Genomic DNA, 494,334 nt, shown 5'->3' with positions numbered 1-494,334 from the left:
GCCAATATTCACCAGCCAGCTCTCAACTCTCTCCCTCCCTCTCTCTCTCTCTCTCTCTCCCTTCCTCTCTCTCTCTCTCTCTCTCTCTCTCTCTCTCTCTCTCTCGTTCTCTCTCGCTCTTTCTCTCTCTCTCTCCCTCTCTCTCTCTCTTTCTCTCGCTCTCTCGCACAACCTCTCTCGTACTTATAGGTGATAGCTTCACCCTCCCACCTTCCTTCCTTGCTTCCCTCATATCTTATTTCCCAGCCCCTCGTTGCTGTCACCTGTACTGGGAGCAGCTCTGCACTCGGGGTCTTTGTTGCCTGTGGTGAAAGAGGCTGAGGCTGTTGTCAGTCTCTGGCTGTCAGCACACAAACAGAATTTATGACCACATAAACCAAGAAGCTTTGAGAAGCGTGACACTTTCTAGTGGCCATTCTTTTTTCTTTTTCTTTTTTTTGCCTGAAATCTTGCAAGCATTCTTCAAGAATGTTTTACAATAATGTACAAATGTTATTCATAAAACAATGAAATGAAAAAATCATAATAACATACATTTATTATTAAAATAATATTGAAGGTGCACGCAGTCATTTTTCCACATTAAAAAGAAATTAATAGTACTGATTCTGAATACTGTTTAACCACCTTGTTATTACTGACAACTTTTGATTTTGTGTGATGCAGTTTTTTTTTAATTATCATTTATAATTTCTTCCTCTAAAAGATACAGTCCCTGATATGTAAATAATAACAGAATGTTTATTTTATATTATTTAATTGTATTATTTAATTTTATTTCCACTGAAAGATATAGGGCCCTATTTTAAAGATCTAAGTGCAGTTAGGGCGTGTCCAAATCCACTTTTGCTAGTTTAACGACAGGAAAAATGGTCGGCGCACCAGGCTCATGGTCTAAAAGGGTTGTCCCTATTCTCTTAATGAGTAATGGGTGTGTTTTGGGCGTTACGTGCAATAAACCAATCAGAGTCTCCCATTCCCTTTAAAAGCCAGTTGCGCTCGCGCCATGTTGGATTGCTATTTACATGACGGAATTTGCAATTGGAAAGTCTGAACACTCCAGAGAGAAAAAGGAACTACTCGTTCGCGAGGTTAAAGCGCGCAAAGACCATCTACGGGACAAACCGGATTCCACCATATCTTTACACAATAATAATCTTTTACATTGTAATCCTTTTAGTTTTAATACTTGGAACACACCTCGTTTTCAGACCAGCACAGCCATGGGATGTTTGGCACATGCTAATACATACATGCTAATATTGTGTATTTTGCAAGTTTGAAGCGCTGCATTGACCAATCAGCCTCTAGGACGGGAACTCTTTGTTTTATCATTTACAATAAGCAATCATAGAGCAATGTTTAACAAGCACAAGGTAAAATGATTTAGCTTCCAGTGTCTGATGCTACTATAAGGGGAGTCATTATTGACCTGTAGCTGTGCTGAGCATCAGTGGTGTGTTCTGGGGAAGCTGTTACGAGTTAAGTTATTAGGTGTGAGTGGGCCCTGTGTGTATTGCTGATAACCTGTTATCTCTCAATGTCCCTCTGACTCACTGCACCATGGGTAGTCATGCAAAACCAGAGCTGCCTTTTAAAAGAGTTTATTTGATTTTGTGAGGTCCCGATTTATTTAGAGAACAGGGATTACCGCACTTAATCATATAAAACCGCATACAAAAACACTTGTGATGTTCTCATTGACTTCAGTATCACAGTCTCATGTAGTTCATGTCTCTCATTTTTATTATTTATAATGAAGACTCTGGTTTGTAATGATGCATGTGCCATTAAATATGTGTATATGTGGAATTAGAAAGAACGAAAAGCAGAAAGAAAATCCCCCTTTTCTGTCATATCTGCATCTGTTCTCTCTCTTTCTCCTAGACTACACTTACATGTCTTGAAGACAACTTGGCAGCTGCGATTACCCTTGTTGAATCTGTCCAGTTCATCTTTGAGACTCAGACAACTAGGTTTATTTTAATACACTCCACTGCACATTGAAATGCCCTTTGACACAAAACAAAATAACATGCTGTTGACTGACATTTATCAGTTTACATGGAAACACCTCTCACTAGCCGCGTTTCCATTAGCCTACTCTTCAAATTGCGAATTGAAATAGAGCCAATGGAAACACGTCAATTTCGCAAAAACTCCCATTATTGCATAAAAGTTTTTACGCTCGGAAATAGTTTTTGCGCATTTATAGGTCACCTGACGTAGATGGCGCGGTATGTTTGTACAGAAGACGAGACAGAGTTCTTCATTAAACTAATAAAAGACAAAAGTAGGGAATACTGGATTCTAAACAACAAAGAAATGCCATAATTTATCGAGACCTTGAAGCAGATATGAAGGAGAAACACCTCATATGTGCCGCTCCCAATTATAGGGGCTTTCCTTGCCATTAAAGCTCGGATAACACGCCTATCCTTCGATTACAAATAATGGCTAGTGCAGTGGCTGATATATAGGTCTACATAAATCTACCAACATCCAAAATCTACCGAATTACTTATCACGGGATTTAAAAATGACGTTTTAGTCACATAACATCGGTTAATGGAAACGCCGTCATTTCACAATAGTTTTTTATCGACATTTAGAAAATATCGCTAAAGTTTTGCGCAAATCTGTAATGGAAACGGGGCTACTGGTAATGTTTTGAAGTATTTCTTGAGTTTACAGTTGTTATTGCATTTAATTCCATAAAGTCAAATTTAATAGTATAACAATTCAATTGAAAAGTGCAAAGACAAAGCATAAAATATGGCAGAAAGCAAGATAAAGAGAACATAATACAACAGAGAGGGGGGAGGTAAAGAGAAATAGAGTGACTGAGGTTAGTCTGCAGTGATTCCAAATTTGATATGCAATATATTTTCTATTTTCATCCAATGAAATCTGATTTTATTTGACTGCTTGTGAACAGCCGAATATCAAAGGTAGCGAGGGAAGAGGGGAGATGCAAATTCAGAGGGAAGCTGGCCATTGTGTATGCGTTCTGTATCCTGACGCCAATCGCAATCACATGGCCTGTGACTTACCAGGAGTTCTTTCTGCACCTTGAATAACATGTAATGGGCTGATCTCACGGCATTAGCATGCATTATACTACATAAAGAGAGAGTGTGTGAATGACTGGAGGGAATGAAAGTGCAACATGAATTTTAACAATATGCTCATTACTTATTTATACCTCTGGGAGGAGAGAAAGAAAGACTCATATCTGTTACTGATGCTTTCTCCTCCTTTCTGCCTCAGTAAGTTTTCTGTTTGTTTGTTGGCCTACTGTGACCTTCTGGTGTTTTTGTGGTTGCCTTTCGCTGTATATTAATGTTTTGATCTCCACGTCATGAATAAAACAGTCAGCTTTGTGAATTCTCTGGAGAAGATCCTGCTGTAAACTGCTGGAAAAAGGTGACAGCTAACATGTTGCTTTTGAATTCAACCGCTAGTTCGCTCTGATATTTAGCTGGTTCCTGAAGAACCATGTTAGGGAGATCCGTTTTCCCATTTATTTATACCTAAGCAATTTGGAAATACTGCTTCATCTCGCAGACCTGAAAGCCTCAAATAAAAGGAAGCACAGAGGCAGAAAGAATAGAGTGGATGTATACCACGGGGAACCTCCATAAATGACATCTTACAGGACTTCAGATAGTGAGGGATTTGACAAGCAATTATAGAAGCCAAACGAGCGCAGTGCTTTCAGAAGAGCAACAGAGAGAATAATACAGAGATGCTACAGTAGCAGTTATTGAAGTCTGAGAGACAAGAGGTCAGCGTTGGTGGATCTGCAGCAGATGAGGAGAAATTACACACTTCAGGAGTGTAGCGTTATGGATTACTGCCTCCAGGATGGGAAGGCACCTGTTTCTGTCTCTATAATTAAAGGGATAGTTCAGGCAGAAATGAAAATTCTGCCATTGTCTGCTCACTCTCATTCTCATGTTGTTTAAAACCCATATGACTTTATTTCTGAACTGTACTGTTCATTCTTTGGTAACTGAGGCTTTTAAAACTTCAGAAAGGCACCATTTTTTTCACACTCACATTATTATTATTGAATATGTTTGGCTAATGAAATGTCAATTGTATTCACAGTACATTGATTTAAAAAGGCGAAGAAATATGACTAGAATTTAAAATAACCGTTTTCAATTTTAATATATTTTAAAATGTAATTTACTCAGAATTTTCAGCACTTCATTGTCACGTGATCCTTCAGAAATCATTCTAATATGCTGCTTTGGTGCTCAAGAAACGTTTCTTATTATTATCAGTGTTGAAATCAGTTGTGCTGCCAAATGTTTTCAAGGAAATGGCGATAAAACATATATTTTTAGAAAGTTACAAAGAACAGCATTTATTTAAAATAGAAATCTTTTTGTAACACCATTAATGTCTTTACTGTAAAGTATTAATATCTGTCAAAACAATTTACTGACCACAAACTTTTGAAAGGTAGTGTATCGTTTTAATCAAATAAATTCTCATGAATTTTAAGGTTCATAAATCAACATCCTTAATGAAAAGTTGCGATGGAATATAGTTGTCAAATATGAATCCACAGGGTCCCCCTCAAACCCATGGGAAGTGTTGCTGAGAAAATTCATTAACTCATTCAAATATCATGTAAATTCATTATGCTTCCAGCAATGAGAAAATATGGAGTCCTGTTGTGAAGAAAATTCCACAACAATCTTAATGAAAACTCAGCCTTTCTCTATCTCTGAGGGGGAGGAGATTCTCCAGAAAATAGCCTGAGGATAGATCTCATGCCAGCACACACCAGTTAACATGCAAGAATTTAAGTTGCAATAAATTTAGCCAGCAAAGCAAAAAGTGAAATAGATTGGATTTCACATTCAATTCATAGTTACGCAGCTTAAACAAATCTCTAATTAGATAGCCCACAGCTCAAAATTATTCTAAAACTGAAAGACCTTACTGACCCTAAACGATTTAAATGCTTTGGAAACAAGTGATATAGAGAGAAATTTGCTCACAATTCATCAGAATTTTGTGCTCATGGAAATATTTCTTGCTATGTCTCTCGAACACTATGAAAGACGCAGGCGCAGATGTAACGTAAGGCTGTGGCAGAACTCCTCTGAAGATTTATATCCGAGGGAGAGGCCAGTCGATGAGGAAGAGGATCTTTATCATGTCACAACCTGCAACAGACATCACAGTTTACAGGCTATTATTCCATATTATTCAACTATCAGATATGATCTTAAACCTGATGCTTGTATATTGACCAGATGTTCCTTCATCTGCACATTCACAACACAATCACATTGCATTACATAAAAGATCTGTTCCTCTCAACGCTTTTTGGGGGGATGGGGTACATGTAAAGAGCCTGGAGATATGTGGAATGGACAAGATGGAGAATGGATTGGGGGAGGATGGAGGAGAATGGGGGAGGAGGAATGTGGTGAAGCAAATGTGTAATTGTGGTTTGTGGCTCAACCTAATATTCTTAAGGGACAGATTGATCCGTAAAGTGTTTTATCCCCCTGCGGATGATGCTTTGACCAATTATATTCAACTTTCAGGTAAGTTTGCAATGAAGATTTTTTTTAGAATTAATCAATATCCAGATTTCATCTGTTTAGTTTCTGTTCTGCAATTTTGTAGTATACTAGCTTCACATTATTATCAAGTAAAGTCGATTCACTTGTGTGCTACATCTCAAATCAACTTAGACCTTTTGACCCAGACAGATATGATCAATTCCACCGCTCCTCTATTATTGAGCCAAACTGCTCGTAAATAAGGGCACCTCTCGTCTCTCTGGAGGGCGGAGAGGCAATAAGCAGAACTCTGTCGGCCACCCCCAGGGCTGAAACCCACGTCCTCCCTCCAAGGACAGCACAGCGCAGTTCATTTAATTACCCAGTATGCCCATTACATTCCCATCTCACATCTGTATGTGGCAAACTCGTCCCTCTGGCTGGCAAACACATTGGTTTGTAATTAAATTTTCAGCCTCCTCGGCTGATGTGTGTCAGTCACGTCGCAGCTCTTGCACACATTCCAGACTGCCGAGGCTTACGCTGGAGTTGCGATTCAGAACCTAATTCATCAAGGCCTTTACCTGTCTCATATGGGTCATAGTGGGGGAAGGGTAAAAGCAGTTTGCATGGGTTTGGCTGCTGGGAATGAACCTTGCTCAATCCCCAGGTGTATAGATCGGCAGAGCTGCAAGATAAGAGTTGGTCCAGGCAGGCAGAAATTAAAGTGATGAAATAGCAGTGGCAGATCTTTTTTTATTATCGTGAGTCGTGATGGACATTTGAGTGTAACAGATTTTCGTTGGACTTGGTTCTATGCATCTGTTGTTGATTGGATTTTAAGATTTGGTGCGTTGCACTCAAAAGTGGAGGCAGATGAACTTGAGTTTGAGAGGTGTGGTTAAAGACTAAATGCTGGTGAAGTCCTTCACACATCACCAGAGAGAAGACTATAGGTGTGTTTGCAGACCGATCTGTGAATGACAAGTATCGAGAGAGCGATATTCGAAAGCATATGGAGCTGTCTGCTCTCTAATCGCTCTCATGGCAGGATGTGAAGAGAGTTTCAACCAGATTAACAAAAAGTGTTTATGAAAAAAATTGCCTACTCTAAACACAACTAATTCCAAAAGCAGTAAAATAAAATACAAAGTCAAAATTCATTTAAATAATAAAAAGTAAACAGTGCTCAGTTTAACTCCATCAGTAGCCTACATTTTCCGAAAAGGGACCTTATCAAAAGGTCTATAAGGAGCCTGTGAGTGAGAATCTGGCTTTATACAAGTAAACAATTGAACTCTTTAATCCACATATCAAAGATAGGGGGTGAAACATGTTTCCACTTTAAAATAATGAGACTTCTAGCTAAAGGCTATTAGGAATTCAATGGCTGCATCCCAAAACTAAGTTAGGCATTTTTACTTTTTGCCTTGCTGCCTTACCCTAGGCGTTTACGCACGAAACTGATTTTGGACAGACTTCGAAGGCAGCGTAACGGTTTAATGATCTACAGCAAAATAGAGCGAGCTTTGGTGATAACTAAGCAAATATTTAATTACAACAACAGGAATTTCTCACTAAAAATGATATCAGAAGTGGAAAATGTTGGTCAAAAACACATATTTACACACAAACTGACCACCAACCATAAAAGGCAGCGTAGGATACATGCTTCCTTCAAAAATCAATCAGATGAAGGTATCTCAGGAGACAGGAAGTGAAGCTAACATTGGATTCAGATGTTCCTTGAGTTCTTCCTTCCTTGGAATACATTTTTCAATTTTCGGACGCAAACAACTTCACATGCAGGGCTACTCTGAAAATGGATGACAGTGGGTTTGGTTCAAGGACTATGAAGGCATCCAAGTTATGACATTTTGACTAAAAATTACGAGGTCAAATAAAAAATAAAAAATAAATAAACATATACATGGATGAATTCTTCACAATAAGATATATAACATGCATTTAGACCAGTGGTTCTCAATCCTGGTCCTGGGGACCCACAACTCTGCACATTTTATATGTCTCCTTTATCAGACACACCCAGTTCAGTTCAGAGCTCTTTCCTAACGAGATGATGATCTGAATCAGGTGTGTTAAATGAGGGAGATATACAAACTGTGCAGAGCTGTGGGTCCCCAGGACCAGGATTGAGAACCACTGATTTAGACAACAGATTGGGTTAGTTCATTTCATGCAGACTTTAAGATTTCTTGCCATGTGAGCAACAGTGACATCCAGCGCACAGCAGCTGTAACTACACTTTCTCAGCCGGAAGACAGTAGGTGTCTAATTGCTTCATAATTTTGTGCAATTAGAAATGCATCTTGGTACTGTTTTTCTTCTTCTTCTGTTTTTTCTTTTGTTTTTCATTTGACAGAATAACAAATAGATTATAGGGCGTTACTCAGCCTTTATGTAGTATTTTTTCCTGAAAATCTGTGAAATGCACCTCTCGTATCACGATTATACACAAATGTGGCTTATATCAGCTCAATTATTTTATCCTTACCTTACGTGACTTTCATCTAACCACCCAGCTGATGTTTTTCAAGATCAAAATAATATATATATATATATATATATATATATGTATATATATATATATATATATATATATATATATATATATATATATATATATATATATATATATATATATATATATATATATATATATATATATATATATATATATATATATATATATATATATATATATATATATATATATATATATTATGTATTTGCTTTCAACTGCCAGTACAGCCAATGTTTACAAAAGGTTTCCTGGAAATGAGAGACAGCAGTCTTACATATAGGAACTAAATTTAGACTGAGCTTGTCCAGTGTCATATGAACAATTACCATGGAAACAAGTGTCACGTTGTTCCTGTGGCTCACTTGTAGCTGGATGAGAGTTACAGTGCATCCCTAAATCAGGAGATGCATCCCGTCAAAACAGCATTAAAAATCGTCAAACTGTGTGTGTCATTAGGATAATTCATCAAAGCTATTTCTATTCCAAATTAATTACATGGCGCGTGACTGAAAATAAATATTATAATGTTTTGTATGTTTATATAATGCTATTAATATTATTTTGTTTATTGCTCTAGACTAGCTTGTTTGCTTTTACATATTGTGCGAATTAAACTAATGTTTTTAATATACACTTGTGGTTTATAAATTTATAATCAAATGACAGATAATGTGTTGTGTACTGCGCCTACTGTTGCTATGGTTACATCCTCAGGCGAACATAATTTCTGTTCGCGAGCGCTTATCGCTTATAAGTGAAAATACCAGCTCGTAGCCTCGTACTAATGTAACTTCGACACCACTGTTAAACGTAAATACTTTTTTGCTTAGACAACCTTGGAATGGATGTATTTTTCATTGAGGTCTTAACTTTAAAAAAAAAAATGCTTTTGTGACTATATTGCCATACATGTAACGTTACTATGTGGTAAGTTGTCAATGTATTGGAACCGACGTAAGTCATGCCAAAACTAGCTCTGAAATAATAATTTTGATTGTTTTCTCTTATGAACAATATTCCTACCCTGATATAATCACACATACTACATCTCAGAGATGTCTGTTTGATGTGCGTGTTTACATCTGGAAGAGGTCTCTTGGACGTTTCCAGTCAGACGTAGACGTTAAATAGACATTTAGAAAATGTCTTTAAGATGTTTATGATTTAGAATGTATGTAAAACTGACATCTTAAAGACGTCTCTAAGATGTTTGTACACAGCAGATGCTTTCCAGATTAAGTATTCTAAGTCGAGACCCCATGTAGGCCCCATGTGTGCTATCTGGGAAAATAGCTAGTAAAAATGTGTTGCTATTGGAATTTTAGTTCATTTACAATTTGAAAATAATTATTTTAGAATTAGTTTTTGAATTAGGTGGTGAGGGTGAAACCAACGAAGGCTAGGCTACTGCTAGAGAAAACATGCATTTGGACTTTTGACTTTTGACAAAGCTTTCCCGATAAGGCACATAAACTGATTTTCTTCAATAAGCAAAAACATTGAGCAATTCAATTTCATCAGATAATAATAAATGAAATTTCTCCTGAGTAATTTCAACAGAATCTTTAGGAACAAGAAAAGGAAACCCGGGTGGAAACAGATAAGCGCGATTTCAATCAAGACCTTAAAATTATTTTTAAATGATAAATGAATCCAAAAGGAAACCAGAAAATGCATCGCATCAATCATCATTCCCATAATAAATAAATCCCAGGCACTCCAGCACCTCCACCGGCCCTGCGGAGGAAGTGAACAGTGAACAGCGAACAGAGAACGCAGAAGCAGCACGCGGGAGTCAAGTTTGGTTGAACTCCGGTGTGTTTATTACCACGACAGCGGCTGCGTCTCTGCACTGAGTCTCACAGATGTTTATGATCGTGCTAACGGAATGGAAAAGACACCTGGATAAGCTGGACGGCACATTCCACTGGAAAAATCCTCGTCCTACTTCCGGGTGTGAGGTTGTAGCGCAGGATACGTCTGTGTTTCTGGAGATTGGTAAGAATCGTGTGGAAGTGCAGCAGTGAGCCGAGCTCTTCGTTCACAGTCGAGCTATTTAGTTGTTACATGTCGCCGCGACAACTCTTTGAACTCGGTTACAAGTTCATGAATCTCGCTGAATTATAATTTTGATTTGCACGATGCAAAAGGTAGCATATCTGTGTAGGGACTGAAACAAAACACCGTTCCTATACGATAAAACTACTTCTAAATGGCATGCAAATTCAATGAATCTCAGATAGTCAGTGATTTAGGGCTAAAGCTCGTCTCATCCACATACAGCTGCATTATATAACGACCTCTGTTTAGGAATAAAGGGGATGTGAATGAAACGGTTATATGAACACAGACTGGCCCAGTTATCATGCAGGAATTTTCATTCCAGAAATGCTCTTTCCCTGTCAGTCCTGGACTACATAAAGCAGGGCTCAACAACAAGGTTTTGCTACAAGGATTTCCCCCCTGCTTTCCTGGATGGGCCAGTAGTTCAGCATTTTCATTAACCCCATCCATAGAAAAATATATTTTTTATCTTTTAGCTCATAGCTAAATAATAAAATGTACTAGGAATAATAATATTCAATAATAAATTAATAATTAAAATAATAATTCATTTCATGAAAGATATATATTCAACAACACACTTTTGCTTGAAAACAATCTGAACATCAGTGATTGGTTTATACTTTTTAACATATTCTAACCTACAGAATGCCAATATTTCACTGGTCCCACCACAGAAAAATTTAAAATCTTATTTTTAGCAAAGTATTTATGTGTGTTACAGAACACACATTGGGTTTTCTTGTTTTATGGGGACATTCCATAGATTTTTATACTGTACAAACTATTCTATCCCTTTACACAAACCCTACCCTTAACCTTACCCATCACAGAAAACTTTCAGCATTTTTACATTTTCACTAAACATCACTTAGTATGATTTATAAGCTGTTGTCCTCATGGGGACCAAAAAGTGTCCCCACAAGGACAAGGATTTTTGATATTGCCATCTTTGTGGGGACATTTTGTCCCCATAAAGTAAGGTATACCTGAACCCCACACACATTGCAAAGATGTATCCAGATATTATTTGCAGACTTAGTATTTAACAATGCCATATATATGTAAGTGTATTTGTATATTTATATATATTACTTATAAAAACTCAATTACAGTTATAATTCATAAATACATCTTTGCTAGCAAACAGTGGCAATAATGCAGAATATTACTGATGAGTTAGATAACGTTGCATTGTTGACACATTTAAATCAGCACATTTGCAACAAAAAAGGTCAGTGCATCATTTAAAACCTAATGTATTCCTTTTCAAATTTATGAAAGGCACAAGATAAACATATGTAAGATTTAATGACAACGCAGCACTGGGCAAATAGCTGACTTTCCCATTAACTGGCCTGAAATTGTCTCACACTATAGCCCTTGTTGAGCCCTACGATAAATCTATCCAATAACCATACAATAGAATAATACTCTGTTTCTCCTGTCTTGTCCCAGTCTGTGTTTAACAGCGTTCTAGGGACATTACTATGGATTCCTATGGACGTGTGGAGTTCCTGCAGGCTCTAGCAGAGGGCTGTGTGCTGCCCACTGCCCAGCAGGGTTTAGAGCAGGTCTGGCAGCTTCTGCTCTTCTGCCTGCTGTGTCGGGTCATCTGTAGACTAGGTGAGTCCATCCATCGTGCAAAACCCCAGCCCTCAAACACCTGTGAGACTGTTAGTCTTACCCCAAAGGATGGGAGCATGGCCTAGATGGCTCTTGTATGGCTAACTTCAGTGCTTTTTGTCATCCGTTTCACAGCTAAATGTATTGTAGCTAGGGCTGCACAATATATCGAAATTAAATCAATATCATATTATGGTCCTTGCACACTGAGTCTGAAATTTTCGCATGCGTTTTTTTTTCGTATTCGTGATTCAGTGGCTCTGAATTTTCAAAACACCTTTCATAATGCTTGCTACGGATGCAAAAAACGGCGAAAATCGAACCTGATGCAAAAAAATTTATGACGGACAAAAGTTTCGGAGGCAGTGTGTAGCCTAAGCGTGATTGAAAATTGCGACTCCTTTAGTGCGATTGTCAAATTGAACAGGTTGTGATTTAATCAAATAAATATATGTGTGCTACTTATTTCTGAGCAGAGGTGTAAAGTCCAGGTTCAGAAAGTAAAAGTCCTCCTCAGTATTTTGTTCCAATCACCTGGATTTGCTAATTCAGCCAGGAGATAGAACTAATTAGTGAAATCAGCTGGCTGAGTTCATGGGTGGAATAAACATATGGCAGGACTTCTACTTTCTGACCCCTGGACTATACACCTCTGTTTCTGAGTAAAGCTCATCATTTACACACGTATAGTTCACGATGCAGCATTGAGGCGTAAATATCGGTGCTGTAATTTTATTATAGTTTTATTTAATTTAAAGGGGGTGTGAAATGCTCATTTTCACTCAATCTCCTGTTAATCTCGAGTACCTATAGAGTAGTATTGCATCCTTCATATCTCCAAAAAGTCTTTAGTTTTATTATATTTATAAAAGAAAGATAGGCTGTGCCGAGTCTTTCCGGAAAAAAACGAGCGGCTGAAGGCGGGCCGTGTGGGCGGAGCTAAAGCTGTGCTAACGCGCCGAGCTAACAACACACAGACATTTGAAGCAGTTTTACTCACCGCCCGGTTCCAACGCACGACCGCGAACCTTTATCATTGTGACTGCTCGATCCTTAAGCATTAGACGATCTGCAAATCCGTCGATCTGGGCTTTGTTCATAAAACAATCATCGTCGAAATGCAGGGAACAAACAGTCTTGCACAACCTCCGTTGATGCTGAGGAAAAACAAACTCCATCCACTGGTCCCTTAACGCTGGGTTCTTTGGGAATCTGTGCAGGGTTGTCTTGCCCTGGCAACCAAAAACCCACTTCTTTGGTGACATTGACTTCCCAAAAGCCGAGCAGAGCGCTTTGATGGGCGTACTGCTTTGGCTCTCTCTTGCTCTGGGGTGCGTTTCTCGAAAGCATCGTTGGCCAACTATGGTCGCAAGTTCCGTCGTTACCAATAGAGTTCAATGGACATTGTGATGAACTTGCAACCATAGTTGGCCAACGATGCTTTCGGGAAACGCACCCCTGGTCTACGAGTGCGCGCCCGCGTCCTTCCGGAGAAGTGCCCTTAGGACCCATATAAGGAAATTCCGCCCAAGCTGACGTCACACATACCCATACTCGAAAAAAACTTTCACGAAACTTGTGACAAACCGAAAGGACAATTTTTGGCACAGAAATACTCCTTCAAACGTACAATTTAATTTTTGAAACTTTGTCCATGTTTAGCATGGGAATCCAACCCTTTAACAGTGTAAAAAACTCAGTATGCATGAAATAGCATTTCACCCCCCCCCCCCTTTAATAATAACCACAATAAAACAATAAATGTAAGATATGCTAGACATTTTCACTCAGAAATTGCTAGTAAATTTCACAAATAATTACAGAAAGAGTGCTTTCTTTGTTTTATTTACAACTTAAAACTATATTTTTATTATAGTGAAGCTTTTCCTAAAAAAAATTGCCATTAAAAAAAGTCTTCAGAATAAAAAGTAATTTTTGAGGTTTTTATTATCAGTGGCTTTTCAAGTCATTTGGTGAATATTCCTGTATTATTTTATATCACAATATATATTGCAGATAAACACAATCTCACAATGTCAGTTTTCCAATATTGTGCATTTCCAATTATTTCCACACTTGATCTTGTTATATGGAACTCATGTTACTGAATCGGTCCATCTGTGGAGTCTTGATGCTAATGGCGTGTCTGTGTTTGACAGGTGTCTCGTGTCATGTGAAGCATCTGAGCTCGCTGGCAGGCGGTCTGTATGTGCTGTACGTGTTCTTTGAGCTGCACACGATGTGGGTTATTATCCTGAGTCTCCTCTGCTACCTCATCCTGCTCCTCAGCATAAACTCCAGCAGCCGAGGGGTCTTCCTCTCCGTCGTCATCCTCATCTACATGCTGATGGGGTCTGTCATCCACTGCATAGCTAGGGCTTAATGAACACAGAAAACTGCCTGGCTCAAATTGGAAAAACTAGAAGTATTTGATCACGAGTGGTCACATGTTTTGTTCATTTTCATTATAGGGAACTTCATATGATAGATGCAGCAACCTGGCATAAGATGAGAGGTGTGTCTTTATTGATTCATTATTAATCTGCATATTCTACTCAAGCAAAAAATTTTTTATATACGTATGTTATTTTCCTCAAATGTCACTCACCATCGCATCACATCCCGTACTGACTGTTTTGGTTGCGTCCAGGCTCTCAGATGGTGGTGGCCATGAAGGCCATCTCTCTGGCCTTTGACCTTGATCGAGGCGCTGCGTTCTCCTTTCCCTCCCCACTGGAGTTCATGGGATACCTCTACTTTCCTGGAACCGTCATCTTTGGCCCATGGATCAGTTTCGCCCGCTACACAGATGCAATTAATGGACAAAAAATGGTATTTGTATTTAAAAATAAAAATAAAAATTTGTATTTATTAGAAGTATTTTATTATTTTTATATTATTTTATTTCTGTGAGCTCACTTATTTTTACCGTCTATTTTAGTTTCTCTTTTATTATCTACTTTCATAGATATTAATGTGAACATTTATTTATGTGTAAACAGAGGTCAGATATTTTATTTAAATAAATTAATGTTAATTTTCAGCAAGGATGATTAAATTGATCAAAATTTACAGTAAAGACATTTACAAAGTCACAAAAAACATATTTCAAATAAATGCAGTTTTTTTTTTTTTTTCAGCATAACTGTTTTCAACATAGATAATAATAAGATTTTTCTTGAGCACCAAATCAACATATTAAAATTAATTCTGTGGGATCATGTGACACTGGAGAAACGGCCATCACAGGAATAAATTACACTTTAATATTTATTAAGACAGTTATCTTAAATTTTAATAATATTTCACAATATTACAGTTTTTCTCTATTTTGATAATAAATAAATATGGTGAGCATAAGAGTCTTACCAAGCCCTAGCTTTGTAGCTGTATAAAAATATATGTACAAATAGAAAATTTTCCAATACATATGGTTTCAATACAGTTTTCAGAAAGTCTCTTTATATGCAGATATTGACATTAAAATGAATTGAATGTGTTTTGCATTTTTCTTTAATGAAGAGAAGATCATCTTGATTTGTACTGAGCGCATTTCCATCAGCAAAGAGCTTGTTATTCAGAAACTATCTAACTATCTCCTGCAGAGCGTTGGCTGGTTCGGAAAGATTGCTCTGAGCTTTCTGAGGAGTCAGATCTGCCTGGTTATTTCCAACTGTATCGCTCCTTATCTCTTTCCTTACTTCATTCCCATCTACGGAGATGGACTTCCTCGTAGGTGAGCTGCTCTTCCCTCCCTTCCTCAGAGATTCCATATTCAGAGGAAATGAAATTGTCTGTTTAATATCTTTTTTATTGGTCTATTGTCCTCAGGTGGCTTCACGCTTATGAAAATGCAGTGTCCTTCCACTTCAGCAATTATTTTGTCAGCTACTTGAGCGAAACAACCACTGTGATGGCTGGAGCTGGATTCTCTGAGCACAAAGACCACCTAAAATGGCATGTACTCATGCTTTTTCTCTCTATATTTATCTTTCTTTGTAAAATAAGAATTATTGAGACCTAATGTGACATCTTGTTAATTCAAAGGGATATCACGGTAGCTAAGCCTATGAATGTGGAATTGCCGAGGTCTATGGTGGAAGTTGTCACCTCTTGGAATCTGCCCATGTCCAAGTGGCTTAACGCATGTATGTATGTTTATCCGGGTTTATGATATTTTACTGATTCATATGTTATATGTTAATGTTCTCTGTACACTTTAACACACAGACGTCTTTAAAAATGCACTCAAACTTGGCACCTTTCCTGCCATCTTGGTGACCTACACCGCCAGTGCATTGTTACATGTAAGTATGATTTTCAGCTCTCTGGTTATAAACATTTTCACAAGGAAGGTTTGTTGGCACAGAATCAGGTTCCATCTGTTTAAACAGATTTGAGTTTGTATAAGAATAAAACAACACCTGATCCAGAAAACTGTTTCCCTCTAACATGACAGCTTGGATAAAGATGGTTTGTTATCTCTGAACACCATGACCCAGATTTAAACTGGTGTCTACAGCTGTTGTGGATAGATAATTCGATCACAGCTGCCTACCCTGGCAGCTTATTCCTTGTCACCTTAGTGAGCTGTTGTAGTTGTGCATGTTAGGTTGCTACTCACTGTGTAGCTAAGATAAAGTCATTATAAAGTCATTCATGCTGTAATACCAGTTTGACCTTTAGGAATATAAATAAGCTATATAAGAATAAAAGCTACAAGAATTATTAGATATACATGTATCAGAAATGTCTCTGGCTAAAAAAAAATGAAACAAAAATGTAACTTTTTTTACACTTACAATCAAAAACAAAGTGTGAATGTGAATCTGTTTGGGTTTGCTGACTAGTAATGTGGGTTTTGGAGAAAGGAAGTTTGGTTGTAGGGATGGGGGCGGGTCCAATTTGGTAGATAATTCTGGCAAAAATTAGTAAAAAACATTAAATTAAAACACCTTTAACACTATGTGATTTTTAGAGAATTTTTTTTATGAACTTCACAGGAATCAACCGGCACTATATCAGTGACAAAATGTTGTAGTTGAGTGGAGCCCTCTTGTGGTTCATATAGGACATTGTCATTTTCAGAACCAATTCTATATTCACTAAATTAATTCACTTGGGTTTAATAAGAGTTTGTAATGTTTTTGAAAGAAGTTTATGAGTTTATATTCACCAAGGCTGTATTAATTTGATCAAAAATAGAGTAAAAACGGTCTGAATTTCAAGCAGCCATTACACCAGTCAGTGTCAAGTCCTTCAGAAATCTTTCTAATATGCTGATTTGGTCGAGGATTTTTCTTTTTTTTTCTTTTTTGTTATCAATGTTGAAACAGTTGTGCTGCTTAATGTTTTTGTGGAATCTTTGATACATTTGTTTAGGATTTTTTGATGACAAAATATTCAAAGGAACAGCAGTTATTTGAAATAGAAATCATTTGCTTTTGATAAATTTAATGCATCCTTGATGAATAAAAGTATTAAGATTTTAAAGTGAAAAAAGCCTTTCTGACCCCAAACTTTTGATAGCAGTAATTTGATTGGTAGTGTTTGTGTATTTTCTATCATTAATTAATTACGTGTTGTTTGGCAGGGTCTCAGCTTTCATCTAGGGGCCGTGCTGCTGTCTTTGGGATTCATCACTTACGTTGAACATGGTAAACAATCATTTTAGTTCATTCATGCATTCTTGCCATCAATAAAATTACCAGATCTTTGATACAATCAGTAAATCAATTATATTAACATATTAATATTAATGCATGCAGTCATCATGGCACACATTCCAGTAGACATGACATTCATCTGTCATTGAAGTGACATGACATCAGTAGTCTAGGCAACAGGACTGAAATACAGACTCTTTGTTTTGTTTTTTTCTTGTAGTTCTGAGAAAGAGGTTGGCGGCTATTTTCAGTGCTTGTATACTGTCAAAGCGCTGTCCAAGTGACTGCCATCACCAAAATAAGAAGGTGATCTGTTATTTTAACCAAGTCCTGCACTACAGGATCAAATGTTTGTGTATTATGAAATCTGTAGTTCATGGATTTTAACTTATGAAGTTATATTATTAAATTGAGATCTGTTTTTCTTTTTTCTTATTGTAGACTGTGTGGGTATATGGTGTTAACATGTTCTTCAGTGCGTTGTCAATATTCCACCTGACATACTTGGGCTCACTATTTGACTCTGAAATGGACAACATGCACGCTGAGGAGGTGAGCAATTTTTTATATGCATTCTTTTTTCATATACACAATTTAATAATCAATTCAATTTTGTATTAATATAATTAATCAACTACTAATAAAAATCTATCAAATCCAATTAGTAAAAGTTGCTTTATCGCAGTATTTTGTTTTCACACAGGGTTACATGGCCAGTCACACCATTCAAAAGTGGTCGGAGCTAAACTGGGCGAGCCATTGGGTGATGTTTGGCTGTTTTGTGTTTTATTGGCTCATTTAAGAGAATGCTATAGTATTGAAAACAATCAATGGGTCATTCACTGAACCTGAACGTGAAATATGGTGGATGCTTGCTGAGAAACCATAGACTGCCGTTTTCAACAATCAGCGTTACCACATCCATCCTTCTGTCCCTCACATGGAGAAGAGTGCCATAAAAAGTGCCTTACGACTCATGGTTACAATAATCATTTTGTCATAATATGATGATACTTGTTCTTTTTATTTTTATTTAGATTAGGTACAAAAAAAAAAGTCAGTGTGCAGTTCATCTTAAGTGTTACTTGTATCTATTTTTTGTGTGTGCCAGTTTTTGTCTCTTTATGGCTTCATATAGAGAATAAAGCATAGTCTCTTTTAGTGTGACCATGTTATAGCCACTTTTATAGTACATGTCTTAGAATGATAAACATGTTTCATATTTTTACCTAAAAGTGAAGATTAGGTCTGACAATAATATTTATTATTTTCTAATAAAAAAAATTTGCCAACATGACTATTTTTCTTGAATTATATCTTTTGCATTACTCAATAGCACTTAGGTCACTTTGTTCCCTGACATCAAGTAGGCACTTTATCCACTTATCACTTATCAGCCATGTGGTGTAACTGTGATGGTATTTTACGGAATTCTGAAGTATAAAAAGAACATCATGTACTACCAAAATACATGTAAAAATAAAAAAATAGCATTACCATAGTGTCATGTCATACACCACCACAGTAAAACGTGTTTTGGTGGGTTAATTGTTTGGTACTACTTTTAGTGATTAAGGGATTTTCTATCAATTTGGAAAAATCTGATACATGAAGTCCAAGCTTGGGCCACTTATAGGAATCACCGATGTTATATAAAAACAGTTAACAGAGGAAATGTAGAACAGAAGTTATCTGTACTTTACAAGTGACGTTGACCCAGACGTGTCCCCCACAGTTCACACGGTATTGGTTTAATATCGCGAGAGTTCGCACAGCCCCTCACTACGTAATGTGCCGTGCTGCTTATGGCGGCGCTGGTGACAGTGCTGAAAGCTGTTGGGGTGAGTTTTTCCTCTATATTTATTAAATGTTGTGATGTCACAATTCTCACGCGGGTATATGAACGTATGAGCTTCCGACATTTGCGTTTATATCACTCTTTTTAAATACCCGTGCGTGTTTTTGAACAGTTAAACGGTCAAGGGTGGGGGCAGTGTTTCCTCTGCGTGTGTTCTAGCGGTTTAGCATGTTAGCCAGCGCTTCACTGATACTGTGGGCGAGTCGCTTTAAACCATGAATACACACGTATTATTTTGACCACATCCGTCATGGGCGATGTTTGCAAAAGGTCAATTATCAAGAAATGAACCGCCCAGTCGAGCATCCAACGCAACAGCAGCGGTCCAGCGTGACCCGACAGCCGCCCCGGGTGCCTTTGTTGTCGGGATGAGTGATGTATTTTAAGCCCGTCTGGATCATAGTCTGCACATCTATGTCGAAACACAGTTACTTGAGTTAAACAACTCAAACCCCCTTTTGTCAGGACAGGAGAAGAGTTTACTTGTTTTCCAAACGAATTACTACTAAAATGAGCGTTTCCATTGTCATGACAACTGGAAAATAACAGGAAATTTGGAAATTGGGATTTTTGCAGGCCCTGGAAAGTAATTCAGATCGACAAAACCTTATAAAAAAAAAAAACATTTTATAATGAATATATATGCTTCAATTTATATTCCGCCTTACTCGGTGAAAGAATTTGCTCTTTGTACAATTCTTTGTTAAAACCTTTCCATGGTTTTCCAATTGTGTCTGAATAAGAAATGGAAAATTGGAAATGCCTTGTTTAAAAATGTTGGGAACGGTCATATTCTCTCATTTAAATTTGAAATTTATATACTTTTAATCGTTTGTTGTTGGTCTATCCTCACAGTGCACTTTCTGAAATGCTCGTCGGAGTTCAGTCTTGTCTGAAATGGCATTGCTAGTGATTTTGTCTTTGGATGAGATCCAGATGGATCCACTCCAGGCTATTGCCCAAGCGCTGTTTGCGTCACTTAGTTTCATGTCCTAATTCTTTGTTTAAGCATGCTGTAGAAATCTTCCGTTTCTTTTATTCGAATGAAACTTGTGAACGAAGAACAGTGGTTCCGATATACTTTGTAGCTTTTGAATAGTATATTTGAGGCGCTGTCAAGCCCTGCGAGGAGCACGCGCTCGAGGCTGTCGACGTCACGCGCTGAGGTCCATGAACTTCTTCGATGTAGCGGGATCAATTCACTTGGTTTTCCACACATTTTGATTGTACCAATATTGGCATGTTTACAATATATATATATTTTTTTTACTGCATTTTAAAGGGATAGTTCAGCCAAATATCAAATTGTAAGTTACTCACCCTCATGTAAATTTCAACACTCTTATAAAATTCATACGAAATCGCCTTATAAAATAGATATTGCAGAGTGTCTGGTTGATCTTTTCCATACAGTGACAATGAAGCTGTAAAACGACAAGATAATATACCATAAGTGTATTAAAATTAATATTTTTTGGAATTATCTGAACTATTATTTAAAGGGAATTGTTCCTTTAATTGTCACTGGAACCACGAAGTTGTAAATCTAGGCACACAATGTGCTCTCAAGGTTTGTTTGTCTGGCACTGTTTGTGTTTTTCTTACATAGAATGGGGAACAGGTCAAATTCTGCCTATGACTTCCATTTTAAAATCAGCATAAAATAAAAATTCCTCTTTTTTTCCCCCTAAATGTATGTGTTAATGTTATGAATTCATACAAACATATGTTTATCTCGTTATGTTTAATCATAATGTCACAACTGGACCTTCCAGTGAAAATGGCAGACTTCTCTCTGAAGTATGCAGGACTTCTCCAGTAGATAATTCTGCTAAACCTGCTCCTGCAAGTTCACCTGCCTCCACTTTTGAGTGCAAAATCAAATCAACAACCAATGCATAGAACCCTCGCCCTACATTTTTTTTTCCCCTTTTTCGATAAATTGTTACACTCGGATGTCACAATATGGATGAAAAGATCTGTCCCTATTTCAGTTTCATTGTAACTTTAAATATTTATCTCTTTGTTTCTTGTGTACGAAATTGGCTGGCTAGGTAAGATGTTGTCTCCATCCATTTTAAGCCTTTACTTGATCCATCATATCAAGTTGTGAACTGGCCTATATATCAAGCTCTTTGATCCTCCCACCTCTTGTGTAATAGACCTGAGGGAACTGAATGGTTGGCATGCTGGTTATCTGCAGTTGTTGACTGCTTGAATTGAATGTATTCCATAAATGCTCAGCCAACTGCTGGTTCACGCTGAGACTTGTTGATCCACGTGTTTTCAGTCAGCTGCTCACTCTCTACACCAGGCCACCAAGGAAACTTTATTTTTAGGCCTGTGTATCAACAGGAGAGTAACATGCCATTTTAACCCACATGAAATGAATGTGACTGAGGGGATTGATTGTTCAATGCTGTAGGGGGCGAGATTTGACCAGAAATCAATTAATATAGCGTATATTAGACTAGATGCATTTAATGTGTAACTTATCTGTCTGTGATCTAATATCCTTTGTTTGTTTGTTTTCTTCCCCTAAACAGTATGAAGTGAAACCGAATTGATTTTTGTACCATCTGAAACCTACTTCAAGTTCAGATCATCTATCGGTCAGAAGAAACGTCAAGGAAAAAGAAAACATAACAAACATCCCCAAAACGACCCAATGGTACAACAACTCTGAAGACCAAGACGAAGAACTGCACTGCTACAAAACGAGAAAACTAAAGCAACACGAAGCAACCAAACGAGCAAACCAAAGATTTAAGAAACAGAACCAGGCCGCAACGAGCGTAGCAACCAACCATCAACGTTAACAGCGAAGACGAGACCTGATCTGAGACAAGAAGTTTGTGCCTACTCAACAGCTTTGAAAAAGCACACGTCCCAACGCTGCGCCAAGCCCTCCTCATCCTCCCCGCACCTCTTCCTCTTCTGGGGTGCGGAGAGGGCTGCTGTCTGCTAGTCTTTTCAGTTTTGACCCTTTTCTTTCTGTCAATTGCAGACCGAATCCCTCCCTCCTGATCTTTTTTTTCCCCCCGGTCACCTAGTCTTTCTCTTGTCTTTAACTTTTTTTTTTTTCAAAAGAAGTGTTCATACACCTGCACTTGCCTTTTATTTGAATTTCTTTATTTTTTGTTTTGCTTTTTGTCCTTTATTTTTGCAACTTTTTGTAATTAGAACGTGTGCCAGAGAGCCGAACCTTACAAGTGTGTGTGCATGCGCGTGTGTGAGACGAATCTGAAGCATCGATTAAGTGATTGATTGGTCCAAATCATTACAGCCTTCCAAGACATCAGAACAAGGTAAGTCATGCCAGACACTCTTCCTTACACTTTCTATTCATTACCTAATGAATAATCTTGATTTGTCTTGCTTATTTTTATTTATAATGTACAGTGTGCCAAATCAGGCCAATTTTTCATGTTGTTTATGTCTCTTAATTTAGGTCTAAAAAGGCTGAAAATGTGTTGCTTTGTTCCAGAAACTAGTGAGCAGCCTTCTGAGTAGCATCCTAACTGGAATGGAAGGAGTTTAGCATTAGCATCTTTAGCATCAAATAAAAAAGACATTAAAACCCAAATATTAGATAATATTGTCTGTTCCAGAAATTACACATTCTACGGAGCCTCTAAAGGGACATGGTAATGGAAAAAGTATGAGATGGGAGGAAAAATATTTCAATACTTTTGCGTTCTCTCTCAAACAGTTGGGTAGTTATATTGTATATAATTTGTCAGGGAGATGCTATCAATATTTGGGGTATTGCAATCACTTTTGAATTGCACGTACTCTGTGTATAGGGAACGGCGTCACTGACCACACATTTTAAAAGATAAGATATTTGTCATATATAAATTCCTTTTTCTTGGATGGATTTTATTTCACTGCAGCAGTGCATTATGGGATTGCCTTCTCTATGAAGGATGCTTGCATGCAATCTTGCTTTATAATGTGACTAAAATATTTAATGGGTATTTTGACTGCATAAGGCATTATTATTATTTTTTAAAATGCTGCTTATGTAGGCAGCTCACTAGGTTTTGGAACGGAGAACATTCAAGTTCAACATATAATTTAACTGGCAATTAAAGGATTGAAATAGGGAATTGAAGGGATAGTTCACTGAAAAATTAAAATGGTCATTTACTCACCCTCATGTCATTCCAAACCTATAAGACTTGTTCATCTTGGAAACAAAGTTGTTTTTAATGAAAGATTTGTCATGACAGTCATGTCTTTTCAGAGGACTAGGGCTGGGTATCGATACAGATGTCCCGATTCCGATTCACAAGATCTCAATTCGATTTGAGATTTTCGGTTTAATTAAAGGTATAGCGGAGGATATTTTACTTCCTGGTGGGTGGATAACCTATACTATTGGTCCTCCTAATTTTCAGTCATTCTGGTGAATCAATCAAACTTTTCAAAAAGTGGAGAGGGTGGGTCTTATCTAAAATTTGGAAAGATCCTCCGCTATACCTTTAATTCAGTGATTAAATTTTCACTGGCCCCAACACACAAATTAATAATAAATGAATAAAACCGTTAGTGTTTTTGACCAATGATTGTATTTATTACCTATTGTGAAAATTTTTAGATACCAGTGAAATTTAACAATTCTCGATTCCAATTTCGATACCACAGCTAAAACTACTATCAAACTAATATAAATTTCAAAGAATATTAAAGACAAATAAACAGTCATTAATAAAAAATAAAAAAGAACAAATAAGCAAGCTACAAGCATAAATAGCATAAATTAGAATACAACAAAGATACAAATGAAATGATCAGTGCTTTTCAGGTTTTTCAGGTGGGTCTAACATTAGTTTTCAGGTACAGAAATTGAATAGTATGTAAATGTAAAAAAACGCTGCTGCATATAATCTTCACTGTATAAATTAAATAAAGATTAAGCATTAAAGTTTCAAAAGTTATTCAGTGAAGAGCAGTGATTGATTTATTTTTTTGTAGTTTGACACAGACAAACACAGACAGCAGCAGGTTTTCTCATTACCTTATGTAAACCTCACTCCAGTCCAGACCAAGATGATATCAGTCCGCTTCAGCTATGTGTATATTAGGAAGAACAGACATGCCAACTAGTTACTGACCTGACCCAGACTATGTGGAGTTGTGTATCAAATTGAACTTAAAGACTCATTCACATTGGAGTACCACCCTTAGGCTGAATAATGAAACCTCTGCCAAAAGTGTTCTGCGTTCAGCTTACAAAATGTTTATCATAAATTAGTACTTAGACCCAGAATCTGCCATACCAAAATGTACTGTCAGGAACCGCTACAGGTACTGCGCACAAAACTTCTTACACAATGCGCATGTCTTCTTGCGCTTGAATGCTTATTGGCCAGGCTTGAAAATGTGTGCAAATGACAAACGTGACCATGCAGCACTGGCCCGAACGGGACGGGACAGTTTCACTCTGAAAGGTGCTCTTGCATCGCCATGTTAAATATGTAAAGGTCCCCTCTGTATCATCGCGATAGGTAGAGGATGACATCTAGTGGAGCAGACTAGTAATAAGATTAACGTCAATCAGATAATATGTTCAATCTTTGCTGAAATAAAAATGCTTTTGTGGCTTGATTCGTGGTTTTTGAGAATCGATATCGAATCGACCACATTTTAAAAAACAATTAATCAAAAAATCAACTCATCTCGAAAAATCATGACAGAACAACATGAGGGTGAATAAATTACAGAATTTTCATTTCAGGGTAAATATTATGAATGTACTGTAATTTTTCACATATTTTGTCCTGTTTGTCTTGTTCAGAATGTGAATATTGAGTGAACTAAAGCTGTGCTAGGTTTCATTGTTTACTTATGTGCCAACCTCTGTCTAAAGTAGTTGTTCTTTGGCATACATTTGCTCAACAATTCTTCCTTCTAGTTGGGCATAAAATACTCCAGATTCTGAGGGAAAGAGATCATAAGTACTTAATTTAAGCTTGGCCCAACCTTCTGTGCAGATGAGGCACACTTGCATGTTGTCTATAGGGTCCTCTCCCCAACACACACCAACAGCCCTCGACTGATCCTACTGTGCTGCTTTGTTCACTGGCTGTTCTTGTTGCCTTTCCCTCAGTTTATTTTCACAGCTTCCCTCCTTTCTTCACCTTTGCAGAAATCCAGAGGTGTTTTGTTTGGTGTGTAACCAAAAGGAGAGGGGAGAGGGGAAGGGAGGAGCTGCAACACGACGACTGAATTAAAAATAAAATAAAATCTAGACTCTGGGAAACGGCTTAATCTGATCAATCCCAGGTGTAGTAGATTTGGCCACTGTGAATGGGAGAATTATGGGTAGTCCCTGGAAAGGTTTTGTCGAGTTTACCTTGCCGGCGTCGCCACCTGCAGCTTTTGTTAGCGCTGACCTGAACAGCACCTCGCCCGTCGGTCTCAGCCTGTCACCCTACGGCCGTTCCGTAAGTGCCCAGCCATCCGCTCTCCACCCTACCTTCCCCCACTCTCCCGAACTCGACTCGTTCATTGACCACACACTGTTGCCCCTCTCTGCGCTGTTCCTTTACCACATCATCCTGATCAGCAGGCTTAGAGGCTGGCCTCGATCACTTGCCATAGAGACGAGCAGCAACGAGAGGTGGTGAGGCAAGAACGATGATTGTTGTTTTCGCTAAGACTAATATAGTGGTTGGTACATATGTGTGTTTACTTTACTCATTTGATTTGGCTGCTGTTGAACCGTGTCTGACTAACAGAAAATGGATATTAGGCTTTGTTTTCAGACACTAGACTGAATCTAAAGTATTTATAGGCATTTAAAGTCCTGCATCTCTTTCGATGTATTGGCCCAGTGGTCGAGGCTGGTCGGAGTCTGTGTCATCTAACCATTTTATGTTACCGTGTATTCTAGTAGTGCCATTCCCAGTCGCTTCATCAAACTAATACATTCTGATTTTCATGGAGCATGTCTTCCAGGACAGGGAGAAGAATTAAAGGAATAGTTCACCCTAAAACAAAAATAATAAACTCTCATATGTTATTCCAAACCTATATGCCTTTTTTTTTTCCTGTGGAACAAATAATAATAATAAAATGTCCTTACAATTAGCTTCGTTCATGAAATATTCATAAATGAGTAAATTCTGAGTAATTTGCACATAAAATAGATCTTCCTGAAAACTGTTTTGGATTCACAAACTCTTCATAAACCTCAGATTTGATAGTTAAACGTGTGTTTGTAAATTAAATTCCTATCATTCGTGAGTAGGGCGGGCGTGCACTCACATTCACAATTAGCATAACCCCCGTCCATGAATTGCAGCTACGTAAATTACATGTCCAGGAACTCTGGAATTTTCTGGACTTCCTTCTCTGGTTTGGCTCCAGTATATTGCATAAATGCAAAAGAGACTAATTGGCTATATGCCTAAAAAAAATATCTTCCATTTAAAGTGTGTTCACCAAAGCTTTTTTAACCATCTGAAAATGCTCAGCTAGGGGTGCTTGAGCGTTTTGGAGGCGCAGCATTTTATCCAGCTGAAAACCTTTGGTTTCTATTATACAGAATATCCACGGAAGTAATGTAACTAGTATCGGATTTCGCAGATAGTTTGTTTTATCAGCAATTTTCTGAATATAAAAATGCAGTGATAAATATATTAACTTCATTGTCATTGTACAAGTAGGCTGTGATGGTTGGTCATTGTGGTATTTGTCTCACCCCTCCTCCACTGGGATTGGATAGCTGGTTAAAAAGTGAAGTGACAAGAGCTGCGTTTTACCCAAAGTTCAACATTTTTCAACTTGGCGACTAGGAAAAAATACGACAAACACCCATTTATACTTATCTTCCAAACACTAGTAGTCCCTGGGGATATTTCAGAGTTCGAGTTGAAGCCGCTTTCTCGAGCCCCATCACTAAGGACAGCGAGCCAAATACGTTTAACCTCAATAGTTAAAGATGACCAATATGGGCAAACAAATGATTTAAATGTTATTAGTGTTATCAAAATGCAGTCCTCCATTAACCTTAAAGAACACGAAACGTTCAGATGTTTTAAGCACCATTTACACGTGGTAGGGAGCAGGTGTAATTTTTCATGCCAACATTTTGAAAATAAAATCACTTTCATAAATCTAAAATTTTGCTTCAGAACAGCTTGACGAACGATTTGCACAATTTTCTGCTTGTTTCATGAATGAGGCCCAATGAAAGTCAGTGGGGTCAGATGTTTTTAGGACCTTTTTTTGTAATCCTTAGAAGAAAATTATTAGAATCAGATGATTGTTTAAATCTGAAGTGTTTCAGTCATTCTCATGCTTTAATGCAAAATGAAACCTCTCTGACTGAATACACATTTCGCATGCTTTATTAAAACCATCACTAAAATTGAACACATTTGTTCTCAGTGAATGGAGCAGTCAAGGTAAAATGCGTGATAGCATGACATTTGGAATGCATTGCAGTGTAAAAAAATAGTTAGTAATAATAGTACAGCTGTTGTAATGGATTTGGTCATCTGTTGGTTTAGTATATTGACATTCCCATTTGTCATTTGGCAGCACCGTAACGAGGCAAAAGGAGTATATATTTGTGCTTTTGTTTTTTACCCCATCTAAGTCATCACAGTGGTTTGATAGCCACAGTGGATGAAGGCCTCATAAGAGTGATTTATTTTTTTTACAGAATTGAATACTCTGTAAAGTCTGCTCCAGTGTGTTTGATGCCATGTATTGGCTCTTCCTGTTTGATGATCCTTCATTTAGCTAGTTTTTTTTTTTTATCCACTCCCCCCCTTATACCCCCCAGTGTCCCACCACCCCCTACCTCCCACTCAAGATGGAGGCCTCTGATGCCCCTGTTGCTGCCCCCACACCCTCCACCTCAAGCCAGCCAATCCCCCGCTCTGCCTCAGTTTCGTGCCATTCCTCTCGCGCAGTAGGGGGCAAAAAGCAAAAGCGGACCCCCTTGTATCAGCGATCTGTAAGTGGTCATGATGGGACAGTGTGTGTGCTGGCTTGATGTTCTCACAGTGTCAATACCTGACACTGTAATTGCATGCTTGGAGTTGAGTTTTCAAGGTCTTTGGCTTTGTGGAGCTTTTTAGAGACATGGTATATCTGTTTTTTATTGTCTAACTTTGACCACATGCCTGCTGACCGTTGACTCTATTTGTGGATGAAGTTGTCCAGAGAGACTTAGTTGTAACTTTGGATGTGGTGACGAGTTTGTTTGCGTGTATATTCTAATATGTAACTAAATGCGTGTGGGGTGGATTAAATGCATGAACGTAATTTCTAGGTTTAATATGACACCAATGGAATTTGAAGTTAAGTGTTTTCTTTAGTATTGTACAGGTTTTAGCTTATTTATCTTGGTCATTTTGATCAAGGAACCAGTTCAAGCAGGCCACACAGAGAGAAACTCTTACATCTACATTTTTTTTTTTTTGTGTGTGTGCAGCATTTAAAACCTTGTTTCATCCCATTTGACCATTTCCGCACTTGTGTTCTGATCTATTGTGGAACATTCGTATGTGTGGAGAGAGCTGAAGGTTGAATATTGAAGTGAATTTTTGAACATGTCTTATTTCTCCATAGATGAGTTTTGACCCCAGTCTGCTGCATAATAATGGCCATGGTGGATTTGCCAATGGAACAAGCATGGGAATCCGTGAGACGGGAGTGGTTGAAAAACTGCTTACATCATATGGCTTCATTCAGTGCTCTGAGAGACAGGCCCGTCTCTTCTTCCACTGTTCACAGTACAATGGCAACCTACAGGAGCTTAAGATTGGAGGTATGGGTTGAATTGGGTGGGAGAAAGTAGAGAACTAGGGCTGAGAAGTATAACTAAAAAGTGTATTTTATTAGCCTTTTGAAAGTAACCATTTTGGCCAAGTTCATTACCAAAAACATTCAATGTTTTTGATCATTGAATCAGCATTATGAAGAATCACTTTATTAAAACAGACAGTTTGAACAGATTCATTAAAATGAATTAATTCTACCCACTCTAACACCATTTTTTGCTACTGAAGTTTAAATCTGAGACTCTTATCTCCATCTTAACAATCTCATACTTGAGTTGCGTGATCAGGAAGAATTGTGAAACTAGACTAGTGACAATCTTTTGGGAAGCTTATGGCTAAATAAAAAGATAAAATAAATATAGCCACTTATTTATCTTATAAATAATATATCTTATTATTTATAATATAAAGCGGCAGTCATCGGGGTACAAGCACTAATGGCCCATGTGGATGATTAGCAAAATGTATCTTATGATGATTTAAAGCTAAATCCATCTTATATCTTCACTGAATGTTAGAGTTCATCATAAGTGTGATATCTGTGTGGACTCATATTTAACATTTAAAATGTTTTATTCGTACCACAACAATAAATGTCTTAATACAAATGTTATAATATATTATTGTGAAAAAGACACAAAATTGTCTCTTCATTTTAAAAAGACAGCATTATATTCAAATGTGTCTGGCAACTTGGAAAATTTTTTATTGGGGTCTAAAGTGATCTATAAGCATTTCACAGATTTCTATGTCCACTATAAAACTATAAAGTCAGTACACCATAGTTATACAAATTAACTAGGTCTACCAATTTTTTCATTCAAAGGGATGGAAACTGATCAATAAAGATTAGGCTTAAAAGCTTCTTTCTCATTGGATATCTAGTGGGCAACATTTATTGTAGCCTTCATCTTTTAGTTGAAATGAATTATTTAGTTAGAATTTGTGGTTAGCTCTAATTAAAATCATTACAATATACACATCTCCTGCCAAATCATCACGAATGTATTGCCAGATTCAATATTGACAAGCGGTAGTAGGAACCTTAATGCAAAAATACACGCATGTAAATATTTTGTTTTGCTTCCAACATGAATATTAATGCAGGAATTGACTTATTCTGTGTCATGTCTGTCCCACCATTTTTCAGATGATGTGGAGTTTGAGGTGTCGTCTGATAGACGCACTGGCAAACCAATTGCGGTGAAGCTGGTAAAAATCAAGGCAGAAATGTTGCCAGAAGAGCGCATTTCTGGGCAGGTGGGGCCTGACTTGCACGCCTCTCCTTTAACTGTGCTGCATGGTTTTATTCATCCAGTTAAGGAACACATTTTACTTTTGTGTTTTATTGTCCTTGTCCCATTAATGTCTGTCATTGTTGGGGATTTCAAGCTCATTTTTAATCCATATTGATCAGGCAAACGCACATGCATCACTGGTTTCAATTATCAGGAATAACATCTAGCAATCCTTAACTGACCTGATGTTATTGCTTTGTTTTGTGTGGGTTCACGATGAGCTTGATTGTCTTCGTGTTTTGTGGTCTTGTTGGGTGGACTTTTCATCCTCATTTAATATACAATTGTGGGAGAAACAAATCTTGATTTGTTGTCAATGTCAAGTCTGTCAGTCATATATTTATATATTTAGTTTGTCTGGTTCCTTGAACTAAGACGTACAAGTCAAATCTTAACCTTAATATTGTTCTTAATTAAAAATCTAATTTAGTTTACATGTTACCTCTTTAGAATTTTAACATATATGGTTGATCCTGTTTCTCTCACCAATGCAACCTCTAACCTTGTCTTGTCTGTCTGTACGGTCCCTTTCTCCAGGTTGTTTCAGCTATCCCCTCTCACCTGGACGGGAAGTCTGCACCTGGCCAAGTGCCCACAGGCAGTGTGTGTTATGAGAGGAATGGGGTATGTGTCATCCATCCTCCTTTTGCAGAGTTTCCTAAACATTTTAAACACAATCACTTGTTTTCTTTCCCCTCTTGTGACCAGTTTTCCTTTAAGTTATATAAAAGCAGATTTAGCTGAGCAAACCTAGAGAAATGCACTTAATTAAACACAAACACACAGTACAATGGTTCATATTAGCTTCTACATGGTGCATTGATTTTGGTAGTTGATGTTTCTGAAAATGTTTGTGGTTTGAATTTTCTCACAGGAAGTGTTTTATTTGACATATGCCCCTGATGATGTGGAAGGAAATGTTTCTTTAGATACTGGAGATAAAGTCAGTTTTTACATGGAGACCAACAAGCAGTAAGTTGATTTCTTTAATGTCTAATTGATACAAGTAAAATGTCAAAATGTGCTTTTTTTTAATGTGGAAATGATTTATTTTTGTTTTTTTCAGTACTGGTGCTGTTAGTGCTCACAACATTGTATTGGTAAATAAGCAACAGTCAAGATGTCAGGGAGTGGTTTGTGCTACCAAGGTAAGGATCTGATTCAAAAATGAGTTGCAGTTTAGTAGCTGCTTTTTTTGTAGAATGAATAATGAGGACTAGTGATCTCCTGCCCTCTGGTGGGAAAGCAAATGTGAATGAATGTGGCAGATGTACTTCAGATTGCTATTATCTCTTACGTCTGAGTTAATCTAGTTTTTTTTGTTGTTGTTAATTTGTTTTTAAAGTTATATAATGACAAACAGTTTGGGTTTTTTAATTTGAACATTGTTATAACTTGCCAGTTTAGAAAGCAGCTGCAATTTTTTTTTTCTTTTTTTTTTTTTTTTTCCAAAATGAGAATTCTAACTAGTGCCAGAATAATTAGTTTATGAATGCTCAAATTTAATTTTGAAAATATAGATTTAAATATATTTGGCCTGATGTTTCAAAGCTATGATTGTGTCTTGCAGGAGGCCTTTGGATTCATTGAACGAGGGGATGTTGTGAAGGAGATCTTCTTCCACTACAGCGAGTTTAAAGGGGATCTGGAGGCGCTACAAGCTGGAGATGATGTGGAATTCACCATTAAAGAAAGAAACGTAGGCTTGAGTGGAAATAAAGGACTTCCGAAAGCAAAACTTTATTATTGATGTGAATTGTATTGATGGAATTATAATCATTGAAAAGTTTCAAAAGATTTTACTTTCGTACATTTTGAGTGAAATGCATGAGATGCGTTGCTGTTTCAAACAGCGTTATAGATGTTTCGCTTTGCCTCACAGGGCAAGGAAGTGGCCACAGATGTGAGACTGTTGCCTCAGGGCACTGTTATATTTGAGGATATTAGTATTGAAACCTTCGAGGGCACTGTCTCCAAGGTTATTCCCAAGGTTCCTACCAAGAATCAGGTTTGTGAATCAGGTCTTGTCATTCGTCTTCCCTGACTCTCTTGATAACATTATCATATAGATACTGCTTGCATGTTAAATCAAATAAGACTCCATTTGTCTCACTCAGAACGACCCACTGCCTGGGCGAATCAGTGCCAGAATTAATTTCACTGACAAAGAGCTGCTATTTGGGGAGAAGGACACCAAGTCCAAAGTGACTCTGCTGGAGGGCGACCATGTCCAGTTCAATATATCCACCGACCGTCGGGACAAACTAGAGAGAGCGACAAATATCGATATCCTCCCTGACACCTTCCATTTCACCAAGGAGACCCGTGAAATGGTACAACTGCAGAACTTTGTCTTAGTGATTTTTTTTCTTGCAATACTTTTACTTTTTGCTAATGTTGGCTTTGTCTTTCTGCTTGTCTTTTTGTGCAGGGTGTGATAGCTGCCGTGCGTGATGGTTTTGGCTTCATCAAATGTGTGGACCGTGACGCCCGGATGTTCTTCCATTTCAGCGAGGTTCTGGAAGAGAGCCAACTGCACATTTCTGATGAAGTGGAATTCACTGTGGTCCCTGTGAGTTCCTAGATATTACCGAACCTGAACCACTTTTGTGTTGCTGATTTTCTCTAAGCTTCAATAAGTGCAGTTTTTTTGTGACAATTTGACTGACATCCTGCTCTCTAGATATTGGAATTAGCCTTTGAAAAACCCAGATTGGTCAGCTGTTTGTTCAAAGCAGGGGCAAAAGTAAAATTGATCTTGCATTACCTCAGTCCAGCTTTAAAACACCCCCTCTTGCGTTCATCAGGACATGTTGTCAGCCCAAAGAAACCATGCCGTGCGGATCAAAAAGCTGCCCAAGGGCACAGTGTCATTCCACACTCAATCTGAGCTGCGTTTTATGGGGGTGGTTGAGAAAGAAGCCGTGCCTGCAACCACCAACAAGAACTACAGCCCCAGCAAGGTCAAAGAGAAGGTAAATAAACTCTTGAATTCCTGAAGCTACACTACTGTTCTAATGTTTGGGGTCGGCAAGATGTTTTTGAAAGAAGTCTCTTATGCTCATCAAGGCAGCATCTATTTGATCGAAAATACAGGAAGTGTGCCTTTACACCTGAGCGTTTGTTTCGGAACCTGGTGCATTTTCTCCCTTGGTTCGGTTCGTTTAGGCATAATTATGTGAACAAGGCAATCGCGCTCGGATCCACACCAACACAATCGTTCCGAGACCGCCTGAATGAGGTGGTTTCGGCCTGATTGCAAACAAACTCTGTGGCGGTTCACTTGAGGTGTGAAAGCAATCCGATCCAACGAACCAAATGGTATTATAATTCATAACAGGAAATGTGCTATATAAATAGCAGTAGTTTTCACTAATAACTTTCGCTTCTCCGTGCGAGAATGCTGCAATGAATGCTTCTCCGTGCATGCAATGAAGCCTTGATTCCTGCTCTAGCTACATGATAACATTCGTATATTGTTTGCTTGTCTTGACACTTAACTTGACAGCGCTGGGAGATCCAGAGAGAGCGTGTTTAATTTGCTGTAGTAGTAATACATTTGTAGTATGTAACTTAACAACAGGAAAGATGGCTACATTCATATAGAGTTTGCGTGTCTCAACAGTTACAAATAAAGCCACAATAAGCTCATGGAGCAAACTTGTCAATCTTCTTGATGGATGACACACAGGAAATTGACCAATAAGCGGACTTGCATAAACACATTTTGGTATGCTTTGAAAGGTTGCCTTGTGAAAGCAAACCGAACCAAGAAGAAAATGCAACATTGTAACAAATTAAGTCCCTGTTTCAGAACTAAACAAACTAAATTTATCAAATTATCTATAGGTGTGAAAACGCCCAAAAACAGCACTATTGTGAAATATTATTACAATTTAAAATATCTTTTAATATATTTTCAAATGTAATTTGTTTCTGTGGTAGTAAAGCAGATTTTTCAGCAGCCACAAATATAATTATAAGATGCTGAATATTGCTATAGACATACAGTATTTCTTATCACAGTTTAAAATGGTAGTTCTGCTTAATATCTTTGTGGAAAGCTTGATTCATTTTTTTTTTTTTCATGATTTGTTTTAATAAGAAAGTTCCAATGAGCAACATTTGTGAAATATAAATCTTTTGCAATATTTTAAATGTCTTAACTGTCATTTGATCAATTTAATGTGTCTTTTAAATAAGTGTTAATTTCTTTCAAAATTCTCATGACCCCAAACTTTTGAACAGTAGTGTAAATGTAGTTGATTTTAATGTATTTCTTTGTGTGAATGGCCCCTAAGGGTCATTAAAGTACACATCTCTGGAAATTTGGTATAGAACCACCAGTCATAATTAGAAATGAATGACTTTGAACATGGAGGAATTCAGTTGCTAAATATTTGTTTTTGTTTTTTTATAATTTTACTTTCCAGACTTTAGCTTTCATTTCCTCTATCTGCTTGTCTCCCTCTTGATTGACGCAAGCACGAAATACAATTTCAGGCTTTGAGGTGCTATGAAATGCTACTGCCTCTTGTCTGACCCTCTTTTCTTTCTTTTTATTTTTCCTTTTTCCTTTTTTTTTTTTTTTTGAACCATGCTCGTCTTCATTAGAAAAAAGACAAGGTAGGCTGCTGTTTCCTGCATGCTGCCTCTCCTCCACAATGTAGACCAGATCAGTCATGCTGTCAGAAAATCCTATTCTGAAAACATGATCTTTAACGCATTTAAGAGGCAAATTGTTGCCTAGGTACCAAAGTACCAAGGATGAGATTTAGCTTATTGTAATTTTTTTTTTAAATTAGCATTTAATTAAGTTGATTCACCTGCAATTCAAATATGTTCCGATTGGTTAGAATAAATCCCAGATGTCTAATCCTCCGCATTTCTCTCCTTTTAAGGGTAAAGTTGAAAAGGTCAGTTTGATCTGTCTGTCTGTTTGGTTATGAGGCCTGTTGGCATGAGCTGGGAATGATTTAACAGCTTTAAGTCATACAGACATGTTAACCTCATAACCATACCAACTCAAGCTGTGCCACTCACTGTGTGCATTCTTTTGTGAGGGGTACAACGGTTCGGTTTCTATGTTGCTCATGCAATTACTCTTGAAAATGGATACCACACAATTCATACACCTTTTCAACTGTGGTACAGATGTACTGAAGCGTGGGTGGCAAACTGTATGGGAGCAGTTTTACCCCTAGTTTTAGTGTGCGCATAATGACTAAATCTTTCATCAAATGTCTTGAGTTTCTTTATTTACTCATTGTGTAAATACACATTTTTTTCCCCATGCTTTGCTTCTGTTTGGATATTTATTTTGCAAGTTAGGAGTTGCAAAATGTATTGCTGCTGCTGATATCCAGAGGCACATTGGGCCTGTCCAAAAACCCACACTTGTCATCTTACATGACATATTTCCTGTGTGTAGAACTTTTGATTACCTGACAGGACACTTTTCTCATAAAAAAATTTTACGACACAATTTAGTAATTGTGGTGCTTCTAATATAGAGATAAAAAGCAAATGTTGAACAAAATACACCCATCTTTGCACCAATAAAAATTGCAACACTTTGTTTTGCTACCAAATTATATTTAATATCTAATTAATTTAACTTGCAGTGGAATGTTTTCCTTGACATCTCCTGTCGAAGTTTCAGTGGCACTTGAGTTCCTGAACATGATGCATGATGGGATATACTTAGCCTTGAATACTGCTCCGAAGTGGTATTTGTTGTGTGTTAAGGGCACTGATTTTGCACACACTTCCTGTTGTGTGCATGTGCTCTGAAGTGGCCAAGACTACATGTGTGGTTATTTGGACAATCTCAATCTTTACATGGTTCTCAAGTATTTGCAGTCTGATGTGTGGATGCTGGCCATCATCACTGACACTAGTTGAAGAATAAAAATGTTAGTTCACAACTATTGATAATTTCTGCACTTAAAATCACCCTTGAAGGTGCACTCAGTATTTTCTTTTGACCATTTTTTTTTTTTAAATCATGAATATGTATGAGACTCATGCTGTATATCAATTTAAGTCCAAGATGACCAAGTGCAACATAACCAGAGCTGAGGTGCACATAAATTAGTGTATGTTAAAAGTTGTTGGTCCTTATGTGAATGTGTATATTTGTGCCGTCACTAGGATGCAGAAGAAGGCTTGATTGCGTATGAAGAGAGTGGTGAGAAAAGCACTATTCCCTACCATATTAAAGACCTGGATGGAGGCATTTACCCACAGCTTGGAGACAAGGTAGGTTAGGCACTACAGCTCAGTTTTGTTGTGCTTGCTGAATTTGTACTTGTAGTTTTTCATGTTTTAAACTCCACTTCACGTGAAAGATTGGAATAATTTTATATTTACCATTTTATGTTTATTAGGAAGCATTTTATTATAACCATTTTAGGAGACAAATGTTATCTAGAAAACATCTAATAAAAAATCTTCAGCTTTTTAAAGCGACTTGTAATCAAGATCAGTAAGATCAGATGTATTTTTTGATTAAATGTAAACCGCCTTGCCTCCACTAGGTGGAATTCTCCATCAGTGAGGTGAAACGCACCGGACAGCAAAGTGCTGTGTCCTTCAAGGTCCTTAATCGCGCTGTTGGCACCAAGAGGCTTCTGGGATACATAGCAACACTAAAGGATAATTTTGGCTTCATAGAAACATCCAATCATGATCAGGAGATCTTCTTCCACTACAGGTAAAGTTTCTACCTGATGTTTCGACTTTTGTTGTTTTTTGATTGTCATGGTTTACTCTGAATTGTTTGCAGTGAGGTGTGTGGGGATGTGGATAACATGGACCTGGGAGATACGGTGGAGTACACTCTCTCTAAGGGTAAAGGAAACAAAATCAGTGCTGAGAAGGTCACCAAAGTTGCAGCTGGTATGTTAGAGACTTTCTATGGGCTTGGCATTAATAATACTTGGTTCATGCAAGTAACACAACTCTGTGTGTGTCAGTGAATGGAGTAGGAGAGGATGTGAGTAATACCGTGTTCCTGGGGAAAGTGGTTCGGCCCTTGCGCAGTGTGGACCCTTCTCAGACAGAGTATCAAGGCCTTATTGAAATCACAGAAGATGGTGAGTGACGACATCTCCTGACGTCTTTTTAATATTTTGTGTATCTAGAGTTTTGTGTAAACAGTGTTCAAAACCATTTTAATAACTGTTCTCTGCTCAATCACTTTACCAGGCTCCAGTAAGGGTCAGAGTTATCCATTCGGCATCGTTGGTATGGCCAATAAAGGTGACTGTCTGCAGAAGGGTGAGATGGTGAAGTTTCAGTTGTGTACAATGGCCCAGACAGGACAAAAGATGGCCTGCAACATTGTTCCTCAGCGCAAAGCCCTGGTGGAGTGTGTCAAAGATCAGGTAAACTCGTCCACTGTGAGATTAATGATGCAAGAAAGTGTTAGACACTTGCTAAAAGTAGTCTGGTTTTTGTTTCCCCAGTTTGGTTTCATCACATACGAAGTTGGAGAAAGCAAGAAGCTGTTTTTCCACGTCAAGGAGGTGCAGGATGGTCTGGAGCTGCAGGCCGGTGATGAAGTAGAGTTTTCTGTGATTTTGAACCAACGCACAGGCAAATGCAGTGCCTGCAATGTTCGCAGAGTCAGGTAAGACTTCTCGGTTAAATGCAATACAAAGTTGTTGTTGTTATTGTAAATAGTGTTATAGTTATATTTGCTTTTTATCAAATCTAAACAAATCTTTTTTTCTTTTTTTTACAGTGAGGGTCCAAAACCCATAGCAACACCTCGACCTGACAGGCTTGTCAATCGCTTGAAGAGCATCACTCTGGATGACACCAACGCTCCCCGTCTTGTCATTATCAGACAGCCTCGTGGCCCAGATAATTCAAAGGTAAAAATAAGCTGCATTTCTGTTCAGCATTTTTTTGGGAATTTTAACAGTTGGATGTTCTTGATATTGACCTGGTGTTTTGTTCATACAGGGCTTCAGTGTAGAGAGGAAACTCCGCCAGCCTGGTATTACTGACTGAGAACTGTTCACCCCTCTCCTCTTCACTACAGATGAAACACCTTGGAGAAAAGCAATCAGACAAAGGGCATAGCAAGGGATTTGTATGTGTCTGTGTCTGTTTCTCTCACTCTCATTTTATCTCTCTCACCCATAAAAACAATTCACAGAATAACAAACACATTAAGACTCGAACATTAGCACACACAGGTCCCTTCCTTTGTCACAGGATCCCTTGCAAAAAAAAAATACTCATCTCATTGTCTTCATTGTATGTGTGATGGTTTTGTGTGGTTGTAATTTGAGCAAAACCCCCCTCGTGTTGTGTGAGTGTGTGGTATGCATCATATGTTTGGAAAAAGTTCACTTGTAAGGTTGTTATTGTAATGCAGAGAATACGAGGGGAAATATGGGGTTTGTAGTTCTCACATCTTTTAGATTGAGATGTGGGGACTGTTTGACCCATTTTTCATTTCTGCTGAAATTGAAATGCCAGGAATTCTGCACCTGCTGCTGTGTGAGTGAGTTATTGTTTTAGAGTAGCTTTGCCTGTCTGTAATTTTGATTTCCGTTATATATACTTTATTCTTCCTGTATCACTTGAATACTTCTCCCCATGTTGAGTTTCTCACCCAGGTGATGAGATATTGTTGGTCTCTTTCTGGTGAGAAATAAAATGTGACCTTAAAGTTCTTTTCACTCACGGTTTCCACACCTAATTCCTTTGAGTAGCTTTTAACCTAGTTTTGAAAATGAAATAAATTTTCTCTGCGCTCAGAACTCACTTGTGTATGGTTTTTGATTGTGTAAATTACAATTTTTGAGATTATATTGTTTGGTTTTTTAAGGAGCTTTTTTAATTCCTGTCCTGATTTCGCTAGCTCCGTCTGGGCATGTGCAGAATTCCTAATGGCATCTTGTAGCCTGTGGTCTTTTTTTCTTTTCTTTTTTTAAAGATCTTTTTCTTTGCACATACTTTTTTCATTTTCTATTCTTTTTTTTCCCTTCTTGAGTTTAACTTGAACTCAATATCTGCTAATGAATAAATAAAGAAAAAGGTGCCTAAAAACAAACAAAACAAAAAATAAAACAAAAAAATTGGTGTCTCCTCTATCCCCAAGCAGCCACCAAAATATAAGAGCAATTGTAGGGTGGCTTTTTTTTTTTTTTTTCTCTCCAAGTAGAGAATACTGGTGTGCGTCCCCCAAACCTCTGGGTTGAGAAATACTGTATGTACTGTGTGCTTTTACTTGGGTGGACCTTTTGAAAACCTAAATAAATCAAGCAAAGTGTGCAGAACTTGAGAAAAGGGGAGAACTGTAATAAGTAAAATTTAAAAACATGCAGAGAAATTATGTTGATAGAGGCTATTTGCAGTGCTTCTTATGACAAATGAAGCTATTACTGTCATGAATATTCTCTGGAGCACTCTGGGTTTGTGTTGAACCTTAGGGTTCTCCTATATACTTTTGTTAATGGTCTTGAATGAAACAATTGAATTAAACATTTTATGAGAATCAAAAGGGTATTATGTTTAATTTTTTTCTAGTAAATCACTGTACAGAACCTTAGACATAAATAATGCCTTTGCAAACTTTTGTGGCATTAAAAAAAGAGCGAGATATCCCTCAGCGGAGAAGAAGGGGTTTCATGTGATTAAACTCTGGTGCTTCCCAGATGTATGGTGATTTCAGAGCGATGCACTATCTTTGGTTTTGTTGTTCCAACTGATGTTGGATTCTGGCTTTGAGACCATCGTGTCCACCATTCCCTCAGCTCTGCTGGTCCGCTTAGAGGAGGATGTGATATCTGGTTTGCTGAAACAAACACATATGGGAGTTTGGACTCGAGCGTTGTTACCACCCTTTTTGTTCCATCGTCTCCATGCGATCTGTCTGCCGAAATCTGTATTTGTTTTATGCTTGTTTGGGCATGTTTTGCCGTGTCTAGTTGGCTATTCTGTTCAGTGAGGTTTTCATGTCCTGTTTTCTGCTGGGAGTTACTTAGGTCCATTGCTTGCAGTTTCTGTTTGTACTCCTCTAGTTTAGCTTTGCACTCAGAAGCAGCTTCTTTTGTCTGAAAGAACTGCCTCTGAAGGTCTCTTTCAAAGACTTCCTCCGACTTGAGCTCATTGAGCCAGAACTTGAGCTGTTCCTCTTCTTCCGACAGGGACTCGGAAATTTCCCTGGTGGCTTGCTGCTGCTCAAGCTCAAGGATCAGCTGGTCCGTTGACTCGATTTTGAGCTTTATTTCTTGCAGACAAGCCTGTTGTTGATCAACTAGTCTCCTTAAATGTGAAATCTCCTCACTCTCGGTTTCAACCTGGCTTGTTTTGACCAGAGAAACCACTGGATTGATGGTTTTCAGGTCCTCCTTTGCCTCTTTTAGTACCTCTTCCTCCCGTCTCTCACATTCAGCACTATTATCAGTGCATCTCCCACGGTTCCCAAGGCAACTAATCAAAGGCTGATGTGGTGCTTTAATTTTGTCTTTTTTTTCCCTCGACAGCGGTGTCCCAGAGGCTGGTAAACTTTTGGTTGGTTTTAGAGACGTGTTATCTGAGTGCCCATTTCCTTTGTTGCCTTCCTTGTCTCTCTTCTTATCTCGTCCTGATTGCTGCTTCCCGCCCCTGCCCAAATTTTCCAGCCAACCCCATGCTTCCTCCATTAGCGTCAGCGACTTCCGCTTGGGTCTCTTGGGTTCCTCAGGAGGTGGCTCGGATTGGACGCCGAGGTGTGATAGCGGTGGGAGACTCTGGCGGTGTAGGCCGATTGCCCCGCTGCCTCTCCTTGCCCTCCCCATACCCTCCGCTCGCCTCAATAGGGCCAAGGGCTGGTTTGTTTCTTCCCCAGGCGATGGGCCGATATGCTTCAAAGTGAGCTGCACCTCCCTAACTTGCTCACCATATTTCTCCAAGGACTCCAGGAGAAGTTCATCCGGAGACACGTTACGTTCAAATTCTTTGAATTTTTCTCTTAGAGTATATCGACCAGTGCGACCTAAGAGTGAGAACAATATTAAAAAGTGATATTTTTGGGATAAATATACATTAACAATAAACTAATTATTCATTTAGCAGATGCTTTTGTCCAAAGCGACTTTCAAGTGAGGAAAACAAGCAATTTTATCCTAAGGAGCCAATAACACAAGAAGCGCTAGCAATACAAAGTTTACAACATTGTCCAGTACAAACTAGAACAGGGAGGGTTATTATAAATTGTGAAGCACAGAAGTAGTTTTTATTATTTTAATTTTAAAGTTCGCAGGATGCAGTTAAGTGGCTGTGGAAGAGATTAGTTTCCAGCTGTTTCTTAAATAATGTCTGGTATTTTACTGTCCGGAGAGTCAGAGGATTTTTTTTTAGATTATCTGATCTGTCATTCCAGACCTGTATGTTTTGTGGATCACACACACGAAAAGATATTTTGATGAATGTTTTTGCCAATATAATGGGCAATAAAATCCATATTTTCCACAGAATAAAATCATACTAGTTTGGGACAACATGAGGTTAAGTACATGATAAGGATGACAGAATTTTTACTTTTGGGTGCACTATCTCTTCAAAGATTTTTAAGAGACCTTTAAACTAATAAGGGTTTTCTTCATGTTTATGTTTTCCATAGTCATAGTTACGTAGAATATGATTTATGGAATGATAAACTCTTGAGATGTTGGCCTAGGCATTTACTTACCAAGTGCCTGTGCTAAAGCGATGACCACCTCCTGACATGTTGTTTTCTCAGTGACTCCACAAATAATGCGCTGGACTCCTTCAACAAACACCTTTACCTCCATTCTAAAAGAAAATAAATCAGCTCTTTGTTTTTTCTCTAAACATTTCTGTACTTCTAGAACATCTAATTCCTCCAATAAAATGCCAGTGAGAAAAAAATGGTTTTACAAGTTCCCTGTACTCAGTTGTACAGATTGCGGAGTTTACAAAATCAGATTACTGTACGATTCATTAGGAAGGGTGTGCTGTACCTGTCCTGATGTTCAGAAGATTCCTTCAGTTGACTCGTATAAAATCCTCGTACTTCAATAAGAGGCAGTTTGGAAAATGTTGTCCTACATGGAAAAGTCATGTTGTCATCCTTGACTTAGCTGAACACGTACAAACCCTTCCCTTTAGTAAACACTCAGATCAAGACTGATAACTCAGACTCGGCTGTAGATGTTGGTATGTGTGTTTGTCTGCAGTGCAGTGCATTATGTCCCCTGACAATTTTTTTTTTGGATGCTTATTATTTTGAATCTCAGTAAACATGTTTACATTTGAAATATACATCTGCCAAAGCAGGGCTTCAGTTATTAAACATGTTGTATGCTTTCTTACATGATTTAATCAGATATTGTAGAAAACTAGCACGGACTACAAAGTCATGGATTGAGTAAATGCAATACATTTTTTGTGACATCTTACATATTTTGCCTAGATTTAATTGGTCAGTAATTATGGGCTTAAATGTAAATATATATATATATATATATATTAAATGTAACTGATTTTAAAGGTCTTCATTTATCTGAAAGAATATCAGATATTACAAGAATAGGATGAGTTGTAACATTAATAGAAAATGTGTAATCAATTGTGGTAATCAAATTAAGGCCTGTGTTTTTTTTTTTTTTTTTTTAAATGACATGTACTTTTGACTACTGTAATTTTTCTTTTAAAGGTTTTACTAAAATGCATGGTGGAAACTGCAAACTGGTGCATATGTGTAAAGACTTTTATTTTGAAAAGCTATGAGATAGACAAAAATAAGGTCGGTGCTTCACACACTTGCGTTCTGCTTGAGTCCCCCGACCTTTTTGACAGATAAACATGAAGATTGTAACATGGAACATAAACGGGATACGAACATTTAAAAATGGTATCAAGAAAATTCTGGATTCATTCGATGCCGATATAATCTGCGTCCAAGAGACTAAAGTTACCCGTAAGTGTTTTAAGTAACGCGGGATTTTGAATTGGGTTCATAATAGCAGCCTTATTTTTGACAACTTTATCAGCTCAGCAATTGCATACATTGTTTTCAGGTGACCTGTTGGATGAGAAAACAGCGATTGTTGATGGCTACAATTCATACTTTAGTTTTAGCCGAGGACGAGGTGGATACTCAGGTAAAGCAGCTTACAGTGCATTTGTGGCAGGACTAAAATGTGCAAAATGTGTGTATATATATATACATAAAAAACTTCATTGATTTTAGCATTAGATTTCTTTCCAAAATTTTGTATTTTTTATATATATATATATATATATATATATATATATATATATATATATATATATATATTGTCTCGTTTTTACTACCAATTGCAAATGATTGAAAAGTACTGTTTGACTGAGTATGAGATGAACAACATTTACTCGGTGACCAGGTGTCGCGACCTACTGTAAAGATACCGCTACTCCATTCCTGGCCGAGGAAGGATTGACAGGTCTGCTCGCCAATCAGGGAGAGGCTGTTGGTTGCTATGGTGACCAGGTAGAGTTGTCCAGTGAGGAGCTTCTCGCACTAGACAATGAAGGAAGGGCTGTCATCACCCAGCATCACTTTATGTAAGGGTCTCAACTCTAGACATTTAATAGCTTTAGAAAAAACTTAATGAGTTGTGAAAGCTTCAGATATTTATTTTACTTTCAGTGGCACAGATGGACCACAGAAGCTGACTGTTATCAATGTTTATTGTCCCCGAGCTGACCCGGAAAAACCTGAGAGAAAACAGTACAAGCTGCAGTTTTACCAACTCCTCCAGTGCAGAGCTGAAGCCATCTTGAGCTCGGGGAGGTGAGAGAGAGAGATCGAGATCAAACCATTACCTGTTCTCTCTCACACAGGACACACTGTGTTTGTATCATGTTTTTTGGGGACTTTTCATAGGCATAATGATTTTTATACTGTTCAAACTGTATATTTTATCCCCTTACACTAACTTTACCCCTAAACCCATCACAGAAAACTTGCTGCATTCTTACATTTTCAAAAAACATCACTTAGTATGATTTATAAGCTGTTTTCCTCATGGGGACCAAAAAATGTCCTCAAATTGTTATCAAAATTCTTCTAAGATATAACGTGTCTTTTGTTTGAATAATGCATCCCTCTGTCTCTCTTCAGTCATGTGATCGTTTTGGGTGATGTGAACACCTCTCACAGACCCATAGACCACTGCGACCCAGATGATGTGGTGAGTCCTTAAACCATGTTCCTTCATCATGATTTTAGTTGACACAGTTTAACCAGGCACAAGAAGTGATAAGAGTCCACACAATAAAAGCAAAAAAGTTGGATGCGGCACATTTTAAGTCAGTCATATTTGATTTTTAATAGAGAGCAACAATGCCTTTCCACTTTTTCAGTGGCCTTGGTTCTAGAAGTAATTCTCTCTCTCTCTCTCTCTCTCTCTCTCTCTCTCTCTCTCTCTCTCTCTCTCTCTGTATGTATGCATGTATGTATGTATGTATGTAGAGCGCCCTCTCGCGGCTGTAGACGGTAATGTTTTCTCTTGGTTCATCTCAGTCTGAATTAATTTTGATATATAAGTCGCACCTGACTATAAGTCGCAGGACCAGCCAAACTATGAAAAAAAGTGCGACTTATAGTCCGAAAAATACGGTGTATATATATACATAGGCACAGTGATTCGTTGGAGTGGGTGGGTGGCATGATTCTTTTGGCATGATTTGCTCGCCACAATTCTCTGATTGGTAAAGATTACTTTTTAGAACCTTAGGTAATGACATTTTTTACACGGAAGTCTGCTGTTCATCACAATTATTTAAAAAAGTTGAAATAATGCGGGTGAAGACTAAAATTTCCAAATTTAATATCATCTTCAGTATTTTTATTACTTTTTATTAATATTCATAATCAGTTGTATTAAGTATCTGTATTGTTACTTTTTATTTGTATCCATAATCATTGTATTTTGTGAATCATAGTGTTCTCGAATACATGTGTGTGAGAGAGACTTTGGGACAAGCTAGACTGCATGAATGGGGGTGAGAGAGTGTGTGCTGGTAGTTAGAGACATGGAATGTGTATGTAGTGTATGAAGTGTCCACCGAAGCAGCGATGGGATATACATTCCATGTTAAATAGAAACCACATGTTCCTCTGGTAAAGTAGTATTTTTGGTTATTAGCATAGCATATAAATCCCAACCTCTTTGCCCAGAGGAACAGAGAAGCTGGAACGGAGACATTTGCTTGGTCCATTGTCTCTCTCTCCTATGTCTTGATATTATGATAAAATAAATAAGAGATCTCTTGGCAAAATAACTAATGGCTCTCTAATGGCTTTAAGAGAGAAGAATATACCACTGATTGAATAACCCCCATAGCATACAGTAGGTCTGTCTTTAAAAGTTTATAAGTTAAAAAATAAATCCCCTATAGAGAAACTGAAATAAATTTTACTTCCGGAACCCAAATGATGCACTCCGTTTAGTGATATGTTGAACAGTATTTTGGACCAATGAGATTTTACTGTGGTCACCCAATGCAACGACACAAATATAGAAATTAGGTGACCAGGCAAATGTATTGTTGTGACTGGATAGGAAAAAATCTTAAAGGAGAACTCCGGTCAATTTTAACATTGAGCTCATTTTTTTGTAAATTTGGAGTGCTGTCAATACAGAGAACAACGACAAAAATCGGTGTTGCCTACACCGTGTTATCCTCTTTTTAAAATTTGCACCCTGTTGACTTCAATGGGGCAAGTTTTAAACCTGCTTTTAGCCTCTTAACATCCTTGATGTGTCATTACAAGTGCCCAGCTAATGTGAGTGATTCCTTCAGAGTGAACACGGTTGAATCTGACTGCAGTAGATGTGAAAGATATTAATAAAAATTATGTTATTTCAGCCAGCGCACATACCTGTATTTTCTTCCTGTTTTCGGTCGAAGTCCATAGTAGTCGATTGTCGAGTTCACGCGCGTGATCATAGGTAACTAAACCTATGCGTGTGAACTCGACAATCGATTACTATGGACTTCGACCGAAAAAAGGATGTAAATACAGGTATGTGCGCTGGCTGAAATAACATCATTTTTATTCATATCTTTCACATCTACTGCAGTCAGATTAACCCGTGATCACTCTGAAGGAATCACTCACATGACCTGTGCACTTGTAATGATACATCAAGGATGTTAAGAGTCAACAGGGTGCAAATTTTAAAAAGAGGATAACACGGTGTAGGCAACAGCAATTTTTGTCGTTGTTCTCTGTATTGACAGCACTCCAAATTTACAAAAAAATGTAAATGTTAATTAGAAAATTGACCGGAGTTCTCCTTTAAATTTACATGGAAGAGCTATTTCAGGTGATCTCAGTGTGAGAGCGAGAAGGGATGGGGGAATGGGGGGGTCAATGGAAGGAGATGTAGATTAAGATGATGCTGGGGTGAGACTTGCGTCTAGGATGGCCTGGATGGGGATGTTAATTTTGGAAGAGAGAGTTCAAATGTTAATTTTCAGAAACGTCCTTTGTCTTCTCGGGGAGTAGTCGTTCCTCAAACAGACGGCCCGGCATTTTCTAATTTTTCCCAACTGTACACTACATGCAAACTAACTCAAACCTTCTCTTATTATTGTTCTGTTATTTAGGATAAATTTGAAGATAATCCTGGGAGGAAGTGGCTGGATCATTTCCTGTTTGAAACAGAAGAAAATACAGAAAATGGAAATACTGAAGAAGATCTTGCAGACATATCCCAGAATTCTGCCTCTGGTGGCAAGTTTGTGGACTCTTTCCGCCATTTTCACCCAAAGCGCTCCAATGCCTTCACGTGCTGGTCCACGCTCACGGGTGCCAGGCAGACCAACTACGGCACACGCATCGACTACATATTCTCCGACCGCTCTCTGGTGGAGACGGCCTTTATTGGCGTGGACATTATGCCAGAGGTGGAGGGATCCGATCATTGTCCTGTATGGGCGCAGCTCAGCTGTACCCTCCAGTTTAGTCCCAAGTGCCCGCCCCTGTGCACACGCCACATGCCAGAGTTCATCGGCAAACAGCAGAAACTTTCACGCTTCTTAGTGAAAGTTCCTGAGAAACAGAGCGTTTCTAAAGGGAGTGTAGAGAGTCTACCTGGATCACAGGATGCTGGCGAAATTCGGGAAAACCTGAATCCTGTAGTGCAGGGGAAATGTGTTGCAAAGAAGAGACCTACAGATAGAGAAGCAGACACAAATGGACACAAAGCCAAAAGAAGCAAGCAGACGAAAACCGAAAGTAATGCAAAAGGAAGTCTTTTAGCTTTCTTTAAGCCTAAACAAACACCGTTGATACCGTCAAGGGGCCCGAAACAGGCAGAATCCTCTCAGGATGGCCCGGGTAGTGAGAGTGACGCTGGAAGCTGCCCCAGTGATGCACAAAAGGAGACAAATCTCTCCAAGGCAGCGGAGATGGAGAATGAAAATCAGGATGAAGTGGAAGGAGAATCTACATCCATAGACAAGTCAAAGGACTGTAAGAAAGGGCCATGCACTGGTTTTTGGAAAAGTGTTTTGCATGGGCCTCCTCAGCCGCCACTTTGTAAATCACACAATGAGCCCTGTGTTTTAAGGACTGTGAAAAAAGCAGGACCTAATCTAGGCCGGCAGTTTTTTGTATGTGCCCGTCCTCAAGGCCACGCCTCCAATCCTCAGGCCAGGTGTAATTTTTTCGCTTGGGTAGAGAAAGGAAAATAGATTAAAGTCAAGGAATCTTTATGCATACTGTATTTCATGTTTTGAGTGTACATGTATGTGCATTGTGTTTGTTTTTATATATACCATTTTTATTGTTCAACTAACAATAGAGACAGAAATAAAAAATGCTCTTTTTCAGCTTGTGTGCTGTTGTCGGTGTATTTTCAGACACTGCAGAAATCCAGTGATAATCGTGGAATATCTCAGGTTCTGTCTTCTCTTCATCACTACCTGATTAGGAAATTGAGTTCCCGTTGTGAGTTATATGAAATTAAACAGACTTTTACCATATACTGAATTTAAAATGAGGCAACTAAGCTGGAACTACTGCTGGAGAATGAAAGCCTCTAAATATAAAGGCATTGTTGTTCTGTTAAATATTGTACATGGGATAATTAATTAAACAATATAACTCATTAAATGTAATGTGTAACCTTTGATGTGAGAACTGTGTTATACGATATCTTGCATTGATAATTTTTTGCATTCACTTTTTTTCCCATTTGCTCTTTCTCTTTTTTGATTTTGTTTTTCCATTTAATTTCATTGTTTTCTTTAATTTATTTAGCTTTTTTTCCTGTCCCTTTTCGTCTGTTATTCATTTATTAATCTCCTTTCTTTAACCCATTATCTTTCTCATACTTTAGTTTTCTTTCTTTCTTTCTTCGTTTGTCATTCATTTCTTTTTCCTTTCCTGATCCTATTCTTTCGTTGTTCATTCAAAAATGATTTCGCGCTTGCTTGTTCATTTGCTCTATTTTCTTGTGTCTTCTTTTTTTTTCTTCGTTGTTTTTTTCTTCTTCAACCCTTACACAGGTTTCTATGGGTTTCAGTCAGGTGTCTTTTATTTTGATGTACGTATTTCCGGTTTTTTTCACATCCTGTGAAGAGAGCTGTTCAAGTTTGTGGATAAATCTAACGGTACGCGGAGGAAAGCATCGACAATAATTATTTCTTGAAGTGTGATGTCTACAGGTAGTCGTGATGGAGGGGTAAGTTTATCAGCTCTGCGTCAACACATTAACAATCGTGCGGGTTCTTCTCGCTAGTTGCAAGCTCGTCTAAAATGGCGAGTGTTTTAGTAGTGTCGCGCGCGCGTATCTTACCTCTGGAAACAAGCAAAACCGATCAAAATTGAAAAAGACATCAACAGAAACTCGAGACCTATTTTTACAAAAGTTCCCTTGAATGTGGTGACAGATAACAACTGACAGATTTGCCGAATAAATATTCAAATGATGCTTAATGTTTACAATTTTACACTTGGTTACTACTTGACAAATAAGTACTTATTTGTTACTTTATTTTTCATGTTTTTGTTACTAGTAATTTTTTTTATTGAAATTATTTATTATTGTGACATTGAATTCTACAGGTAGACAACCGTTTTTAAATAATGCAAACCATAAACATACGTTGTAATCATTGATAAGTTTGGGCTCAGTAAGATTTTTTTAAAATGTTTTTGAAAGGTTGGATTTATAGTAGAAACAGTAATATTGTGAAATATTACAATATAAATAAAATTCTAATTTTTTATGTATTTTATAAAGTTATTTATTCTTATGATGGCAAAGCTGATTTTTTTAGCTTCATTACTCCAGTCGTCACTGTCACTTGATCCTTCATAAATCATTCTGGTATGCTGATAATGAAAAATGCAACATTTATGAAAAATTTATTTGAAATGGTAAATACATTTATAATGCCAGAAAATATCCCTGTCACTTTTGAACAATTTAATGAGTGCTGAATAAAAGTCTGAACAGTGGTGTGGGTGTGTGTGTGTGAGAGAGAGAGAGAGAGAGAGAGAGTGTGTATATATATATATATATATATATATATATATATATATATATATATATATATAATATATATACTGTTCTGATTTGTATAGTATTTTCACAGTTAATACAATATTAATTTTTATATTTTTTCTTAATCTTTTAGTGGAACTGGAGTCTACTACCAAGCAATGCCTGCAGTGGGACCAGATGGGAAAAACGTCATGAAGTTGATCCCTGTCCAGAAAGTGAACGGACAGTTTTATCAGACGCCATTTAATACGGAAAGAGACAATGTGGATCCACAACTGAAAGCTTTTTCAAAATCTGTTCATCCTCCTGCTGCGTCTTCATCTCAAACACAGACTCGACTTCCCTCGCTTCAGCCCATAGCAGATGGACGGGTTGTTCTAAAAACCCTGCCAGAGTTTAGAACTTTAACTAACTCCATCAAAACTCAACCCAGTGTTACTAATAACTTCACCATTCACAATCCAAAGCAAGTGCATGTTCCTCTTAAGACACACTCGCTTTCCCAGTATACAGTCCAGTTACCAACTCAACCCAATGGACAGAGCATGACTGCGGTTCAAACGCTGCCTGTTACCGTTAAGTCGCCTGTTCTCCCAAACGGTCATTTCCTGCAGATCCCACCGAATGCGAAAGTTAGGACTCTGCCGGCAACTGCACTCCCGCAGTCCATCAAATGCCGGATAATGAACTCTGTGAATTACACTCCTAACCTTGGGAAGGGTCCACCCACAGTTGTGCTTGTGTCCCCTGTGAACTCTGTGAAGTTAAATTCTGACCAGCAAATGCTTTTGCTTGCTAAGCCGAGTCTAATAAACCCTCCTGAAAATTTGCAAACACCTGTTTGTGTTGCTAAAACTAATGAAGAAGCGAACACTCCCATTAAATGGGTTGTCCAGGAGGGAACAGGCGCAACCGCTCCTTGCCTTGTACCTTTATCGACACCCAACGCGAGCTCTGACATCTTAAAAGCAGTCAAGCATCTCAACTCAGTCGGTACGGCAAATGAAATGACGGCAAGTAAAGCCACACCTCCTCAGGCCAGCCAAGAAAAGATCACCCCGGGCAAGGATAACGCATTGGTCATGTGCAACGGGAAAGTCTATTTTGTGGCCAAGAAAAATTCGGAGATCGCCAAGGATGTGATGATCAGCGAAGGTGGAAAAAAGGTGTTTGTCAGCACTTCTCCTGCCCTGCCCGCCAGCTCCGCTCTGGGGTCAAACTCTTCTAAGCGAGCCGCCCCAAAAAGTGTTAGTGAAATCATTGATCTCTGTGATGATGATGAGGAGACGTCCACGTGCCTGGGAGGCGCCCCGGGTAATTTGCCCACACCGAGTCAAACAGAGATGGATGAGAGCGATGAAGACTCTAATGTAATATTTGTGTCATATATTCCACCAAAGTCAGGTGAAAAAGTGGCAAAATCTGTCTCTGTGAATGAAGGGGAAGAAGTTCAACACACAGAGATCAACACAAAATCTGTCTCTCTGAATGAAGGGGGGAAAACGGCACATGCAGAAATGGAAAAAGATGATGTTTTGGATAATTCTTTTGCCAAAACGGGTGATGACAAAATGAATGTGGATGATGAGCAGGTCAAGGAAAACGAAATAGCTGAAAGTAACTTGAGCTGTGTTTCTGAAAATGTGAATATGGAGGCAGATAAAGACTTGGACAGTAGACGTCCACCAGAGACAAGATATCAAGCTGATGTAGCTGTCGCTGAAACTGTCAGCCTGTTGGAACAGCGCCAAAATATCTGTGTTCATGCCACTGATAATACTGAAAAGGTAATATACCAAAATTACGTTTTGTTAAATAGTAATGTAATATCTTTCAAAAGCCTGATATGTATTTGATGTGTTCTTCTCTCTTCTGTTTCAGGTCATTGGAAATCAAGCCTCTGATCAGAGTCGTCAACCCAAGAGTGACTTTCAGCTGAAAAAAGAATTCGGCATCACCTCTGACGTACAAATTCGCTTGCAAAGAGCAAAACCGTCTGTGAAGCCAGATCAACAAACAGAGAGACTTATCATAAACAAACGCACATTAGACGGCCTTCGTAAAGTCCTCCAGGATTCAAAGCTGCAGTCAAAAATAAAGCACATGATCCAGGTGAGTTGCACATTTGTGCACCCAGACTGTGTTGTAATGTACAGTGCATGCAGTTTTAATGTGTATTAAAGAAGGTATTATTTTAAAATATTTCCATATCAGCATTGTTTACTAAAACTATAAAAAAAATTTTTTTACTAATTGAAATAAGTCTGAAATAAAATAAAATATAAATACTAGATGAAAAACAAACTTACAAAATGAAAATTAGAAATGTTGTCTTGGCAACCAACTGAAATAAAACAAGTTAAAGTTGAAATATCAAAAGTACTAAAACTAAAGCTAAATAGAAATATTTAAAAACAAAAATAATAAAATGACGAAAATTAAATTAAATTTCTCAAATGTAAACAAATTAAAATGAAAACTTAAAATAGAAGAATAGTAGCTAATTAAAATATTAATAAATACTATTATAGTATATAAATATTACTACAATTAATATTATTTTAAATATTACATAAATTAAAGACAAATTTACTTTTTTATGCTTTATTTTTTTATTTCTTCCCTGCCCAGCTCTTACACGTTTCTCTTTCTCCAGTTTGTCCTTGGGAAAAAGTAACTTGCCTGACTGAACTTTGGAGGAGGTTTTGGAGGAGATATGACTCATAGCAACCACACTGATTAGTTTCATGTGTTTTTGTTCATTTTCTGTATTTATAGGTTCCCTACACAAAAACGGAGGAGGATGAAGGTCTGAAGGTCAAAAGAAAAAAGCATGAGCAGGATGGGAGTCACGACATTCCTTCTCTAAGCCCCTCAAATATTTCACCTGCCTTTAAATGCTCAGTTGTTCCCATGGAAAATGGTTTGATCTCACAGAACTGTCAAGAGGAGGTTTGTTCACCAACAGAATCTGCAGCTGATAAGGTTCATATGCGATCTGAAACGCCAGCAGATTGTACTGGTAACACATGCTGTCTTACTCCCTCACCCGAGCAAAACGCAACACAGACTGCTAGTCATCCCTTCTCACCTACGTCTGCAAGGAAGACGCCACCGCGCTCTAAAAAAGGGAAGGTGTGTACGGCCTGTCCCTGTGGGACTGTTTTAGGGCTTGCAGAAGCCACTTTGTCACTCCATACACAGGAGAAACCCAATCCATGTACTGTTGTCGATTCACACAAAGGGACAAGAAGAAGCCCAGTGGAGAGCCGCCAGCCTCAGAGACGTCAACCAAAAGATCAAGATCCTGTTAAGAAAGAAATGAAGAAACGGTTATCAAGAAGTCCATGTAAAGACATGGCTCCATTAGAAAGCTCTGCTAGTGAATCCTCACATGACATCTCCTCACCTAATAGTTTAAGTGCATCCTCTTCATCCAGTTTACAGGACTGCAACAACCAGATTGTACCGCGCTTAAGCGGAATAAAATACGCTAACATGTCGAGCAGCCACACGGATGCTGAAACATCTCAGCAAGACACCAGCCAGGTGCAGACAGCATCAAACGACCCCATCATACCATTCGCGAAGAAACACCCAGGGCCCAAAATAGACAACTTTCCAGCCCAAGCGCTCTACTCGTCGGAAACGCTGGATGCTGAGGAGATAAAGCGGCAGGAGAGGATCAAACGTTTGAAGGATCTCCTGAAGGAGAAAGAGGCTGCGCTGGAGTGGATGCAACGAAGCATGAATGTTTAGTTGTGTCTGTTTATGTTTAAATAACTACACTGCATGAGAGACTGAATATGACTGGGAATACCACCATTAAATGTTTAAGAAAAAATTGACAGCATCTTTACTATGTTTTTTCTCTTTTTAACTTGTTTACTGGATCTCAAGTTTCCAGTTATATTTTATTCAGTGTTTGAGTACCTAAGTGTTTTGTTTTTGTCTTATTTATAGTTCGTTGCAATACTTTTAAGCAACTTTATATGCCATCTTTTTTACATCTTTGTATGATTCATGTGCCTTCATTAATACTTGTTTTTCTGTAGTTAAATTCTTCTAAATTGTAACAGCCTAATTTTGAACTAAAAAGGTGATTTAATAAATAAAATGCACTTTTGGAGAACCCTTTGCTGGGTAAATTAAAAAGTGAAACCTGACATTAAAAAGTGAAATCTTTGTATGTTTTGCTAAAAGAATTTGTAATTGTGTATTAGTGTATTTAGACCCGTTTAGTCTGGACACAGCTATGCTTTGCTGAATTGTTGATTGTTTTTACCTTGCTAAGTTACAATTTAAGGCTTTTTGCAGCGTCTTCATTTAGCCAAGTTATCTTGATACAATATACAATTTAACTCGTTCTCCCTTTTGCTTCAGACAATGATGTTTTAGTCTTTATATAAAAGAAAACAATTTCATTCAGAAATGTTTGTGGCGTTATGTTGCATTCTCTTTCTGTTGCATGTGCCAGATTATTTACAATGCCAAAATGTTAGAAAGTGTTTTCAAATTCGTAATATAGCAAATGATTTGAAGATGAAGACCAGAGACCAGAGATTAGGACACTACAAACATTGTTATGGACACATTAGTGTACAGCAGAGGTAACTGTATTACCTCACAACTATGTATGCTACATTGTTTCTCATAAAATGTACATTAGATTAATATTAATCACAGAAGCCAAGAGGGTAATGTAAATACCAAATGATTAATTATTCTGATTATATTATCAGAATACATTCCAATTATAATGCACTGATTCTTGGGAATTTGGATAAAACAGGTTTTAATTTTGAAAATAAAAAGTTAGTAAAATTACAAAATCTGAAGATATATTATTATTGACCAAGGTCTTGGCTGTTCAGCAATATATCGGTGCAACCTCCTCATTTTGTATTTTTTTCATAAAATAGGCGTTTTTCCAGTTATTACTTTGTTTTTGTCAACACCGTCAGACACAATAAAAAGCAAATCATTTTTTATTTATTTGGTCTAATATGTATTTAGAGTTTTTAAATTATTATCTGGCATTCTTAGTACACATATTTGCTGTTAAGTGTTAAATTTTCACTTTTTTCATGTTTTATACTGTTTCACGTGTACTCCTTTAAAAGATCTAACATCATACAACGTTTATTTTAAGCCTAAATAGAAAAAGTTATGTTTTTTTATTTAAACATATTTTTTGTATTAAAAGATACCATTACTTTAATAACTCAACAGCACTGAAGAAACATATTGTAAGCATATTCATTTAAAACAAATAAAACTCCCTCTGACGGTGGTGACTTTAGAACTGAGGGTGGTGACACTAATCTGACGGTGGTGACAGTGGCCTCATTACAACATACAATTCCAAAATTTATACAACTCAAGTCAATGGCTTCTTGCTTAACAACTTTATTTCACTATTTGGTCCAAAAAATAACAATCCTGAGCACTGTGATAAACATTTAGCCTGCCTACTCCGAGCTGGATCGAGTATGGCCTGATCCAACGGACTGTTTGGGGGAGTTTCTAGGTGATCTGAGCCCTTTCTCTTACGTTCTCTTGATACTTTTTGTCTATGTTTCCAAGCCTTTCTCTGACTTCTCTTTTCCCTTTCATTCAAGTCATTGCTATTGTTTTAGCTTCCCTTCCTCCACCCTCTTCTTCCATCTTTGCCTTTCCGTTCTGAGGTATTCCTCCTTTAAAGGAGAACTTGGCAACTTTTTTAACTTAAAGCCACACCGTGGACTTTGTGACCTAAAGAGTTGACGCATACGAGTTATTTTAAATGATTCCTCAGCCCAATATACAGCGTTTGACACTATTAATGCTCCGAGCGGGGCTGCCCTCTTGAAATACCGCCTATGTAAGTTTGGAGGAGACGGACCGTCGTTGAACAGGTCATGTGACCTGGAGAACGTATCGCTTTACGGCCGTCACGTGACCATAGGCTCTGATATACTGTCTTCTAGACTTTTGCGACAGTGCTGCGGCGCTTGTGGCCTCTAGGGGCGCTAGACGTGAAAGTTCCAGGTCTACTGCCCCTAGCGCCCGCAAAAGTTCCGCGGTGTGGCTTTAATAAAACTGTCTAGAAATAATTTGGATGGTTAAACAACCTGTTCTGGTGATATTGGTGACTTTCCCCGCTCCCCCCAGCGTTCCCATGCGGAAAACCAACCTTGCAACTTGGGGACTACCGTCCCGGCAATATAGAAATTGGAAGTCTCGAGAGAAGCGAGAACGAGAAGCGAGAAACACGAACTGCTTTACGGCAATTCGACATAAACACATGCCATATGATACTGTGTATGATGTATTACCCACCTCGGTAGACATAGCTCCACACGACAAAGTTGGCCGGCTACGATAATAACATATGAACGTGAGCAGTGGTAGAAAGGGGGGGTGCCTCAAGTGAGTTTTTTTTACGACTGTGTTGTGAAATATACGGCCCACAGCTGTAGGGGGAGCTCTTTGAGAAAACACGCGACAACAAAAGTGAAGATCAGCGAAGAAATTACTAGAGTTGCCGAGTTCTGCTTTAACTCTGCCTCATGTATTATCTCTCTCCGCTTCTTTTGATATTCCCTGTTTCTTCTCCTCCACAGATAGCTGCTACCTAGCCATAACTTCCTAAAATACATAAAGTCAAAGTTGACCTAGAGTAATGACTATGAAATTGGGGGGGAATTACAGTGAATGTTAGATTTGGTTAAATGTTGTCATGCCATTTTCATTTGGCTTTAGTCATGGGAGATGCATAGCCTACAAGGGATATTGTATGTGCTATATAGGTAGGTAGTAGGTGCACTATGTGCATCCCAAATGACGTAAGCCAAATGTACATGGCATAATAGTGAATTGAGAGAGAGGGAAGGTTACCAATGGTTATACCGCAGTTAGGTCCGGTCTAATTACACTGAACAAAATTATAAACGCAACACTTTTGTTTTTGCCCCCGTTTTTCATGAGCTGAACTCAAAGATCTCAAACTTTTTCTATGTACACAAAAGGCCTATTTCTCTCAAACATTGCTCACAAATCTGTCTAAATCTGTGTTAGTGAGCACTTCTCCTTTGCCGAGATAATCCATCCACCTCACAGGTGTGGCATATCAAGATGCTGATTAGACAGCATGATTATTGCACAGGTGTGCCTTAGGCTGGCCACAATAAAAGGCCACTCTAAAATGTGCAGTTTCATCACACAGCACATTCCAACAGATGTTGCAAGTTTTGAGGGAACCTGCAATTGGCATGCTGACTGCAGGAATGTCCAGCAGAGCTGTTTCCCGTGAATTTAATGTTCATTTCTCTACCATAAGCAATCTCCCAAGGCGTTTTAGAGAAACTTGTGTTCGTGAGGATGTTCATGGATATCCACGAACATCCTCACTCTCACTCGTGCTATATTGCTTAATAGTAGCATGCGGTGTAGGCCTGTATGGAAGAAATATAGGGAGAATTACATAAATACAAATATAAAACAGGTTAATGAAACATTACAGGCCATATTGGTATTTATTGTGATCAACAATTATATTCTAGCCTTCGTTGAGGACCATTTGGAGGTTTTTGTCACCACCGTCAGACTGTACGTCACCACCGTCAGACAGAAAACCTGACGGTGGTGACGTATGACGGTGGTGACAAAATCTACTCTTTCACATGATATGCATGAGTTGTTCACATTAGCCATCTTTTTCTCCCTCTGTTGCTATCTACTTCAGACCTCTTCTTAAAAAGTATACATTTATGTCATAATCTAATCTAATATTTTTTTATACAAAAGAGACGGTGTTGACATGTTATGGTTGTGACAGTAGCAGTGTCCAAAAATATGAACAAGTCTAAGAGAAATTAGCAAACTTACAGCAGCTTGAGTGATCTTGAAGCATGCAGAAGAGCTGAAGGTTTGAAAATGGGGTCCCCAGGAATTAAGTTGACCTTGTAGTTGCCTGATTTTATTGCTTTTTATAAATATCTGACGGTGGTGACTAATATGTGGGACACATTTTGAGCAACCACAAAATAATTGTAATATGTATTAAAAACTACAAACAGTGAGGTTTGAACAATATTTACTATGTACTCTTTCATGTGGTAAAGATATTTTTCAATTTAATTATTACGTTTTGTTTTTTAATCAAGTTGAAATGATTATCTCCTATTCGAGGACAACCGATTTTGTAGGCAATGGGCCAGCATATAGTCATTAAATTAATACAAATTAAAAATAAACCTATAAAATAACCTTACATATGTGCAAAGGACCCCCTGATTATAACCTTGATTCTTTTTATTCATGAAAATGTTATTAATTTCCAACAGAATTAGCACTTTTCTTCGTGGGACATGTTTTATCCAAATTCCCAAGAATCAGTGAATGATTATATTATATCTCTCAACACAGTTATTTAATTTCTTCAGAGATTACTGTTTTTTTTTTTAGGTTGAAATTACACAGATTGAAGTAGCTACATTCTAAAAATACCTTTAGGCTATGTTCACACTTGGCGTCTTTTTTGACAAGAAAAAGTTGACAACGGCGTTTTTTTAGCAAAAAAAAAAAAAAAACGCTGGCAACGTTAGGTTACAAAAACGTTCGCGTCTTTTGTTGCTATAACAACAGCTGCAACAGTAGCCTAGTGCTGTGTGATGCAAAAAATGTCGAGAAAGAGAAAGTTGGCTCTTGCGTTGGCTTTTGAAGTTACCGGGGAGGAGAATGTCGGTTCACAAAGACGTTTGTGGGTGCACGACATTATACGGGGAAGGAAACTGTTAAACTGTAACTGTAAACTTCTTGTTGTTATGGAAACGAGAGGTCTCGCTACTCGCTTGTCATTGGTCAGCTGTCAAAAAGGCGCTTGGCGTAGGGCGTTCTTTTCAGAAAAGTTTAACTTTTTTCAACTTAAAAAGACGCTCTGAGCTGCAGAAAAAGACGCCGGCGATGGCGTCTAAAAAAGCGCTCAGGACTTTTTTGAAAAAACGGTTTACTCCATAGGGTTATAATGTAGAACAGACGCTGGCAGTTTGAAAAAAGACGCTAAGGCCGTGTCCACCAAAGCGTTTTTACTCGCGGCTGGCGTGTTTTTTCAATTGTTTTCAATGGGAGCGCCGCGTTTTTAAAACGCCATGAGCGGAACGAGGCGCTGAGCGTCTTTTTCACGCTGAAGCGCTGAGCGTTCGGCGCTTTTTACTGGTCGCCGAGAGTTGAAGAATGATTGTTCAACTTTTGGTAAAACGCAGCGCTCATCACTGTCACTTTTTACCCAACCGTCCAATCACAGTGGAGGAGGGGCGGGACTAATACCACACCGACCAACCGCGTTCGCCACATGATTCTGCTTGTACAACGTCAACAGATGACAAGGAGCATAATAACGGAACAAAATCAAGAGCCAGATAAAATACATTACATTGTATTGACATTTTAATATAGAATCAACACAGTAACAAAATATGTGTGAAATGAGATACTAGTAAGACTTTCGCGGATATTCCGTATCATAACAAGCAAAGTGTCTCGGTCTCAACCGTCTCAACTGCAAGCGTTTTGGCGGTTGAGACCGAGACACTGTTGTTATGATACGGAATATCCGCGAAAGTCTTACTAGTATCTCATTTCACACATATTTTGTTTCTGTGTTGATTCTATATTAAAATGTCAATACAATGTAATGTATTTTATCTGGCTCTTGATTTTGTTCCGTTATTATGCTTGTTGTCATCTGTTGACGTTGTACAAGGAGAATCATGTGGCGGACGCGGTTGGTCGGTGTGGTATTAGTCCCGCCCCTCCTCCACTGTGATTGGACGGTTGGGTAAAAAGTGACAGTGATGAGCGCTGCGTTTTACCAAAAGTTGAACATTCTTCAACTCTCGGCGACCAGTAAAAAACGTCGAACGCTCAGCGCTTCAGCGTGAAAAAGACGCTCAGCGCCTCGTTACGCTCATGGCGTTTTAAAAACGCGGCGCTCGCATTGAAAACTATTGAAAAAACACGCCAGCCGCGAGTAAAAACGCTTTGGTGGACACACGGCCTAAGTGTGAACATAGCCTAGTCTGCGTTTTTATGTACATTTAATGTTGAAAATACCCATTACATCAAATATTTCTATCACAGATGCCAACACAAGTTCTTCCAACTACATTTTTGTCGCACTGGAACATACTTCAGATCAAAACAAGGAACTTAGATCATTAGATGTAGTGCAAAAACATATGTATAAAAGGCATATCAAATAAAATATTTACAAAAGACAATACAAAATTGATTTCATTGGGGGTATTCCAGAAAGCAGGTTATGTGACACACCCGGGTATGTTTAAGAGAAAGTAAGCAAATAACTTCAACTTTCAGTTCCAAAAACGGAGGTAACTTTCAGGGTATGTAAGAAAATACCCTGAAAGTTATACCCAGGGCATTTAACAAAAGAAGCAGAAAGAAGTAGTATGGCACGCTTTTCTTAGCGTCTGTTTTCATGGTGACTAGTCGATTCGGCGCTCTGTTGAGAATGTCTGGTGTTAAACATTGAACATACTCTGAGTTGGCAGAACTTACTCCTGGATATGTTTTTGGAACCAGCATACCTTGAGTAAGCAAGGTTCCTGCAAAGCAACTGAGAGTTCAGGGTATATGTGAGGGTAAGTTAAGTTCACCTTGCTTTCTGGAATACCGGCTGGTCTTTTAGTGATATTGCTGTTCATGTATGTTCAACTAGCTTGCTGTTGTTTGTCTGCCCTCCTGGGATTACTCTGGTGTGATAAAAGGTTCCACTGGGTTAAGTTCCTGGAGGTGCTCAAGCTTCTCCACCACGTCAAGGTCACAGCACACGGAGAAGACACCAATGCAGTCACACTCTCATAATAAGCGGACATGCAGGGATTTAGGCATGACGGTGAGGTTGCTAACACTGACATTGTTTTCCTCCCTGTAAACAAACATATGTACATAAATTAGGTTTATTATAACTTCATGTCACCTAAATGCCTAGAATGAAGAAAGTTATCACTTCTTACGGTGTGTTTCACATGGTTGATGTTGAATTTGCAGAGGTTTCTTCAACAGGATGCTGTTGAGTGTAACACCAATCAATATCAGTCAGCATCCAGGCAAATCATGAAGACTGTTTCATGAACTCAAATCATAGCAAGATTTTTTTTAAGAATCAAACATGTTAAGTATAAATGTGCAATAAGTGTTTGAAACATTTCAATTATCGAAAAATGCAGCATTATTATTTCAATTTAAAGAATTAAAGGACTTACTTTAAGTTTCCAAACTAGAAAAAAAGAGAGAAAATATCTGTGGTGAAAATACAAACAAGTACAACAGTGCAACAGACACAATACATTCTCTAACATGACTGACTACTGCAATAAAATAAGCCCAATTAAATTGTGAAAACTGGAAAGTCTCTGCTAAAACAACATTTTAATTGTGGGTATTTATTTACATTGTACAATTGTATGTATATTACAGAAGCATTTCTGGACCCAATTAACAAACTTAATGAGAATAAAAAAACTTAAACTGATAAATTAAACTGATCTCTATACAAGCTGCATCACATGAATTTATTACAATTTGTTCATTTCTGTACAAGTTTCAGCAAAAATCCATTACACAAATGAAATGCCATTCTGCATTTTGTGAAAAATTTAATTCAGATAAATCCTGCATGCACTCACCTGTGATATGTGGGTGTAGAATTATGTAAAACAATGCTAATGATGTTAAAACCATTGGAAATATGAGACCATATCTTTCCCGTCTTTTTGGTGTGCATGTGACATCTTTTACAGAGCTGCCATTTTCTGTCTGTATTTCATTCCTTGCTGTACAACTGAAATAAAAAATAATAATATAAATAAATAACAGATAAAAAAGTAACTACTGGGGGTAAAAATATTTCACCTACTCTGTCCACTTGGTGCACTTCAGACCTGATGGAGAATAAAACCCAGCAGTGCAGTTCACACAAACTGTGTCTGAATTCTTTGTTCCTATAGGCAGATACAGAATGTTCTCAGAAATTAACCTTAATTTTGAGTGAACTACATTTTTAAATATTGAATCATGATAATGATTTAAAAAAAATATATATTCAGAAACAATACCTGGTGTTTTTATTTCTTGTCCTTTTTCACAAACACTGTGTTTTAGAGCCTGGCGGCACTGTGAATTGGAGTACCCAACGCAGTGATATCCATCAAGCACATCACAGACAGTGTTTTTTATTGTAGTGCATTTACTCTGGATGTAAATGCCTTGATCTAAAAACGCACATTTAACAACACTTTCATATAAGCAATACAAGAAAATGACAATTTCTGAAGTTAATAAAAATACATTAAAAATACAAACATACTTTCATCACAGTTTCCACATATGAAGCATTTATGAAGACCATTAGGTTCACTCATGAATGTTCCTGGAGCGCAAGGTTGACATGTGGTGCTCAACTCCCCTTTACAGTCACTGCGAACTACTGTTCCTACAAACAACACAAAGAAACAGTTGTTAAGTTCTTAACCTCAGGGGGTTTGGAAAGACAGCAGACCAGACATTCAACCAATGTAATAATGCATAAGACCCTGCTATGTTGTCTGTATTAGTTTAAAACTAAAGCATGCAGTTATACGTGATTGTGATTACAGAATTTAACAGGTGTAGCAAACTGTCTACATTGGATGTGAGCAAAGCATATCTGTGATAAGCTTGCATAATTTCATGAATATACAATCAATCATTTGTTTCACTTATTAGGTGTTTCATACATGCTGCAGAGAGTCAATGATTATTAAAAACACTTTTACCCGATGCTTCAAAAGGAGCCCTATAAATAACACGTTTTACCATCAACGTTTCACAAAGAAGTGAATTCTGTGAGCGAGCGCTCTTCAGAGAGCTGTTGTTAAATGTAAATTATTCAAGTTGTGCTTACTGCTTAAAGGGTTAGTTCACCCAAAAATGAAAAGTCTGTCAATAATTACTCACCGTCATGTTGTTCCAACCGCGTAAGACTTTCGTTCATCTTCGGAACACAAATTTGATGAAATCTGAGAGCTGGATCACTTCTTCATAGGCTGCAAGGTAATTTCACCTGCCGGCCCTGAAAAGTTAGTAAAAACTATGTTAAAATAGTCCAAGTGACTACAGTGGCTCAAGCCTAAGTTTATCGAGCGACGAGAATACTTTTTGTGATTAACCTTCATTTTCTTCTGTGTGGGCCTCTGATGTGAGTTCACAGGAGCACCACTGAGAAGATGATGCTCACTATCATTTGATGGGAAAGTGTGAAAGGTAAGCAATTCATTTTGCGGCATTGGTAAGGCACTTTTAAGTTTTCTCGTTGGTTTCTTACGATTCGGGCATCCAGGAAATGCAAACTTTAGAACCATTTTAAACACTACATCGAGGCTCTGCGTCATCATCAGTTCTCACGCATGCGTCCTGCGCTCTCGTGAACTCACTTCAGAGGCCCACATAGAAGAAAATAAATAGTTTAATAAAGTCGTTATTTTTGCTTGTTTTTTGCACACAAAAAGTATTCTCGTCGCTCGATAAACTTAGTCACTTAGACTATTTTAACATAGTTTTTACTAACTTTTCAGGGCTGACGAATAAAATTACCTTGCAGCCTATGAAGGAGTGAGCCAGCTCTCATATTTCATCAGGGCCGGCCCTGACCAATTTGCTGCCCTAGGCAAGATTTTACCTGGCGCCCCATGCATCACAGCCCATTTCACCCCGTCATTGTGTTCATGATATACAGTATATATATATATATATATATATATATATATATATATATATATATATATATATATATATATATATATATATATATACACACACACACACACTACAGGCCAAAAGTTTGGAAACATTACTATTTTTAATGTTTTTAATTTTTAATGTTCTTCTGCTCATCAAGCCTGCATTTATTTGATCAAAAATACAGTAAAAAAATGAATATTGTGATATATTATTACAATTTAAAATAATTGGTTTTCAATTCATTATACTTTAAATTATCAGTTATTTCTGTGATGCAAAGCTGAATTTTCAGGACCATTGCTATCACATTATCCTTTTGAAATCATTCTAATATGATGATTCATTATCAAAGTTGGAAACAGTTGAAACCTGTGATACTTTTTAGGATAATTTGATGAATAAAAAGTAAAAAAAAGAAGCAAATGTTTTAAAAATAGAAATCTTTTCTAACAACAATATACACTACTGGTCAGTAATTTGGGGTCAGTAATTTTTTTCTTTCTTTTTTTGAAATAAATCAATTTTATTCAGCAAGGATGTGTTAAATTGATAAAAAGTGATAGTAAAGAAGATTTATATTATTAGAAAATATTTTTATTTTTATTTTGAATAAATGCAGTTCTTTTTAACCTTTTATTCATCAAATATATTAGATAGCAGAACTGTTTCCAACACTCACAATAAATCAGAATATTAGAATGATTTCTAAAGGATCATGTGATAGACTGGATGTCACATGTGACACTGAAGACTGGAGTAATGATCCTGAAAATTCACAGAATCACAGAAATAAATGATAGAAGAACTTCTTTCAAAAACATTAAAAATAGTAATGTGTCCAAATTTTTGGCCTGTAGTGTATTACATCTAGCATTCAAGTCAAGTCCCCATTATCTTTTATAGCGCGTTTTACAATACAGATTTAATGTGAACTTTGCTATTTTTAATAATCCTGTAAATAAATATCATTACTAATTTTTGCAGATAAATTTAAAAAATGCCATATATCCCCCAAAACTGCACAACTGTAGTGTAAAACATTAATTAAAAAAGTGATAAAAAATGCGTCTTAAAACTGACATGATTGTTATACAAAATCACACTGTCTGTGGCCTCTGGAGAACTCACAACTGCTAACATTAAGTTTAAGGTTAAAATAAATGCCATTAAATTATAGTGTCTTAGGCTACTACTATGCAATTAGATAAATTTAGATGCAATTTCACTACATCATGCTCTTTACCTGTCTTTATCCCCTTTTATCCTCTTCTCTTCTTTTTGACACTGTATTTATTGCAGACTATAATGGTAATTTATAATGTGTCATGTAAATTTGGCCATCCGTCACAATCAGGAAACTTTCACCGTGTCTAGACCTGGCGCGAGCTGCCAGGTCCATTTCTACAGGGGAGCCCGAGTGTGTTAAAACAAACAAAAGCAAACCAAAAGCAATGCTGTCTATATTGGATGCGGCGTCGCGCACGCTACACAACAAATTACCAACAACTGATCGCGCGCGCGCACTTTTTCTGACGCACTTTAAGCACTCGCTGGGCGGGGGAAGATTGATGTGCCGGACTTTTTTTGCTTTATTTGTTAGTATTTCGAAGTAATGGTTTAAATAGTATTATTTAATTTTTTTTTTTTATGAAAAAATAAAATAAAATAAAAAATCACTCGTTCACTCATTTTGGCGCCCCTATGGATGAGTGGCGCCCATAGCATTTGCCTATACTGCCTATGCCGCGGGCCGGCCCTGTATTTCATCAAAAATATCTTAATTTGTATTCCGAAGATGAACGAAAGTCTTACAGGGTTGGAACAATGTGAGGGTGAGTAGGTCTAATTACTGACAGAATTTTCATTTTTGGGTGAACTAACTCTTTAAGTCACAGAATTTCGCATGTAATTTTGATTGGAGTTCTTTATAGTAGGCGTGTCTTGAGCAGTGCCTTTTCAAGCAAGTATAGAGGCTTGTTCGACTTCATGCAGCTCTGTGCAGACCGATCGGCGGCTGACTTGAAGCAGCGCATGCCGGTTAGAAATATTAGGCTTGTTTGAGATTAGCAAAATCTGCGCAGAACCGATCACCAGTGATCACTGTGAGAGTTATGCCGGTTAGAAATGTGTCCTAGTGCGGTCCGCCTTGCTCTGATGTCATGCTGACGTATGTCACAAAACTCTCGCGAGCGCAAGGCAGACGTGTCGAATTCTGCAGTCAAGCTCTGGTCAAGTGCAGTTGCTCTCCACCGACTGGGCTGATCAAAAGCATGATGGGAAACGACTTGCTGACAACACAGCTTAATGCTCATTGGTTTAAACAACTGTGATGTATTGTTCTCTTTTAATAAACTGTTTTTATGTGTATAAATTATGTGTTACTATTCCCAAACTCTCTGACAATGTGATCTATGGGTTATTTGATTGTTGTCATATTTATGAATATATATAAATCATGTCTGCAATTAAAGTAAAAATGATTAATAAACGTCCTTGGTATGTAATTAAATGGGTGTCTTGTTCATTATAATTATTTTCATAAAAAGCAACAGAACTTAAATTACATCCAGTTTATTAGCAACACTGTGCACGAGCGTGAATCCCGCAATATCCATCTTTGATCTCACAGGTGTCAGATCCACTGCGAGAAGAAAGAACGGACCCTCTTGCCTGCGCTTTTTTCACTCATCCCCTCACTGCAGCCGCCTACTCTCGCATACATTTCAGGCGAGGAAAGGCGCATCTCAAACAAGCCGACTTGATACAGCGTCGACGCCACGTGACTGTGACGTATGCCACCAAAGGATCGCAAGAGCGATTCGAGAGTAGCCGAGGAACTCAGCGCAGCTTCTCGTTTATATAAACGTTGCCCGTTTATATCATAGATAGTATGGTTTATATACTGTCTATGGCGGCTGCACAAGCTCTGATGACGACACAGCTGTTCCACTATTGGCCGGATCAGAGCCCGTCTATTAGGGTTGCCAACTTCAGAAAATAAAAATGCAGGACAATCGTGGTTCTTTACAGGAAAATAAGGTAAAGAACCACCCTATTTATGTACAATTTAATTCTAAAACGAATTTTAAGGTCACACAAAAAAGTCACATTAGGCCTACACACAAACCATAGTTCAAAATAATAGCATTTATCTGAAATAGAAAGCTTCTGTAACATTATACACTATTTTAAAGAAATTAAAGAAAGTAATAGCATACTTTTCCCTCAGGAAGATTTCATGTTTTCTTGCGTGGCTGGATGTTGGACTCATGAACAATAATCACGTTGTTTAAATTCACCAAAACTGATTTGCCGAAATCAAAACCCAGCCGGACAGTGAAAGGGATTTGCCGTTAGCGTGAGTCCGGATCGAACCGGGAGCAACCAGAAAGCAGGATTCTGTTAGCAAATCAAACAATAATTTGTCCCAAAAGAAAAATTTAATCTCAATTTAGAGTTTGTTATTCGTATGGTCAGATGCGCGTGAGTGTGGGCTGTGATTGGATGATGGATCATCGCTCATGAGTGCAAAATGAATGGGAGTCTATGGGGCTAGATGGCTAAATTTGTCTCTTTCACCCGATTGCTGTTGAGAAATCTCAGATTTGATTATAGGTTTTGCAAGGTCAACATGAGTTATAGGTCGAAAGTTGAATGAACGAGTACTTATGTCCTTTCGATTTCTTACAGGTTGAGTTGTTGTTGCCCATAACACGCTAGCATTCTGCTAATGAATGCTGATTGGTCAGTGAAGGACTGATTATGACCAGAGATACCGCTTGATGGCATCGTGGCATCCGAAGCGGGACCAGAAACAAACAAAACAAAAACTCGTCTAGCACATGTATTTACCAGCTATTTACCAGTGTCAGCTGTGTTGTCGATGCCTCGAGAGAAAAGAAAGTGCAAATAAGTGTCTGTTCTTCTGGACGCTCCGCTTTCAAAAACAAATAAACAAACAAAGAAATAAATTCTTCAGCGGCGTTCCAGAGGTTTCTTCCTCACCGATCTAATGTTCCTGAGACTGCTGGGTGGGAGCAGTCTCAGTCTACTAAAGCTACTCGCAGCATAGAGTGCGGTAAAACAGAGATTCGCCATTTGGGCTCATCCACAATCCATTTGGGCTCATCCACAAAACTTAATCTGTTATGCCCCTTTCCGGGCTTTGGATGCTTATGTCCACAAAGCTGCCCTGTGGTATATATATATATATATATATAAGAGCAATTATTTGTCTGCTTCGGGTTACCTAAGTTAATTTGCCCTGCATCTAAACAGATAGTGAGCAAGTGAGTAGTTGAGGCTATCTCACTTGCTTATTAAGCGGCCGGACAGCCTTCACCTTTGGCTGTCCTGGCCCATTCTACCAGGAGTATGGCTGCCTCTAAGGCTTTATTATCAGGAGTTTCACTCTATGACATCTGAAATGTGGCAGGCTGGTCCTCACCACATACATTTGTTAGATTTTATGACTTGGACCTAGGTTCCACTCCAGGGTCTAGGGTGCTTGTTTCCTAGTGTGCACATGGTCTTCATACAGAACAGGCATTTGTCATATGGCGTCGTGAGTATAGGGTTCCCGCAGCGCTTGACGCAGCGCGAGTTCCCTTGAAAGGGAACGTCTCAGGTAACGTATGTAACCATGGTTCCCTGAGAGGGAACGAGACGCTGCGTCGCCTTGCCATACTCCCTGCATGCCTGTGATCGACTTGCTTCGGCTTTTCAGAAGCTGTCGCGGTCTGTTTCCAGGGGTGCTTTATAGTTTCCTGGTCGATGATGTCACCCGCCTATGACATCTCGTCTTTCCATTGGGCTGATTACACATGTGCTTCACGACGCAATCACGCAGGGCGTTCCCGCAGCGCTTGACGCAGCGTCTCGTTCCCTCTCAGGGAACCATGGTTACATACATAACCTGAGACGTTTTCCCCTTATTAGACATTCTCTGGCCGGATTCACTGCATGACAACGATCACGCGTGTTTAGTGTTTATTCTCACACCTTTAGCTCTACTAAAGCTCACAACTCAGTTTTTTTTTTTATAATAATAAACACTACTTTCATGTAGTTGCAATGTTATATTGTGTCATGTTTATCAAAATAAAACTGATTCAAAAACGTAGGCTTCACTTCATTGATAGTATAGCTAGGCTTATGTTGAACTTTATTCTTGTTCAAACAGACACTGTATGAAGCATAGGCTTCATGAAGTATTGAATGAATATGTCTCTGAAACATCTGTGCATTTGGCAAATATTGGATTTATTTATCTTCAGCTGTGGTAAAGTATGCAAACACAGCGCGAGCCTCACTACGGGAACCACTTCACATCTCCGTTTACAGCTCCTCTTCTATGGAATGCCAAAGCTGCCAATATTAAAAATAAATAAATACATAAATAAATAAATATACAAATAAATGTAAAAAAGAAAAAATAAATAAATAAATATATAAATAAATATACATAGAAAAGCAAAAAAAACTAAAATAAATAATTATTTATACATTTATTTCCTTATTTATGCATTTATTTATTTTTTTCCATTTTTATTTATTTATTATTTTATTTATTTCTACATTTATTCATTTATTTATTTATCCATTTATTTTTTTTACATTTATTTATTTCTACATTTATGTATTTCTACATTTATTTATTTATTCATTTATTTCTTCCTACATTTCTTCCTGCGTAGGGTAATGAGGAGGGCGTGGTTTACCTCAGACATAGCAATCGAGCTCAGAGTAAGCGAAGGCGAAGGGTTGAGGCCACAGTGACACCCTGTGGCGAAATACAATAAGTATAGCCAAAGTCCTTTTAGGCAAGTCATGCCACTCGGCCCGCTCGGAATATGTTGTGCATATTCAATGTCAATATTGTTCTCCTTTATTTAAATATAAGCAGGTTTGCACTTTATCAGTAATAACAATGTAGATCTGTAGTTTTAACTATTCATTAAAATGAATCGGTTCAAATTAATCATTAGTTCGCGAATTGGACGTGTCATACGGTTGTGTGATTATCCCAGCAGTTAGGACATGGACATCCCACAAGGTTAGTGTCAACACAGAAAACCCCTACATCACTGGATAGGTTTTTTCGTTTATTTAGAGTAATTTTATGTCAGCTGAATGTGCGGAACGCATTTCAGAGAAGATAAGGCAACGTATTTTAGTACAGTTCACACCCAGCGGTAATTCAGGGGGAAAAAATCTCCTAACGCTCCAACATGAAACTTTGGTCTTCCGACCTTTTACCATCATGTCGTTTTATTTTGATTTAATATGCGTGCGGGAGAGAGCAAGACAGCGTTTAATTTGGAGACGGTGAAGTCTTATTTACACTTTCGCCTGGCTTCGGAAAGAGAGAGAGAGGGTGCGCGCGCGCGCGACCGGGGCTCTCCCTCTCTGCTTGTCCTTTCCATATGGTTCAGTTAAATATGCGCCCTGTCATTTGATCTTGCACACACAACAACTCGCTGTCCCCAAAATATCTCCGCTGTCGCAAAACCTCAAATGTGCGCATGCGTCAGTGGAACCAGACGATAGGTTTAAATGTTTCGCGGCTTGACTGTTAAAAGCAGATGATTGGCTTTCCAGCGGGAGGGGCGGGACATGTTCATACAACCGCCATCTTTGCCGTTACGGGTTTTTCTTATATAGTTCTATTGAGGATTGAGGAAGTGGCATGTCTCTTATATAAATTGTCTCTGGTATAGCTCACTAACGTTGATGCGGTCTGTGACTGCGAGGTACACTCCTGAACAAAATCTTAAGACCGGGGGAAGCATTGCCAGTTTTACGCATTTCGCAATAGTGGATCATAACAGGGTTATAAGTGCTGCTTTAAAATGCCAAAAGAAGAAACAGGAGCAAGAGACAAAAATAGAGATTAGGCAATTTATTGAAAACGGCATTTAAACTCAAACAGGCTGTTTATCAGCTGATCAAAAGTTTAAGACCATAGCCCAAAAAAAAAAAAAACAACAGAACTAAAAGTGTAAAAAAACTCAGTAGTGAGTAGCCCCACCGTTCTTTTTGATCACTTCAAACACTCGTTTCGGCTTGCTTGATGTGACTGTTTCCTGGAGGCTGCTGGGAACGTTGCTCCATGTGGTGAAGATGGCTTCACGAAGGGCATCCACGGTCTGGAACTGACGTCCATTTTTGTAAACTTCCCTTGCCATCCATCCCCAAATGTTCTCAATAGGATTTAGATCAGGGGAACACGCAGGATGGTCCAAAAGAGCCATTTTATTCTCCTGGAAGAAGTCCTTCGTCAGGCGGGCGTTGTGAATTGCAGCGTTGTCCTGTTGAAAGACCCAGTCATTACCGCACAGACGGGGGCCCTCAGTCAAGAGGGATGCCCGCTGCAACAGCCTGAAGCTCCATTTTCCCATTGAAGGAAAAAGCACCCCAGATCATGATGGAGCCTCCTCCACTGTGCCGCGTAGAAAACATCTCCGGTGGGATCTCCTTGTCATGCCAGTAACGTTGGAAGCCATCAGGACCATCCAGGTTAAATTTTTTCTCGTCAGAGAATAAAACTTTTTTCCACCTTTCAATGTCCCATGTTTGGTGCTCCCTTGAAAATTCCAAACGGGAAAGTTTGTGGCGTGGGAGGAGACGTAGCCTTTGAAGACGTTTTTTGTTCTTGAAGCCCTTCTCTCGCAGATGACGTCTTATGGTTATTGGGCTGCAGTCAGCATCAGTAAGGGCCTTAATTTGGGTCGAGGATCGACCTGTGTCTTCACAGACAACCCGTCGGATCCTGCGGCTCAGTGCAGGTGAAATTTTTTTTGGGTCTACCACTGGACTTTTTTGTCCCATAACTCTCAGGATCTTTTAAGAAATGTAAAGTGACTGTCTTACTGCGTCCAACCTCGGCAGCAATGGCACGTTGCGAGAGGCCTTGCTTGTGCAGCTCAACAATCCTGCCACGTTCAAAGAGAGAAAGCCTTTTTGCCTTTGCCATCAGGAGATCATGACAGTGTGACTGCCTGAAGAACAATGACATGAAAGCCATATTTTTGTGTAGATTTTACCTTTTTATGGCTATGGTCTTAAACTTTTGATCAGCTGATAAACAGCCTGTTTGAGTTTAGATGCAGTTTTCAATAAATTGCCTACTCTCTATTTTTTGTCTCTTGCTCCTGTTTCTTCTTTTGGCATTCTGAAGCAGCACTTACAACCCGGTTATGATCCACCAGTGCAAAATGCGAATACTTGCAATGTTTCCCCCGGTCTTAAGATTTTGTTCAGGAGTGTATATGGTCAAAATCCTAAATCTTACTGTGTGACATGGATAGGCTACTCTTTATTCCGGACATGGCCGTTGAACATCGTTTGTCTGGATTTGTAAAATGTCCTGGGCAGGCCCGGCTGCAGGATGAAATGACTGAGGGGGCATGTGAAATTGTTAAGGGGGCTTAACTTTATACCATCAATGAACAATACACACTGATAACTTGCTTAGTAAAAAAGATAAGCCAGCCTCATTTATTATGCATATATTAACCCTTTCACGCTTAATTTTAATATTCTAACTGACTCCCATAGTGAGTTTTTTCAAGGAGACTGTTATTTTAGAACGTTCCCCCTTAATGTTTCCATGGCGACGCGTCATATTTGTCACGTGACACACTGCAGCCACAATAACTCTGATGTATTGCTTTTATTTCCTTTTCCCTTTTTTATTCAAAATATTCACAAACTTGCTTACCATGTCATCAACTATCTGATATTCCGATTCTCAAAAATGTGTATGTGAGTGTGTTTGGTCATTTAAAAACCTTTATAACTAATCTTGATCTTGATCTAACAGTTACTATAACGAGATCTTTGCGCCGCAGTTCAGAGAATCCTGTGGCTGTGAGTCATCAGTTTCTCCCGAAAAATAAATGCAAGAAAGTGGTCGGTGAACTGTGAGAAGAGTAAACTTTATAGTTAGTTACTGTGTTTGTCTGATATGATAACACACGTCGGCAAATTATATTTAAAATGCAATGGTCTCGTTTCCAAAGCATTGGTCAATTATGCTTGCGTCGACTTCACTGTAGCCTATATGTGCCCTGCTTCCTTTCTGTGAGTTCTGACCATAGACAGTGGTTCTGACTGAAAAATGGAAAATATCTAGTGCTTCCGTTTCAGAGTCCCTGTTTCATGTTTGTTAGCCCAGGACATTTTACAAATCCAGACAAACGATGTTCAACGGTCATGTCCAGAATAAAGAGTAGCCTATCCATGTCACACAGTAAGATTCAGTCACAGACCGCATCAACGTCAGTGAGCTATACTTATTGTATTTCGCCACAGGGTGTCACTGTGGCCTCAACCCTTCGCCTTCGCTTACTCTGAGCTCGATTGCTATGTCCAGAGACAATTTATATAAGAGACATGCCACTTCCTCAATCCTCAATAGAACTATATAAGGAAAACCCGTAACGGCAAAGATGGCGGTTGTATGAACATGTCCCGCCCCTCCCGCTGGAAAGCCAATCATCTGCTTTTAACAGTCAAGCCGCGAAACATTTAAACCTATCGTCTGGTTCCACTGACGCATGCGCACATTTGAGGTTTTGCGACAGCGGAGACGATTTGGGGACAGCGAGTTGTTGTGTGTGCAAGATCAGTGACAGGGCGCATATTTAACTGAAAGAACCATAATGGAAAGGACAAGCAGAGAGGGAGAGCCCCGGTCGCGCGCGCACTCTCTCTCTCTCTCTTTCCGAAGCCAGGCGAAAGTGTAAACAAGACTTCACCGTCTCCAAATTAAGCACTGTCTTGCTCTCTCTCCCGCACGCATATTAAATCAAAATAAAACGACATGATGGTAAAAGGTCGGAAGACTAAAGTTTCATGTTGGAGCATTAGGAGATTTTTTCCCCCTGAATTACCGCTGGGTGTGAATTGTGCTAAAATACGTTGCCTTATCTTCTCTGAAATGCGTTCCGCACATTCAGCTGACATAAAATTACTCTAAATAAACGAAAAAACCTATCCAGTGATGTAATGTTTTCTGTGTTGACACTAACCTTGTGGGATGTCCATGTCCTAACTGCTGGGATAATCACACAACCGTATGACACGTCCAATTCGCGAACTAATGATTAATTTGAACCGATTCATTTTAATGAATAGTTAAAACTACAGATCTACATTGTTATTACTGATAAAGTGCAAACCTGCTTACATTTAAATAAAGGAGAACAATATTGACATTGAATATGCACAACACCGGCTTTCTGGATAGAGACGTAAATGAAGTTGGTGTCGTGAACCCTTGCGCATGCGTAGTAAAAGTATAACCTGTGGGGAAAAAGGCGTTTTAAACCTTATTTTGGGGCAAAGTCATCAAACTTTTTCAGCGATTTTTATCATATTTTACTGCTGTTTCTATACATGCAGTTTTTATGTCCCAGTGACCAGTGAAAGTGCAGTTCTGACTCTCTGCCCATTCATTTAGATAGGAGCCTGGTCTTGTTAGTTCGAAATAGCTGCCCGGAGGCGTTGCCAAGATGGCGGCCGAGTGGCACGACTTGCCTAAAAGGACTTTGCTATGTCTGAGGTAAACCACGCCCTCCTCATTACCCTACGCAGGAAGAAATGTAGGAAGAAATAAATGAATAAATAAATAAATGTAGAAATACATAAATGTAGAAATAAATAAATGTAAAAATAAATAAATGTATAAATGAATAAATGTATAAATAAATAAAAGAATAAATAAATAAATATGGAAAAAATAAATAAATACATAAATAAGGAAATAAATGTATAAATTATTTATTTTCGTTTTTTTTGCTTTTCTATGTATATTTATTTATATATATATATATTTATTTATTTATTTATTCTTTTTTACATTTATTTGTATATTTATTTATGTATTTATTTATTTTTAATATTGACAGCTTTGGCATTCCATACTCTTCGCCTGCACTCGGCAACTCTCGACTATCATACAGCCGCAGCCGATGTCGAACACACCTTAGGGCTTGAACATAAACAGAGGGGCGTTTTCGACTGCGTAACCGATTTGCCCACATCACAGGTTTAAAAAGCTTTGTTTCTCTCATCAGTATCTAAAGGTGGCATGGCCAATAGCGTTTTCATATAGTGTGTGATGGGTGGACCCAAGACGTAGACAGACCCTCTCCACGACCGCGAGGACACATATTGTTGGCGTATATAGCGGCACATCAGTCAGCAGAATGACATGAAGCATCAGCTGTAAGCGCAAGGCAAGATTTCAGCAACGACTGCATGGGTGAATATTTTTTTATCCTAATGTATATTCTAGGAAAATTGTATATACACCGTGATTGCTACTACATTTGCGTATACATAGGTCTATTCTGTTTTTAATTGTTTGTTATTTAAAATATTAATCATATAATGGTAAAGTTAAACTATAATAAAACTAATGCAATACATATAGAATATAATTCACGAAACGTCAGCAACTACTACAAATGAAGCAGTTTATTGACTTAAAAAAAAGGTCACAACGCGTCGCTCATCCGGGTATTAGGCCTTGCTATTGAAATTTGTCATTTGAAACAGAAATTAAAAGGGAGAAAAATAATTTAATGCTGCACATTGTAAAAATGTCAATGTTAATAGGATATCACTTATTATTTAAAATATGCTTAATGAGTTTTGTGAGCCTACCAATATTGCACATTGGACAACACTCTCCAAGAGCTGATTTATATTCACTCGGGCCACAAGCTTTTCCAAACCCGAGAAGTGTACAAAGAACTGTTAGGGAAAATAGAATACACAAATTTAAGTTTCGACATTTAAAACTGTAATTATTTAATATTCAACTGAATGAGAATATTTAACTTTCACTTTCGAGATGTCTTTACCATTATTCTATAAAGGCTAGTACACACTTCAACGACAGACGCCACCAATGACAACAGACACCGGGTTTTGTCTGATTAGCGCGTAACTTGTCCTCGTTCGGCGTTTGGTTTTGCCGACGTTCGATCGGTGTTTGTCGGTCGTGGAATGTCTGAGAAGTCACGTTCTGAAATATATCGGCTGCTGGCATTGTTGGTCGTCTGTCGGTGCAGTGTGACTAGTTTTGTCTTTTTAAATCTCCACAACCGGAACACTCTTGCTCTTACCGTAAAGAAAAATGGCAATCACAAACGTCGTTGTCATGTCGTACAGCTTGTAAAAAACACACCATCTTTTTTTTTGTCCTAGTTGTTTTTTAAACCGCCATTTTACCATAGACAGTCATTTTACTAGTGAAACCCACCTCTGGTGAAACTCAATGTGACCAACCATGTGACTCAAGGACTGCTTCGTGCTTCCGCATACGCAGCAACCACAATGTCGACATTAAATATACATTTTAAATTTAATCTTGAAAACGTTGATCACGACGTGATTTAGCCACTACATTAACATGTAAACAAAGGGAATAACAATGGATATACAATACAATGAACAAAGAATAAGACGATATTGCTTTTAACAGAAAACGTCTGCGATGTTCTCTTCCTGACTGGGGTGTTGGAATCAGTCCATCCATGGTCATTGTTGTCCAAAGCAGGGTCAACGTATTTTAGGACATGGTTCCCTTAGGCTAGAGACATAGAGCATACAAAAGCATATAGCCTTTGATATTAATAGAAACCAACAATATTATGATAGTTATAATGTGTAATAAACAGTAGATAAGAACTATGCAGTTTATTGTTGTTGCACATGCATCATTGTCTGTATATTACTTTTCATTGTTTAAATTGACATAAATGCCTCACAACAAGATAACATGTTGCAATAAAAATTACAATTCATTAGTTGTTCACAGTTGTTGTAAATTTATTTGAATTAATTTATCATTTGTCATCTGATGGACAATTAAACATTTACCTGAACTTTAGCTTCAAGTTTACTAAAACTTTAAATTTTTCTATGAGATGGAAAATAATCAAATCACTGAGCAACTGAAATTAGTGAGGGTTCTCTAAAGTGCAGGTGCAATAAGCAATGGCTCCACTATACGAATAGTGAGACTAGGGATGCAAATTATTTATTAATTCATTAATCATTAGTTGATTGACCTTATCGATCGATTAACGATTAACTGATAATGGCTATTTTCCTGAGAATGTAAATTTCTCACGGTATCAATAGTGTCTTTAACATAAAAAGCTAAATATTGCTTATATTGAATAAAAATGTTATATTGCTCAAATGATGTTTTATTGTAACAGTTTGGATACAGTAGGGGAGACCGGGGACAGGGTATGAAAGTAATTTTTTTCACGAGATATATTTTTCGTCATAATGTCCTGACATTTTGTATGAATTAATCTAAACTTACTTAGTTTGAATTATTGTTGTGTGGACTTCTAAGTGACATGGTTAGCATGTGTCAAAGTCAGTGCGTCTTGCAGGCACATGATGTTCTGTCATGGCTGATAGGGTTGGGGACGGTTGCAACAAGTTATAAATTGCATGTTTAATAAAAGTTTGTTACATTGCAAATTGCTCAATTCTTCCTGTATGACACAGAAATATGGAGAGATTGAATAGCATCTGTAACACCTGCGCACTGAATCTATGTAGGCCTATGTTCTACACATAAACAAACAAAACTCAGTAACTGTTATTTGATAAATATGACTAAATAAATAGTTATTATTAGTCGTGCATCGCCGTTTGAGCTGCGCGCGCTGAAACTGAATCCTATAGACCCTTTTACAGTTAGTAAACACGGTGACGTATTTGTGTGGGCGGAGCTTAGCTGGAGGCAGAAAGATCCCTCTGGCCGCTTCACTAACGTTAGTTTGCAAGTTTTGTTAGCTTGTTTTTTAACAATGACTGGAGAAAATCCGATTTTGTCTTAATGTGCAAGGTCACTCACTGTCCAGGATGCCGATTGTTATTTGCAAAAGTTAATTTTAACGGACGGAACCAGATGACCGTACACGCTCAGTCAATGGACGAACTGACAGGATTAACGTTAACGCTACCTCCGGTTGAGTGGCCTGACTTCTACACCTACCCGATAGAGAAACCGAGGGTAAAGAGAAACTGAGGACATATAAATATATTTAGATGCCTATAATAATATAACTATGTGCTGAATGGTCATGTAAAGACTTGTGTGGTGCGATCCGCAGTTCTGCCTAGCCAGCGCCATGACGACAATGTAAAGAGTGACACTACGGTGCAATTTTAATGATATGAATATTTTCTAGAAATAAAAATTCCAGATACAGCATACTAATTTTTCATTGATTCTTGCACCCAAGAACACAACAAGATGACTTTTAATAATAAAAATAATAATTTAAGCTCCTTATTATGTAGCCGAATCTGTGCTGGTTTGTATTGGCCGCCTCCAGTTTTCCGTTTTTTTTTTTTTTTTTTTTTATAATTAAATTCTTTTATTCAAAAATAGGACATACAGGAGGAAAACAACATCTTCTGTACATCAAAAAAGTCTATAGACAAAACACAATTAGGCCAGGGGTTATCAAAACAAAGTATAACACAAAGAGAAAAAAAATTAAATAAATATCTTGTAAAGCTTACAAAGGTCATATGATCTAACAGCTTTTTTGTTTGTACACTCAGATATTGAGAGAACATAGTTCTTAATATTAGCAGCAAGCTCCAGAAAGCTTGGTTTCTTTTTTAAGAATTTTGACTTGTGCAAATAAAATTTGGTTAAAATAATAAGCAAATTTATCACATAAAACTCCAGTTTTCCGTTTGTTTTGCCTCCAGCTAGCGCCGTGACGTAGGCGCAAAAGGGGTCTATATGAGATAAATCAGATATAGATACGTTAGGCCTACACAAAATAAACACAACATTACAACTTAAATTTGCACAAAACAAAAGGCTGCGAATGCACATGCAAACTTATAGTCATGATGAAGGTATAAAATGGTCCATAATTGGAATGGAATTTCAAAAACATATTGTTATATTTTTCTATCAACCATGCATTTAAGCTATCTAAAGTTTCACACCAACAGAGCCTGGGCCGGATTCTGAACTGTTGTGATTCTGTGGAAAGAAAAGGATTATTAATAATTTGCTCCACTGCTTAGCCATTTTTCTCTTTCTCTCCATGTGATCTGTAAAAAGGCCTGTGTGTGTCTGTCTCAACATAAAAATGGCCTGTATAATAGCCAACACTTTTTCATGTTTTTATTTTATTTTTTTATTTCACAGCACTACTTGTGTCATGCAAGTGACGGAAAGCAGTAAACTAAATATAGTGATGGGTGTTAGAATGACACTGTTCTGAAATGTTTGGAAATTTTGTTGATCTGGTACACCCATTTAGGTTCAGTTTTAATGACATAATGTGTGTATAATGGATAAATTGAGACTGATATTTCATTATCTTGGCCTCATTAGCCAAGCCCTTTCAAAAACAAAAAAACAATACAAATGAATTAAAGAAATGTACCTACATACTTTGTTTTATGATAGATTAGCCCTATATTTAATACACTGAAAACATTTACAATTGGTTAGTAAAAAGTGATATTACACATGTGTTGGTTGTTTTCTTGTTACACTATGTCACCAGCATGTGGTTTTTCAAGCAATTTTAAAGAGTGAATCACTTTGTTTAATTAATTAAGAGATTTGAATGGCTCAGTTTCTCCCTTCATAGTCTGGACAGGAAACAAATATCTGAAAAGAATTGCAGTGTCATGCATATTTATAATTTTTTTTTTCCCTAAAGTCCATTTTGTCAGTAAAATGTTTTTGCACCAGAAGTACTCATTTATTTAATGTCTCACAATCATGACTCTGACCCTTAAAAATAAACGGGCCATTTTTCTGCTTTGTCTTCTTCAACACCCTCTTCACACAATAAAATTAGTAATAATGCTTACTCATGAGTTGTTAGGGTCAACATAATTTGCCCCATCAATCAATAACAGCCTTCTTGCAAAGCCTGCATTACATTGTGACACAATACAGAAAAACTCAGTCTGTTCTTAGAGGAGCACCAAACGAATACTATGAGTATGTCAGTTTTAAACTGTCAGCAACATTCTGGTTGCTTAGTCAGTGATAAAAAGTAACAGGATGTCATATGGAGATTTTGAGACATAGATTCAAAAATGTCAGGACCTTTACTAGCAAGCACTTTTTCAAAGGAATAACTACACAACTGGTTTAATTTCAGCACCATTATATAAGGCCCTAATGATCAGCTGTTGGTTCTTACCTAATCGTGGTTTATCAAAGTAGGTCCAAAGAAGTCTGTCCTTTCTGTACAAAAAACGAAATTATTTCAGCATAATAAAGCTTTATGTACCACCTTTAGACTGTTTACTATTATAATCCTATTTTAAATGTTTAACATAAAATAACTGGTCAAACATTCACTTACTGGTTCTGGATCATCCTCTGTTGCTTGCTGTGGTGTTGTGTAATGTTCATCTGCAATATAAAAAGTATTAACACTGCTAATGCTAATAATACTAACATGTTAAAATTAGTACTTAATGTAATTTTATTATAAGAATTTAGTTCTTACGTTTTTTAGAGAAACATGTTTTATGTTTTCTGTATATGATGTATGTTATTAAGGGCACCAAAACAGCAACAAGAACTGCAACTGTGACTCCAACTATAAGTCCAACTGAATTCACTTTCTCACATTCAGCATCAGAAGATGTTGTTCCTGCTTTTATTTCTGTAAGTCCCTTAATCTCACATCTGAAAATGTTAAACTCAATAATATTAGTATGTCCAGTCTTATTAGTGTAATCTTTAATTAATATTTGTAAATCTGTCAACACTACTCACTTTGAATGTGGTTGGCATGCCATTAGAGAGCCATTTGAATAAGTGCCATCTGTGCAGTCAGCACACACAGTATCAGTAAATGCTGTTCCTGTAAAAATATTGAGAGCCTGAATGAGATACAAAATGTTAACAAAGCTGATACTAAGGTTACTGGGGTAATTAAAAAATACAGATTACCTCATAATTGAGTCAAAATTGTTCAATACAGGGTTTTCAACAATTGTTCAAAAAAGCAGTAAAAGTACTAACAATTATTATTTGCATTATTGTTTTAAAACTTCCACAATTGAGTATATACACACACTCACCTGTTTGTTTAATATATTGTCCAGGTTTACATTTAGAGTGTTCCACAGCTAATTCACAACTGCCTTTATTTGGTTTAATGCAGTGAAATCCTTCATGTGGCTTACAAATTGTGTCTGCAGAGCGTGTGCAAGCTGTCCGCACTCTTAGTTCTCGGACTGTGGACACAAAAACAAAGCACCTAATCATATCTAAAATGTAATGTATTAGACAGCACTACAATATTAGTTTTATATCTCTTTATCATAAGTTATTGCATTTATCACTGGGCACACACCTGCATCACACACAGAGCAGGGAAAACATGCCATGAGTCCGTTGGGTTGATCTGTGTACGTTGATGCAGGACATGGAACACAAGTTGTACTGGTATCTTCAGTGCAATGCCAATAAACACGGTTTCCTAAAAATAAAAAAAAAAGATCATGTGTTTAATCAGCTGAATTCTAGTCATACAGATGGGTGGTTACAGCCAAAATCATTTCCACATAAGATATGTCAGGTTCTTCTTATTTTTTTTATTTCTTTACGGATTCAATAGTTTAAATGAGTTCATTGTGTAATACAATTTTGAAAACAGTGCATCTTTGGGCTTCTGGCCTTTAAAGCATACTTGGACTGACTTTAAAATGTTTAAACTCTTTAGGATCTATAAATTCTTACTATGTTATATTGGTTAACAACATTACTTAAGGCCGGAACACACTATTCAGGGGTTCTAACAAGTATCACTACACATTATATATTTTGAATTAGCCGAAACTGATGATTCAACTCATCAGCTCATTTTAAAGACAGCATGATCCCAATTGGGTATGTCAGATAAGGGAAATATACAAAGGTCCAATGCTGGTGGTACTCCAGAAAACAGGTTATATGACATAAGCTGGTATGTTTACTCAGAGTAAGCGGATAATCTCAACTTTTGGGTCCAAAACCTGAGGAATTTTTCAGGGTAAGTATGTAGCCATAGCACCTTTATAACCTGATCTGGTACAGGTTATGTTCCAGGGTTAGTTTACTTAAGAGGTATTCAGAGCATACGTGCCCTATTGAGGAGACTCCAGTTGGCGTGACAGATTTCACACAAAATAGTGTTTCCACAATATATATATATATATTATAAAGCACTTTTATAACATAAAGCAATGTTTATTTACTCTAATTTATTTATTTCATTTATTTTATTCTCATCTCACACACTGTGGATCTGCACTCAAAAGGTTTTCTTTTGCAATGGGATGTTATCCTTATAATTTCTATAATATAAAATATGTCTCACTTTACAACAAATGTGAAAGACAAATGGCTAAAAATAATAAAATAAACTTATACAGCCATATTATCTTTGTAAACCTGTTTTTTAGTTCAATCAATCTTTATTTTTTAATTCATAATTATAATCAAACAAACCATATAATTCTTGTTCACTGTAATAAAAAACTGATTAAAGATTAAAAGATTAAAAAATGATTGCACAACTGCCCCATGGGTGGTGTTATGCACTAAGAATGTAAATCGCCATCAAACAAAAGAAGAAAGAAGTAATATGGCATGCTTTTTCTTGGCATTCCTTTTACTGGTGACTCCTTGTTTCATACTCTGGGTTTACTGAACTATTCCAGACTGTAGTTTGAAACCTGCATATCTCGAATAAGCAAGGTTTGGATTTTTTTTTAAGGTTTGGGTTAATCAACCGAGAGTTCAGGGTATATGTGACGGTAATCATACACTAAACTACTGAGAATAACACACTACATGACTTTCAAGTCGTTTCAAGCGCAACAAATCAAAATATAAAAACTGGATATATTATATTTTTCCTCCAACAGGATGGAATCAGTCTAAGCTAAAAAAAAAAGTAAACTTTGCCTGCCTAACTTGCTCCGACTTTTGACAACTAGCATCAACTTCTCCAGACTGCAAATCAGGGCAAATATCTGTGTAAAAGTTGTGTTGTGTATTCCAGCCATTACTGTATAGAACCCAAAATAAAAAAATGTTTTACTGTACCGGGAGCACACATGGGGCAACATTCTCCTTTTATCTCATATTCAGCACGGGCACATCCACAGAAACAAAGTTCAAAATTAGCAGCGATGACAATGCCAATTGTAGATATAATGGTCCTTAACAAGAACATGTCCATATACAGTGCAAGGCAGGTTTATTTAGTCCACTCAAAAGTGAAGGAAAACGATTCTCCCTCAGACTTCATGGACCTATTTTTTTCACAACTTCACATTAAATAGTAGTTTAAATGCCGGAATACTTTGGCATTCCTGTCGACTGAGAGGTGCTTTAGTTCTGTGTTTATATCCATAAAGGTTATCTCAGATCCTGATGATAGGCTGTCTGCCTTTAGATGATCAGCATCAGCTTGATGGAGTCTTCAGATGTTTTGGCAGAACTCTCCACCAGACATTTCTTCCTCCTCACACTCGACATGACTCCTCTTCAGAAAGCAGAGTAATCAGCTGAATTCTGTGAAGAGTTGAAATAAAATGGTTATAGCCAATGCTCTATGCATACCCAAACTTAAACACATACAGTTCATGAACCCTTTGCACTAAAAGCACAAGTATGGTCTCATTTGAAAGCTGACACTTGGCAGTTTATTGTAAATTAAGAATTAATTATTGTCATAATGAACAAAATTGTTATAAATAGCTTCAAAGTTTTGTAAAGTTATTAGAGATGTATTTTGAGATGATATGAAATATCTTCATGAAAATAATATTGAAGTAGGCATTTTATCAATCTAGAAATGCACTGCAGCTAAAGCCACATGTCTGACCATGTTATGTTTAAAATCTGAAGATAAGTCTAAAACTCTGTATTTAATTAAATGTTTCTAAAGATCGTGTCATATGACTATTTTGATTAGACTCTAAAATGCAAACTGATGTTTATTGTCATCTTCTAAGCATCTAATCAGTCTATTGTTTTGTGGTGCAAACAAGCCCCATTCAGTCTCAGTCTCCCCTGCACACATTCACACCTCTTCGGCCTGGTTATGGTTCTAAATATGCTTTTCTTTTGTCTGCATTATAATTACTAACGACTGGCTATTCGCGCTGTTTTAATCCCTATTTTTTTTTATCAAAGCTCTCACTGTATCAAATGCCCTTCTTGAAAAGAGAAACATTTCAGTAAGCATTCCTATTTAAAACTTTTCATAAAAATAACCAATATTAACAGCTACAGTGGCAGGTGCATCTTGGGCTAGGTAGCATGTTAGCTTAGCACACCATCAATACATGACATTTGTGAGATTAAAACCATGTTTTTGCTCCAAACTTACTTTATAACGCAAGTCGAGTGTTTTAAATAACCTTTTGTGATCTGATTTGGCTTCGGATAAAAAAAAAAAAAAATCAGACAGAAAATATATTATTTTATAGTATTCTGCACAATGATAAAGTCTATATTAAAAAAAAGTCTATATAGATTAGCATTACATTATAAATATAATATTTTATTATGAAAATACCTGACATGGCTCGAAGAACACAGATAAATCATATATCGTTGCAATCATGTTTATTGTCTCCAAAACATCTTTATCTGCATGTTACAGCGATCTCTGTTATGTCAGTGAGTTCCTAGAATGTCACATGATTATGGCTCTTCTTCATGTGTTCCATATATGGACTAAATGTGCATAGGGCACCCTCAGGCTGCCAGTGTGTATTGAAAACACAGTACATCAGAGTATCCAGCACCCATAATGATTACATTGGCACATTTGGGTATAAATTCAATAAATATTATTCCTCTCTCTAGAAATCTGACATAAACCTATGAGAATCGATCAATATTTCTCCAAATCTGCACATTTTTGAGCTAAAAGCCCTGAGGGATGTTGTTTTGTGAAGCGCTTTCATGACGACAGCACAGGAGTTTTTTTCTAAATGGGAGCGGCTGACGCTCATAATTCATATTACATAACTCCTGACACAAATTAAGACATAACTGTCACTATAAGTTTCTCAGAATAAAATAGTGGTTAAACACTGAAACTTGAATCTTATATCTTTTTAATGATGTATATTGTCAAGGTAATAACATTAGGGTAAATCTAATAGTAACTTTGAACTATTTAAACAAAAAGGTGCTTTAAAGGTGCCACGACGTTGTGTTAAAGTGGTCATATCAGTATTTGATATACAAAGTAAATATGCAGTATGTTTGAAAACTAAAAATGTCACTAGATGGTTATTCCGCTTGTCAGGCCGCCATTGTAAATAAGAACTTGTTCTTAATGACTTGCCTGTAAATATAAAGGTATAATAATAATAATAATAAAAACTGGCCATCTGAGCAGCAAAAACATACTCATTTCACATGCTAAGAGGTTGATCAGCAAAAAAGGTTTATTTTTATTTGTATTTACCTGTTTAATTCCACGGACCCTGTAACGGTCCGAAAAACTTCGTTATAATGTTTACACATACTTTTTATAGGTTTCCCTATATGGTATCACCCAATTTATGGTATCACAAGAGCTTATCTTTACCATCTAAACTTTACAAAGAATACCATAACTTTTGTTTTAATGATAAATATTAAATTAAATATTAGCTGCATTGGTCCCAGACACAGATTTCCGCTTGATAATTGCAAAGGAATATGTATTTTTATATATTTCATAAAACAGTCAAGTCATATCACAAGAAAGCTCTCATTTTAAGGAATTTGCCGATATAGTTTATTTCATTGTGAGAAAATCACGTTGAATGATCTTCAAAAGAGTCGCGTATGCAGTGAAATAGGATCACACTAAGAAAACAGAGACCAGCATCACATTCCAGCTCCGTTAACTGCTTCAGTCAGCCACAAACAGCCACAAACTTTATATATCACCTTTTAACTTAGGATGTTATCTTTCAAATGAGACCAATTTCACGTTCTGTGAGCTGTCGTTGGTAAAAAAAAAGTATTATAGCTCAGACTTAAATGTTTATCACCTTTAGCACTGTTTTATGTTACTTCAAAGGGTTTCTTTTAAAATGACACCAAAATTGTCTATTTTGACAAATGCATGTGGGTATGGGGTAAGGGAAGCATTTCAATTCGGGTAGCATCCCCAAAAATGGTCCCCGATCTTAAAAGGTTAATGGTCAGAGGGAGCAAAACCAGTAAAACTAATGTGAGAATCCTTGGCCCAGAGAACAGAATAAATAATGTAAGACTGAAAATATTGGTTGCGGCCTGGTCTAATGAGACAAAGGGGCCTTGCTGGCTAATTAGCATTCGACCTCCCCCATACAGCCTGACTTCCTCTCAGAAACAACAAAGGACACACTCAAGAACATGGTTTGATGGTTTGATGCGAATGTTGATCAATAACTTATGTTTTTAGTGTCATTTGAAAGGTCTCAAAGTGAGTGGTACAGATATCTCATATCCAGATAGATAAAATAAAAAGTAATAAGGTTTATAGAAGTTTAGAGAACTGGTTAAGCCATTTGAGAGTGGTCTTCCCCATCCCCCATGTCACCTGGGCAAACAGTATAAAGGAAGGTGTGCTTGCTCTATCGGGGCTTCTTTGCTGGTCACGAAATGGAATAGGTGGTCTCTCTCTCTCTCTCTCTCTCTCTCTCTCTCTCTCTCTCTCTCTTTCTTTCTTTCTCTTTCTCTCTCCCTATCTCAGGTACAAGCTGGGTAAGATTCTTTGGTGTAACCAATGTATAACCATGTTCTAGATATTTTAATTGATTGTGGAATTAATTTCTGATATCTGAAACATTAAAATGTTACATTCGATTATTCTAACTGATCTTGACATTGTTCATTTAATGGCTAAAAGGAATAATCAAATAATTCACTCACCTTTAGTGAAGCACAGATATTATTAAAACCTTTTATTTATGGAGTCAGATGAATTAACGAGAGAATACATAACTAAATGTATTGTAAATTTAACCAACCAATACTTCGCATGAGTGAGGACAGAGCACGTGATAACCTTCCCTGTGTTATTGGAAAACGTACTCGGTTACTAACGTAACCTCGGTTCTCTCTAGAAGAGGGAACGAGTACTGCGTTTTATCAAAACGCTACGGGAAAAGTCTCTTTTCACGAAACACTGAAGCAAAAAATTATCCTTTAATTTTCATATATGTAAAACGCGTTGCGGCAGCAGCAGACAGCTATGGCGAGACGGCTTGCTCGCTCATTGGCTGCTCTGCGGCAACTGCTTAAGCCTATCGAGCGAGGCCTGAGATGGCATCAGGCCAATGAGGGCGCTTCGCGCCCTCCTCGCCACTTCCCGCCGAAACGGGCGTGGCTTACCTCTATAAAAGGAGCTCGAGAAGGCTGACTCACTTGATTTTGATCGCCGAAGCGAACCAGAGTGAACCGTACGCACGGCAGAGAACGCAGTACTCGTTCCCTCTTCTAGAGAGAACCGAGGTTACGTTAGTAACCGAGTACGTTCTCTTACGAGAGTCCTCTCGTACTGCGTTTTATCAAAACGCTACGGGAACCCCTTGCAAAACGCCGTGCGTGCTGGGATAAAAAACACTGATCACCGGAAGCTATTTCAGGCATACAGTGCATAATCACCAGATTGACTCACACAGAGTCAGGGAATAAGGGTGGGAGCCTTAATTCCCTAAACTGTAGCGTCGTAGAATAGACATGTCCACAGACGCAAGTATAACATCACATAGACAGGGTAGGGAACCTGAACTAATGTGGAAAATGTGGGTCTTACACAGTTCTGCCCAAGATAGTCGGTAGCGCATAGCGCATGAGTTTCAGCGGTCTGACTAGACGGCTGAACGGATTACACCGACAAAAGCTTAGCCTGCAAGGCGGGAACCTCTAGGTTATAAAACCTGATAAATGTAGACGGCGAGGCCCAGCCTGCCGCCGTACATATATCCTGTAGGGAAATCCCGCTGGACCAAGCCCACGAAGAAGCAACGCTTCTCGTAGAGTGCGCTCTGACTCCCAACGGGCATGGAATGCCCTTGGCAGTATACGCCAGCGCTATGGCGTCAACTATCCATCTGGATAGACTTTGTTTCGAAACAGCCATTCCTTTGGAACGTCCACTGAACGAGACAAAGAGCTGCTCTGTCTGTCTGAAGACAGCAGAGCGGGACATATAAGCTCTTAAAGCCCTAACAGGGCAAAGAAAACTCGAGTCCCCTTCCTCACTCGATGCCGGCAGGGCAGCCAGGGAAATGACCTGAGCCCGAAAAGGCGTGTTGAGGGATTTCGGCACATAGCCGTGCTTAGGTTTGAGTATGACTTTAGAGTCATTAGGACCAAACTCCAAGCACGCCGGGCTCACAGAGAGCGCGTGCAGGTCGCCTATGCGCTTCACTGAAGCGAGAGCCATCAAAAACACTGTTTTGAAAGACAAGTGTTTGAGGCTAATAGACTGGATAGGCTCGAAAGGGGCACCTTTCATGGCCGCCAGGACCGTAGAAAGGTCCCACAAAGGAACTGAAGGAGGTCTGGGCGGATTCAGTCTCCTAGCTCCCCTGAGGAAGCGGATGACTAAATCATTCCTTCCCAGCGACTGACCCAGCGTTGAACCAAAGAACGCTGAAATAGCCGCCACATACACTTTGAGCGTGGAAGGGGATCTGCCCTTATCCAACAGCTCTTGTAGGAAGGAGAAAACCTCCGTTACCTCACATTCGAGGGGTGAAATGCTCCGAGCTGTACACCAGCCGGAGAAAACCGACCACTTCGAAGCATAAAGCCGCCGTGTCGACGGCGCTCTAGCCTGAGTGATGGTATTCACGACTCCCTCTGTGAGACCAACGGGTATCCGTTGAGCACCCACACATGAAGGGACCACAGTTCCGGGTGTGGGTGCCAAATCGAGCCCCCGGCCTGCGAGAGGAGATCTCTCCTCAACGGCAGTGGCCATGGATCGATATCTGTCAACTGCATCAGAACTGGGAACCATATCTGGTTCTCCCAGAACGGAGCTACAAGCAGGACTGGGCATTTCGTTTCCCTGACCCGTTCCAGCACCTGTGGCAGGAGGGAGACGGGGGGAAAAAACATATAACGGGCAGCGCGGCCACCTTCGGGACAGCGCGCTGTCGGTCTTTGAAAAGAACGCGGGGCAGTGCGCGTTTTCGCGGGACGCGAAAAGGTCCACCTCCGCTCTGCCTAATCTCTCCCACAACAGCCGGACTGTTTGTGGGTGTAGAGACCATTCGCCCGGGGGAACATTGTTCCTGGACAGTCTGTCTGGGCCCACATTCTGAAGCCCAGGTACATGCACTGCTCTCAGCGAGCGTAAGTTGTGCTGAGCCCATAATAGGAGGCGTTTCGCCAGCCTGTACAGGGATATGGACTTCAGACCGCCCTGGCGATTTATGTAGGACACCACAGCCATGTTGTCCGAACGGACTATGACGTGTTCGTCCTTGATGTGGGGACAAAAACGCGTCATCGCGTTGTGCACTGCCAGCATTTCTAGGCAGTTTATGTGTTGGAGCTTTTCTCGTTCCGACCACAGGCCGAAGAACGGTCTGCCCTCGAGCAGAGCTCCCCATCCCGAGGTGGATGCGTCTGTCGACACCATCCTCACTCTCGAGGAAGTCCCCAGGCTTACTCCTGATTGGTACCAGTCGTCCGCCGTCCAAGGCGCCAGGGCTGAAACACAGCTCTGATCGACCTTGAGGCGTAATCGACCGGTCGCCCACGCTCTGCGCGGTACCCGCGTTTTCAACCAGAACTGCAGCGGGCGCATGCGGAGCAGGCCCAGCCGGAGAACTGACGATGCTGAAGCCATGAGACCCAGCATCTTTTGAAACTTCCTGAGCGGGGTGACAGCGCCGCGGCGGAAAGACCTCGCCGCGCGCTGAATGATCAACACGCGCTGTGGTGACAGCCGCGCTGTCATAGACTGTGAGTCCAGAACGACGCCCAGAAACAAAATCGTTTGACTGGGGTTCAATGAACTCTTTGTCCAGTTGACTGTGATACCAAGATTCTCGAGGTGATCGAGTAAAATGGTTCTGTGCTCCACGAGCTGTGATCGTGATTGAGCTAGGATCAACCAGTCGTCCAAATAGTTCAGCACTCGCATGCCTCTGAGTCTGAGAGGAGCGAGCGCTGCGTCCCTGCATTTCGTAAATGTACGAGGTGCTAGGGACAAGCCGAATGGCAGGACTGTATACTGGTATGTCTGACCCCCGAAGGCGAATCTCAAGTATCGCCTGTGGTGTGACGCTATCTGTATTTGAAAATACGCGTCCTTCAGATCTATCGACATGAACCAGTCTTCTCGGCGAACATGCGCGAGAATTTTGCTGGTTGTGAGCATTTTGAAACTGCGTTTCAATAATACTCTGTTCAGCCGTCTTAGATCCAGTATGGGTCTGATACCGCCGTCCTTTTTGGGGACTAGAAAGTATCTGCTGTATAGTCCCCCTTCGCTTAGAGCTGGGGGAACGCGCTCTATCGCCCTTTTGCTTATCAGTTTTGATATTTCGGCTCGAAGTAGGTGAGCTACTTCCAACGAAACCGTAGTTCCGACGCGCGCTGTGAAGCGGGGAGGGCGTCGACAAAACTGTAGCGAGAAGCCTCTCTTTATAATGCCTAGCACCCAGTCCAAAACCCCTGGAAGCGCTGCCCATGCTTCTGCATGGCTGGCTAAGGGCTGGATACGGAGCGCGCTCTGTTCGCCGTGCGACAGAGGCGCTTCGGGGGATAAAAACATAGGCGTTATGCCTGTGGCATTTGAGGCGGGGCGCGCGCTTAATACAGCGGGCGGAACGCTCGTCCTCGACCTTACTACAGTGCTTAGCTGAGTGAGGGAGGACTGAGAAAGTCTCATAGGACTCATGTGAGCGAGTAGATGTGGGCTGGGAGCGGGCACATTTACTGCTTTGGGCGCGGTGTCTGCCTGAGCAGAGCGCGCGCTCACAGGTCTCGTTTTTACAGAGAGCCTGTGATCTGTTAGACATAGTGTTCGTGGGCACTGGGAAGCGGGCACTCTCACTATGTTGGAAGCACAATCGACCTGAGTCGATTTTATGTGCGCGAGCCCTAAGTGTAGGGCTGTGCTTATGTGTAGTGATGGGCACTGAGGAGTGGGCATCGAGACTACATTTATAGCACCATCGGCCGTGGCCGGGCAGAATGCCTGCGCTCGACCCCGCTGCGGTGTTTAACCGAGCAAGGGAGGGCTGGGCGAGTCCCGTAGGACATATAATGACCGTTAGTAAGTGTGGGCGCGGGAGAGCGGGCACAATTACTGCAATGAGTGCACTGTCTGCCTGAGCAGTGTGAATGCACAGGTTTCGTCTTTACAGAAACCACAAGGCATGCAGAACATAGTATTTGTGGGCACTAGGCAGTGGGCACGTTCACTATGTTGTGTGCGTGATCGACCCGAGTCGAATATATGAGCGCGGGCCCTGTGTGAAGGGCTGTGCTAATGTGTAGGGATGGGCACAAGCAGTGGGCATCTTCTGTACACATATAGCATCATCGGCCATGGCCGGGACTTCGCTCGTGGGCTGTAAAACAAACACTTCTGCAGTTGCCTCTCGGGGAACAAACAGAGTGATTTGCATTCGGCGGCATAAATATTTTCTGCCGGCAGACCCGGGATTCGAACTCGGATCCTCTGCGCGGGAGCCTAATAATCTACCACTGGACCACAGTGAAGATACATAGACAAAGTCAGCGCGAGTATTATCCACACTGGCGTTTGCTTGCAGGCATGTACCACGTGCTCGTGGGCTGCGAAAACAAACACTTCTGCAGTTGCCTCTCGGGGAACAAACAGAGTGATTTGCATTCGGCGGCAAAATATTTTCTGCCGGCAGACCCGGGATTCGAACTCGGGTCCCCCGCGCGAGAGTCTAATAATCTACCACTGGACCACAGTGAAGATACATAGACAAAGTCAGCGCGAGTATTATCCACACTGGCGTTTGCTTGCAGGCATGCGAGTAAGCACGACATGCAATACTAACATTTTCAGACGCCTGAAATATGCCAGAATGTGAGAAGAGTGGATATCGCCCGGTTTCAGCGGGGCTGAAAACACTCCATTCCCCCTTCGCCAGTGACGCACGGGAACCGTAGAAACGGCGTTCGGTTGCAGGCAAGCGGGTACTACGCGCTCGCTGGCTGCAAAATGCATCTCCGAAGTCGCCTTCAGGGGACTGACAGAGCGAAGCATTGGCGGCATAAAAATATATATGCCGCTAGACCGGGATTAGAACTCCGGTCTCCCATGCGGAAAACCTATAACTCCACCACTGAGCCACAGGGGGATGTAGGCTTTGAATGTGAGAAGAGTGGATATCGCCCAGTTTCAGCGGGGCTGAAAACACTCCATTCTCCTTTCGCCAGTGACGCACGGGAACCGTAGAAACGGTGTTCGGTTGCAGGCAAGCGGGTACCACGCGCTCGCTGGCTGCAAAATGCATCTCTGCAGTCGCCTTCAGGGGACTGACAGAGTGAAGCATTGGCGGCAAAGGCGGCGTCAACATGTATTCTTCGGCGTTTGCTGGCAGGCAAGCGTGCTATAACAGACTCACTTGCTGCAATAATATTTCCAGTCGCCGAACAGGGAACTGAGAAATATGAGAGAAAAGAGGTGAGACCGACCAATGGTGGGACTGAGAACACTCTTTTCTCCTTCGCCGGTGAATGACGCGCGCGGAGGCAGGGTAGCTTTTCTTGTAACGTAAAGAAAAACTAATCCCGCCGTCCGCTTCCAGGAAGGGCAGCCTCGGAAGGATGCCTGGCGAGTCCTCAGAGTCACCGTAGGCAATTGGCTCGGAGTAAGGGCATTTCGCCGTCAGCGAGCGCGAGCGCTGCATGAGAAGGCGTCTTGAAAAAGACGCAGCTCTTTTAGGGGTGAGTGTTGCAGCGAACACACACACACACACACACACAGAAAACAGAGCAATATAGCAATAAAGGATATAGGCGTCGGAAAGCGCAGCAGGTACGGCTGTAGAAGGCGGCGTTGGCCAGCGGCTTCGAGGGCTCGTCCCGCTGAAGTGCTTGCTTCGAACGACGCTTGCTTCCGTGATCCAGCGATGCGTGCGCTTCGCTGAAGAGATTAAAATCAAGTGAGTCAGCCTTCTCGAGCTCCTTTTATAGAGGTAAGCCACGCCCGTTTCGGCGGGAAGTGGCGAGGAGGGCGCGAAGCGCCCTCATTGGCCTGATGCCATCTCAGGCCTCGCTCGATAGGCTTAAGCAGTTGCCGCAGAGCAGCCAATGAGCGAGCAAGCCGTCTCGCCATAGCTGTCTGCTGCTGCCGCAACGCGTTTTACATATATGAAAATTAAAGGATAATTTTTTGCTTCAGTGTTTCGTGAAAAGAGACTTTTCCCGTAGCGTTTTGATAAAACGCAGTACGAGAGGACTCTCGTAAGAGAACCTCCATTGGACCAATTTCACAGGCCTTACAAAATGGTGACGATCGACGCGATCTCAAAACAGATCAAAACAGTTCACGAGAAACGTCCTTTCCAGCAAGTATTGGGAGTTTAGAATCAACAAGAGGTTTTAACATCTTCTCTTTCTTCCGTGGTTGTGGTAAGTCAATTTTCTTTGCATTCTTAGAAGTGTTGAAGGAATGTTTGATTTTGATGCGGCAGCCAGATGAAAAACGATTCGATTTTAAAGATCTCATTGTTTTGCCTAAGCAACAGGAAGCAAAACCTAAAGTAAGAATAATCTTCTAAATCTTCCAAATAATTAATAACTCGATGAAGAGCTAAAACAGTCAAGCCTAAAAAGTTTTAAAATCAGCCGCATGTTTTCCGCCCATTGTTGTATTGGCTTTGTTTAAACACTAGCAACACATGGTGAGAATGTACAAGAAACAGAGAAAGAAAAATCTAAGTTTGTAAACGATCGGAAAACACGTGATTTTATAAATAAAAAGGCAGATCGACACATTGTTTATGGAAGGAAAATTTTGGGAAAACAGGACGATATGATTTACAGGCTAACTCAAATATCAAGGATAATGCTAAATGCTATTGTCCATGTTGCCTTTAAAACGCTCAAGGCTACGCTAAATGCTAAAGCCATGCTGCGCTCAAGGCTAATGCTAAATGCTATTGTCCATGTTGTTTTCAAAACCCTCAAGGGCTAATGCTAAATGTTAAAGCCATGCTGCGCTCAAGGCTAATGCTAAATGCTATTGTCCAGGTTGCTTTCAAAACGCTCAAGGCTACGTTAAATGCTAAAGCCATGCTGCATTCAAGGCTAATGCAAAAATGCTAAAACTTTAACATTGATGGAATTAAATTAAGATATTCAATTTAATTTGGCTTATTTCAGTTCCTCTAAAAAGTAAACATCTAAAGTATTTGATATGCTATCTAGTCAAAAATTCGGAAAATTCGAAAATTTTGCTTGGTTATCACTGTTAGGTGGTTGGGGATATGGCGAGACTGTAAAAACGATGGCAGAGTAATCTCTAAAATATATCCAACACAACTGACAGAAGCTGTTAAATGTGGCGAGTCTGTAAAAACGATGGCAGAATAAACTCTAAAACATTGTAACACGCTGGGGTAAAACTAGTATAAAAAGGCGCATCCTATGATCGCGCGCATCCTGATTTTGACGTCAAGCTGTTCAAATATTTGAGAATACTATTCTGAGCAATGAATAATTCTGTTAATTTTCAAAATTGAAATTGTGCTTAACACATCGTGCACTACACATCATGCACATAGAACACAATTTGGTTGTTTGTGCTACAACATGCACATAGGCTAATTTAAAGTTTATTCTTTAACACAGGATTGCTTTACTGTAAGTGTATTTGAAATACTTAAGCAAAGGTGATATAGATGTTGTATTCTATTGTTTTGCTGTGAGTGTATTTGGAACACTTAGGTAAAGGTTGTAGATGTTGTATTCTAGGCCATGGATCCTGTGTAACTGAATTAAACATGTGTGTCTGTGCTAAATTTGGTGGCTATAGTGTGATTCACAATGAATTTGAAAATCAGAAACAGCGAGAACTAAATAGTGTTATGTTTGAATGTATTCTGAATTACTCTGAGATTTGCTTTTTCCAAAATAGATTACCGGATTCGTATATTTCCACAAGTTTGCGCCAGACATTAGTGACGACTAATACTGGATATCAGATTCAAGTGTACTTGAATGAGGGGGACGAGTTAATTTCCGTCCAGAATCAGCTACTGCTGTTTGATCAACCTGGATTCGGGTGCGTTCCATAACCTCTGTTCTAATTTAATGTTCTTTTAGATAAGTGTACGTGGATATCCCACGGGCTTGACTATACCAAAGCCATTTTAAGAAAAGTAAGTTGATCGGCTAACGTCTTTTAATGGTGGTCTTGACCTCTACTAATCGAAACGATTGAATTAAGTTCCTGAGGTGGCATTCAAGGGGGCTATTTAAGTGTCTGTTATTTTGTACGTGTGAATACGGCAGATTCCAGATATTTAGCCAATTACCTCTGTTTTGGTAAGCCAGACTGGCGAGATTGTGTCGTGCATCCTTAGGAGAAGGACTGCAAAGCGATATAGTTTCCTTATCTATAAACGGAAAATATAAAGTAAGAGCAAATAGAATAATCAAACATTAAAATGGCCATTTAAAAAGACTAAATGAGAAGAAAAGGTATTTGAAACCTAGCAAAGAAAAAAGAGAAACAGCAAATGTACATCTTATCAGCCCTGAGCCAAAAAAGCCTTTTACATATTCAAATGTATTGACATGAGAACAAGTAGAGATTTGACCATGCGGTAAGTTGTTCCAGAGACTCTTCAGAGACTGAAAACAATATAATTTGACTTGTATTGTTAAAGAATATAATTATATTATAACTTGAATTATAATAAACATTATATTACACTCACAGAGTAGGATAATAATTGGAGAAGTGTGACTTTCGTCATTAAAACTGAATTTCTAAAACAGAATTTCATTTGTGTGCTACCCAGTGCCAAAAGGGGCGGGGTATGCCTTTATTTTTCACCGTTAGAAAACACGGCTAGAATTGTGGCACAGGTAATAGCAAACCAAATTGTGCAACAACTAAAATGTAATCTAATCAGAGAAGTAAATTTACAAGGAGGGTGTGAAATGCTAAACAGCAGACAGAAGTACCACAGTTTTTTTGCAGGTCAAAAAATATCTGCACTAACCAAAATGTGTGAACGACACCATAAACAGCAAAATGCTAACCAGACAACCCAGAGATCTGCCTGTAATGAGAGAAAGCAATGAGCATTGCACATGCAGCAGACTGAAGGCTGAACTGAAAGAGCAGCTTCAGGTGTCACAACACACTGAGACAACAGCAACAATTCAGACTTGGTCAATGAAACTCGGTTTCATGTGACATCTGGAATTAAAAATTCCAACTGACATGATAATGGAACAAATAAAAGAATTCCACACGTCTGAATTTAATGCTTTTGAAATATTGGAATTATCTGTCTGTGGTTCGCTCTCCTCTGTTTCCTGTCTCAGGCTTACTTCTGCAAATTCCTGAGAAGACGGATGCCAGGATGCTCACCTGGAACTAATCCAGGACAGCGGAATTGTTAGAACATAACCTGAGACTCGGGAGATGGGTGAAAAGACATTACAAGAGGCCGTTCACATCTCACAATTATATATCACTGCATAAATATGGCCTCCCAGTTTAGAACTGGAACTAAATTTGCAACACAATTGTTATAGATTATATTCCACCCATCTCCTAGACATAAACACTGAACACACACCTCCATCACTATACCCTCACAGCATCATCACCTGGGGTAGATGGTCTATCCAGGCTGAACACTGCACATCAGACGAAGATGTGTCATCTTCACACTAACAGATCCAGATAGCTTCACACACACAGGATGGAGCTGATCTCATGATCATTATCTAACAGAGACACAGAGAATAGCATACGCTATTCACAACAAACTGCCAACTAATGTAACACACATGAACAACTGAATGGCTACAGTCACAAATCAAGACAAATTCTAAGGCAGACCTGCCATTAAATTTCAAACACTATGATTGTTGGTGGGAGTTGGAAGATCAGAGGGCCCCTGATTTCTCAACTTACCACTAATAACAGAAACATAATTAAAATGGATAAATTTGAAGTGAGACCGCTTCAATCAATTACAAAAATTTACAATTCAACTCTGTCATCGACTGTGACTTAGCCAGATCAATACACACACACACACACACACACACACACACACACACACACACACACACACACACACACACACACACACACACACACACACACACACACACACACACACACACACACACACACACACAAACACTCTCACAGACAAAAACACACTCTGACATTCTAAAAAACACTCTCACACAAAACCATTGATCGGTTTACACCGACCTCTTGCTACATTTCTGAAACTTATTTTGATTTTAATTTTCTGAAACTTATTTTGATTTCTGCTTATCCCTTTGAGTAATTCAGAAAAACATTTCTGAAACTTATTTTGATTTTAATTTCTGAAACTTATTTTGATTTTAATTTTCTGAAACGTATTTTGATTTTAATTTTCTGAAACTTATTTTGATTTCTGCTTATTCCTTTGAGTAATTCAGAAAAACATTTCTGAAACTTATTTTGATTTTAATTTTCTGAAACTTAATTTGATTTCTGCTTATTTGTATATTGTCCATTTTACTCGCAACAATGTTTTGGACATCAATTCAATTGAATCTTTGTGTTTGGTTACACCAAAATTTAGCTGACACTCTTCATGAAATGTTGTTTAACCCAGCACTGGTTGTTTTGTTAGAATGTTATTTATTTAAATGTTTCTAAGAACAGGGTAAGAGCTTGTAGGATCTTCCTTTGTCCTTCCTTGACCCTCTATAGGAGTATTATTGGCATGGTAATTAAAAATCAGGTAATTAATGAGACCAAATGTACCACTCACATTTGCTGACATGAACATGGTATTTTACATTGATAATGACATGATTTTGCTTCATTGCATTATGCGTTCCTGTGCATTTCCTTACGACTGTAAGTTCATATATGTGCTCAATCGTGAAGCGGACATTTAAGATGCTTTTCAGGTGTCGAAGGAGAACCCCTTCATCCACTGAGGTCTGCCCAGACCACCGTACCGCTGGAGGTGACAGGGTGGGTCAAGAAGGGTCAGATCATCATCGTGGAGAAGGTGTCAGAGAAGCGGAAGTTTCTCCATGAAGGAATGACACGTCAACTGAACAAGTCACAAAAGGTCCAGGTTGACTCTATGAACTTTGCTCATGTCACAGGATTACAGGAAGAGAACCTGAACTCATTCGTCCACCTGCTGGACTAAAGCGAAACACTGGTGAGAACAGGTGTTCTGCTGGTGAACACAGCCCACTGAGCTTCTACAGATGCCAACATTGCAAAGACAATTTTTGTGCTACATCTTCAAAGATAATAACAAACGTCTTACTGTGACCCCGTAAGTGTTCATCGGAATGTGACCCACGGGGTCAAGGAGGGAGCTGTAAGACTGAAAATATTGGTTGCGGCCTGGTCTAATGAGACAAAGGGGCCTTGCTGGCTAATTAGCATTCGACCTCCCCCATACAGCCTGACTTCCTCTCAGAAACAACAAAGGACACACTCAAGAACATGGTTTGATGGTTTGATGCGAATGTTGATCAATAACTTATGTTTTTAGTGTCATTTGAAAGGTCTCAAAGTGAGTGGTACAGATATCTCATATCCAGATAGATAAAATAAAAAGTAATAAGGTTTATAGAAGTTTAGAGAACTGGTTAAGCCATTTGAGAGTGGTCTTCCCCATCCCCCATGTCACCTGGGCAAACAGTATAAAGGAAGGTGTGCTTGCTCTATCGGGGCTTCTTTGCTGGTCACGAAATGGAATAGGTGGTCTCTCTCTCTCTCTCTCTCTCTCTCTCTCTCTCTCTCTCTCTCTCTTTCTTTCTTTCTTTCTCTTTCTCTCTCCCTATCTCAGGTACAAGCTGGGTAAGATTCTTTGGTGTAACCAATGTATAACCATGTTCTAGATATTTTAATTGATTGTGGAATTAATTTCTGATATCTGAAACATTAAAATGTTACATTCGATTATTCTAACTGATCTTGACATTGTTCATTTAATGGCTAAAAGGAATAATCAAATAATTCACTCACCTTTAGTGAAGCACAGATATTATTAAAACCTTTCATTTATGGAGTCAGATGAATTAACGAGAGAATACATAACTAAATGTATTGTAAATTTAACCAACCAATACTTCGCATGAGTGAGGACAGAGCACGTGATAACCTTCCCTGTGTTATTGGAAAACCTCCATTGGACCAATTTCACGGGCCTTACAATAATGACAAAAAAATATGCATTTAATAAGGAAATTGGATATGCAGGGTTGGGTTTTCATTGTGGCCATTTTTGACTAAAAGAAATTTAATTAAATGGCAAGATATCTTGAATTTAGCAATTGTGACAAGGTCTGACTTGTTCTTACAAAGCTTACACATGAACAACAAACATGTTAAAACAGATCCAGGCATGCTTACATAATAATTTAATAATAATTTAACCCTCTGGTGCTGTTTTGTAATTTACTTTTTGGCACTTGATGTGTGAACACACACACAATCATGGACACAACTGAAATTTACATTTATGCATTTGACAGACGCTTTTATCCAAAGGAACTTCCATTGTATTTTAAGGTACACATTAACATTCTTATCAGTTCTTGCTTTCCCTGGGAATTGAACCTATGACCTTAGCGTTGCAAGCGCCAACGCTCTACTGTTTGAGCTTAAGAACTTAAGGGTGAGTAAACGATGACAAAATTAAAATTTTTGGGTGAACTATCCCTTTAACACTGGAAAGGCAGGCGAACTCGTGAAACGACTGACTTGTTATATCATTAGGCAGAGGTTATTAGCGTTCGAGGTGTAAACAGTTTCACTTGCATTTTGTTGGAAAAGTCCCTGGGACTTAAACAGAAATCAAAAGCCATTTTAGGTTTCTTATTGATAGGTAATCGACACTCCTATTTAGAGTTATGAAAGTTTATCTTGTGAAATCACAACTACAAACGTCTCGCAGTAATTCTGCTATATATAATTTTATATTTGTATTCACTAAACGGCCAAGTATTTGAGCAAAACGTTGTATGAGTACTTTAAAAAGTGACAACAGACGATGTTTTGACAATATGCAATAACCATTTTCAAGAACTGCGTCAAACTTGTTTTTATAGGCCTACTCGAAAACATATGGTATGTCGCACAGACATCAACACTAGCTAGCCTATACCAATTGTAAAATCAACGAATTAGAGAATCGCATTACAAAAAGTCTCACCTAAGAAAGTAATTTGAAGAGGAAGCACATGAAGAAACAGGTTAGTCAGGTTAATCTACCTGTTAATCTACCTGTTGTTCCATCTAGCCCCAGTCCAGAGTACAGTTTGTACGATGTGGCAGGGGTGGAGTGGACACATTATGGCAAGCAGTTTTAACATTTAATCCTTAAAACCTACTAGTAGGCTATTTATTTTCATGCTACTAGTTATTTTTTAGATACTAGTATCTATTCAATTAAGTACTAGTACTTATTCATGAGCTACTAGTGCTTATTCTTTAGTGCCTATTCGTGAGATACTAGTGCTTATTCTTTAGGTACTACTAGTACTTATTCAATAGATACTAGTACTTATTCATTAGATACTAGTTCTTATTTATTAGATACTAGTTCTTATTTATTAGATACTAGTTCTTATTTATTAGATACTAGTACCTATTAAAAATAAACATACTTATTCATTAGATTGCCTATTAAATTGGTACTAATACTTATTCATTAGATACTACTTATTCATTATTACTACCTATTAAATAGATACTAGTACTTATTCATTAGATACTAGTACTTATTTAGATAGTGACTAGTAACTATTCTTTTGTTACTAGTAACAAATGTAATTTTTTGCCATTGACTTCTATGGGGATCTGTCATTCAGATATCAACTATTCAGTTCTGAGGATGTATTCCAGCTGTGACTTGTAGCCTACGTATTTATTAGATCCTAGTAGTTATTTATTAGGTACTAGTACTTATTTTTTAGATACTAGATACTAGTATTTAAATACTAGTAAGTCATTAGATACTATACTAGTACCTATTAAATAGATACTAGTACTTTTTAAATTGATACTAGTACTTATTCATTAGCTACTAGTACTTTTTCAATACATACTAGTACTTATTCATTAGATACTAGAACTTATTCATTAGATACTAGTACCTATTAATTAGATACTACTTATTAATTAGCTACTAGTAGGCTACTTATTCAATAGATGCTACTACCTATTTATTAGACACTATATCTTTTGTAATTGTTACTAGTAACTATTCTTATTTTACTAGTCACAACTGCTTTTTTACTCGTCTTATGTTATGACTAGTCAGAACGGCCACTGGAGAGTTCAATTAAAAATCTTACTAGTAAAATAAATAATCTTACTGGTAACATTTGGAATAAATAAATAGGTACTAGTAGTATCTATTGAATAAGTAGTACCTAAAGAATAAGCACTAGTATATAACGAATAGGCACTAGTACCTAAAGAATAAGCACTAGTAGCTAATGAATAAGTACAAGTACTTAATGGAATAGATACTAGTATCTAAAAAAGTAGCATAAAAATAGAGACTAGTAGCCTAGGTTTTAAAAGTTGTATCAGCGATTGCGGGTGACTTCACTTCTGTTTTTGGTTTGAAGCGAGATCCCAAACAAACCAAGTTAGCTCGCCCCTCCCTCCCCTTTCGTGCATCATGAAAAAAACGATCATGCACGCGCATTTCTTAAAGCGACAGACACACGATATTCAGATCGACGTTCTACCGGAGAATGTCTAATAGGAAGAGAATTGGCACTCTCTGCTTATTTCCAGTTTCTGGACTGGCTGCAGTAACCATAGATATCATATAAAGGCTAGATGTCTTAAGGCGGAGTCACTTCCGGCATCGTCGGCGGCCATCTTACTACAGGGCTCTGTGAATTAAAGGGTTAGTTCACCCAAAAATGAAAATTCTGTCAGTAATTACTCACCCTCATGTTGTTCCAACCATGTAAGTCTTTCGTTCATCTTCGGAACACAAATTAAGATATTTTTGATGAAATCTAACAGAATTCCGACTCTTCCATAGGCTTCCAGAGTGACCGAAACTCGCCGACCCAGAATAGTTATTAAAAACATCGTTAAAATAGTCCAAGTGACTCCAGTGGCTCAATCTTAAGTATATCAAGCGACGAGAATACTTTTTGTGCGCAAAAACAAACAAAAATACCGACTTTATTCCACTATTCAATTCCTTCTCTCTGGGCCTCGTAGTGTTTTTGCGTAGCGCGTCTGTGTTGCACGTCATCACGCATCACACACATGACCTGCTTCGGCCAATTGTGAGCCTACGTGGTGACGTGCAACACAGACGCGCTACGCAAAAACACTACGAGGCCCAGAGAGAAGGAATTGAATAGTTTAATAACTATTCTGGGTCGCGAGTTTCGGTCACTCTGGAAGCCTATGGAAGAGTCAGAATTCTGTCAGATTTCATCAAAAATATCTTAATTTGTGTTCCGAAGATGAACGAAAGACTTACATGGTTGGAACAACATGAGGGTGAGTAATTACTGACAGAATTTTCATTTTTGGGTGAACTAACCCTTTAAGGTGAGTGATCAGCATGCACACAAATCCTCTTATCTCGGTGAAATCTTGACGGATTTACAAACGGTTTGGTTTCTTACAAACGTCATTACCGTGGCTATAATTCTTTCATATGGAAGTCCATTTGTATAATTTTTCATATGTATGCAGTTTCATAGCTACATCTCTGACGTTTATAACAAACCAAACTGTTTGAAAATCGGTAGAAAATTGAGCAAGTTATGGTTATTTAAAAGTACATGCACCATGTTACGAGTGAGCGAGCACCCTGTCGTAAGATGGCCGCCGTGTGCGGACGTCGACCTCCATTGGCCAGCAGTGCGGACGAGACATCTAGCCTTTATATGATATCTATGGCAGTAACACGTCTCTGTCCATGCGGAGGCGCTCGCAGGCGAGTGCAGAATGAATGGAGGTCTATGGTGAAAAACCCTCAAAATCCACTTTTCTCAGGATATAATTTTTTGTCTAGTAATTTGAATGTTGTATTCAGATTTCTTAATTGGTTTAAAAAGTCTTTTAAAATGTCAAGCAGAATGCTAGCGTGTTATGGGCAACAACAACTCAACCTGTAAGAAATCGAAAAGAAATAAGTACTCATTCATTCAACTTTTGACCTATAACCCATGTTGAACTTGCAAAATCTACAATAAAATCTGAGATTTCTCAAAGGCAATCAGGTGAAAGAGACACATTTAGCCATCTAGCCCCATTGACTCCCATTCAGTCTGCACTCGCCCGCAATCACCTCCAGTGGAATTCTAAGGGAACTGCAACCAACCATCTATACAATGGGGCTAATAGGAAGTGCCAAGGCTCTCCGTAGACGGGCTCTGGTTCTACCAAAGAGTATAGAAGCCCAAACTCTGTTGTGTTATGGGTAACAGTCTGTAGATGGCGCTGCGGAGGCGCGTCCGCCATTATGGACTGAAAGCTGCTGAAATGGTTAGCGCCAGTCAATGGCAAAATCCATTTTAGTAGGTGTTTATAGTTCATGTGTGCACTTGCTAGATTGCACATCTTTTTTGTACCTTTCCGCCTGTAATAGGACATTCATAGATTGTTTTTTTTCTTGCCATTGAAACGTTCACTGTGTGCACTTTCACTGAAGATGTTGAAAAAACAAGTTGTTAACATTTTTGTGATATTCTATGTAAAAGAAAAGTCTTTAGAAATGTTCATTTATAATGTTATTTATTTATTTTTTCAAATCATATATATGGTGATGTTCACTAATTTCAAAATCAACATTTGAATAAATATCTTATTACTGTGTGTCTGCCTATATATTATTTCATGAATTTCTGTTATTCATATAGGGTAAACGTACCTATTAAGCTCACTAAAATCTACATTGAGACATTTTTAGTGCACAAGATATTGGTTTTAGTACAAGAAGTTATTTTAAAATAAAATATTAATCTCTCACACTATAATATTTCATTTTATTTTAAATGACAAAAGTATTTCAATTAAGATGTACATCATTAAATATAAAAAGTCTGGCTGTGCTTAATGGGTACGTTTTGTACCCTTTAAGCACACCCCTGTTCCCAATAAGCTCACAACAAGTTTTATTAAAAATTCTTGTTTATTTTAAACAACCTTTTTAAGGAATAATTGAAAAAAGTTTTATTTGAAGGCACAGAGTCAATCACAAAAAAACAGAACACTAAAATCAAGCAACAAGGCATTCAATTTGATCAGGTAGCCTATCCTATTCATAGTGACGTGCCATTCAAACTCATTGCAACATCTAGACTAGTCCACGTTCTGGTAACACATATTGAAAAATCAAATAACAAAACAAACCAATGTGCTCCTTAAAGGGATACTCCACTTTTTTTTTGGAAATAGGCTCATTTTACAACTCCCCCAGAGTTAAACAGTTGAGTTTTACCGTTTTCGAATCCATTCAGCCGATCTCCGGGTCTGGCAGTATACTTTTAGCATAATTAATTAAACCGGACAGGACCATTAGCATCTCTCTCAAAAAAATGACCAGAGAGTTTCGATATTTATCCTATTTAAAACTTGACTCTTCTGTAGTTACATCGTGTACTAAGACCGACGGAAAATGTAAAGTTGTGATTTTCTAGGCTGATATGGCTAGGAACTATACTCTCAAAATCGCAACTTTTAATTTTCCGTCGGTCTTAGTACACGATGTAACTACAGAAGAGTCAAGTTTTAAATAGGAAAAATATCGAAACTCTTTGGTCATTTTTTTTGAGAGAGATGCTAATGGTCTTGTCCGATTTAATGATCTATCTATGCTAAGCTATGCTAAAAGTGGTACTGCCAGACCCGGAGATCGGCTGAATGGATTCGAAAATGGTAAAACTCAACTGTTTAACTCTGGGGGAGTTGTAAAATGAGCTTATTTCCAAAAAAAAGTGGAGTATCCCTTTAACTCTCTGGGTCAGAGCTTTCCTGTCTACTCCAAACTTCTTGGACAGATACGACAGGTTTCTGATGGCTCTTTCTTTGTATAGATGACATGCCTCTTTCATTTTTGGGCATACACTATAGTTTCGTCTAGCTTTTGTCATCTTACGACTGTGAAAGTAATTTATTAATAATTTTTTTGAAGATTAACATAGTGACAACCATCAGTTAATATTTAAATTCTGATTATGAAGTATTTACATGGACGTTCAATGTGGATGAGCTTAAAGGGAGCACACACTGTGCTTAATTGGAGCAAAAACAATTTTTAATTAATAAATATTAAATTAAATTTAAAGGAAAATATTTAGCTAAATTAATAATCTAGGTAATGTATTAAGTTTATACCAATTTTAATATGAACAACTATAATTGACAATATCTATGAAATTATGCTTTTTCTAATAGATGTCACACTGAAGCTGTGTGATTGTCATAGTAGTGCACCCTTTAAGCTCACCTAACAATAATATGAATTCTTTAAAAATTACAGCAGTTTAAAACCACAGACTATCAATAAAATGTAAAATTATAATATTATGGATTTAAAAGTACAAGCCATTAATGCCTGTGAAGTAATATATTAGTGTAGCACACAATCTTATACAGCTAGTAAGCTAGCTATGTTCGTAGCATCTGGGCTATGTTGCTAAAACTATCCTTTAGATCTAACTGTAAATATTTCCCACATCCAGGTTCCAGGTTATAATATGCAAAAGTCTAAACATTAATCTCTTAATTTTGCAATAAGAAGACGTACTTCTTCAAAATAAATGTTTAAACATATAAAAAATGCACATTTGAGGGGCTCCTCTTCTGGTGAAAGTTTTCAGACAGCTTTCAAAATAGCCGCCAGACAGTGTGAACACATGGATACACATATCTCAGTGTGCAATGGTATGATTGGTTTAAAATTACAGGAGGTATATAGTAACAAACACATCAATTGGTTAATACATCAAATAGGATAATACATTGCTCATTCTTTTTATAATCTGAGCTCCAAGATGGGATTGTGCTTAATGGGTACTTGAGCTTAATAGGTACGTTTACCCTAACAAGGAAAATGCATAATAGAACATAAATATTGATAGATTAAAGGTTTGCAGTAATTTTATAATTGTATCTTTGCAAACCGTAAGTGGTAGGCTAATGAAGCTGATTCGGTGGGGGACATACCCTTACTAAAAAGTACTATAGGAATCTTATAGTATTTTGGGACAAAATATTATAGTAATCTTATAGGAATACTATAGTAATTTGGGACATACTACAGAAGTACGATAAGACTACTATATAAATACTATAGCAGCTTTAAAATATTATTACAGAACATCACAGAAGTATGTTATGTTCTGTAATACCTCTATAATATCCTAGAGCCGCTATAGTATTTCTATAGTAGTCTTATAGTACTTCTATAATAATATTTTGTCCCAAAATACTATTTTCCTAAGGGTAATTAGGCCATGCATAACCAACACATAGACGTATATTTTCTGTCATTTAACGTCGGTCATCCTCATTAATGTATTTTAAATTGTTTTCATATTTAGATATGACGGCCAGAAAAAGTTATGTTATGTTAAGTTTTTGTTATGTTAAGTTTTTCAGTGCCATTGACTCCCATTATTTTTCGGCGTTTTCCTTCAGTTTTCAGTCCATAATGGCCGCCGCGCCGTCACGTCATGGTGGCAACTGTTGCTTGCTATGGAGCGTTCTATTGAGTTTCGCCTCTTGGGCTTCTATACTCTTTGGTTCTACCTCAATGATGGCTCATTCTGCTGGGTAAGTCATTATAGTTGTTTTTTAACATAATTTTATAACCAAGTAAATATAATAGCCGTTACTTGCACATTCAATATTGTGTATTCTAAAATAGGCTAATGCAGAGAATTTATTTTTTTTTTTTACTTTGTATGCATGAACATTATGTTATCAACTACATAGCTCGCTTCCAGCTTTGCTCCCAGCTAACAGAATAGTCATTTGAAATTTAAATGGTTATTAGCAAGGTGTCATAACATTGCCTGTTATCATTTATTTACCTATAGCCTACAGTTCTGTATGAGGGAGAGGGAGAGGGAGAGGTCAGGCTGCGCAAAACCTCACAACACCCACCCGTCAATGATTGGTTGGAACACTATTTATTTTGGTTTTGAGTGGTTGGTGAAACCAATTGTTTTTGTGTGCAGATCTCAGAGCCTAGGCTGCCTACAGAGACGCATTTTTTGATGGCCTGCTTATGGGGCGGGCAGCTAGTGGATCGTTAGGAAAGATTAGATGAATGTGATAATTTATGTTTGGGCCTGAAATCACATTTAATCCTTAAAGGTTGTATACCTTTAAGGATTACATGTTTAAACGGCTTGCCATAGTCACGTCGCTTTGCCTACACCCAATTTGACAGTTAAGTTGCGCAACCCTTAAGTAATATACAAATTATATAAACTGTTTTCACATGGATTTGATCGGATCTATGTTTAGGCTACAATTTTTAACAACAATACTTTTAAATAAAGTCACATTTCTATTCATATAATATGCAAAATGTTTCATGATGTACAATGAGCAATTTTAAAACAGCCTATTGATCATGCTTAATCATGAATGGATACAGACACAGTAGTTTACAATTTACTTCAAGGTAATAGGCTAGTAAGGCTAAATCTATACACCTTTTTAATTAAAAAATATTAATAAATGTTTTACATGTTGTAAAGTTTTTCCCATTTGACTGTATATTTGATCGTATTATTTCCTTTATGTTCATGTTGTAACAAATAATAATTAGACCCCGAGTATGTATTTAGTGTCAAATAAAAATAAACATTTAATACAAAGCCTAACGTGTAAAACAACAGTGAAACGTGTGTTTCTCTGTATGAAAACAAATAGTTTAGGGGATATTTAAAAAAAAAATGTCTAGGTTAAAACATATTTAAACGGCTCATAATAATAAAAAAGAAAATAAAATAAAACATGCAAACAACAAATAATAATCTTTAAACATTAAATCTTTAATGATAAAATGTGAAAGACGTGGACAGATTCAATATTTTTAGCAGATAAACACTTAATATTCTCACCGTCGCGAGACGCACTCAACAGCCGTCAACAGTGCGCCATTCATCCAGCGGCTCGGACGCTTTCCAACGCGGTATCTCGCTCCGTTCAGCAGTGCACGGGATTCCAGTCACCAAAGTCTCCGAAATAACATCCGTTGTCGTTCTCCTTCACAACGAACGCGACGCCATAGACAGTTCACTCCGAATGTACTGGTTTGCCGCCAGTGGTTCGTCCGCGCATGTCTGTGACGCACTTTCAAATAAACTCGAACTTCGCCGTCACGCTTAGCCAGCAGTAACTCAGTTCAAAGTCCACTCTAATATCCTTTGAGATGAACTATAATGCATACATTTTTACACACAATTCACACTTTCCAGAGAGCTGTCTCGCCGACATCCACAACTGTGACTGTCGAGACAGAGCACATTTAGGTCACGCCCACACCCAGGGGGAAAACAAACCAACCGGCCCCATTGACTTTGCATTGCGAGAGGCTGCCTCCTTGTCATTTCTTGCTTCTAACAAGAGACAGAAAAATGCCTAAAAGCTGCTGTGTGACAAGGTGTACAGCAAACAAGCTAAGGAACCCAGAAATAAGTTTTCATAAGCTGTCGACCCCAAAAAACGAGGACATAAAAGTGGATACAGGCAGTTGAGACAGAGCGTCACGTGTCTCATTACTCTGAGAACTAACGTATGCCCGCTGGAGGAGACCGTAATCAGCAACACAGGATAGTTTATCTTACAGAAATATAATATATAAAACAGACATTTGGATATTTGACTCACCAGTGACCAAATGTTTAACTTGCTGCACACGTAGTGTATTTTTAGTGCATACTGAGTGTCAGGATCCCACAATTTACCCATTTGTTCCGGCCTGTATCCACTTTTATGTCCTCAAACGCTCGTTTTTTGGGGTCGACAGCTTATGAAAACTTATTTCTGGGTTCCTTAGCTTGTTTGCTGTACACCTTGTCACACATCAGCTTTTAGGCATTTTTCTGTCTTTTGTTAGAAGCAAGAAATGACAAGGAGGCAGCCTCTCGCAATGCAAAGTCAATTGGAGACGGTTGGTTTGTTTTCCCCCTGGGTGGGCGTGGTCTTCAGATTATGACGCGTTGCGCTCTGTCTCTATAGACCTTATGTAGCTCCGCCCCTTTTCTGCGCTGCGCTCGTTGTCTTTTGACTTCCGGTCCGTATTTCCACAGCGATCTTGCGTATTTATGAATGAACGGCTCGTTTTAAAATCTTCCCGGTCTACTGACATTTGTTAAGATATCTGCTTTAAACATTACAATGCTCGTGATAACTTTCATTAACTTTACATTAAGTAAATTCACTTCAAAAGCTAATTACTCCTGGACAGCAATGCCATAGAGATATACAGAGCGACCGCTAAAACGGAAGTTCAGAGACAATATTCTAAAGATGGCGGCGCCCTCGTTTCTCTCGCGCATAAGGTCTATTGAGAGCCTAAGTCCCACCCCTTCCGGTCGACCACCATGGGACCTTATTTCGGAAAAATATTGTATGGTAGTCAATGGCGAGAGACAACAAATATTTTGATCTCGTTTGAATTGTGCCCTGATTTACACATATGATGTTTGTCAATTTAAAAGATACATTTTAAAGTCAAGAAAGTCGCAGCTTGATGTAAAACTGCTGAGGTATAAGACTGTGAAAATACGTAATTACAAAGACTACAAACCCAGAAGGCGCACATGCGACGTCATACCTTTTCTCTCAATGAATGAAGCTAACGTCTGTCATTTTTTTCTATAGTCTTACATTATAATCGTAACGTTACGCCGTCATGCCTGAGTGTTTTGAGCCAGAATACACACATACGAGCAACGGATCTTGTGACGTACATAGTGCGAGACGAGAGATGTAGTTCATTGAGCGATTTTCACATAAAACTAAACGTTACTCTTCTGTTTTATGACAAACTGCGACTTTCTTGACTTTCATAATTACCTTTTAAATTGACAAACATCATATGTGTAGTTCAGGGCACAGTTCAGACGGAATAAAAAGATAAGTTATCTCTCGCCATTGACTTCCATACATATTTTTTCCGAAATAAGGTCCCATGAGCCGGAAGCGGAGGGGCGGGACTTAGGCTCTCTATCTCGTGCATTCTCTGCCTCTCCTCCCCCTTCTCGTCCCGCCCCTCCTCTCCTCATATCCTGATACCTGATAGGTTATTATTCACAAAGTACCCACATAATAAAGAAAGAAAAATAACAGGCCCTAACAGTTAGGTTATCTCTAAACACATTATCCACTGTACACTCTGTACCTAACTTTATACATTTTTGTTTATTCAACTTTGTAGAAAACTATTTAGATCTAAAACCTCTAACAGATTCCCACCTGGGCTACACAAGCACACTCATTTTTAAGCAGAGGTGGACACATCTTCCTTACTTGAGTGAAAGTGCTTAGGCCTACTACTGGTCAAATATTACTCCGTTACAAGTAAAAGTTGTAAAGACATAAGTAAAAGTAAAGAAGTACTTGTTTTTAAAAGTACTTAAGTATCAAAATTAAAAAGTAAATGTCAATGCATTGTTTTATTATTGTTGCATTGTTTGTATGTAGGCTACAGTACCTTGCCTCTCAATCTATGTCTGCCTACCTAACCTCATATCAATATCAATGTATTTCTAGAACACAGTTCCAGTCGTGAGATTGAATGTGAGATCGAATAAGTGCACTCAATAACGTCCACAATGGTTTCAGACAGCCAAATAGCTGTTTCCTCAAATATTGCCCTATTTTAATGTTTTGGGGCTTTTATATGTTAAACCTTACTGTTGTCCAAACCCCATGCTGAAAATGAAAATCAGGTTGATGTCAGAATCCAAGGTCAGATTGACGTTAATCTCCAACGTTAGACAGACGTATTGTGGTTGAAAATAAAAATCGTGTTGACGTCAAAAACCAACATCAAGGGGGGAGGAGTTTTAATATAAAATATCTATTTAAATGTCATTGAAAACCCCTCGAATGTCTAGCTTTGAATGTAATTTTATCACCTACAATGAATTTTAATATTGTTGTTTTTTATAACCCACCTTCTCATAACATTACTTTTTATGATGAACTAAGTCTTGTAGCTAAACAACTTGATTCTTATAGAGAAACTGTATGGTATGGTGATTTTAACATTAATTGGTCTAACAAAAGTGGTAAACAAAAATTAAAAACAATCATGACAAAATGTAATTATCTACAAATGATTAAAGGGCCCACTAGGATAACAAGGCAGACCAAGACCCTTATTGATATGGTGTTTACTAATAAACCAGAACATATAACAAGGACATACAATCTGATAACAGGGGCCTGTACCATGAAGCTGGATTAGGTGGCTAGCCAGCTATGTTTCAGCTTAGTTTCTGCCAACCCTGGGTTTTAGGCTAAAACCCAGGGTTGGCAGAAACTAAGCTGAAACATAGCTGGCTAGCCACCTAATTAGGTACTAGCTCGGCTTTAATCGGTGTTCGTTGCCATGGTATCTTACGCTGCACGGCTAACCTGCTCCGGGGCAGGTTATGTTCTGGATTCAAGATCTCAGACTGAAGTTTGACCAATCAGCTGAGAGCAAAGAAACATATAGGTGACGTAACTTATTCCAAGTGTCTGTTGCAATGACTTCACCTTTTCTTCCAAATCCGGTGGACATCTCAGCGCAAATTGTTTGACGAGCACTTCGGAGTTTTTAGCTAGACAAAATCCCCTTGCCTTAAAGGTATAGCGGAGGATCTTTCCAAATTTTAGATAAGACCCGCCCTCTCCACTTTTTGAAAAGTTTGATTGATTCACCAGAATGATTGACAATTAGGAGGACCAATAGTTTACACTACCCACCAGGAAGTAAAACATCCTCCGCTATACCTTTAACTGATAGTTAGGCTACTTGTATGAAAGATACAGGTTTTCCGCGGAAGGAATTTCTTATCTTTGCGAACTTCTTGAGCCGCACATAAAGAATTTAACACGTCGAATTCATGCACTACTGTACCGCAAATGGTAATGCGTTGGGTTTTTTTTTTTTTTTTTTGCAAGTGGTAGTGCTACATTCTTGCACGGTGGTTGACGCACAGAAGCTAGGGGAAAACACGGTTTGTCAAACCATTCGCAAGGTGGTCCTCGCTCTGCAGGAGTACATGAAAAGTTTCATTAGTGTTCCCCGGACATTTATCGACCATGTCCATAAAAGAGGGCTTTTATAAAATTGCCAGTAAGATATATTGATAGGGTGACATCACATGAACACTTTTTTTAAGCAAATTTCACAAGTGTACTATACAATATAATACATGTTAAGAATTATTTTGAATCTTTTTTTTATTATTCTTCTGTTAATCTTATGATAGGATTCCCAAGTCATTTGCAACATGTATGCAGTCTATTGCTCCAATCTCCACTGCTCTAGGGGAACATGAGGCAGATTATGTTAATAGGAAGTCCTATCACAGCCATAATGTTCAGGTAGAGATCATGTGAATATGTGAGATTATTTTCTGTGAGATGAATCTTTAAATTAATAGTAACATTAACAGATATAACAATGATCTACTAAACATTTCATCTGCAGACGACTTGTGGTCATGAACATATGATCAAGTTTGGATGCCAAATGGCCTGGCTCCAGTGCTTGTCTCACGAATGTTCCATGATTCTGTGTTGTGTCAGCACTTTGAGGAAAGCAAATAAATTTGGTACAATACAAAACACTTAATTTGAACGGAGCTAGAAAAACATACCCAATAACCCCCTATCATGACCCTCAGACAGGGCCACAGCACCGCTTCAGTGTGGCCCTCAGTAAAACCAGAGTAAAGATAGAGATGACCTTTGGCCTCCACTGTTCGGCGCTTAAGAGTCACCAGAGCGGGCATCACAGATAGTGGCTGCATGTGCCATTCTGCACAATATAGCCACCAGTAGAACGGAGCGAGAAACACCACAAAACCAGCTTTTCCCCGATGAAACTGACCCGATCACACTTGACCACCCAGCTGGTGCAGATGTAGATGCAATCACCATACAATATTACACTTAATAAAAGCACATTGAAACTGCAGATATGTCTCACACTGTTTTATTGGTTTTGTGGGATGGGAGGGAGAAAGAGAGCAAGAGAAAGTTGCATTAATAAATATGCATACTAAAGTGTTACTTGGTTAAATAAGTTCTAATATATATATATATATATATATATATATATATATATATATATATATATATATATATATATATATATATATATATATATATATATATACACACAAATATATACACAACTATATACATACTGAGATCAGTTTTATCCAGCTGTTTGATTTTGTCTGAAGCCAATTGAGGTAGAGGCCTCAGTTTCTGGGGCAGGTGTGAAAAATCCTACAATAAAAGAGATGTGTAAGGGCCAGTCCCTTTTTTATGCCACACATTCAAATTTTTGCCACAATAAAAAGCCCAGTGCATTCACAACAGCAAAAGCTGAGAACACACAGACAGAGTGTCTTCATTTCCTCCACCCTAATAAATAAAAATAGGCCAATGTAAAGCATAACTGTTGTAAAGCAGGTTATGTTTGGTGTTCTGTCTGCTGCATACCGACCTCTGTGTGGGAGACTGTGTGCTGGCTTCAACAGGGACACTGTATTTCCCTCTACTGCAGAACATACAGTCAGCCATATTTACAACTTAAAAAAAAGTAGTAATGTATTGCACACGTACCCAGTGTTACTTGCTTAGAGGAGCCAGCACCAGGGTCAGATTGTACAGCACCTGTAATCCCATCCATAATCAGCCGTCCCTTATTGCCTACTCAGAGCCAACTCCTCCGCCAGTGTATTCTGGTTTTCTGAATTTAATTATTTATTATTTATTTCTGTTTTCTGCAAACAAGTGTTTGTGATAAAATGTTCACAAAAGTAATAAAAGGTTGTGGTAAATACTCACCACTTTGAATTATATTTTTATATTTTGTCTTTATCTGCTGCCAAGAACATTTGGAGTTGGGGTTGCATCTAAAAATCAATGAATATTAATTTTTCTTAGTACCGGTACATGCACATTTTTATATATTATAAAAATAGGCTATAGGCTATATTACACGTAGGCTATAGGCTCCACATACATACATAATTTTACATAAATATAGAACGTATTTGTTTAACTTACACATTAACAATAAGCAATCTTTCTCCAACAGTCTTCTCTTGCTTTGGCCGCAGAAACCGTATTGTTTCGAGCTTGAAATACATATTTAAATTCATCGTAATTATGAATGATTATCTCTTGCTCCTCCGCGGAAAAATCGCGACCCGCGCATGGTTGTTCAGTGTCGACGTCACTCTTTAATGTGCACGCGCGCGTGGAGTAATCATAGCTTGAGGATCAAAGCCTGAGTTGACAGAGAAAGTTGATGAGCTGCATCATGGTACCAATAAAGCCTGATTGCATCGGTTTGGTTTTGTCAACTCAAAACTTATCCTGTAACCCCGAGTTTGTTCAGCTACCTTCATGGTACAGGCCCCTGGTCTCTCAGACCACAACATGATTCTGACAGTTAGAAAACTGACTAGAAAGCGGCTACAGTACTTTGGCAAATCTGGTTGTGATAAATTAACATTTATCATTCCTGAAGCTAAAACTGTGCAGTTCGAAAGAGAACTTAACTTAAATCGGGAGCAGATCATGGCTGTGAATGATGTAGACGAGTGCTGTAATTCTATAACTACAGCTATCTCAGGACAATAGATACATTTATGAAACAAAAACAATGTAGCCAGAAAGAAACTACTATACCATGGATAAGTAATGAAATTGCTTAGATGATGATGTACTGTAATAGATGATGTTCCTGTAAGGATATTATTAAGATAAGAACTGTCTAATGAGAGTGTAGCATAACAAGTAGCCTACTATTGATCTTGTGTCTGAATCAACATTTTTTAAGCTACAGTTGTCCTTCCACTCAATAGATGAATGTGCTACTACATTTCTCTCTGAAACAGTAGGAAATTAAATTAGATTTAATAGAGGATTTTAACTGTGACAAGATGATTGACAGGGCAGTTTACGTGACAGGATGCACGCGACAGATCCGTCCGATAAAGATGACCAAGTAGTATGTCCCAAAGCTTGCCTACTTTTTTTGCTAAACATTCAAAAGTAAATACCTTTTCTTCACAAAAAGAGTACATACTTTTATGGCGTAGTGTAACATAGGCGAATTGGGACGCAGCATATGGCTTTACACATGACGATCTCTGATTGGTTTTAGGAGTTTTAGGTCTATCCAATTGCGCCCAGAGGCATTTGAGCGACGTCCGTCGGTGACGCCCCTTTGGAAATGAGTTATTAATAAAACTTTGCCAGACCATAACTCAGTTACTACTGAGAATGGTCTGGTTTTAACCAGGCTAGGTAAACTGGCTTTTAAGCAATAAAACATATTTTATAGCTGCTGAGGAGCTTTTTCTGATTTGATGTGGAGCATTTTCTACTCTATGTAAAGCTGGAAGTTTTAGAGACTACAGTCAATGTCAGTGAAAATGAAGAACTACACAATTTAATTTTACTGTAATATGCAGCTGCTAAAATAGTGTATCAAAGGCTCTTATATATAATTCTGGGGCCGTATTCACAAAGCATTTTATCTTACCACTAGGAGTACTCCTAAATCGCACTAAAAGATTTTAGCTAGGAGTTTTCTCTTAAAAGTTATTCACAACGCCTTTCAGACCTACTCTTAGTAAAGAAAAATGACAACTCCTAAACTAAGAGTGAGTCTTCGTTGCTATGGATGACGTCATTACTCATGCACGAGCCTGACTGAAGTGACCACCTTGATTGGCTGATGATTGTAACGCGGGAATGATTCCAAACACCTCCCCTACGATGATGAGTGACAGGTGACAGGTCTGAGAATGCGTGCGCTACACAAGTAGTGCGAAGGACGGAAGATGATGAATAACTGAATAAATAGCCTAAATGAATAAAGAGTAAGGCAAAACAAATAGCCTAGTAGCCTAATGAAACATATGGATTGATGCAATATCTTTGCAACATTATTGAATTAATCTGTCACTATATGTCTCTGCCTACGTTTGCAAAGAGAAGAACATTTTAATTTGATTCACAATGAAACGTTACAATTAGTTTACATGCAATGAGTAGCCTAGTTTTGGTTGTTGTTGGTGGCGTTATTGCATCCCTAGTTATGCCTACAATGCAGAATTTTTCCCTCGTGATTGGACGCTCCTGTAGCCGCCGCTACGCATTTCAAAACATCGCAACGTGAAATGCCACAAAAAGCGGTTTGTGAATAGGTCTTAGTGAGTTAGGAGTCCTCTCGACTTCTTTTAAGCTGTCCCAGACTTAGGTGCTACTTTTAGGGCTAAAATGCTTCGTGAATTACTCTTAGTGAAAAAAATTAGGAGTCCTAAAGTTACGAGTGACACGCCCATTATTTTTAGGAGTTGCTCCTAAATTCGCCAGTTAGGAGCTACTTTTAGCCTTAAAATTCTTTGTGAATACGGCCCCTGGTTACTATAAAGAGTCATTATTTTGATATGAATAATTGTAATTATATAAATATACACATTTATGTCAAAAACATAAAAAGCATTTGTTGAATTCCTACATTCAGCATCAGATGACACTTCTCCTGGTTTTAGTTTTTTTAATTGCTTTTAGACATTAAAAGTGGTACTTGCCACTCAGTGAAACCATTCACTCATAGGCTATACCTAATCTCCAGACCAAGTCTGCAAAGCTGCAAGCACATTATCTGCTTTACACTCAGTTTGCAAACTTTTTGCAAAATGCTAAACACACTCTTGTGTTTAATTTGAGAAACACTGGCATTTAAATTCCACTCAACTACTGATTACCTACATCCAACGATCATGTGCACATAATTTGTTCACCAAATTCTCCTGATAAGCAGCTCTAACAAACCAATGGTATCATTATTCAGCTCAAGTCAGTTCAGTGTTGATTCAGTTCAATATCGATTGTGCATAAGCTACTATACAGTATGTATGTAATTTGTGCACAATCACATACTTGTATGTTTGACTGCCATGACAAACTCTTATAGGGTCTACTTCACAGTGAACAAGCATATAATACTGTTTTACATTTTTCACATTCGTGTTTGTGTATATGGCTAATCGTTTGATGATTTGTGAGTAGAGTTACTATGCAAAACACAATTTTTAGCAGAGTTAAATCATTTGAATTAAGTGTTAGCTTTCGCAAGAGATGCATGACATTTTGCATGTTGTGTGCATGTTATGTGGTTTTGTGTGTAGAGTTTAGAGAAAAGGAGCTATAGTTTCATAAAATGTGTGAAATCCATTTAAAAAAACTGTCAAAAGCATTAACACTTGTTGAATTCCCACATTCAGCATCAGATGACATTGTTCCTGGTTTTATTTCTGCAAGTCCCTCAGTATCGCATCTGTACATTTTTGAGAGCAATATTAGAATTTGTAGTCATTTATAAAACAATCTTTTTAACACTTAATGATAATCTCTTACTTTGAATGTGGTTGACAGGTAGTGAAAGAGCCATTAGAGTAAGTGCCTTCTGCACAGTTACCACAATCAGTATCAGTAAATACTGTTCCTGTAAGAATATAAAGACAATAACTGTCTTAATAATAGTCTAGCATCACAAGTACTACTTGGGTCTGTCATCATGTTTAGCAAGACTAATAATGGTTTCTATTCTATTCTCTCTATTATACACAGATGCACCTCACCCACCTGCTTGTCTGATATATTGTCCAGGGTGACATTCAGAGTGTTGCACAGCAAATGTACAGCTGCCTTTATTTTGCTCAATGCAGTAGAATCCGTCCAGTGGCTCACAGACAGTATCTGCAAAGCTTGTGCAGCTTTTCTTTACTCTTACTCCTCGTAGTCCTGTGGAAACCATAACACACTTTTTCATTTCTGTAGAAACGCTTCTTTATTTCAAGTCTTAATTTGGTGAAACATGCTCACCTGCATTACACAGAGAGCAGGGAAAACATGCTGTGAGTCCGTTGGGTTCATCTGTGTAAGTTAATGCAGGACATGGAACACAAGTTGTACTGGTATCTTCAGCGCAATGCCAATAAACATGGTTTCCTAAAAAAAAATGGTGGTTTATGGTGGTTAGAGTGCTGGTCTAGCTGGACCAGTATATACATGCTGTTCTCAAGAAAAACTGAGCTGGTGTTACTGGCACCAAACATCCCTTGTTGGTCCCAGCAATGCTGGATTTTTCAACAGGGATGACTTTACCACCTCAAGTGATAGATACTTTCTCAATTGCAGTTTTTACACACATTTGTTAACAGCCAAACAAAAAAATTCCTTTGTTTAATGTTATTTGAAAACACAACTTAATTTTGTTTGCCTAATTAAGTCTGAACATTTTTAAGCTTTTGTCACTCATTCAGTATTTTCTAAGGCAGAACCAAACATTACACAGTATACTGTACCTGGCGCACACATGGGGCAGCATTCTCCATTGAACTCGTATTCAGAACGAGCACATACACTGAAACACAGTTCGAAGTTCAAAGTGACAACTGCAGCAACGGATAAGATAAATCCTAACTTAATCATCTTCATATGAAGTGAAATGCAGATTTATTTATTCAGTTTTAAGGTGGAGACAAATAGTATGTGCTGGTTTCTTCAGCATTAGATGAAGTAGTTATGATCAGAGCCACCGCTGGCCAAATGGATTGCCACTAAAAGTTTCGTTGTAACCGGTAGATTCCTGGAGATATATTAAGTGTCTCTGCAGGTTCACACATAGCAATACTCCAACAGTTGCATTCTGGAACAGCTGAAATGACAAAGTGACAGTACTAAGTTCTACACCAACATAAACATGAACAAAGTGTTGATTTAAAGGTGTTCAGTGTTTGTCTCTGTTATTTCTGGATCTAATCAATTTTCCCAAACAATTGATGCAATGCTCAAAGCCTAGAATTAATGTGTATGCATTAAACTTAGATCCAAATACATAAAACCATTTTTTGTCCTTTGTGTTTTTAATCAAACTTGCCTTGACATATGTACATTAATCGTGAACAAAAGAAAAGTTCAAACAGATCAGATCAAGTACTGTCAATGCAAAACATTTTAATTTTCAGGTCTGAGCAAGCAGGTAGATCTTACTAGTAGAACAAGATTGGCAACCCAAGATATATGATTACTACAGCAATACTTCTGTGATATTGCTGTGGAAAAACTGCATGGTTTGTGGTTAAGTTCACCAACCACTCTAAACCAAAACAAATAGTGTTCCAACCAATCACCGACAGGGGGAGGGTGTTGTGAGGTTTTGAGCCAACTTCTTCTTCAGCTCCGACTTCGCGTGCAGCCATGCACGAGCACAAAACCTCACAACACCCTCCCCCTGTCGGTGATTGGTTGGAACACTATTTGTTTTGGTTTTGAGTGGTTGGTGAACCCAATTGTTTTTGTGTGCAGATCTCAGAGCCTAGGCTGCCTACAGAGACGCATTTTTTTGATGGCATGCTTATGGGGTGGGCAGCTAGCGGATCGTTAGGAAAGATTTTTTTTTTTTTTTTTTAACAACAATTTTATTTGTCAAAAATTGTCACACAAGTTTAAACAGCATTTCTATTTTCCATTACAACTGGATAAAAATAAATAAATAAAAAAATAAATAAAAAAATAAATAAATAAATAAATAAAGGAACATACAGCAATAACAAGGGCTACTTGTCTATATACTCTCAATGTCCATCAATTCCACAAAGGAGTCACCATCTAGACTCTCCAAAAAGTTATAAAACACTTTCCGAATGGACCAAAAGGTGTGTGACTTGTTTTTAAAAAAGTATACGTAATTTTTTCTAAGGCTAGGTGTGAGGTCATCCCCTTTATCCATTGAGACACGCCGGGACTTTCTTCTTTTTTCCAAGTACATGCTATTACACGTTTAGCTTCTAGCAAACAGAGAATTAACAATAATCTTTCATGTTTGGTCATTTTAAAATTCAGAGGACAGACATGCAATATACACAGTTTTGGATCAAGATGAATTGCTTTACTAATAATTTGGCTTATAATATTCAGTATCTTAACCCAAAAGCAATTAACTTTAGTGCATTCCCACATACAGTGAAATAAGGTTCCCTTTTCTTGTTTACATTTGTAACACATGTCAGGAATATTCGGGTTGAAGTGATGTAGCTTAACTGGAGTGATATATTGTCTGCTCAACCATTTATACTGAAGTAGTCTCAAATGGGTGTTCATTGTCTGAGTTTGGGCTTTCAAGCATGCCATTTGCCACTCTTCCTCGGTTATATCAGTCTGCAGGTCAGACCGCCATGCTTGAAGTCTATCATTAAATGATTCTTTAGATTTGGCAACAAACAGTTTATATAACACAGAAATCTGACCTCTACCTTTCAAGCAGTTAAGTGTGATCGTTAGGAAAGATCAGATGAATGTGATCTTTTTTTTTGGGCCTGAAGTCACTGATACAACCTTTAAGTAAGGAGAAATCATATGACATGGTCAGTGACTCAACAACAACAAACAGTTTGCTGTCCATGTACAATTAGTTGAAAACATGACACGATGTATAACCTACAGTGCTATTTATGTAAATAAAGTATAGGATCCAACAGAGAGACATCTATTTGATGCCCCTATTATTTGTACCTACCATATACGCTGGTTAGCTAGCATGCTAAATTGTTAATATTTACAGCCAGTCAGAATTCTTACTAATTTATTAAGAATCATAAAAAACATTTATTTTTGTATGCTCTAAAATCAACATTGTCCAAGTCAAGGGTGTCGAAATTGGACAGGCTCAAAACGTTTGAGAACCTGTACACCTGTATTTAGCGTCAAAAACTTGTGATCCGATCGTCCAGAACGCATCCTAATGCCAGATGTAAACATGTAAATCAGTCCTGGAAGGTCACTGTCCTGCAGAGTTCACTGTTCCTTCAGAGTACCTTCAAATTGCCTCTTCACACCTTTCTAGCTTCAAGTTTCTAGTATGTCAAGACCTTGATTAGCTGGTTCAAGGGTGTTTAATTGGAGCTGGAGCTTAACTTTTAGGGGATTGGACACCCTTGCTCTAAATTGTGAGGGAAAAAAAGTGTAGCCTATATAGACCCCAGAGACGGATCCTGGGATATGCATTATAGGCATATATAGTTCATTTGAGCCAGTTTCTCCAAGTAGGTATGGCTGCAGACTGAAGATCTCCAAAATGGGGAGTGGACTCCAAAAATAGACAAAACCTCCAAAAAGTGTCAGGGTCTCCATGAGCAAAAACTTTCACTATAGAGCGGTGCAGGTATGATATCACTTTGTAGGCCCAAACACGGAAGCGAGTTAACATTTCAGCACTTCCGGTTCTATCGTCCAGAAGTCAATGGTTTTTTTTGAATGAGGTTTTGGTTAAATGGCTGAAATAAGGTCTGTGATGAACACAAGCTCAAGAAATGTTCATGTTTTACTCTATGACATAAAATACATCAATATTACCCCACTCGTGATTTTTTTAAGCTGTTACATGTCTTAAAAAGGCTAAATGGGACTACAGAGGCTGTCGAGGGGATTAAACATCATCATACTGAACAGGTAAGCTTAGTCTGCTTTTTAGATTAAAACTGGGAGTTGTCGGAGGCTTAGTGGTGGTGACCTTGAATTCGTGGGACCGTGGTGTAGTTCATTTATAGCATAGCCTACCTTTAGCTTTTTACTTCAGGCGACTGCATTTTGGCTTCAAAATTCATAAAAGTTGTGTTCATCTTGTAATAATTATCTTGATGGACAAAACGTGCAATTAACTTTTGTTGATCACAGAGGTTGTTATCCAGCAGCCTATGGGAAAATCCTATTGGGTTTTTGTCGAGGGAATCAAAGTGGTGTCACCTGCACCACTCTATTGGCTCATGGCGTCATGCCAATTTTCATTCCATAGGCTACATTTAAAAAAAAAATTGTAAATTAAACATAAAATAGGCCTCCATCCATCCATCTTCTACCGCTTATCCGGGGCCGGGTCGCGGGGGCAGCAGTCTAAGCAGGGATGCCCAGACTTCCCTCTCCCTAGACACTTCCTCCAGCTCTTCCGGGGGGACACCGAGGCGTTCCCAGGCCAGCCGGGAGACATAGTCTCTCCAGCGTGTCCTAGGTCTTCCCCGGGGTCTCCTCCCGGTGGGACATGCCCGGAACACCTTCCCGGGAAGGCGTCCAGGAGGCATCCGGAAAAGATGCCCGAGCCACCTCAACTGACCCCTCTCGATGTGGAGGAGCAGCGGCTCTAATCTGAGCTCCTCCCGAGTGACCGAGCTTCTCACCCTATCTCTAAGGGATCGCCCAGCCACCCTGCGGAGAAAGCTCATTTCGGCCGCTTGTATCCGGGATCTTGTCCTTTCGGTCATGACCCACAGCTCATGACCATAGGTGAGAGTAGGAACGTAGATTGACTGGTAAATCGAGAGCTTCGCCTTGCGGCTCAGCTCCTTCTTCACCACGACAGACCGGTACAGGGACCGCATTACTGCAGAAGCTGCACCGATCCGCCTGTCAATCTCCCGTTCCATCCTTCCCTCACTCGTGAACAAGACCCCAAGATACTTGAACTCCTCCACATGAGGCAGGAGCTCTCCACCAACCTGAAGCGAGCAAGCCACCCTTTTCCGACTGAGAACCATGGCCTCGGACTTGGAGGTGCTGATTTTCATCCCAGCCGCTTCACACTCGGCTGCAAACCGTCCCAGTGCATGCTGGAGGTCCTGGTCTGATGAGGCCAACACGACAACATCATCCGCAAAGAGCAGAGATGAAATCGTGTGGTCCCCAAACCCGACCCCCTCCGGCCCCTGGCTGCGCCTAGAAATTCTGTCCATAAAAATTATGAACAGAACCGGCGACAAAGGGCAGCCCTGCCGGAGTCCAACACGCACCGGGAACAAGTCTGACTTACTGCTGGCAATACGAACCAAGCTCCTGCTCCGGTCGTACAGGGACCGGATAGCCCTTAGCAAAGGGCCCCGGACCCCATACTCCCGGAGCACCCTCCACAGGCCGCCGCGAGGGACACAGTCGAATGCCTTCTCCAAATCCACAAAGCACATGTAGATTGGTTGGGCAAACTCCCATGAGCCCTCCAGCACCCTGTAGAGGGTATAGAGCTGGTCCAGTGTTCCACGACCGGGACGAAAACCACACTGTTCCTCCTGAATCCGAGGTTCTACTATCGGCCGGATTCTCCTCTCCAGTACCCTGGCATAGACTTTCCCAGGGAGGCTGAGAAGTGTGATCCCCCTATAGTTTGAGCACACCCTCCGATCCCCCTTCTTGAAAAGAGGGACCACCACCCCGGTCTGCCAGTCCAAAGGTACTGTCCCCAACCGCCACGCGATGTTGCAGAGGCGTGTCAGCCAAGACAGCCCCACAACATCCAGAGACTTGAGGTACTCAGGGCGGATCTCATCCACCCCCGGTGCCTTGCCACCGAGGAGTTTCTTGACTACCTCGGTGACTTCAGCTTGGGTGATGGATGAGTCCGCCTCCGAGCCCTCAGCCTCTGCTTCCTCAATGGAAGACGTGACGGCGGGATTGAGGAGATCCTCGAAGTATTCCTTCCACCGTCCGGTGATATCCCCAGTCGAGGTCAACAGCTGCCCACCTCCACTGTAAACAGCGTTGGTAGGGCACTGCTTCCCCCTCCTGAGGCGCCGGACGGTTTGCCAGAATCTCTTCGAGGCCGACCGATAGTCCTTCTCCATGGCCTCACCGAACTCCTCCCAGGCCCGAGTTTTTGCCTCCACAACCACCCGGGCTGCAGTCCGCTTGGCCCGTCGGTACCCATCAGCTGCCTCAGGAGTCCCACAAGCCAGCCAGGCCCGATAGGACTCCTTCTTCAGCTTGACGGCATCCCTTACTTCCGGTGTCCACCACCGGGTTCGGGGATTGCCGCCTCGACAGGCACCGGAGACCTTACGGCCACAGCTCCGAGTGGCCGCGTTGACAATGGAGGTGGAGAACATGGTCCACTCGGACTCAATATCTCCAGACTCCCTCGGGATCTGGTCGAAGCTCTGCCGGAGGTGGGAGTTGAAGATCTCTCTGACAGGAGATTCGGCCAAACGTTCCCAACAGACCCTCACAGTACGTTTGGGTCTGCCGAGTCTGTCCAGCTTCCTCCCCCGCCATCGGATCCAACTCACCACCAGGTGGTGATCAGTTGACAGCTCCGCCCCTCTCTTCGCCCGAGTGTCCAAGACATACGGCCGGAGGTCGGATGAAACGACCACAAAGTCGATCATCGACCTCCGGCCTAGGGTGTCCTGGTGCCATGTGCACTGATGGACACCCTTATGCTTGAACATGGTGTTCGTTATGGACAAGCTGTAACTAGCACAGAAGTCCAATAACAGAACACCACTCGGGTTCAGATCAGGGGGGCCGTTCCTCCCAATCACGCCCCTCCAGGTGTCACTGTCGCTGCCCACGTGGGCGTTGAAGTCCCCCAGTAAAACGATGGAGTCCCCAGTCGGAGCACTTTCCAGCACCCCTCCCAGAGACTCCAAGAAGGCCGGGTACTCTGCACTGCCGTTCGGCCCGTAAGCACAAACGACAGTGAGAGACCTATCCCCGACCCGAAGGCGTAGGGAAGCGACCCTCTCGTTCACCGGGGTGAACTCCAACACATGGCGGCTGAGCTGGGGAGCTATAAGCAAACCCACACCAGCCCGCCGCCTCTCACCATGGGCAACTCCAGAGTGGTGAAGAGTCCATCCTCTCTCGAGGAGTGTGGTTCCAGAGCCCAAGCCGTGCGTGGAGGTGATCCCAACTATCTCTAGTCGGAATCTCTGAACCTCACGCACAAGCTCAGGCTCCTTCCCCGCCAGAGAGGTGACATTCCATGTCCCTAGAGCTAGATTCCACGTCCAGGGATCGGGTTGTCTAGGCTCCCGCCTTCGACTGCCGCCCGATCCACTTAGCACCGGCCCCTTACGGTCCCTCCTGCAGGTGGTGGGTCCACGGGAGGGTGGCCCCACGTCACTCCTTCGGGCTGAGCCCGGCCGGACCCCATGGGGGGAGGCCCGACCACCAGGCGCTCGCATACGAGCCCCAACCCCGGGCCTGGCTCCAGGGTGGGGCCCCGGCTGCGCCATACCGGGCGACGTCACGGTCCTCCTTTTTTTGGGCATCATAGGGGGTTTTGAACCGCTCTTAGTCTGACCCGTCGCCTAGGACCTGTTTGCCTTGGGAGACCCTACCAGGGGCATATAGCCCCAGACAACATAGCTCCTAGGTTCATTCGGGTACTCAAACCCCTCCACCACGGTAAGGTGGCAGTTCAAGGAGGGGAGTTCGTGGTGAGTGTCTTTCGGACCGGAGTTTGAACCTCTGCTCAACCCCTTTTCAGTTGGTAAACATGGTGACGTTTTTTGTGTGGGCGGAGGCAGAAAGATCCCTCCGACCGCTTCACTAACGTTAGTGTGCAAGTTTTGTTAGCTTGTTTTTTAACAATGACTGGAGAAAATCCGATTTTATCTTAATGTGCAAGGTCACTCACTGTCCAGGACCGCGATTGTTATTTGCAAAAGTTAATTTTAACGGACATCCCAGACCCGTAGGCTACACGCTCAGTCAATGGATGGACGATCTGACAGGATTAAAGTTAAACAGCGTTAACTTTAACCTCTTTACTTCTACGCTACGGCTTGACTTCTACCCTACCCGATAGAGAAACTGAGCGTAAAGAGAAACTGAGGGCATATTTAGATGCCTATAACTGTACTAAATGGTCACAACACTTGTGTGGTAGCCTACGATCCGCAGTTCTGCCGAGCCAGCGCCAACCCAGCAAACACATTTGCGTTGTGGCAACATCTGTGGCACGTCGCTGTCTACGTGCTCGCAACATTGTAACAACGTAGAATTGTAAGACGCGACAGGGCTGTAGCAACGTTGTTGCGCGACATTCAGCAACTGAGAAATGACGTTGTCATGCTGTGCATAACGATGTCTGAAAACAGCAGCTTCTTGATACAATTTGCACACACAAAAAATATTTAATGTAATGTAGGCTACAACAGTGACGTGCAAAGTGTGATGTCAGTCATCTCGATTTAATCAATTGAAAACACTTACCGTTGAAGGTCGTTTGCATATGAATTATAATAAAATAAAAATAAAAACCTGATTCCTGACAACCAACTTCCAAACTGAAGGCATGTGTCAACTAACAGGGGCGGTGTTAGGAATCACCGTGTCAATTGGACCACCACAGAAGCCTCCCCCTTTCCACCCCACATGGCACTGTGTCTTTTTTGTTTTTGGGACATAATTTAGTTTTTAGCGCTAGAACAGTCCCTTTAAGTCCACAACACACGGGAAACTTTTCTGGAGTTTACACCAACGTTTCATTGTCTTCAGTATTTCAGTGTTAAAAATTAAAAAAGTAATTTTTTCCAGATTTTTTGTTACACAACATAGAAAAATGTAACAATGTAGCCATTTATTAATGTGAATAATGTGTGAGCTGGGCAGGACCAGTGGAGACCAAGGAGACTTGGAGCTAGGCAGGACCAGCAAAGCCATATGAGTTTGGATCTGGGCGGGACCAGCAGAGATGAGAGGCTTTGGGGAATTGCCTCTTCTATTTCCTCAATACATTACAAAGGCCAGGCACAGCTTATCCTTAGCGGTGGGAGTATGGGAGGGGCTCCAGTCCATCCCCTATAGACACATCTGGGATGATGGTGTTGCGGCTCAAGCACATGTTAAGACTTTCCATTGAGCTCGGGCTCTGGGGCGATGTTGTGCCCAGGTGTCGACTCTGGCACATCGAGGTGGGCTTGGGCTCTGTGCCTGCGGTGGGCTTTAGCAAGATGTCTTTTAGACACACCAGGTCTAAAAAGTCCCTCGTATGGTCCTTGAGGGAGCGAAACTAACAGAACTAAAACTAACCCTGAAAGATACAAAGTAATCCATTGTTAAGATTTTATTACAGTTATGCAACAGTCAGCTGCTGATCAGTCTGTTTTGCTTAGAGAGACACATGAGCTTGACACACTTTCACTCTTTAAACATGATTCAGCTCTTTAAACATTGCTTATTTAGTTTAAAGGGTGTGATTATATTTTTCAGTTTTGTTAATGGTTGTAATGGCTTTCTGATCAGCATGCTAGAGATGTTATTTTTCATTGTAGTTAGAATTATACAAGTAATGTCTCTTGGTTTGTATACCAGTCTAAAAAACATGGGTGATTTACAATTTACAAATAAAATATTAGCTTTAAAAGTGAAACATGTTATAATCTCTACGGTAAGAACCATATATTTGTCACCATCCTTATCCACTTCCCCTGTATAAAGTGTATAATTCCTACAATGGTTGTTAAATTAATATTTTCCAGATGACTGTTATATATGAAAAGATAAAGGGTAAAAAGTCTCCCGGATGTTACAATACACTGTCACATTAGCAAAGGAGAAAGATGCAACTATTTATACAAGTAGGGGAATAGTCTACATTTGTTCAGAAGAAGTGTAAAGGGGCCCTTGTCAACATTGACAGTTTGTTCACTAAAATCAGACAAAGGTTATAGACAGGTCAGGATATGCAATAGAATGCCAAATGTGAAAAAAAAATAAAAGGTAACACTTTATTTTGATGGTCCGTTTGTTGAGACTTTACTAGTTATTAGTAGCCATTCAGTAGCTTGTCAACAGTGCATCAGTTGACATTCAACAACACTGTTTCAACTGACAAGTAACATACGTTCAACTGACTGCCTATAGACTATAAGGTACAATTCAAGTGTTAATCTACAGATTTTACAACAAAGTGCCTGTTGACTGTCAATATTATTTTGCAACAGGTTATTAACCAATTGTCGACTAACTTTCAATTGTCAACTAACTTTCTGTAGATTGAGTACCAACAACTCAAGATCAATCTGTCAGTTAAATGTCAACAGTCATGTCAGCATATGAAGTATATGATACTGTATATCCTACTCAAGGGGTCTCATGTGCATCAAATTAATGATTATTTTAGCTGATTTAAAGCTTTTAAAAATTGTTAACCATTTGTAGATAATCTGTTGATAGTCAACTAAAGATTAAATCTGTTGCTTGTCAACAAATAAATTGTTTATGATCAGTAGACTATTAATAGACATTCTCAACTAAGCGTTAGTAGATATATTTTAGGACTATCTAATTAAAGTGAAAAACAGTTTTTATCAGTAGAAAGTCTATAACCTATCAACAGATTAATAAAATTGTTTATGATCAGTTGACTATTAATAGACATTATCCACTAAGTGTTATAGATATATTATAGGACTATCTAATTAAAGTGAAAAACAGTTGATATCAGTAGAAAGTCTATAACCTATCAACAGATTGTAAACATACTTTTTTTGTACGTTTGAATAGATGCTGAAACGTATGATACAGACATGTCTGCAACGTAGAATTATTACGAATTCACAGCTACAAAACGTTTACGAATCATAAAGATATCTGTATCATTTCCCTTATACTGTTTTATAGATAAATGTAAGTTCCCTTAACCCTACTCCCAAACCTAAATATAAATTACTCATTTTATACAGAATATAAAAAGAATAAAACACTTTATGTGTAGGGAAATGCCAGTTTTATTTATAGCATTAAAATATATTTTAAGCCACTAACATTAATCCTACTCCTGCCCCTAAACTTACCCATAACCATTTCTTAAAGGTGCTGTATGTAACTTTTTTTTATAAAATGAATCCTTTTTTTATTGCCCGTCTGTGAAGGGGTTGTAATCACACATTACATTGATCCACTTTTCGTGTTTTGCTATTACCTCTGAAGGCCAGTATTCCTATTTTTATGTGTAGTCTCCGGGTCGGATTTTCTGCGAAATCCACCGGATGTGACGTGCATGCGCGCTCCCGAGCCTACAGTCTATTGCAACTGCACTGCAGCTAACGACATGGAGTCTGATAACACCAAAAAACGACCTGCCTCCAGCACAACACAGACTCCAACACAAACTCCAACACAAACTCCAAAAAAAAAAAAAAAAAAAAAAAAAAATATATATATATATATATATATATATATATATATATATATATATATATCTGCTGAAGCTCGTCAGGCCAAACGTCAATCGGATCGACTCAGGACGAAAACACGGATCAACATCGGCAGAGCGTTTGAATTATGGAGAGACCTCCGTTTTGAAATAGCAAGGTAAAATATAACATACATAAGACATGAAATGAATACAAAAGACTGTTCCATGATAACAAAAAGCAGGTGCTTTAGGATGTAACTTTTATTTTATGTACTAGATCTACTGTCTAACGTCACTCATCCCACTACTATCATATTGTTTATAATACACATTTCCAGACATGTTCAGTACAGTAATATTACTTCCTACTGTCTTATTGTTACACTGAAATTGTCCAGTCTAGTTGACTAACCGTTTTCGTTTTCATTCATTGACCTATGTTGACATTGCTGATTGTGAAAGATACACAAATAGTTAGTAAAATAATGCTAGATAACACCACATGTCGGCAAAATACAGTCGATGTAACGTTATCATGGTACGAGCATGGAGCATTAGTTCTATGTCAAGCTGATAAAAGTAGCCTATTATGGTAATGTTGCAGTGGGAGTTTACATGAGTTTCCAGCATGTTGTGTGATGCTTTCTCCGTTGTGTTGAAAGTCTCAGTGTGGCCGCCGGTGAGTTCGCGCTCTTGAGTTTGAGCACGCGCACGAGCACTGTTGTTGCAATCTGAAACATCACCGCTAGAGGCCGCTGGATCCTACATACAGCACCTTTAAAACTATGCAGGCTAAAATTATGAAGAAAAACAACAGATGAGTAATCATAATAATTTATTGCAAAAATGTAAATCGGTACCAAAAGTCGCTCAAATGACGATGTGTTGCAGTCCTCTCTGGCAGTATATAATAGTTTTGTATAAGAGACAGAGCAGAATTTAAGTTATTAATCCATAAAAATGTTAACCCAGCTTCCTAGTAAAGTCTCAACGAACGGACTATCAAAATAAAGTGTTACCAAATAGGAATATATATATATATATATATATATATATATATATATATATATATATATATTATTCAAATTCAAACCACTAATATCAATTGCAAATACAATCAGAATGAACTGATGTAGAATAGTGACATTACTGAGAAGTTAAAAAAACACAGATATGCACAGATTGTAAGTGAATACTTTTAAAATGATGATTTCATATAATGCAAAATGAATACATTTAAGTAATTAATACAAATTATAATTTTGCAAAAGTAACTGAATGTAGTATTTAAGTGTTTTATCACAGTTTTGTAATACTCCTCATGTTCATATTGTTGCAACACTCATACTGCTTCTTTCTTTTCTGAGGCTTATTGGCACAGCACTTCATAAGCAGAGCCGTCACTGCATGGTCAAATGGGTCCCTCAGTTTGTTTTAAGGACAGTTTGTGGCTCTATCTGCTGGACTTCAGGCATCAAATTCTTTAGAGAATGTGAAAAGAGTCTGGAAACTGTAGTCATTCACAATTTGTTGGGACTTGTTCTTCCAATCTGACTGTCTCAGCATTTATCCTGCCACCAACAACTGAAAACACAGTGAAGGAAAGCTTTACGTTTCAGCTTGTACAAGCACAATTTTTTATCCTATATGTACAGTACATGAGCTGTTAAACTGTGCTGTATGTCTGTGATTTACTACTCTTACCTTTTGTGCTGGTATTTTCATTTAAATAAATTCCTGTCTCCTTTTAACAAAAAACAAATAAACATACATTTTGTTATTTAAAACATAGAAAAGATATTTGCTGTTTTTTTCCATTTAATGTAAAAGAAAAGAAAAGAAAAAAACGTTCAGTATACCTGTATTCCTGTATGAACAGAATGAAGACAAATTATTAGTAATTTAATCAATATTATATTTCTCACTGCATCACCATCTTTTTTTATTGTAGCAAATATACAGTAGTCTATATGAATGATTGTCAAAATTACAAGAAGTTACAGTATCAGTTAGACTGTCGGCCTATATTACGTATTTAATTTGGTTGATTTTGCATAGAAAATTCATTAATGCATTTACATTTATTAATTTAGCAGACGCTTTTATCCAAAGCGACTTACAAATGAGAACAATAGAAAGAGTTAAACTAACAATAGGACAACAATATGCAAGTTCTATGACCCTTCCCAGTTTAATTTAACGCAGTATGTGTACTTTAAAAAAAATTATATAAAGATAATAGATATAGAAGATAAAGTGTTAGTATTAATGGATCAGGTGTTGCCAATAGAGATGCGTCTCCAGCCATTTCTTGAATAATAAAACAACTATATAGATCTCATACTACATAAATATTCAGAAGAATTTGAATAAAGCTTACCTGAATGTTTAGAATGTTTCTTCTTTCGAATATATACAATTGTAAAAACACTTACTAATATAATTATTATTATTAAAGTAACTACACTAATAGTTATGGCTGTTAAAGCAGTCAGGGGATTTCCACATTCACTGTCAGATGATCGTGTTCCTGGGTTTGTTTCAGTAAGTCCCATGGCATCACATCTGTGAATGATATCCACGATAAGATTTGTCAAAAATTAATAACAGCACATAAAAGCAGTTTAAGGGAGTACTTACTTTGTGTGTGGTAAACAGGATGAAAAAGATCCATTTGAATAAGTGTCACCTGAGCAGTCAGCACACACAGTATCTGTGGAGCCAGTACCTAAAAAGACAATGGACATATAGTTGACAACATAAAAGGTTACTATCGTTTTAAAAAAAAAGCTCTGTTTCCTTAAAGGGGGCGGGGCGGGGCGGGGGGGGGGGTGGGACGAGCGGCTGAAGGCGGGCCGTGTGGGCGAAGCTAAAGCTGTGCTAACGCGCCGAGCTAACAACACACAGAGACATTTGTTCAAGAGTTTTACTCACCGTTCCAATGCACAACCGCGAACCTTTATCATTGTGACTGCTCGATCCTTAAGCATTAGACGATCTGGGCTTTGTTTATAAAACAATCATCGTCGAAATGCAGGGAACAACAGACTTAACAGTTACACAACTCCGTTTATGCTCAGGAAAACAAACTCCATCCACGGGTGCCTTAACGCCGGGTTCTTTGGGAATCTGTGCAGGGTTGTCTTGCCCTGGCAACCAAAAACACACTTCTTTGGTGACATTGACTTCCCAAAAGCCGGGCAGGGCGCTTTGATGGCGAACTGCTTTCACTCTCTTGCTCTGTTTTACGAGTGCGCGCGCGCCCGCGATCTTACCGGAGAAGTGCCCTTAGGACCCATATAAGGAAATTCCGCCCTCTCTTACGTCAGACAGAGCCATACTCGAAAAAAACTTTCCGAAACTTGTGACAAACCGGAAGGACAATTTTTGGAACAAAAATACTCCTTCAAACGTACAACTTAACTTTTGAAACTTTGACCATGTTTAGCATGGGAATCCAACTCTTTAACAGTGTAAAAAACTCAGTATGCATGAAACTGTCACATGCCTGTCCTGTCTCGTGTAGCACATGTGGTGTTTGTGTTCCTGTCACTGTTTTGACCCCACCCTCCTTGTTATCTCATTATTTGTTTCATTTGTCCCACCTGTTCCTTCATTATCCTGCCTGATTGGTTCCCTTTTATAAGCTCCTTTGTGTTTGCAGTCTTTGTCGGATCGTTGTCTGGTTTACGTCTCCCGCTTCATGTGTAACCCTGGTATGTGTTGTTTCTAAAGTTATTGTTTTGTTGAGTTCTTGTTTTCCCCATTGTGGGTTTTGGTTTTGATTTTTGTTTCAGTTTGTTAATAAATTCTTTTTCTGCAATTGAGTCCTTTCCCTTAGTTTTCTTTAGTTTTCATGACAGAACGATCCGACCATGTCTAGGATTCAGCAGAAAGAGTCACGTCACCCACCAGGCCCTCCTGTCTCGTGCCCCCACTACCAACGCATTGTACGTTTCCAGTCATTAAGTGCCCTCTGCCAACAAGGAACTGACCTGAGGAAGTTCGCTAGGGAATTCCTTAGAGCGGCGGAGGGTTTAAGACTTAATGATGGGCCTCTTAAGGACCTTTTTTTTTACGCTCTTAATGAGCCCATGGACTGGGTTCTCAGGAGGGCGTATGATGGGTGTACCTTCGAGGCTATGGTGGAGGGTCTCGCTCGCTTTCAGGAGCGGGAGGCCAGGAAGGTGGTCCCAGTTCCGGTGGTCCCGAGTCCGGTGGTCCCAGTTCCGGTGGTCCCGAGTGGGGTGGTCCCGAGTCCGGTGGTCCCAGTTCCGGTGGTCTCGAAACACAGGAGGAGGAGAAAGGCTCCCTCTGTAACTGTTCCGGTGGTCCCAGTTCCGGTGGTCCTGAGTCTGGTGGTCCCGAGTCCGGTGATGCCGAATCCGGTGGCTCCTAACACGGAGACCATCCCGGAGGTGCCTGCCGCCGAGCCTGTTCAAGCCTGTGTCTTCGGACAAGATGGTCGCCGCCGAGCCTGTTCACGTCACGCCTGCCGAGCCTGGGTCTTTGGACAAGATGGCCGCCGCCGAGAGTGTTCACATCACGTCTGCCGAGCCTGTATCTTCGGACAAGATGGCCGCCGCCGAGCCTTTTCACGTCTTGCCTGCCGAGCCTGTGTCCCCTGACAAGATGGCCGCCGTCGAGCATGTGTCTGTTCCTGAGCCTGAGCCAGTGTCTGTTCCTGAGCCGGAGCCGGTGTCTGTTCCTGAGCCGGAGCCGGTCCGGTGTCTGTTCCTGAGCCGGAGCCGGTGTCTGTTCCTGAGCCGGTGTCTGTTCCTGAGCCGGTGTCTGTTCCTGAGCCGGTGTCTGTTCCTGAGCCGGTGTCTGTTCCTGAGCCGGAGCCGGTGTCTGTTCCTGAGCCGGAGCCGGTGTCTGTTCCTGTTCCTGAGCCGGAGCCGGTGTCTGTTCCTGAGCCGGAGCCGGTGTCTGTTCCTGAGCCGGAGTCTGTTCCTGAGCCGGAGCCGGTGTCTGTTCCGGTGTCTGTTCCTGAGCCGGAGCCGGTGTCTGTTCCTGAGCCGGAGCCGGTGTCTGTTCCTGAGCCGGAGCCGGTGTCTGTTCCTGAGCCGGAGCCGGTGTCGCCTGTTCCAGTTCCAGTGCCCGAGCCGGTGGTGTCTGTTCCAGTTCCAGTGCCCGAGCCGGTGGTGCCAGTTCCAGATCCAGTGCCCGAGCCGGTGGTGTCTGTTCCAGTTCCAGTGCCCGAGCCGGTGGTGCCAGTTCCAGTTCCAGTGCCCGAGCCGGTGGTGCCAGTTCCAGTTCCTGAGCCGGTGGTGCCAGTTCCAGTGCCCGAGCCGGTGGTGCCAGTTCCAGTTCCAGTGCCCGAGCCGGTGGTGCCAGTTCCAGTTCCTGAGCCGGTGGTGTTTGTTCCTGGGCCGGTGGTGCCAGTTCCAGTGCCCGAGCCGGTGGTGCCAGTTCCAGTTCCAGTGCCCGAGCCGGTGGTGTCTGTTCCAGTTCCAGTGCCCGAGCCGGTGGTGCCAGTTCCAGTTCCAGTGCCCGAGCCGGTGGTGTCTGTTCCAGTGCCCGAGCCGGTGGTGCCAGTTCCAGTGCCCGAGCCGGTGGTGTCTGTTCCAGTTCCCGAGCCAGTGGTGTCTGTTCCAGTTCCAGTGCCTGAGCCGTTGGTGCCAGTTCCAGTGCCAGTTCTGGTGGTGCCAGTTCCAGTACTTGAGCCGGTGGTGCCAGTTCCACCGTCCGAGGGGTCGTCTCCACCGTGGCCGCCCGAGGGGTCGTCTCCGCCGTGGCCGCCCGAGGGAAGGTCTCCGCCGTGGCCGCCCGAGGGAAGGTCTCCGCCGTGGCCGCCCGAGGGAAGGTCTCCGCCCTGGCCGCCCGAGGGAAGGTCTCCGCCCTGGCCGCCCGAGGGGGAGTCTCCGCCCTGGCCGCCCGAGGGAAGGTCTGCTCCGCCCTGGCCGCCCGATGGACTCTCAGCTCCGCTCTGGCCTCCTGAACTGTCCATTTTTTTTCCCCTGCCCCACCCTGGTCTGTCCTTCCTGTTCCCCCTGTTTCACCCTGGTCTGTCCCTCCCGTCCCGCCCTGGTCTGTCCCTCCCGTCCCGCCCTGGTCTGTCCCTCCCGTCCCTAGTGGAGCGTCTGGTAGCCGCTCCTTAAGGAGGGGGTAATGTCACATGCCTGTCCTGTCTAGTGTAGCACATGTGGTGTTTGTGTTCCTGTCACTGTTTTGACCCCACCCTCCTTGTTATCTCATTATTGGTTTCATTTGTCCCACCTGTTCCTTCATTATCCTGCCTGATTGGTTCCCTTTTATAAGCTCCTTTGTGTTTGCAGTCTTTGTCGGATCGTTGTCTGGTTTACGTCTCCCGCTTCATGTGTAACCCTGGTATGTGTTGTTTCTAAAGTTATTGTTTTGTTGAGTTCTTGTTTTCCCCATTGTGGGTTTTGGTTTTGATTTTTGTTTCAGTTTGTTAATAAATTCTTTTTCTGCAATTGAGTCCTTTCCCTTAGTTTTCTTTAGTTTTCATGACAGAAACAGTAATTCACCCCCCCTTTAACTGCAACTAATGCACCACAGATAACAATAAATAGCATTTCATGCACTGTCCATCTTCATTTCATTTTATCATTTACCTGCTTGTTTGATATATTGTCCAGGGCTGCATGCAGAGTGTTGCACAGCAAAAATGCAGCTGATTTTCTTTTTTTCAATACAGTAGAATCTTTCCAGTGGCCCACAAACAGTATCTGACGACCGAGTACAAGCTTTAATCACTCTTATTCCTCTGTCTAAGATAGAAACAAGTCAGCAGAAACCATATTACATAAGTTACTTTTACGAACAGTTACCCCTGAGCAACTAACATCTCTTCAGATGCTAAATCACCTGCAATAAAATATCAAACAGATTCAAATGAATAAAATCTATAACAACTTTTTAATTTTCAGATGAACCAATATAAAGGAGGAAACACTCACTTGCATCACACACGGTACAGGTAAAGCATTTTGTGAAGCCGCTGGGTTCATCAATGTAAGTGAATTCAGGGCATGGGACACACGTTGTACTGGTGTCATCTGTGCAGTGCCAAAAAACACAATTTCCTAAAAAGCAGCACAAACAATTTTTCAACTTTGGCAATGTGATGTAAAATGCATTGTCATATACTAACTTTCAATTTTTATTTTTTTTTGCTTTTATGCAGGAAAAAAATCATTAATGCAGACTAAAGCAGATTATCATCACTACTGAAGTTATATTTAACAAACTTATAGTAAAAAAAACTTTGATAAAGAAGATAGATTGAAAAATAAAAAGCATAAAAATAAAAACAAATTGTGTAAAATATGTAAACTATATGGTATAACTTTTTATGAGCAGTCTTACCAGGAGCACACATCGGGCAGCATTGCCCATCTATCTCATATTCAGCATGCGCACATCCACAAAAGCAAAGATCATAGTTGAGTGGAACAATAACAGTAATGAGAAGAGTAATCCTTAAAGTGAACATGTCACAAATCTCAGTGGAGTCTACACAGCTGATATGAGCAACTGAGCATTGAAGAAACATTTCCCCAGCCTTCACATTAGCTGTGCCATTAGTTGCATGGTCTGATGGTTGCCTTAACAGCTAACAGTATGAGGGGATTTTGTTGAAAACTGGGAGACAAGAAGACAGTCGTTCAAAAATCAGATCTTGTGCAGGTTGTATTTCCACAAGCATCTTGCAGACATATCCATTCTTTGGCAAACAAACTGGAAAAAGAAAGAAGAAGAAAAAAAAAAAATGTTTATAAAACTGTACATAAAAACTGCCTACATAAAAAAGCATTTACAAATGAACCCCAGAAAACAAGTGGGAGGAACAAAAGGAGGAAATAAGTGAAAACTACTTTCACTGTAGTCAAAATTTGAAGGAAATTTAGAAACAACACGTAAAGACCAATTTCGAGCCGACGTCACAGTTACGTCACGGCGTTAGCTGGGGCACGTTCAAGTTCAAAACAGTGCGCAACGTTTTGCTACGGTTTCCGGGTTGAACGTCATGTCCTGGAAACGGCGTGCACCGGTGTGCAACGGGGTTTGAGATAGTGGTGGGCAGATCGAGGCTTCGTGAAGCAATTATCAAGTATCTCAAAATCAAACTCCTCTCACAAAAACCCACGAGGTCAATATGCGTTGATTTCACTTTTATACAGATGTGCGATTGTGTGGTCTGTTGTCCCGACCGTGTCAATCAAACGCTGATTCGGTGGACCACACCTGATGAAACACTTAGTGAAACACTTCGAGGCTTCGTTTGGACATAGTCACGTGACATGGGTGTTTTGAATCACGCTTCGGATCAGTTTTTCGAAACATCTGCGCTTCGGGATCTCGCAAAGCTTCGGAACGACTGTTTCGCGTCTGCCATCCCTAGTTTGAGATACGTTTTCTCTTGTTTGGTGGGTGGGTGTGTCAGAACTGCAGTCCAATCAGCAGCAACATGTATAAAGGTCCGTGCACGCACGCGGTATTAAAGTGAACTCGCACAATGGGTTCAAGGAAAGTAATTTACAAGTATGTTCGATGCAGCTCGGTTTACGCAACAACTGAGGATATTAGAAGACATGTTTGTCGTAAGTTTTATTGTAAAAATATAGGATATCAACATAATGATGTAGTTGTTTATATTTTTAGCTTCATTGCAAGTGTATGACATTTGGTATAGAAATACACAATGGTAATTAAGTGCTTTTCCTAAAAATGAGAAAGAAAATGCAGGGTATTAAAACAGTATGAACTACGAATAAAGTCCGTATGTGAGGCTAAATAGATGTGTTTTAGTCTGAATTAGGTAAGATGTGTGCTTCCATTTCAGTTTCAGCAATCCCTTCACTCGATTGGGATCTCTTTTGTTCTGGGCGGCAAGTGCAGTAGCCTAACTGTAACATCGGGCATATTTTGTAGTATTAAACATATTTATACCGACTTCATCAGGCTCTGAAAATTCTTCACAAAGAACCAGGGGGGCAGCGTTTCATATTATGTTGAAGCTTCCCCGGGCGCCGCCATTGGCTAGCAGACCATCACCTGCTGTTAGCATCCCATTGACTCCCATTCATTTTGGCGTCACTTTGACAGCGAATAACTTTACATCTGAGGCATTTAAAGACTCCATTTGTCCATTATTTATTTCTAAAGAAACACGAAAATTTATAAAAGGCTCCATTACCTTGTATCTTACGTTATGGCCCCGTAGAAGCAGTTTTTGTAAAAATAGGCTAACCATTGCGTCATACCCACGTGACTCTCTGTCGCACAGTAGAGAGATTACCGAATGGACAGGAGCAGAAGCTCGCGGGCAATCGGGGGGACGTGGAGGCAAAATGGCAAAGTAATTAATCAGAATACTTAGCAAAAGTTTCTCCTGCTGCTAGCTCATGGACACCTCCTATTCACGCTCTCCGTCTCTGCAAGTTTCGGAAGGGAATGATTCAGATTTCTCTTGGCACAGCTACTAGAAGACAGACGGGTTGCTCACGTCACATCTACGTCGTCAAGCTCAGTTTGAGTCTGCGCAGTACGCTCGACCATCAGGAAGTTAGTGCTTCTAATTGACTTCACTTTCCTCCGTTGAATCCAATGGGGTCGCTGTGTCCAGTTTATATACTGTCTATGCAAAGAACACAAAGAATGGCCTTCTCAGCTGTCATAGTTGCAACTCTTGCGTCATCAGAACAGTGTGTTCAACGCATCACCAGAGAATGTCTAATATGGCGAGAAGTTTCACTCTCACTACACTTCCGGCTTCTGAACTGGTTGCAGTTCCACTCTGATTCCATATGAGGGCGCTCACAGGACGAGTGCAGAATGAATGGAGGTCTATGGCGCTATACCAATAAAAATCCACTTTTCTCAGGATATAATTTTTTGTCTAGTAATTTGAATGTTGTATTCGAAAGGAGATGCAAAGAAATTACACATTGCTGGGTGTTCGATTTTTTAGAGTCACTTATTTGCTTTAAAAAGTCTTTCAAAATGTCAATGACGTCAGAATGCTGACGTCATTAGCAGAATGCTAGCTTGTTATGGGCAACAACAACTCAACCTGTAAGAAATCAAAACAACATAAGTACTCGTTCATTCAACTTTCGACCTAAAACCCATGTTGAACTTGCAAAATCTACAATCAGATCTGAGATTTCTCAACGGCAATTGGGTGAAAGAGACAAATTTAGCCGTCTAGCCCCATTCATTTTGCACTCATGACGATCGCCCCCAGTGGAACTGTGGTGGTACTACAACCAAAATTCGGTACAATAGGACTTAATAGGCCTATGTCACACTTCCTGCTTCCGGAACGCGTAGTAGGGATTCAGAACTTCCGGTCAACAGTATTTCTCCATAAGGATTTAGATTATCAGCCATAATGTCTAAACCACCCGAGGTAGACTGACCAGGAGCTATGAGTTTGTGAAACGAAGGTTTTTGCTCCTGTAGAAGCTAGAAGTTCGTATGAAATCAACCTTGTTTTAAGAAAAACATGTTTTATCCGCGATCTTATGAAAAAAAACTACACTACCCACAATCCTAAGCGTAGCAGCAACGTCTGCTGATTGGTCCAACTCGCTGTTACCATAGAAACGTTTACCTAACTGGCGAACGGCCCGTCGCTGTTGTTGTAGTGTACCGGGTTGCTCTGCATCAGGACGTAGACAGCCATAACTCAGCTTTCACGCTTTTCCACTTGAGAGTTTTCATTTACCATCCGAACCACATCGTCATATGTGACTTCAGGCAGGTTGCGGAGAGATTTGGTCCAGCAGTATCTGTCGGACTCCGCCATTGTAAAGAGCTAACCGGAAGAGCTGTATCCCTACTAAAAGACGTACTTCCGGTCTTCAATTTTTTCGTGATATAGGCCTATAGGGAGTGGGCAGGCTCTCCGTAGACGGGCTCTGGCATCACCGTTTCTGTTTAAAAAACGTTGTGCAACGTTTTGTCGGGGCTGAACGCAGCCCTGGTGGCAAAACTGGAGGCGGCCAACACAAACCAGCACAGAGATTCGGCTACATAATGAGCTTAAATTGTTATTATTGTTATTAAATGTCATCTTGTTGTGTTGTTGGATGCAAGAATCGACGGAGTACAGGCTCCAATTTGAAATTTTAGAGTATAATGTTTTCAAAATTATTGTGATCATTTGTGAATCATCTATGATTGTAGGCTATACATTGTTTTGATTGATTGTGATTAGACTTTTGGAAGAACCTGGTAAGAAAGGGTAATCAAATACATAGTTAAAAATGAATATGCTGTATCTGGAATTTTTATTTCTAGAAAATATTCACATCATTAAAATTGCACCGTAATGTCACTGTTTACATTGTCGTCTTCTGTCTGGCCTTGGCGCTGGCGAGGCTGAACTGCGGATCGTAGGCTACAACACAAGTCTTGTATGTGAACATTTAGTAGAGTTATAGGCATCTAAAGATATGCCATCAGTTTGTCTATCGGGTCGGTGTAGAAGTCAGGCCACTCAACCGGAGGTAACTTAGTCTTGATGTGAGTGATCATATATATTTTAATCACAATTTATGGTTAGGCTAAAGTTAATCCTCTGGGGTCGACAAACGCGTCGGCGCATTTTGCTGGATTTTTTCACATAGCAGCAAAATATGAATATGCCTATAGAGAGCGCGCGCTATTGACATCAACTCAATAAAACTCATCAGATGCATATTTACGTCGTCTTGCGACCCTGTGAGCAAACTATCCATTTTAGACAGTCTGACAGCAGGACTCTCAGGCAAAGAGTATAGAAGCCCAAGTATAGAAGGTCACATGAAGGTCACATGACCTGTTCAACGACGGTCCGTCTCCTCCAAACTTACATAGGCGGTATTTCAAGAGGGCAGCCCCGCTCGGAGCATTAATAGTGTCAAACGCTGTATATTGGCCTGAGGAATCATTTAAAATAACTCGTATGCGTCAACTCTTTAGGTCACAAAGTCCACGGTGTGGCTTTAACGTTAGCTAGACTAGAGAGCACACGGCAGAAAGGGCGAGGAAGCGAGATATCAACATATCAACCTAAAATATGGAACACAACTTGTTCAGATTTTTTGCTTTCATTTTCTTGCAGTTCTAAAGTAAAATATATTTTGTAATATATATATTTTATATAAAATATAAATAATTACATTTTTTAAATTTGTACATTTTAATAAACTCAAACTTATATAACTTTTTTCTGTTTCACTTTCATAATTTATTTCACTTCAACAATAATCTGAAAAATTAAAACAAGACCAACTATAGGTCTAAATTCCAAAGCATTCTTGAATTAACGTTACAACCATTTAAGTTTGGATAGTGATTTTCATGTTTATGCGAAAAAAAGGTGACAGTTAAAGGGTTAATTTAGTGAAAACAATGAATTAATAAAGCGATCATTTGCCAGGTTAGGTGTTCATATTTCTCTGAAAGTAAGTTATGCGATTTAAAAAGCCTATTTCGAGTCTTGACAATTTCGACCAAATACATAACATTAGCAAACTGTTACTGCGGTTATGGGATAGCTTACATTAACGTTACAGCACCTGTTATCGTTTACGTTAGCTCACTTTAAAGTTAATAAAACCTTTTACTTTACCTCTCTGGATCTTTGGGGAATCTATGAAATGCTAGTTGATTGGTTGTACACTAGTTGTTGCAGTTGATGGCAGAACACTGTTTTTTTTTTCTTTGTTTCCAATTATTTCCAGACATAATGTTAATGCTGTACAGTAGTTGTGCTAACGGTAAAGCCGTTGGTTCAGTCCAAAATGGCGGCCGCGCTACCGAAGCGCCACCTAGTGGCTGTTGTCAAAACTGCAATGGAGTTTCGCCTCTTGTTACTTCTATACTCTTTGGTTTAGTTACCCTTTAACGTTAATCCTGTCAGATCGTCCATCCATTGACTGAGCGTGTACGTACGGGTCAAAATACTTAACGTTAAAATAACTTTTGCAAATAACAGTCGCGTTACTGGACAGTGAGTGACCTTGCACATTAAGATAAAATCGGATTTTCTCCAGTCATTATTAAAAAAACAAGCTAACAAAAGTGGCAAACTAACGTTAGTGAAGCGGCCAGAGGGATCGTTCTGACTGCCACCACCAGCTCCGCCCACAAAAAAACGTCACCATGTTTACCAACTGAAAAGGGGTCTTAAAGGTCCCATGACATGAAATTTTCACTTTCTGGGGTTTTTTAACATTAATATGACTTCCCCTAGCCTGTATATGGTCCCCAAGTTTCTAGAAATTTTAATCGGTGTAAATCGAGCTTTTGCTATCTTTCTCTGCCTTTGAGAAAATGGAGGCTCACGCGCTGATCTTGAATCTCCTCCTTATGACGTTATAAGGAGGAATGTTACCTCCCCTGTCTCTGCTTTGCCCGCCCAGAGAATATTTTCCGCCCATGAGAAAATGCGATAGGAAGTAGGAACGCGCGCGCGCGCGATTTTAGTTTGTCCACGAGAGATATAATGGCTTTTGAGCGAGCGAAGCATAATAATTGCTCAATAATTGGATGTACAAATGAACACCGAAGGGTTAATACAGAGCTGGGCTTGCTGAACGTCTGAAACTAAAGTCTGGATCAGTACCAACTCTCTTTGGCTCAGCTAACGTTACACACCTCGGACAAGTAAGTCAACTAATAATACAAGTTGTTGCTTTACTGTTTATGGTTACCTAGCTTGTTACACGTAGAATGTGGCTGTAGCATTAGCTATGCAGTTACTTGCGCTAATGTAAAGTTAGATAGCATCAAGTATGTGTGTGAATACACACACTGTAACGCGAGTGTTGTACACTTCTTTGTTATTTGGATAGCGTTTTCCTGTTGGTTATACGGCGCGCGCGATATCCGCATTTCAAGATCGCAGAGCTTGATGTAATTGTAATAAGATAAATTACAGATGTTACAGATCTCTCGTGAAAAGGCTACAGTAGGTTAGCGTTAGCTACATGATAATAACTAAACCATCCGAATAAAGTCCAGACATAATATTTTAAACTAACCATTCGGAAACGTCCTGCTGGAGCCGCTGAGTTGCAACTTCTTCATCCGTTGCTTCTCCATCTGGATCAGATTCTGGGTCAAACTGAAATGCTTGAACGACTGCGTGTCTCCGTGCCATTGCAATATATCCAATGTAAACATGCATGGTCTACCGTTGCCGCAGATGGTCAAGGCCACACCCACCCTCCACCTTACGCCGCCTATCTCCTCCTCATTAACATTTAAAGCTACAGACACCGAAACGGCCCGTCTGAAGGAAGCTCATTCTGGGACTGGCTTATAGTGGCTATAATTCTGCACTGAGACTGAATTTTTGGAAAGAGATTTCAGATACAGTACTAGGGACCACTAAGGCCTATATTAAAGCCTACAAAAAGTAGCATGTCATGGGACCTTTAAAGCGACTATAAACAGAGCCAGTCTACGGAGAGCCTTGGCACTTTCTATTAGCCCCATTGTATCGATCTTGGTTGCAGTTCCATTAGAATTCCACTGGAGGTGATCGCGGGCGAGTGCAGACTGAATAGGAGTCTATGGGGCTAGACGGCTAAATGTGTCTCTTTCACCCGATTCCCGTTGAGAAATCTCAGATTTTATTGTAGGTTTTGCAAGTTCAACATGGGTTATAGGGCGAAAGTTGAATGAACGAGTACTTATTTCTTTTTTATTTCTTACAGGTTGAGTTGTTGTTGCCCATTACACGCTAGCATTCTGCTAATTGACATTTTAAAAGACTTTTTAAACCAAATAAGTGACTCTAAAAAATCTAACACCCAGCAATGTGTAATTTATTTGCATCTCCTTTCAAATACAACATTCAAATTACTAGACAAAAAATTATATCCTGAGAAAAGTGGATTTTGAGGGTTTTTCTCCATAGACCTCCATTCATTCTGCACTCGCCTGCGAGCGCCCCCGCATGGACAGAGCAGAGACGTGTTACTGCAGCCAGTCCAGAAACCGGAAGTAAGCAGAGAGTGCCAATTCTCTTCCTATTAGACAATCTCTGCTATAAAGGAATATAAAGGAATCCATTTAAATAAATTGGTCAGTTGTCGACTGCCTTTAAAATATTAGCCTTTCGTTTTGTGCCAGGAATTTTAGTAGGGTAGAGTTTAAAGTTGCAGATCACTGCAGGTTTTCTTTTTTAATAAACACTGACTAAAAACAACTTACCAGCTGATAGACTATAGAGTAGCCTAATTTCACGTCTGTTTCTTTCACAAAACACTGGTCAGACTCACAGACATTGGTTGCTCGTTTCCTGAAGCGTTCTTTCACTTTTGCATTCCTCAATCCTCTTACGTCTTCAGCTTCAGTCAGTCACACGGGCTCTGGTCACACCCAAAAGACTTAGATAAAGTTGGTTTTATATTCGCACATTCGCACTTTTTTGCTCAAAAACTGTCTCAATAACAAGCGCAATAAAGCACATTTTTGCAAAATAAAAGCAGCTACATGATCTTTAGGACAAAGATGGTGAACTACAACACTCTCCACAATCGATCAAAATGGGCAAATATTGTTCTAATGGCATACAAAGTTGCGAATGTTCACTGAATGTCCAATCTGTGGTAAACAAGATAGGGACCGTCTAAAAGTTCTATTTTTTTTTTCATTGTGTGCAAACAGACAACTACATTTTTGCAAAGTACAGATGTACCAGCAAATATCTCTCACATTATGTGTTCTAATGCTATTGATTGTACTTTAGCAACAATAAAAAGTGCATTGTAATGATTGTATTTAGGAAACCTGCCTCACTGTACATAATGTACATACATATTTTTAGAATAGGGATTTTTTACTATCCGAAGGTTGTAGCATGTTCCTAGTGACCAGTCTGACTTACTACAGGTGAGATTTTGACAAAGTCCCTTACTGTACGTACAGTTGACAAATATGTTTTTAAAAAAATTACTGTAATTCACCCTAAGTATTTTTTCATGTTCCAAAGGCTGTAGTGCTTTCCTACGGACCAGACTGACTTACTACAGCTGAAATTTTGACAAAAAGTCCCTTACTGTACGTACAGTTGACAAATGTTTTTTTTTAAAATAACTGTAATTCACCCTAAGTATTTTTTCGTGTTCCAAAGGCTGTAGTGCTTTCCTAGTGACCAGACTGACTTACTACAGCTGAAATTTTGACAATACCTCCCTTACAGTACAATTATTAAACATGTTTATGTAATGAGCATATTATTACATGTTTATTACATGTTTATGAAATAAACTGTAAATCACCTATAGTGTTTTTTTTATATATCCCAAAGGTTGTAGTACTTTTCTAGTGAAAGGACTGACTTACTACAGGTGAAATTTTGACAAAAAGTCCCTTACTGCATGTACAGTTGACAAATGTTTATGAAAAAATTACTGTAATTCACCTAAATCATTTTTTCGTGTTCTAAAGGCTGTAGTGCTTTCCTAGTGACCAGACTGACTTACTACAGCTGAAATTTTGCCAATACCTCCCTTACTGTATGTACAATAATCAAATGTTTATAAAAAAATACTGTAATTCACCTAAAGTATTTTTTCATGTTCCAAAGGCTGTAGTGCTTTCCTAGTGACCAGACTGACTTACTACACGTGAAATTTTGACAATACCTCCCTTATTGTACGTACAATAATCAAATATGTTTATAAAAAAATTACTGTAATTCACCTAAAGTATTTTTTCATGTTCCAAAGGCTGTAGTGCTTTCCTAGTGACCAGACTGATTTACTACACATGAAATTTTGACAATACCTCCCTTACTGTACATACAGCACACAAAAATTCATATGGAAAAATTACATCTTCAACTCATATAATGTTGACATATTATATATCATTGGAAAGCTTACAAACTCAAGATTCAGCCTGTGAAACCCGTTTTGAAATCGGACCTTGCGTTACCATAAAAATGGTACTTTAAATTCTTCTAGCGAGTTCCTTACCTAGTGGGTGGTGTCAGGTTTCTTATTACAAAATTTATTTTAACTACTTTATAATAAAAAACACATATCGTCGGAAAGGTCTGAGACTGTATTGAGACTAAAAATAAATAAATTTGTTACAAAAAACACCCAGTGGCTATTTTTGATACAGCTAAATAACAACATTTTTATAAATTTTCTTTTTCAGCACCTTAAGACAATGTTCGTAATTAATGTTAGCAGTGTTAGTATTATTTTTTTCAAAAGAAAAGTAAGTTTAATATATATTTGCTTATCTCAAAATCTGAATGTCCTGATTAATAAATCTGAATTTCCTAATTAATCACAAATTTTTTTAAACAAATCATGTGACCAGCATACTCAAGACAGTCCAGGCTGTGATAAATGATAAAAGGATTCGATGAAAAAATCATTCTTACGCCCCAAAAAAGACGACAAAAACTATGTTACACCCAGATCACATTGCCAGTTTTAGGGTTAAGGATGCAGGTTCAAATCTTGGGGAGAAGTTACTCTATATTGTACAGTTTTGAAACTGCATGAGAGTTTTCTTTATAACAACAACAACAACAACAACAACAACAACAACTATGACAAATAACACCACACACACTACAATCACCGACAACACAATCGGTAAAGGTGTTCCATCACTGCACTCAGCATCAGACGTCTGTGTTCCGGTCTTGACTGTTATTTTGCCAAGAGATTCACACCTGTAAGAGTGAGGAGCTCAAGTTAAACTATAGATCTGCGAAAAGAGCTTGATTTAATTACAAAATCTACTGAAGCAAATTAAAAAACAAATGCACAAATTTAATTTTAAGAAAGTGTGGAAAATCAATGTTGTAAAACAATGATACTTACTTTGTATGTAAATTGCAGAGTGTACCATTTGAATATGAACCAACAGAACAGGCATTACAGATTGTATCACTAAATTCTGTTCCTATAGAAACATTCAGAAATATAAAGTATTTAAGTTTCATCTCCAGGAGCAATAAAGGAAGTGACAGGTCTCACATTAGCTATTGACATCATTATTCAGTAGGCTATAGCATCTGACACACAAAATGAATCATCACAATCATAACTAACTAATAATCTACTTCATCCTAATTCAATAGATTTTGTCAGTTGGTTTTGTCAGGTGCTGCCAGAGTCAAAAGCAAACAATATGTCTGTCATAAGGATCTATCAAGTAAATCCACATTCATAGTAAATTTATTCTCTTTTCCATGTGCGATGAAAAGTTGTGAGGCGAATTTGGAGCAATATGCAAACAACCATTTTTACAGTCATTTGATTTAAATGCAAGCAGAGTTATTGTTCTCAGATGTCATGTAATCAGTTTTTGTGGATGTAAAATAAAGAAGCTATTTGAATCATAACAGACTGACCGGTTTGGTTGATGTATTGTCCAGGTGAGCAGGTTGAATGTTTCATAGCCTTTGAACAGTGCAGGTCTATACAGTAATAACCAGGCAAAGGTTCACACACTGTATTTGATTTTAATGTACATGCCTTCTTTCTTCTCAGCCCATTACCTTTGCCAAGAAAGGAAACAAATGAGTCAGCTGTAGTAAACCTGCCAATGACAAGTCATCAGGAAAAAAGATGATTTGAAACAATGACTCACTAATTTTTACTCACTTGAATCACAGACTGAACATGCCAGACATTTGGTCAATCCATTAGGAATGTTAGTAAAGGTCATCACAAGGCACGAAACACATGTAGTGCTTGTGCTCTCATCACAATGCTTATAAACTCGCTTTCCTAGAAAATAATTAGCAACACATTCAATATTGATACAAGTCTTTAAATGCAAATAACAACTTGTACATATTTTTGCATAAGCTACATTACTTGTATGTCTGTGTATTTCTGTAAATTGTGTTAACACAGGGTTAACACAGACTTTTTAAGACCTTTTTAATGCCACCTTGTATGAAAATGAAATGACATACATATGTGTAATATTTAATGTAAAAAGAAAAGAAAATATCATCGCTGTCATAAATGCTATTTATTATTATATCCTATGTAATGAGAACTTTTCACATCAGCAGATATCCCATACAAAAAATCCCACAAAAGCACTGCATCACCGAGATCTTTACAAACAGTTTATTCTGAATATTTTCATCAGTTTTCTATAAGCTTTAACATACTTAAATCTGCATATTTATTATTTTTTATATCTATTATCATAATTTTTTTTATCTCTTTACCTTTATAAAGGCCAATTTTTTAACCTTATTAAATGTATGCGTCATCTTTCATGTAAAATTCTTACATTTGATAAATGAATTCAAGATGCAATATAGGGCTGTTACCAATTAAATTAAATAATGTACACTGCAAAATTACAACTGCAATAAACAATGTTAAGAGATTCATATTTTAAAGACATTTTTGAATATACAAATAAGAAATGTTGGAAGAAATGCATACTTTTAAACAAGAAACTAAACTGCCAATTGGTGGCGGTACGTCAGTTAATGAGTGAGTTATTGAGTCTTTCACTCAACTGATTTATTCAAAACGCTGAATCATTCAGAAACAAAACACCGCTACTGCTTTGAGATACGCAATAGTTCTGCTCGGATCTTTGTTTGGAACTATTTTTGTTGGTAAAACAGAACAAAAACAGTCAATATTGTGACTAAAATGTAAATAGGCTAATTTAATATTAATAGCCAACTTGTTTAATGAACTAAAATCAATGTAACATTTGCAATCGTGAGAATATTCGGCAAATAGCTCCCTTGTCATGTTGTTATTTAACTATTTCATATGTTATAAATAAAAAACTCAACATTTAGAATTTTTATCTGAGTAGCCTATACATTTCTTCTGTGAGTTTCTTTAGGCTATGTGTGCTACGCTCATTTGTTCTGATTTCTCCACTAAAGTCTCTCACAGGCAGCGCGAGCCTCAACTGCGTTACCAGAAATCAATTATGAATCGCTGTTTATGTAATAAAATCATATTCATTCTTGACGCTTCACTGGTTATTTGACAGACATTGGGTCCATCAGACTGGAGAAATTTTAGCAGTAATGTGACCAAAAATATTTAAGACCCATGGAATCTGAATTTAAGACATTTTAATACTTTTTAAGGCCTTTTATTAGGATTTTTTTTTTTAACCCTCCTGTTACCCTCAAATCTACCAACATCTTTTACCCACTGGGGTCAATTTGACCCCACCACTTATACATCCAGAATACCTACTGCACGGCTATGGACAAATTAGCAAATCACTATAAAATGTCACTGATTGATCTAAAATTAAAAAATTCTATATATTTGGTGTTTTAATAGCTTTTTATTTATTATATAATACAATATATTTTATCAAGGATAGGTTTGGGGTCAATATGATACTCCCATTGATAGTCTCAGGATGCCTCACTGTTCGCATGACACAGGACTCATGGTAGCGTTCACCTTTTCTTCTCTGGACAAATCGATTTTCTAGATGTTCTAATCAGATACATTAACTTTGCACCAGTCTTCTGCTGTCCAATTCTTGTACTTCCTGCAGAATTTCAGCCAATCTTTGATGTTTTTATTGGAGAGAAGTGTCTTCTTTGCTGCACTTCTTGACACCAGGTCGTTGTCCAAAAGTCCTGGCCTCGCTGTGTGTACAGATGCTCTCACACCCACTTGCTGCCAATATTGAGCAGTTCTGCACTGGTGGTGACATGATTCCCAAGCTGATTTCTCAGGAGGAGAAGTTCCTGGTATTTGCTGGACACTCTGGGACATCCTAAAGCCTCCTTCACTGCAGCCGAACCTCTATTCTTGAAGCTCTTGATGATCTGGTAAATGGTTCTTTCAGGTGCAAAATTCTTTGCAGCTATTTCCTTACATGTGAGGCCATTTTGATGCAAAGATGATCCTCCATCTTTCTTTGGAGGAAACCATGCTAACAGAAGAACATAATGATTGGAAGCACTTCTTCCTTTCTTTTATAGCGGTCATGTGCTGATGATATGATTAGTAAAATGATGTTAGCTGGTAATTTGGTGTCAAGGACATAAACAGTAAAATTTGGGGTTTTGTGATAAAGTTTTTTGAAATTATGTAAAATGCCTCTGATCACTCTGCACAATAATCTAGAAAAATGTGAATCAACATCATAACAACTGAAATTTGGCCACAGCTGTACCCTGTCATTCAAATGGGAAGTATTGATTGGCCAATAATTGCTCAGCTGTTCGCGGTCACCCTTCTTGTACAACAGCACTGTCTTGGCCATCTTCCTCGATTCCGTCCAGCCCTGGCACCCGGTCTTTCTGGATGTTCTGGATTGCATGCCTGACCTCACTGGTCAACACTGACGGGATGGCTGGTATGGCGTTGTCCTGCATTTCGGGCGGGTCGACTGGTGTCTTGCTGGCGAACAGGTCCATATAGAACCCCCCCCCCAAAAAAAAAAAAAAACTTTGCTAAGAGGTAATTTTCAATTGAGAAAGAGCATAAAGAGAGAGCTCACAAAGAGAAATAGTTTATAAGGCTTCTGTGGAAGCTTTCATACATTTGCTCCTCCGCTATATTATGTTTCCCCCTCCCCCACGGCACAAAATATCAAAGTTATTGCAAGAATTATGTTTTCTCTTCCCTGGAAATATATAATTGGCACTGGAAATATCTAATTTCTTGTGAGAATTATGATTCCCCCCTCCACAATATCATGCGAACAATCAGTGGTTCTCGCAATACCTCAAGTAGGCCTATACGGTAATGTCAGGTTAGGGCCCTAAAGCAGAGGGAAGGTTTTTGAAGATCATAAAATCTCAACTTATAATGACCTCAATATCATCCAAAATAAATGTGGGATTTGTGCCTAATCACCAATGTGTGAACAACAAAAAAATATATATTTCTTATATGTTTTATACAGCAAAATGAGCCTGGGGTCAAATTGACCCCAAAGAACACCGATGCTACAAAAGTACGTACAGAACATTGAAAACCTATCATCATGTTAATTTTATGTTTATCCAGTTGTCCCCATTAAATTAGGAAAAGTCTTTAAATATGAAGCAAAAAAATTGTTTTAAAGTGTGTATTTAGAGACGTTAAACACCGAATGGGGTCAAATTGACCCCAAAGGTAATAGGAGGGTTAAGACATTTTAAGACCTTTTAAGGACCCGCGGCCACCCTGACACATAACAGTAATAATTAAAATAAAATGATCAGATTGTAGTACGAATACAGATTTTGTTTTGAACAATATTGATTCTTGACAGATTTTTTTTTTTTTTTTACTTTATACCTATTTTCTTGGACTGCATGAAAATGTATTTATACAACTCTGTCTGTAGATGTCACTGTGTTGCCACTGCTGGTCAACTTACTAGAGTTGTGAATTCTTAAATCAGAACTGAACAGAATGGAATTGATAAATCTATATTGAAACCCATCCCTAGACTTGAGTCATGTTGTGTGTACAACTACATAATCCAATGATGCAGGCTAACACTCAAAACACATTAAAATTTCAAAATAAATCAGGTCTATAGAGATAGCCTATATAGATTATACTCTTATATTTAACTTAGACTAGAGGTTCCCAGCCATGTTCATGGAGGCCCCCTAGCAGTACACATTTTGGAAGTTTCCCTTATCTGAAACAGGTCTTCAAATTAATCTATCCTGACGAAGCTTAGAATCAGGTGTTTTTGATTAGGGAGACAAAATGTGTACTTTCGGAGAGCTTCCAGGAACATGGTTGGGAATCAATGACGTATAGATTTTAAAATCTAGGTCAACCTAACTAAAATATTTTATGTGACATAAAGGGGTCATATAATGAAAAAAAAAATATCTGATGACATTGTGAAATAAAACTATGTATATAAAATAGATATAAATAGAATTCACAACAACTTGGCCTGCCCTGTCATGGGAGGAGAAATTAAAATAGTTACTATATTATGACTATGCCAGATGAATGGAAAGTATGGGGTACTTTCCATTCATCTGGCATAGTCATAATAGTAACTATTTTAATATAGTAACATGTGCAGTTTCTGCCAATGGGACTGCACCTGCATGCTTTATATAGCACACTGAAATTACCAGTGTCTGGCTATGACCAGATCAGTCAAAATGTAAAAGATTGTTCATGAGCATATTAGAGTTGTTGGGCTCATCAGTACTGTTGAGACAGTTTAAAGCCTGATAAATCATATGACCCCTTTAAGTATATGACTTCATCCTCATCTGTTGTGGCGATAAGATGAAGAACAGTTGGACTTACCTGGATCACACATTGGACAACACTCTCCATTAATGTCATATTCTGCATTATTACAAGTTGCCACACAAAACATGACTTTCATGAGGAGTAGTGGTAGTAATGCTGAGAGTCTCATATCGGGGGACTAATAAAATCATCATCACTGGTCCAGAGGTGATCATTTTGTCTCATGGAGCTGAAAAAGAGATTTTTGTTAGATGCCTTTCAGAAAAAATGAGAGAAATTGTGCCAGACCCTAACATCTCCCCAGTGTTCAATTATTAAACATGTCTCCAATATGACCAATAGTGCTTTTGTCTCAATACCCACTTGTCATCTCTTTTAAATCCATTTTACTAAAATGTATTGCTTACATGAATGAAATAGCATATGTGACCCTGGGTCACAAAACCAGTCTTAAGTCACACGGGTATATTTGTGGCAATAGCCAATAATACATTGTATGGGTCAAAATTATCGATTTTTCTTTTATACCAAAATCATTAGGATATTAAGTAAAGATCATGTTCCATGAAGATATTTTGTAAATTTCATACCGTAAATATATTAAAAAATTATTTTTGTGAGCACATACTGTATATAGTTGTATAGAATAGTTGTATCTCGGCCAAATATTATCCTATCGTAACAAACCACACATCAATGGAAATATTATTTATTCAGCTTTTATATTATTTATAAATCTCAATTTAAAAAAATTTACCCTTGTGACTGGTTTTGTGGTCCAGGGTCACATATAACATGCCAACTCAGAAAGACAGAGGGAATGACAATTGAATTTACAAAATGCCCATCTCTCATATAACATATCCAGGAATGAAAGGTTAAGTATTAATTTTTTAAAAATGAAACATTTTAAGATGCTGGACAACAGCATTTACTATAATATTCACTCAAAAGACAAAACTATTCTATATATAGTTTAACTATCTAGGTCAACTAAATTATTGCCTTAAAGGGTTTCTTTATGAACTTTTTGAAGCGACAAAGTGTTAGTTGTGTGGGCTGTCAATGGAGGGACAGAAATCGCTCAAATTTCTTTTTAAAGATCTTCATTTGTGATTCGAAGATGAACAAGTCTTATGGGTTTGGAATGACATGTGGGTGAGTAATTGATACATTTTTGGGTGAATTTTTTTAAGTGGGAGGAATAGAAATGAATCTGTCATTTAAATGCCAGATGAATCATATGGAAATCTCACAGTTAAAACTCCCACATTTATACCAAACAAAAAAAGAGTTTGAGAGTTCAAAAAAGAACAGAAAAGTGGTTGCGTGGTGAAAGAACAGAATGATAAGTAGGCCTAATTATTTTATGTTACACATAACTCTCTCTCTTTTATTTGTTTCCCATTATGGGTTGCCACAGCCATTTGGCAGAGGTTTTATGCCGGATGCCCTTCCTGGCACAACCCAGCACTAAGAGTTCACTAACTCGTGCATCTCCAGTGCTGGGACACTGTTATGTCCAATGACGTATTTGTTTGTTTTTTCTTTCTCCCTGTTTTTCTCTCTCTCTACTTCCCATTAACAGGAAGTAATGGCTGCCACCTGACTCCAATGATTGTTTCTCTGCTATTTCCTTTTATATCTTGTTTTCTCTAGTTTAAGCTAGTTAGGGAGTTAGTTGATTCTTATTTTAGGGGAGAGCCGGGACAGTTGAATCACTTTTCACATAAATGTCGTTTTATAAGATAAGGTTACAGATAGATTTTTTTTTTAAATGTTGTGATTAACAACTCACATGTGTGTTCTCTTAGTATCATGTGTTATTCGGTACAAATATAGAATGATTTAAGTAAAATTTGACTTTGAACGGTAGTTGTGCTTTGTTTCAATCAGGCGGGGCGATTGCAACACAGGGGTGGGACGGATGAAACATAACAGTTTAAACAGCAACTATTCATCTAATGCTTATTTTTGTGAGCATTTGAGCTTATTTTGTGAGCTGACTCATTTTGTGTTTGTAACAATATGTACATACGTTAGTAACTTATGTAGGCTACCAATTGTTACAAACATATTTTGTAATTTATTTTAATTTAAAGGTTCATATTAACCATTTTTGTTATGTCGCCCAATAAACAATAGGCGATAAGCCTATGCTCATTTCGTAATCTTTCTAATAGGCTATTTTGACGAAGATAGACAAATTCGTTTACAATTAATTTTCTTAAATTTCTTCATTGAGTCATATTGAGTGTTTGCTGAATAGCTTGTTATTATGAAGAAAACGAGGTCAACCAGAAGACGAAAAATTAAATTTATTGAAGATTGGACAATTGATGATTATTACAGAGATAGCATGTGTTGCGTAATTGAAAATTATTTGCATTAAAAAAAAAAACACACAAGTCTAGGAACAGTAGGCTATGATTCTATGAACAGCTATGACCCGACAGCTATCACCCGACCCGACTCGGTCCCGACAGCGCCTCCTGTCATTTAAACCGTTTGCCCTTAAACAAAAAAACTCTGATATTGCACACTTAAGGGCGTGTTGCAGTACTAATACACCTGCCGTATTATCATTACAATGGCACATAAAACAATAAATCCAAGTAAAAAAAAAAGTACCGCATGAAAAAATTCACTTACCGCATTCAAAAACAGCTTTGCGGCTTTAACTCCAAAACGGCACGACGTAAAAAAGAAATGTTTTCGCGGGTATGGTAGGCATTGCGTGCTGTACGTCCTAACGAAATTTGACGTACATGACGGTTTTGCAATCTATTTTGCGGGCAAAAATGGGTTTGGGCGAGTGGATAAAAATTGGGCTGGTTTCGGATCAGTTCGGCGGGATTTTGTTGCTGAAACACCGGCACTTCAGATCCTTCCTGCGACCCAATGTTCAGCAGACAGCAGTCTCACTCACTCACTCTCTCACTCACTCTCTCTCTCTCTCTCTCTCTCACACACACACACACACACACACACACACAACGGCACCGCCCGTATGGCAAGCCGTTTTAGCTTAAATTGTACCCAGCATTACTTAGTTGCATTTTTACTAGTAAGAATTCAGTTAGAGAGCTCTACACTTCAATTCTTACTAGTAGCAATTACAATTAGAGAGCTCTACAATTCAATTCTTACTAGTAATTACAATTAGAGAGCTCTACAATTCAATTCTTACTATAGCAATTACAATTAGAGAGCTCTCTTATACTAGTAAAAAATACAATTAGAGAGCTCTCTAATTCAATTCTTACTAGTAGCAATTCCAATTAGAGAGCTCTACAAATGAATTTTTATAGTTATATGTTCCCATTGACTTCCATTCATTTTTAATTACGGAGCTCTACAATTGAATTGTTACTAGTAAGAATTCAATTGCAGAGATCTTTAATTCAATTCTTACTAGTAACAATTCCAATTAGAGAGCTCTACATTTTTCACTCTACACCTAAACCTGAAATTTAAAACAGGAGCCAGCATTATGTAGGCTAAATTACTTCTGTTGTAATTATTTAACCTTTTCACTGAAACAATGCAAGGAGGGTAAACACATGGCTACATGTGACAATGACTCTCTCTGACAATGACATTTAAAATTGTGTAAACAAGCCACAGGGAATGCACAAACAGCTCATCAGAAAATATTTCTATATCTCTCAGCTCAGAAAATATTTTAGTTTGTCTTGTATATATTTTTTATTAGATCAGATAACATTTTAAGCTGTCATATGTCATGTTACAATGTGCCCCACACATGTTACAATGGGGCATGTTGTCACATTTCACTTCCATTCTTTCGGGGTATATCCAGAAAAAAGTATATACTGTATTAATAAAACAAAACCACATAATTGTACTAGACATGTGGGAAATTAATGTGGGAAAAAATAAATACTCTGAACCGTCCATAAGTAGATTTACACAAACTGAGAAAGTCAAAAAGCGTTACTTTGTGCCCCGCTCTCCCCTAATGTATAGATATTCCCTTATACCCTATGCCGTTCGCAATACCTTTTGAACTGAACATGTTCGCTCTCTTCGGATTGGAATCTCACTTAAGATGGCACCCTGTGAAGTCACTTCGAATGGAACTTTACTGTGAAAGATTTCACAAATGAAAGTTAAGACCAAAACTGTATGCCTACTGTGACCCAAATACATGACCATTTTTTACACTGATTTATCTAATGGATTTGACCGTTATTCATTGGCACAGCCTGTACAGTATACAAGAAAAATACATAGATTGACATTTAAATACATAGATTGACAATTATCATGTAATTATCAATTATAATTTGACCATCAAATCAATATCATCAAATAGAAATATCAATCTGTATAAGGAAAATTCACAATTCACAACTTAGTGACTAAAGATCATAGTTTGAATCTAACAATGTATAAGCTGTTTTGAAAATCTTTAGAATTCTATTGCTCAGTCTCAACCACACTCACGAGCAGTTAAAGAACACAAAATTGTGTTAAAAATAAAACAGGAACATTTGAGTACAATGATAAATCTTGAAATATGAAAAAGAAATAAGCAAAATATAGATATATTGGTAAAGAAAAATTCTACTTACTTAACAAGACACACAATTCAGCTCAAAATACTTCCCAGTAATGAAAACATTTTAAACAAAACTACTGTAAAAAAAAAAAAAGTTTCCAGTTCCACATCTGCAGCTAGTCATCATGCATGTGACTCGTATTGTGTAGCATAATCTACAGACAAAAAACATCATGAATGTTTATAGCTACATTTAAAGTGCTTATCCTGAAAATATTATTTTTAAGATTGCTATAGCTAGATTCCATTAGAGAACTTTTTTTTTTTCCATAACAAATAATACTATCAGGATAACAAGTTGAAATGTAAAAATTTATTGTCCCAACAATAAAGGCGTGTACATTAAAAGTGTCACATAAAAAACAACAACTATAATCCACACTCTGGAGATCTATTTTCATGACTGAAAATAGCCATTTAATTATTTAAATGATCTATAACATGACAGACGGGCTATCTTAGTATGCGTGTCACGGCTAAAATGTAGTACTCTCGCACGGAGATTTGCAGAAACGCAATACAAGAAATCTCACAATTAATTGCAAAACGGTGTAGCTGTTTGCTACATTTCATTTCACCTGATCTTAATGTAGAACACACATTTCATTTCCCTCACAGATCTGGAACAACCACTTTCTCTTCTACTTTTTTTTTAACACAGTTCTACTAAATTAACAGGAAGTTCTGTTTTTGTGAACTTTAAATACTGTTTAATTTATCTGGATTGAAGATATTTGTTTGTATTAGCACAGAGCTGCAGGAAGAGAGATAAGGGAATCTAAGGGAAAATATTAAACAATGGTCTGGGCAAATATACAGACCAATCATTTGAATTCATTTAAATTCAGTGGATTAAATTAGCAATGTCGAGTCAAAATAATAATTGTCTGGGATTCAGCATGTCACTGTATTTTGTTTTATGACCTAATGTCATTTTTATACATAAAAAGTGTGCTCTTCTGCAAAATAGTTGTGCATGCTGAGGTAAAATTTATTTAAAAAGAACAGCGTTCACCAGGTTCAACAAAATGAATAGAACAGTATCACCTAAACTTAAAACAAATATGGCTGTATATTTAGCCTTTTTAGATTCTAAATGACTAGTTACACGTCCCCATCAGTTTTAAAAACATCCAACCATCCAATCAGGCGCAATCAGAATGTGTTTTCAGGTTTGGAAAATTAACTAATAAGAAGTGTGGGAACAATGACAGCATTGAGACGCTAGTGTTAATGAACGTGAACAACAGCTGTAGAAGTGAATTGAACCAACCACATAATGATGCTAGGACAAGTGATAGTAGGAAAGAATCACAAAATAATATTCAGGATTTCTACACATTTCCATTTCATAATTCTATATTTTTCATACAATATTTAACATAAATGGTTCATAGAGTATTATTTTCAGCATTGTATTTGGTATAGTAGTCATCTGTAAATATTTTTTCAGGTTTTCTTCAATGGTTTCCTCAAAGTGATAACATGGCCATCGCGCTTACATAACTTAAAACTGCATATATTTACCTTTGACGCATCAGTTTTATACTGTAATCATGGTTTGATGTTGAATGATCACCAAACAGCGAAGTACAGTCTGATTAAGTTGATCGTTTGCTCCTTTATCTGTTGCTGGATTGAGTGGCACACGCACATTCGATTAGTGAAGTTCAAAAGACACCCGCTTATGGTAAAAGACAGAGAGCTTTGCGAAATGAAAATATGCCCCTTGAATTTATTCAATTGTGTTTGACAATCACTAAAGGATCACTAAACTTTTGCCATGAAAACACTCTGCTTGTATGATACATTTATTTTTTAGAAATTCTTAATTCAGAAATTCAGCAAATTCTAATAAAAACAAACATCTCATTTGTATACATTTATTCCTCTCACTTAACAAAATGTAGAGGTTGCGCCGCACAATTTCTAAACTGTTTTCAAGTCTCATACTTCCCTATAGGTTTAAAAACGATTTATTCCTGTCGGTACAAAAATATTGCAATGTGGACCACTTTCTATTTTACTTTTATTTTTTAAAATTTTACTAAAACGTATGTATTTGTGAACTGAATTCACCGTTTACTTGATCTGGATCCAAAAGGCTTGTTTAGATTAGCACAGAGCTGCAGGTAGAGGAAATCTTAACATTTAAAACACAAAACCTTCTTTCAGTTAATGTTTTCTTAAAGTGATAGTTCACCACAAAATGAATAAATCACTGTTATAGCAACTGTCTCTCTTGTGAACCAGAGGGATCCTTCAATACTGAGGATAAATAATAATACTGTGTACACAGCATTCCTGTTAGTTTATTACCAGGAAGAAACATTCACAAAACCAAGATCATAATTTTAATCTAATGTAAAAGCTGTTTCAAAAATGTAATCTTTTAAACTCGATTTGTGCTCCCAAAGACACATGTAGTGTAACTGGAGTCACAACAGAGATATAAAAATGAAAGATGACAAACTTGACAAAACAGGACATTTATCACAATGACAAATCTTGAGCAAAAAGTGATAAAAATGAAACAGGCAAAAGATACAGATATACTGATAAACAATTCTACTTAATTAAAAAGTAAAGTAGTTAAGTCCAGCTCAATATATTTTCTTTAAAGGGATAGTTCACTTTGAAATTAAATTTTGGTATGTTTTAGCTTACCTCAAGGGCATCCAAGATGTAGTTGTCTTTTTTTCCGCAGTAGTTTCAATTTCGATATTTTTAGGTCAAACCGTTCTTGTCTGTCAGTCATTTAATGCAGGTCTATGGTAACCCCTTCAAAAAGCATGCTCTTTGAGGGGGTGACCATAGACCTGCATGATATGACTGTCACTGTCAGACAAGAACGGTTTGACCTAAAAATATCAACATTGAAACTACTGCGGAAAAAAAGACAACTACATCTTGTATGCCCTTGAGGTAAGCTAAAACATACCAAAATTTAATTTCAAAGTGAACTATCCCTTTAAGTTTGCGAGAAATACATAAACATGAACTGAAAACCACTTCCTGTAGAAACAGAAACTAACAGAAGCTTTCATCTGCAAACCTTGCAGTGCATCAAGTTTTCTGTGTTTTTTCCTCTACGTAGAGTTGCATCTGTTTAAAAGAGAAAGCACGTTTTGATAATGTTCCAAGACTGTTACTAGTATATACCTTTTTTCTGCAAACAGGTGTTACTTTCTTTTTTTACAAGAGCATGGTGTTCTGTGTCAGTGGAGTAGCTTTGTGGCTGCTTTGTAGTGCGGTTGCTATGACCCAGAAAATAGAATATGGTCATTCTGAGATGCTTATTTTTAAGATGTAAAATTTAGACACGTTTATTTAATTTAATACTATCAGCACAACAATGTGTGAGTGAAAAAAATGTCTCAATATTTAATGTGTTCCTTTTTCACTCAGAATGATCCAAGAGCATTTTGTGCCAGCGATGAAATCGAACTCTTGGGAATGTCTCACCTTGAGAATATCGGATGTCATCGTTTTTAGAGGAATGAGTTTAGCCTCTTCCATGTGAACTTCCTGCTCATCTGCCACAATCCATGGAAAATCCTGTAAAGACAATAAGACAAGAATGCACAAGATAAGATATTTAAAAAATTAAAATTGTCATTTACTGCATGCATTTATTTTTCTGGATTTGAATGTGGCTACTGTTGGAGCACATCTCTTTTGGAAGCTGGTTCCAGCTATGGGTGGCATAACAGCTAATAATAAACATTTATTTGTATAGCACTTTTGATACATGGAATGCATGGAGGGGGCGGCGCCTATATAACAGATGGACGCGCCTGTATAACATTGCGCAATCCATTTGAAATGGATGTGGGATGTGCTTGCCTTGCATTATGATCATTGTATACTGAACTTCAGCAACATTAGCCATTATACAGATTTATTCAAATCAACCGATTCAATAGGCATCGCAGGACCAATAAGTTCAAACCAGGCCATCCTATTATAATCAAATTTCCTCAAATAAAAGTTATTCCACATTAGTCAGTTATGGTATTGTTGTTCATTACCACAGCAGCCACTTGCATATCCGAGTTTGAACGCTCTTCTCGTGGACATGACGGGTCGCAAAATTGCAAGTATTTTCTTTGTTAGGTTGTTGATATAGCAACTGTTTAAGTGTCAATTAAGTTCCATTCATTTTTTTTTTTCATTCATAATTTTTCTCCTTTAATCTGATATAAAATTCCATACCGTATTGGGATTTCCTCCTTTGGTATAGCCAAGGTACATTTTAAGATGGAGCAGGTGTAAAACAAACATGAGCCGTCTTTATCTGAGGTACATTCCTGTCATTAATGACATTCCTCGGTGTAGATGTTGACAGCACATTAAAGCGGTGCTCCCACAAAGTATCCATAACCCGGGAAGTTTCCAACAAGGTTTTCCATTCAAATAGCTATTACTGCTTCTTCAATAGCCCCTGTATTTGTGTTTCTAAAACTGAAAGTTCATCCTCAATAGTGTATCTCAAGATCTCTTTGTTCTAACACCCTGCAACGCTGCCGCCATGTGAGGAATTAGTTTTAGTTCTTTGCGGACTCGCCTTGCTTTGAGTGAACACTTGATATTTCAAACTGACTTGATCCTAATGATTTTAGTGATCTGTTGGGTTTATATGTTGTGAACATATCTGCAATGTATTGAGGTCCTAGGCCATTGAGTGATTTATATTAAAAAAAGCAATAGTACTTTAAAGTAAATTCTAAATGTAACTGGAAGCCAGTGTAAAGTCCTGAGGACTGGTGTGATATGTTCATATTTTCTGCTCAGAATCCTGGCAGCAGGGTTCTGTATGAGCTTCAGCTGTCTAATGGTCTTTTTGGGAAGGCCAGAGAGGAGTCCATTACAATAATCCACCCTGCTGGTGATAAAGGCAAGAACAACTTTCTCTAAATCTTGACTGGATACAAAATATCTAATTCTTGAAATATTATTGTATATTATTGTATAATTCTTAATATAATTGTATGCTGATTTAAGCTAGTTATTGCTGTGACATGACTACTGTCTGGCTCCAAAATCACACCAAGATTCCTGACTAGATCTTTTTTTTTTTGGACCCCTAGAGTCAAGGTATTGTCGTTGAAACTGTATATTAAACTAACCATGTTTCTAACATCTAACATTTGAACAGAATGTACTGTTCGAAACCAAGGGAAAATTTGTGACTTTGAGTGTGTGGGTGTATAAATAACAAAAAAGGAAAGTGAAACTAGACAGATGACTAGTTCTCAAACCTTGTGATAAGTAATTACAAAAACAGTTTGCTTGTGCCAGCGACAGAGGGAAAAGGTTGGGGCTTTTGAACCAATTGAACCAATCATATTGAAGGTGATATGTTAGTCACTATAATCTTATTTGTTGTCTCGATTCTATAAAAACTGTTGTATCTGTGTTTGCTTCTTGGGATTCTCAATGGAATTTGTCTGAGATCCTCCGGCCTTTCTTCTTGGGAGAGATTCCCTGAGAACTGCTCGGGAAGATCTCCTGGCTGTGATTAAAGCATTTAAAGGACATTTGCAGAAGTGTATTTGTCGATTATTCCTGCACAGGAAGCTAGTTTAGGAAGTAAGATAGTTAAGGGGAACTAGTTAGTTAATAAAATGTTTTACTCTATGGTGCAAACAAGCTTCCATAAGTTTGCATGTTTATTTTGTTGGTCTTCTGGCAAGATTCACTTAGGCCCCGTCCACACTACTGCGTTTTCGTTTAAAAACGAAGACCTTTTGCTACGTTTGCACCTCCCGTCCACACTAAAACGGCAAAAACGGAGTTTAGAAACGCTGCCGACCCGTTTTTCGTTTTGAATCTCCGGAGGGCGTTTTAGTGTGGACGGGTCAAAACGGAGGACTTTAGAAACGATGACGCAGAGGCTCGCGCTCGGCTCTATGATTGGGTGTCATCAGTCATGGAGTATACACAGGTAATATTCAGTACCAGTTAAACTTCACCCGCTGGAACGGTTTCTCACAGTAAGAAACTGCCGCGGCTCGCGTGGTAAATGCGTGCATGCTAGAAATAGAACCGACGCCTATTTTTCATGCGACACGCAAGTGTGTTGGAAGCGTTTCCAGGCAAAATAGAATAGGAAAAGATGTTTATATGTCATTTTGACACAAATACATAATAATAAATGACATTTTGATGTTTGAAAGCATTTTTTTACAGTCTATGTTTGAAAGTCTCTAGGTTTACACCGGCACGCGCATGCCCAGTGTTGGTGAATGGTCACGTGATCCACGTTTTAAGTCGTTTTAACGTGGACGGAGATCAATTCTAATACGCAGCTAAAACGCTGGTGTGGACGGAGATCGTATTCGTTTTAATTCTCCGTTTCTAAACGAAAACGCAGTAGTGTGGACGGGGCCTTAGATATCCAGTCAACAGAGTGAGCAAAAGAAAAGAAAAGAAAAGAAAAGAAAAGAAAAGAAAAGAAAAGAAAAAAGGGGTTTTAACACACCTTGATGACCTGAACTTTTTCCATGTTTCTTGTGGCAGCTTCCCTGGTGTGTACCAGCACTGTGAATGTACATCCTGCGAAAAGAGAAAAAAAAGCACCGTAATGTAAATGACTTTATTCAATAAGTGTAAGGTCATTATCCCGGTAGCTTGGTTCGTGGTGAAAGCTGAGCATCTACCTGGAGGATTGGTGTCTAGAACGGCGTCACACACACTGATTTTTAGAATCACAGCTCTCAGCAGCTGCTCCACATGGGACAGCAGAGTCTCTGAGCTGACACGGAAAAATCACACACGTATGAAAGACATGCACAATGTTTGCTTCAAAAACACTGAACCCACTGTCACTCACCTGATGGACAGCAGTGGAGGCTGTGAGATCTCAAACACAAATCTCTCCACTGGATGATGCTCTTTATCCATGATCACCACTACAACCTTCTCAGCCTCATTCTGCACAAACAACATCAAACATGTCTTATCCACTCACTTATGCTTTGTAAAAACGGAACGGTTATATATTATATTGCTCAACCTGTTTTTCTTTCATAGGTGAACATTAAACAAAAATGAAATAAAAACTCACCTTCTCTATCAGAGGCTTGACACAATGGAGCGTGTCTTGAATGTACTGATTTAACTCAGGATGGCATGACATCTGTCAAATTAAATATAAATGGTCAAATCATTTCTTTCATTCAGCACTACCTTTGGGCTCACTTGTGCTGACTAATGTTATAAGATTTCCAAAAACATTGATTTAAGAGTGCATTACAGAGCTATCATCAATCTTAAAAACATTACCTGCACAGGAACGTTATATTTCTTCCTTTTCTGAAAGATGCCAGACGGATAAACTTCTCTGACATAGAGGATGAGGTGAATGGCCACTTCCAAAAACTCACACAGAATGTCAGCAACAACTGCAAATGATCAATATAATCAGAATAAGTTACTCACAATGGCGTTATTTGAAAGCTGTACCGTGCAGTATATTTACAAATGAACTGCAATTTACCTTGGCCAAAATTAAGGTCCTGCCTTGTCAGAGTGGCCATAGTCAAATAGCCAGAAATAGATGCAACAACGTTTAATGAACTGATGCTAGTCTCACATGTCAGCGATCATGCATGGTTGCTTCAGAATATCTGTGCATTCGGTACTAAATGTGAGTCCTCTGCGAAATATCCTAGTGCAATACATTCACTGCTATAATTTGAAAAATGTCTGTTACCCGCAAATAAACATTAAATAAACAAACATTTAATAAAACAAGGCAGCATCTCCTAATTTTTTTTATTCTCGAAGGATCAGGATGTTTACAATTTTCTTCTGTAATCTGCAGTAGAACAGTAGCGCTATATGGTTTATGTGATTCTGCTGCCACCTACCGGAGTGGATGAACGTGACAAAGCTCCACAGTGATTTTGAGAATCTTTATTATACTCACTTTTTTGTGTGTGAATGAAAGGAATATACTAGTGTGATTATTAAATGTTATATCTCATAGTATGCAGTAAGGCCAGAGTCAGAGATCACATTGCAGCCTCCGGCTCTGCAGGCAGATAATATTGCCTAAAGTGAGTAAACTGGCAGGTGAATATTAAAGGTGGTATCAGTGATTTCAGGCCCAAAAATATTTTTATCACATTTATCTAATCTTTCCTAACGATCCGCTAGCTGCCCGCCCCATAAGCATGCCGTCAAAAAAATGCGTCTCTGTAGGCAGCCTAGGCTCTGAGATCTGCACACAAAAACAAATGGTTTAGCCAAACAATCAAAACCAAAACAAATAGTGTTCCAACCAATCACAGACTGGAGGAGGGTGTTGTGAGGAAGTATTAACATCAAGGAAAGACAACTATGATAACTGACTGTGTATTAAATTCTGCAGGGATTTCATAAGATTTAACTTATATAAAGATAAGTTGATGCTTTTAATAAAATATTTATTTATTTAATAATATGACTCACTAGTTCTTCACAATAATAAGACTTCACTTAGGCAACAAGACAAGTTTATTTTTATGAACCAAGACAGCAGTTTAGGGATTTCATTTATGACGGGCTGTGAGCAAAGGTTAGCCAAATGTCCTCCTGGACCCACTCTGCTCTTAGGACTGACACGCATAAGACAGTGTGAGAGACTAAAGATTTGATGACTTCCCAGTTGATGTCCTGAGAACGTGTGAGTATTCAAATTAGGCTTTGATCGGCAGACAGATTTGCAAATAGAGCAGAATCATTCTATCAATATTTTGATTGTAACATTAATGTGATGCAGTATAAACTTTAGGAACTTGGGGGAAAACAACCACAACTCTTTAAGAGGGAAACACTGAAGCTGTATATACTTCTCCATGTAATGGACCTCAGCCACTAACATAACATGATTCATATTATTCATTAACTCTTCCTTAACATTGATAACTGAACTGCTGAATGATTTCCAAGACACAGCCAAGCCCATTACCTGAAAGTAAACTTGAAATGATTTTATGTCTCAAAGTAGCAGGGCAAGTTTGCTAGTATAGCTTCTCCTTTTCATTTACTTTCTTTTTTAGCTGACTTTGAGGAGCAGAAAGCTGGAAGGAAATGGAGTCCAATGAAGCCAGTGTTCAGTACAACCGCTGGAGCGAAGACAACATGAATATGCCAGTACCGCAGTCACAGTCCAGACTGACTGGGTGAGAATCCACTATATAGGATTTTCAGTGAACTGAAAAATAAACAAGTCAAGTCAAGTATATTTGTATAGCGCTTTTCACAGTACAGATTGTATCAAAGCAGCTTCACAGTATTAAATTAAAGTAATACAACAAGGTTTGTTTCTAGTGAAATTTATTGATTGATCAAATTAAATTAAATATTCCCAAAATATCCCCAACAGTGTTAAAGCAAAGCTTCATAAGTTGTTATTGGATTCAATCAGATAATTCATGTCTCATCTGTGCCCTATAGACTCTATAACAGTCTGTGTACTGGACGGCTGGGTATCGCGCTGAAAGCGACAGCATCTTTGACCGTGATGGTAGTTATATACATAGTTGGATACATCACAGGATACTACGTTCACAGATGCTGATGAGGACACTCCATGTATCTTGAAGGAACTGGATATTGAAAAAAAATCTAAATCTGGCTCTTATTGGAAACATGAATTATGCCCATAAAGGAAACATTTTAAGAGTTTACCAACATTTATCAATATTTTTTGGGAATGTGTCATTCTGCAACACAGACAAATGCATTACATTTATTTTAACTCAATATATTGAATATAAAAAATAAACAAAAATCAAATAAATAAAATTCTTCAATCAAAAAAAAGTTTTTTTTTAATGTCAGTGATCTCATTTTTTAAAAGAACATCAAAGGAGTCGCAACAGATATATTCAGCTATTATGGCAATATAAAAAATTCTAAAGCTATAAAAAAAAGAAAATGAGGTTCAATTTGTTAACATTATTTAATCCAGAGTATTTATTAATCTACAGTAATATTACTTCCTATTCAAAAATTAGAAGCCAGTAAGACATTTTTAAAGAAATTAATAGTTTTAGCAAAGCATTGAATTGATTGCTGTTCTTTTTAACTTTTATTCATAAAAAAATCATGAATTTTTTTTTCCATAAAAAATCTAGCAGCACAACTGTTTTCAACATTGATAATAACAATAATAAATGTTTCATGAGCACAAAATCAGCATATTAGAATGATTTCTGAAGGACCATCTGAAAATTCAGCTTTGCCATCACTAAATTAAATATAAAATATATATAGGCCTATATATATATATATATAAAAAATTAACAATTTAAATTGTAATTATATTTCACAATATTACCATTTTACTGTATTTTTGATCAAATAAATGTATCCTTGTGAAAACTGACTTTCAAAAACACTAAAAAGTCTTACTGACCCCAAACTTTTTTTTTTTAAATAATGATCATGACACCTAATGGATTAACTGTTGTTAACTAACTAAACATTATTTTACACTGTTAACAATTAACATTACACATAGACATCAGTCCTGGTCATAGATGATTTTAATAGTATCCACATCCTGCTCTTCTAGTGTCTGATCAATAATCTCATCTTTTAATGGAGAAAACAAGCTTGCATTTACTTTGACGATCCACGCTGTGATCCTTTGGTTAGTGTAATACTCGTCCTCCTGATTGTCTATCATTTCATTCGCGTCCTTCTCATTTTCCATCTCAATAGCCGAATCTGAGAGCGTCAGCACAGGTCTGCCCTTAGATACACTCGCAGAGTCCTTCATCCCTTCTGTCATCGCTTCTCTCTCACTGGCATTGACATTACTGGGCTCTACACCCAGAAATCCATCCTGTAGCTGCCCTGCTGATGGATCAGAAATCGTCAAGCTGTTCTGTCTCGGTTCTTGGTTTTGAACCAGCACTCTCTCATTTAAGACAGCCAGCCCGTTGCAGATCAGCTGACATCCTTGCTTTTGTCTGCTGAACAATGCCTTGTCCATCTTTATGCTGGTGGACAAGATATTGGCTTTCTTCTCCTGACATTCTACCTCCCAGCTTGGCACACAGTTTTTTGTACAATACATGGAGATGGTAGACATTCTTGGGCTGTATATTGGAGGCAGTGAGCTACTCTTTACCAAAGTCCTGCCATCGTTCCCCTTCGGCATTAAAATCTTCATAGTTTTGCAGGATTGATCTTTACCATTGCCAGCCAAATTCCCTCCTAATGATAAATGGTAGGATCCCTTTGTTCCAATCAACTCCAGACAAATAGGCACAGTTGGGCTGGAGGTCTTCAACGTCTCAAGCTTATGGAAATTCTCTTGGATACCATGAGTTTTGTTATATCCACTCTTCCATCTTCTCCTGTGGTCCCAATTGTCATTCTTCTGGTCACTCTGGGTCATTTTCATTTCTTTTTAATAAGACCGTAGCAAAATAGTCTGCTGTCAATGTCATGTGGCATGATGGACTGTCCCGTGAGACAGAGCCCTGCTTGCATCTCTTATAGACAGCTCCGACTTACTCTCCTCCTCTTTACATTTCCTGAGTCCACCAGTCATCTGATCTGTAACCAAACCCGGAGCATTCATCTGCTCCACGGGCACAAACATACACAGGATGACAACAATGCTAAGTGTTTACTAAAAATGTTTGAATACGTGCATTTTTAAAATGGTTAATGCTAACCTTACTACTAACTAGTTTGATGCAGATGTTTTCCTTCGGACTAAAATTCCTTACGGAAAGTCAACCTAAGTGCATAAACATGATATAGGAAGATTTATTTCACTGTATAATTCTATAACTCACCCAAAAATTCAGCGAAACAAGGGAAGATGAAAAAAAGGGATGTTTATTTTATCGACAAGGGCAAAATAATTAATATTAAATCATATTAGAAGTATAAATCTGTGTTCCATAAACACAAAAGCTTGTATTATTTTGTATATGTATATTTTATTTGCATAAAGTGCAGTGAAACTTAAAAGTATGGAAGCCTGTTACCACCTCATAGTAGAACATGTAAATGAAGGATAAAGTATAAAAAAGGAAATTAAGTCACATTGTGATATATGAAGTCAGAATCGTTTTTATTTTTTTCAGTGCTGAGGTGGAAACAGAAATACAAAAGATACCTTAGGGAGTGTAAATGAAAACCACTACATACAATATTTAAATTAATATTTTAGTTTAATTAGAGATAATTATTGAATTTTATGGGATCAATGCATTACAAAATTACAAAGAAAAAACATTAACCGCTGAATTTAGTTATCGGATGACTGATAAATTACTGAGGTCAGACATCAGGTCGGTTTTTGATGGGTAGACCACTTTAAGGTTTCCTTCTACATCAAAGACCTTCACTTGTAAAACAGTCAGCTCAGGGGAGGCCGGGTTCTCCGCGGGACGATCTGAAATCACATCCGTCTCTTCGTCCGAGTCCACTTCATCCTTTATGTCAAAGCTTAATTTATTAAGCTCTGCCATTTTCTGAAAAAGAAACAAGAATAGTCAGAAAAAATTCATGATTATTACTGCTGTTTTCCGTTGTAAACTTTCATAGCTTGCAAAAATGCAACAATGAATGCTTAAAGGAAAATGCTTTTTTAGTGTGCAAGTGCCTTAGGTGCTTTAGTGTAGGAAACTATGTGAAATTTAAACAGCAGAACACATTTAAACATGCATTTAAACAGCAGAGTATATAGTAATAGCATAATTGTCAATTGAATGCAATGACAAAGCTCGATAACTGATTTAATGTCACTGAAAGTGTGTTCATTCAGAGAGTCTTATGTTGTCTTATAGTAAAATATTCAGTAGTTATTTGAGCTGTCGTAAAAAAAGAATGTACGAAAGTGGGACAGGTCATTTGTATCATGGAGGAAATCTCACAGCTGCAATCTAAACCAAATCCTTGGTTTTATCTTCCATGTCACGTTTCACGGATTTCCATTAAGTCAGGTAAAAAACAAAACAAAAAAAACCCTATAATTTAGGAACATTAATTAAACTAAAAGGACAACTTGAATAATAAAATCAGCAGCAGTCAGGGGCTCTGAAATTGCATTTTGTGATGGTGCAATGCCTCCGAGACACTGTACACCAAGTGTGTGTGTCTCAGCAGAAAGATGAGCTCATTTCTTCCACAAGGGTATCAGCATTCAAAAGCTGTGCATTCAAATAGCATAACAGCGCTGATCCAATCCTGCACTCTTACAGGGCAGACTCAAATCAGAGCCCTTACTGTAGAGCAGGTCAAATAGTTCATATAAAAAAAAATATTATTTACAGCAGAGCAATTCTAGTAGAAATCCATATGATCAGACAAAAGAACAAAACAATAAAAAAAATCATCATCTCTATTACAGAGACTACTGGACTGATATTGATATTGATAAAGGATTGATTTAGTTGTGCATATTTGTGATACAATTTATATTATGTTAATATGTGAATAAAATAAACACAAACTGCTAAATTAAATATATTTAAAAAATAATAAATCAAAATAAAACACTATAGTTGTATCTTACTATTATCAGTGCATCCATAACATCTTTACAGATCTGCAGACTGGTGGAGCTCGTCACTTCTAAAAACAGCTCTTGTGTGGTTTTCTTTATCTGCAGAGACAGAAGTTTATTAAAAACGCTGTTTGGCAAAAAAATATTTTAATAAATAATAATCAAACAAGACATTTGTCATAGTTAATTTGCATTGATAAGAATGTATGAATATATCACTGGTTACAAATTTTATATTATTTTTGTTATGACACTTATGAAGTCCTTCTTGAGAAGAAATAGTAATAATCATAAAAAAACCCTGCATAAAGCCATAAAATCAGTCAAGTCTGATTAGGCTGTCCACCTTCATCATCAAGACCTGAAATAACCTTGGCATATTTCACTTAATTGACATAAATTACCTTAGTCCTCTCACTGTTTGTGATTGGTGGAAATGACACCACGTGATCATCTGCGTCAACCAAGCAGGGGTAGAGATCTTTTCCATCAAGGAGTTGAAGGTATCTGGGGGTGAAAAATTAAAAGTTGGGAATACGTCCATGGAATGCTGAATAATAAATAACGCTGAATAATGAGCTCAGTATTTGCACTTAGTGTTCTGTGTAGCCAATGCAATTAAATGGATGAAATTACACCAATTACCCACAACAACATAATAGGTGTCTGACAAACGAGGGATATTTTTCGGATCACTTAGAAAGGACTCAGATAGTAAACAATACATTTAGGGAGCATAACATAGTTCCTATTTTCTACAATTGGAAATAATGTCACATTTATAAGTTTCCCACAAAACCTTTTGTATTCTTTTGCTTGAGAGATTGTGCCCCCTAATGTTTCAATCTGATAATCATTATAATATTAAATAATCACAGCAATTAATATTAGACAATCAGGAATGTAATGCACATCTTCTTACTTGTGGAGTCCTGAAACGTTCTGTCGCTTTTTCTGTTTTCTCTGTTCATCTGCTTCCTGTTGAAGATGCTTCAGCAAGTCAGATGCCTTTATCTCCTTACGACCCAGAGGAACTATCTACACATTTCCAAAATAAAACAATTCACATATGACAATATTATCAAAGTACTGTGCTGTAGGTATGTTTACATGGTGGTAATATTTCAATGAAAATTTGTCATTAATAATTTCATTATGTAGTAAGTAAACATTTTATAAACCCAAAAGGGATTCAAGGATGTGCTATATTATGAATCTAGTCAGAGTTTTTGTCACTCTATTTATATTTCTGTCAATAAACAGTATCTCTTAGCTTATTGCTTAAGCCTGTTCTCTAGCGTATAAACGAAACCATCAATTACGAGAATGAAGCCACGTAACACATCCTATTGTCCTACTCCCTGTGGCCTCTTAGAGAGGTGCCGAATTCACTGTCAACACAAAAGAAACAACAGCGAGAAAAAGGACTGTTCATTTATTATTAAAAACTGAGGATTATGGGACTTCTCTGTGCCATTAGTCAGCTGGTGGCTTTGAAACCAGATTCCCACCATTCATAAAAACTGTATCGACAACGGTTATCAAATATTCATTGTTCCTTCATTGTTTGACTGTTATGCAACTAGTGGAGATGCTCTGATTGACGAGTTACGCAACAAACTAGAGAGACGTGAAAGATCAAGACTGTTTAATTGTGTTGAATTAAAGATTTATTCTAAATGTGAATAAGAATATTAGGTATAAATCATAACATGTTAAGCAAAAAAAGATACACAAAGAGTGATAAAATGCCTTAGATACCTTTAGTGTATCTGGTGACCTGGCGTCATACGTCAGAGGAGCCTTTAGTAAGCCCAGGTCATGAGTTGCGATGGTTGCCGTTGTCCTTTTGGCACAAATCTCATCATGAAGTTTGGTCTGCAGACAGGATGGTAAAACATTAATATTTATAGAAGCTGACATAAAATGAATCAAAAACAGACAGACAGAGAGAATACAATATGTTTGATGGCTGAGATATTTGCTGTAACTTGTGTCACCTGAGCAACTAGAAACCGCTTGAGTGAATTTCCTTGTCTGAGGTTCATGCCTTTCACAATACAGCACACTATGTATGGCCGGACATCCTTAATGCCTGCGGAAACTTTCACCGTAACAGCTGTGGGCGCTTCGGATACGTGCAGAACTCTCACAACCATCCGATTAAGCTCATCCACTTCCTCTGCCTCTTTTTTGCCTCTCTGCTTTGCAGCGCTTTTCTTCTTGGAGACGTTACGGCCAGCGTCGGCCTTCTCTCCCGCCTCTCCATCCTGCTGCTTGCCTTTGCCTTTTCCCCTCCCTCCTGCCCTCAGGTAGTCTAGGACGGATTTGGTCTGGCAACCATTCACCATCTTCTCAAGCCTTTTATCCTTCAGCTTGTTCCCTTTAAAATTGGTCTCTTTCAGCTTGGAGCAGTCGGCCAACTCGAACGGAAGCTCTTGGAGCTTGTTGCTGGAGAGATCCAAAACCTGAGATAGGAGAAAGTGGGATATACGAGAAGATGATGGAGGAATTCAACACTGGCATTTTAAATAATATTATTGCATATTAATATACAGTAATAGCCAAATATTCCAGAGACCACTAGTGAAATGTTTGCATCTTCTATTACTTTCTAATTTATTAATTTAGATATTTTAAATGAGTTACAAATTATAATTCTATTTTATATATATATATATATATTTTTTAAATCCCCTAAATATTTCTAAATAACAATAATATTTTTTTTTAATCTGTGTATATAATATACCACCTAAAATCTTTACAATTAGTTTGGGGGAAAAAACTAAATAAAAAATAAAATACAAATAATATATATTTTTTTAAAACACAAAACTGATTACTTATTGAATTTAAAAGGTCTAAAAGTCTGAGACCAACAGTGGAATGCTTCCATTTACACATTACAAATTATTGGCCTATTATCAGAGAGAAAAAAAAAATATAATATTTTAAGTACATTATACATCACATACAATCTTTAGAATTACTTCTAAAAATCACAACTGATTATTGATATTTACTGAACACTAATGGTTAAAAATTACACCCATTTAACATTATTTTCTAGTTTAATAAAAAAAAAAATTCATTACAAATTGTAGGCCTATTATCTAGGGCTGGGGTAAACTGTAATTCTATTTCAATTCTAAGACTATTATTTTCAAGTGGATTTCTCTAATAAATGAAACACACCTTCAGTGCAGCCAGCTTATGAACGTCACTGCTCAGCTCCTCTATGGCGTTTTCTGATGCAATAATACTGCTGAGGAGCTCCAGGTTGGAGCACCATAAGTCTTCTGGGAGCCGTGAGAGCGCATTTTTGGACACATTGATGCTGGCGAGCTTCACACACTTGCTCAGACCATCCGGCAGAGCAGTGATGCTATTGCAGCTGACATTTAAAGTCTTGAGCTCGCTCAATGCACAGATCTCCTCGGGCAGAGCCTGCAGCTGGTTGACTGACAGATCCAGGACTTTGATCGCCTTCAGATCACCGATGCTTTTTGGGACTGAAGTGAGCTTGTTCCTGCAGAGGATCAGACTCTGTAGATGTGACAGATGTCTGATGTTCTCGTGGATCTCATGTAAACTGGGACATTGACTGATCTCCAGGTAGTTTAGCAGCGAAAGAGAATAAAGTCGCGGGTGAAGTCCGCAGCTATCCTGGATCTTTTTGTCAACCGCTGAACCTTGAAGCACCAACTCACGTCTGTTCTCCTTTTCTGCTTTTTCTATTTCTGGCCAAATAGCCAAAGAGCTGTTTTCATCAGCCATGCTGTTCAGTGTAACCCGGAACGTGAATATAACCCGGAAGCGCTCATCTAGGTGCCAGTTTTTCACACATTTTCTTTTAAAGTTAAATCAACGTTATACGTCTTGTATTGGATTTTTTTAAGGAAATTTTCATATTACATATTTTTTTATAGTTAAACCTTACACGCTGTTTTAAGAGAATACATCTCCTTCTAGACTAATTCTAAAAGAACTACAAGTAACAGCATCCCGTTCTGCATGACAGCCAGCTGGAGTTTTGATTCACCCAAGTGACTCGAATCTTTTGAATCTGTTCATTTAAAATATTTGTTCACTGACTTTTCGGGTTACGCCAGTAGGTGGCGAAGTGATTTTTTTTTTTTTTTTGTATGTCTCTGTGTTCGTGTTGGGTTGGGTCTATGGCGTTAACACAATGAATACTCAATGGGATATACGTACGGCAAACAGGGTAGAACTTAGTGAACAAAAGTACTGTACATTGAACTGAACCAGCGTCACTATGGTGAACGAGAACGATTCGTTCACCTAAAAGATTCATTCAGAATCACCAGATTAATTCAAGAACGAAAAAACACTCGCGCATGCGCAAAGGTCCCAGTTGTCAAACGGTGGTTATGGAGATGAACATAGGCAACTGCGATATTTGGGTAAACCGCTTTGAAATTTCTTCTGTCAAATAGTGAATATTAAGAGTGCCCTATGAATGAATTATTCTGAGCTGTATACGTTTAACGTGTGGTTTGTGATAAAGATTCTTATTGCTGTTTTGGAAGAGTTGTAACCGTAATGTTTGATTAGCTAGATTGCACGCTAACGCTAAATACTTTACATAACAATCATTGTTATGATTAAGGTCCCTCATAACATGCAGCAAAATCTGAAAACATATGCAATATTTAAGTGTAGATCACTTACTTTACAGTGTTGCTGGTATACTATTTACCAATGTGGTAACTTCATGGACTAACGTTATTTTCTAGTTTGTGTATTTTTTTTTTTACCAGCCAAAAGACAGTCTGATTCTAGGGATAATTAGTTACTCTAAGCTCCCTGCTGAAAAACCCAGCATAAACCAGCAGAAAATTCCATGTTGGTCCAGGCTGGATTATGTTGGTTAGAGCTGGTGTAGTGCTGGTCTAGCTGTTCCATATACGTCAAAATGACATATTCCTCTAATGTAAAGGAATGTTGCCAAATTACAGTTTGTTTGTATCTTTTGTTAGAGTGCTGGGTGTTATTTCAATGTGTCAGGAGTGCTTTGTGATATTAAACACCATGTTGTGTTCATATCCCCATTAGAGCTCAGGAACGGGATGCCTCATAAGATAGGCTTCACTGTGATCAGCTGGTCTGGTCATGAAGGAAACTACAGTGCCAAAAAGCTGATGGTCCACGCGCCCACTGTTACTGGCTGGAGATCCACTAGGTTAATGAATTTTGTATTAGTTGTGTACGGATATATTTTATATTTGCATCTATTTTAGTTAAGGCAAAGCCAAACTTCATCAGAACTATCAAGGCTATTTTATAGCTGATAATAATCACCTTATTAGCTGTTTATAGTTGCTATTACCAAAGATTACCGTTCTGAAATGCTCTTTAAAAATATTTAATTGTAATTATTGTGTGTAGGTTCTGTCCATTCCCTCAGGAAATCATTCTGGAGTTGGTTGAAAGATGTCGCATAAGGAAACTCCAGCTACTGGCCCATCAGTACCTGGTCCCGTCCAAGATCGAGTTCCACATTGGAGATAGACTACCAGAGTCCAGCTCTCATCAGCAGGCTAATATTCTCCATAGATTGGGGTTAGTAAAGATTTAAACATGTTCTGGTTCTCTGTTCTGGTCACTATCAAAGTATGATGTGATCAGTAAGACTGAATTGAATGTGCTGTGTTGTTCAGGTATGTGTCTCTGTCTGACAACGAGAAGACTGGTTTCAAAGCCAGAGAGCTGAAGTCAGTTCATGTTGATGCTGTTGGGTCTTACCTGAAGCTCACCTTTCACAGAAACCATGTTAATCAATACAACAACTACAATCAGGTACAGATTCATGTGGGAAATCAGGGTAGATTTGTTTATTGTAATTATGTCATTGTCATGTCACATGTTTTCCTAAATTCTAGGTTGCATTGGTGGCTCTAAATATTTTGGGTGACCCGGTGGATGGAAATGACATTGGAACAGCAGTAAGTAACTGTTTGTTTATGGAATTGTTCTCTTCACATCCCCCAGGTGGCGATGGATTACTGTTAATCATTTATTTGATGTTCAGTCGGGAATGTTCAGCTTCACACTTACAATGATTTTTAGAAACTTTTCGTCGAGTCATAAGGCTGATATATTATATTTGAATTTATATATTATAATTTAATTTTAAAATTAATTTGACCTAAATAATTACTTTATAAATTATAGTACTAAACGATATAGTATCCCTTGATGTTTTAAGTAGTATTAATCTTCTGAATCGGTATCTTCTGAAAAGATAATGAATTTACAGAAAACAATGTGGTAACAATGTTCGCTGATGTATAGCAAAAATAAAATCGGTTTTGTTTGCGTTGGAAAAATGTTGTTCCAAACCTGTATTAATTTTTTTCTTCTGCTGAACACAAAAGAAGATATTTTGAAGAATGTCAGTAAGATACAGTCTGGTCCCCATTGACTTCCATAGTATTTTTTCCCCCTTCATACTATGGAAGTCAATGGGGTCCATCAACTGTTACCCATATTCTTCAAAATTTGTGGTCAGCTGAAGAAAGAAATTCATACAGGTGAGTAAATGATGGCAGAATTAAAAATTTTTGGGTGAAGTTTCCCTTTAACTAAACAATGATTTGTGTTTTGGTGAAAAGTGTGTTATTTTAGACTAATTGAAATTCCTCGGCTACCTATTGCAAACCATTTGCTGTCATTCCGGTTGGATTCAGATCCAACATACATTGAACAGTTAAATTTAAATTCTACCTTGTGAATTGAAAGAGCCAATTATTAGATACAGATTTTGCCTAGCCCTATTTAGATTCTTCATTACCTCATACCTACCACTAAGTGGATCTGCATTAATCTTAATACTTGTATGCATCAGTTTTTTAGGGACTTGAGGTTTAAATATTAATTTCACATTCAAATAGCCTTACTTTAAATAGACAAGCATTTCTGTATGTGTGTTGTGGTTCTTGAGCAGGTCTAAAGGTTTGTGCTCAGTGTTGGAATGTAAATCTGTGTAATATGAGTCTGAGCTCCATAAGCAGAGCTTCAAATCAGATCACTCATCAATATATCTACATCACTGCGACTCTCAGCACTCCCCCATCTCCTATTCACTGACTCCTGCTCCCCCCTTCTTTCTTTCTCATGCTCTCTTTCTCCTCTTACTCTCACCTTGTCTCCCCCCACCCCCTCTTTTCCTCTATGACTTCCTCTCTCTCTCGTCCTCTCCCACCTTGCTAACAATCTCCGCATTGTTAATCTCTAATCCCTCTCTCTCTCTGTCCAGGCTGGAGTCTTATTGTGTTATCCAGGACTCTGATGATAATACGTTTTGGTTCACAGGCAGAAATCAAGATTTTTAACCTTTGTTTGTTGGAAAGATAATAATGGTTCAAAGACATTGGATGGATCACAGGATGTGATGTTATTACATTGAGAATTTACTTAAAGTAAAAGTAAGACCTTTGTATAAGTAAAATGTACATAAACAAACTATCATTTAAAAGTTTGGGGACTGTACATTTTTTTTAAAAGAAGACTCTTATGCTCACCAAGGCTGCATTTATCTGATCAATCACAGTTCTATTGTGAAATGTTATTAAAACCTAAAATAACTTTTTTAAAGTTTAATATATTATAAAGTTTTATGTATTTTTCATGTATCATGTGATGGCAAAGCTGTACTTTGAGAAGCCATTACTCCAGTCTTCAGAAATAATTTGAATATGCTGATTTATGCTCAAGGAACATTTCTTACTATAAATGTTAAAGCAGTTGTGAACTTGTGCTACATAATATTTAGTGGAAACCATTCTACATTTTTTAATGAATAGAAAGTTCAAAAGCACAGCATTTATTTGAAATAGAAATTGTTTGTAACAATGTAAAAGTCTTTAGTGTCACTTTTGATCAATATGCACCCTTGCTGAAAAGAAGTATTCATTTCTTTAAAAAATCGTACTGGCCCCAATCTTTTTCCTGTTTCTTGTTTTTTTTTGCCCAGCTAAGCAGAGATCAGCTGATTGATCAATATCTAAACAACAGCCAATACAGCTCAGCCTTGGATGGCACATATACCGGGTAATAACTGAAGCTTCAAGTTATATTGCATTACATTAAATTTGTGCATGCAGTCCTCTGTATTTCTCTTGGGTTTACTCTTGTTATCTTGCAGGCTCTCGACTTATAAATGTGAATCTATCTCGCCCCTTGATGACTTGGCGTTCGACATGTATCAGGACCCTGAGGTGGCACATATCATTCGGCTGCTGGACCAGAAAAAACAGGACATGGTTCGGGAGGAAAGATTTGATCTGGCCAAAAAGTTTAAACAAGCTATTGCAGACCTGCAAAAGGTTATTAGAATTGCCTTTTTTGTCTGACATGTCTTGCACGTGTAGTTTAATAATGATATGTTACACACTGGAGATGTGAACCTGGAGTTGAGAGAGTTGAAATGCATTTCAGGAGAGCAGGGAACACATTTAGCCACATGTTAATTGTAGCCTGACAGTAATTAGTGGGCAAATTAAAAGGGTTTTCTTCTTCTAGTGTTTAACAACCTCTCTTTTATTTCTTTTGTATTCTTTTATCTCTTTTTCTGTTTAGGTGGGCGAACGTTTGGGCCGGTATGATGTGGAGAAACACAGTGCCATAGAACGAGAGGAATATGACATAGCCAAGCAGAAAAAGGAACAAATGGAGGCTTACAGGCGTACAGTCTACCAGCATCTGGAGCTCCACAGACTGCTGGACATCAGTCAAGTAAACATCCATCCATTCATCCATGCAATCACATTTACAGTACTATTCAGAAGTTTGAGGTCAGTAAGTTTTTAAGTAAGAAAATTAATACTTTAATTCAGCAAGGATGCACTAAATTGATCAAAAGTATCAGTAAAGACATTTAACATGTTAAAAAAAATACATGTTTCAAATAAATTATTTTCTTTTGAATTTTAAATTCATCAAAGAATCATTAAAAACCCTTGAAAAATGTATCATGGTTTCAACAATAATATTTCAACAGAAATATTTCAACATTGTTAATAATAAGAAATGTTTCATGAGCACCAGATTAGTATTTGGGATATGATTTCTGAAGAATCATGTGACAGTAAAGACTGTACTGCTGAAATTTCAGCTTTACATTATGGAATACATTAAAACAGAAACAGTTTTTTTTAAATTGTATTAATATTTCCCAATATTACTGTTTTACTGTATATTTGATTAAATAAACACATATTCGGTGAGCATGAGAGACTACTTTCAAAAACAAATTTATGACCTAAACCTTTTGAATGGAGGTGTATATCTATTTTCCATCTGTCCATCCATCCATCACACTTCTCAGAATTCAATTAATGACTTCCATCCATCCATATTCCTCTGTGTCTCTCTTAATTTCCTTTTCTGCATTGAATACATGAATAATACAACTCTTGTGTTGTGAGGTCCCCAGCTCCAGTGAGATTAGTACTCTGATATGGCAGTTTCCCAGCTCAAAAGTGATTGTGCTGGTTCTCCTGATATCAGGTGCTTGCTTCTTACTCGTCTGAGGCCAGGAGACATACTTATACAGCAGACAATGAATGACTTGGAAAGTCATAGAGCGTTTTGTTTGTGTGTGACTTCCATTTCTTTATTCCGACAGACCTTTATCTGTTCTGTGTGATTGTTTTTTTTTTTCAAACAATCAGTGTCTGAAAGAGGCGTTTTAATTATTTCAGACGTATTTATCTTTTCTTTCTTTTGATAAGTAGCTTGAATATTGACAAAAATGTAAATAATTAAAATTAGATTTTTGTTGTTGTTTCAGATCCACAGAATTTCTGAACTTTCCAACTCTGAATTTCCCTCTCCACGTGCTGGGACGCAGAAACACACGCCTCATCCAGCGGACTCACCCACAAAGAGGAGACAGGGACAACATGTGAAGGAGACAAATGAGCAGGACACTTCAAAACCAGCCAGCCCCAAACATTCAGTCGTCCCAACACCCCTCACTTCTCCTCACGCTTCCAAAATTGATGTAAGTTTTGATGTACACTGATAAAACAGCCATAAGAGAAAATTAAAGTCTATCTCATCTGCTTGCTCTAATGCATTACTTATGTGTCCACTTTCTGTTTTTTCCTCATTCATTAATATATCTTTCCACAAATACTAGTTTTATGGGTACTTTCTGCAATAATCCTGCAATAAGTCAGATTTATCTGCTTTAATGAAATGCTGCTTCTCTTTCTTTCCACCAGTATAGATTCTTTTCACCAGTGCCATAGTCCAGCTCCATCTTCCCTGACACAAGGCTCTTTGTAGATTTATTATCTGAGCATGTGTGTGGCTTAACATGCTTGTCAGGGATTTGCGTTTGCAAGAGAGTTTAACGTTTCAACATTTAATTAAAGGGGTTAAAGGTGAAGTGTTTAATTTCTGTGCTACTAGCGTCGAACTGTCCCTAACCATGCCAGAAGTCGAAATATCTGGGTGTGTTTACAAAAAGCTGCAAAAAAGATTTTAACCAAAAAATGACACTCATAAAACTACAATTGTCTTTGCAAACCTATTCATTCACATTGAATTAGCCTTCTCTTACTGTAATTTAAGCACTCTATTACATGTATAAACTACCATTGAAAAGTTTGGGGTGATTACATACGGTATGTTTTTTTTTTTTTGGTTGATGTGGAATGTAAAAACATGAGATGAACAGCCTTTTGTTAGTGCACCTTTATCACTACATGACCTCAAAGCTGGACAGAGTCACTTTTGCTTTCATTTTTGTTTTTGTGCAGGTCATTCAGTGAATTAGCTTTGAAATAACTTGTAATATGAGAACACAGTTTGTTTGTTGAAATTATGGGATTTACATTTACAATCATGACAGGTGTACAGGGATGACAGGTGCATCTGTTTTTCAAGTGTAATGTAAACCCTCAAGGTCTTTACATCACAGTAAAGTATTATATTTATGCTTATCATGAAAGAAAGTACAAAAATATTTTTAGCATTTTAGTTATTTTTGGCATTTCATTCTGTGCTTAATACCGAGCCAGTTATTCTTCCTGATTTAAAGGGATAGTTCACCCAAAAATGAAAAATAGCCCATGATTACGAATTAGCCATTTTGAAGAGAAATGTCGGAGGATTTCTATATAATAGAAGAGGAGCTTCAGTTTGTTGCACAGCCCTATTTGTTTAAACCGTGAGAGGCGTCTAAGCTTACGATACTCCTACATCATACATACGCCACGGGTTACTTTTGTGGCGCAAGTCGACTTACCTTGTATGCGTACAGTCGTCTGGCGGAAGCTAGTTATTTTAGATTATAAAGTTATAGCCTAAATATGGATGGTTTTCTTACAAAAACCCATGGCTTCGCTTCAGAATGCCTTTATTAACCCCCTGGAGCCATGTGGAGTATTTTTTTTTTATCATGGATGGATGCACTTTTTCGGGCTTCAAATTTTTTTCAGCCATTCACTCCCATTATAAAGCTTGGAAGAGCCAGGACATTTTTTAATATAACTCTGATTATATTTGTCTGAAAGAAGAATGTCATGTACATCTAGGATGACTTCAGTGTGAGTAAATCATGGGCTGGTTTTCATTTTTGGGTGAACTAACCCTTTAATAGCAAATAATGCTGGTAACGTTTTGTATATCTGAATTCAATAAACATTTTCTATGGGGACTTTAAGACCCCACTGTATATGACACATAATGAGCAAGTTCGTGTGTTTTCACAGATCAGCTCCCTTCCTTATGATGAAAGGCCTTTACCTGCTTTTAGGAAGAGGCTGAGCGATCAGCCAGTCAGTGAGCTTGAGATGCCCCCTCTGACTGACACAAGCTCTCCACGAAGCCCTGAGTCCTCAGGACAACCAGAACCGCTCACAGAGAAAGCTCAGAGAGAGGCCAGTCTGCCCATCGAGATCTATGGAGACTGTCTGGTAAGACACACAACATTTACAGCTTCCAATTGGTTGATTTTATCAGTTTTTTTTTTTTTTTTTTTTTTTTTTTTAAAGGGTCATGAAACTCTAAACCAAATTTCCTGAGATTTTAACAGAGGTATATGTGTTGAACACCATTGAAGACAATGTTAGCATCTGTTAGATTTAATAGTAGGGGGGAAATGGTAAAGTTTTTGTATTTTTCCACTATTTTCATCTTTCGGGTTTAAAAACTTATCCAATGAGAAGACACTGGCTCTTATTATTCATGACAACACTTGGAACCAATGACAGACATGTCAAACTGTGTGATAACGCGTAGTAGATGAGAGATCATGATGGGACGCGCGTTTGTTTTCGTGGTGCAAAAGTTCCAGTGCATCTTTCCCTGCGATGCTTCCAGGGCTAGACTCTGGCTGCAGGCAGTTGGTTGGCCATCAACCACGGACACATCTAAACTATGTGTGTGTAGCAACCATTCAACTGGAGAATGGTGGACTTCGGCCTTGTACACCAATGCAGGTTTCGTCTTGCGAGTGATGTGGTCCCGAGGACTTTTCTATCGCTTCAGAGGTGTGTGTGTGTGTGTGTCTAATCACTCGTTATTAAAATTTAGATATTTCGATAATACCTCAATTGTATCGTATGCTTAACGTGTGCAAATTTCTATGTCACTGTCCATGTTTATTATGTGGGTTTAGGGGTTGCGTAGATCTAGGTTGTGTACGGAAAGTTTTTTTTTTTTTTTTAAGCGGAAAATGTATTATTTTCAAATATATGCAATTATAGTTTGTATATAAACAAATATATATTTTATAATGACATTATACATATGCATGTACAGATATATGTTTTAAATTCAATTATGATTACTGTAGGCTAATATATGTAGCAGTGTATTCAGTTACTTTTGAAAGGACAAAAATAAGGTGTCAGTGTATTTCATTAGACTTTAGCTTTGCCAGCTCTAAAAAAATATAGCATTTCCTCATGTTTTACCACTGATTTGTAATGACAGTCGATATGCATGAGCCAGTGGCGATGACAGTTACCCCCCCTCCCCTCTCTCCTGCCGTGCCATACATACAGTCGGCATCTAGTCATAGTTGGGGGCGTGGCGAGGGTGGAGTTGGCGTGGGGGAAAACACTGCGAACACCGTGTGTATTTGAATGACAAAAATGTCATATTGCGAGTCATTGACGCCTGCCGACCGGCAACGGTACATTGCACAATTAACTGCAATAGGTTAAGATTGCCCTTATTTAATTAAAAACTGGGTCAATGACCCAACCAAATGACCGGAGGTGTCGTTTCCAGACATATTTTGTTATCTAGTTGAATCTCCTGGTAAGACATCGCGGTAGCTGTAGCGGTAACATTAGCCTATAACTCAATCAACTTTCGTATATGTTGCATACTATAACTCCATAAAATCTTGTCACTTACCAATTGTACATATGCTTCACTCCAAACTATTAATCCTTTTTTAAAACGGTGATCAGTAGTACGAAGTTATCCCTAACTCACAGACGGCAGTCTATTGAGTGTAGACCTCGAAATACAGGCGAGCCTTCAGCTGATAACGCTAATGTGAATGAGACATCCCTTATGAAAAACAACTATAGGAATCTTGTAGTATTTTGGGACAAAATATTATAGTAATCTTATAGGAATACTATAGTATTTTGGGACATACTATAGAAGTACTATAGAGGTATTACAGAACATCACAGAAGTATACACTACTAATACACTACTATAGAAATATTATAGGATTACTATAGTTCTTTTTCGTAAGGGATGTAACATTAGACAAATCTGGCCCACTGCCTAATACGAGTTTAACACCCACTACTATATCACACAGGGATCTAACTTACTCACACAGTAATCTCAAAAATTACAAGTCCCTGTCCTCCTTTCCGGTTCTGTGTGTTTTTTAGGAAGGATGTAGAACTTCAATTCATAATTTGTTTGTATATTGGCGGTACAGAACAACTCTTCTGCATGATTGTCCCATGTATTTCAATTAGCGCCAAGGCAATGTTTTCCCCCACAGGCTAAATTCACATCACGTGACGGGGCGTTCCCGGGGGCGTTCCCAGTCCAACCATCTGTATGTATACGACACCCAATCCCTTCTTATCACAGCCATCCACACCCATTTAAGTTGCATTTTCAAAAAGATTGTAAGCTAGACTTGAGCTGAAAGAGGGGGGTTTCATGACCCTTTAACAAAACAGGGCTAAATGATTAATTCGTAAATTGTACTAATCAAATTCTCAATCTTAAGTCAAATTGGTTTGGAATTGGTTATGGCAGGGAGGATTATCCCTTGAAGTATTTAACATCACACTGAGATGTCCATCTATTACTGTTTTTACAATCTCACAGCACTGGGCAAACTCCATACGACAAAGGTCAAAGAGCCAGCTGGTGTTTTCCATTTGTGAACTGTTTCTGGAATGTGATCGTCATTTTTTTCTTTCGTTGTCTGTCTTTCTAAGGTGGCAGCGTCCTATTCAAAGACGTGGTCTTACAGGGAGGATGCTTTGCTGACAGTCTACAAGAAACTGATGGAGGTTCCACCCGGTACCCCAAAAGCAGAACTACGGAGCATGATGAGAGCAGCTGTGTTCCTCTGCAAGAAAGCGCTCACAGATAAAGTGTCATCTGTAAGAGAGCTCTCTCTCTTATCTTTATTTTACCCTTTTCTCTGATTTTATCGCCCTCTTATTTTGTTTCTCAGCCTCTCCTTCTCTCGTTCTTTCTCTCACCCTCTCTTTCTAATTTCTCTCATGTTCCCTTCTTTTCAGTCTCATTTCAGGCCAAAGACAGAACGGCACCATCAGCACGACTGATAGTCGTGACTGTTTAGCAGGTGTCGTGTTCTGTCTAGTATTGTGGATTATCTGTAGAAGTGATACAGGCAACAAATGTAGTATAAAGCCTGGCTTGTCTCTTCCAAGAGTAAACTGCGATAGAGCTGATTTTCTGCTAATGTTTTGACCAGATCCAATTTTTTGGCCCGCCTGTTTACATTCACTGTTGTCAGGACTGGTATCCGATATATCTGTGTTTACATTACTTCCCGCCCAAAATTATTTTCAGCGATCATTTCACTATGCACATGGTAGACCCCGGTTTTGAATGGCCGTGCTATTAAAATTATTTATGTAATTCACGTCGGGTGGTCATGATTATTTACCAGCATGGACAAGATAACAGCTGTCATGACTCATGAATGTTTTGTAGCTCAAAATCTGACGGAACAGATATATAGTCCGGAAATAATTTTTGTTTATCTACAGCTCAGATCTAGAATTCTGAAGACAAATTAAGTTGCCCTGTAATATATATTTTCTATCTGTGAATAAAAGTGCCGTCCTCGCCTTGTGGTGGCTTGGAATTCAAAGGGGAATCGGATATGCATGTTTAGACGTAAGTCGGATATCCAGATATCGGATATGTGTCTGATTTAAAACCACATTTGGAAGTGGCTCAAATCGGATGCAAAAAAATCTGATCTCGTGTGGATTTTTGTGTTTACACGTGTGCAACAACGTTGTGTCAGATGTGAGTAAAAGATCGGATTTTTTTTTTGTTCCAGTGTAAACACAGCCCTTGGTGTATAACTTTATTGGGAACTATTACACTAAATTGTTTAAATTGAATTTTAAGACTGACAATCTGACCCTTTCTGATACAAGTGAAGGGATTGATTAAAATGAAAGACATATAGACCATATACTGAAGAAAATATCTGTCATCACTCATGTGTCTTCTTAGAAAAATAACTTTTTACATCACTGGTAAATTCACTATTGGTAAATTCAAAATATTCTTTACATTAAGCAACCAAAATGAAAATATGAGGAACACAATGATGATATTATAACTGTTTAAATAAATATGCATGGACAAAACAGTTAAATGCCATAGCCACAAAACCATAATTTAAATTATGAATAAATAAGTTATTAGCAATTGTTTTGCATCCAGTATATGAGGCTGTTTTAAAGATGTAGTTTTCCTGTTCATTTTTGTACTGACCTCAGGCTAAATGATTTGGCATGAGTTTAGTTTAACATGTTGATGAGCCGATAGCTTTTTAAGCATGCAAAAGTTCACTTTCTAGGCCTTGGGCATTCTCTAAGCACATGCATGTTTTTGGTTTTGAGGTGACATCTGTGTTTTACTTCATGTCAGTCCTTGAGTAAATCACTCACAGTAAAAGTCGTGGCCTTTCAGGATTTCATTCTAAACAGTTTTAAATGGTTGTACTGAGAGTCTGAACAATGTGCCCGCTTTTGGACACATTCCAGTGACCCTCTCCCCGTGGTTATTTAGTTAAACTAACACAGCACAGCATTTAACTGTGTGCTTTAGCTGACCTGTTGACGCTACCCTGCACCATGTGTTGTTGTAAAAAGGTCTCAGGCGGTTTCTTACAAGGCTTCTGTGTGTATTTACACCTTAACTGAAATTCTGAGGAAAAATGGTTCCAGATGGCTCTAAAATTAAGCATTCAATGTTTCAAAATGTAATATTCAAGATTTTCTTTGGTCATTTGTAATGGGTACACAGAGGTGCTTACGTTTAGAATCTCTTAAACTCTGTCATGAGAAGTAAACGTTTTTAAAATAAATGGGAAACCTGATTAAATAAATTACATAATATAATATGAAATGTGACAATATTGAAAATAAGCCCTGCATGTGAATTTTAGTATGTAAAGTAACAACTGTCTGTTTGTGTCGCATTTTAGGTTTTTCTTACATCTATGAATCTGCTTCGAATGATTCTGAGTGAGTTTATTCCCAACCATCAGCTGGGCAAATCTGAGATCAGTCACTGTGTGGAACAGACTTGGAATAATCTGCTCTTTAGGACCGGAGACTCAACCCTGAGACTCAGAACACTTGCTGTCACCTTCATACAGGTCAGTACAGACTTTTGAAATACTTTATCTGTATTCTGTAGTGAAGTGACTCCTGCAGCTATTCAGGTCATTGGGTGTTGAAAGGTAAATTCCACCGGAAGAAATGTCTACTTACTGAAAATTTTCATAGATGAGTGGGAGTGGATACTATCTGAAGGAATGCCAGACACTGGTGGCCTTGTAAAATGAACTCACCTGTAAACTGGAATTTGAAATGTGGAATAAATGTATTTGTGTTTGTTTTTTGTGTGTGGTATTTGTGGTTGCGGGAATGTAGATCTTGTCTTTTACTGTAACCCTGTTGTAAGATTTCCTCATTTCAATCTACCATTTTTATCTGATACAATCTTATAAACCGGTCTGGCCACAAAATGTCTCAAAAACTTTTATGGCTTTCCATCCAAGTTTATTAGCTTTACGGTCTTCGTCATTCTATAGTACAAAAGTTGACAGTGTGAAGGATTTTTTAATGAATCATATCTAACATTTATTTGTCTTGCAGGATTAACAATTATATGCTTTTGAAACCTAAATGTTTCCAAACACTTTGGTCAAAGTCAGTCAGTGTGCGTCTGAATCATCCCCGAATATAACAAAAGGAGAAACGAAACTAGGCAGATATCCTGATTTATAAACATTTATAAATGATTTTGAGTATTCAAGAAGTCCAGTTTGCTTCTGCCTAGTAACAGAAGGGTTTGCTGGATTATACATATGAAGAGCCAATCATATAGGGAAATGATGCAATGAATCATGTCACCTTTGCCATGCTCCTATTCTATAAAAACTGTTGTATTCTTTTTGCTGGTGGGATTCTCTCTGAAATTGGTCTGAGATCCTCCGGCCGTGATTAAAGGTTATTGAAAGGCATTGTCTGGAGTCTGTCTAGTAAATGCAGCGCAGAAGGTTATAGGACACGAGAGATCTTATTCCCAAGTACTAGTGTAAAAAGGGACGGGACTTCCGACTCGAAGCCAGTTCAGTTGTAGACTGAGTATAAATATTTATACAGATCTATAGATAATATTTATACAATATCTACAGATCTATTATCTATTATCTATGCTTGGGTGTCGACTAGAGACGCCCCAGATAAACTTAAAGGGATAGTTCACTTTGAAATTAAATTTTGGTATGTTTTAGCTTACCTCAAGGGCATCCAGGATGTAGGTGTCTTTTTTTCCGCAGTATTTTCAATTTTGATATTTTTAGGTCAAACCGTTCTTGTCTGTCAGTCATTTAATGCAGGTCTATGGTTACTGTCTCAAAGAGCATGCACAGAGTCCAAATTAAAACAATAGTGAGTGAGTGAGCGAGGGACAGTCAGTGTGTGTGTGTGTGTGTGTGTGTGTGTGTGATTGGCACTGCACACAAATGATTTAAAAGTGGCTGGGGCATCTTCAATACTAATTTCACCCTCATGCTCAATCACGCTGACATCACAACAACTCACGAGACAAAGTTTCACCTCGACGAGAAATCTCGTCGCGTTTTAATCTCGCGAGATCTCGTAACACGAGGTCTCGTCACACCCCTAATTGATGGCCTAAGACACGAAATGAGCGGTTTGTGTGAGAAAACGAACAGTATTTATATCGTTGTTACCTCTTGAACACAGCCGCGTCCAAGTGATCTGAGGGCGCTGGCGTGTATAGATATATACACTAGATGTCGCCTTGGCTACTGCAGTTCATTGGAACGAAACCGTAGCCAAGGCGACATAATTTTCATCCAAAAAATGCTCTCTAGGATGGGAAAAAGTCACACAAAAAGTTGTAAATTATGGTTCCCTGTCATCATTGTTTTTAATGTACTTTAAAAGATTTTCGATTTTGTCTGATAAAAAAAAGTATTTGTCTTTTTAAAAATGTAATGCAGATGCTTTAGTCTAATTGTTTAGTCCTTCATGTAGTCAATTACACAATTTGTCATGCATACTTGGACACATAGACACTTGATTATGCAAAACCTGCTGTATCTAATTTATAACTGTTCATGTAAATGTAATAAGCATATTATTATTTAGCCACTCACAGATAAACAGATACAATTGTACACGGATGGATATGACAAGCTGGCGCTGCAGAATGTTTTTCAGTTAGATCGACTTGTTGTTCAGGTATAGATCAAATGAGGCAATCCTGAACTACTTTATCTTGTCACAGTCATCATGTTCTGTCTGATAAGGATTGGGAAGATGTTTTACCTTTTTGTTGTTCATTAAAATAAAATCAGCAATCCATTTAGCATTAAAATAAAACAGTGTTTAAGTGACAAAATATTTCTTGTTTGGAAATTACTTTTCATAAAGAGGATTGTTGGTTTCTTCTGATTTGGCCAAGCATGATTATTTTTTGTTTTGGGTTCTCATGGCCACAATTAAAAAAAAAATCATGCTGTAACCTAAACCATGTAAAAGTACTGGCCCCTCAAGTTGTCTGGCAATGAAAGGAACCTCGTGTTTAGAGTCTTGCTCAAGTTTTGGAATGTTCCATTACTTACTGACACTGATCTGTGTTGGTTGTTGATGAACAGGTTATGTCTCTGTCAACATTGTCTGGGAAGACTTCATTGTACTTCTGCATAATAGAAATAAAGACATTTGTGACATATGCTTCTTGGATGGTGGGAAAAGTATGTCAAAGGCCACACCTTCTAGTGAATTACTTAAAATTCTGATAACAGTGCTTTAGAATATTATAAACCATACAATCCAACATTGTCAAAGCATATTCACTCATTATTGATTAAAGTTCTTAAAATGTCCTCAACATTCTTAAAATGTCAACCTTGACCATCTTCTATAAATAACACGTTATTATTGCATATTATATATACTGTATATATATATATATATATATATATATATATATATATATATATATATATATATATATATATATATGTGTACACTGCTATATATTATGTACACTGCTAAACTTTGTCACATAGTCAAGCACACCTACATGGAATGCTTGGAATGTCACATCAGATACCTGAAAATAAAATAATATATATATATATATATAAAATAAATTTTATTTTCAGCGTATGTACACATATACATATATATATATATATATTATATATATATATATGTGTACATACGCTGATAATAAAATTTTACAAGACATTAACTGATATTTTTTTAGGATAATACCTTTTTGATGATTTATAAATGCTTAAGAAAGAGTTTGTGTTCTGTAACGTCGATGTTGTTGTGTTTAAAGCTGGCTTTTGGGTGTGTTTGCAGGAAATGGCTTCATTTAAAGAGGTGAGAGCTCTGCAGATGGTTCCTTTGGAGCTTGTCAAGCCCATGCAGAGCAGTGTACCCACTAGACTGGCACTGAGCAGACTTGAACTGTTGGAGAAGCTTCTAGAACAGCTGGGCACCAAGAACTCTGGCTTCACCCTCGACAACGTCATGCGGGTACTGGCCTAAATTCCCCTTTTACTGAGGAAATTATCTCACTGGGTGTCAACCCAATGGCCCTCTGCTCAGTCAAGCTGTGTGCTTAAGTTTTAAAGCTTAAAAAATCTTTAAAGTAGTAGCATAAAAACTGCAAATGGCTGGTTAGATTTATCGGCCACATGATACATGAACAACGACTATGTGCTTGTCTGAGACCACACCCACTGGCTTTAGGTGCCAGCTGTGGTAGTGAATGTTTGTAGTTGGGTGCATGCACAAACCTTAACTGTGATTTAGCCTCTAAGAGCACACAGATATTTGATATTTGGGTTTTTGTGGCCAAAATATCACAAATTTACCTTTCTGTTGGGATTTAAAGGTTAATTTCATTCTCACAGCTATCATTAAGATTCTTGAGGGTTTCATTAGACTGAAACAAAGTGGCCTTTGTATGGCAGAGTGGGTGTATTCTACCCTATGTAATGTCTAGGGCTGACAAGGGCTGTTCTGACAGCCAGTTGCATATCCATGGCATAGTTTATGAGATTCATCCAAGCACTTTCTCATTCTCTCTCTGTCCCAGCATTTAGATTTGCAAAGCTGTTTATCTGTTAAATTTTGTACTTACTTATTTCCTTCAGGGTCTCAGTTATAGAGAGAGTATTCTTTTTTAAATTGCTTTTATTTCGGGATTTGTGCAGTCAAAAGTATATTTGCAATGCAAACTTGTGACACTACTGCAACAGAGACTGTGAAATTTCACAAGGACCTGCAGTGTGCACTGTGAGGTTTCTGTCTGTGTTCCAGTTGGGCTTTGTTGTATTAAAACAACGGCTACTGATTCTGTGTTAGCTGGGAAATGTGCCTTGGTGGCCTAAAGTCTAATTTTCCTCCACATGGTAAAGTTAGGAGGGTAAGGGTCATGTCATATCATATAATTTGTCAGCAAAAGTTAAATGTATATAAATATATACAGTATATATCATATATATTATCATATATATTATGATATCGTTTTTAGTGTTTTTTTTAAGACAAAATGGTGTCAAATTTTAATATTGTACATTTATTGTTACCTGCCATAACATGACAATAATTATCAGCTTATTTATATAGGCCAGAATTTTAATATTGTTGCATCCCCATAAAATAATTTATGGACTTGGGGTAGTTAACCTAAAAAACAGAATTCTCATAATTTATTCGCCTTCATGTTGTCTGTATGACTTTCTTTTTTATATATATATAAAAGCTGTTCTATAACTTCAAAAGACTTGGAATATAACACATGAGTTGTATGGACCACTTACGAATAAAAAAACAAACTTTTTTGGAGCTGGACAGATGCTGGTCACTGTTGAAAAAAAAACAGCTTATATTTTCTATAGACAAGTCATACAGGTTTGGAACAACCTAAAGAGTTTTTTTTTTTGTAAACTATTTCATACTATTTCAAAAACCGCCAATGAATCAGCTCCCAAATGTCTTTTAAATATTTATTGGATCTGTCTGTTAGTTTGGCCCTTTTCATTGGTGATGTCCCACAAAATGGGTTGCTGTAGGTTACAGGCAGGGATGGCTTCTAAATGCCTTCTGCCTTCTGGTTTCCTGGGAGATGAGATGGGCTTCAGGGCACAGCAGAGAGGCGATTGAGTTTCCTTTAATTAAAATGAGAGATCCAGAGACTGGGAGCACATGAATGGGATCTGTGTATGGAAAAGGGGAGAGAGAAAAGTGAGAGACAGATATTTTTGATATAATAACTAGAGTTCATATACAGCCTTTGCTTCACACATTGTAAAACATATATACGGAATATTGTATATGTTTTGTTTTTGTTTTTTTTAGAATGTAAAAATTGGTTGATTTGTTCTGCTTGTCATACACTACTATTCAAAAGTTTGGGGTAGGTAAGATTTTTAAAAAGTCTTTTATGCTGTCGAAAGCTCCATTTATTTAATAAAAAATTACAGTAAAAACAGTAACATTAGATATATTACAATTTAAAATAACCTTTTCTGTTTTTATGTATTTTAAAATGTAATTTATTCCTGTGATGGCAATGATGAATTTTTGATGATCCTTCAGAAATCAATTCTAATATGCTGATTTGGTGCTTAAGATTTATTTTTTATTTTTTAATCAGAATTGAAAACATAATATAATATTAATAGTTTTATGAAATCTGTTATTTTTTTTAGGATTCTTTGATGAATATGAAGTTCAAAACTTTTTGTAACAATGTAAAAAGTATTTTACTGATCAATTTTACACATTCTTGCTAAATAAAGTTTATCAATTTCTCTCAAACAAACAAACAAACATTCTTACTGACCCCAAACTTTTTAAAGGTAGTGTATCTATTCTACAATCACTTTCTTATATTTAAATGAATTATTTATTAAATATATTTGTGTGTGATGTATGTTGTGTTAGTTTCTGTCAGGTGGATTAGAGCACAGCGCTGCCTCAGTGCGTGAACTCTCTGTGAGAGTTGTCCAGGATATGTACCTTCTTCACGGTAAAGCGGTTTTGAATTATCTTCCACCTGATGACACCAGCACACGTAAAAACGTGCTCTACAAGAACCTTTTCGACTCGCTCAGCAAGTTAGATGGAAACAACAACAATATGCTGGTAAAACCGGTCTGGAGAGCATTATTAGCCTTGAGTTTCAGCTTTTTAAAGCTCAGAATGTTTGTACGTGGGATATGCATTTGGTTTAAAGAGTCTCTCTCTGTCTTTACTTCAGAAGACAAAAAAAGTGTCAGAAGGGGAAGATGGTGAGAGAGAGAAAGAGGAAATCAGGAGTTTACAGGAGCAGCTTGCAGTGCTGAAGGAGATCAGTGTAGGTATAGTGGTCAAAGGTGGCCTAATCTATCTCTTCTGTTTTGTTTTTAATGCTCTCACACAAAATTGCTTTTTATACCTGGCATTAAAAGTGAAGTATGTAAGATTTTTTCAAATGTGAAAATACATTCACTTAACCCAGTTTATTGTTCATTGACCACTATTAGTATTCCATTCATGAGTTTATCGACTCCAAAAGTTTAAACGTTGAGCCCTCCATCAAAACATTGAGAGCGATCTGCTTAGATCTGTCAATCTCTGTCCAGCTCAATATATAGTGAGAGTTTTGGCCGTGGCATTTGCAAGGTTGTTTTAAAATATGGTTTATTTTTGTAATTCCACTAGGTGCCCCTAGTGTTGCAGAAACTGCATACTTCACCTTTAATATTTCCGTATCTGGAAGTTCTTTAGCTAGATTGCATGTGTACCTTGGACTCATTGGCTGAAGAGTGCAATGAGCCCATTTGGCCATCAGATGTACAAATAGATAAATCCATAAGTGCATTAAAGATGTGAATCTGTGTTTTAGGAGAAAGGAAAGGAAAATTCCAAAGTACATGAGAAAAAAACTGAGAAGGCAGTCAAATCAGGTGTGTGTAAAATGATGTTGAGTGCATGATGTAACTGTTTTTGTGATCTGTCTTAGTAAAGATCGATTTAATTTTTGTTTTGAGGCTTAGCAGCAGGAATGTGTCACTATGCTTAAGAGTGAGGATCAGACCATCATTCTTACTTATAGTCTGACTAGAAGGTGTGCAATAAAACCGTTTAATGCACAGGTAGTTCCAAGTCAGTTTTGTCACCGTTCTATATTAACTCGCACTGTTATCATTGAAGCACACACAAACATACGTCACTCGCGCTTTTAAAGGAGAACTCCGGTCAATTTTAACATTGAGCTCATTTTTTTGTACATTTGGAGTGCTGTCAATACAGAGAACAACGACAAAAATCGGTGTTGCCTACACCGAGTTATTCTATTTTTAAAATTTGCACCCTGTTGACTTCAATGGGGCAAGTTTTAAACCTGCTTTTAGCCTCTTAACATCCTTGATGTGTCATTACAAGTGCACAGAAAATGTGAGTGATTCCTTAAGAGTGAACACGAGTGAATCTGACTGCAGTAGATGTGAAAGATATGTATAAAAATGATGTTATTTAAGCCAGCACAAATACCTGTGTTTACATCCTGTTTTCGGTTGAAGTCCAAAGTAGTCGATTGCCGAGTTCACGCGCGTGATCATAGGTAACTAAACCTATGTGCGTGAACTCGGCAATCGACTGTACATCACTGTAAACCTTGAACGGAGAAGTCAGTCTGGGCTGCGTTTCTCAAAAGCATCGTGAGCTAAGTAAATCGTAGAGAACATTGTTGGCAGTGGTTCTACGATCTACTTAGGCCTAGGGTGCTTTTAAGAAATGCAGCCCTGAACTGAACGTGATGGGTTAAATATGTTCCTGTCTGTTTCAGCAGTTGTTAAGAAGGTAAACCAGTCTGTCCCTGCTGATGTGAAAGACAGCCAATCATCTGCAGCTAACTACTTAGACAAGTGAGCACCTCTTGTCACTTCTTTGTTGATTCTTAACTAAGCAGTCTAATTCTCCCAGTCAGTGGAATATCCATTTACACAGTCTCTGGTTTATTAGCGCTTGGCAAATGTGAAAAAATGATAGCATAATGTGCAGTGCTAATGGGCTCTCATTTAATCACTTTATACTGCTGGGAAAGAGTCTTGGTAGAATGGCGAGTGAGAAATGAAAGATCAGATCAGAGTTGATGCTGATGCTGATGCTGTTTTGTGTGTAGTCTGTGTATTTTCTGTGGGGAGAGAGATGCGTCATTCACTGAGGATGGACTCGACCTGCACTACTGGAAACACTGCCCGATGCTGCAGCGCTGCCTTCAGTGCAGACAGGTGTACACACGCACAAACACACACACGCACGCACACACAATCATTTCTTATTGGTCAAACTACTTCTCACCGTCCAGAGTGTGTTGATGTAATATGTTTGTGTGTTTGTTAGGTAGTGGAGATTGCGAGCCTGACAGAGCACTTGCTGACAGAGTGTGAGCGAAGGGCAGATTTCACCCAGTGTCCTCTCTGCTCCGAGGCCCTTCCTCGAGATAAGCTAACTGAGCATGCTCAGAGCACTGCTTGCAATCGTGAGTCCTTTGTTTTTACTTCATGCTCATCAAGAAACCACACTCAGTTCTTTTACAAATGTGTCTCCATGGTCCAAAATTAACATTTGGCAGGTGAATTGATGTAATGCCCCTAAATATTTCTTACTGGTCATGTAACAGTATTTTGGAGTGTTTTTATAAAACAATCTGTTGTTTTCCTTGCATAATGTGATAAACAGTTCAGCTTATTGAGTCAGTCGCCACATCAAATACTAGATGCTTCTCCTTTCTTGTCGAACACAAACATGCAAACATTTTTTCCCTTGTATTTTCTTTTTGGCAGCTTAGCGAGAGGAATATGTTACATGGGACGTCTTGGATTTTTTAAGAAAGAATGCTTTCCACTCAAGTGAAAGATTTAAACATTGTATTATAGACCAACTGGCGAGTAACTGCACCTTATATACTTGCTAAAGGCATGGTCCCTTTGTAACACTCTAATTATGCATAAAACATTCACTGTCATCTATTCATCTATGTACACTTCACACTTTCACATGACATGACAATGTCACTAGGAATTTACAACTTGCATAACCTTTCACAACTGCAGACTTGTTTCCGAGCAATTGCTGCTTTGGGGAAAAAGTAAGTTTTTGTTCCTGGTCATGGATTTATTCTTTTGTCTTTTTGTCAGCACCAGCTTCTGGAGAAAATTGTAATCACTGTCCTCTCTGCCATGAAAACTTTGCCTCGGGGGAGGAGGTGAGATCACACGCAAACACATGCTACTCTAAAATCAACAAAATCAGCTGTCATTATTTGTTACGTCTAAATAATACTCTTATTACTTTATGAGAGTATTTAAACAAAGGGGTTCTTACAGTCATGCAAAATCTGGAAACGTCATGTATGTATTTAATTTAAGATGTGTAAATAGTCATTTCCAGGCCTGGAAAAGTCATGGAAATTAATAAAACCAAGAACATTCGTGTTGGGAATATAAAATTATATTTATTTCTCTTTGAGCATTGTCTTTGACAGACAATGTATTACCCAATCAGTGTTTGACTAGTTTTCTGTATGAAATCAGTTTTAGTCATTTTAGTACTTCAACTTATTCATCTATTTTTTTTCCCATCTAAAATTTTATTGAATTGCAATTTAATTTTAGTTAATGAAAACCATTTTTAATAGTTTTAGTTAACACTGGTGCTGGGAATACATTAGTTGATACTTGATTTTTAAGAGCTCTTTTGTGCATTACTAATTCTTTTACAATGGCTAGAAAAACACATCATCCTATTTGGTCAAGTAATTTCATTCAATCTGAAATGACAGAAATAGCAGAACATCACAATATATAAAGATATATATAAAACTTTTGAACAGGAAGATGTGTACATCATGTGTACAACACTTAAAGCATTGTGTTTCCTCTTGTGCATCAGTGAATGTTTGCAGCTTTTGTAATAGTTATGTTTGAGTCACTTGTAATACTAGTTTGAGTCTCTTGTAATAGTTATGTTGTCCTCGGTGTACAAAAGATACAAAACATTCCAAATCATACAGTCACTGCTGGAAAGGGTTCAAATATGCAAAAGATTTCTGAAGGACATTGGGCTGTTTAACTTTTTATGACAAACAAGGGACTCAAGAACAACCATCACAAAATGGATCATCCGGGTGATGACAAAGTTTTAAGAATCAAGCGTATGCAAACTTTTCAATGGGGTCATTTTTATTAAAAAATGTGTGGACTACATGTAAACTACATGTCTTTTATGTAAAATATATATCTTATTCAGGTTTCACATTCATTTTTTTGATCACTCTTATGTTAAATATAATTAACACTTGGCAGATTCTGTAATGTTTACAGTTAAGCCCAAAATGATTCATACCAAGGTCATATTTTGAGTTAAAGGGTTAGTTCACCCAAAAATGAAAATTCTGTCAGTAATTACTCACCCTCATGTTGTTCCAACCGCGTAAAACTTTCGTTCATCTTCGGAACACAAATTAAGATATTTTTGATGAAATCAGAGCTATGTCTCACTCCTCCATAGGCTGCTATGTGACCGAAACTTGCTGGCCCAGAAAAGTTATTAAAGAGATCGTTAATATAGTCCAAGTGACTCCAGTGGCTCAATCTTGAGTATATCAAGTGACGATAATACTTTTTGTGCGCAAAAACAAACAAAAATAACGACTTTATTCCACTTTTCATTTCCTTCTCTCTGGGCCTCGTAGTGTTTTTGCGCAGCGCGTCTGTGTTGCACGTCATCACGCATCACACACATGACCGGCGTCGGCCAATAGTGAGTCTACGTGGTGACGTGTAACACAGACGCGCTGCGCAAAAAGACTACGCAAACCAACTAGAGGCCCAGAGAGAAGGAAATGAAAAGTGGAATAAAGTCGTTATTTTTGTTTGTTTTTGCGCACAAAAAGTATTCTCGTCGCTTGATATACTTAAGATTGAGCCACTGGAGTCACTTGGACTATATTAACGATCTCTTTAATGACTTTTCTGGGCCAGCAAGTTTCGGTCACATAGCAGCCTATGGAGGATTCAGACATGGCTCAGATTTCATCAAAAATATCTTAATTTGTGTTCCGAAGATGAACGAAGGTCTTACGCGGTTGGAACAACATGAGGGTGAGTAATTATTGACAGAATTTTCATTTTTGGGTGAACTAACCCTTTAAAGTGCAAAAAAACGTGTCACCAATTATAAAGAAAGAGAGAGAAAGAGAGAGATGATATTATATGGGAATATAAGAACACTGGTATGAAATCAAGTCTGAAACCAACATCATAGGAACATATTTACATAAGCACCCATGATGATTAGTGAATGACCCCAGTATTAAAGTGGGATTTACAGTGTCTCGCTCTCTCTCACACACATGCGCACATGCTCCACATACAGCAATGTAACAGTGCATGTCTTTTGTGTGCAGGCCTGGAAGTCTCACCTCATGGGACCTGTGGGTTGTAAACAGAACTCACGGAGGAGAGCGGTACAGCAGAGCACTCTCTCACATGCACAAGGTGATCATTCATCTCCTCAAGGAGACCTTTACAACACCACACTGTCCCCTACAAGCCCCTACTTTCCCACATTTCTTCATAAATCACACATAGATCCAAACTGCCCTACGTGGCCTCCACAATGCCCCAATCTTTCCACTTGCACTGGTAATGAATGGACTGTTCAGCATTTTATTATTTTGTTTACTTTGGCTAAACTCTGTGCAGCATCCCACAGTGTTCCTCAACAACTAATGTACTCAGGTGTTTGTGTGTTTGCATTTCTCTTACTCTTTGCCCTCAGGAAAGACAGTCAGCACAGGTGTGGCTAGGACAACAATGGTCATTTCTGAATCCAAGGTTCGAGGGCTGCCCCGAGGTAGTCGCATCCCCGCTCCTGCTTCCAGAAACATCAGACACACCAGAAATCCTCCAGGCAAGGCCTCTACCCTCCGACTACAACAGGCGTGACGCAAAGATTGCATGCTAACTCTAGTAGCATTGCTGGATGGAATCTAACACTCAAATCTACTTCATATCAGGATTCAAATAACGCATTATTGCACTCTTATTGCTGTACCGATTTAGGAATATTCCTATAAGACACAAATAACAATCAGCATCATTTTTCTGAGCACACGCTATATCAGTAGCACCTCATACACAATTTACCCATACCTGAATGTACAAAATCTGAAATATTGATTGCGTGTGAACAAATTGAGCAGAGAAACAGGTTAATGAGCAAGTACGCATTTTGTATTCTGCTCCGTTTACCTTTCCAGGTTGCTCACCTGGATTTTTTCGTGGTCTATTTGAGGATTTTATTCTTGTATATTGTTTTATACTTGTTTGTTTAGTGTGTGTGTTTTATGTGAATATTTTGTGATTGTAGCACCTTGATATTTAATGGTTTTTAAAGCATTACTAGCACCACGGCCAAGTAGCTTTTGAAAGAAAAAATTTGGTTTCTGTTCAAAAGATTTGTACAGATGCTCATTGTATTGGATTCGGATAATGCGCTTACATTCTCTTGCCTTGAAAACAAACAAAAATGTTTTTCTTGAAAAGGCAGAGGCTAATTCAATTCTCAGAACTGCTTTGATGCTTTTCAGAGAATCATGACATGGAACATAGATTGTGCCAATACATGAGACTAAAGAGCCAAGAGTGATGTCATTGCTATTTGACGATGATATATATTTGGTCTTTGCGTTTGCTTCAGTATTAGAATAACTCTTGGCCTCATTTGTTGTTGTGCAAACTATTTTGTCTTCTGTGTGTAAATCCCAGGGTATGATCTGCATCGAACTATTCTGTTGTATTTATTGTGATAAAAAGTGAATTATTCGGTCCAGTCATGCTTATAAAATCATCGAGACCGAAGATATGGAACAAAATGAAAGACTGTCCGAGTGGAATAGGCTGATTCTGTGCCTGAAAACAAGCCATTATGTCACTTTTAAAAGTGAAGACTGAACACAAGTATGCAGTCTGAGTTTACCTATAGTCAAGGGACTTCAGGGATGGAATTTTTAAAAGGTACAACCCCAAAAGTTATTTTTAAGAATGTTTTCTGATGTCATGTCTGATATAATGCAGTGTCTGTAGCTCATACCTTCACTTCTGAGACATGCATTATATTACTGACATACATCAGCTCCTACAGACATGTTTTTAGAGGCATTACTGAGATGTCTAATATTTAAATATCAACTATTTATTGATTTAAATCAACCTAAGCAATTTTTTCGTTGTAGAGAAAGTGTTCTAAAAGTGATAACTCTATTTGTTGCACAGATGGCGGATGCATACCCAAATAGTATTAATTTTGCAATCAAAAGTCTGAAATTTATAGATAGATATAGATTATAATGGTTGAATATCATAGGATATTTTTTGTGTTTGCTTTAATTTAGATTGATTTTGGTCATAGTACCAGAATTAAGAAGCACAGCAGTGTTTGTCTCATAGTTCGGAAGCTAATATCTGCTTTGTAGCTTTGTTTGAAGCTGTTTTAATAAATGTATTTGAATAAAGTTTTCACATTCTTTTTTTTAATCTAAAAAATACTCCTCGTATTTAGCTTTGTAAAAGTGATTTGATTGCGACACAAACACCAAACCACATGCACGTGCAAACCACACCAAAACACATATGACAAATGTAAGATTGACAGTGTTGAGTGTCATGGCCATGGGGTCATTTAACCCAAAATTTAAATGATGCATTGCAGATCAATATAATAATTTGTCGTTTTAAACTTTGATACGTTTTTTTTTTTTTCAATGGAGCACCTTAGAGAGCATTTCAATACATTTAAATTACATTAAATTACGTTGAATAGAGCCTAAGAGTTTTGGCAAAAGCCCCATAGGAGTGAACACTGACTTAAATTTAAGTCTGATCCTCGCACAATGCTCAAGGTTTGACTTCACACATAAAAACACACAGAATAAATGAATCATACTTGTATGGTGCTTAAAATCTACACTCCATTCTTTGTAAGAGTGACCAGAACATTCAAAATGTCTTCTGGTGAACTTCACAATTGACATAAAAAGATAAGGTTTACATTTAAAAACACATGTGTCTGTAGCTTTTTGTAACTTTTATCTTTGTAGCCATATGGTATTTAAAATTTACTTAGAAAAATAAATCTACCCTGAGAAACATTCAACAGTGTGACAACTAGCCCCAGTTTATTTTAGAACAATATTTGTTCCATGTGACAAGATAATGATTTGGATAATAACTTGTGATTTATTACATTTGACAATTGATAACACAAGTAGTCGTAGCTTAGAAAACTTAAAAAAAAGAAAGGTTAGATCTGCAAACACGCGTCATTTGAAATAATATCTTCTTTCTGTCTTTGCAAATAGCTCCTAGTCTATTACGACGTGTCTGGCGCAACTCAGGTCCTCGTTTCGTACAAGATTCCACATGCGCATCAGCTCCTGCGGGAAGAGTTTGTGCACCACGATGAGGTTGCGGAAAAAGCACGGCTCCCGGTTCAGCGGCGTCACTTTGCGCTTAATGATCCCGAATGTCCTGAAGCCCAGATGCAGCTCGGGCACGATCTGTAGCTTCTGAAGGCACATGCCCAAAAACACATCATCAATGGGGTAAAGCTCCACGCTCTCCGAAACCACGAAGAGCCTGCGAGCCACCTGAGAGGACATGAGAAATCCTCCCCCACCCAAATAAGGTGGATAGCGCTTATCATACAAATCTTTGGGAATGAAATATTTACTCTGTTGGTTTCTGATCGGTTTGGCCTCAAAAATAGTGTCCCCTAAAATGAGGTTTTCCACCCTGTTCTCCTCCACCCTAAAGCCAATTAGTTCCACGAGGTTCTTGGTGTGGACAAACACATCATCGTCCCCTTTGAAGATGAAGCGAACCCCACTGCAGTAGATGTTGAACCACCTCAGAAAGTTCACCTCCTTTAGAGTGAGATTGAAGAAGGTGTCCATGAAGTCCCACTGCAAGATGTCACCGTAAGTTCGGTCTTCATATTGGACCAGGGCTTGTAAATTTCGCGCATCTTTGCCAGTGGCCGGAGTTCCTAAAAGAAACAGCGTTTTAATTTTCAAGCCCTGGATTTCTTGCTCCTTTCCCCAGGTCTGTCGCACGGCCTCTCGTCGGTCATGTTCTTCAATTACCGATTTGACCACGACAAGAACATCCACGTCACCGCTACACTTCTCTGGGTGATTCAGCAACATTGGGAAGTATCTACAATGTCTGTGTAGGACAAATTCGCGGAACTTTGGGTTCAAACGACGAAACCAGGCTTGGGTCTTTATCGTGGAATTTTCACCACATTTGATTTTAGCCACGTCCCATTGTTTTGGCATGGGTTTTCCCTCCAGCGCCAAGTCGTTCCCGCGTGATTGAGATGAATTTTCAACAGCATCTATGCCTTTTCTTTTGAATGACGAACATTCGTGGCCACACCATTTGTTTTTCACTTTGGCACCTTTAATATTCGGGTCCACTGTTGTTAATTTCTGAAGCATCAGTAAAGTGGCAAAAACCAAAGCGAGGCTGACCGCAGCTCTAAAATTCTTTTTCTTTCTACAGAAGAATTCCATTACGCACGCGCTCCTTACAGAGCAGTCTGTTCGGGTGACCAGCGGATTTGTCATAATAAGATAGTCATGTCACCGGTAATCAATTTCCGTGAATTTGTGTTAAAAAGGTGTTGTAAAAATATTTAAAAAATTAGCGAATAGTCCATAAAAATGCATTTTGATTAAGCTGGAAAGGCTGTCGGCTCCACTTTTCTCCTGTCAGTCTGTTTTTGTCAGTTGTCCCGTCATATATTGTCGTAACAGGTCCTCCTCGCTTCAAGTTCCATCGTTGAACTGCTGAAAATGGGAGGCAGTCATCCTTTAAAACAATCGTCCGTCTGCCTCTCCTCTCCTCCACCTTCACGAGTCACGACACCTACCTGCTACGGGCTCTCTGGTTACACACGACAGCTGTGCAAGCGAAGCAAATGAGAGTCCCGACGAGCAAGGACTATTTACGTATTCAGTGTATGTAAATATTGGAGTTGAAGTAACTTCTTGTTTTTTTTTTAAAGGTTTTTAACCCGGTTTTCACATCCCTCCCACAAGCACATTGGAAGATGCTTGAAGTTAACTTGCCAAGCAGTTTATTAGCACTAAACGGATGAAATTATTTTAGTATTTAGCTCCCTCGTGTGGTTCAAAGCGATAGAGCCAAGGTCTTTTTATCAGCATTTGAAAATAGATAGCCTTACCAAATGTAGGTGTTTACATTAGTTATATATTATTTCGCCATTATAAAATCCACAAACATGTCTTAAGAGCAGTTTTTTTCTCCTATTAAAAGTGATACAATTTAGTATTTGATCTGTGTCCTAAAACACTTGCTACTGCTCCAATAAGCCCCATCCAGCTTAAAGGGATAGTTCACCAAAATTTTTAAATTGCCCTATGATTTACTCACCCTAAAGCCATTAAAGGTGTATATGACTTTCTTCTTTCAGATGAATGCAATCGGAGATATATAAAAAAAATGCCTGGCTCTTCCAAGCTTTATAATGGCAGTGAATGGAGGATGAGATTTTGAAGCCCAAAAAAGTGCATCCATCCATCATAAAAGAACTTCACACGGACCATGGCTCTAAGGGTTAATAAAGGCCTTCTGAAGTGGTGCGTTTGTGTAAGAAAAATATCCATTTAAAACTTATAAACTAATTCCGACAGACGGGCGTACGCATCGATTTGCCGCATGACGTATTGACGAACGCTGAAGCGCAGACTCAGAGGATAGAGCAAAACAAAACACCAGTCACGAATTAAGTCTAAAACGAGAATTTTTAAAGAGAAATGTCATAGAATTTTAAGTTTGTTTTCTAGCCCTATTTGTTTGAACCACGAGAGGCGTCAACGCTACTCATACATTGCATCAGGGGTTACTCTTTAGGCGAAAGTCAACTTGCATCTGCTAGTTATTTTAGTTTTTAAAGTTTTAAATATATATTTTTTTTCTTACAAAAACCTATTGCTTTGCTTCAGAAGGCCTATATTAATCCCCTGGAGCTGTATGGACTACTTTTATGATGGATGGATGAACTTTTCAGCAGGGTTCCAGCCACATAGCTCAATGCTTTTGAAGCCTGTTAATATAAAACAAATACACACGGCATGCAGTCTTTATTGTTGCTATACAACTCAGGGCAGGGGTTGATATTATGCTACTATCTACAAAATTTTACCTTTTAAATTTTACCAAAATTTTACCAAAAATTGTAATGTTTGAGTTTCGCTGAATTCTACCTTTTTCTTTCAAATATGGGCATAGATAGCCTATAGGCTATCTAAATCTATCTATCTATCTATCTATCTATCTATCTATCTATCTATCTATCTATCTATCTATCTATCTATCTATCTATCTATCTATCTATCTATCTATCTATCTATCTATCTATCTATCTATCTATCTATCTATCTGCTTAACATTCTCATTTGCCAATGAATTCTCCATGAGAGATCAGTTAGGCCTAAATGTTAAAGCTTGTCAATAGTGATGTCCACTATGATGATGTCAGGCAGCAGGCATATTAAACAATTTTCAGAATTACAACAACCTTTGAGGAAATTATTTAATTACTGTTCGAGGCCTACTAGCTACACTACAGTGTCAAATATTTTAATACAAACTGCGCAATAATTCTTTAACGGATGTGTCATCAGTAGAGGCTGGTCCTAATGTCATATATTCACGTCATTAAGTCATAATCACAATACAGTGTATGACTCATTCGACATATTTCTACGATGAATAACTGCAATTGCCATCCCATGTAGCTTACTTTTAATCGCTTTCGCTAGGCCTATAACATCAAACTAAACTTCAGTATTCTGTACAAACAGACTTCGCAGCTTCTAATTAATGGTTATCAGCCGCAGCCTCAGAAAAGCCGTAATAACATGTTCAGCTCCCATCTCGTGATTCTGTGTAGCGTAGATTATCGGATGTGGGCGGGGCTTCAGCGGTCACCGGAGATAAACACTCACAGGAGGACTCTACTCCAGTCCACATCAGTTTCGGACGCTTAAACTTTCAATGAGGGCAAAGCAGGTAAGATAACATAATTCCGAACTTTTGCTTTTAAGCAGTTTTTTTCTGTAGTATGAACGTGCACAATCAGTTTCGACTTGTGCAGTTTACAATGTCAGCTTTCAGTGTGAAATGTAATTGACTAAAATAACATTCACAGTTTTGGCGCGCAGACTAAGATGGAGCACGCGCTTTGTATTTTAGTATTACAATCAAGTTGTTTTTTTTTATGCGTGGCTTTTTTGTTAAAAGCAAGTTTATCTGTGAACCATTCCCACTACTAGTTTTTGAATCCCCAATGAGTCGAATCTTTTGAATCAGTTCAGTAGAAAGATCAGTTTACGGATTCATTCAGTGACCCATCAAGTAGACGTCGACCGGTGTTCTTTTTGTGTTATGAGATGAGTCATACATTATTTAAGGTCGTTTTAACTGCATGGTCATCTTTTATTTTTACATATCCATTCCACCCCTTTGCCTTTCTCTCCCTGATACGAACTGGACTGATTCACACGTTTTGTCCCAGTTCATTCAGTTTGTTCACAAACAAGATGATTCGTGTATTCATTTCGTTCATGAATGATGTCTGGTTTATTAAGGTGCTTATTCGTTGTGATATGGTGATGTCGGTCTTTTAAAGACAGAAAAGGAGAAAAAGACATAACTGAACGAAAAATATGACTATCTGTGCTGCATGGAAGTGAACGAAAAAGGTGTTCACTCAAATGTTCGTTCAAACGAAACGCTAGTTATTTCGTTAGTGACGGCGAGGCAGATGCATTATTGTAGTGTAGCCTGTCCTTGATATTGTCTTGTTTCAGACTGTCATTGGGAGCCACAGACTGCGAGTGTGCGACGCTGTCTCTTTAAACCCGCCCGGTGTGAAAAGTTCAGTCAAGGTCAGTGTCAGTGTCTACCCATCTCCTCCCCACAGTTTCCGTCTGTCGGCTACAGTAAAGCGCTATATTATGTAACAAGCTTTCTCACGATGTCTCAACCACGTCTAAAACCGGGCTAATACTGTATTCATTTAACACATACGTTTACTAATTGGTCTTTTATTCGCAGAGGGCGGTGAGGAGGAGAGTTCTGCGCGGTTTGGTGCAGAGATCAGCGTCTGTTATCGCGAGCGCAGCGCGGCAGATGGCTGGCGACGGCGGCGAGGCCAAACGTCTCCCAAAGAGACCGTTTCACGGTGAAATAGAGGAGAACTCCAGCGCGAACACTGATCAAACCGTCGAGATTCAGCCCGGGAAAAAGACTCCGGGTGAACGGCGCGGTAAAGAGAACTCTGCCGTCAAGTGTACGGGTCTGACAAGCGGCTCTGCAGAGGTGAAGATGGACCAGACCGCTCACAGTCCCCAGACGCGAGAGGACCCGAGCATTTTCTTCGACGAAGACAGCAATCACATTTTCCCAGTGGAGCAGTTCTTTGGGAACCTGGATGTTGTTCAGGTAAGCTAAACCGATTCAGAACGTTTTATTATGATTGGGAATCAGCAGACATGCAGAGAAATAGCGCTGGATTTAATTTCGCCTCAAACATCTGTGGCCAGCATTTACGTTTGATGGGTCTAAAATAGTTAATAATGTTTTACAAATATAAATTCAAGTAAAAACCGTCTTGATTTAATGTGAATTTTTTTACGTGGCTGGTGAAAATTGTCACGTGACCAGAGTTTGACGTCTGTGTAGAAGCGCTGTAAAAGGAAGCGTGTGGTACAACGAAACGGTAGATATAACAAAGTGTGTTCATATTTCTCATTATTAATGTATTTAGGTGCCATGTCTGATATAAATCATGGTCAAAATACAGTACATGTCAGCTGAGAAAGTCGTTGCCCAGTTGTGAATATTAAAGGAGAAAAAAACAACGGTAAAATACCGCAGTATAAAGTTGTAAAAAGTCTGTCTCTATTTGTCTAAATTATTACTTTCCTCTCCCCAACAATCGCCAGATAGTAAAATTTGATAATTAAAAATAAAAAACTTTATTATGTTATACTATATTTTATATAAGCACATGTGCTGACTTAACTGAAAAAAGATTGGAATTAATTGGGTTAAATATCAGTTGAGGAGGGCCCATGCAGGATGTGAACTTAAATTTCCCTTTGCCCCAGTAACATAACTCCAGATAAATAACATTCAGCCAGATGGCTTTGTTTGCACACAGTAATCCTGAAATATTGAGGTTAATACATGTAGGATTATTGGAGTGAAGGTCTGGGAATTCTTAATTGGGTGTCAAAACACAGCAGGTGTCGGGTTGATTTCATGATGCCTACACTCAATAGCCAGCTGTTATTAATACAATTTTAATGTCTTAAAATGGCTTTGTTTTGAAACATTCTGACCTGATTTGTTCAGGATAACCCACGCAGAACCCCAGGAAGCAAGAGAATGAGTCGGAGAGAGTACAGGAGCATGCATTACTATGCCAAAGAGGACAGTGAGGATGAGCATCTATGAGCACACGATCCCTCTCAAACTGTCTGCCAGAGTTTTGACCTGAAGCCTGCAGGAGTTCGACTGACCCGGGTGGAGTTTTACAGTATGCTGGTAAAATGGACTTGATTGTTTTAAAGCAAGCTATTTTATTCCAAGATCCTTCTCAGTTATAAAGTTTGAGCTACACTGAGATGCACTGTGTTGATTTATCAGTAATGTAATGTTTTCTTAAGAAATTTTAATGAGGTACGTCATCAATGGCAAAAATGTAAGTACATCCGTAATTATAAACTTCAGAACATTATATGTGTGCTGCATTAATGGAATGTACAGTAAGAGGGTTTTGTGCTAGACTTAAGGCTAAAACCATCATGTGATTGGGGCTTGTGCTGAAAGAAGGCTATATAATATATGGAAAAGTCTCTTGACACAGTTTACCATAAGGTTGATCTGGCAGCCCTGAACCAGCACACTGGGTTTTCTACCACTAGTCCTTACTGAACTTTTTAAAAAAAATCAACAAACATAATGTTATCAGAGTCAAGTGCCTCAAGTTTGCTTTTCAGACTTTGAAACATTCTGAATTTGGCACTTTTAAACATTCTCTGTTGAGAATGAATAGGTTTGTTTTAGAAAAAAAAAAACTTTATACTTCAGATATGGTGCTGTATAATTGAAAATTAAAGCATGTTGTTATTTGAACATCTTATGTTTTTTGATATGCTTATGATGTAAAGGTTTTTTATTGAATAGTATCTCAAATTAAGAGTTTTATTGTAAGATGTGAAAAGTTGTAATTTAACCAATCAAGCTCTTTTATGCATGTTGCTCCACTAGGAATTTGTCTGTATATGAAGATATTTGTATCTTATTTGTCTGGATTTGCACTAACTTCACTAGTAGCTCAAAGTTGTAACAATTTAATATGTAGTTTCTTTGCTACTATGTACAAATTGTCTGAGGTAAACATTGTGATTGAAGTTTATATTTTTCTATTGAAGTGAAAAAATCAAGTGCTAATTTTTGCTACCAAATGCCTTGTATGTACATGACATGTCATTATTATATCTTCAGTGTATTATCATACAAAAGTACAATACTCCGTCCAGAGAAAATAAACCTCATGAATGACTTCGGAATATGACTTTTGTATATGCTTGTGCAATTTTATTTTTATTAACTTTTTTTTTCATATTTAACTTTTAGTTTACTAAAATATGAAGAGTTTTATTTTTTTTCCAGGGAAGGCTTTATGTATTCTGCACAATAAACAAGACCATTGTTTATTAATGAAAGGACTACAAACATTTGCTGTACAAGACATCCTGTTCCCGCACATGCTTCCAGTATCTGATGATACAAGATTTTGATGATAAATCACTGGCTTCTGGCAGAAAGCAGGAACAGGAAAGATAAACCCAAGACTATATTCAAATACTTTTATTTAAATAAACCAGTAAAAATTCAAATGTACAAATATAAAATGTCACTTTTATAAAACCCTGAAGAAGTTCATTATTTACATAATTTAAACAATGTTGCTTTGGTACAAACATTTGTCTGGAACTAAAAGTTGGTACAATTAGAAATTCTGAAGCACAATATAACCCAACAATAATATGACAAATGGCTCTGAGAAGCTCACACTATGCTGCATATTTCATAAGAGGATTATGGATGTCCTTTCATTTCACAGTCTTCCTGACCCGCTTGTAGATTTTTCGAGAGTCACAGCTGAGCTCATGGGCCCCTTTCTTATGGCAGACAATGTGAACCAGCTTGAGATTCTCTCTTGTGAACAACAGTTTGTAGAAATAATCCACGTTTATATCTCCGCTCTTACTATCCTTCAGTGCCTCAGCGAGAGCAGGGATCACAGTCCTCTTCTTTTCTATCCTGAAATATACATCAGCTTTTCTCATTTAACTGGATTTCAGAATAATTCGTATTCTTAAGTTACCTTTACCAGAGGACCTAAATACTGAAATTAAAATGTATATCAGTAGAGAACATGAAGATTCAAGTGTCTTATGTTCACCAAGACTGCATTTATTTGAACAAAAATACAGTAAAATAGTAATATTGTGAAATATTTACTGTGATACACAACCATTTAAAAGGTATGGGAGCTTGTTTCCGCCACAGAATAAAACATTTTAAAAGATAATTGCGACTTTTTATTTACATCTTGCAATTCTGACTTTATTTCTCAGAATTGCGAGATATAAAGTCAGAATTGCGTGAAATAAATTCGCAATTGCGTGTTATAAAGTCAGAATTGCGAGATATAAATTCAGAATTGCGTGTTATAAAGTCCGAATTCTGACTTTTTTTCTCGCAATTGCGACTTTATATCACGCAATTCTGACTTTATAACACGCAATTGCGAGTTTATATCTCGCAATTCTGACATCTTTTCTCAGAATTGTGAGATATAAACTCACAATTGTGAGATATAAAGTCCAATTCTAAGAAAAAAATACAGACTTTTTTTTTTACCACAGAATAGTTTATATCTCACAATTCTGACTTTATAACACGCAATTGCGACTTTATATCATGCAATTCTGACTTTATATCTCCCAATTGCGACTTTATTTCTCAGAATTGCGACTTTATATCTCGCAATTGTGTCTTTATTTCTCAGAATTGCGACTTTATATCTCCCAATTGCGACTTTATTTCTCAGAATTGCGACTTTATTTCTCACAATTCTGACTTAATATCTCGCAATTCTGAGAAAAAGTCACAATTCTGACTTGATATATCGCAATTGTGAGAAAAAAAGTCAGAATTGTGAGATAAAAAGTCGCAATTATTATTATTTATTTATCATTCAGTGGTGGAAACAAGCTTCCATAAAAAGTTGTTGTAAGTAAGATTGAAAATAATAATAATACTTTTGTTCAGCAAAGATGCATCAAATTGATCAAAAGTGACAGTAAAGACATTTATAATGTTACAAACTTTCTATTCATCAAAAAAATCCTGAAAAATGTACCAGCAGTAAATCTGAAGGATCATGTGACACTGAAGACTGGAGTAATGGCTGCTGAAAATTCAGCTTTACCATCAAAGGAATAAATAACATTTAGAAACAGTTATTTTAAACTGTAATAATATTTCACAATATTACTGTTTTCAAAGCATTTTTGATCAAATAAATGCATCATTGTTGAGCATAAGAGACTTCTTTCAAATGCATTAAATAATCTTAATCATTCCAAACTCTTGACCGGCAGTGTGATTGTTATAAACATTTAAGATGCACTACTCACACGTGGTCCAGATTCCAGGTGCTGAAGAGGATTCTGCTCTCGCGGTTCCCATACGGGTTTATTGAGTGGAGAGATGTGCAGTTGTTCTCATCAAAGGCACCCTGTTAGAGTAAAAATCTTTTATATTCTTATACAAACAGAAACATCTGTACAACAAAAGCAGGAATTTTACATTTTAAGGAAAGATGAAGGTTTCATTATTTTCCTTCGATGGACTGAACTGAATGAGACTCATTAGAAATGACTAAACTACAGCACCTGGCAGGAGAACCAGCCCTCTTCAGTGCAGAGCCTGAGGACGTCCTTCTCCGATCTGTCAAAATAGGTGCCGTTGTATCGTGCAGCCTTCAGTTTCTTTGCCAAAATCTCCACCACCTTTTTATACTCAATTTTTGTCTTGGCATTTGGAATAGTCTGGGTATATCCATCAACCTATAGACAGTGAAGAATATCTCATTCAGAATGATGGCAGATCTCTTTTACGGCATGAAATAAATGATACTCCACTACATATAATATCTTTCATTTCAAAAACATTTCAAAAACTAACATTTAAAGCAGAACTGAATGCTTTTTTTCACACCTCTTTCAAATATCCTCGGACTCTGTTCTCGCAGTTATACTTCATGTAAGCAGACTTGGTTTTAAACCGGGTATCAATACCTGATATATAGACATAAGAAAACATAAGTGCTCTTTGTGAGTTATATCCAATAGCCTCATAAAGATGTACATGCCACATTAAAATAACACAGAATCAAGATACAATATACAAAAAGCTCAGGTTAAGTACAAAATGAAAACATTTTTGAAAGAAACAGGTTCTGTACATAGCATAAACGTTGCCTCAGAAGAGTCAGTTACAGTAAAGAGTAAATTTCTGCTTATGTTCTTTACCTTCAAACCATTCCTTATCTTCTTCTCTGCTCTCCACCTCTGAGTTGTCCCTCAGGTTCCTCAGAAGGTCTCCCAGTATTCTGCGCCGTTTGGGAGACTGTTCATCTGACAGAAGGTCTTTTGCTGCACTGACCAGAAGGTCTGTGTGTCTGTCAAAGCCCAGGACTTGGTTTATTTCATGAACAACTGTAGAGAATGAAAAGCCAAAGCAATATAATTCGTGTCTTGTTTTATTGCAATTTTATTTTCTAACAATGTTTTCCAGTTTCATTCCTGTCAGTCAATGAAATAAACTCACGCCCATTCCAGCGCTGTCCTTCAGGCAGGAGAACAAGTTCTGTGTTATCTGGAAGATTTTGAAAATATTCTTCGGTAACTACAGTTCCATCCTCGTACAAGCAAACCTGTATTCCGGAGCTGGATACCTGTGCATAAAATATGAACTATGAATACTTGACTGCTGTATCCAAACGCATTGTACAGTAATGACACTCTCTCCTTAATAAACCACATGGAAACACATTTTATTATACCTTTAGTACATGACATCCTTTTTTAATCAGCTCCTTAAGGTTAAAAGCCGCAATTCCGTATTTTTGGGACTGGTTGGCACTTCTGATCTTAACCAGCTTGGGTTTTGTTATTTTGTGCATGTTTTGTCTTCCGCAATGATAAAGTTTCTTTTTCGCCGTAAGTCTGCATGGGCGATCAAAAGACGAACATGACGCGCGCTGCCATCTTGTGGATGCAAATAAAAATAACACGGACATGTTTAAACAACATAAATGGTTTAAAATAAAAAAGCAGATTAGTATTTTTTTGATATTATGATAATTATAAAGCGGTTCATTTTGTATTGCAAAACCACAAGAATTAGCATTTTGGAGCCATGGGTTTCCTCAGGATTTTCGCTTGGGGTTTTTAAAAATTATTTATGAGTAAAATAAGATATGTGTTTTCCACATCATAATTTACAGACGGTCACATGTGAATCCTGAAGCCCAAGGACTACAACTAGCAGGGGTGGTTCTGGATTTGACCCTCAGGGCAGGGGGGTATATTAGGCTATCAGCAGCCTACAGGTAGGCTACTTAATTGGAACCAAGTAAATACCAAAATTTTACAAATGATACTAGTCTTTCTTAAGATATACGCCTAGTTCAAATCGTTAGGCTTCTGTCCATCATGGCCTCCTAATCACCCCCATATATATATATATATATATATATATATATATATATATATATATATATATATATATATATATATATATATATATATATATATATATTTTTTTTTTTTATGTTTGATTACATTTTTTGATTAACATTATAAGGTAGGCTAGGCTAAATGTGGCTGTCACTTTAAATTTAAAAATGTCAAATGCCATCTGGAATGCAGAACTGAAAAAACGCTTCACTTAGCATAGACTCTGAGACGATCAACCAATATATCCGTGAATGCTTTGTGAAAGAAAAAAAAATTATAAAACCCGCTGGTAAGTCGTATCGTTTTATAGTATTTTGTTAATGAGGAAACCACGTAACCTGCAGCTTTTTAATAACTTTATCACGAAAACTGTTGTCTGGATTCCGGACTGTGATACGTGTTATTTCTTTATTTCACTCACATTTAGGAGTGAAAGTAAAAGTTCCTCCTCACAAGTGGTTGCTTGGCTTGTTTTCGTTGGCTCAGACATTTTACATGAATAGGATCGAGTATTTACCGACTTGCATGGTTCATAAATTCTATGAAAACAATATGAAAACACTAAATTCATAAAACACTATATGTCCATGGGGCATTTTCTTGAATATTATTTATAGATTGGATTATTTTATACCCTTGTCTCAGATTTAGACTTTTATGAAAATCCATTCGAATAAAATATGAATAATTACATGGTTATTTATTCCATTTCAGTATTTATCCACAAAAATGTTTAAAATGTTGGCCTAATTTTCATGATCATCATTTCCATAAAATGCTATAAAACACAACATGTATTATTTGGTAGAAATGACGCTGGGGTTGAAATGTTTGAGATGTTTCAGAGAAAATGATAAAAACTAGAGAGTTCTTGTGTGATACATGTATGTCTATTGTTGGACATTGTTACACTTAAGAAAACTTGTCAGAGTGTGATGTTTTTTTCCGTTTATTTCCTGAATCTGCAAGCCAAAAGTGTCCTTAGTTGAGGAAACAACACCCAAATGTATTGGTTTACAATGAGCTAATCCTTTTTCTGCTTTTTCTGCTTCAGTTTGTTTTCCAAAGAATGCATGTCTGCAAGAAGCTGTGGAAATATAACCTACGACATCTGAGTCTTGAAGAGTCTTCAAATGCTGTCGCCTAGTCTCTCAGTTTTGATCTATAATCAAATCTGTTCTGACACACATCAGACCATGCAACTAACACCACAGCATTGGAAGCATCTGAAGTTTGTGCTCAAAACAAAACAATGCCAATGACATGTGAGAAATGTTTGCTCACTGCTCACATTAACTGAACAGAGTTAGATCTAGACTGTGACCATGTTCACTTTAAGGATTACCATTCTTACAATTATTATTCCCCTTAACTTTGAACATTGTTTTTGTCGATGTGCTCATGCTGAATATGAGATAAACAAGCAATGCTGCCCCATGTGTGCCCCTGGTAAGACTGCAAGTTATCATAACTTTATTTCCTTGTCAATACGGTTCACTCGCATTGCGTCTGAGATTTTCTCTATACGCTATAAGGGAAACTCAGTTTTCTCAGAATACCGAAGCCTGTTAATATTTGTGAATTTCACAGACAAATGGCCTTTCAGCGTGTCAGAATGGGCGGGGCCGACTGCCTGTTTAAGTCGCACAGAAACGGCCATCTAGTCAGATTTACTATCCTTCAGCGCGAAGACACATCTTGTGATGACTCGATGACTCTAGCCGAAGAACAGGTTCTGCTAGAAAAGGGCGCAATAGAAATAAGGATCGTCCCCAATAAGGATCCTCGACATGAGATCTCTGAACCGCACTCTAATAAGACAGCCGTTCAACTTTGAAACAAATCCTCTCACAGATATGCTCAGGGGATTGGTTTTTATTGGTGGAACTGAAGGACACATACTTTCATATCCAGAGAGATCCCCATCAAAGACTGTTCTTGAGATTTGCGTTTAAACGGGGTGGCTTATCAATATATAGTCCCACCATTCGGTCTGTCTCTGGCTCCACGCACCTTTAAGAAATGTGTGGATGCAGCTCTCTCCCCACTGAGACTGAGGGGTGTTTGCGTCCTGAATTACCTTGACGATTAACTGCTCTTAGCCCAATGGAAGGAGGAACTGTGAGCTCACAGATCTCTGCTCCTCAACCATTTAGAAAGCTTGGGAAGCTTTCTTGAAGCAACTGGGCCTCATGGCAGCAGCCTCCTCAGCAGTTCCCTTGGGCCTGTTACACCCCCCCTGATGGTCTGCATGATTTGGAGCAATTTCGGCCTGGTGGAAGAGAATACCCACTGGCCAATATTCTTTTCAAAGAAAAACGACGCATTGGCCCCCTTTGCGCCTCTATGCCTTCCCTTCGGTAGCACCGCTCCCTCAGGTCATCAGCCTAATCAGGAAAGACAGATGCTCTGTCTGACTCGTGGCACCACTCTGGCAGAACCAGCAGTGGTTCCCAGGAACGGTCCAGCTTCTGTCTGCAGCACTGTGACTGATCCCTCTGAGAAGGGGCCTCCTTTCCCAACTTCCCAAGCGAAAGGGTCAATCTGGCATCCCCAACCCGAGTTGTGGAGCCTCCACCTGTGGCTTCTCGACTGGAGGCTCCAAGCCTCCCCCAGAGTCATAACGTAAACTAGGTTCCCTGAAATAACGGGAACAAGCATTGCGTATCATGCCATGTTACTGCACATACTGCGAGTCGACACTATCGCAGTTCAGTTGAGAAAATCTGACTATAGATGGCCGTTTCTGTGCAACTTAGGCAGTCGGCTCCATCCATTCTGGCGGGCTGAAAAAGGCCTCTCAGACGTGAACCAATCAGGCTTCAATATTCGGTGAAAACAGAGTTTCCCCATACCGTACAGAGAAAATCTCTGATGCAATGCTCGTTCCCATTATTTCATAAAATTTATTTTATAAAATTTCCGATATTTTTTAAATCAGTATTTTTTTAATTATTATAATATTAGAATCAAAGTTTGTGAAAATATATTACTTCAGTAAATGTAATCATTTGTTTGGTTTAAAAAATTTAATTATAACTTGCTTTTCTAATACTCATATTTCAAAACAGTAATAAAAATAATGTTCAGCTAGAAATCATACAAACATTTTTTTTGTGTGTTGCTAGGAAATTATGTTCTTTGGCACTGCACGGATGAAATCAGCACAACTTGTCTTCCATGCCCTCCATTAACTTTCACTGATGAACCAAATGGCCTCATGAAATGCTTTCCCTGTTCTGTATGCAATGCAAGTGAGTGTTTCAAATTTATATCTGTTCATCTAAATTAACATTGATGGTGAAAAATTATATCTGTTAATGCAAATAGTTGAATAGTTGCTAGTTAGTTGGCCTAGGAAAACTAAAAAATATAAGTTTCTACTGTTTCTACTTACTCATTTCCATCCTAGACCAAGGTTTAAGATTGAATAAAGCATGTACTCGGTCGTCAGATACTGTTTGTGGGCCACTGGAAAGATTCTACTGCATTGAAAAAAATAAAATCAGCTGCATTTTTGCTGTGCAACACTCTGAATGCAGACCTGGACAATATATCAAACAAGCAGGTAAATTATAAAAACCTATGATATAAATGTATATGAGCAAAGCGCAACACTGATTATTGGTATCTGCAAAACAGAAAAAAAGGGAAGTTTTTAAGCAAATACACAGTACAGTGGCTTTATGTTGACATTCTCTGCAGGTACTGGCTCCACAGATACTGTGTGTGCCGACTGTACAGGTGACACATATTCAAACGGATCTTTCTCATCCTGTTTACCACACACAAAGTAAGTACTCACTTAAACTGCTTGTATGTGCTGTTATCCATTTTTGACAAATCTGATCCTGATATCATTCACAGATGTGATGCCATGGGACTTACTGAAACAAATCCAGGAACTCAGTCATCTGACAGTGAATGTGGAAATCCCCCGACTTCTTCAACAGCCATAGCTATTAGTGTTATAGTTACTTTAATAATAATAATAATTACAGGAAGTGTTTTTATATTCAGAAGAAGAAACAGTCTAATATAAGGTAAACCTTTCTCACTTTGTTTCAGATATTTTGTAGTGTAGTGGCATATGAGACATTTTAAATTATAAATATAAATGTATATATATTGATGCATTAAAAAAATGGTGATGTGTGAGATTATAACATTATACATTTTAACTCATTCTGTTCACACAGGGATACAGGTATTGATCATGTATTGCTTTGTAATATAACATTTACTAATATATTTGATTAATAATATTGATTAATATAAAAAATAAAATTGAATAAAATTGATTAATGAATCAATGAATGATTTAAATAAATGAGCAATTTAATCAGGTAAAACTACAGTGTAAATGGAGCTATACAGTTAATCAGCTTACATGGTGAGAATCTTTAATGGCATAAATAAAATGTTAGATTTTAATTATGTGTATTATCATGTGATTGTTATTATGGTCTCCTGTGGTTTGACTGTGGAAACCCATGGAAGACAAGCTTGTGCAAGCTATGAAAAGTAATACTTTCCTTCGCTGTATTTTCAGACAGGACAAATGTTGAGCCAGAGAGCTTAGAGGAACAAGCTATGAGAATCTGAACAACCCAGAAATAACTGCAGGTTTCAGTCTTACTTCCACACAAATTGTCAAGACATTTTCAAGCCTGAACTTCAGTGATTTGAGCAAGAAACAGTACTAAGTTGGCTTGGAACAAAACCTTGCTAATGAATGGAGTAAATCTATAATGTTAAACTGGTATCAGGCATTAGTCTGAATTACTATGAACTACTGAAAAAAAATTCAACTTAAAAATGTAACATCTAAATGAACAGGTTTTAACTGTTTATCACTGAATCAGCCTAAATACATAAATGTATTTCTGTCATGACAACTCTCGGAGTGATTGGCATGGTAATGGCCATGACAATGTTGTATGTTTGGTCTTGATCATATTTTCAGTTCATATAACTGCATTAATAACTTAAGCTTGTGTTCAGAAACTTATGATTTAACACATTAACAGTTTTGTATTCATTACAAAGTGTATTGACCATTGTCACTGGAAAACAATTGTTAATACATTAAATGATTATCTATACGCTAATTCATAATGAATAACTAACTCACTGTTATTCAGATGACCAAGTTTATGAATCTTACATTAGTAATTATTGGCCTAATGACTGACAAGTCTCTAGCACGACCTGTTAAAAAGTGCTGTTGAAGAGTAAGGTGGGCTTTAGCTCGGGTTGTTAGACTGGTAGGTTTTTAAAAAAATGATTTAAACAGACTACCTGCATGGAGTGAAGTTATCTGTGCCTGTAAATATTTGTTATTTAATATTCTGTAGATATTTTATTGCATTTATTTTTTAATCTATTTGTATCTCATGTTATTGTCATGGATTCAGCCAGCATGCCATCAGCACCAGGCACAAAAATCAATAAGAGCATATTATGAAAGAAATTTAAACATGGTATAAATTCTAGATGTTTTTTTGAATAGCTTTCTTAGTTAACAGACATTGAGATTGTATTTAAATACAAATTACATTTTCGTTTACTTTTTGTATATTTACATTTTATAAATATAAAACTTTCAAATAAATAAAAGGTTTATACAAAAACATGCTATGATTCGATTCTTGTCATTAAAACCCAAAAATAACGTGTCTACAAGATCATGTTTTGGACAACTCCAGAAAGACTGAGTAAAAGGACACTCCCAAAACATATGGCCTACAGTTTCAGAAGAAACTTCACAACAGGGGCGTCACTAGGCCCTTTTTAGGGGGGCTTCAGCCCCCCTAAACTTCTGCCCAGCCCCCCTAAAAAATATTTGATTAATATATTTTTTATCGCTTCAGTCCCCTTTAAAAAAACTCATTTGAAACGGCGGCAAGCTGCGTCAAGTTCCGGCTCCTCCCCTTATCTGAGTCTGTTTGGATTTAGCGCATTTTTCAATCTGCAGGGGCGCCGAGCAGAGCGAGGTGTGTCGTGAGTGCATTTATTGATAGATTGCTATGATATTACATCTGCATCGGTGCAGTTCTTTGTCATTTATGCATTGCAGTTTACATAATGTTACTGGAGCATTGGGAGCAACACGGGACGGTTCGGTTTCTCATCCAATACCAATACGTTTCGCTGCGTTCACCTTATGGTTCACCTTCAGCCCTTATCAGTGTGATAGTTGTTTTTTTCTACAAAACAAAAATGAAGCGATTAACACCCATGAAAACATACTTTAGAAAACGATCATGATTTATTTTAATTTACTTTTTAAACTTTAAAACATATTATTTTGTATTTCGTTATTACATTATGCTGCCATGCACAGAAATGATTAAAGACACACATCATTGTCTGAAAGCACTAACGTTAGATGGCCTTGAGAGAGAAACATCATGTGGAGTTATTTTGTTTTGTATTAATAAATATAGTTTTGTATATATATATAATATAATAATGTGTGTGTATATATATATATATATATATATATATATATATATATATATATATATATATAATAATGTATAATAATTAATATAATATATAATAATATAATAATAAAATATAAATATAATAATGAATCAGTAGAGGTGTATACATATATTAGAGTAAGAGTAGAGTAAAGGGATTTGTGGTTTTCTTTTAAGCACTTGATTTATAGAAGTGGCAAATTGATAATTCATGTTGTTATTTTTAATAAATAGAAATAAATATAGAACAGATTAATCATATTGCCAATAGACAGTTACATTAATACACGTTTAGCTGGTTAGTTAAATGATTTGAAATTAAATAGATTTTCACGGGGTGACTTGATGAATAACCAACCGTATTGTTGATTACAAAGCTTAAAAAATAAAATAAATAATTTATATTTCATTGTAGATGGACTTAGTTACCTAGCTTTCCTGGTAGCTTTGTCTGAGAAAATGATTCATAAATCAACCTATCAGTTGACCCTATGTTTACTTTTTCACTGACAGACAAAAATTAAAAGCCTGTATCAGTCAAAGCTCAGCTTTAGGAGGGGAAAAGACAGAGCAAGATAAAAACAAAGAGAAAAAGAGTGTGATGCTGATGAGGTGAGAAAAAAAACAGCTGCCCGCACATGGTTTTAAAGCTATTGTCATCCAATTTTTTTGGCCTTCAAAACATCTTAAAATGCACATATGTAGATCAGAGAAATCAAAATTTTCTCGGGGGAGCATGCCCCCGAACCCCCCTAAATACCTCACATTCGAGACCTCAGTGATTATATAACCCTGCCATATGCATGTTACTGGATGAATGAATGAAACTACTTAATAATGAGCATTAGACCATAAACTAACTTTTTTTTTTTTTTTTTTACATCATACCCTCATTGGGGGCTGAGCCCCCCTAAAATTAAAATCCTAGAATCGCCCCTGCTTCACAACAGGACGTATCACTGTAACTTCCAAATTTCTGCAAAAAAAAAAAAAAAAAAACCTTGACAGGATAAAATCTGTAAACAATTTTATAAGATATTTCTAGCTATTAACTTGCTATTTCTGAGGAAGTGACCAAACATGGGCTACGCCCTCTTAATATAATCAAAAATGTTGTTCCCATAATGGATGGAAATGAGGTAACAATGTTCAAAAATAAAGACCAGATTTTGCAATTGCATTTTTGTACAGAGAAACCAACCACAGTGGATTCAGGGCAAACAGAAAACATTGAGCCACTATTATTGTTTCTGAAGTCAGAGCTTTGATTCACCACCGAGCCACACGGTGGCAATATGCGGCAATCCTCGCACTTCTCTCGGGAAGAAAAGCGCCAAACCGCTCTTTAATTCACCCTGGCAACGGCTGACAGACGCTATGGCAACCACTTCAGAGAGATTCCCTTCCTGACCATGTTCCTGACAAATAACGTTAGCTAAGCCCAGTATTGTTATGATGTATTATGATTATGAAAATAACAGTAACAGTGTGTAGAGCGTGTGTAAAAAATGTCAGAACAAGTTATTCTGTAAAATTAGCCAAATGACATGCGATTGAAGCGTTAGCAGGAGAAAAGAAAGAGACTTGAGTCAAACTGCTACAAAAAGTATCTCTGTGTCATTGAGCGTCGAATTTGGTCAATATTTCGCATTTGATTTGAATTAGGTTTAACAAGTGCTCCACTTCAACTGCGGGGGTGATTTAACAACCCGTGAAGCTTTTAGACGTTTTCAGGGATGTTTGTTCACTGACCGACAGCCTCTAAAGAAACGTTCCCTGGTAACTTAAGATTTTTACTAACTGTTAGTGAAGAAACTTCGCACATGTCTGACTGGAAACACACTTTCGAGAGAAACCGAGTGATCCCACCTCACAGTCAAACCGCCAGACAAGCTCCAGGATCTTCTCAAGGTCTACAGCTGCTCTTCAAGCAGATCGATGGACTTCACATAAGACAGGTGGGGGTTTCATTCAGATAAAACGTTATGTAAAAGTTAAGATGTATTGTTAGATCATGTTGCTAAAGTCATAATTTCTCATATTTTTTCATATTTTAAGCAGCATATTTTAAAGTGCAAATATTCAATTTCAAGGGGTATTCTTAAAGGGACAGTTCACCCAAAAATGGAAATTCTGTCAGCATTTACTCACTGATCTAAACCTGCATTCAGTTCTTTCTTCTGTTGAACATAAAATAAAGGACGATAATTTGAAGTAACTGAAGTAAATGTGAACTGATTTGAAGTAAATGTAAAAATGGTTGCTGGTCCCCATTGACTTCCATAGTATAGAAAAAAAAAGTCAATGTGGACCAGAAACTGCATGGTTATCTACTTTCTTTAAAATATCTTCTTTTGTGTTCAGCAGAAGAAAGAAACTCATGCAGGTTTAGAACAACTTGAGGGTAGATAAATAATGACAGAATTAAAATTTTTGGGTGAACTATCCCTTTAAGCCCATCAAAACTTTGATCACACTTTAAATTTTTAATTTAGTTCATAGTTCATAATATAGCCTAGCCTATATAAAAACTACTATATTACACTATATAATATAATATAATATAATATAAGATTATATATAAAATAAAATAAATATGATATACTTATTATTTATTTATAATTTCTTAATAATAAATATTATATTGTATAATTTATATATATACACTACTCTGTAAAAGTCTTAGGCACGTTAGTATTTTCACTCCCAAAAATGTTTTTAAGCAAGTTATGTATATCTTTTGCTGTAGTGTGTCAGTAGGAAATATCATTTTACATTTCCAAACATTTATTTTGCCAGTAATTGTAATAATCCAGTGAGATTTTTGAATGCACATTAAGAAACAGAAAAAACTGAGATAGACTAAATCCAGAAGAACTGCGGCTACATCTCCGTGACGCTTTAAGAAACCTTTACTGTGAAAAATTTTAGGCACTTAATGTGGAAAAATGCTGTAAAGTGAGGATACTTTCAAAACTAATGTCATAAATAGATTTGATTTATTAGTTAACTTCTATTAACTAAATCAAATCAATATTTGGTGTGACCACCCTTTGTGTTTAAAACAGCTGTTGTCCAGATACACTTGTGCATAGTTTTTCATAGCTTTGCTGGAAGGTTTCTTCAAGCGTCTTGGAGATGTTGCCGCAATTCTTCTGGATTTAGTCGGTCTCAGGTTTTTCTGTTTCTTCATGTAATCACAGACAGACTTGATGATGGTGAGATCAGATCTCCGTGTAGAGCACTGGCTGTTGTCAGACTCCCTGTGGATACAAAAATATCACTGGATTATTACAATTAATTGCTAAATGAATGTTTGGAAATGTAAACTGATATTTCCTACTGACACACTGCAGCAAAAGATATACATAACTTGCTTAAAACCATTTTTTGGGGGGTGAAAATACTAACGTACAGTATATGGACCCGAATATTTGTTCGGTGGGTTGGATTCAATTTTGGGATTCGAATATTATTTTTTTTGTTTTGTTTTTTTTTCACACACCTGGCATCCCCCTTGAAACGGTTCTCATTTGTGCTTGAATATGTTAACACTATAAAATATGGCGAAATACAATACACTTTTTTTTTACAATTATCTTATATACTGGTAGCCTAGCCGTTTTTAATAGGATGGACAGTTGAAGGCAAGGGACCCAACCTCGTTATACTTAATGAATATATTTGCTGCTTCTTAGCCTACTAAAAAAGTGTTCCCTGCAACTGGAGTATTCTGTCTAGAGCGCACAACTGCATGAGCTTGCCTGAGCTTGTATTTTGGGATAAGCTGCGTTGCTTTGACATTGTGGAAAATAGAATAATAGAAATAAAACGTATTAGCCTTTTTACCCGTTATTATCAATCTAAATTAATCTACTGCGAAATATATACAGATGGTGCCCAACCAGAATGCGACTTTTACCGCCTCCGTTCCCGCGGCGGCAAAATTGGGATGTGTATTTGCTGCCTTTTACCGCTGAGTGGCGCTGTAATCACAGACTTTGAAAAGTGTCAGTTTATTCTCTTTAATGCCGTAATCTGCCGCGGCAGTAATCTGAGCTGAGGTCACAGATAAATTTAAGATAAATATTGTGGTTAAACGAATTCAAATTCATTTAATTTAAACAAAGTAGACACACGTTAACATTGTGTGCCCAGTTTTTCTATAATTTAGAAAGGCTATGTCAATAGGTTACTTGTCATTTACTTCGTGTTATTTTAATGTGTTTGTAGATTTATTAACTGAAACATAACAGTGAAATAAATTAAAATAATTTACCGTAAAATTAAAACATTTTCAGGACTTGCAGTTACTAACCGATGTTAGTCGGTTTAAGCATTATTTCTTATATTCAGAATTAGGCTTACATGTTGTTATGATTATCAGTTGAATTCTTTAATCAACCACAATGCCTATTACTACTGCCGCAGCAAAAATAAACCAGTCGAATTTCAAAGTCGTTCGCGAAATTACTATAGGCTATACCGGGCAAGTGACAGGGCAAAACAGCAGCAACTGCGGCATTTTAAAAGGTAAGCTTCCTATCTGTTTATTAAAAAAAAAAAAAAAAAAAAAAAAAAAAAAAAATTCATTATTTGAACAAAAATGAGACTGATTGAATATGTTAAAATATAAACAAACAAAGCAGAGAATAAAACAAACTTTTAGGGAAAAAAGTCAGAATTGGTTAACATTAACGAAAGCAAAATATGTAAAAATACATTTCAAACAAAATAAAACAAAACAAATTCGTGGCCGAGTGGTAGGCTATAACTTACGTTTCAAATCCCGAACAAACATGGGCTACTTTTTTATTATTAATTTGATTTGATAGTTCTAAAATATTGCTACACCATATTGTTTTTTTCTCCTATAGCCTATAGGCTATTAAATATGTTATATTTTTAAAATAAAATTACCATTCATTTCCATTTTACATTAGGGACAATCTTTTTCCAACAGAATGGCTGAATTAACATCTGCATAATAATAATAATAATAATAAATAAATAAACAGCACAAGGTCTCGTAAAAACACTTTTTTTATTTTTTGACATTTTTTTTTTTTTTTTTTTACTTTTAAAACAGAGAAAATAGTAGACCGAGGCTATTCAGACGATATCTGTGGTCAATGCATTAACAATAGACTCTCTGAGCTTCAAACGATCTGAGATCGAATCTCTGTATAGCCGACAGTGTTTATGTTTTTCCGTTCTTGATGCTTAAATATGCATCTGTTTATTAAAGTCAATCATCTTGTTTAATTATCAATTGTACATTAACATAAATTTGCTACATTCCAGTTGAGCCGCTGCACGCTATGACATATCAGATGAAGGAAGACTGTTAGCCGATTGCACCAGAAAATTAAGATGATGAAGCTCGTCTTTAATCTGCTAAATTATGTTTTTTTTGTGTGTGTGAATCATTCACGAGATTGAGATGACTGACAGTTATACCCGGCCATAGCAACGGTAGACATTTTCCAAAACAGATCGAACAAATCAGAAAAATACTTTCAATACAGTATTGCTTTCAATTAAAAAATAAACAATGAAAATGTAAAAGAAAAAGAAAATTAATTAAGTTTGAAAACCCATCGCACATTTCAAGGTATGAATAAAGTGTCGGGACAGTTTATTTATTTAAACAGGGTTGCATCGATTCGATAGAGTTTATTCCCTTTGCGATGCAAAATAAGAAACATTTTAAATTTATTGTCAAAGAAATTGCAGCTAAATTAAAAAATTAAAACGGTACAAAACGAAAAAAAAAGTTCAAATCAACATAAATTAAGAACAGGCGTTTTTCTTTGCCTCTCTCGCGCTGGATATTTTTTTAGTAAGTTTGGTCTCCCTCACTGCGCGCGGCGGGTCTTTCTAGAAATTAAGCATTTCAGCGTAAAAAAACACCATACAGCTGATAATACTGTATATGTCGCTGTGTGTCATCCACACAAATCACGAAAGAAAAAACTGTAACAAATAGCTTTTGTTCCTTCAAAGATACAACACGCCTTGCTGAATTCACCTACAATAAAACGAGGTGGTTCGCGAATTAAAGAGCTCTGTATCTGCTAAATTGAAATTGTGTGTGGAAAACCTTTAAATACAATCAATAAAACTACAATATATAATTTAATAAGATATAGGGCCTACTGTACATAGGCTATGGACTTTTGGAGATTTTGAGATTAAACCTTAAAATAACTTTGCCTTTGCCTGCTCATCAGGCTGGCTCCGACACTCTCCATATGAAAGACGGAACATTAACACCTCTGTCCTGCACCCCCACGATAAAGCAACTATTGCCTTCTCCAAACCCCCCACAGGCTAGCTGAGTTTGCAAAACAAAACAAAGAGTTTGCCACTCGTTGTGGTGTGCCAAAACACTTCATTATAAACTTCAATATTTCATTCAAAACAATCTCAAAACGCTTTGTGACATTTTGAAAAGCCGTGGATGCATTACTGCCACTAGAACCATGAAGCAAATACTGGTTCTGATTTTATTGTTTGTCGTTTAAACGTCATATATATATATATATATATATATATATATATATATATATATATATACATATATATATATATATATATATATATACATATATATATATATATATATATACATATATATATATATATATATATATATATATACATATATATATATATATATATATATATATATATATATATATATATATACAGAACTGCTTTTGAAATTACGATTGGAATTATTATAGGCTACAGAAGTAAAGTCATTGTATAATATTTGTTCCTTAGTGTAAAATGGAAATGCATGGTGATTTTATTTTGTAAATAGGCTATAAGCAAAAAACTATGTTTTAGAACTAGACAAATCTCTCTGCATCAACAATAGACTATAAAATGCATTAATAGGCTAATATAAAAATATCAATAGTCTAAGTTAGTTCGGGATTCGATCCCGTGTCATCTAAATGATCGTTACGTAAGTTCAACCACTCGGCCACGATTCACTCGTTGCGACATGGCCTAATGTTCCAGTCAGGCCCGGCTGCAGAATGAAATGACTGAGGGGGCATGTGAAATTGTTAAGGGGGCTTAACTTTATACCATCAATGAACAATACACAATAACTTGCTTAGTAAAAAAAGATAAGCCAGCTTCATTTATTATGCATATATTAACCCTTTCACGCTTAATTTTAATATTCTAACTGACTCTGAGTTTTTTCAAGGCGACTGTTATTTTAGAATTTAGAACGTTCCCCCTTAATGTTTCCATGGCAACGCGTCATATTTGTCACGTGACACACCGCGGATATATCGCTTTTATCAGAGAATGTCTAATATGGCGAGAAGTTTCACTCTCAGTACACTTCCGGCTTCTGAACTGGTTGCAGTTCCACTCTGATTCCATATGAGGGCGCTCACAGGACGAGTGCAGAATGAATGGAGGTCTATGGCGCTATACCAATAAAAATCCACTTTTCTCAGGATATAATTTTTTGTCTAGTAATTTGAATGTTGTATTCGAAAGGAGATGCAAATAAATTACAGATTGCTGGGTGTTAGATTTTTTTTGAGTCACTTATTTGCTTTAAAAAGTATTTTAAAGTGTCAATGACGTCATATACATGTACGACCAGAAATACTGCTTCACGGCAATCCTTCAGTCACTTTGGTGCGTTCGCGCTCTGCACTTTCTTTTCACTCGAGGCATCGACAACACAGCTGACACAGGTAAACACACTTGCTAGAAGAGTTTTTGTTTTGTTTGTTTCTGGTCCCGCTGCGGATGACACGATGCCATCAAGCGGTATCTCTGGTCGTAATCAGTCCTTCACTGACCAATCAACATTCATTAGCAGAATGCTAGCGTGTTATGGGCAACAACAACTCAACTTGTAAGAAATCGAAAGGACATAAGTACTCGTTCATTCAACTTTCGACCTAAAACCCATGTTGAACTTGCAAAATCTACAATCAGATTTGAGATTTATCAACGGCAATCGGGTGAAAGAGATACATTTAGCCGTCTAGCCCCATAGACTCCCATTCATTTTGCACTCATGGCGATCGCCCCCCAGTGGAACTCTGGTGGTACTACAACCAAAATTCGGTACAATAGAGCTTAATAGGGAGTGGGCAGGCTCTCCGTAGACGGGCTCTGGCTTTTATTTCCTTTTCCCTTTTTGATTCAAAATACTCACAAACTTGCTTATCATGTCATCAACTATCTGATAAAAAAAATGTGTATGTGAGTGTGTTTGGTCATTTAAAAACCTTTATAAATAATCTTGATCTTGATCTATAACGTGAGATGGCTGTTTCTTTGCGCCGCGTTCTGAGAATCCTGTGAGTCATCAATTTCTCCCGAAATACATGCAAGAAAGTGGAATAGAAGAATAGAGTAAACTACTTTATAGTTACTTCCACTGTGTTTGTCTGATATGATGAATAGCACACGTCGGCAAATTATATTTGAATAGATTGTTATTGCTGCTTCCACAGACATCAGTGTGTATTTTACAAACTCCAAATGTATTGTTTTACTAGTGCTTAATGTGTATTTAATTGTCTGAAACCTAAAATAAAAATTGTGAGGTTGAAAACACTGCATAGTTGTGATATATGACAGCGCTGAGTGCGTCCGACTCTGGCTCAGCGCCAACCAACGCGCGAAAGCACAGTTTGAATCTGGCAGTTATGTCACGTAACCGAACATTCTAAATCCCATATGTGGGACCTACGGTGGCCCAGTAGTGCACAACACAACGAAATGTAAAAAGCAAACATAAGTTCACAACACAACGGAAACAAGCCACAACACAACGAAATAAAGCCACAACACAACGGAAATAAGCCACAACACAACGGAAAATCCACAACACAACGAAATAAAGCCACAACACAACGGAAATAAGCCACAACACAACGGAAAATCTACAACACAACGGAAAATCTACAACACAACGAAATAAAGCCACAACACAACGGAAATGCTCCCCCGACCACTAGAGGGCTCTTGGAGCCCAGTAAAGTTAGTTTTCCAAGCCATTGTTCTAGAGTCAGCAGTCTTTATATATAAATACCACGATTAGTTTTAACAGTGTATATCAACATAAAATATTACTTCAAAATAACCTACATGAATTATAGCTGCGTATTTGATTTATACTCGAGAATGCTTGGACGCGCTTCCACAGCGCAGGGCACGTCTGGCAATTCCACCAAGTGGTTAAAACGTATAATTTATTATAATATACTTTGATAAATAAAAATAAAAACCATTTGGTGAAATAGGAAGGAATTGGCACAATTCCACCTATAATAAGTCAGTCTGGTCACTAGGAACATGATAAAAGAAAAAAAAACTTTTACAGAAATTTCCTAAAAAAAATAATTGTTAATTACTGTAAATACATGAAGGGTATTGGAAAAAAAGTCATTATTAAGTCATTATAAAAGTCATATTAAGTCAGTCTACTATCAAATACAATCAAGCTTTGGATTTTGAATATGTCTGTTTTTGAATGTTAAAAGTAATTTTAATTAAAACAAATTATACGTTTTAACAACTTGGAGGAATTGGTAGACGTTCCCTCAGGGATAATGCGCTGTGGTAGCGCGTCAAAGCATTCTAGAGTATAAATATGCAGCTATAATGCACGTAGGTGATTTTGAATTAATAAATGTCGATAAACAATGGTTAGCTACATACTGTTAAAACTAATCGTGGTGTTGATATATTTTTATAGACTGCTGACTCTCTAATGAACAATGGCTTGGAAAACTAACTTTACTGGGCTCCGAGAGCCCTCTAGTGGTCGGGAGCATTTCCGTTGTGTTGTGGCCTTATTTCGTTGTGTTGTGGATTTTCCGTTGTGTTGTGTCTTATTTCCGTTGTGTTGTGGCTTTATTTCGTTGTGTTGTGGATTTTCCGTTGTGTTGTGGCTTGTTTCCGTTGTGTTGTGGCTTGTTTCCGTTGTGTTGTGGCTTTATTTCGTTGTGTTGTGAACTTATGTTTGCTTTTTACATTTCGTTGTGTTGTGCACTACTGGGCCACCGTAGGGACCGTACTCTCAGGGGCACTGAAATAAAAAAAAAATCCCATATATGGGACTGTACCGCTCAAAAGGTTAAACATTTCATTTGTAACCATAAATACAAAAATGAAACTGAGGGGGCACAAATCAGATCTGAGGGGGCAATGCCCCCTTTTGCCCCCTCGTGGCGCCGGGCCTGGTTCCAGTGTGTGTTCGCTCACACGAGCGAGAAGCGCTCTTCATTCAAATGAACGCGCCGCCGCGTTTGTCGAACACTAATTCAACATGCCAGAATAAAACCTGGCTTTGGAACAATGCATAGCGCCACTCGTCGTGGTCTGTGCCAAAAAAATTATAATAATTTAGTTTCATTTATTTCAGTGTTAGTGTTTGAGTTAAAAAAAATCCTCTACAAATTATATTAACACAAAGTCGGCTGTAAGAGTCCTTTATAGGCTAAGTAAAAAGCAAAGGGCTTACAGTCTTAACATTTAGGCTACTTTGCTTAAATTCGATACATTTATTTTCAGTAGGGCCTAATAAATTTGTAGGGATGTAATTTCAGTATGCTTTACCAACGCTATGTATTCAATTAAAGTTCCAAGAGGTCTGGTATATATTTCCTTCCCAGCTGACACTAATATGCAAGTGCACAGCAAAAATCACAACTTGTGCTTGCTGCGAACGCAACTTATTTAAGGTGTCTCAACTGTACACAGTCTACCCTACAGTGTGAATTCGTTACAAGGTTTCATTTAATTATTTTTTTTCCATCTATGTTGAATATGAAAAGTGAACAGCACGAGTAAGATAGGATGCATTAGGCTATATCGAGAGATGGATATGGAGTGGGTCAGACATGATTTTGACCACTTCATTAAGTTTTGTTCAGTAGAAAACCTTTCTTTGAATTGAATTTCGTTTTCTATAAATTGTATCTTAATTTTAACCAATTTTTCATCAACCAATTTGCCTGTATTTAATAAGTAGAGAAGCAAATATAACAGACACTAATCATGGAGGCGCCCGCGCGGTCACTTGCGTTGCACGTCAGCTGGAGCGCATCTCATCCTAACTTAACGAAACTCAGCGTATGCCTCACACAGACATGATAAATACATCAAATACACAAAGCTTGAAATGCCTTCAAACGAAATAATTCAAAACGAAAAGAAAAGGCTACTCTCTGATAATCAGATTATGTCTTTATGTGCATTTATCTCTAGGTGCGTTCACTACAAATATGGCGATCGTCAAGAAAACACTAGTTTATTGATAAAAATCAATGCACGCATCACCGGATTTACAAATACACATCTTGCTTGTTGCACGCACACATATTATGTCGACAAAACGATATTATGATATAACGAAATATTATGTTGAAATAACATTATTATTAATAATACATCTTTTAGAATATTTGATTAAATGCTGATTGTTGCGCTTGTTCAATTTAATAAAATTAAAACTTTAATTGTGATAATTCAAATAATTGAAAATTAAATATTTAGTGGCCAAGTTTTGCTAATTTATTATATAGGCTATTATATGCCTATTGCCTATATTAAGTAGGTCATATTAAGACAAGGCATATATTAAGTTATTTTAGCTGTTATGAGAAAAAATAAATCTAACGAAATCTAAAATCTAAATCTAATAAATCAAAAAAAAAAAAAATTCTAACGCCAATTCAACATGCCAGAATAAAACCTGATTTTTGAACAATGCGTATAACGCCACTCGGCCTGGTGTGCCAAAACACTACATTTTAAACTTCAATGTTTAATTCAAAACAATCTCAAAACGCGTTGTGTCATTTTTTTAAAGCAGTAGCCAAGCCAATATAGATTAAGGGCATTGAAACCAGGATCTTAACTAAAACGCGTTCCGCGTAATCTCTCAAAATTTATGCCACACTACTACATGTATTTTTTTTAAGGACTGCTTTTGAAATCACTATAAATTACTATGCAATTGTATCGCTCACGAGAGCTCTTCATTTATCTAATTCCTCAATAGAATAGTAAAAATATTCAGCGTCATTGCTCCTAATATCGTCTCTATTTTTAACTTTTGATTCTATTTTTTCAGTTCTAAAATTGATTCTATCTTTAGTTCTATTCTGTTGTAGGCCTATTTATATATATGAAAAATATGCCTATTAGGCTTAGGGTTTTATATTTAACCCACTTACATTTTAAAATACGGCAATTGCTGCTGATTTGCACAATGTCCCTTTGCGCCACCTGGCGGTCATTTCGGGAACGACTTTGAAATGCGGCTGGCTTATTTTCGCCGCGGTGATTTCGCCGCGGCGGCTGGCGCGGCGAGTAGGGTCTGCCTGCAGAGCCGGAGGCTGCATTTTCAGGACCCCACTTTTAGGACCGCATTTCTAGGACCCTAGGTTTTTAGTGACAGCGCCACCTACCGAATTAGAGGACCAGCGAAGATGGATGACAATCAGAGTGTGAGTATCAAATGCGAATAAATTTTTACAATTGCGATGCATTTAATTGGAAAGTTAACGTAGCAAACGTGATGGTGATTTGCTAAAAAAATAGTCTTGAATGCATAGCCATAGTATTTAGCCTCTAATGCTTGAAAATGAATTGTTAGCACGTTCATTTAACGGAACTGTTGCGTGATAAGCCTGTGTTGACTTATTGACAGCACAATAAAACTGTAGCATGTTCGTTCTGAAAGCTTGTTAATTACTCCTTGTTCTTCCATTTTAATTCAGTTAAAATAATCTTAATGTTTTCACTGTCACGTGCTCACAGTCAGCCTGTTTAACGTTACCCACAATACAAGTTATGTGTAGTATGCGTCTACATGCGTCTCACCATTTTGACATGGTTTTATAATGTGTGCTTTAAATATTATATACATGTAAATGTGTATATATATATATATATATATATATATATATATATATATATATATATATATATATATATATATATATATATATATATATATATATGGTCAGAAAAAAAGTTGTCAATGTTATTTCTATTCAGATTTCTCAATTGAGATGGGCTTTATTGACATGAGTGTTTCTAGAACCTTTGTTCCCACAACATCAAAACCTTTTTTTTTTTTCAAATCTTTGAACAGTATGCAATAATAGTATTATGAACATTAATTGATATGTGTGCACTGTTTGGTAACTAAGAAAAAAAAAATAAAGTGTAGAACATGTTCAACTAAATGTTCCTTATTTAATTCACTTCTCTTTCTCTCTCTCTCTCTCTTAGGAGTCAGTGATGATGTTGTCCATGAAGTTCTGTTTGTGGTCCACATCATGAACAAATTTGTTTTTGTGTGTGTTCAAGTTCAGTTATTATATATTATTTTGTAAAATATTTTGTGTGTGCAAGTTCAGTTGTTATATATTATTTTGTAAAATATTTAGTGTGTTCAAGTTGAGGTGTGATATATTATTTTGTAAAATATACACAATCTACCCCCAGAGTCATTGTCTTCCCTCTATACTTGAAAATGTGGTCGATCTAGTGACTGAAAAGACTATAACATGATTCCTTGTTTATTTTACTTGAGTTATTATATTATGCTAGACCCAATAATTTCTCAACATTCCTAGGAACCAGGTTTAATTGCAATAAATAAAGTAGTATTTGGGTGTAATAAAACTGTAAAACTCTAATGTAGTTGAAACTGGGTGGGTGGAAATACTGCCTGGCACAACTAGGGTCCTGGAAATGCGTTCCTGAGACTGCGGTTCTCCGAGTCGGTAGGTGGCGCTGTCACAAAAACCTAGGGTCCTAGAAATGCGGTCCTAGAAGTGGGGTCCTGAAAATGCAGCCTCCGGCTCTGCAGGCAGATAATATTGGGCGCGGCGGTAATAGGCATTCTGGTTGGGCACCATCTGTATAGGAGTTTGTTAAAACTCGTGAGATTTTACTGTGACACGCCCCAGTAAAAACGCCCATGAGTGAACGTCATGATTCAGTTTATCTGGAAGAGAAGACAAAAATGCAGAAGACCTCAGCTGTGATTTTTATAATGTTTAGTTGTAGATTAATTTAGATTAATGTTACACTGCAGGAAACTGCTTGAAATGGCATGTTACCTACACAAAAACAAGTTTCAATTGAACTAAATAAAAAAAAATCAAAGAACCATTATATACGTATGTTCTTGATTACAGAGATTGATATTTTCTCCTTTTTTCTCCTTTTCTTTTTGTGGTTGGTATGTCAACAGTCAGAGTTGCCACAATCACTCCAGTATCAGCTGCGCGTGACCCTGTTTGACTCGGGTCACCAGCACTTCTTCGGCCGCACATGGAAGAGCAGCTCACACTCTCTCAGTGGCACGTCAGGTCAGAGCAGTCGAGTGCTTTTCAATGAGGTAGGGTGACTCATTTCACACTGAATGATGATATTTAGTGTTATTTCATGATGCAAAACCTTTTCATGCTTAACAAAGGGTGCTATTCACTCTGAAGTCGTGTTATCTTCTTGCCCTACTCCATGTAGAGATGTAACCTCTTTAAAGTAACAGCTCAGAATGAACACAATAATTGCAGAATTACAGTAGCTTGAGCTGTGCATCTGTACAATAAATCAGTTTTAGACTTGGTTCCCAGTATACTTGTTGGGTAGGAAGCTGCTCTTAGGCCCGTGTCTAGCTTTTGTCCATTGTCAATCTTGTGGTCTTATTCTGTAGAGGAAATATTTACAGAACCAAAGGCCAGTAAGTCTGGGGCTCAACAAAAAGGACCAGTTAAGATTTTTTCTTGCCCTGTCCTTTCCCACAGAAAATGTAAAAAACACAAAAAGGTGAAATAACTATATAGTAAAAAAAAAATAAAAAGGCCTATTTTATATTATAAATAAATATTTTCTTGTCTTTGGTGCATATTGTGTATCATGCATTTTTAGACACAATATTGCCAGTTTCTTTATCTGTTTTGACTTCATCAATGAACTCAAATCAGTTGAGTAAATGATTCAGTGACTCACTCATAGAGACAGTTACACTTTGTCTACACTGGATGCGAGCGGCACAATGCAATGCGACAAAAGACAATTAGACTCCCATTATAATCAGTGATGTTGTCTACACTAATTGCTGCACGACGGGACACGATGTAAACTGATGCCTCGTTCTATTTATGACGTACTCCGAGCATTCACGATACCTCTCATAGGAAGGACAAATGGATTTGCTATGGTTGCTTTGTCACATCCAGTGTAGAAAGCTTCTAGCTGTTGCGGCGCGATGCAACGCGTCAACGGTCGTGTCCGGTGTAGACACGGTGTTAGTTCCTGAATGAACCAGTGTTTTTGAACAAATCATTTGAGGGAATGACTCACTCCTAACGGCACTTGTCGTCACTTACTGGTTTCGATTTAATCTGCATTAAAAGTGTTTATTGAGCCTTGTTTTAGTGGTTAGGTGTACCAAAGTTCCTTTAGGGAAGGTCATTTCACTCTCCTGCCATCTTTGAAATGCCTTTCAGGCTGCTATTTCAGTCATGCAAGTACAGCTTTTATCTCTTAGTTTGAATGGGGAAACATCAAATTCTTCAGAGCTGTTCACCAAGCTTACGATTAATTTCATATTTGAAATCACCAATGAAATCTGACAACAACTGTCTCATTAGATTTTGTTTCTAAACGCTCAAACCATGACAAACAACTGCATTTTTCAGGCTGGACCAGCCAATGCACATGTGCAGTCATGAGGCCAATTCACACTGCACCAACAGACGGCAACAGACACATCATTGTGTTTTTGTTGGATCAGTCAGAGTCTGTTGGCATCTCTCTGAGCTTGTTTTCACCAAATGAAAATGGTGAATTGGGGTTTGAATGTCTGAGAAGTGTCGTTCTGTAATCTGTTGACTGTTGGCGTTGGTCTGCCTCTGTCGGACGCCTACAAGCACGCGTCTCAGAATACTGACTTTATAGCAATCGGAGCTTCTAAAGGCAGCTGCAGTGACGTGATGATTTTACTAATTTTATAAACTTTTATTTAGAAGGCGGGACTAATTCTGCCATATTGTGCTTTGCAATTTCTCCCATTCATAATAATATGAGTGCACCATCTTTATAAATTATTTGGGTGTACCAGACTTTCCATTATGTCTTTGAGGCAATGCATTTAAAAAAAAACAAAAAACAAATCTTTTGCAGTAATGATAGCAGACATACTGACCCTGGGTGCACATTTATGAACAGGCTCTTTGTTACAGCTCAACTTCTAAGTTGTGCTGAAACTCTCAGGTTTGAGAGTGCTGGCAGTACACATCACACCCAACCCAAACCCAGCAGAGTTTATTGGAGATGCTGAGAGAGGCCAGAACACTTCCATCAAGCACAATAAAGGCCCATCTGAAGCTGTGAATTTACTGTCCAGCTGTCCAGAAGACCACATGCACACACACACTTCTGTCTGCATGCCTGGCACCACTGTAATTCACTTAAATCTTCCATTATGGGCTCTTAGATCCACCGAGTGGAAATAAAAGTTCTTGAAAATGTCCACTCTGAGTCACAGACCATGGAGAGCATAGTTAATGTCTGCAGCATGCTCCATTTCCAGCTACCCACTGTGCCTTTGTGTTTTATTACATGTTGCTATTTCTCCCCAAACAGCTGTGTGGCTCTGCATATTGAATTGAAAATTGTCTCCCTCTTGCCTTCCTGTCAACCATTTGGATTTTTTTTTTATGCAATCAACGGTTCACGATTGCATTGCCCTGTTTTTGGCACAGCTGCTTGTGGCAAGCAAATCAAGAGAATTTGCCCACCACAAAATTGTAATATAATTTTTAACGAGGATAAATTCAGTTTTCCCACAATGTGTGAATTTTAATGACTCTTCTAGTCATTTGTGATTTACTAGATAAGCATTATAAAAATCTGCTAGGCCTGTTCCATGAAACCGGTTTTGGTTGCTACACAGGTAAGTATGAGATAAGTTTGAGCAAACTCTGTTTTTTCAAGCTCAAGAAGGTGGATTGGTTTTTAGTGGTGTTAATTGCCATGGTAACTTACGCTACATGGCTAACTCACAAAGCAGGTTTTGTTCTGCGTTAACATTCATGATAATTTTCCATCACAGTCTCTTAATTTTCAGCAGAAGATTGAATTGTGCCGGCTCTCTCACCAGAAGTAAATCAGATGTTAATGCTCTCCATGTGCCGTGTGATTGGCTGTTTGCTGCACAGGTCACACTCTCAGGAGCAAGCGCTTCAGAGTTAATCTCGAACTCTGGATTAAAGCTGAGTTGACAGAGAATATTGAATATTCATAATATTGAACTTACTATTCATCAATGAATCCTTATTTTAATCCGTATATTAATCAGCACAACTGTTTTCAACAATGATAATACTAATAAATGTTACTTGGGCACAAAATTTGCATATTAGAATGATTTCTGAAGGATCATGTGACTGGAGTAATGGCTTCTGAAAATTCTGCTTTGCTTTAATGCTTTACCTCAGCTTGGCCGAAAACCTAAAAGGAAAATGCTTTTTCATTTTTTTTTTTTTCTTATTTTAAATTAGATTTTTTTTGTATAATTGTATTAATATTAAACTTTTTAATGAAATGTAACAATTTTAATGATACTGAATAAAAAAATACAAGCAAATAAAATAATATAACCACACTTTTATTGAAAGTAACACTAAAATTGGAAAGAAAATATTAATTTTAAATATCAATATATTATCTTTATTCAGTTCTATGCAACAGAATTAGATTTAACAGATTTATTTTTTGACCAATTATCCAAATAATGTATAGTCCTACAAAGCTATTATTATCAGAGCATGTGAGCAGAGCGTAGTGGGGAGCGTGTCAGTATCATATTACCAGCTTTGCCCAGCTTGTCTGCGCGTTATTTGAGCAGACTTTGCTTTTCCGATGAGCATGATCGGTACATAAATGGAGTGTTTGCATGGGCGAATTTTCGGCAGCCAAATTTTCAGGGAACTCCTATTTGCCACGTAGGGTTCTGGGGAGAAAATGTTTTCAGACCTAGAAAAAAACTGATTATTAGAAGATGCAAAAGTCATGCCCAATGTGTTCTTAAGTAAACAGTATGTCTTTGTTTTGAATCACGTGCTTCACTTACATAAGTATTATTATTATAATTTGTCTTGATGCATTTATTATGTTGTAGATCCTCATAAAGATACCTCAGGAACTACAATCCATAAAGATTTACTTCCCAAAGCCAAATGCTTGGTGAGAGTTAATTTTTGATCTTGCTTGTACCCCAATGTTATCCACTAATTAGTCTGGCTAATTCATTTTCTGCTGTCTAACACAGAGCGAGAGGTTCTTGTTTATGGAATTGTGATGTGCTAATTTCCACCGTTGTCAGTGCTGAAGCCGAATAAAACGACTGCTCTTCTGTGAAACCCCAGGAGCTGCAGCAGCACAGAAGAGGACTGCGAGATCACATAAGGTCTGTCAGACATGATGGATCTGTTTTAATATACGCCGCAGAGAAAGACTCCAAACAGGGGGAGTGATTATAGAGGAATGAAGATAGAATTAAAGCGTGGCTCTCCCTCTGGCCCGACTCTAATGGAGGGGTGTTATGACAAAACCCATGTTTGTGTGGAGACATAGGAATCGATAGATCTAATTTGATCAGTGACCTTGAGTTTGAGGGATGAACATTTGAATGCCTGTGTTGATTTAAGTGAAAAGGAAGCTATTTGTTGGATTAAGCCTAATTTATCATGAATTTTCAATTGGGAACCACAATCAGCCATATATTATGAGATGATATTTGGCTTCTTAAAGGAGCCCTAAAGTCCCAATTTTGTTGTACAGCTAATCAGATGTTTCTCTTCTAAGGATGTTGGAGTGTCAAACCGGCCTTATGTTTTTAAAAGTTCAGCCTTTTTGAACCCTATAAATCACAGTTTGTGTCTGAGGAACATGGTTTATTCATGGTGGCTGCCATAAAGCTCCTTGTCCTGTAGAGGGCAGTGCTGTCTCACAGTAGAGTGGAAGTGTGGTTGGGGTTTGGTTCAGAAGAGTCAGACTTTTTCCATTTACTCCCCCTGTGTGATGTTAACCTGTCTCTCCTCACTGGCTGTATGATGGGCAAAGTACAAAACGGCAGTGTCAATAGGGAGCTGTGCTATCTATAGAGCCATAGCAGATATGTTCAGGTCATATTTCACCCCCAGATAAAAAGAAAAAAACAAGAAATTACATTTTGCATGAACAAAATGAAGCCTGTTATGAAGGGCCATTAAGATCTTGCCTTGTGATATTAGTTTCAGGACAATTAAACAATCTTTTACATCCAAATTCTCATTACTGAAATGCAGTGAATTATTTAATCTAATTCTTATTACTGGGAATGTGAAAAAAAAATCATGCTTCTTACTTTGTGGATACAGTTATAATGTTTATTTATTCTTTTTTAAATGTATTTATTTATTTTTACCCCAAATCAAAAGATAAGAATAAGAAATGCATAAAAAATGAGGCCTGTTTTATGACCTTTTAAGATTTTTATTTATTTATTTGTTTGTTTTTACATGACAATTGAGGACAATTTTACTCTCTCTCTCTCTCTCTCTCTCTCTCTCTCTCTCTCTCTCTCTCTCTCTCTCTCTCTCTCTCTCTCTCTCTCTCTCTCTCTCTCTCTCTCTCTCTCTCTCTCTCTCTCTCTCTCTCTCTCTCTCTCTCTCTCTCTCTCTCTCTCTCTCTCTCTCTCTCTCTATATATATATATATATGTAAAATTTTCTTTTTTTTCTTTCTGGTTCTCGAATCTGATTGGCTGAGAGCCTTTTCCAGCGTGCGATATTCCCCCAGTATCAGCACTGGAACCGTTTCACCGTTTGTATCACTCCGCTTGCGGCGACTGTCATGGCGGTCAAGCAAATCCACAATTTTTTACAAATACTACTGTTGTTGTGTCACGAAATGTAGTTTTAAAGTCCCCCTGTGGTGAAAATCAAGTTTTTAATGTTGTTGATATGTCTAGTGGTGTTTTTACTATTCTTTAAGACAAACCATGTGCAAATTCACAAGTCAACACTATTGCTGAGTATTTTGTCTTTTAAAACTGCGGTCTCAAACAGTCTCAAAAACACGGTTTGAAAACGCTGGTGTTTCTGACGTCACAAACTACCTTGTAACCAATCACGACAGCTTTAGCATATCAACATCAAACTAGCAGGGTAGTCTCAAGAGATGCCAGGTTATCCTGGTATATTTTTCTGTAAATATGAAAAATTGGATAGATCGGGGGTGTATGATGTATATGGTGAACTATATGCCTTTCTTCACTGATGTTCTGAGTTGTTCAAAGCGTTTCTGATGATTGTTAGAAGGCAGCTGCCTGACTCTGAGATGGCGAACAGGAACATGGTTTGTGTAACATTAGCAACACATTATTAGCTGTCTGATAACATAGTCAAGCAAAAGTCTAATCGTATTAATTACCATTATGTGTCAGACATTGTAAAGAGCGATACCATTGTGCAGCGTTTACCTCAGTAAGTTGGCTGAGTGAATCTGTGAGCTGGCGTGAGTGGGGGCGGAGCTAATTAGCATATTCACGGATTGACTACAGGGGTACTTCAAGAGTTTTTATAAGTGAGAATGTAGTTATTTAGACCTCACATATGGTACTCATAAACAGCACCTATTTCACAATTTGTTTAGAATCTTTCACAGATGTGAGCTCCAGGCCGTCAGCAGCCGTTCAACGCTCATGGTTTTGCATGTTTGACTGAATCGTTTGCTCGTGTTTGTTTTTATTGTCTTTTTAATGTCTATTGTTAAAATGCCGTATTTGGTATTAAGCAAGGTTCCTTTAGTCAGTGGAATTTCGACTTCAGTGACAGTTACATTATTACACCATTAGAGGGCAGCAAAGACTGTCTTTATGAGTGACTGGTTGTAAACAAGGAAGTTGTTTTAGCTCTGTCATGGGAAATCTTTTAAAAGGACAAAGATATCGCTTTCCTCAGCGGACATTCAAACTGAATTTTTATAATGGATATAATATTATGGACATCGACCTGAAGAATGAATGTTAAATCAGAGTCAGGTAATACTCGTTTAGTCGATCTCTCTCTCTCTCTCTCTCTCTCTCTCTCTCATAATACCATATTACTGTCTCTACATAATACAATAATCTTCAATGAAGCGACTCAACGTTCCTTCGCTGCTAGTTCTAAAGTGACGTTTTAGAATTAGTAACGGAGGCTTGGGCTCAACTGTCAAACTGAGGTGTGAATCAGTGGCGGAAGGAAGTAGTTCTGCACAAAGAGTGTTTTTTTAAGACACTCTGTTGTTTCTTATTTATTTACTCACATGTGCCGTTGAACTGTTGTATAAACGCAATAGCATATCAGTAATTATTCTCAGCTTTTGTTAACTTTCTGAGTAGGTGCTTCTAATCTAGGTCGCACAAAGGTTAAAAGCTTGATTCACACCTAATTGATCTTAGAAGCCGGTGACACATGTCCCCTCAATTAGACAACATTTTATGAAATGCGACTGCACTCTGTAGAGAACTTTAAGCTCTTATTAGCGCTTATTTAGTTTGCTATGCCCACAGTCTGGACTCTAAATTAGAAATCCTTTATGGATAGCCAAGAGTTCATTAAATTCTGTAATTAGTTGTGGGAGAAAAGTGTTTTTAAATGTGCTGTGATGTAGCGTTCTGGGACGTCCATTCATTCCTCTGGGTCGGTTTGATTTTCATCCACGAGAGCCTCTCGGTAAACGTGCCGCCAGCGCTCTGCCAGGTGCTTCATCTCTTATTCAACTTTCACAGTGTTCAATATGCTGGACCATAAGGTCTACGGATATCCCTCTTTCAGTGTGATTCATATTCTCAGCCTCTAAGAGCCGTGTGGATGTTTCAATACCCCTTTTAACTCTTCCACCCAATCTGACACAAGCCTAGAGATTCATTTCAATTATATATGTGGCTCACCAGCCGTCCAGGAAATGATCAATATTTCAGCTCATGGAGAACCAAACATCCCTGAGAGCAGCCGGTCCTTAAAGGCACTCACTCCCTTCAGAAGAACAGGGCAGCTCTTGACTAAGAGGAGGGTGTCACAGTTATGTTCAGTTAGTTTGTTTTAATCAGTCACATGTGTTCCTTTGTTTGATTTTTCCTGCCAGTCATCAGTTGTTATGGACACTCATTTAATCATCGCACCTGTTCATGATCATTTCACTATCTCTGTGTATTTAGTTCCTCTGTTTTCAGTCGTTGGTTGTCGGTTGATGTTTGCGTGTTGTGTGTGTTTACCCCATGTTTCACACACTGTTAAACCTTCTGTCTGTTCCTGTGTTTGTCGTATTGGATCCTGTCTACCTTTGTCTTCTTCTTCTTCGTCTTGTTACAGTGGGTTTGTGAGGATTATAATTCTTATTTGAAAATGCATACATTTGACTAACATTGTTATTTTAGTATTATTTATTTATTATTTATAAATTATATTAATATTATTAATATTGAATTAACTTTTATTTTATATTTTCAGTTTTAATTTGAATTTTATTTTTATTTTATTTTTTATTTTATGTACTTTTGTAATTTATTTTACTTTTTTATATTTCTATACAGGTTTAATATTTTTTTATTTAAATTGGTTTTAGTATTTCAACTTCATCTTTAACTGATTTTATTTCAGTTAGTTGCTTGGGCAACATTTCTTATTTTCCTTTTTTTAAGTTAAGTTTACGTTATTCATCTGATATTTGTTTTTTATTTGAACTTATTTCATCTTTATTTCTATAAAAAAAAATACTATTACGAATAATACTATTAATACAATTAATACTTAATACTATAACTAATACGATTCTTTCTATTAAAATTCTTGATACTATTAGTTTTAGTTAACAATTATTACTAACATTATTCAACAGTATTGTTAACTAATTTAGTTAACGATACTGTTGACAGATTGTTTTATGCTAAGTGACTTATATGGGTTAGAAAGTGTACATTTGTAAACGTGTTTTGCTCACATTTTTAAGATGACATGCATTAAGCAGACACCTTTGACTGTTGTGATGCATCTCGCTGTGTTTTTAGTCCTGCATGCTGTGAGCGTGCATGCCTGCATGCTCAGTCTTTAAGATGTTGTGGAAAGGTCAAAAAAGCAAAAGTTTTAAAAAGCTTCTCAAGACGCCTGCATTCTGTTCCATTCTTTTGTGTTAGCTGTTGTTGAGTGCAAAAACATTTATTTAGCTGTTTTTGAATGGACTGAATGTGTACATTTAAGCATTGGAAATCAAACCCTTGACCTTGGCATTGTTATCGCCATTCTCAGTGCTTGTTGAAAAAGAGTGAATTTGTGCTGAGAAACAGAGGGAAAGGTGCGAAGGTACCCATGAGAGGTGGCGAACGAAAAAGATGTCTTTGAAGAGAATGAATGTGATGAAGAGAGAGAACAGAGGGCGAGAAGAATGGTTTTGTCTCCGCAGTGTGTGGTGTGAAAATAATTCTGCAATCAGCACTCCCCATGGCTTCATCTGCTGCACTCCTCTCCAATCCTTCTCATTTTAACGTCTCCACTCCTCTTCTTTATTCTCATCTGCTCTGTCTACTCAGACTCTCAAAGACATAAGAGCAGCCGGTGTCTTTGTTAGTGCATTGTTCCTTCTTTTGAGTTTAAGAACTGCTCTTATATAGTGTTTTTTTTTTAGATGATAGCACATGCAGGGAGTTTTTAGAAGTGTGACATTATGGATTTAACGGATCTATATGACTGACTGCTGCATGAGCTTGCAGCCGTACACTGTAATGACTCATTTTATCAGCCGTACGTCACTTAAATCGTGTGCGTTACAGTATTTTCACAGGAACATATGGGTGTTGACGTATATTCTCTCAGGTAAATGAGTGCGAAGGCAGAACAATTGTGTTTTATACTTAAATGTCATAAAGAGAATATAGAAAGTCCGCTTTTCATCAGCCAGTAGTATTTCAGATGGGTAGAACTGTTGTGCTTGTGCTGTAGCACAATAATGGTCAAGATATAGTAAAGATTAGTTAATCTAGAATGACAATTTGATTAATATTTACTCAATATTTTGGATATTTAAAACACTTTTATGATACTTACATTGTGCTATTTTGGTGTTGTTAGAGCTTGACAGTCCCATTCTGTATTCCCTTTCATTCATTATATCGAAAGCAGTGGCAAATGCACAGAGGTTCTCAACCAGGAGCCTTCAGCAAACCTTCAAGGCGGCCTCAAGATGATTTAAAATGATTTAAAATGCGACCAAACAAGCATTAAACTAAACCAAAACAATAACAAATCGTTATGATTGATTTATTGCATTCTTGCTGAAAGAATTAATATAGTGTAGTGAGTAGTTTTCTATTTATGCTAATTTATGAGTAAAAAAAATCTTTTTCACAAATCCTTTTCCAGTGAGTACCAAAAAAAACGGAAAAGTCATTTGGCCGTATATTTTTGTGGACATTAGTGGGCCGTAAGGTCAAAAAGGACCACTGAGAACCACTGGCAGTTGATGCATGTTATTCTTTAATATGGTCTTCTTCACTATTATTTCCAGTCCTCTCTGTACTATGATGACAGACTAAGAAGAATGTACAGTAAATGCGAAACGAGTATGTTTAACACCCAAAAACAATAAAGCAAGTGATGTGATAAAAAAAAAAAAAAATCTGGCTCAGACTAAACAACAGCTTTGGATGTCACACTGATGGCTTTGTTGATTATGGTGGGAAAAATCTAATTTTACTATCGATGTAGCATTTCTAATAGTGGTTGACCAATATAGATTTTTTTTGATGGACTATGCCGATATCTTAAAGAGCAGGGTGGTCCTTGGCCAATTTGCTCAACAGTTCTGTCTAATAACGTATTCGAGAGGACTGAGAGTAAAGCTATTTAATGTAGCTAATGCAAAAACAATCTACCCTTTTGAAAAAGTAGTTACCTGAACGTTAAGCTATATATTTATATACATCCTATTAATTAACTGTTATGAAGTTGAAATCTTGAATTATGCAATAAAGACATTTTAAACTGCACTATGCTACACTGCAGATCTCAGTAAAATACAAATGTCTTAACTTGATGGAATTATGAGGAAGGAAGGAGATGTTACTCCTGGTTGATTGATCACGATGTAAGCCCTCTGCGGTTGTCTCCTCTAGCTCGGTCTTGGCCTGATGAAACTGGTTCTCCAGTGCGTGACGTGCTGTCTGCAGGCTGCTGATCTGAGCTTCTCTCTTCTGAAACAAAGCCTGAAACAAACTTTTTAGCATTGTTAGAAGAATGTACTGTGAGCGGCCAAGGCTATTATTAACTGTACACTTTTCTTTTTTTCAGGTTAGTTTTTTTGACAATGCTAAAACTTGTTCCTTGCTTGCATCCTTGAGAGCAGCTGGGCTGTAAAACCTCTTTTCTGTTAACTGTCTGTGTATATAGTTTGTTTGAAGGTGAGGAACGAGTCAATCTAGTTTCAAGCTCTTGAACACAAACAAGGGACAGCTGGATTGTTAGAGGCCCCTACCGTGATGTTTCCCTTTGAAATGCTACAAAGAAACAACTTTATCAGGTTTAATTGCTTCTCTGCTCAAGGAGCGCTCTGAGCCAAGAAAGTCTCGCCTCTGTGAGCGAGTGCAAACAGCACACAACTGTGGACATTACATCCTTCTCCCCCAGTAGGCTTTTAGAGAGACTGGTTTAATCTAGCTTGTGTTATTCCTGAAATATGGAAAATAGTTGCAACTCCAGTGGCACTTATGCCAATGTTTTGAGAGATTTTGTGTATTTAGCGAGCTGACAGAGATGTATGCCCTTCTCTTCACAGAGGAAGGAGCTGGTGTGTGTGTGTGCATACAAGCATGTACGTTTTCAGAAGCATTGCTGCAGCCTTTCTTCAATCCTGTGGCGAGTGCAGGGTGTCAGCAAATTTTCTAAGTCATTAAAGTAGGGCTTCATCATGATTTTTTTTTGGTGGAAATGCAGACTGGGTCTATTTTTAGATAAATAATGGCCCACAGATTATTGCTTAGAAAATGCAGACTACCTGTTGCTTTAGAGGCTACTGGTGCAAGTAATGATTTTATAAATTTACCTGGTCTAAAGAGGACCCTGTCTTTGGATCAGAAGTTCTGAAAAGTATAATGAAGGAAGAAAGTGTTTTCTTTTAATTTGAGGATGGACCTTGGTTTGCAGCAAGAACATTACACATTTATTATGGCATCATTTGTGAATAAACCAATAACAAGAGAATACTGCTGAATGGGGATTGGGGATGCAATTTAAAATATTTGTTTGAAGAAAATAAATAAATAATTCTGGCTTCAGTCGAAATAGTTTTGGAGGGCCGGACCCGAAACCATCGACTGAAACAGTGAGGTTTCAAAGGCGCTTCTCTGATGATGCATTTTTACCGTTTCAGCATCTATTTCATGCACACACATCGTAAATAATCTACAACAGGTAAACATGTCAGGAGTGTGAATGTACTTCACTGTAACCAAAAATGATGCTAAAGTAGCAATATGCAATGTTCGGCTGAAATATTGAGGAATAGTTTTGTTGCCAAAGAACTTTACTTAAGTATGGTGGGTTGAATTCATCATTTGAGAGCACAGCACTCTGAACAGCACACTGAGTTCAATTACCCAAATTTCATTAACCAAACTTTGTTTTCGGGTTTGGTTTTCAGGTAAATTAATTTTCATTAATTAAGTTTCAGTGAAAACTCATTTTGTTTTATCACTACTGCTAAATACAGAACAGATGTAAACCCAGGGCTCTACTATAAAGTCCCCCGCCCCCCAATTTTTACATGACCTTCCAATATTTTCACTAAACCCACCACAAAAGAAGTATGAATGTATTACTAGCTGTGTTTTAAAATGTATCATTTTCCTAAAAGTTTTCTTTATAATGTTTGTTATTCACAGTTATATTTTTTCTTTACAAAGAAAATGTACAAAATGTTCTGTCATTTTTTTCTTCTAGATTTTCTTTTTAAAAGCTTGAAATTATACAGCTGTAATGCAACTCTGTAAATTCACGAATAAGCTTTGATTGGGTTGTACTTTTAACACAATTTTGCAATACATCAAGTTTATTTTTACAAAGGGCAAAAAATCTAACTTTATTGAGGGTGGTGGGCGGAAGGTAAATGGTGTCCAAAAATTGACTATCAAAATCACATCCTCTACATTTCAATGCAAAAATAAAACAAAAATTGTTTAAACAAAAATATATGCTTCAATGAACTCTTATGATACGGCTTATAGTGGGCTAAATCAAAGGTCATCACAGGTCAATAGATCACAAGATGCAAAGAGTGCTACTGGGGTATAAAGTCCGTATCTTGGTGCTCTTTGGATGCGGGATAGTTCGATTTGCAAAAATCAAGGCACTCGAGTCTCAAAAATTTTGAAAAAATAAAAAGCCTTTATTTATTCATGACTATAACATACACCAACGCATTGCAGCTAATACGCCTTCATCAGGCTCATCACAGGTTCACTTTGGCCCTGGATTGAACATCTCTGCCATATACAATAAAAATAAATGCATGTTTTCATCTGTCTCCTCGACCACTTCTGACTGGCTCACCCAAGAACACTGCTAATAATTCTAGGTGTAAACTGGGCTTGCGATTCTAAACTTCTAAGTTAAATGTCTCAAGGAGGAGGATGCAAACTTTAGTATTTGCATTTACTTATCGTGTCAGTGCTCATTAAAATACTCATTAAACTTGTTTGTTATTGAGTTTGCGTGACTTGTCTGTGTGTTCGACACAACGGGAAGAATCTGATCGTCGTCCTCCCCGGCATGTCGGGGCCAGGGGTTTTTAATTTGGGTGCTGTGAGCAGAGCTTCTCCAATTCCCACCTAAATAAACAAACCGTGGCCTGGGCATCATGCCTGAGGGGCAGAGCTGCAGAAACAACACAGCCAAAGTAAATAGAGTCCTGCAGCAGTCAAACAAAGCAGCTCACAGACCTAACAGACTCTGCTCCATCAAATCACTCTACATATAGACACGCACACACATACTCTCACGCTCACCACCATACAAAAAACATCCAAAACTCACATATGTTTGCAGCATACTGATTTATTGTAACTCGACGACGAGTTCAAAGTCAGATTCATTTTATTGATTCGATTTGTTTGGATTGTTTGTTTCATTTAACCATTTTAAGGATCAGCTTATAAAACGTACAATTTCAGCATCCATGTTCTGATCTATTCTCAGCTCCTCTTTGCATCTTAAAGGCCTCTGTGCATCACTCTGATAAGCCCCGATTTCCTTGTAATGCTTCAAAAGGAACCATTCTCCACTCATTATGCTTGACTCATCTTTCAGAGCTACAGAATTTTAATAAATCAATTCTGTAACGCATTGATCATATTAATCCACTATAAAATGACTAGGTCGTCTCCCTGCTGGCTCTATAGGCACCGTGTAATTTTCACACGTGTGACTGTGAGCGAGGGAAGTGGTGGGTGATCAGAGGAAGTTAACCCAGTTTATCCCGCCAGGACTACGGTATTGATTGGCGAGGTCAGGGAAGTTTACCTGTCGGGTACAGATGATCCTTAAACGGAATCAACTGCTCCCTGTTCCTCCCCTTTTGCACATCCTGCTCAACTTAATTGAGTTGTTTGTATTGATCTGCGACACCTTCTGTCTGTTTGGGACACTCGTGGTCCATTGAGGCATTGTATATTGATGGCTGGCTTCTAAGACTTCTTATTCTTTGCGTAAATGTCCAATTCCACAGAGCACAAAGAAGAAGGCTGATTTGTTGTTATGACCAAACATGGCCAAATAATGCTCCGCTGGTGCCATTTGAAGGATGATTCACATTGTTATTAACAGAAATCCAGACAACACATGAATTGTGGTGAGAAGATACTTTGTAACTGTAGCCTGGCAAACATAGTTTACTGTAAATAGATGCTGCAGTCAAGCTATTTTGTTTTTGAAAAAGTGGCAAGTTACTTATTAGTCTATTGAATCTATACTTAAAGGGGTATTATCCCTTTACACTTTTTTTCAAAATACAGTAAAAACAGTACTTATATTGTGAAATTATCATGATTTACAATAACTGTTTTCTATTTTATGTAAAACTTATTAACTTATATTGATGACTTATTTCTGTGATGTCAAAGCTGATTTTTTTTTCACATGATCCTTCAGAAATCATTATAATTTGCTGATTTGGTGCTCAAGAGAAATTTTCAATTATTATCAGGATTGAAAACAGTTGTGCTACTTAATTTTTTTCTTTTAAAACTGATATCCATTTTTTTGTCAGGATTCCTTAATGAAAATAAAGTTCAAAAGAACACCATTTATTTGAAATGGATACCTTTTGTAACATTATAAATATCTTTACTGTTACTTTTGATCAATTTAATGCATCCTTCTTGAGTAAAAGTGTTAAAGGCTTAGTTCACCCAAAAAATTTAAATTATGTAATTAATTACTCACCCTCATGTTGTTCCAAACCCGTTAGACTTTTGTTCATCTTTGGAACACAAATGAAGATATTTTTTTAATGAAATCTGAGAGCTTTCTGTCCCTCCATAGACAGCCTACACAACCACCACTTTCAAGCTTCAGAAAGGTAGTAAAGACATCATTAAAGAAATCCATGTGACTCCAGTGGTTTACCTAAATTTTATGAAGCAATGCGAGTGCTTTGTTTGCCCAAAATAACATAATTTAACACTTTATTACAAAATATTAATCTACAACGTGCGTTCACTCAACAACGTCTGCTCTCGCGTCGTATGCATCGTGGTGTTCTCGTGTCAGAAATGAATGCTTAATCTAAAAAAAACGAACCCTTTAATTAGTTAAACAAAATTTTATTGACCCCAAAATTTTGAATGGTAGTACATATTGTTCACAAGTTGCTGCCCTGAAATGAACAATGATGAATTGAAAGTCATATATTATAATAATAATAATAATCTTTATTCTATTGAGTGCCTTTAAAAGCAGTTTCTTAAATCACTGCACACAAAATAAGCAGTACATAGCACAATAAATAAATAAATAAATAAATAAATAAAAGCAAATGCCAGTTTAAAAAAGTATGTCTTGAGTTGAGCTTTTAAAAAAGTGAGATAAAGTGAGTAAAAACATTCAACTTCAAACTTAAATCACACAAAATCTCTTTCAATGACATCAGAAGCCAAGTCTGCTGTAGTGCTGGAGTGTCCATCGATTGCTACCACTAACAAGCAAGGTTTTCTTTCATTTGCCGTAGAACGGGAACAGTCAAATTACTGAATCCTATTGCTTTCACTGTACCACCTTCTGTATGATTTGCAGCAAAATACATTTGCAACAGTGAACACCATGCAGCAATATTCAACCTAAATCACTAGCGATAGAGTACAGTTTGAGAAACCAGCGTCTCTAACAACTCACTCAGGGGTTTCGTTAAATGTAGCATTGCTCAGACATTGTGTCAACTTTAGTCAATATAGCAGTGTCTGTTTTGGCTTTAATTTTTGTTTTACCTGACAAATGTCTGTAGTATCACTGTCCATGAGCTCCGTTACCTGCAGAACCAGCCAAACAATTGACCTAAACTGCTATGTAATATTTAAAAAATTGTGACTAACAGATATTGTTTTTCTTGACTTGTATTTATTGAAGTACAGTACTTGCTTTCCTCTTCATTGCTATTTAGAATGTCAGGGCTGTTTGATTTCGACTTGTTTAAGCTTTCCACTATTTGTGGTTCCCTATGGGTTTATAAGAGAGAAATTTTGTCTCTAATTTAAATGGGTCGCACTACTCATGCTGTGCTTTCCCTCTGGTTTGTGCAGCTTTGTACAAATTGGCCTGGTTTCTATAGTCGAAACTGGTTTGCACAGTGCTGTCCGTTGGGCCAGCAGATAATTGGTCTGCACTGCACGGTTCAGTTGGGTAGCGCTGACTGTTTCATCCCGCTTTTGGAGTGTTTGCCATTTCGCAACAGAATACAGCAGCACTGTGGAGCAATTTTGTAGTTGACATAATTTAGTCACACCAACAGGAAAAGTGGTAATTTTTAATGTCAGTCTTGGAACCCTGAGGTTTGTTGTTTGATCAGAAATACAGTAGAAATTTGATATATTATTTCAATTAAAAACATTTTTTTTCTGTTTTAAAGTGCCCCAATTATGCTATTTTAAAGTTGACTCATTTTTTGGAGGTCTCCTACAATAGGTTTACATGCATCAAAGGTCAAAAAACACTTTAATTTTCTCATAATATACATTGCACATCACCATCACCATTTTTCAAAGATTCCCAAACGACTCGTCCGAAGATTCAGTCTCTCTAAACCCCTCCTTTCCGAGAGCACTGACTCTTACCACTGACTCTTCACATCCTCATCATTTGAAAGCGTTTACGAAGAGAATTTTCTTTTGCTGTGCAGAAAACAGCGTCTTCTCGACATGTACACAACATGAACCAGCTACAGTGTTTGAGGGCGAGTCAAAGTAAACGTTGTTAACGGGCAGCCAGTGAAGACCATATAGGTGGGCATTATGTAAATTTGTTACGCATGTATGTTACGGACGAGAGACTGGATCCTTCAGTCACATGATCCTACAGAAATCATTCTAATATGCTGATTTGCTGCTCAAGAAACATTTCTTATTACAATGAATATTATTTTTGTTGAAACCATGATACATTTTTGAGGATTTTTTAATGAATAGAAAGCTAGAAATTTGTTTTAAAAAACAGAATTGTTTTGTAACAATTTAAAAGTCTTTACTGTCACTTTGATCAGTTTAATGCATTCTCTCTGAGTAAAAATAATAACGTATTTAAAAAAAATCTTATTGACCCTACACTTTTGAATGGTTGTGTTATTTTATAGATTTATAAATTCTATATTGTTTAAAATTGTTTTATGTAAAATGTATACATTTCTTTACTAGCGTTTTATTTTTGTTTTATTTATATATATATTTTTTAACCTTGGCAGCCCTATAGTACCTGGTATTTTCCCCCCTGTCAGGAGTGATATACCATGTTGTACAGACATAAAGAGTCTGGCCTTCTTGGTTCTCATCTGCTGGACTGCATGAGCACCTCGGCAAGAGCCCTGCGTTCTGATTCACTTTCACAAGGTTAGTTAAGTCTCTAGAGTCTGTGTTTGTTATCTGCTTTCTGCTGCTTGCTTATACATTTTATATTCTCTCTTTCACTCACTTATATGCTAGGCGACTCACACAGTCTTGAACTCGGTACTTAAGAAGGTCCCTTTTTAGTTAATGAGCCCATAACAACAAAACAGCCTCGCAATAATCCCTCTCGCTATGCATGGCAATCTCAAACCTGCCCCCAGCCAGCACTGGATCACAGTATAATGCTACTTTACTAGGACTTGGTGCCCTTGTGAATTTTGCCGGGATATTTCACAACTCTCATCCTGACTAATGATTTGTTGACTGCGTTTTTGGAGGCGTCTGAACGAGTGCAAACTATTTCTGGCAGAGTGGATCAGAGGCCGTACTCTGATTGGCTTGTGAAGAGCGGGAGAGGGGAGATCTGTGTGTTGATAATCAAAGCATCTCCTCCTGAATTTCTGAAGCCCATTTATTTTTACGAGGGTTTATGGAGTTGGCAAAGAATTAGGAGTCTTGAGGAATCTTGTGTCATGAGTGTTTGTGTTTTTGAAATGCCAGCCTGTCTTGTCTTTTAGCTAATGTTCTCGCCTCACGATCGAAAGGATTCACATTTTACAGATTATTAGCTGCTAATGAGAGTCAGGGGTTCAGAAAATTGGACGTGCTCAAAAATTCAGGCCTGTGACTCACCATTTGAATATGATCACATGAGATTTCTTGGCAGTAATTTTTGGATATTGGGTATTTATTGTGCAAGGATCTAATGGTCTAAGCCAGGTAATCAAAATATGTATAATTTAATAATGCAGTTGAATGTAAGTTTTAGGTCCCAAAATTAATATCTGAAATGTATTTTTATACTGTACATTATAATGTTATTATGCATACATTCACTTGTAGAATTTATTATAGTTAGAGGTTCATTTTTTATTTATTTAGACAAAATACTATAGCATTTAAATATTGTCCGTTTATTCATTCTTGGCTATAACAAGAAAATAATGATCTGCATAATTATTAGTATTTGCCTGAATTTTAATATCTGTGCATTCCTATCTGTGACTCTGCTGCGATCCCAACACTTGTATCCGCTCTTTAAAAATGAGACAGTTATTTATATCAGAACTAAATGCAGAACGAATCCTAACTCATGTGCATTTAAGAGAAACAAAGAAATTATTCTTCAAAACTTAACCAACAGTCCACTGTGTGTCGAGAATATTCTAAAGCTATTTGGTCTCTCATGATGGTGTGCATTGCAGAAAAATGGATTTAAAAGACATTATGATCATTGATCATAATGATCATTGATCGTATCATTGATGCTATTCCAGTCTTATCTGTATCTATTGCACTTAGAGGAGGGGAAAACGGTCTGAAAGGATGAGTAAAAGAGAGGAGACCCTGCCTTTTAAATTGGAAATAGGTGTTTAGAGCTCTGGTGTAACCAGCCCCACTGGTGAGCTGAGGGAATCATCTCAACCATACAATGCAAATCATTATTTCTACTAGAGAAAAAACAATTGGAGTACAAATTCATATAAGAATGTTTATTCTGCTCACTGCGGTTCATTTGAAGTTCAGAGTAAGACCAAAACAAGAGCATGTCACACAGGTTGTGAGCAGAAGACAGGTAAAGTGATGAAAGGAGACATTTTTGAAGAGTTAGCTTTGTTTTAAATTTTACATGGCCCTTGTTTCATGCTGAAAAACAGTGGTTGACCTGAAGTGACCTGCTGTTGCAAAAATGGAAAGGTTGTTTAAATAAAACATTTATTACTAGGTGATTAGTCTCAGCCCCACGGGCCGTTGGCTTAAAGTCTGATGCATATGGCGCACTAAATTGAAAACGTTTTGGGAGATTCAAAGTCATCATCTGATCTGTTGAATTCTCCAGGATTTCCTGAAGACGTGTGTTTTGTGTTCTTTAACTGTCCACATGGAAACAAAGCCATTGTGACGCCAAACCCCGTCATGGAAGAAGAAAGTTTTTCATCATGTTTACAATTGAGACAATAAGCACATCAGGATCAGCTACGTAAACTCTGGAGTTTCAAAAAAATGTGAAGTTCACAGCACCATTGTTGCATTAAACTTGCATGACGTTCTTGAATGATTTTCACAGTGGTCTGTTTTTGTAGGGACATCCACATTTCACGCCCCTAAACATTATGCTAAACAAAACAAACTGTGATTGGTTGCTTTACATTCCGGTGAGATGTCCTCTTGGGAGGTCCTTAGCCAATGAAAGCTGCTATGGAGTCCAGTACTTCATCCATCAGTCTGAAGATCTGGATACACGAGACTACTAGGTGCTAACTATAACTTAAAATGATATCTAATATCTTTTGTTGACATGTATCTTAATGTGTATTTGCGCTGGAATGCCTTAAAGGAGGTTTTTATTCTGATAGACCATTATCTTATTGGGTTTTTAATTTTCTTCAAGTTAGTATTTGATAATTTTTTTTTCTAAATTCCCAAAATATTTAGTGATAGGATTTTTTTTAATTAATGAGTGGATTAATAAAACACTTTCAAGGATGAAAGAAGGACAAAATTATAAAATGATCAATGCTTGGGTCTCTGTCAACCCACTCTGTAAGCACTTCTTTCATGGTTGTATCATATGCCATTGTTTTCGTTGGAATTCTGATCTGTGTGAACCTATACTTTATTCTGTGCTACTTTACTGCCTGTAAGTAGTGTGAATTCAATCAATGGCACAACCTCTGCTCTGTATTTCAACTAACCTCAAGTTTAAAACCCTTTCAACCCACACAACCCAAACTTAGCAGGAGCTCTTGTGGTCTGATTTTAAGAATCAAGCACCATCGACCCACGTAGCCTGAAAAATCAGCCAGAGCACTTCTGCATGCTATTAAAATCACTTGAAAACGGACACATTTAAATCTTTGTTGGCCTGGTATTTCAGGAACATGAGTTTACCATGCAGAAAAACTATAGGTTCCATTAAAGATTCATGATCTGAATATTGCAAGTATCTCTAATGATTATGCTGTGGACATATTGCAGCCTGTCTTGTATTTGCAGTTACATGGACAAGGACAGGGTCATCTTATTGGTTTTCAAATGTGAGATCTTGTTCGGATTATGCATACTGACCTGAGTAAATATGACTTGCTGTTCTGCGTGTGCATGGTGCTAGTATTGATTGTGCTCTGCTCTTCTGCCGATTTCTCAGAATTCTTTGCTTTGATGTTTGTGTAGATTGTTTTATTTTTTTCCCCCTAAAAGCCCCTTCTGCATAATCAGAGAGGCTGTTGCTATTGATTGGTGTGGTGTATGTTGGTGTTTCTTGTAATTGTTAAACTGGTTGAGTGGTTGCTAGACTTTAATGGGCGCCCCATCTCTCATTTGGCTTCAAAGCTGAAGTGAGAAAACATTGTTATTCTGGGAAAATGAATATTTCCTTGGGCTAAACATTGAACTTGCAGTGTTGCAGAGAGAATTTGTGAGTGTGTGAGATATATTTTTATTTTCTGCAGAAGACAGTTTGAGGCTGGTGGAAATAGTAGGTGATGGCCTGCGTGTTCTCATACATCCCTAGTGAGATTCTTCCAAGAACCACAGGAAGCCAGACCAAGACTCTGTTTGTTCTTTTTTTAAAAACAAATCATTATGTCTAGACCTCCTCTTTAGGTTCTTTTCTCAGCAAACCTCTGTGTTTCACTTTCCACTCATAAAGTTATGTTACAGGTTTAATATCCTCCTAAACAAATTTTTTTTCACCCTTTCACCTCAGGTTCCTTTGTTTACTGTTTTATTATTAGTGGTGTTTGCTAAAGCTTGTTGCACTATTATTGTTGCTTGAATGTAAGGTTACAGGTTTTTCTTTTTGACCCCTATCCTTTACGTATAAGGCATACACTTTGATGGGTGATAATAACTCATCCCTCAATGTTTGTGCTAGGGATAAGATTAATACCTCAAATTATGTGGCTTGTGCAATATTATATTACCAACACACACACACGCACATGTCTGGTTCGCTATCTTTGTGGGGACTCTCCATAGGCGTAATGGTTTTTATACTGTACAAACTGTATATTCTATCCCTTTACAATAACCCTACCCCTAAACCTACCCATCTCAGAAACCTTTCTGCATTTTTACATAAAAAAAAAACTCATTCTGCATGATTTATAAGCTTGTTTCCTCACCTCCTCCTTGTTGTCCCTTCAGTGACACGAGTCCCCATGAGTGCGTGCATTCAGGTTGAAGAAGAAAAAAACACACACACACACACACACACACACACACACACACACACACACACACACACACACACACACACACACACACACACACACACACACACACAATTGCTGTTTTGTATTTTGAAATGTAATTTATTCCTGTGATGGCAAATCAGAATTTTCAGCATTATTACTCCAGTCTCAGAGTCACATAATCCAGAAATCATATTATTATGCTGATTTGCTGCTCAAGAAACATTTCTTATTATTATCAATGTTCAAAACATTTGTGCTGTTTAATATTGTGGTTGCACTTTATTTTACAGTACGTGCTAGGGGTGTAACAATATTCAAACCGAACTGAAAAAACGTGATACACCACACACGGTACGTAACGCGGTACTCTCACTCTCTGCTGCCTCGGCCCAGGTTGTTGAGGTTGACCTCAGTTTACCTTATGTCACAAAACTAATTTTTCTTCCTTGACATTTGATTAAATAATTATTAGGGGTGTAACGGTACACGTATTTGTCCCGTGTCTTATACACATGAATGAACATCTGAAAGATACCGGACAACTTACTGAAACACATCATATCTTGTATAATGCTTGTATCATCACAAAATGTATCACCCAGCTCTAATCTGCTAAATGCGGCATGAAGAGAATAAATAAGGCATGAAGATATTAAGTTATTATAAACGTTAACATGATTATTTTCCTTGAAACAGTGTGTATTGTGAAAAGTGCAGTACAAATAAATTAGAATTTAATTTTGCATGAGCAAAATACATAAAATCTTGTCTATTTTTTCTTTCTAGGTGGTTTACTTCCACACTTCCCTGTGTTTGAACACTGTGGTCGCAGTGGTGGAGTTGGTGTGTACCAGGGCAGACGGTTCCCAGGATGCAGTGGGGTCAGGGTTTGGACTCCTCCAGCTCTTCACAGGCCGTGCAGACTCCAGCATCTCTCAGGGAGAGGGCAGGTAATGGTCAACATCTCAGAGCAGTGCAGAATTTCCAGGCCATTTCCAAGAATCAGAAAAATGACACTCCTTTAGATTCCTTTTGACTGTAAAGCACAATATCATTGACTATGCAGCAAATCCTGAAACCTGTAATGAGTGAATAGAAAGTGGTTTTATAATAATTGTCCCACTATTCAGCAGAAGAAATGTGTGAGTCTGTAATTTCATATTCTCCGTGTCATACTGAAAAATGAAACATTTCCATACAACACCGGAGTGTGTTGGACTTCTGAGTTGGAAGGGTCCCCTCTGAGTTTTTTTTAAAAGTCATGCCGCCAAACACATTCCCCTCCTTCCACATGTTGGAATTTTTAGAAAAAGTCAGTGCTTTATACATTATTTTTTATTTTATTTGATTTATTTCATGTTTTTAAAAGAAATCTCTTATGTGCACCAAGGCTCTATTTATTTGATCAAAATGATAAAAAAGGTAATATTACAAATTAAAATAAATGTTTTTTTTTTAATGTTTTTTAAAATGATGGCAAAGCTGAAGTTTCATTCATCATCAGTCTAGTTATCATTATCACATAATAGTTTTGAAATTAGTTGTAAATTCTGTTTTGGTGCTCAAGAAACATTTCTTATTATTATGACAGTTGAAAACTTGTGCTGCTTAATATTTGATTATTTTGACCAATTTAATACAACCTTGCTGACCCCAAACGTATATTCGATCCAAAACATAATCAACATTTATACATTTTCAAGTATTTTGACTTATTTATTTATTATTTTCACTTTTAACCACCATGTCTTTCTCAGGTTGAGTCTGTTCAATGGAACCCCCAGAGCCCTCCTGCACCCAACGCTGAAAGACCCTCTGCAGTGTGAGTGCAACTCTGAGCTTCACATTCAGTCAATAGTTCACAGTCCACACTGTTAGCAGCTCAATAGTGGATTTGGGGAAGGAAAAAGCGACACCATGGCCAAACCTTCAGTCTCCAAAAAGTTCTGGTCAAAAAGACTCCACAAAAATCGGTACCAGAGGCATTTTGGGAGGAATTCAAGTGTGACTCTGTTCTCATATCTAATGCCCTATTGTCGTGATCCAATTAAGTCTCTAATTTTTTTCTCATTGAATTACCTGCCATACCTAAATGCGTCACATTGCTGATTTGTTTCAGGTTGACTTTGATCAGTCAGTTTGAATGTGGTTTTTAAAAGATGATATCATTCTCAGTTTTTTTCTAGGTAGTTCTCCATGAGTTTTTTAGTTCGGTACAGTAGATGGATGTTTAATTGATGCGATTACCCCAGCATCACAGCAGGTATTTGAAGGCTTGACTGAACTGGCCCTATTTCTGGGAAAGCGCATGTAGTGAAAATTGACACTAGATAACATATTCAACTCATGGTCTCAAAGGAGTCAAACCGAGCTAGAGACAACAGTAAGAGCTTAGTAATAAATAGTTGATAAATAGCACTTTATGCTTTCTGACGCTAGTGATGAGAAACTATTTTCATGTGTGTGTATTTGCCTCATTTTTCAAATGCTTTCAATATTTAATCTGTCAGTTTGCCTTGACTTTCCCCATTTAGACTTGTTTTCACTTGAAAGAAAATTGAATTAGGACTATTTCTTGCAGTGCTCTTCTAAGCAAACAATCTCCATCATGACCGTTTCAGATCTTGTTTTCCTGTCTTTCCTCACACTAAAAGGTGAAAAGGCTGCTTCTGTTTAAGGAGACTCTTTAATGTGCAAATAAAAGAAAATAGTTGGGACTCACCTATAAATAATTGAAGAGATTCTTGAAACAGATTTAAAAAGTAGTCTTAATTGCGGAATGTTCTTTAATGTTGGCCCTTTTTTGCTGTTGTGTTTGGCAGATTTTTCTTATACTGGAAGATGCATCATTTGTTTTTTTGACCTTGTAAGTGTTACATGTGAACATATCTTATGAATATATTCCATATTTTTGCCGTTTTTTTAAATGGTTGTTTATACCACGTATACTGGTTATACATTCATTTTCAGTGGGTTTTCTTTTAAAGCCTTTAATTGTCTCCTTTTTGGAAGCAGTTAACTGACACATTATGGTCATATGCGTCCATAGATGTTCTTCCAAATTATATTTTCACAAAATGAGTTTTGTGGATTAATTAAATGTAAATAAAAGTCTGAAAAGGCATTTTTCTCAGTTGACAGCAGCTTCTGGTACTGAACAAAAAAAAATTAAAAAGAAAAAGGATAAAAGAATGCACGATTGTTACGTAATTATGTTACTTATTACGTAAACAATACTTTAAATAAATATAGTTTAGTGCAAACTGAATGTAATGTTTTCAAACACTTGCTCAAATTTGCATATTAAGTTTAAATTAGTATACAATCCAATTCACCCTTCGCCGAGAATTTGATTGACAGGCGATCTGACCAATCATAACGCCGATATTATGTGCCCTCGTTTCTATCGGCCATTTTGTCCGACAAACAAACCAGACAGTAGAGATGTCTTTCCGCGGATACTAAAACTAATAGTGAGGAAGAGATGATCAGTTCACATGCTGCTTGACATACAGCTATCTGTCCCGACACATTAAAAAGCCATAAAATTCTATTTATTGTATGAATTTCTTAAAAAAATAACTACATTTGTTTTATACAAAAGTCAAAAGTGACTTTCGGTATAAAACTTCTTCACTCCCTTTTGCATGCAATTTGTTATTATTCTGATTATTCGCTCTGATATTTGGTTATATATTTATCTCCATTTTTCACATACCCCACAGCACAAATGATGAACACACATACAGTAGGCGTGTTACTGGCCACTGTTTTAATCTACTTACATCAAATGCAAATCACATATCTATGGGCGTATTGGAAGGTTATTTCGTGCCTTGACGAACATCACAATGTCGCTGTAACTGGGTTAGCCTTCTGCCATCTCTGCACAAAGATATGGAGCAGAGACTGCGCAGCGAGTTATGTTGAAAGTTTAGTGATTCTGAGTGGAGCGAAAACTTGAGAATAATGTTCATTCATGAAGTTAAACATCACATGGTGTCTGTATATAGGACTGAGCACATGGTCAGAGTGGGAATAATGCAAATGAGGTGTTTATACACCGGTTTATTGATATTTAAAACAGGCGTACGACCCATAGTTTATTTGAGATCGTTTACTTGTCGGACATAGCAACAGTAATTAAGAAGGCGGGTGTTTTGAGACGGGTCAATTAGCTGAATTTTACTGAGTCTTAGTAGGACTTAAGTACATCTTTATATGTAATTTCAGAATTACTTTTATTGTCTTTGAAATTTGATTAGTGTACTTGTTGAATGTACTGACAAGCATAAATATACTTAAATGCCTTTTCAATTGAAACTTCTGTCATGTTTTTAAATATATTTGTTATTACATATTCGTGATACTTTAAATGTAATTTTGAATAACACACTTCAGTCAAAATTATAATCAAGTACTTTTAAGTGCACTCATTATTTGGCTTTTACTTTCATTAATATTCTGTTATCTGCAAAGTGTGTGTGAAATTTTTTATATTTATATATATATATATATATATATATATATATATATATATATATATATATATATATATAATTTTTTTTCTTCTTCAGATATTTGGCTTAAACTAGTGGTTCTCAGACTTTTTTGATTACGCCCCCATTTCAACCTTTAAATGCAAGTCAACCGTCTGAAGAAGAACGATTCAGAGAACTTGTCATTCGGTGCCGCTTTATAAAGGCAGAGCACCAACCACTATTTGCACGCTTGAACACTGTTGCGATGGCTGTTTTCTTTTTCTTTTTCTGCGGATCGCCCCACACTTTGAGAACCACTGGCTTAAACAATGATGTTTATATAATCATGACAAAATGACAAAATCATGAATGACAAAACTAAACTAAGCAATTTTGTTTATAACGAGAGTTATATAGATTTGTTGTTGTCCCATCATACTGCTTGCTTTGTAGATGTGTTTGTTAACCTAGAGACTGAGCGCACCATATATGAGAGTGAATCATGGATGTAGTGTATCTGCAGGGTGTCCAGCTGTTGAAGTGTAGAAGGAGCAGCGCTGATCTAAAATTCTCTCTGAATCCAGCCTCTCCTTCTAGCTGTGTTTCTGTGCTACCTGCCATTCTGTCTCAATTATGCCTCTGCATGCTGGAGGGAGGAGATGCCCTGCTGTCTCTCTGAGAGTCTGAACCTCCTAGGGTCTCTCAGATCACACACAAACCTGCTGTCAAACACACACAAACATAGGTGCAAACATTCTCTCATATAACTTATACATCAGCGTGCAGACGTTCAGCCATTCTGTGCTCATTAATGCCACTGAAGCCACCTTCTGTATGGTGGAGAAACAATGGGAAAGTGGGAGGATGAGAGCAGTGCTTATCAACTGGTTTTTCCTCAGGATGCAGATTTTGTGTTAAACATCACACGTTTAAATCAATTTAGTTTGATATTATTATCAGTTTTATCGATTCAGTTTAAGTTTAATCCAGTTCCATTTGATTCATTTTGATTTTATTTAAACTTGATTAAACTTAAAACTTGATTCAAATTAAAGTCGACATGAAATAAAATTTTACAATTCGTATTTTTATATGTAATATTGTAGTGTTTATTCTAAATGATTTATCTGTGCACTTTATTAATTTAAAAAAATGCATGTGCCCTTATATTCTTTAATCAAATATGTTATCCTTCCCTCCCCCCTCGAAACGACTTCTCTTCCTGTCATGTGCTATGGCGCGAGGGCGTGGCAACTCCCCTCAAACCGTTTGTCTGCTATGAGCAAGAGATAGAGAGGAGGAGTGCTAAAGTAAAACCCTGCCCTCTATTCAATATAGAGCTGGTAAGTCCCGCCCCTTCCGTAAAACCCCGCTGGACCTCAAAGTTGAAAAACTGTCAATGCAAGTGAATGGGACAAAATAATTATTTTCTGGTCCCGTTTGAATTGTGCCATGAATGTGAACATATGTTGTCTGTGAATTTTTTATATAACTTTTCATGTTACGAGTTTGACAGTATATGGTATGATTCTTTGGCTAGCAGTTATGGAAAAGACATAACGAGAAAGACTACATGTCGCCTATGTGACGTCACCCCATAAAGTTGACTTACCCGTGGTTTTCACCAACTTCAACGATTTTGTCCTCTCCCTGAAAGAAGGCGATGAAGTGCACCAAAGACACAGTCATGTTTAGCGGGATCCGTGAGCTAGTGTCCGTGTGCTAGTGGTGTTGACGTTTCAAACGCGTCGAGAGTTGTAGTCCACAAAGTGCTCTCACACAAAGTCTAACCGTATCAAATTTCTACCCGCTAAATTGTATCATTCTTTACATGAAAGGTTATATAAAAAATTCACAGACAACATATGTTCACATTCATGGCACAATTCAAACGGGACCAGAAAATAATTATTTTCTCCCATTCACTTGCATTGACGGTTCCCTTTCAGTCGCTCACGTTCGACGTAACGTCGACGTGACGACGTAATTGGGATCACTTCAGGGAGCCCTATCAACTTCGAGTGTCTACAGAACGAGCCAATGAACGTTGGCGTGCGTGAATCGCGTCACGCGCCCCGCCCCGCCGCGCGGGTATAAACAGGAAGCGGGCGCACGCACACATTGTCTTTCACTTCGGAGCCGAGCTTTTGCTTTCACTTCCGAACTCTACAGGAAAAGACTGCCTTTGAAAACGAGAAGAGGACTCTCCTTGTGTTGGTGTGACGGCGCGATCAGCGGTGGCCGCGAGCATTGCAGCTCACAACTGCTGTTTTCACAGCACTATTGTTCTGTGTTTGTGTGTGTGTGTGTCGGTTCGGTGGGCGTTTCCCCGTGTGTTCATTCACACCGCGGCTACCCCTGGGTGCCTCAGCACTGAGAGAGTTATTTTTCTATTTTTTTGTTTTCACTAAAAGAGCAACACAAGCGTGATCCTGCGTCTTTTTCAAGATGTCATTCCGCTTGTGCGTTTCTGGATGCCGTCGTTCCCTGGCGCCAGCAGATGGCCACAGTAGTTGCCTCTCGTGTTTGGGCATTCAACACGCTGAGGCAGCTTTTGTGGATAGTTCATGTTCCCATTGCGGGAATATGACTATCGCAGCGCTTAGATCGAGACTCGCTTACCTCAAGGGAGGTGCAGTCCCCTCGCCTATGCCCCGATCTAGTGTCTATTCTGCCCCGCAGAATATACCTACTTCGGTGCATGACCAGGGTGATCTGAGGATTACCGTGAGGGCTTCCCCGTCGAGTCATCCTCTGCGGGCCCCTCACGCCTCACAAGCGCTGTCGCCATTGGGGCTCCTTAGTGAACGTCTTGGTCCTTCTCCGGAACGGCCAACCGTTTCCTTTGGGGCTCCAGCTGACGATCAGATGTCGATCGCAGCATCGGAGGGGGAGCTGTCCTCTGGAAATGACGACTCGGCTGCGTTGCCCCCCTCGGGGTGTGTAGCGTTGTCCGAGCCAGATCCAGAATGGACTGCTATGCTTTCCCGGGCCGCCGAGAAGGTCGGGCTTGCGTGGAATCCTCCACCACGTCCCGAACCTTCTCGGTTGGACGATTGGTTTCTCGGGGCGGGCCGTGCTGGTTCTCAGTGCGCCGCCCCGGTACCTTTCTTTCCGGAAGTGCATGAGGAGCTTTCTAGGACGTGGAAGGCACCGTATAGTGCCCGAAGCCGTTCTAGTGGCTCCTCACCCCTCGCCACCCTCGACGGCGGGGCAGCTAAGGGGTATGTGGATATCCCCCCAGTGGAGCGGGCCGTCGCGATGCAGCTGTGTCCGGCGTCCGCTTCCTCTTGGCGGGGTAATCCACGCCTCCCGTCCAAGGCCTGTAAGTTTTCGTCCGGTCTAACGGCGAGGGCTTACAAGGCCTGTGGACAGGCTGCTTCCGCCCTCCATGCCATGGCGCTCTTGCAGGTCCACCAGGCCCAGGCGCTCATGGACATGAACGAGGGTGGTTCTGACCCAGAGCTCCTCCGGGAGCTCCGTGTGGCAACCGACCTCGCCCTCCGGGCGACGAAGGAAACCGCACGTTCAGTTGGTCAGGCGATGTCCACCATGGTGGTCCAGGAGCGCCACCTTTGGCTCAACCTGGCGGATATGAGGGACACTGATAAATATCGGTTCCTGGATGCCCCTCTTTCCCAGGTTGGGTTGTTCGGCGACGCGGTCGAGAGCTTTGCCCAACAGTTCTCGGCCGCACAGAAGCAGACGGAGGCCATCCGGCACATCCTGCCCCGGCGGACCGCTGCTGCTCCCACCCGTCCGCCGGCCGCAGACCCTCCGTCTACTCGTCGCCGAGGTCGGCCTTCTGCGGCGTCCTCCGCTCCCGCCAAGCCCCAGCAGCAGCAGCCATCATCCAGGCCTCAGCGTGGAGCAAGCCGCAGAAAGCCGACCCCGCCCGTCCAGGCCGCTGCCAAACCAGGAGGCAAGCGACGGTGCAAACGACCCTGAGACGGGCGGCCCAGAGGTGGATCAAGTTGCTCTTCAGGAGATGGCGAAGGCGCCACTCCTTCCCCCGGTGGAGGGCCGGGCGGAGAATCTTTTGTTTCCTTTTCTTTTTGTTCCGCCACTGACCCACGGGTCAGTGGTACCCACATTTTCAAAAAAAGAGCAATTTCTGAAACCTCTGGGCCCCAAGAGGGCGCGCTTGGCAGTCGACGACGCCGCCATGCCTTGTCACTCCCGAGCCCCTCTTTCATCGCCAGCGAGCAGCAGTGGCTGTGTTCCGGACGTGCGGTCGCCTCCACACACTCACTCTGCCCTTCGACGGAAGCAGGTATGTGCTGCACCACACACTCAGACCCCACTTCGGGCCGCTGTGCCGTCCGAGTCGGGTCCCTGCATTCCGCCGCGCTGCCCCACCCCGGGTACGTCTGTGGTGCCGTTAGTCCCGCTTGCTCGGTCTCTGGGAGCCTGGTTAACGCTTCCCAGCCCGTCTCGCTGGCTCATCCGTACCATCAGACTCGGCTATGCGATTCAGTTCGCCCGGCGCCCCCCTGCTTTCAAGGGCATCCTGTTCACCCGTGTTCTGGCGGACAATGCCCCCGTGCTCAGGGCGGAGATCGCAGTCCTACTGGCGAAGGACGCGATCGAGCCGGTCCCTCCAGCCGATATGAAGACCGGCTTCTACAGCCCGTACTTCATTGTACCCAAGAAAGGTGGTGGGTTACGACCAATCTTGGACCTGCGCGTCCTGAACCGGTCCCTTCACAGGCTACCGTTCAAGATGCTTACGCAGAAACGCATTTTCAAATGCATCCGTCCCCAAGATTGGTTTGCAGCGATCGACCTGAAGGACGCGTACTTTCATGTCTCGATTCTCCCTCGACACAGACCGTTTCTCCGCTTTGCGTTCGAGGGACGGGCATATCAGTACAAGGTCTTACCCTTCGGGCTGGCCCTGTCGCCCCGCGTCTTCACGAAAGTCGCGGAGGCGGCCATTGCTCCCATGTGCGAGCGTGGTGTTCGCATCCTCAACTACCTCGACGACTAGCTGATTCTGGCCCAGTCGAGAGAGCAGTTGTGCGAACACAGGGACATGGTGCTCAGTCACCTCAGCCATCTAGGGCTTCGGGTCAACTGGGAAAAGAGCAAACTCACCCCCGGGCAGAGGATCTCTTTTCTTGGTATGGAGTTGGACTCGATCAACATGACAGCGCGCCTCACCGAGGCCCGTGTCCAGTCAGTGTTGAACTGCGTGAGCACGCTCAGACGCAGAACAGCGGCACCACTGAAACTGTTTCAGAGGCTCCTGGGGCATATGGCATCTGCAGCCGCGGTTACGCCGCTCGGATTGCTTCATATGAGGCCGCTCCAACACTGGCTCCACGATCGAGTCCCGAGATGGGCGTGGCAGAGCGGCTCGTGCCGGGTCCAAGTGACTCCGCACTGTCGCCAAACTCTCAGCTTGTGGTCGGACCCTTCGTTCCTGCGGGCAGGTGTCCCCCTGGAACAAGTGTCCAGGCACTCTGTGGTCTCCACGGATGCCTCTACCACCGGCTGGGGGGCCACGTACAACGGGCATGCAGCTTCAGGTCTGTGGACGGGGCCTCAACTGCATTGGCACATCAACTGCCTCGAGTTGTTAGCAGTACGTCTTGCACTGAGCCGTTTCAAAACGCTGCTACTAGGCAAGCACGTACTGGTCCGTACGGACAGCACTGCGACCGTTGCGTACATCAACCGCCAAGGTGGTCTACGCTCCCGCCGCATGTCACAACTCGCCCGCCATCTCCTCCTCTGGAGTCAGAAGCATCTGAGGTCGCTTCGTGCCGTTTACATTCCGGGCCTGCTCAACCGTGCAGCCGACGAGCTCTCACGGCAGCAGGTGCTACCGGGAGAATGGCGACTCCATCCCCAGGTGGTCCAGCTGATTTTCAGGCGCTTCGGGACCGCTCAGGTAGATCTGTTTGCCGCCCCGGACACGTCTCATTGCCAGTTGTTCTATTCCCTGACCGAGGGGACCCTCGGCACGGATGCTCTGGCACACAGCTGGCCCCGGGGCCTTCGCAAGTATGCGTTTCCCCCAGTGAGCCTTCTTGCACAGACCTTGTGCAAAGTCAGGGAGGACGAGGAGCAGGTCTTGTTAGTTGCGCCGTATTGGCCCAACCGGACCTGGTTCCCGGAACTAGTGCTCCTCGCGACAGCCCCTCCCTGGCCCATCCCTCTGAGAGAGGACCTGCTCTCTCAGAGACGGGGCACCCTATGGCACCCGCGTCCAGACCTCTGGAAACTCCATGTCTGGTCCCTGGACGGGACGCGGAGGTTCTAAGTGACCTACCCCCTGCGGTAGTTGACACCATCACTTCCGCTAGAGCCCCCTCTACGAGGCGCCTCTATGCATTGAAGTGGAACCTGTTCGTTGACTGGTGCTCCTCTCATGAGGAGAACCCCCGATCTTGCTCGATCAGAGCCGTGCTTTCCTTCCTGCAAGAAGGGCTGGAGCGAAGGCTGTCTCCCTCCACCCTTAAAGTGTATGTTGCCGCTATTGCCGCACATCACGATGCTGTTGATGGTAAGTCTTTGGGAAAGCATGACCTGATCGTCAGGTTCCTGAGGGGAGCGAGGAGACTGAATCCTCCTCGCCCACTCTCTATACCCTCTTGGGACTTGTCTCTGGTCCTTTCGGCACTTCAGAGACCACCCTTTGAGCCTCTGCAATCAGCTGAGTTAAAAATTCTGTCCTGTAAGACAGTACTCCTGGTTGCATTGGCCTCTATCAAGAGGGTAGGGGACCTGCATGCATTTTCGGTCGACGAATCGTGCCTAGAATTCGGCCCGGATAACTCTCACGTCATCCTGAGACCCCGGCCCGGATACGTGCCCAAGGTTCCTACCACTCCCTTCCGGGACCAGGTAGTGAACCTGCAAGCGCTGCCTTCGGAGGAGGCAGACCCAGCCCTGGCTTTTCTCTGTCCCGTTCGCGCTCTGCGTCTGTACGTGGACAGAACGCAAAGCCTCAGGACCTCAGATCAGCTCTTCGTCTGTTACGGAGGCCAGCAGAAAGGGAAGGCTGTCTCCAAGCAGAGGATGGCCCACTGGATAGTGGATGCCATCGCCTTGGCTTACGAAGCCCAAGGCGTGCCCTGCCCGCCTGGGTTGAAAGCCCACTCCACTAGGAGTGTCGCTTCTTCCTGGGCGCTGGCTCACGGCGCCTCGCTGACAGACATCTGTAGAGCTGCGGGCTGGGCGACACCTAACACGTTCGCTAGGTTTTATAGCTTACGTGTTGAGCCGGTTTCTTCCTGTGTGCTCGCTTCTACTAGCCGGTAACACCGAAGTTCCCGCTCTAGTGTCGGCTTGCTGCGCCACTCCCTTCCTAGGAACGGATACGTGCGCTTTTTACTCCAGTCGAGTTCCCCATTGGCGAACCCTGTGAGTTCCTCCGCACCCCTTCGGCAGTCGGACGTTGCGGAGCGTCCGACGCCAGGCCTAGTGCTCGTATGCTTGTGTAACTTGTGCTAGGCTGGGTTCCATATGTGGTGATCCCTGCGGCGATCCCATATGTGTATTCTTCCACGACCAGTTCCCTGCGGTGAGCCCGTGTCTTCCCTTGGCAGAGTCTGCTCTGCCGTCACTGTCCGGTGTGTCTCCCCCTTCGGGTGGAGCCACCCCAGTGACATTCCATATGTCGCACTGCCCCTTCGGCCAGTCCATATGTGTATTCTCCACATGTTACCTCCCTTCGGGCAGGATGTGGCTCCGCAGCGTTCTTTCCCCTGGAGAGGTACGCTTTCCCAGTGTTATCCAAGAGTTCCGCTGTGTGGGGTATAATGGAACAGCAGTTGAACTCCCTCTACGCAGATCTTCCGCCCCAGCAGTTGGGGGTCTGAGAGTCTTGCGTAGGGCGCTGGATGTGGCAGCAACCGTGGCGTTTTCCATGGGATCCCAATTACGTCGTCACGTCGACGTTACGTCGAACGTGAGCGACTGAAAGGGAACGTCTCGGTTACTGATGTAACCCTCGTTCCCTGAAGGAGGGAACGGGAGACGTAACGTCCCGTCGCCACCGTTGCTGACCATCGCTGCATGGCCGTCACAAATCTCGGCTCCTCAGCGAAAAACAATGTGTGCGTGCGCCCGCTTCCTGTTTATACCCGCGCGGCGGGGCGGGGCGCGTGACGCGATTCACGCACGCCAACGTTCATTGGCTCGTTCTGTAGACACTCGAAGTTGATAGGGCTCCCTGAAGTGATCCCAATTACGTCGTCACGTCGACGTTACGTCTCCCGTTCCCTCCTTCAGGGAACGAGGGTTACATCAGTAACCGAGACGTTTTTCAACTTTGAGGTCCAGCGGGGTTTTGCGGAAGGGGCGGGACTTACCAGCTCTATTCCGTTTCACTTGGAAATACGTCACAACACTGGAGAAAAGTCATTTGTAACTTCGATGTTAAAAACTTGATAAACTTGATTTTCATTTTATTTGGCTCAGTTCAGTTCGTCAATTGAACTCAATTAATTTTTAATGAAATTAGATTCAATTCTAATTTGATTCAAATAAGTCTGTTTTGATTTAATTTGAGTTTACTTCATTTAAGTTTAATTCATTTTCATTAATTAAAATTAATTCAGGTTAATTTGGTTCTCTTCAGATAAATGTAATTCAGTTTAGTTTAGTTCAGTTCAGTTTGAATTGCTTTACACTTTTCACAATACAGATTTATTCAAAGCAGCTTTACAAATAATAGTGAATAAGACAAATGAACCACACTGACTTGGAAAAAAACCCTTAACAGATGTTTAGGAAGAACCATGGGAGAATTCAAGATATTTTCTTTTACCATGTAGTTTTGAAGTTTTTCTAGGATATAAGTATAGCAAAATAAGAATTTTTTTTGCTATACTTAATGTTCAGTTATTTGCATGGTTGGTTACATATTTTTTTCCCCATCCTGCATTGATTTTTCCCTGCTTTTTGCAGCAGAACATTTTTGGATCACGACCCACAAGTTGAGAACTACTGGCATAGAGGACATGTAAACAGCACTGGCAAAGCCTAATAATTCTGGCTCATTGAAATCAGTGCTTTTTTTGATGTGTTTGTCTGGGCGCATGTGTTTGTGTGTGGAAGAGAGACAGGGAGAGCTGTGAGAATAAATGAGCAGTTTTTCATCTCAGAAGATTAGAATGCCTATTTTGACACACTTCAGTGTTTGTAGATGGCTGATTTTGACAAGCACAGAGGCTTAGTCACTCCTTCAGAATATAGACAAATAGATGCAAAGCCATGTTGATGTTACATTTGCTGTCCCTTCACCCGTGAAAGAAATGCATAATAACCTCGAAAGGCCAACATTATAGGTTTAATTATGAAGTATTCACTGGGAATCAGTGACAAAGTTGGTGGACATAAAGCTGAAGGTTCCGGTACACTGATTGCTATTTTATATTTTAATGTTAACAATTATAGTGCTGTTTTTGGAGCAGTGGCTTGTGCGTATGCTTCACACGTGTTGAGCCTATATGGAGATACAACACTGCAATGTGTCCTGATCACTTTTTCCAAAAAAAAAAAAAACAAAAAAATTTTTTTTTTTTAAATTGTTATTAAAATAAAACCAAAATAAATACACAAACTATTTACATACATAAAATATTTGTTTTTCAAAGAAATTAATACTTTTTAAATTGATCAGACATTTATAATGTTCCACAAGATTTCTTTTTCAAATGCTGTTCTTTTGAACTTTTTTTTTTAACTTTGAACATTTCAAAATATATTTAAATATATTCTAATAATATTTCACAATATTACGTTTTTTTTTTATCAACCTGGGTACGCATAAGAAACTTCTTTCATAAACTTACCGACCCCAAACTTTTGAACAGTGTAATTGCAGTAATATTACACCTTAGCAGGTATCTCATTTATACAGATAAAGTGAAACAGGAAAATACACACATATATTTAAAATGCATAGTGCTGCATAATAAAGCAGCAGATGATGAACTTTGCTTCAAAGGCAAGAAATATGCAGGCCCACACTAAATCTGTTAACAGATTTCCTCAGGATTGGTGCTTCCATCACACATCATTGCATTCTGCAGATTGTCTACCAAAATCAGTGTAGAGAATAGAAAAAGTGGGCTGATTCTTTTTGGGCCTGCTAATACATAATCATTAGAACAGCATGTTTATTTGCTACTAACTGGATGTTTTTTAATCCAATTTGTTGTACTATAATTGTACAGATTGGTCCATTAGATAAGTAATTTTGTCACCCTACTTGTGATTGAACCTGTAACCTTTCCTTTAAAAGCCCTGATCCTTAACCATTAGGCAAGCTCCACTCAGAGCCGTTATTGAGAGTGAACAAAATGACATACAGCAGCTCAGTGATTTGCACAGCGGCACAGAGTAAGCAAAGTGCGATTGTGACCAATTAAAATGAGTTAGTCTGATAAAGTGATTGCGCTTGCTCTCGGGTAATGGCATTGTTCCAGAATGTGTGTGGGCCTTTAGAAGGACGTCTTTTTTCTTCTCCTTTTCTTTCTTTCTTTCTTTTTGGATTTTGTCTGGTAATGTTTAGTACATTTTAAATCCATAGTACAGATTTCACTCCCCCAAAAACGACAGAAAATCCAAAATAAGTCAGCATATTCTTGCTCGTATGGTATGTGAATGAAAATATGTGTGGTGTCACCTTGCACCGGGTGTATGCAGGTGTCACCGACATCCATTTTCTCAAGTCAGATAGGTGTGCGCACACGTGTTCGTTCCATTCAGAACCAGCCGGTGTTTTTTCCGATTGAGCGGCAGTGATGCACGGTTCTGTGTAATATGGCTTCGAAGTAATGGAGCGTAATGTGTGCGCGCATGTATCCATGTCTGGAATAAATGGCCTAATGAAAAATGGAGAGCTCTGCTGAAATATAATGACGCAGACTGGCTTGAGTGGGCCTGTCTTTCAGCGGTTTCACACCAGCCTGCTCTTTCTTTCACACAGATATGCACAACAAAGAATAGCACATAAGCAATAAAACTGAAAATATATGGAACCATGTCCAGTTGTGCTGTGGGAAACTTTTCTTTGGCCTTGTGGACACATCTAAAAGCCTTATATAAGTTCTCTTACATGTGCTGCCTTTGTGAGATTTCAATATCTAAGCGTTAACTTCACTCATTGGTGCTGCTTTACCTGAGAACATAAGACATAAAGCGCCTGTTTTAAAAGTAAATAAGATTTAGCAACTCAAATGGGGTTCATGTGGATATTTTTCCTTTGCTATGAATGTGTCTGACAGTAAAAGTATTCTCAATATAATGTAGAGTGGAAAGAAATGTGGTGAAATTAAATTAAAGTGGAGATTGCTAACATACAAAATAGTTGTTGACTCTAGCATGAAATGAAACTCTCCGCTTGTGCCCTTGCATGTTGTCCCATTTCTATACAAATATCCCTTCGTTTTTTGTAATATTTTATGATGGTGAGTTTCATTGGGTGCAGTCAACAGCACAGCTTTGACAGGGATGTTTTTCTTAATACAGGACACAGAAGGTTTTACAATGATGTGTAAACCTTGGGTTCATATAAATCTAGATTTTTCTGTGCTGTGGGTTTTGACAGTATCCCACTTTTGATCTGTTTATAGATATTAGTGGTGCTTGCTAAGACAAGCACCATTATTATTATTGCTCATACTTGAGGTTAGACGTTAACTTAAGTGTGTAATTTGTCCCACTCTGTTTGAGCTACATACATAATACCACAATACCTCAAACTGGGTGGCTTGTATAGGAGAGACGTGATATTACTTTTTAGATTTTTTAGCTGAAAAGATGTATTATAAACTGGGCAATAAATAGGGATGAACCAATACCACTTTTTCTAGAACGAGTCCGATACAGATACCGTGTAACCGATACCTGTTTTTTCACTGCATTTGTAATTTTTAAATGTATTGGTAGAGAAACCAAAATAATATAAATCATATTAGTTGGCTTAATTTGTTCATCAAATAAATATTTCCCTCAGTTATTTTCATGCTTAATTAAGCCTGCTAAAATGTATTGTATGAGCTTCTGTTACTTTCACTCATCATTCTGTTGGTCTATCATATTTTATCTTTCATTTAATAGTAATAGCTGCTCCAGCAGGGATCAGTGCTGAGGATTGGGTCAGTGGTACAAATGTTTAGAGAAAAGTGAAATATCAATTGTTTATTCCAATTTTGATACTACAACAAAAACTACAGTAGTCAATCAAATGTGACCCCCCTGCATATTCATTACTGAATAAATTAAATATAGATGGATCTTTTTGTAAAGTTACAAAAGGTAGCCTATTTAGTCAAGAGAGTAATTTATTTGTCCTTTGTTTGATTAACATTAAAACACAGCAGCAGGTAGGGCTGGGCGATATGGCCCAAAAAAAATATCACGATAATTTTTTTTTATATCAGTCGATATCGAAATTATCACGAGTCGATAAAAGTCAAATCTTTATTTCTTTCAAGTTTTAAGGCAGATTTTTGCTCTTAAGTGAAAGTTGTAGAAACCAGAGCGTTAACTGTGGTTTTAAACTACTCTTTATTGTCAGAACATATCAGGACAAACACTTGCCAAACTGGTGAACATTTCACAAATCTGAGGTAGAACATTCAAACATTTGTCATTTTTCCTTAACAAAATAAATATATTTATTGGACAATTAATTTCTTAGTTTTTGCATGTGCTAATTTTTATTTGGTAAAATGTAATATTCTGACTGTTTGAGTTTTATCAAACTTAACCATTGGTCATCCAGTATCATGCATTTAGATCATGATAACCAGAACCACAGATGAAAGCAGGCATAGCCTGTAACACCTCACTATCATGGCAAAATGTAACTTTATGGTTTCTATGGTATTTGTATGAAAAACAGTAGCCTAAATGCATTATTAAATACTGTAATGATATTCCATTAGTCCTTTAATACATTGTCTAATAATATAATACAATTCAATTTGTATATCCCACATTTCATGGTGCGGTTAATATTACTAGGGTAACGTTACAGTAAATCCATGGTAAATGATGGGAATTTGTAGACGGAAAAGCCTTCTGACTGTATCATTGCGCAGTGTTTATCCTGTTTGTCAGTGCTGTTTCATCTGCCTTTAAACTGGTTTAAATCACTGAGACATTTGTGTTCTTCGCTGAATTCGAGCACTTCTCACTGGATTTCGTGACCGAGACCGATCAGAGTAAACGCATCTGCTCTAGTGAGCTCGTGCTGCGCTGCCGTTTGGACTTTGAGCCGAGCGGATAAACGGTTCGTGTGGCGCGCGGTTCAAATGAGTTTCGTTCCGCTTTTGGCGCATAAACATTATCGAACATTTATCGAACTCTTGATATCGTTTTATCCAGAAAAATTATATCGCGATAATTATCGTTATCGTTTTATTGCCCAGCCCTAGCAGCAGGTTTATAAGACTGCTGCCCCTTTAAGACTGAACGCACGGACCTTATTTGAATATACTGCCTATGTTCAAGAGACGTGAAAGACAATTCAATTAAGTATTCGTGCGCTGAGGCGCTGGTTTTCGGGTAAGCGTGCTTTGAATGTTTGCGTTCATGGAACTTCTTGACTTGTACATGTCCTGTAATAATGTAGGGAATCACTCGTTATACATAAATCAGGCAACAGTTAATGTTTTACTTGCATATACAATTTACTTTTAATCCAAATAACATGTGCTGAGTGAACGATCAGCAATCAAGAGCATTCAACAGAATTGCTCTCTCTCTCTCTCTCTCTCTCTCTCTCTCTCTCTCTCTCTCTCTCTCTCTCTCTCTCTCTCTCTCTCTCTCTCTCTCTCTCTCTCTCTCTCTCTCTCTCTCTCTCTCTCTCTCTCTCTCTCTCTCTCTCTCTCTCTCTCTCTCTCTCTCTCTCTCTCTCTCTCGTCAGTTAATGTAAATAATAAGCTACATCATTCCTCGTTTTACTTTCTTTGCCATTGACATCCGACTGAACTACAAACTTTCCACTGACGTTCCACTGACCAGCTCTCGCGTCTGTGCCGCTGCGCGCTCAATCCACTGCGCGTTTTTCTCTTATCAGTTCGTGCACCACAGCTATGTGTTACTATTTTATTCCACTAATAAGATACATTTACTTAATTCATAGACAACCTTCTTTTTATCCCCATTATACTCTGTTGTCCGTGTTTCTTTGTCTGGACACAAGTGTACAAACGCTGCCTGGTATCGGTTGTTGGTATCGGAGCATTTTTACTAGTATGAGTACATGAGCTCAGTATCGGCTCAATACCAGTACTGATACTGGTATCGGTATCGGTACATCCCTAAATTCCAATAAACTAACACTGAAGGAGGGACTAGAAAAGGCATATAGGTAGGCTACTACTTTGACATCTAGTATGACATCAGAATCCAAACTTTACTTTTTAGCACACCTGCCAATGATGATTGAAATGACATTTCTAACATTTCTAACATTGAATAATTCTATATATTGCATATTTGTTTGTTTTTAATAATATTTTTTAAAGCAAAAGTTTGGGGTCACTATGATATTTTTTTGTAAATAAATGAATTGCTTTATTTAACAAGGGTGCATTAAAGTGATTAGATGTGACAGTGAAGACAGTAAAAAATATGTATTTCAAATAAATACTGTTGTTTTGAGCTTTCTATTCATCGAAGAATCTATCACGGTTTCATCAAAAAGCAGCACAACTATTTTCAATATTGATAATAATAAGTACCACATCAGCATATTAGAATGATTTCTGAAGGATCATGTGACACTGAAGACTGGAGTAATGGCTGCTGAAAATGTAGCTTTTCGATCATAGGAATTAATTACATTTTAAAATATGTTAAAACATAAAACAGTTATTTTAAATATTAATAACATTTCACAACATTACTGTTTTTACTTTACCTTTGATAAGAAAATAATCTTAGCACCCCCAAACCTTTAAATGGTAGTATGTACTGTATTTTGCTTTAATTAAAAATGTATATTTTTTGTTTTCAACTGTTTTATTTTTTGCGTGTTTTATTTTTTTTAATGGCTAATTGGAATGAATTAGAATGAATTCCAGTTGGAATTAATGAGTAACTGGCAACAGTGATTTATTTCCCTATTCTATGATGCGTTGCTGATTGTATATATTACAGTAAGTAACACCTAGCAACCACCCAAAATAACCTAGCAACCATTAAGCAAAACCCAGAACATCTTTTGAGCCACTTGGCAACTCTTTTGCATTGTGGTGGTGAGTTTTGCACTCTTAGAAAATGTGAAATCCTAGAATTGTGGCATATTCCTGTGAAGTTCAACAGTAATCCATGACACTCTCTTTCTCTCTCTGTAGTGAATGCTGTATTATCAGTGATGGAGGGCTCTCAGCTGCTCTACTCCATACAGCCACACCCAGCTCTCACTCCCATCATGCACCTGCTCCCACCAAACATTCTAGTATCTGGACATGACCGCATCCCTGGCGTTGTGTTCTCCACGGACACAGGCACAGGTAGGCTTACCCACAATGCCCCCTCTCAGCTTATCATTTGAATGAGAATAAAGAGAAAAGGCATTAATGTGCTAGATGTTCACTACAGTTATAAAACAATCAAATGGCATTTGATGACTGCTCATCTGTAATGAGAGACTGTGTTGCCATGGAGACAGCAGAAGGAACTCTAGAATCCTCATGAAAGAGCGCTCCCCGTTTCACAGGACATTCCCTTGATTAGCTTCAGAATCGCTTCATGCCAAACCAGGTCATAAATGAGACCCTGAAGCCGAAGCATTTTCACAAGTTTTCCGACTCACAGCACTGTGCTCATGACTCGTCTCTTTTTGGATTTTTGTTCTGAGCTGCTTTCAGGGGTGGGTAAAGACAGACTTTTTGAACGGTAGTAATGAACCATGGTGGGTTTCGCAGAGGAGAAGGGATTGGAAGTTGAGCAAAATGTCGCGCTAATCCTCTAGCACTCCAAATATCTCACAGGGAGCGTGACCCACGACCGCAGTTTAGATCCGCAGAGGGACGCAGGAAATTAGAGAATTATTCCACAGTGATATTTCTATCTCCCCCTCTCTCTCGCCCTCATTATAAACCGATGAGCAGATGTAGGAATGGGATTCCTCTGGAGCAGGTTTCTCTTTGAACTGCATCTGAAATGTTTGAGTGCTATATTCTGCATCCTCCTGGGCCTCCACACAGACTGAAAGAAGAGAAAGAGAGATGTTTTCCCCCTGACTGTTAATACGGTTAATAAGACATGATTCAAAGCAGTTCATTCCAAGATCCAAAAGCAATATATTCCGTCTGATAATGATTCTTATAAACTTTTCTTGAGTGGGTGTTATAAAAGCCAAATTTCACGAGCCGCATCTTGATTTTATTGCTTTAATTGTATCTAAGTGAAAAAACACCTTCAGTTTCCCATTAGTCTCAGCACATCATTGATCATAACACTGTTTTGTGACACACCCACCAGTTTTGTGTAGGTTAACAGACATCAGTGTTTCCCACAGGATTTTTGAAACTTTGGTGGGTCTGGGGGCATGCCCCCTCGGAAGAACACTTTGTACATTTTAAATTTAAATTCATAAATCTGGTGCACTTTGAGAGTTTAAAATTTAGAACTCCAATCCATATTCAGTGTGCAAATTGAACAAAAGAGTATGTCCCAAAGCTACACACTCAAAAGTATCTACTTTTTCTTAACAAAAAGAGTACATACTTTTAGGTCATAGTATTAGTAGGTGATTTGAGATGCAGCAAGAGCCTTATCTCTCTTTCGATTTTAGTTTGTTTGACAGCAATGGCGCAAAACACAACAATAAAGACCTTTTATGTTATTATAAGAAGTTTAAATATATTTTCGGGCCGCCACAATCTAGTTAATGAATGGGACGCACTGAAATCTATTTGTGGCGGTCAATGTTGATATTGCGGTGGGACGCCACAGATAAGTCAATGAATGGGAAACACATGCTTAATGCCTGAGAAAGGTTCTGTTGTTCTGTAGAGAAGAGGGTTTCCCAGGGGAAGTTCAGATTAATTCAATATGATGAGCAGCGTTAAAATGATTATTTAGTATTTAATTTAATATCATCAAAAACGAATTTGAAACAATTATTACCTATTGACAGCCATAATAAAAATGTGTAATATGTAATTGGGTTGTAACAGTAGAGTCAATGTGTGAAAGTATTACGTATATTATTTAGCTATTTTATCAGTAGGTAGGTAATAATTAATCATTGCCTATTGGCAGCCAAGGTGATAATTAATCATAATAATTTGTCATTGCCTATTGACAGCCATAATAAAAATGTCTAATATGTACAGTAATTGGGTTGAAACAGCAGAGTCAGTGTGAAAATATTTAATTTATTATTTACCTATTTTAGCCATTGCCTATTGATAACCAAGGTAAAAATGTATCTTAATAATTAATCTTTTTACTGCCATAAATGTCTAAAATGTAACTTAGTAGCAGTCAGTGTGAAATTCTGTACTTCATCTACTACTTTCTACCGTACTTGAAACTACTTGAACTACTTGAAATAACACTTTTTTTCATTTGTTTAATTAGTCTACATTACATTTTACCACCTAATATTAATTGAAAGACTACATGGTGTATTTTTACTTTTTCAAATTAATTAGTCACACTTCAGGACTATTTAATTTGGCTTTAAAAAATATAAAAGGTGAATAAAAGTAGCAAGCCACTTTCAATTAAAAAGTTTTAACCTTGAATGTACACATTTATTATCTACCTCATTAAAGATGTATAGTTCAAGCTGCGAAAAATAACATTAGAATGATTGAGAATACAAAAGTGTGAAGTTGTGAAATACATTGTATTTATGGAAAGGTTAGCATTATTTAAAATATCAGGTGGTATTTGAAGTAAATTAATTCTTAGGAGTCTTAGGAGTTAAACTAATAGAAGGAACTCCTGCAGTAGAGAAAATGCAGTACCCATAACTTTAAAAACAATAACAAACATGAGATGTTTAAGAGGCACATTGAATTTCCTCCATTCTCCTATGAGACCTTCTGTAGCACATCTCTCTTCCTCTGCAGTGGTGGAGTGTTTGTGCGCTGTAATGTCCTGACGAGGCTGCACTTGTTTGGCTGTCAGGCCTCAGTGCTGCTGTACAGATAAGCCTGGTTTGGTGTGTGTGTGTATGTGTGTGTGTGTGTGTGTTTGTGTGGTTGAGTGTAGAGTGATTGTGCAGTGTGTTTGAGGTACCAGACTGTGTGTACAGTAAATGTCTGAGTGCGTCGGAGCTCTCCGGGCCTGGCTTTGATAGTGGCAGACTGTGTGTGTGAGTGTGTTAAAGCTAAACAGTGAAAGACTGTGTTTGTGTATGGCTGAGTGATCCGTGAAAGTGAAACTCTCCTGGTTGTGACTCATTCAAACCAGCGGGCCTGCTGTCTGCTGCCACAGCAACCTGTGTATCACACACACACACACACACACACACACACACACACACACACACACACACACACACACACACACACACACACACACACACACACACAACTTTTTGTGATGAACAGACCCAAATGTAGGTGGTTGTTCACTAAAAATCATGTTATTGGTCCGAGCTCTGCTTAGTGAGAAATCATAAAAAATAAGCAAAAATATATAAATGAATAAATATCCAGCAAGTTCTTATGTTCAAAACACTGAATCAGATAGTCGTTTGAAAATGTAAAAAACCCAATATCTTTTTCGCTCTGTTTCTCACACAAAGCAGTTGTATGGCTTCAGAAGACAGATTCTGAATTTTGATTTACTTTTATCATATTGAAAAAAGTGTTAATTTAAGACGCACTGTTTTTGAAAAAAAAATAAATAAAAATAAATAAATAAATAAATAAATATATATATATTCATCTATATATATATATATATATACACATACATACATACATACATACATACATACATACATATATACATATATACATATATATATATATACAATTAAATTATAGAAATATGCCTCTCTTGCACTTACCATTCAAGTGGGGTCAATTATATGTATGTATGTATGTATGTATGTATGTATGTATGTATGTATGTATGTATGTATGTATGTATGTATGTATGCATGTATGTATGTATGTATGTATTTATGTATTTATGTATTTATTTATTTATTTATTTACTATTCTGTAAAGATGCATTGAATTGATCAAAAGTGACAGTAAAGACATTTAGGCCTGTCCTGGTTTCACACACTGGTCTTAGATTAAGCCAGGATTAGACCAGGACATCTAAGTAGCTTTTATAAACGTGCCTTAGAAAAAAACATTACTGGTGTGCATCTTGAGAAAAAAACAATTTTAAGATATATTTGAAGATATGGATTAGGTGTAAGGCTCGTCTGTGAAACCGGTGGGACATAATGTTACAATTTCAAGAGAAATGTTGTTCACTTGAATGTTTTATCATGGTTTCCACAAAATTGAGCAGAACAACTGTTTTCAACATTGATAAGAATAAATTACATTTTCACTATATTACTGGTTTTACTGTATTTTTATCAAATAAATGTAGCTTTGCTGAGCAAAAAGACTTATTTCAAAAAGATAAAAATTAAAGTTTACCTCACACAAATATTATTAAAAATTCTTCCTAAATTCCAGGTTAGATTTCTCTCCAAAAATCATTGAGCTTTGAAATGAATCCTCATGTATCATGTAAACATTCAAGTCTAATACTTCTAAGAAGAATCTGATTTATAGACAGCTTTCACTGGGGAATGCACATCAATTATAGAAACCACAGTTAGCTTAGTGGTTAATGCTGTATAACAAATGTTTTTCTTTAAATGAATTATGGAGGGTGATTCACTTAACCTGTCTCTACGTGAAGGGTTTATTTTATTGCATTCTTATTTTTCGGCATATTTCTCTGAGACGTCTAAATAAAACATCAAGGAAGAGCAGGTTATCTTCGCCGTAAGTTGAGCGTGTTTGGATGTGCCGATGCAGACCAGCAAAGCTTGACAATCACAAGCGCGTGATGTGACCATTTTCATATCACTCAAATGATTTTTGAATCGATTGTAGAGTTGCTTAGACCCCTGTGGGTAAGTGAGCTAGATTTTTGTTTTTACCAAAAAGAAACAAAAATGGCTTGGATATGCAGGAGAATTTCTCAATAGACAATGAAACGCTCCTCAGCGAAACCCCCACTGAGAGCAGAAATGGGGCCAGCCAAAGATCTCAGCTGGAGGAAATGTGTCTATGATGCTGCAGCCAGACACATACTCCAAATGACAAATTATCATTGGTCCTAATTCTTTTTTAAATCAAAAGAGGAATTTGGGCCACATGGAGCTCCATTACGTTGGCCTACACTCCATGGATTTTTCCCTACTTCTGGAACACGTTGAGCTCTCTTGTGCATTGCTCAGTAGTTTGTTATCCCATGCACTTGTTCTGTTTTTTTATTCATATTTGAATTGATTGCCATGAGTAAGAGGATCTTGGCATCCTGAAGTGTGCTGATAAATTAATTTTTGATGTTTAATTAATTCCTTTGTTGCTGCAATGTTGTAAAAAATGAATAGCCATTAAATATAAAGGAAAATAATAAAATGGCTGGATGGAATTGGCTGTGCATGCAGGAAATTAGTACAATGTTAATGTTATATTCACGCCATCTCTGTTGCAGCAGATGCACTGCAGAAGCCTCGTCTGTTGAAGAGCTTCTCGTGTGTGTTGGATGGCCTACGTGTGGTACTCTTCCCCTCCGTGGAGGTCTTCGAATCTGACCTGCTCCAGCTGCTCAACAGAGACTGCCAGAATACAGTAAGCTATGACTCCAACCAAACGTTTAGGAAATTCAATAATGTATATTCAGTAAGTTTATTTTTTACAGAAGTTATGATGTGACTTCGTCTTAAAGGGGTCATATCATGTGTGGACAATCTTTAAATGATTGTTTTTGTCTTTTAAGGTACACATGTTCTAAGTAAAGGTTCATTAGGTCCTATTTCTAACCATAAAATAATCTGTGCAGAAATGTGTTGCACAAATTGTTGTAATCAGACTGAAGTTGGGAATATTGTAAATCAAGCATAACAAAAGTTTCCCTTTGCCATTGTAGAACTTCCCTATTTGCACACATTTTCATCACCCAAAATTATTTATTTATTCCATAATCTAAAGTTTCCATTAAAGGGAGGGTTAATGAGATTAAGTTTTATTTGGATGATTGAAACAAATGACTCGATTTACCGCTCCTGACATGACAAAGAGAAACAATCGTGTCCAGGGCATCGGTCGGTTTCGACGTTCGGCCCAGATTATCTTTTAATGTGAGGTGTTTACAGATCAAATCTTAAACCTCACGATCTGCTCGCGGTCACATCGGGCCACCCCGACAATGTCAAACATATTTGATATTTAGGATTTTAAATCGGGATGATTACGTCAGTACTTCCACAATAGCCAATGAGAGACAAGTATACAAGGAGACGGAAGTGACGGAACTTTTGAAATGGCGATCTCGAAACAACAAGAAGCTGTATGGGTCTGTAGGATAATGGAGATGAAGGAACAGCTGGTTGAAATGTGGCAACAACACGACAGCCTTTACAGTGTCTCCTCATATAATGTCTACAGAAAATTGCCGCGACACGGTATCCATTTTGTTTACATTGGCTTCCCCTTGAGATCACGTGAGATGCTAAATCTGGCATGGTAATCTTAAGAATATCTTGTAGTGTGTGATGCGCCACGATTTTCAAATCACAAATCTCTAGTTTGTGCAGGTTTGAGATTTGAATGAAGAAAATCTGTGAAGATTCTCCTTATGTGCGTGATGCAACCAGTCCCGCAACCAGATCTCCGTCCACACTACGCGACATGACCAGAAATGCATGTCACGTGATCAGTCATGCACACTGGGTATGCGCTTATTGTAAACAGCTGCCTATTGCTCTAATAATAGCTTGCCTCTTGGTCATGTAAGCAAGCAGTATTACAAAATGCAGAGTTAAACTGCACAATGGCTTCTAAAAAGTATCTGTTTTGGTCCATTTACACTGAAACGCAACCCTGGAGTTTTCAAACTAAAACGGGGTCTGCAGCGTTTCCAAAAGTCTCCGTTTTAGAGGGTCAAAACTCTGTAGTGAAGTGCAGACGGCAGGTGTAACAGTAGCAAAAGTTATGCATTTTAAAACAAAAATGCACTAGTGTAAACAGGGCCTTAAAAACTCCTGTAGTCTAATATATCTCTTGAACATAGCTGAACCACAAGGTGACCCGTTTTTTTTTTTGGTTGCTTTAACCTCTCATTGAGAGAGTGTTTGTGGGTATGTGTTGGTACTATATTGCATAAATTGCCAGCAGTTTAATATGGGCAATAAAGTAAAAAAAAAAAAAAAAACTCCTGTACTCTGAGCCGGGCTTTAGTCTCTTTTGCATGCTGAAATAAATTAATTGTAGAGCATTGCCTTCAGTGCTTCAGCAAATGCGCTAGTGGTCTGAACACAGTCTGAATAAAGTAGTCTGCAATGGAAATCATTGTTGATTTCATTGCCACAGTGTAATGGGTTTTGTATTAGAATGTAGACCGTTCTACAGACATGTGTGCTCCAGATTTCTGTGATTAGAGTTGCATTGTCTCTCTCTGATCAGCCTCACATATACATTATAAATCCACCAAAATTCTCGACAGTCACAAACACCATCTGCTCCTGTTTTTCCATAATAAAGATCTAAATGATCAAAGTGAGTGCAAAGCTCAAAATATTCAGATGATAAAAATGGTTGGGTTTGGTGGGTTGATGCAGCCTAGTTGTTAATGGCTGAGGCTGGTAATTGAAAAGCTAAGAGCCATTACCAGTATCTTTACAGGCAATATTGTTGACTTTTGAAGCTACAGTACAGAGTCAATAAGATTTCTTTTTCCAAAGAAATTCATACTTGTATTCAGCAAGGATGCATTAAATTGATCAAAAGCGATAGGTAAGACTTTTTATACATAATTATAATAATGATATTATAGTATTATGATAATAATAAGACATGTTTCTTGAGCACCAAATCAGCATATTAGAATGATTTCTGGAGGATCATGTAAGACTGAAGACTGGAGTAACGGTTGCTGAAAATTCAGCGTGTTTTTAGAAACCAGCTTGTTTTTTTTCTTCTGTGGAACATGTAAAATACTGAATTAGAATGACATTTACATCATTATTCACTGAAAGTCTTGCTAAAAGAGATGTTATTTATCTCTGAAATAGATTTACTGCACACAGACATGTTGTTTATCACTTGATGCTTTGTGTCACGGTTTAATATGACATGATATAAGTCACTTTGGAAGGAAAGTGTCAGCAAATGAGCACAAATTAGTAATTAGTTTGATTTGGAGCCGTGGTCCATGGCCTCTCCATGAGCACTTCGAGTGAGAAGCTTTATTATGGGAATTTCTTCTCCCCTCTCTTTAATTCTTCCAGGGACTATTTGGATTGTGGGAGGGATCAGTGCAGTTTTTTATAAGATGGTCTGTATTCTAGTGTGGTTGTGTTTCAGGCTGTGTGGATCTGTAAAGGCTGTCTGCAGACTTGTGTGTGTGTGTGTGTGTGTGTGTGTGTGTGTGTGTGTGTGTGTGTGTGTGTGTGTGTGTTTGTGTTTGTGTTTGTGTTTGTGTGTGCTGCTGTATGGAGCCTGGACCCCGGTAACCATGTTTGACAGATGCACTCATGCGTTTGCAATTATTTACACACTGCAGACACACCGCTTTGGTCATCCCTTAAACTGAAAGAGAGAGAGAGAGAGAGAGAGAGAGATAACACTAGAGGGACAAGAGGGGTAAAATTGAAGAAGTGGAAATGGATAACAATGTCATTTTTGACAGCTTGTGACAAACCTTTTGTGTCTCATCCTTTCATGGTGGTGCTTCTCTGTGTATATATGGTGTGAGGCAGAAACACTTTCAGTGTTCTTTAATCAGGTGTCCCAAACACAGCTTTAGAAACCTAGACAGACATATGCACCTACAGTACTTTACATAAGAGCCTGTTTTAATTGTGCTCAGGTTGTGTCACTTTCCCTGCGGTGTCAGCGGAATGTCAGATGAACTATTTTAGCTGAGCTAAAATCAGCTCCGAGGACGTCACTTGTTGTCATGTTGAAGTAAGCCTCTTTTTGTTATTTTTGGTGTATTTTTGGTAATATAACAGGGCTTGGAATTTCTTTTAGTACTTTTTATTGTAGTGCTTGCAAGGCAGTACTGTATTGATATTCGTTGACGTTCTGGGTTGTATTTCTTTAAATCCTTAATCTCAGGTACTGTATTAAACTTCTGCTATTAATTCACCCTGAACTGCTAACAGTATAGACTCCAAACTTTGTTGTGTAGACAATTTAGCCATAGTGTCTATCTATCTATTAACTTTATACTTAAATTTAAAGATTCAATTTAAGATTGAAACTCTCCCATTGACCTACACAGTTGCTGAATGTTCAGCATTCGCAATCTTTACCTATGCAAAAATGTTAACTCTATTATTTTGCTGCTTATAAGCACTGGCATTTCCTTCCTTATTAATAACTATAGTGATTTTTTAGTAAGTACTGTGTGTTTTTGTTTTTAAATTCCTTTGTCAATGAAATGCAAACACTGACAGAGATATGTAGGATTTCATAGTAAAGTCATTTCTAAACTTAGATCAATCAATAATTCATTATGTTTTTGTCCTCATCGCAGGTCACGGGTTCTCATGCTCAACAAATGTGATGAAAGACAGGTGACCCCCAGCTCAAAGATTTACTGTACAGCAGAGAATCTTTAGCAGGGTCAGAGGTGATTAGATGAATCCATCATCTGTGATTGGCAAGCAGCTTTGAATAAAAAAAAAAAGTGCACTTTCTTCATTGTGTTAACAAGAAAGATGGAGACAATTGTGACAGAAAACAAAAAGAAAAATCAAGATAAATAGTATGAGAGAATGGATGAGGGAATATTCATCAAAATCTGTGCACTCTCATCGCCTGACGTCACTTCTCTGCAGCTCTGAGGTGATAATTCACATGTGATAGCAGTTGACAGCAGGCTCTAATTGGCCCTTGTGTGGGTGGTTGACCTTTAGAGAGTGTGACTCTCAATGCTTTGTCATCTGGATATTGTTGATGCTCTGAACACATCTCTCATTCTGTGAAAGATGTTTGAAACCCCCAACCGTCAGAGGTGTGTATATCTGGACAGGTGAAAGAAAAAGGAGGGGATTGTTGTTTTTAACAGGATTGATACTCATAGTGTGAACCCAGAGTTTCATCTTAAATAGTAATACATTTTTTAAATCACATATTATATCTATTAATATTATTTAATAGACCTGAGGTTACATGAACTAATAATGAACAATCATATTTTTATTAACTTAGGATAATAAAGGTTAATTAATACTATAACAAATGTATTGCTCATTGTTTATGAATGTTAGTTAATGCATTAACTAACGTGAACTAATGGGACCTTAATGTACAGTGTTAAATATGAGGTTTTGTCAAAATTGTCAGATTAACTTTGAATGGTTGGAGTTTCCTGTATATTTATTATAACTGTGTAATTTTCATCTATTACAAATACTGTAGTTGTTTTAAAGAAAACATAATATTTAAAAAAATATGATGATAAAACCTTATATTTAATAAGTAATAAATGTTACAAAAAAAACTATATGGGCGCTTGAGGTGGTGGGCTGGAGAGAGTTGCCGTGGCGACAGACAAACTCACTCCAGCCCACCGCCTCGAGTGCCCATGACGGCAGACTCTGCTTAGCCATGCTCGATGGCACCGCAGATTCCCTACAGCGGCGAGGGCTGTATGACAGCACGTTCCTCCTCCTTTATGGGTTTTGGCACCAATGTAACAAGTTTGTTATTCAGGGAAGCAGGAGGCGGGACCCGGCGAACGTTTTACTACTTTAATCATATAAAATAAACAAACACAAAACTAAAGTAAAAGCGACAGCCCCTTACGGACGACTGCCGCACACACATAAACAAAACATAACGTAAATGAACAGGCCTGGTCCTCTCTCGTCCTTCACTGTCACTGCTCTTCCTTTTATGCTTCCGTTGCTCCTCTGTGAGATATACGAGACCGGTGTGGTGCGCATGAATGGACAGAAACACAAAATGATGCCTAAATGCCAGTTTTGTAAGAAAATGGGATGAGTGTCAGATCTATAAAATGTGCGACAGGTTTTAAAGTGACAGCAGCCTAATAAACCCGCTGTCATTAAGGATAATCAAATAACAAAAGAAAAAGAGAAAATCACTCACTGCTCTTGACTTAACTTTTGTAGCTTTAATCTATATAGAAAAGGGTATATAAAAGAATCAGCCCCCTTTAAAATAATCACATTTTGTTGCTTTGCAGCCTGAAATGAAGACTATCTACTCAGTGCAACTTATAACAAATAAGTTGGAAAAAGGATCATCCCCTTGTGTCAGTATTTTGTTCAACCACCTTTTGCTTTAATTACAGCCTTTAGTCTGATGGGATATGTCTCTACTAACTTTGTACATCTAGACTTTGCAATATTTGCCCACTCTTCTTTGCAGAACTGCTCAAGTTCACTTAAATTTGATGGTGACCATTTGTGGACTGCAGTCTTCAAGTCATTCCACAGATTTTCATTGGGTTTAAGTCTGGGCTCTGACTAGGCCATGCAAGAACATTCACCTTTTTCTCCTTCAACCACTGTGTTGTCAGTTTTGCTGTGTGCTTTGGGTCATTGTCATGTTGGAAGGTAAACCTTCTTCCCATTGACAACTTTCTGGCAGAGGGCAGCAGATTTTCCTCAAGAATTTGATGATATTTTGCCCCATCCATTTTTCCTTCTATCCTGACATGTTGCATTGCACCGGGTGTAAGATAGGGCCCTAAAACTTAATTAACTTAAAACCCTCTGCCTTTAGACCATGTGCTCAGAACGTAAAAATAGGGCCCTTAGTCTCATCTGACCATAACACCTTTTTCCATGTGGGCTCAGAGTCTTCAAGGTGTGTTTTGGCAAAGCTCAGTCATGTGGCTTTTCTTGAGGAGTGGCCAAGGACAAGGTCATCCTGCTCACCACACACAATGACCACTCTTTGTCATAAATTCCTGCAACTGCTTCAGAGTTGCTGTAGGCCTCTTGGTATTCTCTCTGATCAGTTTTCCCCTGGCTCTTTCACTTTTCAGGATTTAAGTCTCCAGCTTTGATATTTAACCACTGTTTATGATAAAACTTGGATCCAAGAAAAATCCTCATTGTTAAGTCCTGTCCTTGTCCTGTTCTTCATCCTTGTCCTCATAATTGTCCTCATCCTCATCTCATCCTTGACCTTATCCTTCTGCTCATCCATATCTATGCCCTCATCTTCGTCTTTATCCTTATCCTGATTGAGAACACTGCTTGCTAGCAGCTGCATAAAATAAGCCTTGGCCCAAAGCTTGAAGACTCAATTATCATTGCTATTTTTGCTCACTGTTTGGCAAAGCCTGGTGAATCTGGGCTGTTTGTCTAGATCTTTATTTTCAGACCTGCCTCAAAAAACCTTATACAACCTATGTTAATTCAAATCGTACATAAAAATATAAGCACAGAAGAACCATATGAACTTAGTCACAGCAGAGGGAGCTGCATACACGCCATTGATCTGACAGCTTTGACAGCGAATTTTGTCCAAGAATTGGATTCTAAGTAATGTGAAATATCCAACAGTTTTTCCCCATATTACAATTTTCAATAATTCTTTCATACAGTCTTGCAAGATTTTATCTTTTTAATTTCACTTCTGTTTAATTTCATACAGAGCGTTGATTAAACTTTAATTTAGCTTATTGACTAGATGTTTTGAAAATACTTTTTTTTTTTTACATTGAGAGCTGCACACAGTTATTCAATTAGATATGAGTGACATGCAAAGACGGTCTAAAAGAACACAATAAGACTAAATTGAATCTAACTGTCTAAAGTGCAGTGCTCAATAAATGGCTACACTGGTCTCAGATTTAATCATTGCTGATGTTTGATTACGGTTTTCAATGTTCACAGAATAAAATGTGAAAAGTTACCATAGTGCTTTTCCATTTATAAATTTTCGATTTAGGACACTACTTGGTACATTGCTGCCCCAACTGAACATTTTCTGAAACTCCTTCTCCTCTGAATAATTGACCTTTTATATGAATGTAAAGAGCCCCTCCATGTTGAGGAAAGTTGGCGGCAGCTGAATCTACTAGTCTAGCATTAACTGGTTTATCCATTTCTGAGCATCTGGGTAACTTTTTGGTGCTTTTGACTGGCTAGGTAAAAAAGATTGCCTGCCGGAGGTTTGAGCTATTTTGTCACATTGGTGCAGAACATTTTTGTGCTTGGCATCTGCGTTTGTATATTTTTGTACATCTGTGCATTTGTGTCTTTTGTTGATGTACTGCTTAGCAGAGGGCAACGATTAGCATCATCAATGAGAGGTGTTTGTCAGCTGCAACAATTGAAAGCTCTGTGTGTGTGTGTGTGTGTGAGAGAGAGAGAGGCTGAGTGGGCGGATGTGGATAACATGCTAATGATACTGCTGTTACACTTCCTGCATGACTCATCACAGTTTGAGCCAGCACACTCTCTCAGTGTGGGCACACACACACACTCACAATCTTTTAAAGCCTGAGATATGGTATATAACTGCATTCATTCGGCGCTTTCTGAAGGCATGCTGGGATGCTCATAAGCATCATAAGGAACATACCGTTTGTGATAAAACCACTTTTTAAACGCTACTAAACTTTAAGATGTGCACTGAAATCATTAAACCTGATCTGAGCACTTAGCTGTGGTATAAACTAACAATTAAAACTGTCACTAATCATTTAATAACATGGTTAAAGTCAACATGAAATCCAAATATACAATTCTTGTTTTTTATGGAATATTGCAGTTTATTATAAATATGTTTAAAATGCATGTGCCCTCATAATCTTCCCCTCCTTCTTGCAACAATATCTCTTCACTAATGATGTGTTTTTCAGTTCAAGGGTAAAACTTTTAGTGGAAAACATTACTTGCACCTTTAAGGGTTAATGGTAATTGTCTCTTGGTTGTTTGAGCATTTACACATTTTGTCACTGTTTATACCCTGAATAATTGCCTCTTTATTCCCAGCTCTTTCACAAGTCATTTGTCAATAAATCCCAATGAATTTTATTGTACATTTTATGAAATCCATTAAAAGTCTATTATGCGGGAAGAGCTGCAGTGCAGATTCAAATTAATATAAGGAAGCTTGTCTTTGTTCTCTGACTTGCCCTTGACTCTGAGTTCTTTCGACCGCATTGCCATTTCGCAGAAGTCAATAGCTTAGTGAGACCCTTTTATGATTTTCAAAGAACTGAGGACTTGCTGACCAAAGAATTCTTTTGTGTCAGAGTTATGTAAATTGTTCATGCTCCCCTTCAACTACTCCATAAGTATAGTTTGCTGCCACAATAATGCAATTGAGTATTGATTAAAGAAACTGAAGAAACTGCTGCATCATTATGTGATGTGTTTTTGACGTTAATACGTTTTCACATAAAGGGCCCTATTTTAATGATCTAAGTGTATGGTCTAAAGCGCAGGGCGCAAGTTCACTTAGGGCGTGTCCGAATCCACTTTTGCTAGTTTAACAACGATAAAAATGGTCGGCGCTCCAGGCTATTGGTCTAAATGTGTTGTCCCTATTCTCTTAATGAGTAATGGATGTGTTTTGGGATTTACGTGTGTTAAACCAATCAGAGTCTCATCTCCCATTCTCTTTAAATGCCAGTTGCGCTCACGCCATGGCAGATTCGATATTTACATGACGGAGTTTGATAGTGGAAAGACCGAAACTGTCTCCAGAGAGGAAACTGATCTGCTTGTGTACGAGGTAAAATTGTGCAAGCAGACCATCTATGGGACAAGCCGGATTCCACCATATCTTTATGTACACGATAATAATCTTTTACATTGTAATCCTTTTATTTTAAATATTTGGCATGTTTGTCTGCTGCTGTGTGTCCCTGTGTGTCTAATAAGCTGAGTGTACGTGTGTTGTGGACCTGCCTATAGGCGCACATTACTAACGTGCTCTTTAAATAACAAAAAAATATATATATTGCGTCATTGACTTTAGACCAGGTTTCAGTTGGTCAATGGCACAGTCTATTTCTGTTGCCTCAAAATAGCAACGTGCCAACAATGCGCCAGAACACACCTCATTTTCAGACCAGCACACCCATGGGCGCTCAAATGGGCGCAAATGCATTTGCTATGTAAACAATGTGGTGCAGAATGTGAAAATGATAACTGCGTCGGACCGCTTAGTGCTGCATTGCGCCGGGTGTAAGATGGGGCCCAAAATGTTATTTTATTTATAAGTAATTCTTTATTTTTTAAATTATCTAAACAAAAGAATATTTTTTATTTATTTAAATATGCATAGCTGGCATTGGAGGGGACCAGGGTGTCATGGGTGGTTGCAGGAAGGCAGATGAAGATGAAGAATAAAGTTCCAATACGAAGTTTAATGAAGGTAATACAAATAATTCTAGGACAGGAAGGGCAACAGACTACGTTTACATGCAACCAAATAATCCGTTAGTAATCGGATTGTCCGCTCAGTTGGACTGAAATGCCTTGATGTAAACACCTTAATCGATCCGATTGAGCTCGATACTAATGGAATTGTATCGGATTGAAAGGGGTAGTTTATTCCTTTTCTAATCCGATCGAGAGAACATGTAAACACTTGATCGGATTGAAAACTAAAACTGAAAGGACTGCACACGTGCAATGACGTAGAAATGGCGTAATGACGTAATGACGTATGACGCGTGGAACGAGCTGTTCTTCCTGTTGAATAGTGTCATAAATGAGTGTCCCGTCATCCTAAAATTCTCCTTTCACTCAGCATCAATCGGAATGAATTCAGTCCGTTGTGCAGGTAAACATAGCCACTAAATGCAACGCAGACCGAACAAGGAGTGCAGGGAAGGAACAACTTAAGTAGTGAACACAAACAAGGATGATTAATTGCATACAGCTGACACATATGAACTAATAATGACGGTGACCTAGGAGACAGATGAGTGGTGGGAATCTGAACAAGGAAATACATGACAATGAACAAACTGAAAGTCCATGAACAAAACTAAACATAATGGTGACACAGGGATAATGTTTTGTTCTTGTCCTATGACAAAGGTCAAAGGTCTTCTAATTGCGTATAATGTAGGGGGTCCCTAACAATTAAAATTTTGTCCTGGGCCCTGTGAATTTAAATACTTAAAAAAATAATAATAATGATAATTTGGTGTATAATTGCATTCTTTAAAAAGCAAGTTTTTATTTGGTGTATAATTTTGCATTAATAAAATTAGTCACTCCCCAACGGACTAAACTATGAAACCTCTTCCCTCGATTATCAGCCCACTGGTATTAAATAAATGCTGATGACACTCCACAGTCATGCACCCTCCTCCCCGAAATAACAGACACTCTCTATTCATTTAATCTGCTCACTACAGAGAAATAACCTTCAGAAACCAATTTTATTTTTCAGGCGGGAAAAAAAACTTCTTCAATTCTTGAGTCTGAATGGGACGATGACCCTCACCCCTCTAGAGCTGGTCTTTTCTTGCTGCTATTATTCCTATATTTGGTTTAAATGACCTTCCCAATCACTCGCCTGAACCAGACTATTTAACACACAGAAGGTTCTTTAAAATCAACTTGCTGGCCCACATTTAATCTTCTATACTTCTTGTTAATGGAGTTGTTAGTGCTTTTGTTCATATTGGTGACAGTTAATCGTGAGTATTGTCAAAGTGAAAGTGAAGCACTACTTGCGAAAGTCCTACTTTTTTATTTGAATGACCTTTGTAACAACCTTTATTTAAAAAAAACCTGACTATCAAGACTTGAGGTGAAATAAGAGAAAAGTCGGTTGTCATTTTACGGCATGACATTGTGATCCAACCCACACGTGAGTTAAATACAGTAAGTTACAGTATATTCTTTTAGAAAGCATTGAAGTCTTTCATGAAGATTCAAACGCAACTGTTTCTATTTTTAAGTCTTCTGTTCTGATTCCACCATCAAAAACATCAAAGACATTTTGGTTTGAGGCTGAATTTGCTGCTTGTAATGCCAATGGGAGCACGTATATTCCCTGCTAACTAAAATACCCCCCCCAAAAACAATAAATAATTACAGAACTTTGAGTGAGGGGACTTAACCAGCTCTCTTTTTTTGCGTGCGAACTTGATCTTGTGTGAGACAACCACATAAACAGATGCAAAATAAAAACAGCCATTTTTTTTTTCTTCTACTTTGGCACTAAGTCTTAGTATAAACGTTTGCTCGTTCTATACAAACCTCTCATCTTTTGTACTTTTTGTTCAATTCACAGTAGTATTCCTCCGTCCTTGTTGCTGGCCTTGTTTGTTAAAGGGCCTGTTTTCACGGACGTTGGGCTAGATGATGCATGACCCGCAGAGTCCAGAAATTTCACAGATGAGAAACAGAGGCCAGTGAAAGAGAATAAGCTTTGTCATTACTGTGAGATACACTGCGCTGCATTCATCACTCAAAAAAGATTCTCCTCCCTCGCTTTCCTTCTCCTTCAGTCTCTCTCTCACTCAGCCACACGCTTTTGCTCTGTGAAGCTGGAAATGGGGTATGATTTAACTTCAGGCCATTTCATTGTTCCCTTTAAGCTTCTTAGCACTAAAATATTCATATTTTGGTCACAGGAAGCAAAATCTGTGACAGCACAGAGAGCAGACAAAAAGGAGAGTGAGAGGAAAAAAAGTATGAAGTATGAAAAGTATGAAACAGAAATAAGATATTTCTGTTGTCGATGTGTTAAGATAAGCTACAGACAGGCTCGTTTCCCATGCTTATCTTATTCGCTTTATCCTTTGCCTTTCTGTCTATTTCCTGACTTTCTGTCCATCCACCATGTCTTTTTAAAAGTAATAGTTAAAAATGAAAATACTGTTATTTACTCACCGTCATGTCTTTCCAAACTTGTGTGGCACACTTTTTTTTTTCTGTCAAACCATTTATATAATGGGAGTGAAATGAGGATTGGACTTTTTAAGCTTCATTATGACAGAAATGTATCATCAAAGTTATCGAAAGTGTCACTGAAGGTACAAAATTGTGCGTTTTGCCCTTACTCAAATTTGGTAACCAGACTTCCAAAAAATACTATGGAAGTCAATGGGTGCTGTCTACTGTCTGGTTACAAACATTCTTTAACCCTCTGAGGTCGGCAAACGCGCCGGCGCGTTTTGCCAGATTTTCTTCACATTGTAGCACTATAAACTTAAATTACTCCGTCATTTATGGTCATACAGAAAAAAGAAAAAAAAAAAAAAGAATCTGTGATATTTTTACTTTTGTATGTGTCCACTTACAATCAAATCAAAACATTGTGCTTTTGTAAAATAAAGAAAATAAACAGGGTGTGCGTTCTGCCTCTCCGTCGCGGTGAACTTTTTTTTCTTGAGCACGTCTATAAACTGAAACAAAACTCAGCGAATACTTGTCACACATTTATGAGCCATATACCTTTATAAACATTTAAGTGTGTACTTTTAAATGATCGGATTCAAACTGAAAACAAATATTCTCTGCTTAAGTAATTTGTACAGTATAAAACCAACAAGATGTCCAGCTTCTCAAACGCTTCCTAATTATTTTTAATTCGAACACGCCCACTCGGGCAAAAGAGATTCACATGCAAATCTCCACATGGAACGCGAACGCGCTCGTTACCTCAAAAACAAAACACCAAAACACTTCACAAGTCTCTGCTTTTCGTCGAGTTTGAAAGACGTGCCGTGAGCTTACATTGGAATTACCTCAGAAGAAGAAGAACGCGATTTGAAGACAAGAAAGATGTAAGGTAAGAAATTCTTACATATTAGTTTGTTATTGTTGCATAAATTTGACATTGCAGTTGAACTGTTGCTAGATATATGGTGAATATTATAATATTTAGACCCGTGTTTACTGTTACTGTGTTTGTGGATATCTGCTCAAATGTAGATATGTATATAGTAACCATAATGTTTTATATTTGAGCGCAATCGCGTTTGAATGTATCATATTTTGGATCGCAATCGCGTTTGAAAAGCACCAAACGGCTTCATGTTTTTACTATTATCTCATTTCATATCATCATAACGAATGGAAACATTTGAAGTAACATGATAATCAATATATTTTTCTCTAGCTTAGTTGTTACTGAAATATTTTGGAAGATTTACAGGCTGCTATGGTTATTGTTATTATTATTTTATGCAGCACTGCGCATAGCCAATGCCTACAGTACAAGGCACAACAAACCTGGTGTTCATTATATTATATATTGTTGGAAACTATGGAAGTAAAATAATCTCAAATGTTTTTGAAACAAAAAGCCTGTTGAATTGCACTACTTGAAAAATAATAGGCATTGCATTAACCATGCTTGCATTTTAATGCATTGTATTTTTAGGGCTTGCATTTTTATGGGCTGAAATTCAACATGGTTGAATATTTAAGCTGTGAATATTTCAATTAAAAACATTTCAAACACATTTTCATTATTAAAAATTCCATAATCCATATTCACCTTTCATATTTCACTTCCAAAATATTCAAACTGTTTAAAAATACAACCTATAATATTCAACAGGCAATTTTCGGTCCATTTTATTTCGCTTCCACAAATTCGCTTCCACAAATTCAGTGGTTCAAATTCGACAGTAAATTCAACGGAACTGCAGGAAAAGCAATAGATTATCGAGCATACTATCCATCTGCTGTTAGTCAATCCCACCAGCAGGTGGTGCAAAAGCGCGTGTTGTTGACGAAGACCAGCAACAGTTAGAGCAAGCCATTCATTCATAAAATGAAAATGATTACCCGTATCAGTATATATATGCGGAAAAGATGATAAAGACACAAAAGCTGTGTTTATGTTTCATTCAATAACTTCATTGTTACATTTTGTAGCCTACATGATAAGCTTTCTCTACCTACATGAACAGGATTATAATCGGTTTCCCTCAATACCTCACACTCAAGGATTCCCCTTCCGTCGGGGCAAAACGCTATGGACTAATACAGTGATATGAAAGACCAAACTCGCACCTTTATGGGGATGTAGGCTGTAGGCTACTATGGACTAAGAATATGAACGGAACGCGCAAAGTTTCATGCAGAGCGTTTCGTGATATACTGGCATAAAATCAACACTTGATCATTAACACTTTCTTTTCTCTTCTCTCTCTCTCTCTCCACACACACACACACACACACACACACACACACACACATATGTGTGTGTGTGTGTGTGTGTGTGTGTGGAGAGAGAGAGAGAGAGAGAGAGAGAGAGAGAGAGAGAGAGAGAGTAGTACGTTGCATTAGCTTAAACTGGGAAGAGTCATAGTACTTGCATATTGTTGTCCTCCTATTGTTAGTTTAACTGTAAATCGCTTTGGATAAAAGCGTCTGCTAAATAAATGACTAAATGTAGCCTAAATGTAAAATTGGCTTGACATTTGGACATTCGCACATTTAGGGACCGTCTCAAAAGTTGCATACAACATTGGCATACACGTTTCTAACTTCAATAGCAAACTTTAATTTATTTGAATAAATATCAAAAATCCAAAGGCTGCGCATTATGGCTGGCACCACATGAACACTTTACAGTTGGTGTTATGACTGTAAGTCGTTCTATTCACATGCTATTGAAGTTTGAAACGTGTATACCAAAGACGTATACATTTTAGAGACGGTCCCTAATTGTGCGAATGTCCAACGTCAAGTCAACTTTATGCCAGTCTATCACTGGGAAACGCTCAGCATTAAACTTTGTGCGTTATTCTGAGTCCATCTGCTTGCCTGCGAGTTTGGTCTTTTATATCACAATTAGTCCATTAAGCTACGTTAAGCGTTTTATATGTCCAGCAGGGGAATCCTGACGTTTTGAGGGAAACCCTAATAGCTTGCATGCAGCACATCGCCACAATATAAAGTTAAGGCAACTAAACAACCAAGAGAAATATACGTCAACCTCAAAAATGTAACATTGGATCTGCGTATCCGCATCGGGGAATAACATTAACGTATAATCTTGTTCACGGTAGAGAAAGATGATTGTAGGCTACAGGGAAAGTAACCGTGAAGACACTGAATTTAACATACAACCGCCGTCATAATAATCACAAATACACTTACATTGCTGTTAAATGAGTTTAATGAATGAATGGCTTGCTCTAACAGTTGCTGGTCTTCGTCAACAACACGCGCTTTTGCACCACCTGCTGGTGGGATTGACTAACAGCAGATGGATAGTATGCTCGATAATCTATTGCTTTTCCTGCAGTTCCGTTGAATTTACTGTCGAATTTGAACCACTGAATTTGTGGAAGCGAAATAAAATGGACCGAAAATTGCCTGTTGAATATTATAGGTTGTATTTTTAAACAGTTTGAATATTTTGGAAGTGAAATATGAAAGGTGAATATGGATTATTGAATTTTTAATAATGAAAATGTGTTTGAAATGTTTTTAATTGAAATATTCACAGCTTAAATATTCAACCATGTTGAATTTCAGCCCATAAAAATGCAAGCCCTAAAAATACAATGCATTAAAATGCAAGCATGGTTAATGCAATGCCTATTATTTTTCAAGTAACAGGCTTTTTGTTTCAAAAACATTTGAGATTATTTTACTTCCATAGGAAACATTTATGTGTGTGTGTGTGTGTGTGTATTCTGTGAATTTTAAAAAGCAATTTTAACCAGAAAAATCTAAAATTTATTCCCAAAATCGTGCAGGCCTATAGTTTCTCTTGATATCAGTATGTTCACTTTTTTTTTTTTTTTTTTAGGGCCCAGATGCCACTCCTGCTGACTTCAACATTCACATGAGTCTCTGTACATGAACACGGTAAAGTGAAAATCAAACACCTTGGAAATGAAAGGTATGTACAATGTTTTTAGGAATGGCACAAAGGTCTCTGTCTTTGGATAATTGTTTTCAATGAGTGCTTTTTTATCATTTGTTTTGTATCTTTGGATTATGTTGTGTTGTAAATAAATCCGAAAAATCTAAAAGACATTCTTTTTTAAATCTCCTCATTCTTTGTGCAAGGTTGCTCAGAATGATAGGGCCTGATAGCTCCTAATAGGGCCGTTAGGGGAGGGTCTTTGTCTTTCTCAGGTGTGAAAAGCTTACATATTAATGAGCTAATTAATATGTAATAATATGTATAATATGTAATAAACATAAAGCTTTTTCACACAAAACACGTCGTAAAATTTTTAAATCAATATATTGTCTTATCTGAATGAGCAGTCAGGGTGATTTTCACATAGTTTTAGAGCAAATATTCTAGGCTACATGATACAATTTTCAAAAGTCTTGTGAAGAAATAATCAGTATGGGTTTCACCTTATTTCAGTGAGAATTTTTTTTTTGTATTTTCACAAACCACGCATAAATGTCATTATCTCAAAACAACAAACTTTTTACACACATGCTGCTGATATATTATTGTAGCAGAGTTTGTGCTGAATACAGTGTAATTAGACTTTAGCCATGAAAATGTCACAAGTAACAGAAATAAGCACAAATGTCAGAGCATGTCAGAACACCTCCAAGGCCCAGAAAACACCTCAGACCCCAGAGGGTTAAAGTATATTTTGTGTTAAACAGAAGAAAGAAACTCATACAGGTTTGGAACAACTTGAGGGTGATTACAAAATTTAAAATTTACCTGTCAAAAAACTATCCCTTTAAGTACTTGGGATGCACCTATACCACTTTTTCACGAGCTAGACTGATTCTTTCATTTTTGGTACTTGCCGATACTGATACTTCTGTTTTTATTGCACTTGTCATTTTTAAATAAAAATTAGGTAGAGAAACCATATGAGTATGAACCATATCCATTGTTTAGTTTGTTTAGCATATATATATTTCCTTTAATGCTTTCATGCTTAATAATGCTTAATAATGCCTGTTAAATAATCATTTCATGCTTAATAATGCCTGTTAAAATGTATTTGACAAGCTTCTGTTACTCTTATTATATTTTATCTTTCATTTAATAGTGGCATAGCACATATTTTAGGATGTATTACACAAGGATGAGTAAAAAACCTCTTAAAATCTGTAATGCAGTAGACTCTATGTCTGTTTGTGTTTAAAGTAGAGTGTGTTGTTAGGTTCAGCGTCAAAGCATATTGGACTAATTCTATATCATTATATTGTTATCAACTTGTTGCAGTGAGCAGTGTGTATGCTGCTTCTGACACACATACGCCACTTGTATCATTCCCTAGGGAGTAAATTGGCAGTGATATACATGCACACTTGTACACAAAGCTCATTTGATAGGATTTAAGCCATGGTGACATATACTTGTCTCATCACTGTGTGGTTAGTGGCTCAGCTTCTTGTTGTTGCTGCTAATTTGGTTTTTAATGGAAAGGAGTGACACAGATAACAAAGTGATGAAAAACACCCTAATCAGAAGCCGTGGATAAAGAGAGAAGTAAACCTACTGAAGGCACATGGTGCTGCTTTTAGGCCTGGAGAATGTGAAGTCTGTACTCTAGTTTAAAAAAAAAAATTCATTAAAGAACCATTTAGTTTATTATTTACTATTTACATTAACATAAACGTACACTACTGTTTAAATGTTTGGGGTCAGTAATAGTTTCTTACATAAATTAATACTTTTACGCAAGGATGGATTAAAGATGGATCAAAGACTTAAGTTGTTACAAAAAATTCTATTTGTCTTTTAAACTTTAGATTCATCAAAGAATAAGGAAACAAAGGTATAACAGTTTCTATAAAGATGTTTAGCAACACAACTGTTTTGAGTATTAAGGCAATAGATTCCATGACCTGAAGTTTTAATCCCTGTGTTCCTCAAAGTGGGACTGTTAATTCCCACATTAATGTGTGCTGTCTGTCCTGCAGAGCCTGTAAGCCATCCCACTGACCTTCCGCTGTCACGCAAGCTGGGCTGCATCACCTTAGGGCGTTGTTACATGTATTTGCTAAAAACAGGCACATCGCTACGTGATTTAATTACTTAATTATCTCTCTTGACTGAGAACACTTTTGTTCGTGAAAACTGGCATAGCCTCTTCCATTGCTGAAATAAATAATTGCTGAATATAGTGTCCCTGGAGTACTCTATTTCTCTCGGCTTGTTGCACCAAAGCGATTCACAGTGTTCTTCCAGATAATTGGACCTCAGATTTGTCATAAGATTTGTTGACCAAAAGTAAGCCTTAGAAGGCATCAAAAACGGCTATACCTATATACAGGGCCACAACCACCAACAAGTCAGAAAATTCATTGATCAATATAGGCTTTTCCATAACAAGTGTTTGGTCAGGTATGTATTGTATGTATTGGTGCCTCTCCGTATCTTGAATATTTTTGTTACATCCCTGGTAGCTCACAAAACTACTGAATGTCCTACTCCTCTGGGTTCTTGCTAGTGATATAAATGTGAATAAGTACATTATTGTTCAAAAGTTTGGGGTCGGTAAGATTTTTTCTAATGTTTTTGAAAGTCTCTTATGCACATCAAGGTTGAATGTATTTGATCAAAAACAGTAAAAACAGTAATATTGTGAAATAATATAAAAAATCAGAAGAGCAGCATGAACATTCCACTAAACTTCTCCTTTTGTTATCTACGGAACAAAGAAAGTCAAACATGTTTGAAATGACACGAGGGTGAGTAAATGATAACAGAATGTTCATTTTTGGTTAAACTATCCCTTTTGTTTTGGTTTAGCTTTGTGTGATAGCTTAATACAGATGATGACATTTTACCGAAAGATATTTAGTCTCAATTTATTTATCGTACTAAAATATCAAATGAAATGTACCTCTCAAGTCATCATTCACATCTATATCACTGGCAAGAACCCATCAGACTCATGGAAATGCGCAGATCTAACCTATTAAGCCGTGAACGGGGCACAAAATTGCATTACATCCATTTAAAGGAAGGATTTTAGAGGTACTCTGATGGTCGCCGCAGTAGCTGGGTGATTCATGGCGTAAAGTGGATGCGCGCGGACTGCTTCTTGTAGGCCTGCATATAAAACACTGCACACAATTGATATGCTAATTGGAGGAGCGGTGAGTGGGAGGCCTGAGCAGATAGATGCGCCTCTCACCCTGAGGAGAAGTGTGAGAGAAAAGCTGTTAGTCCCATACCTTCTTTTACAGATCCTCTGTAATGCTGCAATTAATAACATCTGACTGCTGCTGCCACACCATCTCAGAGCCGATATACCCGGTGTCTGCCCAAAGTCTCCACACAATGGCAGCAGGCTGTCATTTAATTGATGCCTGGACACTGACTTACAAAGACAGCTGCTGGACTTGGAGTTGCATCCCCAATATTTAGATACTGGTGACAGTTTTTAGAGACTGGGGTGCACGTATCTGTGATGGTTTATTATGTAACAGTAAGGGACATTGACAACTTGTCTGGCCTTCTGTATTTTGCTGGGACAGTTTTGAAGCCGTAACTCCTGTGCTGGGGGAAAACTAACCGAAACTGCTAATTACATTTATACATTTATTTACACTTTTCAGTAGTGTGCTAGTTGCTCAGCTGTTTTCAAAACAGTGTAATTTTTTTTCACAAGCTACTTTTTCCAACAAGTAGCAATGTATATTAAAAGTGAAGGTTTTAAAAGGGGGTTTTCTAAGCTATGCATAAAAGAACCATTTGGGTTTCGCAAAGAACCTTTCAGTGAACTGTTCTTAAAGAACTATTTATTTAAGAGGGAAAAGCATTTTAGTAAAGCAGGGGTCTCCAACCTTTTTTATAGCACTAGTTTCATTTTAAAAATGTTCTCGTGGACCAACATAATATTTGAAATGAAATCGTCAAATTACATCTCCATATAAACTGCATACAATAACAAACTAAAACGCAACATTACAATAACATAACACTCAATCAGTCAGAGCCCTTGTCTTGTTTCCCTGCAATAATACGATCCCAACGAGGAGGGATGGGTGACAGTATGACTCGAAGTGTGTTGCAAATGTCCAGTCTGCTCCGTAACTTTGTTTTAATGGCTGTCAGTGCAGAAAACATTTAACGGCCTTCGCAGCTATCTCTGGATATTCCATCTTTGTGTTTAATCCAGAAGCCTGCAAGGGAGGATGTCTGAAACATACTTTTCAGCTCGCTGTCATTTGCCATCTCAATGAGTTAATGCTCTTCATGCACTGACATTGATGCTTGTTTCACACTCATGTTAATTTTAGCTAAACATGTAACTGTGGAACCAGTGTTTTCTGAAATCATCCACTATGTAAATTTGAATGGTAGCTCTTAAAGGGGAAACACACAATAAATTATACAGTGGCATAGCTATATATATATTTTCCCCAGAATGTTCTTGTGACCGAGTCGCAACTTTTCCACGGCCCGGTACTGGGTCGCGACCCAGGGGTTGGGGACCTCTGATCTAAAGAACCTTTCTTGTACAATGGAAAAATTCCATGGATGTTAACAGGTTCTTTATAGATCCGTAGATGCCAGTAAAGCACCTAGCATAAAAAATGCTATATTATTGTTTTTTGTTTGGGCATCACTGTTTTTTTTTTTTTATATATACAGCTGCATTACTGTTCATTCTAGATAATCTGTTCACATAATTTATGTTTCGTTCCAATGAACTGCAGTAGCCAAGGCGACATCTAGTGTATATATCTATACCCGCCCGCGCCCTCAGATCACTTGGACGCGGCTGTGTTCAAGAGGTAACAACGATATAAATACTGTTCGTTTTCTCACACAAACCGCTCGTTTCGTGTCTTAGGCCATCAATGTGTACTTACGATGGGGAATTGTTTAATTTGGACGACGGGGAATTGTTTTAATTTGGACTCTGTGCATGCTCTTTGAGACAGTAACCATAGACCTGCATTATATGACTGACAGACAAGAACGGTTTGACCTAAAAATATCAAAATTGAAACTACTGCGGAAAAAAAGACACCTACATCTTGGATGCCCTTGAGGTAAGCTAAAACATACCAAAATTTTATTTCAAAGTGAACTATCCCTTTAAATAGTGATATTCTTCACTGTTATATACACTGTAACTGACTTAGTTATAAATACAGTGTAAAATAATCTGTTTATCTGTTTAAGTTTAATGCTGTTGCCCTTAATTGAGACATACTGTAATTTGGTCACCTGTTTCAGTGGTTTTCCATCTTAATCTTGGAATTTCTTAACCCTTTTACTCACATTTTCTTAAGTAAGTAACCAGGAGTAAGAAACACTGCCCTAATTGCAATTTAATTGCTTTAAGTGATAAGAAGTTTGTTGTTTGGGTAGCTACAGTTTCAAAGAAGCTTCCCCAGTACAATCACAATTTAAAATACTGTTTTGTTTAGGCTTTACAGTGTTTCTTAACTAGGGGTGAATAATTTTTACAGCATCAAAGAATTTTTCTGTGCTCACTAAAAGTGAAATGCTACACAAAAGGACAAAATAACAGCGAATCAGAACATGTATTTACAAAAATATTTTTTTCTTTGTTTTGAGTCCGTACGTTTTATTCTTTGCATATTTTCTCTCTGAAAGCTCTACACTCTTTGCTTACAAGAGAAATGCCATTCAGATTCAGTCCCGAGGATAGAACGGATCAATAGAGCTTACATGCCCCTATCACTTTCCAGCACAGAGTCGTCGCAACTGTGCAGCTTTCAAACGCAATCTGCACGTTCCATTCCCATTCCTCCTCTGAGGATTAAATGTTCACAGACCTTGTCAGACAGACTCCCCTCTATTCCAAACATACATGGAATTCCACTCACGTGTCTGTGTACACAAACTCATGTTCCTGTAATTATGCATAAATGTCTCCTGATCAGAACGGCTTTTGAATTCCCTTCATGTGTGTTTTCCTGATCAGAACAGGGGCGCGGAGGGACGCTCGGTTGTGGTGCAGGAGCGCAGGCTGCTGGTTGGGGTCCATAACGGCTGGGGTTGGGTGGAGAAGCCTCATGTGTTGGTGCTGGAACGTGAAGCCACAGGGAGCGGTGCAGCCAGGGCTCGTGGAGCCAGCGCAGGCGGAGGCTTCAGGCAGACCTCCACGGACAAACTCAGGTGGGTAGATTCCATCTGGTCCACTAATTTCCCATAATTCTGAGAAATGTTGCCATACTTCCATGGACCTCACTTCCAGTTGCATCCACATTTATTGAAATTCATTTTTACCAGCTATCCTGGATCTTTAATGATCTGTGTTTCAACTACAACGCTCATAATTCTCATACTACTGTCTATAAAGAGATCAATGATTGATCGGTGTCCTCCCGGCTTGTGCTGGATGCTCTCAGAAATTCAGAGATTATTTTGCTCACCCTTCATGTTGTTTCTGTATTGATTTCTTTTTTAAAAGGAACACAAAAAGAGAACTTTTGAAGGAAATTCACACTGCTTTCCTTCACACAATGAAGACAAGCAGTGCCCAGGTGTTGCAGGCTTCGAAACTGACATAAATCACATACAAGTTTTCTAAAGTCATTTAATAGCTTTGTTTGAGGAACATATTTGATATTTTTATTTAAATAATGTAATACTATTTGATTTAAATACATTTAATTTATATAGCAAATAAATCATAATATTTGTATTTAATTAAATATTTACAATCTCCAACTGCTCTATAATTCTCAAATCTCATTTGCGCATGCACATTTTCAAACTCACATCACCACGCATCATCACCAAGGCTGCATTTAGTAGATCACTCAATCAAAATAATAATAATAAAATAACAATGAATAAATTAGTGTAAATAATATTATTAATGCAGCTTTTACTCCAGTTCTCAGTATGTCATGATCTGTCAGAAATCATTTCTAATATGCTGATTTAGTGACAGATGCTCAATATTTTTGTGCAAACATGATACATTTTCCCAGGATTTATTTGCTGAATAGGATTTATTTGAAATAGAAATGTTTTGTAACATTATACATGTCTTTACAGTCATTTTAAAGCCATTTATTACATCCTTGCTGAAGAAAAGTATTAATTTCTTTATTTTTCTCAAAAGTTAAGAATGACAGTGTATGCAAATGTTTGTTTATTCCACACATAAAGCTATTTTATTCATACCACTTCATTCAAACACAGCATATTGGAGGTTCTTCAAAATATCTTTTGTATTACATCCAAGAACACAAGCGTTTCTGTTCTGAAACGACATAAGGGTGCTTAAATGAGCTCAGTATTTTTATTTTTGAATTAATTATTCCTTAAATAAAAACACCCTATTGTCAGAAAACTCCAGTGTCTGTCTATGACCTCCTCTAGTCTAATGCTCCATCGGTCCTGTTTCAATAAATTTAATTCTCAATCCCTCATTGGTTCTCCTCCCTAGTGCTTACCAAGCAGAGATCCCTGTGCCCTCGCCTCATCTCGTTGGTTTTCATCCCAGTTCCATCTCTTATTCAGAACAGTCCTTATCAAATATGGATTTTTAGGGTGATTTACACACTTTCTCTCAGGATGTTAAATATTTTAAAAGCATCTTTTGCAGAAAGTATTAAAAACAGTTCTACTTTCTAAATTATGGTCTCTCGTATTTTCACTCTTTGTTTAATTAAAATGCTGATAAGCCGTTGCAGTACAACGCAAATGAGAAATGAGGGTTTGATTGTTGATGTCTGTTTTACTCTATCTGCTGCTCCTGCTGCAAAAAAAAATCCCCAGCCCTATGGAGAGAGAATTGTGTCTTTATTACATGCAAGAAAATAAATGATCTGAGAGAGAAAAAAAAGTTTGAGAGAAAGTTATCACACTGATAGCAAAAAAGCATTTTATGAGAGAAAAAAAAATATTTGAGAGAAAAAGTTTTCATACCAATAGCAAAAAATAATAATATTTGAGACTAAAAAAAGTTTTGAGAGAAAGTATTTTCTCAGAACAAAAAAAAATCAATTAGATTTTTTTTTTTATTATTTCTGAGAAAAAAAAATCTCTCTCAAAATACTTTGAAAAAAACTCTCATATATATATTTTTTGCTATCAGTGTGAAAACATTTTCTGTAAAAAAAAAAAAAGTGTTTCTCTCAAAACGCTTTTCTTTGCTCTGATGCAATTTCTTGCTCTCGTGTCAGGATTCTGCTTTGACTGTGAGAATTGTGTCATGGGCGGGGCCACGATCCTATTGGCCAGTCGGGTGAGCATCGTCTTTTCTTGGGAGTCGAACTGAATCATTATACCATTCTTCGGTTCACCGGCATAGATGCCGCCTCTGCCTTAGTAGTTGAGCACGGACACTCCAATGTTTGGGTAAGATGATTCATGGTGATCTTAGATCACGGACGTATTGCCTGCGATAATTAATGCGATATTGCTCAGCTTGTCAGTGAACTACGACTCTGTGTTAATGCCGCTTCATCTGAAAGCAGGAGATGGCGATTTACTACTAATCAAGGAACCGGCTTTACTGATGAGATGCGCATAACAATGTCATCCGATATATCACCCAGGCCCAGCCCTAGCCCTAGTTCATCATATACAACCTCCTGTACAGTTTTACTCGGACTCAGAATAAACAATTTTGTTTTAAGGTCAATATGATACATTTCCTGTTTGAACCTATAACTTAACTATAATCTAAAATGATTTTTATTCATGTGTTTAGCATCTGTATCTCAGATGCTATTGAGCACTATTGTTGTGCCTGAACGGTTCATTGAACGATAGTTCATGAACTCGTTCATATTTTGGGTGAACGTGAACTGAAAGTAGCATACTGTATTACTGCCTGATGAACGTTATTGTAAGCTTGTTTTTTTTTTTTAGAGAAAATGTTTTCACACTGATAGCAAAAAATATATATATGAGAGTTTTTTTCGAAGTATTTTGAGAGATTTTTTTTCTCAGAAAAAAAAAATCAAAATCAAATGTATATATTTTTTTGTTCTGAGAAAATACTTTCTCTCAAAACTTTTTTTTAGTCTCAAATATTATTATTTTTTGCTATTGGTATGAAAACTTTTTCTATCAAATATTTTTTTTTCTCTCATAAAATGCTTTTTTGCTATCAGTGTGATAACTTTTTCTCTCAAACTTTTTTTTCTCTCTCAGATCATTTATTTTCTTGCATGTAATAAAGACACAATTCTCTCTCCATACAGCCCCCGCCACCACAGAGTCACTGCCATGTGAGATCTCGCAGAACAAGTCACAAGCACCATTCGTGTGCGGTGAGAGAAAGAGGTCTATAATTACCCAATGAGGTAATTAGGTGTCTGAGAGAGTGGAGCATCACATTCTGCCCTTTATAAGAGAGAGAAATTGGGTGTAATTATGGAGACGTTAGCACTTAAAACTTTTACTGCACGTTCTCAACAACACTGCTGTGATGACGGCAGAGAATGTCTATGAGATTGTGTGAAAACCCGTCAAGAATGATGCAAACGATCTGACGCCAACCTTCCAGTTTGTAGATGAGAGTTTAAACATGAGATTTGGGAATTTCAACACCTTGTAGTAACGCTGCCTGAAACAAACTTTTTCAGTTTCAATTTCATCACTTTTTTTGTCTTCCTAAATGGAAAAAGTGATGTTAACCTCATTTTGACATTTTCTACTTCAACTTCAACTTTTATTTATTTATATAGCACATTTAATAGCAATGTTGTTGCCCAAAGTGCTTCATAGTTATAACTAAAAACGATGAAAAATACACTACCGTTCAAAAGTTTGGGGTCAGTAAGATTTTTTAATGTTTTTAAAAGAAGTATCTTCTGCTCACCAAGGCTGCATTTATTTGATAAAAAACAATAAAAAAACAGTAATATTGTGAAATATTATGACAATTTAAAATTACTGTTTTCTATTTTAATATATTTTAAACTGTAATTTATTCCTGTGATCAAAGCTGAATTCTCAGCATCATTACTCCAGTCTTCAGTGTCACATGATCCTTCAGAAATCATTCTAATATGATGATTTGATGCTCAAGAAACATTCATTATTATTATCAATGTTGAAAACAGTTGTGTACAAATTTTCTTCAAAATTCTTTGATGACTAGAAAGTTCAAAAGAACAGCATTTATTTAAAATAGAATATTTTCTAACATTATAAATGTCTTTACTGTAACTTTTGATCAGTTTAACTCATCCTTGATGAATAAAAGTACTGATTTTTTTTTTATTTCATTCCCCCAAAAATAAAATTAAAATTCTTACTGACCCCAAACTTTTGAACGGTAGTGTTTAATGTTACAAAAGCTTTAGATTTCAGATAAATTCTGTTCTTTTGACCTTTCTATTCATCATAGCATCATGAAATAAAAATGTAAATAACTGTTTTCAACATTGATAATAATCATAAATGTTTCTTGAGCATCAAATCATCATATTAGAATGATTTCTGAAGGATCATGTGACATTATCATGTGAGTAATGATGCTGAAAATTCAGCTTTGATCACAGGAATAAATTACACTTTACTGTATATTCACATAGAAAACAGCTGTTTTAAATTGGAGTAATATTTCACAATATTACTGTTTTTGTTTGTATTTTTAATCCAATAAATGCAGCCTTGGTGAGCAGAAGATACTTCTTTTAAAAACATTCAAAATCTTACTGACCCCAAACTTTTGAACGGTAGTGTACATGTACAGTATAAAAACATTTACCGAGCCTAGCAAATGAAGGCGTCACTACACACTCTTAGAAATAGTATAAATTTTTTTTTGTACTGTGCTGTGGGTTCATCTAAGATGCTGTGTACTTTTTCTCTGTAGCCTGTAACTGCTTATGTAATAAGCTGCAATCATCATTAAAGGCTTTTTTGAGATTCAGAATCAGACTATAAAGACTAATGTGATGACTACAGAGTCAGTCATAGGAAAAAAAAAATAGTTATGAAATATAAATGCAATTTGGACAACTTTCCATGTTAGAATGTTAATAGTTTTATTCTGATGTTGCGTAAGCATTAAACTCAGGACATAGAACACATTTTTTAGCTCAAAACTTTGTGTTCAGTGTCTGCTAAATTGCTGTTCTTTTTCTCTTACCTCTGTATGAGCTTCTAAACCCCATTAATCAAATTAATATATCATAGCTGTTTTCTACCTAAAATTAGAATTTCAAAAATTTCTATAATTACATACACTACCATTCAAAAGTTTTGGCTTGGTTGTTTTTTTATGTTTTTGAAAGAAGTCTATTATGTAGTAATATTGAAATATTATCACAATTTAAAATGCCGGTTTTCTATTATAATATAATAGTTCAGCTGCCATTACTCCAGTCTGATATTTTTGTGGAAACTGTAATACGTTCAAAAGAACAGCATTTATTTGAAATAGAAATCTTTTTTAATATTATACATGTTGTCACTTTTTATCGATTTAATGTACTCTTGCAAAATAAAAGTTTTCATTTCTTTATAGCCTTATAAAGAAATAGTCTGCTAAAATCTACAATAGTCTTTAGATTCAGTAATGCAATGCTGCGCTTTCCCAACTCATACACAACAGTGAACTGAGACACCTGTGTTAATGAATGTCACTTGACTAGTTGTGTTTCTGGGTCAGTGTGGGTGTGTAGGTTCATTACACAAGATTCCATGCCGAGCTCTGAATCTCTGATATATCCATGATCTCAAACCCTGCTTTCTCCCTCCTGCAGTGACGGACTGTCTCTTCGTGGCAGTGTGGAGCTGAAGATGATGAGGGACGTGGTTTTTAGCATCGTCTTCCAGCTCCAGTATGTTTTCTCTTGTCCACTGGTTGGAGATGGGCAGGTGAGTCATATGCTAACGATGTGCCTCTCAAAATTTCAATCAGTTGAACATGATGCGAGTGTGAATCGCTTGTTTAATTGCACTGTCACTATCTTTTTTTTCTTCTTTCAAACTAGACATTTTAGGAGTTTTAAAATGTATATATATGTAAAAATGTAAAATAAACATATTAAACCGTTCTAAAAATAATTTGGGAGGACCAGACTGTTTACTTGTGTTTACCTGCAGTCTGCAGGAACAGCATCACTAACAGCTGTTGAAATGTGTGGGAGGAAGTTACCCCAAATTGATCTGAAATAAACTGTATTGGTTTTTTTTTGAGACCCCTGGCCCGACCTTGATGTATCTGAAAATTCCGGCCAGGATATTTGGGATGGTATTGCATCAGTCAAGCACACCAAAATGTAATTTTTATTTCCTGACCTGCCTCAGGACTAATGAGTCCTGAGATGCCTGTGTATTACACATTATGAACATAATCATCATCATTTCTATGTTCATGCACGTTCATTATAATATTAAATGGAAATGCATCTTTTCTGGCAGTTTATATGATGCAAGTTGTTGTGAGGTCAGGAAGTTTGTTGTGATTGGTCGGTTTGTGTTGCTCCTCTGGTTGTGTACTTGAGAGGAAAGGGGATTGTGATTTTGATGAGTAGATGTAGCCATTTTTGGTGACACAAATACATACTACATATAATGTGTGTGTGTGTGTATATATATATACACACACACACACACACACACACACACACACACACACACGCACACACACACACACACAGACACACATATATGGGGGGGGGGGAAGGTGTCGGACTATTGTCAAATAAAAGTAAAGAAAATAAGAACAATTGATCAAACTTCAACAGCACAAATTGTATGCATGTATATATGTATATACACACACACACACACACACACACACACACACACACACACACACACACACACACACACACACACACACACACACACACACACATATATATATATATATATATATATACATATACATATACATACAATTTGGGCACTTATGCTCAACAAGGCTGCATTTATTTGATAAAAAATACTGTAAAAACAATTATACTGTGAAATATTATTACAATTTAAAACAACAGTTTTTTTTATTTTCATATATTTTTTTAAAATGTAGTTTATTTCTATGATGGCAAAGCTGAATTTTCAGCAGCCATTACTCCAGTCTTCACTGTCACATGATCCTTAAGAAATCCTTCTAATATACTCATTTGGTGCTCAATAATCATTTCTTATTATCAGTGTTGAAACAGTTGTGCTGTTTAATATTTTTGTGGAAACCATTCTACATTTTTTTTCAGGATTTTTGGATAAATTGAAAACTTTTGTAGCTTCTTTTGTAATTTTATACATATTTTTGATAATTTAATGTATCCTTGCTGAATAAAAATATAAAACATTTTAAAAAGAAAAAGCTGTCCCCAAACTTTTAAATGGTAGTATATGTGTATATTAGGGGTGTGAAGGTTCAAATTGCTCACAGTTCAGTTTTTTTCTCGGCTTTAGGGTCACAGTTTTGCTATGGTTTGGTATGTGCTATGTTCAGGGAAAAAAGGAGTCGGACTACTGTCAAATAAAAATAAAGAAAATAAGAACAAATGATCAAACTTCAAGCAACAGCACAAATAAATACAAAGATATGAATATAAAACTGTGCTTTTCAGGTCATTTAGGTGTCTAACAGTAGTTTTCCGTTACAGACATTTAATAAAGTAATCAAATGTAAAATAACATTGCATATAATTTTCACTGTATAAATTAAATAAAGATTAATCATTATTAAAGTTAAAAGATCTATTCAGTCAAGAGCAGTGAGTGATTTCTCTATCTTTTTTTTTTTTTTTTTTTTTTTGATTAATTGATTATTGCACGTATCCAAAATACTGATACACTTTTACTTTCCTGTAAGACATAACCTAGTACAGGGATGGGCAACTTCGGTCCTGGAGGGCCTCTGTCCTACAGAGTTTACTGTAGCTCCAACCCTGAAAATATCACCTGCCTGTAATTTTCTAGTAATCCTGAGGACCTTGATTAGCTTGTTCAGGTGCGTTTGATTAGGGTTGAAGCTAAGCCTTGTAGGACAGTGGTACTCCAGGACCGAAGTTGCCCATCCCTGACCTAGTATGTTTGCTTGGATACTCGCCAAGATGGGCATGTTGACATAATTTTTGCGTGAATTTGTCTGTTCAAACGTGTTACGTAGTACACACACAAAGCAACTGAACGAAACGTAGACACTTGTTAATGAGTGTCGCCCCGAATTCCGTCTCCTGCTCCCACAAACACACCACAACGAAGTTGCAAATGGGTGATATTTATTTTATATAAGGGTTAGTTTTCTCTTTTTGTGAAAGGAAAGAAGTAGCTCAGATCCAGTGGGTGTAGTCGGCCAAAACAACAAACAGAAGAAGTTGTCTAACTCATTTTTAGTCGTCTTCCCTATAACAAAATAATAAACTAAAAGATCCAATTCTTACCTCCCTGCTGACCAAAAAACAGGAGAAAAACGTACAATTAAAGAAAAAAGGCCTCCCACTTCTCACACAATCAGTCCGTTTAAAAGGATAATTGCAACACCTGTGCCACCATATTGAAAATGTCATATTCAGCATTTTAGATGTGCCTTTTCCAAATAATAGTCTTAAACGTGGACTAACAATTCAAAATTTTCAGTTAGTGACCGCGTTATTGCATCAAAACCTCTGCTTTACGTCTTTGCCGTTATATAGAGTAGTTCAGTAAGTTTGAGACCTCTAGTCCAGTGGAGTCCAGTGAACTTCGACAAGACCCTACTACTGTAACTCTGAGTCTGTAGGGATAGAGGTGAGTTTGCCTTTTCTGTTTACAGCTCTTTCTAATTGAGAATGGATCTAAGAGATAACTCTCACGGTCACACTCTCACTTTCACTTTTTCCCTCCCTTATCTCACTCCCTCTCTTGAGTATTGCCATGTCTCTCTTTGCCTCTCCCTGAGGAAATTAAATAGCCATCCTTGACCAACAGGGGGAGGGGAGGGTGGGGGTGGGGGGATCTCAGGTTCCAGGCAGCAAGCACAGAAGCAATCCAATCAGGCTTTATGCATCCGCCCGGACCCCCATCCTCCTGTTTCTTTGCTCAGGGCACTGGTTCAATCTTAACACCCTCAGGATTAGCCCCCTCTAATGAAATGACACAAATGTGCCTCTTTAGTCTATCTAGAACAGTCTCAGAACACACACACACACAGTTGTCTGAAAACCCAATACGTCTCCAGGGTGCTTGTTTTTCTCTGCCAGGCAACACAGAAGGTTTTTAAAAACACTTGTCTCTACAGTTAAGTCACAAGAGATATTCCGCCAATTACATGTGTGGGTGGAATCACCATAGTGCTCTATGGGATGGACGCTCTTCGTGATCGGCAATGTCATTTTCCACCTGCGAGGTTTAAAGAATCGCCAATTAAAGCCTGTCAGAAAACAAGACGCAGTTCTGTAGGCCTGCTAAATGCTAACTTAACGCTTGCTATCTGGACTGAAATGCTCATTTTTAAAATGCTGGCTTAATTGGAACCGAGAACTCCTCTGCATTTCAAATTGCTCACGAAGATGAAATTTTCAAGCAATTATATGCAAGTGCAAAGCTTTTTTGGAAACCGAGAATTTCTCGAGCTGTCAAGGCTTCTGGTTGAAGAGACAGGCAGAAGTGTTGGACAAGTATCGCCTCACACAAACTGCAGTCACAAACTGTGCTGAGTTTGAGGTTAAAAAAGGAAATTTGAGTGTGTGTGTGTAAATTCCTAATGACGTGTGTGAGCGAGAGAGGGGAGACAGACAGGGAGAGAGAGGGAGACAGACAGAGAGGGATGGAGTAATTGCGTTATAGGTGTATTTATAGAGCATGTTGAAGGAAGGTGTCTGGAAAGTCATCATAGTGACTAATAAAGCTGGGACGAGACTCGACCTCCTGAAGATAGAATGACCTGCCTTGCAGCGGCGTTAGAGAGAGAGAGATTTTTCTTTACATTTTAACAGCTAATGGGTTGAGAACACAGGCTTTTCTCGCCGCTGGTGTGTCCTAGATTGTTTGTAATTATTACACAACTTTCTGGAATACTTGATTCTGATTGGTCAGTTGCTACCTACGGACATATTTTTGTAAACTGACCGTGACCTTCGCTCCCCTAACCTCAAATTGATAGTGTATTTTATGAATCAAAAAGATCTATAAAATAAGCAATGCCAAATAGCATTTTCATTTGTCAGCTTAGACGTAACATAACATATTACATAACATAACATAACATAATATAATATAATAACGCGTTATATGTGTGTGTGTGTGTGTGTGTGTGTGTGTGTGTGTATATATATATATATATATATATACACTACCGTTCAAAAGTTTGGGGTCAGTAAGATTTTTTAGTTGTGTACTGAAAGAATAGAATGAATAGAAAGTTCAAAAGAACAGCATTTATTTAAAATAGAATATTTTCTAACATTATAAATGTCTTTACTGTAACTTTTGATCAGTTTAACTCATCCTTGATGAATAAAAGTACTGATTTATTTTATTTATTTCACCCAAAAATAAAATAAAAAATTCTTACTGACCCCAAACTTTTGAACGGTAGTGTTTAATGTTACAAAAGCTTTAGATTTCAGATAAATTCTGTTCTTTTGAACTTTCTATTCATCATAGCATCATGAAATAAAAATGTAAATAACTGTTTTCAACATTGATAATCATAAATGTTTCTTGAGCATCAAATCATCATATTAGAATGATTTCTGAAGGATCATGTGACACTGAAGACTGGAGTAATGATGCTGAAAATTCAGCTTTGATCACAGGAGTAAATTACACTTAAATTTATATTCACATAGAAAACAGCTGTTTTAAATTGGAATAATAATTCACAATATTACTGTTTTTCTTTGTATTTTTAATAAAATAAATGCAGCCTTGGTGAGCAGAAGATACTTCTTTTAAAAACATTAAAAATCTTACTGACCCCAAACTTTTGAACGCTAGTGTATATATATATATATATATATAGGGTCCCCGCGGATCCTTCTTCAAAGGTCTTAAATTAGATTTTTTAATTTAAGGCCATAAAACGTCTTAAAAAGTCTTATTTTTACTTATAAAAGGTCTTAAATTTTAGATGACACTTTGACTTAGACTAATCTAAATGCTTTCGAAATTAAAACTATCTAATCAGCGTAGGCCTACGTATTATTTTTTTTATTCTATCTTTGTGGATTTGCTTGTTCACGTGACAATTCGCGTTACTTACGGCAGCATATTAGCCTACGTCTGTCTCCTGCACGCGAGAGGAGAGAAGAAAACAAGTAAATGTCAGTTCAATTGTAAGTTCATTCTTTATGTGCTTAGGAGTGTGCGATATTGTCTATGAACTATGATGATATTGTAATCATTGTTTTAACTATGTACGAGGCACTGCGAGTACGTGCTGACATCGCGTTTGTCTCTCATGCTTGCTTTCACTGCGTGATGTGTCAGTGCAGTTATAGATGTCCCCAAATGAGTTTTTGTATAATATAAATGTTGTTATATTAGAATATCACATGAGCAAGAGTGCCGTTTTCCTTTGCACAATTGCAAATGTGCTATTTATTTTACAACAGGTAAATTAACAATAAAGTTAACATTGTGAGTTACTTTTTGGACACAATATTGTCAATTTTCACTTTATATCGCCGACGAGAATTTCATAATGAAGCCGTGGTCCAACAGACAGCGATGATTTTTTTTTTTTTTTTTTTTTTTTACTGAAATCCGCGTTTTGAATGAATCATTTTAAAGATTCAATGAACAATCACTTGTTTTTCTGAATGAATCAGCCGTTTGAACAAATCGGTTGAATAAATGACTCCAACAACTCGCTTATTAAGACAGTGACTTGCCGCCACCTACTGGTGGTTATAGTTTCACATTTAAAGTGTCCTTTAATTAAAACGTTAAATTATAAATCATTTCATATTTAAATATTGAATAGCTTTATTTATGCAAATGTAAATAAAGTGTAAATATAGTAGGCTAATGCCAGTTTTGATGCCGCCTCTGTGTCACTCTGCACTGCAAGGATGGATTTTAATTTAATGATTTAATTTGACATTGGGACTGTGTTATTCTAATATAATTGAATTTGAATGTTAGAATTTGACATAAAAGGTGATGCATACCTCTAAATACGTTTAGAAACAATGTCCATATATAGGTGAAAATGCCCCTGGAAATCAATTTAAGGTGGCAAATATTGCCCCTTAATAAAATTTTTAATTATGGTCACTACTGTGAACTGGCCACTGCATAGATATAAAAAATATGAATATCTTCGTGAGTCTGCTGTCAACAACAGGCCTAAACCGGCCAGGGTATAGTACAAAAACACAATCAGTAAAATATCATCTAATTATTATCAACAAAACTTTCGAGACATATCGAGACATATTTTTGTCAATATTGCGCACCCCTAATATACGGTATTAATTTTGATTTCTTCAGGTCTTAAAAAGGTCTTAAAAAGCCTTAAATTTGACTTAAAAAATTGTGCAGATACCCTGATATATGTATGTATGTACAGTATGTATATACAGTGGGGAGAACAAGTATTTGATACACTGCCGATTTTGCAGGTTTTCCTACTTACAAAGCATGTAGAGGTCTGTAATTTTTATCATAGGTACTCTTCAACTGTGAGTGACGGAATCTAAAACAAAAATCCAGAAAATCACATTGTATGATTTTTAAATAATTAATTAGCATTTTATTGCATGACATAAGTATTTGATCACCTGCCAACCAGTAAGAATTCCGGCTCTCACAGACCTGTTAGTTTTAAGAAGCCCTCCTGTTCTCCACTCATTACCTGTATTAACTGCACCTGTTTGAACTCATTACCTGTATAAAAGACACCTGTCCACACACTCAATCAAACAGACTCCAACCTCTCCACAATGGCCAAGACCAGAGAGCTGTGTAAGGACATCAGGGATAAAATTGTAGACCTGCACAAGGCTGGGATGGGCTACCAGACAATAGGCAAGCAGCTTGGTGAGAAGGCAACAACTGTTGGCGCAATTATTAGAAAATGGAAGAAGTTCAAGATGGTCTGGTTGACCATGCAAGATCTCACCTTGTGGGGCATCAGTGATCATGAGGAAGGTGAGGGATCATCCCAGAACTACACGGCAGGACCTGGTCAATGACCTGAAGAGAGCTGGGACCACAGTCTTAAAGAAAACCATTAGTAACACACTACGCCGTCATGGATTAAAATCCTGCAGCGCACACAAGGTCCCCCTGCTCAAGCCAGCGCATTTCCAGGCCCGTCTGAAGTTTGCCAATGACCATCTGGATGATCCAGAGGAGGAATGGGAGAAGGTCATGTGGTCTGATGAGACAAAAATAGAGCTTTTTGGTCTAAACTCCACTCGCCGTGTTTGGAGGAAGAAGAAGGATGAGTACAACCCCAAGAACACCATCCCAACCGTGAAGCATGGAGGTGGAAACATCATTCTTTGGGGATGCTTTTCTGCAAAGGGGACAGGACGACTGCACCGTATTGAGGGGAGGATGGATGGGGCCATGCATCGCAAGATCTTGGCCAACAACCTCCTTCCCTCAGTAAGAGCATTGAAGATGGGTCGTGGCTGGGTCTTCCAGCATGACAACGACCCGAAACACACAGCCAGGGCAACTAAGGAGTGGCTCCGTAAGAAGCATCTCAAGGTCCTGGAGTGGCCTAGCTAGTCTCCAGACCTGAACCCAATAGAAAATCTTTGGAGGGAGCTGAAAGTCCGTATTGCACAGCGACAGCACCGAAACCTGAAGGATCTGGAGAAGGTCTGTATGGAGGAGTGGGCCAAAATCCCTGCTGCAGTGTGTGCAAACCTGTTCAAGAACTACAGGAAATGTACTGTATGATCTCTGTAATTGCAAACAAAGGTTTCTGCAACAAAAATTAAGTTCTGCTTTTCTGATGTATCAATCATACAATGTGATTTTCTGGATTTTTGTTTTAGATTACGTCACTCACAGTTGAAGAGTACCTATGATAAAAATTACAGACTTCTACATGCTTTGTAAGTAGGAAAACCTGCAAAATCGGCAGTGTATCAAATACTTGTTCTCCCCACTGTATACTGTATATGCCTATATATATATATATATATATATGCCTGCGTATATATATGCCTAGTTCTATCATGAAACTAGGCATCTACATACTACAATCTGTCTACATACACATACATACTGTATATACACATACATACACTCACATATATATAAAAATGAAATATGCACAAAAGTACAATACAAAAATAAATGTCCACCTTATTTTTCATTAAACAATCTAATAGCAAAAGGAATGGTAAAACTAGCATAATGTTTTGTCCTTGCTTTGATTGATGTCATATTACTTTACTTCCTAAGAAGCCGACCAGTTTTTTCACCCCGAGTTGGTGGAAAAAGATGAAGATGATGATCATTTTGAGCCATCTCTTGTATTATTTGATGATGGCTTGCTCTGTCTGAGCTTGCAGATCAGGTAGATGTACTGATGTATCTGGAGATCTCTCAATAATTAATTGAGCTTTCTTCTGTATCCTTTTCAATAAAGCTGCTTGCTTTCTTGTGTAACCAACTAACAGCACATTTGCATACTCTAGACATGGTCTTATCAGGTGTTGATATGAATTATTTATATACTGTATATTATTTAGGCATTTTTAAAGCATGCAAGTTAGATTAGTTTAGCGCTTCTAAATAATTTATAATTAATTTGAATTTGTCCTCAATGAAAAATAATGTTAATTAAAGACAATAACCATGAAACAACCATAAAAATTCTAGTGCTCTCTCTCCTTCCTGTTTTCTACAAGTGTGCTACTTTTCTGCATGGGTGCCTTGTGATTCACTATTAATCAGTTTATAATTGATCATGATGGCCTCAGTGGTGTTTACTTTTTTCCTTACTCCTGAAATTACAAGACATGATATGTCATGCATTTACTGTTTCACCAGTAGGTGGAGCTGTGTAACTCATAAACAGGCTGAGAAAGAGAGAGTTGGACAAACTGTGTGGAGCTGCTCCTCATCTCTAGCCGATTGCTTTTGTAATATGGTCTGATAGATTTGCTGAATGGAGGAACATAAAGTCAGCGAGTAATTAGCAAATCGAACACAAAACAGACTGCAGCACCACACTTTCAAAGGATGTTTCCTAGAACTCCAAAACTTTGTCTGACAGGCTTAAGTTCTTTGACTCCTTCCTTCATGTGAGAGATTCTTTGGCAAGTAGAAAAGGAAAGTTGGAATGTGTATGTGAGAGGGATATAAACGCAAGCAGCTCTGGGAAACTGAGAGACTGAGGGCAAAATTCACAGTTGTGCATGGGTATTTCAAAACCCTGAACCTCCCACAGCGCATTATAAACAGGCACAGAATGTGCTGAAAATGCACTGCGCCTTGAGCATTTAAATGAAGTTATTGTCACTGTTATCTTTGCAGAAGATACATGGCAGTGTGTGGCATCCTTCACACACTAGCACTCAAAACCAGCCTGCAAAGTGGGGAATCGCACTGTGCAAATTGCATTCGGAACAGATTTTTTTTTTTTTTTCGTGTATTTGTGCTGTTTTATCTGTGTAATTCCTTTAGTGAATCAAATGCTAAAACAGTGTTGACATGTAGCATGTGCAAAAAAAATTGTGCAAATTATTGAAAATCAGAGGACACAGTTCGTTCCTAGAGAATTCCCCACTGAGAGACTTGGTGTAGTGTATGGGAGAGACTGACTCACACACACACACACACACACACACACACACACACACACACACACACACACACACACACGTCTGATTCGCTATCTTTGTGGGGAATCTCCATTAGCGTAATGGTTATATACTGTACAAACTGTATATTCTATCCCCTTACACTAAACCTACCCACCACAGAAAACTGCATTTTTACATTTTCAGAAAAACTCATTCTGTATGATTTATAAGTTTGTTCCCTTATGCTGGAAACAAGTGACGGTGACACGAGTGACACCAGTCCCCATGAGTCAATGTGCATTCAGGTTGAACTCCCCACCAGGATAGAAAAACACGCACACACACACACACACACACACACACACACACACACACACACACACACACACACACACACACACACACACACACACACACACACACACACACACACACAGAGAGAGAGAGAGAGAGAGAGAGAAAGAAATATGAACTGCTCACTTGGCATGATCAGGTTTGACTCAGCACAAAGAGACTTGTAGTACTAAATCTTAAGCACAGAGAATCTCAATCACCAAAAACTCTGACCCAAAAACGTCTGAATTCTGCATTACTCTGATCACATTTTTCTGTGCTTTATTAACCCACATAAAAAAAATTCCTATCTAGAAACCTCATCAAGATCATCAGCTGATTGACACCAGAGGTGGTAATTGCATTTAGTGCAGGCTTGGGCTGTCACAATCATGACATTTTTGACTGATGATTAAATAATTGTGATTTAATTATTTTATTTATTTATTTGGTTGTGTCATATTTATCATGTTTTGACATTTGTTAATTCAATTATGAAAGTAAAAACGACCTTTTGAAATATTTTATTTTAGGATACATTTTATGGAACCCAGTCAACCACATATTATATTATATATTATATTATATTATATTATATTATATTAAATTATATTATATTATATTATATTATATTATATTATGCATAATATATTATATTATGCATAATATATTATATTATGCATAATATATTATATTATGCATAATATATTATATTAACACAAATTAACACAAATTAATATATATATATGTGTGTGTGTGATTTATGTGAATTTAATGTGCACAATGATTGTTGTTATCTCAAATAACCATGGTCAGGCGATAATTTAGTAATTGTGACAGCCTCAGCACAGGCTTTTGTCTCAGTCATTACCATAAATTCTTAAATTCTGCTCTCTATTTTTTTCTTTTGCTCTGTCTGTCGTTCTCCGCTTGAGTTGTAGCTGTACAAGGCTGACAACTGATCCCCAGCACAGATAGGTCCTAATGCTTGTCTGTCAACACCAATTTTCCGACGAGGCAGCCTGAACAAGAACCGTTCTCGGACTGAAATGCTGTTTTTTTACGTTATGGATCAGCCTCTGTCAGTTAAGCCGTGTTAATGTAATAACGTGTTGCGAGGGACTGAGGGACAGGCCAGCTTCCGGGCGATGTGGGGTTTTGTTGCCGGTCCACAGCTATCTGTGACTCATGGATAATGGAGAATGAGCCAGAGACGGAGACTTCCCCACTCCTGTCCCGCGCGGGGCCAGTAGATAATTTGTGTTACAGCAGCTTTCATGCGAAGACACTGATGCTGGTGTGAAAAGGGGCTTCTCCTCTGAGGCCCGGAGGAAGGGTGAGCAGAGCCGGTCACATAATTGTGATTTGTAGTAGCGAATGCAATGGCAACAAGTCTTGCCACGCTCACGGACACAGTAATGGTTTCTGCTGCAGTCCTGAGTGAGTAATAATGCCACATCCTATCTTGTGATCTGTAACAGATGACAAGATTAATGATGAATTATGATTTAAAGAGGACCTATTATGCTTTTTTACAATTTCAACTTTCTTTAGTGTGTAATGTTGCTGTTTGAGCTTGAAAATGGTCTGCAAAGTTACAAAGCATAAAGTCCACTCCAAAGAAAGTTATTCTCTATATCAGTAAGCACTGTTTCTGAACTCCCTTAAACGCCTCGATTGTAGTCTTGAGTTTTCTTTTTAGGAATGTACACATCAAAGTATTCCTCATTTAAATAATTCCAGCCTAAGGCATATGCAAAATAAAGGGACCTGGCTGAGTTGCGTTAGTAGTGTGTTGAAACTTGCTGTAAGCGGTTGAAGCGGTTGACACACTGCTCCAGCTGACCAATCAGAGCACATTACGCTTTTCGGAAGGAGGGGCTTCATCAAGACAGGAACTAAACATCAACTTGTTCCTCACACAAAGCTATTGTATGGCTTCAGAAGACGAATATACCACACATTCATTTGAACTAATTTTGTGGTGCTTTGTTTTGTTTTTGTCAGGTTAATAGCTGACAGATGTGGTTATTGCATGAACAAGAGCTTGTGAACAATCTCTCTTTTTGTGTTCCTTGGAAAACATAATAGCATGTGGGTTTGGAACAACATAAGGCAGAGTAAATGGCTGAACTATCCCTTTAACCTCACTGGCATTTGCAAAAGACTCTCCAAAAGAACAATGGAGGAAGTGTGAAGTGCTTAGTCAGATTAGATTCACTGGAATTCTCACTATACAGCATGAAGACCAACTGGAATTGGGCCGTGAGCACACCTGTAGAGTTTTGCAGGGACAATGACCCATTTCAGATTTGACAGCCATTTCACACCATTTTATTAGCAGAGGAGCGCCGTGGAGGAGGACGTTCAGACTGAGTTTTTTTTTTTTTTTTAATTAGCTCTGAAAAAGAGAACCTAACTGAACAATGCACTTCAAAATCAAATAGACCACAACGACCATGTGCGTTGTAACATGCAGGAGGCGGATGCAAGAACAATTCAAAAGAACAGCTCTTTGACAGCATCTGAGAATTCATATCGATACATATTGAACACATTTTCAAACAAGGAGGTCTATGACACCTGGAGAAAGCTATTCGCTAGCATTCCCATTAATTTCAGTGGAAGTCGCTTGTCTGGCACAGGACCTCTTGGAAGTATGCAGTTTGAAATCTGGCATATTTGCTTATGAACACAATTATTATTATTAACACAATTGAGCCAAGCACATTTTCTTCTCTGAGCGAATTATTCAGTCACATAACTTTAGGCAATGTCAGTTGACTTTTTTTTCTTTAACCACATCTAAAAATGTTTTTGGTTGTCAGAGCCGATAGCCTCGTGGGCAGCAATCCACCACATAATGCTGTTGCTCTTCAGGCGACCCGTGGTTAACCCCCATCTTGTGGCCCTTTCCTGTACTGTTGTGTATTAATTAGGGCTGTAGCTATCGATTATTTTAGTAATCGAATATTCTACAGATTATTCGATCGATTAATCGAGTAATCGGATAAAAAAATTTGTGGTTAAAAATAGATCCAAGTTAACAACAGCCTATAAAATGGCTTAAAATACAAATATATAATAACAACCAATAATAATAGGTTCAAGTAAAGTATCAAAGTAAGTAATTATATAGGTTCTATTGAACAACACTGTTAAAATACACCCATGTAAAATAAATGATATAAACTAATATAAATATAACTTATGTACATAAATACACAAGTGCATAAATACATAAGTCGTGCTTCTCTGTGGAAAAAAAAAACAGAGGATATATTTATTTAACTGAATCGCAGCCTTTGTGATTTCCCAATAGCACTAAATATTATGATTGTAAATGGGTTTAAATATATCGCATAGCCTTAGCAAACGGTGTAATAATGCGGTTCATGGATTCTCGTCTGTGGAGTGCCACTTTCGGTATTTTGCTGATTACTCGGCATGGGTAAATTGCAATCGAGGATTTTTTTTAAATCGAGTACTCGATTTTAATCTAGGAACCTTACAGCCCTAGTCTGAATGGAAGCAAAAATAGCAAAAATGAAAATCTTAGAGAAAAAAAAACAAAAAAAAAAACGTTTTTGGTAGATATTTTTCTATTGTAAATGACTTTTATTATAAATCCTAATTTTGTTTAAATTATAAATTAAAACAATACCAGACAGCTACTTTTAAATGGCCTTAAATGTAGAAACACATTTTGCCCTCAAAATGGTGTAGTAATGGCATCTACCAGCAGGGGCTATCTGGAGCATTCTAACCATTCAAACCTTGTACCCTTGCTGTGGGTAAGTTAATGTTCCATATCACACAATTCTAGATTAAGAGCTTAACCTACACTCCAAGAGCATTGAAACTACTGGAGCAGAAATCGATGGAGCCTCTACCATTGATTTACCACTAACATTCAGCTCTTTTACAACAGCACTGCTACATGCTTTGGTAAGTAGCATGATTTATTTTTGCTGCTGAACCTTGCTGATTAAATTTCAGCCTCCATGTTTCACCTAAGAAGATACTTTTCCTGTTAGTGAGTGTGGCCTACAACTTTGAGTCAGAGAGCTTGGTGAAGCTCTATTAACCCTAAATTTTGTGTTGAGAAAAATTCTAGCTAACTTGCTGCTCACATGGCGTATAAATTATGTAATGGTGTTGAGCAGTTGCATAACCATAATGGCTTAGATTTAAGCATGCTCCTTCACATCTGTGGCAAAACACAAACAAACAGCATTTCTGCTTTTTTAAAGGGTTGCCGATGTTGTTTTAATTGGGATCAAGTCATGCACTTTTTTTTTTATGAGCTTTTTTAAACTCTCTGTCTCCCTTTCTTTTTTCTGTGTACCATGTTCATTCAGTTCCTCATTAAGGCCTGATTTCCTACAGGCTCGAGCGATTGCTGAGACGATTGCTGAGCAATAATTCATATTTATACATTTTTCCTTTATCTGTATTTGTCCCTTTCTGTCGTAAATGTCACACAAATGTTAATTAAATGTTAATCAAACATCACACAGTAAGAGAGCCCGTGCTTCCGCCATTGTACAGCTATATTTAGAAGTACAGAGAGGTCAGTCTACGCCGGGGTCTGATGCCTTCGCTCCAGGGGTTTGCATGGGAGAGCGGGAACAGGAGAAACAATGGTCGACTAATTAGTATGAATGTCAATTTTTCCCACTGAGAAGTTCATAAATCTCCTGGCCAGCCTACTGGGAGTTCACCCTGTCACATTGAGCCTCACTTTCCAGACCTCTCCTGTGCATCTGCCTGCATTGATCCCATCACAGTTACTTCTAAGTGTGTGGGAGTATGAACAAGGTTCTCTTGGGAAGTGCTCTAAGGCAAAAGGTAAATCGAGGTAAGCTGAAGCAGTGGTTCTCAAGTGGTTTTGCTTCAGGACTTTATCAATTGGATATAAACTGGCAACCCAACATGGTATCCAAATTATATAAAGGTGAACAAAATGTCCTGAAAATTAAATATTGAAATTGTAATATTTATAACATTAATCATAATAATAATATATTAAAATATTAATGTCATCCTGTATATTGTCAGTATACTGCCGTTTGGGGTCGGTAAGATTTTAAGTCTCTTGTGCTCACCAAGATTGCACTTATGAGAGCAAAAATGCAGTAAAAATAGTAATATTGTGAAATATTATTTTAATTTAAAATAACTTTTCTATATTAAAGGAGAACTCCGGTCAATTTTAACATTGAGCTAATTTATTTGTACATTTGGAGTGCTGTCAATACAGAGAACAACGACAAAAATCGGTGTTGCCTACACCATGTTATCCTCTTTTTAAAATTTGCACCCTGTTGACTTCAATGGGGCAAGTTTTAAACCTGCTTTTAGCCTCTTAACATCCTTGATGTGTCAATACAAGTGCCCAGCTAATGTGAGTGATTCCTTCAGAGTGAACACGGTGAATCTGACTGCAGTAGTTGTGAAAGATATTAATAAAAATGATGTTATTTCAGCCAGCGCACATACCTGTATTTACATCCTGTTTTCGGTCGAAGTCGAAGGATGTTAAGAGGCTAAAAGCTGGTTTAAAACTTGCCCCATTGAAGTCAACAGGGTGCAAATTTTAAAAAGAGGATAACATGGTGTAGGCAACACCGATTTTTGTCGTTGTTCTCTGTATTAACAGCACTCCAAATGTACAAAAAAATTAGCTCAATGTTAAAATTGACGGGAGTTCTCCTTTAATATGTTTTTAAAATGTAATTTATTCCTGTGATTGCAAATCTTAAATTCAGCTTTGTATAGACAGTTTAAAAGAACAGCAGTTATTTGAAATATAACTTTTGTAACAATGTAAAAGTCACATATCACGTTTGATATATTTAATGCGTCCTTAAAAGTGTCAATTTCTTTAAAAACAAAACAAAAAAACAATCATACTGACTCCAGCATGTATTGTGTATATATATGATTGGATGATATGGGAATTGTTTTCTCTTCCCTTGTGAAATCTATATTATATAAATATTTGCTTTCTAGTTGGATTTAGATTTAACATTGTTTTTAACATTGGCATTGTTTTTAACATTTAGTTAACTTGACTCACCTGTTGAGAACCTCTATCTTCTCTGGTGGTCTTCCTACGAAGTAGGTTCCACCTGAGTTTCTCTCTATCACATTGGTTCTGTCGATTACCTTCCTTCTCATTCTTTACATTCCCTCCCTCCCTCTCTCCTTTACAACAGTACCTCTCTCTGGACTAATTTAAGGTCTTTCAGCTGCAGAGTTTGATACTTCACTCTTCATTTATTGGTGAGGAAAATCTCACATTGGGTAGTATTCCAAAACAACAAGGATAGAAAGAGTCTGAATTCATCCTTTTTTCGTAAATTGAGATCACATATATTAGTATAACATAATCTTTATTTATCATTCAAATTTTAGGTGCATGAAGGCATTTCTCAGAACTAATGCTCACTAATCAATATACAGGAAAACAGTAATATTGTGAAATATATAAATATTTGTATAATTTAAAATGGCTATTTTTATTATTTTAATATATTTTGCAATTTTATTTTGCCTGTGATGTCAAAGATTAGTTTTTGAAGCCATACTCCAGCCTTCAGTTTCACATGGTCCTTCAGAAAGCATTATATACTTTTTTGGTGCTTAAGACGTTTTTTTTTTATTATAATCAATGCTGAAAACAGTTTAATATTTTTGAGGAAACATTATCTTCTTTTTCCCCAGGATGATAAATAAAATGTTTAACAGAACAGCAGTTATTTGAAATTTAAATCAGAATCAAAATTGTTCTATCATATTTGATCAATTTATTGCATCCTTGTTGAATAAAGGTATTAATTTCTCACTGACCCCAAATTTCTGAATGGTAGTGTAATTTGTAGACTCTAATTTGAACAAAACAATCAAACTTTTGAAATCAGAAAACAGCTTTAAAATATGCCAGATACACCTTGCAAATTTTTGGGAATGGACAACCGCATTTTAATTCAGGAGTGGCACCCATAAATTAACTTTCATGTGTAATGAATACAGGAGTCACACCTGAAATTGAACAAAAACTGTGTTTTTTTTTTGTGTTTTTTTTTTATGAAGGAAATGTAAAGAGAGACATACTTACCCCTGGCAATTGATAGCAGACGTGTCAAGACTTAATGTACAGTACCACTCTTCTGATGAGCTGTCAGAGTTCCAAAAAGGTCACTTCATGAACAACAAGCTGTTCATTTTATTTCTGCACGCACTTTATTGTTTAATGAAAATGTGTCACTACTTAAGAAGTGGACAGCGTTTAGCTGCAGTGTATAAATCAGAAATCAACTGATCAGCATTTATTAGGGTGTAACATTGGCTTATCAAATCTTGGTGTTACTCTGTCAAAAACTGTTCCTTTTCATTATTTAAAACAAGGATTCTGACATGGCCCCTGGTAAGAACATGACACATTCATCTCTTCTGAGAGTTTTTAAACAAAGACACTAGACGGTTCTGCGTCAGTGATCCGAGAGTGTGCTGAGCTAAAGACTCGACACAGCATGTTCAGGGAAGGCCTGGCATCAGTTTCTCGCCATGACGGCGCTGTGAGCCAACAATGCATCGCCTTGTCCCTGCCGCCCGCCACATGGCTGAGCCGTCCCTCAGGAATACTCCAGCCAAATGTCTGAGAACACCATTTCATTCACCAGTATGCTGCTGTCTCTGCAGTCGAGTTTCCTGACTGTATATTTGTATTGACTCGGGATTTAAGTGTTATTTCTGAGAGAGAAAGTAGATGAAAAAGTGAGAGGACTGATTGATTTGTCAGACCTAATTGTGTGTGTAGTTGTTTTGCTTTTTTTATAATTCAATCTGCCTTAACATAATCGTTCTGATTTCTTCTACGCACTCCGGGCTCTGTGGATCTCAATGGTATTATTAGTTTTGGATTTCTGTAATCTTCCATTGCGTCTCTGATGTCCTGTTTTATGAATTATGGATATTCATCTGTCTGATGGCTGTGAAATCGCCAGTAGCCATCTGTAAAAGATGTTTGATCTTTCACCTTGATTGGTTTATGGATTTATACAGGTTTTTTTTTTTTTTGTGAGAATTTAATCAGTTTTTAATGATGAATTCGGTCTTAATACACTTTCTAATTCTTCAGTATGCTTATAAACAATAGCAGCTTGATTTCTGCCTCTGGCAATTTCCTATTTCTTATAATTGTATTCTTGTGTGGCAAAGTTTTGCTTGTTTGCTCTTTAAATTCACTTTAACATCTATGTTCTCCAGACAGAGCCGCAATGTCGTGACTTTGATGTGGAATTCCTGCTAGTTATGTGCTACAGTTAATCTCATCTGCGGTTGCTTTGATTCGATTTCGCTTTGAAGCTTTGCACTGTTTTTTAGAGGCTCTGCTACATTGTTTAAAATGACGTAGCAAGGGCTTCATATCTTGCAAAATGCAAAAATGTTCAGACATAAAATCTTCGAAGGTTCCATTGGGGTCTTTCATTCAACTGATTTTGTGTTTATTAAGACAAATTAAATGCCATGACATGCTCATTTGGAGACTTTCAGGTATTCGGTTGGATCCATGGTGTCTGTTACTTGGTGAATCAATGCAGTTGCTCAGCTGCAGCAGGACATTTTCTAAGCCAATCACACAAGCTAACTTGTGATGACTTCCTGGCGATGCTGATTAGCCAACTTTATGTATGCATGTTACATTTTTCCCTATCAATTTGTTTTATTTTGTTTTATTTGTGCTTTTGTTTATTTGCCTATAGTGCTACTCTAACTTGCACCAGAATGCATCTATTATGAAATAGTTTTCTGGAATCCTCAGCTTTTTGTATAGCATTGATAAGGTTTGAACTTCAGAACAATTCTACTGTAGATTCAGCTTGGATGTTTTATTCAGCTGCTTTAAAGCAGGGTTTTGTGTGTTTGCTGCACAGTTCTGACTGAAGTTTTGCTACACGACTGGACTTAAGGATGGATACTTCATTACTATTCCGCCTTTTCACCCCCTTCCCATCAGTCCTGCTGGCAGGCCCAATGTAGCATAACGCACACCCGCTGACAGTTCTTCACACTGGGCTGCAGCTCACGGCAGCCTTGCACCCCTGTCCAGAGTCTCGCTCCAACCTCACCACCACCAGACACTTTAATAGCTCAGCTTGCTACCAAAACCACCAGTTATCAATGTGTTCTCAGAGCTGGCTGTGACTCTGCCCTGCTTTGATTTATTGTGTGGAAGCTGAGGGTAAAGGACATTATGCTGTTTTATGATCATTGCTGACTTGGGTGCCATGTCATTCCTTTGTTACTGTCTGGGCACATTTGATTTTTCTGCCGTTTTAAACAGTTACCTATGACGGCTTGTGTTCATGTCTCAGTGTTGAAATCATGTGCAATACCTCTTTGTTTTACTACTAGAGTTGTGAGGGTTTCATCACTGTTCTTTTCAAAGTCCACAGCTTCAGCTCTATTGCTTTATATATGATAATTGTTTGATTGATTGTAATTTATTTTTGATTTTTCATCTCACAGGTCTCTTTAAGTTATAACTTAAGTTACATGCAAATAAGTTTGAAAACCTCCTGAATCTTATTAAGACTGAGGCCATATTCACATTGGTGTCTTTGTTTGCTCTGAACTACGACACTCTGCATTGCATTCCTCCTTCTGTAGTTTTAAAGTTGGCGTAAAATAAAATTCACCCTATCAATAATGCATCTTATTTTGAACAATAAATCTGTGCATCTTATTCGAACAAATAAAATTTTTTGTTTTGGCATAATGTTTAATCAAAACGACAGTCTTCTCGCTGGTGATATATGCAGGACTTTTCCAGTCATAAGGTCAAACCTGCCTCTGCAAGCTCAAGTTCATCTCCCTCCACTCTTGAGTGCAACTCCCTCATCTTAAAATCCAATCAACAACCCATGTATAGAACCAAGTCCCCACCCTACATTTTTTTCCCCTTTTTTGATAATCTGTTACACTCGGATGTACGTATTGTGACTTAAAAATAGAATATGTATTGTAATGTGTATATAAATTATGTATTCCTGAGCGTTGATGTTGCGGCTGTATATCCATGCCATTCTTGTTTTTCGGTCAATGGCCAGGAATGATAGCAATTAATGTGTTATATAAAAGACATAATTCTACTCAGTCATCTCCAGAGAGAGATTCAGCATCAATCTCCTCAAAACCTCTCTCAGAGCGGGAAACGCTCCAGAATGAAATTGTGTTGACTCCAGCGAGATGGGAGCTTGGGAGCTGACAAGAAGGATTCTGGGTAAATTATGTAGCAGCGATTATTTCCATCTTCAGACCATGTTAGGCTGAGCAAAAGCTGGGGAACTTCAGTTTCAATATCTGAACTGTTCTAAGGATTATGTAAGGATTTGAAAGAATTGTCTCCTTCGTGGAAAATGAGCTCTGTGCGGAGTCTACACCTTTATGAATAGAATGGTATTAGAAAGAGTTTCCTGTGCTTTATTTAGAAATATAGTTACCAGTTAATATCCCAGCATATGTTATGTACCACACCAGGTGTCAGTAATGTAAGAGTGCATATCAGTTCTTTTTGCTTTAATAAAAGCAGCACTCAAGCTACGTGGAGTTCACATGAATATAAATATCACAAATCTCTTTGAAAAATTGTGCAGAATCTTAAATATTTCAAAATTAGCATAATGCAAAATTAGATTTTTGAATCTCAGATTTTCACTATTATATTTTATTATATTATATTACTAAAATACTCCTGCTACTAATGCTAATAATATAAATATAATTGTTATATTGTATAATTTATATATATAAAATAGTTTATATTTTTAATGATACCTTTACATAGTTAAATGAATTAAATTATTGTATTGTGTATTATACAGGATTATATTACAGTCATAGTACAGTATTTGCATTTGACAGTATTAAATTTAAATGTTCAAAATGTAATTTTAAAATGTAATAAAATAGATCAATTCTAATACAATATAATTTTATATTTTAATATTAAAATTAAATATAACAGTCTGTTCTATATTCAATTTTATTTTGTATTTTGTCTGCAGGAAATTATAGTGCTTTGTCTGAGAACAAGGTTTCTTTTGAATGATCATAATTGAGTTTGTGAATTTGTGACATTTGTACGCAAGGCTGATTGTGCCATAGTGGGTCTGAGACTGAGGGACTGTTGTCCCTATCGCTAAAGGTGATGGTAAATCTCTCTCTCTCTCTCTCTCTCTCTCTCTCTCTCTCTCTCTCTCTCTCTCTCTCTCTCTCTCTCTCTCTCTCTCTCTCTCTCTCTCTCTCTCTCTCTCTCTCTCTCTCTCTCTCTCTCTCTCTCTCTCTCTCTCTCTCTCTCTCTCTCTCTCTCTCTCTCTCTCTCTCTCTCTCTCATCCTGTGAAGTGTGAAATACGTCTCTGTGAGAGAGATAAAGCTCTTGTATTAAGGCTCTTTGCTGAACTGGAGAGTATTTACCATACAGCCTATATATCACTGGCCAGATACATCAAACCTCAGAGGGAGGTGGGAGGGAGAGAAAGGGGGGCTGATTAATTCCTTCTTTCCCTCGCTCTTTTTCTATCATGATTAATTATGGTGAGCTGAGCCTGACCAGCTCATTTATTGATTGACTTTAATGCCTGATCCCAAGGGATCGTAGCTAAGCCGAGAGGAGGCTCAGTTCTCCCTTTTTTCTCTCTCTTTATCATTTTTATTTTAGTTTATTTCACTCTATTTGCTTAGTTTGTGTACTTGTCAGATGTGTACATGTTGTGAGATAAAAGCATGACATGTTCTCATCTGTGTGATTATGGCTGCTAATGTTTCATTCTGGAAATTGTTTCAGGCAGCACAGTTTCCAAATAAGAAATCACTGTCCAATTGCTTGTCTGTTTCTTTGGTAAAAAAATAATACCAGTGATAATTGAATTAAGTTTATATAAATATATGTTAATGTTTGTTGTTATTTATTTGTTGTTAATATTGTTGTTGTTATTTTTATTCTTATTATTATTATAAATAAATAAAATTAAATGTTTGTTTTTATTATTATTAGTGTATAAAATATATTAATGATAATAACATATAAAAATTACATTTTATGTCTACATTAGCCCCCCAAAAAGAATGCTTAATCTTGGTTTATGTCAAGCAATCATGACTCTAACATATCTTTCTAACCAAGTAAGTCATGTTCAATGAGTGACACCCTGTTCTGATGATTTGAAACATCAGACGGTACTATTCGGGGACAAACTGAAAGAAAAAATGTCTCTTTCTTTGTTTCTTTCTCACTTTTCCCCTGCTAGATGACATCCACAGCTGTGCACAGAGCAGCGTTTATGCAGTGTGTGCGTTGGTGTGCTTGGAGTCTGTTTTCGGATCCTGAGGGCTCCGGAGAGAACGTGTGCCTCAACTTGCAGGGCGGTGTTCTCCCCAACCCTTGGGGTGTCATGGTCTACTCTGCAAGCACACAGCAGGTAATGATTGAACACATACAAACACACACTGGAATAATAGTAATATCACACAATGTGCCACTCCCATGCAGGCTGTTTTAGAGTCCTTATGCAATGCCTCTAATCAGAAGGTTGCAATTAAATTAATGGTGGCAGACTAATTATGTAATTATACATTAAGAGTATAGTGCATAAAGAAATACGACTCTATTTTGGCATTAATGGTACTGATTAACCCTCAGAGGTCGGAGATCACGCCGGCGTGATCTGCTCGCTTTTTTCCTTATGAGTTGAATTGAGACCCAAAATACTCTTTTGACTTTGATTTTACAAAACAAGTTTCATACATCAATCGATTCTGTTAAATGTGTATTATTTTTGTGTATACTCATAATAAAAACAAAGTGTTGTGCTTTTTGCCAAATAAAGAAAAATAAACGTGATGCGAGTTCTGCCTTCTATCTGCCAGTGTCGTCTATTCTGAAACGCGTCCGAAAATGAACAATAACTCAGCGAATACTCAGTCAAACAGGCAAACAGACATACAGGCATGAAGCTTGAATTCTCTTCTCTTAAATGAAGTAATTTATATAAAAAACAAATATTCTCATGTTGTGAAATCTGTATTAAAAGAGAGCGATTCCAGTCGACCTCATTAGAGCTAATTCAAATGTAATGTGACTCCGCCTACGGAGAGCGCACGCTATTCAAACGCAAATGAATGAGGCAATCCAAGCAAACCTGTGAACGCCCACATATCAGTTTATTCAGATCATTACTTTAACACCGTCTCAGCAGCGCTGTGAGCAATAACAATAATGAAAAAAGTACCTCAGAAGTGCGGGTATATCGAGGAGCGAGCTGAGGAATACTGTAAGTTTTCTTTTCTTCTCACGTGAATCGGGTTTCTGTTTTTGATGAATGAACGGCAGAGATGCGCGCTGTTTACCACAGCTCGCAAAAAGACAGTTTAAATTTAAATCGCGTGTGTGAATGAATGAGGATGTTTTAGCAAACTGTATTACTATGAGTAAAAATTAGGGTTGGGCGGTATTACGGTAATATCGGATACCGAGGGATCTTAAAATAGCACCGGTATCAGTTTCAATACCGTCATTACCGGCACTTATATAGCCTATAATATATATAATTTATTTATTGCCTAAAAATGCTTGTGTGGTTGCAGTTTGGTAATATATCTGGTTCCAGCCAAATGAGAAGGGAGAGGCGGTAAATACTGACGAGGCAATTTGTAAATTGTGCCATATAAGGTGACCGCGAGAGATGTAAACACCTCTAACCTAATGTCGCATCTCCGAAACTACCACCCACTCACTACTGCCAGAATGCATTTTGTTCTCGAGTTCATTAAATAAGCGCATTAATTTTCGTATTTGTTAAAATATTATAATGTTATTTTTTCCATCTTTGTTGATTATGAAAAGTGAACAGCACAAATAAGATGGGATGCATCGGGAGTCAGACGATTTGACCACTTCAATAAATTTCGTTTTGTAAAAGGCCTCTTTAAAACGAATTTCGTTTTGTATAAATTGTATCTTAATTTTAATAAATTTTTCATCAACCAAATTGCCTGCATTTAATATAATCATGACATGATGGGCGCTGGCATGCCACGGTCACTTGCATTGAAATCTCATAAATTAACCGAAACTCAGAGATGGCGATCGTCAATTTCTTTAAACAAAACAATTCAAAACGAAAAGAAATATAGGGTAGGCTACTCTCTGATTAATCCATGATGTGCATTTTTCTCTATAGCATTCACAGAGATGCCGATCGTCAATTTCTTTAAACGAAACAATTCAAAACGAAAAGAAAAAAGCCACTCTGATTATTTAATCCATGATGTGCATTTCTCTCTAGGCGCGTTCATACAGAGATGCGATCATCAATTTCAGTAAACGAAACCATACAAAACGAAAAGAAAAGAAATAGACTAGCCTACTCTCTGTAATCCATGATGTGCATTTCTCTCTATCGTTCACTATGGAGATGGCGATCGTCAATTTCTTTAAACGAAACAATTCAAAACGAAAATAAATCTGATTGATCAATGATGTGCATTTCTCTCTATAGGCGCGTTCACTACAGAGATGGCGATCGTCAACTTCCATCTTTGCAGAAAAGTTTTATTAATAAAAATCAATGGACACGCGTCACCGGATTACAAAGGCACTTCTTGCTTGTTGCACGCACACAGATATTATGTTGAATAATGGTGGGCTCGGGCTCATAATAACAGTTAATGCCGTTGGCCGGACTCAGACACAACGTGCACGGCTTGATTTTTTTTTTTTTTTTTTTTTTTTTTTTTTATCTGGCATTCAGTTTCTGAACGGTGTAGGCACAAGCCAACAGTTTGGTGACGCCATCTGAGCCCATTATGTCATAATTTTTAATTAGTCACGGTAATACCGTATACCCCGGTAAAATAGGGAGGAGGTTTGACGGTATCAAAATTCCAATACCGCCCAAGCCTAGTAAAAATCGACTGAAATATGTTGAAATAAAATGTAGGCTATTTGTACGTATTTGTACGTAGCAATACGTATTAAACTGCAATTTTATATGCCCTAATATTTCATAAAAACAACGTTACAGTCAGGCGAAATATGAAAGACAACATTTTGTTGACTAGATTTGAGTACAGTTTTTACTGTAGAATATACTGCCACATAAGCTTTTGATGAAAAAAGTAGCCTACCTCAGAAGTGCGGGTATATCGAGGAGCGAGCTGAGGAATACTGTAAGTTTTTTTTTTCTTCTCACGTGAATCGGGTTTCTGTTTTTGATGAATGAACGGCAGAGATGCGCGCTGTTTACCACAGCTCGCAAAAATACAGTTTAAATTTAAATCGCGTGTGTGAATGAATGATGATGTTTTAGCAAACTGTATTACTATAGCCTACTGAGATGAGTAAAAATCGACTGAAATATGTTGAAATAAAATGTAGGCTATTTGTATAAGCAATACGTATTAAACTGCAAATTAACATTTATATGCCCTAATATTTCATAAAAACAACGTTACAGTCAGGCGAAATATGAAAGACAACATTTTGTTGAATAGATTTGAGTACAGTTTTTACTGTAGAATATACTGAATATATATATCAAATAAGCTTTTGTTTAGCAATTTTTATATATATATATAAAATAAAGTCATCAACTAAGATGTTAGCTGTTCCAATTTTGGCTATATTCAAACTAATGAATACATAGATAGGCCTAAAATGTAGGCCTATAATCTTTTTTTTTTTTTTTACAAAGAAAGAGTATACTGATTGAAATATTGTTGAAATTTTAATTATTGTTGTAATTGTAACCTTTTTAATAAAATAGCAAAACATATTTACAAGATAGATGTAAGCAAAATCTTAAATGGTCAATATAAATCTTCTTCTAATTTTTTGTCCTTGCATTGTGGCTCAGTCAGTCAGAGTCACACCTGAATGAATGGCTAATTATGCAGAGTCATTATGCATAATGGGTGGGACATTTTGTATTCCAAGGTGTAAACCACTCCTCGTTCACGCCCACTCGCATAATGGCTTTCCAAGCAAAACCTGTTTTACATCAATTTAAATCCAATGTATTGTTTTATCTGAACGATAAAGCAAGACTATTTTCACATAATTTTGAAGCCAGAACTCGAAGGAAGAACATCCATTTCTCAAAAGTCTTATTCATGCATATTTATTATGAGTTTTGAGGTCTTCTTTCAGCAACTTTCATTTTTAATTTTTTCAATAACCACGCATAAGCATTATTCTCTTAAAAATAAAAAAATATACATGCATGGTGATCACATATTTTGGTAGCCCTGTTTGTGCTATATAGAGTGAATTTACACCTTTGCCATTAACATGTTTATAAATAACTGAAAAAAGCACAAATGTCAGAGCATGTCAGAACACCTCCAGTGCCCAGAAAACACCTCAGACTCCAGAGGGTTAAGAAGGAAAACAAAATAAGAGTAGTTGGCTTATATTACTCATGAGGACAACATTTGTGGAAACTCATGCAAGTCATAGTTCTAACATCAGAGGTCAGTAATTATTTGTCATGTGAGTGATAAGAGAGAGATTTGTGAGTTATTATGAGTTATTTAAATAGTTATTTAAATAACACACACACGCACACACACACACACACACACACTACTACCTTCATATATATTCTTCATTATAAATTAAGAGTGATTGTTATGAGAGGTGACTGTCAAAGTAATGTCCAAATGGCAGAAATGTACAGTTCTAAAGGTCAAAGTTTGAATTTTTCGTCCGAAATTTTCGCACGTTAAAAAATAAATACGACCTCACGTTGTATCAATCACGTTTGGACACTGCCTCAGAAACTTTCGTCTATCATAAAAAAATTCTGATCGGGTTTGATTTTCTGCGTTTTTCGCATCCGTAGCAAGCACTTGGAGAGGTGTTTTGACTATTCAGAGCCACCGAATTACGAATACGAAAAAACGCATACTAAAATTTCGGACTTGGTGTGCAAGAACCTTAAGGCAAAACAGATCATGCAGTTAGCTAATGTCATGTATTCATTTTAGCAGAGACAATGAGCAATAATTACATGTTGTGATCGATCTGTCTGTCTGTCTGTCTGTCTGTCTGTCTGTCTGTCTGTCTGTCTGTCTGTCTGTCTGTCTGTCTGTCTGTCTGTCTATCTATCTATCTATCTATCTATCTATCTATCTATCTATCTATCTATCTATCTATCTATCTATCTATCTATCTATCTATCTATCTATCTATCTATCTATCTATCTATCTATCTATAAACATATATACTACCGTTCAAATGTGTGGGGTCAGTCGGTCAGTAGTAATATTGTCATTATCTCAATTTAATTCTGCTTTTGTTTTACATGTTTGTAATATTTAAAACTGTTTTCTATTTTAAATGGTATTTTATTTTTGTGATGGCAAAGCTGAATTTTTAGCTGCCATTACTCTAGTCATCAGTGTCACATGATCTTTCAGAAATCATTCTAATATGCTGATTTTGTGCTCAAGTAATATTTCTTATCAATGTTGAAAACAGTTGTGTTGGCTCATATATTTGTGGCGACCTGTGATATTTGTTCAGGATTCTTTGGTGAATAGAAAGCTCAAAAGAACAGTATTTATTTAAAATAGAAATCTTTTGTAATATTATACATGCCTTTTACTGTCATTTTTGATCAATTTAATGTGTCCTTGATGAGTTTAGGCATTAATTTCTTAAAAACAAACTTCTGACCCCAAACTTTTGAACAATAGTGTATATGTTTGTTTCACTGGAAGCTGCATGCCAAGCTACTTCTTGCAGTAATCCTTCAGCGTCACACAGATTGTTTTGTTTTATTCAGTCATAAGCTGAATGGGAAGCTAAACACTAAAAGTGTGATGAAACGTGCCAAGCGGAAAGCGCTGCATGATTGAGCTGAAATGTTTAATTTGGCTTACTTTTCTTAATGCATTTTGCTTTCAGAATAAAGCGTTTTATAGAAGAGCAACATTGTGAAAAATAAGAAAAAATACAATAGGTTTAGCTATTATTAGTTATTGTGTTTTACATTTGAAATAAAGCGTAAATCCAGAACTGATCCAACACTGACCTCAGTGAATACAATCTATCAAAAGATAACTAATAAATAATAAATGCATGTTGTAATATAATAAATAAATATAATAAACTAATAAATAATACATTTGCATCTCAAATTCTATTGTACATAGTAACATAGTAATTATTCTAATTTGAAAATGGCACTTTTTATATAAAAAAAGTTGAGACCTACTAGACCCTGGCAACTAGATCTTAATATCCAGCTCATTTCAGCACTAAGTCTAATCAGTCCTGAATGAAATTATTACATGATATTCTTCATTTTCTGAAACTAACCCAGATACCCAGGCAGCTCAACAATGTGTCCATGTTGTACTCACTGAGACTAACCGCTAAAACCATCATAACCGTTTTATTAGCCTGTTAGCTGTCTCCTCAATTGTACTAATATCATATTAAAGTCGATTAACATGATTAGGAAAGTGTGGGCTGCAGCTCTTTCACCATGGCAACTTTCCCAGGCCATATAGTTACACAAAGTGCTCCATCAGTGATGATGAATAAATTTAGACTGAATTTGTGAGGATTTCACACTCTAGAGGTCATACTACCTGGTTGCTTGGGTTTGTGTGGAAGTATGAAGACCAATTACATTGAGCTGAAGGTTATGTTTATGTCATACATTAGCAAAGAGGTTATTTAAAGGTCAAGTGTGTGACCTTTAAAATACCCTCCACCCCAAACTAACGCCATTGGATGATACCATTTTGCTGTGCTGGGCTGGTCGGGAGCTATCAGTCTGCAGATGGCTTATTTATAGTTATGAAGAAAGTATTTAAATGTTGAAAAAAATGACACACTTTGGTTTTAATTAGGAATGGAAAAGAGATTGAATTGTTTAAACTAGGCAAAACTAGGTTGAACAGTTGAGAGAAAATAAACAAAGTACTTAACATCTGGTAAACATTCATGAGTACAGTCCCTTGAAAGAAAGTTTTGCAATTTTCTCACAGACAAATTCAGGAAAATGTGTCATCAAGTTCAAGTTTTCATCTGGTGTGGAAGGAGCTCCTTGCAGCACGACATTAAAAGTGAGCCACCGGGAAACATCGCCACCTAAGAAGTTACTTTCAGCATCCCAAGGTGAGTTAAGGTTTATTGTTGTTTTTCTGCTCAGATGTGAGACCTTTCATTTGTGCCATGTGCGGATTTACAAGGCTGTGTGATACCCCAGCCTGAGAGGTAATCAAAGAGACTACACAGAAATTAAACATTGCTCTCAGTGGAAGGTCTGCATTCATTGCTGCTACATATCCAGACAAGTGTCTTGCATTAGTCACAGAAATACAGGCGTTTTAAAGTTATTTAAAAAAAAAGTTATATTTAAAGAATATACTTTTTTTTGTTGTCTCTTTACTGACTATTTAAATGTGCAGTGTAAATAAGCATGTAAAGCTTCAGATTGCTCAGCTGTGTTGGTTGAGTTGTCATACCTGTCCATCTAATGATGCACAAAACAGGTTGTTTCCTGGCTTTATGTAAATAGGAGGTTAACAATAAGAAGATACTCCAAAAGTTCTTAAATTTTGAATCTTTACCGGGCATACAATACCTTTCAAAAGTCTGGAGTCAGCTAGATTTTCATGATGGATGGATGTGCTTTTTAGAGCTTCAAAAACTCGGGCACTGTTCAATGCCATTATAAAGCTTGGAAGAGCCATGATATTTTTTAGTATAACTCCGATCGTGTTTGGCTGAAAAAAGAAAGTCATACCTTGGATGGCTTGAGGGTGAGTAAATTATGGAATAATTTTCATTTTGGGGTGAACTATTCCTTTAAATTGATGAAAAGTGACAGCAAAGACATTTATAATGCTATAAAAAAATTCTATTTAAAAATAAATGCTGTTGTTTTGAACTTTCTATTCATCAAAGAATCCTGAAAACAAATATCATGAGCAGCAAATTATTTCTGAAGGATCATGTGACACTGAAGACTGGGGCAATGTCTGCTGAAAATTCAGCTTTGCATCACAGGAATAAAATACTTGTACGTTCTGCACAAAAGCCCTAAAATATGTCTACTTTGACTCAAAAGAGTTTATTTTCAACGTTGTAAATAGAGTAGACATATATTTAAGTAATATTTTATTTAAAAAGTATTATATTATATATTTAAACATATTTTAATAAAGCTTATTCAGTCTTTTTGTCCTTGTCTGTCAAGTATTATGTACTGTTTTCCCATAAACAGATTTGTGTATAATGTAAAAATTCTGAAATGAATTGTTGTGGATTTGATCCTGAATAGTTTGAAAAATAATTGCCATGCCCAAGTGAATCACCCCTAATATGTTAGGGGGAAATAATTACAACATTAATTACTACTAATTACTTCTCCGTCACAATCTCTGCCTTCCAATTAAAAGGAGTTTTTGCATATCACTCATTTCACAGTTTCAGATAGAAATCAGCTCATGGTGGGTGAGATGTTTGGAGGTTGGGGGTCTGACCCACCAGCACGACTTCTGCAGTGCTGTGCGGGTGAAATGTGCTCTGGTCAATTTGAATCTCTCAGGTTTTGCCAACTCATATAGTCAAGGGCAGAATGAAAGAAGACAGCAACATATGCTCGCTGTCTTCTTTCACTCTTGCTTTTTTTAAACTCCTCTTCACTTGAGCTGTACCTTCTTGGGCAAAGAGGGCTGAAGCTTGTGGCCTGAGGGCCAGGCACTCTGCCAAGTCTGTCATTTCTCTATCTCTCTTTTCTGAGGCATGGACTCCCTACATGCATGAATCTTCAAATGCCTTATCATCTTTCTATCTCTTATTCTGTCTATGAGATTTCTTCATTAGTATTAACGTAGCGTGGATCAAAACATAATTTAATTGAGCTAAATAATGACATTTAGTCTTCTGTAGAGCTGCTTTATAGCTGATTCGAATTTGTTTCATAATTGATGAACTCAGCAACATGTCAATTCAATTGAATCAACATTGAAGTGACCTGTGCTGAATAGCGACACTGTTGTCTTCTGTAGAGCAGCTTATTGCTGACCAGTCCATGAACTTTGCACTATTATTGAACTGAACTGAATCAACACTGAACTGACCTGAGCTGAACAATGACACTATTGTCATCTATAGAGCTGCTTTATAGTTGAACTGAGTTTGTTTAATGACTGATGAACTTTGAAACATTGACATTGTTATTTAACCATTAACTAAATAACTCAACACTGATCCAAATTGAGTTGAATGACACACTTGTCTTTTTAGAGCTGCATTACAACTGAAATTTTATTCTATCCATAATTGAAGAACTCTACAACATTAAAGGTTCATGAAACCCTAAACCAAATTTTCTGAGATTTTAACTTGAGTTTTGTGTGTTGAACATTATAGAAGTCAATGTTTCCATCTGTTAGTTTTGATTGCATGAGAAGGCTTGTTCAGTTTAAACCTTTTTGCACTATTTTCAACTTCCGGGTTTAAATTAATCTTTGTGTCAATGTCACAGGATGTGATGTTTTCTTGTAACATATACATTGATGACTCATCTGTGTCTCATAATTATTAATGAGACTATGTGTCCCTGGCCCTTTGGCCAATCAAACAGCTTTAAAAACACCAAATAAGACTCAAAAGTTAACAGCATGTTTGTATACTGTATATATTCAATGCAGAGAACAAATGCTGAAACAGGGTTTCATGACTCTTTAACACTGGTATTTTTCTGTTTATAGCATTAAAGCTGCTTTGAAACAATCTGTATTGAATAAAGCGCTATGTATATAAAGGTTACTTGACTTGACTTGACGTTAACATAACCCCCAAACTTTACCAGTTACCATTCAGATGGCTTATTCATAGATTACTTTGCTTATTAATAATGGTATTTTAATGTCAAAAAGGCTTAAAGGCTTTGCCTTTAAATGATTAAAAACAATCTACTACCAATGAACACTGATCAAACGCAAAAAGATCGCCTGTGATTCTGCCCTTTAGCCAATTGTGCACAGTTTTTACAAATGCGTGATTTATAATGAATGCATGGCAGTGAGAACACCCATGCATATTTATGAGGGCTGTTTTCGTAGTGCACATGTCAGCAGTTCGATTAGCCCGTGTGAATCACTGCCGACGTGGCAGCCTGTCCATCCGTATTACGCAGGAAGTCAATCAAGATTTGATTGGTTCTGTCTCAGGAGATCTCTTTTCTGTTTCTAATAACTTAGGAGTAGCTGATCCTGCCGATCAAACTGTAAATATGTGTGTTTAATTTTTTTTAATGCAGTGTTTGATGTTATTTGTGATGGGATTTCTGAATGCATTTAGCTGTCAGAAAGAGAGCAAGATATGAGATAATTGGTCATCACTTGTCTTTCTCTTCTCTGTTCTGTCATTTGAGGATTAATGAGAAGAAACATATTGCAGAGTTTGAAAAAGAAAAAAAAACTCAAAATTTGATTAAAAAGGTGAGAGTGAAAGTTACACATGCAGGAGGGTGTGAAGAAAGGAGAGGAAGTGTAAATGAGAGGGGAGGGTGTCGGAAAGTGAGTGAAATAGAGAGAGGAAGAGTGTTGGATGGGGTGATGAGTTCACACATGCAGCTGAAACAGATTGAGCATCAGACGGAGGCATGACTGAGAGACTTGTTGTCACTCAACAGTGTGGTCACCTTCACTCAGCAAGGAAACGCCACCACACACGCAGCCACATCTCTGAATGTCCTCTGTGACTGTTCCACTACAGAGACTGTACAGAATGTTATTTTAGTGTCGTTCAGAGAACGCATGTCATTCATTTCTGAATATTTAAGAATATTCTGTAGCTTGTCAAGTCAAATCAAGTCACCTTTATTTATATAGCACTTTATACGATACATATTGTTTCAAAGCAGCTTTATAGTGATAAACAGGAAAATAATGATCAAAAAGTCTAGTATGGATACTTGTTTAAGTATCCATACTAGTGTTTGGGCGATATGGATTTTATATGGATAGATAGATTACTGTTCAAAAGTTTTGGTAATAAATACTTTTATTCAGCAAAGATGCGTTAAATATATCAACAGTGAAAGTAAAGACGTATAAAATTACAAAAAGGTTTTCATTTCAAATAGATATTGTTCTTTTGAACATTCTATTCATCAAAATATCCTGAAAAAATTAATCACGGTTTCCACAAAAATGTTGTGGAACTGTTTTCCTCAGTGATAATAAACATATAATAATGTTTTTTGTTAACCAAATGTTAACTTAAGACATAACAGAGAAGGTTTGCTTGAATACTTGCCAAGACAGATATTTTGAAAAACTGTAATTCTGTGTATATGTGTATAACGGGATCGCACTGTCTGAGCTGTCTTTGTGCAGATCCTTTATGCTTCGGATCTGTCAGTTAGCACGAGTAAGATAGTTTTGTTTACATCAGCATGAGTTTGAAAATCACATTTCACTGGTTCAGACTCATGTCATCGAGAATTCGCTGTGAATATTCACAAAGTTGGAATGCTGCACTTCAAAATGATACCAAACTTGTGCTGAGGGGAAGGACCAGTCGCCGAGAAGCGAGCTGTGTAAAACGTCAATTTTCATGCACAAGGGAAAGGTACTCATCTCAGAAAACTTAAAAATAAAAATACTTTAAGATGTTTAATTGCTATTTGGAGCATTGGGATCGCTAGACGAGGGCTTAATAAACTAATTTTTGTGAAAACCTCAAATTCAACCAAAATTGTCATATATATATATATATATATATATATATATATATATATATATATATATATATATATATATATAGTATGTCACAAAAGTGAGTACACCCCTCACATTTCAGCAAACATTTTAGTAGATCTTCTCAAGAGACAATACTATAGAAATTAAACTTGGATATATTTTAGAGTAGTCATTGTGCTGCTTGTACAGCAGTATATATTTACTGTCCTCTGAAAATAACTCAACATACAGCCATTATTGTCAAAATAGCTGGCAACAAAAGTGAGTGACCCTAAGTGAACATGTCAAAACTGTCCAAAGTGTCAATATTTTGTGTGAGCACCATTGTTATCTTGCACTTCCTTAATCCTCCTGGCTATGGAATTCACCAGAGCTGCACAGGTTGTTGCTGGGATCCTCTTCCACTCCTCCATAATGACATCACGGAGCTGCTGGATGTTAGACACATGTTCTTCTCCACCTTCCGCTTGAGGACGCCCCACAGGTGCTCAATAGGGATCAGGTCTGGAGACATACTTGGCCACTCCATCACCTTCACCTTCAGCTTTCTCAGCAAGGCAATTGTCATCTTGGCAGTGTGTTTGGGGTCGTTATCATGCCGTTCGGCCCAGTTTCTGAAGGAAGGGCATCATGTTCTGCTTAGGCCTGTCACGATAACAAATTTTGCTGGACGATAAATTGTCCAAGAAATTATCGCGATAAACGATAATATTGTCGTTCTGAGACCATTTTCATTTAATATAATTATAATGGCATAATAATGCAGGTACACCTTTTCAACGATCTATAAACTTTTATTTCTAAAGAATATTAAACATTGAAAACGGAAAACATTTTAAATATCCAAAAAATTAACAAAACAACCAAAAACAATGAAAGCAATGGACTCTTAGTGTCTGTTAACAAAATAAATGTCTGTTAATAAATAAAATGGATGTAAACAAAATTGCACTTCAAAAAATATTAGGCTAAACATTAGGCTTTAGACATTAGGCTTAAATAGTGATACATTCCATAACAGGCAAAACTGACAGTTAGGACCTTTGAAAACAAATTTAAAAAAGCCTCAACAAGCCATATCACACAATTTTGCACTGTTACTCCTGTTACTTTGTCCTCCTGTTACTTTGTCAAGTGATTGTGTACTGTCGGGAAGACGGAGACGCACTTTATTGCGTGTATGCTACGCACTGAAAATACTTGGTTAGGATTAGGGGTGAGGAGTGCGTGCGTATTACACGCCATAAAGAGCGTATCATATGCACGCAGAAACTAAAACTAGGCGTATAAATGGCACGAGAAATAACATTCGTGGTATAGATACGCATTTTCATGTGATAGGGCTCGCTGTCGCAACTCACAACTAGCGTCTTCTCTCTCTCCCGGCAGTAGCCGCAAACAGTCCCGCCGGCGCTTTCCCAAAGACCATGTGACTGACAAGCGCCGCGGCGCCGCCTCCCCACACAAAGACCATGCAACTGACAACAAAGAGGGTTCACTCGTCCTACACGCTAAAGAACCGAGCGAGAGTGGTCATCCAGTCTCTTTGGTAGAGAGAGAGAGACGAGGAAAACAAACAAGCATGCAAATGGAATTATCGCGGCCGGAAAAATTATCGAGCTCATTTTTTTATCGTGCGATTAATCGACTTATCGACTATCGCGACAGGCCTAGTTCTGCTTCAGAATGTCACAGTGCATGTTGGAATCCATGTTTCCCTCAATGAAGCGCAGCTCCCCAGTACCAGCAGCACTCATGCAGCCCCAGACCATGATGCTACCACCACCATGCTTGACTGTAAGCAAGACACAATTTTCTTGGTACTCCTCACCAGGGCATCGCCACACATGCTGGACACCATCAGAGCCTTCTTAGTCTCATCAGACCACAGGACATGGTTCCAGTAATTCATGCTCTTGGACAGGTTGCTTTCAGCAAACTGTTTGCGGGCTTTCTTGTGAGCCAGCTTCAGAAGAGTCTTCCTTCTGGGACGACGGCCATGCAAACCAACTTGTTGCAGTGTACGGCGTATGGTCTGAGCACTGACAAGCTGACCTTCCGCTTCTGCAATATCTAAAGCAATGCTGGCAGCACTCATGCATAGGGTTGGGTATTGGTTGGGTTTTATCCGATACCAGTACCTACTCAGTATTTTTCAAACGGTTCCGGTGCTTAAACGGTTCTTGAACCGGTACTTAAGAAAACTAAACCGCACATACTTTATAAAAAAAATAATACCTCTGTGTCTGTGTGTGTGTGTGTGTGTGTTTTTCTGAACAAGATTTTTTGATTTCTGATTAAATGAAAAATTGTGCCCTTTAAAAGGCTACTGATGTAGCCGAAAACACTTGAGTTAAGATCAAAATTTTGTCTTCTCATATTATGACTTTTACAAAACAGAGAAATATCTGACACTGAGCAGAAATATTTAACACACACAGTATAGCCTCATGTAAATATACTTGATATTGATATAATTCATACTTGATATGCAAGATTTGCAGTTGGCATTAAAATACTAGACTTACCCGAAGAGGGACACTGGCAGCTGAACTTGAACTTTAGTCAAGCGTGTCAGAGGTTTTGGGTTCTAATCCGCATATGTAGTTTTTTTTTTTTTTTTTTTTTTTTTTTTAAACTGATTATGCTCATCAGTGGTTGTATATCAAGCAGGGACACTTTGTGTCCATTATATTTTGAGATTTCACCAGAACGAATAGATATGAGGCGCCGTCTAGGGCTTAAATCAAACTTCATTCACGCACATATGAAACCCTTGCATACACATATACTAGGTAGTCACACATACATGTATACTGCTGAAAGCTCAAACTAATGCATAAATGCACAATGCTCACGCACACACATGCAAACTCTACACACAAGAGACGCGAGGAACTCTCCGCCCACATACTCATCTGAGACGCGAGCACACACACACACACACACACACACACACACACACACACACAAACTCTCCGCGCACATACTCATCTGAGACGCGAGCACGCACACACAAACTCTCCGCGCACATAATCATATAGACGGCGCCTCATAAATAGATCGATCTCCGCAACGTATTGAAGCGCGCGTCCGAGTGACAGTGCGGTGTGCGCGAGCCAAGAGAAAACACTGTATCCGCGTCACTGATCGCAGCGGCAACGAGCACTTTGATCACTTGATTTAAAAAACACATTTCAGCGCTAGATCGTCACTTATTTAACAAACGAACTAAATGAATGCTCTGCTGGTTAACTGGAGATGTTTTAATATTGGATCATTCGTGCCGCGAGATGTTAGGGGGCGGTAAAAAACGTCAGGCACCGAAAGTTTCGTTCTTATTCGGTCTGGTTACTACCGTTTACGTCGGAACCGGTTCCCTATTGGAACCGGGTTTCGGTACCCAACCCTACTCATGCATCAGTTTTTTGAAGCCAGCTTCTGCACCGGATGCACAACACGAGGACTCAACTTCTTTGATTGACCCTTGCGAGGCCTGTTACGAGTGGAACCCGTCTTGGAAAACCTCTGTATGACCCTGGCCTGTACTGTAACTCAGTTTCAGGGTGTTACCAATCTTCTTATAGCCTAGGTCAACTTTGTGGAGAGCAACAATTCTAATTCTCAAATCCTTAGGGAGTTTTTTTGCCATGAGGTGCCATGTTGAACATCCAGTGGTCAGTATGAGGGAATTGCACTCAAAGCACAAATATGAATTGCTCTAATACAAGATACCCAAATTTGTATGGTCCTGTCCAGCAGATAAAAACATGAACATGATGAATAGGACATGTGGCTTTGCATGGTTAAACGACGTACAGCTATTATCACTTAGGGTGTACTCACTTTTGTTGCCAGCTATTTTGACAATAATGGCTGTATGTTGAGTTATTTTCAGAGGACAGTAAATATATACTGCTATACAAGCAGCACATTGACTACTCTAAAATATATCCAAGTTTCATTTCTATAGTATTGTCCCTTGGTTAATTAGAGTCTCTCATTAGATCCCTCTGATTAATAGAGATATTAATTATTAATGTTCCCTTCACAAACTCGAAAACCATCAGATAGGTTTAATACCTGTTGTTCCAGACAGGAAGGTGATCCAGCTGACAAAGCACATCAGGGTGGCTGAGAGTTCTCCTTAAATAAAAATCCATCCAGAACATTTACTCAGTCAGGGTTTTGGGAAGTCACAATAGCCTAAAGCGCAAGCCCCTTCAGGCCAGTTAACCAGGGGTTTCACACTAAATGGATGGACATGTCAAGAGTCTCACATTCAATAAAAAGCCAGAACATTAGAAAGCTACTCCTTGGAATTGGAAACCATATAATATGTAATTTTTAAAACCGATATGGACTTTTGTGATAGGTTATGGCTTTACTTTAAATTTTAAAGGACTGATTTATGTGCACTTATTTGTTCCCCTATGTTCTATGTTGAACACAGATGGTTTAGCACATTCTGTCTGTGTTGCATAATTTCTGTTGGTGTCAAGTCCCAAGAGTCCAATTTCAAAACTCTCATAGGATTTCACTGTTGTCAGGCGCTTATCTTATAAAAATCAGTTACCAAAAACAAGAGTGAGTCATAAAAAGTGTCTGGTTTAACATAAGGCAGCTTATGACCTTCTCATCCAAGCATCTGTAATTGTGTTTAAAGAGATTTAGATCAGATGAAGGAGCACAAATGCGCATTGCAAATGAGAATCTGTCATTGAGCTTCCTCATACTCTGACTGTGTTTATACCCACTATTAACATCCGCCTGGGGTGATCCGATCACAGGTGTTCAGATGAGATGATCGACAGTTTCACAAGGTTAGTAATGTGTGTCTCTGACGCATTAAATTAATGATAAGGGTCAGTAAAGACTTTACATTTTTACAAATATGAAACATTTTTAAAAATTCTTTTGAACTTTTTATTCATGTAATTTAAATAAATAAATTGCATTTAAAAAAAATATTAAAATATAGAACAGATATTTTAAATTGTAATATTCCACAATTTTATTGTATTTGGTCAAATAGATGCAGCCTTGGTGAGCAATGACACATCCTTCAAAAATGTAAAAAAAAAAAAAAAAAAAATGTACAGACCCCAAACTTTTGAATAGTGGTGTACATCACTTATTAAAAGAGTGTTCTTCTGTGTTAATAAAGCACAAAATCAAAAGAAGTAAAAAATCACCCTATTTATCTCAAAATAGTCAGATAGTCGCTGCATCAAATAATTTTTAGTCCTTTCAAAGCCTTAAGCTTCAATCCCATGTTTTTTTTTTTGTTGTTTTTTTATTGACAGGTGAGTAGGTGGCCAATTGAAGCTGTACGTGACACACACCTGTACGATGTGGTCATGTGCATTTTTAATAACATGAATCATCAGATAAAAACAATCCGGATGCTTTTTAGAGACTGATGTTAATTCTGGGTAAAACAGGGTCTCTGTGAGATATTTTGTATAGTGGCATATAGAACTGACCTCATTATCTGAACGAGGGAATGATGGTCTGTTCAATGAGACTCTGACCTCTTCTCTCGCCCAGCCCAGGACCTTCTACCGCTGCCAGGCTTATGTGACAAATGTGATTCATTCAGTGGGTCATTCAGGCTGTCTTTACACCATGAATGCAAATGAGCAGTCATTGGCCAGATAGCCAAAGGCCCTGTCACAAATGCCACCCTGAGTCCTAGCAGTCCACATTTTGGTGACATAATGTGGTGTAGACTGGAATAGTAATCTGCTTTGGACAAATGGGACTCATGTTCTCATGGTCTTCACTGACACATTGCTTCACAGCCATTGTAGGATTAAGGAATGTAATGAAAAAGAGAGAAAATGTATAGTTGCATGGTTTTGAGTTTTAATTTTTAAAATAGGCAACGGAAGTTGCAATAGTCTTTTTAAGTGGCTTCTCGAACAAGAAAAAATGTTGAGTGGGATTTGATTTCATCCATCTGGAATTGATTGGTGGGATTGTGGTTTGCTATTGCTGTGATGTCATGTGTGTGGCAGGTTGTCCCGCCATCGCGCCAGTAAACACGACATCAGGGAAGAGAAGAGATGTTGTAGCAAGATGAAGGGGAAGTTACTTTTATTAAAGAATATAAGGGCAAATGTATTTTAAAAAAAAATAATGATGTACATGAATAAACCATTTATAATAAATACTGCTATATCCCAAAACAAAAGAAAGAAAAAAGAATTGTCATTTTGATTTCACGGTGACTTTAACCTTGAATCATTTAATAATATTTTTCTGTTGCCATACGAGTCATTTAGCAATACCTCAACTCAACGTGACATTATTTAACAATTTGAAACCTGTTGTGAAGGAGATATTTCAGTTTATGCAAATATGAACAATTGAGGAGCAAGTGAGTGTTTGAAGTGCTCTAATTTTTATTTTATTTACTTGACTTTCAGATGAACGCATCTTGGAGCCGACGGCTTCGACGCTGCAGTCTTCACGCGGCCCAGCGGTAAGTCACTCGAAATCTTCACACTCTAAATTTCTCCTGTTCTTTCCCAGGGTGCAGTTTGCTTCCTTGGCACCAGAATGGCAGCAGTTTTAGAACAAATTCTGATGTACCCCAACTGTGATTTTGTTACGTCTCTGAGAAACTGCGCTGGATAGAATCAGAGCAGCCTCATTGCTGTGTTCTGCTGACCCAAGCACATGGGCGCTGGTTTCTGGGAGTTACGGCAGCATTTCACCATGAAAGCTCGAGAAGTCACAGGGAGGGTTTGCAAACTGAAGACAGAAGTATTGAAGGCCAGGATGGAGAGTGTATCACTATTCTTCAGATAGCACACTGTGTTAACTTTTATCACTTCCCACAGACACACAAAGCGGTTCATGACCCCTGTTCAACTGCTGATCTATGAGGTGTACAAATATACCAAGCCAACTACCAGTTAACAGTTTTGGTCTGTTCATTTAAAGGATAGGGCTTGATTTGATTTGATTTCATTCAGTGTGATGCAAGTCGATTCAGTTTGATACAGTTTTGATTTGGTATTTTTATTTTATTTTATATGATTTTGATTCGATTTTAATTGCTTTGATTAGATTTAATTTAGCTTTTATTTGATTCAGTGCAATTCAATTAGATTTCAATTTGATTTGATTCAGTGCAATGCGATGCAATTTGATCCCATTCTAATTTGATTCGATTCAGTTCAATGTGATTTGGATTTGACTTGATATGATATAATTTTGAAGATTAAGTTTGGATTTGATTAAATTATTTTTTGCTTTGTTTTGATCCAATGTGATTCGATTTGATTCAGTTTGGATTTTGATTTTGACTTGATCTGATCTGATTTTGTTTTCAGGAAATAGGATACACTGGTTACACTATGTGTTTTTGATTCCCTAAAAAGAATCAAATTGGAATTTTAATTTTAATTGGATTACACAGTTTTTTTGTTTTTGTTTGTTTGTTTTGTATGCAACCCACAAGGTCAATCCAATATAATGATGTTTCTTTGCATCATTCTGCAGAACAGTCTATTTTTGTTTCACAGCCAGCACAGACTGCAAACTTGCATTAGTTTGACCAAAGTACTTCACAAGTAGAAACATGTAAAAAAAATATTAAAATGACAAGAATACATACACTCTAAACTTTAAGAGTGGCTGCATATGCAAAGTGCAATCAAAATCAGAACAAATATATTTACTGCTCAAGATTCCCCCAATTCAATTTTCCTTCACTGATGGGGTCGAGTTAAAAGAGAAGTAAAAAAAGAAACACTTTTGTTTAGACAAAATACTGTGTAAATGCAGTCGGGTTTTTATTTGCACTTTAATACCTGTATAAACTCCCTCCATTTTCAGATAGTGTATTGAAAGTGTCTATGTCCGTAAAAAAACGATTTTGTTAGCTCGCAAACAGAAACATGTTGGATCTAAATTGCTCTGGCTTTCTCTCTCTTCAGTTAAGCCTGATTTAACACTTCTGCAAAACAAAAGAAAACAAAGCAGATGCTGTCAGACCTTTAAGACCCTTTAAAATATCCAGTGACACTTCCTAGGTTCCACAGCACAGAAAGATGGATCTGGTCTGCATCGATTTTGGTACGACACTAATTTAGAGGGACACCAATTTGGAAAGGTTGATTCAAGTGCTTTTTTCAGCAACCCTGCTGCCTGTGTTTGTTCAATAAAGCCTGAGTCCATGCGCATGCGTCGCGTCTGAACGCGTTGTTGTCTTTGGAGCTCTATCGATTTGATTTATAATTCTTGATTTTACTCTTTAAACTTACTTACAACAAACATTTTCTACTTTTCCTCACTGAGAAGCACTACTGCTCAAACCTCATAGTTACAACACGGACTGTTGAGCAGACGTGTCTCAAGCCTGTTAGTGATTCTACGCTGGATACTCTTATAGGTTACTCCCGGGGATCACGGCTGAACGCGTCTTCTCAACACTCACTTACAAACATTTTTCACCTATCGTGCGTCTACTCTACACCCGTACCACTTAAAAGACGGATTATATCTAAGACGCTTGTCAGAAATTAGTATTAATTGATAGCATCACTGGTAGTGTCGTTGCTAACTTACTGTCCATCTGTTAAAATGGCGAATATATCAGATGTAAGTAGTCTACCTTTTGGTGCAGGTGAGGACACATTTGAGCTGCACGCGGTACAGTCTGAGCTGGAAGCTGTTGAGAAACAGATCCACGACCTTTTAGTGAGACAGGCCGAGCTGAGAGACCGGCGTTTGGCTCTTGAAACATCACGCGCTGATGCTCACAAATCAGAGATTAATGTTACTAACCCGCTGACTCCGACCTCGTCTACTCCGTGCGTTACTCGGCATCGGTCCCGAGCGCCAAGGTCGCGATCAGCCATGGTCTCGTTCACTCCGGCTCCAACACGCCACCACGAAGCCTGGATATTTCCGCAGCGGAAGACGCGAGTCAGGTCTAGACCAAGACCCTCTCCGACCCTCCCGGTTTTCGAGTTATCCACACAAAACCGCTTCTCCGCTCTTCGCGAAACAGAACGCGATGCTGTGATCATCGGTGATTCCATTGTTCGGCACGTCCATGCTACATCAGGTAAAAATAAGGTGCACAGTCACTGCTTTCCTGGTGCTCGTGTTTCTGAAATCGCTGCTCGCGTTCCCGAGATTCTGAACGATAACGAGCGCGTCGGAACTGTTGTCCTGCACGCGGGAGTGAACGACATCAGGCTGCGCCAGACGGAAGTTCTGAAGAAAGACTTCAGGAATCTGATCGATACGGTACGCAGCACATCGCCTGATATAACGATCATTGTGTCAGGACCGCTTCCCACGTACCGTCTAGGACATGACAAGTTTAGTAGATTATTCGCGCTAAATGAATGGTTAACGTCATGGTGCAATGAGCAGAAACTGCTCTTTGTAAATAATTGGAATCTGTTTTGGGAGCGTCCTAGGCTATACCGTGCTGATGGCTTACACCCAAACAGATTTGGATCGGATCTTCTGTCAGATAACATCTCCAAAATGTTAAATACCTTTTGACTAGTAACCAAAAGTCCAAATTATAGTCTCTGCTGCACCAAATTAACTAATATAAATACTAGTGTAGAACATTGCATAGAAACTGTGTCTATTCCTCGTTTAGTGCGATCAAATAATAAATCTACTGCAGGATCTAGGAAAAATCTAATTGTTATTAAAACAGAAAATGTTGCTATTAGTAAACAAAAACAATTTCTAAAGCTAGGTCTTTTAAACATTAGATCACTCACACCTAAGGCAGTTATTGTAAATGAAATAGTCACAGATAATAGCATAGATGTACTTTGCCTTACTGAAACCTGGCTTAAACCAAATGATTATTTCGGTCTAAATGAGTCTACTCCATCAGGATACTCCTATAAGCACGAGCCCCGTCTGATTGGTCGTGGCGGCGGTATTGCAACTATCTATAGAGATATTCTCAATGTTACTCAGAAAACGGGTTATAAGTTTATTTCATTTGAAGTACTTGTACTAAATGTTACGCTCTTAGATGATAGAAAAACATCCCTATTATCTTTAGCCTTGGCTACCGTATATAGACCACCAGGGCCTTACGCTGATTTCCTAAAAGAATTTGCAAATTTTCTCTCAGATCTATTGGTCAATGTCGATAAAATATTAATTGTTGGAGATTTTAACATACACGTAGATAATCAAAATGATACGTTAGGGGCTGCGTTTATAGACTTATTAAACTCCTTTGGGGTTAAGCAAAACGTTACCGGACCAACTCATCGTTTTAATCATAAACTCGATTTAATTATATCACATGGAACCGATCCAACCGATATAAATATCATTCCGCAAAGTGATGATGTAACTGACCATTACATGGTAACTTGCATATTACGTACCCCGGTAATATATCATGCTGCGCCGCGTTATCGATTAGGCAGAACAATCCTTCCATCCACCATAGATAATTTTTCAAATTGCTTATCGGATCTGTCTCAGCTGCTGCCTGAACCTAAACAAACAGATGAACTAGACGAACTAACCATCACTATGAGCACCGTTCTCTCTGGAAAATGGGATATTGTTGCACCTATGAGACTAAAAAAGGTCAGAGAGAAAATTAAAGCACCATGGTACAACAATACTACTCGTGTTCTAAAGAGAGAAACCCGTAATTTAGAGCGTAAATGGAAACAAACTAATTTAGAGGTTTTTAGAATCGCTTGGAAAGACAGTACGTCACGCTATAAAAAGGCCCTAAAAGCGGCCAGGGCTGAGCATCTCCGCAAACTAATAGAAAATAACCAAAACAATCCTAGGTTCTTATTTAACACCGTGGCTAGACTAACAAATAAACAAGCGTCACCTGAACAAAATATTCCGTTACAGTTTAGTAGTACTGATTTCATGAATTTTTTCACTGAGAAAATAGAAAACATCAGATCCACAATTGTAAACGTTCAATCTTCAATCGCGCCTTATAATTCAGCCTTGATTATCACCCCGCAAGAACAATTACAGTGCTTTACAACTATAGAACAAAAAGAGTTAAATAAATTTATCATTTCCTCTAAAACAACAACATGTTTATTAGATCCCATACCAACTAAACTATTGAAAGAAGTGTTACCTATAGTGGAAGAGCCTCTCCTCAATATTATTAACTCGTCTTTATCTTTAGGTCATGTTCCAAGAACATTTAAATTGGCAGTTATAAAACCTCTCATTAAGAAACCACAATTAGACCCAAATAACCTAGCAAATTATAGACCCATTTCAAATCTTCCTTTTATGTCCAAAATATTAGAAAAAGTTGTGTCTGCCCAACTGGGCTCTTTCTTGCAAGAAAATGACACCTATGAAAAGTTTCAGTCTGGGTTCAGGCCGCATCATAGCACTGAAACTGCGCTCGTTAAAATCACAAATGATTTACTCTTAGCTTCTGACCAAGGCTGTATCTCAATACTAGTTTTACTTGATCTTAGTGCTGCGTTCGATACTATAGATCACACAATACTCTTAGATCGGCTACAAAACTATACCGGTGTTCAAGGACAAGCATTAAGCTGGTTCAGATCATACCTATCTGACCGCTACCATTTTGTCTATTTAAACGGAGAAAAATCGATCATAACTCCAGTAAACTATGGAGTGCCGCAAGGATCTGTGTTAGGCCCTCTATTATTCTCAATATATATGCTGCCACTTGGAAATATTATAAGGAAACATGGAATTAGTTTCCATTGTTATGCTGATGACACTCAACTATATATTTCATCACGGCCGGATGAAAACGCTAAATTATCCAAATTGACAGAGTGTGTTAAAGATATAAAAGATTGGATGACGCACAATTTTCTTTTATTAAATCCAGATAAGACAGAGGTAATACTTATCGGTTCAAAAAACCGCCCACAAAACCTCTTACAATACAACTTTAACATAGTAGGGTGTCCTGTTACTTTATCCTCTACAGTAAAAGACCTGGGTGTTATATTAGATTGTAACTTGTCTTTTGAAAATCATATTTCATATGTTACAAAAACAGCATTTTTTCACCTTAGAAATATTGCTAAATTACGTAACATGCTATCTGTTTCTGATGCAGAAAAGCTAGTTCATGCATTCATGACCTCGAGACTAGATTACTGTAATGCTTTATTAGCTGGTTGTCCTGCATCCTCAATAAACAAGCTACAGTTAGTCCAAAATGCCGCCGCTAGAGTTCTTACTAGATCAAGAAAGTTTGACCATATAACACCAATTTTATCATCACTACATTGGTTACCTATAAAGTTCCGTATTAATTACAAGGTATTGCTACTGACTTATAAAGCCCTAAACGGCTTAGCTCCAGTTTATTTAACGGATCTTCTATCGCCCTATAATCCATCGCGCTCTTTAAGATCACTAAATTCGAGGCTTCTGGTCATACCTAGGATATCCAGATCCACCAAAGGAGGGAGAGCATTTTCACATTTAGCACCAAAACTCTGAAATAGCCTTCCTGATACTGTTTGTTGCTCAGATTCGCTCTCCCAGTTTAAAACTAGATTAAAGACGCATCTCTTCAGCCAGGCATTCATATAATATTTTAATCTTACAGTTAAATCCGGTCTCTACTTCATAAACGCCAGAGGAGAACTGGCCCCCGACTGAGCCTGGGTTCTCCCAAGGTTTTTTTTTCTCCATTAGGTCACCTAATGGAGTTTTTCGGTTCCTTGCCACTGTTGCCTTTGGCTTGCTCAGTTGGGGATGCTTAAATTGATTAATCGATTCACCAGTGCTATTGATCTGCATTACCAAACGTGGATGTTTTACACCAGAAACAAACACTGATGTACTATTTTATTTAATACTGTGAAGCTGCTTTGATACAATCTGTATTGTGAAAAGCGCTATATAAATAAAGTTGACTTGACTTGACTTGAGTCCCTCACTTTGTCTGAAAATGTTGTCAGGGATGTGGCACATCACTTCTCCGTCTCGTTCTCAAATTTTCTCTCTCTCTCATACATGAATTCAGAGTAGCATGCACAGACTGGTTTAGTCACTGTGCATCCAAAAAGGAAAGATAATGGATCAGAACTTGTAGTATGCTTTGTTCTCTGATATCAACCACAGATTGGCTTTCATAAATGTTTCACGCACATCTAATGTGATGACACATCATACACATAACTTAGTGTGCTTCCTTACTTCAAAGTCAAGTCAAGTCACCATCATTTACCGCTTTTAACAATATGGACTGTTTCAAAGCCGATTTACAGTGATAATTGGAAATTAAAGTAACAGATTGTTTTGGCTTTACAGCAGCTCTAGAATAAAGTTATTGTCCAGCTGAAGTTAGTTTTGATCGATTCACTTCCATTGCAAAGATCATTAGTATTAACTTAGGGGCCGCTTACCTGACACCGTTCTAACAGAAAACCCTTAACGCGCTCCGGCCTGCTCATTCGCACAACAACCGAGAACGCAAACCTTGAAATAGGTTCTAAGGTGCAAGCCTTGAAGAAAATAAATAAAAATAAAATAAAAATAATAATTATATATAATTATATAAAATATATATATATATTTATTATTATTATTATTTTATTTTATTATGATTTTTTTTATCTCTGTGCAAGCTTTAAAAAACAGAAACCTGTGAAAACGTTGACGCCGTGCACATGCGTACTACGTGTTTATTCTATATGCGCGTTTGAATATATATGTGCGCAGGTATATATTACTTGTCTAGCCTTAAATTTATAATTCAGAATTATTTATCGCTTCCGAGTAGCCATGTGAACCGGAACTATTTTGACAACGTTTTACTGTATCTGTACAGAGGTAAAGGGAAGGAGAAGGGGGCCTTCACAGGGGAGAGACTTGTTAAAACTTCAGGACAGTGTTGTCGTCGTGTCCAGGCGCAGGTCCTCCATCAGATCTGGATACGGCGGTCTGTGGTAAACCTCGGGATTAACAGAGAGACTAATATTAGCATAGACGCCATTCTTCTTATGATGTAACGAGTACATCAGAATTTATGGGAAGTGTTCCCGGTTCTGTCTGACTTAATCTATGCAGCCTAACATTGAATTATAGAAGTTTATAATGTGTTATGTGTATGCTAGGCCAAAGAGATGTGTTTTTAGTCTAGATTTGATCTGACAGAGTGTGTCTGCTTCCCGGACAATGTTAGGAAGACTGTTCCAGAGTTTAGGTGCTAAATAGGAAAAGGATCTACTGCCAGCAGTCGATTTTGATATTCTAGGTATTATCAACTGGCCGGAATTTTGAGATTGCAATAGATGTGAAGGACTATAATGCATTAAGAGCTCGCTCAAGTACTGGGGAGCTAAACCATTTAGTGCTTTGTAAGTTATCAGCAATATTTTAAAATGTATACAGTGTTTAATAGGGAGCCAATGCAGTGTTGATAGAACTGGGCTAATATGGTCATACTTCCTGGTTCTAGTAAGAACTCTAGCTGCTGCATTTTGGATCAGCTGTAGTTTATTTATTAGGCGTGCAGGGCAGCCACCCATAAGAGCATTACAATAATCTAGCCTTTATGTCATGAACCATGAACTAATTATTTTAAGGCATTACACATGCCATATCTGTTTATCCACATGTATGTATTTTAATATTTTGCTTTATCTTTTTTGTTGTTGCTTCAAAACAGTCTTTAATGTTGTAATTTATCTTAGGACTGGCATATTTGGTTGATAACTTGGTTGATCTCTCTATATTGAGTAATATTTTGAAATCCTCATGGGGAAAAATGAATGGACAAAATACTGGAACCAAGACTGGAGAAAGTAGGCAATAACTGTTCTGTTTTATTAATGCTCATGGTTTCAAAATAAAACCTTCAACAAGCACATTTGGATGTGATGTTCAGGTGTACTGTACCTTGTTGCGTTTCTGACTTATTTTGCGCTAATGCACAAGTCCTGAATAATGCCGCCCAGCGATTTTTCGCAGATCCCATATTTCAGAGTTAGTTAGTTAAAATACTCACTTAAGATGCATGCTCTCACCCTCTATTTATAGTTAGTGCTTTTTAAAAAGGGCCCTTCTTCTCTCTATCTGTCTTTCTCTCTCTCTTTCAGACACCACTATTCCTCCATTATTGATTTCATGTTTTTTAGTATGCATGAAAGTGAGCGTATGTCAAACAAGAGCTGGGTTTGTGAATATCGACGTTTGTGATTTTTATTCTGGCCTTGTGCCTTTTCTGTTGGCAGTGTGTCTTTCAGTTGTTCTGCTATCATGTATATCTGTCTGTCTTTCTTCTCCCTCTGTTTTCTTACTTCTCTTTTCTTAGTGATGGGTGTAATCATTAATTGAGTCATTGTAGTGAGAGTAATACATTTTTTTTTTTGGTCTGCTGTCAGTTGAGGATCACTAATATTGTCGATCTCCATCAAGGCAGCACAATAGTGGACTTGTTGAACACATGGGGTCAAATATAATGTATTTATACATATTAGATTATAAAATGTAATCATTTACTTAGCCCTGAATTGGGCAACTGGAATTTAAGAGTAACATGTTATGTTGTGATTTGTTTTAATTTTACACATTTCAATTTTAAATGCCATTGGGATCAGTTCCATCATGAACCATTAAAATTTCTTTTTATAAAAGATGCTTGTATTCAAAGTGATGTACAATGCAACGTAAGTGATCTAAAGAGACTGTTACATGAGAAGTGCTGCATTGCAAAGTTTCAAGGGATACAAAACCCGCTATTGGAAAGTCGTGGTCTAAATTCATGTTATGTGGTCTGCTGATCAGTCAGTCCTGGGCACAGTGAGTTTCAGCTGATCGGGACTCACTGTAGTAATGCGTTTAGGCATTATTGGGGTCAGTGAGTCGTGAATTTATGCTGTATTGGGGTCAGTGGAGAAATGCTTTTAGGCTGTACTGGCTGTCTGTGGAGGCAGTTGAGTATTAGGCTGTATTGGAGGCAGTTGAGTCATGAGTTTAACACCACTGACCCCGTCACAGTCATCCAGTCCTGTGCTATACAGATCACATCACACAGCCTGGGAATCCATCAGCCTTTCTTAAGGGCAGAGGAGTGCTCTACTTCAGCAAATGATGCAAACTAAAGTCTGTACAGATCTCTGAGCATTAGCACTGCAGGAAGACTTTTAAACAGTAATATCTGACTAAATCTGATTACAAGCGGCACAGTTACAACACCACTGCCTTAATGTCTTCATTTAGATAAGTATTGGAGAGCTTTTTATAATTCTGATATGATTTCTTGTTGCTAGCTGTAAAACAGGGATGCAGACTTATAATGTGCATTTGAAAATGCAACATGCACCATCTATTTCCCAAATTTGTAATGAGTATCATTTACAAATCTGCTGTCAGCAAAAAGGTCTTATCTGCCAAAATAAGATACATGGTTTAACATTTAAAAGCAAAGAGATTAAGACACGATCAATTTTAGTTTTGTAATTTTACTGTTGGTCTGAAATAAAGTTAATTTATTATTATTTTTAAACCAATATGTCTTTTATTGGTTCATTTTAAAATTTAATAAAATAAGAATATTTTTATTATTAATATAATATTTCATATAATTGTTTAATATAATTTATTTAATAATATTAATAATAATAATAATAATAATAATAATTAATGAGTTCTATAAAAACAACAGTGTGAATGTTTAAAATGTTTTAAAACCACAAACATAAACTACACTGCAAGATATTAACCTTTTTTTGGAAAAGATTTTCACTACAAGGACAGTTCGCACATGACTCTTTCTTCTACTAAAATGAAATGCTGTTTTAGTCAGAGTAAAAAAATAAAATAAAAAATCAGTATGACGTCAAAATTTAAAGGATATTTTTGTCCAAAGACAAAAACTTTAAACGAAAAAAAAAAAAAAAATCATATGAAAAATCTGATATTTAGTTAAGAATAAAGTCAGAATCTTAAAGATGCAGAAATTGATGACTGTGTCAGAAAACATTCATACAAGTTTATAATGTTTCTTACTTTTGTTATTTTGACTACAACTGAGACTCAAGTTAGGAGCTCGAGGCAAACAGGAACGGTGTAACATTCACAGTGAAATTAGGGCTTGTATGAAAAAATATGCGTAGCTGCACCCAAAGCTGGATTTGTCACATTTATACCTAAACAGGTTTCTAATTTCATCCTTCTTTTGTGTTGGCTGGATGTTGGCATTATGTAGATGCCAGCTGCGGGGGATTGCCACACCGTCAGATGCTTTTGCCCGTTGTTTTGTGCGATAAATATGTATTAATTTTTTTCCTTCTTTTTTCCTCTTTTCTCTGTTTCTGTTCTTCAGCTGTCTCTCTCTCAGCTGGTTGCGACTTCACGCTACCCGACCATGAGCCACACGGTGGGGTCTCCATGGCAACAACAGCTCCCCTCTCAGCTCTCTCCCTCCCCGATGGCATCGGCCCACCAGCTGTCACATGTCGTAAGCTTTCCACCCACATATGCACACACACACTCAAACCAATACAGAAATGTATATACACTCTTTTAAAACAAATCACAGAGATACATTCATGCAAAGGAATAAAACACCTACACTCGAAACATATGTGGCACTGATGCTTTAAAGAAAAAAACACATACATTTCCTCAGTAAACACACCTATACACCACAAAAAAACACACCAAACTTGTCGATAGCAGCAGGAATTTCATAATAAATGTTTTTTACAGGATGGGTTGCAATTGTTCACTACCATTTTGCAGGTTAAAAACTTTGCTGAATCAAACTGCCAAATAAAATCTTCCCATCTAAGAACACCATTAACTGTCCCATCAGTTTGAGTAAATTAGCTGATTCATGATCATGTCAGGTTCAGTGGGTATACTGTATGTCACTAAATTGTAAAATCCTGTAAATGAGAAATTTATCTCATAATATATCCATCAGTGATCCATCGAGTTGGTTCTCTTCAGCTCTGAAATACATTCATATGATACTTCATTAACATAATAAGTCAAGTCTTTAGTGTGACATGATCATTCAGAAATCATTCTAATAAGCTGATTTGATCATTTATAAATGTTGAAAGCAGTTGTGCTGCTTAATATTTTTGTGATACATCTTTTTTTTTTTTTTTTACTGACGTTTTAAAATTTTACGCACTGTAAGACTTTTTCACCATCGTGCCGAATGGTATTGTTGTGAAATTGTACCTAAGGTGTTATGAAATAAGGATTAGACATTTCCCTCGTAGATAATGGGTGACAACGTGATACTGCTTCTTTAGGTAAACCATTGAGTGAGCACATTATAGAGGAGGATTGTTTAACATAGAAAGGTAAAAGTTCCCAGGCTAGCTACAAAGGAAATGTATACGGATATTATGATATGAATTTAAACTTGTTAACTAGTTTAATGTACCTCGTGTAAAAATATCCTGTATGAGATGTATCAGCACATCATTACAGGTGTTCCACATCATTGCTAGCTAGCCCTGCTGAGATATCTGGGATGAGAACAGTTTGTAATGGTAATGTGCTCGTGTTATTTTAATGGAAATACAGTGTGTTTAGAGACAGCCTGTATAGAGTGGGAGCATATCACATATTTTGCACGAGGATATCCACAGATATTATGCTAATCATGTGTGGGAGCATGTATGTTTATGCTGTTGCCTGTAGTCATGCGGTGCATTTAACTATACAATGCTTTGTTACCTCCTCCACAGTTGTTCAAGGCTGTTTGTGCCACACATGGGGTATTATTACAGCGCTTAGGGAGGAAATTTCTGCTGTGCTCCACTTCCTGTATGCTAGTCATATAATTTCTAAGTAAAGGACTCGCTGATTTTGTGATTGTGATAAATTTATAATTTTTTTCTTTTAATTAATCGCTTCTTCCTATCTTCAAGTTAGAGATTCAAATCCTTCTCTGGTTTCAGATGGACAGATTCATAAATATCACAAATCATTGTGACAAAGCATTGTGAACATCCTGTGCTGTATACTGCTTTTAAAACAAATGCAGTATGTTGAAATTCACATACAATTTGCCTGAATTGCTGTGACTTTGTTTTTAAGTAGACCACTTAGTATACAGTATATGTGTGTGTGTGTGTGTGTATAGTGTGCATGCTTGGATGTGATTTTGGATGCATATACCAGCATGCCACATCTACATCTAGGCCTACATTTATTCATTTTGCAGACACAAATGCAAATAAGGATTGCTACCACACAAGCAATTCATCAAAAGTGGGCAGTGACATTAAAAGTGCAATACAACAAGCTAAAGTTTGCCTGCAAAAAGCAAGGTAATAGATTAGTTCAATATACAGTGCACTGCTGTTTAAACGTTTGGGGTCTGTAAGAGTTTTTTCAATAGAAGTCTCTTATGCTCACCAAGGCTGCATTTATTTGATCAAAAATAAAGTACAGACAGTGTTATTGTGAGATACAATTTAAAGTTATTTTTTTGTTGTTGAGATATTTAGAAATGTAATTTATTCTTGTGATGGCAAAGCTGAATTTTGTTGGGGAAAAACTGTGTACCTTGATTCCCAGAAATTGTGTAAAGCCAGCCAATCAGATTAAAGTTGGTCTGATCAAGAAAATACTTGCCAATTTTTCTGCAGTATAAATCAGATGGCCAGTGAACAGATTTCTGGTGGCCCGTGGGTGTGTTGCCTGATGATAGGTACTGTTAGGAGAATAGAAAATGCTGTAATTGGTTTTTGATCAAGTCCTTGTGGAAGAGTTGTGTCTTCAGGCATTTCATAAAGAACTTAGAAGTTCTTGTAGTGTGTTTGGGTGTCTGTTGGCTGTGGAGTGTCATTCTTTTGTGAAAGATTCCAATACTGAATGTTCCTGACAGAGTTTGTCTTTGAACTGCTGACCTCTTTGTTGTCTTGACTTACGCCTGTTTCACACATACTCTGTGTGCAGTGTGTATGCGGTGCTTATGCGGCGCTGGAGCAGCACACGCTATTGTGCTTTAACATATATTTTTATTATCAGTGTCTTTTATAAAATAATATAAAAAAGCATTGCGATTCTATTTGTACAAAGTAGTTATAGGTCTAAACTATTTCACAGACATAGGCTATTCACTTTTAAACTCAATACACATATTAAGTTGCTCAAGCAAGTGGCAAAACATTTAAACGTAGGCTACTTATGTAAGCATCGCAAACAGTTTATATTAAAACATACAATTGACAAAAACAGCTCTCTCATCCCTTTTCTTTTGCATTTAACATAGTAGTATAATTTAATTAAATGCATTTATGGTGAGATTACTATATTTTCATGTCAATCTGTGTTCATTTTGACCAAGAACCATGCGCTGTCAGCAAAAATAGACACTGCTGTATACGCACCGCACCTGGAACGCATTGATGGACCACATCCGCGTGCAGTGTGAAAGCTCTAAACTGTTAACTTGGGTACGGAAAAAAATACGCACCGCATACGCACTGCAAACGGAGTATGTGTGAAACAGGCGTTACTTTTTTGCACATTTTAGGAGATTGTTTTAGATTTGCTGATGAAATATTCTCAGTATGTTTTAGAAGCTGAGTTCTCAAAGAGAGAGACAAAATATATGAGTCAAAACTTCATCAAGACCTTTGGGGTTTTGTGTTACAGGATCTGTTCCTGAATTTCAGTCCAAAATTACTTCTGAATTTGTCTGTTTTTCTCTCTCTTTCCACGCATGTGTGTCGATTTAAATGGAATCAGGAGCGTCCAGTTGCCAGCAGCATAGCTCACCTGGAGCTGAGTGTGCAGGAGAGAGAGGGAGACAGAAGTGAGGAAGAGGATGAGATGCAGGAGCTGACCTTCACCCCAGTGCATGCCCCTGTCATCACCCTTGGAACACACTCTGCTGGGTGAGAAACATATAGACACTAACAATTCAGCTGTACAGGAGCCATATTCTTCACTCAAGTTAATGAAGCAAATCTGCATTTGCTTCTGTACCTTTTTGATACTTTTGTATATGCATATACTGTATGCATATGCAAATGCAAATGCTTGTACAGACATTGTGCTAATTATGGCAGTATGGCAGCCAATTATGGCATTAGTATGGCAAATTTTAGTTTTAGCATATAACAGATTGATACTGTAAATGGACGGACGGACAAATGGATATAGACAGATAAACAGACATCACTCTATTTCCCCATCATGCATGAATTTGCTGCTTTCTCTAATTCCAATTTCTCTCTCAATGTCCCTTTCTGTCACCATTTTCGATACACCAACACATTTTTATGTCATGTTTATTTTAGCTGAAGTATTTCCAGGCCTTGTCTTTGTTTATGTGGACTTGTGCTGCTGTCCTTTAACCCTCTGGGGTGTAAGGTGTTTTTGGGGTCCTTGAGATGTTCTGACATGCCCTGACATTTTTGCTTTTTTCAGTTGCTTATAAACATGTTAATGGCAAAAAAAATTTACACACTATTTAGCACAAACAGGGCTACCATGAAATGTGAGCAACAAGAATGTACATGTCTGCATTTTTGAGAGAATAATGTTTATGCATGGTTATTGAAAAAACTAAAAACTAAAGTTTCTGAAATTAGGCCATAAAACACATTCTAAATATGTGCCAATAAGACTTTTGTCTAAAAGATGTCATCGCCTAGTGTTTTTTCTTCAAAATAAAGTGAAAATCACCCTGCCTTATCATTCACATAACACAATACATTGATTTGAATTTTGCAAAGCACTTTCTGTTTGGAAAGGCCATATGCGGAGTGGGCGTCAACGGTCATGTATATGTAGTGGTTCACACCTTAGGAGACAATGGGGCCTGCATACTTAATTAGCCATTCATTCAGGTGAGTCACTGAGCCACAAGAATATTTATCTTCTCCCCAAATTTGTCAATAATAAAACACAATAAAAGTTATTTAAAGAAAGGGCTTATATTTACCTTTAAATAGTTTGTTTACATCTACTTTGTAAATATATTTTTTTATTAAAAAGGTTACAATTACAACAACAATTCAAGAATCTTTCTTTGTAAAAACTAAAGTATATATTTTATCATACATATTTCAAAGTTAAGGATTTGATTGATTATTTGATAACTTTATTTTTGACAAAACATATTATATTTAACATAAGCAAATATTGGCAAACAAAAGCTTATTTGAGGTGGCAGATATTTTACAGTAAAAATGTATAATCTATCCAAAACTAATCAACGAAATGTTGTCTTTCATATGTCTGTAACATAGGTCTTTCATTTTTATTATAAGAAATATAAATGTTAATTTGCAGTTTAATACGTTGCTTATACAAATACATTTTATTTCATTATATTTTAGTCGATATTTACTGAGTGTAGCAATACAGTTTGCTAAAACCGAAACATTCATACACAAACAGAAACGCCTGACTGTAACGTTGTTTTTATGAAATATTAGGGCATATAAATGTTAATTTTCAGTTTAAAACGTTGCTTATACAAATAGCCTACATTTTATTTCAACATAGGCTATTTCTGTCGATTTTTACTCAACTCAGTATAGCAATACAGTTTGCTAAAACATCATCATTCATTCACACAGAGACGCAATTTAAATTTAAACTCTTTTTGCGAGCTGTGGTAAACAGCGCGCATCTCTGCGGCTGCCGTTCATTCATTCACAGAAACGCGATTAACTTGAGAAGGAAAAAAACTTACTACATATTCGGATCCTCTCTCCTGCAATACCCGCACTCTGAGGTAGATTATCCATTATTAATATTTCTCACAGCGCTGCCAGATGGTGTAAACACGTAGGCTACAATGGTCTGAATAAACTTGTTTTCTCGAGCTGATATGGGGGCGTTCACAGGATTGCGCGGATTGCCTCAGTAGTTTGCGTTTGAATAGCACGCGCTCTCCGTGGGCGGAGTCACATTACCTTTGAATTAGCTCTAATGAGCTCGACTGGGATCGCTCTCTTTTAATACAGATTTCACAAGATGAGAATATTTGTTTTTTATATAAATTACCTCATTTAAAAGCATAGAATTCAAGCTTCATGTCTGTGTATCTGTATGTCTGTTTGACTGAGTATTCGCTGAGTTACAGTTCATTTTCGGACGCGTTTCAGATTGGTCTTCACTGAGAGAGAGAAGGCAGAACTCGCATCACGTTTATTTTTCTTTATTTGGCAAAAAGCACAACACTTTGTTTTTATTGTGCGTATACACAAAAATAATACACATTTAACAGAATCGATTGATGTATGAAACTTGCTTGTAATTTCAAAGTCCACAGAGCAAAATTAATTTCTTTTGAACTGAACTGAAAAAAAGCGAGCTGGTATCGCCGGCGATACCGTCGACCCCAGGGGGTTAAAAGTGGCAACAGTTTTGCTGAACTGTGAGTTGAGATGGCCATTTAAAATCTCAGGGCGTACAGAGTTGTCATTCAGGAGCTGTTTGGTGTCTGACCAAAGACAGTTAACAGGCCAACATTATCTTCATCTGGCCCTGCAGATTCACAGAGCGCAGGGGACCAATGTGTGCCACTTAAAACTTTATTTAAAATAAGAGTTCTAATTTGAGTCAGTTGTCGTATCTGATTGAACCCTTTAAAATTAAATTTGAAGTCTGAATACTCAATCAGGTGGAATGAATTAAGCTCTTTCATTTGGACTGGAGGTGAATTTAAATAATATTTTTTCCTATGTGAGGGACTTTAATTGGTTAGATTTACATGTATGTGTTTTCTGAAGAGCTCAGACTCTCATGGACAAGGACAGAAGTGCTTTTGATTTCCCTAGGATATTATAATGAAACATTTACATAACAAAATCTCTTGTCTCTTATTCAGGGTTTTTTAAATGAGTTGCTGGTTATGAGGACAAATCCCACTGGTCTGTTGTCATTACGAGAAACCAAATGTCCAACAGAAACTAAAAAGACCAGATAATTTGGTTTTAAAAGACATTTAGACACAATAAAAAAAAAAAATAAAAAAACATTTTTAATTAATACATTTTTGTAATTTAATCATGCCCACCAAACTCAATTGTGAAATGTATTGCTGTGGACTGTATAGGCCAGTTATAGGATAATATTTAATCAATCAATAAATCCCATTTTTGTAATGTTTATGTAATATTCTCGTCTTCCCCAATACTATTTTTGAATCATTTGTTTTTATTACTTAATCAGCATATCATGTAATTAATTAAATATTTTTCACCGATTATATATTAATAATGCATATGAATTAAGTTAAAGAAATGATTACAAGACTGTCTCTCTTTCAGTCTCTATCTGCCCTCATCTTTCTTCATGTCTGTCTCCCTCTATATCTTTCTTTCTTTTTTAGTCTTTTTTTTCCTGTTATGTGTGGATCCTGGTAAGAATATATTGGGCGGACGTGTGTGAAAATAATAAGCAAGGACTATTAATGTGTAATGCAGCAGAAAATTACATGATCCATAGGTAATATTATATTCTTCTTTGACTGTGGCAATTAAAAGCCTCTGGTATAAGTGTAGGCCTAATTACTGTCTCCTAATTAGTTTTTAGTCACTGGAAGAACATATTAAAGTCCTGCTGTCATTACGCTCACATATATTTTCGCTGTTCTGTAATGTTGGAAAAGCTCTCGTTAGGAGTTCCTAAACATAATTCCTAAATAAACGGCTTCAGTAAAGGGGAAATATTTTTACTGTATTACTCATAGAGATTACATGCAGTACTGTTTACAGGGATGCCAACATGTTTTATGTATGTGTGAATGTTTATGTGTTTTCTGTATATGTTTATGTGTTTTATGTGTATGTATATGTACTGTGTGTGTGTGTATACACGAGGAGGTATGTGTCAATGCAAATTGCAAAGGAAAGGCAGGTTTTTTTCTTTTGATTAAAAATCATGACGGTTACAGTTTGATAGATTATGAGATTATTAATGTTTATTTGAAATAATATGCATCAATTTTGAGATCATGTTAACTTAATTTGCTTTATTTGCTATCTATGAGATTTTGTGTATATATCATCCATTTAAAATTTCATATTATGCTGTACAGTTTTGCCCGACAGCTGTTTTGCCACCCACATTTTATTTTATTTGCTGTTTTTGCTTTCTCTTGGTGCAATTTTCTTTCCATGTCTTACAGGACATATTTCAAATGCTTTTATCTTTGTGTGACAATGCAAGTCTTTCAAGAAAGTAAACATTTCTGAAATCTTTCAGAAACTGCCTGATGCAAGCCTCTCAAAACTGTGTATCTCATCTCGTGTGAGATCCCATTTAAGATATCACAGCAGGACATATTACCAGATCACACCAGAGGATTTTATAGTACCCTTTAACATGTGACACAGATCATGCTGTGGATAAAAGGGTTTTTTACAACATTGTACATGTGACATATTGTGAAGAGATACAGAATGTTCCTGATAACGCACAGTAGGCTGCCTGCCACATGTTGTCTTGACAGCACTTGGCAGCTTCAGGTGTGTGTGCAGTTACAGTATTGTGACTGAAGATCAATGAAGCACAAAGAACTGAAAAAGGCTCAGTAAGGCAGGTGTTCAGTAAGTAAATGAAATGCTTAGGTAATTGAATGTACTGGAAAAAGCTACTACATTATGTAATGCTTAACGTATCATTAGAAATGTCACATACTGCATATTCTACTGACAGCCAATTTTTAGCTGTGCATATGCGATTTCTCTATCTCAGCTCCTCCAGATCGACCTCCCGGAGATCTTTGGCCCAGCTCTTCTCCTCTGGTTTTCCTCAGATCCTGGACCATCAGAACCAGGTGGCTGAGGTTTTGGATCCTTCTGAGCCTGTCAACTTTGACCTCCAGAGAGAAGAAGCGGATCATCTGCAGGCCAACACTCTCATCCTGCAGTTCCTGGCCTTTACCAGGTATGTTTGATGTCAGGACAGTTATTTTTCATAAAATTCTAAGTCCAACTGCCAACTTGTTTGTTGGTGTTTGTCTGTGCAGTGTGAATCGACATGTAGACCTGTCCAGACAAATACAGACATACTGGAAATGAATGTGAATGTTGAATTTTTTCTAACATCATCTGTCTGGAATAATGTAATTTAAGTACTTTATTAAAATAAATTGTTTATTTCAGTTGGTAATTTGTGTATTCCAGGAAAAAGTATTCAAAACAATGTTTGGGAAAAAAAGCTGTTATTGAAAATGTAATAAAACTGTATAATAGTATTATGTTGTAATATAATATAGTAATTTTAGTAATGAATTGCAATATGACTTAATCTGCTTAGAAAGATTCACTGGTCTGTTATGGAGCAGTATGTTCTAGTCTACAGCCTTTGCGAGCAGTGCTGAAACACTAGCTATCAAACAGGAGATGTCAGGTCCTTTATTTCAATAGTAATGCAGCTCTTCAAGTTCTGGTTTAGGGCCAAGCATCTCTGGCTAACTTCTCTCCGCCCTCAATCAGCCAATGTCCATATATCACACAAGTATTGATGCTAACTTGTCCACATAAGAAACGGCACTTGTCAAGTGTGCTTGTGACAGATTCGGGCACCTCTCTGTTCTCAAATCAGGCATTGATAGATTTAAAGCACACTCTCCCTCTCTTTCTCTTGTATTTTCTCTGCATCCCTCTTACTGTCAGGTTGTTGTATTTTTCAAATGGGAGGAGAAGGTGATATATTTCTTTTCGGCCTTTTAAAGCCTTGAGATCCATTTATTAATTTATTATTAGGGTTTTAGGGCTAATCATTTAACACATTTCATACAATGAAATATGATTAATTGCACAATTTATCTTAAATCCTTTTAACGTATAAATTTATCATATGGTTCCCAAACAGGGGTTTGTGAGTTGATTAAAAATACTAAAAATTAATAACATCATAAAGAATTGTGGGGAAAAAAATAAAAAATATGGCTGTACAATTAATTGAAAAATAAAATTGAAATAGTTATATGGCTTAATGCTATAAGTAAATTGCAAAAGGCTACCATTTAGTCTATCACAACATGTAATTTTTTAAAACCGTAAAGCCCTATACTTTCCCTTGAGGTTCTCTTACAATGCTAGTAAAGTTTTCTGCTCAAAAATCATATTTGAGGAAAAAACTAATATTTTCAACCCTCATGTTTGAAATTATCTGCTTTTAAGGGATGGTTCCTTTAAGGCTTTTTATTAAACAGCCACTGTTATGATTGGCTAATGTCATTGCATGTTAAAAGTATCTGTAAATAAAACTGTCATTTACAGACACAGCATTATGAAATTTTGTATTTACAGTTGGCATTGTAGTTGCGTCCATTCCAATGCAGTTGGCTGCTTTATTTTTCTACAAACGTTTCTTTGCAAAATCTCCATTGCACTGTGTCTTGTTTATAAAACCAAATGCTCCGAACAAAACATATAATCCTCCAACATTAAAAATGAATCCTGACCTTCTGAGGTCTGTACAGAGATGCATACGAGCTGTTTAAACAGGACGCATCGAGGAAAACGTTCTTTTACTCTTCCGGTTGTCCTGTCAGCCGACACAAGCGCGTGGAGTATGTCAGAAATTGAACGGACATCCAATTTAGACAGCGTCAGTGATTATAATGGGTTCTCTTTGCTTTTGACATCACAGTCGCGTCTGGAGTAGACAATTATCAGCCATTAAGCGACTGAACACAAATGAGTGGGGCCTGTGGTGTGATGATGTAAAACTATTTGTTGATATTTTGCTCTTGAAGCAATCATATGCAAATGTATTTGCTCGTGTGACATCACAGATATCAAAATACCCAAACAAGCTGAATTTGGAGCTTGGTTAGAAGGACGTATTAGGTTTACGAAACTTGCAGGATGTTTTAATGGTACATAGATCAAGGGAAATTTGATGTGATGTCATGACCCCTTTAAAGTGGCAGATGTAATAGCTACAGCTTGTGCTTATGATAAACAGAACATTGTCACTTTGATAGGTCAATAGATTTTTAAATACTCTCGACTGGAATGCTGTTGGAAACTTCTTTTTTAGCGCAATTTTCCACCGGACAAAATTGCGCTTGTTAACTCATGATTTTTGTTCTGTGCATCTGTGCGCACCAATCTTGCACTTCTATCTACTCCTCAACCAGACCACCTAGAGACTTCGGGTTTTTGGTATTATGTTAAGGAAGGTCTAATCTCGGGAACGCACCAAAAAAATCCAGGAAAAGATTTACTATCTCTTAGTGTTGTGATCCCATGAGGTGAGAAAATTGCGCTAAAACACTCACTGAGTTTTTATTACTTGTTTCTAAACACACAGTAAGAAACTTGGTGAGTCAGCCGACATGACTTAGCCTTTTGGCTTTTAAAGGTAGATGGAAATACCTGAATACATTTTCTCTTTTGTAAAGGAGAAAAACTGTTTGGTTTATCTTTTAAATTAATCTCCCTTCTAAAATACACAGTTATTGTACATTAGTGTGTTTCTTAGAAATCTCAGTTTTCCCACTCATCATGCGGAGCTCTCCATCCCTTTGTTTACCAGATGAATACTGATGTGAAATCCTCGCATAGCTGCAAGGCCTATTCTTTTAATTGAGGAATTCAAGTCATTTGATTGGCTCCGAGGTCAGAACTGACATTTTGAGTGAATAGCACTTAAACTCTAGAATTGTGATGTGATCGCGCTCAGTGGGCCTGCCAATTGTCCGCACTAAATAGTTTCTATCCTTATCTAATTCTGAGTGATTGATTGCTAATCTTCCTCACAAAGAGAAAAGAAAGCAATCATCCCTCCCTAATCTGTCCCTCCATTTTAATTCATTCTGCTGAGGATGGAGACGAACTCTTCACATTACCCTGTCAGCTCTCAAATGTCACCTAGGACTTTGATTAATTCATTTATATCCTTTCATTTAATTATTTATATGTTTTGTTTATTCTCTTGCTCGTGTAACAGCATGAAGTTGGTTTTTAGACCTTCAGGTTTGAATGTGTGAACCCATCGCCCCTGAGCTCCTAGTGTTCTCTCAGGTGCAGAGCAGTTCAGTGATGGATGGTTATTGCTTACATAAAATGCAGTGGACCATTACTGGCTTATTAAATTGATTTAAAATATCATGTTTTTAAGGAAGTTGTTTCTCCCCAAAAGTCCTGCCTTACCAAAAAAAAATAAAAAATTTAATGTTTTTTTCTCTTTAGTGAAAGAGCCACAGTGCAATGAATTTGCAAGAAAGTTATTGATTTTGCTTTCAGGAAATGATGAAGTTCCACATGATTAAATGGGAAGATGTGTTTTATGATTTACCTGCTCTTTCTGACTTCAAGAAACATTCAAGCATTATTATTTCAAGCTCTGGTACAAGGATACTGTTTTATTATATTTAATTAAGTGAGCAGTTTCAGTCAGACATATGTTCACCATTAACTTTATTAATGGCAGCACTAGAATGTGTCAGTGTAGAGCCGTGATTGCATATTAGGTTTAGGTTTATAACTTTTTCTCCCGTTGAGGTCCACATTTATTTATTTTTTATTAAATTTTTTTGCTATATATTATAATATATTATATTTTTTATTTATTCCATTGAGGTCCGCATTTTGTTTTGTTCTACCATAAAAAGAAATTAATTTATTTTGTGTTTGAGTACATTCATCTGACTGATGACAGAAGTATAAAATATTTTAATGAAGTGAGAGGGAGTTTTTAGTTTTGCAAGTTACTGTATGCTTTTTGATTCATCGTCATATGACCTCTAACCATTTAAAAAAAAAAACTTTAAATCAGTTACTATTGATCTGGTTGAAAGGAGTTTGTCATGCTGTGCCTCAGACAGATTCTTCATCGTAGTGTGCCTTGAACTGACTCTCCATCATTGCATCGCTGATAGTGGTTCTTTATGAAGGAGTCACTCAGACTGGCTCTTTATCATCCAGTCACTGAGACTTGTTCATCATTGTGGAGTCACTCAGATTGATTCTTCATAACAAAGCGCCACCAAGTGACTCCTAATAATGGGGTACTTAGACTGACTCCACACATAATATTTCTTTCAAGTAATTTACAATGTCCTCACTGATCCAATCGCATCTCAACGTATGTCATCATTGCTTTTCAATAATGCCACATTCCCCAATGCCAATCAGTTATCTGTTTCTTCATAGGGTCCCTCAAACTGGTGTGAATTCAGACTGGCCCAGCTCTGTCCATTTCACTTTCCAGCTTTACCGCTTCCAGCCTGTCACCACAGAACGTCTGAAGCTGCTTGAGCCGGAGAGGAACAGCAAGCTCAAATCCAATCCTCATTACCCCTGTGTCCTCTCCCTTATCAACAAGGACGGCTCACCTAGCTCTGGTATGGTTACCATCCTCCTACGAATGCTTTATGATTCTGCTCAACACTTTTTATTTCACTTGTTGTCTTTTGTTTTAAAAGAATCTTTGCTAATCATCTGAAAACAAAGGCATATTTACTGCACTCATCAAAATTGCAAGCACAACCTTTTTGCTCTAATGAATTTGATCAATGTCTGTAAACATTTATAGCGGTTTTAACTGCAACACATGCAGTGTTTTAGTGAATAAAGCTCTAAAAAATGAGCAATTATAGTTTTACAGCTTTCGGCCAAAGTCCAGTAATTGCTTTTAAGAAGGAGTCTTCATACACAGCAGCCTGCTGAGGAGAAGTGTAGAAACGGCGTGACTTTGTGATGAACTTGGTAGTGCTGAGAAAACAGTTTTGGCTCTGTCGGTTCGTATGGCTGCCAAAAATACTTATTACCTGCCCCTGATGTGAGTTATTTTTATCAATAGTTTCTCACAGACTGGCAAAGGCCGATAATTTAAAGCACCTTAAAATGTTGAGCTAAGAGCACCTCAAGTGCACTTTTCCCATAGCCACACTGGGGCTTTTTGCTATCATGTTATACCATGAAAATCTTGGCTAAAACTCAATGCATTGATTTATTTATGTTGAGAGCAACTCCTTGACTGAAAATCTGTGCAGCAATTTTACCACTTGTTGCAATTTTTAGATAAACTATCCGATGAGGTGGAACATACATACATGACAGAAGGATGTGTCTTTCTCATAATAAGTAGGGAACCTCTCATTTGCCTGCAGTGTACACCTGAGAAGAACGAAGGAATAGGAAGGAATACGTTAAAGATAGAACAAAGGTTGAAGAGTAAGATAGATAGGGTGGTGGAGGAAGAGAACAGAAGAAACGAGACAGATAATGAGAGAGTGACAGAGCGAGAGAGCATAACGGAGAGATGCAGGGGTACAAGAGGATCAGCTCTAACATTCTGCTTTTAGCCTTTTTATTTCAGAAGAGACGTAATATCATACATAAAAAATACATCTAGGGTGAGTGTGCAAACCTTTAGCAGGGACCCTGTTACACATTGTATAAAACTGAGTGTTGCATTTTAAGCCTGGCCTATAATAGCATTCTGTCTGTCTGTCTATCTATCTATCCATCTAACCATCTATCTGTCTGTCTGTCTGTCTGTCTATCTGTCTGTCTGTCATCCATCCTCATTGCAATTCTCTATCCTTTTTGCTACCTCAATTCAATGTAAATTTTAATTCATTAAAGGCACTCAGTTTAGTTCTCAGCCCTGATATAGAATGCATGTAGAACCACATTAATGTATTTACATACTTTGTTTTGATGCTTACAATGCAGAGATATTAAAATAATGACCAATTATGTACAGTGTACATTGCATGTCAGTTTTAGTTAATTTGAATGGGCGACAAACAATGAAACATTTACTTGTCCTTTATCTTTCTTTTTTTTCCACAAAAATTAGTTTGAGTAAAAATGATGATTGTCTTGCAGACCCCCTATTGAAGACCCCTGCTATAAGGCGTTAAAGCGTTATGCCACAGTGCACAGAACTCAGCCCTTAGACCCACCTCTGGCCCAACTATACAAGACAATGAGCCATACAGTGCCATAAAGATTACAGGCTGAATGATGATGATATTGTGCGGAAGGCCTTTTGATGTCTGTGGAGGGAACATCTGTATCCTGTGGGATATGATGCTGTTATTGTGCAATTACTTATTGTTGCATAACATCTTCTCATCCCAGATTCTCAGCTGAGCATTGCACTTCTCTTCAATGAAGAAATAATATTTTTGGCTCTCTGCCTGAAGTAGCACAATGTAAAAGCAACATCCAGTTTAACATTTTGACTTCATTAAGCATTAGTGTTGCATTTGCTTGTTTTGCTTTGCCACGAATGAAAATGCATACAGGGTTTGTTGTGTTTATTTGTGTTCAATTTCGACTGTGCTCAACCTGCTTGACCCCATAAATCAGGCTTCAAATCCAGTCAGTCTACTCAAACTGCTGTTGTTCCCATAAACACACGTCGCCAGAATGTCCTTGCTTAACTCCATACTGTTTGTTCTGGATCTTTTGGCAGCATTTGATGCTGCGAACAACAAACTATTGATCTCTAAGATGGTAGAAATGCTCATTTCTAGGTCAGTACTTTTCTGGTTTATATCCTACCTGAATGACAGTAGGTACCAAGTCAACTGGAAAGGCTTACATGCCTTTCTCCACTGGGGTCCCACAGGGATTGGTGCTTGGACCTTTACCACTTTCCTTTTACACTAGGCTGTTTGTATACTCTTTAAGGATGCATTAAATTGATAAACAGTTACAGTAAATACATTTATAATTGAAAGAAAAATATTTTTACACTTTGTTAAAGTTCCCCCTTTTGATGATGAACAACATCAAGCTTTTGATGTTGTTTATATGTCTATGTGGTGTTTTTAATTTCATAAGTCAACACCATTGCTGAGTATTTTCTCCTTAAAACTGCAGTGAATCAAGGACAGTCTCAAAAACGTTTTCTAGGAAAAAACGTTTAAATATGTCTTTTGGGTGATCAAAGATGAGCTTTAAAAGGATACAATTATTGACTACAGGGGGACTTTAAGCAACACAGCCACTTTCAAGTAATAAAAAGAAGAAAGGTTTCTTAAGTACCAATTGATTCAAATATTGAACTGCTTAATATTTTTGTGGATTGTGTATTTTTCATCACAGATATTTTTCAGGATTTTTTGATGAATATACAGTTAAAAATAACACCATTTACTTGAAATAGAAATCTTTTTTAAAATTATAAATGGCTTTCTTGTCACATTTGATTTATTTAATGAATCCTTGCTGTGGCAAAAGGTTCTACTTAATATTTTTGTTTTCTTTTTCCTCATCCAGACTATAGACATTTCATGGTTAAACTACTGCACTTCCCTTTTTGCTAGTCTGCCAACATATCAACATACTGTACATCAAAAAGCAGCCTTGCACTTCTTTACTCTTTTTTTTTTTTTTTTACACGTTCCTTCCTCTCTGGCCTACCAGTATCTACCATACATCCCTTCGAGAACATCAATAATGCTTCCTTACACTCCTTTACACTTGTTTTTCCTGACTTTAAATCACGGCACAGGTCTACACTAGCAGGCAATATTTTCTTGCCCCCTTCACATGAAGCCCAGGATCTTCTCCAGCTTTGCATAAAAACATAAATGTTACTGCAGTGTTACCCAAGCACTTTCAGAATTGATTACTGTCATCATTTTAGACACGGGGAAATGTGTGGGAACATATAGAAAACATCATCGCCTGCGGCACTGCCAGTGTTTGATATTCATGACTGACAGGATGTGGTGCGTGCAAGAGGATTGTAGCTCAGAAATATATATGTAAATTTCCCACACATTTTGCTTGGTGGCTAAACATATATCAGTATGGTTCTTTCTTCTTGTACTTTTATTTTCCTCATACTCAGGTTTTCCTGGTCTGCAGCTGCAGTACCGAGTTGACCCGCAGTTCCTCAAGCCAGGTGAGCGGGGGTGGTTCCTGCGATACCTGGCGCTCCACTCCCTGCAGATTGATGTCTGGGACAGTGAATCCTTAATGCTGATTGGCTCAGCTGCTGTGGAGCTGAAGGTAAAATTACCTATTAGGGTCCAAAGTGATCTTTTACCCCTTTAGAATTAAGTTCCAGCCATAAAAATTTTAAGCAGCCATGAAAATGCATTTTGCATTGAAAATGTCTGTGGGTGATTACTGTATTAATTTACTTTATTAAAGCTTACAAGATTAAAGGGTCATTTCACCCGTGGAGACATGAATGTGTATTGAAAGTGGGTCATTTATGTAGAAGAAATGTGAAATTATTTTTGAATTTGGAGCTTTCTAGACTGAGAAAAGCCAGAAAATGTATTTTTGGCTTATGTGGATGAAAGACAACAACTCCCAGAATGCACTTGCTTCGCTGCCCTACAAGGCCACTCCCAAGCCACGCCTACCGGTAAGACAGCGCAGTTGAGAACAAAAACATCAAGGCAAGGCTAGGCTACGAGTGAGTCTCCGTGACGAGTTTGCCCAAAATGTCCGGGATTCGGCTTTTGCGTTCTACAGTCGCCATTCATCATGTTTACTGTGGCGAGCAGGACGAGGCTGAGGGGCGCGGGAGAACGGCGCGAGGCCGGTGGCGTGATTACTGACGACCGACACCTGTGAGGCACTGTTCTCGTATCTCGCACGGAGGAGCAGGTATTTTCTTAGCAATGGTAAAGCACACATCAACCGATCACGCCACCGGCCTCGCGTCTTTCAACCGATCACGCCACCGGCCTCGCGTCTTTCTCCCGCGGCGCTAGCCTCGTCCTGCTCCCTGTATTACTGTGATTACTGATGAGCGCGCCTGTGAGATGCACCGGTCTCATGGGCTATCTCTCACGGAGATGCGGGTATTTTCTTAGCAATGTTAAAACGCAAATCAACCGATCACTTGTTTAGCATTCATGTAAACATTACATTCAGATTCACCAATCGGGGTGAATTCAGTTAGATTGAAACAAAAGGTGAGCATGTAAACAATGGATGGCGACCGCAGAAAGCAAAAGCTGAATCCCGGACATTTTTGTCGATCTCGACGTCCGGGAAATAGAGTATGGTAACCCCTACTACTCAGCTTTCTTCGTCCATGTTTTCTGCAGGTTTCTGCCGTTGAAATCAAATGCACTCGCACTGATCTGTGATAGGTCTGTTAGCGCATAAGGTCCAACCCCCTATGGGCGGGTTTGAAAGGGTGGATCTAGTGCTTGTAAATCCCCCCCTCTTACACTTCCTCCTACAATGACGCAAAATGACGATTTTTGCGTCATTGTAGGAGGAAGTGTAAAGAGGTAAATACAGATTTCTCTCGTCTCGGGGGAAAATGAAAAAATGTTGCATGACCATTCAATAGTATGACTGGGTTTCTAACAATGCAAAGCTTAATGCAAATGGGTGAAGTGTCCCTTTAAAGTATTAATTTGCTTTACTTACTGACCCCAAACTAGTTTGACTCGCAAAAGTTTGGGGTCTGTAAGTAAAGTAAATTAATACTTTTATTAAGCATGGATGCATAAAATTGATCAAAAGCGACTTTTATAATAAAGAAATTTATAACGTTACTAAAGATTTCTATTCTATTGTTGTTCTCAAAGAACCTTGAAAAAATTTATCACCGTTTCCACAAAAATATTATGCAGCACAATGCGATGATAAATAGTAAATTTTAAAATGTAAAATTCTTGTTTGCACCAAATCAGCATATTAGAAGGATTTTTGAAGAATTATACTGTATGACACTGAAAACTAGAGAGTTGGCTGATGACAATTTAGCTTTGTCAGGAATTACAATTTAAAATATATTAAAATAAATAAAATGTAAGACAATTTTACAATATTTCAATCTTCCCTGTATTTATAATCAAATAAATGCAGCCTTGGTGAGCATAAAAAAGACTTCTTTCAAAAACTTTACAAAAATCTTACCTACCCCACACTGTTGCATTCAATTTAACTCTAATTTTATGTTTGGCAAGTGTTGATTTTGAACCCTGACACCCTACAGTAGATATGAGTAAAAAAAAAAAAAAAAAAAAAAACATTTTAATTTTCAGGGTTACTTGCAAGAAAACCATGATTTTGACATTATCTTGATGTCAGAACTGTTACAAAGTCAGACATGTGCTCACTGAATAAGCTGACAGAATGCCAATGAAGGCATTTACATGACCTTACATGTTGTCAACGTATTTTCCATAAGGTCATGCATGTAAACACACAAAGACTCATTGTACTGCACACCAAAATAAATATTACAATAACCCAACACACCCCACACAAACCATGACAAAACAAAAATACAACATAACTCCAAATACTCTGCTTGGCAACAGCCTGTTAGTGTATAATAACCCCACAAGCCATACTTGAATTTTGACACAGGTACAAATACTGCCCTCGTTAATAGCCAAACGGAGCTCTCACAGCTGTTTAACTCAGACAGACAGTCACCCTGCACATCGAAACCTTTCTGCGGTATTCATTATTTAGTGTGCTCAGATGGGAGTGTCATGTCGAAATTATGAAATATGACACTCTGTATTTCATACCTCAGGACACCTGCGTCTGTTAGATCTCGCCACCGCAGGTCTCTTGGCTAGGGCTCTCATCGATGTCAGCTGTTGAATAAAGGTTAAAACAAAACAAGACCAGAAATAGATACAATCACATCAACATAATTGGACTGTTCCTCTTTAGCATGGATTCTGACCTTTTCAGAATGAACAAAAGGTCCATTTGCGCTTCAAACACAACCACAAGGTCATCAGAAGTTGGCATTTGTCAGTAGCCTGCAACATATGTCTTTGCTGCTAGTTATTTTTGTTTGTCTTTTTGTTTTACATGGTTAGATCAATAAAATTGATTCAGGGACCATGAAGAATTGCCTTTTTGTTTAGCACATTTCTAAACATTCAAATTGTTTAGCACATTTATTTTTATAATTAATCACACTATATTTAAAACATTACATTTACAGCTTTAATATTGATGTTTGTTGTTTACTCCCGCAGCATTTGCTGCGTCAAGGCCGTGCGGCTGTCCAGGTGAGCCATGAGCTGGAAGTGATCACTACTGAGTACATGCAGGATGCCAAATTTGCCAGCAGGCATGACAGCAAGCACAGCGCCTCTCCAGCCATCAATGTCTACACTACTGTAAAAGGAATTCTGCATTTGCGGCTTGGAAACGTTGGTAAGGATAATGCGCTAACCAGCTGTAATGTGTATTTTTTGATAGCTCTACTATTATTCTACTATTCTAGTTTGATATGCAGAGACTGTTATAAGAAAGCCATTTGTAAGATTATTATTCCCTGCAAAGTTTAAATATTGGTTTGTGGTGATATCAAAACATGTCTCTGCTTGTCAGGGTTGTTTGTTATTCAGAATTTAATTGAAAATTTGAAGGAAGGTAGCAAACTGTAACTAAAATTTGAATTTTAGAAAGTAGAAGTAAAATGATTTTTTGGATGGATGGATGAATAGATGGATGAATATATGGATGGATGGATGAATGGATGGATGGATGATTGGACGGACAAATGGATAGACAGACTCCATTTCAGTGATAATGGTAGTGCAGAAATTACTCACTTTGTCTTTAACTTTAACTCTGAAAATTTCAAGAAAGCAGCTCTCTTAGACGTCATTATGGCATAAGAAGCATCTGTCATTAGTGACCTTAAACATTTGAGTTGTTTTCCACTCCGAGCCGAATCAAAGCTATTCACAGGCTATCTTCATGTTTATCTGCTTAAGCTCCTTCTTAGAGGCCCAGTGAAAATGCAAGTGTTTCTTGATACCAATCAGGTTTCCTCTGTCTCTTTCTCTCAGTGGTCGGAATCAATTAACTCATCCAAAACGGGCAAATCAAGGCAAGCTCAAAAGCTGCTCAACACCATATCTCAATCTGGGATTAATGCGTTGTCCAATGTCCATTTATTTGAATCCTAATGAGTGGTCGCCATTAACAAGAGATTGAGGTTTACTCACTAAGGCTTACTGAGATGTTTATCCATCAAAAGCACCTCAGAGGATCAAGTAGGTCAAAGCAAAGACAATTATTGGTCAGAGGAAAGCGGGATTGGGGAAAAAAGGCTGTTATTATGTACATGCAAATGTCTTTTGAATAGCTTGATCGGTCCATTGAATACATTCCATCAAGTTTTGATAAGCTGGGACATTGTGAGTTTTCCGCTCTGGGTAATGCACATGGATTGATGACTTAATTCATGATCCCACACTGTTTCGAAATGTTCTGCTCAGATAGGACATGTCATGTCGTTGGGAATTAATGAAGCTTCTTTGTAATTGGACTTATTGGAATTATTGGCATTGTCATATGTTAAAAAGCAATGGAAAAGCTCCTAATGAAATCCTCTTTAATTTCAGCTTGATGCGAACAGACAAGTGGATAATTGAACACAGCAAATCCACATAAAAGAAACAGATAACTTAATTGAACAGGTTAAACATCATCTCTGAATTCAGAGAGTTTTGGTGCATCTATCAAAAGCTTCTCACAGTAGCAACAGGCTCTATCACCTCCGGATTCTTTATGCCTTTATACCGAGCAGAGAGAGACGCAGGTCCAGATGGAAGGGAAAAAAGATTAGGATTTTATAATTCGCCTGCCTCTGGCCCCCACGCTGCTCATCTGCAAACGTTTGATAAGCGTGGCGAAGATTTCAGCAGAGAAAAAGAGAGATGGGGAACAGGAGAGAGGAAAAGAAGGAAAGAAAAATCGCATTTCCTCTTTCCTATCTCTCCTTTCATGGTAAGAAATACAAAAAACAATAGTATACATTTGCAACAGGGACCAAAGTAGACTTCTGTCTATCTCCTCTAAAACATAGTTACATTTAGAAGATAAGAGAAAGTGCATCCTAATGGAAATCTCATCATGTGCTCCACTACAGATAAAAGAGCTGCATGTTTGAATGATTTCCAAAGCTATAGAAATGTATTCTGCAGGGTAAATAGGGGTCTAATGGAGGCATCTAAAGATAATAAAACGCCCAACCAGCAGGTATAAAGTTATCGGATTCACTGAGGAAGAACTGGATGATATTTCAGATGTTTTGAAGGATTAAACAACTTGCTAATGTTTTGGACGCTCAACAGTCCTCTTATGGATTTGTACAGCTGTAGGGCTCACTTTGGATCACAATATTGTACAAAATCGTTCTGGGTTGTGTACAGTATGTGCATGAAAGGTTTTTCTGAACTCTTTGAAAAGTTAGCGAATTTGAAAAAAGCTATGAACTTGAGAAATCTACTCTGTTGGTTTAAGAACAAACTTCTAGAGACTACATTCCTTAAGATGTAAATTCTTTGAAATCGTCATCTTTAATATTAATGCTGTTTTCTCTCAGAACAATCCAGCAAACCCCTAATTTGTTCAGCTAATGCTGATGTGATTTAATGCAGTGTTTTGGTTGTGTAACAGTAGCCTACAGTATGTGAGGGATTTGTGAGAACTACTATGGATTTTCTGCAAAAATTGGCCATAAAACTTGATCTGATCATTAACTAAATAAAACAATAGACAAAAACAATCTGTTTAAGAAATAAATCATCTTCATTTCATCTCATTCTTGTATATGCCATAGACACGTCAACAGAGATGTTCCATAGATTTCGATAGACTTTAACAGATATTTTTGGACTCTTAACATCATTGAATCTTTGCCAGACACCCACTCTTATGTAGAGTAGCAACAGTGCTGACCTTTTCCATTTGCTAATAGTTTCTCTAACTGTGTACTGACAAACTTCACAGCTTTTAAAGATACTTTTATAACCCTTTCTTTAACGTTATGCTTAGTCTTAGGCATTCTGAGATCTCTTTCGTCTAAGCGGGCATGGTTTACATGCGAATTGTGAATAGCAAACTTTGTGGTTTTTTTTGTAGGGCAGCCTTATCTTGTCTTATTGTTCAAACTCCAGGTTAACTGACTTCTGACTCCAATTAGCCTTTAGAGAATTCATTAGCCTACAGATTCACCCCTTTTCCCACCCTGCACTGTGAATGTTTACACGTTGTGTTCAGTAAAGACATGAAAACATAATTATGTGTAATTTATTTAAGTAGACTGTGTTTGTTTGCTTGATGATGTGTATAGATCACATCAATTTACTAATTTATGCAGAAGTTCATGGTAAATTATATATTTGTGTGTGTATATATATATATATATATATATATATATATATATATATATATTAATATATATATAGTTACGCAATTTTTATCTTATTTTATTCTTTTACCCTGTTCTAGGCATGAAATTCTGACATGCCATAAAACAATTATTTACATAATGTTATAATAAGATCACACATAAAAGTCTGAAGTTAATTTCAATGTTTTTTTTGATTGATAAATATTCACTTATCACTGCCTGGGATCAAATGCAGTGTTCTTTGGTGTAACACACACTCGCTCAATCACCGTCTCAAAACACCATCATGCTCTTAAATTAAATACTCTTCTTTAAATGCTGAATGGAAACATTTGTCTCTGTTTGTTTTCTTATTGGCAAAAGAAGCGTGTGCTTAATGTGTAGATGTCTGACTTATGTATCCATCTATTACTGTTTTCATTGAAGTTTCAATCAATCACAGGCAGTGCCCTGAAACACGCACCCACTCCCACCTTCAATCACCCTGTTCTGTGCCTGACCTTTTTCTCAGACTTGTAATTACAGCTCTCACCTGTCAGTAATCACAGGTAAAGCCCATTGAATGTTTGGGGCGGTTGATGCTTGTTGTGAAACCCATGGGAGCAAAGCACTTATACTGCAGTTTAGACAATTCACTGCCTCTCAGTGCACAGCAATCATAGTTGAGAGATAGAGAACCAGGAAGGTAAGGGTCATTGGCCAAGGAGAATGCTCCTAAACCAAGATTTTAGTTGTTCTGTATAAGTATTGTTTTTGTTGTTTTACTTTTCACTCCTCCGCCTATCCTAGCATTTCTCCCTGTTTAACATTCCTGCCTGTCCTCTTTGACCACAGAACGTTTCTCATTGCAAAGCTCCAATCAATGCATCTTCCTGTCGCATTGTGTCGGTCGTCATCAATGCACCCGAATGACAGCAGTGCCAGTCTCTCTGTGTGAATGTAATGCGTTCTGTGTCATATGTTCAAATCAGCTAAAGTTACAAGCAGAATAAACACTTCTCTAATGGTAAATCTATCTCCTCAAAGTCTGTCTTTATAAAATACAGATTTATATAAAAAAGATTATATAATGGATTAAGTTTGTATATAAAATTTATTGATGATTATATTTTAAAAGGGGTATATTTTTAACCTCTATGTGGAGTAAAGATTTATTGTCTAAGGACATGTTTTACTGTATATACATTAAATATGTATTTGATACATTTGTTTGAAGAACATTCAGTTAATAATTTCAGATTAAATCACATTGTAAAGGTAGTTGTTTTCAAAAATAATGGCTGCATCTCTGAATAATCAGACCATGTTATCACCCAGAATGTTAGGAACAAAGAAAATTATAGGTAACAAAACCATGTTCTGAAATGTTTTTTGTTTACGTTGACATGAATGTGAATTGAATTTAACCAAGCAAAACTGATTTGGAATGAGCTCAATAAAAATTTCTTGGATTCTTCTTTCCAACAGGTGGCAGTGTGTCAAGTTCCCAGAGTTCTTTGGCTCTTCCTCCATCGCTCTCCCATGTGGTCCAGCCCAGTGATGCCTCTCGGGGTTTTGCGGGAGGAAGTGTCCCTGCTTTAGCGGTTCTCCAGCTTAACGGTATAGCACATCATCTCTCTAAAGCACCAGAGCTTGACTTCATATCCCCAGAACTCAAGAGCTCTGCAATTCTGGAGCTCTAGAGAATTTATAAAAGTATATCATATGGGATTTGCTGATAATTCCAGAAGAGGATTTAGCTTAGAATTCCCTTATCTAGTTGTAGTGGCCATTTTTATTGATCTTTTCTCTCTTTTTCTCTTATTACTGCTTCATTTTAATGACAGCATTGCTAGGATAAGTCTTTTTGTTCTGATCAACAGAGGATCACAGTATGATAACATATGGAAATGTAGAATGCAAAAGTCTTCGGAGAAGACAATATTAGTCTTTTCATTACCTTGTTATGAAAGACATTAATTCTCAGGCCTGAAACATGAGAATAGCCTCTGAATTGCATATGGGTGATGCTGTTTTACAAAGTTAATGTGCGATCTTGCACTACTGTAGCGGAAACAAACCTGATAGACCTTCAAATATTGTGCCATTACTCTGAATGTGCTTTTACAAACTAACTATCCTGCTTCACAGGATTGTCTTCAAAGTTCTTCTGCCATGACAGTATAGTTGAAAAGACATGAATTCGACATTACAAGATAACTATTTACATTAATGCCCATTATAGAATATCTTTCAGTAATACTGAGAATGCTAAATGTATTTATGCATTTATGATGCATTGTGAATTGCATTCTGACACATTTTAGAGTGTAGTGATGTGTGAAATCAAACCTGCATAGTTAGAAGCATTTGTGTTCAAGTACTTGCGTAGAGCTGTGGTTATACACTGGTGGGTTATGACCCCTAAAACGGATCTTTTCTGATTGGATAAACTCTATAATCATGCATAGTTAGGCTAGAATAATAATTACACTAGTTTTTGCTAGGAACGAGATAACATTCCTGTACTTTTTGTTGATGACATTACAGACCGTACTTCACCTCACACTGCAGCTACTTTAAATATGCAGTGAATTTATGGATCTATAAATGTAATAAATAAGAAAAATAACAAAATCTCATATAAACATTTTAGAAATATTTTTTTTTTCACATTTTGTTGTTGCTGCCTTTTGTTAAACTACTTTAAATTACTTTTTTTCTACATCAATCTAAACTTCATTTCACCATAATGAAAAAGCAAAAAACTGATTTGTGACAACTTTTCAAATTGCTAAAAAATAACAAAACTAAGTATATAAGTATTCGCACCCTTAACTGCGAATTTATCTCAGGATCATTCCAATTTCACTTGTAGATGTTACTACAGTTTGAGTGGAGTTAACCTGTGGCAAATTCAGTTGAATGGGTATGATTTAGAAAGGCACACACCTCTTAATAAAAGGCCTAGCAGAGCAAAAACCAAACCATGATGGCAAAATAACTGCCTGTAGAGCTCAGAGATAGGATTGTGGCACGACACAGAACTGGGGAAGACTACAAACAAAAATTCTGCTGCATTTAAGGTTTACAGAAGCATGTAGCTTCTCCTTAGTGAAGGCACATGAAAACCTTGGAATTTGCAAAAAAAAAACACCTAAAGGACAAGATTCTCTGGTTTGATAAACCTCAGTTCCAAGCATCATGTACAGATTAAACCAGGCACTTCTCATCTGAGGAGAATAATAACAATTGCCAAATGCAGATGTGCAAAGCTTGTCACATCATACCCAAAAAGACTTGAGGCTGTAAAGGTGCTTCAATTAAATACTGAGTTAAGGGTAAAGATAATTTTGCAATGTGCTTATTTCAGTTTTTCTTTTTTAATAAATTTGCAAAGTTCTCACAAATGTTTTTTGCTTTGTCATTATGGTGTATGGAGTATGGATTGATGTGAAGAAAAAAAAAGGTAATTTAATGTAGTATAACATAAGACAGCAACAGAAAAAGAATGTGGGGGAACAAAAAAGGGAAGGGGTATGAATACTTTCACAAGGCACTGTCAGGTGTGGGGGTTGAGGAGATGAAGCGAGGACTCAATTGCAGGAAGATGGGTTTTTATTCATCAAAAAATAAAAACAAAAACTACCCGAGGGGGAAAACATGACTTGACTCGACTTGATTAGATCATAGGAAGCACACACAAGGGTAACATGACATGCAAACGACAACAAACCAGCACAGGACTGCAAACACAGGGAGAATAAATAGGGAGAGCAAATGAAGCAGGTAACGAGGCAGGACAGGTGGGGTAAATGAATCAATAATCAGGTAACAAGGTGGGCGGGGTTAGACAATCAACAGGAGAGCACATGGCACAAGGAAACACATGACAAGCCATGTGCTCACACCAAACATGACAGAAAACACAAGCACATGGCCAGTAAAACAAATCACAAGCCATGTGCTTACACAAAACGAGACATGAACACGCAGCTAATGAAAACTAATAAGCCACGTGTTCACACAAAACATGACAACATGAAAGCACACAGCTAGTGTAAAACACAAGCTTTGTGCTACACAGCACAAGACAAAACATGACATGAAAGCACACGGTCGATGTAAACACAAACCGCGTGCTACACAGGGCACAACACACGAGAACGAGCCAAAGCTCATCCCGTACGCTCACAACAGAAAACAAACACGCGGAACACGGATGTCCGATTTCCGACACAGAGCCGAAACCAAACTAGACCAACTAGAGATTTTAAGATGATGATGACGATAGGAGCTTGTGTGAGTGAATGAGATAAAAGGTGCGTTCCATTCGACAGGGTACCTACACAAGTGTTCACTGCTCCCTACTCCCTAAGCATGGTATATCAGTTGAAGTGGACTTCGCTGACAATAACCGCTCATTTGGAACACCTTGTAAACGTCAACAAAGAAAGTCAACGACTTCACAGTCCACTTACGGTCGAATGGAACGCACCTAAAATATCATTGAGAGATGACAGAAGTGTTGCCGTTTTTGATAGATGCAGTATATCCAGAAACATATACGAGTCAGTATACAGTGTGAACAGTTCTGCTTCTCATTATGAATCTGTGTGAGAATTAGATCAGTGTGAGAAAGTAGCTGCCATCCGATGAATTTCCAAGCATATCGCGAAAAACACTGCTTGAAGTGTGATAATGCACAGCCGCACCAAACAGACATGGAGAGTGATATAACCAAGTTTAGCGCTGTCGTTTCAAATTAGTTCTTAAATTTAGCTCTTAATTAGAGCTTTCTATTCACACCAATAAATCACCTAGACAGTTCAAACATTTTCCTGATATTTAATTCGTACAAAGACTTTGATTCCCGAACTAGTTCCTTTAAGGCTCAGCCATCGCCGTCACCAGAAAAAACTTTTTCCCAGCGTGGGCCAATCTGGAGGCCAAAACCCGAAAGTGTGAAATTGACCTATCCCTCCATATGTCAGCAAATCAATATGAGCGCTGAAAAATGATGACGATGCATAACAACATTTTATTATATAAGCTTTATTTTACACCTCAAATGACAAGGAATTTATAGTGTTAATTCATTAAAGAGTCCATGAACTCATGCTCTCAAACGGCTTGCATATGCAGAACGTTCGCAGCTTATATAGACGGCACGCCTCTGATTTATGTATGTATGTATGTGTTTGTTTGACTGTAAGGACATTTTTCACTTAATGTTCCATATATAATCTCATCCTGAAGCAAATCTTGTTGAATGTAGAGTATGTTTCAGGCCTCAGTGCTTTTGTTTGAAATGTGTTTGCATGTGTGTATAACTATCCATTCTGGTTTATCTGTACACTGAAGAGCAGACTGCCAGTGACTGTGGCAGACATCAATGCCACACAATGTCAATTCCTGCAAAGATAGCTGAGACACAGCCAGTGAAAAATAACACAGTGGCTCCAACATTTCTCTGGGCCACGAGTGGGCAGTTGCATGAGGGGTGTGTGTATGTCAGCCTGATGAGATGGAGATAAACAGAGTGCTTCAACATGTTCTTTATTATCACAGAGAGGCCTTATTGTCTCCAGTGCTATGTAGATCTCCCCCTCTCTCTCTCTCTCTCTCTCTCTCTCTCTCTCTCTCTCTCTCTCTCTCTCTCTCTCTCTCTCTCTCTCTCTCTCTGTAGGAAGGAATACAGTGGGAATCTAGGTTTAGGGAAAAAACACTGGCGGGCTCTTTTTTATCCTGCGTCTTTTGATCCTCTGTCGTTCTGTCTTCATTGGCGTTAAATCACAGGATTATGTTAGTTGTGATGTTGAATCACATTGAAGCGTAAATCTCAGAGCAGGTATATTTGAAAGCGGGTCTCATTGGGTGGGAGGGATAACTGGAAAAGACGAAGATGGATACGAGGCCAAATGGAGGTTGAAAAGTGGCCCCCGAGGAAGTGAGGAAAGAGAGCATGTGTGTCTCGTAGGGCGAAAGACGTTGTTTATGTGTGTGTATATGCATGTGTTGCAGCGAGCAATGCCAGACGAGCCCGTCGATTGCCAGAAATTGACAGCGAGCTGGCCAGACTGCTACAAAGCACCATGAGGGAAGTGGGTGGAGCCGCACTGCATCAGCAGGACGAAGTGAAGGAAGTGCGCCAGAGGAAGATTGACAGAATGGCAGCTGTCCGTCAACATGAGCAGCTGAAGGCCACACCCCCTTTTCAGGATAACGCAAACATGACGGTAAGAAAGAAGGACAGTTTTCTGTTGAGCTGGATTGAAAAACTGTCTGATAGCATGAGCTGATTGACGTTCTTTACAGCTGTGCACCATGTGATCCTGACATTTGCTCCAAAGTCAATATTAAAGGGATAGTTCACCCAAAAAAAGTATTTACTCACTTTCATGTCATTTCAAACCCATTAGTCTTTGTTTCTTTCAATGATTCATTGATTCAGCTCGGATGAGCCATTTGTTCACTAATCTGAAATCTCCTGAATGTGTCAAAGTGAACTAGAGCAGATCTATGAATAATGAGTTAAATTTTCATCTGTTCCTCTCACAAGGGTCATATGGGACACTTTTGTGATACTTTTATTGTGTTTTTTGAAAATTTAAAGCTTGACAATTCTAGTCCTCCTTCAATTTCATTATTTGGAAAATAGTGCCCATGATATTCTTCAGAAATTCAACTTTTATGAAAGTCATATGGGTTTTGAAATGTGTTAGGGTGACTAAAAAATGATGAAAATGAAATTTTTGTGTGATCTATTGTGTTCCTGTCGACGCATGAGCTTAATTTTAGCTTAAAAAAGGAAGCAGCTGAAACTGTGCTGCATTATTCACCAGTTCCTCCCACTCTGTGAGAATGATGAAACCCAAATTCACTCTTACTTTCACTCTACAGCCTGTCTTGCCAGGCTTCAGGCAAATCACTTTTATTAGTTTCTATGTCTTTTTGGTGCAGTTTTTCAACGTGTGAATTTCTTTGAAAACTGTTTTAGAGGCATCGGACCGATCGGGTGCAGCATTCCCGTGATCTGCGTGTGATCGAGGCCTATCGTGAACGCTGTAAAGCACAGGAGATCACCAACATGCTCTCTCAAGCCATCACTACCAAACACACTCTGTACGCCACACTCGGAACAGCTGAGTTCTTCGAATTTGTGCTCAAGAATCCATTCAACATTTCTCAAACAGTCACCATTGAATGCGATGACCCAGAGCTCAGGTGAGATATGCATTTGAATGCAGTAGATCAGTGGATGTCAACCTTTTCAGGCCAAGCAACCTTTAATCAAATCAGAACAGTGAAATACCATCTAATCAAATAGCACATTCACATTTCTTTTCTCAAAAGCTTAAGGACTGTGGGAGCCACATCATATCATATTTTGATAATTCATGTAGTTAAATTATGGTGCAGTAAGACCCTATGGTGCAGTAAGAGAAAAAGACTGGCTTTTTTCAGATCTGTGAATCAGATCTATTAGAGGAAATGTCTGGAAAACTTAGACTGGTTACATTATCAATATAGTGTTTAAACCAGAGTTCTGAATCCAAAGTCAAAAGCAGGTCACTTTTAAAGCTCACCTTATGCCAGCATCTAGATGGCACTCGCAGATTTTGAGGGCAAACAGAATACTATCTTGCCTTTTTTTTTGATCATTTCACTTTTTTGCTACTCTCTTTTCGCATACATTGGACTAAAACTTTTCGCATACATTGGACTAAAACACAGACTAAAACTGTGATTTGCACACATCAGGAATAATGTTAATCACTGTCACCAACACTCAGCTGAAAATGTAAATTCTTATCAAATCCTTCCAAATCTTTGACTTTCTTTCTTATGTGAAACATAAAAAAAGAAGATATTTTGAAGAATGCTTCAACTGTTTTTGTCCATACAATGAAAGTTAGAGGAGTTGAAAAAAAAAAAAAAAACATTGGACAAAACATTTATTGTATAGACAAAAAAGAGACGTTTTGTTTTTTAACAACTTATTTTGTGTTACGTTTTGCTTCATTAGTTAATGTTTTGCATATTTTCATTTCTCATTGCCAAATTAAGAATGTGGGTTATTTTATTTTATTGAATATTTTATTTTACTGACTCTTAATTAGAGAGATAAAAGAAACTGAAATTTGTATTTACTGTGATTTCTATCAGAATAACATTGTGATGAAACTTTTATTAATAATTATTTGATGAGAGTGATGTGACTGAGTTTTTGTCTCAGATTTGTGGATACTACAGTACAGTAATTTTACCACTATGTGCCAAAAATAATAATTGAATTCATTCTCAGTACAGTATGCATATACCCAATGAAAACCACTTTGATGTTAATATCTACATACTGTAGTAAGCCTATACTTCAATCATATGCACAGCAGGCACTGTGTCCATTCAAAGTTCAAATAAAGCCTTTGCCTCTGGCATTACAGCCCTGAAAAAAAATAGATCAATGTTTAGTTCACGTGTGAACAGCCTTGTTTGAAATGAACATCTGAATGAATGAGTTTTCCTCAGCAGGGTGTTTCAGGGGCCAAGAACTTCCCAGGGGGTAGGAAAACAACACTGAATAAATAATCAATTCCCCCATTCAATCTTATTTTAATTGCTGCATGATGTTAAATATCTTCCCCTGTCCAGATTTTCTGTGTGCACATCCAGGATTATACCACACTAAATATTAGTTTTCTGTAGGCCATAGGCTAAGTCCACACACTCCATCTTGATAAGCAAAAGAAAGTGAGACAGAAGTTGAGAGGGCGAGGTGGAATAAATTACGGCATTAATTCTCCTGCATCTCTCAGCCTTTAATTAGGAAAGACATTAGTAGCCTAAACTCCACACACTCACACTATGCTTTAGGACAGGATAAATATTCTTAGCCTACCATCTTTCTCTGTGAAGTAAGTTTGCATGATGAACGTCTTCCCAGCTTGCATTGTGTTGTGGCATAAAACCTAAGCACTTTGTGATGTGTCATGGATTTAACTGCTCGCCCAGGAGCAGTGTGTTTGTGCGTGAACCCTGTGAGTCAGTCCAAAACACAAGTGTGTGCACAGAGCTGTGCCAGGGAAACAAATACCTGAGATATGGAGTTTGCATTTGTTTATTTGTGTTGAATTGATGCTTCTCTCTTTCTGTGCAAAGGATGTGTCAGGCCTTTGTTTGTATTGCTGATGTATGCCACAAAGCAAACCGTATAAAGTCACCTCTCTCTCTCATTTTTACTGAAGAGATCGTTTCTCACCTGCACTCACACATTACATATGGACTAGTTGAACCAAAGGAGCGGCAGGTTAAAGGATACACCATATTTCAGCAGAGCAGCTCCGTTCTTTCTGCCTATTTCATTTCATCCTCACAGGTCAGGTCCCGTAGCTCGTAATTAGCTTTTTTCTGATGCATTTTTTAAAAGTTATACTTCAGATGAATTGTATTATCTCTCTCTCTGTACTTTACTGGAGTCATTGTTATGCATATACTGTTGTCAAATTGATCCAAGTGACAGTTGACATTTATGTTACAAAATATTTCTATTACAAATAAAGGCTGTTCTTTTGAACTTTATCAAAAAAACTGAAAAAAAGGGTTTGCCACAACAAAAATAGCAGCACTACTGTTTCTAACATTTCCAACAAGAATCATGTTATACTGATGTCTGGAGTAATGGTTGCTGAAAATTCAGCTTTGTCATCACAGGAATAAATTACATTTTAAAAATATATTAAAATAGAAAACAGCTATTTTAATTTGTAACTCAACAATATTACAATTTGTTTCTGATTTTTTTAGATTAAATAAATGCAGCCTTGGTGAGCAAAAGAGATCTTACAGTACCAACCCCAAACTTTTATTTTGATTTTATTCTCTCTTTTTTTTTGTTCAATTTTGTACATGCGAGTCAGTTTGTATATGTTTTGTCCAACAACAAAAAAATGTTTCAAAAGAAGCCAAAGCTTCGAGATGGAGTATGGATTTAATCTCATAGCATCACTCCATTCCTGGTTTTCCATTTACCACAAGGGAAGCCATTTAAATAAAATTATATAAACTAAACGTTTAGCATGTCATTGTCAACCTCACCAGAAGCCATGTTTTTTTGTGTCTATCTGTTTACATGGCTAAACTGATCTGTCTCTGCTTTGTATCTCTTACTGTGAAGAGATATTCTGTAAGGTAATACTTCCTATTTAGGCCTGTTAACATTTCAATTAAAAAAAAAATCTCTTTATTACCCTCTTCTTCCCTCCTGTTTAGCAATACCCTTACAAAAGAGCTCCTTACCTACTGTATATGTGTCTATATAAAAGAAAAAGAAATGGGCTTTGCTTTTGTTAACGTAAGCATACTTCACTTTGTATCACCTGCCTGGCTCTCTGTTATTAAAGGGAGAATGTGATTGAATTTTCCGAGACTTGGTTTCGCATCTACTGTAGTGTATACAGTACAAAAGAGTTTTTACACCTTGAAATTCTTTCTTTTCCTTATTTTTTTTTTTTTTTTTTTTCATTTATGGAAAATGATCCCTTCTCGGGCCCGGAGGTGCTGCCTTTGATGTTTCAAATGCCCTTTTCCTTCATATATTTGCGCATGAAATTTGTCTCTATGAAACAGAAAGTAATATTCCACACCCAGTGTGTGTTATCTTTAAACCGTACCCTCCCAGGAGTTTCATTTCTGTGAGGGCTTATGTTTGACTGTATCATGCATACTCAAATACGCTCTTTTTCATTGCCAATAAAATACTGCTGGCAAGGCAAAGAAAGTCCTCAAGCTGTTCTTTTCTTTTCCTCTCTGTCTCTCTCTTTTCCTTTTTTCATCTCCCTCTCTTTTTATCCCTCAGTGTAATCGTGAAGAGCGAGGAGTGGAGATATTTTAAGGAGTTGACGAAGACTCTGACTCCTCTAGAGGAGGAGATGTTTCACCTAAAGGAGAGCACACTGACACCACAGGTTTACCTGCGGCCCAAAGAAAGTGTCCACATCCCCTTCAAGTACCAGACCTTCGTCTGTGGTCGCACATTCCCTCTTCAGGTAAATCTAGAGGAAACTTTTGTTGTTGTTTTGTGTTTTTATATTGACTTTTCACCCATTTTATTGATACTACTACTACTATTTGTCCATGTTATTTTATTTTGCTTTGTTTTTGAAATATATATATATATATAAAACGTTTTATTTGTGGTAATAATAATAAGAAAGTATTATTATAACTTATATACATGGGCCACCACAGACAAAAAAAAAAAGTCTAGACAGGCCACTACGTGGACTCAAATGAATCTTCCCATCAGTAAAGCAATCAAAATGGGCTTTCACACTGGAGGGACGTTTTCATAGTTCCTATAACTATTAGCAGAAGTACCTGCTTTTTGGCGTGTTCGTATCGCAGGAACTGGGAATGAATTTAGCTATAGGAACTCCTTTTGAGGGAACTAAATTAGCTCCTACTTCAGAGTAGGGTCTATCCCAGCACAATAGGAACTACCAGTGACGTAAGTGTTTGTTATTTGGCCGAACAGATGCTATACGAAACATGACACCTTCCATTTTTAGAAAGCTGTGTAAGCACACAGTTTATATATATATTCTCCACAAACTAACATATAGAAAGCTAATGTTAATGGCACATAAACATACAGAAAGCTAATGTTAATGGCATTTACCTGTTGCCTTTGTCTGTGCCGTTGTGTTCTTGTGCAACCTAGAAAATGGTCTTGTGCAAAGGGAAAATGTAGTTCTTTGGGGGCCACACTGGTTCCTATAACTGATTTCCTATTACTACCCAGTGCAAAAGCCCCTAAACAGGAGACTATGAACTGTCCGCTGAACTGCTGATGCTGGTAAACAACATCATCAGGAGAAAATGTGGACGATTTCATTGTTTTTGTGTGTTGTACTGTAGTGTAAATCAACCATGAACGATGTGCCATCTGAGCAACTGCATTTGTTTCCTCATTTCCCTTTTCCACTGATGAGACTTGGATTAGTTCACATGTTTCCGGATTAATTGGATTTGGGTTTGTTTATAGTCTGTAGTATCACAGAGGCACCCACAACTGAGGGAGGGAGGTTAAATTGACTCAAAGCATTAGCAATAATAAAATGGATTAAAAACAGCCTCTTCCAGACAGCCTAAACAGACCTGTCCATACAATCTTTTCCCATTCCGTAATGACATTATTTCAATGTGATTGTTCTCTCACTGAATAGCGCACAGTTTATGATGACTCTGCTGTCATATTGCAGGATACTGAAAGCTTAAAGATTTCAAGAAGTCCACAGATGGCTCAGAAACATCTGTCCAATACAATTCAAGCCAAATCCATCAAGGTAAGAGCTTAGCGCTCACTGTACTGCTGAGCACACACACAAACACAAACTCTTTCTATACAGCCTGATTAGTAGTTGTTCAGACAGAGAAGTGGGCCGGCACTTCTGCAGTGGCTCCTACAATCCAGACTGAAAACACGACTTGTTCAACAACAGTAACACTGAATGTAACTGATGCACTCTTACAAAAAAAAAAAAAAAAAAACAGACTGAAGTTACTTGTTTTTGTGTTGCTGTATGTATTTTTAGGCAAGTACGGCACCTGTCTACTTGATTATGTAAATACTGAAATCTCCAAATGATTAGATCTGCTTTTTTTCCAAGAGAAACCTGCTTAATTTAGATAAAGAGATGACTCTTGATCACATCTTACATTGAGTTATCCCATTAATAAGCTTTTCATTTTTAACTGTGTGTTTGAGACTTGACCTGAATAAGCAAATGCATTTCATATTAACCTGCCAATATTATTACTTACATTTGATTAATATCATAAGTCTGTTAATGAGAAACATTGATCAACTCCAGGTCCAGGTCCACACCAATTCTTAACACCCGCTAGTGCTGGGCGGTTTGACCAAAAATCAACATCACGGTTTTTTTCTAAATTATACCGGTTTCACGGTTTTTACCGGTTTTTTTGTGTTTTTTTTTTTTTCTCAAGCATGATGGGTGTTTACCACATTTTCTACTGAGTGAGAGAGGAAATAGTGCAGTAGATTTACTTATAATGCCCTATTTTATTGTCATGAGTGAATATTATAGAAAAAATCCACACTAATATTAATAATACAGGTTTGCAAGGCTGTTTACAAAGAGGTGCCAGCAGGACGCGCTTTAGGAGCGGCAGAAACAGTGGTTTCCCCGGTAACGGCTGTACACAAAGCAGCAACGCTCATAAACACTGCTTTATCAGGAAAGATAAAGAAAGATTCAATCGTAATAACAAAGAAACTTTTCTTAAGACCGTCAGTTCACTTCAGATACGTTAATACAGTATAAAAACGCGCGCCGCAAGAAAAAAAGACTCTCACCCCCACACGTCTCGTGCCCATTCTAGTCAATGCTTGTGTTTCAGATCGAAGCTTCCCAGAAGCGGCTCTCCGCGCCGCTTCGCTAAATATAGGCGCCTGGTCTATTTTGACGCACCACGTGGAGGACGGAATAAAACCTTGTCGCAGCTGTAATGCGCCGCAGACGTGTGTTGTAAATGAGGGGTGAGACTGTGTCGCGCAGCGCCGCGTTCCGATTAAAGCGACATACACCGGTTTTGCGGTATATTAAAAATTCATATCGTAACAAAAATAAACACCGGTATTCGGTATGAACCGGTAAACCGCCCAGCACTAACACCCGCCCTGGAGATTTTCACAGAATTCGCGCATCATTCTCATATCTCTACACTTCCGCCACCCCTACATGTTGTATTAAATATTTTGGTGAATTAATGGTTTCAGATACCAGTACTCTCAGCTCTGCGTAGGCCTATAACAATTATTTGATCTAACTGTGATTATTGTGCCCTTCAAATTCCAATAATTTTTTGACACCCAAATAAAGGATTAAGCAAATATAGAAATACACTTTTTATTTCTCTGTTTCTGAGATGTGCACACATTGTTTGTGATGACTCACGTCACACTCACATGAAAGCATTAACAAGGATAAACAGTGCATGGTGAACACAAAGACCTCCAGTTTCAATATGATTAGGCGTTCATGTAATTGCAAATGTTCTTGGTAGTTTTGCCCAACATTTGACACGCAGTATTACAGATAAGGAGATTAACTGCTTATTCCATTTCTGTGGAAGTAGAATAAAAGTATACTGTGTATATATATATTATTGTATGCACAGTATATTATATCAAAGTATGGAGTCGGTAGTAATATATATTATATATTATAGTATATATATATATATTATATATATAATATATATATTTACTAATATAGTAAATCAGTAATATTGTGAAATATTATTAATTTAAAATAACTGTCTTGTATTTAAGTATATTTTAAAATGTCATTTATTCCTGTGATGGCAAAACTGAATTACTTCAGCATAATTGCTCACATGAGTCACATGATCCTTTAGAAATCATTCTAAAATGCTGATTTGATGCTCAAGAAACTTTTCTGATTATTATTATTAATGTTGAAAACAGTTGTTGCTTAATATTTTTGATAAATTTAGAAAGAAAAAAGAACAGCATTTATTTGAAATGTAAGTCTTTACTGTTACATTTCATCAATTTAATTCATCCTTGTTGAATAAAAGTATTCATTTATTTAAGAAAAAATCCTATTGACACCCACCTTTTGAACAGTATATTAAATTATATTATATTATATTCATAAAATACAAAAATATTCCATCTGATTCTAATCATTACCTATCTTTACATTTGTATATGTTTATGCATATTTGCACCACCTGACTGCTGCAGATTAATTTCAGCGTTGATAGTGTTGTCTTAGAAACATAAATCCGAGTCTGAAGACGAGAACAGTTCCACTGACAGGAAGGTAGGACCACTTCTATCATTGATTGCTATCAGGATGTGAAGAGAGTTTCAACCAGAATAACAAAAAGTGTTTATGAAACAAATTGTTTACTCTACCTTTAAACTGTGAAGCAAGTCTGTGTGTGGGTTGAAGAGCTATTCTATGGCATTATGGTTTATTGTGCCTTTGGGCAGTTGATGCCATATGTAGCTTAGAGAGACTGATGCCCTGCAGTATTGCTGGCACACACACACATCCACACACAAAACTCCCATATCATTTTTAGGTCAGTTGGGGTCAAACATTGCTGTGCACAAACTGATATCACCTCCAGAGGAGTGTCAATGGGTTGTCTTGGGCTGTGAATCTGACAGCCAGCTTGACTGTATCTCACGCGAGAGAGGTTATGCACTCAGACTGCAGATGACTCAAGGTACTTGATATCGCAGTACATACTGTCAGTGCTGTTCATTCAGTGTGGAATGATTTCAGATAGGTCTGTCACTTATTGGTAGACCTTGACCACCTCTGCTGAAAAGAGCAGCTTACACCATCATATTGGTTCAGAGTGGTTTATGCTGGTTTGGTGCTATACTACAAAGAAATCTCACGAGTTGCAAGTTCAATTTCGTTCAATAGTTTGAAAAAGTCAACTTTATTTAGATAGCGCTTTATACAATACAGATTGTTTCAAAGCATCTTCACAACAATAAACAAGAAAATAACAGAATCAATTATGCTGAATTATGAACTGAATGATGCTAAATGAAGAACTTCATCAAATATGAGGCTAATTTTAATTCTACAGTAAAGCAGCTCTAAAAAGACAAGAGTGTCATTCAGCTCAGGTCAGTGTTGGCTAAGTTCAGTTCAATTACTGAGCAAAATTCATCAATTATAAATCGAGTTCAATTCAGTTGTAAGCAGCCCAGTAGTGCTGTAATTTAACTCAGTTCAGTTCAAGTTTTGTTCACTGTCAGTGGGGCAAGGCATTGCCTCAGGACAAATATTACAAACATTTTTGAAAGTTTATCCATAAGATTTTTTTTGCATAAATCTTTATTGCATAATATTTGATGTAAAATAAAAGTATATATCATATAATAAAAATATATACATATTATATGCATAAAACAATGTAAGATAGACATTTATGCTTTTAGACCATCTACAATGCCTTGCCCCATATACATCCATTGTAAGTGGATTACTGTACCAGAACATGCAATTTTGTTTTTACATACTGTGGGAGAAAATTACTGTCTGTGGTAATTGACAGCATGTCGCTGATGCGGTCAATATCTGTCAGTTTAACTTGCTGTGAACCCAGAACATTCCAGTAGACTTAGTTCTCCTGTTAGCATTTTGCAGGAATACCATTCAAAATGTGTGTAGCTTGCAACCGATCTGCTTGTCTTACAGGTGTTGTTCCGTGGGGAAGACAGAAAGCCTCTGGCGATCTGCCAGGTGGATGTTGAACCGACGCCACATGTGGTGGACCAGACCTTCCGTTTCTACCATCCTGAACTCACCTTCCTAAAGAAGGCCATTCGCCTGCCTGCAGCCTGGGACGACACAGCAGGTGCTGCTCATTACAAACATCTCTGCCGCTGTGCGCGCACATACATAAACATGCACTCACAAACACACTTCAGTGTCTGCTATTAGTCCTGAACTAAAGACCTCATTTGTGCTCTGTCTCCTTTTGCACTTGCTCACAGATGGTTCCGCCACCCTTCATGTGCATTGCAGCGACCCCAATGTCATTTGCCACACCACCAACCTGGTGAGCCAATCAGGAGTCACTCCTAATAGCAGCCAGCCAATCAGAATGGGGTTGAGTTATTAGTTAATGTCTGAGGCTTTGTGCTGACTCATTGTTACGTCAAGGCTGCACACCTGTTACAAGACTATTATATTTTTATTTATTTTTGTCTATTTTTTTTCATAAAATACTATAAAAAAAAATATATATATATATATATATAAATTTTTACATTAGTAACTGTCAAAATTAATCAGCTATTCATTATTGATACAAAAATATTGTAATTTTAATCTATTATAATTTTCTATTTTTTTATTATTATGTTTCATACAAGACTGTATTATTTATGAAAGACTTATTTGAATATTTTCATAAAATATTATTTTATAATTATTTTTTCATGCAAGTGCTTATTGTTCACAAAATATGTATTATTATATTTTTTATAAAATATTATGTTTTTCTTTCAAATCTATTATTTTTGTTTATATTTTACGTATAAAACTTTAATAGTTTTCTTTTTTTTTTTTTACTAATATTTATTTATATTAGTAATCAGTCAGATGAGTTAATCATTACTGATGAAACATTATGAATTTATCTTTCATTTTCTTACGTTTTGAAATTTTAGACTCCAGAAGAACCACAGGATGTTTACCTGAAAGTACCTGGTAGCCCAAGTCCACAGATAAGGAAATTCTTCATTACCATTTTCACGTATGTACACCTCCTTTTGCACCATCTCCCTTATGTGTGTGTGCATAAAAGTTCACTCGTCTTAGGAGAGTGAGAACCTGTTAATTTTCACTCTTCCAGATGCACAGAGAGGTGTGTGTGTGTGTGCGAACCTCTGTTTTTGGCTGTGTGTGTGCATGTGTGTGAAAGCCTGGTCCCTGATTAATCCCTTCATGTGTGATTAATGACATTTGCTTAATCAGGATGTCTCATTTACTGTCTGATTGCATCAGATCATAATATTCATTTATTCATCAAAATCTGTGACATCTCTGAGTTCATAATCAGTGAACATGAATAAAAACACAATTTTAGAACCTGCACATCACACATATCTCACTGGAACTGGAACCAGCGAGAGTGACAGCAACACGTATTAATTAAAAGCAGTCAGTTCACTTGCTTATTATAACTTATGTAATATTATATAATTATATAACATTTTAATTAAGAGATTCCTGAATCCCTTTGACCTCAAATATTTTACTTGACAAACTCTCCTATTTCAATAATTTTTTTATGGGTATAATTTATGGGTCTCTGATGTTGCTTAATGATCACATGGCATGAAAGTAAAAAAAAAAAAAAAAAAAAAAAAAATCATATATGTATATTTTAGTAATTTAAGGCGTTTTTATTTTAGAATATTAATTTATTTTAATTTGTTTATTTTAATTTATTTTTCAGCCCGGAAACCATCTGCAATTCCCTCACAAATCCCCAGGGGTTTTGCAAAACCCTGTTTTAATTTTTGTAATCTACTATGATAAATATTATAATAGTATAATATTTCCTGATCACGGAACAATGAAAATGTAGTTTGTCAGCGGAGCAAATGCATTGGTATCCACTCTTATTAGCGAGTTCGTAATGGACTTAATGGTTTTAAATGATTGAACAACAGACAAGCTCATCAGACACACACAGTAACTTATCAAAACTGAGTTTTTGAGAAATTTTAATAACTAGGAAATCAATCAGCCGTAGAACCCCCCCCACACACACACACACACAACAGCTGCTGCTAAGGACAACACACCAGCCAAGGACGGTAGAAACGAACGTTCTCGAAATTTTGTCCCTTGAGCTTGAGCCCCTTCAGGCAGGGTGAAGAGCTCATGCACAAAGTCCTTTATTTTTAATATAGTCAAACTCAAGAAACCCTGGCAGACAGACTAACATCAACATCTGCAAACCTCCTGCGGGAACACGTCTGCCGCTGGCACGTGGGATGCTCTTAAAGAAAGGGTGAATGAATGAATTTAAAAACGATGACATTTGAGTCTCTCTGAACATCTCTCTTTTGAAGATTTGAGATATGTGTGTGACCCTCTCTGGGGAAGTGCGGCCTGTCAGGCCTGTCCTGCTATTGTGTCAGTGTATATGAAGAGGAAAGTGATAAAGTGTCTTTTGTGTGTCCTTTTTCTGTGTCAATCTCTCTATGGCAGTGACCCTTGGCTGGCCTCCCCTGTGCAGATCTGGCAGGTATACGTGCATTACCTGCAAAGGATGGACCTGAGCTGTGTGTGCGGCACTCTGAGCTGGCATTCGCTGGTTCTTCGCGGCACGCAAGTTATTCGCAGGGTCAAGTGCTACACGTCGCCTCCCCTCGAGCTTCAGGTACGCATAGCAGGGTCAAAGTAAAACACACTGATCGGGGTACAGAGCTCTGATGGGGAATTATGTGGCCTTTTTTCCTAAAAAGAGAGAATGATAATGAGTAATGATAATAAATAATGAGATGGTAAGTAAGGTGGCTAGGTTATCTAGATTTTTTATTTTTTGAATATTTGTTTTATTTGAGAGCTTTCAAAATTATTTAAAAGTTTAACTAGATAATTGCACATATTAATGCGATTTTGTAATTTGTAATCATAAATCACGCATTCAATCCCCAAATTCAATGTACAATTAACAAGGGGAAATTCAAATTATGTTTCTTTAATGTCAACTTTTTACCAATCAAGGCCAGTATTTGTAGATAAACGTAGGCTATTTAAAATTATAAGTATAGCCAGTTGCCATTTTATTTCAAAGTCATAATCTTTTAGCATTTAATAATCCTAAACTACAATTTCACAGTGCTGTTTTTGTATATATTTTTTTTAACAATTACAGAACAAAATCAGTCTGATAACTTTTATTTTAAATAAACTTACAACAAGTTATGCAAACCCATTATAATTGTCTATTTCAATTTAATTAAAAAAATGTATATACGTTAAACAGCCTATATTAATCACAGAAAGTAATGTTATTTTTTACATTTGACATTTAGCATCAGTGATTTTACAGGTTATGGATTTAGAGAAGGTTTTAGTATGCCGTATAGCAGTTTAATTGTTTAGTCACTCTTATTAGCTTACACGTTTGCTGAACTTGTGTCAGTTACCACATCAAAAGTGGAGCAAATGCAGGGCAACTAGTATGAAAATATGTAGGTTTAGATCTCATGAAATAAGTAAAGAGCATGGAGTCAGATGTTGTTGGGTCGCAGCAGTATCATTAACTTGTGTTCAGCACATTGCAGCAAAGAAAGTAGAGCTTTAATGCAAATAATGAATAATGAAAGGTGGATTATACGAGCATCATAAATCTCAAAATGTGTATTTCCTGTTATTCGAAATATGCAAGCAGAGCAAATACAGCAGCTCCTTTGTCAACAGTGCACTGTGTGCTCGTAGCAACCTTACTTTTGGTTTAATTGGCCGTGTGCTAATGTTATACAGCAGGTGCCAAGAAAAGATGATGAAGCAAAGTAGCTATACATTATGAGCTTCAGGTGCAGCCTCATGTTTTCTGAAGTTCTGCAGAGGAGTGTTCCCTGAAGTTGCTTTTTGCTGTGTGGGTTTTCAGTGTTTTTTTTTTTTTTTTGTCGTTGATGCCTGAAGCTCTATGATCATAAGATCTGTTTGTCTGTTCTAGGTGGATCCAGTTGAGGTTTTTGCTCTTCCTGCTCAGGGAATTCAAGATATCCACGTAGGGCTGAGGGCTCTGCGCCCTGGAAGCCGTTTCTTTTACCTCAATGTAGTCGATGTGGACACACGGCAGCTATTCGCCTCCTGGTTGCTGTGCATAACATGCCGACAGCCTGTAATATCCAAGGTGAGTAAGCAAAATGCATTAATACAGTGCAACAGTAGGGTTCAAACCACACTCACTAAAATAAATTGATTTGTGACAACTTATTAACCTTTCAATAACTATATACCATGAGCTCCAATGTTGTTTAGTGTATTTATGTGTATTGTGTATCGTACATGTATATCATCCTCAATAAGAGACATGTATATTTGTGTACACCACTGTTCTTTTGAACTTGCTATTCATTAAAGAATACTGAAAAATATCACGTTTTCCACAAAAATATCAAGCAGCACAACTGTTTTATGAATGATTTCTGAAGGATTATGTGACACTGAAGTAATGGCTGTTGAAAATTCAGCTTTGCCGTCATATGATTAATTACATTTTAAATATATGAAAAGAGTCATTTAAAATGGTAATATTTCACAATATTACTCTTTACTATATTTTAATCAAATAATTGTATTTATTATTTTTGTTTACACTTTTTTTCTCAAAAGTTGTGCTTTTAGCTGTGAAAATGTGAGGCACGGTTCACAGTGACATCACATGTAGAGTTTTAGCAGAGGAATGGCAAGAACTGAACGGGTCGTTAAATTTCAGCTCTGTGACATAGGATGTAGTGCATGAAGTCAGTGCCATTGATTTAAACCTGATGTTTTTACTTCAGTTATTTTACAGTATTTCTCTTTGTATCTGCTTTAATCTCCCCAGGCATTTGAAATCAACGTTCCTGTAGACAGAGGGAAGGGCAGCAATAAGAAAATCAGTTTCACAAACCCCTACTCTTCCTCTAGGGTATTCAATCTCCGCACAGACCGCCCAGACCTGCTTCAGTTTAAAGAGGAGCAATTTCAGGTAAGAGAATCCAAAGCTAATTCTTGTTCTATCAACTTTACTAGGAGGCCGTGCTGTGTAACATTGAATAAGAACCATATTGTCAAAGCGCCATCCACCAGAAAGGTGTCTAGAGCCCAGAGGAGAAGGATCTTGACATGTCTCTGTCTAAGAATCAATTTCTGTCTCTCTAAACTGTCATTCTTAGACACGTTTCACAGCATGTGAAGTTCTCTGTATATTGGAGAACTCAATTTGTGCCCTGGCCACTCTCGCAATGCCGGTCCCCTGAGGAAACCATAAAGCTGCAGTCCAAAAAAAAGGGCGAAAAGAGAGAGATTGTCACAGTCAGGCCAGGAACGTCAATATCTCTTACCTTTAGGGCTCAGAATGATGCGTGTAGGACTTACAGCTCTACGTTAGACTTCAATTAAAAGCTGTTAATTGATTAGGCGATCAATACACAACCGTTGGCTATTACTCCAGAAGGAGACAGAGAACATTAGTTAGCCACAGGGACAGTGTCTCGGATATATTAGTGTGGCTTTGGGGGGCTCAAAGTAATTTTTCCTGATCATCATTTTGCACAGAAACTGTGTAAAACAGAACAGGCTAAAATGTTAATTTCATCATTCAGTGCCCTTATTGATCGCGAAGGTTTATTGAGTTTCACACCCCATATCTGGGCAATAAATAGCGAAACAATGTGAAATATGCAAGTGACAGTATTGAACAGAACGGATTAATGATACCTCAGTGTCAAATAAAAGCTGTAAAGCTCATAAAGAAAGGAAATGGCCTGTTCCATTTTCTTGCTAGTCAACACAGCTTCAATTATCTTCTCTCGCGCTGGATTTATGGGGTCTATATTTTTGAAAAATGTGACTGAAGATGTTGCTTTTTTTCCTCTTCAAGAAATAACAACTGTGTCATCGTAAAATAGGCGCAGAGCCAAAAGACAACAGAACAATCGATACATGCGTGCTTTTGAGGAGATTATGAACTAAATCCTCGCCTGTGTTCCATATGTCTTAGTCAGCCATTAGAGATAATGTATAAAGACAAAGAGAGAGTAATTTCTCTCATCTTTCTCTAAACACTGGAGTGCAACCAATTTCTGACACAACGGAGCTCAGGAAAAGCAATGGGAGTAGTAAGGAATTTAACGATTTTCGTTTCGTTTCCAATTCTACTTAAATAATTAGTTCACCCAAAACACATAATCCACTGAAACTCGTGTCGTTCTAAACCCGAATGGCTTTATTTCTTTATGTGGAAGAACATCCTGGCCAGTCTTTTCAATGAAATGAAAGTGAATGAGGACGGGGCTGTAAAGCTCCAAAATGACAAACATAAAAGAATCAGAAGTCGTTCACAGCACTAAATTCACAAAAAACTATCGTATGACAACAGAATATAGTTGCATGGACTACTTTTCTACTTCTGTGTTCCTTTCATATACTTCTTGAAACTTATTCCATTGAAAAAAAATCGATGGATTCCATGAAAAAAAAAATCCATGGATGTCTTTTGGTGTTCTATGGAAAATAGAATGTGATACAGGTTTAGAATTATATAATGGTAAGTGTAAACGATGACAGAAGTTGAACTTTTCTTTTGATGATTCTTTTAAAACAATGATTTGCACACTCAAAAGCTGAGGTGCACAGCAAACTAAATAAAATGAGTACTGATCTTCTTGTATTTTATTATTTCCATCTTTGACGGAAGAATGCAGACATTATGGAATAAGTGTTATTTTTGTTAACTAAAACATTTTCAGTAAATTAAATAAAAGCTGTACTAAAATAAAATATTCATATCAGATGAAAAAGGTTGACTTGCCAACTAACTGAAATACATTTGTTGAAGTATGAAAATTACTAAAACTTTTAAAAATAAAAGCTTAATAAATTCTGCAATAGTCTATTAATAACACTGTATAGAATCAGCTTCATTATAAATAAACATAGACCTGTTTGACCTGATACTGGTTGATTTAGCAATTCTTTGCTGCTTTTTTTGTGTGTGCATATATGCAAATACATACGCATTAATGTGCGTGTGTGTGTGTGTTGTAGATTGGGGGAGGAGAACCCTACACCATAGGCCTGCGCTTTGCTCCAAGTCAGAACCCCGGCATGGAAGAGATTCTCATCTTCATCAATGACAAACAGGATAAGAACGAGGACACTTACTGTTTTAGGGTTCAGTACAGATAACACAACACCATCATTATAGCATTATAGCTGTTGCTTTTGCCCACTAACAGACCTTTAACCAGTGGATTGATGTGGATTTACTCACATCATGGACATCATGGACATGTATTTTTGCTTAAACGGTGCGATAAGTTAATCTACAGTACATGAGATGTATTGAAGTACAGAGCAAACATACTCTATAGATAAGCAGACAAAGCTCATTGAGTAGATGGAATCTCTCACGTGCGCTTGAGTAAAGCCACCCTGTGGTGCCGAAGGCTGAAACAGAAGAGATTTTCTGTAGAGCTGATGCTCATATCGGCGCTCTTGGTGTGTGTGTTTATGGTTTACGCTGAACCCCTGCTGTTATGTGTCATTAGCAGCGGAGAGCTGATGGCCACTTGCCCAGGACTTCAGCTCTAGATCTTCAAAAAGCAAGACGTGTATGTAAGATCAATCATTTTATTAAGTGTTTACGTTTGCACTCACTGAGAATAGAGTGCTTAATTTTGGGGAAGAAAATGCAGCCATCCTTTATATTTTTTACTGTATTTTTTGTACTAGCATCAATAAAAAAAAGATCTGATTTTTGAGTGTGATTCTTTGCATCAATGACAACATTCTGTGCCAAACAGCACTTGTGTTTGTGTGTTTGCAGTAGCTGTGAAGGGGTTTCTATTAACATCCGTGGACTAATCTCCTGGCTCCTATTAGAGCTACAGCTGCCCGAGTCTGACAACAACCAAATAACCTGCCAGCTAACCAGTCCAGATATGGAAGACAGGTGGAAAACACAAAAAGGACCATAAAAGAGAGAACATACTGAAAATTTACAGTGGAAAATATACTAGAATTTGTCTTAATTGTTTGTTTTTTTGAGGAATAAAAATGCAAGTTAAATTTATAAATAAAACTGGCAAGGAATTGGCCAATTTTGCCTAAATTAAGCTGTCATTCAGTAGGAGCTAGCTAGTTTGTAAACAGATTATTTGTGGGTATCTATAAATATACAGTAGTGCTTTTATTTGGGAAGGATGCATTCATTTAGTTTAAAACAGTTAATACTTGAGCACCAATTCAGCATATTAAAATGATTTCTGAAGGATCATATGACACAAGACAATTCAGATTTGCCATCACCGGGATCATTTACATTTCAAAATATAATCAAATCGGAAACAGCTATTTTAAATTGTAATAATATTACTGTATAAATGCACCCTTGATACACTCGAGAGACTGTGGGTCTGCAACCAAAGTTAATGGCATGTATGAATCTCTATATCTGCAGTAGACTTCAGTAAATAATTTTAATAAGCTAACACAATACATGACGAAGGCGTCAGCCAACACGACATTAAAAAGTTGCCATAGTTTAAAAGCCTGTAATATTGAGTTAATCCATAGTAAAACACAAACCGATACATTCTCACCTGTGAAAGGTTATCCAATTTCTACGAGAACTTGGATCTGTGTTTTTTTTTTTCAACCAGAGGCTGTGCAATGTTGTGGCATCTTGTGAAAACTAATTGACTTTTACTGTGAGTGACGACATCATCTGAAATGTTGACCGCTCCAAGATGACGGACGTGTTGAGGTGTCTGAAGCGGTCGAATGTGCCATCTACGTATACATAACTATGATCTTACCGACCCCAAACAGTATTTTAACAGTAGTGTATGGTTACCATACATTTTAAGAAAAAATACTAGTTCTTAAAATAACTTAGGTAATATGGTTTAATTTAAAGTAATTAAAAATCAAGAGGTAAAAAGTTTGCATGCAAAAGTTGGTATATGGCTAAATGTGTTTTGTGGAGTGCTACTGTCATTAAGGCAAAAGTAAAACTAAATAAGAAATTCTGAAATTCATGATAATTTTTTCTATTCAGCTTTTAATTCTTCTTTCACTCAAATAGTTTGGCTGATAATATAATTTTGAAAAAAAATTATGAAATTACAAAAATACAGTAGAAACAATTTCATTAGTGCTCTCATACTTTTGGACCCCAAGTTTACATTCCAGAATTTTTCTCCTACATTCCCTCTATAATTTATAATGACAAATGAGCAAATGTCAGCAATCACTCTCAAGGCCCTTTAATTTTCTCCAAACACCCTTCACTTACCTTGGCACACCCAATGAAACAATTCACGGCCGAATTTCAATACTGGTGAAGTGCATTGTGAAGGGATGAAGATTTCCCTCTCTGATATTATTCAGAGAGGCCTGCGCTGTCTACAGACTGTTGACAAGCTTTTTTGGAGAGGTTTTGTTTTTCAGCGTATATGCATGCTTTCTCTGACACGCAGAAAGCACAGTCTCCGCAGAGAGACAGCGCCTTGATGTTGTTAGGTGCTGCTCGGAAAAGCTTTGCTGCCGCTTGCGTTCGAGCTGGAGTAGGAAACGCTATCAAAGACACAATGAAAATGTATCATCTTCCTCCGAGGTGCGTCACGAGGGCTTAACCAGCTCCGAGAGTCAGGCAGATTTTAGTGTACATATATCTCTGAGTGCTGGTGTGAAATAGTTTTTTTTGGTGGGTGAGAATGAGAGAGAAAGGATTTGAGAGTGTGAGTTTGAGAAGTCTTGAACGGAGGGAGAGAGAGTGAGGTTGATGGAGAGGTGTTGAGGCGAAGGTTAAAGGGAGCAGCTCACTGGTAGAGCGTAGGATTAAACTCTTGTCTCTCTCTCTCTTGTAGAGAATAGATTATCTCAGCAGCAGTTAACACAGTGGTGTCTTAATGAGCAGATCTGGGTGAACATATGGAGCGTGTTTGTAACACGCATCAATTTCCTCCTTTCGTCTTTGTCATCGTCATCACCTTCCTCCCCATCCTTGTGATACTTACCGGCCTGTAGAGGGCACTCCTCACCATGGTGGAGGAGAAAGAGAGAGCAATTGAGGGGAAAGCAATAAAAGAGAATGCCTGGAAACCACATATCTGTAGCTGTGTGTGCATGTGTTCAAACAACTGTCTTTTCTATGACACATGCTGTGCCTCACTCTCTTTTTCATTTGGGCTCTCTGAGGTTTTAACTGTGTTTGAGCTTATTTGTAGCCTTTTGAGCTTTAGATCTGTACTATTTTGATTCAGGATCAGTAAATTCAAGGATATATTGTGGCTCGGGCCGAAGGGATCAGGGCCTGGGGCCTGTGCCTGCCTGAGGCCTCAAGTCCTGCGAATGCAAATGTTTAAGTTTGTTATTAATGTAGTGTGTGTGTGTGTGTGTGTGTGTGTGTGTGTGTGTGTGTGTGTGTGTGTGTGTGTGTGTGTGTGTGTGTGTGTGTGTGTGTGCGTGCATGAATTCAGTAACACTTTATTTTAGGGTCCAATTCTCACTATTAACTAAATACCTATTAGCATGCATATTACTAGGATATTGGCTGTTTATTAGTCCTTAAAGCACATATTAATGCCTTATTCTGCATGACATATTCTACATATGATTCAACAAGTGAGGGCAGCAACACCTTAAAAAAAAAAACTACTCATAATTGTGCTGGTGCTCAATTTATGAGTTTTGATTTATATCATTTCAGTATTTTGTCCTTGGTTATAGAGGGCTTGGGAGAATAAGAAAGGACCTACAGTACACAGTACATTCCTGGTGGTTTATTGAGTTTGCTGGAGGTTGAAAATGCATTGCTTGGATGCAGAGACAGGTCAGAATTAAACTCTGTCTGTTCACACATATATCTTGATGATGACACGCAGGAGAAAATGAGCTGTAGTACTTTATGCAACAGTAGAGATAGTACTGCAAATCTATACTTGTAGGAAGTGTTCTGTACTGACAACGGTACTTTAAATTCAGCTGTTCTAAGAAGTGTATTTAAGTTTTGAAGCTTTCAAATGGTATGTTACATCATATCATCTGAAGCCAGGCTTTCAGAGGCCTGAGTAGATGAATAATTTAAAAGGATCAACACCAAATGAAATACCTTGAAAATATTTCTGTGTTCGTGTACAAATCGCAATTTGAGCATTCATTTCTTTAGAAAAGTTTCTGGCCTTGGTGATTTTCTGCCTAAAGCTTCACACAGCTATAATGTAGAAGATGTGCACACAAGGAAAACAATGCTGGATACATATCTCTTTTTATTCTTTCCCAGCAGTGTCCACTGACAACAGCTTGTCATTTCTGTCACAGAGTCTCCGGCACAAAGGCAGAAACACATCAGTATTCCTATTGTAAAGATGCTGATGTCACCACTCTTCAGACGATCTGATCTGTATGCATTTTGTTTGTTTGCTCCCTTTGAGAAGCACTCAGATAATTGCATGATAATTGCAAGTAAGTGCATGATAGTAAGGGCAGTTAGCAAATAAAGTCACAACATCATAAACAGGCAGCAACACATTGTTTTTTGGGAAATGTACTCTAATTCACCTATAATCAAATAAGTCTGGGCTCAGACAGAGAGGAGACCGCCATATAGTCCTAATTACTGCTCATAGCACTAATTACAGTTACCGCTTCTTGACTGTAGTAAGACTTCTATTTGCATACCAATGATGATATTACCAAACCAAAACTTGGGGTTTTGACTAAGCACTTATGATTATATGGAAATCTGTTTCAGCACCAGAGTGAAAAATAAAAAGCTGTCAGATAAAGTTTAAAATAGGAAATCTAAAGTAACACTGTGAGATATGAAGTCAAAAAATGCTCCTTTGTTTCTCATAAATGTGACTTTATAGCTCACAATGTGTGAGATATAAAGTTGAAATCATGAGAAAGTTGCAATTAAGGGATATAAAGTCACACTGACACATGAAGTGGGAATGACAAGAAATTAGGTTGCAGTTATAGGTTATATATAATCAGAAATGCATGGATTCTCCAGTCATTTTAGAGTTTATGGCATGGTAACTGTGGTCATGGCAACAAAGTTGTTAAATTGCATATAACTTTACACAGAAAAAGTTAATAAGTGATTTTTTTTTTCACGCTACAAAAACGTGTGACAAAAATACAAATCCTGTTAACACTTGTATTATGTCTTGTAGTTATACTGTTGAATAGTGTTGGGGTAACGCATTAAAAGTAACGTAATCAGACAACAATATCTGAGTTACTTTTTCAAATAAGTAACACAAGTTACTTTGTTTCCCTATTTATTGACTGACAGCTTTCCTGTCCTCATGTTGAGAGAAATTGAAGTAAGTACAGAGGCGTTGTGTGCGTGTGTGTGAACATGATGATTATTGTAGTTGTAGTATTGAACTTCCTTCTGCAATCCAGAATGGCAGTTTGTTTGAGCTGCACCTTCTGCTGTACAGGCGTGAATTTGCATATTCTTCAGCCTGAGGCTTATTCATTTCACTTTTGGTGTAAAGGGGCCTTTACATTTGCCAAAAATAGAACTTTAGTTTGTTTTTTGTTATTAAAAAGCAAACTAGCAAACCTAGCCCAGAAACGTAACATGTTACTTTTTATTAGTAGTTTTTTTTTAGGGTAACGCAATATTGTAATGCATTACTTTTAAAAAAGTAACTTTCCCCACTGCTGTTTAAACAGCAAGTGTTTGAATGTTTATGGATTGTGGACTCATTCACTTTCAGTTTAAGTGCCTTGCAGATTTTTGTGCTAATCAACTTCATGCCACAAATGTTGATTTTAAATTGTACTGAATTTAAGTCGTCCCCTCATAGTTGAAACAGTCTTTCTCTTGAACTTCTCAGTATCTCTCAGTTTTTCCGTACATAAAGGGTTTCTGGTTATTCAGCTTCAGGTGTTTACCCAAGGCTTTTGCTGAATCTTAAACATACTGAGCTTCATAAAAAGGCATACAAAATATCTTTAATTAGGCCTCTAATAATCAGGCTCAAGCCTAATTAGAGAAGCGCTGGTATTCCATTACTTCAAGCATGGGCCTGAAGCATAGTCTACATATTAGCTTGAACAAAAGAGCATTCAGTGAGCACACGGTAATGAGTGGGATTGTTTGTATATATCTACAGCTGACAGTGTTGTCTCCCTTTACAATAGACATATGCACTGGAATGATAGTTTTGTGATATCTAATATCTCTTATTGCCCAAGAGCAAATTGTAATTCTCATTTATTTTCATGCATAAATTTATTAGAAAGAGACTGCGCTTGGATTAAGGAAGCAAATATATAATTTTTACTTAGCAAAATGGCACAAGGAAATATAGTTTTTAATTTTGTGTATAACTTTGAACAAAAGCTGGTGAATGTTTGATGTGCCACAAAGTTAATAAAAAAAATTCTGAATTTTCTTCAGCAAGATGAATCTTGGGAGCAAAGACTGAACATCAAAGCAAATCCAAACTGAAATATCAGGTGATGCAAGCTTTTTCACATACTGTACACTTCTTATTAACAGTCGTACATGAATATGGATTTCAAAAGGCTAAGATTGATTTTAATTCAGATTATTGTTTTAACTTAAAGCTTATTGTTTTCATATTAGAAACTGGCTGCTTTAAAACAATAATTGCATCTAATTTAAGGATGTTCATACTGAAATATGTTTTAGTTGAGTAAATCATGTTGTACAGTGATGCAGAATACACTAGGATACATTTTTGCTAGGGTTAAAAACAGTGTTAAAAATATTTACTCATTAGTAAGGTCTATTTTAAATGGTTTAGATCGCCATTAAAAGGTTCATGGTACTTTTGTCCGCAAATATGAGTGAGATGATCCTCACATCCAACTCCACGTGGTTTATGACCCACTCAGAAACACATTTGTTCATTTTGTTGCATCTCTCTCAGCCACGTGAGCAGACTCTAGATCAGATTCTGGTGCGCAGTGAAAGCATGTTTGATCTTTAGATGATCATTAAGTGAAATATTTACATGATGTTTCCATCTGTGCTCAGCTGGATGTAATGACCTCAAAAACTCCTTTCAGGCTCCAACCCCCCAGCTTCTGGTATTCCAGTTTTCATTTCCAACAAACTACCAAAAGAAACTCCTAGTTAGGTTTTATTTACAAGGTCTTTTTTTTTTTTTTTTTGTGTGTGTGTTTTTAGAAACAACTGATCCACACAATATAAATTGCCCTTTTATGTTAATAATGCTCAGCTAGTGTGTTACTAAGACTGTGTATTGATTCTGACAAGCAGGGGTTCAGGAGGAAAGTCAGAGGAAATAATAAAAAAAAAGTTCAGGTTGAAGGCTCAATTGTCTCAGGAGCATTGCGTCAACATGCGGTTGAAGTCATTGTATATTGCATGTTTCCCTGTAGCATTTAATTGTGTTGCTCTCAAAACGCACATACCTTATCTCTGCATCTCTTTATATTTTTCCTGTAGCTTAGGATTGAGGTAAAAGTAGCATTTTTGGTCAAGGACATTTTAGGATTCCAATAAAAAGACTCAAAAGTCAAAATGTACAAAAGTCTGAGACCACTCTGAAAATTTCAATTTGAAAAATGTGTTTATAGATAAAGTTATGATGATAATATAAATTATTATATAAATGATATATAATTTAAGTTAAGCATTTTCACTTTTGGTCTCAGATTTTTCACCCCACTGTAACTGATAAGTAAAATGATTGGATTTGGAAATCAGGTCATATTTTAAGATTACATGTTATTCCCCTGTTTGTGTGTGTGTGTTTCTCAGGGCGGAAGCAAAATTGGGCTATAAAAGGAAGGACTGAAAACAAAAAGCAATAATATATTCATCCACTTAGCCAGTAAATGAATCCTGTTAGGGAAGAGCACATGTTTTAAGTGAAGAAGCCATTCTAAAAGAAAGCACTCATAAACGCAAATACATTTTGCATTGTCATGCCTGATAATGTGTTTTTCAAATGTATATGAAAGTAAAAGAAAGGTATACTGTAGATGAGCGTGTAATTTTCATCTGTTTCCATTAACCAGTGAACCAGTATAAAAGAACAACAATCAATTTAATTGATTACTCAATGTAATTTTACAGTTTGTTACGAAATAATTTCTCTGTGTGTCTCTCTCTCTGATTAAATCAGGAGCTGTTGAGAGCTGGACACCAGAGATTCGCTGCCTCTCATTATTAAGGCTGTGTATTGGACACACGGGTGGGGGAAATGAAGTGGGCGAGTGGGTGTACGTGCAAGCGCTGGCAACTGTGGGTGCAAACTGTCTGTGCATTATTCCAGCATAATTACAGCTCGAGTCCTTTCATGTTTGATGTACTGTATGTGTGATTATTATACTGATGCAGATGTTCCTCCTGACCCTGACACACACAAACAAGATTTTTGTGGAAAACCGCATTCATCCACCACAGCAGCCAAGCTGAAGTCAAAGGTCTGCATTTTAATTAGCTATGGGTCATTCATGAACGATTCGTTCAATGCGTCTGTCACATGAAAAATGAAGGTTACTAATCATTTGTGTTTCCTCGTCTCTTATCTCATATCTTGAGGCTACATTATAATGAATCCCTACTTTGGAATATGATCAAAGATTGCGCGTGACTTGCGCAGGGAATTTGGCTATTGAAAATATAACATTTTAATAAAGAGAGTCAGTAAAAATCTTCCCATCGGTACTGTAGTTGTAATGTTTTTATCTAGATTTAAGTTTTAGAATTTTTAACCAGACATCTGAGCAGATTCATTTTGTGTGGTTAGTTGGACAAGTGACCATCTCGCTGTACATTTTAATCATATAGTAATGCTTAGACCCAGATACTCATCATTACTCAAACATGCTACTTACAAAATACTGAAATAAATTCTTTATTGGTGGCTGTGACCATTGTATATATGTGTTTAAATGTGATTGGACTTAAAATCTCATCTCATACTTGTATTTGAAGAGGTACCAAAGCCATATAAAGATTTTGAGATGGTCTCTTTTGACCTGAACCAGTATAGGAAACTTCATAGAAACCACCGGAACAGCCTAGCATTTACATAGCAATGTGCTTAAAGGACACTTTAGAAACCATGACCACACAGAAGGTTTTGCATGTAAGCACAGCTCACATTTTTCTTCAGATTTAAAAAAAAAAAATCTAGCTTTCTCTTAAAGTGCATGTTTTTGAATGAGTCATACTTTGCAGTGTTGTGGGCCTCAGGTGTAATTATCTTTCCAAATATAGATAGTAAAATGTGCCTTTGCTGTAAACATCCAGAATAACCAGGAAATGAGACAGCAGAGTTACCCTGTGGATGATGACAGAACTTTGACTGCTGGCAAATGTTATTCTCTCCCTCTCTCTGTCTGTTGAGATAATTCTAAATAAATTATTAATAATGCAGCTTAGACATTATAAATGTAAAGGAGGCCAGAAAGTAAGAGCTGTGTGAGTAAACCTCACTCCCCTGGCCTCAAGAGGTGCACTGGGGACTGATGCAGTCTTTAGCATCCATGTTAGTGCACCCGCTTCCCATGCCGGAGACGCTGGTTCGAATCCCGCTCGGACCGGGTCGGGTTGGACCGGTTACATTTTGTGCCGTGAACCAGATAGGAGTGAGGTTTAGGAGGGTGAGTGTAACGGAGGTCAGCTAGTAAGAGCTGTGCAAGTTAACCTCACCCCTAGCCTTAAAGGTGACATATTATGGCCATTTTCTCAAGATGTAATATGTCCCCAGGTCTGGGGTGTATATGGTGTCCCCAGAATGTGTCTGTGAAATTTCAGCTCAAAATACCCCCCAGATCATTTATTACAGCTTGTCAAATTGGCCCCTTTTTGGGTGTGAGCAAAAACGCACTGTTTTTGTGTGTATCCCTTTAAATGCAAATGAGCTCCCCGCCCCCGTTCAGAAGACAATTGATCCTTTACACAAGCTTCAGATTCAATAACAAAAACGCGTAATCTCATTCATCCAAAATCTCAGCAATAACCAGTAGCGGAGTGAAGCCTTACGGAGAGACTCCGGAAGAGAAGAACGTTTCTGAATGGTTAGTGGATACATTTATGTAGTTGTTGTGGAGTTACATTGATTCATCTCATCGACTTGCATGTACCGTCATGTTTAACTTTTACACAAATTGACACAGTTCCCTGAGGTTTTTATAAGACAGCTGTGACATTTTTTGGTCAAATAGTGTTGTGTGCTCGTATGTGCAGTCAACGGCAGAACAGTTTGCATGCTTTGCTCGAACTTTTGCCATTGCGTTAGTACTGGTTACACTGTTGTTGTTGCTTGTGAAAACCAAATGGTGGCGCCGTGGGTGGAAACGTGCAGATTAAGGGATGGTAATATTATAATAAAATCCCCTTCCTACATCAGAAGAGGAGCGAAATCTGACCCGCTTATTTTTTGACATGCTTGCAGAGAAAGGCTTACCAAAACAAAGTTACTGGTTGTCACTTTTCACGTTTTCTGGGTTGGTAGATGCACTGGGGACCCGATTATAGCACTTAAACACGGAAAAAGTCAGATTTTCATGATATGACCCCTTTAAGAGACACATTAGCGACTGACGCCAGAGACTGTGGCTGCTTTGCATGCCTGAGTCAGATACTAGCAGGTCACACGCCTTGTCTTTTAAAGGGGCTCCACTGCCGGTTCAGGGTCACTTGATGCCCTAAATGTTTTGACCTACATAAAATGTAATTACCAAAGAAATACTTTTTTGTTGTCGATTTTGCAAGTTGCTTTAAAAATCCACTAGGCTCAATAATCATTTTGAATAGGCACGACACTTTTGAGGATCAGACGTATGTTGCTTCGGAGGTCCAGAGGACTCTGTTTCATGAACAAAGAATGGCACTTTGTAAAATGGTAGACAACAGAGACTAGGTCATGCTTCCACGAACCTCTACACCCATGCTATCATGCTATTCCCTCTGAGAGACAGAAACAAGCTTTTTCCAGCACTTTTCTTTCTTTACATTTTGGTGTCCTGACAGTAATTGCGTAATCACTGATAAAAGGCTGCAGCATATTGTTGTAGAGCATAGACGGGGCAAGTTTTGACGTCCCCTCAGATTTCAGAGTTGCTCTCTGAGCGTAATGAAATCTGACAGCTATTTCTCAGCACTGCTCTGACACTGTTCTACATGGAAATAATTCTAGAACAATCAGATTTGTCCGACCCTTCATTCTCTCTCTCAGGACCACCTAATACATGGCTTTCCACTTTCTTCTCTTTAGCACAAGTCACACCTCGGTGTGTGTGTGTGTGTGTGTGTGTGTGTGTGTGTGTGTGTGTCTGGCGAGGCAGCGGAGGAGGGGGAAGGGATCCGTGGCTGTCATATGTTTAAGCGGTGGTGTTTTTTAATCATCGTTTAGATTAGTGTAATTAAGGAAGCATATGGATGTACACCTGCTCTGGAGCTCCGTGAGTCACAGCTCTGCATAAAGATCCCTCGCTCTCCCTCAGGTCTTCACTTTAACACTTTCCTAAGACTGACTTAACACTGACGCAAGCTTGATGACGTACAACTTACAACCACTTTTTTTAAATAATAAAAATGATATAATTCCAACACTAGAAGGCAAGAAGAAAAATCTCTTAATCCTAAGTTTGTGCAGACAGGAAGTGCTGACGCTATTTTAGCTGTCAGAGGCAGACATGTTCTTACCCAACTAGACCAAACTATACAAGAATGTGTTATACTTGACTCCCAAGTAACTATAGTTCTGGCTCTAGAATCATTATGTTGCTTAGCAACTGCAAATATCCTTCACTAAATGAGCAGCGAAACTCATTTATTTATTAACAAATGTCATTATTTATTTAACTTTGCTGGGACATTTATATTTATGTTTTGTATTTATTTCCTACCATTGTATAAATATGTCTTTAGAGGCTGTGCAGTACTGAGATTCTATTATAATTGAGGGGGGGTTTCATTTTTCAGCAATACCCCTTAACTGTGCTAAAATCAGCATAATGCTTTGTAAACTCTTATGGCTTACTCTTATGGCAAACTCTAATCACACACTAACATTTATTGTTTACCCATCTAAAATGGCATACAAATAATGACCATGGTTGGACAAAATTCAGAATTGAAATTTAGATTAAATTTGCCACACACAACAGGAAATTAAATTGTGATTAAAAGACGCTGAAGTTTTCAAATCCTTTAATGTTTTAGCTTATTTTGTGACTTTTTTTTTTTGTTCACTTATTGTTTTGCACTTTAAAGGCGAGACACTACAGGTGAATAGGGTAAAAGTTTTAACTAGCAGATATCACCATGAAACTTTCCCAGTTGATTACCTACATTAAGATAAGAAAAAAATGTATTGCAAGTTTTCTGTAATTTAATGTTTAAATATGCAAATTAGGCATTGTCTCATAATTATTTTTTCATTGTGTTCACATATTAGATGGGAAACTTTAGTTATCCTGTAAATCAGAATATACTGTCAATAGCCTTAAAAAATTGATTTTCGCCATGTTTTTTGGAATAAAATGTTACATAAATCATGCTAGGAATAATATATTTACAAATCCCTCTGTAAATGTCTTCATAATATAACTAGGTACAAGACTGGAAAGTTTGGTGTATACAGGTGCTACTGAAGTGGAGATTTCGGACTTGGAGTATGAGAGAAAAGTCATTTTGAGAAAACGGGCTTTAAAGATTTATATCAGCCAATGAGATTGCGCAATTAAGGCCCTATTTTAACGATCTGAAACGCAAGTATCAAGCGCAAAACGCAAGTAACTTTGTGGGCGGGTCTTGGGCGATGTTGTTATTAAACCGTGGGATAAATGACTTGCGCCCGACGCAAATCTAAAATGGGTTGGTCTGAAGTAGCTTCATTATTCATAGGTGTGGTTTGGGCGTAACGTGAAATAAACCATCTATCTATCTATTGTAATAATGTATGATTTGCAAAAATGAAAACTGCTGCTTCTGTGTAGATGAGAGAATCAAAGTTTATGCGCGTTGTGCCCACGCTACATTGATTATGGCCAAGCATGCGCCCTTAAAGCCACACTAGGTAAGAATTCCGTTTTGGTCAAACAACGACCCCTAGAGTCGCTGTGGACTACTTGTATTTAACGTTACTGTCGTAAATACCACTCACGCAGAGCAGTCTCTTCACTCACGGCCTGATCCCCTCCCCCCTGTATACCGGTCCCTGTTCAGTCGGATGGAAACTGTAACGAGTGGCAATAAGGTGTGTCCCCTTTAAGAGCTGCGCGCGCCCTGTTTAGCTGACTTGGCACAGTCTGTATTGTATGTGCGCCTCGAACACCCCGTAAGCGGGTTGTTTCTGTTTAATGCTCATTCTTGTCCTATTTTTGTCTATCAAGCAATGCTGTGGACGGTAAAACGTGTGACAGACAGTTACACGAGTTCGATTGGGGAATAAACACAACGGGTTTCAAATCGTCGGACATCGAACATCGAGCTATAGCCTCCGAAGATGTCTAAGTTACTAATCCATCAACAAGAACGCCATGTGCTTTTTAGCTCACACCAACGAGTGAAAGCTTGTCCGAGTGATATACAATATAAGCAATATACTTACAAGTCCAACAGCATGTGAGGACGTGTTGGGGGAAGTGAGGTAGCCTATGCCGTAAAGCAGTCGAATTTTGTAGTTCTTTTTGTGCGCGGGTGTTACTACCCGAACCCCGAAGTTTAAAAGTACGATTAAAAGCGATACAGACCCCGTCAGGCTATGGCAGACATGTCATTCAACCTATTGTAAGTCGATGTACCATCACAAGAGTCTTGGAAATATATTATGAAGGTTGAAAAGTTACCTAGTGCTGCTTTAAAATAGCATATGAATAACATGCGCAACACATGTTTTCAGTCAGTGGCGGAATTGTTTTCTAAACCTGCAAAATAGCACGAGGGAACGTTTGCGCTGGAACACGCCTCCTCTTTGCGCTGAACCTCCCCGGGGAGCGCAAGTTCATTCCCTAATTTACCGGCGTGCATCTGTGGAGGGAAAAGTCTGCTGTGCGTCGGGTGCAAAATAGGAATGATACATGCGTTGGTGTACAAAGTCAATTGCGCTGGGTGCAAGATAAGGCCCTTAGAGTTAAATCCCCTCTTTTACTTTCACGATTGGTTGCTGATAAAAAGGAAATGACCATATTTGGATCCGACAGCATTATGCATGAGAGAGAGCTTTCTAATGGTGTATGTGATGACAGGGTGCAGACAGAGATCGCGGAGCAGCGGGATGATTTACAACGCCAACTTTTGTTGAATTTATGAGAAATCTACAGACGCAAACAGACAAAGTGTAGTAAAATAAAGACCTAAATGTGTATTTCGGACTTTTTTTCACCACAAGTCTGAAAGAAGACATGTTATTAAAGACAAATATCCCCAAATCTCAAAATTGACCAGTAAAAAAAACGATGTTTTTGCCTGCCGTGTCTCGCCTTAATCTGGAGGGTGTTTTTTTATGTATTTATGTTATTAGTGTGTTAATGACTTTCATGATGTAATGTAATGGCTAACATAATTCAGAATGGGATCTCCAGATGTTGTGAATGTCATTGCATGATTTGTTTCTTGAGTGGTGCCTCATTTGACACATGCTGTGAGGACACAGATGTGTACAAAAGCCTTTGAAATGGGCTAATACTGTCTAACTGAGTTTGATGTTGTGCATCACAAAGATTTTTATTTTTATTTTTTTATAAAAAACGAGTCATATTTGACTCCACTAATAGATTGCATTGATCAATAGTTGTTTTTCAAATTAAACAGTTAGGAAAGATTCTGCTTCTTGTAGTTTGTGTCTCCATTTGTTGCAATCGTTACAAACATAAGTTGATCCAGCGGCTCAATGTGGTTCTATATCATTAATAGCACTAAAAAGTTGACTCTAAAAGACAAATAAACTGAACTGAATGGCTTTCATATGCTGTTACACAGAAAAAAATAAGATTTGTGCAAACAATTAGCAGTTTTATTATGCTCAAGCCATATATTGCGTTTGGAATGAGAGTATGTGGGTTTCGGTGAAATATTCTGTTTCATTCTGTCCCATTTTAAATATTGAACCCACACACACACACACACACACACACAACAGTGAGACTTTGTCATAGAAATGCGTGCTTTTGACATCACAGCCTGAGGATGTGACCACACTAAATCAAATAAAGCTTTATAATCCAGTGTGTGAAGAGGCTGAGCTTAGAGCTGAGGAGAGGAAACCGGATCCTGAGCGCATTAATTCACCATCTCGGCTCTGATGAAATCATATGACTGCAGGCAGGGAGCGTTATTTTGCGACAGGAAGTCATAGGTGTCATTGGCGTGCTTGCGTGTCACTTTATTTATTCAGTACTGGTCTCGCTATGGCAGATGCATGCTGTTTTAATTAGGACAAATGGCACCTAACCCAACCCTCTGTTTGAGAGGAACTGCAACATGATGTTGTGACAGGGGCTGATATGAATCAGGCAACGCACACACACATGCAGACATGCAGTGCAGTGTGTGTTTATGATCTGCGCTTTGTATTGCTACAGATCTGGATGGCACTGATAAAACTAAGCCCACGAATCTCATTTAAGCTGCAATCCCAGGCCTGCTAAGGAGCCGCAGATATTCCGAGGGCACAAGCTCTTTGTGCCTGAAGGTGTTGTGAGTCTCAGCTGAAGAATGCTGATCTGGGATCAGCTTTCTCATGTGCATATAATCCTATTAAGCAGGAAATTAAAAGCACAAACCGATCTAAGACCAGTTATCACACACAAGTTCAAAGCATTCCGTGTGCATAATTAACAATAATGGGTACTTATAATATCTAGGACTAATTAAGCAGATAATGTTTATCAGAATGGAAGGTGAGGTCACCAATCGCAATGCAATCTCTGAGTGGTCCGTACTATAAGGCAATTAGCAAATCAAAAGACTGATTTCTAATCATGAACGCTTAATATATTTGATTTGATTTATATTATACTGTAAATTGTGAATACAGTCAAGGCTGAATGCAGTTGGCATAGCTATTGACCAATCAGAATGAAGGACTGAAACTATATTTGACTACATTATAATAATATAGTAATACATTTGTACATATTTTGTTAGTATATAGAATATTAATAAAATAATAAATAATATAAAAATATAATTTGTCATATAATGCTCAAACTAATAATTTATTAACAATGTTAAATGTAATATTTATATAGCCAATTGCACAATGAATATCCACTTTTTATACTGTACATTGAAATGATGCCTTGTAGCATTTAAAACTATTTGACTTTTTAGTGTTTTATTAATATATATATACTGTATATGTGTATATGAATATGTGTACGTATTTCAACAAAATAGTGTGAAATTTTATTAGTAGCGGTTTATAAGTCATGGCATAATCATCAGTTTATCAGATATCATTTTAATATCATTGTATATTTCATAAGTCATGTCAGTCTAAGAAGTTCACAGAACAATTCTTAAAAAATCCAGTCCAGGCCACCTAATGAAAAGACCCCCAGGAGAGCTCAATATCTTTTCTGGCCCGAGCTCAACCATACCACATAGGCTCCACAAAGGGCATTTTTCATCACTCGTGTTCCTGAAATTCACTGCTGGAGATATTTAATCAATTAAAAGTTTGAGTTTAATGAATTCTGCGCCAAAGTTTGAAATTAAGTAGCAACTGCGAGTCTGGTAGCTGTGAAAACAGGTGCTGTGGAGTGGAGGCTTCACACATTCAATGCTTGTGACAGACTTCAAAAGTCTGACAGGGCATTTTAATATATCATCTGATGCGTTTGACACAACAATGGTAAAGTTTTAATGCAGCAAATTGGGATCCAAATGAGGGGGGCTCTTATTATACAAACTCAAAACTGACAGAAATAGAGGGAGAGAGTGATTGTGTGCAAGAGAAAGCATGGCCTTGCATATAACAAGATAATAGTTTTGATATTCCGTAATAAAAGAACAATGAATAAGTATAACAGCTTTGCGTGGAGTAATAAATCAACCTAAGACAGATTTAGTGACACATGATATTAGATTGAATGTAATGGGACAAATTGAATGCAATTTCTGCTTTAATTTCTCAAATTAAGGCAGCAAATGTGAACCTGCAGTGTTGAAGTAAATAAAAACAGTGATGAAAATAAATCCAATTTAAAGTCACCATGAAATCAAAATGGATATTTTTTTTTTTTTTTTTTATGGAATATAGCCGTATTTATTATAAATGATTTTTCCATGAGCATATTTTTTTCATTCAAATGCCCTCATAATCTATAATAAAAATAACTTCCCCTCCTTCCTGCAACGACATCTGTTCTCTTCTCTGATGACGTGTTTGCGGGAAAACCTGTCACTCACATGAGATCAGAGCAATAGCAAACCACAACAATCCAATGAAATCCCGAAGGACAAAATCTAATTCCGCCCAACATTTTTTCTCATTTGAGAAGCCATTTCACTCAGATGTACGTCACAATAAGGAAGAAAGGAATATTGCAAATTCCGTTACATGCCGACTTTAAGCTTTGTGTGTCTCTTCTTGAAGTCATAAGCATGCTGTTTCCCAAATGTTTTACAGTTCATTTCTCACTGCGCACACCATTTAACTGGGTTATGAAACATCTCTTTTAAGGGATTAGCTACTAAACATAAGGAAATGTAAATCTGCTCAGTGCTTTTGATATTTAAGGATAATGCACCCCAAAATGAAAATTGTCATCATTTACTCACTCTCATGTCATTTCAGACATTCCATGTCTTTTTTTGTTTGTGTGTGCATAGAACACAAAAGAAGTTTAGCAGAAAGTACAAACTGTTCTTTTCAATGCGATGAAACTAAATGGTGACCACTTTCATTCTATGGAATAAGTAGCTTAACATTCTGCTTTAGAAAGAAAGTCGATAGTAAATGATGAAAGAATTTTCATTTTTGAGTGAACTGTCCCTTTAATGGTGAGATGTGGATTGAAGAGACAATCACCCTCTCATTTTCAGTGTACTCAACTACTATTCTCTCTCTCTCTCTCTTTTCATTGTCTCTGAAGTCAGCTATGCCTCTGATTACTTCATCGATATCTTTCTTGTGGTTCATTCTTTGTTAATCATTATCATTCCTCTGTCTCTAATGGCAGAATCCATGGATCACAGAGAACCAAGGCTTAAAACAGCCATGTCTTGCTATCACTCACTCCACATAGAGACCTCACTGTGATCAAAAATGTATTCACCCTCATGTTATTCCAAATCTGTAGGATTTTATTGCTTCTGTGAAACACAAATTTTCTGCAGAATGTCAGTAGTATTTTAAATGATGTCCACGGTTGTCAAAATTTTCAGTCTACCCCTCACATTATATGTAAGCTATCATACTGAATATATTCAGAAGACTTGGAATAGCACATAAGTTACATGGATCACATTTATGATGCTTTTACTGTGCTAGTTTGTGCCTTTTGGATCTTAACAGTCCCTGGTACCAGTCTACTGTAGCATTGTATGGGGGGGCAAAAAAGCATGAACATTCTTCAAAAATTCTCCTTTTGTGCTCCAAGGTCAACCTGAGGGTGAGTAAATGACAGAACCATCATTATTGTGTGTGAACTATGCATTTAAAACCATTAATGTTGATTTATCTCCCTTTGTGTCGCTTTGTCTCTCTCCTCTCTCGCCTCTTATCCTATCTGACAAGATGCTGCGAGAGCAGACGTACGCAGGCCGTATGATAGTATGACAGGTTCATATTTCTCCCATGTTTGGCTTGGCAGGCAGCTGGTGATTCTGGCAGGGGAAGACAGTGGGGCTCTTGAGTGTGGGTCTCCTGACTCCTGGGTAAACGATGCCTGCCTTCTCTTCTCTAAGTGGTGAGAACAGACAGCTCCTTAATGCTGCCTGTGATATCCGCTGACACCACCTCGATAGACCTTTACCTGTAAACCTCATAGGTTCAAGTAACACCTGCAAACGTGTGACAAAGAGCTCAATCTTAATATAGACGCTATACTTCAGAAAGTTTTATTTCAACTTTCACAATGAAGTCGTTTTTTGCGGCATGAAGTGGTAAATCACCCCGTCCATTTTGTAAATGCATGTTATTGATTTAATTGTGAACAATTCATCCATGCATGTTTGTTATTATTATTATTGTTTTTTGACCTTGTAGTTTTTAATTAAAATGTCATAACTTGATCTTTCTGTGAAACAACAGACTTCTCTCTCTGTATGATATACACTATCATTTAGTCCGCTTAAACCCTGCCCTTTCTTACAATCGATTGAAAGCTTGCATTCAGATCTGCATCCATCCAATCAACAACTGACAGATACAACCAAGGCCTTGTCCTACATTTTTCCAATAAACTGTTTCACTCGGATGAATGTCAACCTGTGCTTCAACCTTTACATTGCAACCTTAAGAAAAAAGTATTTTGCTGTTCTGGATGGTTGCCAGGATGTTGCTAAGATGTTCACCCCAAGTCTCAAAGATGCATCGTATTTTTTATATATGGATCATGTCTCTCATTCATTTTAAATTTATGTAATATTTTCCCACTTGTTTGTACATCCACAGGTGAATGTCGTTAATCTGATTGCTTGGAAATATAACAACACACCTTCTCAATAAGCCGCATGATTTGAGCTATCATTCATGTGCGTGCAAGTGTGACGTTCAAATCCCTTTACCCTAAGTATGAGCAATTATAAGTGATGATTGCCTTAGCAAGAGCCTCAAACTAATAATAATCATTCCCATCACAGCTCAGTGTTCTCAAGCGTGCAATACCAGTTTTCTCTTAGCCAGAGTATTACTCAAATGTTGCTCTACAACTAAATATAATTAATGCAGCTTGACCGAAAGGAAAAAAAATACCTCCATAAGTATAACAAGCCTCAGTTCTCTGAAAGAAGGATCTGCTAGAAAAGTGTTATGGTACGGTAGTTTTAAGTATCGCCATTTTAAAGTGTGACTTTCATTTCCTTCTTAATGTCCCTCCTGTGGTTTAATTCAACAAAGAGTGTCTGCAATTCCAGACTGACCATTAGTGCTAGATTTAAAGGGTCTGTGTTGCATTAGTATTCAAATCTGTAATCCAATTTTCAGCCTGTACCCATATTTAATCAAGTAACTAAAATGAAAACTTCAGGCTTTAAAACCGACTTTTCAAACACCTTTTTAAACTTTTTCTATGATATTTGTAGTGTATGATGATGTTTTTTTTTCTCTCTTTTTTTTCTAGTCTAAAAAGTCCAAAAGCTTCCATCTGAGATGCATTAAGATGTTTGGTAAAGGTCACATTCATGGCTGATTTTGATTGATTCTTGGGGATAATTACTCTTAGAAGAGGCACTGCGTGGCATTTTTATCTCCATTATGCAAGAAAATCAAGGCCCACACAAACTAAAATTCATTGCTTGAGTCATAGATTAAGCATGTAAGAGTGCCTCATGTTGAGCTCTCCAGGGTGCTGAAATCAGGATGAAGGCTGAAATGTCAATGGTACCAATCTGAGTGCAGAGAAGCCGAACTGTCCGTGGTCCTGAATTTAGCAGGAGGCTTTGCTCAGCGCTGTGTGATGATGGCGCTGTCCGTGGTGCCGATGAGAACTATTGATGTGGCACTGCATGATATTCTTTCTAATTTGTCCCAGGTGTGGGTGGAAACTCAAAAGCATACTTTAAACACACAAACACACATAAATATTAACAATATGACTTGCTCCACACATGAAAGCTGCATGTATTTATATTGAAGGTCATATTAACGTAGTAGCTTTTTTTTTTAGAAGTGTAGGTGCAAGCTGAGTTTCAGTGCTAAACCTATTTTGGTTAAACTGTATTTCGATTGTACACTTTAGACATTCTACTAGCAACAAGTAACGTTGATATAAGTATAAATAACTATACATGCTATAATAACTAACTCTCTTTTGTATAACTTAAGTAGTTAGTAGAATAAGTTGACATGTACTTGCAAATTTACTTATAGCCAGTAGAATGTCTGTTGGGGGACCATCAAAATAAAGTGTTAGTGGATATTAAGCAGGCAGCCTACTAATGCTCTAATAACTGGTAGTTTACATGTAGTTGCATAGTTACTTTTAAGTTACTTATAATTAAATGTCTAAAGTGGATTATCAAAATAAATTGTTAACCCTATTTTTGCAATGCATAATATAAATATGGTAAAATTTTACTGTATACCTATTCATCAACAAAATCTTTTGCCAAATGGGCTTTTATGTAACAAAATAAAGTACTAGAGTGAATTGAGAATAACATTTAAATTCAGCAAACAGAATTACAATTCACTTTAGAATGTAATGGTTTTTTATTTTATTTAGTAAACTAAACTTAGTGTACTGTGTTTATCCAGTTGATCTATTTGAACTGACAAAATTTTGGGAGTCAGTAAAACTCAAACAAGCCCATGCAAAACGAAACAGAACAAAATGTAATGAGTTGTAGAATTAAAATTAAATAAAATTTCAAATTCGAATTATAGCTCATTTTTAACTAGAATAGCCATGTTTGTTAAGACAAACTTTTAAAGTCGGTTTGACAAAAGCCTTGTTTGAAAGTTCTGAATTGTTTTTAAAAAGCTTGGAATAGATAGACAGACATACAGCATTTTCATTACAGAGCTGTAGCTCTGCTACGTGGCATAAATACTGTCAGGGTAAAATATTCAGCAGTTGCACTGTTGATTGGACGTCATGCACTGTTTGTGTGTGCACTGTAAAACAACCATTAGTCCATGCATTACGACAGTATGTATCAGTATGTCCTCTTATTTAGTCTAAAAGCTGGCATAACCAGACATAGTTTGTTTGCATCCTGTAAGAGTAAACACCTCTGCTCTTCACTGTTTATCAGCTCTCAATGCCTTTTTGCTCATGGTTTATATTGTGAAAATGGAGACCACAGAGCTTCTGTCTATCAGAGCTTATATAATTACATTCTAACCTTGAGGCTATAGTTATTCCTCTTTCTTCCTTTCTCTCTCCGCCTCGCTCTCATATACACGGAGAAAGGAATCTGATAAACAACTCCTAGACTGCCGGTTTTTGAAGACTGACCTCATCAAGCAACACTTTCGCTCTGTTTTGTAAGTCTTGAGCGCATACTCTGTGGGTGGATGCAAAGTGCTGACAAACATTCCTCTGATTGACTGAATCATTAAAAACTGTGTGTGAGTGCTGCCTGCCTCTTTGGGTTGAAATAATGAACTCTACATTCTGCTCATCCTCATTTTTTAAAGGGATAGTTCACCCAGAAATGAAGATTTTGTCATTGTTTACATGTCGTTCCAAACCCGTATGACTTTATCGTTTGTTCCTTTCAGATTTGGAATATAGTGCAGCAGAGTTGTGTAGACTGAGTTTATGATACTTGTATAGTACTTTGCTTATAAACCTACTTTTTATGATACTTCTTTTTAATAGCTTGAAAGCTCCAGTTCTCATTAGTTGTTGTTGCATAGAGGGGGAAAAAACAGTAAATTCTTCAAAATGTCTGTTTTTGTGTTCAACAGAAAGAAAGACAAATATGGGTTTGGAACGACATGAGGGTAAGCAAATGATGACAGTGTTCATTTCTGTGTTTTTGTTTTCCTTCATACAGACACATATCTGGTTTTGGTTGATGGTGAAAGATGACAAGATATTTCAACACTGAGGGTTCTTCGGATCAATTTTGTTCAGAACAAAGAGCAAGACGGAGACAAAGACAGAAAAAGGATGCTGCTAATTTGATGTCAGGTCAGTTTGATATTTGGTGTCTGGTGAGACTCACCTCACCATGAAAGTTTGACAACTCTTAATGGAATCAGATTCCACTCATCTTAATGGAACCTTCTGAGTTCTGCAGAAAATGTATTAATGTAATCCTCATATTAAAATTGATACATTTTGGAAGAGTGGGTTACTTTGAACCATTGCTGTAAGAACCAAATGAAAAATTGTAAAAAAAAAAAAAGAGCTTAGAATGGTGTTTTTTTTTCTTTTATTTTTTGGAACAAACTATTACTTTGCATAGGCCTAGTTTCACAGACAGGGCTTAGATTAAGCCAGGATTAGGCCTTAGTTCAGTTAGGGCATTTAAGTAGCTTGTATAAATGTGCCTTAAAAAACAAAAACAAAAAACATTACTGGTGTGCATCTTGAGACAAAACAATGGCACTGATATATTTTAAGATATGTCACTGCAAGTTGCTTTCAGTTAAAACAGCTCAAACATGCATTTTAGTCTGGGACTAGACTTTAGCCTTGTCTATGAAACCGGGAGATGGCATTTTAAATAAAAACACACTCCATGTAGAACTATAATAGTACACATTACATATATTTTATTCATAATACTCCACAATAACTGACCTTCCTTGACCAGTTTAAATTCACTGGGTGCACAGCTGCCTTTTCTCTGACTGTTTCCTGTGACACATTCAGTGCTTGAAAGGAACTGCTATTTATTTGTCAAGATAAATGGAGTAAAAAAGCTTTTTATTTCATTCCTTAATTCTCAAGGATGTGTCTTCTTTCATAGGCTACTGGGTTAGCGTGTTATTCAAAGCTTATATGGATCAACTAATTAGTGGACCATCATGACAGTGAGTTTGTCTTATAACGAAAAACAACATGCAGCGTTCACACTCGCCATATTTTCAGGGTTATTAATAAAAGAAGAACTTTGTGTTAGCTAATTAAATGTATGATATTTATTCTTTACAGTGTCTTGTTATAGGAAATATTTGTTTTTGTGCATTCACAATGTCACTGCTTGCTAACTCACTATATTATATTTCACTATACTCATTATATTTAAATTACCACAAATTACAACACATAACCTTAAGGTTTGTTCTTGCAAACCCAGACTAACTCAATAAAACACAGAATTTGTGCCTTTTATTTTACATTTAAAAAGTTGTGTAGTGAACCTCTTTTTCCACAGTGTTGTCATAGTAACAGGTGAAAGGCACATCAAGGTCTGTTAAGCACAGCGATTTAAAACTTTTGAATTGTGCTCATGAATGATGCACTTGCATTGCATTTTAAATTTAGATGTTTCTATTGAATGTTCACAGGCAATTTACACATTTCATGGGAGTTTGAGTTATGAAAATTGTTTCAAAAATAGTTGCATACGTGTGAGCATTATTTTGTGTGTGTGTGTGTGTGTGTGTGTGTGTGTGTGTGTGTGTGTGTGTGTGTGTGTATTTGGCAGTGCGGAGTGGGAGTAGTTTATTCTTTCTGCCTGACCTGCTTTTTAAGGAGAGAGAGAGAGAATGAAAATGAGAGGACGATTTATCATTGTGGAGGCCGTACTTTACATATTAAACATATTACAAGCAAATCCTGACAGGTACACACAGACTGGAGGATTGTTTGACAGCAAATATTTGTGTAGTTGTAAGCTCGAACCTGGATATTTCTGTCAAATGAAGTCACACATACTGCAAGAACACTGCATAACTAAGTTCATGAGACCCAGGGCAATGCAGTCACCCAGCATTATCCAGCCACTACTAATAAATCTAGTCATATTGCTGTAATACAAAACATTCCATTGTGCTTATTCAAGTAAATTAAACATAGGGTCTCATTGGCTGCAGTGACTTTATGATTATAGTCACTCTCCTTCTGCAGATGCTCAAAGACAAGAGTCAGATAGGACTTAGAGACTCCATGGAGACCCATTCCAGTGTCTGAAATGGGAGTACAGGAGGGCACAGAAAGTTCAGCCCATCTTCAGCCTAATATTCCCATGTCTTTAATGCAGAGCAGTGATAGTGATATACTGTAAGCCAGGCTGATTAATCATGTAATATCTAGACATGTTGAAACTATTACGTACCCATTTGGCCTATAACAGTGTTGTCAGTTGCGAAGTATATAGGGCCTACAGCTTTTCTATTACTGTAATTGTGCAAGTTTTCTTTTTTTTTCAAATAGAGTGACACTGGGCCAGTGACATTTATAAAATGGCTCTCTGGAATATTCAACTCATTGTGAAAAACATGCCTTACTAAAACATACTTAAACATGAAATGCACTGCAGTTTCCAGCTAAAATGACCACTAGTGGAAGTAACCTGCCAACAACTTTATATTGTTTTTCACACAAATTATGATTACAGGGGCAGATTACCGATTACCGCTAATAAAGATTTATTTTGACGCAGTTACTTGCACAATACTGTATTATGACCTCAAACACTTTTACCATGGAGTGCGTATTTTGTAAACTAATACATTTTAAGATTTGCATCACATAATCAGCTCCATATGTATGGCTTACCGATGCAATAAACTTACTCTGTTGCTCACCTGGTATATCATTGCACTTGCGCTATCTCATGTTTACTTTTGTCACTATTGGTTAGGTTTAGGGCAAGCCCTTATGGAATATGTGATATATTACATAATACATTTCCATATATTGGAACTATTGCTTATATTTTTCAATATACTGCAAAAAATGCATTGACCATGAATGGCTATATATTGATACATATAACATATTTAGAAACAAAGACAAAAATAGCATTACATGTAATATTCATAAAGTTTTATCCTTTATTGTGTACATATATTGCACAAACATGTTCGCATTTAAATGTGAATGTATATACACACATAAATACTGTACACACATGAGTTTACAGAATTCTAGTTCCCGACTGTGTTATTTAATGTGTTTTGCTTAATATTAATATGGGGGAGATCTGTTAGTGTATTAAGTTGTATTATTTTGGAATTTAAAAGGGTTTCTGGTATGTATGAGTTTTTGTGGTTAGGTTGATGATTTGGCCAATGACCATTAAGCCTTTGTTACTATATTTTAAAAGTAATGGCTGTGCACTCTTCAGCACAGTGATCGTCTCTTTGCTAAATACTTTAGTACAAGCAGGTGTGCTTGAGCTTTTGTTAACCAGCTAACCAGCTTGAAAATGTAAAACTTTTATAAAGTAAATAATTATAAAATTATTACATTGTAAAATATTATTACATTATATATTTCTATATATGTGCGTGTTTATACTCCATGAGTAAATATACTGTATCAGCAATATATGTATACACATGCAGTACCATATCTTACCACATGTACATCTATATATTATGAGGTGTATTATTGAATATAAAATTACCTATATTATGATATATTAGTAAATATATCATCACATATTTTTCAATACATGAAAAGTGGCAATTCCTTATATATAATTCAATATATTGTAATATATTAACACAATATATTATTCTGTATATTTTCAAATATACCATTAAATCAACTGATATATTGATAATTCACAAATAAGCAGATGGCATGTTATTTTCTAAAGTGAAAGAGCATTTTATTATATTTTATTCTTATTGGTCAACTGCAACATTTAGCAGTCTAATAAGTAACGGGCATTACTTTTGCTCTTTCAAACACAACTGGTGCCATTTTATGTCTCATTTTTAGCGGATGTAGTGAAAATGTCAGATGACGTCAGTATTAGTATTACTGTAATACTCTTGCAGTGTCCATCTTTTGTCTATTGGTCTATTTTGTACATTGTAACAGGCTATTTTTTCTTAGCAGAAGACTAAAAGAGAGTTCTAAGAATCCAAAAATGAAAATGCTGTCATCATTTACGTTGTTCTAAACCTGTATGAATTTCTTTCTTTTGCTAAACGAAATATATTTTGAAGAATATGCCAAACAGTTGATGGGCCTCATTAAATTTCATAGTATTTTTTTTTTTTTTTTTTTTTTCATAATATGGAAGTCAATTGGGCCCTGGGCCTGTTTGGTTACCCATATTCTTCTAAATATCTTCTTTTGTGTTCAGCAGAAGAAAAAAATGCATACAGGTTTGAAACAACTTGAGGGTGAGTAAAGGATGACAGAATTTTTATTTTTGGGCTAACTATCACTTTAAGTTAATATACAAGATAATAAAATATCTTCAGTTGAAACCTATATTTCATGTACATATTTTTATTTAATTGGTGAGTAGACAAATGTACAGTTATTTAACGTACAGCCAGCCAGGCATTTTTACAAATGTTTTACTTAATTTATATTTATAGCCTGTAAGTTGTCCACAGGGTTTTATTTTACAATTATGAGCAATTACTGTACAATATTCCATACTGTACATGTTCGGGCCTATTAGTTATACATTATATTGTGCTTTAGCTATTTGTGGATATAATAGTTGTTTTCCACAGACATTAATTTTGTTATTCTAGGTTAAAAAAGGTTGCTGGACTACAGGTTTTGTAAACACATTTAGCCGACAGACAACATGGTTTAAAAGATCATAAATGAGAACTTACAAAACCCTCTCCTCATTAAAGATCTTTTTCATGCTCAAGAAAAGATTTAACAGATTCCAGTATGTTTTTTAAAGTCTTGGCCTGTAGGTTAATAATTCTTGTTTGTCTTTGGGGTTATCGCTTTTCTTCGCTGCTGACTGCATCTATATTGTTAAGCGTGAACTGGAGACAGAGCTGAAGACCTTAATTAACTCAGCGCTAATTGTAGTGATTATCAGGACCTCAGGAGGAAAGAAGATAAAAAAAGGGAAAGAAACAAAAGCTCGAAATATTAATCTGAAATGAAAAATGCCTTATTGATAAATTAGTGAAACATGAAAGTAATTTTAAACCGATTCATATAGTCTACGTGCTATTTTTATGATCAATAACGTGACAAATATGATAAAACTACAGTAATATTTGTATTGCTGGAATCAGTATGAATACTACTGCCACTGTTATGTATATTAAAGGGGCTGTACTGTATGTAGAATTCAGAAACCCTTGTTATTAGTGACACCGGTGGCCGTTAAGTGAACTGCAGCCGGCAACTTATTGCTCGTACTCATAATGTACAAGAGACTGAATGTGATTCAAGGCCACAATACACTCACAACGAAGTTTATTCTTTGCTTAGAAGTAAAAAGGAAGTTTGAAATACCTTTGCAGCGATATAAGGAATGACGCTGTGCATGCACGCTGCTGAGAGCTAAGGTTAGATGAATATGTAAATATGCACACTTTCCTCTGTGTGACAAAATAAACACACAACATGTTATATGATATGTTTGCACAAGCTCTGCAATTCACAGGCATTATGTCGACAGATGAGGTAAAAAAAATTACACTGTTATGAAAGCTTGATTATAAAGAATATTTGAGACTATAGACTAGATTTGTCTATGTGAGACTATAGTTTGAATAAATCCCTTTACTTTGCATGACACATTGACATTGCAGCACAGAATGGCTCTTTCGCCATTATCATGAACATTGTATAAGCATACATTTCATTTGTCATTGAACGGCAGAAAGGCTCTCGGAAGCGCACGTAAACATACTTTTGATTTCACGGGCAAAAACGTCCAGTGTCCTTCACGTAAATATCAACCTACAGGCTTTCAAAGACGACCTACAGTATGACGTTGGGGAAGGTTTTATTTTTAAGGTTTTGTTGCAAGCTGTTAAATAAAAAGTTCTTACATATAGCCCCTTTCATATTTATTTATTTAGTGCAGGATTTTATCCAAACTGACTTATCATTAATATATTTTGTATATGTTTCAGTAAATAGTCCCACATGTCATTTCTCCTTATAATGTGAAGTCTACAAGGTTTGTCTGCAGTATCCACTATAGTGGCAGATTGATAAAAGCTTTCTCTTCTATTATGTCTGCTATGTCTTTAATGAGTCTCATATGTCTATATCAGGTTGGCATTTCCCTGCGGGACATGTGTGATCTTCTGTCCACCCTTGTGTGTGTGTGTGTGTGTGTGTGTGTGTGTGTGTGAGTGTGTATGTCTCACTGAACCCTGTTGATCTTTAACTCAGAGAGGCTTGAGTAGCAGCCTGATCAATTTAGAGCATGCTGTGCATATCAGAGGAGAGAGAGAAAGAGAAAGAAAATGGTGAGATTAGGAGACAATGCGCTTTAAAAGTTTAAGAAAGAATGTCTAATTAATTAGTGCCTGTCATATGACACGATTGACAATGTAGGTGAAAACTACATTTAACCTCAATTAAATCCACACTGTAAGAAAGCGAATAGTTTGGAAAATTTGAATGTCAACATAAAATAGTATTCGAAACCAATTTTACTTCTTTAATGTGACATTTCTGAGTCAGCCGCAATAATATATATAAAGATGGGATCTTATCTACACAAATTGACTTTTGAAGAGGCCTTTTGATCTGAATTTGTAGACCGAAATTTAAGTCCACTCTTGAGAGCAACGTAATTCTGTTTGGTGATGCAAGTGGGCATAAATGACACACTTCAGCTTTAAGTGATCTAGTCTACATGGACATCCTTGTTATCAATCCGTTTCACTGTGATAATCCATTCTCTCTCACCAACACACCCAAGCTTTATTTAGAGCATGACTGAGCATCTGTTTGACCTGACTTATTCTCCGGAGATTTGCATTAATCTTCTCTCTCGTAATTTTTAATAACCCTTGCGATTACATTCTCTCTCTGCTCATTAATGATCTAATATTTCTAAATATTATGCTGCGAAATGTAAACTGTGGCTGGAAGACATGTTTTTATTGCGCGTAGATTTACTGTTGCCTCCGTTCTGTGGTCATTACCCTTTGTTTGTTTATATGAAGAAAACTGAGCCGTTCTGCCGTCCGTCTGTCTGTCTGTCTGTCTGCGGGGTTTCCATGGAAACACCATTTAGAAATGGAAAGTTATTGCAATTTTTTTTTTCAATTGAAGAATTTCATTAAATCACCTACAGATGTAATGTCACAAATTACAAGCTTGTCAGGTTCTAACTTGTTTTTTTCCCCACAAACCCAAATTGTCGAAAGGGACTGGAAATGAGACACCACCATAAAAAGCTCTGGAGTGATAAGGGTAAAGTAAACACATGGGAAACTGGTGATTGTGTGCGAATGTGTGTGTGTATTAGTTGAAATGTCTACAGGGTCATGTGAGATGCATGTAGCACAGAAGCAGACAGACAGTGGTTTGCTTTTAGGCTTGCGTTACATCAAACGTAGCTCTCGCTGCTTTGAAGTGTCAGACTTTAACCAATGGCACCCTTATGCCCTTAAACATTCAGACAGCAGCACTTTGCAGTCTCTTCCTCCTCCCATTCTCTTCATCCTTTCGCTCCCTCTATCTTCTGTTATGCGTTTCATAATTCCGTGTCACTCACATAAATGGACCATCGCTTTTTACAGATGTTTTATGTATGAGTAGGCCGATAACATCACAGGATGGTGCACTTTTACAGTCTCAACTCTTGTCGGGCAGAACCGTTAACATTTATGCATGTGAAAGAGGCTTTTATTCAAAGTGACTAACAGTCCAGTATATCTTTCAGTTTATACAGTAAAGTTATGGAGTCTGAAGATGTTGATTATAGTGCAATGTTATGGTACTTTTTATGCTTTTTGTCCTTTGGAGCTTGACTGGTCACTATACGCTTTCACTGTATAGAATGAAAAGATTTTTCTTTGTGTTCCACTGAGAAAGAAAATCATGGTTTTATAAGGAGGGTGAGTAAATGATGACAGAATGTTCATTTTGGGTCTTAAATAAAGCTTAAACCCACTAACCCCTTCAGAGTGAGGTGAATAGGACCTGCCTGGAAATGCAATGGTGTGGTTCGATATCAGTATCCCCGCTACCCACCTTTTCAGAAGTGGACAGAATGGACTACAGACAAATGAACTAAGCTGTGTGAGAAGTGACCTCTTTTTGTAGATAACTACAATGAGACTCTGTTCTCTGAATAGTCTATTTATTCCACCAGGCCACCCAGAAGAGGATGGGTCTCCCTTTTTGAATTTTTGCTTTGCAAAGAACTTTTCTTTGCACTTGAAAAGTATTTCCTTGCATTGGAAATTATTTAGGCAACCTGTTATGTTAAAACGTTGTATATTCAAGTGTAACTGAATAATGTTAATGTACATCCCTCTGTTGACGACTGCTATCTCTTTCTTACGAGGAATCCCATTGTGAATCATCTCTACTGACATTAACAGCTATGTGAATAGGCATTAACAGCTATGTGAATAGGCATCTGACTCTTTCTAAGTGTCATGAAATCTTGTTATTCTGCAGGACGTTTTATTGAATTTTTCTCGGTTATAACGCAGGGCTCCTAAACCTTTTTCTGGCCCACAACCCTTTTAGGAGGACTCACTGTAATTATGTAATTGGCTAATTAAATTCTAAAGAATGAAAACATATTTTAGTATTGCTATGCAATTTTGGTATTGACTCTGGAAACCGAAACAAATGAAATGATTGGACAAACTTGAGACTTCCACAGAAGATGTACAGTATGTAATTTTTTTAACTTTTAGACCACTTTTTTATTGATTGCTATCAGGATGTGAAGAGAGTGTCAACCAGAATAACAAAAAGTTTTTATTAAAAATAATTGCCTATTAACAAGCCAGCAGTTTTAGGGTGTTCAGCGACACTTTTGCATATTCATTTTCATTGCATATTCATTGCATATACTTTTGCGACAAAACTCCAGGGATACAGTGGAATGTATATATAAACACAATATGCTTATATACATAATTTATACATGGATTTTATTTACTGTGAAACCTCTGCTGATCCCACCCAGATCTCTGACCAATTTTTACGCTAATCTCACTCAGCATTCAGGGGTGGCCAACTAGGATATACACAGCCTCATTAATTACTCTAACCAGCTGGGTAATTACCACAGCCATAAAGCCATCCGTCATTCCTAAACTGGACTTAATGCAGAGAACCACACATTCAGGCAGACATAAGCCTATATCTACACACCACGGATGTGGGCAGAACTTTTGAGTTCATACATTATTTAAAGTGTCCAAGTATTCAAGATACCACTGAAGATTTTACACTTAGGTTAAAGGCAGTGGAATTGAATAGAAAAAAAAGCTCACCCATAATTTAATGCATAATTATGTATCAACCCTCATAAAATGGTGAAAATCAATCACATATTTGACATTCTGAGCATGCCACACTGCAGGCATGCCAGCAAACTCTGGCCTACCAAAATTGCTGACAAGTTCTCAGCATGGACTTGTGTGAGAAGTTTTGGATGCGCATTTGTAGTGGAGAGAAACGATCGTATTAATGATGCTTATAATTTATGAATCTGTTTACTGACAGAACCCCTTTAGGAGAGAGAAAGAGAGAGAGAGAGCTTAAGTCAAAACACGGAACACATTTGTTACAAATTAGTAGAAAACATCAAACATGCATCATCAGCAGAGTTGTCCCCTGCTTTAGGCCAAAACTTAAAGCTCACTCAACCTATTCCGCACGGGAATATTTATTATGAAACCGCTACGTGTGGCATATTAATTGAACATGGATGAATTACTGTATGTTTCTATAAGTGTATAGGAAAGACAGAGAGGAATTATAACTGAACAAAGGCTTATTAATCATGGTACATTTTTCAGTTTTTATCTCATTTCAGTTCTTTTTTCACATGTCAGTCAGTCTGTCATTTGTCCTGGTCATTTTCCCAGGCAAGTTAGAGCAAAGTCTGCAACATCTATCTATAGCAATTAATAAAAATGTCAATCAGTTTGCCATGTGGTCTGGCATCTAATATACAAAATGTACTCTAGTTTTTAGGCTATTTCTAACATTTCTCCATGTTCTTTGCTCAGTCCGTCTATACTGTATGAAATATTCTCAGATGTGAAGTAGTCTTTTTCCCCCACTGTTTTCAGCATATACAGCCACAGAGATTTTTGTTTTTATTTTTCATAAGCATAGGGAGTTACATCAACTAATTACTTTTTTTTTTAAACTATAGTAAAGTAAAGGGATTAAACTAGATCTTTCCTTTCACAGCAGAAGTATTTTGATATGGTGGCCTAATTTCAGTCACAGCCAGGGAAATGTCTTATCAAATATCAATGAAACAACAAAAATAAAAGAACATTGTCTAAAAGTTTCACTCTTTGGAGAGATTTGGGGATTGTGCGTCATTGCTGGCTTTATGTTATGGGGTGTTTTTTTCTAAAACTTATAGGGACTTTACGATGCAGTATTAACCCTTGTTCTCTGTTTTAAACCCTGTAATACCTTTTGTGTTCCCGGTCAAAAATGACCAGCCTTTTACAAATTTCTTGTAAATTGCTTGCTATGCTATATTATCACCAAATATTGGATTCAATCATTTTGTTGATTTGTATTCTGATTAAGACAGGTTTTGTCATTCTTGGTTTTGTCTATGCTCATTGATCTGAGGATAAAGTTCATCTCTGTGAAAAAGAAAGCATGTAATACTCAAAATAGTTTCTTAAGATAAAATCATTTCAAAACAAACTTCCTGATTAAACATTAAAGTACACGAGTGGGATAAATTGTACAGAATATTTTTTAAATTATAATCAATATTGCCAAAATTACAATCAGGTCCGAAAATAACCGGGACATTTTTTTTTAACCGGGAAAACCACAAGTGTAACAAAGTGGGGGTGGGAAATCACAATGAAATTTGAGGAAGTAGTTACCCTGGGTGAGTAAAGTCAGTAGGCTAGTGTAGGTTTTAGTCCAATGCGTTAATGTTAACCAGCATTTTCGGAAAATCCTCAGGGTCAAAATGACCCGAACACAACACGAACGTGAGGAAATTTGAGGAAGTAGTTACCCTGGGTGAGTAAAGTCAGTAGGCTAGTGTAGGTTTTAGTCCAATGCGTTAATGTTAACCAGCATTTTCGGAAAATCCTCAGGGTCAAAATGACCCGAACACAACACGAACGTGAGGGTTAAACATGAACAATATTTATTCAGTGAAGGATTCGCCAGACCGAATGTGGAAAGTTTTTTGATTCAATAAAAAGAAACAAATAATTTTGATTCTCTAAAAGGAACTGACGCAAATGTTTGCTCTTGAATTGTGTTTGCTGCAGCGTGCGAGGAAAACTCAATAGATCGAGAAACGTTTCATTAACTTTGTTTTGCGACTGTCTTTTATCCTGCTATGACTAAATTCACACTGCAAGCTCGTTCAAGCAGTGAAAGAAACTATTGAGTGACCGTCTGAGTATCAGTATCAGTGCGCATGCACGAGAACTTAAATTCGCATTATTGTAACATAACGCTCAGGAAGAAGAGAGCACATTTGGAAACGTGTAGTGTGCGATAATGCGGTTTTCAGAAAAACGCTGTTTCCCACATGCTTGCCAGGATATATTTACTTTCACATCAAACCCACTTTGCACTTTAGTCATTAGTGCCAGAGCTCAAAGGTTCAACTCGTCTTTCTCTTCTGGGTATGCCCTCAGGTATGTTAGTGCTCTCACTATTCGAGTTTCAGCAATCTTTTGAACCCAAACACGCTCCCAAATTTAGATTTGTGAGCCAGAGGACTCTGACCTTGTGTTTCTAAATCAGGATTCCAAAAATCTGCAGTGCTCTGAGGCCCAATGCCTGCTGCCATGAAACACTCCACAAAACACCTGCCAGACCTGTTCCTGTTCAAACGCCTGCTGCAGGAATCACAGCCTACTCTCAGGGTAAGGGCACGCACGCACTATATGGCACTGCTTTATATGGAGAATTGCAATCATAAAATAAAAGACAGTAGTTGTGAAATTGGAAATATAAGTGGAACAATGTGTGTCTGTCTGTGCATGTACTGTACGAGCTGGAGTACATTTTAGGTGCTTAAATGACATCATTGCTTTCTCATCGCATTTGCCACATAACTTAAAGGTCCCGTTGCATGCGATTCCATGTTTCAAACTTTAGTTAGTGTGTAATGTTGCTGTTAGAGCATAAATAATATCTGTAAAATTATAAAGCTCAAAGTTCAATGCCAAGTGAGATATTTTATTTAACAGAAGTTGACTACAAAAAACGGCTCGATTGGACTACACCCCTCTACATCCTGCATTAGTGACATCACCAGAACCGTTTCTTGACTAACCTCCGCCCACAGGAATGCTCCCTCAACTCTACTGGCTACTTGCGCACTTCTTATAACTTAGCCTACTGTGTTTACTCAGCTCTTACGGTGATTTTCTGAAGTAAAACTGACGCTTCATCTTTTGTGTGATGTACAATAAACTTTATTAAACTCATCAGTACATGTTTGATCATCATTCAGACAGCAGACTTGTAGGCTATTAATAAATAATGGATACATAGCCTACAAGCAGATGACAAATACGTTATAATAACCGTAATTAAACTACTAAACCATACCTGTTTCATCTCTATACAGCAATCTGACTCTGTAGGCATTATTGTCCGACTCGAAATGAACGCCGTTACTGAGAGTTTCTGATATTATCATCATTCCGTGAGATGAATTTTTCCTGACAGACTGAGCACGAGCTCATGAAGCTCCGCCCCCTGTGCCGTCCAGCAGCAGCTCATTTGCATTTAAAGGGGACACACTGAAACAGGTCGTTTTTCTGAGCCCCAAAAAATGTCAATTTAAACATGCTGTAAAAAATGATCTGTTGGGTATTTTGAGCTCAAACTTCACATACACACTCTGGGGACATCAGAGACTTATTTTACATCTTGTGAAAGGGGGCATAGAACGGGACCTTTAAATCTAAATGGCATATTAAGCTTTTTCACTCTCAGGCATTAGCCATTTCAGCTGTTAGTCCCTTACAAATGTAAATTCTCTCTGCTGAAAAGACCAACTTAGACCTAGAAACGTTTAAGCTAGTTAGTCCTGATTTTGTACTGATCTAGCTTCGGGATCTGAATAGCTTTGTTAAGCTAGTTGCCCAATTGCTAGTTAAGCTAGATATAATACCTGATAGGGACACCAGCATATGATGTTCGGGACCAGCAACATACAGTATGCTGTTCATGCAGGCTGCATAGATCTTTTTGTTCTAATGTATAACCTGGCTCCTCCAAATCTCACTTAAGCACAGGGAGGTCAAAGGTCAGCTCCCCTGTAAGTAGATATGGCATTTAAGAGTTAAATGACAGGTAAATAATTCATGCAACATGCCATGGTTCATGGGCGTGCTCTGGGGGAACTTGTCTACTGTATAATTTAAATGGTTAGGCCTTTTATCAAAAGAAATATCAAATATTCATCTTTGCTGGAGACCACACCACACCAGAGTTTCTGATCAGAGTTGCAGCGCCACATAGATTCTGACAGCTTCTAGAACACCAACACGTATTAAAAGACACACCAGCCACTGGATTATTGATGTTTAACAGGGAGGAAAGTAGCAGCCATTTGGGAATTCAAATGGCAATTCCCCTTTAAAAGGTTGTGTTCCCTTTTGCTGAATGGATAAATAATGCTTTCACAGACCTCATAAATATCTGGGATTACTCAGGTTACTCTGAACTTCTCCCTAAGTCCCAATTTTAAAGTATCAGATTATATGAGGACAAATTGGTTATGTCTGTATTATGATCTGGTCAGGTAATTGAAAATGTGTATCATTTATTGTATAGCCCTGATTTATTTATTATAATAAATGGCTGCCACATATAAAAATGGCTGCCCACTGCTCAGGGTGTGTGTGTCCATGGTTTGCAGTGTGTGTTTTCACTACTCACTACTCCTAAAGTGTTTGCACTAACTTGGATGGGTTAACTGTAGAGGACAAATTATTACAGATAATTATAATGATTAATTATTAATCATAAACATAGGTTACCATACTTAGTCTTCATTTAAAGTTCACTTATTTTTCATGAACTATGGTTACCTAATTGTTAGGGCTGTCACTTTAAAGTCAATACGTAATGTTAAAAAGGTTGAAGAATGCATTTTAATGACCCATATGCTCCTATTACTTTTTTGTTGCAATGTCTATTTTATGCTTTACTCATCTTCCACAATAATGCCTTTGAATGATTAATTTGATAACTTAATCAGCATATATATATGTTATTAATTAATGTTATTAAATATTTTTAAGTATAATTATATTTACTTTTTATATAAAACTTTGACTTTTTACAACTTATTAACATAGATAACTTCGACATATCGTGCAGCTCCACATAGCAGTCTCCATCAGTCCACAGACTGACTGTTTCAAGTGTGAATGAATGAGTCATTTATATAGCGCTTTCATTGGTACTCATATCAGGGGGTCTCTCCTCAACCAACACCAGTGTGCAGCATTCACTTGGACAATGCAACGGCAGCCACAGTACAATGGCGCCAGTGCGCTCACCACACACCAGTTATGAGGAGAGGAGAGAGTGATGGGGACTATTAGGAGGCCATGATTGGTAAGGGCCAATGAATGGAATTTGGCCAGGACACAGGGGTTACACCCCGACTCTTTATGAGCAGTGCCATGGGTTTTTTAATGAACCAAGTCCCCTTCACTGTACTGGGGCGTTAGGACCCACACAGACCACAGGGTGAGCACCCCCTGCTGCCCTCACTAACACCTCCTCCAGCAGCAACCTATAGTTTTCCCAGGAGGTCTCCTATCCAGGTACTGACCAGGCTCAGCCCTGTTTAGCTTCAGTGGGCAACCAGTCTTGGGCTACAAGGTGATATGTTGAAAGTAGGTGTTGTTGTTCAATACTGAGAGATACAGTGCTGCATGCTAAACAGTTTAGCATTCTCTCCCTTGGGGTCTCTTGACAGAGAAAGGTGTTCAGAAACAAATTGTCAAGAGACCACACACTCCTGCAGGGAACCCAATACGCTGTCCGAAAGCAGAACAAGAATAGGGCATAGGGAAGTGTTTCTTGTACATGGGACAGATTTAGGCTAATCTTAATGATGACCTCTGAGTTAAGCTGAGTCATAGCTATCATTTAAGGTGTGGACTTTTGGGGGCTTTTGCCCTGGCAATTGTTGAGGAGTTGTCATTACATTAGGTTGTGTTATAATGAGAGGTGATTATATGCTAGAAATTGTTATTATTGGTGTTTTGTTGTGTGGCCATTGCAGTTGCTATCAGTGCCGTAAGGTAACAGCACACAGCTCCAGTCTATCACTTTTCCACAGCTGGCAAAAAGGTTTGGGTTTCTTCGTCTTTTTTTTTTTCTTTTTTTTTTTGGTTTAATAAAAGAAAACCCTGGTGGAAAAAAAAGTATACTTGCAGCCAGACTAATGCCACGTTCCAGGCAACCTGTAACCCGTGTTTTTCCAACTAACTGGGAGTACATCGATCTAGTACGAGTTCACGGGTGGGAAGTCACGGGTTTGACTGCCGTTCCAGTGCACTTTTACGGGTATAAGGTTGGAAAAACACGGATTACAGGTTGCCTGGAACGATGTACTCCCAGTTACGAGTTGGAAAAACACGGGTTACAGGTTGCCTGGAACGCGGCATAATTATCAATATATCTTCAAGTGTGTTAATGATTAGTTAACTTGAAGTGTGCTATTCTGCAACAACTAATTTTGTACTAAGCATATTTTAGTTGTTATTAAATTGTAGTAAAGCATAACTTTAAGTGTATTTAGTGTACTTTTGTGTACTAAATTGGACTAACTTCAAGTATACTTTAAGTATATGCCTGTGTGGGGACTAATTACATGCTTGATTAGTGATATTAAAGTGTACTTTATTTGTGTTACAAGTACATTACAAATTAATTATGAGTGTCTTCGAAACATACAAGCAATATACCATAAGTGTAATATTCTGTTTATTTAAAAGATACATATTTTTAATGTTTTCGCCTTTTATTAGGATAGGACAGTAGCTAGACATGAATTGAGGTAGGAGAGAGAGAGAGAGAGAGAGAGAGAGAGAGAGAGATGAGGGACGGGAAAGGTCCACGAGCTGGGACTCAAACTCGGGTCTCCCTTAGCACATGTCGGCGCACTAATGCCGACTTTTTTTTTTCACTAGGGTACATATACGTATATATCATGTTAAGGGTGTTGCCAGAATATAGAAAGTAAATAAATACTGTAAGATCTGATTTGTGGCTTCCGTCAGCTGCGTAACTGGGCTGCCAATGATACCGAACAGGCAAGCTGAGCACTTTCAAACGCTACAAGAGCATGTTTGAAAGTGATATGCACCCTCTACATATCTCTCCAAAGCACCCAAAAATTAAAGTGGAGAACATGTTCGTGTTGGAATGGATCCTTATTGATTGCAATAAGCATGGCAAATGACCCCTTAGGTATTTTTAGACGCCGACCATATGACTGAGAAGGAAGCAGCCACTGATTTCCATGAATGAAGAATGAGTGGCTTTTTAAAGCCTTAAGATGGATGTGTGCTTCAGGGTGGGTTGGTAATTACTTCTGCAAAGGGTCTGGACTGAAGGGCTCAGTGATTGAATTGTTTGCTGACGGAACGGCCTCTGCCATCTTTAACTTAAAGAGCAAAATGCCATAAATCATGTGCACACATCCCAGTCGCCTCCCACGACACTCCTAATTTCTTTTGCCTCGCTTTTATTTCCTTTAAAAATTTCTCACCACATAAATTGACATGCAGCGTGAAGGAGATGAGAGGAACGGTAACGGTCGTTCCAGGCATTTGCCAATACTTAGCTAAAAAATAATGGCAGTCGATTTTTTTGTTCTTGCCAATACGGAGCCGTCTTAAAATATAATTTAAATAATCACGCTGTGACTAAATTGATAATGTAAGTCATGAGCTTAACTGATACACGTGGGCTGTGAGTGATGGACCCTCAGGCCTCACATGGAAAGTTTGCTTTTGATGGAAAGCTCTTAGAAGACCAAGACATTACAGTAGTTCCTAATTTAAACGGAAAGGCTTTGAATAAATGTACTATGAGTGTTTCATATTTTATTAATTTTTCTCACAGATGCTACAACAACACAGAGAGTAGAATGTGCTGTAGTACAGTAGGAGTGGGTTGTCAACGAAAGCACTTAGAGTCATGATCTCAATGGATGTGGCAGAGACATCTTGATGGAATTCCTCACAACAGGAAACCATATAGAAAGTTAAATTCAAGACAAATGAAGTGCAATAACTGTATTCAGAAAAATAGTTATTTAGTGCAGAATAATTATGTGGACAACAAACATTCTTCCAATTTTTTATTTTTTTTTTCCACAGAAGAAAGACAGTCATACAGGTTTGGAATGAGTTGAAGATGAGTAAATTATGACAGAATTTTCATTTTAGGGCAAACTGTCCCTTTAATCAACTTTAATCAACAAGCACATTTAAAACAATCGACCATGACTGTCAGTAAATGTGGAGCAGAATGCCACGCAAAGCAAATCAAATATAAAAGTTACATTTTTTGAGTCTATAAACAAAACCACAGACCTAGCATGCAAATTTACACATTATCAAAACCTCTCAATGACTTAAAGGGTCGTGAAACCCCGTTTCAGCAGCAGTCAGTTCTCACCACATGCGTTTTAAAAAATGCGGTTTTTCAAACCGGAATGAGGGGCGACTGACAGCACAGTAACAGCTTCTGAGACAGACAGTTTTATTTCACTCTCATTAAAAGCATCAAAGCTTCCAACAAATGCATGCAGCAAATTACCATTATTACACGCAACACAACATGAACATGGTTTTGTCAGCTCAATGTAAATTACACAAATACATACACTTGTACACACATCCTGTGACAGCTATAATTTAATGCACAAATAAATGCACAACCAGTCACATTTGTACTCTGCATTGAAAATATATATGAACATGCTGTTGCATCTTTGATAACTTTTAAAACGTATTTTTCGCGTTTTTATAAGCTGTTTGATCGGTTAAACGGCCATAAAGACTGGTTACACTCACAGTGTGGATCGTGTTTTTGTTGAAGACTCAGGATCTATTGAAGAGAACTTCTGCGATGCAGTAACTCTTACAAAGACAAACACCTGTTTTTGATCCATTAATGCATCTCTCACTTACTGTATGCGATCTCACTGTTTGAAGCGCATGTGAATCAATGCGTGCTGGCGTGAATAATTAAACGAGGCATCTTCTCATAGGATAAGGACACATAGTCTCATGAATAATTATGAGACAGCGATGAGTAATCGCTGTACTATAGTACAAGAAAACATCACATCCTGTGACGTTGACGCAAATACAAATTTAAACCCGGAAGTTGAAAATAGCGCAAAAAGATTTAAAATTAACTAGTTTTCTCAAACAATTAAAACTAACGGATAGTAACTCTGATAAAATCTCCGAAAATTTGGTTTAGGGTTTGGTTTTGGTATAGACTATGTAAATCTGTACGCAATGTAAACCTGTGCAGGCAGCGCTGCAGCTAGCATGTGAACGCTGCTTTTGGCTTGCTCGCATGTCACAGGCCTCTCTCCTATTTCTGCATAACTACAGTGACTAAAATAAACTCCAGTTCCCTCTGGCATGAACTGGGACAGAGCCAGCCTCTTCCTTTTTCACTGCACTGAACATTAATCTACACAGCCGTGTCAGGCGCTAGCTAACTTATACTCTCTTCAGCCAGACGGGTTTGGAGAGGATGCCCACTCTCTGGCCTCTCAAGGCGTTTAAAAGTTTACAAAGGAATACAGCTGAATTATTTAGCCCTCGTTTGTCAGTAAAAATGGAAACAGATGCTAACCATTTAACTTAAAAGCTGTTTCTTTCAAAGCTTGAGTGTCACTTTGTGGCGGGTAAACACTTTTCGAAGGGTGTTGGGTGGAGCGAGCATGCTTTGTGATGTCATAACATGGATTAGCTCATGAAATTGAATTAGGTAATTTGCTATTAACTTCTTGTTTATTGAACTGTTGTTTAAAATCAATATCATATTTACAATTGTGCAGATATTTGGGGAAAAAACAGCACTCTTGCTTGTGTGATACTGATAAACTATATGATATAATAAATAAGACAAAAACCTATACGGGGTATTTTTTTGTCCTCATATCTTGAATTTTAGTGCCATTTTAACTGCGTTCTAATAGGTTAAATGCAAAGTATTGAAAATAAAAATGTCTAAATAAAGCTCTATGTTGTAAGTGTGTCCCATCGGAAGTTCTATGGCCGCACACTTACGGACTTGAACACTCAAATACAGGAAATACGTCATGTAAATAGACAAGTGGTCTAGTGCAAAAACTGCAAATCTACTGCTCACAAAAGAAGATATTTTGAAGAACGTTGGTAACCAGATGGTTGATGGACCCTATTGACTTCCATAGTATTTTCTTTCCTACTGTGGAAGTCAGTGGGGTCCATCAACTGTCTGGTTACCGACATTCTTCATGGAACAACATGAGGGTGAGTAAACGATGACAATTTTCATTTTTGGGTGAACTATCCCTTTAATTTTGACTAAATATATTTATGTCCAAACAACATTTAAATTACAGATATTTTATTACTGGTGATAGATTTGTTAGGGTGCTCATAAAAGTATTTCCTGTCTGCTGACTGATGATTGCCAAAATGAACAAATAATAACAAACATCTCACAAAAGAAATGAAAACTCATGCCTAATTTGAGCTCTTTGTATTGCATATCCCAGTCCCAAGCTATTTTTTGGAGTGGTGGGGACCAAATCATCCATGGTGAAAAAGTCTGTAAATGACGCCTATGATTCACAGTTAAAATTAGAGAACGCTTGCACTTTCCTCTTCCGTTTGACACTTTCATGTCAGTCAGTGTGTGAGAGAGGACTTGAGTGAGTCCACACTCTCAAAATGCTATGGATACTGATTCTGCAGCGCTCCGAGGCTGACAGCCCGTGGAGATGGAATATAGTCCTGTAAGCTCGTTCAGTTGAGGGAAATGGAGACTCGGAGGTTGCATTACTGTGTGTCAGCGTTACGTAAGACTTGATTATCACATCTGCGTCTTTGCCTGCCAAGTTTTCCAATCACTGCACACACAAGTCTCAACCATTTAGTACTGTTACACAAGGGATGGGATGCCAAAACTGTATTTCTTCAATAAAAACACTTTAATATTGTGTACAACGCACACATTTATCAAATATAATCAGTGAGATAACACATGAAATTGAAATGTTAGATGTCAAATACACAGTAAAGAGTGTGTATTGGGATGTTCGAAAATACATTGTGCTTTGATATCCTCTCTGCTGTCACAGTTTTCCAGCTTACGGAGTATGTGTGTGTGTGAGCGTGGGTGAGAGCGTGTATGCATATGTATCATCACATGCCTATGTGCGGGCGCACAAGCACCAGAACGAATCGATTTCCGTAGAGAGAGAGAGAGACTCAGAGGAAGCAGTACGGGTCTGAAGCCACATATGGGCCTTCTTAAGGGATTTTCCTTTTCCCTCCCCTGACTGCGCGGGCTCTGCCTGTCTCTGAAAAGCCTGCTTAAAGTCTTTAATTATATTATATAAGCCAAAAGATCAAGGAAGCGTATTGAGAGTGTCCTCTGGAGCACATCACTTTGTGTGGGGGGATTTCGGAGCTCTCGTTCTCAGCCCTCCATCATGAGCGCAAACTCGCTTTATTCGTTCTGCCTCTCCTGCCATTATGTCTTCCACCTCCAAATGAGCATGTGTCAGTTTCCCTTCAAACCCAAGATATACCGTGCAGATTACAAGAATCAATGATCTGGGAATCACTGTACTTAATGCTTAATGCTCAGTATCATGTTGGATCAGATCTCCCAAAATTCTGACATCTTGGCTCAAGCTCTACATACAACTTGACATTTTGTGCCTTGATCTGACGGCATCAGTACTTCAGGGTTATGCTGCCCATTAAATAAAATATAGGTCTGCCATAAGTTATTTCAGAATTAACTCTTGTGTTCTGTTTGAGGTCTGAGAGATCCCAAGGCCATTTAAAGAGTATTCTTGTAGTTGAAGATGATCTAATAATCAGGTAAATATTTTCAGTCTTACGGTAACTCATTATAAACTTAAGAAAACGCTTCAAGGGAGAAGTTTACTTGTTACATTACCACATTTACTGTTACATTATTACATGATGGGTGTACACACGCTTGAAGTAGCTACTTTGAAGTACTAGTTAAATAAGTTTAATTTTAAATACTACTATTACTAAATACTAAAACTGAAATAAAAATAAATTTAATTTAAATAGAAATATTTAAAGACTAATACAAAAAAACAACTAATAAAAATGACAAAAGCACATAACAAAATTACTAAAAGTAAAATAAAAATATAAGCGAATAATATAAAAATATTAATAAATACTATTATATTATAGAAATGCTACTAAAATAAGTTGACATAGAATACGTTTCTGAAGCATTTCTGCGTTGAGGTAAAAAAAAAAAATCTCTCTGGCCTGAAAAGGAACTAAAAACTCAAACATTATTGTGGCCTTGAGTTTCCCATAGGACTGATAGACAGTGTTTACTAATTAATAGTTCATCATCTGATAATAAGTGGTGCTTGCGATGTAGTATTGCTTATACTTAGGGATTACATACGTATTACACTTTGGTATGTAAACTGTCCCAGACCAGTGTAAATCTCCTTGTAGAGGAGAGTTAACTTAGTGCTATTTCTTTTCTAACTGACCAGAGTTTTTCACGGCTTTTATAGGGACCAGAGACTTTTAATCAGTAAGTAATGAAGAAAAAAAAAAACTATACTATTGCTTAATACATACATATACTTGTGGAAATATTTAAACCAAATCTAAATATTTTAAAAGCCAATAAACTTTTCTCTGTCCTCCAGGCCCAAACACTATGTCTTAACTCACTGGACAAAGATCAGAGTGTCAATGTTTAGAGAGAGTCGGGGATTGAAGTCTGGTAAACGAAGCTGTCTGGGTTGACGGTGCTGATTTTATGGATGGCTAGCGGGAACTCTGGGAGGACGAATCGAGCTTTGAACAGCATAAAACAGAATATTGATTACTTTAATTATAAATACAAACACATTTGCATCACAAAAGAAAGGAAGAGGAAGTTAAAGTTCATCTGTGGTTGTCTGGCTACAGAGTCGGATGGCAGATTAAATGTGCCAATACTTCAAATACCACACCGTCTGTTTATTTTAAATATTTAGATGAATTGGATATGCGTTGGCAATCATTTTTGAACAGCATTTTTCATTCTAAATTAATACATTTTATGAAAATTATTTATTGTCATTCTTGTACATCCCTCTTCTATGGATTGTTAAAAGTACACTGTGTAGTTTTTTAAGTATTTTATTAGCTAAAATCAATGTCTTTATTCATAAATATGTCCTCATTGGTGTAAAATTACCTCTGCCAATGATCTGACTTATCCGTGTAAGACGTGTAAGAATTTCTTATCTTTATTTACATTGGACGGGTAAGTCCAAGGAGGCTTCCATGTCGTTCCGCCATTTTGAAAAACGTGTTTCCACAGCGCGTTTTCATTCAGAGCCAGCGTCTGAAACCAGCTGAAACTGACAAGGAGATCAATGATAGGCGCTTGTCACTGCCCCGGCACCTCATAATGAAGGATAAGCCATAGGAGAAGGAATCCTTGTCTGCAAAAAAGCAAAAAATTGAATTTAAGAGGAATTCAAAAACCGAGGGTAAATATCGGGATAGCTTTTCCCAGGTGGAAAGAGCTAATGAAGGATAAAGACTTTGAAAGGGAAGCTGAAGTTGCCTGCTTTCTTCTCGACAGGTCAATGTTATGGTCTAAATTACAAGCTTTTTTTCATTGCTTGGTTGTGAAATTCATAATATAGGCAGCATAACAGTAGAACATGTATAGTTAAACTCGATGAAGTGCTATTGGAAGACATGTTGTCATAACTTCTTTGTACATAACAGCTACCATAGTTGCAACACGCATTTGAAAAAGCAAGGCGCTAGAGAGCACTATTCATTTGAATGCAAAATACAATTTCACTGCTTTAATGCAGTTGTATTGGTGAATGTTTGGACTACATAGAGCTGCATGATTCTGGATAAATTGAGAATCATGTTTTTTTTTTTTTTTTTTTTTTAAATAGAGTTCACGATTCTCCCATGAGTCTGAATAGGTAACTAAACAAAGTAGTACTAGAGCTTCTGACAAAATGTTAACTGCTGCAGTCTATTTAAAAAAAATATCTAATTCATTTGAATGAATTTCTTTTTAAATCAGTCTCTATTAATGATTCAATGACTCATTCATAAAAACTTCACTTGTTTCATTACTGGATGAATCAGCTTTTTTTAATAATTCAATGACAAATATTTTTTTTAACAGTCACTTGACGCCCCTGGTGTAATGCCATAATTGATACAATTTGAAGCTTCAAGTTAAAAGGTGCCTTACTTATTTTTGATCACTACTGTAGACATCAATGTTTATATCAGAACTATAAACTTTTATCCCAGTACTTCTTTGTTAATTTGAATGTTTGTAACAGAAATAACGATACTGTGTGGTTGAAAAGATGGTTTGATCTATGCATGACAGCTCCCTCTGGCTCAGAGGCCATGTTCAGTGTAATCGTACTTGTTAAAGGTTTAATAGACACAGGTGAATCATTTCCATTTAGGAATAAAATGTTTGAATCGAGATCACAATCTTTTAACAATTAATTGTGCATTTCTACTACATAGCATATTAAAGCTTCATTTGACTAATGACATTTAAAGTGCAAAAAAAAAATTGTTTTGCACTGAAGATAAGTAAATCTAAAGTAATCTGTATCTAATCTGTTCTGGATACCTGCAGATGTTATGACAAAATTAGCATGAATGCTTCACCTTCAAACTCCCTCGCATGTGCTGGTCATTCTGAGTTAAACACTGTCCAAAGACCATGAACTCTAGTGCTCTCTTGGCAGTTAAAAATAAACACAGGGCATTGTCAGCTGGGAAGGGTTTTTTCCTCTAGCTCTGTAAGTCTTACAAGTCAGCTGAACAATAATTACATCTCCTGAGAATCTGGGATGAGAAAGTTTCCATATTGAAGAGTTTTTGGAGCACATTCGATTCAGCGGGAGAGTTCTTCATAGTGGAAAGGGAATAATTGCTTGTTATCAAAGAAGAAGAAAAGATTCTGATTTGTATTTGTCACCAGCATATCCTGGGGCGAAAGCTTTTGTTGGAGTGAAAATTAGCTCTGTTGAATAACCGTCTTTGACCAAAACATTCAGACACATTTTTTTTTTACTATTGTAAACTGAGACAAAATTCCAGATTTAGGTCAATGTTAAGGACAGATTAGTGTTCAAACTGCTAGCAAATTGGTCAAATATGTTTTTCACTCTGAGCAGGAGCAGGACCAGAGAGGGTCGAAGAAAACAGCGGAGCTTAAGTAGCGTTTTCTCAGAGTTTTCCCTGAATCGTTGCGCTTTTTCATTTGTGGATGTTAACTGAATCTGTAAGTCAGCTACACTGTTTATTTCTGAATATTTTATTTTATTCTGGTACGCTTAACGTTATCGCTACTGTGTAATAGTAGCCTATGCTATTCACCAACGAAACATATCCTATTCATGCGTTCACAGTCTCTTTCACGGCCATCATTTGTGGTAGCCTATTCACAAACTGTTTGCTCAAGCGTAGTGTTTTCTCTGTGTAGCCTGCTCCCTCAATCGTGTAGTTCAGTTTTCCATATTTATTGTATGTCATTATGTCAGTATCAGTATTTGCTTTCTACCATGCACAAATAAAAATGTCACTGAACTTCTGTGTAATTGTAACAATGAGCACCTAAGCACACCGAACCAACAATTACTAAAAACACACACAAAAACTGATTTTGCTCAGGCACTTTGCACTAGTCCTTTTAATTTTAATACAACTGATAATACTATACTAATATTTAATACTACTACTACTGTGCAGTCCTATAGTTTAAGTGAACAGAAATGGTTTTGAACCCTCTTTACACCTGCATTTAGCACTGGCTTCTTGTGACCGGATCACTGGTGTAAACGGCCTCTTAGTTGCTATTCAGCATATGCTTCTCATCCAAAGCAATTTGTGGTTCTAATTGCAACCTGTGGTTTGGAGCCTTGATTAAGGGCACCCTGGTGACAGAGCAGGTCTCTGATCTCAATATAACTTCCCTTTCAGGGTCACCCCATTTGAGATCCTCCAAATCATGTTAATAATCTTTGATTAAATAAGAATAATATACAGCTGTAATGATAAAGCAAGTAATTGCAATTTGCACGGTTATTGTAATGACCAGATTCTCATCTAGGTTTGTAGTGGCGTATCTGTCCAGTACATTCAATCAGGATTCAGGACTAAAGAAAAACAACTCTGTGGGGAACCCAGCATGAGCCGTAACTGCTGCAAATCCATATTGTGACAGAATGTGTTGACACAGGAAGGTTCCTTGTACTAAATGGGGTATATTGGAGCCCACAAAGCTTCTCAGCTTAGTCTCAAAGTCTTTGCACAGGGAACACAATGAAAGCGTCAGCCGTTTTTAGCTCTGTGCATTCAGATCAAACTCTGGCAAGAGATCGAACAGCAAACGTACCCATAAAATATTAATGTCACAGTTGAAGAAATGGTGCTTGAGCAGATTGGCAAACTCCGCTGAGAGTGTCTGAATCTGCTTTCCTGCTGGATAAAGCCTCATTCCTCAAACCATTGACAGGCAGACCAAGTAGTATCCGCTGTAGACAACCCAACAAACACCATTCTCCTCATCTTCCTCATCCCTGCCTTCTCTGACAACACCAACTATTGAGCTATATGAGCATACGGGCCAAATGCTGTCGTTATACAATTTGGGGTCAAGTTCTTCTTCTTTTTTTCTTTTTTTATTAATACTTTTATTCAGCAAGGATGAATTAACCTTTGTATGGTGATCGGGTCTGTTGGACCCGTTTTCATTTTTTATCAAAAGAAAAATGATACAATTAATTATTTTTTCAAACTGAGACTCATTGGCCTTGGCTCATTTTCTGTGAGGAATATATATCAGGACACATTGTCAATGAAAACACACTGTACACCCCCCCTACACATTTATATTACACACAGGATGTTCGGGTCCACTGGACCCGGGGCTTATAAAAGTGTGGAAATTGTAGGTCCTGTGTACCTTTACTCTGTCCTCCTCCTGTCAGGGCTTGCTGTTAGTGTGTGTATGTTCTTGTATATGGTTTATGAGGACACAAATGTGTATAATGACATGGGTATTACAACGTAAACATGGTTTATGACGACATCTGTGTCCTCATACTAAAACATACTAAATGGTGTTTTTTGAAATTCAAAAAATGGCAAAAGTTTTCTGTGATTGGCAGGTTTAAGGGTAGGGTTAGTGTAGGGGGATATATTATACAGTTTGTACATTAGAAAAACCATTATGCCTATGGCCGTACACCACATATCCAAGTGTGTGTGTGTGTGTGTGTGTGTGTGTGTGTGTGTGTGTGTGTGTGTGTGTGTGTGTGTGTGTGTGTGTGTGTGTGTGTGTGTGTGTGTGTGTGTGTGTATGTGCATGGGCATGTGTGTGTGTGTGTGTGTGTGTGTGGGTTTGTGTTTTGTGTGTGTCTGTGTGTGTGTTGTGGGTGTGTGTATGTGTCTGCATGAGTGTGTGTGTGCGTGTGTGTGAGAGAGAGATTGTGTGTAAGTGTGAAAGAGTGCAAGAGTGAGTTTTGTGCTTCTACTCCTGCCATTCCCACACGAGGTTGCAATTCTTAAATGTGATCTAACAAAGGTAAAGAGAAAATATTGACCATATATGCTGTTTATATTGCTTGTAATTGGGATGAAGTAAACATCTGTTGAGTATTTTAACATAACATTTTTGATTGTGTTGAATTAAAAACCCAAAAATGCAGTGGGTCCACCAGACCCACGAACACTGGCTGAGTAACAAAAATATGAACACCACACAAGGGTTAAATGGTTCAAACGAATTTTGTCTTTCACATTGTTACAAAAGATTTCTATTTCAAATAAATGTCATTCTTTAAAATGTTTAATCTTTAAAGACAGAGGTGTAAAGAGTACCTGAAACCCATGAGTAAAAGTGCAGATACCTTACAGCGAAAAAAACTCCATTACATGTTACACGTCACCAATTCCAATACGACTAAAAGTATCTGATTTAAATAGAGTATCTGATTTAAATAGAGTATCTGATTTAAATAGTACTTAAGTATTTTACTTATACTGAATGTAGGCTCAAAAATGCTGTAGTCCTTAACAATTGAGAGACATACCAGTGAAAAAACAAGAAGATTTGTGAGGCGAGGATCATGTTTGTTTTCTAAAATCGAAATATAACTGACCACTTCATTATTGCAATAAATCAAGGTTGACACAACAGCCTCTTAAACATCTACATCTGTGATTCAGAAACTACCTAATAATGCACTCGCATTCATGGAAAGTAGCCCTGTTGACAAGTTTGGGTGAGTAAGGGCAAAAACGCACAAGATATAGTACCTTCAATGCCCTGTAGATGGCGATATCACTTCTTTTGTAGCAGATATAAACGGCTGCAGAAAGTTAGGTGCCATGCAAAATTTAACGAGTAATTGCATTACTCATCACAAATGTAATGGTGTAAAGAGTAGCCTACATATACTTATTCAAAAATGCAGTCAAGTAGACTGTAAAAGTTGACTACAAAAGTAGACCGCAAATATTTTTGACTACAAAGTAGTCTGGTTGTTTAATATTAAATCAACAAGATGGTGGCGCGGACAGCTGCCTTGGTGTGTTGCTGCACAGCTGTTTTACTTTTTTTTGTTAGTTTGTCCTGTCTTTAGTTATATCCCTACAATCAGTTTTACCAGGGACGACACAATATTTCACCGGTTTTCGACTATTCTGACGTTTTGCTGCACATTCCAGTTGGAGGGGCAGTGGCACTGCTGAAGCGCTCGAGGAAGCGCAAGTGAAGCTCAGACCGTGTGGCTTTAGAACAGCGCTGCTTAGTATCCATCTGGCGAATCTCCACTCCCTACCCAACAAAATGGACGAGCTTCGTCTGCTGTCTTAAACAAATAAGGACTCTTTAAACTCTGATACTCTGTTTCACGGAAACCTGGCTGAAACCTGGCCGACCTAGAAATGCTTTTCATCAACTGTAAGCCTTTCTTTCTGCCATTTTAGTTTTCCTCATTCATTCTTGTGAGTGTTTACATTCCACCGCAAGCGCGCGTAAGTGCAGCACTACAACAGCTGGTTGATCAGATCACAGACACAGAACAACAACACCCAGACTCTGTTATAATCATTCTTGGGGACTTTAATAAAGCAAATCTCTCCTGTGAACTGCCAAAATACAGACAGCACGTTACATGTCCCACCAGAGACAGTAATACACTGGACCACTGTTACACCACAATAAAGGATGCATATCACTCTGTCCCACGGGCAGCATTGGGGCTCTCTGATCACTGTCTGGTTCATCTTATACCGACCTACAGGCAGAAACTGAAATCAGCTAAACCTGTATTAAGGACTGTAAAAAGATGGACTAATGAAGCAGAAGCGGGATTTACAAACCTGCTTCGATTGCGCAGTGTTTTTGAGGCTGCTGCCACCGACCTGGACGAGCACACGAATTCTGTAACATCAAATGTCAGTTTCTGTGAGGATTTATGCATTCCTACTAGGACTCATTTAACTTACAACAATGACAAACCGTTGTTCACTGGAAAACTCAGACAACTTCGTCATGCCAAAGAAGATGCTTACGGGGACAGTCTATTTAAATGGGCCAAATACACACTGACAAAAGAGATCAGATTGGCTTCAAAGAGATCTTCAACAGATCACTGGAGCTGTGCAAAGTTCCTTCTTTAAATGCTCCACTATCATCCCCATCCCAAAGAAATCCAAAATCACAGGACTGAATGCCTTAACATCTGTGGTCATGAAGTCATTTGAAAGACTGGTGCTGGCCTACCTGAAGGACATTACTGGACCCTTGCTGGACCCCCTGCAGTTTGCTTATCGAGTAAACAGGTCTGTGGATGATGCAGTCAACATCTAGACAAACCATGGACTTATGTGAGGATCCTGTTTGTGGACTTCAGGTCAGCCTTCAAACACCATCATCCCAAACCTTCTCCTGTCCAAATTATCCCAGCTCTCTGTGCCCACCTCCATCTGTCAGTGGATCACCAGCTTCCTGACCATCATCCAGCACCCACACGATTAGCACTGGCGCTCCCCAGGGGTGTGTTCTCTCCCCACTGCTCTTCTTCCTGTACACCAACGACTGCACTGCAAAAGACCCCTCTGTCAAGCTCTTGAAGTTTGGAGCCTGCACAGCAAAAATCAGAGTGTTCAATGTACTCTATAGGAGTTCACTGAACACTGGTTTCAGTGTATACCGTAAATCCTCTAATAAAGGCCCGGGCCTTTATTTTACTCAAGCGCATCGCGGCCCAGGCCTTTATTGGAAGGAGGCCATAATTAGAGACAGGCCTTTATTTGTATTTGAGCAAAACGGACTACCAGTAGAATGAATAAAAACGAGATTTTGTGTCTATTTTAACCTATAAAATACTAGGTTAATTTATTGAAAACGTACAGTTAGTTACCATATAACATTATGGTATGCATACAGAACATTAACAACAAATAAATATAATATAAATAATATTTTTTGTGAAAAGCAATGACTCATTTTGAAACAGTATTTGTTCCAGCAGTAGTAACGTTAGCTCCACAACAGCACGCATCTGTGCATTCATTGATTTCATTCATTCATTCACACACTAGAAACGCGTGTCTTTTTGCGTGTAACTTACAGACACTATTGCAAATAGAACTGACCTATTTCTCAGCTGGATCCGTTGCTCCTCGAAATAATACTTCCAAGCACTTCTGAGGTACATTTTCCAGGATTATTATTACTTAGATAGATGTGTGTTATCCAGCTGATTGTGGGTGTTCAGGTTTGCGTGGATCGCCTCAGATTATTTGCGTTTGAATAACGCGCGCTCTACGTAATTAAGAGATCAAAGTCAACAGAGTATTTTGAAACTCGTTTGCACTTAAGAAAAAAAGCGAGCCTATCGCCTATCGCGCCAGTGCGATTGTCGATCCCAGGGGGTTAAAAAATAGATTTTCGCCAAAAATCCTCTTTGGCTCCGCAGCTGCCATGGTAAACAACATTAGCCTACCGGTGACTGAATTCTCACGTGCGAGTCAAGAGCGAAGTGATTGACATGACCAGGCTACCATAGCTATGGGCTTGGATTCATTAGCAAACATTGCCCCCCTGTGGTATTTGCATGTTACTATCACAAGCATAATGTTGTGGCCTGCCCAGAAAAACGTTGTATCTAATAATAGCCCCGGCCACTATTAGAGACCGGCCTTTATTTACCTCCGCCAACAGCAAGACCGGCCAATGTTAGAGACCCGGCCACTAATGGAATACAGGCCACTATTAGAGGATTTACGGTATATAGGTCCAAGAGTTCGGTGTTCAGTGAACACTGTAAAAAGTGTAAAATATATACTCTCAAAATAGAGTTACATTTGAACACCTGGAGAGTTAAAATGTACTCTTATAAATAGTACTTTTGACACCGTTTCAGTGCTTTTGAACACCTGCAGTGTAAACCTAGAACCTTTGCAGAGCTCATTATTTAACACTTGGAGAGTACAAATGTACTCTAAAGCTGGTACTTTTTTATTTACAGTGTTACAATAGTTTCCAACACCTGCAGTGTAAACCTAGAACCATCAGTAAGTGAAAAATACTCAAAGTCAGTGCTTTTTCCAGTGCAATGTCTGTTTATTTAACAATGTTCATGGATGTTCAAAAACCACAAACTCATACAAACACATGTACAGGAACCACATATTGATCATCTCTATCAAAACCAGAAGTAGTCTCATTACAGCTTTGAGAATTCTCTGGTTGCTCTGGAATTAAATTAACTACGGGTTCATCAGATACGTCAACTATGACGGATTCGTTCTCAAATTGATCTAGACTTTTAACGTTATGTTTGTTATAGAGATGTTTTCTAAAGCCTGAAAAAGTCCAAAATCTCTGGTGGCATCCAGTCTGGTCACACATCAATTGACTGACCCAGACTTGCAAACAAAGCATCTGAACATCATAACTCTTTAGTTGAGGAGCTTAGCTCTAAGGTCCTTGACTCTGGGAGTTTCATGAGAATGATCTACATCAATGTTGTAGATGGTGGTCTGCACAAATGTGTACATGCCATTTAAGGCTTGGTCATAGGAGATGCCGAAAACATAATGTGCTTTGAAAAGTTCATCAAAGGCTGACAGGGAAGACTTGCCCTTGCAGGGAAGGAGATCACCATCCAATGCAATGTAGAACTCGTGGATGTGCTTTCTTGTCGTCCCAACTGCCAGGATGTAGGGCTGCCTCCGCTGGTTTGGACCAGAGTGCTCCTGAAGGCTGCGACATGACTGTAAGATAACAATAAATTGAAATGAATTACACTGAACATCACATTTTGATGGATAAGTCACACTCTGACAGAAACCTTTGATTGCACAGTTAGCTTTCCCATGCAGGATATATTCAGCATGTGATAAGGTAACCAAGGTTTTTGTACCACGGTCACACAAAGAGAGAGAATTAAACAGAGAGGTCATCAATGTTGGTTACCTTATCACATGTCCCAGCAAACTCCAATACGTTGGCAAGACAGACAACTAAAAATAAGAATGAACGAGCACAAGACTGCAGTCAAAAGAGGTGAACCCCACTCTCTATTCGCTATGCACTTCAAGGAGGCAAAACATAAATTATCAGACTTAAAATTCTGTGAAGGTGACATTGAAAAGAAACAGATCAATAATCTGGGGGAGTTACACAATTGCCTTTTGACAATGGCTATTGCCATTGGAGATCAGGACACACTGACCTTATGAAATTTGACTACATGGTCCACAGCTTCTCGGGTACTGATCTTTACAGCTCCCTTCTTTCCACTTGGAGGTGGTGGCAGTAGGTAGACCAGCAGCAGCAGTGAGGCCATGTCACTATCCCAACCTGAGAAGGCAGAAGCACCTGCTTTAAGCATGATATACACCTGACCAAAACTTTTGATACTACATCAATATTAAAACTCAAAACTCTTTTCAATAACAATACTAGTTATGCAACTAACATTTTTTTTTTGATAATCGATTAACCTGTCAATTATTAATCAATTGGTTGGATTAAAAGGCCATTTTTTTATTTTCTGTAGTTTATCGGGGAAATTTTATTCTGCACAATGCTCTCCTTCAAACATTGTGCAGATTGAAGCCTATGAAAACGATAGTAAATTGTTCTTAATCTTCCAGGCAATGTAGCACCCATTGCTGTCTATGTCAAAAAAGTGTTCCTAAAGACAGTATCAACAAAGATGGAAATGTATAAAAAAAAATTGTTTTAGCATGAATCAATAGAGATCTTTAGAAAATAAGTGTGAGGCTTCTAAAATGCACCAGAACATTATTCATTTGTTTATTAAGATTAACCTTACTTTTAAATATGTACTCACATAGCCTTTTTTGGAGTAGGGATCTTTTAGAGAGGGGAACAGTGTTACTATCCAGGATGTCGCTGAAGACCTCTTCGTCAACCTCTGTTCCACTGTCATCCAGCACATACATGTTTGTCTCAGGGGGTATGCTGAACTTCTCTTTAGCTTTGAATACAGAAAAAACATATGTACTTGCGTTTAAAAATGCAACAAATTGGGAGAACAATAATGTTTTTTAGCACTATTTCTATCTTAATGGGCAAAGCTACAGTAGACTAGCATGGTGCCAAGAATAAAATTTCATATAAACATACATCTAAACCAGTGGTTGCGTAAGACTTTCACATTGCCCTTTATTTTGATGGATATGGTCGTAAAAATTGCACCATAATCTATTTCATATTTTAATTATAAGACATTTAATAGCTTTCGTTTTATTTCCATTTTATTTCCTAAATCCATTTTTCAAGCAGCAATAAAAATAAGAATATATATTTAGAATCTTCAATATAAATACAACTTATGTATATTAAATCACTCTTTGGATACTTTTTAAAAATGTGGTTATATTTTTGTTGTCAACTGGTTGAGTTTTTTGTAGATGGTTGGAATAATAATAATGAGTATACAATGCATGACTATCTTCCTTAAATACCTTAAAATATTATTTTAATAAATAAACATTGTTTTAAAAAGGACACGTGAAAAAGAGTGTTTAAGTGTTATCAATAGACTATTTAACTGAATCTAAACATATTCAGCAAACACTGATTTGTTTTATTTATTCTTGTCAGTGGCAGCTCTGTTAGTCTGTATTTACACAGTAAGACATGATGCACAGATCTACAGTAGGCTATATTGTCAGAGTTTTTTTTTTGTCACGTCCGTTGCTATGGTTATCACAGAACTATTATTTACAGAACTCACTCTGGTAAAAGCGGTGGTCACTCCCGAAAGTTTAGTCCTCTAAGCATCATGAAAAACTAAACTTTCGATTGGCTACAATGCATACAATGCTGCAGACGTTAAAATTTAAACTTTTGCTTTTGTAAATGGAAACCAGAGTGCTCACACAAACGTGCACGACGGAAAGAACACCCCCCTCCCTCCCTACATTACAATTATAAATTGATTCGATGTTAATTTATTAATGTTTTTAAAGAATTCATTCAAATTCATAATTGTATATTTGTCTCCGATTACCTTTGGAGTGTGTTTCTTACAGAACGGGATGCCTTTCTGTCTGTTGATCGTCGACGCAATCAGTTTTTATTTATCATCTTCTAGCCAGTTATCGATCAAATGAAAGCAAGCAACATGTAGATGTTTGCGCGCCAGGCGAATATGCTGCACGAGGCGCCAAATACATGGAATTACGCGAGACGTGCTTCGTAACAGAGGATGCCTCGCGAAAAATAAAAAATAACGATTGTCAGCCAGTTTTATTTATATTCATAGTTACATCTGACGTCATGAAAAAATAAATTAAAATCAAGCATTTTCACTGCTAAAAAAAATCAGTCAATGACGGAAAATATTCGGTTAACACGACCACTGATCTAAACTTCAATTATAAAGAGAAGAATGATATTAACATTAACTTACCCTCCCTGAGAAATGCTGGATATGATGCTTCATTGAGTTCGATGTTACTTCTTTCCTTGCCAAGGACCTTGGTAACTTACTGCACTTTGAAAAGCATTGCTGTAGTTTTCCTCACATGTTACTACAACATAAAAATGCAATTGGTTTATTGAACACGCACAATACCAAATGTAGTGCAAATAAAGTCAGACTCAATCATTTCAGACGGGAATCTGTAACGTTAACGTTAGCTTTCAAGGCTAAGTTAGCTAACGTTAGTCAATTTTGCCTGCACAAGGCCCGAGATAGGGAGCGGCAGCACAAATGAATGCTGCATTTTCATTTTGAAATTTCATTTAATGGTTGATCATTTGATTAACGTTACCACTAAAAAAACAGTTTTACCAGATTTAACACTGGCAATTACCATAGGTACCAATGTATAGTAAGTTAGCTAGTTAAACTAAATTACCAGACGTCACACCACTTCTACATTAGCGTTTTTAGTGTTTTAGTTATGAGAATTAAAACAAGAAGACAAACAGGAATATTCGGCATGATTCACTTGGTGGTTTCTTACCTGCAGTCCTGCAAAATCAAAATGTCGACGACGTCTTCGGATGTCAGTTGGAAAGAAACTGGTGTCGAGGCTGCATGCATCTTGATTCAACCAATGACAACGCGTAGTCGATCTGATGACGTATCGAAACCTAAACTCATGCGGACGGTACAGCAACAGATTAACTCTCAAAGAGTTCATCATCCCACCATTTACACTACAACAGCTCCACATCAACACTGAACCAACACACAACACTTGAGAGAGTTTATGGTGAAACCTGACAAGTGTACTTTAAGCCCAGTTTACTCCAAAGTGTATAAATTATACTCTGGTCATCAAAACTCTGGGATTTTAACACTCTGACATTTGCTGTGTGGAGCTGAACACGCTCAAGACAGTGAAGATGATTGTGGAATTTAGGAGAAACACCCCAGCATCATGAACAGCACTGTGGCAGCAGTGGAGTCATTCAGGTTCCTGGGCACCACCATCTCTCAGGACCTGAAGTGGGAGTTCCACATAAGCCACATAATTCCATTGTCGGGCCAGTGTGAGCCAGGGCTTTACACGGGTTGTGCCGGGCTAAAAGCCCCAGGCCTGTAGCACAGAGCCCAAAACACACTGTGTTTCCACTGTCGGGCCAGAAGCTCCACAGGTCTTCATTAAAACACGCCCGTACCATGCCTCTCTGGAACAACGTCACACTAACCCAACATTTCACCAACTAATGGAAGTTGTATAAAAAAAAAAAGGAAGTTTTATCAGAAAACTAATCAGATAGAAATCACTGGAAACTAGCGTGATCGCAAAACAAACATGATGAAAGCGACCGTTTGCTGGCATTTTTGTTTTTTACTTGAATATTTAAAACCCAAGAATCGATGTTTTACCACAGGTTTACAATAAAAAGTGATACAATGATCATAATTAATTAATTTGTGTCAAAATTTCACATTAGTCATACAGAAATAAAGTGGTTTAGCGTTAGGTCTATTTCAAAAAAGAAAGAGGACAGACTTACTTATTCAGTCGCGTCTGTTTCTGTTTATTAGGTAGTTACAGGACATATTTACATCACATTTAGAAAGAATGCTCATTTCTACAAATATGCCACCAAAAATACGACCTGAGGAGCTTTAGCACTCTCTCCCAGTTGGCTATACACTTATATTTTCAGTCAGAGAAACAGAGGAAGCTCCCGCAAAAAAAGTTGCTTTATGATAGTCCGGTATAGAGACGAGACGTAGGCTACTGAGAGATAAAATAAATGCATGATTGTTATAGCCTTTATGATTTGTCTGATTTCATTAAGCGTGTTTACTATGGTAATGGTTAGCATGCATAGTCTTTTGCATCGTGTATAAATATATACGATGATCAGAATCCAGAATTGAGGTAAATTATTTTAAAAGTCTTTAATGCTGATGTTAGCTGACAGAATCATCCGACGCTACCGTCTCCCGACTCCGCCTTTGTTCGTAACCACTCCTCTAGCCCGAGCTGGCCCGCTTTGGTCCAAGGTATTCGGCTGTTGGCCCAGAGAAAGACCTGACGAGGCCTGGTCAAGCCCCGGAAGTGACAGTGGAAACGCAACTGGCCCTGGCACGCACTAGCACGCCCACTATTGGCCCGACAGTGGAAATGCGGCTATAGACTCCATTGTCAAAAAGACCCAGCAGAGACTGTACTTCCTTCGCCAGCTGAGGAAGTTCAACCTGCCACAGCAGCTGCTGATACAGTTCTACTCTGCAGTCATTGAATCCGTCCTCTGCACTTCTATAACTGTCTGGTTCAGCTCAGCTACCAAATCAGACCTTAGAAGATTACAGAGGATAGTCCGTACTACTGACTGTTCTGAAATAATAAAAACACTACAGTTCAGAAGACTTTATCAGTAACTAAATGACATTTCACTGTCACACTATAAACCTATCTAGGCATTATTATCTACAGTATTTCATCAACTAATAATATAAACAATACACTCAAGCTCTGTCGAATTCATCCTGAGGACGAAACGTCATTGACCAAGGTTATCATAATCATCTTATCTTACAAATAAGCACTGTGTACATGAGTCGCGAGAGTCATTTTGGTGAGACGACATCTTTACAGTCACTGGATGACAAATGATGATGGGGAGAGAGCTGGCACGGCTGTAATGACGGTGTGGATTCATGCTTTCTAAAACACTCTATTAACCATCTGTTTAGTTTACAAAGTGATTCATAACAAATGATTTCCATGACTCATTAGAGTTCCCTAAATTACAGTAATTAGCTGGCATATCCAAATGGCACGAGACTGTTAAGTAAAGAACCAGGTAGTGTTCTCCATGCGAGCATCTGATCAATCTTACCTAACATCTTATATTTTATGTTCTTTTACCTGTACAGGTCCTAAGAGTGAGTCTGGAATCTCCACATCTAATATTCAAAAGGATCTGAGGTCAGTCTGTAACAGATTACAATTTCCTTCTAGAACCAGGCTGCTTTGTTTGGGACCTTTCCAGCTATCTGGAAATGTTCTCAGAATTTCTGGCTAGCTTTCTTTAAGTACTGAAATAGAACATTCTCAAAACGTTAGCATGAAATTTTTATTTATTATTTCTTGATAGTGAAGCCTTATTTAAAGGTTACTTACTGCAGCTTGACTTAGACTATACATGCATGTTTTACACTGAACACACACACACACACACACACACACACACACACACACACACACACATACACACTGAGTATATATATGTATGTGTAACTTTCTGTTCAGTCAGTGAAGGATTCTTCACACTGATTTGAACCAGTAGCTTTATTAAAAGTTTGTTAATCAGACTACACTGGCTGTACTGTATGTTTTTATTCATCAAAAAGATCCAACTCATTAGAGTAATTTGTTTGTTAATCAAAAACAAATCTTTCAGAGTTTGATTCAGTTTTCACAGAAATGCACTGAACTTTCCCAAGGTAATTTGGTAATTGAGCTCAAATCAGAGATACTATTTTGAATCTGTCCTAACACTTTTATAAGGAAGGGAATTTAATCCCTTCTGCAAATTCTTTACAAATATATCTTAATTTCTTGCTATGTCACCTGTGTTGCTCATTCTGAATAAACACAATATTTATAAACAAAGAGTCCTGCTAACATTCCAGCATATAATTTGCATGTAGTCAAACCATAACCCTGCTTCAACTATTCTTTGATCTCAAGACTGATTCATTAGATTTCACCTCTTTGCAAAAATATAACATTCACCTTCATTTAAAAACGCAATTAGTTGCTAAACCTCAGTGAAGTTGTCTCTTCATTCTTTGGTATGATTGGCCTCAGAGGGGCTGGCTTTCATTTAAAGGGAATTTGTTTACTACAGATCTAAGAGCGACTGGGTGATGTGTTGGGATCGCTTTTAACATCTCTCCCTTTTCTCCTTTTCCCTTTGCACCTGCCTTCCATTAATTGGCAATTATGTATCCCTTGCTTTGCAAAAAGTGTGTAGGTATGAGGGCATCCAGATTTTTGTCTTTCAGCTGTGAACTTTGCAGGTTTTGAACATGAATATATCGCAAATAAGTATTTTAAAGACACAGTAATGTTAAGAAAACTGTACGATTTTTAATGATCAATTAGTCTATGGCTATGTCTACACTAACTCAGATACATTTGAAAATTAATATTTTTTTCTCTACGTTTAGGCCTTCCTTCCACACTGAGACAGTGTTTTTGTCCTGTGAAAACTGAGCTTTTTGAAGACGCTCTTCCAAGTAGTTACATTTGAAAATGCGTTTTTTTGCGTTGTAGAGTGGACTAAGAGAAGCGGAGGTATTTAAAAATGATAACGCATGTTTAGTCGTGATTATATTGTACCCATAGATATCTATGTTTATACCGGCATTGTTATGCCATGCTATTCATTTTCTTAGTGTTGTTAAAAATAAATGTTACTTTGTATAATCTTTATGTTACATTCCTGCAACGATGACAGAATATTTACTTGCAATTGATGTTTTGCATCAAAACACGAGGGCAATTGTGTTCAGACCTCACCCCACTTAACATTCACTTCACATTCACACTTCACTTCAAATTCTCTTCACATTCACATTCACTTCACATTTATTTCACATCTCAATTCATATTCACACTTCACATTCATACTTCACATTCACACTTCACATTCATACTTCACATTCACACTTCACATTCACTTCACATTCATACTTCCCATTCACACTACACTTCACTTCATATTCACTTCACTTCACATTCACTTTCACATTCACTTAACATTCACTTAACATTCACTTAACATTCATTCACATTCACACTTCACATTCACACTTCACATTCACACTTCCCTTCACAATCATACCTCACATTCACACTCCACTTCCCTTTACATTCACACTTCACATTCACACTTCGCATTTACACTTCACTTCACATTCACTTCTTCACATTCACTTCACTTCATACTTCAAATTCACTGCACGTCACATTCATTTCACATTCACACTTCACATTCACTTAATTTTACATTCACTTCATTTCACATGCACTTCACATTTACTTCACATTCATTTCACATTCAATTTACATTCGTTTCACGTTCCTTTCACATTCACACTTCACATGCACACTTCACATTCACATTCACATTCACTTTCACACTCACCTTCACTTCATTTCACATGCATATACACTTTTACTTCACACTCACCTTCACTTTACTTTGCACTTCACATTTTACTTCACAATTTCATTTAATTTAACATTCAATTCACTTCACTTCACAATTCACTTTACTTCACATTTCATTTAACATTTTGTTTCATTGCATAAAAGAGAGATTAAAAGCATGTACATGCATCCTTGTAAGATGTGCGTGTGTGTTTGTTAGTTCAGATAGTCTCCTGTTAATAGAAAGGAAGACCTTTTGCCAATATCAGTCCTCTAGTTCATTAAGCATATCTCTCCTGGGAATCACAGAGGTGGTTTGGCCATTTCCTCTTATCTCCCTACAATATTAATGTTGTCAGGTGTGCCGTTTGCTGTAATGGAAAAGCACAATCATTAATATCCAATTAGGCCCAGCTAATGATACAGCAACAGGAGCCACCAGGCCAAGCAATCCGTCTCTTTCATGGCCTGTGTATCATTTTCAATAAAACAAGAAAGAACAGCACCATCCCAACAATGAATGCAGAATCCGTATTATCATACAATTACTGCTTGTTGTTCACAGAACTGATCAGGAGTAGAGGACAAGTGCTTTGGAGAGAGGGGTGTGCTGAAGATGCCGTGATGCAGGACTGCTGGGGCTTTAGGTGAAGGGTTGTTGTGGAGTGTCTTGGGACAGCTTATTAAACCTGCCTGCCAGAACCGGCTTGTTTCCATTCTCCAAGATGGGCTTTGCAGGAACACTCTGGCATTGCAGAAAATTCTTCAGAAAATCTTTACTTCTGGTATGTTTCTATAGCAACTGTTTTGAAAAATAGGACAGGGAAAAAAGCTTACAGATAAACATACAACTGAATTAGGAACAAATAACAATGACTGTATAAATAAACATTAGATGACTGACGGCGAGCCTTTTTTTGAGCGTATAATTAAAGAGGGCTGTTTTTGCTCCAAGATGTTCCTGAGTTTGGGAAGGAAACGACAGCCAGAGCCACATGGATGATAACCAAAGAAGCCGTATGATTCTTGGGACATTAGAGGCGGTAGCTGATGATTCAAACCGGCGTAAGGATAACCATCAAAGTCAGATCACACACTCAAGTGAAGAAACCGTAGCTTTCTGAAAGGCCTTTGAAGTTGCTCGCTCTGTCTCTGGAACACACCTCCTCGTCACCTGTGTGATTCAGAGCTGATTCAATCATGTGCAATCAAAGAAGAACAAATGATTCTTTCTGGTTTGAATAAGCACACGACAAAGTGATTCAATAGAGTGTCATTGTGCTGTCAGTCACAATACATATGAAACTATAGAAAAAATCTTTACACAACAGGACATGAGTTAGATTTGAGTATAATCATTATGCAGTCTAGCACATGTTGTTTCCTGTAAAAACAAAATGTAATGTTTGGATACAGTTTACTAAAGTAGATGGATATCTAGAGCAGTGGTTCTCAACCTTTTTGACTCAAATGCCCTCCATTGTTAAACACAATATTCGAAGGCAGTTTTGCATTCCCCCAAGAAACTTTGTGTCCACTCACAAATAACTCAAAAGTCTTCAGAGCGAACGCAGAGTTTCTTGGGGGAACGCAAAACATTTTTTAGAGAACGCAAAAGCATTGGCATATAATTTTTCCTCCCATCTAATTTTTCCTATATTATGTCCCTTTAGGGGCTATGTATTAATTAAACAGCTTTCAGATCAGATTTGTGTAATGGGAAATAAAGTACATTGTCTGCATTCTTTTACCTCGCATATTCAGTGTTTTAAACACTGGGGGGATTTTATACACAAATAATTCATAACATTATTGTAATGGATTTGAAACATATCTGGGAATGGAGCCCTTCTGCCTGTGCCTTGCATGCTTCTCTGTGGTGCCATTTCTCATTATGTCTCTCCCTCTTGATCAAAGGCCTGTATTTAGCATTGCTACTTTCCCTTCACTCTACCTCTTTTTACATACAGTAAGTGTGTGAAAGAGGGCAATCGGTATAGAAGGTTGGAAGTGGTGAGACAGAGTATGAGGCAGTGCTATAGATTTTATTTGAACTTTGAGTGCACCGAACAAAGAGAAGTCTGTACTCTTCGTTCTGAATACTTTAAGAATGGTGCAATTGTGAAGCATTACGCAATATGCTCTGGAAAACTAGCTACTCACTAATGTTCAAAACTATACAGCCTGTACAATGGTCTCAGGAGAGAAAGGGGGGGCATATATTAGTCTATATTTAGAATTTTAGTGACAGCTTTGCATGTGGGTATATAAGTAAAGATAAATAGTGTAAAGACAAATATTTGTACTTTACACCTTCGCATTGCATTACGTTGACTCCTGTGTGTAGTGTTCAGAAAGTTGAGTGACTCAGTTTATTGATTTCATTAAAAAAAAATGCATTAATTTTTTTTTCATTGAACCGTTGATATGAAAATATTTATTATTGACTATTATTTGATGTTTTTCATATTTGATTAATCATGTTTTATGGTAATTTATTATCACTTTTTGCATTTGCAATCTATAAATACATTTTATTGATTGTTTTTTTCATAAAGTAAACTTTTAATTTTATAGAATAATGACTAATAATTTGTAGGGGAATTATTTGTGTTATTTTTAAACCTTACACTTGCACACTATTAACCCTTTAATTAGCTGTCATTGAAAATTCAACATCACATGCATGACTCATGAGTTCTCCAACAAGAACCCTGTAGCGGTCAATGCTTAATTTACCAGCATGTCAAACTAAATTCTTTTCAACATTATGAAAAAAAAAAAAAAACATGTAAAAAACAAATCTACGCCCAGGAGAGAGACAAAATATTTCTACCTTAATCTACTTTATTTTATGCTGGAAATTCTCCTTCTCAGCTTTTTTTTCCTGTATTTTCTTTCTTTCATATATCAGAGAAGAAATTGCATACTGTAGAAACAGATGGATCAAAGTTAGGCAATTTTCCCAAGATATTAAACCTTTAGCCCGGTTTACAATTTGAATGCATTTTGGTCCATTGGATCACAAGTGAAGTGTACAATGCTAAATACAGGTGCAAACGGTCTCTTAAACGCTTTGAGCTTGTCTGCTTTTGATCACTTCCAGAGGTAGTTGAAAATGCATTTGACTGTATTGCTTTAGTGTAGAAGCTCATGTGGTCAAATTTGATCAAACAGCCTCCTAAGATCCAATGCGTAAACATTATGGGAAGCGTGCTAACCAGACGTGATTTAAACTTTGTTGGCTGGAGACCCAAGTTTAGTTTGAAGACGAAACAAAGCTGATGCTTTCTGTATGTTTATCTTTCGTCTCTAGGTGCGTTCATATGTAAATTATGCGAGTTTTTTGTGTCTATTAGATAGAAAGATCTGAAAAAACCTGTACATTTACCTGTCCATAGACCCTCCCCTCGTAAAAATCTGGACAGAAGGGGTTAAAAGTGTAGCCTGGCTGCGCCCTCCTACGCACTTCCGCTCAATTTCATTTTCCTTCAGTACTACGTCTGGGACTGCTGTATATTCTTAGGTTTCCAGAAATCATTTTTTTGTAGGACCAATCAGCGAACAGAGGGAGTGGCTGAGAACGATGACGTTGATGCAGTGCGTCAGTTTGAGTTGGAGTTCAGTAATGGCAGCGGAGAAAGACGTGAGAAAAGGAGAAAAGCTATTCGGTCCGTTGTTGCAAAACTGCCGAATATACAGAAATTAAAGCCGGAGCAAGAACAATGTTTGCTAAGTTTTGTTGGTGGCCATAATGCCCTCCTCCTCACGGGGTTCGGGAAAAGTTTGATTATATTTGTAGATGCCCTGAACAAAATGACGGAGTAGCCTATGTTTTCATAATTCCACTGTTAGATCGCGCCCGCGCACACACACACACACACCATATTCCAGCATTGCAATCTTGACATAGCAGCCTGTTCATTATAGCCATAATAAAATATAATAGCCTAATAAAATAGTCAACCTAACATATAAAAATTCCACTGCTCTGTTTCTCAGTAGCCTAGTACAATTTGTAGCCTACCATTTTATGCGTGTGAAGAGGATCATTTTTTCCGTCGATATTGGAACGTGAGTGAAGTTCAAAGCCTATGATAAAGAATGGTTTAGCATCCAAATACATTGCAAATGTTGAAACATTTTGATTCTAATTAGAGAGTTACGTGAGCCTAACGCCGCTTACTTTACTTTCGCTTATAAAGTATTTCATTTAGGCTTGTTTATAGTTATTTTTTCATTCTTTTTCTGTTCTGAATATCATTACATTTAAATGATTTGTTGTTGAATATGTTTAGTGTATTTTTTACCACATTTTATTGTTGTGTATATTGGTATATGTATAATAATACCGCGAAATTCAGTGCGGTCAATATGAACGTTTATGGCCGAAATAGTAACTATGTTCATTTGTTTTTTTTTGCCTTGTGTAATTTGAAAAATTTAAATACAGACACTTTTAGGAAAAGTCAGGTACCAGCAGGATTGTATTTATTTTTTCAACAAAGTTATTGCAGATATAAAATTCAAAACGGTCAATATGACCGCCATGGCAGTTCTAGTGCTATTGGTGAATGAGTTAGCTAAGGCGAACGATAGGGATGCAAAGCCGATAGTTGTTGTCATCTCCCCTCTTGTTGCACTAATGGAGGACCAAGTGAAGGAGGCAGAAAAGTTGTTTCCGTATCGCGCAGTAGCCTGGTGATCACTGTACAGCATTTGCGGCAGATCCGAAACGACCGCAGCAGCGTATTGTTAATGATTAGACCCAGCTTCGACAGTTGACTGAATACATCACTGTCCTTAGTGTCAAATATACATTTAAAATTTACAATTGTTCCTTGAACTTTTAAATTCGATGAACAAAACCAGCAGCTCTGGTTGACAAACATCTAATTCTAAACATAATCCTCTGATCATTCGGACTTGTTGTTTCCGGACGGTTTCGGCGCATGACATACGTCACGACCACACGTTAGCGATTGGCTATGGCAGATCCTGAGTGACTCTGGGTAGATCCAATAGTTTTGAACTTTAACAGAGAACCCGCCTACAAGGAAGTAAACGTTTCTCAATAGAGCTGGTAAATAGAGCTGGTAATAAAAAATTCACAGACAACATATGTTCACATTCATGGCACAATTCAAACGGGACCAGAAAATAATTATTTTCTCCCATTCACTTGCATTGACTATTTTTCAACTTTGAGGTCCAGCGGGGTTTTGCGGAAGGGGCGGGACTTACCAGCTCTATGGAGAGAGGCCAGACTCTCTGTACAAATGAAATGTACGAGAGTCTGGTAGAACTAGGCTATTAAAAGTGGACAAAAGAGACTGTTTAAAACACCAGGTGTAAACGGGTATGTGTCTCCCTCGACTGCTTGGGATCTGATTGACCAAAACACAGATTAACATCAGGTGTAGACAGGGCCTTTGATTACTCTCAAATACCTCTGTTTGAACATACTGTATGTTAAATGCAGAACAGTGAATTTCCGTTAAGTTGAGCAGGATTTGTTTGATCAGTTATTATTCAGATATTCAACTGAAATGTTCAACCAAACCTTTCCATTTCAACCCTTTGTAGAAATATATACAGTAGGCCTATATATTCTTTTTTTTTACATATTTATAGAAACATACATATTTAGCATTGGTGAAAACAAAAAGCATTACTCTACATCAAACTAAAGCTCAATAAATGTAATATAAGTGCTGATAATAATGATGTTTCCAAAAACCCATCATCCAAAAATACAAGCCTATTTAAAAAAAAAAAAAAAAAGAATTTAGCATTTACCCAAAATATTTTGTCTTTTACGTTAAAGTACATTCTGTAATATATTCTGCTATCTTAAGGTTTAAATGAAATAAATGTTAAAAAATGTCAAGCTGTATATTTTTTTCATAAATTTAAAATATATCTGTATAAGATTTTTAATTCTGAAGTGGAATGTGAAAATGATTACAGTGAGTTCAGTGACTTTAATAGGCCTACTTCATGTCACACAGAATACAGCTATACAATTAAATACGGAATAATCAATTTGACCTTTCCTGGACTGTGTTATCAGCAAGGAGTAATATATTCCAATTTGTTCATCAGTTTGCAGCAAAGTTGTATAAGTTCATGTAGGCTTTTGTCCATGTCAGGATGATTAAGCATTGGTGAAGGTATATAACGATAGGGCTGTTTTCATTCCAGAGCTGGATTCATCCATCTCTTCGGTTCATTCTCTTGGGGTAAAGCCAGGCAGATCTCCTTTGAGAGTATCGTTAAGAGGTTTAGCAATCTCAAAGAGCTCAGAAACATTGCGACATTATAATTTAGCAAACCTATAATAGAGCTGAAACTTGTTTCAGAGGACGACTCTGGCTCGTCTATGGGCACCAATGTTTTGCCCAAAGGAAATGATTTAAGTCTAAACAACCTGGTCTTGTTTGGTCTTAATAGGACACATTTTTCTCAGTGCAGACAGAAACCTCATAAAGGGTATGGGTTTAATATTGACTCTTACTTGAAGTGGCAGTAAAATGTGGAAGGAAGCATGAGAGTTGGACTGAGTGATAGTCTAGAGGGCTACAACACCAAACATTGGGAGAATAACAATTACTCCATGACCGTTTGAATTGGTATTACTTGCAGTAACCATCTGAGATGCTCTGCTCTATTCCTCTAAAGGAACACCAAGTGGTTAAAAACCATTGATCCCTTAGAAAAGTAAATTTAGTTCTGAGAAAAGCACTAGTATCATTTGTTTGCATACTTTTTTTTTTTTTGATATTATATCTGAAGCATTTTAGATATTTTGTGTCCAAATACTTTTTATGGCAATTGTATCATACAGTATACCATTTAAAAGTTTGGCGTCAGTAAGAGGGGGATATCATGGTTTCCACAAAAAATATTAAGTAGCACAACTGTTTTCAACATTTATGATTATAATAAATATTTCTTGAGCACCAAATCAGCATGTTAAAATGTGACACTGAAGACTGGAGAAATTAAAATTCAGTTTTGTCATCATAGGAATAAATTACATTTTAACATATTTTTAAATAGATTACGGTTGTTTTAAATATTTATAATATTTTATTGTAATTTAGAGCAAATAAATGCAGCCTTGGGGAGGATATAAGAGACTTTTTTCAAAAACACTTTTAAACAACTTTTACCGGCCCCAAACTTTTAAACAGTAGTGCATGTAAGCATTTATGGTTTTGATAGATACGGCAGATTGTCATTGCATGTACAACTACATTCTTTCATCCTTTCTTTTTTCAGAGCAAGTGCTTTGTGTTTTATACACATTAGCAAGACTGAAAAATGATGTCTGTTTCAGAAGAGTGCAGTGAATCCTCTTAATGGTGAAGAAGAGTGACTACAAAGGAGAGAAAAAGATGAAACTGAACATGTCAACACGTCTTTAGGATGTAAAACAGACATCATTCTTCATAAAGACTGTAGAGTCACGCTGACATCTCAGCGGTTATGGTGAGAGATAGATAAGCTGTAATGCTTTGTGCTGTATGTTAAAGAGATAGTTCATCTGAAAAAATTTAAATTACCAGTAGTGCTTTTTTTTTTTTTTTTGCTTCAAAGATATTTTGGACCCCATTAACTTTCATTGTATGAACAAAAACTATTGAAACATTTTCCAAAATATATTCGTTTACAGGTTTAGAACGACATGAGTAAATTATTAGAATAAATATTGTAGTTTGCATTCTGCCCATATACAGTAGACCAAAACCTTTAAACCATTCAGGAGCAGTGTTTAGAATTTCTAAGATGTATCTTGTTTGTCGCTTGCCACAAAGGTGATGTTGAGTTTATCGGCTTGTTAAACTTAAGACAGCTTCTGATGGATGATATTTATTCCAGCCATTGATATCGAAGCCATTAAGCCTCATAGACCCTTTCATTTGCGTTAATGGAACTGCTCGCTAATTACCGCCGAGCGGCGAGGTGCTGAAGCCATGTGAGAGATCACTATAGATCTCTAAATAAGTCTGAGATAAAGGAGTGATGTCACGACGACGGGGTCTAGTGGTGGAGGGGTGTTGTTGTTTCAGACTGAAAGAGCTTACATGTTTGTGACACATCTGAATTTCCTCAGGGAGAAGGAGGAGTGGGGACAGGACAGGTTAGAGCCCTTATTTCCTCAGGATGTGCTGCCACTATCTATCGAGTGAGCTGAATGTGGCTTCCAGGGCACAATTTAATTGCCAAGACCTCAATTAAACCATACAGACCTGAGAGAATGGAGGGAGGGAGAGAGAGAGAGTGAGAGAAAGAGAGAGCGTGCTGTTATAAGTGCACTAAAGTGCCATAACAGGGTTGGTGAGAGGATCTATTAGAATTCTTATATCCATGTAGTTCAGCTCTCATGTCAGCCGCACTGCACACTGTACTCCATTGTTCTTGTATTGAATCTTATCTATAATTGAATGTGATTTCACCTCAGTATTTCCATCTGAGATTTGTGCCCTTGGTGGTAGAGATTCGATGAGAAGACTTTGTGTTAAAAGAGAAAATGAGATCCCCACTGTCATTGCGTAGTGAGTAGGGCTGTGTATTGACACAAATTTCATGAGAATCACAAGTTTGCGATTCTATTCTGATATTGATTCATTTGGATATACAGAGATTGGTATATCAGATATAGCACATCAATTTTTTTCTCGATGAAAAAAATTCCCTACTAATGCTGTATACTAATTTAAAATAATGTTATAATAATAACTTTTTACTGACAGTTATGTTTATACTCTGATTAATAAAAAAAAATAAATAAAGATAAACATTTAAAAAGGGGCTGTCATAACTTATTTTGGTCGCACTTTATATTAGGTGTCCTTAACTACTATGTAGTTATGCCAAAAATAAGTAGTGTTTTTATTGTGTTCATATTGTATTGCAAATCACGTTAGCTGCTATTGAGGTGGGATACAGGTAAGGTTAGGGACAGGATTGATGGTATGGTAACACTGAACGATTACATGAGGCATGATACGGATTTCAATAAGTACTGTATCTTTCAACATACCTTCTGATGTTCATTCATGTTTTTTTCATGCTGCAACTAGTAGTAAAGAGGAAGAGATGATTGGATCACGTGTGCTCCACTCTACTGCTTCACTTGAGCTGAGGTGTTACAGCAATCTGTCAGACCACATTAAAGAGCACTAAAACAGTATTTGTTGTTTGAATTTTCTAATAAAATGAGAATTTGAAGTAACAGCTCATGCTTATTGCGATTATTGGATGAGATGCGCGCTACAAATAATGTTTAATGAAGTTTTGTTCACGCATTAACTGAAAACAGCTACTAAAAAAGATTGATTCTTAGGATTTAAGAATCAGTATCGTTTCTTCAAAATTTCAAACTGATTAAAATGGAGAAATCAATCATTTCCACCCATCCCTAGTAGTGAGATGCACATGTAGGTCAGTGGAATGAAACCCACAATGAAGAGAGGGAAGAGGGAAGTGGGCATCTGTGCCAAACCCTGTGTATTTAATTTGCACCGTAGATGAAAAGGAACAAGTCCAGAGAGAGAGCAGGGGGCTTCTGGCTGGTCCAACAGCTCAGTCATTCTCAGCTGGCTCAAATGAAAGCGAAGAAAAGCAGTGACATTGAAGCCTGGAGATGTAGAGCAGATGGTCCAGGGAGAGGCCAAGATGAGGAACTCATGTCCAGGATGTGGAATGATGATGTTATCGCATTATATAAGTCTAGTGAACAGGGAAGTGCCTCTAAAACCTGAATTTGACCTTACAAGAGATGTTGTTCATTCTGTACTCGTCGTATCAGCACCATTTGGCTAATACATCACTACCTGAGGGTCTTCACAGGCTCACACTCTCTGCAAGGTCCGGCAGGATCTCTGTCCCAGGCCAGATCCGTTTACTCTCTCCTCTCCTCGCAGATCTGTTTAACACAGCAGGACACGCTGGGCTCTGACGGATACTAATGACCGCAGTATTCATAGACATTGCAACCTAAATGCCCTAAAATATATCTAATACAGGTAGACATGTACAGCTTTTAAGATGAATCCACCACTGGGAGGAGACCTAGAGCACCATCTGCAGTCTTGAATACAGATCACAGAAAACAAAGTTTGGGTGTGAAATGACCAATACTAAAGCAGTTAGACCCAATAAATCCCAATTGATTAGGTAAACTAGCATTTAGGAAATTGTATAGGCAGTTTACACTATGGATGAAAAAGAGAAATGGTTTGATGTGGTGATGCGTTGTGGGTCATTTGCATTTGATTGGAGCAGCAGGCTGGTTGAATCATTGGCCACTTAACGTAGGATCAGAAAGGAAACGGTTTGCTCTGTCTGTCTCTGATGTTAATGCGTCTTACTGTTTTTTCCTGGGATCTTTGTTTCTCACAGCATGAAAAAGATGAAAGACTTATTATGTTAATTAGCATCATTCTGAAACAAAGTGAACATAAACAGTCTTTCGCCCTATATGCATAATGTTCAGAAGCATACTTTACATGTGAAGCAAGTGCCATTTCATTTCCAGCGCTTAAGCCTTAATGATATATCATGATGGACAGAAACTGAAGTAAATTAAATAAATATTTCATAATTCACAGCACTTTAAATAAAGTAGGCTAAGTTAAGAATTTTTGCATAAGACTTGATAAGCAAAATAAGTGACATATCTGTTTACTTGTTCAGAAAACATAAATAACAGATGGGGACTTCACAGATCCAAAGATCCAAACAGTACAACTTTAATTATGGATTATAAAAAACTTAATTCCAGTCCCTAGCAACACGTGATATTCTCATGTGAGACAAGATCAATGTAGCTGTATGGAAGAATGCATCTTTAGTTATTCATAATTGTGTTCTTTATTTACTTTCTTACAAACAACTGGGCAGAAAGATGAAAAAGAAAACAACAGGAGTCATATTCGTGCCTGAAATGCTTGTTCTGTATTTAATAATTCTGTTCTGCTTTTTAATACTGAAAGAGTATTTCAGCTCTGATATAACATTCAGAGAACGGGAGAAGTACTTCCTGAATCACAGAAACGTGCTCACAGAATTGCAGTGAGGGAATTCAAATGTTTCCAAAAGCATGACCCACCACCCTCCCTGCTAGATTTTACATAATCATCCTGACACCCCTGTTCTTCATCCACCTTTCATTTATATAATCTCATAAAAATATATATTTAAACTCATATACCCCTCCCTTCAGCTATCCTGGAATGCACTGTTGCCTTGGAAACTAAATTCTCCACAAGTATTACATGTTTAGAGCCAGAGTTGTTATGACGTCTTTTATCATTTATTTAAAAAGACTTTATTTCTTTATTTATGTCATGCTATAGTGTTTTTGTTTTCTTGACTTTAAAATGACAGACCTCTTTTTACAAGCTTACACCAAACTTTGATCTTGGAAACTTCAAAGCTGTAGGCTCTGAAGTGAGAGAATTTCTCTATTCACCTGTACTGTAACTTTCCGCTACATTTAAATCTACATTAATGTGTTAAGAGTAACGAAACCAAGAATTAACACTTTAAAGAAGCTTGTAAACTGGAGACTAGCTATAATTCTTTTGTTGTGAGGTTTTCAGTACCATGATATAGATGAATGATGTCGATTTGCAGTATGAAGCAGAGGGCTTTACTCTCAGCATGCCTTGGGCACAGGGGGCAGACTTGGATAAGATCAGCCTCAGGCGCATGGGCAGGCTGGCATGAGGTGATTTCGGCAATGTGGTTTAATGAGGTCGCACTGAGATATGGTAATATAATATCCCCCTTGACAAAGCTAAGACTTTAACTCAATCTCTGAACATTTAGGGCAGCACACTGGCTGTTTAACTTCCAGTTTTTGTAAGCACATATATTGTGGATGTCCATAGGGAGTTAGTTCTAATGCATTTTTACTTTTCAACTTTCTAGCCATCAAAAATTCACAAAAATAAGCAGCACAACAGTTTTCAACATTGATAATACTTAACCAGCATATTAGAATGATTTCTGAAGGGTCATGTGACACTGAAGACTGGCGTAATGGCTGCTGAAAATTCAGCTTTGCCATCACAGGAATACATTTGATTTTAAAATATTTAAAATAGAAAAGAGTTATTTTAAATTGTAATAATCTCTCTCTCTCTCTTGGAGCAACTGAATTTGAACTAAATGCACTGTACTAACGTTGATTGAATGAATGAATGAGGCATTTATATAGCGCTTTCATATGTACTGTACACCCAAAGTGCTTTTCCAATCATATCAGGGAATCTCTCCTCAACCACCAGTGTGCAGCATCCACTTGGATTGTGCTAAAATGGAACTATTGCAAGTATACTTTAGCTACACTTAAAATATCTTGCATTTAAAGACTGATATTATACTGAAGTGATCATGCTATCCTTACTAATAGTGATATTAAAACACATTTTAGGCTTGATATTAAGAAATGATATTAAGAAATGTGCATTGAGCAATAAAGAAGTACTCCAAATCAATTTTAATTATAATATTTTATCAGTAAGTCTCAAGCTATATGTCAGTAAATATGTTTATGGATTCGTAGCAAACTTAGTATGAAATAAACATATTTTAAATACATTTTGGTAAACTTTTTTCATTAGGGAAGATACTTTTTTCTAAACATGTTGAAAATCTTAACAAACAATTGTTTTATACATCCTTTTAGCTAAGTTTCCCCTAGAATTACGATTGCTGTAGTGATGGCAACTAAAATGTAAGCATTCATGTATGAACAACTTTACAGACATACAAATGTTTATGAATCCTTGGGCGTAACAAGTTTTTTTTATATATATATGAATATAATTATATATTTATATACATATATTTTTTTTTACTAAATTCATTTATTTTTATTTAGATGCACGGTTTTAGATGCTATCCATAGTGGACATTTCAGTGCACATCCCAAAATGTACATGTAAACTTTACATATGAATGCTAATTAGATCAGGCTGAGAGTTCATATAGTAATTACGGGAACCGCAATATATCTATAGTCATTACACATCTGTTGTAATTTCCAATATGTGGCCTGTTTCAAGAATTTCATTATACCAAGCTCTTTAAGCTATTGGATCCATGACATCCTGAAGAGTGAGCAAAGTAATGTACTCTCATTTGTGAAAGTATTCACCGTGGAAACTACTGCACCCGGCCAGCTCTATCATCTGCCTGTTTGTTCCCTAACAATTTTCATCTGCCGCAAGTGTTTTGTCATTCCAATGCAAAGGTTTTCTTTAAATCTACGCAGGGGTTGTTGACATTTCCATCAGAGACGGTGAGACCTGGAGAAAACAAACTTGTTTTTGTTGACAGATGACCGTGTAATTGAGATCATTATGATTTTCACAGTAGAAAAAGTGCACGCGAGAACACTCCATCTTGAACTGACTGCACCTCTCCGACTGACAAAATCATCACAGAATTGTTTCATTTCTCTGTGAGTCCATAAAATGAATTTACGCTAATAATTCTTTTCCATCTCCGTCGCTCCACACCTTTTCGCTTATTACTGCTCTCTCTCTTCTATTTGTGCTCATGCCCTTCCTCATACAATTTAATATTTTCTGAAATGCATTAAGGAAACAACAGCGAAGTTTAATCTAAATAAATTGCTCCCAGTTGGAACGCAGTCATAATGGCAGGCAATAATCTCGCCGTCTGTAGAGAGAAAATGAAGAATGTAAATACCCTCTCTGCTCCATGTTCTTTCTTTTTTTGTCATCACAAAACAATGTGGCTCAAGCTCCTCTACAACTGAACCTGCTGAGAGTTCGCAAACCATATTACTTTCATGAAGGGGCAATGTACCCTGCCAGGGCACATTTAGAGATGCACCAGTATTATTGCCGCCGGCTTCCAGATGAGCTTACTAACACGACGACCCCACAGAATGCCATATTGTTGTTACTTAACAGGCTCCAATCCCATAATATCCTCGGTTATTCAGGGTGCAGCATCCAAGTTCTGCGTCTCTGATGTTCTTCTTAGAAGTCTGCCCTGGATTTAGAAGGCTATGGTTAAAATCATCTTTTGGTGCAATTATGCAGAGGATTTGCACGGTTTAAAAATACACTCGATTTGTACTTGTGTTTTTTTCCCCTACGGAGACTTTTAATTGTACTCATGAATATTTCTGATGCTCACTTAAAAGCTTTTGGCTGTTTTAAGCGAAAATATGTTTTTGTGTGTGTTTGTTTTAAAGCAAGCAAAAGAGGTCACATTTAAAAACAGGACACTGAACTCTCTGCAGAAATGCAATTATTGTAATTATATATAGATGTAATTATATATAGACCTTACTTTAAGACACACCTGTCAGGTCAAGTCACCTTTATTTATATAGCGCTTTTTACAATACAGATTGTTTCAATGCAGATTTACAGTGATAACAGGGAAATAATGCAACAGAGTTTGTTTCTAGAAGAAAATGGTCTGAGATTTATGTACGAGTAAGATGTCTGTTTTTGGTTTCAGTGATTTGTTTGCCCATTGACTGCAGTTACAGTTTAGTGCATCTCAAAAGTTTATTTTTTTTTTAACCCAAAGCCTGCTTTAAAGTTTCCCAATATGTTCAAGTGAGGTTTCCAGAACTGAGCCGACACAAGTTTGTTTTGACGCTTTCCACCAAACCTTCAAAACACTGATAAGTTCAGCCTTGTTAGTTTGATCCTGTCAGTGCTACAGATTGAGGTCAAAAAGGCTCTGAGAACAAACTTGCATCTGATTCATCTTTTTTGGACATGACACATCACATCCTGAAATTTGCAGCCTATCTTTTTTATGTGTGTTTAATAACCATTCCATTTCTTATCTGCTTTGGCTTTGTAGCACTTCTTTTTTTTTTCTGTGCACAAACACACAGCGTGCACATCATCTCTAAGCAGAAAGAGTGTTGCTCTAGCTGTCTTACCATCTCACGACCTGCTGAGTTTCCTGCAGGGCAGACTACTGTGTTTCAAACCAGGTATAAACACACAGATGTCAAACTGTTCAGCTTTCCCTTCTCAAGTTGCAATTGACTTACAATTAATGAGACTCATGCTGAGGCTTATGCAAGATCCGCAAACAGTCAAAATGCCAAACCAGGTAAAGACTATTGTATGTTTATTATTGCTAGGCACTTGTTGCTAAGCAACTGCAATAGCTGTATTGTACCGTGTTACTGTGATAGTGAGTTAAAGTTCCCAACCTTTTGCCTTCCATCATAAGGTGCCTGTGTCCAAAACAAATGGCCACAGTTTGTTCAAAACACCTGGCAAAAACACACCACTCTGCCTCTTCAATTTCAAACAGCGGGCTGCAACCACAGATCAGCTAAATAGTTTATCAGAGTGGGAAAGAGCACATATTTTGAGCAGATACTTAGAGCGCAGGGTTAGAGTTGGCTGCTCTGATCCTTAGTTGACCACAGAGCTCACTGCTACTTACATGCTCAATTTGTCCTCCATTATAGCTTTTCTGGGTCTCGCCAGAGCTGCGGTGGATCTCTCGGCTGCCCTTTGGGCCAGTTCAGATTCAGCTCCCACTCTCAGTCTTCAGCAGTCGAGTCTTTATAAACCATTTTTCTTACACAACAGCGCAAAGTGACTCCACACAAAACAAACTAATGCCCAGTAAGGTTTTTATGTAATTCGGACCTGGAAAAAGTTCTTCAAGCATAAAGGAATATTCTGGGTTTAGTAAAGTTCAGTTAATCTCGTTCATCTGCATTTGTGGCATAATGTTACCATTAATGTTCAGGAAGTAAATGCGGCCAATTTGTAAGACAGAAATATGAAGCTTAAACTTTATAAAAGCACTTACAATACATCTGTAAAAATGCATGCACTATTTAAGCTGTCATTTACTGTGATTTAGACGTTACTTTGTTATGGCGACAACAGACAAAATTGCTCAATAACTTTCACAGAAAAGGATAGTAAGCATTATGTCATCATGCATATTGTTTAGCCTATGTCTTTCTGCTGTATAATTTTGTTTTGAAACAATAAGTATTTAAATAAATACTGATTGGCCCCATTCGCTTCCATTGAAAGGGCCTCACTGTAGCCAGATTTTTGCTTAAAAAAAAAAAAAAAAGTGTGTAGGGAAGAATGCACATTTTCAATTTTGTGACTGAACACATGAGCTTCAGGACTTGCCTGGGCATATGATATGCCATATTTATCTGAACCTACCCACCTACAGTTTGAAGTTCAACATTTTTTTTTTTTTTTTTTAGGTCAACTTTACCTTTACCTACCAAAATGTAATTATGTTGACCATTAATTTGAATGCTCTCTATAAAGATAAAAAAGTGAGAAGTTCATGCTCTATTAAAGCATTTTTTTCTATTGTATTATAATTGTCTGCATTGCTTTTATTGTCCAGTTCAAATCTGGACTTTTTTTGCTCTGTAGTTCTGTTGCTTTGGTAATTGTGAAGATGATTTGACACTTACATTTTGTGAAATTGTTATATTGTCATCAGTTGGTGATGTATGGGTCACATGGCATTGTAGGGATACAATAACAGCTATTAACTCAATAAATATGTGTCACTGCTGAAACACTTTCACTGTCTTTTGTTCAATTCTGTGAGAATATTAAAGCCCTGACATTTCCCTCTGTTTATTTAGAAATGGCACATTTGAAACACATAAATGGTTATAATAAATTTTATTTGCAGTTGAGAGAAAAAAATCAAAAAAATCGATTCGTCCGAAATCGAAAAGTGCTTGGTGGCACTGGGAGGAACCTTGTGCATTTGCTTCCTGTTTTTTTTTTTTTTTTTTTTTTCATTACTCAGCAACTCTGCAGTCAAACGTCTGGAAATTCAATGCATCAGTGTGTAGATCTCTGAATGCTGTTGGCTGTTGTGTGAATGATGTCAAGCCATTTGTAGAATTACCATTTTGGGTCAGATAAACATGACGGTTGTAAGCAAGTCAACGCCTCGGGCAATAATTGTTTGTATCTTTTTGTCAAAAGTCTCCTTCTACTTGGTTCATATATTCAAACAGCTTTAAGATGAGTATTTCTGGTTGTCTCGTTTTGGACAATCATAAAGGAAAGAACAGGTTTTCTGTGTTGTCATTTAGCCAAAGGGGATGTATGTACCGTTCAATTCAAATGCAGAAAAGATTAAGCAAAGCCAGATATATCACAATGGCTGAATGACTCAGAAGATATAAGAGCAAATCATGACATGCTGACAGATTCTAACTTAACTAATCAGTTTAAGATCTCTTTTAGAGTCCTCCAAAGGAAAATCTAGAGAAAGATGATTTAGCTGACGGCTTTACAATTAGGACTCTCATAAAAAAAAATGCAGCCACTGAACATCAAACACTGTGAAGTGACAAATCTGAGCTACTGGAGGATTTTGAGAGCAGATTGTGCATATTCAAGTGATCAGTTTTGAACTACTTCTTGTGACTCAGCCCTCTGAGTCAATGTCACTCCCCCTCCCGTTCTTTAAGTGTCTCTGGCTCTGATTTTCTAAGATCACAAGTAAAAGGTACTAATTGCTTGTGCAATCTAAGAATTTGCATGTATGCTGCATAGACGTGTTGCAGTTGATTTACTCTATTAATAATAATTGTAAAAATTGGCATATATGAAAATATTTTGGACGTCCAATTTTGTAAACAAAAGCTTTTGTACATGGTACTTGCATTGTTAGCCAGCAATACTTAGTAAATATTAATAGTATTTTATAAAATGTGAATATGAGCAGGCTTAAAATTAAATGTTATACACACTTGTTGTACAATAATATGCTTGTTACATGCCCCAAATATTATATTCAATAACTGAAACTTGACAAGGTATGTGTTGTGTTCTTTGTCTGGAAGACAATCCTCAACAGACTGCATAGTAGATCACATTTCTTCCCTTGCTATCAGTTTTCACATGTTTTTATACACACACACTTTTAAGTAAACCAGGGCCTCTGTTTTTCTCTCTCCCTATTTCTTACATGGTAAGGCTGCACCGTACATGAACGATGAGATCTTTGAAAGCCCTGAGTCATTGATATTCTTATCTCTGAGGGCGAATTCGGTTTGATTGGCAGGCCAGAGCTGTCTTTTGCAGCATGGGAGCAGAAAGAGCTGAGCTGAGTCAGGGCTGTCCTCTCACAGGACTTCACGGGGTTGACTGACACTGACAGTAGTAACCTCTGCAGCAGAATCTTAATACCACTCACTGTGCTCAACTAAAGACCACATTGTTTTTTTAGTGTAGAAAGCACTTTAACCCTTTCATGCATGAATTATGATAACCTCAGTCAGGATTTTTTTCCTATGTGTTTTTATTGCTCTTAGGGCATGAAAAACAAGAATTTATTTTTATTTTATTTTTTTACAAATTTTTCAAAGAGATCTTCAGATGTCCACTTAAGTGGACAGCATGCGGTTGGTTTAAACTGAAGATATACTGTATTAAATATAAGACAATAATCAAACAGATAAAGTATGTGAATTTAACAAACTAATCAATGCAATTATATCAAATAATGTGAAAACTATAAAATATATACAAAAAATATAAATGCAAAATATTGCAATGGCTTCATACAACTTCATACAAGTTGCACTTCGCGTATGTATGATATCAGAACATGAGGACGTGATTCCATCAGAATTTTCTACTGCCTGTCAAGGTACAACTGTGGAGACCACTCAGATGCTCCCTCCAGTGCACCAGAGTATGGAGATTTACCCTTATTAGCTGATAATTCTGATTATGTTCAAGATGGACATGCACATTTCTATCATAGCCCTCCTCTGAGAAAACCTAGCGATACGTTTTTTCAATCTCATCTGAAATGACATGGCATTACAAGTAACATGCATAACCCATTCAGATGACTTTTTTGATGTTACAAGTAAAGTAATGTGTTACAAGTAACATGCATTACCTAATCAGATTACTTTTTGATCTAACAAGTAATTAACTACAAGTAATGTGCATTACCTAATCAGGTTACTTTTTGATGTTATGAGAAAGGAAATGCATTACAAGTAACATGCATTATGTAATCAGATTACTTTTTGATGTTATGAGTAAAGAAACGCATTAAAAGTAACATGCATTACGTAATCAGATTACTTTTTGATGTTATTAGTAAAAAAACGCATTACAATAACATGCATTATAAAATCAGATTACTTTTTGATCTAACAAGTAAAGTAATGCATTACAAGTGTCATACATTATGTAATCACAGACTTTTTTCGATGTCAATGAAAATTACATTCTAATAATACAAATACATTTATTTACAGTAGAAAAAGTCAATGCATATTAAGTTTTTAAGTTTTAAATTTCAAAAACAATATTCACATTATAATTATGAATTGTAGCTGAAATATAGCCATTGCATGCATGACGTCCACTACAGTGGACATGTGATTAATCAGACTTTTCTCTCAATCTAAAATCAAAACTTGGAAAATTTTACTGTGATATGACTCATTAGATATTGCTTTATGCTGCAATATTTTTTTTACCTACAAGAGTCTCCTAGGATAGAAGGAATGGATGGATATTCTGGAGCAACTTGGCATGTCTGACTGACCCTTGGCCATCTTGGTTTGGAGGGGGAAAAAATCGAAACACAAAGGCTTGCCACTTGGTTGCAATTTATAGGATGATGCACCAGGGTCCAATGAAGAGGCTGATGTGAAACTTTGCCATAAAAACCCGTGCAAATTCAAGAAAATGCTTTTTTAATAGCTGTCCACTGTAGTGACCACTATGCGTGAAAGGGTTAAAAAAATTATAACACCAAAACACCAACAGACCTTTTGTTGCTTCTGCAAAATATTATCTGTGGGTCTTGCTCTGCATTTTTTTAAGAAACCGTTTCATTAAGCAATCTAGTGTTTGCTTGTATGTGTTTGTTGATTTGCTGGAATGTGTTTGTGGGTGTGTAATATGCTGGTTCGTGTTCAGTATTATTAAAGTCTAGCTTGTTTTTTTTCTGGCAAATTGCTCACATGTTTTCTTTTTTCATAGCACTCTGGTAACTGCCTCCATTAAAGTCATGGCACATAATAAAAAAAAATGTTTCCCCTCACTTTACCTGTTTGTACCCAAGACACAAGAAAAAAACGGCTCTACTCTGAGATTGTAGCATCTCGCAAAGGTATTAGGTGTCGCCCAGCCCGCTGCTCTGCAGATGTATGTCAAAGAGGCACCGTGTGCTAATGCCCAGGAGGAGGCAGCACTCCGAGTGGAGTGAGTCCTCACTCCAAGGGGGCACGGCTCACCTTGGGATTGGTATACCAAGGCGATGGCATCAACTATCCAGTGGGCCAACCTCTGCTTGAAGGCAGACTTTCTCTTCTGCTGGCCTCCAAAGCAGGCAAAGAGCTGCTCAGAGCTTCTGAAGCTATGCGAGCGGTCCATGTTAACACTCAGGGCATGAACGGAACACAGCAACGCAAGGGCTGGGTCTGCCTCCCCGGGGGCAGCGCTTGCAAGTTCACCACCTGGTCCCGAAAAGAAGTGATGGGAATTTTGGGCACTTATCAGGCCAGGGTTTAAGCATCACATGAGAAGAGGTCGGACCAAACTCAAGGCATGATTTTCTGACTGAAAAGGCCTGCAGGTCCCCAACTCACTTGGAAGTGAGCACCATCAGGAGCGCTGTCTTTAGAGACAGGATCTTAAGCCCGACTGACCAAAGTGGCTCAAAGGAAGCTATCTGCATACCAGAAAGGACCACAGAGATGTCCCAAGAGGTCCTAGTGTCCTAGTGACTTAACGTCAACTGCAACCTAGACACAATGGCGGCAACATACACCTTCAAGTTGAGGTGGGACAGCATTAAGGGGCACCAAGGCGACAACCAACGTACCCATGGATGGGGAGCGCTGGGGTCCAAGCCGGGAAGTGTAGTGTCCTGAAGTAGAGGCAGTCGGGCCTGAGAAAAAAGGTCCTTCCTCAGGGGAATCCGCCGCAAGGAGCATCAGGCCCAAACACCAGGTCTGGGGGGGCCAGTAAGGCGTAACCATCAAGACCTGCTGCTCGTCCTTCCTGACCTTTCACAGTGTCTGTGCAAATAGGCTCACTGGGGGAAACGTGTATTTGCGTAGGCCCAGGGGCTAGCTGTGTGCCAATGCGTCTGTGCCGAGGGAGGCCTCAGCCAGGGAGTAAAAGAGCTGGCAGTGGGAGGACTCCTGGTAGGCAAACAGGTCTACCTGTGCATCCCCAAATCAACTCCAGATCAGCTGGACGACCTCTGAGAATAGAGTCTACATTTTCCTGGGAGCGTGTCGGCCGCACAATTGAGCTCGCCCGGAATGTAAATGACGTGGAGTGACCTGAGCCGCTGCTTACTCCAGATGGCGGGTGGGTTGAGACATGTGACGTGAGCGCACACTACCTTGGCAGTTGATATACGCAACCCTCGCTACCCTGAAGCAACGGCCGAAACTGGCACAGGGCGAGCAGCAGCAGGTCTTGTGGCTCTGCTTTGAGCAGAGGCAGCAGGCTGGGTAGCATCAGAGGGGACTCTAGCAGGGACCGCGATCGTGGCCATCAGATGAAGAAAGGAAACAACCACTTCCAGAAACACATGGAGGGTAAGGTATCTTTAAAAATAGCTTTTCTGGAGATTTACTCTTTGCGCTGAATTTGCTGAGTTTGACTACACTTAACTGTGCACTTTATTCTCGTGTGAATGGCGAAACACTGAATGTGCCCTCTCCACCAGCGAAAGAGATCTCCGTTGCATTCTTATTGTTCCTTTGGTAACTGGAAGCGTGATCACTATCTGCAACCACTCAGCTCTGAAGCAAAAATCTGAATGAGTGGATGCGTGCCGCCATATTATATATCCGTATCTCGCTAATTCCATTGGCCATTTTTCTAAAACTCAGAGGTGATTGGGACTCCCAAGCAAGACCCCATTTGTCAGTCGACATAATGTTGTAGTGACTGACAGATAGGTAACTAAAATTTATTAGCATGTCTCAGTACATAAAAACGTTGGCGGGAAACCTCAAACATTGCTATTGCAAACGTTGCAAATATTTCTTATTTAATATTGTCATTGCTTGTTAGTTAATATTGCTTGAAAATGAATGTGAAAAATGCTTAAGAAGTGGCTTGCAAAGTAAATCCAGTGAATATTTTTTTATAGTATACATTGATCACATCTCAGAGTGAGTGATTACATGTAAAACTGAAGCATTATTTTCAGGCTCAGGGGCTTTCCTTTCGGCAGCTCTCACTTGCCCAAGATCTCTCTTTGCATCCCAATCGCTTAATCACGCATCAGGTTCAGCGCAAGAAGGTCATGTGGGTTTCGTGCGGCAGACGAAACTGTAATTAGAGTGCAGGTATCCCACAAGACCTTGGGTCAGGTACACAGTGCAAAACCAAATTAGTATTCGTCCGTCGCTAGGGATGCAGGTCACACTTCTGTGTGCCCGACGAACACTCTGATAACAGAAAACTGCACACAAAGCTATAGATTAGAGGCTTTAATTTTTTGATGCTGAAAGCTTCACCTCAGCTCTGTCACCTGTGCTGCCAGCTACTAGTGCTTTTAAAATGTAAAAGGTCAGATTTTTGTTCAACGTACAGTATATTAAATTCAAACCCGGACACTTAAAAGAGGCATGTAGCCTGGAGAGGTCATATGGCTAAAGAAACTTTAATAAGAAATCTGTTTACAACATGTTCTCAAAAAAGTGTCATATGTGTATACAGCCTTGTTTTTCATATTTTATATGCATCTATACAGATTTAATTTTTTTGTTCTAAATAATAGTTTCATTGAAGATTCCTGTTTTATACTGAATGCATGTCACTGAACAAATATGTAGATTCAGTAACTGTGTCTTAGAAAGGGTGAGTTTCACCCAAAAATGAAAATTCTTTCATTGTTTACTTGTCTTTATTTTGTTCCAAACCAGACTTTTTCTTCAGTGAAGCACAAAAGAAGATATAATAAAATTGTAGGCTAATTCCATCAGATGGACAAAAAATACTGAAACATTTTGTTCTCTAGAAGAAAGCCACACAGGTTTAGAAAGACAAAAGGGAGTGAATAAATTAATTTTCATTTCTGGGTGAACTAATCCTTTAAGGACCCACACTAATTGTGAACTAAATGTGAACACAATTAGGGTGATAAATGCAATTAAGAATGTTGTGTCTGGCATTATATTTTAAAAAAACTAATGGCATATTATTAAGATGTTTCTCACTTTAAATGTCAGAAATAATCAGTTTAATAAAAACAGTTCAGACAGGTTGAGCACGTTTGAAGCTGTGACTGAACATTTCTCTATCAATGCACTGAGTTTCTTTGTTGCCTGGCAACCGTAAACAACCAGTTTAAGGCCTGTTCACAACTATAAAGATAACTATATTAGCATCCACACCAACAGTAACCGCGGTGCAGTTATGTCACCTGTCGCTTTAAATGCTCGAGCTCTTAAAGGGATAGTTCACCCAAAAATTAAAAGTAGCCCATGATTTACTCACCCTGAAGCCATCCTTGGTGTATATGACATTCTTCTTTCAGACAAATACAATCGGAGTTATATAAAAAAATGTCCTGGCTCTTCCAAGCTTTATAATGGCAGTGAATGGCTGTATGTCTTTGGAAGTTAAAAAAGTTATTTCAAGTGAGTTTGGAGTTAAAAAAAAAGTAATGTTTGGCATGTTTTGCTTTTAAATGCTCATCATAAGTGAATCAAACTTGCAGTGTTTTGAGAGATGGAGCAGCATTTACTGAAACCTATCGAGCCGATCTGATCACACTGCCTCACTGAAACACGCTGTGCATATATTCATTTAATTAAAAATCGCAGCCTTTACAATATCATAATTACACTAAGCCAAATCACGATTTTTGGTTTTATTTCGATTAATTGTGCAGCCCTACTTGAGACTGTGCGTTACAGCGACGGGTGAGAGAGTTTTAGGCCCTCCGCTCTTAGCATTCACTCTGAGAGATGTAACTCTGTGCACAGTAGTATCAATCCCCTTTCAAATCTTCTCAATATTTTGCCGCACAAAACAGAATGACTTCTCCCCCGACTCGTCTCTCTCTTTGATTTGCTCTTATCGGTTCTGTGGAATCGTGAAAGACAGCCGATGGAAAAAAGGAGAGAGAGCAGGAGGGAGATAAAACACTTTTATTCGTCCTTAAATCCTCCGAGAAATGAGAGAGGGTGAGATGTCACAGTGGGACTGTAATGAAGAGCGAGTGCTAGAACATGCTCCATTGGATGAGTGTATCCCTTCTTTATTGAGTGTATCTCCTTGGGGGAAATGGAGTGAGTGAGGGGGGAAGACCTTGGAAAGTGGCACCAACTGGGACACACACACACACACACACAGACACAGCTTCAGTCCCAAAAACATAGGTATCAGAAATGCAATGGAGCGGAGGGCAAAAGGCACCTTAATGTGGGACGTACAGCTGCAGTGAAGTCCAGTCGCTGAACTGCTGAATCGAGGCTCTGTTGGCTTTTTCATTACACTGTCCCTAGAAATGTCAAGGGTCTCTGTTCTGTGGATGCAATTGTGTTTTTAGGTCACTCTGGGTTAAGAGGACGGCTCATATTTACACAAGAGAGTTTGTTCTGGAGAGTTTGTTTTACTTACCGGTATTTGTGTGCTTTTTCTTAGCGACATAGCTAGATCACAATGCTTTGCACTGTTTAAGGTTTTAAATTGTGTATTTTTTAGTGTGTGAGTTTTTTTTAGGGTGATTAAATATACCATCAACACTGTCTTAAACTACTTAATACACATAAGTATAAGTAAACTCCAGTGCACACTGTATGACTGGAGTTTGCTGTGGTGAGAATCACTAAAGATTTATTTTGTTGTTGGGCAAAATTGTTCAGTCTGTGATCGCCAAGTAAGACAGATAATTGACATTGGACTGTCTGCAGCACTATCATTGGAAAGCTTTTATTTTTATTTTTTTATTTGAAGAAAATAATTGATTCAGCAAGGCCACAGTTGATCAAAAGTGACTGTAAAGACATTTACAATTGTACAAAATATCTATATTTAAAATAATTGCTGTTCTTTTGAACTTTCTATTCAATAACCTTTAAAAACTTCTAGCAGCACAATGTATTCAGCATTGATAATAATAAGAAATGTTTAAATCAGCATATTAGAATGATTTTAAAGGATCATGTGACAAAAAGCCTCTAAGTGCCATCTGAAATTTTCTTGATCATTTTTATCAAGCTCATATATTTAAAATAAATAATTTCACTAAAATGGCAATGAAGATTACCTATTAATTGTCACTTAAGTGAAATTACTGAACTTAAATATACAAGCTTGAT

General features: G+C 37.7%; 20 protein-coding genes and 1 long non-coding RNA gene across 46 annotated transcripts; 10 read left to right on the top strand and 11 right to left on the bottom strand.

The window, feature by feature from the left end:
* Positions 1-7,674: 7,674 nt before the first annotated feature.
* Positions 7,675-18,957, top strand: porcnl (porcupine O-acyltransferase like). Of its 2 annotated transcripts, none has more exons than XM_081348655.1 (13): positions 7,675-7,815; positions 11,599-11,766; positions 13,926-14,118; positions 14,238-14,281; positions 14,417-14,598; positions 15,372-15,502; positions 15,598-15,723; positions 15,814-15,914; positions 15,997-16,073; positions 17,360-17,423; positions 17,653-17,738; positions 17,874-17,984; positions 18,136-18,957. In XM_081348655.1, exons 2-13 carry the CDS (start codon positions 11,631-11,633, stop codon positions 18,232-18,234), a joined length of 1,350 nt encoding a protein of 449 aa, XP_081204781.1. In that variant the 5' UTR covers positions 7,675-7,815; positions 11,599-11,630; the 3' UTR covers positions 18,235-18,957. The 2 variants fall into 2 exon arrangements, with proteins under 2 accessions (XP_081204781.1, XP_081204780.1); XM_081348654.1 differs by lacking the exon at positions 7,675-7,815 and adding an exon at positions 9,806-10,074.
* On the top strand, positions 18,902-39,911 carry csde1 (cold shock domain containing E1, RNA-binding). Of its 8 annotated transcripts, none has more exons than XM_081348652.1 (21): positions 19,111-19,273; positions 21,837-22,598; positions 28,882-29,080; positions 30,244-30,353; positions 30,929-31,015; positions 31,266-31,363; positions 31,458-31,539; positions 31,962-32,090; positions 32,274-32,399; positions 32,509-32,724; positions 32,823-32,963; positions 33,199-33,366; positions 35,293-35,307; positions 36,545-36,652; positions 36,931-37,106; positions 37,179-37,291; positions 37,369-37,488; positions 37,601-37,779; positions 37,861-38,024; positions 38,139-38,271; positions 38,363-39,911. In XM_081348652.1, the coding sequence occupies exons 3-21, from the start codon at positions 28,882-28,884 to the stop codon at positions 38,408-38,410; spliced, it is 2,412 nt and encodes an 803-aa protein (XP_081204778.1). In that variant the 5' UTR covers positions 19,111-19,273; positions 21,837-22,598; the 3' UTR covers positions 38,411-39,911. The 8 variants fall into 8 exon arrangements, with proteins under 8 accessions (XP_081204777.1, XP_081204778.1, XP_081204776.1 ...); XM_081348650.1 differs by having other exon boundaries at positions 30,244-30,410; XM_081348649.1 differs by lacking the exon at positions 35,293-35,307 and adding an exon at positions 28,091-28,264.
* A 133-nt stretch (positions 39,912-40,044) lies between these two features.
* rassf11 (Ras association domain family member 11) lies at positions 40,045-42,186 on the bottom strand (the record flags this gene model as incomplete). The annotated part of the gene is made up of 2 exons (XM_081348299.1): positions 40,045-41,387; positions 42,084-42,186. 2 exons carry the CDS (start codon positions 42,184-42,186, stop codon positions 40,045-40,047), a joined length of 1,446 nt encoding a protein of 481 aa, XP_081204425.1.
* Positions 42,187-43,142: 956 nt separating this feature from the next.
* apex2 (APEX nuclease (apurinic/apyrimidinic endonuclease) 2) lies at positions 43,143-48,521 on the top strand. The gene is made up of 6 exons (XM_081348501.1): positions 43,143-43,334; positions 43,435-43,518; positions 43,780-43,960; positions 44,046-44,189; positions 44,520-44,589; positions 47,015-48,521. The coding sequence occupies exons 1-6, from the start codon at positions 43,220-43,222 to the stop codon at positions 48,101-48,103; spliced, it is 1,683 nt and encodes a 560-aa protein (XP_081204627.1). The 5' UTR covers positions 43,143-43,219; the 3' UTR covers positions 48,104-48,521.
* Positions 48,522-48,927: 406 nt separating this feature from the next.
* Positions 48,928-54,748, top strand: lrif1 (ligand dependent nuclear receptor interacting factor 1). The gene is made up of 4 exons (XM_081348301.1): positions 48,928-49,095; positions 50,054-51,707; positions 51,802-52,032; positions 52,699-54,748. The coding sequence occupies exons 1-4, from the start codon at positions 49,088-49,090 to the stop codon at positions 53,677-53,679; spliced, it is 2,874 nt and encodes a 957-aa protein (XP_081204427.1). The 5' UTR covers positions 48,928-49,087; the 3' UTR covers positions 53,680-54,748.
* Positions 54,749-58,016: 3,268 nt separating this feature from the next.
* Positions 58,017-76,034, bottom strand: LOC308680273 (tumor necrosis factor receptor superfamily member 14). Of its 4 annotated transcripts, none has more exons than XR_014028901.1 (9): positions 75,840-76,034; positions 75,376-75,465; positions 62,291-62,416; positions 62,040-62,195; positions 61,841-61,925; positions 61,607-61,765; positions 60,939-60,991; positions 59,998-60,850; positions 58,017-58,428 (listed from the first exon to the last, which is right to left on the bottom strand). XR_014028901.1 is itself a non-coding variant. In XM_081348303.1 (9 exons), the coding sequence occupies exons 1-8, from the start codon at positions 75,946-75,948 to the stop codon at positions 60,633-60,635; spliced, it is 996 nt and encodes a 331-aa protein (XP_081204429.1). In that variant the 5' UTR covers positions 75,949-76,034; the 3' UTR covers positions 58,200-58,998; positions 60,596-60,632. The 4 variants fall into 4 exon arrangements, 3 of the variants coding, with proteins under 3 accessions (XP_081204429.1, XP_081204428.1, XP_081204430.1); XM_081348303.1 differs by having other exon boundaries at positions 58,200-58,998; positions 60,596-60,850; XM_081348304.1 differs by lacking the exon at positions 58,017-58,428 and adding an exon at positions 61,188-61,201 and having other exon boundaries at positions 60,712-60,850; positions 61,611-61,765; positions 75,840-76,010.
* LOC308680280 lies at positions 74,657-108,077 on the top strand. The gene is made up of 3 exons (XR_014028902.1): positions 74,657-74,971; positions 106,635-106,769; positions 107,036-108,077. It is a non-coding gene; the product is annotated as an uncharacterized lncRNA (long non-coding RNA).
* Positions 77,891-108,486, bottom strand: tnfrsf14 (TNF receptor superfamily member 14). The gene is made up of 9 exons (XM_081348310.1): positions 108,071-108,486; positions 82,832-83,302; positions 81,096-81,221; positions 80,821-80,976; positions 80,513-80,600; positions 80,241-80,422; positions 80,094-80,143; positions 79,929-79,972; positions 77,891-78,745 (listed from the first exon to the last, which is right to left on the bottom strand). The coding sequence occupies exons 2-8, from the start codon at positions 82,965-82,967 to the stop codon at positions 79,943-79,945; spliced, it is 768 nt and encodes a 255-aa protein (XP_081204436.1). The 5' UTR covers positions 82,968-83,302; positions 108,071-108,486; the 3' UTR covers positions 77,891-78,745; positions 79,929-79,942.
* A 5,360-nt stretch (positions 108,487-113,846) lies between these two features.
* Positions 113,847-126,368, bottom strand: LOC308680279 (tumor necrosis factor receptor superfamily member 14-like). 2 transcript variants are annotated; one of them, XM_081348317.1, is made up of 6 exons: positions 126,246-126,329; positions 118,571-118,923; positions 118,089-118,214; positions 117,849-118,007; positions 117,621-117,708; positions 113,847-113,958 (listed from the first exon to the last, which is right to left on the bottom strand). In XM_081348317.1, exons 2-6 carry the CDS (start codon positions 118,701-118,703, stop codon positions 113,949-113,951), a joined length of 516 nt encoding a protein of 171 aa, XP_081204443.1. In that variant the 5' UTR covers positions 118,704-118,923; positions 126,246-126,329; the 3' UTR covers positions 113,847-113,948. The 2 variants fall into 2 exon arrangements, with proteins under 2 accessions (XP_081204443.1, XP_081204442.1); XM_081348316.1 differs by lacking the exon at positions 113,847-113,958 and adding an exon at positions 116,757-117,540 and having other exon boundaries at positions 126,246-126,368.
* A 3,990-nt stretch (positions 126,369-130,358) lies between these two features.
* Positions 130,359-144,511, bottom strand: LOC308680274 (tumor necrosis factor receptor superfamily member 14-like). Of its 4 annotated transcripts, XM_081348306.1 has the most exons (8): positions 144,352-144,500; positions 136,507-136,878; positions 136,098-136,223; positions 135,753-135,908; positions 131,815-131,902; positions 131,034-131,739; positions 130,879-130,918; positions 130,359-130,758 (listed from the first exon to the last, which is right to left on the bottom strand). In XM_081348306.1, the coding sequence occupies exons 2-6, from the start codon at positions 136,691-136,693 to the stop codon at positions 131,502-131,504; spliced, it is 795 nt and encodes a 264-aa protein (XP_081204432.1). In that variant the 5' UTR covers positions 136,694-136,878; positions 144,352-144,500; the 3' UTR covers positions 130,359-130,758; positions 130,879-130,918; positions 131,034-131,501. The 4 variants fall into 4 exon arrangements, with proteins under 4 accessions (XP_081204432.1, XP_081204434.1, XP_081204431.1 ...); XM_081348308.1 differs by having other exon boundaries at positions 130,362-130,758; positions 130,879-131,739; positions 144,420-144,511; XM_081348305.1 differs by having other exon boundaries at positions 130,362-130,758; positions 130,879-131,739.
* Positions 144,512-144,791: 280 nt separating this feature from the next.
* Positions 144,792-159,793, bottom strand: LOC308680277 (tumor necrosis factor receptor superfamily member 14-like). 2 transcript variants are annotated; one of them, XM_081348312.1, is made up of 7 exons: positions 159,598-159,793; positions 156,369-156,453; positions 152,400-152,574; positions 147,774-147,899; positions 147,521-147,667; positions 146,988-147,069; positions 144,792-146,836 (listed from the first exon to the last, which is right to left on the bottom strand). In XM_081348312.1, the coding sequence occupies exons 3-7, from the start codon at positions 152,512-152,514 to the stop codon at positions 146,635-146,637; spliced, it is 672 nt and encodes a 223-aa protein (XP_081204438.1). In that variant the 5' UTR covers positions 152,515-152,574; positions 156,369-156,453; positions 159,598-159,793; the 3' UTR covers positions 144,792-146,634. The 2 variants fall into 2 exon arrangements, with proteins under 2 accessions (XP_081204438.1, XP_081204437.1); XM_081348311.1 differs by lacking the exons at positions 156,369-156,453; positions 159,598-159,793 and adding an exon at positions 154,998-155,306.
* On the bottom strand, positions 156,369-164,759 carry mad2l2 (mitotic arrest deficient 2 like 2). Of its 3 annotated transcripts, XM_081348314.1 has the most exons (9): positions 164,432-164,759; positions 164,218-164,336; positions 164,000-164,071; positions 163,766-163,866; positions 163,593-163,687; positions 163,415-163,488; positions 160,396-160,488; positions 159,986-160,035; positions 156,369-157,085 (listed from the first exon to the last, which is right to left on the bottom strand). In XM_081348314.1, exons 1-8 carry the CDS (start codon positions 164,469-164,471, stop codon positions 159,997-159,999), a joined length of 633 nt encoding a protein of 210 aa, XP_081204440.1. In that variant the 5' UTR covers positions 164,472-164,759; the 3' UTR covers positions 156,369-157,085; positions 159,986-159,996. The 3 variants fall into 3 exon arrangements, with proteins under 3 accessions (XP_081204440.1, XP_081204439.1, XP_081204441.1); XM_081348313.1 differs by lacking the exon at positions 156,369-157,085 and having other exon boundaries at positions 159,771-160,035; XM_081348315.1 differs by lacking the exons at positions 156,369-157,085; positions 159,986-160,035 and adding an exon at positions 160,093-160,187.
* Positions 164,760-166,008: 1,249 nt separating this feature from the next.
* Positions 166,009-166,498, top strand: smim1 (small integral membrane protein 1; the record flags this gene model as incomplete). The annotated part of the gene is made up of 2 exons (XM_081348597.1): positions 166,009-166,100; positions 166,375-166,498. 2 exons carry the CDS (start codon positions 166,009-166,011, stop codon positions 166,496-166,498), a joined length of 216 nt encoding a protein of 71 aa, XP_081204723.1.
* Positions 166,499-168,759: 2,261 nt separating this feature from the next.
* On the bottom strand, positions 168,760-174,506 carry lrrc47 (leucine rich repeat containing 47). The gene is made up of 7 exons (XM_081348521.1): positions 173,651-174,506; positions 172,453-172,920; positions 172,214-172,330; positions 171,375-171,490; positions 170,857-170,959; positions 170,462-170,551; positions 168,760-169,418 (listed from the first exon to the last, which is right to left on the bottom strand). Exons 1-7 carry the CDS (start codon positions 174,230-174,232, stop codon positions 169,197-169,199), a joined length of 1,698 nt encoding a protein of 565 aa, XP_081204647.1. The 5' UTR covers positions 174,233-174,506; the 3' UTR covers positions 168,760-169,196.
* A 313-nt stretch (positions 174,507-174,819) lies between these two features.
* cep104 (centrosomal protein 104) lies at positions 174,820-200,840 on the top strand. Of its 5 annotated transcripts, none has more exons than XM_081350005.1 (22): positions 174,820-174,879; positions 175,532-175,658; positions 175,865-176,038; positions 176,137-176,275; positions 176,359-176,421; positions 178,452-178,528; positions 178,623-178,803; positions 179,057-179,212; positions 180,270-180,482; positions 182,200-182,403; positions 184,915-185,082; positions 187,176-187,349; positions 190,603-190,779; positions 193,198-193,398; positions 193,514-193,609; positions 194,141-194,201; positions 195,086-195,161; positions 195,419-195,527; positions 195,640-195,778; positions 196,443-196,504; positions 198,707-198,797; positions 199,081-200,840. In XM_081350005.1, the coding sequence occupies exons 2-22, from the start codon at positions 175,546-175,548 to the stop codon at positions 199,245-199,247; spliced, it is 2,841 nt and encodes a 946-aa protein (XP_081206131.1). In that variant the 5' UTR covers positions 174,820-174,879; positions 175,532-175,545; the 3' UTR covers positions 199,248-200,840. The 5 variants fall into 5 exon arrangements, with proteins under 5 accessions (XP_081206131.1, XP_081206129.1, XP_081206130.1 ...); XM_081350003.1 differs by having other exon boundaries at positions 196,437-196,504; XM_081350004.1 differs by having other exon boundaries at positions 195,083-195,161.
* Positions 200,841-201,460: 620 nt separating this feature from the next.
* On the bottom strand, positions 201,461-203,135 carry b3gnt7l (UDP-GlcNAc:betaGal beta-1,3-N-acetylglucosaminyltransferase 7, like). Its single transcript, XM_081350134.1, has one exon. It carries the CDS (start codon positions 202,928-202,930, stop codon positions 201,665-201,667), a length of 1,266 nt encoding a protein of 421 aa, XP_081206260.1. The 5' UTR covers positions 202,931-203,135; the 3' UTR covers positions 201,461-201,664.
* A 1,926-nt stretch (positions 203,136-205,061) lies between these two features.
* cUnh1orf174 (chromosome Un C1orf174 homolog) lies at positions 205,062-209,334 on the top strand. Of its 3 annotated transcripts, none has more exons than XM_081350090.1 (4): positions 205,062-205,400; positions 206,201-206,278; positions 206,448-206,834; positions 207,750-209,334. In XM_081350090.1, the coding sequence occupies exons 1-4, from the start codon at positions 205,386-205,388 to the stop codon at positions 207,849-207,851; spliced, it is 582 nt and encodes a 193-aa protein (XP_081206216.1). In that variant the 5' UTR covers positions 205,062-205,385; the 3' UTR covers positions 207,852-209,334. The 3 variants fall into 3 exon arrangements, with proteins under 3 accessions (XP_081206216.1, XP_081206217.1, XP_081206215.1); XM_081350089.1 differs by having other exon boundaries at positions 205,337-205,400; positions 206,174-206,278; positions 207,750-209,122; XM_081350091.1 differs by lacking the exon at positions 206,201-206,278 and having other exon boundaries at positions 205,079-205,400; positions 207,750-209,122.
* On the bottom strand, positions 209,092-212,727 carry dffb (DNA fragmentation factor, beta polypeptide (caspase-activated DNase)). Of its 2 annotated transcripts, none has more exons than XM_081350087.1 (7): positions 212,539-212,727; positions 212,304-212,430; positions 212,006-212,191; positions 211,692-211,771; positions 211,367-211,540; positions 211,109-211,209; positions 209,092-209,726 (listed from the first exon to the last, which is right to left on the bottom strand). In XM_081350087.1, exons 1-7 carry the CDS (start codon positions 212,656-212,658, stop codon positions 209,516-209,518), a joined length of 999 nt encoding a protein of 332 aa, XP_081206213.1. In that variant the 5' UTR covers positions 212,659-212,727; the 3' UTR covers positions 209,092-209,515. The 2 variants fall into 2 exon arrangements, with proteins under 2 accessions (XP_081206213.1, XP_081206214.1); XM_081350088.1 differs by having other exon boundaries at positions 209,257-209,726; positions 211,367-211,522; positions 212,539-212,691.
* Positions 212,728-214,402: 1,675 nt separating this feature from the next.
* Positions 214,403-218,843, top strand: LOC308680605 (tumor necrosis factor receptor superfamily member 14-like). Its single transcript, XM_081348816.1, has 6 exons — positions 214,403-214,663; positions 216,343-216,468; positions 216,627-216,782; positions 216,920-217,007; positions 217,082-217,257; positions 217,767-218,843. Exons 1-5 carry the CDS (start codon positions 214,540-214,542, stop codon positions 217,254-217,256), a joined length of 669 nt encoding a protein of 222 aa, XP_081204942.1. The 5' UTR covers positions 214,403-214,539; the 3' UTR covers position 217,257; positions 217,767-218,843.
* A 2,682-nt stretch (positions 218,844-221,525) lies between these two features.
* Positions 221,526-407,574, top strand: nphp4 (nephronophthisis 4; the record flags this gene model as incomplete). Its single annotated transcript, XM_081348752.1, has 29 exons — positions 221,526-221,660; positions 233,969-234,115; positions 256,932-257,095; positions 257,903-257,967; positions 275,953-276,111; positions 281,300-281,433; positions 303,632-303,825; positions 309,387-309,501; positions 331,986-332,156; positions 338,738-338,867; positions 349,900-349,955; positions 360,789-360,923; positions 364,184-364,332; positions 369,152-369,343; positions 373,567-373,757; positions 377,228-377,388; positions 380,352-380,532; positions 384,992-385,123; positions 389,528-389,742; positions 390,504-390,730; positions 394,362-394,551; positions 395,767-395,850; positions 399,781-399,940; positions 400,080-400,144; positions 400,758-400,843; positions 402,310-402,481; positions 403,787-403,966; positions 404,663-404,806; positions 406,867-407,574. The coding sequence occupies 29 exons, from the start codon at positions 221,526-221,528 to the stop codon at positions 407,005-407,007; spliced, it is 4,275 nt and encodes a 1,424-aa protein (XP_081204878.1). The 3' UTR covers positions 407,008-407,574.
* Positions 407,575-460,415: 52,841 nt separating this feature from the next.
* LOC308681202 (uncharacterized protein) lies at positions 460,416-464,417 on the bottom strand. The gene is made up of 5 exons (XM_081349868.1): positions 464,316-464,417; positions 463,757-463,877; positions 462,170-462,316; positions 461,546-461,673; positions 460,416-461,084 (listed from the first exon to the last, which is right to left on the bottom strand). The coding sequence occupies exons 3-5, from the start codon at positions 462,279-462,281 to the stop codon at positions 460,770-460,772; spliced, it is 555 nt and encodes a 184-aa protein (XP_081205994.1). The 5' UTR covers positions 462,282-462,316; positions 463,757-463,877; positions 464,316-464,417; the 3' UTR covers positions 460,416-460,769.
* Between the last annotated feature and the right edge of the window lie 29,917 nt (positions 464,418-494,334).

Source organism: Scardinius erythrophthalmus (genome assembly GCF_964197995.2).
Source record: "Scardinius erythrophthalmus genome assembly, chromosome: 20".
NCBI lineage: Eukaryota > Metazoa > Chordata > Actinopteri > Cypriniformes > Leuciscidae > Scardinius > Scardinius erythrophthalmus.
The sequence above is the reverse complement of the archived record's forward strand: the minus strand, read 5'-3'. Positions and strand labels throughout refer to the sequence as shown.

Bases quoted from the DNA above. Each gene is read 5' to 3' on its own strand.
- porcnl (XM_081348655.1), top strand. From the start codon at position 11,631: ATGGATTCCTATGGACGTGTGGAGTTCCTGCAGGCTCTAGCAGAGGGC. The intron at 16,074-17,359 runs GTAAGTATGATT...GTTGTTTGGCAG, and splicing joins CCGCCAGTGCATTGTTACAT to GGTCTCAGCTTTCATCTAGG. The intron at 17,424-17,652 runs GTAAACAATCAT...TTTTTCTTGTAG, and splicing joins CATCACTTACGTTGAACATG to TTCTGAGAAAGAGGTTGGCG.
- csde1 (XM_081348646.1), top strand. From the start codon at position 28,121: ATGGAGGCCTCTGATGCCCCTGTTGCTGCCCCCACACCCTCCACCTCA. The intron at 28,265-28,881 runs GTAAGTGGTCAT...ATTTCTCCATAG, and splicing joins CCCCCTTGTATCAGCGATCT to ATGAGTTTTGACCCCAGTCT. The intron at 38,025-38,138 runs GTAAGACTTCTC...TTTTTTTTACAG, and splicing joins TGCAATGTTCGCAGAGTCAG to TGAGGGTCCAAAACCCATAG.
- apex2 (XM_081348501.1), top strand. From the start codon at position 43,220: ATGAAGATTGTAACATGGAACATAAACGGGATACGAACATTTAAAAAT. The intron at 43,519-43,779 runs GTAAAGCAGCTT...CTCGGTGACCAG, and splicing joins AGGACGAGGTGGATACTCAG to GTGTCGCGACCTACTGTAAA. The intron at 43,961-44,045 runs GTAAGGGTCTCA...TTTTACTTTCAG, and splicing joins ATCACCCAGCATCACTTTAT to TGGCACAGATGGACCACAGA.
- lrif1 (XM_081348301.1), top strand. The intron at 51,708-51,801 runs GTAATATACCAA...CTTCTGTTTCAG, and splicing joins CCACTGATAATACTGAAAAG to GTCATTGGAAATCAAGCCTC. The intron at 52,033-52,698 runs GTGAGTTGCACA...CTGTATTTATAG, and splicing joins AAATAAAGCACATGATCCAG to GTTCCCTACACAAAAACGGA.
- LOC308680273 (XM_081348303.1), bottom strand. From the start codon at position 75,948: ATGGTAAAATGGCGGTTTAAAAAACAACTAGGACAAAAAAAAAGATGG. The intron at 75,466-75,839 runs GTAAGAGCAAGA...TTTCCCTAACAG, and splicing joins GATTGCCATTTTTCTTTACG to TTCTTTGTACACTTCTCGGG. The intron at 60,992-61,606 runs GTGCATGCAGGA...TACACTCAACAG, and splicing joins CACCCACATATCACAGGTGA to CATCCTGTTGAAGAAACCTC.
- tnfrsf14 (XM_081348310.1), bottom strand. From the start codon at position 82,967: ATGGACATGTTCTTGTTAAGGACCATTATATCTACAATTGGCATTGTC. The intron at 80,977-81,095 runs GTGTGTGCCCAG...TTGTGTCCACAG, and splicing joins CTGCTCTGTGTGTGATGCAG to TCCGAGAACTAAGAGTGCGG. The intron at 80,144-80,240 runs GTAAGAACTAAA...TTTATATTGCAG, and splicing joins AACATGTTTCTCTAAAAAAC to ATGAACATTACACAACACCA.
- LOC308680279 (XM_081348316.1), bottom strand. From the start codon at position 118,703: ATGAAGATGATTAAGTTAGGATTTATCTTATCCGTTGCTGCAGTTGTC. The intron at 118,008-118,088 runs GTGAGCATGTTT...TGGTTTCCACAG, and splicing joins CTGCTCTCTGTGTAATGCAG to GACTACGAGGAGTAAGAGTA. The intron at 117,709-117,848 runs GTGGGTGAGGTG...ATATTCTTACAG, and splicing joins ACAATATATCAGACAAGCAG to GAACAGTATTTACTGATACT.
- LOC308680274 (XM_081348308.1), bottom strand. From the start codon at position 136,693: ATGTTTCTTCAATGCTCAGTTGCTCATATCAGCTGTGTAGACTCCACT. The intron at 135,909-136,097 runs GTGAGTGTTTCC...TTTCTATCTTAG, and splicing joins CTGTACCGTGTGTGATGCAA to ACAGAGGAATAAGAGTGATT. The intron at 131,740-131,814 runs GTAAGTACTCCC...TATCATTCACAG, and splicing joins TCCTGTTTACCACACACAAA to ATGTGATGCCATGGGACTTA.
- LOC308680277 (XM_081348312.1), bottom strand. From the start codon at position 152,514: ATGAGACTCTCAGCATTACTACCACTACTCCTCATGAAAGTCATGTTT. The intron at 147,668-147,773 runs GTGAGTAAAAAT...TTCTTGGCAAAG, and splicing joins ATGTTCAGTCTGTGATTCAA to GTAATGGGCTGAGAAGAAAG. The intron at 147,070-147,520 runs GTCAGTCTGTTA...ATGTTTCTATAG, and splicing joins ACAATACATCAACCAAACCG to GAACAGAATTTAGTGATACA.
- mad2l2 (XM_081348314.1), bottom strand. From the start codon at position 164,471: ATGGCCACTCTGACAAGGCAGGACCTTAATTTTGGCCAAG. The intron at 163,688-163,765 runs GTGAGTGACAGT...TTTCCGTGTCAG, and splicing joins CCTCCACTGCTGTCCATCAG to CTCAGAGACTCTGCTGTCCC. The intron at 160,036-160,395 runs GTGAGACATTCC...TCTTTTAAACAG, and splicing joins TGACATCCGATATTCTCAAG to ATGCAACTCTACGTAGAGGA.
- lrrc47 (XM_081348521.1), bottom strand. From the start codon at position 174,232: ATGGCTGATGAAAACAGCTCTTTGGCTATTTGGCCAGAAATAGAAAAA. The intron at 172,921-173,650 runs GTGTGTTTCATT...CTCCTATCTCAG, and splicing joins ATAAGCTGGCTGCACTGAAG to GTTTTGGATCTCTCCAGCAA. The intron at 170,960-171,374 runs GTAAGAAGATGT...TTTCACCCCCAG, and splicing joins AACGTTTCAGGACTCCACAA to ATACCTTCAACTCCTTGATG.
- cep104 (XM_081350002.1), top strand. From the start codon at position 175,546: ATGCCTCATAAGATAGGCTTCACTGTGATCAGCTGGTCTGGTCATGAA. The intron at 187,350-190,602 runs GTCAGTACAGAC...GTGTGTTTGCAG, and splicing joins TTGCTGTCACCTTCATACAG to GAAATGGCTTCATTTAAAGA. The intron at 194,202-195,082 runs GTGTGTGTAAAA...TGTCTGTTTCAG, and splicing joins TGAGAAGGCAGTCAAATCAG to CAGTTGTTAAGAAGGTAAAC.
- b3gnt7l (XM_081350134.1), bottom strand. From the start codon at position 202,930: ATGACAAATCCGCTGGTCACCCGAACAGACTGCTCTGTAAGGAGCGCG.
- cUnh1orf174 (XM_081350089.1), top strand. The intron at 206,279-206,447 runs GTCAGTGTCAGT...TTTTATTCGCAG, and splicing joins GTGTGAAAAGTTCAGTCAAG to AGGGCGGTGAGGAGGAGAGT. The intron at 206,835-207,749 runs GTAAGCTAAACC...TGATTTGTTCAG, and splicing joins GGAACCTGGATGTTGTTCAG to GATAACCCACGCAGAACCCC.
- dffb (XM_081350087.1), bottom strand. From the start codon at position 212,658: ATGCACAAAATAACAAAACCCAAGCTGGTTAAGATCAGAAGTGCCAAC. The intron at 212,431-212,538 runs GTATAATAAAAT...TTTTATGCACAG, and splicing joins AAGGATGTCATGTACTAAAG to GTATCCAGCTCCGGAATACA. The intron at 212,192-212,303 runs GTGAGTTTATTT...CATTCTCTACAG, and splicing joins AGGACAGCGCTGGAATGGGC to TTGTTCATGAAATAAACCAA.
- LOC308680605 (XM_081348816.1), top strand. From the start codon at position 214,540: ATGTTCACTTTAAGGATTACCATTCTTACAATTATTATTCCCCTTAAC. The intron at 216,469-216,626 runs GTGAGTGTTTCA...TTTCCATCCTAG, and splicing joins CTGTTCTGTATGCAATGCAA to ACCAAGGTTTAAGATTGAAT. The intron at 216,783-216,919 runs GTAAATTATAAA...CATTCTCTGCAG, and splicing joins ACAATATATCAAACAAGCAG to GTACTGGCTCCACAGATACT.
- LOC308681202 (XM_081349868.1), bottom strand. From the start codon at position 462,281: ATGTATGTGCTGGATGACAGTGGAACAGAGGTTGACGAAGAGGTCTTC. The intron at 461,674-462,169 runs GTGAGTACATAT...CTGCCTTCTCAG, and splicing joins CCTACTCCAAAAAAGGCTAT to GTTGGGATAGTGACATGGCC. The intron at 461,085-461,545 runs GTCAGTGTGTCC...GTTATCTTACAG, and splicing joins ATGTAGTCAAATTTCATAAG to TCATGTCGCAGCCTTCAGGA.